Source organism: Equus asinus, chromosome 9, assembly GCF_041296235.1.
Source record: "Equus asinus isolate D_3611 breed Donkey chromosome 9, EquAss-T2T_v2, whole genome shotgun sequence".
NCBI classification, from domain to species: domain Eukaryota; kingdom Metazoa; phylum Chordata; class Mammalia; order Perissodactyla; family Equidae; genus Equus; species Equus asinus.
The window spans coordinates 26487675-26969858 of record NC_091798.1 but is presented as its reverse complement, the minus strand read 5'-3'; the positions used below and the strand labels follow the sequence as shown (position 1 = coordinate 26969858).

The window sequence follows — 482184 nt, the reverse complement described above, 5'->3', positions numbered from 1 at the left end:
TGCTACTCCTCATTAATTTGATCACAGAGGGTAGATCTAAGATGTGATTCAAGTAAATGAAAGGTTCTCCAGAAGCCATCCAGGTATAAGCATTCTTCTCTAAGCTCTCATCCGTGCCTTTGAATTCATTAGCTCAGAGAACACAGCACCTCCAAAGAAGCACGTAGACCACACACACACACTCCAGAGAGCCCGACTCTGCAGACGGGCAACGAGTCACCTTCTCCCAACCCGAGTCGATGAGACACACATTGTGTTTACTCCAATTTTCTCATTAATTTTGCTGGCTACCTGACAGCCTCTGCCTCCCCAGATTAGATTTCTGGAATTTGACTGATCTTAATGCTGCAAGAGAGCAGCAGGCCCAAACTCCTCTTTCCAGGCAAAAATCCCCATCCCCATTTTGTAGATTAAGGCAACTGAAGCTCTGCCAGGAAAGACCTCTCTGAACTGGGAAACGCTGGGGAGACTTGCCTTCATGTGTAGGTCAAGTGATTTGCCTAGCCAGAAAAAAAAACCTCACCAAAACATCTCTCAGGCTGCCTGCCACTATGCTGCAGTGTACAGCATGGGTCCAGGATTTAGATGGGGTGTTTTAAAATGCAGCACTTACCCAGAAAGATTGCTATAATAAGCCATTAATGCTTTAGTGCAAATGAGATTGATCAAATTGACTTTAGCCACCTGACAGGGTCAGGAGGGACACAGAGAGATAAATTCTAGTGAGAGAAAGGGATTCAAAAAAGGCAGCAAAGGCAGGAGTAATAAGGGGCCCAGGACCCCAAGAACATCAAAGGTACTTTGGGCAGCGGGTAGAGGGATGAAATGGAGAGAAGCCAAGAGAACACGGGGAGGGGAAGCAAACAGCTCTTAATCACCCAACAATCTTAGGCGGACTTGAGAAGATGTCAAATACATTTCTGACTATACAAGCTTTGTGACCTTGAATGATCCCCTTAAAAATCTCTGACCCCATTGCAACTGTCAAAAGCTGATAATGATGACTTACCTACCCAAAGGCAGAGGGGTGAGCTAAAAGATCCCAGGAGATCCCTTTCTCCAGCAAGGCTCTGTGAATCAGAGTGAACTCCAGCCAGTGAAGAAATCCTCTGGCTTAACCCTTCCGAGCCTTAGCATCATCTTTAGAGCCAGGCATACTTTGTCTCTGTTCTAAGCTCTGCCACTCACATCCACCTGGGCAACCTTGATGAGTTCCCAAATCTCTATGGGCCTTGAGTTTCTCATCCACAGATAAATCATAAGGGGCCAGCCCTGTGGCCGAGTGGTTAAGTTCGCGCGCTCTGACTCAGCAGCCCAGGGTTTCACTGGTTCGAATCCTGGGCGTAGACATGGCACCACTCATGAAGCCATGCTGAGGCAGTGTCCCACATGCCACAACTAGAAGGACCCACAACTAAAACTATACAACTATGTACTGGGGGGCTTTGGGAGAAAAAGGAAAAATAAAATCTTTAAAAAAAAATCTGCCTCATTGGTTTGTTGGGAGATTTTGGTAGAACAATGTATATGAATCACTTAGTACAGTGTTGAGCATAAAATAAATGCTCCGTCATAACAATTTAGCGACCATGTATCATCATCATCATCACGCCATACCCACCAGTGAGCATGTGCCTCCTATTGGGTGGTAGTTCAGCAACATCATGGTGAAGGGAAGGGGTTCTGGAGTTGGACCATCCTGGTCTCAAATGTGGGCTGTAATGGGCACCAGTTATCTCACCTTGGGCAAGTAATTTATTCTCACCTTCAGTTCCCTCATCTGTAAGTGAGAATAACAAAAATGCCTACTTCAAAGGTGAGGATTAAATCAGTAATGCAAGTAACTTGCCAAGGGTGGTGCTGGGCGCACAATCAGAGTCCAACACATGGGAGAGAGGGATGCCAAAACTCCCTTTCTCTTCCTCTGCTTTTCTCTATATTTCTCTTTTTTTGTGACAGATGTGGTTGAGAAGGGAGAATGAAATCCAGTTCTATTGATGATCAGAGTAGATGCAAAAACCTTGCTTTTCAACCAGAGAGAAAAAGAAGACCCCCGTGAGTCAGCTCAAGGAGCCAAATCTGGTTTCATCCAGCTCTCATAGTAGTATTTTGGCTTTTAGGCTGCCGTACAGAAAATTAGTTCCCCTGAAGTCAGTCCTCTTCAGAGTGGAGCTGAGGAAGATAAAGAGTGGCTAAAGAGCTCTGAACAATGGCTAATCTTCTAATTAGCACTTCAGAGAAGTGATAACAGGCATCCACTCTCTGCAGTAAGCTCTGGGGACCACGGATCTGATCAGTGTTTTCCTGGAATCCTACTCAAAGCCACTGATCTGTCTTCTAAGTTTGTGTCTCCCTCCTTGGAGCGTTACTGTCTGTCCCTCTCTTTTGTTGTCTCTTCCTTTTTCTTTTTCTCTTTTTCTATCTTCCTGTTCCCTTCTGACTCTCACAACCCCACCCCCAACCCCTCTCTTCCATCTGTTTCTGTCATAATGGCCATATATAGAGTGCATGTAATAATTGGGCATTTTCCCTCCATTTTTGACACATTTACTGAATACTTACTAGGTGCTAAGGATCTAGAAAAAAGAAGATAGTCTCTTTGTTCTCAAGGAGATGGACTAACAAACAATGGACAATGCTTCTGAACAACTGCAATTGCTTCAGGAAGTGCTTCTCCAGAAGCATACATGGGGTGGGTGTATACAGGAAATGCCAAATTCTGGCTGCGTGGGACAGAGAAAGCTATTCCAGAAGAGCAGATGCTGGACTTGAGACTTGAGGAATAAGTCTAGATTTTTAAACAGTCTAATCATTTAATCAAATGTAGTTCTTGGTCTTCATTCAAATAGCTGCGACTTAGACATGTATTTGTCAAACAGGAACCAATATTTCTAAACTAACTAATTGAGTTGTATTTGACATATATATAAGCCTCAGTTTTCTTTCTATATGTCAGATACCCAGTAGGAAAAGAAGCTTCCTCTCCTTTGGGGCTCCCTAATCCCAGTGAGTGAATAAGTGGAGGCGAGTGGGGAGCTGAACGAGGAAAGAGATTAGGGAAGCACTTAGAAGTTTCCTCACTCGTAACATCTGTAGAATGAAGGTCCCATGCTTTACAGCCTCTAAGGTTTATTCCTTGTGATTAAGCCAACGTTTTCAAAATAGTGCAATGCCTTCTCTCCCCCGTCTCTCTCCAAGGCCAGAGCCAGTGAGTAGGAGGAGTGTGGACTTGAAACCCAGACCTCTCCCTACCCAAGCATTGATCCGTCCTCACTCTCACCACATCAATGGTTGGAGCAATTTCTGAGTGACAGCTCACAGAGACAGCATGTTACATTAAAGTCATTTGGGTTTTGAAGCCTTTTAAGTTTGTCAAAACAATGCCACCCCCTGCTGTGTCTCTGGCATAATAACAGGCTCGAGCAGGGCAAATCTTAACTCAGCTTCCATGTGACAATGTGAATGTGTGGGGATTAAAGAAGAGAGTGTTTTTGTTTTTAATTCTTAATAAATTCAGGGACCTTTTGGTCCAGTTTTCCCTCTGAATCTGTGCCGCGCACCAGTAAGTCAGGATCTAAGGAAGGCCTAGTTTATCTTAAAGTATTAAGGATTTAGTGAAGCAAAGAAAATTCACTTGCAGGATTTAGAGTAAATTAAAGAATATTCAGTTACCTCTATCAAGGCGGGGACCCTAAACGGCTTCTTCACTGGTGTATTCCGCGGATTTACCCAGTGCCTGCTGGGTGTGGTAGATGTGTAGTACATGCTCAAGAACATTTGTTGAAGGAATCAGTGTTTCAACCAACATCATCTCTACCACCCTCACCCCCACACCATACAAGCTTTCTCCCGTTAGTCTATTTCAGGTTTTGTTGTCATCCACGCTACCTCCTCAGGTTTCTAGGGAGCCACTTTGGTTGATCCATCTTGATTTCATTTCTGAGTAGATTTCCATCTTTCAGCTGAAACTATTCATTCATTTGTAAATCCTGTAATTGTATGGAGGGCTTATTTGGGCCAAGCTTCCAAGTGGTGACAGGAATGCAAAGATAAGAGACATATGGGAGAGGCCCTCTAAGAGATGGCAGTCTAGTAGAGGAGACAGGGATGTGGACATCTAAAATCAAGGGTACGAGCCTGGGCAGAGGTGAGTAAAGATGGAAACAGGAAAAAGAGTTCAAATTCTCAAGACAGCTCATCAAAGAGTTCAGAAAAATGAAAGATGTCTATTTTGTAGGGTTTGAGGGTTAAGAGTGTGGACCAGTGAAAGAACTATAAAAAGAGTGGCTTTGGAGTTGGGTATGTGGGTTGCCTCGAAACAAGTTATCTAGAACAAGGATCTCTCCCCATTCACCCAACCAGAGGGGCTGTACCGAAACTGAGCTTTCCTTCATCTAGTAGGGGGGACTCTAACTTTCTATGGACCCCAAGTTCAAGAGTGGGGCAGCTGGTATCCCCAGATATTCCTATGAGAGGTTGGTACCCCAAGTTTGAACTAATGGCACCAAGTTGCCTGTGTGTTTCTCTACCAAGGCTGTTTTCTCACTTTTGTCCCATACATGGGAGAAGAGCAGGGGCTAATGGGTCCCTGCTGGAAATCAGACCCTCACTGTGGGCCCAGCAATGGAAGCAATGGGCCCAGTATGGAAGCACCAGCTTGTAAGTTTTCCCTTTCCCAAGTAAAGCCTATTCCTTAATCCATGTGCAATTCAACACAAATCCTGATTCCTGACAGGCAGAGACCAGGAAGAGGTCCAGCTCACATGACATGGGCTTGGGGGACATGCAGAGAAAGGCAGGAAGGGTGTCCCAGAGTGAGCGGGGCACGCGCTGGACGAAATGGCGAATATAGTGAAGAAGAGGGGACAGTGTGTGCTGGGAGTCATGGGAAGCAGGCTGGCAGGGGTGGCTGGAACCTCTTCACAAAAGGTCTTTGTGGTAGAAAGCTGCTGTTTCTGCCTGCCTTCTTCCCTTTTTTCTGGCAGCAGTACATCAGTGTTTCTTTGGGGAAACCCGCTTCCCCATAGCATGCAGTCTGGTGGGCTTGTCAGTCCTGGCCACACACTGGCCAGGAGAGAGCAGATCTGCACCATGAGAATCTCTCAGGGATTTAAATCCTGAGCAGAATGACACAGAGACTGAAAACCATGGCACAAACTCATCAGATGGAGTCCCAGGGGAGTGAGTCTGTTTCTGCCCTGGATCCCAGAGCTGCCTCTGTGGGCTCTGTCCAAGGCCTCAGCCTTTCTCTTGATTCTGTTAGCCCCACAGCCTTCTATTAGGCCCTCTTTGGGCCTGAGTTAGCCTGAATCAGTCTGGTGGCTTGCAAATAAAGAACCTCAACAGACAGCCCTGAGCGCCAGGCTGAGGCAACAGAATGGCAGCCCAGGGCCTGAGCAGCATCAGAGCCCATGACTTCTGTCTGCACGGTTCCGGGGACTTCCCTCACACATTCCCCTAGAGTGGCCAAGCTGGAGCATTTTACCTATCCTAAGCAAACTGAAACTTGAAATTCAGAGAATTGGGGACCTCCCAGCCTACTATTGTGACCTCAGTCTCCTGTTGGGGATCTTCAATTAGAGAGAGAGGTGTGTTGGTGATCAGGGATGGCTCTCTATCTTCCCAGCTCCAAGCTGCCTCTGAAGCTTGATAAAGAAATCAAAGGTCTGCGTGTACATGAGTGCATTTGTATACCAAAGTGTCCTTGGATGGTATTCCAAGAAGCCATGCAATTTGTTTGTCATTGTCCTTTGCAAGCATTGCTCTTGTTGACAAAATTCAAATTCAAATTCACATCCTCTGGAGCCTGGGGACAACCACTCCTCCCTGGAGCTCTGCCTGGGATCAGGCTTGCTCTGACTTCTCTGTGCTTTTCTGAGTAGGGTTCTGGAGGTGGGGAGATACCTATCGTGGCCCTGGGAGGAGGCCCTCTCGTGCAGAAGCCTTGAATCTTCAGGCTCACCCGCCTAGAGGCAACGAGCTGTGCATGCCCCTCCCCTCCCCAAATTTTACTCCCTTGGGTAGAAAGAATGAAGGAACCACATGGGAATTTTCAGGAGCCAAGGAGATGTTAATTCCACAACTTTTGAGGAAAAGGGCAAATCGAGCAGATACAGGATCTCTAACCACTTGATTGCTGGGGCTTTAACTGCTTGATGTTGTGTATAATCAGCAACAGAATGCCTTGTTCCTTACCACAATGGTTTTGGCCATCAAGCATAGTTGTCTTGGAGCCTGGTGTCATCTGACCAAACAAATATCCTGTGTGATGCACACTGAGTAAGGAAATTAAATCCAGGCGAGGGAAGACAAGTCAGGTCTCCTGCTATTAAATATATGGTCTGATTAATGAGAAATCTTTTATCATCTTACAATCTCAGGGCCAGAAGCAATTTTAAAGGTCATCTATTTCAAACCTTCATCTAATCTCCTCAAATTAAAAAAACATATATACCTGGATAGTGCATATTGAATGCTTCCGGGCACCGCACTAAGTATTTTGTATGGATTCTCTCATTAATAGACTGAATCCTCATAACAGCCCTCTGCAGTAGCCACCATTGTTCTCTCTGCTGTACAGACCAGGAACCTGAGGCCCAGAAGTTTCCATCATTCACCCCAGGTCATGCAGCGAGTAGGTAGCAGAACTACTTTGTAGATGGTGGCCGGGCAGCTCTTGGCCAAATCTTACTTATATGTATGCTTTTAAATTTGTCAATATATTGTCAGTAATTTAAAATTAGGAGATAGACATTAAAAATTTCTAGTTTCCCCTGAGAAGTCAGAAGACCTGGCCACATAGGGCTGTATGCACATTTCTACGTGGCAAGTATGGGCGGGAGCTGAGTAACGGTCACCCCTTCAGACGCAAATCAGATCATATCAGTAACTGGCTTCAGCTTTCCAGGGACTCCTGATCACTTGGAGTAAAATCCCAAGTCCTCACCATAGCCCAAAGGCCCACAGGCCCACAGGCCTGCCCCCACCATCGGCTCCACTCTCGTCTACTCCTGTGCTCCACCACACTGGGGTTCTCTCCAGTGCTCGGCCTCAAAGAGCTCTGTCCTTCTCAGGGTCTTTGCCCTTGCTGTTTCTTCCACTGAGAAAGCTCTTTCTTCTACTCTTCCAATGTTTGACTTGTGCTCAGTCTTTAGCTTAAATATTACTTTCGCAGAGAGGCCTTGACCCCTGCAGTAGGTAGAATAATGCCTACTCACCCCCCACCCCCAAAGAGGTCCACATCCTAATGCCCAGAACCTGTGACTATGTTCCCTTACATGGCGAAAGAGACTGTGCAGGTGTGATTGAGCATCTTGAGATTTGGAGATGATCCTGGTAGGTCCAGTATAATCACAAGGGTCCTTATAAGAGGGAGGTGGGAGGACCAGAGTTAGAGGGGAGATGTGACAGTAGATGCAGAGGTTGGCGTGATTTGAGGAAGAGGTCATGAGCCAAGGAACGTGGGTGACCTCTAGAAGCTGGCAAAGGCAAGGAAACAGATTTTCCCCTAAAATTTCCAGAAGGAAAGCAGCCCCAAGACACCTTGACCTTAGCTCAGTGAGATTGATTTTGAACTTTTGACCTCTATAACTATAACAGAATACATTTGTGTTGTTTTCAGCCACTAAGTTTGTGTTGATTTGTTATAGCAGCAGTAGGAAACTAATACAACCACTTATTCCAAACTACTCCCTTCCGCCTCAGTAGTCTCCAGCTTAGCCCTTTGTTAGGATCCTTCCATGCACTTAACACATCTTGAACTTACTTCGATTGTTTGCTTAGTTTTGGTCCCTTCGGATGCTAGACCAGAAGTCCCAAGAGAACAGTGTCTGGCACACCTTAGGAGCTTGGCAGATATTTATTGAAAGACTAAATTTGTTATCGAATAATTGGCCTCATTATCCATCCCAGGTGCTTTCATCTGAGCAGATTACAGGTTAAAAACATCCCTATTCAATGGTGGAACTTAGAATTGAACTCAGCCAGGTGCAAGTATTTCTCTGTAGCATAAGAAACAATCAGAGCTTTTAAGGAAATTAGGCAGCAAGTCCAATGACAAAACAGGCAATGCACCCGAGATAAATTCATTTCCTGTTTCCTACATCCTTGCTACTCTAACATCACCTGAGAGCTTGTTAGAAATGCAGAATATCGGGCCTTGCCCCAGACCTACTGAATTAGAATCTGCATTTTAACAAGATGCCCAGGAAATCCATAGGCATATTAAAGTTTCAGAAGTTCTGCGCTACATATTTGGGGAGGAGGGCACTCTTCTGAAAGGCATGCTATGGGTATGTTTATCAAAGGCAGGTGCAATGAGCATTAGCTAGCCCATCACAGCCTGAGTGACTCTGACTCAATAGCTCTTTGCTACCATATCCCATCACGTGCTCCCTGTGTTGAATTCTCTGACTGTGCTGATGACGCTTCTCAGTCCCATCTCTCCACCCCCAGCCACCTGCCAAATCTGTGGAGCCAGGCAAACAGATGATGAGTTTTTAGGCAGCCACAAGCCAATAGAACCAGGCCAAATCAGTGGACGAAACCCCTTCCCACCAATGGTGATGGTGGTAGCTGCCCCAGTTCAGGGAGGGGATGGGTCTGGCTTTGTTGAATCCCGCCCTGCGTTATTCTTCCAGGGAGTGGAAGAAGCTAGAAAGCACTGATGGCCTCTAGGCAGCTGAGTCTGGAGTTGGAGACAGTAAAATGATCAGTGGTTACGTAGAGTTAGGGGGAGGGATGAAAAGGTGGAGCACATGAGATTTTTAGGGCAGTAAAACTATCCTTTTTGATACTGAGTTGGTGGATACATGTCATTATACATTTGTCAAAACCCACAGAATGTACAACACCAAGTAAATTATGGACTGTAGACAATAACACTGTATTAGTATTGGCTCATCAAATGAACCACACTAATGCAAGATGTTAATAATAGGTGAAACTGTTGGGGGTGGAGATAAGGGGGTATATGGGAACTTGCTATACTTTTCACTCAATTTTTCTATAAACCTAAAACTACTATAAAAAATAAAGTCTATTAGTAGTAATAATAAATTAAAGAAAAAGTGCAGACCACTTTGGTTCAAATCTGGTCAGGCACTTAAAAATTGGGAGATCTTAGGCAGGCTACTTAATCTCTCAGCCTCAGTTTACTCAGCTGTAATCTGAGGCTATTAATACTACTTCATAGAGCTGTTGTGAAAAGCAAATTAACCCATGAAGTGCCTAGTGTAGTTCCTGGCATCATGTAGCAAGCACCCAGTGTTAGGCTTGGGGATTTGGGGTAGGGGTGTTGTTTAATATTTTCTGTAAACACTCAAGAAGCCATTGAAATTTTACATGCTGGGAAGCTGCTTCTCAGAATTCCCCTTTGATAGTCTTCAAATAGCAGCTACCTGCAGAATGGATTGTCATACAGAGAAGTTAGAGGCGGGGTAATATGGAAATAAGCCTTGGGAGGGGAATGGGGTGCCTCGTATGAAGACTGGAAATGTGAGTGTGGAGGGAGCCAGCACTGGAATCTTAAACTGGTGAAAGAACTGGCTGCATTGCTTCAGATTGTTTACACCTTCCTCTATGGCTGGAGCCAGTCCTCATGTCTGACTGCCATCAGAGAATCTTACACCATTTCCCTGCTCCAAAGCAGAAAGTGGCTTTTTGCACAGAAATTTACCTGCCAGCTGCACTGCTGCCCTGACATTTTAAGTGGTACCTGCCCTTCTGTGTCAGACATTTACCACAAATAAGAAAGTGACAAGCTTCCCTAATGGGCATTCAGTGTTCAATGAAGTGAGAACTTTGCTAGAGGTGGGGAAATATGGTGACTGTAGAAGACAAAGGGAGCATCAGCAACAAATATATTTTGGTCAATTACCTTGGGGCCCTCTCACCCAGTGTTCCTGTGTTCAGCCAAGCAAGGTCTTCAGGAAGAAGGTTGGGCAGATGGGTGCTTCCTCCTCGCCTCCTGCTGAGTCACCATAGCAAATTGCAGCAGGCAAATAGAGCTGCCTTGCAATCAGCAAGACCAAGCCTCAAGGGCCACAAATGTTGGCCTTTTAGTTTTGAAAATAGGTAGAAAAAAAAAAGTATGGGCATCAGACTCTTACAGGAGAAAGAACTGTAAAGGTCATGTGGACGCATCTTGCCATCCCATGACTGAATCCCCTCTGTGACCTTGTTTCCTTGTACTTCCCTAGTTATGACTCAAGCTGACTTCCGATGATAGGGACCTTACCACTAAACCAAGGATACCTAGTTAATTGGAGGATTTAGAGATAACTCACTAGTTTAACTGGAAAATTCAAGGCCCAGATGAGAGAAGTTGCTTGCTCTAAGACACCTAGTGAGCTGGAGACTGACCTTCCGGGGTCTTCTAGAATCCAGTCTTTATCAAGTTCACCAGGCATAACATGGTGGTTAAAAGGGTGGGTTCTGGGGTCAAAACTCATCCCTTGCCCTGGTTCAAGCCATTTTTCTTTTTAAGTTCCAGTTCTCTTGACTAAAAAATAGGAACAATAATAGCAGTACTTAACTTACCGAGTTGTTACAAGGATTAAGTGAGAAAATAGATAAATAGATACCGAGTACTTGGCATGATGCTTAGTATATAGCAAGTATGCAATAATTGTAGCTACTACATATAATGAATACTGATTCTTCTTATGTTTACCTATAATCCCAATTGAACATTATGGAGTCATATTTACCATCCTGACTCTTGACTGCTCTTTATTTGGTTCTGGGTGGATCCCAGGGTCTCAGACAGCCAAGATGGCTATGGACTTCCAAGAAAACATGCTGACGGAAAATGACTCAGGGTGGCCAGGGACCTCCCATCTCTACCAGTTTTGCAGCCCTGCCCTCTTCCCAACCATCCATCTCCCTAATAGTGCACAATGTAGTCTTTGAGCTGGGCCAAGATATGTCCCCTGAGATTTCCATAAGAATACCAGTTATCAGCACCTTGGACAGCGTAAAAATGTTTCCACATTTCCAGATATCGGGGAGGTGTCAATTCCTTGACATAATGCCAGGTTGGCTAAGATATTTGGAAAGAAAGAGTGCAGAAATCTTTTTCCTCTGAAACCAAATTCCAAGGGAAATTTTACTGGGAATAAAGCAAGAAAACCAAGAATAAAACCTCCCAGCTGTATGGCTTTCATTCTCCACTTCCCATAGAAAGCTCACTGCTTATTAAAAGTTTGGGATGGAAAAACAAATAAAGTTCATATCCATTCCAAAGAGGGTGATTGGAACAAAGTAGGCATATTTCACGAAACGGGCTGATTTGCCAGCTCCCTCTCTGCAGCATTGTTACAATTACGGCTATTCTTGGGGATGTAATTCATTATGGACCTGTTATTCCCAAGAAGCAAGATTTTATTTGACTGGTATGTCTACTATGTGCTAGACACTGATCTAGTGCTGTTTGAAATGGCCATAGTGGCAGATTGCAAGAAAGGCCACAAATTCTCCCCCTCCTTGAATCCATGCCCCCTTGTTGTGTAACCTTGAGTGTCCTCAATGGGACACTCAATCAAGTGTCCTCCCATTCCGACACTGGGCTCAGTGATGTGATTTCTCTTCGCCAGTGGGATGTTGGCAAATGTGATGCAAGCGTAGGGCTGAAAAGTGCTTGAAATCTTTTTGTTTCTCTTGGAAACCTTCTGCCACTGGGTGAATGAGCCTGGACTAGCCTGCTGGAGGCTGAGAAACCTTGTGAAACAGAGATGATGGCTCAGCTGAGGACCCTAATCAATCATCCCCAAATGAACCCCACTTCTGTCCACAATGCGTGAGTCCAAACTGCCAACCACAGAATCCTGAACTTAAAAAATAATGGTTGTTTTAAATTACTTTTTTGATGGTTTCTTAAACATGATAGATACCTAATGCAGCCATCAATTGTTCTTATCAGTCTAATATCTCTTATCCCTTCTGTCGGTAATAGCACCCTGATCTGATAAACACCCTCCTCCATTTCCTCCATTTTCAGTTCATGCTATATGCTTCTGGTGAAGCTAATCCACATCCTCTGACTCTGTGGACAGTCAATCCAAAGGCTACCAAGTGGCAACTGGCATCTTTGGCTGCCATGGTGGACCAGGCAATGTGTGTTACTCCAGGCACCCAGCTGGCTTTATTGGGGAAGGATAGATGTGGGTTGCCTTCCTCCTGCTGGGGGTATTGGCCAGTAACACTGAGCAGGTCGGGGGGTGGTCATCAGTGACACTCGGCTTAAAGCTGATCATATCCCCAACACAGGAGTCAGGGGTTGGGGTGGGCAGGGCAATCCTCTAGGGTCCTTACATCCTCATCTGAGGTCTTCTGCTGCTCAACGCCATCTGGGTAACCTCCAAATTACTGTTTTCAAATCCCGATTCCTTCCTCTGTGACATAGGGGAAGTTATCTGATCACAATGATCCACGGTTTCCTCTTTGGAAAAGAAAGTGGGGGAGTGAGGGAAATGAGAAAAGAGACCTGGCAAGGTTGTTTTAAGCTTCCAAGATGAAATATATCATCTCTGTAATCCAGGTAAACACTTGAATTCCTGGGTACTTATTCTCTCTGCAGTCACCGGCCCTCATCATCCATCTAAAAAGCACCCCCAACCCCACCCTGTCACACTATCCTGTTCTATTTTCTATGTCGCATTTATCACAGTCTGTTTACTTGAGCTCTTGTTTAATTATTTGTTTGTAAAATATGTATTTTTAAATATTTGTTTAAAATATTAATGAATTTAATTAATTCAATGTTAAGTTGTATGCCTCTCCCCTGCTAGAACGTAAGTCCCTTGCAAGCATGGGTTTTGCCTGTCTTGGTCCCTGCTATTTTCCTAGCACTTTGGGCAATTCCTGGCATACAGTAGATATTTGAAAAATAATGGTTCGATGAATGACTGGGGAGTGAGTGACTATTAACTCATTTTATAAACTCTAAAGTGCTCTTTAGAAGTTATGGGTTATTATTACTATTAAGGCCAGACCAGGAGCTCCAAGTCAAACAAGTATCCATGAGTTCAGGTGTTCGAGGAACAAGCGAGAAGTCTACCAAGAAGATTCTTGGGCGATGATGTCAAGTGTCCCCCAGCTAAAGCACAGAGGTTGGTCCTTGCCAGAGTTATCATCATCACTATCATCATGGTTACCATTTATTGAATGCTAACTGCCTGCCTGGCACTGCATTAAGAAAGAGAAAAACTACTATTTATAGCAAGAAAATATTTACCTGTTATTTATATCATCTACATATTTGTGTGCACTTACACACATAAGTGTGCACACACATACACATGCACACCATTTGATTGACGTTGAGTTTCTCCAGAAGTAGACCCTGAGACAAAGATCAGGGTGCACGTAGCTGATTTGGGAGGTGATCCCAGGAAGTGATGATAAAGGAGTGGGTTAAGAAAGACAGAGAAGGGAAAGTCAATATTGGGTGTGTTTTGAGAGGGTGACTGCTGTGGGCAGCTAGGGCTCAGATCTCCTGAGGTTCTCAGGGACACAGTGTAGAACACACCTCAGAGTTTCCCCATCAAAGGGATGAAGAAGCTTGGGGATCTACCCACCAATTCCTGCCCATTGCCCAACAGAGTCAAGTCCCTGGTATTTCTGTCCTGCTCATTTGTAGGCCGAGCAAGGTCTTTGGACAAAAAGTCACAGATGGATTCATGAAGAAGCAAAAGAGTGGCAGTTTGGGAACAGTGAGTGCCAAGGGACTGTAGGCAGAGCAATGATAGTGTCTGCCACACCATCTAAGAGGATGAATCTTGACAACTGAAGTCTCGCTTGCTGCTGGTCTTGGGTGTACCTGAAGACAACATTAAGTGATAGTCATACGATATAAGACAGGAGGAGGCAGGCTAAAGTTAACTCTGAAAACAGAAGGAGCGATGAGGGAGGTCTCAGGGGAGCATGGGGTTTGGGGACAGATCAATAGTGATGACCAGATGTTAGTAAAATTTATGTTGCTTCTTGAGGTCATGGACTGGATTTGGGTGGGGGTGGGGGTCAGGGCAGGGAGAACTGATAAAGTCACAGTCCTGCCTTGGGGCTGGTGCAGACTGAACAGAGCAATGGCACAGAGACGCCATCATCCAGGTAACACACATATAATTCTCATTTAATCCTCACTGTTGTAGCTTCTCTGTATTAGTCAGCTATGCCCATGATAATACTGCATAAAAATTACCCTCAAAACTCAGTAGCTTAAAATAAAAAGTATTTCATTTTCTAGTTCATGGGTCTGCAGGTCAGTTTGGGAGGAGCTCAGCTTCAAGCCATAGGTTGTCTCCAGGTTGATGATTGGGTTCCAGTCTGTTCCACGTCTGTCCTCACTCTCTTTAGACTAGACACTATAAAGTCCATGTTCTTCCCACGGTGGATTATAGATGTGAGAACCAAAACAAACATTGGAAGCACGTTTATGGCCTCTGATCACACCAAGTCCATACCATTCCATTGGCCCAAGCAAGTCACATGGCCAAGTCCCACATTCATAGGGTGAAAAAACGCACTCCTGTGCACGTGTGTGCACTGCAAGGTCACATGGAACAGGGAGGGTGTGACTAACTGAGAACCACAATCATCCCATTTTACCCCACAAAGAAGCCAAGGTTTCAAAGTGTTAAGCTATTTGTCTAAAGTCACAAGCCTTGTATGGTATGTAGCTGGGTTTTGGACTCAGCTTTGTCTGACACCAGAGGTTCTATGTTTAATATGCTGAACTCCTCTGCTGGAGTGTAAGGTGGGCTCAGCCCCACAGGGCAGGGGGTCCCAGAGTTCAGCATCAGAGGCTCCTCACCCACCCAGCAACGTGCAAAGCACCGAAGTTAACCAGAGATCACCTGTCTGCTCGTGGTCATGCCACAGGTCAGTGTCGGGGAGACCCTGGAACCTTGTTCTTCTGCTCCTTGCACCATTCTGCCCAGATAGAACCATGTGCTCTTGGCTTTAAAACATCACCCAGGGGAGTTCATCCTTTCTGAGAAATCTTACCCATTGTAATCTAGCCTGAGGTTTTCGAAGCAGGCCCAGGAGACCCAGAGGTGACGAATAGTCCTGTTTTCACTTCCTGGAAATTTCTCCTAAATGTGCCTACTCTGCCAACCATATCTGCAAAAGGAAAGAGGTTAAGTTCACACTATTCAACTCCCAGCTGTTGCCATGGAGCCCATCCAGACACCAACATGCCAGCAACTCGGGCTGCCTTTGCAATGGAATCAAAGAGGGGGGAAATAATCAGCGGGGGAGCAAACTCTTGTTTAAATGCAAATACCTTTGAGAGGAAGCAGTCGAGGGAAAAGAAATTATGAAACCCCAGTAAAGAACGTAGACTTGGGACTAAGGCTGATAAGACACACAAGTCCCCCAGCAGGATAGTCCCTGCTCCATCTCCTGCCCAAGTGGGAAACTCATTTCTAGAAGCTGTTTGCCAATGGTACACATCCCAGTCATTCCTAACAAGGTTCTTAGAATGGAGCGGAGCGGACTTCCTAAGGGGCAGAGAGCCTGTCAGAGGCGAGGGATGGTTACAGGAGGGCTGAGAGGGTTTGCACTAGAATTTAAAGTGAAGGAAATGAAGGTTGAGAATTGGGGCCCCAGTGGGAGATTTTAGAAAGCAATATAGGTACATCTATCAGGGTCCCCAAAGGGGAGGGTGCCCTGGGGGAAGTGGATCAGGGGAGGGCTTCTGAAAGCTCAGTTAGAGGCAGCAATGCTTTAGATCTTTCTAACAAGAATTATAGTAGATTTTCATTTGCTAATCTTGTTTTTATTAAAAATAAACCATTCATTTTTAGCTTAAAATTTGCTAAAGCTCAAGTATTTAACCACAAAGGAGATTATATCTTATAATTATATTGTATTGAGAGGATTATTTTGTCCTACAGACTTTTTGAACAGATACTTGGCAACTAGAAGATATTTTACGTCTTTGATCTCGGGGAAAGTGGGCAGAGCAGGGCAGCTTGGAGTGAGAGGAACAGCTGAGACAATTCTTGTGCCTGGAAGCTCTGAATCACCCCACCACCACCACCACCGCCCCCTTTTCTTGAGCAACCACTGGGCTGCGGGTGTTCCATGCAGGTGCATTGGTGGAGTTTCTGTGAATGATCTCAAACCACTGCTGTCTGCAAGCACTGCAGGAAAGGATATGGGAGAGGAGCAAGGACCACTGTGTCCCCAGTCCCTGGGTTCCCACAGGACTTCTAGTCAGCCCCAGCTGACATCCAGGCTATGAGGCTCTAGAAGGATTTCTGTGGTTTAGCAAAAGGGCACCAAACTAGGAGTCAAAAGACCTGAGTAAGAGTCCTGGCTCTACTATAATCCAGCCATGCAACATTGGGGACATCATTTCATCTTTCTTGGCCTTGGCCTCAGCTTTCATATCTGTGAAATGGGGTTGTTGAGAGAGCTAAATTAGAGGATCTGGGTTTTTCCTATCATTCATTGAGCACTTAATGGTGGTTACAAACTGGCAAACTGTGGGCCACATCCTGGCTGCAGTCTTGTCTTATTTGCACAGTGGTGTAAAAAAATTGTGAGCCCGTATTTTAAGATCAGATGATTTCACATAAAAATCCAGGTTTCTGGTTTCTCTTGAAAAAAATCAGACCTAGCAACACTGAGACCTACAATGTTAACAGTCAGCTGGAGGAAAGGGCCCCATTTAGAGGGAATATACACTCTCTACTTGGCCTCAATACCCACCACTCACTACTTCCCTAACCCTAGAGCCAAGGATTAGTTGCTCATTTATTAGAGAAATGATGTTTTATCCTACAGGAGATAGAAATTTGGAAATCACTATATGTTTAATCCTCATAACAACTCTAAGCAATAGGCAGTACCTTCACTCCCATTTTACAGATAAGGAAACTGAGTCTTCTTGCTTTTCTGCCTGAATAGAATTATACACGCTTCACTTTGATTGGCACTTCCTCAATGCCACACTGCTACTAAGCGACAGAGACCAGACTGGATCCCAGGCTGCCTGCCTCAAAGCTCGTGCTTATAACTACTTTGCTATTCTGCTGGCCTACAAAAGGCACCATCAAACATGTGACTTTATTCAGATCATGACACTGAGGCTCAGGGACATGGTACCCCACTCACCTGGGTTGCTTTTTCCACATCTCACTTGTTGCTGGAGATATATGACCTGTACAAGGATCAAAGCCATGAATAAAAATGAGCAGAAAAAATTAGAGCCAAAGGGACTCAAAAAGATGATTCAGTCAGCTGTCTTCATTTTAAGAAGGGAAAAGAGACACTTGGAAAGGTTAAGTGACTCACTTGTGGTAATGTATTTCTTAGAAATATCAATGCTAGGGTTAGATTAGGAGAATGAAGTAAAGAAATTAATTAGCTTGCAAGATATATTTTAGGCTCCCAAACTCACTTAGGTTGCAATTGTGTGGACTTTACATATACAAAGGTTTTGAGAGGGAGTCAAAATTACCTGGGGAATTGCCTCCATTTTCTCCTTTGCTCTTGATAGAAATTGTCCCCAAAATGTTAGCAAGGGAGTAATGGAGCCATTTCACATAGTTTCCTTTTGGAAACGTAGAATGTCAGAAGAACAAATGTTATCAGATGTCACCTGGCTGATCATTTCATTTTACAGGTGAGAAAAGCAAGGCCCATAGGTGAGGGGACTCGTCTAAGACTGTCCCACAGTCAGTGCAGAGCTAGACAGGAACCAGTCCTTGCCTCACACTTTGAGCTTACATTGCTTGGTGCCAGTGCCGCTGTTAGCTTCTCGCCCGCTCAGATTGGGTCTCTTCCCGGGAAGCGCTTTAATGATGCTGTTCAGAGGCTCCATGCTTTGTTCCTCAGAGGCTCAGGATGGGGAGGACAGCTGGTCTAAAAAATGCTCGCAGCTGGATTAATAAGAGAAGTAACACCTCTGAATTTCTTCACTTCGGCAGGAGGGCAGGGAACACAGCTGTTTCTCTCTCTGCACCCCAGATGCTCCCAGGGAGGCAAAGATGTTCCTTGCTTTCCTGCCTGACTAGAATTTTTTGTGCTTTGTGTTGATTGTGCATGTAGATGCCTCCCTTTCCAAGCAGGCTTCCCCAACTCCCCGCCAAAGTCAGCGCTCCCTTCTCTGAGCTTACTCCCACAGTGCCGTCAGTGGAGAAACTCTGTGCTACACCTGTAGACTAGCCATTGCTGATCTCCTTGACTGTATTAGAAGCTACTCGAAGGCAGGGACCAAATCTGATTCATATTTCCCCTCTAGTTCCCAGCCACAGTGCACTTTGCAGTCATAAAAGTAGTTGCTGCCATTTATTCTAGGATTGTAATAGACCAAATTCTGGGCTAAGTTCCTGGCATACTTTATCTCAGTGAATCCTCAAAGCCACACTGCAAGGAAGATACTATACCCCTTTTATGGATGAGGACACTGGAAGTTAACTTGATCACAGACTTTACTGCATAATTAATCAATTCCAAATTCCCCATTTTGTGTTGCTCCTCCTTCCCGTCTCCCTTCACCCTCTACATGCCTCCAAGGCGCTCAGACTTGCCCAGCTTCCTGCTGCCTCAGGACTTTATCTGAGCAGATTCCTCTGTCTGCAACACACCCCTTCCTTCACTCAGTTAATTCTTGGCTCCAAAGCTCGTCTTCCGGATCACCTCTCCTAATCCCTAAACTGGGTCATGACCTCTTGTAATTACCTCTGGTAGCTTCGCCAACTTTTTGTTCATGGCATTTACAGTTCATAACTCCATACTTTGTGGGATTATGTGATTACCATCTGTCTCCTCCATCAGTATAAGCTCCTTGAGGACAGACCTCTTAACTGTTTTGCTTATCGTTTTGTCCCCGGTGCCTGGACAAGTGCCCAACATAAAGTAGGCACCCAATAAACATTTATTGAGTGAATGAACATTGGACTTCAAAGCACATGCACCCACTACTACACAAAGTAGAAAAAGTAGATGTTAGGAGTGATGTCAGCATCATGGCATAGTGAGCTCTCCCCTTAGTCTCTTCCCCCTAAGCTAAAACCAAATGGACATTCATTAACCAACAGAGGATTCCCTACAAAGCACAAGAGGATGTCTGAGAAATCCATGCAGCCATACATCTGAAGGTAGGGCTACTGGATCCCAGGGAAGCAGTAGGAGATGAGCAGATCCCCTCCCCCACACCCAAGAGGCAGCAATCTAGGCCACAGGTCCTCATACAGCAGCCAGTGTGGACTGTAAGAGGAGGCAGGGGAGCAGGCAGGCCTGCATGTGAATGTTTTCACTTTCACAGTGCAGCCTGGCCTGTGGGAACACTCCACACTGAGTGGCATGGCTCAGCCAGTGCATGGGTGCCCGCATCAAGCACAGCAGCCCAGGTGAACTGCCCATGAACTCAGAGTGGCCCATACACATGCACAATAAAGCAACACCACCACCCCCCCAACCTGGCTTGGCTGGTCCTGGCCAAGGCAGCAGATCCACACCAGAGCACCTATGCGTGCATGTGTGACCCACTAAGCAGCTGCAGCCAGCAAGCAAACAAATGAGCCCTATTGGCACAACTTCCGGCAGACGTGGTGGGTACAGAAAACACAGCTTCAGCTCCCCCAGAGGTGGAAGGTGGAATCTGTGTCCTGTTACCACCACAAATGCACCAACAAAGGATCACTTCATCAAAGTTAATGCATGAAGCACTGCATTAACACTCCAGAGAAGATGGAAACAAGTCTCCAGAAGTCAATCCTGAACTCACAAAAATTTACAATCTAAATGACAGAGAATTCAAAATAGTTGTCATAAAGAAACTCAACAAGTTATAAGAAAACTCAGAAAGATGGTTCAATGAACTCAGGAATAAAATTAACGAGTAGAAGAAATTCTTCACCAAAGAGATTGAAACTCTAAAAAAAACAAACAGGGCTGGCCTGGTGGCATAGCTGGTAAGTTCACCCACTCCACCTCGGTGGCCCAGGATGCGCTGGTTCAGATCCCAGGTGCAGACCTACACACTGCTTATCAAGCCATGCTGTGGCTGGCATCCTGCATATAAAATAGAGGAAGATGGGCACAGATGTTAACTCAGAGCTAATCTTCCTCAAAAAAATAAAATAAAAAGAAATAAAATTTTAAAAACCAAACAGAAATCCTGGACCCAGGAGGCTGGAAGGTGCTGCAAGGGGCCAGCCCCTAGAGACCTGCGTATGGGCCTCGAGACAGCATCAGAGTCCTCCACCCACATCTCCTTTCTCTTCTCTCATCCCTGGGCTTTAACCGCTTATTAATGCCAACCTGGCCTTTCAGACCCCATTTCTCTTTAACATACTCCTTGTGAGAGGCCTGGCCAACCTTCGTACCCATCCCCTAGTACCAGGAGCCCTCTCTAACCCATCCCTCCCCTGCCACACCTGCCTCCGAGAGCTTGCCCAGAGTCACACTCCCTGATCCTTCTCTGCCTGGAGCCAACTGCCCTTAGATGCTCTTTGAATCAGCTCTGTCTCATCATTGATTCGTTGAGTCTGAGCTCAAATGTCACCTTTTCAGAGAAGCCCTCCTTGACCACTCTCAATCACTCTCCATCATATTCCTCATTACTGGCTCATCATCCCCATTCTATATATCAAGAAATTGAGGATCAGAGAAGTTAAGTGACTTGCCCATGGTCACAAAGTCCAGAAGTGACAGAGTTGGCATTTGAACCCACACAAGCCCACACTATTAACTCCTTTGTTATGATAGACTGCCTGGAAAGAGGGCTGTATAAGCATCTGGTGAGTCCAGAGAGAGGACAGCTTTGCAGAACCTAGGTCAGGGGTGGGGCGTGGGGAGGGGCACTGCCAAGCTAAGGAGATTGACAATCTGGCTGAAGGTTGAAGTCTGACATCCCGAGGCCAGAGCAGTAATGAGGTGTGGAGAGCGATACACGGCGCAGAGGAGGCAGCGAAGCAGCGTGTGCAGAGCACGCCTTTATTCACTTATTTATAGAGGATGAGATATTAATCAAGGGCCATCCTTTGAACTGCCAGCACCTTCTCTACAGCAGCAGGTCAGCAGGTGTGATGAGCTGGTGCTGGAGAAGGAAGTCAAATCCCCGCTTCTCTCTAAGACTCCCAGGCTCCCCACTCTAGGGCCTTCCTCAAGCCAAGGGATCAATCCTCTGGCCAAAGGACACCAGCTCACGCAGGAAAGAGGAGATCAGGAGTGGGAGTGTGGGAAAGCCGGCTGGGGCAGCGGGAGGAGTCCTGGACAGGAGGAGTTCTCAAGCCCTATAGCACTGTGCAGACCACTTAGCACAACGCCTGGCACACACTGAGCGCTCAGGAAATGTTTGCTGCTGCTGCTGCTGGTCCCAGCTCTGTGTGACCTTAGGCAAGTCACACAGTCTATCTGTGTCTCCCTTCCCTCATATGCAGAAGACAGATGAAAGAATTGCCTGCTGAGCCTGCCTCTCAGAGAAGTTGGGAGGGGCTCGGCATGGTGGTATGTGCCTCATAAATACTTATTGAATGACTGTTGTATGTGTTAACCACAAAGCCCTTTAAAAACGAGGGTTATTTTTATTTCAACAGTCATCTGAATATGTCTGGGTAAGCGGTGAGTTCCCCATAACTGGCTTCATTCAGATAGTGGCTGAGAGAGGAGATGTTTGCACAGAGTGCCAGCTTAGGCTCCCCTCTGGGGAGGCTGTGCTGTTCAGAGATCTAGCATCAGAGCCTGACAGTGAGAGTTTGAATCCCAGCTCAGCTGTTCTTTAGCTGTGTGGTTTTGATTAAGTTCCTTAATCTCCTGGATCCTTGGTTCTCTCGTCTCTAAAACTGCAATAATAACAGGATCTTCCTTGTATGACTGTTTGGAGAATTTCATGATAGAATGGACAAGTAACTGATTTATTGAGCCATTGACATGAAACGGCTTTTTTTTCCTTCTATTTCTGTCTCTAGTTGCACCCAGTCAAAACCACCACCTTACCCATTTGGTAATGATCACTTCAGCAGATGCTAAAACATTCCAGTCATTTAAAGCCCAGTCCAACTTAAATCTCACTTCGTCCCTCCTCCTAGTGTGGGTTGGACTGATGGCTCAAGAAACAGAACCAGAAGTGGAGCAGAGGCTTGGCCTGCTTGCTCACGCCATCTCTTCCCTGCACCTGGGACTGATGACCACCTCCCTCTCTCTCTGATTCTAGGTCGCTCCGTCCTCCTCTGATGTCCAGTGTCCAAGGTGGACAGCTGACATGTTACCCATCTGACCTCCTGCTGCTAGGGGAGAGGTGGCCCTGACCTCCCAGAGGGTCAGTGACTTTCCACGAGGTGCTGGTGATCTCTGCTGATGTCATGGTCTCTGTATTGGTGAGGTGTCTGCTTTTCCTGGGATGGCATTTAACTTAGCTTAATGGCAGCTCTGAGGACCACCCAGAGAGGGGCAGCCTCTTCATCCCTCAGCTCTGCCGCGAGCCCGTGATAGCTCTTCTCTCTCGCCAGCTGCAGGCCCTTTTGGAAGCCTCCAGGCTCCTTCACATGGAGCTGCCAGAACCCCTGACCAGCCAGTCCTTTGGGCCTTCAGGCACACACTAACACTAGCTCCCTACTCACTGTGGGAGAGGAAAAAGTTTTCCTCAACCCTCTTAGGGTCTCTGGCTGGGTCTGCAAATTAAACTGACAGAATAACAGGAGGAAAGCATACAAATATATTTGACATAAGTTTCACCTGATATGCGAGCCTTCATAAGAAAATGAAGACCTGAAGAAATGACTCAACCTGAATATTTTTATGCTTGGTTTGATGAAGAGCGGACAGTCACAGAGGAGTATGAGACAAGTGTGGTCAACTGGAGGAAACTCAGCAAGGCCGGTCTGTTTGGATCCTTCTCCAGGTCCCTTAGTCTTCAGAGAAGAGGATGTTCCTTTCCTGCAGGTGTAGGCAGGCAGAGGCCAGGGCAAGCAGCTAACAGCTAAATTGTAGTGACTGCTAACTACCTTGTAAGTGTTAAACTGTAGCCGGTGCATCCATAAGGGGCCACAGCTGGCAGAGGGAGGCTCGGCCTACCCTGAGAGGAGAAGGGCTCTCCCACCAGGGTTTTATGACCTGCCTCAGGGAACAGGGCAGGCGTCAGAGTGACCTTTCTGCTTCTGCTGTTTTCTCAAACTCCTTCAGCTTAAAATATTCAGCACGTCAAGTTGCCATATTTGAAAGTAGCGAGTCCTGGACCCCATCATCACCCAGCTGGCCCAGGCGGCTCCAGCTGTCCTCCCACCCTTCCTCAGCACCAGTCTCCACGTTCACGTCCACTCTGGCAACCATGCTGAGCATGCCCACCACTTGCTCACTACATCTGCTTCCCATGGCAGCGCAGACTGGGCCTGCAGGCTCTGTCACTCAGCACACCTCCAGCTGAGAGTGACTTGTCAGTCTCCCCTTCTTGCAGGATCCCCCAAACTGAAGGGGGGATTCCTTTGAAGTCCTCCCACCCCTTACCCTGTGACTGGCTTCTAGGGGGTGTGGTAGTGGTAAGGGAAGGGAAGAAAACTCCCACTGGAACACAGCTCCCCACAAGCCAGGATTCTGCCTGTCTCCTTGGTTTTCAGTTACAAACCGGAAGGGGAATTGGGGAGTGGCTGGGTGTGGCAGGACTAATTCTTCTGGCTTCTAGTTTGCCCTGGAGGAGAGGGTGTCTGGACACTGCTGCTGGCAGTCCTCATCAGAATAGGGAGAAAGCAGCACTTCTGGATCCTCTTCTCTGGACCTTAGACGCCCGTCCCAGGGTGAAGGATGTTCCCCCAACATCCTGCTGTGCAGAGGAATGTTTAATGCAGCAAATAGCAAGTGCCCGCCACAGTCTGGCTGTTAGCTGCCTGAGCCGGCCCTTGCGTTGGTTTCCTGCCTTCTCCTTTGGTCCTCACCTGCCACGCTCCAGCCTCAGAGCTGCCCCGGGGTCTTTTCGCAGTCCGTTCCCTCTCTCTGGGGAATGCTTCTCTGACTCCCTCTTAGCTGACTCAACTTGGTCACCTAAGGCTAAGCTGGAAGATGGGTCCTCAAGGGAGTCCTATCCGACCTCCCTGCATGTGTCAGGTACTCCAGTGGGTACTCCCACAGCCCCTGTCCCTTCCTGTTACAGTGCATTTTTCTCGCAGGCTTATTTTTCTGCTTCTCCCGCTGGGATGCAGGAACACGTCTATCAAGGCTCCCAGGCCTTCGCCACGAGCACGGCGGCTGGTACAGAGGAAGTGCTCAGTACCTGTTTGTTGAAGGAAAGAAACAATTAGCTGTTCTTTTTTAAGGCATTTTCTGATGAAGCTCCTGTATCCTGACGAATTGGGAGGCCTAAGGCCTGGAGAACTTGGAGCCCACTGCTCTTCCCTCTAGGAGGCAAAGAAACCCCTGAGCGGTGGTGCAGACCCCCGTCTAGCCCAGGGCAAATCTCACTCTGCCTTCCTACAGTGCTCCCCGGGTGCTCACTGTCAAGCAGATTAACAAGGCCTAGGGGAGCTATGTGAGAAGAGAAATAAAAAGGAAAAGAGACTCAAAGCCCACTCTATGAAGCTATAAAGTCACCAGACCCATTTCTCCCTGAAGATGCATGGCCTTCCTCCCTAGGGTGTGTTAATGGGGTGGTTACTAATGTTCCGTCTGAGAATAACTGAGATGGTTAAGGGCCTGAGACCAAGTCTATGGCCATTAACCAGCTAATAGGTGAGAAAGAATGTGTGGGCCAGCAAATGGACGAGAGTCAAACCCCTCTGGGCCATGCAGCAAGGCAGAACCTCCTTCTGGATCCTCTCCTCTGCCACCCACTAGTCATGCGACCTTTGCTAAGTCAGCTAAGCTCTCAGAACTTGATTCGCAAATGTGGATTCATTCATTCCACAAATATTTGCTGAGCACCCATGAGATGCCAGGGCCAGGGATTTCATGCCATCCTTTTCCAGTGGTTTTAAGGAGAGGAAAAACAGACTCAAATGCTTCCAGGGCCCAAGCAGGTGACAGAAATGAAGAGGTAGGGGGGAACTGGGGCATGCATGCCTGGTCTAAGGGGGGCAGTAGACATTCAACTCCAGCTGGTTGTTGCCGTGTGAGAATGTGGCCCAGCATGGCCAGAGCTTTTATTACTTCTAGAGACTCTGAAAACCTATATTTTTATGTGAAATCTTATAATTTTTAAGTGTTGGCAACTAATTTAAAATTTTAAAAATTTCCACGTATGTCAAACATGTGGGCTAGATTTGACTTGCCAGAGGCTAGCTGGTGACCCCTGGGACAGGCTATGAGATGATCGATGTGCAGGGCCAAAAGATACCTGTAGAGGATGGAAAGATCAGATCCCTAGAGAAGAAGGCGGGTTTCCTGGAAGAGGTGGCATGGGCTGGCTCAGGAAGACTTGTAAGACCCAGTGGTCCTCAGCTGCGTGATCACTCAGATCATTTTGCCAACTCCCTAATCTAATAAGGGAATCAGAAATGTCATCTGATACTGTGTTTTTGAATAGGAAGATCAACATCAAAAAGAGGACAATTCTTCCTAAGTGAATCTATAAAATGTAGGTGGTCTCAATAAAAATATCTTCAGATGGGGACCAGCCCAGTGGTGCAGTGTTTAAGTTCGCATCTTCTGCTTTGGCAGCCTGGGGTTGGCCAGTTCGGACCCTGCATGCAGACCTACGCACCACTTGGCAAGCCATGCTGTGGCAGGTGTCCCACATATAAAGTAGAGGAAGATGGGCACAAATGTTAGCTCAGGGCCAGTCTTCCTCAGCAAAAAGAGGAGGATTGGTGGCAGATGTTAGCTCAGGGCTAATCTTTCTAAAAAAAAAAAAAATCTTCAGATATTCTTCTGCAGCTAAACAAGTTAATCATAAAGTTCATTTGGAAGAGCAACAAATAAGAATAGTGAGGAAAATCCTGAAAAAGAACAAAGAGTGGGGGCTGGCCCTATTGGATACTAAAACATGCTATAAAGCCTCTAGAAGTGAAGGGAAACAGAACAGGAAAGTCAGAAAGAGACCCATTCATATGCAAATTCTGTCTGCAATAAAGACAACAGCTCAAATCAGAGGAAAAATAGTGGACTTTTAAATTATATTCAGATAATTGGAAAGCCGTATAGAAAAAGATAAAATTGGATCCATTCTTCACGTCAAACACCAGGATAAATCCCAAATGGATCAGCAATGTAAATGTAGAAAATGAAACCATATAAGCACTAGAAGAAAACACTGTTGAATTCCTCTATAGCCTGGGAATGGAGAAATTATTCCTAACTATGACTCAGAATCCATAAGCAATATTGAAAATATAGATGAACTGATTACATTCAAAAGGTTTTTTTCACATGGCCAAGTTGGTACAAGGAAAGTAAAAAACTGGGAATAATATTGCAACTATGTCACAGACAAAGAGTTCATATATCTAACATATAAAAGAACTTCTATAATTAGAGAAGAAAAAGACCATAAGCGTATAGAAAAATAGGCCAGAGAATTGTACCAATAGTCCACAGAGAAAGAAGTGCAAGTGGCTCTTAACATTTTGAAAGATCAAACTTGCTCATAACAAGAGAAATATAAATTAGAACTATATTGAGGTATAATTTCTCACCTATTTAATTGGAAAAAATAGAAGTTTGACAAATTCTTTGTTGGTGAATCTCTGGAGAAAACAGGAACTCAAGCTGTGCTGGTAGAAATGCATATTGTACAATCCCTATGGAAGAGAATTTGACAACATCTGGAAAAATTACATATGCATTTACCTTTGAACCAGCAATCTCATTTCTAAAAATATAACTCAAAAATACACTGGCAAAAATATAAAGAGATGCATGCACAAGGCTGTTCATTGAGAACTTTTTGTAGTAGTAAAATATTAGAAACAGCTCCAATCTCCATCCAAGGAAGACTGATTGAATAAACCATAGTGCACTCATACAGTGATGGGGTGACCAACCAACCCAGTCTGGGACAAATGGAACTTTCAGTGCTGAACCAGGAAAGTCTTGGGCAAACCAAGACAGGTTAGTCCCTCTTACAATTGAAGACTATGCAAATGTAATGAAGGAACAAGCAATATCTCTTTATAGTAGCATGGCGTGATCATCAGAATACATAGTTACATGAAAAAAAGCAAAATAGAAGGAAGTATATGCAATATACTACTGTTTATCTAAATAAGAGGTAAATACAAAACACAGACACACACACACCTGCTTATGTTAACAAAAGATAGGATAGAAAATAAACCATAAATGTTGTTTTTAATAGTTATGTTTAGGAAATGGAGGGAATAAGGTGGAAGATAGAGGAATACTAGCTCAACTTCTATGAATAAATCTTGTTTTGTAGATTTGACTTGGAATCATGCAAGTATTCTATATAATTGTAAAACAAAACTCAATTACAAAAGCAATTCCTAAAAATAAAACAATATGACTTCTGCTTCAGGCAATGATGGAGTAATGGACTAGACCATCACTTCCACATGGGAAAGCATGTAAAGTAACTGTTTTTAGATGTTGCAAACAGGCAGTAGAGGACTGTGATCCATTAGAGAAATTGCCCTGACTCTCTGCTTGGAGGTACTGCTCCAGACCATGCAGCACAGGAAGGTGGACTCCAAGCAGAGCACAGCAGTTTTGCTGGAGATGAGGGGGCAGAAATTAGAGTTCAAGGCTGCTGAGGCAGTTGGAATTACAAGACTGGTGGGGGACAGAAGGGACTGTGCACAGAAAGAGCTATGAAATCTCCATAAGGGTCCCCTTAGGTCTTTAGCCAAATACAAAGAGTAAATGCATGAGACTAGACTCTGGAAAGCCTAGCAGAGAACAGCTACAAAGGAACTGTGAGCTGAATGCAGATTCCAAAAGTCACAGTTCTAGGAGACATGTGAGTTCTGATCATCCAAAGCAGAGATCCCTGCTGAAGACTCTAGGCATTCTACTGAGATCCTGGAAAAGCCACACCTTAGAGTATAGGCCTATTATAGCTCCAGAGTAAGGACTACTCTAGACATACCTCTACAAAGCTTAGAAACAAGCCTTTAAATAATCAGGATGATCCACTAGTAAATTAACTGTCTGCCAGAAAAAAAATTCAAAACTCTTTAAAGGAAGATGCCAAATCCCAGACTCAACAACATAACACCCACAATATTTATCATACAATCAAAAGTTATTAAACATGTGAAGAAACAAGAAAAGGAGACCATAACCAGGAAAAATAAATAATCAAGAGAAACAGATCCAGAGATGACAGAGATATTGTAATTAGTAGACAGGGACTTTAAAATAGCTATTATTAATATGTTTTAAAGATTTAAAGGAAAAGATGGATATAATGAGTGAACCTATGGAGGACTATCAGTAGAGAAAAGGAGCTATAAGAAATGGAAATTCTAGAACTGAGAAGTATAACATCTGAAATGAAAAAATTCAGTGGATAGCCTACAAAAAAGCTTGGGCACTGCAGGAGAAAAGACCAGTGGACTTGAATCAATCAAAACTGAAGCACCAAGAGGAAAAAGGCTGAAAAAAAAAAGTGAACAGAGTTTCAATGACTGTCGGGATAATATCAAGCAGTCTAACACATGTGTAATTAGAGTTCCAGAAGTAAAGGAAAGAGAGATTGGAAAAGAAAAATTATTTGAAGAAATAATAGCCAACTTTTTCCTCCAAATTTGTTGAAAAATAGCAGTCTACTTCAAAGAGCTCAATAAACCTCAAGCAGCATAAACACAGGGAACGTATAAGCACATCATGGTCAAATTGCTTAAACCGAAGATAAAAAGAACATCTTAAAAGTAGCCAAGGCCAAAAGATACATTATATATGGGAGAAAAATTGAAAACCATCCCCTTTTTATTAAAAACAATATAAGCCAGTAAAAAAATGTAATGACATATTGAAAGAGCTGAGAGAAAAAAACAACCACGTCCACCCAGAATTCTACATCCAGGGAAATAACCTCCAAAAGCAAAAGTGAAATAAAGACATATTTGGAAGAACATAAGCTGAAAGGATTGTCATCAGTAGATCTGCACTTCAAGAAATATGAAAGTTCTTCAGATGAAATGGATCTAGCTGAAGAAATGAAGAAAGTTGAAAATAGTGAATATGTAGGGAGATATAAAAGGCTTTTCTCTCCTTGTTTCTTAATTTTTTTAAATGATGGTGTAAAGCAAAAGCAATAATATATTGTGGAGTTTATAACATATGAGGAAGTAAACTGTGTCATAATAACAGAAAGGATGGGTAGGGGGTAAACAGAAATATACTGTTGTAAATTTCTTATATTACATGTGAGTTGATACAATATTAACTTTAATTAGGCTGTGATATATTAAGGATGCATATTGTTTCCATAAATCAACCATTAAATATAAAACAGAGAAGTCTAGCTAAAAAGCCAACAGAGAAGACAAAACAGAATACTAAAAATAATTAATCCAAAAGAATGCAAGAAAGGAGGCAAAAAAGAAGGCAGAACATATGAACAAATATAAAGCAAAGAGCAAGATGGCAGACTTAAAGCTAAACATATCAATAATTACATAACTTTACATTAAACTTAAACAGACTGAACACTCCAATTTAAAGGCAGAAATTTCCAGCCTGGATAGAAAAGCAAGACCTAAGTACATGCTGTCATCAAGAAATGCTCTTCAAATATAACAGCACAGATAAGACTGAAAGTAAACAAATGTGAAAAGATATGCCATGCAAATAGTAAGCATAATAAGACCAGGGTGGGCAAAGATTTCTTGGACTGGACACAGAAAGCACGAACCATAAAATATTGATACATTTATCTTCCTCAAAATCAAAAACTTCTGCTCATGGAAAGACACCATTAAGAGAATGAAAAGGCAAGTCACAACTAGGAGAAAATATTCACCATACATTGTCTGACAAAGGGTTTTTATCTAGAATATATAAAGAACTCATAACTCAATAGCCAAAACAATTTAATTCTTTTTAATGGGCAAAACAATTGTACAGACACTTTTCAAGGGAAGTTATGCAAATGACAAATACAGAACTGAAAAAGTGCTTTACGTTATTAGTCATTAGGGAAATACAAATTAAAGCCATAATGAGATACAACTATAAACCATTCAAATAAGTAACATTGAAAAGGTTAACAACTTCAAATGTTGGCGAGACCATCGTGTATCGCAGACAACAGTGTAAAATTGGTCAACCACTTGGGAAAATGGCCTGGCAGTTTCTTATAGGAGTAAGTATACAACTGCCCAGCAATTCCACCCTTAGGTATTTACATAAAAATGCTCTCAAAAAGACTATGCACAAGAATGTCTTAGCAGCTTTTTAAATGATAACCCCAGGGAAGCAACTGAAATTGGCATCAACAGGAGCATGGATGAGCAAATGATGGTATAGTCATAAACGGAATACTATTCAGCAATACAAAGGAAGAAACTACTGCTACACAACAACACGAACAAATCTCAAAAACACTATGCTGAGTGAAACAAGCCAAACACCAAGAGTTCATACCATGTGAATCCATTTATATGAAATTCCACAGGCAAACGGATAATGTTGAAAGATATCAGAGCAGTGGTTGCTTTGGGATAGGGGTAGGGAGAATGACAGTGTCCAGGAAAAACACACTGAGCCTTCCTTTACTCTCACACTCACAATACTTCTGACACATGGTGTGTGGGTTTTTCCCTATGTTGACCAGTTCTCTGACACCAGCTGGATGCCCTACAGTTCAGTTCACTTCTGACTCAATTTACCTTGAGTTAGTGTCAGATCCCACAAGTTAAGAGCTCAGTCCCACAACACTGCCCCCACTTCAGATGCCAATCACAAGTCCCAGACTGTCACCTGTACTTCTGACAGACCAGCTATAAATCGGGTTCCCACAATCCCTCTTTGGGTTCCGTAATTGTCTACAATGGCTCACAGAACTCAGGGAAACACTTATTGGCATTTACCAGATTCTAAAGGATATAGACAAACAGCCAGATGAAGAGATACAAAGGGCAAGGTCCAGAGGCACAGGAGCTTCTGTCCCCATGGAGTTGAGGTACACTACCATCTTGGCGTGTGGGTGTGTTCACCAACCTGGAAGCTCCCTAGACCCCATACTTTTGGGATTTTTAAAGGCTTCATCACACAGGCATAATCAATTATTACCTTGATTTCCAGCCCCTCTCCTCTCTCTGGAGAATGGGGGGTGAGGCTGAAAGTAGTAAGCTTCTAATCATAGCATGGTCTTTCTGGTGATCAACTCCCATCTAGGATCCCAGCAAGAGTTGCCTCATTAGAACAAAAGATGTTCCTATCACCCAGGAAACTCTCAGATATTTAGGAGCTCTGTGTCAGGGAATAGGGTCAAAGACGAAATATTAGAACAAAAGATGCTCCTAACAGCCCTATTCAGAAGAGTTTTAGAAGCTGTGTGTCGGGAACTGGAGGCAGAGACCAATATATATATATTTATCATTTCACAAATAGAAAGGAGCTTTCTGGGCTATGGGCTATCTATATCCTGCTGAGGGTATGAGTTACATGGATATATACTGTCATCAAACTTTAAAATCATTTAAGTAAAAACTTTAAGATCTGAGCATTTTACTGTGTAAATTATACCTCAATCAAAAAAGTAGAAATAAAAATTTTAAACAGGCTTAATTCCATATGTATTTGGTGGCACAACCACACGTAGAGAATATCCCACAATAATTTGACTGTATATCCTTAACAGGATATACTCCAAGGACAAAAATAATTGCCAAAAAACCCCATAATTACCCTTAATTATCCTTTATTATCCAGCTAAACAAAGAAGAATATTACCCCTCGGCAATCCCTAATGAATTAGTGAATCTGGCAATGGACTCTAGCAGCTGTTAACATCACAAGCAAGTCAATCAGACATTATGCACTCCTTGTGAAAGAACACGGCACCACCTCTGAAACAGTCTTGCTGAAAAAAATTGAAAGTGAATCTGATCAGGCCTCTAGATCTAACTACAGAGGACAGAGGAGCATGTTAAATGCCACCATGGGGATTCACCATAAAATTCATTTGTGTGCAGGACAACCTGGTTTCTTCAACAAACAAACTGCAAGGCAAGAGAGACAAAGAAGCCATATAGATTAAAGAGACAAGTGATGTATCAACCAAACCCAATGTGTGGACATTATTTGGATCCTAATCCAAATAAACAGAGAAGAAAAAAAGGACATTATGAGACAATTGGAAATATGAACACTGACTGAAAATTTAATAATATTAAGGAAATGTTATTAACTTTTAGATGTGGTAATATATTGTCATTTTTTAAAAGAGTTCTTATTTTTAGAAATACATTCTGAAATTTTTAGAGATGAAATGATTATAGGGGGTTCAAGGGATTTGGGGACTGATCAAGGAAAAACGTACGAGCAAGAGAAGCATCAACCTACAAGAAGCTTTATTGGGAGACGCTTGGACAGTGGCGTGAGAGGGGAGTCCATCACAGCATAAGACTGTCCAGAGCACAGGGCAGGGATGGGGCACGGGGACGCCGGGGGAGAGGAGGGTCCGAGAGCAGGTGTAGATGTCTGGATGATGTCTGTCGCTCACCAGTACCGGGGGGTGTCTCTGGGTCAGAGAACTCGGAAGGGCAGCCTCGGGGGGCGGGGGTGTCTCACAACCACAAGTCCCCATCTCATCAACGGTCAGCAGATGCTCGGTGAGGTTTCCAGGGTGTGCAAAGCAAGCAGGCTCTAAGTAGCTAAAAATATGCTTGTCTGGGATGTTTTGAGGACAACTGGATATGTAAAAATTTGAGTTTGGCTCCTACAGGCTTTTAAGCTAATGGATCTCAGCCTGCAGTGAAGAAATAAACAACCTAGGGGCCAATACACAGAGGCCATCTTTGGCTCATTTATAACAATATATGACTATCTTTGATTTCTGAGATTTCCTTCAAAGTAATCTGGGGGAGGGGAAGAGGCGAGAGTACTGAAGCGAGATTGGCCGTGAGTTACTGATTGTTGAGGCTGGGTGATGGGTACATGAGGGTTCGCTAATACTCACTGTACTTTTGTATAGGTTTGAAATTTTTTCTGTAAGAGATTAAACAGTCCCTGGTTTTTGTGACCCAGAAAGCACAGCTGTTTCTCTCTCCTCACAGTCCAGATCTGAAAGGGCTTCCCAAGAGGCTTGGCTTTCCTCTGGGGCTTGAAAAGAGTTGCTTTTTTGGAGACTTCTCCTACATTTCAGGCATCTGGGAGAACATCTTGAGCCGCTAGTCCCTTGGCGGGGATTCAGCGGGGCACCAGGAGAGGATGAAAAGGGGAAGCAATAAGCGGAGGACCAAGCAGGATGTGGGATGTAGGTAGCTAGGAGGGGAAAGGAAGGAGGGAAGCACAGCCCGTCACCACCACCAAGAGCAACTTGTCTTTCATTATCGCGCTCAAGGGCAAATCCAGGCAAGGGCACCATAGCAAACCATTCCCTCAAAGTAATCTTGGAGGAGAAGTAGGTGAGAGTAATGAAACGAGATCACCCATGAGCTGCTAATGGTTGAGGCTGGGTGGTGGGTACAAGAAGGTTCATGAATACGCTATACTTTTGTATAGGTTCACAGCCAGCCATCCACTTGCTGTGTGACCTCAGGCAAATTCCAACCCCTCTGTGGGCCACCCCTTTCTCATCAGTGGTCGACTTCCTCATTTATAGAATGGCTATTCAGGGGTACAGGGCAAAGGGCTTGCCCAAGCTCACACATTTTGTCAGGAATGTGTTTCATTGAGAGATCACCAAGCAGTAACTTTGAGAACGGGGAGAGGGCTGATGGAAGAGAAGAGGAATAGCAAGGAACGCTGCGGGGGCGGAGGAGGGGATCTCAAAATCCACAGAGAAGTTGCTGAGTGTATTCCCAGCTGCATAAGGAGGGAGAGATGGAGGCACGGGCATCCCTTAGAGAAACTCTTCAGTGTGACAATGTGATAGAGATCACCCCAGCCCTGCCTGGCTCCCCACGCCTGACTCTTGAATCATCAGTGAGTAATGACGCAGAGCCCCGCAGGCAGACGCTCAGATCTGGATTTGAGCTTCAATCCTTTGATTTGTTTTCATCAACACTAACAGCATTCCCGCAGGCCCTTCACTTCAAAGCCCGGGGAGCTGGTGGCGGAGGGTCTGCAGCTACTGCACAGGGAGGCAGAAAGCAACCCAAACATCATTGCCACAGGTGCCAAGATGAGCTGCATTGGCTTCCTGTGAAGGCTCCAGCTATGGATTCCAATCCCAGCCTCACCGCTTCCCAGCTGTGTAAACTTCGGCAAGTTTCTTAAACTCTCAGAGCCTCTCCATCTGTAAACAAGGCTACTTACAGCTCCCCACTCAGCGTGTCCTGGTGAGGATTAAGAGAGCTAACAGATGCGCCGCACTTTCTCCATGTTAACTGTTACAAAGAGGTAAACAAGCCATGGTCTGCGGCAAGGGACTCAGATCTGGTAGGAAAGACTCAGCCGGGGATACAAATGGCAATATTGGAAGGTGTAAAGTGCTCATGTCTCAAAGGCGAGAAAGATAACGTGTCATGTGAGTATAGAAGAGGGAAAAGCCCATTCTCACACCCAAAGGCAGGACAGGCTCCCGGGGGTGGTGACATTTTAGTGGCACTGAGGCTGGATAAAGATGGGGCAGCAGAGGCCTGAGGGCAAGAGCAGGAGAGAGGGTCGGAGCATGAGGAGGCTTCCTGGCCAAGGGAGGCATGTATGGAGGAGGTCAGGACCCCGCCTGGCTGAAGAGTAAGGCCTGCGATGAGGCGTGCGGGAGATAAAGCTGACAAGGGGCTGCGGCTAGCTTCTGGATTGGGCTCTTTTGGGTGCAAGGAGCTGAGAGACACTGAAGCTCACTTTGAAAAGCAGAGTTATTTTAGGGGAGAGGTGCAGGAATCCCCAGGAAAAGAGGGACTAGGGATTTTAAGAGTGTTGAGTATCATGAAGGCTGGGTGGTTGGCTCACTTATTCAACAAAGGGTTACTTGGGACCACTGGGTTCCCAGCCGTGGTCCAGGTGCTGGGAACCAGGTCTCTGCCTTTGTGAGAAAATAATAGACATGGAAACAAATCAATAAGATAATTTCACATTGTGATAAGTGTTCTAAAGAAAATAAAAAGCAGCATAATGGGATAATGACTGGCAGCAGCGAGGACATCAGCATGGATTGGGGGTGGGACAGCAGCTGCGGCGGGGGGTCGGGGAAATCAGGAAGGGGCTCTCTGAGCTGAGACCTGAGTGGTGGAAAAGCTAGTTAGCAAAGGTCTAGGGGACAGGGTTGACGGCCAAGGGAACTGTGAGAGCAGAGGTTGAGGCCGGAATGAATGATTTTGGACTAGCAGGAGAGGAGGCCAGAGGAAGTTGGGTGGGCAGGCTCAGATCGTGAAAATGTTAGTCTTGTTAGGCTGTGGAAGGGGTTTGGAATTTATTCTAAGAGTGATGGGAAGAGACTTCAGTATTCCAAGCTGAGGAAGGACGTGTTCTGTTGGGCATGGTTACAAGCTGCTACGGGAACGCATCATCAGGGGAAGGGCTGAAGCAGGAAGGCCAGCTAGGAAGCTGTCCCAGTGTCCATGCATGGGATGGTGTGTTCTGGGTCCAGAAAAGCCCTGGAGTCCTTGACGGGGAATTTGTACATCTTCCCAGCTGGGGACCTGATAAATAATTTGTGGCACAGCTATGAAATATTCTGCAGCCACAATCCATGGTGCAGATGTGAATACAGTGCCAGGGAAAGACATCCCCGGACATGCTTTTTGAGAGAAAAAAGCATATTGCACAACTGCACAGATATTTTATAAGGCCCACAATGTGAAATTAAGTACTCATTTCTGTATCAGTTTATCTACATATGAAGAGACGTCTGGGAAGATACTCACTAAGTTGTTATCAGTGATTTTTCTGAGAAACAAGTTTTTTGTTTGTTTTGCTTTTGCTTTTTTACTTTGTTCTTTGAACTTTTCGGAGTTAAAATTTTTTTCAGTTCAAAATTTGTATCACTTACACAAAAGCCTGGTTACTTTTGTAAAAAAAAAAACAAACAAGGAGTTAGGGAAGAGGAGGAAAGGAAAGAAGGAAGGAAGGGAGGGAGAAAATAAAGAAAATAACAGAAAGACCAATCCCTCTGTGCTCCTAACCCTGCACACACACATGCGCACACACACACACGCTCACCAGCAGCACGGGGACATGAAAGGCAGCTGGACCAACTCCAGATGTGTATCTTCGAAGAACATCACCAGAGGCCGTGAGAGTCCCTCTCAGAGAGGATGATTAATTCTGCTGTAATGGGCTCAGGTGCCCAGAGCAAAGATCCTTCACTGCCTGAGAGGCCGGCTTCGAATCTAAGAGGCGGGAAGCAGAGCTGGTGCCTTTGAAGCCCTCCCTCCCCGCATATACACGCGCTCTGAAGCTGCCAAGCTGCCTTTAACCACCTGTTCAGCATTGCCACGACATCCACCAGCAGAAGCGACGTGTCCAAGTGGAAACAAACCAGAGTGCGGAGAGAGCAGGACACCTGCAGTCCCGAGACCCAGGCTCAGCTGGGTGAGCTTGCGAAGATCTCTCCAGCCTCTCAGAAGGAAAACCTGGAGCTCACCAGGCAACAGGATGATAGAGACAGAAAGAAAAGGGGAGCAGGAGCAGGTGGAGGAGGCGTGCTCATCTGTGGCACTTAGTGAGTGAGTCCTAGGTGCCAGTTATTGACGCCTGGCGTCTGTGTTTACAAACTCCTGGCCCTCCAGATGTGTTTTGTTTGACCCACAGTGTTTAGAAACTGTGAATTAGTTGCTAAGGTCTAAAAATTGGGAGTTTTTGCATGAAGATCTGAATTTCTGTTTTTTCTTGGAAAATTGAGAAAATGCCACTCCCTGAGCCTACCTTCCCGTAGGGGAACAGTCAGGTGGACCTGAGTGGCACCTTCCCCTTCAGGAGTGTACTCTCCAGCTGGCCACCGTGCCATGATCACTCATCTCTGTTACTTTCCTGGGCTGTGTAAGCATGTGCCTTTGCTACCCCTGATATTTAATAGCTTCTTTACTCCTTATACAAACCTATGATATAGAAACTATGTCCATTTTATGGAAGAGGAAACAGAGACTCAGAGAGATTAAGTGACTTGCTCAAGACCACACAGCTGTCAGTGACAGAGCCAGGATTCAAACCTGACTTTAAATTAAGCCTATACCCTAGACAGTGGGGCCAAGTCACAGAACCAGGGACCAGTGAGCCATCTCCCAAGCTGCTGGCCATGGTCTCTTCAAGATTCCTTTTTCCAGAAAGAACGAGTCCTCCAATCGAGGACAGCACTGAGCCCCAGGTGGTGGCCAGCTGGCCCCTACTGAGTATGGAGGAATGTGGGCACAGCAGCAGGGGGCCGGGAGAGTTCTCCACCTATGAAACGGGGAAGGTGAAGGAGCCCAGGGTTTTCATCTGTGCTGAGACCTCTGTCTCCTGAGGCCAGGCCTGAGTGACGGGAGGGTGGGCATAACCTGAGCGGGTGGGCACTGTGCCCCATCCCCACTGCCAGACCGGGACCAGAGCGGCTTGCCTTTGTCTCTCTTCTGTGTCAGGGTTCCATTTAAAAACCTCCTTTGGGCAAAAGGGGATTTTGCTGCTCAAAAGTAATTTGAAAAAATTTGACATTTTGGGGTTGTGTCAAAAAGCCATACATATATATTTCTTGTGTGGCTAAGGAGCTATCAACAGGAAGTGTCAAATGAGCCCGGTGGGCCTTGGCTAGCCTCTTATCTGCAGCTTTCAGGAGGGGTCTCCTGCTGGATTCCCGTCGCTCCATGGCTCCGAAATGCAGGCAGCCCTCCCAGGACTCCAAGCAGGGCCCAAAATTTGTTTGTGAGGATTTGCATAAAAAGCTTTACTGAATGGGATTCACTGAATGCAGGTGAGATTCACAGCGTCCCCCAGGGCAACGATTTTCTCTTTGAATTTCATTCTCACTTGAGAAGCAAACACCACTCCTCTGCTTTCTCCCTCCACTAGACCTGCACTCCCTTCCCGTTCCTTATTCTTACTTGTCACACACGCACAGATACTCATGCGTGCACACATATGCACATAAACACCTGTGGACATATGCATACGCACGTGCATGCGAGTACACACATAAATGCACATGCACACGCACCCAACAAGCTTTAAGTCACTGAATAAGACTGTGTTGTTTCTATCGCAGATGGCCCCTGGAGTTTGACTCTGGCCCATAGTGAAGGCTGCCTGGGATGCAAAGGAGAAGCTCTCAGCCCAGTCTGCTGGGGAAGCACCTGTCATTGGTTTGGGCCTGGCAGCGTGGTCTCCAAGGAGACGGTAATGAGACCCCGCCTGTGTCACTGAGCCAGCACTGGGGGACTGAGGCCCAGGGGTCTGTACTGGGACCTCGGGAGAGTCTGAAGGCCAGGCAGCTTTGGGACCGCTGAAGAAAACCCTTCCTCTCTGTTCCTAGGTTGCATGTAGATTCTTGGCAGAGGCCTTGGTATTACCCAGACATTGTCCCCCGCCCTGCACGGAGGGAGTGACTCCAACAGTAAGGAGTCTGGCAGCACTGCAGGGGATGGCATGGAAGCTTTGAGTGGAGCCTCCCAGAAGCCTGCAGCATGACATGGAGCTATCTGCTGCTCAGTCAGAGACCCAGGCCTTCCAAGACTCCCAGTGGCTCTGTCCCTGGGCACTGAGGGTGGGCCAAATGGGCTTCCCACTTCACCAACCTGCACCCATTTCCTGGCTGGACCAGGCATCCTGGGGGAGTTACATGAGGCTCCCTGCTGGTTAAGGCTCCAAGCCCACCTTGGTCTTCTGGGCTGGGTCCCTCATGCTCCTCCTCTCCTTCCATATCATCCCACCCTCCCTACCCCTGCCAGCCCCATTTGTTCTCTGTTCCTCGCTCTCCCACCTCCTCTGTCTCCTAGGTGTCTGCCCACCCCTGCCTTTCTCAGTCGCCACACAGCTCATGGCCATGTCCACTCCCCCCCAGACCTCATCCCCAGTAATATCAACCACAACCATAACCAATGTTTATTACGCACCTATTATGTCCTAGGTACTGTTATTCATTTCATTTAATTCTCACATAAACCCCATGAAGCAGGTTGGGTTATTACTACCATTTTATAGATAAGGAAACTGAGGATCGACAAGGCGAAGCAACCTACTCAGGGTCAAACAATTTGTAAGTGGACAGCCAGGTTTCATCTTCGAGTCTATCTTGTGTATCTCATACCCCTTCTCCCTCCCTGGCATTATGTTACACGTTTATTGAGTTGGCTGTTATCCATCTCGAATGTGGGCTCCCTGAGGCCAGGGACTGACCTACTCACCACCTCCTGTATCAGTACCTGGCACGTAATTGATGCTCAATGAGTATTTGTTAAGTGAATAAATGAATTGATGGCAAAATCCATACTCTATTTTAAAAAATTTTTATTAATTTTCAAAGTGACAATGCACATAGTTAAAAAAATCAAGCACAAAAAGGTATAGTGAAATTTATATATTCCTGGACGCCAAGTTCCCTCCCTCCAAGGTTACGAGGCTCTTATGTGTCCTTCCAGAGATATTTGAATATTCTCTGCAGGTGCGGCTTGTACAAGTATGAATGGAATATATGCATGTGGTATCATGCCATAGAAACCATTCTGCAACTTGACTTTTTTTCACTTACTATGTCTTGGAGGTGTTCAAATCAGTATATATCTACACAGACACAAATCCCTATGCTCTTAACCATCATGCTAAGCTTCATACCTGTCATGTGAGTTCCAGAGAAGTCCTTAGAGACTTTTTTAGGCTGGGGTAGTAAGTGTGAGCTGGCATCATGAATGACCTAGAATCTTGGAGCAGGGAGGGACCTTTGAGATGAGCTGGTTTAACCTCCTCATGTTACAAATGGGGAAACTGAGGCCCAGTGGATGGTGATGGTGGGAATAGACATTCCCAGAGTCACAGAGGGAGTTAATTGCAGATCTGGGGCAAGAACCGGGCCTCTGGAATCCTTGGCCAGGCTCCTGCTACCCCAGTCTCCTCTCCACTTGGCAAGCTCAGAAGAAATCATAGCCAGTTCCCAGCAGACAGGATGCCTGGTGGGGCTTTGTCAACGGCAGTGCTCTCCCAGGCAGGCTGGGGTGAGAATGATTATGTAGGTCTCTTGGTAATCAGAAAAGAGAGCTGGAGCCCTTTAAGTGCCGGCTGTTTCATTTGGTCCCAGAAGATTGGATTAGCATCAACTGTCTGCACTGAGCTAGTAGATAAAAGACCCACACCAAAAGGGAACGGAACATTGGCCTGTAAAGACGAGCCAAGGCACCTCACTCTCAGCGCATCCTCCACTCTGGCATCTGGGGCTCCCTGCAGCCATCGCAGCTTCCAGGGTCTGTGCCTTTCCCTCTAGTCAGCAAAAGTGGGGATGGGGGTGCAAGGGGAACAGAGCTGGGGGAGCAAAAATTCAGGGAAAGGAGTCTCCGTCAGGATAAATGCTCTTATCTGTATGTGCCTTCTCCCAATGCTTCCTATCCCCATCCTTCACCTTACCCTCCCAAGACACACACACTCTGTAAGCTCCCTGAGGGCAGGAACCTAGTGCACCTTCTTTGCTGTGATTCCCAATGCCTAGTGCAATACCTGACATGTTAGGTGCTCAATAAATATTTATTGAAGCCATCAATACGTGCACACACACACACACTGCACATTCCCTCCCTCTGGATTATCGTTAAACCGTTTCTACCCCCTCGCCTGTCTTTTTCCTGCCTTGTGGCTGCAGGTCCAGACTCCTCTAGGACACCTTTCCCTCTACTCCACTTACAATGGCATCTCCTTTCCATGAGGTTCTTGTAGGTTCAAGGAGTAAAGCAATCACACCTTCCCGACCCGAAACCTAGGTGTGGTATGATGGGTCTGCGTGACTTACAGGAACAATGGGACACCCAGACCATCACAGAAAATCTGTGTTGAAAATGTAATCGATACCATACAAGCAGTTGTTAATTCTGTGTTGCTTTTTATACAGAGGTCGCGTGCAGTAGTGGAGGGAGCCTCAGGTTTGCCATCACGCAGACATGGGTTCAAATCCTTCCTCTGCCGCTTGTGAGCTTTGCGACCATGGACCAAGGGGTAATAAGAAAGGGTGATAGGACCCTCCTCACAGCGTTGTAAATGTGAAAGGAGTGAGCACTAAAATGGAATCCTGCGAGAACAATGATTTTTGCCTGTTTTGTTCACAAATGTATCCCGGCACATACAACAGTGCCTGGCACACAGTAGACAAATAATAGTTGTTGAGTGAATGAACGCTAATAGTAATAAAGGTAGCTCTGATTTATACCCAGTCACTGTGTGTCAGGCTGCATGCTAAGCATGTCATGTGTATTATCTTATTTAATTGTTCTCAGATGAAGAAAATGAGGCTAAGCCCCAAGCTTCCTAGCAAGTTTTCAATAAGGGTTTATTCCCTTACCTCCCCCAACACTGTCACTTCTCTCTTTCCTCTGTTGTTAGCCTTGTCTCCCTCGCTCCACCCTCAGCTCTTCAGCAACTGCAGCCTCAGTCTTGTCCCTTGAGGGCCCTCACCTCAGGCCCTCTGCTCAGGCTGCAGCCTGTGCTTATATCCAGACAGGGAAGCCTTACAGGGCCAGACATGGATGCCCATTTCCTAAGCTCCATCTCTCCTGCTGGCTACAAAGCAGCTGCCTGTGTTCCAGCCCTCACTCTGCAGTCTCTTCCTCTGTCCATCACTCTAGCTATTCACTGACTTCCAAGTCTTGGGCATTTTCTGGGGCCTAGACTGAACCATTGCCTGGAACACCCTTCCTGTCTTCTTCACTGGAAAACAATTCTATATCTCAGGTTAAGGGTGGCATCCTCCAGTAACCTTCTCTGACCCCTCCTGCACCATGACAGGGACCCTCCTTCTTTTCCCAGGCTCTGTACATCCCCCATCATTCTGTATTGTCATCATCTATTTAACTGCCTGCCTCCCCCGACTCCCTCTTGCTGACTCTAAGTTCCTGTTTGAGACCAAGAACCCTTTTCACCTGGCCCACTGCTGTGAGCACACCTCGGTCAGTGTCTGGCACAGGGTAGGGCTCACTAACGCTTTGTGAGTGAATGGTCTGCTCTATTAGCTGACTTCACACTCTGCCAGGATGCCCAGTTCTGCTTTCTCTTTCCAGTGCCATCTGCAACCCTGTGACCCGGCTAGCAGTCCCTTCATCCTACTGACCCAAACTCCTGGATTTGGCCCTTTCTCTCCAGGCCAGGCCAATTTCCGCCAACACTGGGAAAATTCTTCCCTCCTAGTTCATAGAGTTTTTCCAGGCTGTTGGGGAAAAATAGAAATGTCTCCCTGGAAGAGACGTAAAGATCCTGAGTCCAGCCCTTCGAATGCACAGAGCTGAAGTGGACTGGGCTTGGGGTGGGGACAGCCCAAGGTCACACCATCTGTCGAGGGAAGGCACAGGAACAAAACCCGGGTTTCTCAACTCAACCTGCAAAATCTTTTCTCTCATATGCATACAAAGCCAAAGCCAAAGGTACAGCCCAATGAAGGAGAGTGGGGAAGGTCCCGGTGAGCAAAACGTTGTTGGAAAGCAGTGGGGAGGCTCAGAGGGTCTTTGAGCAGGAGATGACCTGTTCAGCCAAGGCTGAGCCCCTGGGGAACGCGTGGCTAATACATCTGGGTGGAGAAGCACTTCTTCCATGTGAGGTGGCAAACTTACCCACCTGCCGGGGAGGCGAATGTCCCAGTATCTCTCCCTCTCAGGTCACAGCCATCTCCCCTCAGGACATTCATTTCACAAGCTCAGGTTTCCTGACGGAGAGATGTGAGCAAAGCAGAAAGAATTCTCCAGGTAAGTCATTAGTGGGGTGGCTAGAACCTCCCTCAGGAGCTTTGATGAATCAATCTGCCCTGGGAGGCCGGTCCTTGGCAAAACCTGGCTCTAAGGACCTCACCAGTGTGCGCTGCAGAGCCTGGCCTTCCAGGAGGGGACAGTGAGTGGAGCCAGAGACAGGCCCCAGCAGAGGCATTTCTTTTTTTTTTTTTTTCCTGCTTTTTCTCCCCAAATCCCTTCTGTACATAGTTGTATATTGTAGTTGTGGGTCCTTCTAGTTGTGACATGTGGGATGCCGCCTCAGAGTGGCCTGATGAGCGGTGCCATGTCCGCGTCCAGGATCTGAACCGGTGAAACCCTGGGCTGCTGAAGCAGAGCGCGCGAACTTAACCACTCGGCCACAGGGCCGGCCCCATGGAGCATTTCTTTACCCATCCCTGGCTGCAGGGAAAAAATAATGGGTGTTGCCAGAGAGCTCAGTCCAAGCCATAACATTGTATCACCATTGATGCTTCTGGGGCCAACCTGAGCTTTTACGGGGATCACATAAGGGAAAGAATCTTGGCCTGCGGAAGACAGTCCTGCCACCAATGGGCTGCATGTTCCCAGGGAAGTCATTTAATCTCTCTGGGCTTCCATTTCCCTAACCGTTGAAGGACCAGTTCAAATACACCAGAACAAATAACAAATGGGTTCCATCTTCCCTTTCCAACTCTGTTCAGTTGTTGTTGATTGCGAGATGCATTGTGTTAAGAATGATTCTGAGGCTACACCTAGAAAAGAGCACAGCATTCTATTAGGTTCTCTAGAACAGGGAGGAGTCTGTTGTATTAGTTTCCTATTGCTGCTCTAACAAATTACCTAAACTGTGTGGCTTAAAACAACACAAATTTATTCTTTTACGGTTGTGGAGGTCAGAAGTCGGACATCAGTTTCACAGGGCTTACATCAAGGAGTTGGCAGGGCTGGTTCCTTCTGGAAGCTTATTAGGACCCTTGTGATTAAGGCGGACCCAGATAATCCCGGATAATCTCCCCATCCCAAGATCCTAAGGTTGCTCACATCTGCAAAGTCCCTTTTGCCACGTGAGGTAACAGTCACAGGCTCTGGGGATTAGGACGTGGGCATCTTCTGGGGGCCCATTGTTCAGCCTGCCACACCTGACATGTGACACTAATTTGCGGTCCCTACAATTAGCCTAGAATTAGAACTGGAATGGAATGTTGGACTAATTCTAAGTTAGCGTGTGAGGCTGGCGTACGGGAGCTACAACAAAGAAACAGACCGCACGTGGCATTTTCCCTGTTTCAAGAACCACGCCAGCCTCATTGAAATTCCACATCCCACTGCCTCCTCCTGACACTGTATCATTTACAATGCTCCCGAGGCTAGTACAGTGACTCATTATTATTAGTTAATGAAGCATCTAAGGCCTAAACCCACAGCCAGCAGCTGCGATAAAGAGTGAGGACAGAGCTGGACTGAAGCGAGGCCTGTAGCTGAGACGTAGACCAGAGGAGACAGGTTTTGTTGTTCTCGTGCACTCATTTCATAAACATCTGCTAAGCACTCAGTATGTTCGAGGAACTGCAGATATGACAGGAATAAGGGCCACATGGGTGGTTCTAATCCCAGAGACCTCACAGGCAGCAGGGACGCACATGTCCATAAGTTCACCAAGACACCCAGGAAAAATGCTCAGAAGGAGGTAGCCTCTGCCTCAGAAAATCAGGGGAGGCTTCCCAGAGGAGGGGACAGTTGGCCTGGGTCTTGAAGGATGACTCAACATTCTGAGGTTGGAAAGGGCAAGGGAAGGGAAGGGACTTCGGCAGAAGAAATAGGTGCTAAGGGGAATAGTAAAAAGGCTTGGTTTTTCACAGCAGTCTGAGCAAAATGCAGAGATATTCTGGCAGGAGGAAAAGAGGGTAAGGAAAGTTCCCCTTTAGACTGCAGCGGTGGCAAGGCGGTGACCCTTGGCTGGTAATGGGAACATGGGAACACACTGTGGGGGAGTCTGGCTTTGGGAATAAAGAGCCAAACCAAACCACGCTCTGAGTAAATTCGGCGGACTGCAAGGAGAGGCCAAATGCTAAAGTAGTAAAGACAGGCTTGGGTTCAAATCTCAGCTTGACCACTCACTAGCTCTGCGTCTCTGGCAAGTTCCTCAAGCCCTCTGAGCCTCAGTTTCCTCCTCTATAAAATGGGAAAAGTCATAACCACCTTGATTACAAGGATGGTTCTGTGCGGAGGGCCTTGTCTGTCTGGTTTTCTGCTCTATACGGAGCATCTGGCAAATGTTTGTAAACTGAATGCACATGTCTGGAAAATGCTTAGCAGAGTATCTAACAAATAATAAAAATTTAGTGAATTGATTAACTAATTTTAGGGGAAAAATTTAATGATGTGGCCAGGTCCCATGTCTCACCAGTTACTCTCTAATATTCCTGGTAAGTAGTCACCACCTGTGGAGTCACAGCAGCCTGGAACCATGGGAAAGAGCCCTGACTCTGTGCTGGGGGAGGAGGTGGGCTTTGGCTCCAGTCCTGACTGTCACTCACGAACTGTGGTTCTGGGGACACCTGCATCCTGGTCCATGCCCTGTGGCTTCCTCCAGGTCACATGCCAACCCAGCTCTGCCTCCTTCCCAGGCAAGGTCGCTGAGGGCTGAGGAAGGACACCAGGACATTTGGGCTTCTTGATGAGCTCCATGCCTTTGCCCTTCCTTCTCAATAGGCAGCAACAGAACCTCCAGAACTTTCCATGGGTCTTGCACCATAGAAAGAGCATGGTCTCTGGAGCTATGCCACCACTCACAAGCTGTGTGACCTGGGACAAGTTTAACCCCTCTGACCTCAGCTTATTTATCTAGACATAATAACTACCTGGATTTGAATCCTAGTTCCAACATTCTCTAGCTGTGTGACTTCAGGAACTTAACATCTCTGTCCTTGGGTTTCCTCTTGGGTGCTCTGTGGATGATAGCACCTCCTCCCAGTTACTGTGAGGACTGGTTCCCACAGCTGGTGTAACCAGACGACCACGGAAGATGGGGTCTTACCCCAGGCTCTCAGATGAGTCCTGCCCTGGGCTGTCCAGCCATTGATGTCACCTGTGCTGAGTCTCCTGACTCTGGGTACCAGTGTTGGGGACCCAGGGCCTGGGTCTTCCATCCAGGCTCATGATGGAACCTGGTCTCCTTCCCTGGGGCTAGGAGAGTGCTTCAGGATGAAGCCTCTGAAGACTGACCCTTCCAGTTCGTCATCAAGCATGGGTGGGGTGGTGGCCTTGGCCCAGTAACACGTGTCTCCCTCCAGAGAGCACTGGGCCCAGAGAAAGAAATGTTTTGAAAGATAAGGCTTTGAAGGGAATCCTCTTACTCCCTCTCTGTCTTTAGACTTCACTTTAATAAACTACCATTAATTCTTGTGGTCCCTCCAATAAGAGAAGGCAGCAGCTTTCCCTGCAAAAGGAAAACTCACGAGACTGCTCCCTTCCTGTCACCGAACGCTGTGTGAAGGGAGAAGAAGGCGTCCCCTGGAGCTGCATGGAGGACTCGGTCAGCAGCTGCTCTGCCCCCACTCAGAATACTCTCTCTCTCTCTCTCACACACACACACACATACACACACACACGCTTAGACATATTCATTCTTACAGCAGGTGAACCCCTCCTCTCAGTGTGCATGCCCTCGACCCTAAACCAGAAGAGTACAGCGGTGCAGCGTTCAGGTTCTAAGTGATCCGGCCCAGGTAGGAGTCCCAGCTCTGCGGCTTCCAAGCTGGGCAGCCTTGGGCAGGGTCCTCAACCCCTCTGTGAGCTTCTGGTTCCTCATCTGTAAAAGGGGAAAATAATAGTCTCTACATGATAAGGCTGTCGGTGAGGATTCGATGAAATGAGACATGTACATAGAGCACTGAGTGCCTGGTAAGTGCTCTTAAGGACAAGTCATTGCTATTGCTATCGTTATTGTTGTTGTGTTATTATTATTATTATCTCTGTGAAAAGGTAAGCTCTGAGAAGATAAGGTCGTTGCCTGCCTTATTCCCCACTGGATCCCCACCACCTAGGACAATGCCCGGGATACGGTCAGTGCTCAATAAATATTTGGAGAATCAATTCATGCTCATCCTTCTTCTTAGAATGTTTATTTTCTCTGCATGTGATTTCAAGAGCCTTCCCCTGAGCTCCCACAGCACCGGGACACAAGAATGATCACAGAGCTTCCTTCGTGCCAGGCCCCAAGCTAAGGGCCTTGTCCTACATTGATTTTCTTGCCTCTGTTCCCCTCATCTTGTGAATTCCTTGAGGAGAAAGACTCAGAGTTCTAACCCAGAGTAAGCACTCAGCAAGTATTTTCTGAAAAAGTGGATAATTTAGCAGCCTATTTTACACATGAGGAAACTGAGCCCTGAAAGGTTAACACACTCCGCCAGAGCTGGAGGGGAGTCCTGGTCCCCAGAGGGCCAGACCAGCACTGTGCTGGCCCTCATCACTGATGACACCAGCAGACGGGGAGCTCATTTAGCAGAGCCGGAGAGAACTGGGTGCTGCTACATCAGTTCCACAGACACCTGCCTGATCACATGTGAGGGTGACCTACGCCACTGGGATGTGCTTTTCATTAAAGTGGGCTCCCCCACAGGTAGTCTTTGAAATGTCAATTTTAATTAAAACCCTAATCCTAATGAACATACCATGGATTAAACCCAGCCAGAGCGGCTTCCTGCTGGGTGAATTTCTCAGATGCTTCAGTAGACGAAATTGTCTGCAGTAAAAGGGTTTGCTTGGGAACATCCAGTCCACCAGGCAGCCTCACTCAGGGAAGGGCCTTGGCCACCATCCTCAGCATTGCTGACTCCAGGCTTCCAGAGACACAGCCCAGAGAGGGACAGCTGGAGGCCAGTCCCAGATCACCTGCTGATACGAAGTTGATGCTTAGCCAAATAGAATCAGAGCATCCTCAACGTCTGAAGGGACTCTGGAGATCATCCGGTCCATGACATTTTACAGATGGGGAAACTGAATCCTAGAGAGAAGAATGGACAGAGAACCGTTAATAGCAGGAACCCAGATCTCCTGCCTCCCAGCTCAGTGCCCTCTCCACTCAGCACTCTGGCTTTACCAAATGGTAGCTGGGTAACCTTGACCAAATTCATCTCTTTTCTGAGCTTCAAATTCCTTATCTGTAAAATTCAAGGGGTTGGACTAGAGCAGTGGTCTCAACCTTGATCGCACGTTTAAATCATCTGGGGAGCTTTTAAAAATCCCTGCACCTAGGCCTCCCTGAGACCAATTCATCAGAGCCTCTGGGGTGAGACCTGGACATGAGTGTTTTATAAAACTCTTCAGGTGATTCCAATGTGCATCCAAGATTGAGAATCATTTTGGCAGTTTAGAATTCCTCCTCCTGGAACCCTCTGTGCATCACACACTCCCATACCTCCCACACACACCTACCCCACAGCTGATTTGAGCAATTCCTTCTCATACTTCAAGTTCCAGCTTAAACATCCCTTCATTATTCTGACTGAGGGAGGCATTACCAGAGTTCTTCCACTCTCTTAGCCTGAATCACACTTCACAGTAATTATATTTTGTGACTGTCTTCCCTGTAAATTGAGTCACAACAGAGACTGAGTACAGTAGACAGAATCTAAGACGGCCCCCAGTTATCCTTATCTCCTATGCTCACCCCCATATGTAATCCCCACCGCACCCCCTTGAGTGTGGGCGGGACCTGACTTGCTTCTAACCTACACCACATGGCAAAAGTGATAGGATGTCAATTCAATGATTAAGTTACATAAAATTGTAATGTCTGTCGTGCTAGAAAACTCTCTTTTGCTGGCTTGGATGAACAAGTGGCTGTATTAGGGAGGGCCATGCGGCAAGGAACTGAGAGCAACCTCCAGCCAACGAGGAGCTAGGAACTAAGGCCCTTAGTCTTAGCCTGCAAGCATCTGAGCCCTGCTAACAATCACAGGAGCTTGGAAGTGGGTCCTTCCCAGTCAAACCTTCAGATGAGAACCCAGCCCTGGCTCACACTTTGATTGCAACCTTGTAGAAGACTCAGCTAAGCTGTGTCCAGACTCCTGACCCGCAGAAACTCTGAGATCACAAATGCGTGTTCTTTTAAGCTGCTAAATTTGTGGTGATATTATCACATGGCAATAGATAACGAGTACACTGAGCCTCCCTCATTCAACTATTACATCCTTGGCATCTAGGACAGTGCATGGCACATCAAAGATGCTAAAAAATATTTGGCAAGTAAATGATTTAATTAATTAGAGTAATGACATTAGGTCCTTTGAATCCAACATTTGCCCAACTCTTTTTTACTTTCTTCCTAGCTCAAAATTTAATGTCGGCCCAACAAACAAGGGCTGTACTCTCAAACCTTTCACTCTTAGGAGAGAAAGTGGAAAGCACATACTGTTATTATGATGATAACTGAGCCAGCCTTAATGAAATCAACATGTGGTTAAATAACTGTTTGCTGAGTGTAAATTGTTATTATTATTGATGGGCCATTTCCTTTACCTGATAAATGCAGTGGAGTGCTCCAGGCAAGGGAGCAATCACGGCTTTATCAATCCATAATCACTCCAAAGATGCAGAGGATGCCATTCACCACGTGAGTTGGGCTTTGGATGACACTGGCCGTCAGATAACACAGTCCTGGCTTGTAGGCCTGATCAGGTCAGCTGCTCAAAGCAAACAGCCATAAGGTGCCATTCTCTCTGGGCATTTCCTGCTACTTTTTGTGATCTAAACAGCAAGAGAAACTTCCAAGAGTGAAAAAGCAGAGAGCACACCCACTTTTCCTGCTAAGGCTACTGCCAATCTCATGCACTCTGACTCAGGAACAGCTCTGTGAGGTTGTCAGACTCTCCAAGGTCACGTGGGGGGTCACCCACAAAGAGTGAGACAGGATCACAGGGCAAGACCTCACTGGCCTCTGCTTCGTTTCAGGACAGCTTATCAAGAACACTGCCAAGTGGGACTCTGATCAAATTCAAGTAAATTGAATGTAACTAGGTCTTGAGAATTAGCTGAAGAATTCCATGGAGCCTGTTGGAGTTCCCCCGGGAGAGGGCGGAGGGGCCTTCTCAGAGAACATTTCCACTGATGCAGGGAACACGATGTGTCATCAGAGGTGGGGGCAGAGAGAGCCGTCTGGGCCTCTTTTCTCACCCTCGCTCTGCAACTTAGTCTCTCGCTTCCTGACTCTCCATTTCCTCATCGCCTCTAACTGTCTCAGGCCGATCATTGCTCCCACCCACCCGAAAGCTTGCTGCCCAAAGGTTCGAGACTCGCTCCTTCCTCCCAACAACCAGGCCTGCTGAAGGAATCCTCCAGTGGGTACAGGAGGTACTCGCAGCAGTAACAGCAGCAGGAGCAGGAGTTCCCATTTTATGACCTCTTAGCACGTGTGATGTGCTAGGCTCCTGATGCACGTGACCTCAGTTAGTACTCATGACAATTGATGAGAGCATCCTGTTTCTGTCTTACAGGCAAGGAAGCTGGGCCTTAAAGAGGTCTAAAACTTCACATCATGTCACACGAAACACAGAGAAGGGAGAAAGGATGCTTACATGTCTCTATGTGGTTGATGTCGAACTTAAAACTCCCCAGTTCTCCCACGTCCTCACCTACAAGATAAGGATAACACAAGGTATAAGGATTGACACATCATTTTTTTCACACAGGAGGAATTTATTGAGAATTAGGAACAGTTCTATGTGCTGGAGACACTGTAGTGAGAAAAGCAGACAAGTTATCTTCCCTCATGGAGTGTACTATGAAATTAGTACACAGGTGTGTATAATGTTTAAACTGTAGAAAGTGCAATGAATGTGTATGTATATCATGCTATGGAAGCATATATAGTGAGAATTGAACAAGAAAAGGCATTTTAAGAATAGATTCCCTGCGAAGTTATGCTCGAGCTGAGAAGTTAACTAAGAGAAATAAGAAAGGAAAGACTGTCTAGGTAGAGAGAAGAGTATGTGCAAAGGCCCTGTGGTGAGAGGGTATGGGGAAAGTACAAGAGCTAGAAGAAGACCAGTGGGGGCAACAGCAGAGAGGGAGAAAAGAATGTAGTATCAGATGACAGTAAGGAGAGAAGCCTAATCTGTGCCTAGTCGAGGGTGGAGGCTGGAGTCCCCACAGGGACCAAGATAAGGTTTCTGCTTTTATGGGCTTATGGCCCACCAGGACAATTAAAAAACAGACAAATGAATGAGCAAGAGCTTTTCAGATGTCAGTAATAGCTATGAAGAAAATAAAATGATTTGATACGATAGAGTCAGTAATGTTGAACTAAGGAATTCAAACCAATCCTCCAGACCTCCATCTGAGATCAATAAGAAAAGCTAGACAGTATTTTTTTTAAATCTGCTGGAGTATATCAAAATGTTCATGAGGGTAGTTAAGAATCACGGGAACAAAATCAGGGAGAGGGAGGCAGGGGGACTTGGAGATGTGAGTCTGGAGTTGTGTCCTAGAGGAATTTGCCGGTCCAAATAAGCTGACTGAGAGGTGAGAAGCCCTCTTTTGACAGTCTCTTGGGGCTGGGAGGACAAAAACGAAAGTTTAGGACCTATCATTTCTGAGTGGAAACTCAAAATAGCTATAGCACAGAAATAAGGATAAACCAGAAGTGAACCAGCCCCCTCACTAACAGCATCCCAAATGACACCTTACTTTCAAAGGAGCAAAAATTAGACCAACAGCTCACTTCTCAGGGGAAACAATGGAAGTCAGAAAATAATGGAATAATGTCTTTAAACAATGAAGGAAAATACCTGGCAAAGTAAAATGCTAAACCCAGCTAAAACATCCTTCAAAAAGGAATACAAAGTAAAGGAATTTCATACAAGGTAAATTTTGTCTGAGAGAATTTATCACTAGCAGACTTACACGGAAGGAACTAGTAATTGGCATTTTCTCAGATGGAAGGGAAATATCACATCTAGAAGGTAGAAGTCAGAAGGGATGAAATGGTAAATGTGTGACTAAATCTAAATAAATTCACTACTGTATAAAGATAATGAGGCCATCATTCATATGAAAGTCCAGAATAGGGAAATCTCTAGAGCAGAAGGTGGATTAACGGTTTCTTATGGCTGGGGGTAGAGACGAGGGGAAGAGGCAGGGGGCAGCGAAAGGGTACAGGGTATCTTTTTGAAGTGGTGAAAATGTTCTAAAATGGACTGTGGTGATAATTGCACACATCTGTGAACATACTAAAAACCATTTTATTGTACACTTTAATGGATGAATTGTATGGTATATGAATTATATCTCAATAAAGCTGCTTAAAAAACAGGGAGATATTTTTATGGTGTTTAAAATATGCATAGAATTCAAATACAGGACAATAATAGCATATAAGTTGGAAAGAGAGAGAGTTAAAGTGTTCCAAGTTTCTTGCAGTGTCAGAAATAAATATATATAAATTCAAATATAGATACAGATACAGACATTAGATATAAATGGTCTGAATGCTCCAGTTAAAACAAAGATTGTCAGCCTGGGTTTAGAAAGCAGCAACAAAGGCAAGTGGTTTACAAAAGCCGTGTCTAAAACTTAAGAATACAGAAAGGTTGAGAGTAAAAGAATAGAAAAATAATAGTAAAGATACCCCATGCAAATACTAATCAAAAAAAAAGCTGATACAGCTACAATGATAGCAAGCGGACTCCAAGTCAAGAAAGCACTATAAAGAGGGGCTTTTCCTAATGACAAAGACTCAATCAGACAACAGGGTAACAAATTGAAATTCATATGTACCTAATTACATTGCCTTAAAAAAATAGACAAGCCACAATCATAGTGGAAGATTTATCAGTAATTGACAAAAAAAAAAGCAGACAAAAAATTAGCATGAATCCAGAAGATTTAACAATACAATTAGCAATATCTACCTAAAGGTCATAAATAAAATTCAGAACTACAGGATATATATCTTTGCAAGCACACAGAACAATTACAAAAATTGGCTATGTATTGGGCCATAAGGAAAGTCTCAGCTAGTGTCAAAGTTTAGAATGCACATAGATCACAATTGCAATTAAGCTATAAATCAATAACAAAAGCATAACTAGAAATATCCATGTACTTTGAAAATAAGAAATATATTGCTAAATATTCCAGAGATTCAAGAAGCATTGGCAATGGAAATTAGAAAATCTTTTGTCCTGGATGTTAAAGAAAATATGACATTTAGAACAATGAGATACAGTTTGAAATGTGCTTAGAGAGAAAGATATATAGCCTCAAATACATATGTTAGAAAAGAAGAAAGGCTTAAAATAAACTACATATTTACCTCAAAACAATAGGAGAAGAACAACAGATTAAATCCCAAATGAATTAGAAAAAGTAAAAATAAGAACAGAAATTAATGAAATAGAAAACTGTCATTCAAAAGGCAGGATCAATAAAGCCAGAAGTTGGTCCTTTGAAAAATCTGATAACATTGATAAACAGCTGGAAAGACTGATCAAAGAAAAAGAAAGACAGGACCAAATAACTGATGAAAAGGGGGATGTCGCTACATATTCTGCAGAATCAAAAATATGATAAAATAATAACATAAACTATTTTACACCAATTTGAAACAAATTACATAAAATGAACACATTTCTAGTAAAACACAACTTACTAAAACAGACACAAGAAGAAACAGAAAATCTGAATAGGGCTATTCATAATTCATAATTAAAACTCTCTCTCAAAGAAAATTCTAGGCCCAGATGGCTGCACAGGCAAAGTCTATCAAATGTATTATACAAACTCTTCCAGAGATAGAAAAAGAGGAATTGCTTCTCAACTCATTTTTTTATCAAAATACTTCTCAACTCATTTTGTGATATATAAGTTTGACACCAAACCTTAATAAGGATAATACAAGAAAGGAAAATTACAGACCAACCCACTCATGAACATAAATACAAAAATTCTAATTAAAATATTAGGAAAGGGGCTGGCCCCGAGGCTGAGTGGTTAAGTTCGTGTGCTCCACTTGAGCAGCCCAGGGATTCGCCGGTTCAGACCCCGGGCACGGACAGGGCACCACTCATCAGGCCATGCTGAGGCAGTGTCCCACATAGCACAACCAGAGGCACTTACAACTAGAATGTACGACTCTGTGCTGGGGGGCTTTGGGGAGAAGAAGGAGAAAAAGAAAAGAAGATTGGCAACAGATATTAGCTCAGGTGCCAATGTTTAAAAACAAAAATTAGGACAATGATTCCAGAAATATATAATTAGGATATACACCCTAACCAAATTGGGTTTATTCCTGGATGCAAGGTTAGTATAACATTAAAAAATTAGTCAGTATAATTCACCATGTTAACTGAATAAAGGAGAAAAATCAAATGATAATCTCAATAGGTACAGAAAATGCATGTGATAAAATTCAATATCTGGTCATGATATAATTCTTCTGGAAAGCCAGCAATAAAAGGAATTTACTTAATTTAATAAAAGGTATGTAGAAAAAATTTTAACGCAAACATCCTACTCAACGGTGAAATACTGAGAGCTTTCCTTTGAGATGTGGAATGTGACAAGGAGCACGCTATCCCCACTCCTAGTCAACGTTATACCAGAAATCTTGGCCAGTGTAGTAATATAAGAAAAAAATTAAAGACATAGGGACTGGAAAGCAAAAAATAAAATTATCACAATTTGCATTTGATATGATCATATGCACAGAGAATTCATAACAATCCATTGATAAATCACCCACACATAAAAATCAGTATCAGGTGAGTTACAGGCATAAATCTGAAAGGCAAAACAACAAGAGCTTTAAAAAGATAACAGAGAAAAATTTTCCTATGAGGGAGAAAATTTTTTAAAAGAATACACAAAAAGCACTAATCATAAAAGTACAGATTTGACTACACTAAAATTTAGAACTTCTGTTCATCATATGATATTATTAAGAAAGTGAAAAGGCAAGCTCGGCGAGGAAGAAGAAATGTGCAAAAATCATAACTGCCCAGGGGTCATATTGTGAATATACAAAGAACTGCTACAAATCAGTAAATCAAACACAACTCAGTAGAAAAGCAGACAAGGGTCTTGAACAGGAATCTCACAAAAGAGGTTATCCAAATGATCGAGAAATGTAAGATAAGCTTCCCAACCTCATTAGTCATCAGAAAACACAAATTAAAACAATAATGCAATACCACCATATACTATCGTAGAGGAGGAAGAAATCTTCCTCTACCCCCTAGGTCCTTCTGGCTGGTCTAAGAATTAACTCAACATGAGACAGAATAACAGGAGAAAATCAAAGAAAGTTTAATAAGATGTGTATATCAGAGAAACCCAGGAAGACTGAGTAACTAGCCAGAACAGCCAAAGCTGCCACCTTAAATATTATCTTTTGCTAAAGACAAAGGAGGATGTTGGGGGTAGTGGTTTGGGACTTCAAAGGGTAGGAATGCAATTTACATGGAGATGGAAAGGCCAGCGTTGCATAAACAAGTGTCTGCTGGGTCATCTGTAGACAATGGGACCCAGGAGACAGAACATTGATAAAAACAGGCTTGCTGGTGCGTTTCTGTCTATCACACCTATTCTACATTACACTATAGTCACCTCACAGCATTAGCTCCTTCTTGATACAGGCCTCCTGCCTTAAATTCTTTTAGGCAGTTAGGAGGAAGGTCAAAGTTTCTTTCAGAGTCTTTTGTTCTTAAAAATAATCAAGCCAAAGAGACACATTTTGGGATGGCCAATTCTGATCCACCCCCCCCCCCCCGCCGTCCACTATATGCGTGATACCACTGCGTAGCCACCAAAATGCTAATATTTTTTAAAGACTTATAATATCAAGAGTTAATGAGAATGTGGACTCTCATGTACTGCTGATAAGAATACAAATTGGTACAATCGCTTTGGAGAACTTTTATTGACAATGACTTAGCAACTCCTTTCCTACGTCTATGTTCAATAGAAATAACCCATAAATATATCTAAGAGTTGCACCCATAAATATATATAAGAATGTTCATTGTAGTATTTAGTGTTTGTAATAGCTTGAAACTGGAAACAATCCAAATGTCTATCAAGAGGAGAGTGGATAAATTGTGACATGTTCATACAATGGAATATTTCACAGCAATGGAAATGGATAAACTACAACACAACAACACAACACATGCAACAAACATGTTGAATGAAGAATCTGGGCACAAAAGAACACATACTGTATGCTTCTGTTCAGCTAAAGTTTAATATGAGACAAAACCACATTTTAGTGTTTAGGGATCCATTCTTAGGTAGTAAAAGTATTAAAGCAAGGAAATCATATCAGTCAGGGTCCACTCATGAAACAGAAACCACCACACTAATTATTTTAATAGAGAGAATTTAAAGGCATGCATCATGTATTCAAGAACTGAAAAGTCAAAAGCATTTTGCAGAGGTAGTAACTGCAGGAAGCAGCTATCTGAGGGAACAGAGGGAAGAGGCTGGAATGATTAAAACAGAAGCTTGGAGCTGGGACTGGCACCTGTGAGGAGTGGGTGCTGGCCAACTGGCAGGTGCTGGTGTCTCTGAAGGAGCACCATGAGATTGTTTCCGTGAGTGTTGGAAAAATCACAAATTGGAATCAACTTCTGATACTGAAACAAACAGCCTCGCTGCGGTGAAGCTGACAGGTACACAAAGCAAATGGAAAAAACAAGTCCTTTCTCCCGCCTTCAGGCTTGCTGTCTCCTTCTAGCGCCCCCTATTGGCAGCATCTAAGAGGAAGCTGGCTTGTAGAGGAGAAAAGTAGCTTGCAGGGTTGCAGCTTCAGCATCAGAAAGCAGAGGTTAGAATGATGGGTTTAAGCAGGGAGACAATAGCTTATTAATCAGCACAGATATGACTACCAAAATTTCTGGCTACCTTAAGGAAGGAGGGAGAGGGAGTGCCTGGGAGGAACAATTTAGGGGTGGAGGAGAGCTTCTTTCTAGGGTACAGGTGATACTTACATGGGAGCTTGGTTTATGATTACCCACCATGCTGTACACTTATGGTCAACATACTTTGCTGTGTATGTGCTATTTTTTAAGACTAAAAGCGAAGTACAATTTTTAATGGAATAGCTGGGGGAGTGTTGCTGTAGACTGCAAGGTCAGGAGACCTCTCTGAGGAGGGGATGTTTGAGCATAGCTTGAATAATCAGAGGGACCAGCCATGCCAGGAGCCACACATAGCCTTCCAGGCAGAGGGCGACAGGCACCCCACATTTTATGAAGGCAAGCCTGGTGGCAGTATGCAGGGTGGCTTGGAGGAATGGGAGGGACCAGAGGAAGGGAGGCAGCAAGAGGCTGCTGTGGAAATTGTGGGGAGCAGGTAGAGGTGGGCCTGGCTTCAGGGTAGCCTAGGCGGTCAAGTGCAGACAAGGAAAGCGCCCAGAGACTGAGCAGCCCTCACGCCCTGGAAACGCACCTTGCCACTCTGAACACAACCCTCTCCAGTCCCAGCCTCCTGGAAAATGCCTCTAAGTGCGGAGAGGTGATTCTGGGACAGAGAAGCCAGCAGATGGATTGGCTCCAGAGAGACTCCCTGAGGTTTCTGAACCAATTCCAATCTTCATTCCTGGAGCTGGCAGACACTTCTGGAAAGAACAGCAAGACCTGGTCTTGTGCTGTCTCATTTCCCTCTTTCCTTCTTAACTTCCTTCCTCCAGCCCTTCCTTCCTTACTAGTTTCTTGCTCTTCCTTCCTTCCTCTTTTCCTCCCTCCCTCCTTCTCACACGTTAACCCATGATCAGACGTAACACCCATGTGTATAAACATACACGCAAGCATGCTCACCTCCTACACACACATTTTTCATATCTACCCCAACACGCACACACACAACTAAAACACACACAGCACATGCAGGTTCATTCATACACATCTCAGACATATGCCTCTTACGCCTGCGGAGCACTTCAAAGTTCAGCTTTCGAGTTCATAGCTTCTTTGCAAGTCATAGCAACTCCATTTTACCGGTGAAGAACTTGAGGCTCATAGAAGTTGAAAAATGTCTTCAAGGTCACAGAGCTGGGTAGTGACAGAGTTGGGACTCACACTCAGGTCGGCCTGGCTCCTTCTGTCCCACACATTTTAATTGCCCTCCGAAGTGACTGCCCCCATCAGCAGTGGTTGGGAGCACACATTTCTCCATACCCTCACCTACAATTGACATTATCAATTTTTTTTAGCCATTTGGTGTATTAAAAATGGCATGGCATTGTTTTAATTTCCATTTTAGGGGGAGGCTTTCTCAGAAAAAGAGATTCCTGAGTCCCAACCCCAGCGATTCTGATCTGAGGCTCAAGAATCTGTGTGATTTACTTTCCCAGGTGATGCGAAGCGAGGTTTGGGAACTAGTGGCCTGAGGACTGGCGACATCCCTTCCAGCTCTCTTGCTCTGTGACTCTGGGACCCCTGCCTCCTCCTGGGCTCAGGACTTGTTTAGTTCTGAAAATGTCTACACCATCTTTGCCACTTACCATACTGTTTTCTCCACGATGGAAGATTTTTAAGACAGAGGAAGTCCTGGCAACTGCCATTTACTAAGTTGGCTCTTGGGGCCATATTTCAGGTGTCACACTGAAGACATCCTACCCCTCAGAAAGAAGAGGCTAATATAAGCGAAGAATCTATTGTTTGCTGGGTACCATGCTGGGCTTGCTGGACACAACAGCTACAAGGTCATTGAAATCTCACAACCACCTTGGGAAGTATTATTGTCCCCATTTTACAGATAGGGAACTAAAGCTCAGAGACTTAATAATTTGCTCAAGATCACACAGCCACCACTGGGCCTCTATCCCAAGTCTGTCTCTAAAGCCTGTGCTTTTTTCATTGTCACCTGCCTACAAATTAGGGTTTCTTGGAGAGAGACACCATAAGTGACCAGTACTTCCCTTCCAAAGGTACTCAAAGCATTCTGCCCACTTCAACTCCCACTTTCCCTTCCTGGCTGAACTGCCCATAATCCTGACTCCTGGCGGTCTCCGGAAGGTGCAAGCATTTCATGGAAAGACTTCTATCTTATCTTCCTTAGCATGCAGTAGCTTATTTGATCCAATCCTGGAGAATCTGTTCCTGGAAATATGGACTAGAGGATATGGACTGGGGTGTGAGGGAGAATGAATAAGTTCCGGCTCCATTCGTCCCTGCTGCTTCCACCTTCTGGGATTAATGTGGAAGAAGAGAAGTCAAAAAGGGACTTGTCTCGCTGAATTACGCATCAATTGTTCAATTTCTTGAGCTTTTTTTTTAATTCTGGGACATTTTTAAAAAACAGCATATACCAAATAACCAAGTATCCACCATCTAAAAATTACTTTTCAAGAATATTTGTCAAATTTCTTCAATTTTTTCTTTTTTTAAAGATTGGCACCTGAGTTAACATCTGTTGCCAATCTTCTTTTTTCTTCTTCTTCTTCTCCCCAAAGCCCCCCAGTACATAGTTGTATATCCTAGTTGTGAGTGCCTCTGGTTGTGGCATGTGGGACGCTGCCTCAACATGGCTTGACGAGCGGTGCCATGTCCGCGCCTGGCATGCGAACCGGAGAAAACCCAGGCTGCTGAAGGGGAGTGCGTGAATTTAATGACTTGGCCACAGCACTGGCCCAAATTTCTTAAAAATAAAATAAGCAACATATTGCTCATTTAAAGATGAAACCCCTTTGGTTCTCCATTCCAAATTTCATTTCCCCCCACCTCATCCCCCAGCAACCTCAGTCACAAATTTAGATTATTTCTGCCTAATCCACTTTATACTTATAAGTATGTGTTAAATACATGTATCAGGAGCAAAGAAAAACAAAAAATTGAGTTTATATAAATGGCATCATACTGTACCTATTATTCTGCTCCCTGCTCTTCTCCTCTTTATGCTGTACCACTGAGAGCTCTTTAAAAGTTAAGAATCATGTCTTATTTAATCTCTGCATCCCTGGTGGCCTTGTACATTCTGAATGCTCAATAAATCTGGAAGGAAAGAAGGAAGAAAGGAAGGTAGGTAGGTAGGTCAATACGGTCAGTCTTTGGAGTCAAAACTTCTTATGTGGCTCCCAATTAGAAGGGAGTGTAATTAGAAAGGCATTCTGAGTCCCCCATATGACGATTTCCCTGACTCTGAGAATGGTTCACGTCCTGTTAGAGCAGACCGCCCCTCCGCCCTTTGATGTGCTCACCATCCTGTTCTCCCAGGAAGGCCCAGGCACAGCTTCCAGAAGTTCCAGGCCACACAGCCGCCTAATGTGCTTAGCTCCAGTGTGGCCCGACTCTCGCTGGTCATAAATCAACCAGCCAAGGCTGAAGCCTGCGTTACTCTATCTCTCAAAAACCCTCAAGGATTTGGGGAATTAACTGCCGGTTCAAACACTTGTCTTCCCTCCTCTCCTTCTCCTGCCCCGTCTCTGTCTCTGTCAATCACAGAGCGCCTTTCTCAATGACCGCCTGTCTCTGCCTCGCTGAATGTCTTTCTGAGTCTCTCTCTGTGTCTCTGATTCAAAATGGTGCCTTTCTTCAGCCCCTGCATCTCCCTTCCTGCCCTTCCCTCCTCCCTCCCCTGAGTCTAGCTGCAGCCATAGATCCAGGGGCCCAGCTGGGCCATACATCTCTCCGATACTGCTCTTCTCTCCCCCTCACTTTTAAGAATGCTTTTTATGGTGGCTTCTGCACAAACAGATGTTGGAGCTTGTTTGAGAAAACCTCTGGGAGCAGATGCTCTGGCAGTCCTTCAGATTCTTCTTTCCTCTGCAATCTCAGATGGATTTGGGAAGCAGTTCATTCATTCATTAACCCATTAAACAAATATTTATTGTGTTCCTATTATATGCCAGTCACCAAGGTGGACACTGGGAATATAGCAGTCAGTAAAACAGCCCTTATGGAGTTGACAGTCTAGTAGGGAAGGCAGATATAAATCTAATAGCTGCTTAAATATGTAATAACAAATGTGATCAATACTATGAAAAAAATGGTCCTCAGTGCTCTAAGAATAATAACGTCTGTTGAATGTTTATTATGTAACTGGCATTATTGTAAGCATTTCAGATACATTTATCTTAACAAGAACTTCCATTATCCTCTTCTACTTAGCGTGAAACTGAGGAACAGAGTGGTTAAACCCCTTTCTTATGTGCACAGCTTGTGAGTGGGAGGGCCAAGATTTAAACATAACATTGGAGGGGGATGGGAGGAACAAGAGGAGGAAAGCTTCCCCAAGGCTCAGCTCCTTGCACGTATGAATACAGTTTTCTTACCCGAGATCACATAGAGAATAGGAGACAGAAACAGGACTAGAATCCAGCCTCCTGAATCCCAAACTAATGTAAAATCAAACAGGCTGGAGTATGACGGCTGGCTCTGTTACTAAATCTATTAAGCCCCGTGAGATTTCCCAGAAAAATAAAGAGGAGTACAGGGTTGGGGAGATGGTGGGAATAGACGCTTCCTGCTAAGATGGGCACGGAGGGACATGAGCATCTCTCCTGGGATATACTTGGAGATGGTAAGCTCCTTGAAGGAAGGACCATGTTGTGTTCTCCATTGCAACCCCAGCGCTTAACACAGTGCCTGACGCACAGTAGGTGCTTAATTGTTATTATTGAAAAATGAATGAATGAGTAAGTTGAATTAAATGTAAAAGAATTAAGTAAAAAAGGTAGAACAGATGGAAGCTCCACGTTTCTTCCAAGCTAGGGGTTTGTGATTCCAATACTTCATTTCTTTCCACTCTCATTAACACCGCCAACAGTGCGGAGAGATTCTGCCAGGTATCTGGGTCAGTTTCTACTCTTTCTTTCCAATCTGCATATCCGAAATGATTTCTTGCTGTTTCATAAAACTCCCTTTTAAATTTTTTTCAGTTTTCGCTCATTCAATTAAGAGCTGAGTTTGATCTAGAAACCTTACCTCTTAAGTCTTTTTTGATAAAACATCCCCAGAGCACCCGTCTTTTGAAACCTCCTTATGAGTTTCAGAGCTGAGTAAAATGCCGACCACTTCCAGGATAATTGCACTGGAGCAAACATATTGTTCCTGGAATCTGTTTCCCAAACTGAGTAAACAGAGCCTGGTCTTTTTTTTACGTTCTTGTGAACACGCACTGCCTTCTCCTCCATTTTTCTCTCTGTCTGGAGAGGCTGCCTGGAGCTTATTTAATCTCTGAACTAGAGAAGAGGGAATGACTTGTTTGGGAAAACATCATCCACAGGAAATTTGGCTATGAGGGAGCCTTTGGCTGGAACTGACTCTTGGCTGATTCTGGCGTATTCAGTGGCTCTCTCTGTCCCACAAACAGGACAAGGAAGCCAAGAACCACTCAGCCACCTTAGAAAAGAGCGAGGAACCAAATGTACCCACCAACTCAAGAGGCTTTAGGCTGAAACAATCAATTAAAGCAGTGCCCACTGCTGCATCTTCTTTACAGGGATGTGTTGGATAAGGACACACACAAATCGGTTCTAGTCCCAACTCTGCCACTTAAATTAACTGTGTGACCATGGACAGGTGACTTCAGTTCTAGTACGGTCAGTTTTCTCCTCTGTGCAATGGGAATAATAATAGTATTCCTCTCAAATGCTTATCATACGAATAAAATTAGATAATACCTTCAGAACAGTGTCTGGCACCTAATCAGTGCCTGACAGGTGATGATGATGATGAACTGTGGCATGCAAAACGCTGTCACATTCACGGTGGCATCTGACCACACTTCCTTGCTCTCTTTCTAGAGAACCTGCATCAGAACCATGTTCTTCTGACTGTCAGTCTCTACGCTTGTTGATTCTGGGTCGTTCCAAAGGAGTTTGACTTGTTCTCTGTGACTCCCCGGACAAGGAGGTGGAAGCTACAGGAAGACGGATTTGGACTCAAAATAGGGATATTTATTTTTAATAGTCAGAGGTATAAAAAAAATGACTACCTTCAAAAAAAGGAGTGTGTTTCCTGTCCCTGGCGGCACACATGCAGAGGCTGGCCAACCACCTGGAGAGGATGTTGTAAAGGGAATGGAGAAGTTAGACTTGGTGGCTTTCCAATTCTGAGAGTCTGAGTGTCTCATATGAACAGGAAGTGTCTATTTCTGCCAGCCCTCCACCCCCATACTCCTCATTATTTTTCCAGGAAATCCCATAAGGCTTAAGAGTTTTATTTGCACTCCAGCCTATTTGACTTAAGAACTGGATTTCTTTGGGATTCAAGAGGCTGGATTCTAGCACTATTTCTTCCTCCTGTTCTCTAAGTGATCTTGGGAAAGAAAATTCTGTCGTTTGTGTCTGCCCAGCACCAACTCCCATTCTTTGATAACAGTTCCTCCATTTCCCTTTGGGGACCACTCCTCTCCTACTTTCAGTCCATGGGGCTCTAGTGAGATTGTCTCATCCCTGTGGTCAAGCACAGGACCCATGACTAACCACAAGGTGTTCCAGCTCCCTGGCTACAGTAAGGAGTTCAGGAATGGGCATCTCATTCAAGTTCGACCAATCAGACTTCATCCAAAGACTTTTGCTAGAACTGTTGAGAAAGAGATGCTCTTTCCCTGGAGGCTGCTAAGCTGGTAACATGCAAGCCTGGATGTTCTGGGGTCTGCCACATGGGCTGAGCTTGCCCCAAAATAAGGTGAATACAGAAGGAAGCAAAGCTAAGAGGTGGTAAGAACAAATCCCGATGACATCATTCTAATGCCTGCATCTAACAGTACCTGAAGTTTGACCTACAGCTAGAGTTTTTCAGTTATGCTAATCAATAAATTCAGGTCGTGTTTGGTTTTTAAATTTTTGGTTATTGCATTTATTCATTTATTTGTTTCTCAGATACATTTGACTTGGATTCCTACCCCCTGTAACCAAGAGTTCCAACCAACACATATCACAATGCACTGAAGTGAGGATGGAAAACTTCCCATAGAAGGTAAGTCTTGAGCTGCAGTCTTCTCTGTATCAAGGAGTACTTACTAAAATCCTTGGTAAAGACTGTTAATTATTTAACGTGTCACTCTGTGCAGAGAATCGTTAGGGTCTCAACCAGAGCCATCCATGCCTTAACTAGAGTGAAATTTGAGACCACTTCAGTCACTGTCATTGTTATCTCCTATACTCCATATGCGTAACTCTAGTTTTTACTACCATTTCCAGGAATTACTCCTCCTCCCTTTTTTAGAGAATGAAATTATCTTTCCTCCACCAAACACTGAAAGCACCTACTATCCTGTGCCTATCCTGTGTGACTTTAAAATCTGTAATTGTTTGAGTTGGTAGGGAAAATAACGTGAATAAGTGTGTGGACTCTGGATCAGGCACCCCAGGTATGAATCAAGGTTCTTACTAGTTATCAGGAGGGTTCCTTTAACTGCTCTAAGCCTTAGTTTTCCTCTCTGTGAAATGGGGTAATAATTATAATACTTACTTCTTTGTATTTGTGGTAAACAGAATAATGGTCCCCTAAAGATGTCCACATCCCAATGCCTGGAACCTGTGAATACCTCACATGGCAAAAGGGATTAAACTATCCTGTGCCTTACTTTTGTCACCTGCCAAATGGAGTGAATAGTTTTGTGCTTATGAACGTTTGAGGTTATGCATGTGGCACCCTTAGCACTGTGTCTGGCACATGATAGGTGCTCAGTATGTGGACACCACTCCTAAAACTGTTATTCAAGGTAAGGATGGCAGGAGCCTAGAGAGACAGATTCAATGCCCTTGAATGAACGGAGGGGGTCCTGTCCAAGGAGGAAATGCTCACCTCTCGCTCAGAGGAGTTAGATTTCCAAGAAGAGCTGTGGGGCTTGGGTGGGGGTGACACTTTCTGCTGGCTTTTAGAGCATGGGTGAGAAGACACCTAGCCAGGTTCAGCCATGTCGGGGAGCAAGCCTGGGCCAGATGGGGCTGGGGTATGGGGCTTCATTGTGGATCGGGGTGAAATGAGCAGACAAAAAAACGGACTGCCCTCCCTAACTACTTTCTCACATCCTTAACATCCAGCATGTCAACTCACACACTCAAAACGAATTATTGGCCGGGCCCCACTTTGAGAGAATGTACTTGGGGAGCACCCACACACCTCTGCTGCCAGGTGCGACCTCCCCCTTGGCCCCTGCTGAGCTGGTTTGTGGCAGGCGGCGTCTGACAACAGAAGGACAGCAGGATTTATCACTGTCCAAACTTGTCCATTTGTCTTTGGCGCGGAGGGACTGACAGGGGAGTTTCCAGGGACGGCACTGAAGCGTACACGAGTTCTTGACAGAGACACATGGCGGCGATTACACGCGGTGTTAGGCATAGTTACTGGAGCCACGGCAGCTCCAAGTCCTCTCCTGAGCACAGTCTCAGGCTGACTCTACAGTCCCCTTTGCTTCCAACTCCGTTTACAAATTACGTGTGGGGATGGAGAAGGAGGGGAGGCGGGGTGCACAGAAGGCCAGAGGAGGGCTCCTCTTCCCAGAGGCTGAGATGGGGGTTGCCTCTGTTGGCACAATGAATAGGGCAGCCTGGAACGATCTTCATCACCAGCTTCCTGTCCTAGGACACGAAAGCATTTGTTCCCTTCTCAGACATGAGACTCGAACCAAGCTCTCCCTGGAAAGGGAGCGTGGTGCCGCAGCATGAAGGACTGACAGAACATTTCCTGAGATGAAAAGAAGATGGAATGTCAGAGATTTTCATGGCCATGAATTCCAACTCCTGAGCTGAGGTTTGAGACCTCGCCTATCTCTGTCAGGTATTTATCTGACGTTTGCTTCCACACCTTCCTTGATAGGGGGCTCACTACTTCTAAGGGCAGCTTATTCCATTCGTGGGCACCTTTGACTCAGAAAAGTGCTGTCAGGGCCGGCCCCGTGGCCGAGTGGTTAAGTTCGTGATCTCCACTTTGGCAGCCCAGGGTTTCACCGGTTCGGATCCTGGGTGCAGACATGGCACCACTCTTCAGGCCACGCTGAGGCAGCGTCCCATATAGCACAACCAGAAGGACCTACAACTTGAATATACAACTACGTACTGGGGGCCTTTGGAGAGAAGAATAAAGAAAAAAAACAGATTGGCAACAGATGTTAGCTCAGGGCCAATCTTTAAAAAAAAAGAAAAGAAAGAAAGGTGCTTTCAGAGTGAACTGGAATCTGTCTCCCAGCGGCTCCGCTCGCTCCAGCTTTTCAGTCAGCTTTCCCAACCACGGTGTTTCTCCACGAGTTGCCTCTTGTATGAGAATCATCTGCTGAGCTCATTAAAATGCAGATACCTGGGCCCAATTCTGACCTGGTGAACCAGAATCTCTGAGGCAGGGGCCTAGGAATATGCGCTAAGGATGCCTGATCTGTAAGATGAGAGTTGTGGGCCCCTGAAATGAATTGGAAGGGTGCCCATAAGCAAAGAACATCCAACGGGAAAGCTAGGAACCCGCAGGACAAACTTCTTCAATGTGTCAAACTCTGCCAGGGTGGGGCTGATTGGGGAGGAGGCCACATCGGATGTGGATGAACTAACTGGGAAATCACAAATAACAGCTAACACCTACTAAGCATTAAAAGCTTTGGCATAACCCCTCTGTGTATAGGCACTACAATCATCTCCATTTATCAAACAAGGAAACTGAGGCTCAGCGAGGTGACTTGCCCAAGGAAGTACATATGGGAAGTGGCAGTGCTGAGGTTTGGCTGACTCCACACCCCTGATCACCATCTGACACCTTGATGGGAACCCCAGATTTCTTCCTTTATCTCAATGAACAAAGTTGCTGTCATTTCACTGTGGAGCCAGTTTTCGCCTTCACCTTCTAGGAGAAGAGAGATTCCTCCAGGCATTTTTGAGGAGTACGGGCCAGTGCCCCAGGAAGGCAGGGCTCCCTGGGGCTTCCAGGTGATGACTCTGGCCCTGGGGAACAGCATCGACTCTCAGGGAGCAGTCTTGCTTCCCTAGGCGGCCCACCCCACCTGGTCACTCCTGTAGTCAGGCTCACCCCAAACATTTGCAGGGCCTGAGCAAGAGTATAAATGGAGGCCCACAAATCACCTGTCTGAATAGTTAGAAGCTATAAATTGAGGTAACAAACTATCTTGATAAGTATTCTTTCATCCTGGCCTGAAAAGTTAAGTTCAAATTTAGAATTTGAAGGAGCTCCTCCCTGGAACGTGGCAACGTGTGGAAAGCTGGTCCCCAGCCCTGGACCCCGGAACCGCCCCCTTCCCTTTCCACTCTGGATTCTGTCCCACACCCTGAAGGCCTCATGCACACATGTGTGGACACCACAGCCTGTACATCCCAGTTCTGTCCGCATGCCCTGCAAACAGCTGCACCTTGGCCCCCCCAGGGCTGGGCAGGGTCATTTCGGAGAGTCCTGTCTTGCCCTACCTGCTCTGGTCATGGCCCCTGTCAGCCTGTCTCTGCCCTCTGAATCTATTTGCTGCAGCCACTAATCGCCGGGGCTGAGAGGGAGAGGGCTCAGGACGCTGCAGCTCCTCAGGCCACCTGTATTAGCATGCCACTCAGTCGCCTGGGGGCCGCAGTCCCTGCTCTCAGCCTGGCACTAGGCCTAGCAGATGGGGCCGGGAGGCAGCCCCTCCTACAGCGAATGAAGCACAGGGCAAGGAGATGAAGTCTTGAGCTATCGCACAAGGCTGCAAATGAGAGAGAGAGAGAATCTTAGACTTTAGGCAGGGGAGGAGGTCACCTAGATCATGAGATCATATCTGCTTCGCATCTCACCTGAAATTTGCCTATTAAATCTTATTATCTTTTGGTTTTAAAAATATTATGATGCATCTCACTTAGGGATGATATCAGCCACAATTTTCCAGGTCAGTGATGATCAAAATGCCGTCTGGACCAGTGGCATTAGCTTCACCTGTTGTTAGACATGCAAACTCTCGGGTCCCCATTTGACCTACTGAATCAGAAACTCTGGAGGGAGGCTCAGCACTCTGTGTTTAACCAGCCTTCCTGATGGTTCTGATGTTCACTGAAGCTGAGAACCACTAATGGAGGTGATGCTGTCATTGGTTGCTTCAGAGCAAAGGAGCAATTCCGTGAGAGCCACGTTCATCAATATGGATTCATACAACAAATATTTCTTGAGAGGCAAACACTGTGTTAGGCACTGGGGACTCCACACAGAGTCTCTGCCCTCCAGTTGCTCACCGTCAAGCTCAGGAGAAGGCAGGTAAACAAATGACTACAATAGGATGTGACAAATGCTAACACGGGACTAGTGGAGGACACTATGCAGTGGAGGAGAGTCAGATAAGATTCCCAGAGGCAGCTCTGCCTCCACAGAAACTTGGAGAAGCAGGAATTGTCAAATGCGGAGTGGAGCACAGTAAAGTTTCTAGTGACAAAGACTCTCTCCTTGGCCAAACTTTAGTCAGGCTCCTCTGAGCCCGCTTCTCAACTAGGCCTTGACCTTGGCCCTCATCCTGTCTTTGGTCCACCCCATCCAGTCTTAGCAAAGAATCCTGCCAAGTAATCTTCTTACCCTTGAAATCTGATCATCCTTGAGATCTGGTCAGATTCCTCACCCCTCATCCTTGATGTCTTAGCTGTTGACCCACCTTTAGCAAGAATCCTGTTAGGCCAGTTTAGCAAGAATCCCCCTACCCTCGATGCCCCCTCTTAGGAATCTCCTATCCACTGACCCCCTCACTCAGCTCATTGGCTATAAATCTCTAGCTGTCTTTGTTGTATTGAGAGTTGAGCCTTATCTCTCTCCCTTATTGCAACACTCTTATTGCAGTGGCCCTAAATAAAGTCTTCCTAACCAGTTTAAGAAGTATCAGAATAAGTTTTTCTGTAACACTGAATGGGGGAACGGTTGTGCAGAGGCCCAGGGAGAGGAAAGAACACGGTCTGGCCCATTCAGGCCCTTAGTATGGCTCCCACATTAGAGCAGAGTGTGAGTGAGGATCAACCAAGGAGGTGAGCCTGGAGAGGTAAACGGGGCCTGGGAGGCTCACCCCGAGCTTGGGGTTTGTCCTCAAGGCGGTGGAATGCCTGGGGAAGTTTTAAGCAGAAGAGTGATATGATTAGGCTTTTATTCTAGAAAAATCTCCCTGGCAGGCTGCCTCATGGTGAATGGATTGGGGAGCCCAAGCCTGGAGCCCTGGGAGACCAGTGAGGAGACTGCTGTCCCCAGAGGAAAAGACATGGTAGACCGAACTGGAGGAGGGCAGGTGGCTAGAGGGAAGTAGACGTCTTCGAGATCAATTTAGAGAGCATCTGCATGGTTAGTCCCTGGTCAGTCAGCTGCAGCGAGGTCTGAGAATCACTGAGGTAGGAGATGAAGAGACCGGGCTTGGTGGCAGGTTGATAGGGAGGGCAAGAGTGAGGGAAAGGAGAGAATGTGTGTGTGTGTTGGGGGGAGTCTGTGTGAGTCATCGGAGCTGCCAGTCCCTGCATGCTCAGAAGGTGAGTCACGGGACTGGACCGGGCGGTCAGGGTCTGAAAGCTTCACCCTCGTCTTTCTAGGTGGGAAGGAGGTGCCGGCTTTTGAGGAGGCTAAACCTCACATAATGAACCATTTGTTTAAAGGGGTTGGACTAAAACTCATTCATTCACTCCTTCAGTCATTCAAGAAATGTTTACTGAGCACCTACTATGTGCTAGGTGTGGGGAAACAGTGATGAGCAAACTCGGAGATGGTCCCAATCTAGTGGGCGCGGCCGAGTTTATACAAGCAATGACTGTATCTAATAAATGGAAAATTACAACTGTGCTAAGTGTCACGAAGGGGAAATACTTAGAGAACACATAATTCGGGATGTGATCCAGTCTGGAAGTCTTCCCTAAGACTGCGTCACCTGATGCAAGGTGCAAAGGATGAGTAAGAATTAGCTAGACGGAAAGGGAGGAGGGGGCTACAGGCAGGGCAGCATGCACAAAGACCCTGGGCTGGTGGCCTTTATCCTCCTGTGCTGGGTTCTCCACAGGAATGCGGGCCCAGATTCTCCAGGCTGTGGGAGAAGCCACCCCAAGTAGCAGCCCCTGACACCCCTTTCCAAAAGCCCACTTTGGAACTGGTACTAGCAGAATACCCCACGTTTCCCACGAGGGGGAGTTCCCTGGGTCTCCCGCAGGCTGGCAGCATGGGCCCAGATGTGTGAACCGAGACAACCCTGCCGAGAGGTCATCCTGCAGCGAGGTCATCCGTTGTCTCCACCGTCTCCGCCGGCCACTGGGGGAAGTGCTTCCTGACAGCTGCTCTGAAGCGATTCTCCTTCAATTTCTGTTTTATAGCTCCTTGTTCCCTCCTCAGCGGGAGGCTGTGTCTCCAAAGAAGTCAGGCTGACATTGCAGGCTGCAATTACCATGCCCTTCCCCGGCTCAGATTTCCTGGTCATCTCCCACCTTCTGTGCTGTCAAGTGTCTCTGCATTTTTCCTATTGCACAGATATTTATCAAGCACCCACTGGGTGCCCCGGTGGATGAGGATGGATAAGAAGAAAATCTAAGACAGCCTTTCCATTGCCTAACTCGCAGGTGACTCCTCACAACCAATCCACAAATATTTGTAGAGTAGAAACAAGGAATTGAGTTTAAGAGTATTATTTAAAGGCCTGAAGGCACCCACAACAGAAATGAATATTGCAACGTATCTATCTAAAATTTGTAGGCAGAAGGAGAGTTAAGTGAGCTAATCCTCATCAATCATACTAAGAAGTCAATAGATAGCTTAGAGTTCATAAATCAAGGAGCACAGGGAATAAAGCTTTGACAGGAACCACCAGAGTACGATGATGAAGAGCATTTAGGTGTCTGGGGTCAGACCTCCTGAGTTGAAATCCCATTTCTGTTGCTTACCAGCTGTGTGACGTTGGACAGAGCTTAACTTCTCTATACCTTAGTTTTCCCATCTGTCAAATGGGCATGATAATGGTACCCACCTCATGGGGTTGTGGTGCGCACTCGTGGAAACAATGTACATATGAGGCTTAGCTCAGGGTCTGGCACACGGCAAGCACTCAATAAATGTGAGCCGAAGTTGAAAGCAGAACAGTTAAAAAAATGTTGGTCCCTGGGGAACAGGAGATGGGGAGGCAGATGCTTTTTATTTTCAGTTCTCTGAATTATTTTGTTTTGTAAGCATACGCATACATCACATTGCTAAAAGTAAAATTTTTAAATAGATATACACGCTGGCTGATTACTACAGTAAACTGGATGTTGACTGCACCTTCCTGGCTCGAGTGTCTTCACTCCTGCCAAGTCAAACACCACCCCCTCCCCACCCATTTTCACCTCAGGCTCCCCCGACCCCTCTTTGTTCCCTTGCTTTCTGTATGTCTTGATCGTCACCCACTCTTAACTGTTCTAGGTAGGGCTTAGGGTCTGTCTTAGTTTGTTAGGGCTGACGTTACAAAGTACCACAGACTGGCTAGTTTAAACATAGAAAGTTAGAGCCAGGCCCGATGGCCTAGTGGTTAAGGTTCAGCACTCACCACTTTGGCAGCCCAGGTTCACTTCTGAGTGGCTGAAGCACACATCCCGTCTGTCAGTAGCCATGCTGTGGCAGCGGCTCCCATAGAAGAACTGGAACAACTTACAACTATGATATGCAACACATAGTGGGGCTTTGGGGAGGGAAGAAAAATGAAAAGAGGAAGACTGGCAACAGATTTAGCTCAGGGCAAATCTTTCCATGCCACAACAGCAACAAAACATAGAAAGTTGTTTTCTCACAGTTCTGGAGGCTGGAAGTCCAAGTCAAGGTGCTGGCGGGTTTAGATCCTTCTGAGGCTTCTCTCCTTGGCTTGTAGATAGCCGCCTTCTCACTGTGTCCTCACATGGTTTTTCCTGTGTGCAAGCATCCTTGGTGTTTCTCTGTGTCCAAGTTTCCTCTTCTTATAAGGACACCAGTCAGATTGGGTAAGGGCCCACCCTAATGACCTGTTTTTAACTTAATCGCCCCTTTAAAGGCTCGGTCTCCAAATACAGTCACATTCTGAAGTACTAGGGGTTAGAGCTTCAACATAGGAACGAGGGGGAGAGGAATTCAGCCTATAACAGTGTCCCTGAGTCATCCTGCCCCCTGGGGCCCAGCCTGTGGCATTATGGTATTTCAGGCCTAGGACCAAATATCAGGCACATGTCTGGGGTAGACAATGTCACCTGGGCTTGCAGGCTGTGGCATCTGCCACAGGGTGAGTGGTCCCAGGGGTTCCTAGAATGTCCACATCCCTTTCTAAGGCCTCCTAGCTTACTCAGACGAGTTACTGCTCACTGCATGAGGGTCCCGGGATTCAGGGCATCAGGACTCCCCCTGGACTCTGCCGTTACCAGGTTGTGTGGCCATGGACAAGTCACTTCCCTTTTCTGAGCCTTGACTTCCTCCTTGATAAAATGAAGAAGTTTTTTGTCCTAAAAGACTTGAATTCTAATCCCTGCTCCTTCTTCCTCAGTCTTCACAGTCTAGGAGCCTTGAGCTCTTATCATCTGGTCTCAGAAACTACACAGAGATGTGTGTCCAACACAACTATTCAGGGCCTCCTCCACCCCTGATGTGACAGATGCTGTTTCAATCCACCACTGCTTCAGGATCTGGTGGTCTTGCCTACCCAGCATCTGTCCATCCTTCCTCTGGACATAGGACCCTGATTTTCCTTTAGTAGAACCTAGACCTAGCCAATGCAAATGACTCCTGGGATTTTTAGTGAAGCTGTTGGAAAACAGAAGTCAGCTTTCCCCTGGCATTGCTAGCTGTCAGGATAGCGTAAACCTGGAGCTACTGGTAGGTGCCTTGTCACCTGGAGAGGGTAGGCTGCATAAGGGCAAAGAATATATAAAGAAGAATCAGAGTTGAGAGAGTTTCTGGGGCTTGATGACATCTTTTGAACACCTGGATCTTGGTGTTCCTGAAGGCGTATCTAGCAGGGACTTTTCAATTAAATAAGTCAGTAAATTCCTTTCAGTCTTTTTCCCTTCCTCTGTTTACTTATTTATTGCCCAAATCTTTTTTGAGATGGTTTTCTCTTACTTTTTGAGAAAGAATCCTATCCTTGAATATTGTTTATCTTTGAGAAATTATTTCTCATGTCTCTTCTTTTTCTTAGCAAACTCCTACACATCCTTTAGGATCCACCCAAACATCACCTCCTCTGTGACCTTTCCCACGTGCCCCTCAGCAGAATTAGAAGTTCCTGCCTCTGGGCTCTCGTGGCAGCCTGTACGTTCCTCCCATAAAACACTTACTGCATTATATCAAGCTTTGGCATACTTATCTGTTCAGATGCCCATGTTTAAATGCTTGTTTGTCTTTGAACCCCCAGTGTCTGGATCAGGGGCTGGCACACAGTGTGTTCAATAAATGACAGAATGAAAGAATATATATAACCTGAATCCTTCTGCTGTGGCATCAGCCCTCTTTTTGGTTACTCAGAAGAAATCGAAACCAACTTGTCCCTCTGCTCTATGCGGAGTAGTTAGTTTCATCAGCTGCAAGGTAGTGTGATGTATTTACTGAGCTAAGTAAATTCTGAAAAACAATTCCAATTTTAATGCTGAACTCTCAGTGATTTTATGCACTTACCCTATCTTGTGATTCATCCCTCTTACCCTTATGCTGGAGGCCACAGCGTGCAGTGGACTGGGAGGGAGGAGCCCTCAGCTCTAATCTCCAGTTTCTTCTATGAATCTGTGGAGTCTCCTTATCTTCATAATGAAGGGCTGGACCAGATGAGGAGTTGAAACTTCCAAGGCCCACAAGGGCTATCGTGACAACTTGGCCTCAGTGGCCACTCAGCCCAGCTTGTTACGGCCATGCAGGAAAACAGGCTCCGGGTTGCCAGATGTTTCAATTTAAGAGAAGCTGGGAGTGTAGGTTTTTATATAAAAGGTGTGCTTTTAAAAAATATTATGTGGGCCTAGGCTGTAAAGAATCAGGTACTCTCATCCATTGCTGGTGGAAATGCAAAGGATTTAACCCCATTAGTGGGGAATTTGGCAATATCTTTCAAAACCAAAGAGTGTCTACACTTTGATCCAGCAAATCCTACTTCTAGGAATTGCCCCTGAAGTTTCACTTCCACACTACAGAACAAGACATACACAAGGTTATTCATTACGGCATTATTTTAATAGCCCAAAATTGAAAACAACTCCAAACATCCACCCATAGAGAACTGTTTGAACCCTGGTTTATTCACACCATGGAGTACTTTGCAACTGGGAAAAAGAATGGGATAATTTCTATGTCTCTCTCTGGAGTGATCTCGAGGATCATTCACATGAAAAAAGCAAAGTGTAGCCCGGTGTATAGAAAAGTGCTCTTCGGACTTGAATCACCCAACTGAGGACAGAGGCATTTGCAAGGCCCACTGCATTGGCTCTCTCCTCGCTCTCTCTGCAGCTGGGGTTATGGGGCAGTAGAGCCCCCAAAGTGTGCGTGTGTGTGTGTGTTTGAGCCTGTGCATTCCCGCCTCCCACAGTAAGTGGCAGGGACTTGTTTACTGCAGAGCTCCTACAGGGACAAGCACTGCCCAGAGGGCCATTGGCAAACCCAAAGTTCCGTTCGAATAGCCTAGGAGAGTCATGCTAGTGTAACTTTGCAGAAAGAGTGCTGACTTGGATTCCAATAGTGTTATGTTCTAATACCAGATCTGCCCCTAACAGCCCCGAGGACCTTTCTCCTTCCTCCCACCTAATACAGTTGCTATTTGTGTGTTCATTTCTATAACCCCTTTTCCACCACTAGACCGTGAGCTCTGTGAGACTGTGATCCATCTGTTTGCCACCACTGAATCTCTAGCACTTGTTATAGTGCCTGGCACATAGTAGGTTCTCAATAAATGTCTGTTGAATGAATGATTAAAATGAATAAATAGATGATGTCATAAAGGACTTAGTATAGTGCCTACGCCTGATTCGTGTTCAATTACAGGTAGTAGTAGTTTACTTAATGTTAGGGCGGTAGTGATTACAAGTTGTATGACCTTAGGCAAATTAATGAAATCCCTGTGCCCTGGTTCCCTCATCTGTATTAGGGATGCAACAATACCTATTTCCAGGTGTTGTTGTGAATATTAATGAGATAACATATGCAAATCATTCAGTGTATGTCTTGGCACATAAAAGATAGTAAGTGGTGGTTATTCCTAAAGAGAAACAGTATAAAATAAATAAACAGAAGAAACAGGAAAATCTCTTGATTGATGTTGCAATGTGAAGAAAAATGCATGAAAATTCTCTCTCCGCGCCTTCCACTGTCCCCTTAGGGTAGCCATCCATTCTTCAACAAGTGAGCAGATACTATGTGCTGGGCACCATGCCAACTGCCAAGAGTAGCATCAAAAAATGACCCATTAATGAAGGAGTTTCTTTGGGGGTGGTGAAAATGTTCTAAAATTGATTGTGTTGGTGGTTGCACACAACTCTGTGAATATACTAAAAACCATTGAGTTGTACACTTTAAGTGGGTGAATGAATTGTATGACGTGAATTATATCTCAATAAAGCTGTTATAAAAAAATGAGAAGGGGCCAGCCTGGTGGCACAGTGGTTAAGTTCGCATGCTCTGCTTAGGGGGCCCAGGTTCACAGGTTTGGATCCTAGGTGCAGACCTACACCACTCATCAAGCCATGCTGTGGTGGTGACCCACATACAAAATAGAGGAAGATTGGCACAGATGTTAGCTCAGGGCCAGTCTTCCTTGCCAAAAAAAAAAAAGAGAGAGAGAGAGAAATGAACAATAGATCTGAGTCTACCACTTCCTACTTGTGTGACTTTGGGCACACAAAGTGACTTCCTCTCTCTGCTTCAGTTTTCTCTTCAGGAAAATAGGAAAACTAGTAGAACCTACCTCACAGAGTTTTCATGAGGACTAACAGAGATAATGTTTTTAAGGTGCTAGCTTAGAGTTTGGTATGTAATAAGGGCTCCATAAATGCCAGCTAACATCATCACCATCATCTTTATTAATATATAAGTGCTAAAATAGAAATTACACAAGCACTATGAGAAAAGGAGAAAGGGGCTCTTAGCTCCACTGGATGGAGGAGGAAGGAGTCAGGGAAGACATGAAGGAGGAGGAGATGACATGGAAGCTGAGTAAGAATTCCTCTGACAGAAAGATGTGCAGGGTAGCCCTGGAAGGGGAACGGCATGGGGGTGAGAGACAACTTGGTTAAGGCAAGGAACTAGCAGTTTTGCACAAAGTACAAGGCCAGAAACAAACTTTATTGTGAAAACAACAGGGAGACCACCAGCAAGAAGCAACATGGCAAGTCTGCATACCAGAATAGTCCCTACAATGGGGAGGGTGAATGTGAAGGGATGCAGGACCAAAGTGGCGGAGGAGTTAGGAGCCTATTGCGGTAATTCAGGTGAGAGATGATAAAGGCTTTCGCTTGGATTTGAGATTACGGTATCAAGGCCAGGGCTCCTTTGGTCCTAAGGGACAGAGACTCACTCCCAACTCCGGGGAAAAGGTAGATAGCAGGAAGCCTCAGAGAAGCCCCAGGGCGGGGATCCAGGCAGGCATCCCAGAAACCAGGATTGGAACTGGGAAACCTCATCTCTAAGCTTTCTCTCTCAGCATCTCTGCTCCTTGCACCTCTGCTCCGTTGTCTTCTGTTGACCGTTGCACTTCCTGGGTTACTCACGGTTTCTGCTTTCCCGTAACTTCTCCTCGTGTGAGGGCCCAAGAACAATCTCCACCCTAACGCCGCCTGAACTTCCACCTTCCGGGATCACCACCAGCTGCCTTCTTCCCTCTGTGCCACTTGATTCCAATTTCCGAGACAGAGTCTGAGTGGCTCTGCTCATCCTTTTGATCCAGGTCAGGCAAATGCTAGGCCAAGGGCCAGGCCATGGATGAGGGTTGAGGCTGGTCCACAGCTAGGGAATTTGGCCATGTGAGGTAGCCGGGTTCTGATCGGGGATTCTCCTTGCAGACCTGAAATATGTGTCATATAGTAGGCCAGAGGGGAAAGGATAAATTTAAAATTTATGACGCAATAAAATCAGCTTTATTAGGTAATTGTCTGAATGTGGGAGGTGAGTGGAGTGGAGGTAAGCATGACGGCAGGGGCCGGCTCGGGTAACTGGATGATCTCTCAGCTGCGCTTTCCTCCATGTTGGTGCTGTTTCTTTGTTCTCAGGAAGCTTCACTTAATTCAGTCAGGGTCTCAGCAGAAAACGGATGGCTGTCCCACACTGGGAAACGTGAGGAGGGTTTAACAAGAGGAGGGGGGAACATGGTATAAGGTAGCACAAGGGACAGTGCAGCTCCCTGGGGCTAGAAACAGCGGTGTGCTGTGCAGCCCTAAGCCTGGAGGGGAAGGGGAGGGGCAGTTTTTAAAATCTAGAAAGGGAGACCTGCCTGACCCGAGTTGTGGTCTTATTTTTATTTTTTTTCCTTCTCCCCAAAGCCCCCCAATACATAGTTGTATATTTCAGTTGTGGGTCCTTCTGTTTGTGGCATGTGGGATGCCGCCTCAGCATGGCCGGACAAGCGGCGCCACATCCACGCCCAGGATCCGAACCTGCGAACCCCTGGGCCACCAAAGCGGAGTGGGAACTTAACCACTCGGCCACGGGGCCACCCCCGAGCTTTGGTCTTTAGTGGGGACACAGTCAGCCTGTGGCAATATCCCAGTAAGGAAGCTGGGGGGAAAAACAAACCCTGACCTGGCTCTTCTTCCTCCCTCTGAAACCCTGCCCTGGCTCTCCAAGTGCCAACCCCAACAGGAAGACAGAGAGCAAGGAAGCCCATTGATGTATTCTACGTAGTCAGTCCTCTCACTAATCAGAGCTGGAAGGGGCCACTACTTGCCGATAACCTCTACGTAAAAAACCACAGAATTGAAATGCAATTGTTCTAATTTGCCTTGGGTAGGTCAAGTCTCCATCTCTGCACCAATCACTGTAGCAGAAGGTGATAGCGCGCTCTGATTGGCTAAGAAAGAAGCTGAGGGCAGAGTCTGCTCTGATTCAACGTCTCAGCTAAGACCCGGAAAGCAAATCTCCTAGGAAAATCACTGTGTTGTTAACTGACCAGAGAAAAAGAACAGATGTCCCCTACTGCCCATAACGGGGCTCGTCGAGGACTTTTGAGTGGGGGTTTGCTGTTTCTGCTGGACGCATTGGAGGGAAGAGACCAGAGTGCACTGGTGAATGGGTCAGCCCAGCCATAAGGGATGGAGCTGCCTCTCTCCAGGCCTCAGTTTCCCAGCAGGGACGAATCTTAACCTTCTGAGGCTGTAGCGCTCACCAGCAAGTTGTTAACGAACAAGTCCAGCCTTCTCATCAAGAGCGCAGACCCCGCGTCGCCAGTAAAGACCACCCAGCCTTGTTTTCTGAAATCTTTCCTTACAGTTAGACCTAGACGAGACCTCTCTGGACCCACTGAAGTTTGCTGGAAGGTGCCACCTAGTGGAACATCAGATGACCTGCCGCTTAGACAAAAAGAAACCTCAGGAGGGTTTTACAGCGGAAAGCCGTCCAGCAGTGGTTCGCTCAAACTTGGCTGCAGCCACCCGGGGATGGTGGAGTCCCTACCCTCCGAGGTTCTGACTTAATTGGTCTTGGGGTGCGGGGTGCGCATCCATTTTTTTGTTTGTTTTAAAGATTGGCACCTGAGTTAACATCTGTTGCCAATCTTCTTTCTTTCTTTCTTTTTCCTTCTTCTTCTCCCCAAAGCCCCCCAGTACACAGTTGTATATTCTAGTTGTGAGTGCCCCTGGCTGTGCTATGTGGGATGCTGCCTCAGCATGGCTTGATGAGCATTTCCATGTCCCCGCCCAGGATCTGAACCGGAGAAATCCCGGGCCACCGAAGGAGAGCTCGGGAACTGAACCACTCGGCCACCCGCCAGCCTGCATCCAGAGTTTTAAAAGGTACCTGGGGCATTCTATGTGCAGCTAAGGGTGAGACCACTGGGTATAGACTATCCAACGCTTGATTTTTACAGAGGTGCCCACAGACAGGAGCCACTTCTTAAGAGTCTGACTCCTAGGAAGCCCCCCTTTCCTCTGCACCCCACCACTTCTCTATTTGTGTTTTTGTACAACTTTTTTCCTTTGCGCAAAAATGCAAAGTAATTAAACAGGAAGCATGCTCTTTTCCCAAGCCCTGATATTTATCTTAGTGGCAGTCCTGGGAGGAAGATGGCTCCCTATGCACCTGATATTTGCATCTGACCGTTCTGACTAATACTCTGTTTGATGCGCCCACCCAATGATGCAGAGTATTTACGCTTGGAGATTTATGGCCTTCTCCGTCTGCTCTTTCAAAACATACTGTACTTGGGGCACCTTCCACAGCCACTGTCTTGATTCAATAGCATTCCTTTATAGGTGGCAGGATTGGTTTAATTGGCATCTCATTGTGGAAATGACAAAGTAGACTCTAAGAGAGAGAGAGGCAATCTTCTGTTTAGAGGTCATTTCACAGAGGCATCCTGCAAATCTTTTCTTTTTGTTCAGACTAGGAGCTGAAATGCCACTAAATGCGCACACTGGCCTAAACCACCTGAGTGGTGTTCCGTGTCTGGCTCCCTTTCTCCCATCCTACCCTGCAAGATTGGGTCTGGTTCCAGAATTTTAGAATTAAAAAAACCTCAAAGAGCATCTGGTTCAACTGCTTTATTTAATGCAACCATAATCTATGTTTACCTAGACATCTCTAATTCCTGCTACCACATGCACTCATGGACTCATACGTCATAAACCTGATGAGAATTTGAGCAACCTGCCTGAAGCCACAGAGGAAATTAAGGGCAAAGTCTGGACTGATCCAGGCTGATTAGAGCCAGTTGGGGAAATTTCAGCTCCAGGACTTTTGTTCTCTTCCTCTATATTAGAAGTCTGAGCCTTGTTAAATGGCCAACCTGGTAGAGATAGCAATTTGGGTCGTTGACGCCAGTGTTAATGAGTTTCCTGAGTGCAGGTTTTAAAGAGGTGAGTGCTTGATTGATTGATTGATTCATTCATTCATTCATTCATTCATTTCCCAAATGTTTGTTGAGGACCTGTTTTGGGCCAGGCACTGTATTAGGCATTGAGGATATGCTGGAGAAAACAAACAAACAAACAAACAGACAAAACCCAATGGTCTCTGTCCTTATGAGGCTTATGGTCCATTGGAGGAGACAGATATCAAAGAATCACCCAGTAACTATAAACATGGTGACTGGCAAGGAAAGGCACTGCTAAGGTGTCACATAACTGGGGAGCTTAGGCTGTTCAGGGAGGTCAGGCAGGCTTTGCTGAAAATGTATGATGATCTTGACGATCTCCAAGGAGAGGAGGAGCAAGAAGGCTTCAGGCTTGTAGCAGACACAGAAGTCCAACACCCGTAGCTTCTTGGTTTTCGCTTAGGGTCGAGCAGACCTCACCAGCCTGGAAATTATATCATTACAGAGTCATGATTATCCCCATTTCACAGATGAGGACATTGAGACTCAAAGCAGCTAAGGGACTTGGCAAGGTTAAAGACTGTTGGAGGTACACTGACACGCAGACCAACACCTCCTGACTTGCTGATAGGTTCTGCTTTGACACCCCCTCAGCTCAGGGCTAGGCCAGACCAGCCCGAGGGTATATCCCTTAACAAATGGGCCCAGCAACAAAAGACCTTTAGAAAGCCGGGGTCAGGACACCTAATAGGAAAGGTTTTCACACCCTCATCAGGAAGGCTGAAGGCCTGCACGTGTCACCTCTCTTCTAGTTGACTCTTCTCGCTGAAGTATGTCTCAGGGGACCCTGAAAGATCTGCCTATTACTGATGACAAGATGGAAAACTGAAGCGTGAGCAAGAGAATAGACAGCTCATTTGAAAAAAAGAAGAAGAAGAAAAGGAAGTAAAGATGGGAAGATGGGGGAAGAGAGGAGATGCTCACCAATCATCAGATATGTGTATTGAACCCTTTCTGCGTGCCAGGCATGTCTGTTGCCAGATGTGGGGGCATAGCAGGGAATGAGCAGACGAGGCCCCTGCCCCATGCAGCTGACATTCTATTTGGAGGAGCTCAATAATAAACAAGTAAATAAACAAATAAATAAGATCATGGCCAAGAGGGATACACACTATGAAGAAAACAGAGCAGGATGTAAAGTACTGGAGAGAAAACTTCAGGCGGGCAGTCAAGGAGGGTCTCTGTGAGCAGGTGACATTTAAGCTAAGATCTGGAGAATGAGAGGAAGCAACAACGGGGCAAGACCAAGGGAAACATCGTTCCTGGCAGAGACAAGGGCTGATTGAAAGGCCTTGGAGCTGGAACCAGCATAGTGTGTTCAAGGACCAGGAAGGAGGTGGATGTGGCTGGTTTGGAGTGAGTGACAAAGAGAGTGAGAGATGAAATTGGGGAGGCCCACGCCAGAGCTGAAGGGTCTTGCTATGCAGCAAAAATCCTCTTCTTATTGGTGTTGGACATTTATTTCACCTACAAGTACTAGTTACTTTAGGCCAGCATCTGTGGTAAGCCCTTCATATACATTGTCTCATTTAATGCCCACAATAGGCCTAGGACGGCTCAGTCTGAAGGTAACATTTCTTGTTCCATTTCAGTGGATGACCAGATCTTCTCCCAAGAAAACAGCCAGAGCTAAGGTGCTGCCCACATGTCTCAAATAGCATAGTCTCAGTGAATGGGATAAAGCCCCCAAAGGATGCCCCCATCCCATGGCTAGTGCATCCCACATTGTAGAGGAGGTGATCGAAGAGTCCTGGGATTAGAGCTGGGTTCGTGAGGCAGAGTTTCCACCAAGGGCTGACCAGGCTGCTGTGCAGCTTTGATCAAGTCACTCAGCTAAGACACAAGAGAAAGCTCACCTCCAATTTTGTGCAGAATCCTCTAGGCAGCTGGAAAAGAGTGGGGAGGAGAAAGACACTGAAGATTTCCACATACATGACCTCAGCTGCTATGCTTCACTCAGCTTGGAATTATTGAGCACCTACTGTGTTCCCAGCCTGGGAGGGACCGCGGCTTATCTTCCTGTGGTTGAGCAGGAGTATGGGTTGAAATCCACGGGCCCTGGTTCCGCTAGCTCTGCTTTGGCCCAGGGAGAGGAGGGCACCCTTTTTTGCACAGTCTTCCACCCAGAAGGAGCACCGGTTTTCTGATTCACCAAAGGGAGAAGTATGTGCTAGCAGAGGCAGAGTATACTGTGGAGGACAAAAAAATACAAAGTTCCTCCTTGCTTGGAGCTCACATTCGAAAATGATACCTGTTCTGCAGAAAAATCAAGCAAATAGAGATAATGGGGGTGCTCTTTGAAATTTCAGATCAGCTGGTCAGAGAAGGTCTTTCTAAGAGACATTTGATTTGGTTCCTGAGAGATGGGAGAGAGAGACCCAAGCAGAGGTTTACAGAAAGACATTTATAGAATGGTACAGCAAATTTGCAAAGGCCCTGAGGCCGTCATTAACTTGGTGCATTTGAGGAATACAGTTATATGCCACGTAACAACTTTTCAGTCAAAGATGGACCACATATACAATGGTGGTCCCCTAAGATTGTACCATACAGCCTAGGTGTGTAGTAGGCTATACCATCTATGTTTGTGTAAGTACACGCTATGATGTTCACACAACGACGAAATTGCCTAACGACCCATTTCTCAGAATGTATCCCCATCACTAAGCGATACATGACTGCATATCAAGAAGACCAGTGTAACTAGAAGGGAAGGAGGGAGGGCAATATCTAGAAGGTGGGTCAGATCATGTAGGGCCTCAGAGGCTGTGGTAAGGATACTCATAGATTATTCCAACATGAAGGGAAGTCACGGGCCCCTTCCCAGGAGCAGAGTGAGCTTCATGTTTATAAGAGCATCACTCCAGCCACTCTGTTTCCAGCATTCATGATTGGTGCTGTGGAGACACATAAAAGAATTTCGCAACGTTATCTTTCCCTCTAGGAACTTCCACTCTTGTCAAAGAGACAGGATGACAATTCAATTACCTAAATAACTGTGTATCAACTGCAGTATAAAAAACATAGGGCTATTATTCATAGCAGCATTATTCATAACAGCCAAAAGGTGGAAATAATCCAAATGTCCATGGATGGATGAACAGATAAACAAAATGTGGTATACACATAAAATGGAATAGTATTCAATCTTAAAACGGGATGAAATTCTGATACATGCTACAACACAGAAGAACCTCGAAAACAGTCTGCTAAGTGAATTAAGCCAAACACAAAATGACAAATATTGTATGATTCCACTTGCATGAAGTACCCAGAAGAGCCAAATTCATAGGGACAGAAAGTAGATTGGTGGTTGCGGGGGGCTGAGAAGCGGGGGGATGAGGAGTTAATGTTTAATGGGTATGGAGTTTCAGTTTGGGACAATAAAAAGTTCTGGAGATGGACAGTGGTGATGGTTGACAACAATGTGAATATACTAATGCCACTGAATGGTTAAAATGGTAAACTTTATCTTATGTATATTTTACCGCAATAAAAAATATTTTTAAAAAGGCATAGGGCCAGGATCTAGAGATAGAAGAGTGGGCATTCTAGGCAGAGGTAACAGCAAGTGCAAAGGCCAGGAGGCAGGAATGTGCCTGGTGTGCTCTGAGGAACAGCAAGGCCAATGGGCTGGAGCCCAATGAAGAGAGTAAAGGGTGAGGGCTATTCCTACATGGCCTTGTAGGATCTTGTAGTTCCTTATAGGAATCCAGTGGGAGGTGGGAAGCCACTGGAGGGATGTGAACAGTGGGGTGATACTATCTGACCTTTGTTAAAACAGGATCATCCTGGCTGTGGCTTTCTTTAATCTGAGTCTCATTTGCAAAGGAGGAAGAGAAAATCACCTACCCCACAGGTAACTTTGAGCATTAAAAGAGGTAGTGCACGTGAAGGGTTTCACATGGTGACTGGCATAGAGTAAGCATTCAATAAAAGGTAAGCATTACTGGGACAGAAATACACATAAAGATAGCAGCTCCTTGAGGAGGAGTTTTGGAGGACTTCATGGAGGAGGTGGCAGTTCAACTAGACCTCGAAGGATCAACAAGATTTCCATGGCCACAGAGGGGAAGGGGAGGGGGCTTTCTGGGTGGAAGGAACTGCGTAGTCTACAGCACATGAAGGAAAACAGCCTGCAACCAGGCAGGGCAGAGAGGAGGAGAGAATGTTTGATCAGCCCCAGGAGGTTACAGCGAGAAATGTGGACCCTATAGCCGAGGTGATGGGAGCTTTGAAGGTTTTGCAGCAAATCTCAAGATCCCAGCTGTGATTTCAGAAAATTGAATCCCCACCGCTGGAAGAACTGGGAGGCAGGAGTCATGGGGACGAGGGCTGAGCTAGAGAAGCAGAGAGTCAAGAGGACGCATGCGAGGGTGGCAAAGAGGAAGGCAACGAAGGGGGCACTTCATCCCTTGGCATCAGAGAGGAAGCAATTAAGTAAAGAGCATTGAGGAGCCACAGGCATCACCATGGGAGTCGGGCTCCGCGGCCCTCCGCCGCGCCCAGGCGGCCCGACTTCTCAGAGCCCTCACCACGGTTATAGACACATGCCCTGGTCTCATGCGATTACGTGTTTAATGTTTCAGCTCCCAGACAAAGGGTCTGTTTTCATTTCACCCTGGTGCCTGGCACAGTGTCTGCACACAGTAGGCGTTCGCTGATGGTTTGCTGAGTGGCTGAACGGGAGATAGAAACCCACAAGAGGTTTAGAGAAAGGGCTCCGTGAGCTGAATGCCTAGAAGTCCACGTGGGACTGGAAGGCATTCCAACTCCAGGGAGGCTTGGACTTGCGTGAGAAAAGGTCCTGCGGAGAGGCTCCGGTCACCTCCCCGCCGGTTTGCAGGGACAACAGATGGGTGGCGGGCAGGCACGGCACTCCACAGTTTACAGAGGGCGTTCACCCCTAACGCCAGGAACACCGAGAGGAAGAAAACTAGGGCCGGGCTGTACCACAGTGCACGTGGAGCACACCTGTGGCCCCATTTCATGCCGGGGAATATTGAGTCCCCGGCGTCAAAGCAGGTCCGCAGGTCCTTGCGGCCGAGCCTGGGCGGGTGAGAAGCGACAGTCTCGGGGGCTGCAGTCGGGGCGCGTCCGGCCGGGCTCTATTTGCATATCCCCGGGGAGTTGGCAAACTCTCGGCTGGAGTCCGGAGCAGAGGCTGCCAGGCGGGGCTTTGGGGTCCCCGGGCGCGTTCCAGCACGCGAAGGGACACCGGTGCCCAGCCCGCACCAGTTAGCGCCCAACTCGCTAACTCCGGGACTTTCGCAAAGCTCCCGCGGGCGGGGGAGCCGCCGAGGAGAGGACCGCACCATCGCTGCCCAAGAGGGGGGAGCGGGTGGCCCCGCGACACCGTCGCGCCAGGGAGGACCAGGAAGAGCGGCGAGAGCCCGGGTCCCGCGGCCCACCGCGCTCGGCAGCCGCTCCGGGGGAAGGTGGCGTGCGGCGCGCGGCTCGGCCGGGCGCTGGGTCGGCGGTGACGGCCGCGACCCCCCCGCGGCGGCGGCGCAGTGGCGGAGCCCGGCTCCCCGGCGGGCGAGCGGCGGAAGTGCCGCGGAGTTGGAGCGGGGCCGGCGCCGCGGCTGCTTCTCCTCGCCCAGCTACTGCCGCCGCCGGGCGGACGGGCGGACGCGCGGAGCTGGGGGTGGTGCGGCGGGGCCGGCGGGGCGCGGCGGGGCCGGCGGGGCGCGGCGGGGCTGACCCGCCCCGATGAGGCGGAAGGAGAAGCGGCTTCTGCAGGCGGTGGCGCTGGTGTTGGCGGCCCTGGTCCTTCTGCCCAACGTGGGACTCTGGGCGCTGTACCGCGAGCGGCAGCCCGACGGCACCCCCGGGGGATCAGGGGCGGCGGTGGCCCCGGCGGCCGGCCAGGTGAGTCCCCCAGTTGGATGAGGTGGGGAACACTCTCCCCGAATTCGCTTCCAGCCTACAGTTCCTTCCTCCACCTTCCCCTGTCTGCCTTCTCATAGTCAGCGCGGAGACTCCTCTGTTCTTCCCATTTTTTGGATGGGAAAATTGAGGCTCAGAGAAGGACAGGGACTTGTCCAGGGCTTCACGCCAGTCAGAGACAGAACCAGAACTAGAAACCAGGAGTCCTCTCCTTCCTACCGTAGGTTACCATTCTCCCTTCTGTCCATGTCTGGTATCGCTTGACCTCTTCCAGCATCTCCTCTTTTGGAACATCCTGTCTGCATCCCTGTGTCCCAGGTTGACTCCTTTTCCTGGAGGTGACTGGTTTTCTTATTTGGTGTCTAGGTCTTTCAGCTTTTTCCTCCACCTGCTGATCTCTGTGTTCCCTGCCCAGGTCTCCCCTTTCCTATTTGCCCATCTACCCAACGAGACACCTGGGCCTCCCTTCTCTCCCCGTTAGTTCTCCCTCCTTCCCAGCCTTATTTCTTCACAGATCCTGTGGGTTCCTTGGAGGATGCAAAGATCATGCTCCCCTTGGAGCTTCAGGCCCTGGGGGTGGGTAAGGGGGTGAACTCCTGGTCCTTGAGGAGCCTGCTATCTTTGACCTTCTGGGAGTTCAAAAGTGGGGCTCTCGTGGAGGGACCCCCATCAGAGGCTATTTGTGCCCAGTGCCCTGAGGATAGAACATCAGATGCCTTCCCTGACCCTTCTCAGAGTACCCATGACCTCTCTGAACTTGTCAAGCCTGATTAGGTGTGGTGTTTCTTGCAGCCAAGACTGGGTTCTTAATTGTTTCTGCCTCCTCTGGACTGACTCATGTATGTTGGAGGGGGAGGGGAGAAGTCACGCATACGTATAGACTGATAGCAGAAGCTCTGTCAGATCACTCCTACCCTCCCAGCTCCTGGCTCCGTAGGTGCCAGTGAGTGTGTACCCACTTGAACTGTTTCACACAGTGGGACGTTTCAGGTTTTCTTATGGGATTTCCTTGGTCCCACGGGAAGCGGATAGTTTGCGCATCAGGGTCAAACTTGACTAATTGTTGGCAGGGCAAGGGAAGAGGCTGACTTTGAAGGTGGATGATTTTCCTTTCTCTTCTCAGTATCAGGCTGCTGCCTGGGCGGTCTGGCATCTTGAGCACAGAGGGTTCTTTGCCACAGGGCTGGCCAATTTGAGTGCAGCCTCTCACTCTATAATTGTTGCAAACCATCCTGGAGAGAAGGTTGATCTTTCTGGTAGATCTTACTGTTTGGAAACTAAGAGCCCCATCTCCTTTCCGAAACCTCTGGTTCAAACCTCGACAGCTAAGTTAGACCCCTCTCCCATAAATTCTGTATCCATCTGGGTTTTACCTTCATGAAATCTCATTCTTCTGTTCCCACCCTGTACCTGCATCAGGGTCAGGGGTCAGGGTTCTATCCTCAGCTCTACCATTAATTTGCTGTGTGTGTCCTTGATCACCTCCTATTTCCCTCTCTGAGCCTCCCTTTCTCCATCTGTAAAATGTGGTTATTGGTCCAGCTCCAGCCTTCTGTGATACCGTCAATGAATCAGTGAGGAGTACAATGGCTACTTCGTTTTTCTTTCCTGAGTCAGAAGCCCCTTGTAGCATCCCCAGATGTGTGGGCTCCATACTGGACCCAGCCCCAGGTCAAGGGAAGAGCATCCTGCCCAAGTGCAAACCCTCCCTTGGAATCGCTGTAGCCAGTTCTAAAATAGCTCCTGACATTCTGCCTCTGCCTGGAGAAAGCCCTCGTATTTCATTTGCTGTGGATGCCGGAGACGTCCTGATTTTCATTTTCTGTAGACCCAGATGTGTAGAGAGAAGGTCAAGGTTAACTGCCAGTTTGGCCTGAGCTTTCAAAGTAAATTACTCACTTGTGCAAGAGGGAATTGATGGAGTAAGGCAGCCTTTTGGGCAGAGAGAGGGGAGCAACAGCTGGACGCTGCTCAGAGCCCTTAACTAAAATGGGCAGATAGGCGCATCTGGGAAGGTGTAGTTCTTGTTCATTTCTGTTTCTCTGGAATATCATGAAGAGGAAGAGGAAGAAGTGGTAAAGGGGTTTGATGATGGGGGTGGAAGATGCCAGCTGATTATCCTTGCTTTAAAGAAAATCTCTTTGCTTCCTGGGAGCAGCGGAATGGAGCAGTTTCCCCAATGATAAGCTCTTCTAGGTACTGGAGGATTCAGCATTCATCTGCTGCCTTTCAGGAACACTCTGCCAAATTTCCACACAGCCCCTTTTTGTTTCAGTCTCCTGCAGATGCACAGCACTGGGCTTGGCCCCCCGTCCCTTGTTTGAGTGTCAGCTGGCCTTGAGGGGAGAGGCTGACTTCTGAGAGCGATGGTGTTCCGTTCCTCATCCCGGTGTACTGGAATGTGCAGGTCACATGTCAGGCTGCTATCTGGGAAATCTGGCATCTTGAGCACCCAGAGCTTCTTCGACAGGGCTGACCAGTTCTGAGCTCAGCTTGTCACTCTCGTAATTGTTCAGAATTATCCCAGAGCACCTCGTTGATCTTTCTTGTAGAAATAACTGCAGAGGCTCTGGAGGGAAGTCTGACAGGACTTTATCCTAATGAAAAATATGCTTCTTGTGGGTTTGAGAGAACTTTCTTTGAGGGTAACATATCCGCTATTTGAACCGTCCTTTAACTCCTTGATTTCTCCACTGGGTTGAAGGGTTTCAAATTAAGAGCGTTTATCATCTGCCAGAACATAAGTAACTGTCATGCTAGCTCATCCTGGGTGTACCTCTGGAGCTGAGTTGGGCAGCTGATTTATAAAGGACATATAATGCTTCTAGGATTTCAGCATTCATCTGATCAGACAGCTGGCTTCCTGGAAAGCTGCAAAACCAAGCAAGAAAAACCAGTCTTGAAGCCATCTTCATTTTAATTTGGGGGTCCCTCTCATTCCTAGCCCCAGTCTGCTTAACATCTTGATTTAATTCTACAGTCTGTTTCTTATTCCAGGCTTGGACACTGGCTATTAAAAATCCATGTTAGGAAATGCAAAGCAGCCCTTCCCCGTTTCTGAGCCATAATCTCTTGTGAGAAATGACTTCATTGGATAATAGTGACTCTGGAATAGAAATCGGTGGGGTAATGGAATACCAGTGACTTTAATTTTCAAGTATCAAGAGTTTTTCTCATTGTATCAGAGCTGAACTTTATTCTTAGAACATCCAGAAATCAATACTTTTTTCCTCCTTTTTTCAGTCTTTCTGGTGGCAGAGCCTTTCTGATCAGAAAGTTAAGTACCATAGAAATATAGCCTTGGCATGATTTCTTTAATTTTCCACAGAGGGGCTGGGATCCTTTAGATTGTTAATCACTTCTCTGTCTGCATGCCCAGCTGAAATCTGATGCCACTAGGAAGGGTTGTTGATTTACCTGAGCAAACCTGGCTTCCTGCATTCTTTCTCTCATCCTGGGCTTGCCATCCCCCAAGGCGCTCAGCCGAGGAAGGCCTCGGAACAGATGCCTGGGTTCTAATTCTCTCTCTTAGCCTAAACTCACTGTGTGACCTCGGAAAAGTGGTTTAACCTCTTTGGGCCTTGGATTCCTCATTTGTGAAGTGAGGGCTTAGATGCAGAAGGGGAAAGGTAAATGTGTAACTTGGTGCTTCCCCTCCCCTGGCCAGGGCAGACATTGCTAGTCAGTCTCTTTACCACTAAGCCCCCTATTTGGCCTCAGACTGTTTCTCAACACTGCTGCTCAGTGGAGTTAATGACGTGTTAAAACTCATTTGCAATGTAAGAAATAGATACTTTGCCGGGACTTTTGCAACTCTAACATGCTGGGTTTGGTGAGTTTGTTTGGAAGCATGTATTGGGAAGGCCTGGATAGTAGAAGTGTTTAAACAGATCTCTAACTTGTGATGAGGCCACCACTTAGGGATATGTTCGTACTCTAAATGCCTTTTCTCAGGCTGTGGTCTAAGGATGTTCAACCTTTAATCTGTTGGTTCCAAGACACGATAACAAATAATGGAATCCGGGATGAAAAAGCAAAGGCCCATTTAAAAGATAACCATCTAGCTTGCTAATTGTACCTTGTCCACAGCCAGCTCTTACACAGGGATGGCCGCGGGATATTATCACTGAAAAGCACCCTGAGACAAACTTGGCAGCCAGAAGTATGTCCCGTGACGGCTCAACACTCATGATGGTGTTTGCAGTGGGTTCGGTGTTTTGCATATGTCTGACCCTCTTATCCCACATATGTGTCACAGCCAGTAAGGGAAGAGCTGATGGGTGAGGCACTGCCCCCAGGAAGACTTAAGTAAGAGTCTTGTTTCTCGGCGAACCACTGTCCTCAACACGCAGTGGAGTGGGAAAGGAGGTAGCCTGTATGGGCCTGAGTTCCTCTGGCCAAGGAGTGCGTTGTGGGAGCCGCGTCCCCTCCCAGCACGTGTCGTGAGGCTCGGCCCTGGGGAGACAGTCGGAACGTTTCTGCCAGGTGATCAATCTGCGTCAGAGCAGGAAAGGGGCTTCTGAAGTCATCCAATCCAACTGCCTCATTTTGTAGGTGCAGAAACTGAGGCCCGGGAGAGGGGAGAGCAGTTCTCAGAGGGAGGAGTGCAGACCAGAACCAAGTTGTTCTCCAAGTTCTTGCTCTGTTTCACTATATTTTTTCCCTGCACATCCTCATAATTTGATCCTTCTTTACCATTGCTCCCCTTATGAGCAGAGATTGTCACTCCCAGTTTGGAGGCCAGTACTTACTGAGATGACAGTTATCTGCTGAAACTTACCTGGCTTTTTTGCAGATCCATTTTTGTAAATTTTCTTCCCAAATTTTTATAGTTTTAGAGCAAGTAAAATGGATTAATTTTTAAGGTGGCAGAGGGATCCATCAGAGGAATAGAGGTGTTAAAAGGATGCATAGCCCGTGGCACCAGTACTGCTATCCGTGGGAGGTGGAGCTAATCTGAGTTTAAGAGCCACCTCAGATTCTCTATCAATTGCAAATGACAGAATGAATTAAGCCGTGTGGGCTGAAACGAGTAAGGGAATATGTCAGCTCCTGTAACTGCAGCTGACTGCAGGTATGGTATGATCTAGAGGTTCTGTCCTAGACTGAGCCTCCATTGTAGCAAAAGAATGATTGCAGCTCTTTCCGGCCTCATAGCCACACCCAGATCCTAGAGGAGAGAGTCTGTTTCCTCTGGTAGCTTCTGTGGAAGAGAGAGGAAACTTGTTTCCTATGAGCTCTAGCAAGATCCTTAGCTATTATTGGGCCAATTTGGATCTAATGTGCTCTCTGAACCATTCACAGTTGTCAGGAGGATGGTCTGTGCTGACTGAGTTAACCCCCCCTGGAGCCGGGGGGTAGGGTCAGGCCACCCAAATCATAGGAAGAGCAATTCCCCAGAGAAAAGTCTGGGTGCTCTTGTGGGGAGAAGGGGAAATGAAATCTAGGAAAGAAGCCAACAAATGTCCGCTCCAGAATCCTGCTGTCACAGTGTCCCAGGCAGTCACTACTCGGGGATCAGACCTGGTCCTCAAGATAAAACCTCTTTGCCATCCGGGACTCACTTTTTTTTCCTTTGGTGAGGAAGATTCTCCCTGAGCTAACATCTGTTGCCAATCTTCCTCTTTTTTTACTTGAGGAAGATTTGCCCCAAGCATCCTCTATTTTCTATGTGGGATGCCTCTACAGCATGGCTGATGAGTGGAGTAGGTCCGCTCCTGGGATCCGAACCTGCAAAATCAGGCCACCACAGCGGAGCTCTTGGAACTTTAACCACTCGGCCCTGGCGCTGGCCCCCAGGACTCACGTTTGATCACTGGACCTGTAGTCTGGAGGTCTGTGTTCTCATCTCAGCTCTGCCGCCCGCCCTTTGGCAGAAATGGTTAACTGTGTGGGCCTCAGTTTCCTCCTGGGGAAAGCCTGGGCGTGAATGCTTGCCAGCACAGAGCAGGGAGTTAAGATGAGGAGCAGCTGAAAGCTGCCTTTATTTAATCTTACTCGTGAGTTCCGTTATTTAATCTTACTCGTGAGTTCCGCAGCCTCCTTCCTTTCCTCTCACAGACGTCCTGAGAGCTGTCCCCCACCCCCCCACCTCCCGACATTAAAAGTCAATTCATTGAAAATTTCCCTCAAGCTGAAAAAGAACTTCTGTCTCTTCAGCTCCGACTTTTTTCCTGCCTGGCCCTCTTCGCTGGAGGAGGCGGAGTGTTCATACTTTGGAAGCTGGAGGAAGCTAAACAATTCCGCTTGCTGTGGAGGGTGGGTGTGTATTTATGAGTGTGTAGCTTGCTCTCCATGTGTCTCTCTTCTCTCTTATCTTTGGATGGTTCCTGTTTGCTGCCCTCTGCCGAGTATAGATAGGAGAAGGAGGGGAGAAAAGCAGGGCCAGTTTTTCCTTGCCTTTGGTTTTGAGAGAATTCTGAGCTTCAGATGCTGAATTTTCTTCAGGTTTCTCAGGCGATAAAAGCCACAGCATAAAATGACACTAATAAGAATGATGGTGATCTTGATGATGATGATGATGATGATCACGTTAATAAGAATATTATTATTAGCAGCTACCAGTTATTTAGCACTTATCCTACTAGGCATGGGACTAATGAGCCCTTTGCCGTACATCTTGTTAAATACTGATAAACAGGAAGGAATGAATGAGGGGACTCAGGCTCACAGAGGTGCAGGTACTGGCCCAAGGATGCACAGCCTGTGGTTGTGGAGCTGGTATTTGAGCCTGTGGGTCTCTGACCCCACGCCTAAGCCAGACAAAGGACTTGCCCCCACCCCGCCCCACTCCTGGGAGGCTGCTACTGGAGTGCCGATGTCTGAGCAGAGAGGGGAGACCATTGCTCTAAGACCAAACCTCTTCAGTGGCCCAGGAGGAACCCACGAGGTCACTTGGTTGTGTGATCCTCAAGAGAAACCCTACCCATTAGCAAAGTGACTCCCTGATCCTCCTGGACTGAGACCCTGTGGGGCGGTGTGTAGGGCTCTAGCTTTGAAGCTGCACTGTCTGGTTCAGATCCCTGGCCTTGGCTGAGTCGCTTGCCCTCCTGCCTGGAATTCCTGATCTGTAAAATGGGAATAATGTCATCTATATTGGAGGATTCTTTGAGGGTTGAATGAGTCGCGATGGGTAAAGCCCTGAGCACAAGGCTTGGTACAGAACAGGTGCTCGGTGACTGTGTCAGTGCTGCTGCTCGTGGGAAGTGCCTAGCTTGTAGAAGGGACCCAGCTCTTCTGGAGCAGGACTCAGCTTCCCTGTGGCCGAGAGAGGGAGGGAGGCCTATATTGTCATTGTCTGAAAGGTGAGCAGTCCGAGGATAGGTGGTTGTCCTAACAGCACAGGGTTCAGATGTGGAGCAGGGCCAGATGGTCTCTCTGCTGCTTGGGGGTGGGGATGAGGTTGTGCACGCACAGGCTGCTCTTTGTATCCCACTCCCTGACTCTTTGGAGTCTGAAGCAGTTGTTGGGGATACCCTCCCACTTCCTACCCTGGGAGAAACCCAGATCCTTTGCATCCTTCTAAGAAGTATTCTTTGCCACCTCCAGGAAGTATTCTTTGGTCACTCCATCCCCCAGGGGTCTGTCACTGGTCTTAGGCCCCGGAGCCTTGAGTTCCTCATCTGCCTCCTTGGAGGCCCTTCCCGCAAGGTGTGGCCTTGTGTTTCTGCTTCTCCCTCCCTGCACCTGTCGTGTGCCTCTGGGCCTCCACACACACTGCTGCCTTACCTTTTTCTCTCCTGCCTGGCCCCTAAACCTGACGCACCCCTGCTGGGGCCCCCTCGGGTAGTGTTCTCTACCCCGGGGCCCAGAGCCCCTTATGTAAATGCATCATGCAGTGTAGTAGTCATTTTTAATCTCTCTACACCGTCTGCTCCTGAAGGCAGGACCTAATCTCTGTCCTGGTCCCCAACTCTTCTTTGCCCAGAATATTTGCTGAATGACTGAAGAAGCGAGCAAGTGGGTGAGTGATATGGTTGGCACTTAGTAACTGCTGGCTGAGTGCAGGAAATTAGCCTTGAGGAATGGTTCTTCGGAAACTTCAGAATCCCCGGGGAGCCTGTTAACAATGGAGACTCCAGGGCCCAAGGCCAAGTTGCAAGATTGGGCCAGTCTGGGGTGGACCAAGGATCCATGTATTTAACAAATCCTATTGAGAGTCAACCAGGAACTCTCTTCTCTCTGTCCACATCCCCAGCTTATCAGCACCCCAGGAGGCAGACCTCGCCTTCACCAGGGGCCCACCCCACTCTCCCCAGGAACACTTCCCGACCTGCCTTTGAGTGTGTTTATCTGGAGGGTTTATCTAGAGTTTCCCGAGTTGCCAGCCATCACTCCCAGGGGAGCTTTGTGGTTCCTGTTGGTGTGGCACCTTCTCAGATGCAAGCAGTTCAGAGTTGGGATCCGGGATCCGGAATGGGAGGTGCACTTTGAAAATCCCTCTGCCGTGGGTGGGCCGAAAGGACTCTCTGGGGCCCTAGAGTTTTGTTTTCCTTTGATGCCAATGTCTGTTGCTCTTCCAGACTGAGTGCTCTGCCTTCCTGCTGTGGGGGCAAGGGTGAGGGGTCTGTAAGTGGGGCCGGGGGGAGGTACTGAACCATGGGCCTCTTTGAAAAGGGGTGACACTGTGGAGACCCCACAAACCTCTCCCTTGAGCTGGAGAGAGTGTGGGATTGAGAACCAGCCCTGCTGATTCCCAGGCCCGGCTCTGCCACTTGCCAGCTCTGTGTCCAGCCTCTGGAGCTTCACCCTTCTCCTAAAATGAGCACAATGATCACTACTTCATAGTGTCGTGGTGATGATCAGATCACATTAAAGATGAGAAAACTGAGGTGCAGAGAGGTTCAGTGACATAGCCAAGGCCACACAGCTAGGAAGTGATGGAAACAGCCTTCCATCGCAGGTGTCTCACTCAAGTGGCGCACAGCCTGAGGCTTCCTTCTGCTGCCTCGCTACCCACTGGCCCTATGACCTCCAGCGAGCACCCCACTTCCTCCGGACATAAGGATGCCGCAGTGAGAGGTTATCGCTGAGGGCCCCACGGGCCTGGTTCTTGGCTTCATTGTGTTGGCTCTGGAAAGCTCTTCCATGAGCTGAATGCCCAGGGAGCCGTGCCAGGGCAGGCTTACGGCAGGTCCCACGTGCCGCCTGGGAGCTGCACTCGGGCAGCCTCCCAAGAGCGCAGTTAGCCAGGGTTGTGTGTTTGTGCTGGTCTCCCCGGTGAGTTAAAAATGTCAGCCTCCTCCAAGAGGCTGGCTGCTGAGCAGAGGGGGCTGGTGGGACCCCTGGAGGAAGGGGGTTTCTTAAAGGGAACAGGTTGGCAACATCTGGCGGGGGAGTGCGTGTGAAAGTCACTTCCTCCTGCTGAAGGCATTGTATGTGCTCAACTGAAACTGTTATTTTTGCATGTTTCCTCCTGAGTATTGATCACAGTCAGCTGCTGACAGTTAGAATGAGTGTCTGTGTGCACATCTATTTGTGAAATAACCGATTTCTAAATCCAGCACCTAACTCTCATGAAAAGTCAGTAGTTCTGTTCTTGGGGCACCAGGGTCCGTAGTTTGGATTCCTGGTTATTTTATTGATAGTAAACCTTTATGACTGTCTCCTTCAGAGAACTTTTATTACTTTTATTATTTTATTTGACCTTTATATAATTGTTTTTAAAAAAATCTCGCAACAGAGATGGCGCACTGGTGGCCTGTGGGCCAGATGTAGCCCAGAGCTGTGTTTTGTGTGGCTCACTCAGTGCTGGACCGTAGATGGTTGGCTGTGTTTATTTTTAAATGCTAGTAAGTGGTCAGTATCCAAACATTGGAATAGTTCACATTTAAAAAAAATTTCTCATTTCTGGCTTTTGGGGAAAAACGGAAAAGTCTGGCAGCTGGGCCTGGGTTCTCGTATCACAAAAAGTGGCTGGCTCTGGGTAGCAGCTGCCTGCTCTAGACAGGCCCCAGCTCTCCAGTTGGCCACGGCCCCTGCCACACTTTGTGGCCTCAAACCTGGGTTCTTCACCCTTTTCTGTAACCAGCCTGACCTCTGGAGACATTGAGTTTGGGAGCCCTGCTTTAAAACCTTCGTCCAGCTTGTTCTCTTTATCTCATGGTGGAGGCAGGACAGGCCTCCACTTTAGAGAAGAGAAAACCGAGGTTCGCAGAGCATGGGTGACATGAGTAGTCACAGAGCCTCTAGGTGGAGGCTGTCCTTCTGCCCGTAATGCACTTTTCAGGGAAAAAAAAAAGATGGTTACTTGGAAATATAAATATATGTACCTCAGGCTCTTGAACAAACTCACTTAAGTTTATATCTGGATGATCCTGCTCTGCCTGAGCCCAAGAAGCACTTACCTCGCTTCACTGTGCCTCTCGGTATTCTGAATTGGAGGCCTGCCCCGTCTAGTAGTTTGTTCCAGCTGTGTCGGCCTGCTGTAGGTTTAGTGGAAACGATGCAAGCACAGGGTCCACTTTGTTCTCTGCCCTGTGCTTGTTGGCATGTCAGGAAACCCTAGAATGTGCATTCCAGTTATTGGTGGAATGTTATGAGTCTATGAAATGAGTAGAAAGACAGCCTTCCCAGCAGAAAGAAATGGTGCATGCCACATTCCCTTGTCTCAGGGGTTCTCAGAGACATTGGGGGACGTTTCTGGGAAAGGGAGAGCCTGTGTGAAGGCAGTTGGGGGCCACCCAGAGCTAACTGGGTGAGGCAGTTCAGCTGAACACAGTCACTGTGTCTCTGAGTACAGGGCCCTTTGCCAGGGCAGGAGTGGCTGCAGCTCCACCCCCCTTCAGGAACCTTCCCTTAGAGGTTCCAGGTGGCTGCTGATGTGGCAGTGGGGCACGGGATGTGGGCACAGTCGGTGCAGTGGCCAGTCCTCGGCTAAGAGTTCACTCTCTCTTTGAACCCTTGCTCTATGGTAGTGACAGTAACGATCATTCCTTTATTGAGCTCTTGCTGTATGCCATGTACTGTGCCCATGTCATTTCTTCAGCGTTAACAAGGGCTCTTACTCTGGTCATTTTGCAAATGGAAAAACTGAGGCTCAGGAAGCTTAAGTCTCTTCCCAGGCCTGCGGAGGAGACAAGTGGTGGGACTCAGGCTCCGATTTCTGAGGCTCAGACTTTGCTCTTACCCACCAAGTTTTACTGACGCCTGTGGCAAGTCATTTAACCTCTCTGGGCCTCTGTTTCCTCGCCTGTAAAGTGGGGACAGTGCCTTCCTGGTGCGAACAGAGCACGGGTGAGGGACTGGTCAGCTTTCTCACCTGTGACTGCCTGCCGCCCTGGCTTTGGCAGTTGTCAGAGCTCGCCATCCAGTGTGTTTTCTTTCCTGTGGGGCAGGCAGGGCTCCCCTGCTCCTGGGGGTAAGGGCCTCCCCACGGAGGCCGCCCGTGGGTCTGGGCTGTGCCGCCCCTGCGTCCCTCCCCACCTGGATCCTGGCTGGGCTGCTGCTCTTCCCCTCCCCTGACAGTGGGAGAGACTGCCAGGGGACAATGGGGCACATTAAGAAGACTGCCAGGTGCCAAGTCAGAGGTATTAAAGGGACGTTTGACTAGTTTTTTTGTTTTTAATTGTGGTCATAACAGCGTATAACATAGTGAGATTTCAGTTGTACATTATTGTTTGTCATACACCGTAGAAGTATGCCCCTTCACCCCTTGTGCCCACCCTCCACCGCCCTCCCTCCAGTATAAAGGGACGTTTCACTGGTTTTAGCCCTAATTGTCAGGCTTTTGTCTCTCTCTTTCTCTGTAGCAGTTAAGGGGGAGGGAAGCCCTGTGTGGCCTTTCCTCCTGCTGTGGCGTGTGTGGCCTCTGCTCTGGGTGAGAGCATGCCTCTTTCCCCCCTCGCCTGTTCTCACCCCTCTCCTCTGCCTGTGGGTGTCTCTCTGTCTCTCCATCCACCCCCACCCCACCCCAGCTGGCTCTGTACTGTGTGTCTCTCTCAGCAAATATGATGAGAGGTGAGACTGAAGAAGTCATAAGCCCACCGCCATGGAATCCACGATTCCAAGGGACTATCTTTCATCTTGCCCTGTCCCCTGCAATCTCATCCCTGCCAAATGGCGAGCCATCTTTGCCTTGAACACCTCTAGTGATGGAGAACTCACTCCCTTTAGCTCAGCAGAGTCCTAGGTAATCTGCCATGGCTCAGGGTGGCTTAGAGGGTTTCTTGAGTGCCCACTACCCATCTTTTCATGCTCCTCTCAAATCTTCCCTTTCCCAGAAAGTCTTCTTTGATCTTTCCAGTTAGAACTAATCTCTGTCTGTTGGAAACACTTATAGAATTCAATTTGTACAACTTTAGTGGCATGTGTGTTACACTGCTCTGTTTTGCCATTTCTCTGGGCAGAGGAAAGTTACATTGAAGGAGCCTTCCCAGCAGGACAGCTCCTTGGGTGAGGGTCCACCTGGAGAGAAGGGATCCCAGAGAGCTGCCATGTGGGCCTAGGCTTCCTCCCGTCTCTACAGGTTCCATCCCCAGAGTTGACCAGTGTATTTTATGTGTTCTTTTAGTCCAGAGAATATTTTAGGCTTGCGGACCGTACGGTCTCTGCTGCGGCTCCTCAACTCTGTTGTTGTAGCGTGAAAGCAGCCAGAGACAATACATAAATGAATGAGCCTGCTGTGTTCCAATAAAACTTTATTTGCAAAATCAGGCAGCAGACCGGATTTACCAAGCCGCGGTTTGCCCACGCCTGTTCTAGTCTCTTCCTGGTGGAGGAATTGCCTTGAGTTACTGTGTGACGTTGGGTAGGTCCTTTTCCCAGGACCACATCTTCCATTAAACGGATGAATGGGCTGTTAAGGGTCAAATCATGTCCCCCAAAAAGAGATGTTAAAGCCCTCATCCTCAGTACCTCGGAATGTGACCCTATTTGGAAATAGGGTCTTTGCAGATGTATTTAGTTAAGATGAGGTCGTGCTGGAGTAGGGGGGGCCCTTAATCCTATGTGACTGACTGCTGTCCTTATGACAAGAGGAGAGGCACAGAGAGGGGAGACGGCCTTGTGAAGACTGAGGCGGAGTTTAGAGTTACTCTGCCATAAGGCAAGGAATGCCTGGGGCTACCAGCAGCTGGAAGCGGCCAGGATGCATCCTCCCCCAGAGGCTTTGGAGGGAGCACAGCCCTGCCAACACCTTGATCTTGAACTTGCAGCCTCCAGAACTGTGAGACAGTACATTTCTGTTGTTTAACAGTTGCCCCCAAATTTGTGGTGTTTCACTATGGCAGCTGTAGAAAACCAGTGCATGGCCCATCTTCCATTTTCTTGTCAGATTGTTTTGTGTGTGTGCACAAGTATGTTTGTGTGTTGTGTTTGGGGGGAGGTGGCTAAAACACGTTCTGCAAAGGCAGGGGTAATTGTCTTAATCTCTTCCAGCTACTTGATTCCCTTTTAATTCATGGGAAAAATCCCCTCTTCCTGGGGAGGATTAGTATATCACCCTGCACGTACGTATTCTTTAACTAAAGCCACCCTCCTTGTTAAGAGAGGAACCTCTTTTTTTCTTTTTTTTTAACTTCGCTACCAGCCTTGAATACCAATGAGTAACACATGGTGCATACTGCCTTTTACTGTATTATCTTTCTTTTTCTGAGTTCCAGCTACATTGATTTCAACAATTTATTTTTGTTCTGGGTCCCAACTCAATTGATTTGGGGGATTACTGTGTGATAGGTACAGAAAGTGGCCCCTGGCTTCGGAGGGCTCCTGGCCCACAGGGGACATAGCCAAGCCCACAGTGATGTGGTGCACAAAACAGAGCGTGCTTAGTACCGCGGGAGGGGCTGGTCAGGTGGTGTGGGGTCCAGGAGGAGGAGGTCACACTTCCGACAGGTGCTGACTTTCAAGGTGGTCCTGAGGAAAGTTGGGAATTCAGCGAATCCTGTGTACTAGGATGTGGGCCTCTCGGTGGCAGAAAGGGGGGAACCTATTCTAGGAACAAGGAGTGAGCTGGGGTCACTGAACCTTCAGCTGTCTGTTCTTAACTGCAGGGAGGTGAGAGAGGCTCATAGAGGCTCTGATCGGGAGGCTGGACTTCAGGAAGCAGAGAAGCCGTCGATAATCTTGTGCAGAGGATGACCTGATCAGAGATGTGCCTCAGAAAGGTGGATATGGCAGTGCAGGAGGCACTGGAGGTCAGGGGACCAGTTTGGAGCCTATGTGAGTGGAGGGAAAATGGGTCCATTCATTCATCTGCTGTGCCCTGCTGTGGTCCAGATGCTATGCCAGGTAGTGAGGCCACCAAGATGGGTAACTTCCAGCCTCTGAGCTTCACAGACTCATAATAGTAACTGCTTTGCAGGCTGCTTTTGCCAGGTACAGTGTTAAGCACTGTACATACATTATCTTAATCTTCACAGCAGCTCAGTGGCATACACCTCATAAATGCCCCCATTTTATAGATGAGGGTACTCAGCACCAGGGAGAGGAAAGGTTTCCCCCGAGGTCACACAGCTGGTCACTGATGGAGCTGGGATTGGCCTGCAGAGTCTTGAGCCTTCACCACTACCATTGGTGCTACACACCAAACCTGCTGGTCAGAATACAGCAGGATCTCTCTCTGTGTTATATGTGAGCCAGTTAGTTCAGGTGGGCAGAGCGAGGGGAGCAGGAAGGGCTTCCTGAGGGAGGGAATCCTGGCCTAAGTCTTGGAAGGTGAGTGGGGTGGCTTAGCCAGGCAGGGAAAGGGGATGGGGTGGGATGCGGGGCGCAGGGATTCCTGGCAGAGGGAAGTCAAAGTCAAAAGCCCAGAGTGGGGAAAACAGCACGCGGTGTGCAGGGTCTCCCAAGTTCAGTGTTGCAGGCCCCTGAGGAGTAAAGCCAGGAGTGGGCCCGGGAGAGGCTCGGAGGCAGGTGGGGCCGGGTCCATAAACTAGACCCACCCTGCAGTTCCTGGAGGCATGAAGGGGGTCTGGCAGAGAAGTCACATGACCAGATTTGCTTTCTGAGGGTCCCGGAGTCCAAGAGTTGAAAAAGACACAGGAGGTCATTTTGTCAACTACTGTCAGGTGTCTGCCCTCGAGGGCCGGGAGACAGAGGAGCTCCCAGGTCAGGACTCGCAAGGCCAGAGCGCTCCAAGCTTGAGGCATAACTCAGAAGGCTCAGCCTGTTGTATAGCTGGCATGGGAGTCTGGAGTTCTACTTCGTTCAACGTGTCATTTATCCAGCAGCTTTTGACTGAATCCGGAACGTGCCCAGGCTGGCTCTCTGCTAAACACTTGACATTCCAGGAGGAAAAGACATGGTCTCTGCCCTTGAGGACCAGCTGGACCGCTAGGCAGATAGTTCCAGGGCGTGGGACGCGAGCAATCAGTGGAGTGGGCACGGGGCCCCGAGAGCATGGTGGTGGACGCTCGGTACCCTTTGAGCTGGTCTCCCCACTGCTGCCTCTTTCCTCACTGCTGCGCCCCCGCCCTGCCTCAGCTTATAAGGCCTCAGGTTTGCCTGGGTTTGAATCCTAGCTGTGTGACTTTGGAAGAGTTACTGAATCTCTTTGTTTCCTCTGTTTTTTAAAATGAGCGCAATAACAGTACCCACCTCACAGGATAGTTACCAGGATTAAGTTAGTTCACACACGCAGAGCACTTGGAATAGCGGCTGCCGTGTAAAAAGGTGGTCCATAGATGCTGTTATTTCAGGGCCAGAATCCCTTAGCCTAAACCATCTGCATGAGGCACATTTGAGGATTCAGAATCCTGTTAGTCAGGGTTCAGTCAGGAGAGAGAAACCACCCAGTAATCTGAACACAGAACGTTTAATATAAAGAATTGTTAACCCTGACAGGGGATCGGAGGACTGAAGGATTGGCTGCTATGGAGCAAAGAGCCCTAAATACGTTCTACAGAGTGTAGAAATAGCAGATGTGGGAGCAGCCACTACCCCGAGGGCTGAGACAGAGCACCAGGGAGCGTACTCCACACCCCATCACCCTCGGAATAGAACTCCTGAGGAAGAGCCCCTCCCAGGGCTGAGAGAGAGGGCTCGAGGAAGAGGCCCCAGGCTGAGGTTCTGACTTCGTTGGAGGGGGCACTACCGTGCCTCCTGAATGGCAGAGAGGTACTGTGGCGCCGCACCTGTGACAGATGCTGGGAAAAGCCGTTCATGGTGAGGCGTCTCATGGGCTACAAAACCAGCCAAGGGGAGTGCGTGCTGGGGCAAGCTGCTGACCACTAGATGCTGCAACTGGACAGTGGAGAAGGTGTGCCTGCCACAGGAGCCTGCACCACAGAAGCTGCCGTGCTGCCCACCTGGCAAGCACACCAGAACCAGGATGAGGAAAAAACCTTTCTTTGGCAATGTCTCTCCAGCGTCTTCTGCTAATCACTGTTAACATCATGTTAGCTGGCATGGGAAAAGTGTTTGACGGGCCCAGATCCATTTTCGCATGGCAGTCGATGACAGTGGATTTGAACTTGAGAGGCAGTAAACCGATAAGTGACACAAGAATGTTTCTGATTTCAGAAGGTTAATATAGTGCATATGTTGTAGTATGTGATAGCCCCAGTGGGGGGTCCACAGTGGCTCCCTTTAATCAGAACACATCATTTTTTTCTGTGGCAGAAATGTAAGAATATTCACACTAAGTGGATAAGTAAAGACTGTAAGTGGCCTCATGTTCATTCATGTCAGGTTTTGTTGCTAAATGAGTTGTTTAAAAAAGTTATAAAAAAAGCTTTTGGATTCTGAAATCCAGCCTAAGGGATAGTTGACCCATATTATTTTCCTCACCTTTCTCCACACAGCAGCAGAGTGGGCTTTTGGAAGTGTAAATTAGCCACTGACTGTCCTGGGAACACACCACTGGCTTCCTGTTGTTCTAGGTAAATACTGAACTCCAACTCGAGGCTCCCCCTACCCTGACCTTGAACAAGGCCCGGGTTCCCCTGCACAGAGCCCTTGCACATGTCAGTCTCACTGCATGGAGTTCTCTTCCAGGTACCCCACCACATACGTGCACACACACACACACACACACACACACACGGCTTGGCTCACACTGTGTCACCCTTCAGATCTCAGCTAAGGTGTCTCAACCTCAGGGGCACTTTCTGACTCCCTTCCCTCCCATCAGCCCTCACCCCAATGGGGCTTTTTTCTTTAAAGTATGTCTTGGTTTGTGATTACACAGACTTACAATTAGTGTGATTATTTGATTAATTAATAATTTGATAAAGCACTGTGAGGACAGTGGCTGTGTCTGTTTTTCCCCTCATTACTTGATATCCCCAGTGCTTTACACAGTGCCTGGCATATGACAAATTTGATAAATGAGAAAATGAGTGAACGGCCTTGGGTTGGATCCTGAGCCAGAAAAGAAAAAATTAGCCGTAAAGGACATTGTGGGAACAGCTGGCAAAATTTGGATATGGACTGTAGATTAGATAATAGTATTGTCTCACTGTTATGTTTCCTGATTTTGATGTCCTTTTTCTTAGGAAATACACACTGAAGAATTTAGGAATAAAGGGTTATCATCATAACTTTCTCTCACATGTTTCAGAAAAAAATTATAAATAGATGGGGAGGGGGAGAGAGAATGACAAAACCAATGTGGAAAATGGTAACAGCAAACATGGAAGAAAGATGTATAGGAGTTCATTGTGCTAGTCTTGTCTTTTTTTTTGGTGAGGAAGATTGGCTCTGAGCTAACATCTGTTGCCAATCTTCCTCTTTTTGCTGAGGAAGATTACCCCTGACATCTGTGCCAGTCTTGCTCTATTTTGTATGTGGAATACCACCACTGCATGGCTTAATGAGCGGTGCATGTGTCTGCATCTGGGATCTGAACCCACAAACCCCGGGTCACCAAAGCGGAGTCTGCAGACTTACCTACTGTGCCATCGGGCCAGTCCCCCGTTGTGCTATTCTTGACTCTTTTCTGTAGGTTTGAAATTATTTCACAACAAAAAGTTGTTTAAAATTCAGTGAATAGAAAGAAATGAACCAAAGAGGAAAGGGATGCTATGAGGCAGACCTTCCAAGTGCAAAGGCAAGAGGGCAGGAAGGGGCTTGGTCCCTTTGGGAACTTGGAGGAGGGCTGTGTAGCTGGAGTGCGGCCCTGGGACTGCAGTAGGCACAGCAGGGGTGGAGCTGGGCCCTCAGCTGGTGAGGTCAGCCGCCCTGTCTCCTAGGAGTGGAGTGCTGAGCTCTTCAGCCAGCCTTAGCTTAAACCATCTACACGCCCCTCTCTACCTCCCTGTGATGGTTTCTCAGTGAAAGCCTGAGTACACGAGACCAGCCCATCTTGGGTCTTCTGTCTGATTTCTCTCTTAGGTTACTAATAGGGAAGCTCTCATCCAAGGCTGAGGATTACTTCTTCTACCCCTAACTATGACTTTCCTGTTGTCTGCTTGCTGTTTAACTCACCACATGGTTCCTGTTTTGGTTATATATTGCTGTATAACAAATTATCCCAGAATGTGGCAGCTTAACACAACAAACATGGGTATCTCACAGTTTGTATGGGTCAGGAATTCGGGCTGAGCTGGGTGGTTGTGCCTCACAGTAGGTCTCATGAGATTGCCGACAGGATATTGGCCAGGGCTGCAGTCATCTGAGCGTCTCAGTCATCTGACTGGGGTGGGAGATCTGCTTCCAAGAGGGCTCACTCTCATGGCTGCTGGCGGGAGGCCTCAGCTCCTCAACGCCTCGACTGCTCCATAAGGAAGCTTGAGTGTCCTTATTGCACGGCAGCCAGCATCCCCCAGAGCAGGTGATCTGAGAGAGAGAGAGCAAGCAGGAAGCCACGATTCCTTCTATGACCTATTCTCTGAAGTTGCGCATCATCATTGACACTTTGTTCTGTTAGTTAGAAGCGAGTCACTGAGTTCAACCTACATGCAGGGAGAGGAGAATTAGACCCCACTTCTCGAAGGGAGGAGTGTGAAAGAGCTTGTGGACATTTTAAAACCACCACAGTTCCCGAGGGCCTACTGTGCGCTTGGCACTATAGGTGGTTCAGGGGATCCAAGGCATGGATCAGTGTATGCCCTGGAGAAGTTCACATCTGCTTAGGGAAGCAGGACATGCTCCAAAATCGGTCATAAGAACCAAGATATTCCATGGCAAACTAAGTCAGAATGGACAGCAAAGGAGAGCTCTTCGGAGCAGGTGACACCCGAGCTGGGCCTTCACGGATGGGCAGCTCTTCCCTTGGTTCTTGACCCTGATTATTGGCACTGTCGTACAAGGATAATGAATACTGATGGTAGCGTTCGAGCCTTTCCACCGTGACGGGCGCTGTGCCAAGCAGGAGTGCCTTGTAGCACATCTCCATTTGTGAATAACGGTCCTTGGACTTATGGAGGGGGCAGTCCTGAGGCCAAGCCTTCATTTATGATATCTCGTTTATTGCTTGGAACTGTCTCATGGGGTCGCTGTTATTATCCTCATTGTACAGATTACAAAAGTAAGGTTTAGAAAAATTAATAAACTTATGCAGGATCACACACCTACTAAGTGGCAGAGGGGTTAAGACCACAGGCCCCTGTGGGTTTAAATTTCAGCTTCTCTACTTTAGAGCTTTAGAGCCTTGAGCAAGTGACTTTAACCTCTGCCTCAGTTTTCTCCTCTGTAATATGCATATAAAATTGTTTAACGTGAGCGCACTGCCTGGCGTGTGGTAAGCATCAGCTACTGCTGTCATCAGCTCAGAGTCAAACACACAGCTATGCTGTTCTCAAGTTCTTTGCGTTAGTTTGTTATAAAGGGTTGAGATAAGAGAAGCAAGTAGTAACTACAGCCACCTCCACTTCACGTGTAGGATTACGAATTTGAAAGGAAAAGCAATTATCCAGGCTAAACATGCCAGCAGGTCTTAAGTTACTGATTTCGCCATTTCCAGTTTTTACTGTGTTTCCATGAGGGTGTGAATGCTTTGGGGGATACCTGCCCATTCCCCCGCAGTGTAGATGGTGGCCAAGCTGGGCTTTAGGAAGCCGAACTTTAGTTGGCAACTTTCTTTAGAAGTGCTTTCCCTATTGAGAAGCAAGGAGCACCAGACTGGAGTATCAGTCAGGGTCTACGTCTGTGCTGTGTGTCCTTGAGCCAGTTACTAAACCTTTCTGGGCTCCCACAGGCTCTGTTACAGGAAGGGCTTGGCAACCCTTCTCGTCTAGGGTTCTCCATCAGAAAGAAGATAGAGAGGGTGTGTTTTGAAAACCGTAAAACTCTGGCGCAAGACTTTGAGATTCTCCATTCCCTTCCAGTCCTTTGAGGAATTGTGGCTTCTTTAAGCAGTCGGAATACAGAAAGGCTGTGTGATGGGAGTCACTCCTCCCTACCCACTGCCACCCACACCCTCTTTGCTAAAGCATTTTTGAGAAAAATCAGTTTTAATCTGAATTCTGAGGGTCAAAACAGCCTCCAAACAAAATTAAGAACCAGGTGGTTCTCTTTTTGAAAATTCAAATCTGATAACCAACTTAGGGGACTTTTTTAGCATGAATCCTTTCTTCTTCTTTAATGAACTGGCGTTTGTCTCCTGTGCTGGCTCGTTGTGGCACTCATCCAAAGCTTTCATTCACTGTGGTCTCAGAAGCAGTGCACACTCACTCACCACCCATGGGAATGGCAGAACCGACTTTGAAAAAGAAAATCTTCCTCCTTCCATTTCCTCACTTTAGACTAAAACACTTCCTTTTTTAAACTCAAAAAGGGGGCTAATTTTTTCTTGTTAAAATTCAGATACGCCTGAGCCAACTTTTAAAAAAAGTTATTGCACATCTCAGTGTATTCATTACCCACCGAGGGTGTGAGTCGTGAATCTTCGGGTGCACAGAGTGACGGGAGGGGCTCAGTCACCTGGAGAGGAGGCTCATTCGCGGCGTCTCTCCTCCATTTTCCCCTCGTTAAACTGTACTCATCAGAAGACAGAAAGGGAAGAGGAGGAGGAGGAGAAATGTCAGAGAGCAGCCTGGAGCTGTCAGCGATTTCTGCTCTCCGGCAGTCTGACCTCAGAGCAATCCTTCACCCCAGAGCCCCCGTCCCACCTCCACAGTGAGGATCGTGACAGTAAGAGCTGCGCTGCAGGGTGGCGGTGACTACCTGAGAAAACACATGTGGGAGAAACGCTTTTGCCGATGCTGTTAAACCGCTGCTGGTACTGAGATCTGGTTGCGTCCATGTATAACTAGTGGGTTTTTTAAAAATAAATTTTAAAAGAGTTGCTTTTATTTTTAGAAACAGTTTGAGTTGGAAGGGAACCTCAGGCCTCATTCAGCACAACGTCTCCCCCTGGGGAGGAATCCTGTCCGCAGCGGCCCGCAAAGGTAGTCGGCTGGTCTTGGCTTGAATGGCTCCAGGGACACAGAGGTCACAACTTCTCCTTTTTCTTCTTTTTCCTAATCATCCCAGCCCGTTAGTTCTTCTAGATGTGGGATAGACCAGTGATTTTTCTTTCCCCGAAGATAGACAGCCAAAGAATCATGTCATGGTTAGAAAGGCATAAACGTGCCGTGGCATGCATTGTGCGGATCTGCCGTCCGTACATGTTGCTGCTGGAGGTGTGTTAGCTGGTCTCCCAAGTATTTGAATTGCTTGTTCGGGGGATCTGGTGTTCTCTGTACCAGAAGCTACTGAGTTATCAGTGCTGAGGCAGCTGCCCTGGAGCAGGAGGAGGATCTGGCAGGGCCCTCTTAGCTCTGTGCATCTAAATCCCTTTCTCTTTTGCGGCTGGTGGTTTTTGCAGCTGTAGGTGGATGTGGGTTTGCCTGAGAAGGTCCAGTCTGTGGCAGTAGCTGCCGCCTTCTCTCCTTCCCCCCCTCACTTTCTCCTGTGAAATGGTGGGGGGCGCACTTGGTGGAAAGCCTGCTTGCTTCAGGCCAGCTTCTGCCCCTGGGGTTTTCATTCCATTCTGTTCTAGATGTAATGGGAGGAGGCGGGGCCCAGAGCTGGGGGTACCTCAGAGACCGTCCCCTCGAGCACTTCATCAGCTGTCTGTGGAGGTCCCTGTGGGTGCGTCAGGGATTCTGTAAACATAGTTTCAAATTGTGTTAACTATTTTTGAAGCTGTAATAAGAATAATTTTCTTTTAAAAAACCACTTATAGGTATTATATACTGCATTTTTACATATCAAAGGTCACCTGCTTATTCTTCCAGCATCCATTTAATAGAAGAGAACCCTGAGATTATAGGGCAGCCTGTTTAAAAATTAAAAAAGCATCTACTTATTCATCAAACACATCTACTGTCCATTAAATCAGAAAGGTTTTCTCGACATTGGACAACTACAGCAAAACAGAGAAATGATGCTTTGAGGCAGATGTAAGCTGTTGTCTCTAACTCCTAAGGACAAATTATTTATGTTGATCTAAACAACCTCATTGTCCTTGTTAGTTTACTGTAAGGAATGTTATTAATTTGAACATTTAAAATTTATAATAATAAAATGCAACTTCCTGGGCTTAGTAAGGAAAGACTTTACTCACTGAAAGCCTACCTTGCAAAGAACATAGACCTGGCATCACTTAGAGTTGTTTGGGACCCTCTTCTAGTCCATCATGGCTTACTTATTAAATTATTGTCCCAGGTGGGTTGGATAACAACATGATATTTGCATTAGAAGTCCTACCTACTGGCAGTTAGATTTATATTTTTATGTTCATGTCTAAGCAACTGCTTTTTACTTGTGAGAGGACCCTGGCAGATTTTTCCCTTCTAGATTTTGTTGACTTATGAAAGATTCCCCTCTCCTGTCCTCATGTGTGAGAAATTCTTCCCTCTGCCCAACCCCGGGTGGTCATGCTTTAATTCTAAGACCAGAACCTTTTACTTCCTGTCTAGTTTCTTTCCCATGTGCTCAGAGGCCTGTTGGGCAGGCTGCCCATTAAAAATCACTCCAGCAGCTTTGGAGCACCCAGGATGATAAAGAGATCATCGCTAGGCCTCCTTGAGGCTGAGCAACCCCCATTTCCTTCCTCTTCCTCATCTCACTAGATCTCTTTTCCCACGTTCTCTGTCTGTCTGGCAGACCTCTCTGACCCCACTCCTATGCTTCCCAGCCTTTGTGAGCTACAGTGGCTTCAGCGTAAAGCTCTGTTCTCTATCCCGGTGATGCTGACGGAGCACAAGATTTGTATGTTCTGTGACTTCTGGCAGGTCAGGCCCCCCTTGTGGAAAATGAGGATATGCCCCCAGCCTGCCTGATCACCGGGTGTGCCATGAGGGCCAGGGAGGCAGTGGCGGTGGCTGTGGTGGGCACCTGAGGGCTGTGGGAGTTGGCGCTTGTGCTGCCTCTTCCCTGTGGAGTTGGTGTCTGTGTTCTTTAACCCTTCAGCGCCCAGCCCTGTCTGCTGGTTTATCTGTTCCCTCCTTTCTCATCCCAAGAGAGCGGTGTTAAAGGAGCTGCAGAGAGTTCCAGCTTGCCTTCTAAAGGAGGTAAAGTCAGTGAAAGTTCCCACGTGCACGGAGTCAGCGCGTCTCTCCTTCCCATCAGAATAAACCTGGCGAGGGGGCCTCAGACACCACCCCCTCCTCAAGCAGATCACAGGCTCAGCTGTCAGAAAGGCCTGGATTTGGATCTCGGCTCTGTCGTTCATCATGGTTGTGTGAACCTTTAAGGAACGTGCTTACCCCTTTTGAGCCTCAGTTTTCCCACCTGTAAAAGGGAGATAATAGTTACCAGCTTCACAGACTTGTGCTAGAGATTCACTGTGGGGCTGTATAGGCAGGCCTTGTGCCTGGCGCTTTGTAAGGGCTCAAAAATAGGTATCAATTTTTTGGTGATAGTTTGGAGCCTGTTTTCGTTTCTACAGATAAACTGGTTTCACTTACCTGATTTGCTCTCACCAGAAATACTGGGGGTGGGCGTAGAGGAAGGGACAGGAGTCCATGTGATCTGTCCCCTCTGCTCCTCCTGCCAGCTCCCTTCCCCACTCCAACCTGTTCAGTGGGGAGCGGGATTAGTCCCACCTCCCGAGCGCAGAGAAGGGCCTCCGCTGTGCAGTCTCAGCCTTCCTGGAGTGGGCGGTTTCCAGCCAGCGGTGACATTTCCTAACAGACTGGCGGCATCTTCTCCCCCGCACCGTCCCGTCCCATCTTGTAGGTCCCTCTCTCATTCCAAAAGTCCTCCCAAGACTTCAAGATGAAACACTTCCACGCTGGGCAGATCATTTTCATTGAATTCAGTTCGCTGTCTCCAGGGCTGAGGAGAGACGTTTTAATTAATTCCAGTCCCTGTGGGCTCAGGGATCAATAGCAGTAAAGAGCCGTGGAATGAATTCCTAGCCTCTGCTCTACTTCCAGCCCTCTCTCTGACTTTACACCAGGTGCTCAAGCCCTCCAGGCCTCAGTTTCCTCCTCTGTAAGATGGGAGTGCCTATTTCCCAGGAAGGTTGGGAGACTCCAAAAAGGGGTTCTGCTCAAAAGTGTTGCAAACTGTAGAGTGCCAGCCACAAGTAAGTTATTATTAAGATCGTATTTATATTCCCAAAGGGCAAGTGTGAGGGATGTTTCTCTTCTGAACCATTTCCGGAACCTTCTTGCTTTTGTTCCTTGATCTCTTAAGATCAGCTAGCAGGACCATCTCCCTTTCTGAGCCTAAGAAAAGCAAGCAGCTCAGACAGAATTAGGCAGGTGGGCATGTAGGTGGGGAGAGGTTCCTGCTTTCCCAGCCGTGAGTTTCTCCAACGGGGAAAAGTGATCATACTAGTGGCACCCGGGAGAAGAAGCCAAAACCCTGGGATTTTCCCTGAGAGTCAGGGCCCCCAACCGTTCTGACGGTCACTGTGCTGGCACCTCTAACGCTGAGCCTTTACAGCCAAGAACAGAAGCCTTGTTTTTTCTAGTTGCTTCTTCCTTCTTTCTTCTCCCGCAATGTATTCTGCACAGCAGACCGAGTGATTTTTCTAAAACACGAGTCTGGTCATGTTCCTACCCTGCTCAGAGCCCTTCCACAGCTCCCTGTAGCCTTGAGGATATAATCCAGTGTTCTGGGGGTGACTGCCCAGGGCCTGCATGACCCAGCCCCTGCCAGCTTCTCCAGCCACCATCTCCTGCCCTCCTTCCAGCTCCCTTGGGTCCAGCCGTGGCCCGTCCACTCCCCAAACACACATTCTCTGCCTGGGCCCCAGGCCTTGGATGTGCCACCAATTTGGGCTTCCCCTGGCCAGATCCTCTGCATGCTTCCAGTCTCTGCTGAGACATCACCCTCCCCCAGCAAACCGTCCCTGACCGCCCTGCCCCCCTCAGTCTGGGTGGGTTCCTCTGGCACCCTGTGCTTATGGGTGTCATAGCCCCGGCCACATCCCAGGACAGTCGTCCGTTTCCTTGGCAGCCTCCCCTCTCCTTCCACTCCTCCCCCCATGTGTGAGCTCCTTGAGAGCCACACCTGTGTGACATGTTTACTTCATGGCCCCGGGCCCCTAGCACACCCCCTTCCCCGGAGTGCGCGCCAAATAATAGAGTGGAGGAATGGACTTGGAATTAGATGCTAATTAGCACTAGAGGAGAAGCCTGGAGGGATCAGGCACCAGCGCGTTTGCCGTTTGCCGGGCCTCAGCTTCCTGGCCCCACCCCAGCCCTTCAGATGCAGAATTTCTCTGCGTGTCCTGGGAAGTCTGCATGTTTAATGAAGTGCATGCCCTGGTGGTCCTGATGCAGATTTGAGGACCTCTTTACAAAGCAGGAAAGTGAGATCCAGAGAAAGTAAGTGACTTCTTCAAGATCTCAATCTCTCTCTCTCTCTCTGTCTCTCTCTCTCACACACACACTCTGTGATGAAATAAAGGCCCCGCGATTTTTCCACTCCCAAGATGTTGATCTTCAGAAATCCAGGAGAAGCACAGGAGAGAGAATTTTTGTGCTTGTTCTAACCTTAGGTCTGAACTGGGGAATCTTGGCATCTTTTTTATTTCCTTTCCATATAAAGTACTTAACCTGAGAATATGAGCCACTTATTTTTTAAATTCTAAACAATTACTTTCACTCCAAGACTTATGTAATTTTTTTTAAATGTGGGAAATCCCTGATGTTTCATTTTTCTGTTTTAGTAATGATTTGTAGAGAGTGTGAGTTATCCTGCCTGATGCCGTGAGGTCTGTTTTTATCAGCATGAGGATGTTGAGACTAACACCGACAGAACATATTTGCTGTTGCTTCTAGTACCCGGTCATGCTGGCTCTCTTTAAAGTTGTGTTGGCACATGTGTTCGAATTAATTTGACCTGCCCGCTAGGACAAAATGGGAAGGGAGAATCCACCAGCTCCACAAGTGACGCAGATAAAGTGGAGCATGTTCAGAGGAAAGCCCTGGGGATGCCAAGCGATGTCTAAAGGGAAGGGCTGAAGACCCTGGGCATTTAGGTTTCCATAGAAGAACCAGTGGCTGTAAATGCCTGAAGTGCTGGAATGGCGGGGAGAGGGACGTGAAAGGAAAGCAGAACCCAGACCTGAGGGTGGGAAAGACCTTCCACTGGAGATACGGAAGAACTTTCCCGCAAATGGAATCCTACCAATGAGCATCCTCAAAGATAATAAGTTCCCTCATTAAGAGAAATGGTCAAGGCTCAGGCCATCTTAGGGGCCTGTCACTGTATGTCCTGGGTGAGGGGTAGTCTGGACTAGATGAAGTCCAGGTCCCTGTCCCACTGACTAAAGAGCTGACCCAAATGCCCACAGGCCCAGGCCAGTGACCTACTGAGTAGAGGGGTCTCTGGTGGGGACTGTGGGCAAGTGAGAAAAGACTGCTTTTTACTCAGCTCCAGCCGATTGCTTGGGAATGTGGGTTCAGTGACGCCAGATCTTTGGGTTTTTCAAGAAAAGACAGACTTCTGGGTGGACTCTCTTGAGTTTTAAATATTGTGTGAGCCAAGTAAAGCCATCTGTGCCCACTGGGTCTTGGCCATGGTCTGCCAGTCTGAGCCCTCTGTTCCAGGATTCTCGGGGTTATGTGTGCTTCAGTCCTTTGGGCGCTTGTGTGTGTGTGTGTGTGTGTGTGTGTGTGTGTGTAAAATGAATGAGGTGGGCAGGGTAGGGATTATCTTCCCATCCAACAGTCAGGGAAACCAGGGCACCTGGAGGTGAAGGGGCTTCCAGAGAAACCCAGTGCAAAGTACTAACAGACCAGGGCTAGAATCGGGGTGAGCCTGAGGAATGGGCAAGATAAAGGATGCACTTTCCTCCTTTGCCAATTCCACTGACATTTCACTTTTAAGCTTTTCTCTTAAAATAACATTTGATGAAGGAGCACTGGGGAGGCCTAGTACTTCCTGGAGGTAGGACTGGAGCAGGGAATTCAGCTTCCCAGGGGCACTTTTCTTCCCCCCTTCATGCAGCCCTCCAGGAGCACCACATGCCTCATGGTGACTATGAGTGGCGCCCCTAGGGTCGTGCCGGTGCTCAGTCTGCACATTCACGCCCAGAGCCAGGCAGAAGCTCTGCCTCTCAACTTTCTTCCTTGATCTGTGTCTCTAGGCCTCCAGCCATGCCTGAAGTCTCCCGTTATCCCTCTGCTTTGGGGTGAAGGCTTCATGGGCACCCAGGAATCTCTTCAAAATGCGCGCAGGAAGAGAGAAAAGGCCGCAGGAATGCAACCTGGCCTCTGTCTCAGGCTCGAAGTATTGGACTGCCAGACACTTGGGCATGAATAACCAGCTTTGCCACGAAGCCAGCCTCAAAAAGCCAGTGATATCCAAACCACATTTATGGCAGGCCCTGCTGCAACTTGAGGCCTGTCTGCCTAATTTCCTGCCTCTTGGCCTTCCTGCCGCTCTTTATGCTGAGACAGCTCTCAAGAGCAGCTTTCGGAGCAACCTCAGGCTTTGCTTGCTTTCCCAGTGAACGGTGTGCTTGCTGTATTTTGTTTTTCAGAAAAGATTTTTTTAAAAAGTATTAGTGCTTTTTTTTTTATACAGCTTTGTTGAGGTATATTTGAAGTACAATAAACTGCACGCTTTAAAGGGTGTAACTTGATCACTTTTAACCTATGTTATACCTGTGAAACCATCATCACAATCGTAATAAACGTTTCTGTCATCCCCAAAAGGTTCTTTGTGCCCTGTAACCTATCGTTCCCTCTGTCTCTGCACAACCACATGCCTGCTTTTTCTCTAGATAAGCTTGCGTTTTGTGGAAATTTATGTAGAAGCACTTATACAGTTTCTGTTCCTTTTTTTTTTTTTTAAGATTTTTATTTTTTTCCTTTTTCTCCCAAAGCCCCCCAGTACATAGTTGTATATTCTTCGTTGTGGGTCCTTTTAGTTGTGGCATATGGGACACTGCCTCAGCGTTGTCTGATGAGCAGTGCCATGTCGGCGCCCAGGATTCAAACCAACGAAACACTGGGCCGCCTGCAGTGGAGCACGCGAACTTAACCACTCGGCCCCCAGTTTCTGTTCTTTTTTGCGTGTTTTTTTTTTTTTTTTTGGCTAAACATGATAACACTGAGATTCATCCATGTTCTTGTGTGTATCGATAGCTTGTTCCTTTTTATTGCTGAGTAGTATTCTATGATGTGGCTGCACGGTAATTTGTTTGTCCGTTCACCTGTTGGTAGACATTTTCGTTGCTTCTGGCTTTTGGCTGTTACATATAAAGCTGCTATGAACATTCGTATACAGGTCTTTGTGTGGATATGTAGTTTTGTTTTTCTTGGGTAAATACCTACAAAAGAATGGACTAGCTAGTTAGTATGGTAGGTGTTATGTTTAATTTTTTAACAAACTGCCAAATTGTTTTCCAAAGTGGTTGTCTCATTTTGAATTCCCACCATGAGTGTATGAGAGTTCCAGTTGCTCAGCATCCTCGACAACACTTGGAATGATGTGTTTAATTTTAGCTATTCTAGTTGGTGTGAAGAAATGATATTTAGATTTCTCACGTGACATCTACATGCTCTCCTGAAGAGCATCTCTTCTTGTGTTTATTGGCTGTTTTGTATCCTTTGTGAAGTGTCTATTGAAATCTTTTGCCAATTTTTAATTGGGGCATGTGTCTTATTGTTGAATTTGGGGAGTTTTTAAAATATATTCTGTAGCGGTTGGCCCGGTGGCGCAGTGGTTAAGTGCGCACGTTCCGCTTCAGTGGCCCTGGGTTCGCCTGTTCGGATCCCGGGTGTGGACATGGCACTGCTTGGCAAGCCATGCTTTGGCAGGTGTCCCATATATAAGGTAGAGGAAGATGGGCACGGATGTTAGCTCAGGGCCAGTCTTCCTCAGCAGAAAGAGGAGGATTGGCAGATGTTAGCTCAGGGCCAATCTTCCTTGGAAAAGAAAAAAAAATAAGTAAATATATTCTATAATACAAGTCTTTGGCTGACATGTGGCTTGCAGATATATTCTCCCAGTCCATAGCTGTGGCTTTTTTGTTTTCCTGATGAGGCATCAGTATTGTCTAATAAAATCTGGAGCATATGGAGTTTCCAGGGATAAGAAGAATGTTGAATATGTAACAAATGCAGTAAACCTTAAGAATCCTGTAGAACCTGAATGTGGTACCAACGTGAATGAGAGCGTATTTAATATCGTATTGCCTCTTGGTTTGGAAATAGTTTCACATAATTTGAGAAAAACACTGTGTGGGGCACCATACTAGGTCCTAGAAGGGATAGAAGGGAAGGTAGAAGCGTCGCACGTGGACGGTCTTCTCAGGGGGCTCACGTCTGTTGCAGAGGGGGCAGAAGGCATGTGTTCTGAGAAGAATAATTATTGCAGGCACTATATGCTTTATTGGCATGATCTCATTTAGTCCTCAGAACATCCCTCAGATGTAGATTTTCCCCATTTTGCAGGTGAAGAAACTGAGGCTTGGAGAAGTTAAGTAACTTCCCCAGTTCATACAGCTAGGACGTGGCAGACTTGGATTCAGTCCCACGTCTGACTCCAAAGTCCACATACTTAACCTTTAGGCTAAGTTGCCTCCCAAGTAGAGCATAAGATAGGAGGTGTTAAGGATCATAAAAGAATTGTAAATAGAGTGTTATAGAACAAGAAGTGAAAACGTTTATTGTTGACTCTGCGCCAGAAAGCACCACGGAGGAGTTACCCTTTGAGTTGGGCCTTGAGGAGTATTCACAGCCTCAGGAACAAAGATGGCAGAAGGGGAATGACAGTTGAAGGGAACAGCATAGGGTGAGAGGAACATGCAGAGGGGAGAACGGTCTTGGGATCTCTTGACTAAAGCCTAGTATTCTTCAGGAGGAATGGTGAGAGAAAGGGTGATGAAAATCAGCTCTCAAAGGGCCTTGAATCAGGCTAAGAAATGTGAATTTGATTCCAGGAGGCAGTTGTGATCCGTTGAAACATTGGAGCAGGAGGGTGGGGGGTACCGTGATGGCTGTGTGTCATCATGGGATGAAGTCCAGGTGGACAAGGAGGTAGAGGGGCAGAGAGCAGACCAGGCCCTTGTGGCCCCTACTGTAGGTATTGAGGGCCCCATCTGGGGCATTAGCCATGGAAATGGACAGGAAGGGATAAATAATGTAATTCACAACTAGAAGCTACCTCCCATACATGATTTTTATTCTACCAACTTTTCTATTGTCTGGGACTAATTTGACCCAATCCCTTGCTGCTTCCTCCTTCCTTGCCCATCTGTATTTTGCATACTTCATTGCCCCTAGACAGTAGCCAGAAAGAAGAAAGAAATTCAGTTTGGCCTCTAATTTGTTGGCTAATTCTGATAAATGAAGTGGTACCTGGAGGAGGCTGAAACTTTTGGCCAAAAGGAAGTTTTATATTATTTGTTCATACATTTATTCATTCAGCTAACCAGATTCTTTCGTTTACCCTTCCGATGTGTTTTTTACACCACCACCAAGCAATTCTCCAGTTCTCAGTGGACACTGACCGGGTGTCCTACCAATTTAACTCAATTCTGACGCTGTCTACCTGGAGTTAGCATCAGATCCCACAGTTTAAGGGGTCTGTCCCACAAGACTGCCCCCACTTCAGACACCAATCACAAGTCCAGGTTGTCACCAGTGCTTCTGACTGACTGAGTGTAAGTCAGAGATCCCCACAACCCTCTCCTCCAGTTCAATTAATTTCCTAGAGCAGCTCACAGAACTCAGAGAAACATTTACTTATGTTTGCCAGTTGATTATAAGGGATACAGATGAACAGCTGGATGAAGAGGTACACAGGGCAAGGTCTGGAAGGGTCCTGAGCTCAGGAGCTTCTGTCTCTGTGGAACTGGGATGCACCACCCTCCCCCCGTGTTTTCCAGCCCAGAAGCTCATCAAATCTCCTTGTTCTAGAGTTTTTATAGACCTTAATCTATATCACTCCCTTCCTCCTTCCCCTTTCTCAGAAGTCAGTGGGTGGTCTTTCTGGTGACCTGCCCCAACCTGAGGCTTTGGGGGGGGCACCCTAGGATACCTCATTACCATAAACTCAAGTGTGCTCAAAAGGGGCTCCTTATGAGTGACAAAAGACACTCCTATCACTGGAAATTCCAAGGGTTTTAGGAGCTTTGTGCTGGGAACCTGGGACAAAGACCAAATATATTTCTTCTTATACTACAACCACCCATTCATCCAAACATTTATTTATTCACTCAGCAAACTCTCAGTCATTTGACATTTATCAAAGTATCTAATATGTGCCAGACACAATGGTAGGCACTGGAAATACAGTGGACAACATAACAGCCTCTGTCCACCAGAAGATCACATTTTAGTGGAGGTTTATTCCTGCATCTTCTTCTGGGATTTCTTTTTGTCTTGCCTTTTTATGTTTCTTTTCCTCTCCTTTCTTTCCTTCTTTTGCATTTTTTTCTCATTTTATTTTTTTCCTTTATTCTGCTAAGAAAGTTCAAGATTCTGTTTCTACACTTTTTGGAATAGTTAACCATGAAATTTTAACATGTCTTCTTGAGTCTAAAATTAACCAATGTATTACCCTACTCCCAACCAACTTAACATTTCTTTTTCTTTTTTATTTATTTTATTATTTTATTTTTTTATTGCAGTAACATTGGTTTATAACACGTACATTTCAGGTGTACATCATGATATATTTCGAATTCTGTGTAGATTACATCCTGTTCCCCACCCAAAGACTAATTATAAGCCATCAACACATGTGCCTAATGACCCTTTTCGCCCTCCACCCTCCCCCCCTTCCCCTCTGGTAACCACCAATCCAGTCTGTCTCTATGTGATTGTTTGTTGTTTTTATGTTCTACTTATGAGTGAGATCATACAGTATTTGATTTTCTCCCTCTGACTTACTTTGCTTAGCATAATACCCTCAAGGTCCATCCATGTTGTCACCAATGGCTGGATTTCATCCTTTCTTATGGCTGAGTAGTATTCCATTGTGTATATATGCCACATCTTCTTTATCCATTTGTCCCTTGATGGGCACCTCAGTTGCTTCCAAGTCTTGGCTATTGTGAATAATGCTGTGACGAACATAGGGGTGCATGTATCTTTATGCATTTGTGTTTCTAAGTTCTTTGGGTAAATACCCAGTAGTGGAATAGCTGGATGGTATGGTAGATCTATCCTTAATTTTCTGAGGATACTCCATACTGCTTTCCATAGTGGCTGCACCAGTTTGCACTCCCACCAGCAGTGTACGAGGGTTCCCTTCTCTCCTCATCCTCTCCAAGACTTCTTGTTTCCTGTCTTGTTAATTATAGCCATTCTGACCAGAGCGAGGTGATATCTCATTATAGTTTTGATTTGCATTTCCCTGATAGTTAATGATGTTGAACATCTTTTCATGTGCCTGTTGGCCATCTGTGTATCTTCTTTGGAGAAATCTCTGTTCAGATCTTTTGCCCATTTTTTGATTGAGTTGTTTGGTTTTTTGTTGTTGAGATGTATGAGTTCTTTGTATATTTTGGCTATTAACCCCTTATCTGATATATGGTTTGCAAATATCTTTTCCCAATTGTTAGGTTGTCTTTTTGTTTTGTTGATGGTTTCCTTTGCTGTGCAGAAGCTTTTTAGTTTGATGTAATCCCATTTGTTTATTTTTTCTATGGTTTCCCTTGCCAGGTCAGACACGGTATTTGAAAAAATGCTGCTAAAACCAATGTCTTAAAGTATATTGCCTGTATTTTCTTGTAGAAGTTTAACGGTTTCGGATCTGACATTCAAGTCCTTAATCCATTTTGAGTTGATTTTTGTGTATGGTGTAAGATAATGGTCTACTTTCGTTCTTTTGCGTGTGGCTGTCCAGTTTTCCCAACACTATTTATTGAAGAGACTTGCTTTTCTCCATTGTATGTTCTTGGCTCCCTTGTCGAAAATTAGTTGTCTATATATGTGTAGGTTTATTTCTGGGCTCTCAATTCTGTTCCATTGATCTGTGTGTCTGTTTTTGTGCCAGTATCATGCTGTTTTGGTTACTATAGCTTTGGAGTATATTTCGAACTCCAGGAGTGTGATACCTCCAGCTTTGTTCTTTTTTCTCAGGATTGCTTTGGCGATTCAGGGTCTTTTGTTGTTCCATATAAATTTTAGGATGCTTTGTTCTATTTCTGTGAAACATGTCATTGTAACTTTGATAGGGATTGCATTGAATCTGTAGATTGCTTTAGGAAGTATGGACATTTTAACTATGTTAATTCTTCCGATCCAAGAGCACAGAATATCTTTCCATTTCTTTGTGTCTTCTTCAATTTCTTTCAACAAAGTTTTATAGTTTTCAGTGTACAGATCCTTCATCTCTTTGGTTAAGTTTATTGCTAGGTATTTTATTCTTTTTATTGTGTTGTGAGTGGGATTGTATTCTTAATTTCTCTTTCTGCTACTTTGTCGTTAGTGTATAGAAACACAACTAAATTTTGTATGTTGATTTTGTATCCTGCAACTTGACTGTATTCATTTATTGTTTCTAAAAGTTTTGTAGTGGATTCTTTAGAGTTTTCCATGTATAAAATCATATCATCTGCAAATACTGACAGTTTCACTTCTTCCTTTCCAATTTGGATCCCTTTTATTTCTTTTTCTTGGCTGATTGCTCTGGCTAAGACTTCCAATACTATGTTAAATAAGAGTGGTGACAGTGGGCATCCTCGTCTAGTTCCTGTTCTTAGAGGGATAGCTTTCATTTTTTCTCCATTGAGAATGATATTTGCTGTGGGTTTGTCATATACGGTGTTTATTATGTTGAGATATTTTCCTTCTATGCCCATTTTATTTAGAGTTTTTATCATAAATGGATGCTGTATCTTGTCAAATGCTTTCTCTGCATCTAGTGAGATGGTCATGTGATTTTTATTCTTCATTTTGTTAATCTGGTGTACCACGTTGATTGATTTGCGGATGTTAAACCATCCCTGCGTCCCTGGAATAAACCCCACTTGATCATGGTGTATGATCTTTTTAATGTATTCTTGTATTCGATTTGCCAGTATTTTGTCGAGGATTTTTGCATTGCTGTTCATCAGTAATATTTGCCTATAATTTTCTTTTTTTGTGTTGTCCTTGTCTGGTTTCGGTATCAGGGTAATGTTGGCTTCATAGAATGAGTTAGGAAGCTTCCCCCCCTCTTCAAGTTTTTGGAAGAGTTTGAGAAGGATAGGTATTAAGTCTTCTTTGAATGTTTGGTAGAATTCACCAGGGAAGCCGTCTGGTCCTGGATTTTTATTTTTGGGGAGGTTTTTGATTACTGTGTCGATCTCCTTACTGGTGATTGGTCTATTCAAATTTTCTATTTCTTCTTGGTTCAGTTTTGGAAACTTGTATGATTCTAAGAATTTATCCATTTCTTCTAGATTATCCAATTTTTTGGTGTATAGCTTTTCATAGTATTCTCTTTTAATCTTTTGTATTTCTGAGGTGTCCCTTGTAATTTCTCCTCTTTCATTTCTGATTTTATTATTTGAGCTTTCTCTCTTTTTTTCTTGGTGAGTCTAGCTAAAGGTTTGTCAATTTTCTTTATCTTTGCAAAGAACCAGTTCTTAGTTTCATTGATTTTTTTCTATTTTTTTAGTCTCTATTTCATTTATTTCTGCTCTGATTTTTATTATTTCCTTCCTTCTGTCCCAGCCAACTTAGTGAATGCCTCAACTTTGATCACCCCCTCTCCTGACTTACATCCTATGGTTGTCATGTATTTTAGTTACTACTTTTAATTCCATAAGACTACATTCTTATTGTTTCATTCAGGCCTTCTGAATGGAATAATTTTCCTTCTGCCTGAAGCATATCTTTTTAAATTTCTTAGAATGAGGGTCTCTTGATAGCCAACTCTAGGTTTTGCTTGAGAATATCTTTATTTTGCTTTTGTTCTCGCTGGGTATACAATTCTAGTTTGACAATTGTTAAACCTCGTATATTCAATATATTGTTCTACTGCCTTCTGAATTTCTATTATAGCTGTTGAGAAGTCAGGGGTTCATTTAATGATTATTCCTTTAAATTAAATCTGTCTCTTCTCTGGCTACTTTTAAGATTTTATCTCTGTTTTTGATGTTCTGCAGTTTCACTATGATGTAAGTTTTTAAAAACAGCTTTGTTGAGGTATAATTGGCGTAAAGTATATTGCACATATATTTAAAGTGTGTAATTTGGTAAGTTTTTGATGTGTGTATATACCCATGAAACCACCACCACATCAAAGTAATGAACATATCCATCATCCTCCAATGTTTCCTTGTGTCCTTTTCTGTTTGTACGTTCTCCCTCCTGTCTCTTCCTGCCCTCCTCCATTCCCCAGAGAACCACTGATCTACTTTTTAGCACTATAGACTAGTTTATATTTTCTAGACTTTTACATAAATGGCATCATATAGTGTGTACTCTTTTTTTAATCTGGCATCTTTCACTGAGCACAATTATTTTGAGATACATCCTTGTTGTAGCATGTATCAATGGTTTATTCCTTTTTTAAATAGGTAAATAGTATTCCTTTCTATGGACATACCACTGTTTATTTATTTACCTGTTGATGGATATTTGGATTGTTTCCAGTTTGGGGCTAGTACAAAGTTTTGTGAACGTTAACGTACAAGTCTTTGTGTGGGCATATGCTTTTATTTGTCTTGGGTAAATACATAGGAGTGGAATGGCTGGATTATATGTTACATGTATATATAACTTTTTAGAAACTGTGATGGTACCATTTTACCTTCACAGCTACGGTGAATGAGAGTTTCAGTTCCTCCATATCCTTGTCAACACTTAGTATGATCCATCTTTTCAATTTTAACCATTCCAATAGGTGTGTAGTGGTATGTCATTGTGGTTTTAATTTGTATTTCTCTGATGACCAGTGATGTTAAGCGTCTTTTCATGTGTTTATCTGCCTTCTGTATGTCTTGTGTTGTGTCCCTTCAGGTCTTTTGCCCATTCTTTAAAAATTGGGTTGTTTGGTTTTTCATTATTGAATTTTGAGAGTTCTTTATATTCTGGATACAAGTCCTTTATCAGATATATGCTTTCCAGTATTTACTCCAGTCTGTGGCTTGCCTTTTTATTCTCTTAACAGGGTCTTTGAAAGAGCAAAAGTTTAAAGTTTTGATGTAGTTTGATTTATCAATTTGTTCTTTTATGGGTCATGCTCTTTTTTTTGGTATCTAAGAAATCTTTGCCAACCCAAAGTCAGAAAGGTTTTATTTTCTTATGTTTCCTTCTAAAAGTTTTATAATTTTAGGTTTTACATTTAGACCTGTGATCCACTTGAGTTCATTTTTGTCTGTGGTGTAAAGTACGGATCAAAGTTGTTCTTTTTTATTTGTTGCATATTGCTATCCAGTTGTTCCAGTATCATTAGTTGAGTAGACTGTCATTTCTTCACTTAATTGCCTTTGTCCCTTTGCTGAAAATCAGTTGCCCACATATGTGTGGGTCTATATCTGTCCCCTCTATTCTGTTTCATTGATCTGTTTGTTTTTCTTTGTGCCAATGCCACACCATCTTAATTACTGTCACTTTATAATATGTCTTGAAATCAAGTGTTAGTTATCCAACTTTGTTCTTTTTCAAGGTTGTTTTGGCTATTCTAGGAGCTTTGCATTTCCAGATGCGTTTTAGAGTCTGTTTGACAATTTCTGTAAAAGAGCCTGGTGGAATTTTTATTGGGATTACATTGAATCCATAGATCAGTGTTAGAAGAATGGATATCTTATCAATAGTTCGTCTTTTGACACATGTACGTTGTATAGCTTCATTGATTTAGTTTTTTATTTATCTTAGCAATGTTTTATAGTTTGCAGTCTTTATATCTTTGTCAGATTTATCCATATGATTTCACAATTTTTGATGCTCTCCTAAATGGTATTTTGAAAATTTCAGTTTCTGGTTGCTCATTACTAATATATTGAAATACAATTCATTTTTCTATATTGATCTTGTCTCTGGTAATCTTGCTAAACTCATTTATTAGTTTTAGCTTTTTTAATAGATTCCATCAGATTTTCTACATAGACAATCATATTCTTTGCGAATAAAGACAGTTTTAATTATTTCTTTCCAATCTAGATGGCTTTTGTTTCTTTTTCTTGCCTTATTGCAATGGCTAGAACCTCCAGTACAGTGTTGAAGAGAAGTGGCAAGAGTGGACATCCTTGACTTGTTTCCAATCTTAGGGTGAAAGTATTCAGTGTTAATGGTGACATTATATATGATGTAGGTTTTTTGTAAATGCCTTTTATCAGATGAAGAAAGTTCCCTTCTATTTCTAGTTTCTTGACAGTTTTTATCAGGAATAGATGTTGGATTTTGTCAAAAGCTTTTTCTTGTATTTATTGAGATGATTATTTGATATATTTTTTAAAATTTGTTAATATAGTGAATTATATTGATAGATTTTGAATGCTAAACCAACTTTGCCTTCCTGGGGTACACTGGTCATGATTTATTATCCTTTTTATATATTGTTGGATTTGATTTGCTAAAATTTTATTTAGAAGTTTTATATCTGTGTTGAAGAGGGAATTTGTGTTTCATTTTCTTTTAATGTGTTTGTTTCGTTTCGATATTAGTGTATTTTTTTAAATCCTGCTTGAGATTAGTCTTTTGGAATCTTGGATTATTGTCTTTTATCAGTTCAGAAAATTTCTCAGCCATTATCTCTTCAGATATTTCCAGTGCCCCATTTTCTCTTTCCTTTCCTATTGCAACTTTAAGTATTTTTTCAATCTTTACACTCTATCTTCCGTGTCTCTTAAGTTCTTTCATATCTTCCTTCTTTTTTCTCCCTGGGCTGCATTCTGAATAATTACCTCACAATTCACTTCCAGTTAATCATTTGTGTTTGAGCTGTTGTTAGGCTACTGTGTTACCTACCCGTTGAGTTTTCTGTTTTTAAAAAAATTTTCTGTTATTATAGTACTAAAAGTTGTATTTGGATCTTTCCCAAATCTGCTTGTTCTTTTTCATAGGCTCATTATTTTTTTCATATTTTTAATCCTTTTCATTTATGAAAGAGTGTTAAACATATGGTATATCTGGTAACTTAAAGTGTTTTTTGTGGGTCTAATTTTGCTCTGTATTTTTCATTGCTCTTTTGGTACCTTACTTTGTTATATATTTTGTATATTTGTTTGTTTTCTGTTTTTTTGTTTGCTTGTGTTGCCACAAACTCACATTTCTTTGTAGCTTTTCTGTGCGGGGTCCACTGAGAGCTGGGTTAAAATGTGTTCCTCCAGAAAAGATTGGCATTTGGTTCTGCCACATACCTTGTGGGGTCACTTTACACTAAATTCTCAGCTGGAAGTTTTTCAGACCTCCTAGGTACTCTGATTATGCACTACAGACCAGTACAAGAGCTGGCTTGTGGTAACAAATTCTCAAGAGAAAGTTCCTCCCACTCCATTTACTCATTGCCAAAATTTGAGCCAGTCCTCTGGTGAGGTGGGTTTATTTCTAGTTTATTCTTATACTAAGGGTGTAGGGAGACCCAGCTATATGTGAGTGCTGGTGTAGAGTGGACCCTTATCAAACTCGCCACCTGGTGTGGACTCTGGCTTTGTCCTCTGTGTCCTGTGTTCTAAGAGGATGTGCAAGTTAACACTTGAGTTAACCTGGTTTATAAATGCCCTCAAATAAAACCCAGTTTCAGTTCTCCACTTACCTCTGGGTTCCTATTTTCATTCTACTTTTGGTTTCTGATTATTTTTTACTTTCTTGCAAGCGTATCGATGCATTTAAATATATGTGATTTTGTTTTTCTTGTTGCTTTTTATTCTCCCTTTTTAGTTGCTTGCAACTAGTGGTTTGGTGAGGGCATCCAGTCCACTATACTGCTGGAAATGGACATTGGACTTCAAACATTTTACATTGTGGTTGTTGAAAATTGTTTCTTCTGTGGGATTAATTGCATTTATGTCACTTTTTGTTATTTCCTTTGGTGAGCACTGGAGAACCAAGGGGAGAAGGTGTTCCCTTTTCCTGTGTTGGTGATCTGTATGACCTCCTAATGAAGCCCTGGGCTCTCCGTCTTTCCCTTTTACTAAACTATTCACGCCAACAGAGTTGAGGGTTTGTTTTAGTATGATTAAATTGCCTGTACTCCACAACATCTAGAGTCAGTCTCTTGTTATATACTCTCATACTATTGTTTACCTTTCCTTTAGATTATTTATTACAATTAAAGCACTATGTTTATTTGTATGGCTGTTGGGTATAAAATCTATGTCCCCTGCTAAGAACATAAGTTCTGTGAGATCAGGGACCAGGACAGTCTTCCTCCCCATAGTATCCCTATTTGCCAGCAGAGCGCCTGGTATATAAAGAGCATTTGATAAACAGAATGAATGAATGACAGGCTTTGTCAGAATACATTGAGGAAGCAGAAATTTGCGATAACTCAGTTTAGTTCAACAGTCATCTATGGAGCCCCTTCTCTGTGTCATTCTCCATGCCAGGCGTATTTGATGGGTGCAGAGATGAGTGAAGCATGAGTCTCACCTTCGAGGAACCCACAGTCCAGTGGAGAAAAGGCAGAGTTTACATTGTTAGAATTTCCAAATTCAAATGATGAATTCTTCATCTTGTGCCTGGACTATCTCGGGTGCGATCTCACTGTTGATGAACTATCTGGGGTTTAGATGTTGTAACCCTCTGTACGCAGAGCTTCGTGGCCCTGAGACAGCCCCAGATGGGCACCTCGTGCTGAGGTGGCCGAACACCCATCTCAGCCCTCTTTTAGTTCAGTTAACTATCAAGTGCTTCTCTACGCGCAAGACTGTATCAAATAGTTTGGGGAAGTGGAAGTTTAAAATAAAACATTGATTTCTCTTCTCAAGGAGTTTATTTGTTTGGAAATGTGGAAATCAGGACAGCACCCTCTAGATCTGCCCGTAGAAGCCCTCGTCCCCTCAACATGGGGCACAGGTATGGGGACCCTGCCCCTTGGCGCACAGCAAGACTTTCAAGGCCGCAAATCCACACCTTAGGCCTCTGTGTCTGACTTGCTGAGATGTAGGTTTGTGGTCTTGGAAGTTGTTTTCTAGGTGTGAAGAGGCTAGAGAAATAACAGGTAATAAGCCCACAATTCTATGCTCCTCAGCCCTGTGACTGTCTCTTGTATGGGGCTGCCTGGATCCCTGGGCCCTAGACGTGCCTCTGAGAAAACACCAGGCAGTGGGGGGCTTTGTGTGCCCACGGCATCCCTTCCTCCCACGTGCCTCCTTTGTACTGCTTTCTAGCAGCTTCTGGGATGAACCGAAGTTAAGTGACTCTGAACTTAATACAAATTGCAGTTCTCACTCTTTCTGGAACCCAAACCAGCCCTGGGGTCTGGCCTAGCCCAGGGAAATAAGATGCGACATTTGGTAAATGAAGCAAAGTCAAGCTCATTTGGCATATCTTTTATGCACGTGTCTTCACAGATGTGGCGAGACACACACCAGGCGAGGCAGGCTTGCAGCTCCTGAGGGCCTGCTGCCAAGCAGCCCTGTGAAGCCCTGGGTTGCCTTTTTCTTGTTTGTAGATGAGAAGCTGGGCTGGATCTGTGATTCCCCGTCCCTGGTCCAGAGACCAGTTAAAATTTTCGACAGTCCAAGGTAAAATGAAAGAAGAAATGAGGAGAGAGCAGTTGAGTTTTGTCTAAAAGCTCAGTGTGTTACTAATCCTGAGTGAATGTCTTTCCAACTTGGTGTAATATGTCCTTTATTTTATGAAATGATAGTAGACGGTAGGTTGTTTGTCTTCTTGGTTGTTTGGAGTGAATTTACTGAACAGAACATGAAACTGACTACACTATGTCCTTCCCAACATTTTTTTCCAGGGGAAGGATCTTTTCAAGTCCACTGAATTCAGAAGTCAGGCAACTGCCAGGTTAGATGACTTTGAACTTGCAGCCTCAGCTTTTCCGATATGTGGATTATGGGGAGGGGGAGAGACGACTTTCCCTTTCTTCTTGTTAGCTGTAAAGTTTGGTTTTGATTAATTTAATTTTGGGTTTTAGGTTTTACCCTGGGCATGGTAGAATGAGAGTGAAGCCCGCTCCTTGGGAGGAACGAGGCTGTTGGGCGGCAGCATCTGAGTCGATCATCTCAAGGTCATGCACGTGTTTTCTAGGTCGTGGGTTTGGTTGGAGCCTTCATGCTGGCATACACCTGCCTCTGTACCCCTTTTAGCTTCCTAGGATACAGAGAAGTCCTCTGACACTTGTATGTTTGCCTTTGCTGAATCCTAGAAACCCAGGGTTTTGTGCCCATCAGCTTTTCTGCACAGGATCCTGGGTACATTGAGTTGTGGATTAGCTTCACCCCAGAGAGCCTGTTAATTCACATTCTCTTGCAGTATGTCAGCTCAAAGAAATGCTGCAGGCTTGGGCGGCTCTCTGCCCTCTTGGGAGGGAGAGCCAGAGGGCTCAGCTAACAACACAGTGACCTGTGAGAATCTTTAAGGCAGTGGGAAGAAACTGAAGGAAAAATACCTAAAGCAGATTTTTATAAAATTTGACAGTGTTAGAAAGCCAAATCACAGGTGCATTCAAGGCCCAGCCCCCTCTTTCGTTGCTGTGTGGCTTCAGGCAAGCCACTTAATTTCTCTGGGCCTTTTATTTTCATCCTTAATAAAAATAGAAGGCTGTTATCTGTCCTGGTATCTTTATCTGATTATTGTAAGGTTATTTGGCTATTGCATGTAATTCGGTTATTACAAATGACATACTGTGGGCTTTGAAAACGGTCAAATGCAAATATGAATTATTTATCTATTCAGTGCACTTACTACTAAGTGCCTGCTGTGTGCAAGGCATAGTTCTATGGAATGGGGGTACCATGGTGTAAAAACCAGACCCTGCCTTCAGGAAGCTTACATTCTAGTGGAAGAAACAGACAAGCAAACACATTAAGAAGACTGTGATGATGGGTGCTGTGAGGAAATAAACAGGCTGGTATAAGAGAGTCAGGGGAGGGGCTGGCCCCGTGGCCGAGTGGTTGGGTTCGCGCACTCTGCTTCGGTGGCCCAGGGTTTTGCCAGTTCGGGATCTGGGCGCAGACAGGGCACCACTCGTCCGGCCATGCTGGGGTGGCATCCCACATGCCACAACTAGAAGGACTTACAACTAAAAATACACAATTGTGTACTGGGGGGCTTTGGGGAGAAAAAGGAAAAATAAAATCTTTAAAAATAAAAAAAGAGAGAGTCAGGGGAAGGGGTGAGAGGAAGTGTCTATAAAGAAATGATGGCCAAGCTATGACCTGAGCCTGGGAAGAAGTCAGGAGAAGAGTGTCCAGGCAGAAGGAACAGCACGTACAGGGGCCTGGAGGCCACAGAGAGCTGGCTTGCTGGAAGACTAGAAGGGAGTGCTGTGTGGCTGGCAGGCTGTGACTTGTAACACACATGTGGTTAATTTTGTAAGGTGTGAACTAGCTTCAACTTCCTTTCATTGTTTTCTTCCTATTTTTCAAGCTGATTTGTCTTGGTGAATAAAAACTAATTTACAAATATGTTCTGGATATTAAAATCATTCTTAAAAGTATCTTTAGAATGTAGAAGGGAGAATATGTCATAGTAGCTAGCGTATGGGCTGTGGGGTCAGTTGCCCCCCAGCTTCTCATCAGCTCTGCCACTTAGAGCTCTGACCTTGACGAGTTAGTCAGCCTTTTTCAGCCTCAGTTTCTTCATCTGTAAAATGAAGATAATAAACCCTGAGCTTCATCCCTCAGAGGATTGTTATGAAAATAAGATGTTTTAAAGGAAGTGATAAATGTGAAAATGCTTGGAATGGTTAAAGAGCATTATTAATGGGAAAGAGGATATCGTCACTCCAGATTGGCTCTTTGCATCCTGGGCTTGTTTGGCTCTCGATAATTGGATACCCTCAGACAAGATTTGCCGTGGTTGGGTTGTGTTAGCGTGCAGGTGGGAAGCCTGTTCCAGGGCCATGTCCTTTGCGTGCAGCAGCAGTGGTATTACAAGGAAATAAATGAATAATAAATGAAGGGCTCGAAAGTCAGGCTGTTCTTGTAAGATTTCTGTGGATAGGAAACAGCAGAAAGGACATGGCATCATTGTGCTGTCCCTGCAAGGAGAAGTGGGCTCTCTGCTGGTGGCACTGGTCTCTGGTCTCTGAAAACAGCCTACAGCCCCAAGGGATGGAGGCCTTGTCCTGGGTTGTCCTGTGGGTTAGTGGCGGTGCTGGGATGAGACTGTAGCTCTTCAGAGTGCCACCCCAGTGCTCACTGCACCCCAGCCATCTGCCTTGGGCATTCTGAACCACTTATTAATTCAACAATGCATGGTGTTGAGCACCAACCATGCTTCTGATTATGTGCCAGCCCTGGGGATATAGGAAGGACAGGGCCCTCCCTCGTGGCACTTACAGCCTAGCTGGGAGACACACTGCTAAGCACTGTAATGGCAAGAAGGTGACAGAAGCACTTTTGTGGGGCAAGTAGAGAGTGTAGTGGGAGCACACAGCAGGTACCAAAACCAGCTTTGTTTACATTTGGAGGGGTCCGGGGAAAGCTTCTCGGGAGAAGCACCATTTAAGCAAACATCAGAGGATGAATTAGTCAGGTTGGAGTGTGGGATGAGGAGAGGGTTCCCGGCAGAGCACGCTGCAGAGATGTGACCTGTCTGGCTAGGGCTTGGCCTTGAAGGGCGGAACAGTGAGGTTTGGGACCCACGGTGGGTGGGGTGGGCCGTCTTGGAAGGAAGGCGTGGGGCGTGGTCATGGTGAGGAGTTCAGATTTTATCCCAAGGGCAGGGGAAGCCGTTGGAGGGTTTACATGGTCAAGTTTGCATTCTACAAGGGTCACTGCGCTGCTCTGTAGAGACAGGCTTGGAGGGGACAGGGCTGCTAGTGGGGCAGCCATCTGGGAGGCCGTGAAGCCCAGACAGGGGACGACGGAGAGAAGCAGACGCGTTCAAGGGACATGCACGGGTTCAAATGCACAGGACTTGCGATGGTCACTAGCTTCTTGGGCAGTTTACTTTTCTACTTACTGTTTCATCCAGTCATCAGACCTCATGAGCTATGGTGGTGGCCAGCTTCAGAGCCCCTCCCTTCCAAGGTCCTGGGCGGGGTCCTAACAATGTTCCATAGTCACATGTTCTCTTAAAATTTTGCAAAAGCAAGATGGTTTAATCACACCTAGTTAAGACCACTGTCTCTCTCAACTCTGACTTCCCCTCTTGTTGGGTGGTATTGGGGTGGCCACAGACATTTTTAGGATCCTGCAGTGAGAGAGTTGGGTTGGGACTACTGCATATAAAAAATACGTTATGTGCAAGGCCGGCACGATGGCATAGCAGTTAAGTTCACGCGTTCTACTTTGGCAGCCCAGGGTTCACAGGTTTGGACCCCGGGCATGGACCTAGCACCGCTCATCAAGCCATGCCGTGGCGGCATCCCACAGAAGGTAGAGGAAGATGGGCGCAGATGTTAGCTCAGCAACAATCTTCCTTAAGCAAGAAGAGTAAGACTGGCAACAGATGTTACCTCGGGGCCAATCTTTGTCACACACACACACACACACACACACACAAAACAAAAAAACACCACATTACGTGCATGCCGTAATTTCATATTCTTTTTCTTAAAGAGCCTCTCCTCATCTCACCCCTACCCCTCAGTACATAAACATCAGGTCCCACAAGATTGGATCTGCCCATGGTGGTGGCTGTGGTTTTTCCTGCCTGTGGCCCTAGTGGCTGGCAGTGGTAGCAGGAGCCAGCAGCTTTGCTCCAGGTGAAGAGAAGGCTCATGAGGCTGTAAGAGCCTTCTGCACATGTCAGAAGGGCTGGCATGGAGACAGTGTTTACTCCGTGCCCGGCACTGTTCTAAGCACTTTACATAGTGACTAATCCTCAGAAACAAGTTTATGAAATAGATACTCTTACTTCCATTTAACACTGGTAAAACGATCGGTAAGTGGGATCCAGACCCATGGAGTCTGCCGTTAGCATCAGGCCACGTGGGCTGTGAGCAGTGCCTTTGCACAGGGCCCCGTGCTTAGAAGGGCCCTGCACTGGTTTATCGCTCTGCTGTTGCCATCTTAAATTCTTCATAATTTTTAAACAAGTGCCCCTTCGTTTTGATTTTGCACTGGTCCCCACAAGATGTGTCTTCAGTCCTGGTCAGTGTCCGCGCTCCTAACCTCTCATTATAATATTCTGACAGTAGGCAGAATGTGAAACTGGCTGCCTCAGGAGCTCATGAGTTCCCCACCCTTGAGGTATTTAAGCAGAGGTGGATGACCCTTCGGTAGGAATACTTTAGAGGGAACCTTAGTGCCAGATAGCAGGAAGGGTAGGGGGTGGGAGGTTGGAATAGACAGCCTTTAGACAATCTGAGATCCTCTGAGCCCTGAGACTCTGTGATTCTATAACTTTCCTTTCCACAGCTCTACAAAAGTCAGAAAATAGAGGAAACAGGGCCTGAGGGAAATGGTCCGATGCATAGAATTTTGTGAAAAAGTGGGACACTTCCCAAAGGAAAGAAATCCGTGGAAGGACAGGAACCTGGAGACATTTCCTTAGAAAGCTGGCAGTGGCGCTGGGCTGCAGTCCCTTCACAGCCCAGCACAGGCCTGCTTCTGTCCCCACTTTAGTCAGAAATGTCCCTGACCAGCTGCAGAGAAATCAAGTGAGCATTAATGGGGGTCCCTTGGTCTTAGTGAGTCTGCAGGTTCCACCCACGGGTCCCTGGCCACTGCAGCAATGGTAAACACCGTGCTGGGGGCAGCACAGACGGGGCCTTTTCTGAGACAGCAAGGTCACTCGTCTTCTGAGGCTGTGCGCAGTGGTCTTTGTGCTTTCCCTATCACCTGGAGACACGAACACTGAGCACTAGGAGGGGACCTTCAGGGCTGATTTTCCCAGGAGTTCTCAACTGTGTTCTCTGGATCCTTGCGTGTGTGGATGTTGGGCACTGAGGGTGGAATTGAGAACAGGAGAAACAAATGGCCTTCCACACCCTCTGTTGTGGTTGTGCCATTGACTCGTAATTTTGTGACTCTGAGCAAGTTATTTAATCTCTCTGAACCTCAGTGCCTGCCTCTGTAAAGGGGACGTGAAAGAATGAATGTGACTTGATAAGTTTTGTCTCGGGATGTTCATTCATAACACAATTTGTACAGTGCCTTGGGGTTTCAAGCAGCTTTTCACATAGGTGATCTCACCAAATTGTGCTTACAGCCAGAAAGTGGGATCACCCCTGTTTTACTGATCAAGGAGCTGTGGTTAAAAAGTCGGGCCCAGAAGTTCACAATTTCATAACAATCGGGATCCTTTGTGTTCTCTGAAAGTTTGTGTTTTTGTTCCTTGTGCTGAGGACAGGTTCCCACATCCTGACGTCACGCGGTCCGCAGACCTCTGAGCGCACACTGGTGTTTTACTGAGGTGGGGGGGCCTTGATGTGTCCCGTCGCAGGTCTGCTTTGACTGGAGGGAGACCAGCAGGGTCATCTAGATCCTGAGCTCTAAAGCTAGACCCCTCGCGTTCACAGCTCCGCCTGATGCTCACCAGCTGCGTGACCTGGGACAAATGGCTTAACCTCTTGGAACCTGAATCGTCACTTGTAAAATAAGGACAGTCACAGCACCTCTCCCATTGTGAGAAGTCAATGAAATAATCTGTGTAAAATGCTTGGCCCAATGCCTGGCCCCAAACATCTTAGCTGTCATTGTTATTATTACTATAATTATTAGCACTTTCACAGTAAATGTATCCACCTTCAAATGGGCCACTTTCCATATTTTGGCCATTATACATTAAACACTTTTTTTTTTTTTTTGGTCAGGAAGATTGTCCCTGAACTAACATCTGTGCCTGTCGTCCTCAACTTTGTATGTGGGACACCACCAAAGCATGGCTTGACAAGCAGGGTGTAGGTCTGGACCCAGGATCTGAACCCATGAACTCCAGGCTGCCGAGGTGGAGCATGTGAACTTAACCACTACACCACCAGGCCGGTCCCTAAACACATTTTTAATAAACTTGTTTTAGGCTTGAATTGCAGGCTCTTCTGGTTTCTTTTTAGCATCAGTTGGAAGTATTTTTAAAAGCTCTGCCTGAATTCACGGGGAGCCCCTGTAAATCCACTTGAAAGCAGATCTTATCACTAAAAACCCACAAAATACCTCAGCAAGAATGGAGGAGTCGGGCTGTAATTTACGGCGTCCACTTCTCGCTGCCATTTGGCATTTTGCAAACTGCCATCGCCATTAGCCGTCACTTCTGAGTATTTATGATCTTGCAGTAGGAGCACTTTGATTCTCATAACAGAAACAGGGTCACATTTAGAAAATGCACCCTACACCGAGCTGGAAAATGAGACCCCCCCCAGGGTGGCTGATAGATGGAGCCGCACAGGGAAGTGTGGCCTGCCAGCCAGGCTGAGCCGTGCCCTTTCCATACGCCCAAACTGGAAGCTGCCTTTGTGTCTCAGGCCCCAGCCTGCCAGGCCTGCACTTTCTGCTTGGCAGTGGCCAGGGGGCTGGGGCAAAAGACGTGCAGCTAAATACCAGACCGTTTCTCACATGGATACCCTTTACAGCCACAAGGTTGGCAAAGATAGAGCTAGGGTTTGGCAGGAATTCCTCCATGGTCCTAAGCCGGCTCTTTGTGTCCCAGGTAGTGGAGAGAGTTTGGGATATGGTAAGTGAAGGAGTGTGAGTTAAGTGTGGCACTGAAATGCTAAACTGGCAAGAGGCAAGACACTGTCTTCTACTCTGGGCCTCAGTTTTTCTTCTGCTCAATGGGGATTTGCTGTTGGTGAGCTCTGAGGACCATTGAATCTCGATGCCCACAAGGTGCATGGCTGCCAAATTATACAGGACTTTTGGTCAGTAGAAGTTGAGAGTTTTCAGAGGAGGGAGAAAATTGCATCTAAGTTGCAAATTTTTTTAAAAATCAAGATACTGTGTTTGAAAAGGAATGCTGTCTCCCTCCTTCTCTAATGCATCAGCATGTTTGTGAGAGTCTGTCCGTCAGGAGAGTGTGCGAGACCTTGGATGGGTCTCTTTTCCTCCGAGACCCATTTCTCCCTCTGTGAAACCCCTCCAGGACACCACGTTGCCTCAGGTCGTCACGACTCCTTGGGCTCTTCTAGGCTGTGACGGTTTCTCAGACTTTCCTTGTTTCCGTTGACCCTGACAGTTTTTAGGAGTTCTGTCAAGTATTTTGTGGAACCTATTGGGATTTGTCTGATGTTTTTCTGATGTTTCAACGGGGGTTATGGGTTTTTGGGAGGAAGACCACAGACCTAAAGTGCCATTTTCATCAGCTGTATCAAGAGTCCATACTATTGACATGACTTATCCCTGTCGATGTTGACCTTGGTCACCTGGCTGAGGTAGCGCCTGTCAGATTTCTCCACTATAAGAATACTCTTTTTTCCTTCCTTTTCCCTCTGGAGGGAAGTCACTATGCGCAGCCCTCTTTTGGGGTCATTGGTTTGTTTCATTATGCATCACTGACTGCTCCCTACGTGGCTGGCACAGTGTTGGGGACCAGGGTTATGAAGCTACAGAAGACGCGGCCTCTGCCCTTGTGGAGTTTGGGGTCTAGAAGGCAAAACAGGCAGGTGGACTTGCTGTCACTACGCCCAGTGGTGAGTGCAGCGACACAGCTCCACAGGGGCACAAAGGAAGTCCCCTCACGCCGGGCTTTCCTATTTTATGTTCTTGTGCTTTATGTGAATTTTCCTAATGCCCTCCATTTCCTTCAACCATAAAATTTTAAATGTTAAAAACAAAAAAAAAGAGGCTAGCTTATTTCCTTTCCGTATTTACCCTGTGACTCCTGGATGTTATTATTTTTTGAAGCATTTGCATAGCACTTTCCGTGTTGAAAGCACTCTTTTAGTCATTAATTAGTAATCCACATTAATATGCAGATTGAATTAATCTATTTCTGGCAGAAGTTTGTCTTGAAGAAACAAAATAGCTTAAGTGTTATTCCTTCCCACCTGCGTCTTTTCTTTCTCCCCTCCTTGCACTTTACCCCGATCGTTATTAGGATTATTGCCGTGATTATTAAACGCTGACGGGGCCCCGCGGACTCTGGGGGTGCTTCGAAGAGCTCGGGGGAGGGCGCGTCCTGTGCTCTGGACTCGGAGCCGCACAGACGCTGCCCGGGGGGATTCATTTAGCGCTCGGAAGTTGAAATTGGCCTCATCAGTAGTCACCCTCAGGAAGCAGTTTCGGCTCTCCCATTTCATTTTAGTTGCACTAAGCCGAATTCCTTTTTGGCTCTCTTATTGTCTGAGGATGTTGGCTTTCACCTTCAGAAGGAGGTGCATCCTTCATGGTAGATCTCTCATTTATTGAGCTTTTACTGTGTCCCGGGTGCTCAGCATACCTTGTGTTTGATTCACAACAGCCTCCTCGGGGAGGGGTCTCTTGTTTTCCTCCTGGTAGAGATGAGGCTCTGAGGCTCAGTGAGGTGAAATCACAAGGCTGGTAAATGTCAGAGCTGGGATTTGAACCCTTCACTGTTCGGCTCTGAAGCCCTCCCTCTTAATGCCTCTCTTTGGTCTGCCCTTCAAGGCCTTCCTAGCCCTGCTGTCCACTATTCCCATCCTCCCTGCTCTCCTCCTCAGTCTCAGGTGGGTAGAAGGCTTTCCAAGGGTGTTTCATTTCTGCCTCATTAGGACACTGCAGGGGCGGTACTGTCTTCCTCCCCGTTGAGAGGTGAGGCTGGCCCAGGAGCCCTCTGCTGCACAGCTCGGAGTCACCAGCCAGGGCAGAAGGGTCTCCCTCATCATCAGCCACCTGTCGAACACCATTTATTGGCTACTGCTGGTCGCAGATGTAAATGTCCCATCCCTGCCCTCGACGAGCTCACCTTCTACTGGGGGAACAGAATGCCTTGAGTTCCAGGTGTCCCATTAATTGGGCACGTCTGTTTCTGGCCTTGTAGTAACAGATGTCTGTGTTTTAATGAGAAATTACTGCATGCCAGACCTTTTGCTCAGAGATTGATAAACCTATCTCTTGTTTATTCCTCATACCCTCCCTAGGAGGTGAGTTTGCTGGAATCCCCTTGTAACAAGTGAGGAAACTGAAGCTCAGAGAAGACAGAATTCCTTCAAATACGGACACTTAGGATGCGGCAGAGCTTGTGTTCAAAGCCAGATGTGTCTGAATCCAGAGGCGTCCTTCTGAGTTACTTTGACGGCTTCCCTTGTAGTATTGACTGTGTGTGCGCGTGCACGTGCCATATGCAAGCTTACACTTACATGTATCGGGTGCAGAACTAGGGCAGTGAGGGACACAGTCCTTAACGGGATGCCATCCCAATCCTTATGGGCCTGCAGGCTGATGGGGTGACAGACACACATGTGACCGAGTATGATGGATGCTACAGGGCAGTTCCTGGTTCTGAATGACCTTGGGTAAGTCTCTTATCTTCTCTCAGCACCAGTTTCCTCACCTGTAAAATGGTTAGGCGGATCTTGCCAAGCTATGATAAGAAGAGAGGATATAAAGCACTTGGCATACGGTAGGTCCAATAAATGGTAGCACTCACTGTGGAAGTGTTGGTGAGACCCTCATTGCAGGTTAGAGTTCTCGGTAAGGGTCGGCTTGACACAATTTTGGGGACCTCTCCCCAAAAGACAAGTCTGTTGGTCTTGTATCTACAATGAGATGTTTAGATGCCTAAGGACATGGACCAGTCTGGGTAGTGTTTTATGTCCTGGGTTGAGTGTGTGTGTCCCCAGCACACGGAAGAAGACATATACTTGACACTAATTAATGCTCACTGATTAATTGAAAACAACCATTCTGTTTTGTGGCTGGGGAGCAGAATCTGGGAAGCTGTGAAAAATCATGCAGCGGTTGCTGTAAGTATTTTATTTAGGAGTCTCAAATGTTGGCAAGAGTCCAGCTCCATGGATGTGGAAAGGGAAACTCGAGGCCGGGCACCCTGAGGTCTGTGAAACCTATGAGAAGACGCTGTTCCCCTGAGCAGCGTAGCAGTTAGACCTGGGGTTGAGTCCCTCTTGGCTGTTTCCCACCTGCATGACAAGGGCAGGATGTGGCAGAGCCTCAGGTGTCCTCACCTGTAATTTGAGAGAAAAATACCTGCTTTGCAAGGTTGTGGAGGTCAAATAGGATAGTGCTCAGGATGCGTTTAGCACAGCCCTCCAGTGCAGAGCAGAGCTTCAGTGCTCAGCCGATGGCTGGAGGTGTTACTTTTAAGGGGCTCCTTGCCAGGATTCTGAGCCCCACAGAGTTCTGCCTCTGCCTGATGGATGGTCTATTTCAGACACCTGCCATTCTCACTCTTTATTGAGGTTCTTTCTGGAAATGCCCATGGAAAGAATGTGTTCTTGCCAGTTGGGGGAGGCCCCACCTCAGCCCATTCCTGAGGAGTTTGGGTTTGGGGTTTGGCGTTTCCTTGGAATGCTGGGCCCCAGCTGGGGAGCGGGATTAGCCAGCCCAGAGTCCCTGGAATGTGGAAAGAGACATGTGGGAGGAGAGGGAGAGTGTTGTAGAATGCTGCAAAATACAGCTAAGCACAAACACGGAAAGACAGTCCCGGTGATGGTGACCATCCAGGGATAACCACAATTAAGTTTTAGTTTCTCTTCACTTTTTGTTGTTGTGTGTCTCAGCTTAGGCTGCTATAACAAAGCACCACACACTGGGTGGATTGTAAACCACAGAAATTTATTTCTTACGGTTCTGGAGGCTGACAGTTGGAGATGATGCTGCCAGCAAGGTCAGCTTCTGGTGAGGCTCCTCTACCACGTTGCAGCCTGTGGACTTCTCGTTGCATCCTCACACAGGAAGAGCTGATGTGATGCTGTTTAGAGGTGGGGCCTTTGGGAAGTGGTTCGGTGGTGAGGTTGGAGCCCACCTGAGTGGGTTAATGCCATTCTTGAAATCCCTTTAGAGTGAAATACTCTTTTCCTGAAGGATCTTTGAGAGAACATAACTTAATTTTTGTCTAGTGCTTACTCTGTGGCAGGCACTGTTTAAGGAATTAACCCTATTAACTATTTTAATCCTCATGATGACCTCATAAGGTAGAACTCTTATTGCCCCTATTTTACAGATGAGAAAACTGAGACACAGAGTCGTTAAACAATTTGCTCAAGGTCACACAGCTACGAAATGAAAGAACCAGGAGTCGAGCCTGGGTAGTGTGATTCTGGACGGTGCGTTATTAACCATTATGCAATACGCCTCCTTTGGTTAAATCTCAAAGAGATGGAGAGTTGTTTACATGGGAAGGCACTGAAGACTCCAGGAGCACCCAGGTCCTCCTGGCAAACAGTCCTAAGCTAAAGAGGACCTGGCTGCAAAGAGGAAGAGTCAAGTCATTTGTTTAGTGAGTGCTGGATTTCTCATCTGTCTCCCAGGTGAACTGCAAAATGCTCAGAAGGGAGAGGGTGGAAAGCAAAAGAGTTGCCGCTGTCCTCTTCTTTAAGTGGCATTTAACTTTCTGAAATGTTGGAGCTCTGAGCTCTGAAGGGTGCTTAGACAGCTTCTAGTCCACAGCCCCCATTTTCAGGGAGGATCAGAGGCCCATGCAGGGCAGGAGCTTGCCCAGGTCACTCAGCTGGTGAGTGGCGGCTCCAGGAACCGGAAGTCAGTCTCCAACCTGTGAACGGACTGTGACAGCAACCTCTTAGTTTTCATTGCCACGCTCCACACTGGTTAGGCTCATTTTCTCCTAAACTGGGAGCTTTGCCCATGCTGGGAACTGAATGACCTCCTGGTGTGGGATGGATTGCATAGTTAGATATCCTTCATGAGGCCTGCTTTCACAGCCACAGTCCAACCTGCTTTGTAAAGGAGATGGGATTCCAGCCCCTCAAAGGCTTTCCTGGGATACACCAGAGCAGGGTTTTTCTGTGAGCCCAGAAGGCACTGCTGGGGCTGGTGAGATTAAGGGAATTCAGTTTTTATCCATTTAATAAATAAGTTTAGAATGCCTTCTCTATGTCAGTAAGGGCGATAATCCCGTAGACAGCAAGGGCGGCAGACATGGGGACATGTAAGCCCAGGAAAGTGGAACAGGGGCTGCGAGAGAAGCAGGTGCAGCAGCCAGAGAGGGCAGGAGCTGGGGCAGTCACTGCCACCTAAGAACAAGGCTTCACAGAGGCGCCAGCTCCAGGCTGCATCTGGAAAGATGTGTGGGTTTGCCAGACAAGTAGAGGTCAGGCATTCCTGGCAGAGGGAACAGCACCATCGTGTGAAAAGTCTACAGTTTTTGTGGTCCCATTGTGAAGCGTGGGGTCAAATAATCGGGGGAACCCAGATGTAAGGTTGAGATGGAGGTTGCTGATCACCGGAGGCCTTGTGGGTGCTGCCCAGGAGTGGAGCTCGACCCTGAAGACTGTGGGCAGCTCCTGCAGGGATTCAGGAAGCTCTGGCAGCAGGATGAGCAGCTCAGCTCTGCAATTTTGAAAGCTTGCTGGGCTGTAAGCCTGGAGAACAGACTGCAAGGGGGACTGGAGGCCAGGAGACCTGTTTGAGGACTTGTGTGGTGGTGCAGGGAGAGGAGATGAGAACCAGAACTGCCACCGTGCCAGTGGGGATGGACATGCAAGGACAGAGAGGAGAAGCCAGATGTGGGAGCAAAGAGATGGAGTCAGCACGACTTGGTCACCAGCTGGACACGGGGAGGAGAGGGGCAAGGGGATGCAGAGGATAGCGATGACAGCTGACATGCACTGAGCACTTAGCTGCATGCCAGGCACAGTGCTGAGCACCTGCAGGGGTTATTTCAATTCATCCTCACATCAGGCGCTATCCTCGAAACTCGCTGATCTCACGTTACAGCTGGGGAAGCTGGCTCAGAAGGGTCACAACTTGCCCACAGTGAACAAGTCATGTGCTGGGGTTTGAACCCAGGCAGTCAGCTTCCTGAGCCCCTGCTTTTAATTGCTTAGCCTCACAGTTGCTGGGGTTTCTGACTTCAGTCTCTGGGTGAACGTGGGCACTTGCCTCTAGTGCCAGCCATATAGAGGAGTCAGAAGGGGAGACAGTGCCCTGGTCTTATTGTCCCACAGTAGGAATAGAAGTGTTGGGGGGTCGGGGTTCCAGATAAGTTGCTGGTATGCAGAAATACTAGGCATGGTTAAGAATGGTTTTGAGATAGCACACAGTAGCTTTGCGGCTTTGCATCCTTTCTGATGCAGTGGGATAGGCACTAGATTGGGGTCAGCCCAGCTTCTAGTTTAGTCTCTGCTGCTTTCCAGCCAGTGATCCTGAGTGAGTCAGTTTAAGTCCCTGGGCCCACCCTTTTCCCCTCACTAGTGAGGATGTTGATCTAGTCTTCCTGTGCATGAAAATCACCTAGAGGGCTCGTTAAACAAAGACTTCTGGGACCCACCCCCAGAGTTGTGATTCACTTGGCTTGGGGTGGGGCCTGAGAATTTGCATTTCTAATCAGTTTCTAGGAGATTCTGATTCTGGGGCCCTCGGTGCTCTCTCTGTTCCCTTTGAGCTTAGGGCTCCTTTCCTTTGGGCAGGGACACACCAGGCAAGTGTACACGCCAATATTCATACGAGAGGACATGAGTCCAAGGCAAAGAGCATTAAATAAGAAAAAGGGCTGGCACTTAAATGACAGCAGGTTACAAGCCACCCTGCCCTTCCAGCCTCCTCTACTCTTTCTTAACAGTGACCCCAAGTCCAGACCCCCCAAATAACTTGTTTCACTGTGTGGTTTTTGAGGTGGATGGTGAGTGGAGGAGCCCTACATACCAACTGTTGTCAGGGCCAGGATGCCTGCCCCGAGCAGGTGATGAATTAAAGACACCCAGGACGGGTGCTGACTCCCCCGGGTGTCAGGAGCTCACCAGCCTGAGAGATGACACTCCTAGCAGCGTGGCCAGTAGGCTAGCCTTCCACCTTGGTTGCAGTGGCCTCTGGCCTGAGTATTGCCGTTGGCATGAGGAAAGGACAAGCTTGTCTTGCTCTCCCCCAGATGACCTGTCTTGGCTTCCTTGGTCTTCAGGGGCATAGAAGGGGATTTTTTTCCCTGATCACACTCCAGGCATGAGCAGCATCGCACCTCTCTGTGACCCTGTGCCAGAGATCTGATGAAGAAATTCCAGGCAGATAAATGGAGATTACATGGAAATCAATCACGCGCAGCTGGTGTTCTCTGCAGGCAACTGTTCAGTTGTATTTCCTTTTCATTTTTCTCCCCGTTCCCTGGGATCAACTCCTTTAAGAGCTTGACACCAGCTAGACTTGTGTGATGAAGTGGTAAACTTAAGCTGGCTGCTGGAACCTTCTGTGCGTTTCTGCAGAACTGGGAGATTGTTCAGGGCAACCAATTGGTCGTGAGGCCTCTGGACCACTAAGGACATGAGGACTGCTTAAAGGCATTTCTTGGAGTCATCTATCAGTGTTTAGGTGGGCTTTTTATTATTTCCCCTTAAAACTCATAATTTTGGCTGCTTTCAACTGAAAGTAATGATATTTATTATTTAAATAAGATTTATTATCTCACATAACAAGAACTCTAACAGAAAGGCAACCGTGGTATTAATTAAGCAGCTCAGCAACATCATCTGAGATTTCCTGCCATCTTTTTCCTTTGCCGTGGTCAGCATGTTCTCCCCAGGTTGATGTTCCTCATTGTCCCAAAGTGGCTGCTGTAGCTCTAGACATCACATGTAGATACAGAAACCTGCAGGATGGATAACTGGACAAAATCAGAATTCTGTTAGGAAGGAAGAAGGGGTTGGAGCAAGAAATGACCACAGGGGTAGCTCAATCCAGGTGTCAGTCCTTGTTCAGAAACGTTTATCCTTTCTTTTCTGTGTAAGACATTAAGTATAAACATCTTGTCTTGGCATAATGAAACTTCCGCAGTATGCCCTCAATGTACATTTCCTAGTTTTATTTCCTGCTGCTCTCTGTGTAGAACCATTGAGCAGCCAAACAGGACCACTTGCTATTGCCAGAATTTGCCACATATCTCATTTCTCCCTCCTTGCCTCTGCTCAGGCTGTGTCCTGTATCTGGAATACACCCTGTCTATGATCCCTGTGTCTCAACGCAAAACGGGTCAAGGGACAGGGATAGAAACAGAGCCTTTCTCTTCTCCTTCCCATCCCTGTCTTTTAAAAGCAATTTTTTTATTGCAAAATAAAATACAAGGTACAGAAAACTGTACAAAACAACTGCAAACCTAATCATTAGAAGGTGAACCCTCCTGCAGCATCCACCAGCCAAGAAATAGAACGTTGCCAGTCCCTCCAGAAACCCCTTCTTGTGCCCTGTCCAACCACCGTCCCCTCTCTCTCCCTAGTAGTAACTCTACTATTACAACAATCAGTTCCTTTCATTTTAAAAATAGATTTATCACCCCAATTTGCATCCCTAGTAGTTTAGGCTTACCCATTTTTTTTTTGTTTTTGTTGTTATTGAGGAAGATTCACCCTGAGCTAACATCCATTGCCAATTTTCCTCTTTTTTGGCTTGAGGAAGATTGGCCCTGAGCTAACATCTGTGCCAGTCTACCTCTATTTTGTATGTGGGATGCTGCCACTGTGTGGCTTGATGAGCGATGTGGAGGTCCGTGCCCGGGATCTGAACCCACAAAGCCCGGGCTGCCAAAGCAGAGTGCACAGACTTAACCATGTGCCATGAGGCCAGCCCTGGTCTTACCCATTTTTAAATGTGATGGCTTTAAAATATCTTTTAATCTCCAGGCTCCCCCTCCAATTCCTTCTTTTCCTTGTAATTTACCTATTGAAGAACCCAGGCCTGTCGAGTTTCCCACCGTCTGGATTTTTCTGATTGCACACTCATGGTTCAGGTTAACATGTTTCTCAGTTTTCTTTATTTTCTGCAAACTGACAGCTGGATCCAGAGACTTGATCAGACCCACGTGGATCACTCTGGCAAGAATATAGGTGCTGTTCTGCTTCTTCATCAGGAGGCAATAATGTCTCCTGGTATTCTAAGTCTATCATTTCTTCTTCATTTACAGTAGGAGTCTCTTCAAGTTGGATCCTGAGTCCTGTGGCACGCCCCACTAATATTTGATGGCTTCCTTGCTCTCTGCTATGTTAAGATGTTCCACATTCGCCTGGCACATTTCCTACCCTAGACACGGAATCAGTCATTTCTCTAAGGAGCCGCTTGATTTCTTTTAGTGGGAGATGGTATTTTAAGTCCATAATATGGGTACCAGAGATGCTCTTTGCTACTGGACTTGCTCCTAACCCTTTCATTGGACAGGGATAGGAGATTATAAATATGTTTAGATTTGTATTTTATTTACATTTAAAGATAAGATGCCCCATGAATTCATAAATATGTATTTAATTTAAGTTCAAGACTGTAGAGTTTTTTTCTTTTCTCTATTACATCTGTGTGTCTCCTTTCTTCACATCAAGAACCCTGGTTTTCAAGGATAAAGGAGATAGAATGAGGCTCTTTTGTCTCATGCCATATTATACACAGCAGTATCAGAGCAACAATACTAAAACCACTAGCAGTATATTACCTAAAACATCTCTTTTGTGTGTCCTTTCCCTCTTGTCCCCCATGGTTTTTATAGTTGCCCTATATCCGTGTGATAGTGCTCTTTCCCTCTTGACTCTCAGTCTTTGTCCTACAGGTAACTCTAGATTTAACTGTCACCATCAGTCTGTATGTTGATCCCTCTCTGGTTGGTTTGGTTGTCTGAAGCTTGTTCTCCAGTAGATTCCTTAGGAAGGGCTCATGGGAACAGTATTTCTTGAGTTCTTAGATGTTGATGACGGTTGTGCCCTTTATACTGGAAAGTCAGTTTTGCTGGATATAAAATTCTTGGTTTCCGTTTTCTTTCCTTGAGTGTCTTAAATACATTACTCCAGTTTCTTCTGGCATAAAGTGTTACTGTCAAAAAGTCTGGTGATAATCTAGTCTTCTTTCCCTTATAAGTACCTTGCCCCCTTTTGTTTTTGGATACCCAAAAGGATACTCCCTCCCTTCTTCCTCTCTTCCTTCTTTCCTTCTGTTCTTTCCAGTCAGTTTGCCAATTATGCCTTAACATTGGTCATCCTGGATCGAGAGTCTTAGTTGGGCGGTAGGCTCTTTGTCACCTTTCAGTCAGTCAGGAGATCCCTTCCCAACCCTGCCTCTAACTCCAGCAGACCCCCTCCATTGGCTCTATCCTTGAGCCCGTCTGTAATAAGGAAAATGGGACCCCACCCCAAGACTGGTACAGACTCACCAATATGTAGCCCTCAATTATGTGAAGGAAATATGGGAACTATATCAAAATTAGGGCTCTGCCAGCACAGCAGGAGAAAATAACTCTTCGATAAGCAGTTGCAGTGCTTGCTAAAACAAGGAGGGTCATGAATGGTTAACTATGTCTATCATAGGCATAGGACAGAGACATGGTGTGCTGTCCTGTGTTTGTTGCACCTGGTACAACCCTTTACAGTTTAAAAAAATGCTTTCACGTCTCTTGTCTCTACTGTTGGTCAAAACTATTGTTGATCTAAGCAGTTCAGGGACTGTCATCCTTATTTTATAGTAGTGACATGGAGACCCAGAGAGGCACATTGACTCACACAAGGTCACACAGCCAGGGAATGACAAAGCAAGGTTTCCCAACTGCAGATCTAGTATGCCTTCTACCTTCCCATATTTTCTAACTCTAGTGGTTGGCTGAAAACCAGATTCCTTTTCCAGAGGGCACGAAAGGAATGCCAAAAGGGAAGCTGGGAGCCTACCAAAGCTAGGCCTTTTCAGTATCCCGGCCTGGTCAAGACCTTACCCTATAGGAAGGCTTGCTTTCTTCTTCTTTTTTTTTTTAAGAACAGCTTTACTGAGATTTAATTCACATACCATAAAGGTCACCCTTTTAAAGTGTAGGTCTCAGTGGTTTTTAGTATATTGACAGAGTTGTGCATCCATCACCACTAAAGCCTTCCTTTCTTAGTAACCCTTGTGACTTTGCTTCTGGAGTGGGGAGGTTGACAGAGGAAGAGCCTGGTGATGGCTTCCTGAGGTCCCAGATCTACTCCCTTCTCAGGGGTAACAGATACAGATTCCTAGGGGGTTCGGGAGGCCACTGCACTGGGGAGGCCTGCCTGTGCAAGACAGCGGGGCGAGTTGGGGAGGGGGCAGATGGGTTGGGGAACACGCCCCCCCATCCAGAGGGGCACCTACCGGCAGTTCAGCTGCTGCCAACTGCTGCTGTGCAGGAAAACGGGGCCGGGTCACCAGGTCTTCTGATTATTCAAGGGAAGCTGGACATTTGGATCTTTAAAAAAAACTTCCTGGATTTTTAGTCATTGGCAATATAACGTTTTGTTTTGTTTTTAAAAAGCAGTGTGTGTGGTTCCTTGTAGGTTGGAGGTGACCTCAGACCTCCAGTTTGAGACCTCTTTTCATGGATTTATCTCATTTTATTTCATCTCTTGTCATATTTTTCATTCATTTCTTTCATTTCCTTATTATTTTGTGTCACCAAGTGAGTGAGGTTTCTCAGTGTGTCCTGGGGGCCAGCTTTTAAAAACCTAGTCGTAGGGGAGCCCCCAGAAGGTCCATTAGTTCAGTGTAACTGTGCTCTGACATGTTAGGAATAAACAGTTTCGTGAAGGAGCAAGGGTTTGTGATGAGCTTTGTAGTCAGATGTCTGCTTCACAGACTCGTGTTCAGACACGGTCACACCGTCCGGCTGAGATGGTGGGACTCCCCCCTCGTTTCATAGTCAGCAGCAGAGGCTTTTGATGTTAGCGCTTCTCCAGGGCTTCAGCAGCTGTCTCCCCAAACCCAGCTGCTCTCCTCATCCCCTCGCATCTTACTCTGCCCCCCAGCAAGGGAAAGAAATGGTCCTGTTTGATGGGGCAGTGCTTCGCTGTTTCATCCGTTATCTCTTTGGCTTTTATACCAACGCTGTGAAGTTATCGCTCCCATTTTAGATGTGTAGAAAGAGAGGCTCAGAGAGGTTTAGTAATTGCCCAAGCCCTTTATCTGGACACTTAGATTCAAAACCATTGTTCTAGTGATTTCTTGATGCTTTCTTGCCCTTGTGACATTACTTTTACTTGAGTGGAATTGCCTGACCCTGGATATTAAAGTTGAATTTTAGAGGTCAGAAAACCCCACTTCATCTCTGCCTTCCTAATATTTTATTTTTTCCTTTTTAAAAACATTTGTCTTAGGACTTTTTCAGTTACACATGACAGAAATTCTTCTCCAACTGGCTTAAGCAAAAAAGGGAATTTATTGGATTATGTAACTGAAAAGAGTGGAGGTGCATGGTATTCAGGCATGGCTAGATCCTGAGGCTTAGATGTCTTCAGTAACCTCTGGTTAGTGTGGTTGCTTCTGCTGAGACTGGCTCTCCCTTTTGTGGTGGCTAGGGCTCCAGCAGCTCCAGGCTTCCTTCCTGCAGCTTAGCAGCTCTGGCAGAAAGAGAAACGCTCTTTCCCGATCCTTGTAGTCAAAGTCACTGAGCCAGCCTCCTGTGTCCACTTGGGTCATGTGCTTATCTCTGAACTTCTCATCGTGGTCAGGAGGATACCATACTCTCTGGTATGCGGGTCAAGTCTCCTCTCATGGAACTGAGGCCAGCCCCCCTAAACCTCATGCGCTTATAGTGAGAGAAGGCTGGTTCCCCAAGATCAGGGTGTGGGTTCTAGAAAAGCAAAGGAATGAGACTAGGAAAGGAATTTCCTGCTTTTTATTTGAAACAGCAGATGTTTAATGTTCATTAGGTGTCTTGAGGACCAGAAAACACCCCTAACAAGGATCCTGGCTTTCCAAGAAAAAGAAGGCCAAATATAGAATTTTAACACCACTTCGAAAACAAGTAATTTGTTACCAGCGGTTTAGATATTCTCTTTTAAAAAAAAGTGAAAGGACCATTGGGACATTTGCCAAAACCACACTTTTCATAATAGAAAAAGAAGGAGCAAGCTTTAACTTCCCATGCAAAACTGATATATGTACAATACAGATTTCCTAGGGTCTTCACGCAACTTCTTAGCCGAGCATGCTTCATTTGTCTAAGGGAGTGAGGTTTTCTGGATGAGTGGATTTTGCAGCTATGTTTGTGCTTTAAAGATTTAAATCTGTAAAAAAAAAAAAAAAAAAAAGGAAAGATCTTTCTTAAAACACTCCTTTGTACTAACAGAATACACAGATACAATGAACATAAATCAATGCTTTCTAAGCCATTTTGCACCGTCCTTCTGGAAGTGTGTGCCAATAGGTATGAGAATCCACAGAATAAACATGAGCCTTTGGACGTGATTTGGCGGTGGGGGTGGGGTGGGAGGGGAATGACCATAATATTTATATGAAAATAAACACGAGTACATTACGGTATAGAATGAAAAATTCTCAGAAATTGTTTCAGGAGTTGATTCAAGTATGCCAACCCAATTCCACCTTTCCATCCTCTCCTGTCCCTTTCTCTCATTCGTGTCCATGTGCCTTAGGGAGAGGTCAACTTCTGATGTGTTCAGAGGCTGCCTCCTCACCAAGTTTCCAGGCTGCAGTGTTTTTTTTCCTTCTTCAGTGTGCCTTGTCTTCAGCTATTCTCCATCATTGGTTGGTCTTGGGAATAATCAAGCATTGCCAGGAGAAACCAGATAGTCAAGCTTTTTAAAATGATTAACATTAACATTCACACCTATACCTAAATTAGTAGACTTGGCAGGACATGAGTTCGATTCGTTTTCCGTAAGCTAAATCCAAAGGCTCTGGGACTTGTCCAGTATGGACTCCCACTGGGAAGACATTGGTGAAGTCTTTGGGACTCTGACCACCAGATAAATGGGACATGTACTGGCCTGGTCACTGATTCCAAGCCATGACCCTTGTCACTCATAAGGATGTGGGTTTTCTGTGCTTTCTTAGCACTTGTGCAGAATGGTCAGCCTGCTCATGTCTGTCACTGATCCTTATTTCCTGCTCTTTGGAGCCTTTCTTCCAGGCACGCACAGGGCATTGTGGCCTGGCTGTTCTCAACTATTCAAAACTCATAGCTTTGATCATGGGGTTGAATTGTTGTTGGTCCCCAGCAAGGCCTGTCTTGGTCATATTTGAAGATCTGTCCAAAAGTCCAATTGTATTTCTCTTGGAAGGTGATTTTTTAAACTTTATTTAGATCAGAAACTTCTTATTTTGAAATAATTTTAGATTTACAAAAAGGTTGCAAAAATAATCCTTTGTAAGCCCTTCACCCAGCTTCCCCTGGTATGTTAACATCTTATACAATCATAGTACAATTACCTAGACTATGAAACAGTATTATTAACCAATCTGTAGACCTTATTTGAACCTTGCCATTTTTCCCCCTTTTTTGTGTTCTGGGAGCCCGCATTACACTTAGTTGTCATATCTCCTTAGTCTCTTCCAGTCTGTGACATTTCCTCAGTCTTTTCTTGTTTTTCATGACCTTGACACTTTTGAAAAAAGTAGCCAATTATTTTATAGAATGTCCCCCCATTTGGGTTTGTCTGATGTTTTCTCATGATTAGTTGGACACATTTGGGCAAGAAGACCACAGAAGTGACATGTGCCCTTTTCGGCGCATGCTGTCAGAGGTATGTGATGTCTTATCACCGGCAGTGTTCAGGTGATGCGTGCCAGCTTTCTCCAGTGTCAAGTTAGCATCTTTCCCTTTGCAATTCAATAGTATCTTTTAGGGAGATACTTTGAGACTATGTGAATATCCAGCTGCAGGAAATTGTTCTTCAAAGGATATTTTATGTGAAGGTTTAGCATAGAAAACAGATAGAAGTAAGTTGTTTTTATTGAAGTGGACATGGGATGGGGACAGCCCAGCAGCCTCTTCCCCGCTCCCTCCCTAACTCAACCCCTGAGTCAGCCCTCTGAACCCCTAAGCCTCTGTGGAATGCTGTTTGAAAATCAGGCCTCTGGACCGTGGCTTTTGGCTTTTGGTGTTTCCCGTATTTTCAAGTGCTATAAGCCCCTGCACTCAAAATATTCTGCAAAATGGTGTTCTTCCAAGTTGAAATTAGCAGTTAGCTTTAACTTAACATGAAGTATAACCGATGCCAGTCAGCAAACGTTTATTTAGCACCCCTGGGTCCCACTCTCTGTGTTAAACCCAGGGAATATAAAATTCATAAAATACAAGCCCTGCCCACTAATCCCGCATCTTTTCTTTCAGAACAGAGAGATCTGTATCATCTAGACCCTAGGAAGAAACACGAAGGGAGGAAACAAACAAACAAAAATTTGCTTTTTGGGGGCAAAGACACTTGAGGATTTTGGAGCTGTGTTTAAGTGAGTGCCGGGGCCACTCTGAGCTGACTAACCTGCACATCTTGGTCAAAGGCAGTTACTTTCCCCCTGAGAAGCATCTGTTCTTCAGTGGGAGGAAAAAAAAAGAGAAAGAGAGACAATGCTAACTGCCCCCCCACCCAAAAAAAGAGCCACCTTTTGGTGCCTTTGATCCTCCTTGCCATATTTGAAAGATGCCAAATTCTGATCCTTCATGGATGAGGTGGTTTAGCTGTCCATAATTACATTATTATTCCAGACGCTGTCAGAAGGCTTCTTGCTGAGGAAGGGAGGATTAGGCTGAGGAAGCTGGAGCGAGCGTGCAGCCAGTCATCTGCCCCGAGCCTGGCAAAGGAGATTATGCCTCTGGAACGGGGGGTTCTGCCTGAGCCTTTGTTACTTAATTAGTCTCCTGTCTCTTTTCCCTTTATGACAGTAGCAGGATCCAGGACGCACCCCCTTTTAGATGAATGCAAATGCCTCTAATGAAGCTTTATAATCATTCATTTTAAACAAATCAGAAAATTGTCAAAACCACTCTCGTGGCAGGGAATTCAGGGGTAGGAAATAACTTTTAAAGGCATATGTTTCTCAAGGGAGTAAAGTAGCAAATACCATCTCTTTAAATTCTGTTGAACATGAAGCCTTTATTGACTGCTCATGATGGTTCTGCACAATTTAATGCTCTTTTAAGTGAATATTATTTAGCTCCTTCACGCAAGTCAATGCAGCCTCGTGGTTCTGTAAATTTAGATGCTGATCACAACCAGAAGTCAATGTATAAAACGGTTACAGTTTAATTAACTGGTAATAGATCTTATGCAATGTCAGGTTAAAGGGAATGTATAAATATTGCTTTATGAACCGAAAGTGTAGATACCAGTTGTTCCCTCTCCTCTCTCTCGCATAGGATGAGTTATGGGATGGCCCTGTTAACCGCAAAGGAGCGTGAGGTGGGCTGGAGGGGGGACCCGTTATTAAACAGCTGTGTCCAGACGTCAGCCTTGAAGAATTTGACTTCAGAGGTCAATAAAGATTCTTGACACTGTTAATTTCATTTTATGAGACACCATTGAAATGCATCGACTCTTGCTTTGTCTTTGGCTTTTGATGGAGAAAGGAAGAGAGAAAGTTTTAAAGGTTCCTAAGCAGATTTGAACTAAAGAGCAAGCATTAGTTCAGCCTATGCACCTTACAGGGTGAGGCGGCGGGGCGTGAGGGGGTGGGGAGGGACTGAGAACCTGAGGTCCAGAAGGAGATGAGCCTGGCTCTTGCCACTGTCCAGCAGTACCATACACTGCTGGTGAAGTCAAGGACCTCAGGGAGTTCACTCAAAGCCTAAAATCCCTGGGGAGTCTTGCCCAGACTTGTCTTTTTTGGAGATGAGGCCCTTGGGCACTGGAGGTTGTTCATTCCACAGCTCTGTTTTCAGCACCGAGAGAAAAAGTGTCCCATTGCCCTTCTTCCACCAGCCAAGAGGGCCCCAGGTGAGTTTTATTCGTACCCCCTGAGGCATATTTCTCCCACCACCTTGGAAGAACGGAAAGAGCCCTGGACTAGGAGTCAGAGATCTCAGCGCCATGCCCCCTGTGAATGACGCCTGAGGCACATCGCCAGCCTAGATTAGGGGCCCTGCGTGGACTCCCTGCGGCTCCCTCAGTTTAGCAGGGCTCACATTTTGTTATCGCTCATGTAATTGTTTGTCTTCCCTGCCCAACTGAAAGCTCGAGAGGGAAAACTCCTCCTTGTCTAGCTTGGTGTTGTGCCCCCGGGGCCTGGCACGGCATCTGGCACATGGTGGCTGCCCCATGATTATTGTCCAAGAATGAATGAGTTCACCTCAGATCTGCGAACCTTGTCTGCAAAACGGCATGGATAACTCGACCTCTTTCTGCCCCACATGGGAACAAGTGAGATAACAAGTGCGGAGGAGCCCTGAGGGGCCACACAAAGGTGAAGAGCAGTTCGTGTGAGTCACTGGTATCTTGGGATGTACTAGGCTGTCGCTGTGTTGCGTTTAGCTCTTGCTGTGGTTTCCCTTTGGCGAGAATGCATCTGAGTTACGGTCAGTAACATGAACTGACAGGATCCTGCCTAGAATGAGAGATTCCTAGGCTTTAAAGAAATCTCACATGTGTTCCCCCCCCCCACCCCCCCACATTCTAGATTAGGGAGGGGCCCAGAGAAGTTGATTTACTTGCCTGGCATCATGTGGGAATCTGCGTCTAAGCCAAAACTAGGAGCCGGGTTCCCTGATTCTGCCGCCTTACCCCGCCCCAGCTCATTGCTTCGAGTCTTCTTTCCTGTTGGAGAAGCTGTGGAGTGTTTAATTAGCTCCAGTCTGAGATGTGATATGTGTCAGAGCTCATTACTGTGGTGGGGCTGATGGGTGTTATTCTCCAGTGCTTCCCCTGTTGTAGTTCAGCCACCCCAATTAACTCCAACACTCAAGGCAACCCAGCTGGGCAGCTGTCGAGGAAGGCCACTTTGAGGCAGGCGCCCAGACTCCCCAGTGCTCCTCAGACCCACCCTGCTCCACCTCAGCCAGACCTGCTGTCCTTCCCCTGAGCTTTCCGTTGATTCTGAAAGGAAGCCTTAAGACGCTGAGAACATTTCTTGGTTAGGAGGCACAAGATCACTTTCTGGGCACTAAGCTGGGCCCCAGCCAGCACTCTTACAAGGCTAGCGAGGTTATCTCCTGGGGGCTGCTCCCTCAGCGCCCCGAGCTATTGATGCAGTGGGCAAGAGAAGGGTGCTTTAGGATCCACCAGAATCAGGGATGTATGCCTTCTCTGGACAAGACTTTGTCTTTATTCTTTTAATGTTAACACCAGGAAAGGCAAAACAAGGTTGGGGAGCTGGTCCAGATTAAAGGAAACAAAAGACGTGTGACAGGTAAATACAATGTAGAATCCCTGATTGGATCCTGGTTTGAGGGAAGAACAGCTATAAAAGCATTTTGGAGACAGACAATAACAAGTGTTGGTGAGGATGTGGAGAAATTAGAACTCTTATATGATGCTGGTGAGACTGTCAAATGGTGCAGCTGCTTTGGAAAATAGCCTGCAGTTCCTCAAAGGGTACCATATGGTTACATTAAATTACCTGTGGTTACCTTAAAAGGTTAACAGGGCGTTACCTTGTAACTCAGCAGTTCCTTTCCTGGATTTTTACACAAAAGAAATGAAAACATATGTCCACACAAAAACTTGCTCCTGAATGTTCATAGCAGCATTATTCATAGGTGACAAAAGGTGGAAACAATTCAAATGTCTATCAAATTATGAATGCGTATATAAAATTTTGTGTATCATACTATGGAATATTATTCAGCCATAAAAAAGAATGAAATACCGGTCCATGCTACAACGTGGATGAAACTTGGAAACATTATACTAACTGAACGAAGCCAGAGGCAAAAGGCCACATATTATATGATTCCATTTATATGAAATGTCCAGAATAGGCAAATCCATAGAGACAGAATGTAGATTAGTGGCTTCCAAGGGCCACGGGGGAGGGAGAAATAGGAAGTGACTGGTAATGGTACACAGTTTCTTTTGGGGGGTGATGAAAATGATCTAGAATTAATGGTGAAGACTGCACAACTTTGTGAAAATACTGAAAACTACTGAATTGTACACTTGAAAAGGGTGAATTTTATGTTATGTGAATTATGTGTCAATTAAAAAAATAAAAAGTAATTTAGGGGACAATGGGGATAATGAATATGGAGTGTATTTCAGATAGTAGTTTGTCACTGTGATAATGAAATTGTGGTTATGTTGGAGAATGTTCTTCCGCTGGAGAGATACGTGCTAAAGTACTTAGTGGTCGCGTGTCACGACCTCTGCAATTTACTTTCACGTGATTGAGCCAAAAAATGTATAGATAGGTTAGGGGGCAAATGTGAGAAAATATTAATAATTGGTAAACCTCGGTGAAGACTTTACTGGTGTTCTTTTGTACCATTCTTACAACTTTTCTGTTGAAATTGTTCAAAATAGTAGGTTGGTAAATAATATTTTTAAAAGACAGTAAGGTGGAAATGTTAGAATGCCAAGGGACAGAGACAAGCCAAGAGGCTTTTTGGCTGTCCACCTTGACCCTTTAGGCTTTTTCCAGGACGAGGCCAAACACACACTACTTTCAGCCTTTTTCAGAGGAAGTTAATTCCATTTCTGAGCAGTACAGACCCCCACTCAGCTGCTCTCAGGAGTGCCTGAACCCACAGTCACGCACTGCAGGCCCACATGTCACTGTCAAAGAGGAGACTTCTTCATGACCTCCGGTGGGCCAGAAATGACGGCCACCGGGACCGCCAGTCACAGCTCTCTTCCTGACCTCGTTCCAGGGTTGGGGCAGACTTTTCCCTCTCTTCTCTAGGGGAAACACTAAAATAGCCAGCAAGCATAATTTCTGAGGAGAAAGAGTTCTCAGTGAGCTTTCTAAACCTTACACGTTCTTCCCTCGTTGGCAATATTTACATTTTGAGAAGGGTTGTATGGAGCCTCACAGTAGCTTGTCAGGTCCCTTGTTTCCTGTCCCACTCTCTCAAGTGTGAAGAAATCAGCAAGGTTTTAGGGAGTCTTTAGACTCATGCAAGAACTTGACCACATCCCTTCCAGAACAAATGGTAAAACCAGTCATCAAGAATGTCAGACCTGGGAGAGACCTTGGAGTCGCCTCATTTTCCTCATGTTGGCGAGGCCTTCCACAGGCGAACCCCACTGCTCTTACACTCCGTGCTCACCCAGGCAATATCGTCAGGAGCATTTGCAAAAGCCTTTAAACCAACAACTGCTTTTATAGTCTGCAGGCTGATTTTTCAATGTGCAGATTTGCTATGAATTTATAGAGTGTTTTGATTCTAAATTCACAATGTGCATCTTTAATGGCTCCAAGTTTGGATAATTTCATGCTGTTTATATCCTAGCAGCAATGGTTTATGCATATTTCCCAAGTTATTACCCTCCTAGGAGAAGAGTGAACAACCTCCTTTCACAAAAGATAGTCCCATATGTCCTGGTTTAGTGCATCTCTCTTCAGAGATCATTTTGCATTGAGATGTGGGGAAAGCATGACAGCTGGGCGAGGCACCCGCCTCAGTTCACAGGCAGGTGGGTTTGCAGAGTTCCTGGACCCTTGTACCCGGCTCCCAGATGTCCCCGCATTTGAAAATCCCCAGTGAGGCACTTTGCAGTCGCCTGGAGTTTTTCTGTTGAGACATTTTTTTACTTCATTAAAAAAAAAAAAAGAAATGTTGCCTACGTCCCTCCATTCACATTAGGAAAGAACTTTGTTTACATGCGACAAGAGCCCTTAAAAAAGTGACCCGAGAGTTTTCCTTCTGGGAGTCCAGCCTGAGGAGGTAATCAGAAATGTGAGATGTAGAGGATGTTTATTGAAGCTTAAACATTTTTTTTATTGTAGTGAAATATATATAACATGTAAAAAATTTTAATAGTGGAAAATTGGAAGCAATTAAACAACCAGCAGTAGGGGATATGATTCACCCCTCTGTTAGAATATAATGCACCCTTTGAAGATACTTTCAAAGAACTTTTAATAACAGGATATTTCTCTTGACACAGTGATAGGTGAAGAAAGCCAGTTCCAGACTTCCAGTTGAGTCTTCAGATTTCAGATTTCAGACACATGCATGGAAAAGAGATAAAAAGGGTAACCACAAAATTATTAAGAGTGGTTATTATTGAGTGGTGGGATTATGGAAGATTTTTAAATTAAATGTTTTATTTTGAGATAATTGTTGATTTCACATGAGTTGTAAAAATATCACAAAGACATCTTGTGTATCCTTTACCCAGTTTCCTGTAGGGGATTTAAATTTTCTTCTCTGTGCTTTTCTCTTTTCTAGATAATCTACAGTCGGGGCAAATAAAATTAAAGACTATCATTTAAAGAAAAAAAAAGACCTTATCGATTCTTCTGGACACCCTTGCTCCAAACTGTGGCTGACTTCTCTTTCCTTGTATGCTCAGCCCGCTCCCTGGCCTGTCTGTCCTCTGTAGATCTTAGCGCCTGCTAATGTTATAGTTAATTGGATCTTTGCCTATGTATGGACTTTCATTCCAGTGACTTCATGCTAGAGAAGCAAGGCATGCCTTCCAGAAACATCAGGTCTGCTTCAACTCTTTGGAGAAGAGAGGAAAGAGACATTATTTTTATATTAAAATAAAGTTCCAATAAGACATCCATGTTATAGGATGGAAAGTAAGGTTTACGGGAGATGAATATTTAAGATCAAGCAACGTAGCTGTTTAGAAGCACTGCTAGTAGACATCGAAGAAATACTTCTTGAATTGAATTATGCCATCTGCTTCTTCAGCTGGCTTCTTGTTCCAGCAGAGTGCATGTCAGGGAACACAGCCCTGTAGGAAATCACTGGGGAAGAGAATGACTGGAGTTGCTCTCCTTAACGATTTAAAACGCTATTTAGATTTTCTCTCTGCCCTAAGGCCACATCTTGCTGCACTGCACACTACCGGGGAGTCAGGGGCCCTGGGGTGGATTCTTGACACCAGCAGTAACCTCTGTGGGAGCCTGGCGGGAAGTCTCATCTCTGGCCCTCCTTTCCCTCACCAGCAGAAGGAACTGTTCAGATCACTGCTAAGGGCAGTCAGCCTGAAACGTGTGTGTCTTTCCCAGGATTCTCAAACCCCTTACACCTAACTGAAAGTGCACAATGAATTTGCAAGGATTTTAGCATCCTTAGAAGTTAGTCTTCATTGATTTGGATATTTTTCTGCCTCCTTGGTGAACCTTCCTGTCACTGTCTCTCTTTTTGTCATTAAAAAAAACCTCAATAGAAAGAAGCTTGTAGAAACTGATTAAGAGAATTACCCCTCTTTTTTTTCCTTTTTCTTTCCTCTAAAGATTATCTTGGGGATGTCAAAAGCAATTTTTATAGGCAGGTTGGTCTTTTACAAGAGAAGTGTTTACAAAGCATGAAATTAACATTTTTGCACAGAGCCAAATAATTGCTTACAACATGGTGACTTTAGTAGCAAGTTTGCAGCTTGAGCAGTTATTAGCGAGGTCAGATGGTCAGTGCTGTAATGCAATTAGCAGACTCCATTCCAAAGCAAGTTAGCCAACCACCTTGTGAGGGAACAGGTCCCTCCCCCTGAGGAGTTCACCCATGAAGTCATTTCAGATGTTGGAAGCAGCACAGTCCATTGACGTAGCAGTCCCCCAAAGACTATAGTGTTACAGGGCCAGCCCACTCCTGGAGCTCCAGACTCCTACGAGTCCACCATGCAAGGTCACGCTCCCCAGATGGGCTGCAGAGGTTCACCAAACACTGTTGAAGCACTTTGTTCCTTACAAGAGGAGTGGCTTCACCTTCAGACTGAACATCACGTTCGAATGAGGGAGTATTAGACGACAGCATCCAAGGGGAAGAGACAGCAGAGCAGACAAGTTTAGGCAAACAGCTTGCATATTTCAGGAGCAATTTAGAACATCCCTAAGTTCACAAAGGTTGCGAGAGAACATTAAATTCCATTCAGGAGAATGTATTCAAGGAAGCATGTGGGTGCATGATTTTGGACTTATATTCTTATTGGCAATGTTAGGGGGTAAACAGATCAATCCTGAAACGTCAGTGTCATAGACCCACAGAGATTTATTTCTCATTCTGGCCTACGTCTCAAGAGCACTCCAGAAGGGAGACGAAAGTCAGGGAGAGATGGAGTCATTGAGAGGTTCCCAGGGAACTTGGCTAAAATTCATTGGGAAAATATAAAGAATCTGAGATGCTCTCAGCTTTTGGTGGCTCAGATCTAGGTGTGTGGCGAGAAGAAAACTCCCGCCTGCTCTGTGTTCACCCCACTGGCAGAACTAGTACGCTAAGCCAAAGGAAGCAAATAAGTGTTTGAGATGTCCTTTACTGCCTAGTTGTGGATCAGATTTTGCAGAGTAAAGAGTACATGCCTTAGAGTCAGACAGACCTGGGTTCAAATCCTGGCTTTACCACTTACTACATCTGTGGCCTTGGGCAAGTTACTATTCCTAGTAAAATCCTAGCTACTGTCTGCAACTTGGAGATAGTAATTGGAGATAAACAACCCTCATAGGGTTGTTTTGAGGATAAAATGAGATAATGCCTTCAGAGGGAACTATTCCAGAGACCAGCACGTAGTATGCACCTGTTCATTCAGTTTATTCAGCTAACATTTATTGAGCACCTGCATATGTTTGCTACTGTGCTAGGTGTTAGCAAGCCAGGTGTTATGGTGAGCCAAAATAGTTGCTGTCCCCGCCCTGCTGGAGCTTATAGTCCAGGCACAGATATGCATTAGTTAAATAATAACGCTAAATAAAGGTCTACTTACTAACTTAGGGCTCTGAAGGATAGGACCATACTGTGTTGGCCAGAAGCCTAGATTGAGAAGTCAGGGAAGACTTCCCAGAGGAAATGGCATCTGAGCTGAAATGTGAGGTTAATTTGGTGTGGCAGGAACAGAGTGTGACAAGTGTTCTTGAGGAAATAGCATGTGCAAAGGCTCCATCGTAGGAAAAAGTGAGGTGCCTTTGAGGAACTTAGAAAAGTGACTGGAACTCTGAGACTACGGGGAGCATGGTGTAGGATGGGCTGGAAAGGTGGGCAGAGGCCAGGCCATGTAGAACCTTGTAAGACTGTCAAAGAGTTTGGTTTCATCTTAACAGCAATGGGAAGCCATTGAAGGTTTTTAAGCAGGGGCTTAAAAACTATTAAGCTCAATAAATGTTTGCTATCATTATTCCTTTCCTGGAACTTTTATACTTCATCCCAACAATATTAGCTCTCTTATTGGATTCTGTGAATACATACATTTAAAAAAAAAAGACACCCTATTGATCCATTTGGTGGTCTGAAAGCAGGATCTGCAATCTGCTAGAGCCATTTGGTCCATTATGATGTGAGTCCTCCTCTGTGTGGTATTGGAAGGACCCTAAAAGCAAACTGGATCCAGGACAGAAAGATGAGGCTGTGAGAACTGGAGCAGGGCCAGCTGGGCGTGGCAGGGACCAGCGGGCTCTCCAGGCCTGCGGAACCAGCTAGGCTTCCACAGCCCCCGCCAGGCCCCCTCCAGGCCTCTGACAGTGAGTGGATGCAGGCTGATGCGAGAAGGAGAAGGGTGCCAGGGGAGGGAGCCTGGCACAGTGGAGGCAGATAGGACATCAACATAGACAGTCTGGGGCATCTGTGGGGAGGGAGCTCAGAGCTGAACTGGCAGAGGGCAGAGCAACTGGGCCGGTGAAGGAGGGCCTTTTTCTGAAGGAAGAGGAGCGAGTCTGGGCGCTGAAGCTAGTGTAAGAAGTCCAAATGTCTGGCCCCAAACAAGGATGCTGAGTCCCAAAACCTGGGGTCCAGTCATCCTACTCTTCCTCTTGCCAAAGGCCAGACTGATCCCCAAGCTCAGTGGCTCAGCTGAGGCTCCTGGTGGGGATCCAGTGAGCCCAACTCTCTGAACATATTTGACCCATCCATGTATGATGGCACTTGATGTGGGGTGTTCTTGTCAGCGGTCTGGCTCAAAAGTGGAGCTCCTGGAAACTCTGCTGCCTAACAAAAGCTTGTCTTTGACCTTTTTCAGCCTTTACCCACTCATCTGTCTGTTTCCTATGGTGAATCTCGAAGTGGGAACAGGGTAGTGTGTATTCTTCATGCCAGACTTTCCTCCAGCTCCAGGCTAGTTGTGTGACTGGATAACCAGTTTTAGAGTTAACCAAATTTAGCATCATTCTGCCTAAGAACAAGGGCAGGGCCAGGCCGGAGATGGCGTGGACCCACAGACTCAACAGGCTTTTTACAGACAAAAAGTGGTGGGCAGAGTGATTTCTGCATCCTCAGCTGAACCACGTGAGACCACTGGCTTCACAAGTGATCCAGTTCAGAAGATGGTGACGACCACTCCCAAGTATCTGGCCCTTCATGGTAGTAAATGCTCCCATATGCAGGGTCTCCTTTGAGCCTCCACACAGCTGATGAGGTCGCCTGAGCAGCTGTTACCCTCCCGCTTCTACAGATGACGCAACTGAGGCCTGGTCATTACGTGCCATGCTCAGGGTCACATGCAAAGTCACATCTCTTGGGACGTCAGGTAGGCAGTTGGGATTAACTACTCAGAGTAGCTTGTGTGCTTACGCTATGCCTTAAAAAAAAAAAAGATAACTTGGACTAGTGACATAAGTGAAGAAATAATAGCCTGGACAGATATCTAAATCCTGTAAATATGGGTGGGGCTATGTGTAGAGAGAGAGTGCTTAGTGTGGGGTATAGCAGTTGAGTCCTGGGCTCCTTTAGATAGCTTTGCTGCATTCAAGCTTTCCAGGTCCGAGGGCATGTGTCGGGGGGTGTGTGTGTCTGTCTGTCTTGTGTGTCCAGTTTTATCTGGCGAGGAAGCTGAAGTTAATATGTCTATAAATTTTGTGTTCTTTGAGCCCTGACGTATTTCGGATGATGACCCAGTAAGTGCCACATGTCCAGTCATCTGTGACTCCTTTAGGAAACTAAAATGCACACCAAGAGAGGAAAGAGTTGAAAACCAGAATTGCAAGTAGGGTCCATGCTCCATTCACGTCAGCCAACGGAGCATGTTTCTTGGAAGAGAAGCCCTCTGCAGTGTGAATACCGGGCGCCTTCCCCCTCCTCTCCCTCCCTCTTGTGTAGTTTTTTAAGGCATGAGAAATGAAGTGAGGCCCTTCACACATGAGACAGCTATTTGCTCAGGTCTCACACCTTCCTTTTGAATAGCCCTAATAATACAACTTACAATTATGCCTTGCCTGGCAGCATATTTTTCCCATCTGAGTGATAGTTGAAATTTCGTGTCAAGTGAATGCCGCTGACAACGAGCCTCTCTTTTCCCACCCTGGTTCCAGGTGGTCCTTGGTGGCCATCCTCCTACCCACCACTGGCTCTCAGGGCTGCCTGCTTGCAGTGCCTCAGTCATGCCACCAGGAAGGCCTCCGCAACTTCCTGCTTACCCCAGGGGCGGGGAGGCCCCAGCACCCCTCCAGGGGGAGCCACCCCAATCTGATTAATTAAGGTAAATAGGGGAGTGATCTGGCTGTGGCTTCAGCTCCAGGCAGGTAACCTAGGCAACCGCAGCGAGTCTGCACCTCTGCCGACGATTAACGCAGGATTAATTTCTTCACAGAGCCATGGCCTTCTGTTATGCTCAGAGTCCACTTCAAGAGCCTTGAGAAGGAGCTGGGCTGTTGGACAGTAGTGGGCGGAGAATCTAAGAGTCTGCCGGGATCACTGTGGGTGTTTTGTCCCTTTCACAAACATCATGTGGGCAGTGTAATGGGCAGATGTGACATCAGAGGCCTCAGGGTCAAAAGCAACCCCGCAGTTTTAGGAACTTGAACAAGTCCCTCCGGAGCCGTGGATTAGCCAGTCCACATTCCTGTGCCAACCACCACTTCCTAGTCAGTTTCCTCACCTGTAAATGGGGCGATAATAATAGTGCCACCTTCCAGGCTTGTGGTGAGCATACGGCCTGTAAATTACCCAACCCAGCCTGGCACGTAGGAAGTCCGATAAATGTTGGCCCTTGGGGTCTTCTCTAGGAGAGAAAGAAGCTCTGGGTACTGGGTCTTCTTATGCGCTCTTTACTACCAGACGGGAAATGGGCTCAGCCTAGAGATGGGTCCAGAATGGAAGGCAGGTAGGAGAAGGGACTGCAGATGGGGCATGCCAGGAGCACCACTGAGGCACAGGAGCGTTGAGAAGTGGGACAGCAGCCTGAGGGCCAGGAGACCAGTGGAGAGCTTGGCAGTGGCCGCAGAGAGGAACTGAAGCTCTTGGAGGATCCCTTGAGGCCAAAGATATGGAAGTGTTGCCCCTTGTAGGACTTTGGTTCCAGCCTGAGTTCCCGTCCAGCGGCCTGGACTGCTTACTGAGCATCCAGTTTTACAGCTGCTGCTCCTGGCTTGAACGCTGGCCAGTTGAGAACGTGATTCTGGTGGTTTCTCCACCATGTGAAATGAAGACCATGGGGAAATATGGTCACATGAAAGAGACGTGAAATTTTCCTGTTCAGTGAGGGAGGCCAGAAGATACATAATGTATGGTTTCTGAAACTGCAGGTGGATTGGGGAGAAAGTTTGCAATCCGTGGACACGTTTAAGACTTTTGTAAGTTATAAAGGGAAAGAGAAATGCCAGGAGCATAACATCCAGTAAATCACCCTGGCTGGATAATCTCAGACAAGCCAACCTCAGGGGCTCAGTTTTCTTATTAAAAATTATGGAGGGAATGATCAAGAAGTTGTTAATAGTGCTTATTTCAAGGGAGTGGGACTAGGGGTTGGAAGAAGGGAGAGATTTTTATTTTTCATTGTATATCCTTTTAACTTTTGAGTCTTTCACCATGTGCCTTTATTATTTTTATGATTGCCAATCAAATTATAGGATTTGTCTTTAAAAATGCAATGAAGAGGTTGCCTTCGATCATTGGTTTTCAAACTTGTTTTTTTTTAGCAGTGGAGCACTTGTCACATAATCTTACTTGAAAACCTAATGAATGCATGACAAAAGAAATCGAAGCCCCTCCTGCTGGGACTCCCCTGCCCCCAGATCCCAGTTGCAGCATCTCCAAGGGATCCATTGAACATAGTTTGAAAATAACAGGTCTAAATGATTTCCTTTGGGCCCCTCCCACTTCTCCAGTCCTCTGCTCCTTTGTACTTAGCAAAGGAAGCTGGGTGGGTGTTCTAGTGGCACAAGCTGCTGCTTTTACTGCTGTAGCTATAGACCCATCCCCCCCCCCCCCCCCCCCCGTCCCTCTGGGGAGTTGGCAGTTGGGAAGGGTGGGCTGTGCACAGGCTGAGTGTCACTCAGACTCTGGGGGACAGGAAACAGGTCACCCTTGGATTGCTTCTCTTGGGTTGAAGTGGTAGAGAAATGTTAAAAGGTGGATTTTGCAGCCATTCTGGGTAAAGCTGAACCTGGGGCTTTGACAGGCAGGATGCTAAAGGGTCAGTGAAATGGCGTGAGGTGGGAGAAGACCCATTCACCACGTACAGGTGTGGCTATGAACACAGACTCACTGCTTACTTGCTCTGTGATCTTGGCAAGTTACTTAGCTTCTCTGAGTCTCTTGCTGAATCTGTAAAAAGGGGAAATACTAGTAGTGCCTACTTCCTAGGACTGTTGAAAGGATTAAAGGAGATTGTAGGTCCACATGCTTGGCGTACTGCCCTGCCCATATAGGTGCTCAATAAATATTGTTACTATCGAATTCCTGGACAAGTCAGAAAATGGCCTTGCCGCCTCTTCCTGTATATTCTCGGTTAAATCTGTAACCTCTCAGGACCTTGCTTTCCTTACCTGTAAATTGCAGGTGCTCGGGAATTGCAAATTGGTGACCTGCTAGATGAAATCTAGCCTGCAAACATATTGTTTATCCAGATAATACTTTAAAAATCAAGAAATACTCTCTAGAAATCTGGATTTTCCAGCTTCTCTGTAAAAACTGAACATCTTTCTTCACTTGCCCTCACCTGGTGACAGTCAGCCAGGGCTGGGCTTACATGTGCCTTTTCAACAGCCTCCTTCCCTCTGTATAGTCTTATGCTTGGCAACCCCCTCTTCACAGGTAGGCAGTTAGGTTGGCGAAGCCTAGTTTAGAAGGTTTCTGGAATTCTCTGTCTTTATCACGGCTCTGCCACTAGCTCATCCCATGACCGTGAGTGTATCCCGTCATCTCTCTGGACGGCCAGGTTGCCATCTATGAAATATGTGAGTTGAGCTTCCAGCCGCAGCGTTTTTGGGGTGCTCTGTTCAGTCATAAACATTCACTGAATCCCTCCTATTTCTAAGAATTCTAACAGGCATTTGGGAGGATACAGAGATGAGTAAGAATGGGCCTGGCCCAGAGCACCTCTCAAAGTGTAGTCTGCAGAATGGTGCCAGTTTACAATGAGATAAATACAGAAATTGAAGATAAGCATTTAGAAACTTTGGTGGCAGTTTGACATTGCCGTGACAGCCAAATGCATGCTCAGTGGACACATCTTGTCAAGCAGATATAGATCAGTTCATATGTTGTCGAACTCATGTGGTGAATTACATGAGGCGTAAGCTGCATACACACATTCCAGTTACTATTGCTGCTTAACGAAAGGCGCCAACACTTAGTGGCTGAAAACAACAACAGTCATTTATTTGCTCACAAATCTGCAATTTGAGCAGGGCTGGGCAGAATAGTTCATCTCTGCTCCGCACAGTGCCTGCTGGGTGGCTCCGCCAGGGCCAGAGGGTCCACTTCCAAGATGGCTCACTTACATGGCTGGCAAGTTGGTGCCACCTGTCACTTCCTTTCCATGTTGACCTCTCCACCAGGGAATTTCTCCACCGAGGAACTTGGAACCCAGGGTGAATATCCCAAGAGAACAAGGTGGAAGTATGTGGCATTTTTACAGTCTAGTCTCAGAAGTCACATTTTATGTCTTCTGTCGGTTGGTTGAGGCATTCACAAAGGTCTGCCCAACTTCAATGAGAGGAGACATAGATGCTACCTTTTAGTGGGCTTGTGGAAGGTTCTAGAAGAACACATGGCATGTAAGATTTTGTTGCAGCCACTTTCAGAAAATATAATCTGCAACACATTACAGGGGTGTATTAGTTTTCTGTTGCTGTGTAACAGTTACCACCATTTTACTGACCTTAAAACAATGCACATTTATTAGCTCAGAGTTTTATAGCTCATGAGTCTAAGCAGACTCAACTGGATTCTCTGCTCAGAGTCTCACAAGGTCAAAGTGAAGCTGTCAGCTGGGCCAGGCTCTTGTCTGGAGGCTCTGGAGAAGAATCCACTTCCAGACTCATTCAGGTTGTTAGCAGATTCAGTTGCTCTGGTTGTAGGATTGGGGTCCCCATTTCTTTGCTGGCTGTCAACCAGGGGTTGCTCTCTGCTCCTAGAGGCCACCCGCACATGGCCCCTCGGTCTTCAAAGCCAGCAATGCCAGGTTGAGTTCTCCCTCTTTGAATCACTTTTAACTTCTTTTTATACTGCCAGATGGAGAAAACTCTGTGCTTTTTTGTGTGATTAGATTATATCGACCTGGATAATCTCCTTTTGCCATACAACACAGCGTAATCAGAGGAATAATATCTCATCATATCACAGGTTTCACCCACACGCAGAGGGGATTGGGAATAAGAGGATGAGGGTCGTTGGAAGTCATTCTTAGAATTCTGCCTGCCACAGATGGTTTGGTTCGCAATGAATTGAAAATTAAAACAAAGTGGTTCTTCATCACAGTCTCAAAGCACTGGTTTAGAATCCAGCAGAAAGGAATGACATGTATACGAATGGCTATAATTTGAGACCTTAAGGGCTAACTTCCAAAAAGAGAAGGGGAGAGAGAGAGCAGGGAGAGGTCAGTGGGAGGGGAGAGGATTATTTAAGTGGAAGGGGATAGGATCGGGGTTTCTTGAAGATTTGGTATTTGAACTGAGTGTTGGAAGACAGATGTGATTGGGATCTTTAAAAAATGAGGCAGGAGGACAGGATTCCAACATTTATATTTCTATTTTGGCACCTTTGGATGTAAGCACAGAACTGAACTGAATCCTCTGAATCTTCTTTAAGGTCATTTTATCACTTTTCTGTTACCGCAAACAATGCTGCATAGCAGACCACCCTAAAGCCCAGTGACTTCAAACAACAGCTATATATCAGCGCTTATGGGTCTCAGATCAGGTAGGTGGTTTCCCTGGCTTTGGCTGGGCTCTCATGCATCTCTGGTCAGCCTGGGGTGCCCAGGCAGCTCTACTGGCTTTGGCTGGGCTCTCATGTCTTTGGGGTTGGCTGCCTGTCAGCTGGTGCAGGATGAGCTCAGCTCTTCTCCGCATCTCATCTTCCACTTGCCCCTCACATCTTCGAGCACGCCAGCCTGGGCTTGTTCCCTTAGAGGAGGCAGAAGAACAAATACAGGGGTAAGGAGTGCGAGTCCCTTGAGGCTTAGGCTCAAAACTGACACACTGTTGCTTCTGCATCATTGTTTTGGCCAAAGCAAGTCGCAAAGCCTGTCCAGATTCAGAAGGTAGGGAAATAGACTGCACCTCCTAATGGGAGGAGCCCTGTGATCCCATTGCAGAGGACATGGGCACAGGGAGACGTGGAGGATTAGAGCCACTTTTTCAGTCAGTCTACCACAGTCATCCTGAGAAATCTTCCTAAATTCTCCAGAATAAAAACAAGACCCTCCCTCCCAACTTCAAATGTATTGTTTCTCCTGCTAAGCAAGGGTTTCTGGAGAGATTTACATATGAGAAACCATTCGGAAAATGTGAAGTGATTCATTAACCAGAGTTATAAGAAGCCAGGCTTGTGAAAGAGTCTGTAGTCTTCTGTGTGAGTAGAAGACAAAAGAGGAGCATTTCTAGGCGACCTCATCACCAGTGCCCCTGCAGTGCCTCCACCAGCCCACGTGGCACTCAGCCTTCAGTGTCCAGCCCCAAAGCCCCCGGCAGAACTGTTCCCAGAACAGTTATTCCAGGAGAATAAGTCATGTTCTTCTCCCAGGTCCAAGTAGCAATTTTTAGAATGAAATTATCTCAAATCTGGCCTGTACCATAGACAGAAACTGTGTCTTTTATGATAGTCCCTGAAGCACGTAAGCCAAGGCCAACAAATAGAAGTTGCACAGTAAACCTTTATCAGATGAATGGGTAGGTGGGTGGGTAGATGGATGGATGGATGGGTGGGTGGTGGATGGATGGATGGGTGGATGTAGATGGGTGGATGGATGGATGGATGGGTGGGTGGATGGGTGGATGGTAGATGGGTAGATGGGTGGATGGATGGATGGTTGAGTAGACACATGTATGACAGATGCTTCAGCAGTCAACTGAAGCTTTCTTTTAGAAAAATATTATATTATCAGAAACTTTGTTTCCTTCCTTCCAAGTCAGTATGTCAGCTTGAAATCTTTGTGTAATTGTTCCATGTCTATGTACTTTACAGAAAAAAACAAAAAACTGATTGCGCGTTGCAAAGGGATGGAACCATGTTCTCCCTCATAAACCCTGTTGTTATTAGCCTACCATTTCAAAATGAGGTCCATGCATTCCCTATGATGTTAATCATTCTCTAGAGGGCTGGGGAGAGTGGGTGGGGGGAACATCTTGTCAAAGAAATTTGTGAAATGCTGGGTTAGACAAAGTTAGGCAGCTTTCTTTTCTGTCAGACTTCACAGAGCCTAAAGATGTTAACATACATTGTGAATCTCCAAGAGAGTATTAGAATATGTAAGTGTTGAAAATTGGAAGGCTTTTTTGGGAGTAGGGGAGAAGGAAGGAGGTACAATTTTTTTTTTTATTATTGTGGGAAAGTATACATAACGTAATATTTATCATTTTAACCATTTATAAGGGTGCAATTCAGTGGCATTAAATACATTTACAGTGTTGTATAATCATTACCACTATACCCAAAGCTTTTTCATTATCCTCAATAATAACTCCCTTTAAACAATAACTCCCCTTTTTCCCCAATAACCTCTATTTTACGTTCTGCCTCTATAAGTTTACCTATTTTAGATGCCTCAGATAAGTGGAATTATAGAATATATATCCTTCTGTGTCTGGCTTATTTCACTAAGCATAATATTTTCAAGGTCCATCCATGTTGTAGCATATATCAAAATTTCGTTCCTTTCATGGCTGAATAATATTCCATTGTAGGTATGTGCCATTTTTATTTATCCCTTTATCTGTTGATGGACACTTGAGTTGTTCTGCCTTTTGGGTATGTGGATAATGCTGCTATGGACATTGGCATAAAAACACCTGTTTGAGTCCCTGCCTTCAGTTCTTTTGTATCTATACCTAGCAGCGGAATTGCTGGGTCATGTGATACTTTTGCATTTAACCTTTTGAGAAATCACCAAAGTGTTTCCCATAGTGGCTGCACTATTTTGCATTCCCACCAGCAATGCACAAGCATTCCAATTTCTCCACGTCTTTGCCAACACTTATTTTCCATTTTTAAATGATAACTATCCTAGTAGGTGTAAAGCAGTATCTCATGGTGGTTTGGATTTGCATTTCCCTAGTGATTAATAATGTTGAGCTCTGAGAGTTCTTTATGCATTCTGAATATAAGTCCTTTATCAAACACATGTTTTGCAAATATATTCTCCCAATCCGTGGCTTGCCCTTTGAAGAACAGAGGCTTTTAATTGTAATGAATTCCAGTTTATCCATATTTTAATTATAATGAATTCCAGTTTATCCATATTTTATGCTGTTTGTGTCCTATTTAAGAAAGCTTTGCCTAAACCAAGGGCACTGAAATTTGCTCACATATTTCCTTCTACAAATTTTATAATTTGGCCCTTACATTTAGGTCTATGATCCATTTCGAGTTAATTTTTGAGTATGGTGTGAGGTAAGGATTGAGGTTTATTTTCAGGCATATGGATACCTAATTGTTCCCACATCGTGTGTTGAAAAGGTTAGCCTTTCCCCATTGAATTTCCTTAGCACCTTTGTTCAAAATCAACTTATACGTCTGGAGTCTCCATTCCATTCTCATTGATCACGTCTTTCCTTACTTGAGTACCACACTGTCTTGGTCACTGCAGCCCTAGAGCAGGCCTTGAAATTAGTATATATTAAGCTCTCCAACTTGGTTTCTCCTTTTCTAAATTGTTTTGGCTATTCTTCTAGGTCCCTTGCATGTCAGTTTCTACAAAGATTACTTTGAATCTATAATTTTGAGAGGATTGACATCTTAACAATATCAAGTCTTCTGATCCATAAACGTGATATATCTCTCCCTTTATTTAGGTCTTTGATTTCTCTCAGCAGTGTTCTGTAGTTTTCAGTATATTAGTCTTGCACATTTTTGTTAAATTTATCTCTCAGGTGTTTAATGGGTTTTCATGCCGTTGTAAATGGTATGTTTTATTTCAGTTTCCAGTATTTCATTGCTGGTGTTTAGAAATACAATTGATTTTCACATGTCAACTTTGTATCCTGTGACATTGCTGAACTCACTAGTTTTACTAGCTTTTTTTAGACTCCTTAGCATTTTTTATATAGATAATCATGTCGTGGACACTTATTATTTTGACTTCCATCTACAGTCAAAGAATGGAAACCCAGAAAGGTGCGGGATTGCCTGCTATGCCACTTTTCATAATCACAGAGCCAGGAGTCTGAAACTTCGGTTTTCTGGATCTTCTTTCAGGGTCTTCCCCACCACACCAAGTTGCTTCACAGGCTTTCAAGCCTCAAGAGAAGAAGTTCATGTCAGTTAAGTTTAGATTTGGGTGAGCTAAGTACAATAGAAGTTTATTTTTCTCTCACTTAAAAGTCTGGAGGTTTGCAGTCCAGGGCTGATATGGTACTTCTGCTCCATAAAGTCCTCAGGACCCTAGGCTCCTTTTCACTAATACTTTCACCATGCCTAGGGCGTGGGCCCCCACCTCATGGTCCAGCGTGGGGCATTTGCATTCTACGCAGCAAGATAGAAGGAATAAAGAAGAAGGGCAAAGGTGCACACCAGTGATTTCTTCAAGTAGGTTCCGTGGGCTGCCACACAACACCTGCCCTCACATCTCATTGCGTTGAACCCAGTCAGGCCACATCCAGCTGCAAGGATGTCTGGGAAAAATCATCCTTATTCTGAACGGTCATATTCCCTGCTAAAATTTCTATTACTGTGGAGGAAAAAGAGAACAGCTCCTTGGGGACATACAGCAATTTCTGCACAAACCTTAAGGTTAGGAATCTAGAAAGAAAACAGTTTGAAAGTGAGAGAAGGAAGAAGGTGGAAGAGTTCAAGGTCTATTGCCTCTTTTAGAAATCATTTTAGGATCAAGTGAGCCAGCTCTCTTCAGAGTTTTGTAGTCCATTGAGTTGACCTGAAGCCGTTTAGTTAGAAGATAAAGTTAATCCTCAGAACCCCTTTATGGTATTAAATCGTTGGGACTATATTAGACATGTCTAATCATGGATGACCTTCCTTCCTTGAGAAAAGATAAAGCAAAAGATATCTCTGCTCATTCATTCATTCAACAAAAATTGCTATTTCCTACCCTCGAGTTGGGGAGAGATAGACAGTAATGAAATAATCACCCAAATAAATGTGAAATCACAGAGGAGCAGTAAGGATGCTGTAAGGGCACACTTAGGGACTCTGATCTAGTCAGGGAGGTCAGGGAAGGCCTGAGAGTTTGGATTCATTCCTGTAGGAGTGTCTACTTTCATAGCGGAATGGTGTGTTCTGAGAACACCATCCTGTCTGCTGTTTTGGGTACACTTCATGTATCATGCCTGGGGCACAAGATGCCTAAGAGATCATTATGTAAGAACAAGAATGCCAGAGTGCGCCTAAAGTGGGGGTGGGTGAGGTGGTGGGGTTGCTCCTCAAGGAGGTTCAGAGCCCTTAGTGGCTTCTACCCCAAGAGAAATGGAGAAGAGTTCAGAGATTCTGAGATGGCAGATGGAGGAGGCCAGGATCATAGTCCACAGTCGAGACTTTGTGGGCCAGGAAGGAGCCCAAGGAGCTAAGTACCAGAAGGAATTTTCTAATAACTGTAGCCATCTGTATGGAGGAAGGGAGCTCCAGTCCCCTAGCGGCCCAAGCCAATCTCGGGGACCATCCATGAGCTGTAGCAAAGAAAGGCTTAGTGGGTCCAGTGGAACGTCAGGAGACAGCATCTCAGCTCCCATTCAGCAACCATTTTGTGGGACTCTGAGGCATGGCACAAGGGAAGGTCCCGGCAGTTGTGGGTAAGGGGAGGGCAGCACCAGAGGAGGGGACAGCCATCAGTCACCTTCTGCTTCCCCACCTTCCCCTTCCCGCCCCTGCCTTGGGGGACGTTTGCAAGCAGTGAACAGCCAGACAGCCTAAAGATCTAAGATTGTAGAAATCAACCAGTGGATCACAGCCTCCCAGGTGTACTTGGGAATTCACTCTTCTAGCTTAAGGCAGGAGTGGCCAGTGGGTCCTGTCCTTGGGCCAGCGCTGGCTGACTGGTAAGGGCAGCTTGGAGCACAACGTTGGGAAGGATTCTCAGAGGCTGAGAATATTATTATAGGTTGGTGATGCCTGCCTTCATCCTAGTGTGATTGTAGTGAAGAAATGGGATAATAGATGTAAAAATGCTTTATAAGTTGCAAAGTACTATCTGAACAATAACTAATAATGGTAGCTGTGATTTTTAATTCTTCGTAAATGCCAGACGCTGCTAAGAGTTTTACTTGCTGCCTCTCGTTTAATCCTCACAATAACCTTTATGCTTCATGCTATTCATATCCCCCATTTTACAGTTGGGAACCAAGGCTTGGGAAAACAGTGTAACTTGCCTAAGGTCGCACAGCTAATAAGCAGAACTGTGGCACAAGCCTCAGTCTTTCCGACTCCAAAGCAAGTGCTCTTCTGTGCTTTGTTTTGCTGTCTTCAGAATGCAGGGATTATGATTGTAATTATTACTCTTAATAAAGCAACTGCTCTATTATATCGTGGCTCCGTCCTGATTCCCCAACTGGGAGTCTCATAGGATGTGTTTGCCGTCATTTTTTGGTCCCTGAAAGGCTTAGAACTGGCCTTCTCTGCAGCTTACGTGTATTGCCTGCCTTTCTCTCTGCCCATCCACATCTGCTCTGCAGAGCAATCTGATGACCCCTGTGATGCTGTACTCGCTGAGCCTCTGAGGAGAACACTTCTTACAGGGCTTCCTGTGGTTGATCGCACATCGGCTAGACGGAGATTTTCAAGACCCCTCGTGAATAAGGTGCAGAAGTAGGATTCACTTCAGCATGTTTTCCTTTCTGAGGACCGACTGTGTACCTAGCATCTTTCCGGGCACTGAGGTGTGGGAAGGATGGGCAGGTGCGTGTGCTAGGAAGTATTACCTGTGGTGATTACACTCTTGGGGTGATTGGCAGTTTGCAAAACACTTTCATATCGATTTTCTCTCCAAGCCTCAGTTTTGTCATCTACAAAGTGGATATAATGACGATAATAATATAGCAATGTCTCATCTTATGAAAGGGTTAGGTTATAATAAACTCACCACTTGAGGGGAAAATAACATAAAATCAGAATCACCCTTGACAGTCGCCCACGGCATGTAAAGACAAAACACCTCTCAAAAGTCCCATTTAGCCAGTTTTTCCTCTAGCATTCAAACCGATGACTGTTTCTTTGGGTGAAGCCATCACAGCATCCTCTTAGGTAGTAAGAATACTTATCTTCCAGGAGTAGGCTCATTCAGCACCAAAGTGCTCACACTTTCAGAGGCAGGAGAGAGCTAGGCCTCTGGGGACACCACCCAGGATGCAGGCCCCCTGAGCATGAGGTCGGAGCATCGTCAGCCTCTCCCGTTACGGTTTCTTTCTCTTTCTTTTTGACCACATGCCATTCCGTTCCTGAAGGTTAAATATACACGTGGTACAATTCTCTTAGGTCTGATTTCCTGACGTGCTATCTGTGGACAAGATTAAAACTTGAGAGTAATGTGTGATGAAACAAACACCAGGCTAGGTGAGGGGAGATCTGGGCTCAGGCCCCAGGTCAGCCCCACCTGCCTCCATGGGACTTTGGGCTTATGAACCTTAAAGAGGAGCTTATTACCCAAGTGTCCAAGTTCTCCGGCTGGCTTGCTTGACTGTAGACCTACAGGACCCTTGTGAATCTATTTAGAAAAAAAATCTGTGTATATCCATCCCCACTTCTGCCTTCCTAGCCCAAGCTGGCATCATCTCTGCCTGTACCACAGCAATAGCCTCCTCCCTAGGGTCTGCCCTTTCTCTCAGGATCCTAATCCCTTCTCCACTTGGCTACAAGAGAGCTTTCCAAATGCAACCTGATCTTGTCACCTCCTTATATAAAACGTGGTACTTGGATTTCCAAATGCTTCTGGGAGAAAGACAGAATCCTCATACCTGCCCACCTCTCACCCCCAGCAGGCTTCCCCTCCTTCTCTGTGCACCCCACACACTGCTCTTCTTTCAGTCCCTCTTATGTTTCATGTTTACCCAGCCACAGGGCCTCTGCACAGCCTCACTTTCCGCCTCTATCTGGAAGGGTCTATTCTCCTCTCTCTGCTGAGTTAACTGCTAATCATGCTCCATCCATTTCCTCAGGGAAGCCTTCCCTGACCTTGCTGACAGCATCAAATCCTCTTGATCTGATCCGAAAGAAAGAGACTCTCTTTGCACTTGTACTTTTCTTTTGTGCCCGTGCCACTGTAGCTATTTTAATTCATTTGTGGTTCTGGATTAAAGTCTATATTCCACCCCACCATACACACGACTGTAAACTGTGAGAGCAGGGCCCTTGTCTGTCTTGCTCACCAGTGTATCCTAGACACCTAGCACAGAGCCTGTCATGTGCTTTTACTCATTAAACATTTAAGTGGATGGATGGACGGACAGACAAATGGACGGACAGATGGATGGGTGGGCAAGTGAGAGACTCAAACGAACATTATCAAATTATGGATCAGAGTATTGTTTTTTTTTTTTCCTGGTGATAAAACATTTGGGATCTTCCTCTGAAGAAAATGATACAGGTCGCAATCGTTCTTTTACAGTGGAGGAGAAAAGTTACTAGGTTCCATTTGCCCTTTAGATAATGGACATTACAAAATATCTTGGCTTCCTTTTCTCTTTGCTGTTTAAAAAGTCTTTTAATGAACCTTCACACCTTAAGTAGCAAATGACCTTTTCTAGAGCCATCTGTACAAAACAAAGGGTGAATTGGACGGGTGAAATGGTTCTGATCTTGGAAGTACAGGATCAGCCTTTTCAAACAATGGTTCCTCTCTGTGGATGACTTTGTCCCTTAGGAATGGGGCCCCATACAGATTTCAGATTCCAGTATCCTGGTGTTGAGATGACGGAGTTATTGGAGTGAGGAAAATTGACACACCGGATTGCTGGGTGGAACAGCAGGACTTGCCTCACGTGGCCCCAGGAGGCTTAAGCAGTCTCGTGGTTGCTGGGTTGTGGTGTCTCCGTTCACTCATAAGCAGGGCCCTTTCGATTTGGTTCTTTCCTCACACCGCTTCATCCTGGTGGTAGGAAGGTAGGTGTTCTTAGAACAGCAGCCTACTAGGTAGGGGCTGGGGTTAGGTCAGCCCCGTTTCAGTCTGACTTGTGGAATGCCAGCATGAGCGTGGTCCTCAGCCTGCAAAGAGGGAACGTTTCCTCTGAATGAAAACATCATCTTTCTTCCTCCATCTCTGTCAGAAGAGGAGGATTCTGAGTTGAATTGCAAATGGATAAGTAGTAACCTATTTTGTTCTTGGAGCTCTACTCCAGCCTGTTCCTTGCTCAACGACCTTCTGTGGCTCCCATCTGCTCAACAGCTCAAATGTCAGGCTCTTGGATTCTGGTCCAGACTCCCTGGCCTCATTGCTCGTGACTCTCTTTTGCTCCCCACTTGCCCCTGGCCACTCAGGCTCCTTGCCATTAAGTGAATATGTCTAACCTCTGTTTTTTTGCACATGATTTCCCACCATCTGGGTTCCATCCCCAAAATCCTACCCATCCTTTCAGGCAACTCTCAAATACTGCTTCTATAGGAATCCTGCCCTGATCTTCCCAGGTAGAATGTAATCTTTGGCTCTTGGAAATACCTATAGAATTTATCTGTACAACTCTCAAGGCACTTATGTTACATTGTTGTGTGTCTTCTCCTTTCCTGTGTACTTGTCTCATATCCGTGCTGTTTGTTGAGGCTGGGGACAATTTTATTTATCTTTGTCTCTCCGACAGGTCTTTGGGCATAGCAGGTCCTCAATTCATCAATGAAGTCATCCTCATTTGTTGGATAAATGAATAAGTAAATAAATAAAAATACAGCTTATATCCTCAGAAGTCATGAAGAAAGTACATTTATCCCATTGTCCAAACTCCCTTGCTTAAAGTAACTTTGTCGGCACTTTTGGCAAACTTAAGCCCTGCCTGGCCCTCTTTGAACTACTATAACCTTGAAGGCAACCTTTAAGAGAATGCTTTGCTATATGCATGCGTGTGTGTGTGTGTGTGTGTGTGAGAGAGAGAGTGAGAGAGAGAAGGTAATTATTATAATCTACTTAGCAGATAAACAAAGGTTTGGAATTAGAGAGTCCTTTAAACCTCAAAGCAAAATCATTCCGGCGCCTTTGTAGGGCTAGTTTGAGGGGAGGTAGAAGGGGGCATCCACCCTAAAATCTGCAGCCGAATCTGGTCTATCATATGTCCTCAGACCCTGGATGCAGCAGGTGACTTGCTCCCTTTTCCTCCCAGCATTGCCATTTCGTAGTGTCCAGCCCTCTCGCCCTTATTTGGAAGACACTAACCAGCCCAGCCAGAGACGCAGGTGTCGGCTCTGAGTCTGCAGAGTTGGGATTAGAGGACGTGCTTTCACAGATCTTTCTTCCTGGCTAGAATACAGTTGGCTTGCTTCACCAAACCTTTCCTTCCTCCCTCCCTCAGAAGGGGGCCAGGCACGCTAAATAGTGATTAAACAAAAGATTAAAATTCCATTTGTGTGTGTGCGCGCGTGTGGCTGTTTGAGCACTAATCGATTGTCTCAGCGGAATGTTAAGTAAAAGCACGCAGATACCAGAAGCAGTTATTTAAAGCAGCCAGTCAAAATCCATTTCCAATTTGTTGTTTAATGTGATTTCCACATTAATTCTGCTGGCCTCCCCCGCAGACTCTGCCTCGCCTCTCTTGCTCTGCTGCTTCCCAACCTTTGCTTCCTGTAGCCAAAGGACATCTGGAAACAGAGGGGATGAAGTCATGAAAGATGGTTGCTGAAGGAAAATAATCACAGCTTTTAGAGACAAGTCTCTTAGTCTATACAATTAAAGAAACTTAAAATTACCTCCAATTGAAAATCCAGACTTTTCTTTTGATTGCTATTGCATAAGAATTGCTGTCTTTTTGAGAAGCATTGTTCATGCCTTTCTTGGGACTAAAGGTCTTGCGGCATTTGTCTCTATTGTGGAATCCCACTGTTAACTAAGAACTTTTTTCTTTTCTGAAGAACACTGAATTTCCACGTGGGCATCTGACCTCCTGTTAATGAGGAAACTCTCTAAATCCTTTTATCAGCAATCACCAGTCGAAGGGGCTCAGGTGTTAAATAGGTTGCCTCTGCAGGGCCCACGGCTTTGTTAGATTCCTGTCCCTGTCCTGTGCCCCAGCATGGCCATCACAAACTCGGGATCGTAACCGTTCTCTAAAAACACTGTACTAATAGGAGCTCTCCTTTACGAGAGGGCCCGACCTGGTGCCCACACTGAGCTGGATGCTTTGTAGAGATCAGCTTGTGCATCCTCCCGACAGCCCACAGGTTATTCTGTTAGTTCTCCTTGTTTGTCAGCCAAGGAAACTGGGGTCCCCCTGCACAGGACATGAAACCTAGGTTTTTCCAACTCTGGATCCAGAATGCTCCAAGTCGTTAAAGTAGATTACTCAGCCCATTGATGAGCATTCATTCAGCTGATAGTTATTGAGGGCCTAAGATGAGCCAGGTGTTGGCCTAGGAATGCACAGTGAAGAACCAGAACACACATGCCCCTGCCTTCGGGAAGCTCACAGTCCATCCCAGGGGAAAAAAACAGCTAGATCTGGTTTGGTCTGTGGGGCTGACAAGCTATGGGATTTAGTCCCTTCTACTCTGTTCACCTCAGCTTGTATATCTGTAAAATGAGGCAGCTGTGTTTAGACAGGTGGTTTTCCACTTTTATTGTGAATCAGAATCGCACGGGCAATGTGTTAAAAAACACGTCTTCCTGGGCTCCCACCCCAGATGCTTTGATTTAGTAGGCTCAGAGCGGGGCCCAGGAATTTGTATCTAAAATGAGGGCACAGGCGCCGCGTGAACCCACCCTTGGAGAGAGACTGATCTGGCTGTAAACCCCATTAGGGCCTACATGGGGTCTGTGTTGTCACACGTGTATCCCCTGTGCCTAGCACAGTGCCTGGCACAGAGAAGGTCTCAAGAAACATTTGGTGATAGTTTGAATGATCTGGGCTTTCCATGGATGGACTTCAGCGACTCCTGAACCACCTGAAATTGAACACAGTTTGTATTAAGGTTTGTGGGTCAGATTCTAAGGGCCCTTTGGGCTCTAAATAGTCTGTGATTTTGGGATTGAAACCAGTTTTTTTCTCCTGCCCAAAGCTCAGACCTATTATTGGAAATCTTTTTAACCTATATATTAAAATTTGAGTCCTGTATCAAGGTGATTAGGTGAGAAGATGTCGATTTACAGTAGACTCTTAAAACGTTAAAGGAGTTAATATCCACATTCTATATAAATTCTGTGAGCACTCAGGATATGCTATTTGGCATTTTTTTCATTCATTTGAAAGTACCTTTTGGGCAAGTAATGTTGTCTCCATTTTCCAGGTGGGAGAGTTGAGGTGCCTCTGAGTCCTGTAGCTTGTCCAAGGGCTGCTCCACTAAAAATTAGCCCGGGAGTTAAAGAACCTGGCTCCCAGGACCAGCCCAGTGGTGCAGCGGTTAAGTTCACACCTTCCGCTTCTCAGCAGCCCAGGGTTCGCCGGTTTGGATCCCGGTTGCGGACATGGCACCGCTTGGCAAAAACCATGCTGTGGCAGGCATCCCATGTGTAAAGTAGAGGAAGATGGGCACAGATGTTAGCTCAGGGCCAGTCTTCCTCAGCAAAAAGAGAAGGATTGGCAGTAGTTAGCTCCGGGCTAATCTTCCTCCAAAAAAAAAAACCTGGCTTCCATCCTCTTGCCTGCTTGTGTGGCTTTGGTTGAGTAGCTTGGCCTCTCTAGGCCTCAGTTTCCCCATCTGTAAGATGGGAAGGGGTAGACTCTCTGAGCAACTGCTTAGCTTGAATATTCAAGGATCCCCTAGTAACTTGATGCTTAGACACACAGAACTCCCTGTGAGGGCAAGCTCTGAAGTCCTCTTAGTTTAGGGAAAATGTAAGGACTAAGGAGACCACCTCAAATAGCTCAGGTCATCTCCACAGATCATTCTGGAGGGATGCACATCATTAAGGCAAAGGCAGTGGAGATGGTAAAGCCATGGGTGTGAAACTCCTAGAATTTTGGAACCTTAATCCTCTACCCTGTCAGTTCATTAATTCACTGTTTCATTCTGAGAACGAGATCTAGAAATTTGCCTCTATGAGATTCAACCCCATGTTCCCTTCCCAGTAGTGTCGGAAGACTTTCACAAGGAGCTGGAGGAAACAGTGCCCTTCATGGAATCTTAGACTCTTGATATGTCCTTTAAAGATTGGCCATCACTTAGTACTCTTAGGTGTCCTTCCTGGACCAGGAGAGTCCGCATCACCTGGGGGCTTGTTAGAAATGCAGAATCTCAGCCCCCACCCAGACCTCCTGTATCAGAATCTGCATTGAACAAGATCTGCATTGGATTCTACTGCACAGTAAAATTGGGGAAGCACTAGCCCTAAGCCAGCACTTGATTCCCATCCTTCGCATCCTGACGAACAGTCAAGCCTCGTATTCCTGGCCTCCTCTAACATCTTCCAAGTGGTCCTATTTTGTCCTAGCACCAATCCAACTCTTAGAATTTCTTCTCTGTCTTAAACTAGTCCCTCAGTCATTCAGTAACTTCTGCTATTAACACTCTCTCTAGCCTCTGGATCTTATAGAACAAGATAATTGCTCCCGTGTCCCCCACAGCTTCTCATCTTGTAGTCCTCATACAACATAGTTTCTAATCTTCCTCATCCAGGATACATTCTTGTCTATTGCAGCACATTGCAAACTCACTCGGGCCAGGCAAGTAACACGAATGAGAGATAAGAGCCAGGTGAAAGGTACAAAGGAATGGTGGAGACTATGGCAAACTGGAGAGACATGCCCTCCCTAAGCAGGGCAGCTGTGTTGCTCAGCCCAGCTGAGGGTCTAAGGGAACTCAGTCTGAGCATTCATATGTCTTTTGAGTTTTCAAGAGAAGCCAAAAATCTTGATGAAACCTTAGGAAATTTCCCTATTTTATCACGTTGGTGAAAGTTTAAAAAAAACACCTCAAAAGCTGACAGATTGTGTTTGCCAGTGATCACACCTAAGGTTTTTGTGACCTTTGATGATAAAGATCTGCTCTACTTGGGTACGATAGCCCAGGATTGGTCTGACCAGCACAGAGCAGGCAGAATTAGGGCCTTCGTCATTCTGGACCAGTAGTTCCCAACTTTGAGCGTGCATCAGAATCTCTTGGAGGACTTCTAAAACACAGATCCCAGGGCCCCACCCTCAGGGTTTCTGCTTCAGGAGGCCTAGGGCATAGCCCAGGTAATTAATTAGCATTTCTAACAAACTCCCAGATATGGGTGCTGCTGCTTCAAGGACCACACTTTGAGAACCACTTGAGATTGGTACCTTCCGTAGAGCCTCTTTGGTTCCACTAGTGACCTCAAGTAGTCAACTGAAGTTCCCAATCTTTGGGTAGCAGAAAAGGGAAAGAAATTGGAAGGGAGGGCTGGAGCAAAGATTGCTAAACAGCCCTTGACCCCTCAATCCTGACATCTGCAGGTAGAGTATTTATCTTGGGCAGGTCCCTGACCCACCCCAAGCCTCAGTTTCCCTATCTGTGAAGTAGGGAAGTGGCCCCAGCTCAGTTTCCAAGGATATTTGTCTGTGTGTTTGGAGATTTGATTGTCAATTTGTTTTTAGCAGAGGACCTTTTTAAAATGCAGTCCCACATGGAACCCCAGTACAGAAAACAGATAGATGCATTGCTGGTCTGATTGCAGGGTGTTGAGCTCCTACCCCCAGCCTCCCTGGTCCCAAGGCAGCGCTGAAGTGTCTCCTGTGGAAATGTAGCTCAGCGCGGTGGAAACCTGCTGAAGGAACTTCCAGTTCAGCTTCTGTGATTTCTAAAAACCCCGAGAACTGTTTGCAGGCACGTGGCCTTTGTTTCGCAGTTTTCTTTCCTTCTCTAACCAAGACATCTGGCATGCCAACTTTCGGAATTTTCTCCTTGCAACTCAGCGAGGTCTTGTAGGAGAGGGAATGCAAAGGATTCTGATGGTCATTAGAGCCGTTGTAAGGATATTGAGCCGTTGTGGAAAATCTGCTAACACAAGGACCAGCCAGAGACTTAATAAACAGGCGTGGGGAAGCTTTTATTCCGGTGGCTTCTTGTTCGTGCTAATATTCCAGCACGCCGCACATTCAAGGCCTTCGTAGTTAATTACACAGGAAATAGGACTATTGGATTCTGCATACCACAGTGGCAAGAACAAATCTGTGGGGTTTTTAATGGGCAAGGTGATATGGAAAGCTGTTCTTATTTACGCGAACATGGCAGATATTTAAGCAGCTGTGGGTGCACTTGGAAAGACCCTGAGCCCAGGGGCCAAGTCTTTAGACTTGACTGTGGGCGTGGGAAAGCACCTAGCACCTTCTGATGACCCCAGACACTGGAATGCAGCCTCCTTTAATTAGGGAAACCAGTTCCTAATGGGCCCACCAGGATGGACTCACCTTCCCAGACACACAAAAAACACCTTCAGGGTCCCTGGGGGCTCTTCTCTTGTGGCTGCTGTGTATTCCTGCTTTCTTTCAGCCCTCCAATTGCTTGTTCCTACATTCCACACACAGTTGCCAGATGTTTACCCTCTTGGGAACTGGGCCCTCTTTGGGGCCACAGAGATGACCAAGACTTGACTTCCACTCCTGTGCTCGGTGCTCTTCAGGCCAAGCCCAGCTCTGCCACTCTCCCCCTGCACCTGGAAGTCTGTGCCGGGGCCATTTGCCTTGCCTTTCTGTCATTTCTGCGTGTCTGAAGCCCAGCCCAAATGCCCTCATGTCCGTGAAACCTTCTCCAGTTCTCCGAGGAGTGAGCTCCTGTAGCACTTCCTGCAGGCCTCTCTTCTAAGGTCCACTTGCCTGCCCTGTCCAGCATGTAGCCACTAGCCGCCTGTGGCTCTTGAGCACTTGAAATGGGTCTGAAATTAGATGAACACAAGTGTAAGATACACCCTGGATTCGAAGGCTTAGTACAAAATAGAATGTGAAGTACCTCAACAGTTTTCTCCATTGCGTGTTGAAGTGATGTTTCAGAGTATATTAAGTTAAATGAAATATATTATCAAAACTAACTTCACCTGTTTCTTTCTTTTTTTTTTTTTTAATGTGAATGCCAGAAAATTTAAAGTTACATATGTGGCTCACATTATTCTATTTCTGTTGGACAGCGCCACACTTAACACTCTCTCTCTTGGGTGAAAGAAATATCTGTCCATCTGTTTTCTCTCCTGCTGGTCTGTGAGTTCTAGGAGGATGGACGCTTTGTGCCCATCATCTTTCTGACCTTTGCACACCTGACTGGCCCACAGCAGGACTAACAGAGGTAGACCAAGGGAATTAGTAACTGAACAATGAGGACATTCAATCAATAGCAGAAGCTCCCTTAGGCAGTGTAATTTCTGGGTCTCTGTTATTAAAACTTCTTTCCCCTTTTCTTCTTTTTCATAATTTTTGTCTTTTTTTTTTTTTTGGTAAGGGCTCACACAATCAGCAAAAGAAGACATTTTTCTTGGGAGATGGGCAAAAGCTGAAGGACTGGCACGACAAAGAAGCCATCAGGAGGGACGCTCAGCGCGTAGGTACGAGAGCAGGATCATCCATGGGCACGTCCCGTGGAGAGTGTATGCTCGTGTGTATGCGCATGTGTGTATATGTTTAGTGGGGCTGTCTGGGCCTCCTGTTGACCCCCTCTCCTTTTACTGTCTTCCCTTCCCTGATTCCCGGGACACCCCGCCCCCCCGCACCTCTTACCTGTTAGCTGATCCCTTTCTCCACTCACATCACAGATCCAGTGCCTTTGGGATTTGCCCTGTCACCTTTATTGGGTGATAGAAAATGTCTCCCCCTTATAAGATATTTTACCACTGAAACGAGGAGCAATAATAATAAGAGCCAACATTTATTGAACATCTATACCATGCTCTACGTTTTGCACATTTTATCGGTGAATGCCCATATCAACCTCTGTAGCGCATTTGATGAGAAGGGACCTGGAGCTCAGAGAGGTGGGGTAATCTGCCCACGATCACACAGTGACAAAGAGGCAGTTTGGGTCTTGAACCCAGCTCTGGAGAGCAGAGTTGATCCCTACCCACCACTGCTTCCTCGAGGGTGAATTTATTTAGTGGGCTTCAGCTAAAGTTTTCTTCAGCTAATTAGTCTTTGGAGCAATTCGTGTTACACTGGGGAGTTGGGAAGGTTTGGGATGGCGTGGTATAGAAATTATGTGAAGAGTCGTCTGTTGAGAGCCTGGACTAGGAATCAGGGGAGCAGCTCTGACACCACTTATCGGCCATGTGACCATCAGAGAAGTTCCATACTCCCTGAGCCTCAGTTTCTCCATCTGTCAGCGGGGCTCAGGCTTCCTGCTTTGACAACCTCAGAGTGTTGTTCTGAAGGTGACAAGTAAGGTGCTGAGTGTCAAGTAGCTTTACAATACTGGAAAGCACCGTAGAAATATAAGGGATTGGTATTTTATTTATTTTTATCTCAGTGAAAGGCACCCACCACTATTGATTTTTTTTAATTACATTAGACAAAACTAGATTACAACAAGGCTCTGAATATAGCTGGTATACTAACTTCGCTGATGGTCAGGGAAGCCTGAAGACATGACGTGCATTTTTCTGCGTGCCAGTGATTTAAAATGAAGGTGGGGGTGGAGAGGCGCGGCTTAAATTAAGAAAGAAAACATTTGAAGAGTTGATTTGCCAGACAGTTATCCCAGAATGATTAGAACATTAGGCTAACTAGGGGGAACAGAGTAAGCAGGGGAGACATTATTCAGGATAATAATAACCGGTGTTAACATATGCCGGGCCCCTGGCCCTGCATTACCTCCCAAATCATCACCTTGAACCTTCTTATGCTAATTAATACAAAGGGCAAAACCGGAGACTTAGAAAGGCTAAAGGCGTGCTCAGGATGGCATAGCTGGGATAGCAGGGCTGGGCTTCAAACCTCACTCTACCTGGCTCCAGGGCCCGAACTCTGAATCACTCCCCTGTACTGGCTTCCTGAAGCTTCCCTCCCTTAGCAGTTGCTTCTTCTCTTCTTTGTCTGCTTGCTGCATTTGTGTCCCTTGCAGAATCTGACCTGGGCACTAGCCAGCAGTGTTTTTTGTGGAGCATCACAAGTTACAGACGGTGGGGTCCTCTCCCTCCTCTGGCTGAACTGGAGGAGCCACAGCCCTTGGGCTCCTCTTCTCAGCTGGCACCTGCCCATTAAGCTGATATGGTCAACATTTACTTTGCAAACTACCAGGGGTGTTGCTCAGACCACGAGCCCCAGAAGATGAGATGCTTTTTAACCAGCTATTTTTATTGCCATTTCTAAGACCCTCGCCGATGGCAGATTCTTGGGCTATTATTGCAGGGTTGATGTGGACATTCCCACCCACCATATGCACCCTGGGAACCCAGGGAATAATTTCCTGGAGCATCAGGGAGTCTTTCCCCAGATGGTTTGTGCAGAGAGAGGAAAGCTAGCCCTTTATCCACCCACATCTGTGACTCAAAGCAACGCTTTTCAGGCAATCCTGGCCTAGGCTAGGCAGATCTTAATTTGTTTGCTGGCTTAAAAAGTCAAAGCATCTTTTATCATTTGTGGCAGTTTTGGTTTACATATAAAGTTTGCCTTGCCTAGAAAGTAGTCATAATATTTCCTCACATTTATATGTGTTTCATAGTTTACAAAACTCTTTCACATTTGCAGCCTGTCATTTGACTCTCTCAACATGCTGTGGGAACCAGAGGGGAGCCAGCTACAGTTCAGAGAGGCACTGCAACTCATCCAAGGTTCATCAGCTCATGTGTGGTAGACCTGGCCTCCCATCCGGGTGATTAGCCTCTCCAGGCAGGGGTGTTTGGGGCTCCTGGCAGAGTGGAGGGAGCGTGGACTTTGGAACCCACAGACCTGGTTTTTATGACCTTTCTGAGTCCCATTTTATTCCTCTATAGAATAAGGGCTCTCATGTCCATCCTGCAGGCTGGCTGTGGAAATTACTTGAGAATAAGGTCTGTAGAATGCATGGCACAGCTGTGGCTGAATAAATGCTCATTCCCCTCCCCTCTACACACTGCCCCCTGCAAAATCTGGAGGTGCACTTTGTACCCAAGTATAAAGTTTTACCTTTGCGGTGTAATCACATTTTTCATCCTTCTTCCCCCATTCCGTTCAATTAGCATCATTGAATTTGCTATTTGATTTTTGCTTCTAGGAAATGGAGAACAAGGGAGACCTTACCCCATGACTGATGCTGAGAGAGTGGATCAGGCATACCGAGAAAATGGATTTAACATCTACGTCAGTGATAAAATCTCCCTGAACCGCTCTCTCCCTGATATTCGGCACCCAAAGTGAGTGGTACATCTCTCATCTTCTGGGATCTAAGGATTTTGCCCTTGGCTCTTGTTGAGAATTAATTAAAGAAACAGGTACCTGAAGCGCTGCTGGAGATTTCCCTCCTGCCACACAGGGCCTTTGTGCAAAGGTTTGTGTCATCAGGTTCTAGAATTTAGAGGTGGTGTGGTGGAGGGACTCCCCAAGGGAGCCGGTCTCCTTCCTCTTTTCAGGCAGTGGGAACTGTGGGCCCTCTGCATTTCCCCTTTTTTGCTCTGGCCCACAGGAAAGACAATTGCAGTGACAGTTTCAACCCTCACTCTCTCCACTTTCTGTGTATGGTATTTTTATTCCTTTTTTTTTTTTAATTAATCTTTATTTTCTCAATCCTGTGCACCTATATATTTATGTCTTTGTTATAAGCTATCTCAAATCATTTGAGTGAGGACGTATTGTGACAATTACAAAGATAAGAACAATGGCAGCTAACATTCTTTGAACAGGTAGCATGTGCCAGGTGCTTGGTTTGCATCATCTCTTGTGAGGTACGTCCTATAATGATGCCCCTTTTACAGACTGAGGAAACTGAGGCTTAAAGGAGTGTCGTAATTCATGTAAGGCCCCAGGCGACTAAGAAGCGAAGCCTGGTCTTAGGGTCCAGTTCAACCAAAACCTATCCTCTGGACCTTAAGCTCTGCCACTTCCCTCACCTTTTCAACAGCGTTATTATGGTGACCATGGTCATCCAGTGGAGCAGGAGTTCTTTAAATTGGCGTGGATTAGAATCACCTGGAGGGCTGTTAGAACACAGGACATTGGGCCTCAACCCCATAATTCCTGATTCAGTTGTTCTGGGTTGGGACCCAAGAACTTGCGTTACAAGCAAGCTCACGTGATGCTTGCGTGACTTGTCTTGGGTCTGCACTTGGGGGACCACTGCAAGTAGAAGATTTCAAAATGGCTTCTACACAAAAGCAGTAGTGACCTACAGTGGAACGTGAAGTGTTTTGCTCAGGTACTAAGAAAGTAGAGCCCGGGAAAAGAGAATAACAGCTAACACTTATTAGGTACGTACTGTAGTCAGGCATTGTTCTGAGCCACTGGTTCTCAAAGTGTGGTTCTCATGCTGCGACATCAGCATCACCCGTGAGCTTGTTAGACGTGAAGGTTCTCAGATCCCAGCCCAGACCTACTGAATCAAAACCTCTGGGGAGGGGCCCAGCAATCAGCATTTTAACAAGCCCTTCGGGGGATTCTGGTGCATGCTTAAGTTTTAGAACCCATATTCTGGGTACTTTAAGTGCGTTAACTCAGCCAAACATTCCCAAAACCCTGTGAAGTTGGTACCTTTATTATCACCATTATACAGATGGCATAGGCACTTTTTAGGCACAAAAAGTCAAGTAATTTGCATCAGATGACACAGCTGGTAAGAGGCGGTGCCAGAATTTGAATGCAGGGATTGTAATTCTAGAACCGTGTTCTTCATCACTGAGCCATAAGGTCTTTCCACCTATAAGATCCCAGCTGGTAGAATGCAATAATAAAGAACTAATCTTGGCAGCGTGTTTGGCTACTTACAAAATGCTTTCAGCCCCATTATGACTTTTAGTTCCTGCAGCAGTACTTGGAGGTTGGCGTTATCATCATTGTCGCCACTTGATAGATGAGGAAGCCACACAGCTGGGAATCCCTACCCAGAAGGTGTGCTGCTTGCCCAGGGCCCTATTCCTGAGGATTTCTTGCAGGGAAGGGAGGGAGTAAGGGGATGTTTGCCCGTGAGGTTTGCAGTTTATTTCATGGTCTTCACTGTCAACCTGAGACTTTTTCATCTGAGTCTGAGAATGTGGATTAGATATTACTGATGTTGTTGGATTCAGAACTGTGACCTGACTCTCAGGGTCAGAAACTCAATTTATGTTGAGCCCCTTTCAGAGTTCAGAATTCTGCAGTAATTTCATCTTTCTGGGTCTAGGAAAGAAGTTCATCTGGGAGCATTATGCTCGCCCCTCAGCTGCTGTTCTGGGGTACTGTGGGCTCCCAACTCTGGCTGTGCCTGGGGTGGTTTAAAAAACCCAAAGCCTGGGACCCCACCCTGACCACTGGAATCTGAATCTCTGGGGTGTGGCCCGAGTCCCAGTATTTTCTAAAATCTCAGAAAGGAATTCTTACATATAACCAGGGTTGAGAACAGCTGGCATGAAATAAGGAATTATAATGAGAGAGAGAAGCTGGGTATGGTCACAGCTTTCATCCATCCATTCATCTGTTCATTCACTAAATATATAGCAATGGTCTTCTATGTGCCAAGCCCAGTGCTTGACACCAGGAACACGGTGATAAATGAGCCACATTTGCTGCCTTGTGCAAGGGGTGGGACAGATGGCATAAGAGGTCATTACACCACAGATGAGAAGACCGGTAAAGGGGTAGGCACAGAGTGCTTTGAAACCTCAGAGCACACCCCCGCCCTGCACCAGCCTTTGCAGGAAGATGCTGCAGATGGAGAGCTGCGTGGGCAAAGGCCTCCAGGCAAGACAGTGCACATTCTTGGGTTTACCACCTAGAAGAATGAGTCTCCCAGCTGGTTAGAAGAGGAGCCAGGATGAGGACCTGGCCCCTTTGTCTCCCAGTACACTGCTCACTCCCAACAGCCCAGAAAAGACAGGTCTTCTTAGTCTAGAGGATCTGGGGTCAATGGACGAGTCCATCAAGAGAATTCAAAGGGTCTATAAACTTGGATGAGAAACACGTTGCATTCGTCTTTTCATCCACCTCTACCTGAAATTTGGTGTTCCCTTCAGTTATGAGTGTAGGAAACAAAGCCTATGATGTCGTCACCAAAAGAAATCATTTACTTTCACATCATTTTACAGAAATCTTGAAATGTTGTGCACACTCATCACTACTTTGAAATGAAGGTAGTTTTTTCAAACTACCACTAGATCTTGTTTAATGTGTGAATAAAGAAGCACGTTTATTACCCTATTTCAAATTGTTTATTATTTTGAAAACTCTATCTCAGTCTAATTAGTTTCCTTTACAATCTCATATATTTTATTTTATGCATAATAAACATTGCTCTGAGAAGTGACCATAGGCGTCACCAGCCTGGCAGAGGAGTCCAGGGCATTGGTAAGGTGAGGAACCCCTGTTCTGGGTGGATGTGAACTGAGCATGTGGCCTCTATTACCAGCCCGCCACCCAGCCAGCATGCAAGTTACCGTGAAAGATGTCACTAAATCCAGCACTCCTGACGTCCACTGTTTTTAGAATCCCCAGTTGTGGAAGCTGACTTTTCAGAAATTAGTTGACGGATGTCTTGAAGAGCCTTTATTTTTTCCAAGGGGGGATCTTTCTTGCAGTTTGACAGCAGAACTGTGTGAGGAAATTAGAGCAGTCAGGCTGCTCGCTCCCTCCGGTTTCTTTGAGCTTAAACAACTTCTCCAGCAGGAGCTGAGGTTTATGTTTGCCTTTTACTCCTTCAAACTGAACTGTGGCAACAGCATGTCAAGAACAGGATTTGAGGGGCTGTTTGTTTGTGCCAGCTGCCTTTGCTTCCACCAGAAGCTGCACTGGGGAACGTGCAAGCTCAGAGAATGGAAATCAGGCAGCTCGGCCTGACTTGCTGGGCTTGCTTGTGGGAGGCGGCCAGCTGGCTCTGAGTGGGCCTGCCCCCTGCACCTCCTGCCAAGGGAGCAGGAACAGAGGCTGGCTGGTGGGCTGGCCCACTTTCTCTGCACCCCGGGGGATCCTGCTGGGCTGCTTGGCAACCGCACATGGAGGCCCCTCCAGGGCACAGAGCTGGCGGCAGTGGAGCCCCAACTCCTGAAGTGGCCTGGGTCTAAAGATTCCTGGCCAGACCCCTCTGTTGGGAGATCAGTTTCTCCCATGCAAAGATCATCCGTGGTGGGATTGACAGCAGTCAGAGATTATCCGTGGGGAAGGAAAGCAGTCTACAATCCTGACCTGCTTTCTCCGGTCCAGGGCTTTAGCTTCCAGTAATGACTGAACCTGAATGGAATCTTTGTTGCAATAAAAGGCCCAAGTCTACCAGATTCCTGGTTCCATGCTCCTTTTTGTTAAATTAACATGGTTAAATTATGGTATGTGCTGAATATCCTCAAAAGAATTCATAAGCTCATATTATTATAATAGGCCAGTATTCTAGTGAGAACCTTTGCATCCCCAAGAGGTTACAAAAGCAACAAGGAAGGGAGTTATGGCCTGTTATCTTTGACAAACACTTATCAAATATATGCTGTGAGAAAAATGACAACTTGCCAGCACAGGAAGTTAAAGGCAACCACGTCTGTAGAAGTAATCATCATAATAAATAAATAAACAGTACTAATTAAATAATTAAATATTATTATTAGTGTCCCAGTATGAATGTGCATATAGACCTTAACAATGCTATTTAGGGGCCAAGATGGAGTAACAGGGAGCAGATTTACTCTCCTGCTTGAAACAACTGGAAAAAATATATATAAAAAGCAATGGTTTTTAAGACACTGATCATCAGGCAGTGAAGGACAGTAATCCCCAAGAGACAGGAAACAAATGAGGTAAGCCCTACAATTGCCCCATCTTATTGCCTTGAAAGACTTTCCAGGCTATGATACAGGGAGGGAGAGCCCAGAGGACGTCCTGAGTTGAGGAGATGGCGTTGTGAGTCCAGGACACCAAAGAGGCCAGAGTTCACAGGGCAAGGTGCTGGAGAGGAGAGAACACAGGGAGATTGAGCTACGAACATGTAGAGAGTCCCCTTGAGTATTCAGCAGATTACTGAGGAGAGCCCTTTTGTGAGGAAGCTCCCTGAAGCTAAGAAAGGGATCCCCCAAAAGGATTAGAGGGAGCAGTGCCTGGGTCTCACACAGGGCCAAGAATGGTGCCTCTTCCCACCACTCAGATGGAAAAACCTCTTAATTCATAACTCATGGAGAATTGATTAGCACACTTAGAAGAGTTTTGCCTCAGTGGAGACTGATTAACTCTAGACCGAACAGTGCTCTAGACCAGTCTAAGAAATCATTAATTATGACCCAAAAGGATTAAACTGTTTCCAGGTAACTTAACTGTTACCTCAGAACAAACCTCGAGAATATGTACAGAAATACAAAAATATTCAGCACCAACCAAGGTAAAATCCAATTAAAGATTATCAGGCATGCAAAATAACTGAATAACTTACCCATAATGAGGAAAATACTTATTCATTCAAACGAGCCCAGAGTTGACACAGATTTTAGAATTAGCAGAGAAGGACATTAAAACAGTTATTAGAACTGTATTTCATATATTTTAAAAGTTAAGATAGAAGTGGAATGGAAGATATAAAAAGACCCAAACTGAACTTCCAGAAATGAAACCAGCAATATCTGAGATGAAAAATACAGTGTATGGGATTAATGGCAGTTAGATATTGCAGAAAAAAGGATTAGTGAACCTGAAGACATAAGAAACTACTCAAAACACAGAGAGGAAAAGAATTTTAGAAAATGGAGGGGCCAGCACAGTGGCATAGAGTTAAGTTTGCACACTTCTCTTCAGCACCCAGGGTTCACGGGTTCAGATCCCAGGCGCGGACCTACACACCACTCATCAGACCATGCTGTGGCAGCATCCTATATACAAAATAGAGGATTGGCAAGGATGTTAGCTCAGCAACAATCTTCCTCAAGCAAAAAGAGGAAGATTGGCAACAGATGTTAGCTTAGGGCCAATGTTCCTCACAAAATAAAAAAAAAAGATCCTTAATGAACTATGAGACAACTTTAAGTGGTTGAATATTATTTTAATTGGAGTCCATGAAGGAAAAGGGAAAGAATGGCCAAAAGTTTTCTAAATTGAATGACAACTATAAAACCATGGATCTAAAAAGTTCAGTGAAACCTGGTCTCAAGAAACGTGAATAAAATGACACCGAGCACATCAGAATCAAATTACTGAAAACCAGTCATGAAGAGAAAAAAATTCAAAGCACCCACGAAAATAAAACGTTATAGACAGAGGACCAAAGATAAGGATGACAGAATTCTTTCATTGGAAACAGTGCAAGCAAGAAAACAGTGTAGCAACGTCTGTGAGTCCTGAAAGTAAAAACTGTCAACCTAGAATTCTGTACCCATTGAAATAGCTTTCAAAAATTAAGGCAAAATAAGATTTTTTAGACATAAAAAAGCTGAAAATTCATCACAGCAGTCATATACTTCAAGAAATGTTAAAGGAAGTCCTTTGGGGGAAAGAAAAATATTCCAAATGAAAATAGTAAGTATGCAGGTAAATATATACTCTTTTGTTCTTATGTTTAAAACTTTTAAATGGATAACTGACTATGTAACCAAAAATAATAATATTTTGTTGGGTTTAAAACACACTTAGAAGTAAAATGTATGCCAACATAAAGGTTAGAGGGGAGAATTGATAATGTACTACTGTAAAGTTCCTGTATTACTTATGAAGTGGTATAATATCATTTGAAGGTAGACTGTTATAAGTTAAAAATATATACTATAAACCCTAAAACAAGCACTAAAATAGCAAGACAGAATTATAGCTAATAAGACAACAAAGGAGATAAAATGGAATCACAGAAAAATTCAGTTAATCCAAAAGAAGGCAGAATAAGAGGGAAAGGGGAGCTAAGATCAGAAAGGAGAAATAGAAAGCAAGTACCAAGATAAAGGACTTTAACCTAACCATTTCAATAATCACATTAAATGTAAATGCTCTAATCATTTCAGCTAAAAGGCAGAGATTATCAGACTAGATGAGAAAGCAAGATTCAACTACATGCTGTCTGCCAGAAACACACTTTAGATATAAATATGTGAATAAATTGAAAGTAAAAGGTTAGAAAAGATCTACCATGCTAACACTAGTCAAAAGAAAGCTAGAGTGGCTATATTAATATTGGTCAAAATAGATTTCAGAACAAAGAGTATTACCAGGGATAAAGAAGGTTATTTCATAATAATAAAGGGATCACTCATCCAGAGAACATAGCAATCCTAAATGTTTATGCACCTAATAAGAAAACTTAAAATATATGAAGCAAAAAATCATAGAATTGCAAGGAGAAACAGACATAGCCACAATTATGAGATTTCGATACCTTTCTCTCAATAATTGACACAAGTACACAGAAAATCAGCAAGGATATAGTAGACTTGAATAGCACTATCAACCAACGTGCTCCAGCTGACATTTATAGAACTCTCCACCCAACAGCAGCAGAATATACATTATATTCAAGTGCGTTGGAACATTTACCAAGATAGACCGTATTCTGGGCCAGAAAACAAGTTGCCATAAATTTAAAAGGATTCGGATGATACAAGATATGTTCTCTGGACACAGTGGAATTTAATTTAGAAACCAATAACAGAACAGTCTCTTAAAATTTCCAAATGTTTGGAAACTGGGTAACTCACTTATGAATAACAAATGAGTCAAAGAAGAAATCAAAAGAAAAATTAGAAAGTGTTTCCAACTGAATGATAATGAAAACAGAACATAACAGAATGTGTGGGATGTCACTAAAGCAATGCTTAAGGGGAAATTTGTAGGAAAACAATAGAGAAAAAACAATGAAACCAAAAACTGGTTCTTTGAGATGGTCTATTAAATTGACTGACTGCTGACCACACTGATAAGGAGAAAAAGAGAGAAGACTCAAATTCCCAATATCAAGAATGAAAGAGGTGACATAACTACAGATTCTGTAACTATTAAGAGAATAATAAAGGAATATTCTGAACAACTTTATGTCTATAAATTCAACAACTTAGATGAAATGACAAATTCCTTGAAAGACACAAACCACCAAAGTTCACTCAAGAAGAAATGATTGACCTGAACAGCCCTATATCTGTTAAAGAAATTGGTATTATAGTTAAGAACCTTCCGACAAAGAAAACTCCTGGTCCAGATAGGTTCACTGGTGAATTCTACAAAAAATTTGAGAAATTATACAGACTCTTCAAAAAAATTAAAAGGGATGAAATACTTTCCGCCTCATTGGGAAGCCAGTGTTACCTGATACCAAACCAGACAAAGATCTTACAAGAAAAGAATATCACAGAACAATATCCCTCATGCACAGGTTGGGCACATACTGTGATTACCACCATCAGCATTATTCCCTTTTTTCACATCAGCAAATAGAAGAATCAAAGGGGTAAAGTGTGACCTGTGGGCAAATTCACACAGCTGTGCCCTGGGCAGAGTTGTATCTAGAGTCCAGTTGGAAATGGATTTGTTATCCACCTGTTGCAGTCTCTAAAACACGCAGATAAAAGGGTGGGGTATCAGGAGGAGAGAGAGCACTGAGGGGAAATGGTTCCCTGGGCCCAGAGAGCTGGTGGCTAAGGTCCTATTAAGGGACCACCACCTTCCCCCTCATGATAATGTGGCCTTGGTGATGCTGAGGACTTGAAAACCAGGAAAGCCTGATGTTTATAAATATACATATTCCCGGAAGCAGAATGGGAATCTTCTCAAATGGTTATGTAAGCCTGAGCAAGAAAGGTCAATAATGTAACAAGAATTGAGCTTTCCTGACCCAGAAGGCATTGCCAGCTGTGCATCGTGTTGGGGGCCCTGGGGCCCGAGGGAAGCTGTTGGCATAGCTGCTGCCTGTGTTCTTGGGCTCCTGCCTTGCATGGCCACCTCATCAGTGTATCCAAACTAGTTAAATCAGGAACTTAGTCCAAAGTAACTGTGTGTGTTAGGGCTCCTTGCCCACTCCTCCACCCCACCATCTGTAGCCCACCGAGCATGCAGCTAGCCCTGCTCATTTATACTAAAATGATCAATTGTCAGTCCCTTCCCTGAAGAGATCTCAAGCCTATTAGTCACTTGCAATTGTCTCTGCAAGTCATTCATTCATTACTTCAGCAAATATTTATCATGTGCCTACCATGTATGCCTATGGTGTGTGCTAGTCCTTGGGGAAACAGCAGTGAACAAAATAGGCAAAATTTCCTTCCCTCCTAGGGCTTACATTCCACTGGGGGAGGGGGGTCATAAACAAACAAATATATTTTTCAGATGGTGATAAGTAATGTAGGGGAAAAATGAGGCAGAGTAAAGGATAGAGAAAGTGTTAGGAATGGAATGTATTTTATTTCAGTGGTCAGGGAAGACCTCTGCTGATAAGATGACATATGAACAGAGATATGCAGAAGTGAGGGGCATAGCAGGGCAGTTAACTGGAGGAAAAACCCTGCAAGCAGAAGAAACAAGTGCAAAGGCCCTGAGGCCATCATGCTTGGCTTAAGGAGCCCAGTGAGCCAGAAGGAGAGTAATGAGAAGCAAGCCTGGAGAGGTGTGTGGGGTGGCCAGGGCCATGGTAGGTCTTCGGCTTTTCCCAAAGTGAGTAAGATGGGACGCCCTGGATGGTTTTGAGCAGAGACTAACATGATCTGATTTTCATTTTCAAAGGATCTCTTTGGTTGCTATGTTAAGAATAGACTGTAGGCGACCGAGAGTGGAAGCAGGGAGACTAGTGTGGGGTATATTTACAGCCAGGCAGGGAGGAGGGACAGCGACTCAGACCATGGTGGGAGTAACAGAGTAGCCAGTGGCCACATTCTAGATATATTTTAACGATGGGGAGGACAAGAGGACAGGATTTACTTCCAGGCGATGTGGATATGAGAAAAAGAAGAGTCAAGGATAACGCCAAGATTTTTGACCAGAGCAACTGGGGAGATGGAGTTGCCCTTCACAGAAATGAAGACTTTGGGAAGGACAGGTTTGAGAGAAATGGAGTCTTTGATTTTGGTCAAGTTTAAGACAACACATCCAAATGTCAACGTCAAGTAGGCAGTTAAATCAGTGATGCCGTTTGTCTTGTGAAAAATGGAAATGGTGATGGGATCCTTTTCCGAGTTGCTGCGTTTTCATTGTGATTTTAGTTAACTCACTTTCTTTGAATAAATAGCAAGAAATGCCTGAGGCGTAACAGATAGTAAATCTAAAAAGGACCCAAGATCAGCTGTGGTCTGTGGTGTGGGGTGTGGGAAGATCCATGCTCAGGTCACAGTGAGGGCGGTGCACACCTCCTCCCACGCTCTGAGTGGGAATAAATGGCTCGGGTCTGCAGCCACCTCACCCCCGCTCATTTTCTTACCCCCCAGGGTGCCGAGCCGATTTGTCAGACCCTCCTAGAACAGTGACGGCTTGGAAGACATACTTAGTGCTTATTAGCAGTTTTTACCCTTTTTATCATGATTCGTGTGGTGGAGTAAGCTCACTTGACAGTCGTGTAATGGAGTACTTCAGTGTAAGATTAGCGCCCAAGAGACCAGGATGTGAGTGATGCAGACTCGTGGTGTAGCAGGTTGTTAGCAAGGCAGTTGTGTGGAGAGGGGCAGGGGGCGGAAAGAGGGGCTGTAGCCTAAAGAATTTGTGAGCTGGGAAAGGAAAAAGTCCAGGTTTCTTTGGAGCATCACTGATTTTTCAGGAGATTTAAATCTGCTCTCCTCCTCTGAAATTAAATGACTCCCTTCTGAGCAAAGGTGTATCTTTCAAGACAACAGTTATTGATCCATTGGACCTAACATTGGGATTTAAAGATGCTCATAAGCCTTAAAGTGGCAGCTAATAAAATTTCTCAAATTGACTTCTGTAATTTGTTTTTACTGAGTTCATAATAGTTTACATCAATGTGAGACTTCAGTTGTACATTATTTCTTGACCGTCACCACATAAGTGCTCCCTTTCAACCCCTGTGCCCAGTGCTCCCTTTCAACCCCTGTGCCCACTCCCCACCTCCCTTCCCCTGGTAACCACTGAACTGTTTTCTTTGTCCATGTGTTTGTTTATATTCTACATATGAGTGAAATCATCTGGTGTTTGTCTTTCTCAGACTGGCTTATTTCGCTTAGCATAATTCCGCTTAGGTCCTTCCATGTTATTGCAAATAGGATGAATTTGTCTTTTTTTTCTGGCTGAGTAGTATTCCATTGTATATATATATATATACCACATCTTCTTTATCCAATCATCGGTCCGTGGGCACTTGGGTTGCTTCCATGTCTTCACTATTGTGAATAGTGTTTCAATGAACATAGGGGTGCATACGTTACTTTGGATTGTTGATTTCAAATTGTTTGGGTAGATACCCAGTAGTGGGATAGCTGGGTCATATGTTAGTTCTATTTTTAGTTTTTTGGAGAATCTCCATACTGTTTTCCACAGTGGCTGCACCAGTTTGCATTCCCGCCAGCAGTGTATGAGGGTTCCCTTCTCTCTACACCCTCTCCAACATTTGTTATTTTAGTCTTGGTGATTATAGCCATTTTAACAGGCGTAAGGTGGTATCTTAGTGTACTTTTGATTTGCATTTCCCTGATGATCAGTGATGTTGAACACCTTTTCATGTGTTTATTGGCCATCTGTATATCTTCTTTAGAAAAATGTCTGTTCATCTCCTCTGCCCAATTTTTGATCGGGCTGTTTGCTTTCTTATTGTTCAGTTGTGTGAGTTCCTTATAGATTATGGAGATTAACCCGTTGTCAGTTATATGATTTGCAAATATTTTCTCCCAACTGGTGGGTTGTCTCTTTGTTTTGATCCTAGTTTTCTTTGCCTTGCAGAAGCTCTTTAGTCTGATGAATTCCCACTTGTTTATTTTTTCTTTTGTTTCTCTTGTCTGAGAGGCCATGGTGTTTGAAAAGATCCTTTTTAGTTCAATGTCAAAGAATGTACTATCACTGTTATCTGGAGTTTTATAGTTTCAGGACGTATCTTCAAGTCTTTGATCAGTTTTAAGTTTATTTTTGCGTATGGCATAAGATAGTGGTCTCCCTTCATTCTTTTGCGTGTGGCTGTCCAGTTTTCCCAACACCATTTATTGAAGAGACTATCCTTTCTCCATTGTATGTTCTGACTTCTGTAATTTTTAAAGCAGATTTCAGTGAATTCAGCCCTTGGGTTGAAATTGCAGAGATAAATGGCTTATACACAAAAATGGCTGCCTGTCAACTAAAAATCAAATGGGTACATATTCCCTACAATTTATGCTGGGTAAAAACCAGTCAACATCCACCTGAGCAGATGGATGTTTGTGTTCCTTTATCATTTCTGCAAACAGATGCATTTTCTTAGGCTTCTAGAAACGGATGCTGTCTTCTCCATTAATGCCAACAACTTGGTCTCCCATTTGTCAAGTGCTTATGTGCCGGGTATTGTGCTGAGCACTTTACGATCCTCATCTACTTGCTCCCACTTTGAGGTTTTGTGTGATGATAGTTTTTTTCCCTTTGTGTTTTGAAATTGTCTCTCGTTCACATAAACGCCATCATAACTCTTGTGATTCCAGCCTCTCTCAAATTGTTTGTATCAAATGGCGATCACTAGCTCCATTTTACACATGCGCAAACTGAACCTCAGAGAAGCTTAGCTCTTTGCTCCAGTTCACACACAGCCAGAAGGCAAAGAAGACTCAAACCTGGATCCAAGCGTATGCTCTTTCCACCGCATCGCACACAGACTGAGAGCCGTTCCTCAAAGAGAAAGAAGGAGACATTTTTCAGTTCCAGTCCTTTGTGCGTGAAGGTTCTTGGACCAGGCGCAGTGGTCAGGATGGGCTAGATGAATGGACACAAGCGGCAGGCCACTCAGGCTGCATTTCACTCACCACGCTGCAGGTAATATATGCTTGGCCAGGAGCAGATAAATAGCACTCAGTAAAATTGGTTACAGAGTGAGTTTGATTCTGAGTGCTGTTGGCCTTGTTTAAGGAAAAGGAGAATAATGACTGGAAGATAAAGGCGATTATTAATTCTCTCCCTTTATTAAGGTGGTATCAAGGGCAGCATGATTACAAGACAATCAGAGCAGTTCAGGGTAGGAGCACTGTTACGAAGAATAGAACAACATTCCCTCCTGATTCTCACCTCCGCCTCCACACCTTTTTTGGGGGAAGAAACCCCTTCCCCAAATCCTAAATCTGCCCAGGCAGCGAACGGTAGCAGCTTAGCTTTCTGTGGTTTTTCTGCTTGCGTGTGCAACATATATAGACGTATGAAGGGGCTTGGGGTTTTGTTTTTGTTTTGTTTTACAAAAATTTTGTTGTACTATATGTATTTTATTCTACAAGTAGTTTTTTTTTCACTTAATATATTATTATCACATTTCTAAGACATTTCTAATAGCTGTGTAGTATCCTACAGGAATGTAATCTGCTCAACCATTCCTCTGTGCTGCGCATACAGCTTGTTTCCAGTTCTGTGAAAACTGTGGCTGTGGAAACTGGGAAAAGTGTGGCAAAAACATCCTTGGACACGTATCTTTACATTTTTCTTTCTTTTCATCTCTTTTATGAATTGTCAAGAATCTTGATATCAGAGCTCGTTTCCTCCTGACGCTGTTTACCTGGCAGCTGGCCTCTGACTGGGATCTGAGGGGTGGTCCCTATGGTGGTTATTTCAGGCTGATAATTCCCAGTGCCTTGACTTTACATACCATGTTCATTAACCAGAGTTTCTCCTGCCTGCTGTCAGCCTGTGTTTCAAGTTTGAGCACATGGAGTACATTGCGTATTGTATCTGTAGGAGGACCAACATTATCATGCGGGACAGCTGTGTGAAGAAACTGTTGGATTTTGTTGTGTGCTTCTTGAAAATATTTTATTGTGTTTACAACTCTCTTAATACTAGGTATGATCTGGACAAAATAGTTTCCAAAATGTGAGTGCGAAAGGGGAGGAAGAGACAGTACAAACCCAGATCCTGTAAACACTGCTTGTATCTGCAGTCTCTGCAGGTTGCGGGGTACAGAACTGGGGCCGAACTGCCAGTACCAAGATCCGTAATTAATAATAACAAAGTTTTGCGATTCTCTCTGCTGTCTGTTGAGAAGAGGGAATAGCTGGTGGGTTCGCCTGGCTCTCAGCAAAGTCTCCCCTGAACGGAAAAGGCCCTTCCTAAAGATGTCAGCCTTTGCACATGTTGTCACACTTATCTTCTGGTTCTTCTGAGTACAGCCAGACTGTGTCACAGAGAAAGCCAGTGCATGTCTCATCCCCCAGAGAGGGGCAGAGAAGGGCTGGGGAGCGAGCCCCAGCTGAGGACGGAAGGTTTACTGGCACAGTGTGTAAGGAGAGGGCCTAAATCTGTGTCTGGAGGGAGGATGGAGTCGGGGCAGGGACTTTCCACACTTGACCCACTAAGACCCAGATTCTTCCTTTTGTTGCAAAGCCTGGAGCTATTTTTAACTTCTGCTTAACTTCTTGGTGGCTCCAGAGCCCATTGGACATAGTCTTTCTGAGAATGTTCTATTATAAGGGACTGTCCTTTATACAAAATAGAAGAGAATTCCAGAATTTTGAACTTAAACCATTTGCTGGAAAATGACCTATACTGTGGCCTCTGGGAGGTGGAAACTCACATTTATGAGCCAGATGCTATACCAGGTGCATTCACGTATGGTATTTCTTTCACTCCTTGTTCCAGCCTTAATAGGAAAGAATTATATCCCCATTTTACCCAAGTGGAAACTAAGCTTCAGGGAAGCTGTGACTGTCCCAAGATAACCCAGCTTCTAAGTGACAGAGATGGGATTTGAATCCAGATCTGAGGGTCTCTTCAGCCCGTGTCCCTTCTCTCACCACATCTGCAGCCTTGGAACGTACCCTTCCTCGAGGGCCACTGCTTGGGATGTGGGTGTGCCTCTCACTCTGTGACCTTGGGAAGATCCCTCCCCCTTCTGGGCCTCAGTTTCCTCATCTATAAAACAAGGAGTGCAAACAAGGTGAGAGTCAGGCCCTTCCAGCCGTCATGTTCCGTGGTTCTCTTGGGCTTTTCACATGAAGCTGTGCGTGTGGCCAGGGAACGGTAGTTGGCCTTCTATCTTGTTCCTCAATCCAAAGGTCCTGGCTTCTGATACCCCCGAAACACACAAACCAGCTCCCAGCAGGCCCCATCTGGTCAGTGGAAAATCCAAAACTGTCATCTGTTTGGCAGAGGAGGGTATGTTGGTTTTGGTTCCCATGAGAAGGTGTTAAAATGGTGCCTATTTCTAGAATAAGACTGTTTATCTAAGAGTATAGGCACTGGGAGCTTTCAAACAACAGAGTTACTCCACAAGGATTTTTTAAACGATCATTCTCTTAAAAAAACCCAGAAACACCAGGGGCTGGCCTGGTGGCATAGTGGTTAAGTTCACCCACTCTGCTTCAGCAGTCCAGGGTTTGCAGATCCAGATCCCTGGCATGGACCTATGCACCGCTCATCAAGCAATGCTGTGGGGGCATCCCATATACAAAATAAAGGAAGATGGGCACAGATGTTAGCTCAAGGCCAATCTTCCTCACAAAATAAATAAATAAATAAAGGGCATACACTGGAAATTGAAATAAATTACAAATTATTTTTTAAAAAAACACCAAAAACTCATCCTTGTAACCACCGAAGAACAATTTGCTGTAGCATGCAGAGCATAGTGGTGGTGAAGTGCTGTGGGCTGCAAGTAATTGTTCATGATGTCATGGTGGCCAGTTGGCACAGTATTGATAAGCCATTGCTAATCACGTAATACAGTAACACTGTCCCCAGCAGTCTCAGTGTCCATGACCTGGAAGTCCACATTTCCATATTAGTGATATTTCTGAAGCTTGAAGTCTTAAATCTGTTACAGTCCATTCTTTTCAAAATAATAAAGAAAAAATAAGAACACTTCGTCCAGCTCTAGTACAACTTTCGGATGCTTGTCTTTTGTTTTTCTTTCCAGGGAATGGATTTAGGAATAGGGCGGACTTCCTTGGCTGCAAGGTTACTTCAGCTAATGGAGTGTCCCCGTGCAAGGAGGCAGGGGCACTAAAGGGAAACGGGAATGTCGGCCAGATGGAATGTGGGAAAAGCCAGACAGCTTGGCTCTCCTGGAGGAGGAGGGGGCGCCGTGGACCAGCCAGGCCTCCCAGTGCTTCAGATGGAAAGATCTTTCCAAGTCTGACCTCCTCAACAGCAGAAATTTCTGGATCCTATCATTATGAAGCCTTAGCCCTTCTCTGTGTAGCTCTATGTCTGCTCCTCTCATTAACTCTGGGACTCCCTTTCCGTGCCTCAAGGTTGCATCCCCAAGAAAGAGAATTTTATTGGCCAGGTGAACCCCATTTGGGCACCGATTTCCTGCTAGGCCATTGACACTGGCACATCAGTGGCCTGGCTGCCCAGGTCAGGTCTCTGCTCCTGCTCCAGGTAGCCATCATGGCCAGGGAAGGGGCGGTCATAGGGCCCACCCAGGATTCCTTCCTCAGCCAGGCCTGTGGGCATGGCCATTTCACTTTGAGGAGAAGGCGTGGGCAAGGCAGGCACCATGAATGACCTGACCAGCACAGATGTTTCTTTTTAGACCAAGATGCCACCTGATGCACCCTCATGTTTACAGAGCAGCAGCGTGTTCCTTTCTCGGCTCAAACCTGCTTGTCTGTTTTATAAAGGAGGAAACTGAGGCTTGCAGAGGTTTGGTAATTTGCCCAAGGTTATTCAGCTAAGTGATCTTTTCACCTCCAAGTCCATACCAGACTACTTCTGATAAATGAGAGCAAACATTGAATGGACATCAGCAAGCATATTTAAAGCATCCACGTTCCTACTAGTGGGAGTGTAAATGCTGAAGTTTGTCAAACCCCCCTGAAGATCCCACTTCTCTAGGCAGCCTGTTCCAGTCCCCCATGGACCTGCCAAGCCAACAGGTAGGACTTGGAACATGAGAGCAGACGCCAACTCCTTGAAAATATGTGTGATGGAGATTTGCCGTTTACATCCAGGGTCTCCAAAGGATTTTCTCTTTGTGTTGTGACTAAACTGAAGAGCCAGCTGCACCCCCCAGTTCAGCACCAGCTGGCAATGTGGTCTGGGGTCGCCACTTAACCTCTCAAAGCCTCACCTGCTTCCTTGGAAAACAAAAGGGTTGGACTAGGCCCTACCAACTCCAGTTCAACCCAGCAGCCATTCGTCACCTGCTCGCTTTCAGCAGGGCACGAGGCTGGGCGTGAGGATGCGCCACTCAGAAATGCTGCTGCTCTTTCTCTTTCTAGGTTGTCATTCTGTTCTCATCTCACAGCCATACGTGGGGAGGCAGAAAAAATTATCATAATTTATTAGTGCATATATTATTTGTTGCCCCACCACTCCCCCGCCCATTTGACTCTGTATCCCATGGGACAGGGACAACGACTTGTTCCTCATCATTGTAATCTTAGGGCTTAGCACAGTGTCTGTCATATAGCAAGTGCTCCATAAACATTTCTTGAATATGTGAATGATTGAGGGAGTGACCAAATGAGAAGGTTCTGAGCCATGAACTGGCTGAAGCCTGGATTCAAGAGTGGGATTCGTATCTACAAGAGCAGAACTCTTATTTAAGCCTTACTGAAGCCCTGTGCCCTTTCCGAGGATGGCCATCCCTGAGTCTGAGAAAACTGAAATCAGAGCATTCTGTTTGCTGTGAGCTCTCCTCCAGATTTCCCCATCTCCAAGGACAGAGATAGCTTCTTCTCCCTCCACATGGCTGGGTTTTTTAAAAATTTTGTTGTTGTTATTCAGGAAGATTAGCTCTGAGCTAACAACTGTGCCAGTCTTCCTCTATTTTGTATGTGGGTTGTCGCCATAGTGTGGCTGACAAGTGGTGTAGGTCCGTGCTCGGGATCCAAACCCATGAACTTCGGGCACCGAAACGCAGTGCACGCAACTTAACCACTTTGCCACTGGGCAGGTCCCTCCACATAGCTGTTTTAGATGTACTGTCTTGCCTCATTCTCATGACATTCTCATGGTATTACCATCCCCATTTCACAGATAAGGAAACTGAGGCTCAGGAAGGGATGGAAACGTGCCGCAGGTCTCACAGCTGCAGAGATGCAGTCAGGATTTGAACCCAGCTCTAGAGCACTCTTGCTCCCTTAGGCACATGCAAGATCAGGTTTGTTCAATTGACTTGCATTTCAGTTTGGTCTGGGGATGGTGTCCCATGCTAGAGAATGAGATGTTTTTTATAGTTCCCTTTAAAAATGATTGGATTGTTCCATTTCAAAGTTGACTCAGAGAGAAGATTTTTGAAATGCTTCCCTTTGATTTTGACTTGTTTTCTTTTATATCTAGTGCTCCAGTATATTAGATTCGTCTTTGTGTCCCAAGAGCTCAGAATCCTTTAGGGAATATTAAATTTGGGCTGCTCAGTCACAAATAAGCTTAGTTATCTTCCAGTCCTGCCACTGCCTCCCGCCCCCACCACAGCCCTCAGCCCAGGACACTTTCTTCCATCAGTGAATAAGTAAAAGTTCTCCTGGAGCTAAAGAGAGAGGCTGCCCCCTTCAGATCAGAGGTAACTCCTGGGAAACAGTTTCTGCCTCTTTGTCCTTCAGAAGCCATCGTTAGGTCCCAAACAGACTCCTTCTACTGAAAGGGCTCAGAGACTATCCAGCTATATCAGCAAGGATTCTTTCAGTTACAAGTGACAGAAACCTAACTCAAACTGACTTAAGAAAAGAAAATGTATTGACTCATGTGGCTGAAAAGGCCAAGAGTAGACCTTGGCTTCAGCCAGAGCTGGATCTACGTCCCTAAATGATGCCAGGAGGAACCCATCTCTGCAACTCTTGGCTCTATTTTCTACTCTGTTAACTTCATTCGAAGACAGGGAATAATCCACATGGTGGCCCCAGGCAGATGAGACTTAGATCCTTTCACGTTCAGTCTCAGCAGAAGAGAGCTTGCCTCTCTCCCAGTTGTCTCAGCAAAGATTTACAGGTGCCCATCCCTGAACCAGAGAGATGCGATGTGGCTGGGGAGAAGTGATGCTCTGATTGGCCGAGCCAGGCTTCCCTGCCCACCCTCAAGGCAAGGCAAGGACCTCCCGCAAACCCTATAAAATTGAGAGGTGGGAGATTCCCCAAGGAAAATCAGGATGCTATTACCAAAAAAAGAAGAAATTCAGAGCAGGCACATAAGACTTGGCGTTGGGTCAGTCCAGCTCCCTTTTTGACATAGGGGAAGCTGAGGTCCAGCAACAACGAGGACTTAAAACTGTTGGACGGCACAGCAAAAACTAGAAGCCAGGATTTGACTCCTACTTAGTTCCCTCAATTTTTGGTTTTAGCCATTCATTCTTCTTTTTGCTTGTACATTTAATAGCATTGATACATTATCCCTATAAAAATATTACTATGTGTATTTATTTTTTTATTTTTCCTTTTTCTCCCCACAGCCCCCATTACATAGTTGTCTCTTTTAGTTGTGGTCCTTCTAGTAGTGGCGTGTGGGATGCTGCCTCAGCATGGCTTGATGAGCAGTGCTAGGTCTGCACCTAGCATCCAAACTGGCGAAACCCTTGGCCACCAAAGCAGAGCTTGTAAACTTAATCACTCGGCCATGGGGCCAGTCCCAAAATATTGTTATGTATAAAGGCAGGTGGGTTTACATCCAGGCCCCAGCCCTTACCAGCTATTTGACCTTAGGCACGTTACTTCACCTCTCTGTGCCTTGTTTCCTCCTCTTTGTAATAGCAGTAATGATGGTCCCTAATGGTCCCTATATTATATGAATATTGTGACAATTAAATCACTTATGGCATATAAAGTGCTTAGAACATTGCTTAGCATAATGGAAATCCTTCACAGATGTTTTCTATTGTCAATGTCGTCTTCTACCTTATTTTTTAACTGCTTATCAGTATTCCATCATTTGAATTTTTCATCATTTATTTAATCTTCCCCTATTGATGGACATTCACTTTGTTTCTGCTCTTTCCACTATTTCAAAGTGTGTCCAAGACCACCCCCAACTGGGCCTCTTCATCCTCACACTGTGCACGTCTAACTAAACTTTGCCCTGTCGGATGGGACGGCATCAGAGTGTGAACCAGATGACAATGGAAGTGCTTGTGCAAGGGATAGAAGGTTTTTCACTCAGGTCTTAGCTGTAAGGTTGTAAACTCCAGAGATGCCTCTTTTATGGGACCATCTGGGGCCAGAAGTATTGATCCAAGAGGGCATCAAGATTGATGTCATGTGCTGGACGTTTCACGGTGCCACTTGTTTGACCCTCTTTGGGGGCATCATTCTGCCCTATTCTGCCCCCAGAGGGGCTCCTCCAAATGTCTCAGGAGGCCACACTGCATCAGGGAGCCCACAAAAACTTGGACGCCATCAAGTCAGTGTGCAGTACACCATGCATGTTCAGGAAGAGCACAGAGGAAGACGTACCCTAAATGTTTAACAGAGATCAGCCCCAGGTGTCAGTGTCAGGCAGGATGTTGCTGTCATTATCAGTTGTCCTTTATCTTTTCTGTCTTTTCCAGACTTTTACACTGAGCAATTATCACTTTTGTCATCAAGAAAAACATTATAAATGTTATTTTAAATACTACCTAGATTTGAATCCTAGATCCGAGTCACTTACCCCTCTGGGCTCTGTTTTCCTTATCTGGAAAATGGGGTTGGCACTCCCTGGTGCATCTCCCTCCCAGGGGTGTGGTACAGATTAGAGGAGAGAGAAGGAAAAGTGCTCTATCAACCGAGCACCATGAACCGTGGGAAGGCAGAGGTTGTTATTGTCTGGTCATAGCCAAACCCTGCCTCTTTCATTGGGAGCAGTGCCTTAGTTTCCCCTTCCTGGAGGCCACATTCTCTGGGGCTACTTTCTGAAGCCATCGGGCACAGAGATGCTTTGTGTTCATCAAACACAAAGGAACGAGGCATACTTCAGCATCCAGTGTTGAGATCTCAGGACACAACATGCGGACAGATCTTAAAGACGACTGCCGAGACGGGGGTATCACTGGGGTGGATGGCGGGCCTTCCGTCTGTGATCCCCAGGCCTCCTCTGTCTTCTGCAGTGTGAGGCCTAATGAGAGGAGGAGAAACGGGGCTTTTTGCATGAGCTCCCCACAGGAAGGTGGCCTGTGAGCAGGTCTCTAGAAACCAGGTTCCCCGCTGGATACTGGAGAGATTCATTTCAGCATGTAACACAATTTTTTATTTAAACAAAGAGGCTCTACTAAGCTGGGACCAAACTAATGACTCATGCCCATGGCAAAAATCAAAGTGCCGTTTTGTGTTTATTTGGTAAATAAATGAGTGGACAGATAGAGGAGGGAGAAAAAGAGAGTAGACCAAAGGAAGAAAAAAGGCACATGTTCAAGGCTATGATCCAAGCTGAGCCTTTTGTTTGAGTTATGAATAATCTTTAATTCCATGACTGAATTAAATTAGAAGTGAATTCAGTCTATTGTGGCGTTGTCTACTTCCCTTAATATACTATGGTGTTTGTGTATCTGCTGGCAGGCTGTGGGGCCCAGCTCTGGGGTTCGAGAGAGCCAGGGCTCTCTGCTGGGTAATAACTCCATTGTATTTCACCCCATGGACTCCCGACAATTTATTGCAGCTAACCCCCACTCCAACCCACTTCAATCAAGAGAGCCTCCTGTGAAATTGGATAGAAGGCAGAAACTTTTGTAGAAAACTAGATATTGCCTGTGTTTCTTGGCCACAGAGGACTCAGCCAAGTTAAGGGAAAGGGATTTTTAAGAAGAGGTGCTTTCGTTTATTTGTGAAGGCAGACATAATGAAGTTGGAGAAGGCTCCCAGAGAAGGCTGGCTGAAATGATCAAAAGGTTTAGAGAGATGGGGAAGGGGCGGGGGAGGGCTGCGTGGGGTCTGGATAAAAACAGTCCAGCAAGATGGAAGGGCAAGAAGGGACATGAAAGAAATCCAGAGGTCCTGAGGGGAAAGAGAGAGACTGACTTCTCCATCAGAACTGGCCTGCCAGAATTAGGGCAGTCCTGTCCACACAGCTGAAACTAAGCTCACCACCAGCAGCCGAGGCCCCCACCAACTCCCCCTTGGTGCCTCTAGCAGAGGCAGAATTTAAAACTTAGGAAGCCGTGGACCCTGCCCATTTTCCCCCCAACAGTTCTTTCTGAAAATTATCAAACATGCAGAAAAATTGAGAGAATTGCACACTGAACGCTCGTGTCCCCGTTATTTAGATTCCGCAAGTAACAGTCCTCTACTGACTTTATCACGGGTCTGTCCATCACTCTCGCCATTCAGCAACCCATTTTACTTTGTGATACGTTTCAAAATAAGTTGCACAGAGACCCGGGTGCATTTTGACAGTTGAACAGTGGATTGCAGTGGTGTACAAAAGGAGGGGTTTTGTTGTTATGTTCATTGCCCCAGATGTCACAAATTTTTCCCAAAAAACTTAGCAGTTGTTTGGAGCTGCTTCCTATGATGCCTTTTTACTTCCAGGCTCTCAGCTTCAGATGTCTCCAGGGACCTGAGTGAGAATGTAAGGGAGTGAAGCAGCCCTGGTGTAAGACCGTGGTGGGTGGTGAGAGCTGAGGTGACCCGGAGAGCACCTGCCCCATAGGGAGGGGCATCCACTGTCCACTCCAGCCCATTGCTGCTGTGTGAGACTCATGAGGGTTTTTATGTGAAGTCTTCTAGTTTTTAAATGTTTGCAAATAATCTTTACATACTGGGTAAAGGGTATCAAGGATGATTCCTTGTATTTGAGTTTTCTTTAGCTGCCATAACAAATTATCATAAACGTAGCTGCTTAAACAACACAAACTTATTCTTAGAGTTCTATAAGTCAGAAGTCTGACGTGGGTCTCATCATGCTAAAATCAAGATGTTGGCTGGGCTGCATTCCTTTCTGGGAGCATTAGGGGAATCTTGCTTAGCTGGGTTGTTGGCAGAATTTAGTTACGAGGATTGAGACTCTCGTTTCCTTGCTGGCTATCAGCTGAGGATCATTCTAAAGGCTGTCCACCTTCCTTGGCTCATGACCCTCTTCTTCCACCTTTAAAGCCAGCAATGGTGGGTTGAGTTCCTCACACACTTCAAATCTTTACTCCCTCCTCTTCATCTCTCTGACCCAGCCTGAAGTTCTCTGCTCCTAGGGACCCCTGTGACTACATTGGATCCACCTGAATAATCCAGTTTCCTCAAACCCATCTCAAGGTCCTTAACTTTAATCACATCTGCAAAGTCCCTTTTGCCATGTAAGGTAACATGTTCCCAACTTCTGGGAGTTAAGGCTTGGACATCTTCAGGGACCGCTACTCTGCCTGACACACCTGGCTTCTATCTGGAGACACAAGGTAGACAGTTTTGTTATTCTCTCTGAGCCTGCCTGGTCCTCAGATTCCCTCTTCTGGGCCCTGGGAAAATCCCCAGTATCCCTAATGAAATATACCCCACAGAAAAAAGAAATGAAGGACAAAGGAATCTTAAATTTCCTGTCATCATATTGTTAGCAATCACATTGGTATTTTTTTTCTGAAACTACTATATGTTATAGGAAAAAGCAAATAAATAACTGTGTTAATGTTAAGAACCTAGGTTTTTAGCAAAAGAGAGAAAATATCTAAAACCAAAGACATCACAAGAAAACTATAGACCAATATCACTTATGAATATAGATGCAAAAATCCTCAACAAAACACTAGCAAACCAAAATCAGCAACGTGTGAGAAGGATTATACACCATGACCAAGCAACATTTATCCCAGGAATGCAAGGTTGGTTCAACATATGAAAATCAATCAACATATTACATTATATTAATAGAATAAAGAACAAAACCCATATGCTGATCTCAGTAGGCGCAGAAAAAGCACTTGACAAAATCCAACAGTTTTTCATGACAAAAACATTCAGCAAACTAGGAATAGAGGAACTTCTTCAACCTGATAAAGGGCATCTGTGGAAAACACACTAACATTATATTTAATGGTGAAAGACTGAAATCTTTTCCTTTTAGGATCAGGAGCAAAACAAGGCTGTCTGCTCTTGCCACTTCTATTCAACATTGTATTGGAGTTTCTATCCAAGGCAATTGGAAAGAAAAAGAAATGCCATCTAGATTGAAAAGAAAGAAGTACACTATCTCTGTTTGCAGGTGACATTGTCTTGTATATAGAAAATCCTAAGGAATCTACACAAAAAAATTATTAAAACTAATAAATTAGTTCAGCAAGGTTGCAGGATAGAAGCTAAATATACAAAAATCAATTATATTTCAATATGCTATTAAGGAACAATCTAAAACTGAAACACATGTTTACTAAACATTTCTCCAGAGAGGATATACAAATGGTCAATGAGCAGATGAAGATATACTCAATATCGTTAGTTATTAGGAAAATGCAAATCAAACCATGAGAAACCACTTCGTAACCACTAGGATGGCTGCAATTAGAAAGATAGACAGTAACAAGTGGGTCTGAGCATGTGGAGAAATTAGCACCCTCATACATTCCTGCTGGGGATGTAAAATGATGCTGCCACTTTGGAAAACAGTTTGGCAGTTTCTTAAAGAGTTAAAAATGGAGTTGGCTTATGACCCAGCAATTATACTCCTTGGTATATACCCAAGAGAATTGAAAACATATGTCCACACAAAAAGTTGTATGTGAATGTTCATAGCAGCATTATTTATGATAGCCAAAAGGTAGAAACAACCCAAATGTTCATCAATTGATGAATGCATAAATAAAACATGGTACAGTAGTCCCCCCTTATCCATGGGGGATACCTTCCAAGACTCCCAGTGTTTGCTTGAAACTGCAGATGGTACTAACCCTTTACAGTTGGCCCTCCATATCCACTGGTTCTGCATCCACAGATTCAACCAACCGTGGATCAGAAGGCCTATGATAGTTGCACATGTACTGAACATGTAGACTTTTTTTCTTGTCATTATTCCCTAAACAATACAGTATAAGAGCTATTTATATAGCATTTACATTGTTTTAGATATTATAAGTAACCTAGAGACAATTTTAAGTATATAGGAGGATGTGTATAGGTTATCTGCAAATATTGCACCATTTTATATAAGTGACATGAGCACCCACAGATTTTGGTATTGGCCAGGGGTCATGGAACTAATTTCCCATGGATATTGAGGGATGACTATATATTCTATGTTTTTTCCTATACATATATAACTGTGATAAAGTTTAATTTATACATTAGGCAGAGTAAGAGATTAACAATAATAACTAATAATAAAGTAGGAGAGTTCTAACAATATACCATAAGTTATGTGAATGTAGTAGTCTCTCTCTCAAAATATCTGATTTACTGTATTTTCAGACCATGGTTGACCGTGGGTGCCTAAAACCGTGGGAAGCGAAACTGCAGATAAGGGGTCACCATTGTATATCCACACGGTGGAATATTATTCAGCCATGAAAAAGAATGAAGTACTGTTGCATGCTATAACGTGGATGAACCTTGAAAACATTATGCAAAGTGATAGAAATGATACACAAAAGGCCACATACTGTATGATTCCATTTGTATAAAATGTCCAGAATAGGAAAATCCATGAAAACAGAAAGCAAATTAGTGGTTGCCAGAGACAAGGGAGAAGGGATAATGAGTAGTGACTGCTAGTGAATATGAAGTTTCTTTTGGGAGTGATGAAAATGTTCTGGAATTAGATAGTGGTGATAGTTGTACAACATTGTGAAATATTAAAAGCTACCAAATTATCACTGTAAAAGGATGAGTTTTATGTTGAATTTTATGATATGTGAATTATATTTCAATAAAAGAGGAGATACAGTATAAAATAAAGTTCAATAAAATACTGTAATCCTATATATTAAATATAAAATTTCAGCATAAACTCATGATGTATCTATTAAAATATATTTCTAGCTCCGACCACTGTAAAAGCATAGAAACCATAACCAACCCAGTAGTAATAAATGCCCTTAGTGCCCACGTTGCAGTATTTAAATGGTGCTATTGATGAGGTTAAGGAGCCAGGGTTCCTTGGCAGAATGGCTGATTCCAGGGTAGGGCAGGAAATGGATGAGTTAAGCCTGGAGAATCTTTTGATAACTTTTATCGAAAAGCAGGGAAACTATCAGTCCTCTGTGGTCATGTCCACAGGACTGGGAGCCAACTTGAGAAGACTGCCTTTGGCTCAAGATGGGCTTATACAGGAACCAATAAGAGTAATAACTGCATTGAATTGAAACATGCTAATTACGTTAAAATTTATGAATTCATAAGGATAACAAATAAGCGTCCACCTTTAGAGGATGCTAGGGAACCAAGTCCTTCCGAAAACTGGTCAATAAAGAATCAAGAACTTATCCTGTCTTTCCTGTACTTCTGGACAACCAAATAGTTGATGTGGTAAAGTTTTTCTCCATAGAAGTGTTCCAGCTAGTAAACGAAGAATGATAGAATTCAAATATCACCATTTGCAAACCTGTGATAAAATAAAGATTTAAACACTGATCACCAGTGGCCACCTACATCACTAAAGGAAGGACAACTGGATATGGTTTCCTCACCACCCCTATGAAGAGATTGCCAGAATAGCTCATGCAATTAAGTCAAGCCTCTAGATATAACTACCAGTTTACAGGAACCAAAGGGGGCCGGACAGAGGAACATGTTCAGAGAAACCACAGAGTTGCAAGCAGCAAAATGCAGACTGTGGGAAATCCTGTAGGACTAATGAGTTGTCCAGTTTCTTCAACAAAGACACTTAGGGGACACGTCAGCTAAAGGCAGGGTGTAGACCTTGTCTTGGCCTTGATTTAAACAAACCAACTATAAAAAGACATAAGATCAGGGAAATTTGAACACCACCTAGATATTTGATGATATTAAGGAAGTGTGTTAATTCTTTTGGGTGTTATAATGGTATTAAAGGTCCACAGGGACAGGGCCTTCCACCCCCAGCCTGATCGTGGAGCTGGTGGAGAGCAGAGAAGGAAGTGAGCCCTCTGCTGGCAGAGCCCAGGGAGGGAGAGAGGAGGTGCGGAGCCTGTGAAGCCCAGTTTATTCTTCCAAACTCGTGGATACGTGGTTTCTTCTCCACTGGAGAGTAATGTTCAAGGTGTGGGACAAGAGGCCAGGGTGTTACTGAAGGGCTGTCCTCCACATGGAATCATGAGGGTGGGCAGCCATGTTCCTGTCACGATTGAGGCTTAACAAGTTAGCGCCTGTCAATCACCAAACCCGTACGAAGCTGGGGGTGGGAGGAGGGTCTTGCATACCTACCCTGTGCACTGTGTGTGCAGGGATTGGAGGCAGGACTTCAGGATGCCAAGGAGAAGAAAGTTCTGAAGTGACTGCAGTGTGCTTGGCTTCCACTCATTCCCTAAAGGCTGGAGAGGAAGTAGGATTTGCAGTTAGCCAAATCATGCGCGTGAGTTCTCTTGGCAAGGTGAAAGCTGACCCTGTCCTTTCTCGGTCCCCTGTGTCTCCCTCTAGCTGCAACAGCAAGCGCTACCTGGAGACGCTCCCCAACACCAGCATCATCATCCCCTTCCACAATGAGGGCTGGTCCTCCCTCCTCCGGACTGTCCACAGCGTGCTGAACCGCTCGCCCCCGGAGCTGATCGCCGAGATTGTGCTGGTCGATGACTTCAGTGATCGAGGTAGGGCCTGCTACACCCAGCTTCCTCTCCTGCTTCCTCCATCCAGTGACTTGGCAAAGAGGTGGCAGGTTTTCTTTCCTTCAGCAGCACCAACGTATGGGCCACCGTTTACTGATGCTTGCTATGTGCCGGGCCATGAACCTATAGGCCACACTACACACATTATCTCATTTAGTTCTCACAACAACCCATCAAGTGGGTTCTGTTTTCCATTCACTTGTATCAATGTAGAAATGCATTAAACTGCAAATAATAGAAAACTTGATAAACAATAGCTCAAACAAGTAAGGGTTCGTTCGTTCATTCATTCATTCATTCATTCGTTCATTTCTTTCATGATAAGGTCCAGATTGGTACAGCTGCTTGAGGCTGTCATCAAAGAACCAGGCTTCTCTCTTCCTGCTTCCTCATCCTCCTGGTGGCAGAAGGGCTGCTGTCCCTCTGGAAAGTCTACCTTTCAGTCAAGAGGAAGGAGGAAAGACAGAGAACAAAGCCTCCTCCTTTCAAGACTTTGCCTTCTTCTTCAGGAAAGTCTTCTTGAGGGAAGATATTTGGCCAGAACTCTGACATCCAGCATCCCTGCCTGTGGGGGCAGCTAGGAATGTAAATGTTTTGACTTTGGCCTCTGCAGTGGAGATGGGAAAGGGAGAAGTGGATTAGAGGAGGTGTGGAGTGAGCCCACCTACAGTATCCGCCACACCACATTACAGATGAGAAAACTGGGCTCAGAAGGGTTCGGTGACTTAGCCTTGGTCCCATGGCTCTTAGCTGGTGACGTGGTGACTGAACCCTGTGTGTCTGGCCCCAAGCATGTGATCTTAACCACCAGACCACACTGCCCTCCAGCCAGTGGTCTCAAGCTTATTCTCTACTTCAAAGCTTTCACCAGTTGCAGCAAAATCAAGCAAAGCCCTTTCCTCTGCTTACCTTCTTGGAGAGGCACCAAGAAGGAGTGAAGAGAGGGGGTCTCAGTGTACCCCAGCATAATCAGAGCTGCCCTGCCTCTCACCCATTTTAATTCCAGTCTCTTGGTTGTATGCCTTTAGTACAGAGGCCTCAGTGGGGGGGTGGGGGGGGGGGGGTGTGCGCTCACTTCTTAGCATCTCTGAAAGTCTTCCCTAAGTCTTGACATTCACTCATTCTTGTGGGACCCTTTGCTTCGTTATAGCTCTTATCACAGGCAGAATTAAGACACACAGCAGTAGGCTGTGTACACGTAGGGTGTGTAGACATTGGCTTGTTGCATGTCTCGTCTTCTAGACTCTACCTTCCGAGAGCAGGGACCTCCACGTGGGTCTTGTTCACAGTGCATCCCCAGCTCCTTAGGCATACAGCAGGTGCTTAATGTGTGTTTGATGAAGGAGTGATCAGAGCTCATGTCTGCTGTTAGCACTTCCACCACAGTTACAGTAGCATCTAGTACCTTGTGTGAGATTTATTTGTGTCCCTGAAGCGAGATCTGTGAGCCCAGTGAGGGCAGGGTGTGTCTCCTTGTGTCTGTAGCCCTGTTCTTTAGCAGAGAGCCTAACAATAGTTACATCTTTGATTCTGGCCTGTCACTAGCTGTGTGACCTTGACCCAGTCACTTAACCTCCCTGTGCTTCAGGGTCCTCATCTGTAAAATGGGATCACAACAGTACCTACCTCTTAGGTGGGTGTGGCTATTAAATGAGTTGAGACATGTAAAGTGCTAGGACGGTGCCTGGCACATAGTGAACATTCGAAATAAACATTTAAGCTTGGTATTATTGTTATTGACATTATTTATGGCTGGTTTGTAGGAGAGGGAGTCAGGGATGAAGGTACAGACATCGAGGTGCAGGTGCAGTCTCCGCCTTTCTGTGGGTGAAAGGGCTTTGCGAATTGTGAAACCCTACACAAATGTGCCATTGTCTCACCTTTCACCTGAATTGTCTCCCCGTCCATTCACCATGTAGGGGACCGTTTCAGTGTGCCAGGCCCATATGTTATCTCGTTTGTTCTTGACAGCAAGCTCTGAGGGAAGCCTGGGTCTCTGAGGAGGAGCTGGCGTTAAGTGACTCGCCCAGAGTCACGCAGCCCGTGAGTGGGACACCCAGCCAGGACCCAGGCTCTGCTGCTGCCTTTTTCTCCCTTGCTTCTGCTTTCCTTTCCCCATCTCCTCTTCCAACCTCAGCCTTCTCCCAGTTTGGGCCCGCCACCCACAGGCCAAGGGCCCTCAGCCAGGCAGAGAAAAGGAAAATAAATGAGCACGTTGCTCAAGGGATTAAGTGCCTTCCATTTCCTGAGCTGCGGCGTGAACAGCCTCTGCTCCTCGGGCGAACACCACGCCTTCCCTCAGATGCAGGCTCCTGCCCGAGCGGGCTCGCTGCCACGGTGGGGCGTGCTGGAGGCCCCAGCAGGTTGGGCTGCTCTCACTCTCCACTCTCTCTGAGTACCAGCCACAGCAGGGCCCTCTGTCCCGGAGCACACTGAGCCCCTTCCCGCCTGGACCTCCTCTTCCAGCTCTTCCCACAGCGGCTCCCCTCACACCATCTTCAGTCAGGACCCCCACCCCTACCACTACTCACTGCTCCCCGTGTGTGACTGTACAGCTATTTGTTGACCTATTCATTGCCAGTCTTCCTCCCGAGACCACTGGTGGTCTAGAAACAGGTGATTAATAAATGTTTCTGAATTATTGAATGAATGAATGAGGAGGGAGGGAGGAAACATGTGGCAGCTACATCCACACACACGGACCACAACTAGCAACAGGGTCTTCAGCCAGCGAGGGAGGTGTGGCTGTGGAAGACACAGCAGTTCCTTTGGTGACTGACGCTGGCCTGCATCTTAGTGTTCCAGGCTCAGGTCCCTGTCACCTGTTTTCTGAAGCTTCACCTGTCCGGGGAACAGACCCACAACACTTGGCAGGATCCCTCTCTGAGCATCACAGGGAGTTAGTCCTCCAGAGGTGGCATAAACCAAGCATCAACTGGATTAGAAACAGCATTTCTCTGTTTGGTTAGAAAAGAATTCCAAGGTCATCTAGGCTACTGGCTTTTGCCTTCCACCCCAGAGCAGGAGAGGGCCCGGGGATGCCTCGGGAAGCACTGTGAGGCGTATGGACAGCCTCACAGGCACAAGTGGGGTTCAGGTGCCTCTCCTGGGACGGCCTATATTTGGTTTCTGAAAAACTGTTCACTAAGAGAAGCTCCACTGCTTAAAAATGTGTGAAAACCACAGATATAACTCAGCCTGCTCATTTTACAGATGGGAAACCAGAGGCCCAGAGCAGTGGCCAGGCTGAACTAGGAGCACACACAGCCAGGTGGTGGCAGAGGAGGGACACGAATGCCATCTCCGGGCTCTCAGTACCACCACGTCCCTCCTCGCCTCAGGTGAAACATCTGCAGGGGTGCGTTACTCCTTGTTATCTCCAAAGACACTTCTCAATAAATTACTTTTCCATTGTATTAAAGAGCAAAACTTCTTGCTAAAAAGAGCTCATTTTCAAACACAGCCAGCCCTGGGCTATAAGGGTTTGCACCTCTAATATCCCAATTTCCTCAACGTTGTACTCTGTGATAAAAATAACATGACTCCCCTGCCCCATAAAAAAGAATCTAACAGTCTGGAGAAAGAAAGGTAAATTTCATGAGAGTGACATTCTACAAGTGTATCTGTTTCTCCAGAGAGCAAACATATTAATCCAATGTGGTGCCATTCCCAAACCCTAATAAGACAGAGAAGAGAAGGAATTCCATCCCATTTCACAGATGAGAATGAGAATGGAGGCCCCTGGTTGTTGCCCCTTTTTCTCAACAAATCAGGCCTGGATCCCAGAGGAGAACTCTCGTCTCACGCCCCTCAGTCCTGCACTTTTGCTGTCAGGTTTTGCAACCTGCATTTTTCAGAAAAGCGATCATTATTCTTGTTTCAAGAAGAAATTCTCAAGGCAGCTTTGGTAGCAGACTTCCTCAGCAGTGATTGTTTTAAAAATGAGGTTTGGGAGAAACAATTTCAGAATTATGGAGAGGCCTGTCTGAAGTGTGGCAAATATGGGCCATTGTAAAAGACAGATTTCTCTGGGCCCCGTGAGCAGAGGCAGTTCTCAGAGTTGAAATTCAGAGATGCTAACTATAGGCTAGATTGGTGCTGCCTAGCAGAAGGCATTTTCCTCTGAAATGAGTCTCTTCCAGGTTCCTTGGGGCAACTACTTGTAATTCAGCTATGGGTTGAGACCTCGGGTAGGAGACAAAATTGGTGCAGTTGAATTCTTGAAATAAGATCCAGAGCTCTGTGCAGGCAGCACTGGGGACCAGCGTGGAGCAGAAGCTGACGCCGGAGTAATCCCAGCCCTGCTCATAAATAGAGCCCTGTGGAATTTTCCAGGGTCTCCAGGAGCTCTTCCAGTGTGCGAGCTCTGCTTGAGGATTAGGGGGACCTGGAGGTAGTTTTGCACCAGTGGGAGAGAACGGTGAGGCTGTCGGGTGGCACAGTGCACTGCCCGGACAGGAGATTTTTATCAGGAGAACAAGAGAGCCCTGTTCATTTGTTTTTCTATTCCTCTTCTCCTTCACCTCCCCACTTTCCAGCAGTGTTGGTTTTCCAAAAAAAATAAGATGTGTCATAGTGGGAAAGGCTGTTGTCTTTGGATGAGCTCTGGGCCGCCTGGAATGATGGGGTACAGAAATAAAAGGCTATGGTATGATCTCACTGACAGCATTTTCTCCAACTCAACTCCCTATCAGCAAACAAGCAAATAAAAATGTACACAGCAGGGCCGGCCGAGTGGTGTGGCGGTTAAGTGCGCACGTTCCGCTTCTCAGCGGCCCGGGGTTCGCCGGCTCAGATCCCAGGTGCAGACATAGCACCACTTGGAAAGCCATGCTATGGTAGGCATCCCACATATAAAGTACAGGAAGATGGGCATGGATGTTAGCTCAGGCCCAGTCTTCCTCAGCAAAAAGAGGAGGATTGGCAGCAGTTAGCTCAGGGCTAATCTTCCTCAAAAAAAAAAAAACACAGGTACACAAGGAAGCTCTGAAGTGAGTGTTCACAGACTTCTTGATAGTTGTTGGCGGTGATTGGTGCTGGGAGGAGTGTGGACATCACGGGGCCCATTAGTTCCCATGGTGGAGACCCTCGCCAGTGAGACCAAGGTCAGAGGTCCTTCTTCCATGAGGAGCTTATCTACTCGGACCTCACTCGCACACTGTGCCAGTCAGAGGGACACATCAGGAAATCCCTGTGCCCTGACCCGATTTGCATTTCAACATGCTGCTCTTGACACTGCCGCGTAAGTGTCTTTTCCTCGTTTCCTGTCTTCTCTCCTGCAGCCTTGGTTTGCTTCCCGTACCCCCTAGTTGTCGGGGTGGCCATTCCCCACTTTCACTGTATTGCTTGGGTTCTTTCACCTTGACTTTTGTGCCACTTATTTTGTTTTTCTCTACATTTGTTCTGACTTAATTCGTATTCATATATTCAACAAAACTCATGAAATGACTGTGCCGGATGCTGCACTAGGTTCTGGGCATATATCGGGAATAAAACAGACTTCCCGTTGAAGGCTCACTTCCAGTAGGGCAGACAGACAAGGTAAGGAACCATCGTAAGACCATGGAATACGTGCCACTTGGTGGAGCGCGGAGAAGATCAGGGAAGACTTCTCAGAGAAAATTCCAGCTAAACTCCATCCTAAGGGATAAGTAGATATTACTCTTTGTGGTTTAGGAGAGAGAAGAATGTTCCAGACAGAAGGAACAGCATGAGCACAGGCTGGGAGTCAAGGAGAAAATGGGCAGCAGAAAGAGCCATCCATAACCCCATCACCTGGAGGCAATTACTGTTAACACTTAGCCTTTCCCCCCCAACCCGGTGTTGTTTTTTTTTAGTAGACCTGATTTTTTAGAGCAGTTTTAGGTTCACAGCAAAATTAAGCTGAAAGTAGAGAGAGTTCCCATATACCCCTCACCCCCACACACACAGTCCCCCGCCCCCATCAATGTCCTACACCTGTGTCAGAGTGGCACATTTGTTACAATTGATGAACCTATATTAACACATCGTTATCACCCCAAATCCATAGTTTATATGAGGGTTCACTCTTGGGTTGTACAGTCTGTGGGTTTGCACAAATGTAGAATGACATGTATCCACCCTTATGGTATCACACAGAATAGTTTCAATGCCTTAAAAATCCTCTGTGCTCTGCCTGTCCCTCCATCCCACCTAACCCCTGGCAGCCGCTAACCTTTTACTGTCTCTGTAGTTTTGCCTTTTCCAGAATGTCTAATATAGTTGGAATCAGAGAGTACACAGCCTTTTCAGACCAGCTTCTTTCACTTAGTAATGTGCATGTAAGGTTCCTCAAGTCTTTTGATGGCTTATAGCTTGTTTCTTTTTAGTGCTTAATAATATTCCATCGTCTGAATATACCACAGTTTCTTTACCCACTCCTCTACCGAAGGACATCTTGGTTCCTTTCAAGATTTTGCAATTATGAATAAAGCTGCTATAAACATCCATGTGCAGGTTTTTGTGTGGACATAAGTTTTTAGCTCACTTAGGAAAATACCAAAGAGTGCAATTACTGGATCATGTGATAAGAGAATGTTTAGTTATAGAAGAAACTGCCAAACTCTCTTCCGAAGTGACTGTATCATTTTGCCTTCCCACTAGCAACGAACAAGAGTTCCCGTTGCTCCACGTTCTCGCCAACATCTGATGTTGTCAGTGTGGTGGATTTTTGCCATTGTAATAGGTGTGTAGTAGTATCTCATTATTTTAGTTTGCAACTCCCTATGACATATGATGTTGAGCATCTTTTCATATGCTTGTCTGCCATTTGTCTGTCTTCTTTGGTTTCCAGTGTCTTTTCATTTCTGTTTTCTTTTTCATACCCTCCCAATCCCCCTCTAGTTCTACCGCAGCTGAGGTGACTGATGTTAACAGTCTGGTGTGTATTGTTCTAGATCATTCTGCATAATAGTACTAACTTGAAACAGCTGGTAATAACCCGAGCTAATCCTTAGCGAGCCAAGTGCAGTACTTACTCTGTGCTAAGTGCATTCGCTCATTCATTACCACAGCACTGTCATGGGTTCTGTCATTCACAGTGTGAAAATCGCCAGACTCAATGATCTCAAACCTCTTTTCTACTTAAAAAAAAGTAATATTTTTATTCCCACTTTACAGATAAGAAAACTGAGATACAGACAGGTTAAGCAAGTGGCCCATGTGTACTTAGCTCAACAAGGCACTGCTTTGATTTAAAACTATGCATTCTGATTCTAGAACCTTTACACCTAATCTTTACATGTTTTTTACCCTTTTTAAAAGGAATCATACTGTACACATTACTCTTGTTGTTTTCCTGTTAATGTATCGCAGACATCCCTCAGGTCAATAGACCTAGGTAGCTTATCTATTTCTTAATAGCTAGATACTATTCCATGATGTGAATCTACATTTTGTCCCTTTACACTGCCCTTTGTGGAGTGAACGTCCCATCGTATTTCACTTTGTATCTTGGTTTCTTTCACTTAACTTTTTATAGTCGTGTCCCCTTGTCCTTATAAAATACCTACCACACCTCCTCCTCTGCGTCAGTTTTGAAATAGAGATAGGGGTCAAATGACACCAGAATATTAGCTGCATTGCTGGAGAGGCCGATCCAGAGAACACAACATGGATCTGTTCCTACTGCTTTCCTGCTGAATTAACTGCCTCAGGACAGGCTCAGCAGCGGAGGCGCGGTGGGCCTCCCTGGCAGGTCAGAGCGTGTGCTGATGAGCACACCACAGGGAGGAAAGGATAAAGCAGGCTCTGCGGGCAGAATGACTATTCTTAATTTCGGTCTGCCCAGCATCACCTCCCCCAGCCACCCCGGAAGTGAAATATTGTTCCCTGTATGGAAATAGCAGGGCAGGGGAAGCAGTTCCGTCTTACAGATGGCAAAACTGAGGCTCGGAGAGCTTGGTGGTAAGTGGCCTAAACTGCTTACCTGCCCTGAGAGTGGACGACTCCTGGTTGGTAATCCCATTTGACAGGAAGGATCAATCTCCCCACTACAGGTTCCATATCCTAAGAATCCCACATTTTAAGTATCAGTCTCTAGGGCGTCTTACCACCGTGAAAATCCACAGGCTTCTTGATTCTCTTCTCCTTTAATGTCTTTGACATCCTGAACGCTTCTCTCTCAGACTCCAAAGGAGAGAACTGCTAAGAAGATTAAAGCTGCTACAGAATATCAATTAGTTTATAATGAGGGAAATCTATAAACCTTTTGGTGGATATCTGGCAGAGACACAGGATGCAGGAGTCGATATGAGTATGGGATGTTTTGTGCAGCTTTAAGAAAAACCAGGATTTTGTGAATCAAGCACTGTATAAATGATTTACTGGGATAGCAAAAAATCAATCAAATAAATCGCTCAGATTGCTTCTGAAGCATCAAAAACTCTGATGTTTGGGAAAGAATTGTTTCTGTAGTGGAAAATAGCTACCTTATATTTTCAGAAAGGTGATGCTTCTATTGAGGTGGGTGAGCCTTTCTACATTTTAAGAACTTGGTGCAGCAAAACTGTGCTAAATTGCTGATATTCTCCTGTTTTTCCTGTGAGGATTGAACTCTAACCTTTTCCACTGTTTTAGTGTTTCCTTAAAAACATAATGGGGAGAAGCAAAACCCAGTGGAGCAGGTTATTGGAGGTCCTTTGAATAAGGTCTCCAGAGCTGTCCCTCTTCTGTCGTAGTCTGTCTTTAGAAAGCTCCTGGGCCTCTCCGCCGGCTTAGGTCTGACATGAATAGTTATTTACTCAGGTCTAGAGGGAGATGAGATTTGAGGCTGAAATAAAGCTAAGAGGGTCCTTAGTACCTAACTTGGTCTTGTGCAAACCAACCAGACCCTTTTCACGCCATTCACACTTCGCCCCATGAGTTGGGGGCTGAAAGGGCTGATTTTGTCTGAGTCACAGAGGGGAACAGGCCACAACAGAAATAACAATAATGCCACGTAGCACCTCTATGGCACTGACTATGTGCCAGACACTGTTGTAAGTGATATAAACATATATCTAATTTTATAGGAAGCCTCTTAAAGCCAACATTTGCCTAAAGGGAAAAATTCACATTTAGTAGAGAGTTCAAACCAAAGTACAAGAAATTTACCTCCTCTCCATGCCCCACCTTCTAAATGAAACAGCTTTTAAGTAAATACAACAACAAAACTTTTAGGTGAATATATGAAATGCTCAATCGTGACATTTGATACACGTCCGTATGTCTAAAAGCTATCTTCTTCTGTCTTCATTCACTGTAAATATTAGCCACATCCTCCCAATAGTATTGCTTCTAGCAGGTTAGTGAACCACATTGGTGAAAAAGCAGGCGTTAGCTCTAACCCACTGCCCAACACCCGATCCACGGGCAGCCGCGAAATGGACCCATTGCGAAGACACTTCAGGGATTCTTCCCAATTTCCTTGCAGAACTTCTAGCCCCTGGAAGGTTCAGTCACGTCTTTCTCAGACAACCACCACCCTAGAGCCAACTCTGGTTTGATTTGAATCCAGAGGCGCCTTCAGAGCTGTAAACACCGGAGGCTTAAAATGTTACCAATTTTCACTGCCAAAAATAGACAATGCTTGACGGCTCTGAAAATCAAGAAGGCCAGATCCAAACATTTATACGTCATGTATTTATCCCCAAAATTAAAAGGAGACAATTGCGGTCAATCAACATAGTGTTCATGGATTAAAAGTTTAATTTCTCTTTTCTCCCCCTTTTTTCTCTTGCTTTACTACTCAAGTAGAGAAGTCTGATGAAAATGTAATTTTTGCACCATCATATAGAACAGAGAGATAGGCACATGTGAAGGCCACAGTAACATCCCTTCCTCTTGTAAGACTGAGTGACGTTGGTTCCTGTAGAGTATTAACAGGCGCAGGCTGCCTTTTCCAAACTAGGGATCCTTGTGTACACTCAGTTCCTTCTCCTGAAAGACGATAATGCTCATTCCTCCCAGAATAATACAAAATTTTAATTTTGTTTATTTGCTTCATAACCGAAGACCTCTTCATAGATGCCCACATTGTTTATCAGCATCCAGGAATCTCAGAATAACCAGTAACTCCCACCATCAACTGTTTGTCCCCCACTTCTGCTCCTGTTCATGAATGGGATTATTGGGCATCGCTAATAATCTGCAGTGAGGGGGAAAACAAGCACAATTGTAAGGCTTTGCCTTCTTCCCAGTCTTCTCAGAAACTTAGGGGTTTTTTCCTGTATGCTATCAGAATATGTGATCTAGAATATTCTAAATCATAATTTCACTCCAGTCTCTATTATTGGAAAACTCAAACTAACAGTTACCTTCCCAGAACTCCCCAACAGCCAGCAGATTTATTTTAACCAGGCGGGAGGAAAGACCAGCCCTGACCTTGCCCAGGAGACATGTCCCTGCTGCCTTGTGACAGAAGAAGCGGGGTTTTAACTCATGAGTGAATGCAAATGACCTATAAATAAACCTCCTTCTTGAGCAGAGTTGACTCTAAATGTTCTTTGTAGTAGACACAAAACCCTGTCTCCTTCCCCCTTTCCAGCTGAGGGAAGATGGGGAACGTGGTCAGTCTGGTGAACTGCTGCTGCCTACCGCCCATTCCTTGTGATCCTGGAGGGCAGCCAGTCAGTAATACCAGCCAGCCATGGGGACAGCTCCAGGCCGTCTGCCCAGTGGTATTCCATCGCCGTGGCTGTGGTGATTCATCCAGGGGGCTGGCCTGTGATGCCAGCTGAGCCCAGCCTAAATCCAGATGTACTTCAGGCCAGTTCCACCCCTGTCTTTTTCCCATCCCATGAACCCATACATTCTCTTCTTGTGTAAACTAGTTAGGGTTGGGTTTCTGTCACTCCTGACTGAAAAGTCTTAACAACTGTCCTCCCTTTGATGGGTTGGGTGGGGATTAAATGAGGTAATGCGCTACTGCAGGGCCCAGCACATGGTCAGCGTTCAGTAAATGGTAGTGTTGATGATACTGTTATGGAAGTGGTTGTTATTATTACTAGTAACTGAAACACAGGATGAGAAGTGCCAAGCTACCCTGTCGACCTCAAAGTCTCGTTATAGGGAGTGGATGAAAGTAGAAGTGTGAAACAGCTTAATGAGCTAAAAAGTGCAATGAGGACATAGAAGAGGATGCCAATTTACATGAAAGGAAAGAACCCTGAGAACTTTCCAGTCTGGTGGCCAAGGAGAAAGTGACAAAGGCAGACAGCCCACACCTGGAGTGTACCCCGCAGTCTCCATTTCCATCTGGGTTCAAGCAGTGGTTCTTAACTCTTATCCATGTCAGCATCAACTGAGGAACTTGTTAAAATGCAGGTTACCAGGGCCCACCCACAGGGATTCTGATTCACTGGTTCTGGGGTGGGCTCCAGTAATCTGCATTCTTAACAGGCATCTCACATTATTTTGATAGGGATGAAATGGTGCTCACACTTGGAAAACTCTGGATTATAGGGACAGCAGGCCATATATCACAAATATATGCTTCACGGTATAGTTGGATGGTGATTTCTTTGAATGAATACCCCGGACTACCCTAAGTAAAAAAACAAATGGCCCTTATTAGGGGAGATAAGATGCCTTCAGCCTTGGCCAGATCCCTGTTTTCCAAGGTGCTGTGTCATAAATAATTGCCTTGCTGTAGCAGGCCTGTGTGGATTTATGGACCCACATTTAATTTCAACCGCTATTCATTAATCCTGATGATCTCACTTAAATTATTAAACAGTCATATTCCAATTTCGAGGTCACTAATTATATCCTTGAGAGGCTGTTATTATCTGCATGATCACATACACTCAGCCAACACCAGACGTTTTCTCCCCACTCATCAGAATTTTATACTTTTTGAGGATTTTCTTAGGTGCTGAGTATGTGTGTTTCATATGACAAGATCTCAGAGCTGAGCAGCTATGAAATACTAGAGCGGAGGTTCTCAAATTTTGATGTGCATAAGAATCATCTGGAAAGTATGTTGCACATGCAGATTCCCAGGCCCCATCCCAGCCAGAGTCCAGGTTCTAGGTCTGGGTGGAGCCCAGGAATCTGCATTATAACCACCTCTCTGGGCACTCTGATGCAGGTGGTCCCAGGACTGCCATAGGGAAACTAAAGCTCAGATAGGGGAAGGCTCTCGTTCAAGGCCCCACAGCAGACCCACAACCTACATCTCTGGCCTGTTGTAAGGATCAAATGAGATAATAGATGGGAAGTACTTTGGAAAGTATTCAGCACTCTATAAATACAAGGAGGCACTATTATTTTCAAGCTGGAATGGCCTTGTGACAGAAATGGCTTGGTACTTTCTCTGTAAATTACCATAATCACCTGTTTGAGGCCCCAACCGAGCCCATAACTCTAAATTCACCAGGCATGGAATGAATTGCTCCTGAAATGTCCAATAAAATTTTTTTTCATTTTTTGATGTGAGAATGTGCTTGGGTCCCTGCCTGGTCCTCACTTAGAAGCTCCCTGCCTTTTCCTTTGCTGGGCTCATCTCTTCTGGAGTGGACCAACATCTCCAGTCTGAGGGTCCCTGATTTAAAAGCCCTTCTCTCCAGCACATGGATTTCTGGCCTTTCCTGGGACATTTAAAACTCACCTGTGAACATTTTTGCCCCTAGAGTGCTTCCTCCCTATAAGCCCACTTCTAACCACTTTCCTGACTTTGGAAATAGAAAAGCTCAAATCAAGCCCCCCATCCCCACTCCCTGGGGCTTGGTTCTTTCAGCTCAGTGTGCTCACCTGCTTACGTTTGCTCCAAGTGTCTCATGAGGCTAGGTGGGCAATCCTGGCGGCTACCTCTGTGTGCCTGTGACCTGTCTGTCCTGCTATGTCGTGATTCACTGGACAGCTCTTAGGAAGGCGTTTCCTCATGTTGAATTAAAATCATCCTCCTCAACTCATCAACGGGCTCTGCCTCTGCCCTGATCTTCCCGTGACTCCAGGTTTCAGAAGACCTTGTTTGCATCCCCACCCCCTCAAGTTCTTTCCACTGCAAAATAAATGTCTGAAAAATGCAGTGGTAGAGTAAGTTCAAGAACAGACACTCTGGTTCTATTCACATTTCAACCTTTATTTTTAAATATTTCTTCCACACTCCCACGGATCCTATCTCTTGGTGAGCTCTCCACAGGCAAAACCTCAAGTTCAGGCATTTGCAAGTTACCCACACACAGTCTATTTTTAAATCTGGAAGAAGTCAAGGCTTTCCACTGATGGTAAGAAGCCGTGTGTTCCCAGGCAGCACAACTTCAGAATTCAGGGAATTTCTACACTGCTTTCAGGAATCTTCACGCAGCCTGCACATTTTAGAGATGAGAAATGGAGGCCCACCAGCACTCTAGTCATATGGTGGTTAATGATGACATCCTTCTCCCATTCAGGGAGCTCCAGCTGCTGGCTGGACACAGCCCCCACAAGCTGTCAGGCCCCTCCCTAAGTCGGGCACACAGTCATATCTCCCGGTCCACGTTGTCCCCAGTGGGTATGCTGCTGCTGGCAGGACCATCCATTGTGCTCAAAGGTCAAGGCTGCAGCAACAGACATAGTCACTCCAGTTATGTCCTTTTTTTTGTCCTCGCTAACTTAATATATGGGCCAAAGCTCATCCTTGAATACATTTCCCAGCTAGTACAGTTGAATATCCTCCCCATTTTAACATTTTAGCTAATTGCTAACACAGCATATACAGTACACTCTTTCAACAGGACTGAACAACACTTTTCATCATCTAACAAAAGCATTTGCTCTCATGACAGTTTCTTTGGGTGTTCACCAGTGTCTATAGCTAACAATGACAACAGCCCGCCTGGTGTTCACCAGTGTCTGTAGCTAACTTGATTACAAAATTGGGCTACTTCCTTAAGAAGTTGTGCAGATTAATTGAGATATTGCTTGTAGAAGGCTTAGAACAGCACCCGGCTCAGAGTAACCATCTGTTAACCATAACTATAACCACTAATCTGGATACCATAACATTCCTTGATGCAAAACTCTCTGAGTTCCTCTGTCCCTTCTTTTTCCATCATCCCCCTTTCCAGCCACACCATGAGACCCCAAAACTTAAACTATCGTTATTAATAATTTGTGAAAACAATAGTAAATGCCACTGTTTATGAACACTTGATATGTGCCAGGAACTAATTCATGATCTCACTGGATTCTATGAGACTCATTATCGCCCTGATATTACAGGTGACGAAACTGAGAACTGGAAAGATCCAGCTCACACAGCAAGTGAGTGGCAGAGTCAGGATCCAAACTCAAGTTTATTTGGATCCAGAGTAACACACTATTATGATTACCTCCTCTGTGATGGGGGGAATGAGATGTAAGGATTTAATGCCTTGTATTTTTCTCATTTATTTCTCATAGATCTATTCACTTGTGGCTCTTTGACTTTGAAAATCAGGGGCCAGGTTGAGCCAGGACGAAATAGCCACTTATCAGGAAAAAGAAGGAAAAACCAGGCACTTTTCTGCCAGAATTCTCACAGTTGATTTGCCGAGGAATTTTCCCCCTCTAAAGCAGAGTGTGATTTTCTTTGCCTTCAACCTTCATGCCGCTGGAAAATTTTAAATTATTCAGGACATTGAAGGTTTATTATCTGCTGGAAGGCTGTAATGTAATTGCAAGGTATCATTTAAAGAGCTGTCTCTGTGAACCACCTTGTCTGAATACCTGCTCCGGCATAGAGCAAGAAGACGTGTATTTATTTATCAGTGGTGCTTTCTAACTGCCTTAGATCAATCCTGTTAGTCTTCCTACACGGCCCAAGCCCCAAAATAAATGCCTGGTGTTGCACAGAGCATTGAAATCATTTGTGTATCATCAGTTGTTTGTTTCTCTTCTGTCATTTACATCTTGATGGACAGCCATGTGTTTGTGAGTTTCATTTTCATTACAGCCTATGATCACATCGCCCATGTGGAATTCCAATTCGGATATTATTAATCACCCCAATTAGAGGATGCTCTTTCAAATATAGCACCCCCAAGTCATGCTATGCACACCATGTTCCTCATAAACATGTAAATGCCAACTCTTGTTTCATTCTTCCTTTTGACGCCTATTTCTAGATAGAGAGGTATCCTTTCCCAGTGTTTATCATCAGTGACAAGAGAAAATATCTTTGTTTAACGGGGTAGGGAAGAAACATTATTTTTTCCTCCCTAACTGCCTCATCAATTCAGTGGCATTGTGGAATAAAAAGTTCAAGTGACTTTTCCAAGTCCTGGTATGAGAACAAGTAGACCAGCTTTCGTTCCAGCCCTGCCCGTAAATGGCTTTGTGACCTTGAGCAAATGACATCATCTCTCTGGGCTTGAGTCTGCATCTATAAAGTGTGGTTGACTTCTAAAATCCCATCAAGCTCTAAATCCTAGAACTTTAGGATGACTTTCCTTATCTCTTCCCCAGAGTTTAGAGTTAGAATTTGATGCCTTATAGTTTTCTTAGTGAGTATCAGTTATTTAATACAGCATTACCCTCAAAAACTACTGAGATCTGGAAAGCATTTGGCCTTGCACAACATGACCCAATGGCTCTGTTTTCAGAAGCCCACATTTGGTATTTATATATCTTTTCTAAGTCTTCTCCCTTTCTGCATGACTCTTACATGATGTTTACTTCTTATCACCCTCAGTGTGTCTGTCCCTAAGAGCCTTTTTTCCCTTATAATTTGCAATTTCAAATTAGTTTTGGAATAAGAAATCCAGTTTTGTTTTGTTTTTTTAAGATTTTATTTTTTCCTTTTTCTCCCCAAAGCCCCCCGTACATAGTTGTATATTCTTCATTGTGGGTTCTTCTAGTTGTGGCATGTGGGACGCTGCCTCAGCGTGGTCTGATGAGCAGTGCCATGTCCGCGCCCAGGATTCGAACCAACGAAACACTGGGCCGCCTGCAGCAGAGCGCGCGAACTTAACCACTCGGCCACGGGGCCAGCCCCCAGTTATTTTATTCTTTATTTTTTTTTAATTTTTCCCTTTTTTTCCCCAAAGCCCCCTGGTACATAGTTGTATATTTTTTTAGTTGTGGGTCCTTCTAGTTGTGGCATGTGGAATGCCGCCTCAGCATGGCCTGATGAGTGGTGCCATGTCCACGCCCAGGATCCGAACCGGTGAAACCCTGGGCACTGAAGTGGAGCACTGGAACTTAACCACTCGACCACCACGGGGCCAGCCCCAGAAATCCAGTTAATAAAGTTATTTGGATTTTATCTAAAATAGGAGTTAAACAGGTCCTAAGCGAGTCACTCAAGGTTCTCACCTGTGATTAGACTTCATGAACCATGTTTAGTGGCCACAAAGGGTGAAGCCTTTAATTCTAAATGGGACTAATCAGGGAGGGCTTCTTAGAGGATGTGTCATCGCCTAGAGCAGGAGGTTCCCTGAGCTAAGGGAACAGCATAAGCAAAAGCACAGAGGCAGGATGGTCTCTCAGCCATAGATTGATAGTGGTTGTTGGGAGACTGTACCCTTTGAGTAACTGACCTCTGTGCTTCTCTGCTGAACCAGGAGCTCAATATTTCCTAGTCCCCAAGGGGATACATAAGCTGACAAAAGGATTCCAGGTAGGAAATGCAGTCTGGGAGAATGTAAATTAAATTCTGAAATATTGGAATTTCCAGATGTTTAAGGAGTTCCAGTATGTCAGTGTTTATGGGTTAGTGGGAACAGAACATTTGAAATCAGAGTTGATGCAAATCATGCAGGATCTCTGGTCACCATGATTATCAATTATACAAGAATCATAAGCCACGGTCTTTCCTGAATCCCTCGAGCTCAGTTCTCTAATACAGCAGCCACTGGCCGCGCATGGCTATTTAAATGTACATTAATTAAAATTCAACAGAATTAACAATTCAGTTCCTCAGTTGCACAAGCCACATTTCACATGTTCAGTAGCCTCACATGACTAGTTGCTACCGTGTAAGACAGCACAGAGACAGAACATCACAGAAAATCCTGTTGGATAGCACTACTCCAGAGGGCCAAGTGTGAACCGGGAAACAGCAGTTAACATTGGCTCCCCACAGACCTGGAGGTGCAGGGCAGGGCAGAGCAGGACGTGGTGTAAAACGCCGGGACTTGCCCTGTTCTTCTGCATGGCTGGGGCATAGGGCATGATCCTGGTTTTCAGTCCATAGCTCAAAAGTCCCTTGTAACTGATGCAGGGAAATAAACCTACTCCTCTGCTGGTGGGAGTGTAAGCTGACGGTGTGTATCAACACTCCTTAAAAGTATCCTTTGATCTAGCAATTCCATCTCTAGAAATTTTTCTAAGGAAACAATCAAAGATGGACATTAGACATATATACGTGGATGTTTGTTGTGGTGGCGTTTATAAAGTCAAAAGCCAATGGAAACAGCCAGTCGTGTCCTGGTAAAAGTTAACCACCAGGTGGGGTGGAGGTGGGAAGCCCTGATTTGTAGCATTTGCTGATTTCTGTGGTGCAAAAACTCCCTGCGAGGCTGATTTCCAGCTCCCAGTGTAACGTAGAGCTAGGAAGAGATGCTTACAATTGCCTCTCCTGAGCCTGTGCGAGCCCACCCCAGCAGAACACTGGCACCAGCCTGAGTATCTGCAAAGAGGAGGCAGATTAAATAGATGGTGGTGGAAAGTGCTGTGAAGCCAGTGAAACCCGTGGTTCTCCGATCTGAGTGTGCATGAGGATCACCCGGAGGGCTTGTTAGACCTGGTTGGCTGGGCCCCACTCTCAGTTACTGATTCAGTAGGTCCGGGTCTGGCTGAGAATTTGTATTTCCAGCAAGTTCACGAGGAAGACTGATCCTGCTGGCCCTGAGTCCACACTTGGAGAAGTACTGTTGTAGAGGAGAATTTGATGACATGGTTGTTACAAAAAAGATTCGTTTTGTAAATAAAAACTTTGTGAGTATATATGTATGTATGATAATGTATTTTTTTAACAATAGTAATAGCTATATTTATTGAGTTCTTATAATGTGAGCATTTAATATGCATTATCTTATTTAATCCTCATAACTATTCTATGAAGAAAGTAATGTTAATGTTATCCCCATTTTACACGCACGGAAACTGAGCCTTGGAGAAGTGAGGAACCCTCTCTGGGATCCCACATCTGGTGGGAGGTGGGACTGGAGTTTGAACTTGGCAGCTGACCTCGGGTCTGCCCTTGGACCGCTCCAGAGTGCTGCCTCATGTACACCCCCTGTGGCTCAGCGGTGGCTCACCTTCGGCAGCACAGCACTGAAACACGACCCAGTGCCTGTGGTTATTTCTGGATGATGGCATCACAGGAGAGTTCTGGTTTTTCCTGTGTGCTTTTATGTGTTTTCCAGATTGTCTGTAGTGCAGTATTTTTGTAATCAGAAAAAATATCCAGCATAGTAAACATTATAAGTAAGAAGGGCCATTGTGCCGTTGGCTCACTGTCCATACACCTTGGCCCTTGGCATTCTCTGGCTTGGATGCCTCCTTACCTCTAACCCACAGTCCAGCTGGGCTCTGCTCAGCCACCAGCATCTGTTTACCACCTTAGAGTTTACAAAGTTTTCGATTTGAGTAACTTGCCTCCTCACAGCATCCTGTGGGTGAAGTCTGACTTCTTCCGTCTTTTTTTGATGAGGCAGCTGAGGCTTAATAAAGTGAAGTGACTTGTCCAAGGTTACACGCCTAAGTGGAGTGGTTTCCCTTCCCTTGTGACTCGTTTATTTCCCGGTTCCTTCTCCTAATTCACAGTGTAGTTCAGTAGTTAGAATTTAGTGAACCTTTACTTTAGGCTAGATATTTCACTTACAGGACTGCACTAGCTTCGCAACAACCCTGAAAGGAGGGTAACATTATCACCTTTTTAGAAGTGAAAGTGAGACTCGGAGAAGCTAAATGCCCTGCACACGGATAACAGGCAGTGTTAGGGTTCCAAAGCCCCGTGATTCATTTGAAGAACAGTTACAAAACACCTCTTCTGTATCTGTTCATTAGATACCTGAATTTCATCGGCCACTCCTGGCCTGAGTCTGCACCCAGCACCCCTACCTGGGCCCCATGGACTGTCCCTAGGCCGGGCTCACAGTGGGAAGGCTCTGCCAGCCCTGGGCTCAGCACAGCCACCCTGATGGGAAGAACTCAGAGTGCTGACTGCCCCTCCCCACGTGGACATAAAGTTCACCTGTTAATATGGGTTCTCACCTGAGGAGCCTGGCCTTCAACTGAGTGCTTACTGTGTGCCAAGCACTGTTAAGTTGTTTGCACTCACTTCTCAATAATTCTTCACAGCAACCCTATGACGTGGGGGTAGTATGATCCCCATTTTGCGTGTGCAGACCACGAGGCTGGGAGAGGTGAGGTGACTTGCCCAAGATCACACAGCTAGTAAGCAGTAGAGCCAGGATCTTCCCTGGGGTGGGCAGGCCCCCGGTCCTTACCACTGCTTTCCACCATTTCGCTGCCTGTTCCCAGAGGCCTTGCCCGTCAGTCAGGCAGTGGAAGGGAATTGCCCTTTGGACCTGCCGCTGTCACGTGCCGTTTTTTTCAATTATGCCGATTACATGTCTGTTCGTGCAGAAGCCTGTTTGGTGACACTTAATGCTACGAAACCTTATAAATGGCTAGCATTAATAGGGTAGAGCCTGAGTTGAGTGGCAGAGACACTGGCAGGTGTGCAAATGGTGTGTTGGCCAAATTAAGCAAGGTGACGGGGAGCTCTGAGCCCTGGCAAGTGTCTGAGCACTTTAATTCAGCCACTGAGCAACAGCTGCACTCTCACTTATTATTTTCTCGATATTTCAAGGGACTAAACTTCCAGCGCAGCTGCTTAGGAAATTTTATTCACGTTTTTGGGTTTAAGAAACATTAGTTCCCGCCAAAGTCTTGTATCAGGACATACTTGTAACTGGGGCAAAAATGTGAACTTACTGGAAAGAATGGAATTTCCTTCTGTTATCTGACAGTGACACTTGGATCCAGGGACCCTCCCGGGCTCTGACCTCCCCCTCTCCTGTCTGAGGACTCCCCCTCCCCGAGCCCAGGCGTGTGTTTAGCTCTGGGTAGTGGTGAGGGCCAAGGGGGCAGGGGACTTCCTCAGCAGATGTTCTTCCAAATGTATCACTTATCCTAAGACCTTGGTTTTGCCAGGAATTTTTGTTTTTGTTTTCTGATGTTGGTCATGACCTCCATCTCCAGGGGCGATGGAGGCCAAGGCGTTTTTGGATTTGTTTTTTTTGGGGGGGGTGGGGCGGGGGCGTAGAGAGAGTGAAGCAGCAATTGTTAGTAAAAATGGATAGCAATGATACCACCACCACCCCCCCCAAAAAAACCTGTTAAATATTGTCCCACCACATTGGCCAAATCCCTGGCCAAGGTTCCCACAGGGGAAGCACTTTCCGCCCACCCGGAGGAGTGAACAGAATCGCTGAGAGGGCTTTCTCACTCCCCACCCCACCCCCTTCCCCGAGAAAACCCGGCTCAGGGATGACGTGGCCAGTGGGAAGGAGTAAGCAGCATCCGTCGGGCACGGTGCGTTTAAGGGAGAGCTGGAGATGCCTGAGCTAGGCCTTCTGTGTCTTTCCGTGCTCGAGAAAGCTCTGCTGAGCCGCTGCTGTGAGCCAGGCTTTGCTGGACTTTAGAGAGATCCTGATAAACAAGACTCAGTCCGTGCCCTGAGGGGCTGGGATTCTGTGGGGAAACCAAGTCTGTGCTGCAAGAGGAGGATAGGCAACAGGCAGTGGGAGTTCAGAGGTGACGGTGACTTCTTCCCACTCACCATGTGCTCCTGGCAAACTCCTGTTCACCCTCTAGACAAAGCACTGTGAAGCCTTCCCTGATCTCTTGTCCTCAGCCAGCGAGGATCCTTAGCTCCTTCATGCCCCCTCCGGAATGACTCAGCTCGCATGTAGCAACTACTCCAGCGTTTACATGCCGACTCCCTGCTCAACAGGAATTTCCCTGAGGAGATGGACGATGTCTTAGTTATCTGCGTGTCCTGGGTACCCACTACAGTGCCAGGCACACAGCAACATAATTAAATATCTGTTGAATTAATGAACAGAGACAAGAATACCTTTGAGTACTTGAATCAAAACCCACAATGCCCTATATTCTCATTTCTCAGTCTCTACTGTAGTATTGCGACATTATGGGTTGGGATGTGTTATAAGGTGTATCACAAAATCAATTTGTTACCAACAACTTTTAAAGCACCAGCATTGGGCCAGCCCAGTGGCATAGTGGTTAAGTTCACCTACTCCGCTTCAGTGGCCCGGGGTTCACAGGTTCAGATCCCAGGCACAGACCTACATACTACACGCCAAGCCATGCCATGGTGGCGTCCCACATAAAGTGGAGGAAGATTGGCACAGATGTTAGCTCAGGGCCAATCTTCCTCACACAAAAAAAAAACAGAAACAAAAACACCAACGTTTGTGAATGACTTACTTTTATTTTACAAATTAGAGCGAATGTATGGTTATTTTTCATCTTACTTAGCCCATATCCTCTAGAAAACGGAGCCTAAGCAGTGATTAAGGCGTTGACACTACTTGGAAGGTGCAAGCTCCAGACAGTGAGGGTGAGGATGAAAGGAAAATGAGGCAAGAAAACACGAGAGGCAACTGCAGCAATGGCTCCATGTCACAGTAAACTCCCACATGAGCAGGTGTGCTCTCCAGGTGGGGGGACCTCCCCCATAAGTTGCCAGAGGGAACAGCATCTTGGAGTAGTCCATGAACCAGAGAGGGGAAGGGAAGTATTTCAACCTGGCTTTCTCTCATCTCCTGTTTCCTATTGGTCCCGGTTCAAACTAACTTCCGGCCCTTTGGCGGTGCTCAGAAAGCCAGATTCCATTCCCCACCCTGGTTTATGATGTTTCATCTAAGTCTCCATGTGACCTGATATGGAGGAGAGAGGAGAGAGTTAAGGACCTCTGAGAAAACACACAGCTTTGTATCTAGTATATCCTTACAATAATGACACTCACATGTTTGCTGTGCCCCTGTGCTTTTCTGGGTGGGAGAAAAAGTGATGGCATTACAGCTCTTAGAGCCCCAGGCATGGGCATTGTGAATGACTCTGGGTATATCCCTGTGATCCTGTCACTTCATAAACACCATCAGTCATGAGTCATCTCAACTCCAAGTTCGTCTGATAAACTGGGCACTGTTTTTGCTGGTCTCATTCTCATCTCCCCAACCAGGTTGTCAGGTTGTTGTGGTACTGTTAGTGGACTGTGCTGAATTATGCCATTTGCGTGATAAATGTGGCACGTCCCTTTGAAATGTATTGAGCACATACTGTCTGTCTAGCACTCTGTAGGGCTGGCATGGGACCACCGAGGGGTGGGTGCTGCTGCAGGTCAGAGTCAAGTGTCTGTCCTCACAGGGCAAGACCTGACATGGCTAGGAGACCGAGGCACAGGGCCCGACCTGCCTGTGCAACCTCACCCCCGCCCCGACACGGCCCTCTTTCCTCATCGCATGCTTCCTTTCACAGCTGTTTGCACTGTTGGTCCTCCTCACATTCCCCCTCAAGGCCCTGGCTGATCAGGTCCTCCCCCCTCTGAGAAGGCTCCTCTGATGCTCCAGCTCCTGCGGGTCCCCCTTTCCCTGGGAGTCCTGAAGCTTGAACACTGAGCTGCAAGCTGGACCCTCCTTGTTTGGTCCCTCTGGTTCCAGGCCTGGCACCTGCCCCTCCAGTTGGAGAGTGAGCAGCTGAGGGACAAGGGCAGAGTGGAAGTGGCCTTAGAAGTTTGTTGGCTATGTGAGCACTTGCTAAAAATGGTGTATTTGAGGCAACAACTGCTATCATGTGTAAAAAGAGTTGATTTTTTGGTATCCTAACTTTCTTTTTTAGCGAGAATCTCTGATTCCCTCACTACTCCTCCCAGCATGAATAAGTTGATTTGTGCCCATTTTGCAGCTGAGGTACCTGAAATGCAGGGGGTAAGTGACAAACACGTCACACTGACTCCAGACACCATCCCTCATCTCCATTCTCACGATAATCCAGTGAAGTTGACTACGTAGTGGTAGCCACATTTTAGAGATGTGCAAATTGAGGCCCAAAAAGGATAAATGAGTGTTCTAAGGTCACACAGCAAGCTTGAGGCCAGACTCACCAAGGCCTAGAACCCAGGAGCGCCCCCGCCTCCCAGCCCCTTCCTCCTCCATGTCACAGACCCAGCGCCTGAGTGTCACTGTGAGATGTTTGGCTCCAGGACTCAGGGATCCTTCGTTTCCTGAAAGCCTTTTTTCTGATGTTTAGAATGGCTGTGGATTCTAAAGTGGAATTCATATCATCTTTCAATGGAATCGTAAAGGTGTCTCCAGCTAAGAAGATGATGTCTGCATTTATAGACCTGCCAACTATGCCAACTCTCCTGCCCTGGAGACCTTTCATCCATGCACATCTCTGAGATGACGCCAGGGTTCAAGCTTGAGACTCCCCCACATTGCACAGATTGCCCCTTAAGTTTTGTGTCTTCCCGTCTGCGTGTGAGAGGAAATATGTAGGGAAGCCTTGAAAACTCAAGGAGCTCGCGCTTATTTCAGGGAGAGCAAGAAGACGGGGTAGACAGGAACACTGTGAGGGTTCGGGGGTTTGGGGTGAGAAGGGGCCTGAGAGAGGGATCCAAGACATGGAGCTGAGGGAGGGAGCCCCAGCCCGCTGGGAAACCCGAGTCCTCAGGCCTGTCTGTCACTGAGTCGACAGCCCTGCCGGACTCTGGATCATAGTTTCACCATCTGTAGAATGAGCAGAAGGGCCTACAACTGTGATTTTCCAACTTTTTTTCTTTTTTCAGCAGTGGAAACTTTTTTCAAAAGAAGTCTTACCCAAGAGCCCAGTGTAGAAAATTAATTTAAAGCATAGCTTCTCCCCTGAAGGTGGGAAGAGACCCTGGTTCAAGTCCGGGGCTCCAGGGCGCGCAGGTGAGAACCGGCACCCTCTGGGGTTTCTGTGCTCCGGGACCTGGAGGAAGGGGCCGTCCCAGACACAGAGGAGCTCCGGAGGCTGAACAACCGAGGACCTTAGAGTCCGAGGGACCCATTATTGTGCCTTAGACAATATTTCTCAAACTGGGGTTCAGTGGAGCCAAGAATTAGACAGGGACTTTTTAATTTACCTTTTCATTTTGACTTTTAATCTTTTAAAAAAATTATCTTAGCAACCTAAAAGTAGACTTCTCTTTCACACTCGGAAGTCAGAAACCTTGGTTTCTTTGGTTCATATTTCTCAGGTAAATCCCTGGGTGTGTTTATGGACGAGGCCACGGTAATGTTTTTCTTTTAAGGGGTGCTGTTCATGACTTAAGTTTGAGAAACGTTGGCTCATTCCATCCCAGAAAAACTGCCGGGTGAGCACACTTTGACAGGGAAGAGGGTTTGCGATAAGACAGCTGCCTGAAGAGGACAGCGTGCAGAGATGGTTGCAGTGAAGGGCAGGGTGCAGGAAAACAGAGGCTTCAGACGGGTGTGCACGCCTGGACCCGCTCCTGTTCAATCTAGAGACCCAGCAAAACGTCTGTACCATATATATCTATTTCTTTAAATGCTTGGAATTATTTAGATCTAATTGTTAGCAGTGGTCTGGGTGGTGGAATTACGGGTGGTTTTTATAGTCGTCTTTTTTCTGATCCATTAAACTCCTTTAGCCTTAGAGAACTCCATTTGGTAAATTACTCCTCCTTTGCTCTAGGTCATAACTTCTGGCTTTGAAGAGTTTATGTTCCTTTCAAAGGGCCGGATACAGCCCCATAGACCTACTTATTTGACCTTCAAAATAATTTTAAAGATCTGATTGAATTGCCAGTATTTAGAAGTTGGGAGAATTCCCATAAAAACCTGGTACTCTGGTTCTCCTGATGTCATCTCTGGGCCCACATTCCCAGGTGACCCCCGTTGCGTTTATGGGTTTCCACCTGGCCCATTTCACACATCACAAAGCTGCCTGGCCCTGGGAGCAGGCAGGCCGCCCTTTGCTCTCCATTCTGGGGGCCTTTAAGCATCACAGGGTCTGCTCCCGCTGTGAGCTAAGGTGAGGGCTCCCACGAGGCCCAGGGTGCTCCAGAATTTAGGATTTAGGGGCGACAGTCGGGTTGGAAGAGAAGGCTTTGAGACCCTATTTGCACGACCCTTTAAGATGAATTTGGGAGAAAAAGCAGATTTGGTTAGGGAGACTCCGCTAACTATATCCTCATTAATTAATAAATAGGAAACCAAAAGTGTCAGCACGGTATTAGTACCTCTGCCTTGCAGTTCATATTTTTGAAAAGGCCAAAAGGCAAACAGTCTTTACCACTTTTTTCCCTAAACGACGTTCATGGAACACTGGGAAGGAGTTCTGTTTGGGAAAGTTGGGCGCCCTCTGTGACCTGGATTAATTAGAAGAAATGGAATTTGAAATGTTCTGTATTGGGGGGAAGTGTCTTTAGAAAATGTAAATTGAGGAGGGGGCTTTTCTTGGGGTCTCCAAGACCAATGTCATTTTTCCTGGCTTGCTGTAACAACAACAATAATAATAACCGCGGCTAACGGTATGGATGCTCAGTCTGTCTCAGACGCTGGGCTTGCTTAGCATGCACGATGGCATTCCATCCTAACACCCTAAGCAAGGAGGTTCTTTATGATTCCCGTTTTTCAGATGAGGAAACTGAGGCTTAGGGAAATTTAAGTAACTTGGCAGAGCTAGTTAGTACAAAAGCTAGACATTCGACCCAAGTCTGCCTGATTTTGGAGCCTCGCTCATAACCACTGTGCTCTCCTTCTACTCCTATCTCAGTGCCCCCACCGTTTCATTTTTACTGCTGCTAATAATAAGGATGTGCCCATTCTCTGCATCTTTAAGCCCCTCCAATACAATCATCCTGCCTAGCAAGCAAGCGAGGGATTACTATCCCCATTTAACAGGAAAGTGAGAAACTGAGGCCCAGAGAGGGAAAGTGACCTTTGTGGGGTCACACAGCTAGTCCTAATCCTAATTCCTCAGAGCATTCCCAGGACATTTCCCCCCATTGATCATGGCCGTTCTCCCCCACACAGTCACAGCCCATCAGAACTTGTTTTCACAAACCTCTGCCTCATTGGATGTGCAGTCGTCAGAGCTGGGCATTTTGTTCCCCCTGTTTTCCGCCTGTGTGTGTATGAGCCCTGCCACAAGAGCCTTATTAATCATTCGGAGTTGAAGGTTACCAAGAAAAATATGCCAGAGTGTGACAGGCCATTAGTATTTGTGTTGTAAGGAAACCAGTAATCATCTTAATTGGCGCACACTTTGGAGCAGCGCGGGGCTCTGTTCTGAAGGGCTGTCTCGCCTTCACATCCCATTAACGCATTAAAGGCCCCGGTGAATGCGCCTTCCTCACACCGCTGTCCACAGAGGCAGCTTTTACCACGGAACCGCCTTTTGCCCCTGAAATTCTGGGCCATCCAGCTCAAACAAGCCTTCTTCCCTCAGGCCAGCCCGCTGGGAGCATTTGACCCCAGGGGAGATGGATGAGGTCAGCGCAGCAGCCCTGCCTCTGGCCCCGGGGAACTCATACCCAGCCCTGTGTATTTGCTGGTAAGCAGATTTGCCTCCTGAAGCACAGGGGCCCCCGGAGGCCAGGAGCAGCCCAGGAAGGAGAGCATGGTCCGGCTACCTGGTCCCCTTCTTCCCAGCCCCCCTTCAGCCCCCATCTCCACATCCTAGCAGGGCTGTTTTGTCCTTTTCCTTTTTTTTTTTTTTTGGTGAACATTTATGTCCCTTTAAACAACGTGCAAGTCGTATCCTTTCCCCACCATCCCCAGAGATTCCTGGAGGAACAGGGCCCAGCCCAACCCCTCCAGAGCCTTCCTTTCACGTATCACCCCAAGTAAAGACTTTGTCCAGCTCTACTTTATCTAGTTAATATTATGAAAACAGTAGCTATTTTTCTAAATAATTATTTTATTATATCAAATATGCCATTTAAAATATACTCTCGGGGACCGGCCCGGTGGTGCAGCGGTTAAGTGCTCACGTTCCAGTTCTCGGCGGCCCAGGGTTCGCCGGTTCGGATCCCGGGTGCGGACATGGCACCGCTTGGCACGCCATGCTGTGGTAGGCGTCCCACATATAATGTAGAGGAAGATGGGCACAGATGTTAGCTCAGGACCAGGCTTCCTCAGCAAAAAAGAGGAGGACTGGCAGTAGTTAGCTCAGGGCTAATCTTCCTCAAAAAAAAAGTAAAATAAAATATACTCTCTCTCTTCACTCCACCCCATCTTTCTTCCCAAGATTCTCACCATTCTAAACAGGAACTGCTGACTGGGACTAAAAATTGGGAAAGCCACTTTGGAGGGCAATTTGGAAGTGTCAAAAAAATTTTAATGTGCATATCCTATAATCCAGGAATTCCGTTTCTCAGTGTCCATCCTAGAGAAATATTCACTGTGTATGCCATGAAGTACGTGTGAGGATGCACATTGCAGTGCTGCTGTAATAGGACCAAATTAAACAACCTAAGTGCCCATCAGTAGGGGAAGAGGCATAAACTATAACACATCCCTAATGTGGAATATGATGCCGCTCTTGAAAACAATGCACTAGATCTAAATGACATATACAGAGCTCTGAGATGTATTATAAAGTGAAAAAAAGCAAGCTGCAGAACCATTTATGTAAACACACACACAAGTACTTTAAAGCAATACTTTGTGTTTTCAGTATGTATTCACATGTGTGTGTAAACATTTAGAAAAAGGCATGGAAGGGTATACTCCAAACTGCTAACAGTGGTTGCCAGTGAGACGGGGGAGTGAACCAGGATCAGGGATCATGGCAAAAGAAACTTGACCTTCTCTTGTATTTGTAGTTTTTTGGCTTTGGGTTTTTTTTTTTTTATAAGGAGAACATGTGTATTATTTCTCATTTAATTAAAAAATAATACTGTCTTGAAGAAAAGAAGGTGGTTGATCTAGTAATTTATTTCCTGCAAGATTTTAGAGATTTAGCGTGTTCCCTTTCTGGTGGGGGTGGGAGGATTTGTGTCATAATCCTTTATGGGCTAAATTTTTGTTTCTTAGCAAAGCCTCTATTTGATACTCATACATACTTAAGATGGACTCTTTCAATGGAAAGAATCATGAATTACTTTTTCATTGTTTCTTAAGATTTATCGTTGGTGAGAAGATATTGGACTCTGTGTAGTTATCTGGTTACTCGACTGTTTTCAGGCTCTGTTTCCTTTACACGGGTGGTTCTTTCTGCCTAGAATGTTCTTCCCAACTTTACCACCCTAATGATTCCATTGACACTCTGCGTGGGAGGCCTCCACTCCCCTGGTCCCCATCCCCAAAGTTCATGCATTCCTGGGTGCTGCTGCTCATCGTGGCACATGCTTCCACTTCTTAGGAGCACATGCTCTGGAGTCAAACCAACCTGGATTCACATCCCTCCTCTGCCACCTGCTAGCAGTGTGTAACATCCTCCGACTCTCCAAGCCTCAGTCTTCTCATCTCTAAAACGGAGGTGACAGTCCCACCTTGTAGGATTGTCGTGGACATTCGCTGAGATAATAACATGTAGGATGCTTGGCACTGTGTCAGGTACACAATCACTCTTATTATGTGTCAGCTGTTCATGTTACTCTGGTAGCAGAAATATCTTCCTCAATAGACCTGGGGCCTGAGCTTGGCTGTCTTGCTTTCTGATCAGTTGGCACCACCCCTGGCAGATACTGGAGACTCAGTTAAATGTTATTTTGCACTGAACTGTACAATAAGGAGTATGGAAGGATGACCTTCTGGACCATGGAGATTTTCTACTAAAGGAATATGAAAGCCCTAACAGACCATAAAGTATTAAAAGAACCCACCCAGACAGTGGGCTAATTGGTGATATTTCATTTATTTTTGCACACCTGATTTTCAACAACCAAACTGAGCATGTATTTTGTGTGTGTGTATTTATTTAATTTTTTTTTGCTGAGGAAGATTCACCCTGAGCTAACGTCTGCTGCCAATCTTCCTCTTTTTTTTTTTTTTTTGTATGTAAGCCACCACCACAGCATAGCCACCAAGAGACAAGTGGTGTAAGTCTGCACCCAGGAACCGAACTCAGGCCTCTGAAGTGGAGTGTGCCAAACTTAACTACTAGGCCACCAGGCCTAGTCCTGTATAATTTTTTTTAAATGCTCCCTCCTAGAGGAAGGCAGTGATAACCCACAGGGGTGGGATCACCAGCGGCAGAAAGTCAGACATTGTGACAGACCCAAATAAAAGAGGTGCTGAGGAGCCAGAGGGCATTGCTGGCACGTCTCAGATCACACGACCTGGCTTCTGGATGATACAGGTCATGTGTGGCTCTGCAACCCGGATAACCATCTGGGTCCCTGCATGGGAACAGATGCCTCTCCAGGGCTGAGAGCGCCTCACCACAGCGGGCCCAGGCCAGTGCTCTTTGTTTGGTTTTAAGCTTATGATACTCCAGCCATGTGCAGCTCCTTGCATTCTTACACGGTGCCCCAGCAGTGGGCACTAGGGGTGTACGTGTGTGTTCATGTTTTGAGCATGAGTTAACAAATTGTATGACACGAGCGTCAAGTGACTCCTGCACAACTAGAGGACCAGAAAAACTGTCCAGCACCGTTCTGGGTTCAGAATGCACAAAACTCCTAGCCCATGTCGCCTCTCACACACCCACATTGTGGAGTTCCCTCAGAGGCCGCATTTCATGTGTTTTCTGGCCCTTGATGAATAAAACAAATACAACATTGAAGAGTAAAAGTTGCTCACAGCAAATTACAGGGGTAGATAAAACAGGCTAGAGTTTATAAAAGGAAAGCCACCTTCTCTCTATGCTCATTACTAAATGCATCTCAGAAGGAGCTGTCGCGTTAAAGAAATAAGTCCTCAGAGCTGGATTTTCAACCTTCTTAGAGCCAGTTGTGTGGACAGACATATCAGCTTGGAACTGTATAAGCCATGTGCTGGCGGGGGCCTTCCAGGCTGTGTGGTCTTTCCCCAGTGTTTGAGTTTTTTCTGTGGTTTGCGTAATAAGTTCAGCCTCTGATTGAATTCTTCCAGTGCTGGACAACTCAGTCTTCTGAGCTATCCCATCCTTTATTGGGCAGCTCTTATTATTAGAAAATTCTTTCTTATGTTGAGCTGAACTATAACTGTCTGCAAATTTTGTCTTTGCTTCTAGTCCTTTCTTCTGAAGGCAGACAGCGTGGTGTCAGAGACAGGGCATGAGCTAAAGAGTCAGAGAGCCCAGTCTCCTAGGTATGGACTCTGGGCAGAGTCCTCCACCTCTTCCAGCCTGGGTCTCCATGTCAGGCAGGATGGGGCTCCTTCCCTGACTTGGGTTAATTGGAGGATTGAGTGAGATAGTGAAAAAAGGACTTCCTAGAGGTACACGTGATGATGTAGAAAGATGACTGTGATGTATTGTTAAATGGGAAAAGAGCAGGTTTCAGAAGAAATAAATAAGCACAGAAACAATGGAAAATTGGGCAAGAAATACACCCAACCCTATTAAGAGTGGCCATCTCTCGTGGATAAGGCTAGAGTGGCTTGTCATTCAGATGTTACCTTCCTCCATGATGGTTAAAAAAATTTTTTATAACAAATACATCATATTTCAAATCAAAAAAATTATATAGACTTTTCCATTTTAGAGAGGAAAAAAATGAAATATCCAGAACACTTTATATCCATCAGTCCATCTGTGTCAGTCGTGGTGTGTCTTTCCCTGTAGGTGTCTGAATTTTTGAGGCATGCCCTAACAGGATTCTGTGCAAGTGTCCCCCTACAAGAAATGGTCTTAAATATTAACAAAAAAATTAGTGACTGCTTTAGCTCCTGCCCCATCTGCCTCAGGGCCTTTGCATTTGCTCTTCCCTGCGCAGCAGCTTGTAATCAGTTTGTTATATTTCTGGTTGGTCACATCTGGAATGCAGCCATCTCCCAAACAGCCTTGGATGTGATGGGCAGACATATAGCCTTTCATTAATTGGGGAGTGATGTTTGAGTGGGAACTTCATGAGTGATCAGTTCATTGATAAACATTCTGCTGTTTGGGAAGGAAGATGACTTTTGCTTCCTGATGCTACCTCCTATGTTTGGAGACTCACAGGTGAATACCTGGATGACAGGGGCCCCCAAACATGCTTGACATCTTCCCTTGGGTGACACGTTGAATCCTCTGGAAGCACATTGTGTGTATGGATTTTAAAAAATAAAAGCTGCAAATGACAAGGAAAATCTGTCAAGTCAGGATCGTTCACCAGACATCTGTTAGCACCTGTGGCGTTGCAGGTGTGAGGGACGGGGAAATAAATCCCTCTCGGTCCTGCCCTCAGGAAGCTCGCTGCCAGGCAGACAGACACATGTCCCGAAGCAGAACGTGCATGGAATGCAAACAGAGCTGTTGTCGGAGCACGCGCTGCTCTCCTGAGCATCAGAGGAGAGCATCGTTTACACGGATGGTGATTCAGGAGCACTTTGAGCTGAGCCCCGAGGGAAGCATAGGATTCCCTGGGACAGAGAAGCAGAAAAGGATGCTGTGAGCTGGGGGATTTGCAACAGGAAAAGAACGAAGGCAAGAAAATTAATCGAGTGGTGTCTGCAGAGAGAGGATCGGGTGGGGGATTGAGATGGGTCTGGAAAGACAGGCTCTGGACATTGCGGAGAGGACTGAATCGTCACCAGGTGACCTTGGTGGACCTGTGCTGTGGCAACAGTGTGACCGGGGTGAGCAGTGAGGGATTAGAGGCCAGAAGCCCTGTGTACCCAGATTAATTCCTGATGTGGATGTTTCTGTAAACAGCTGTTGCTGCTCTGGCGCTCAATGATGAAGAAGCAGAGAAGGAAGAGGCCCAGGTGAGAAGTCTGCAGGATCCGGCAAAGCAGAGGTTTCCAGATAGTCAGGGTTGGGGTGGGGTTTGGGGGGGAGGGGATGATGGTAGTTAGAGGAGGTGGTAAAGGAGCTCTGACGCATGTTCAGCTTTCTCTTCCTGTACGCTGAGCAGAAAAATCTCCCCCAGGAGGGTACTTCTGCCCTTTAACAAATATGAAACTGACAGGCTGACACTGTTGCCGAAGTGGAAGAATTTTTTTCTTTTTTAATAACACCTTAAAGGATAGGCATGGAAGCCCGTGTCTTAAATGAAACACATGTTGCTCTGCAACACCTGACAACCTGACATAATTTAAGAGCAGCTACCAAGAGCCCACAATGGGAGCTGCCCATGAATCTGCTCCCCTGGATGGACTCCAACTGGGTGAAAAGTAGAGTGGGCCAAGTCCATGGACCCAGTCTTCTCGTCCCATTTGTAGCTGATTGGTGGGGAGTCACATTCGGAAAGCACAGGAAGCTGTAATTAACTTGGGTAGTGGTGGTTTCTGGAGTGTTTTTATTCGTTGTCTGATTATTAAACAGATTTATGGCCCTGCCCACCCGCTGAAAAGGGACCAAGGCATTTAGTTGAAATTAAAAGTGCAGATAAGTCTGCCTGTTTAGATAATAGCATCTCTTTTTTAATGGATTACTCATCTTCTGCGAAATAGGGGAGAGGAGTTAATTTGTGTGATGAAGTGCTTTCTATTTCTGGGAGCTGGCTGGTGGATGTGATTGCTTGAGGAAGGAGCGTAATTCATTCTTAAAATCACCAAAAGCATGTTCGGGCCAAATACCTGTGCCCCGAGGAGTTGGGTAATTTGTAATGTGATGCCAAAGAACAGAGGCGCTGGTGGTTTCAAAGCAAATGTTTGGGAAAGGTGTGCAATTTATCTTTAGGTTACAGGTCAAATTCCCTTTTGGTCTCAGAAAAGTGCCAGAGAAATAAACTTAAAGTGTTAATCTAAGCCATGAAACCAGGAAGCCACTGATTGTAAGGGATGGTGAAAAGACAGAGTTGAGTTTGAATTCTGGAGAAACCACTGCCAGTTGTGTGACCGCAGGCAGTAATGGACCCGTCATGAGTCTGTTTCTGCATCTGTAAAGTGGGGTTAACCCTCCTGGGGTGGCAGTGACGGACGTGTGTGGGATGGAGCCAGCAAGTGCCTAGGACAGTGCCTGGTGCCCAGTAGGTGTAAGCCCAAGTCGGCTGCCTCCTTGGCTTCTGGCTTCTGCTCCAGACTCACTCTCTTTCCCCCTTGGATGGAGAGCCCCCCAAAAGAATCCATGTGTACGAAAGTATCAGGGAAGACCTTAGACTTTACTGAACACTTGATGGAAGAGGCACAGGAGGGGTTTTACGTCACATACTCCATAACAACCCACGTACAACTCTCACGAGACATTCCTGTTCCCCCAAAGCCTCTGGGCCACAACGCTGGGGGCTGTTTGAGCTCATTCTTCCCTCCACACAATTCCCAGCCTTACTGCTTCTCCTTTGCTCCTCCTCCCTAAGTTTCCCTCCAGAAATGTATTTTATTACCGGAACATGCACATGTGCATTTCACCCAACCTCCTCCTCCCTCCCTCCTCCCCTGTTGCCAGCTACCACTCACAGCAGCCGACAGACACAGACAGTGCTCTCCCCAAGGTGAGTTCTCCCCCTCCCCAGGTATGCCGCCACGCTGACTTCCAGGAATACGTGTGTATCAGGGGAGGATTGTACTTGTTGGGGTTGAAACTCCACCGGAAGTTGTTTGCTGTTTTGGGAAATTACATCATCAATAGCAGAGCTGCTCGTGGTACCTGAGCTGCCAACCCACATATCTGTACCAGTGCGTGAGGTCAACTAATGTGTACTCCAGTAGTGACACTTGTAAGTCCAAGTATTTGGCTACTTCTCTGTCTTCTTGTAGTCATCCCAAGCATTTACGTATTGAAACACATGTTATTTTATTATTTCTCCTTTATATCGCAGTTGGGGCATTATATATGATTTTCTCAAATTAAGTGTTAAGCAAATTATATTATTTATGAATTTCATTTTAGGATATTAAAGGGGACTATACCAAACAACTGTTAGATAAAGGGATGTTGAGTAGGATAGGGTTGAAACCGCTGAATCAGAAGGTGAGTCAGCCAGATGTTGGAGCTATGTTGGCTTTTGGCAAAGGGTTGAGACCCCAGTTCCCTCAGAGCTGCTGTGTCCTTGATATATTCCAGCTGCTGAGACAATAGGCCATAGATGCAAAAGCCCCAGTTCACACGTTTTCCTGGCAGCTCTTACAGTGAGAGGAAAGATACCTGAAATATGCTCTCTGGGATCTTTGGCAGAAGGCAATTGGCCATTTGGGAGTAATGACTTTCTCCACCCATGTGGTATTCCAGAGATCTCAAATCAATATACAGGAATTCTAGTAATGACCTATTGAGGTAAGCAATGAAATGACAGTCCTGTTTATAGAACTGGACCCTAGATACATTTTTGTGCATTCTCAGGAGCTCAACAATAATAGCAATAACAGCAATGGGGTGCTGTTCAAGGAGCGCTAGCCTCAGATCCAGGACCGTGGGGCCATGGCCAAGGACCTCAGGGTCAAGTCGGGCATCTTTTTTAACACAGTAGGTTCCAGACTGTGCCCTAGGCCAGGGTTTTTCAGATTATAGTTGGAGGGTCATGAAATCCGCTTCTGGGGTCATGACCAGCTTTTTAACAAAAATGAAATACAAGAGGGAGAATAGAAAAAATATATATCTGAGTGCATCCTACCTTGGATTTCAGTTATGTAGATGTGTACCAGGTCATGAGGTAAAATGTGTTTCTTTTTATGGGTTGTAGTCAAAAGATTTGAAAGCCACTGTTTCCCCGACAGGTCGAATCGGAATCTGGAGACCACCCGGGCATGTGTGTGGAACCAGCTCCCCTAGGGCTTCTTAAGGCTGAGGTTGGAGAACCCTTGCTGTGAGCCTATCAGGAGGTGCATTCGCTTGTCAGATCTTTCCTCACTTAGAGGTGAGAGGAGGTCGGGGAGACAGGCGAAGGGGAGGCCAGGCCGGGTGGGGACCACTGTGAGACTGAGGAGGAGGATGGGAGGCACCCGAGCCGCCACCCATCCCCTTCTCAGTTTTGCTGGGGGCAGCGAATAGTCTTGGATTCCTTGGAGAACTTCAGTTTTTCTGTTTTTCTAGCAGGAAACATGGGGTTCTCTTTCTAATCATTTAGAGATCCTAATATGATCAGGGTGGCCTAGGTTTCTTTCTCTGAGCTCACCTTGTATATTAAGTTAGATCACTGTTTCTCAAATGTTAGCATATGTCAGAATCACTTGAAGAATTGATTAAAATCTAGGTCATCTGACTCAGTTGGTGTGGGGTGAGGCTTAAAAATCAGCATTTCTAATAAGTATCCAGAAGATGTTGATGCAACTGGCCTGGGGACCACACTTTGAAAACCACCATTTTAGATCAACAGAAAGGAATGTGCAGGCATAGTTCCTGACACACAGCAGGAGCGCAGCAAATGCTTTCTTGATTGAACTGAACTGAATTCTCACCAGTAGAAATGCCTTTGCTAAGGTACAGCTGTTTTTCTGCTTTCAGCAATGCAAGAAATGGCTGGTTGACGTTAAATTGTGTGCTTTAAATGGGTGAATTGTATGGTATGTGAATTATATCTCAATAAAGCTATTATCAAGAAGAAGAGCAGGACCAGCCCTGGTGGCCTAGTGGTTAAGTTTGGCGCATCCTGCTTTGGTGGCCCAGGTTCAGTTCCTGGGTGCGGACCCACACTGCTCTATTAGCGGCCATGCTATGCTGGAGGCCTACATACAAAATAGAGGAAGATTGACACAGATGTTAGCTCAAGGTGAATCTTCCTCAGCCAAAAAAAAAAAAGAAGAAGAAGAAGAAGAAAATGAGAAGGAAGGGGAAAAAGAAATGGCTGGTTTTTCAAAACCACACATCAGAAATGTCTGTTAGGCCTTAGATTGTCTTATGAGAGGACTCATGTCAAAGGAGAATGAAAAAGGTCTTCTAGCTGAACTCTGAGGCCCCTTTCAGCTCTGCCCCTCTCTGAAATTCCTTCCTGGGACATGGGGCCAGAAAAGGAAGTCTCTCCTTGAGGGCTAGTCTGTTTTCCTTTTCCAAATAGTAAATGATGCTTAAATACCTGTGCATTTCACCTGCCAAAACTCATCCTGGTACAGTCATAGCTTTCCTTCCCAACCTCTCTTTTTAATTCTCCTGCTATTTATATTTGCCTATCTGTGAGTTTTTCAAGCAAGTGAAAGCCCTGGGTGTCCCAGAGCTTGGGAGATACGGTTGGAGTTGTGCGATTAGAACCTGGCACCCACCAGGCAGATTGGAGAAACCAGAGGCGTCGAGGGGTCGTGTAGTTTCAGGGTTAATAATGCCAGCTTTGGGATCAGAAACACCTGCTGTGACTCCTGGCTGTCACCGACTAGCTGTCTGAGCATAGGTTAGCATAGAACTTTTCTGAGCCTCAGTTTCCCCTCGTCTAAGATAGTAGTGGTGCCTACCTAATAGAGTTGTTGTGGGAATGAAATAAGACAATGTGTATAAGTAACAGCACTTATGCTGGACCTAAGCACACAGAAATCATGACAATGACAGTGATAATAAAGATGAAGGGCCACCTCATCTTAACGATTTTCCTTTGGCTAGCATCACCCAAGTATCAAAACAGGACAAAAGGTGACGCTTTTGAGTACCATGAGCCCTCCCCTCCTCCAAAGGGATTGGCAGTGCCTTCGAATACACTAAGACTTATAAGTGAATAAATCAATTCTGGAAACAGATGAGCTATGACACTTTAATAGCCACAAGCCCAGTGGAGCCGAGACATGACAAAACCCAGAACACCTCCAGCTCCCAGAAGCCAGCCCGAGTGTGCAGAGGGCAGCCTCTCCCGCCACGGCGTCTGCATTATTAACACGCCCGGAGGCCAGAGCACACACAGTGACACAGGGACGGTGCTGATTTGTCTGGTCTGTGACTTGCTCCTTCCTTCCCTTCTCCTCTTCTCCTCCTCTTCCCTTGCAGGCCTGTCCATGGCACCCTCTCCCACACCCTCCGTGTCCTGCCAGAGCGTGGGACACACACAGCTCCTTTGTTTCTGATGCTCCTCAGCAATGTCTCTGCAAGGCTCGATGGCACCAGAGATTGAAACTCTGCTTTCTACTTGGGCATTAATTTGATGACACGCAGCACTAGAGCAAAGATTCCTGAACAAACTGAACCAGATTTGAGTCCAGTCTTCACCACTTACCTTGCTGGCTGAGTAACCTTGGACCAGAAACAACATCTTCTGAACTTGACTTCTCTCATCTTGAAATGAGGATGATGAACCGTGACCTGCTTCCTTCACAGGGAAATCAAATCAAATCAAATCAAATGAAACGATGGAGGAGGAAGGCATGTGAATTCAGCAGGGATTTGCAGACGCCTCCGGCTCTGCACGAGGCACGAGGGACAGCTGGTGAGCAGAGCGTTCACAGAGCTCGCCCTCCTGGAGCGTATAGAGTTGAGGGAGACAGAGTAAGTAATTCCACGAATGTGGAACGACAAGCTGAGCTGAGTGGCGCGAAGGACAAGTTCCAGGGCTCTGTGACAGTCTGCCCTAGGGAACTGCTCTGGTCTCAGGTCAGGAAAGGCTTTAGTGAGGAGTTGAAGTCTGAGCCAGGATCCGAAGGATGAGCAGGAATTAACTAAGGGGAATGTGCGGAGGGGGTTGGGATCTTGTCAAGCCAGGCAGAAGGACTGGCTTGGACTGAGACCCTGAGGCAGAAGGGGTCATCATGGGGCCTTTGGACATCTGAAAAAAGATGGCATCAGTGGGGGCAGGCAGTAAGGAAGAGAGGGGCATGATGAGGCTGGAGAGTGGGCGGGCCCGACCGTGCGCACACAGCCTTGTCATCCCTGGCAAGGATTTTGGACCTTCTTCCAAGAGCCATGGGAAACCATTGAAGAGTTTTAAGCAAGAAAGTGGAAGGGTGACAAGATGCAATATGCTTCTCTTTTTGGAGCCCACCTGAACTGCTACATGCAGACTAGACTGAAGAGGGACAGAGCGGAAGCAGGGACAGCAGCCGTGGCTGGTGCAGTTGGCCATAGACTGCAGTAGTCCAGACAAGGGACAACAAGGGCCTGGACTGGGGCCACGCTCTTGCTGTCTGTCACTGTTGCGATGCCAAGGTGTGAGAACCTTAACCTTCTGTCTTAGTGGCCTAGGGCTGCCGTAACAAGGTACCAGAAACTAGGTGGCTTAAAATGACGGAAGTGTATTCTCTCTCAGTTCTGGAGGCTGGAGGTCCGAAACCAAGGCATCAGCAGGGCCGTGCCCCCTGCAGGCACGAGGGGAGGGTCCTGCCTTGCCTCTTCCAGCTGCTCGTGTTGCTGGCCATCCTGGGTGTTTCTTGGAGTGTAGAAACTGCCTCCATGATCACATGGCCTTCTCTTTGTGTGTCCAAATTTCCCTCTTTTAAAGGATACCAGTCATTGGATTATGGCCGACCCTAAATCAGCATGACCTCGTCTTAATTTGATTACCTCTGTGAAGACCCTATTTCCAAGTAAGGTCACATTCTCAGGTATTAGAGGTTAGGACTTCAACATATCTTTTTGGGGGACACAGTTCAACCTACAACATCTCCTCTGAGCACAACGCCTCCTTGCCAGAATCCGCCAGGTAGAGTTATCCTCAGAGACCTTGAGACCAGACAGGAAGGAGAGGCTCCATTTCAACAGTGGAACCAAGAGGGCTGCAGGGGCTCCCAGGGGAGCCTCTGTGTGTGTGTCTGTGTGTGTGTGTGTCTGTGTGTGTGTGTGTCTCTTCAGCAAGGCATATACAGGACCCTGGGAAGCACAGGCCCTGAGTTCTGGTCCTTGCTCAGACCTCACCAGCTGACACTTGATGCAAGGCCTTCCCTTCCCTGGGCCTCAGTTTTCTCTCCGGTGCCACCAGAATTGATGCTACCTGCCCCAGCCTCCTTGTAGTGGCTTTCAGTGGAGTCCAGTGAGATAATCAACAAGTATTTCCTGAGAGGATACTGTGTGTCCAACATGAAGGTAACTCGCTGGGAGAGTTCTTGGGAGAGAGACACGTGCTGCTCCAGTGGAAGTTGTAATATCCTTGCACGTTCATGTCCTGGCTTTTCTCCTGAAACAGCATGATGGTTGTGAGCACAGGCTCCATTAGCTCCAGTGTCATCCAGTGGGGAGGGGCAGGGATGAAACAAGAGGGACCAGGAGTGGACAATTCCCAAAGCTGAGTGATGGGTTGATGGTGGGGGGGGAGTTCCTTATTCTACTTTTTAAACATGTTTGAAGTGATTCTTAATTTTAAAAAAAGGTTTAGCAAAGACTACAGACTCTGGAGGCAGACTGCCTGGAGTTAAGTTCAGGATCTGCCACCGACTAACTGTGGACCTGAGGAAAGTTACTGAACCTCTCTGTGCCCCAGTTTCCTCATCAGTAAAACTGGGACACTAATCATGACCCGAGTCATGGAGTGTTCGTGAAGATTAGATGAGTAAATGTGTGTGAAGTCTTTGGGTTAGTGCCGGGGATGGATGGGTGAGTACTACACACGTGGTAACCGTTGTTTATAGAAACCAGCCCCCAAAGAACAATGTGTTGCTGAGCTGGTCAGCTTCAGAGAATCACACAGTCTGTTTGCCAGACCCTCTAAGTCACACCCGCTCCTTGGAATATGTCTTAATTTGCATTTCCTGAAGCAGATCCTAAGACAGGATTTGAGTACAAGTAGTTAACTGGGGAGGAGATTTTAGGAAACCCCAGCAAGAGAGTGGGGAAGTGAGAGCGGGAGGGGAGGCAGCTAGTAGGGGTGCCTGTGATCCTCAGGCAACGGTGCGCGATCCCACTGGGAGCCAGCACAGAGCATGTGCTCAGGGTTATTCCACCTGGGGGCTGAGGGAGCTGGGGCAGTTACCCACCCACACCGCAGTCCTTAGTTGAGGTCCTCCACATGGGCACAGAGAGCCCCAGGCAGAGGTGGGGAGAACAAATGCTGAGGGGGTGTGGGCCAGGCACACAGAATCCCGCTGATACGAGCTCCTCCAGCACCTGCTTAAAGCCTTACACGGATGGGGCCCCACTTCAGAAGCCGCCTCAGCCCTTGTTGGATGGCTCTGACTCATTAAATTTGGGGTAATAAGGACATAAGCAATTCTGTATTGCTTTACAGTCAGAGCAGCCCCTGGAATAGAAATGATGAGTACGTGCCGTTAGGGCTGCTGCCTCCCTGCTGCTTCAGGGCGGACATCTCTTCTCAGCCCCAGCACTTTCATGCTGAGCCAAGACAGAGCCTCAGAGTCTTTCTTAACACAGCTTTAGGTATCCATCACAAAGCCCTGAGCGTAGGCACTTCAATGAAGCCTGTTTGCCATCCTTGCCCTAGAGCTTGTGAAGCTAGGGGAAATCCCAGGGTGGAAAAATGCTGTGTCACAGACTCACTATATGATTCTGGGCAAGACATTTAACTTCGCTGGTGTTCCCCATTCCTGGGTAGAATGAAGGGACTGACTGAAGTGAGGCAGAGACGGGGTTTGGTGCAATAGGAAGAGCCTGCTCTTTTACCATCAGGCGGGGTTTTTCTAACATCCTTGGCGTCATCATTTGTAAACTGTGTTCCTTGGGCAGGTTACATCACTCACTCTGAGCCTCGTGGTATCATCTTCTATAAAATGGGGCCATGATACCCCTTTGTCATGTTGTTGTAGATGTCAGAGGTTATATATATGAAGTAGGGAGCTCCCTGTGTGAGCAGGGCTTGGTAGTTGTTCCCGATAATTGTCATCATCATAACCATCGTCATCTTCTAAAGTCCCTTCCAGCTCTAAAATTCTATGACTTTATGGCATGTCCTCATCCGAGAAGACAGTGTGGTGAAATAAGGCAACGGCCCTGATTTTGTGTAAATGCGCTTTCTAATAAGGACAGGAGGAGCATAATTGCCCCTAAATAAATGCTCCGACTTCACCACAAGCTGTCGAAAGGCCTTAATTGGTCGCTCTGTAATGACTGCGGCCATCTGCGTTCGGGGTGATTTAGCGATGGGGCTCTGCCCGCGCGGGGCCCTCAATGATTAGAGCCGGACCGGGTGATATTTCACCCTCTGATGGGAGTAGTGGTGTGGAGTACAGGAGATTATCTCATCCTTGTTTTAATGACCTACCAGTTGAACCTAGCCTGGAAGAAGCGCTGGTCACAATGACTATGGATTTTTTTTCTTTCTTTTGAGATAGTGTTCCTGCCCAAACAGCAGCGTATCTGGAATGTGATCATGCCTCTTGCTATCTTGTCTCACTGCCCAAGAAAGTCCCTTTTGGAAAGATTTAGTCCCTCAATTAGGGGAAATTGATTTCTGCTTTCTACAGAGTCACTGTTCCAAAGAGAAGTGGGAAAGGGCAGGAGAAGCCGTATTAATCTTTGCGAGCGAGCAAGAAGGCGACCTGGAGTATTTTTCAGCCTTCCGGCCTCGGGATGTGTATGTGTAGATAATCTTTTCTCTGTATATCTTTTAATTGCTCCGACCTACAAGGTGCCAGGCAACACAACACGAAACACACTTCATCTCACAGAAGTTTCTGGAGACTTAAATCAAGTGACTGGAGGAGTGTTTCCCTAAGTGTGCCAGAACAGAAGTGATTTTCAGTGGTACCTAAGATGGCCTCAGGTGCTTCAGAGACTGTGCATTAAGTAACACAATCATGTGGAGAGAACATTTTCTCTTTTCAACTCTCTTTCGTTTCTTCTGATTACCTCAGACGGAGCGTCTCGGTTGGTTGCCCATCTCTGTCTTCTTGACAAAGAGAGAACAAACGGTAAACTCCTAGTCTTGGGGAGGCAGGAGGATCTGGCTCAAATCTAGTAACATTGTTACATTTTTATTTGTTTGGGTTTTTTGTTTATTCTTTATCACAAATGGTACTGATTTTCCATTTATGGTTAAGTGTTTAACATTTCCTTTTAAAATAAATTAAGTAAAAAATTTTAATTTAGGAAAGTTAGTTGATTAAAAAAAAACCCAAGTAAATTGTAGTAGGGCAGGTGGAAGTGGCAAAACTCATGCCAGTAGTATCTGATTGTGAGAGGTTGGGGAAACCTTCCTAGAAGGGGGAAAGCATCATGCTTCCACAGAAAACCCAGCAATTCACTGGCTGAACCACCTCAGGCAAGTTTCTTAGCTTCTCTGAGCATCAGTTTTCTCGTCTCTCAAATGGGGAGAACCATAATGCCGATTATGATTTTATGAACCAAGGGAGATAAAATATGTGGATCAAATCATCATCTGCCTTACCCGTGAAAGTGGTTCGTTTCCATACAGGGTTCGAAAAATAAAAGGTTCACTAGGTTCTGGACCAAGCAGCCAGGGGACCTTAGCTTGAAACACAGCTCTGCTATTAACTATGTGCCAGAGGTGGGCCCTTCCCTTCTCTAGAGCTCAGCTTTCTGTCTGTAAGATGAATTGACTGAACTACTTCAGTGGTTTCTAGGCCTGGCTGGGCATCAGAATCACCTGTGGGTCAAGACAGACGAAAGATGCTGGATGCTGCCGCAGGCCTACCAGATCCCAGTTGCCTGGGATGATGCTCAGGCAGCTGTAGTTACAGCCAGCTCACCAGGTGATTCAGATACACCCGCTGATTTAGGGGGGCCCTTTCAGCTCTGACCACTGATGGAGTGAATTCAGAGCAGGGTTTGGGGCTTGGGTTAGGGAAAGTGATCATCCCTAGGCAGAGAGCCCAGCAGCTCGGGTCACATGCTACCTGAGCTTCTGCAAGGCCTGGGCCCAGAGCCCTTGGAAACCTTCTAGTCCAAACCCTGATTCGGAGACAGCGCCAAGGCCCAGAGGAAGTCAATGATGGGCCCACTGTGCCAGAGATAGGAGCTCAGCCCAGTTCTCCTGATTCTCAAACAGTGACACTTCCACTTTGCTCCAACTTTGCCAGCTGAGAGAGAGAATGTGTGTTCTGACCAGTATTTTTTTTAATTGAGGTAAAAGTTAAAAACAGTGAAAAAATGCACAGATATCTTAAGCGTACAATTGCATGAGGTTTAACAAATGTATACACCTGGGAAGCCAACACCCCAGTCAAGATACAGCAATCACCTCATCCCGGAAAGTTCCCTCCTTCTCCCTTCTAGTCAGTCCCCACGCTCCAAGGACAAACTCTGTTCATAATTCTGTCATCATGGCTTATTTTGGCTGTTGATAAACTTCAAATGAATCATACACTATATTCTTTTTCGTGTCTAGCTTCTTTGGTTCAACCTAGTAATTTTGAAATTCATCCATGTGGTTGGATGTCCCAGTAGTTTGTTCGTTTTATGGCTGAGGAGCAATCTCTTGCATGACTCCACCACAATGTTTTTATCCATTCATCTGTTGATGGACATTTAGGTTGTTTCTAGTTTGGGGCTATTGTGAATAAATCTATGAAACATTCTCATTCTTTTTGTGGGTATATGTTTTTATCTCTCTTGGGTAAATACCCAGGAGTGGAATTCCTGGGCATAGAATAGTTGCGTGTTTAACTCTATAAGAAGCGATCAAACAGCTTTTCAAAGTGGTTGTACCATTTTATATTCCTTCCAGCAGTGATTGGGAGTTCCAACTGCTCACGTCTTCCCCACTACCTGATACTGTTCCTGTTCTTAGTTTTTGCCATTCTGGGGAATGTGTAGTGAATGGTATCGCATGCTTTTAAATTGTATAACACCTTTTCATATGCTTATTGGCCATTTGTATATCAATTCTTTTGTAAAATGTATTTTCAAGTTTTTTGCCCATTTTTAAAATTAGTTATCTTCTTATTATTGACTTTGCTGGACTTCTTTGTGTATTCTGGATACGAGTCCTTTGTCAGATATGTGTATTGTGAGTATTTTCTCCCAGACTATTACCTGCCTTGTCATTTTTTTACCGGTGTCTTTTAATGAGCAAGTTTTTAAAGAGCAAGTTGTTAATTTTAATCAAGTCCAATTTATCAATTTTTTGTTTTATGGATTAGTGCTTTTTATGTCCTAAGAAATCTTTTCCTACCCCAGGTTCCTGAAGATATTCTGTGTTTTCTTCAAGAAGTTTTATAGCTTTAGCCTTTATGTTTAAGTCTATGATCCATCTAAAATTATTTTTTGTGTATGATCTGAGGTAGGGGTTGAGGTTCATCTTTTATTATATGTTAATCCAGTTGTGTAGCACACATTGTTGAAAATTCTTTTATTTCCTCATTGAATTGCTTTGGTTCCTTTGTCAAAAAGCAGCCAACAATATATATGTGGGTCTACTTCTTACCTCTCTACACTGTTCTATTAGCCATTTTGTTTATTCTTTTTAAAAATTTTTTTTTAATTTTATTGAGGTCATATTGGTTTAGAACACTGTATAACTCAGGTGTACATTATTATATATGAGTTTCGGTATAGACTGCATCATGCTCCCCATCACTAGTCTAGTTTTTATCTGTCACCATACGTATGTGCCCCTTTACCCCTTTTGCCCACCCTTCACTCCCTTGCCCTCTGGTAACCACTAATCTGTTCTCTTTGTCCATGTGTTTGTTTATCTTCCACCTGTGAGTGAAATCATGTGGTGTTTGTCTTTCTCTGTCTGGCTTATTTAGCTTAACATAATATCCTCAAGGTACGTCCTGTTGTTGCAAATGGGACGATTTTCTCTTTTCTGTGGCTGAGTAGTATTCCATTGTGTATATATACCACATCGTCTTTATCTATCCATTGATATAAGTGGGGTGTTGAGGTCCCCTGCTTTAATGAGTTGCTGTCAATTTCTCCCTTTAGGTCTGTTAACAGTTGCTTTATATACTTTGGTGCTTCTGTGTTAGTTGCATATATATTCCTAAGTGTTATGTCCTCTTGGTAGAGTGTCTCTTTTATCATTATATACTGCCCCTCTTTGTCTCTCATTCTGTTTTTAATCTTGAAGTCTGCTTTTTCTGACATAAGTATAGCAACATCTGCTTTCTGTTGTTTGCCATTAGCTTGGAGTATCATCTTCCATCCCTTCACTCTGAGCTTATGTTTGTCTTTAGAGCTGAGATGTGTTTCCTGGAGGCAGCATATTGTTGGGTCTTGTTTTTCAATCCATCCAGCCATTCTGTCTTTTGATTGGAGAATTCAATCTATTTACATTTAGAGTGATTATTGACATATGAGGGCTTAATACTGGCATTTTATCTCTTGTTTTCTGGTTATTCTATAGTTACAATTGTTTACTAACCTATTCTGATATAGAGCTGCAATTTTCTGATTCTATTTGTCCGTTTATCTTCTTGCTCAAGGTTTTGTAAACCTTTGTTTTTTTAGTTTCAGATGGGCGGGCTCCTTTTAGCATTTCTTGCAAGGCAGGCCTAGTGGAGATGAACTCCCTCAGCTTTTGTTTATCTAGGAAAGCTTTTATTTTTCTATCATATCTGAAGGATTGTTTCTCTGGATAGAGTATTCCTAGCTGAAAGTTTTTGTCTTTCAGTATTTTGAATGTATCATTCCACTCTCTCCTGGCCTATAAGGTTTCTGCTGAGAAATCCACTGAAAGCCTGATAGGGGTTCCTTTGTAGGTTATTTTCTTCTGCCTAGCTGCCCTTTTTTCTTTGTCATTGACTTTTGCCAGTTTTACTATTAGCTGCCTTGGAGAAGATCTTTTTGCATTGATGTAATTAGGAGTTCTATTGGCTTCATCTACTTGTAAATCCAGGTTCTTCCCCAGTTTTGGGAAGTTCTCAGCTATTATTTTGTTGAACAAGCTCTCTGCTCCTTTCTCCCTCACTTCTCCCTCTGGAATACCTATAATCTTTATGTTGCTTTTCCTAATTGAGTCAGATATTTCTCGAAGAATTTCTTCATTTTTTAAAAATTGTAGTTCTCTTTCCTCCTACACTTGAAGCCATTTCTATATTTCTATCCTCTTAATCACTAATTCTGTCCTCCATAATGTCAGCTCTATTTTTTATGGATTCTAGATTATTTTTTATCTCATTAATTGTGTTCTTCATATCCAAAATTTGTTTGGGTTTTTTTTTTTTTTAGAGTTTCAGTCTCTTTGGTGACTTATTCCTTCTGCTCATTAATTTTATTCCTGAGCTCATTAAACAGTCTTTCTGAGTTTGCTTGTAACTTGTTGAGTTTCTTTATGATAACTATTTTGAATTCTCTGTCATATAGATTTTCAATTTCTGTGACTTCAGGACGGGTTTCTGGAGACTTGTGATTTTCCTTCTGCTCTGAAGTGTTACTGTAGTTCTTCCTGGTGTTTGATGAAGTGGTCCTTGCTGGTGCATGGTGGTAGTCTCAGGTCATAGATCCACCTGCCACCACTGTGGGGCCAGGGCAGGAGCTGGAAGTTGTGCTGGTAGGGCTTCTCTACATTTGCACCCTGGCCACATCCACTTGGCAGGTCACACACTCACGTGCAGGAGGGGCCTCTGTGCTCCACTGGTTGGTCACTCTTATGCAGGACTGCTGTGCTCAGCAGGGGACCAGCCAAGCCACTGCACTAGATGAGAATGGAGGGCTCTTTTCTCACGTGCAGGCCAGCTGTGCACTCATGGGTGGTTCAACTGAGCTGCTGCACTTGGTAGGGGCTCCTTTGCAGGGGCTGAGCCCCACCACTCGGTGGGGAGCCAGACCCATGGGCCGGGCTGCCGTGGCACAGTGGGTGCTCCCGTGGGTACTTACAGGTGTGCTCACCTAGTTCCACTGCCTCCTGGGGATCCAGTCCACCCACCTTCAGATGCACGCTGCCTGGATCTCTCAGACCTCCTGTTGTGCTGTGAAGGGAGTCCTCTGCTGGCTAATGGATGTCCATTTAGTTGAAACTTAGAGGGGAGAGACAAAGGAAACAACTCACTCTGCCATGCTACTGACGTCACTCTCCCCTTTTGTTTATTCTTTGCCAGTACCACACTGTTTTGATTATTTCAGCTTAATAATAAGTTTTGAAATCAGTGTGAGTCCTCCAACTTTATTCTTTTTCAGCATTGTTTTGACTGTTCTAGGTCCTTTGCATTTTCATATAAATCTTAGAACCAAATTGTCAATTTCAAAAAAAAAGTCACTGTGATTTTATTGGGATTGCATTGAATCTATAGATCAATTTGAGAATTGACTCAACAATATGGAGTCTTCCAATCTATACATTTGACTTATCTCTCCATTTATTTGAGTCTTTATCTATATGAGGCTATTATAAATGCTATTTTTATTGTATTTTCCAATTGTTCTCTGCCAGTGTATAGAAATACATACAACTGATTTTTTTTTTTTAGAATTTAATAGCCTTATTGAGGTGTGATTTACATAGAATAAGAATCACCTATTCTAAGTCTGCAGTTCAGTGTGTTTTTCAGTGGCTTTAATAGTTGTGAAACTATTACCATAATCCAGTTTTAGAATATTTCCATCACTCCAAAAAGTTCCCTTTTGCCTGTTTACAATCATTCCCCACTCCCAACCCAGCTCCAGTGATTTCCTTTCTGTCTCTGTAGTTTTGCCTTTCTAGAAATTTCATATAAATAGAATCATATAATATCTAGTCTTATAGTCTGATTTCTTTCATCAGTATTCTATTTTTAAGGCTCATCCATGTTATTGCAATAGCCTGTTCCTTTTTTGTTGCTGAATAGTATCACATTGTATGGATATACTACATTTTGGTATATATTCATCAATTGATGGACATTTGGATGGTTTTCAATTTGGGGCTTTTATGAATATTGCTGCTATGAACGTTATTGTACAAGTTTTTGCATGAACATATGTTTTCATTTCTGTTGGGTATATACCTAACACTGGAATTGCTGGGTTACATGGTAACCGTGTTTAACTGTTCGAGGACCTGTTTCAGACTGTTTTCCAAAGGGGCAGCACCATTCTACATCCCCACCAACAATATATGAACGTTCTTATTTCTCTACATCCTTGTCACCACTTGTTATTATCTGACTTTTTCATTATAGCCATCCTCGTGGATGTGAAGTAGTATCTCATTGTGGTTTTGATTTATGTTTCCCTGATGACTAATGATGTTAAACATCTTTTCATGTGTTTATTAGCCATTTGTATATCTTCTTAGGAGAAGTGCCTGTTCATATGCTTTACCTATTTTTTTTTATTGAGGTAAAATTCACATAATGTAAAATGAACCATGTTAAAATATACAATACCATGTTAAAGTGTACAATTCATTGGCATTTAGTACATTCACACTGTTGTGCAACCATCACCTCTGTCTAGTTTCAAAATATTTTTATTACCCCAAAAGGAAACTCCATACCCAATAAGTTGTCACTTCCCCTTCTCCTCCACCCAAATCCCTGGTAATCACTAATCCTTTCTGTCTCTATTGATTTACGTATTCTGAAAATTCATACAAATGGAATGATACAATATGTGATCTTTTGTGTCTGGCTTCTTTTACTCAGTATAATGTTTTCGAGGTTTATCCACATTGTAGCATGTGTCAGTACTTTATTCCTTTTTATGGTTGAGTAATATTCTGTTGTATGGATATATTCCATATTTGATTATCCATGCATGAGATGATGTAAATTTGGGTTATTTCCCCCATTTGGCTATTGTGAATAGTGTTGCTATGAACTTTCATGTGTAAGTAGTCAAAAGATTATTTTAACTATTCTGCGTCCCTTGATCCCTTGCATTTCCATAAATTTTAGGATCAGCTTATCAATTGTCAATTTTTATAAAAAAGTCACCTGCGATTTTGATCATTCTGAATCAATATAGGATGTATTGCCATCTTAACAATATTATGTCACCCAGTCCATGAACATGGGCTATTTTCCCATGTTTTTTGGTCTTTAATTTCTTTCAACAGTATTTGGTAGTTTTCAAATTACTGCTTCTTTTGTTAAATTGTAAATGGTATTTTTACCATTTTTAATTGCACTTTCCACTTGCTTTTTTATTTGTTAGTGTATAGAAATTTAGTTGATTTTTAAATGTTGACCTGTATCCTGAAATCTTGCTAAGTTTACCTTAGTCTAGTTTCTTTGTATGTTTCTCAGGATTTTCTGTGTAAACAATCATGTCATCTACAGTTAAAGACACTGTTACCTTTTTCTTTCCAGTCTTTATGCATTTTATTTCTTTATATTACCAATTGCACTGGCTAGAAATTCTAGTGCTATATTGAATAGAAGTGCTAAGAGAACATACAACCTTTCTCCTGATTACAGGAGAAAAGCATTCAATATTTCATCATAGGTTTTTTTTGTAGCCATACTAGAATTTTCATAGAGGGCCCCAACCCTGATTAAAATAAAGAGACACCAGCATTAAGCCTGCTAGCATTAGTAGAAAAAGACTGTCTTTGAGATTTATTCAGAACAACTTTTCCAGGCATAGGGCAAAAACCCAACCCACATTAGAATAAGCAAAAAGAGGAATTTGTTGTCATGTGTAACAAGAACTTATCTAGGAGTCTGTCTGCTTCAGGCACACGGGCATCTGGGGAATCAAAATGTCATCAGGATAATGTCTCTCTCTGTCTCTTGACTCTCTTTTTACACGTTGACTTCAGTCTCAGCAGATCCCCCCACCGCCTCTCATCACCTCATTTTGCCAAAGATGTCATCAGCAACTCCAGACTTATGGGCAACCAACTTAGCAACTCTAGGAAAAAGAAAGAGCCTTGTTTTTCAGTAGTTCTGAAAAAAATTCTCAGGACTCATTATTTGGACCAACTCAGGTCACCTGGCCATCTCTGAACCAATCACTATGGCCAAAGGAATGGAATGCCCTGATTGGTCAGGCCCAAGCTACATGCTCCTTCGCCTTGGAACCCCGAGGATGGGGCCAGCCCCACCCAAGTCTGATACACGGAGAAGGGAAGGGGCTGTTTCCCAAACAAAACTCAAAGTATTGTTGCCAGAAAATGAGGGAATGGGTCCCAGCCAGGCATAAACCACAGCTGCCCACACCCTCATACAGAAGATCTCTCTGTGTTCCAGGTCTGGCACTATCACTGGGTCTCTCTGAGCTTCAGTTTTTCCATTTGTAGCATGCTGCTGGTGATCCCTGCCTTCCTGGCTCTATCTGAAAGGTCCAATGAGGCAGTGTACCAGAAAGCTGTGTCTAAACCATAAAGTGCAGTGCACATGTAAGGAAGGGGGTCACAAGAATGATCACTAAGCAGCTGTTCTTACCCACCTGTCCGCCTGTCCTCTTCTGTCTCCCGCACAGAGCACCTAAAGAAGCCACTTGAAGATTACATGGCCCTTTTCCCCAGCGTGAGGATTCTCCGAACCAAGAAACGAGAAGGGCTGATAAGGACCCGGATGTTGGGGGCCTCAGCAGCAACTGGGGACGTCATTACGTTCTTGGACTCACACTGTGAAGCCAACGTCAACTGGCTCCCCCCCTTGCTTGGTAAGGAAGATTCCCAGAGCGAGGTAGGCGGCCTGGAATGAGCCCGCAGCCACTGACCCCAGCCTTCTGCAGGGACTCATCCACAAGGGTTCCCTTGTCTGCTTGAGGTGCACCCAGCACAATGCCAGGGACCACGGGGGATTAGAAGTTCAGGAGTGCTCAAAGAGACCTTAAAAGTGCACTTGGTCCTGTCCCTTCCTTTTACAGAAAAGGAAGCTGAGACTCAGAGAGGGGAAGGGACTTGCCCTAAGTCAGAGAGCACATAAGTATCTAGTGACATGCTTGCTTCCCCCAGATTACTTCGAGTTTTATTGGAAAGCAAGCCAGGCTGTCTACTGTTAAGAACCAAATTGTGGGGGGACTGTCGTCATATCAGCATAGAATAGTTACCATTCACTGCTCTGCTGCTGTGAGCCAGGAAGGTTGTAAGCACTATCTCTAATCCTCACAAAACCATGCCAGGTTGAAAGTATCCCCTTTTTATAGTAGAAGAAACAGGTTCAGAGATACTGAACATCTTACTTGTTCCCTTGGGGCACGCGTGCCAAAGTCACCATCTGTCTGGCTCGAAAGTCTAGGCTCTTTCACAATTCCACACTGCCTCCCTGAATTCATTTCCGCTTAGGAAAGAGTTTCTGACAGCTACCAGGGGAGGGCTGTAGACAGAGGGCAGCATGATTCTGGAGTCGTCCACCGTGGCCTTGTGGACAGACGGGAGGCATGAGGATCAGATGCTGGGCAGTGAGGTGTCTCAGAGCGGGTTGAAGGATCAGGCCTGAATCCTGAGGAGTTCAGCTTTGATGATGGTGGTGAGCTGGTGCTGACAGGTGGACACTGAAGAGGAAATGTCGCATTGAGATGGGAGTCAAGAGGGCAAAGGATGGAGGCAGATTGGGGAAGTTATCAATATAGAGAGAAAAGTGAACTCAAAAATGGATGGGTACACTCTCCACAGCAGAAAGTTTAGGGAGTAAAGAGGACTGAAGTTTAGGGCAAATATGAGTGTGCGTCAGCATCACTTGTAAGACACGTTAAGACATAGAGTGCTGGGCCCCAACCCAGTGTCTGATTCAGGAGGTCCAGCTGCATGCCTAACCAGCTCCCAGGGCATGCCAGTCCAGGGACTACAGTTTGAGAAGCACTGGTTAGGCCACCGTTCAGGGCTGAGGACAGAAAGCAAAACCACACACAGTTAAATGGGATAATCCAGCAGATGGTTTTCTAACACAGATCAGCATGGAACTTTAGTATTAGATTATATGCCTCTAACCCTGAGGGTCCAGGATTCCACTGGGTTAGGAAAAGGATGTAACTCAGATTTCCTGGTAAACTGTTTATTTAATTAAACCAACAGATCTGCTTCTGCCTCTCTGTACTAAATGAGAACAAAAAAGAAAAACCTCACCATCAGTCACCTAATTTGTAGTCGTAAAGGAACAGCCCATTTGTTGGGTCATTCAGTGACTCATAAAGAGAATAAAGTGGTGGGGCACGAGGCTGAGCTTGTAGTCTAAATAGCCCTTAACTCTGTTTCTATGGAAATATATGAAGGTAATTTTGATAATCTGCAGACATACATGGAAGAAACATTCCCCCTCTTTTTCTTTGTTCTTTTAGCAGTAGAAATGTGAACCAGTGGTGTAGATTTAAAAGTCTGTCCCTGCTAATATGAGCAGCTGACAGAGCGCATCATGCTTTAGTCTCTGAAACCATCAACACCTCTATGCAGAGTTCACTCTCCCTTCTTTGGAGAGTAGCATTTCTGTGCCTGAGAAGGATTCAGCCTCCCCAAAGGAAAGTCACTTGGTGATCATCATTTTCTTTTCTTCTTTTTATTGAGTTCATAATAGTTTACATCAATGTGAGATTTCAATTGTACGTTATTTCTTGACTGTCACCACAGAAGTGCTCCCCTTCAGCCCCTGTGCCCACCCCCAACCCCTCTTCCCCTGGTAACCACTGAACTGTTTTCTTTGTCCATGTGTTTGTTTATATTCCACATATGAGTGAAATCCTCTGGTGTTTGTCTTTCTCAGACTGGCTTATTTCGCTTAGCATAATTCCCTCTAGGTCCTTCCATGTTATTGCAAATGGGATGAATTTGTCTTTTTTTCTGGCTGAGTAGTATTCCATTGTGTATATATACCACATCTTCTTTATCCAATCATCAGTTGATGGGCACTTGGGTTGTTTCCATGTCTTGGCTATTGTGAATTGTACTGCAACGAACATAGGGGTACATATGTTACTTTGGATTGTTGATTTCATATTGTTTGGGTAGATACCCAGTAGTGGGATGGCTGGGTCATATGGTAGGTCTATTTTTAGTTTTTTGAGGAATCTCCATACTGTTTTCCACAGTGGCTGCACCAGTTTGCATTCCCACCAGCAGTGTATGAGGGTTCCCTTCTCTCCACACCCTCTCCAACATTTGTTATTTTTAGTCTTAGTGATTATAGCCATTCTAACAGGAGTAAGGTGGTATCTTAGTGTAGTTTTGATTTGCATTTCCCTGATGTGATCATCATTTTCTTCATCATCATCATCAGGGCTCTGTTAGTCCCTTAGCTTTTTAGGCCACATCTGCATTTGAAAGTGATGATTATGTGGTAACGCAGGCAGGCCGGGATTGTCATCCACATATTACAGGGAGAAAACTGAGGGGTAAAGAGAAGGAGGGAGATGCTCAGCCTTCCAGCTCCTGCTTCTGAGCTTCTTTCGGCAATCCTGGCCACACTATTGGTGGAGTGCTGATCATGTACTAAGCGTCTTGGCTCCATTTTCCCACTCAGTCTTCACAGAGACCCCATGAGACAGGTGCTGTCTTCATCTGTTTCGTCAGCAAGAAAACCAAGGCTCAGAGGCATCAGATAATGTTTTCCAAGCTTGTACTACCAGTAGGTGACAAAAATCAGGATTTGAACCTGGACATTCTGTCCCCAAGAGAGCACAGCATGGTGGAACACTGCCTCTCTGATGCTACCCCTTGACCTCATACCCCCCACCATCAGCTAGCATCCAGCAGAGCACTGTGCCCTCAATCCAAACCCCCCCCAGAAGAGAAATCCCCGGCAAGGCCATGAATAATTAGGAAGGGAGGCCTCTCTCTAGATCTTTTCCCTGGAGAAGGTTCTGAAGCTTCATTAGACTCCCCAGGGAGCCTGTCCACAAGGCAGAGCCAATCTCCACCCCAGAGATTCTGATGCAGTGGGCCTGGGGCCAGGGTGTCGGCGGGGTAGGGTTGGGGGGAGTGTTAAACACACTCCAGGTGCATCTGGCACTGGTAGCCCCAGATCCACACTTGGGGACACACTGCCAAAAGCAGCATTTCTCAAACTTTTAACCATGTGCCACAGTTAGAAGTACATTGGACATCTCAATCCAGTACACAAACGCACACCCATGCAGTATGACTGAAACACAATTCCTAAAAGTACTCTCCCTTAGCACCTAGAATGCACCCTGGAATCACATAGATATTCAGTATTCTTTTTTGGTTCATTACAAACACACATCCGTGCACACACAATCAATTTCATGACCCACCTATGGTTTGTGTCTTCCAGTTCAGAAAAGGCAAAAATACTGCTTTCTCTCCTGAAAGAAAAATGTGCTCTAACTTGATGAAGCTTGGGCCTTCAGCCACTGCCAGCCTACTCTGGCCCTACCAGGTCCGCATTCCAAGCCATAAACTTGACTCCTGGCCCAAGCAGCCAGGCTCCCCAGCACGGCCCACTTACCCCTCATGGCAGATCATCTGCCCCGATCACTGGTACCCCCTGGCTGCAGTCAGGGCTTCTTGGCAGGAGGAACAGAAAAGGCAGAGCAAAGGGTAAAATTCTGGTTGGTAGTTTGGTCAGAGAGTGGATTTTGTAGAATCAGCTTCTCCCCGGCTTGATAGAGACTGTAAAGCTGCTCAGGTCGAGGCCTCCATTTGCCGTCCTGAATCCCCTAGCCTGTGGCATTCCTGCAGGGCAGAGGTCCTCCAGGCTCTGCTTGCACACCTCCAGTCGTGAGGAACTCACAACTTCCTGAGACAGTCCATTCTGGCTTCCGTAGTTCTGACTGTTGGAAAAAGTGAGCTGAATTCTCTTGCAAGGTGGGCCATCTGTTCACTGACTGCAGCCAGGAGGTGCCAGGGAACGGTCAGGGGCAGACAGTCTGCCATGAGGAGCAAGTGCTAGGGTACCTGGCTGCTTTGGATCATGAGCCAAGTTCAGGACTTGGATTGGGGAGTCTGGCAGGGCGAGAACAACGCCCTCCCAGAAGGAAATTAATCTCCCTTTCCGTAGTGATGCTGATCATTACAGGCACCTGTGCCGAGCAGCACCTTCGAGCATTGTATCCAGTCCTCATAACAACCTATGAGGCAGAGTCTGTTCTTCTCCTCATTTCATAGAGGCGAAGGCTGAGGCTTGGAGATGCTATTTATGTGGCTGGCCCAGGGCCCTGTCGTGGGTGGCAGGACTGGGATGGGGGCCCTGGTCCATCTTACTTAAAGCCTGTGTCCTCCCTTCCTCCCCCGAATTCTCAAAACTCTGGTGTTGAGAGAAATCACCCACGGAATGCATTTAAAATGCAAGTTAAGCTGCAGAACAGGGTTGTGCACTTAGCTGCTCCCCCATCTTACCTCCCTAACGGGCATCTCTTGGCTTCCTCAGACCGCATTGCTCGGAACCGCAAGACCATTGTGTGCCCGATGATTGACGTCATTGACCACGACGACTTTCGGTATGAGACGCAGGCAGGGGATGCCATGCGGGGTGCCTTTGACTGGGAGATGTACTATAAGCGGATCCCGATCCCTCCAGAACTGCAGAAAGCTGACCCCAGCGACCCATTTGAGTAAGTATGAGTGACCCAAGCTGGCCCCAGTGGCTGACCCAGTGACCCCTCCCCAACACAAACACACCCCGGGATCGATCGCCACCTCTTTCAAAAGTCTAGTGCAGAGGGGCCAAGGCAGACGTCCCCAACCAGAAGCAGAGGCCCTCCCAGCTTGTCAGAGAGCCTCAGCTCATGGACCACTGAGTCACTCTTCCTTGCCGCCCTCTGCACGGTTTGCCAGGATTGCCAGCTGGGGGTGAGTGGAGTCACTCACACTCTCTCCCTCAAGCCTGGCACCCAGTTGTCGTCATCATCACCACCACTTATTGAACACTTTCTAAGTGCCAGGCACAGTGCTGAGCACATCTCACCCTGATCCTCTTTAACCCCCAACAGCCGTATGTAGTAAAAATTATCTGTGTTTTCGAAATGGGGACACCAAGCCTCCAAGAGGCTGAGCAACTTGTGCAGGTCACACAGCTCTGAAGTGGCGAAGGCTGAGTGCACATGCAGGTCCATCTGCCTCTGGAGCCAGTCTTCCCATCACCTCTCATACCCCTGGAAGCATCAGAGAAATAACAGCTTGTCCCACAGTGGAAGTCGGGGGCTGCGGATGGCTCATAGCACCCTAGAGAGGGAAGGCTGGAGGCAGCCCAAAGGTAATATGAGGAGACTGAGGCCCCAGGACAGGGAGGCCCCCTGGGGTGCACAGCGAGTTTTCGGGTACACCGGAAAGAGAGCCAGGCCCTCTCGGTTCTGCAGCCTCTGGAAGCATCTGGGCCCGCCATCACTGTAGCTGTTGTGTGAGCCGCTCTAGCTCTCCTGCCGGGGGTGGAAAAGATCTTTGGATACAAGGCCAAAGGCCGGGCTTTCCTGCTGGATTAGTTTCCTCTTTATCGCCGTGGTAATAAATTCCCACAAACTTACTGGCTTATTAAACTGACACAAATTTATTCTCTTCAAGTTCTGGAGGTCAGCAGTCTGAAAGGAGTCTTACTGGGCTAAAATCACAGTGTTGGCATTCCTTCTAGATGCTCCAAGGGAGAATCTGGTGTGTTGCCTTTTCCTGCTTCTAGAAGCTGCTCACATTCTTTGGCTCAGCCCCCTTCCCCATCTTCAAAGCCAGCAAGTAGCATCCTTAAGTTCCCTTTCCGTCCCCTCCCCCTCCCCTTCCTTCTTCCTTTCTCTCTTCCTCCCTTTCCCTCCCTCTCACTCTCTCTCCCTCCTTATCCCTTTTCCCCTCCTTCCCCCATCTCTCTCTCTCCTTGTCTCCTGCTTCCATTGTCACATCTTCTCTGATTCTGACTCTCCTGCCTCCTTTCACTTATAAGGACGCTTGTGATTACCCTGGGCACCAGGATAATCTCCCATCTCAAGGTCCTTAACTTAATCACACCTGCAAAGTCCCTTTTGCTGTGTCAGGCAACATATTCACAAGTGCCAGGAATTAGGACATTGACTTCTTGGAGGGAGCATTATTCTGTCTACCACACCTGCCTAACCACAGGTTAACCCCAGTGACCTGCAGTTTCTCTGTGCCTCACCCTTCCCATCTGAGAATGGGGGCTATTGGCAGCTCAGCCATCTTCATGGACACTGCACACCCAGGGTTCCCAAAGGGAGCCCCTAACGCCGTGGGCCCCAGGGAAGGCTCAGAGGCAGGAAGAGGTGGGCGTCTTTGAGGAAATGGAAGGTGGCCGTGGCGATGGAGCGTGAGCCGAGAGTGGAACCGAGAGTGGAGCCCTGTGCTGCTTCAGCAGGTCAGACGTTTGTCTGCTTCTCCTGACCTCCTGTATCCTAAACAGGGTCCAACACTACCATTAGAGCCCTTCCTAGCCCACAGATACAGTTTAGCCGAGACCACATCATGCAGTCACGCCCCCGCCACCGTATGCCTCAGAGGCAATCCCCCATTGCTCGGAAGTCTTGGAGAATAATACTAACAACATGAGTAACTAACATTTGGCCTGAGTTGGCAAAGCAGTTCCAGCTGACATTACTGTGTCCAATCCTCACGATAGTGCCCTCAGGTGTAGCTGGAATTCTCCCCATTTGAGCCATGCCGGCCCTGCAGTTCAGAGAGGAAACAAGACTTGCCAGGGATGACATGGAGCAGAGGCTGAGGTCCGATGGGACTGCTCCAGAAAATGGAATTTTCAGGGTAACCAGAGCCCCCTTTATTGTTTTCACCTTTGCCATAGCCCTAGATTTGAAAGGTCCACAAGGATGAATCTTGGCCTGTCCATCCTCGTCACTGCACAGCGAGGAGAGAGGAAGTTCAGCCCGTGCAGCTAGTTAGCAGCAGAAGCCCAGCTAGTTTCCTCTGCGCCTCAGTCTCCTCATTTGGACGCTGACCGGACTGGCCCCACCCTAGAGCAGGGGCTCTCAACCCTGGCTGCACATTGGCATCACCCGGGGAGTTTGTAAAGGAAAAAAAAACAAAGTGCCCAGGCCACCCCCTAGACAGGGGTGGGGTCCAGGCATCTTTGTTTTTCAAAGCTCCCAGGTGATGCCGATGTGGAGCCAAGGTTGAGAGCCACGGGCCCAGCTGCTTCCTGAGGGACTCTCCATCCTTTGTACCCTCTGATTCCTTCCAGAAGTCTCTCTTCTTTATTGGACTTGGACAAAAACCCAGGGGAGAGGCCACTAGAGAAATCCCAGTCATTTTCTGCCACCTCCCCACGGTCCCAGCGAGTGGGCAATCTGCAGGCACAGCGTGGTGTAAAGACGTTTGAAAGACACAGGCTTTGGTGGCAGGCCCTGGTTTGAATCGCAGCTCGTCCACTTGCTAACTGCATGCCCTTGAGCGGAGCATGTAGCATTTTTTGAATTTCAAATTCCTCCATCTGAATAGAGGGCTAGTAATGGAGCTTTGTGAGAGCTGGAAATAATGTCAGTAAAGTGAGTGGCACACACACACTCAGAATTCTTGTTATTGTTATTGCTGAACACAGCAGAAAATAGACCCAGCTAGAGGAGAGGCCAGCCTCCCTCCAGAGCAAAAACCTCAAGCATCCAAAATGCCCTCAGGCTGATATCCGACCTGCTCTGGAGCAGCTCCTCCGCCCCTGCCCACCTTTCACCCAGGCTGGTTTTTGTGTGCAGGGTCTTGGGTTTGAGTTCCCAGGAAGCGCCAAGTCTGAAACACTCTCTGCCCCTCCAAGCAGTGGATTTGCGGCTTCAGCCAAAAAACCCCAAACCCCACAACCTTCAGCAGACAAAGGAAAGTTGATACTAATGTCACCTTATTTTCTTGTAGTACTGGATACTTTAAGAAATATGCTAGCAATGTGAGCTAGGAGTGTAGCTATGCATCCATTGTGTAGACAGAGAAACGGGCTCCAAGAGGTTAATCAGGGCTGTCCAGTAATAATATAATGCCAGCCACACATGTACTTTTAAATTTCCTAGTAGCCACAGAAAAAAATGGTAAAGAGAAGCAGGTAAAATTTAAGTAATAAATCTTATTTAACCCAATATATCTAAAATATTCTCATTTTAACATGTTACCTACACTGTGAAATATTCATGCCATCTTTTCTGTTTTCTTCTTCATGCTAAGTCTTGGAAATCCGGTGTGTATCTTACACTTCCAGCACAGCTTGGTTCAGATGAGCCACATTTCAGGTGTGCAGTAGCCACCTGTGGCCAGTGGCTCCCTTACCGAGCAACACTGGGTCCAGTGGTTAAACATCTCATCTCAGATCACCCCGCAGGTTAAGGAGGGCTGAGGTTGGAGTGAGGGTTTCCCATTTCTGATCCCTTGTCCTTTTCACTCATCAGCTGCTTCTCGATTTTTCCTTCCTGAGAGGAGGCAATACATCATGACCATGGCGGGTGTGGGCTGTGGCATAATAGAGGAGAGGGAGTCAGATCCCAGCAGTACTGTGAAGCCTTGAGTACCTGTCTGTACTCCGAGTGCTACCTGCATAAATGGGGAAATAACAGTGAGGTCTAGCTCATGAGGTCAATATGAGGAGTAGAGTCATTTTCTTAATAAATTACAGGTACACCTTGCTTCCTTGTGCTTCACTTTATCGCGCTCCGCAGATATTGCATGTTTTCCAAGACCCTCCACCAACAAAACAATTATGACTTGCTGAAGGCGCAGATGATGGTTAGCAGTTTTTAGCAATAGAGATTTTTTAGTGAAGGTATACACATTGGTTTTTTTAGGCATAACGCTATCACACACTTAATAGACTAGTATAGTGTAAACATAACTTTTCTATGCACTGGGAAACCAAAAGATTCGTGTGCCTTGCTTTATTGCGATATTTGCTTTATTGTGGTGGTCTGGAACTGAGCCCCCACCATCTCTGAGGTCTGCCTGGAGTTCAGCACTCGGCGTATTCAAGCCCTCAGTAAATATCCCAGGGGATCCACTTTTAAAGGAGGCCCCTCCTGTGCTGTCGAGGCTCGTCTGCTAAGAAAGCTTGGGAGGCATGTGAGTTAACTAAGTTCTTTTTACATCAGTCCACATCCCGTGAGCTCGCAGCTCCTAAGGACAGGGGGGCGCGTGGAGGCAGCTGCTGGAATGTTTTTTGGTTTGGGGGTTTGGCATTTTCCAGTGGAGCTGGACAGGACACGGCCACTCTGAGAGATTTTCACAGAGCAAACCCTGGTGGCCCCCTCAGGTCCCCAACCCCATGGGGGACTGGAGCAGGCTGCAGCATGGCCTCCCCCACTCCTGGGCTTGGCATGATGCCATGCTGACTGCCTGTTCCCCATGGCAACCCCCAGTTTATCGTCTCTGTGTCCCGGCTCTGGTTGTTGTCTCCTGCCAGGTGCCCTCCCCTCCCCCCAGTTCCCACTTGTGCAAACCCACCTTGAATGCCCACCCCCTCTGAGCACCCTTCCTTGACTCTTGCCCCAGCCAAGCTCCTCACCCCAAAAACCTGGAGGCAGACACTCCCTCCTTTCATATTCCCATAGTGCTGTCTGCCCCTCCCAGAGGCCCTCATGACACCCACCTGTCTTCTGGATCCTTCTGTGCTGAGGTGGCCGCCCCACCACACTGGCATCCCCAAAGTCCTAGTCTGATGGTGATTGATGTCCAGATTCTTCCAGCATCTGCTTCTCAGCTGGCACTCGATGAATGAGCTGATGAGAGAGTGAATGAGTGGAGATAATCTTATCCCAGTTCAGCTGAAAGAACATAGACTGTGGCTTCTTCTGTAAACTCTCAGCCCGACCAACGTCCATGCCGGGCTGACCGAGCACGAATCATCGGAGGCGATTGTTGGAAAACGCAGCTTCCTGGGCTCCATCCCCAGTGACTGTGTTGTAGGTCTGGGGTAGGGCCCACCAGCTGTATGGTTTCTCATCTCTCTGAAATGTGCTGCAGCCTAGACAGGCTTGGAAAGACCTGACCTGGACATTTAACTAGTGGGAGGACTAGAGATAGATACATGCTGCAGCTACAAAGCCCACGGAGAAAAAGTACTGTGATTTCATTTCACAGTGTTCTTAGGTGTTGACCATGTAAAGGAACTTTGGGTGCGTTTGGTTAAAATGTAGCATTTATCAAGGGAAGTGTAGGCGAGAAAGCAGAAAGCCTGGGCCCTCACTTCACCAAGGAAGGGCCTCAGATCCCCTGCTGGACACGTGGGCTGTGTTCCCAGAGCAGCAGGGAACAGCATCCCTGGGGGAACAGCAGGATCAGAGTGCCTGAGGAGCACGTGGCCGGATATCCCGTCTTGACGCCACGCTCTTCTTCCCTGACAGGTCTCCCGTGATGGCCGGTGGACTGTTTGCTGTGGATCGGAAGTGGTTCTGGGAGCTGGGCGGGTACGACCCAGGCCTCGAGATCTGGGGAGGGGAGCAGTACGAGATCTCGTTCAAGGTGAGCCAGCTCTCGGGAAGCCCCCTTCTCCTTGGCACAGCCCTCTTGGCACCTGTCCTGGCAGGCTGGAGACCTCAGGTCTCTGCAGCCCCTGTGGTCCTCAGGGGAGCAAGTCAGGAGATGCCAGCCACTGCTTATTGTGTGTGTGTTGGGGGCGGGGGGTAGGTATCCTCAGGCTGCCAAAGGCTGGCCTTAGGGGAAGCTCTGCCTGGCATTTGTCTTACATCGTCCCTTCTTAAGATGGCGATGTTGGAATAAGACAGGTCTCACTACCAGTAAAGATGGCGTGTCTCCCATTGAGATGCCCAGCAAACCAGCAGTGGGGAGGAGAAACTGAGAAGGCCAAACAAGACACAGAGGCCAGGAAGAACGCTCTGCTCTGAGAATGGTACCTGGCTGCCTTCTCAAGTTTTCCCTTTTGTATCCGTCACTACCAGGGTTTGTTGTAGAGACCAGTGGTTAAGAGCTCAAGTTGTGAAGTCAGGAAGACCTGGGTTCAAATCCCAATTCCACCACTCAGTGCTGTGTGACTTTGAGCAAGTTAGATGACCTCTCTGAGCTTTCCTTCCTCATCTGAAATAAGAAAATAATACTACCTACCTTACAGAGCAATTGTGAAGATTAAATGAAAAATATCTAGAAGGTGCTTAGCATATAACCTGGGGACGCAACCAGCAATTAATAATTGATAGAATTATTAAAGATTCAATGACTGGATATGTGCTGTAACCTATTAGACCAGAGTATGTGCTGTAGAAGCCTTCTGCCAATGGTGGGAAAGGACATGGTGGTTACCAGTTAACCACCCAAACTTCTGAGGCCACCTTCCCCCCTTTCTTTGTGGGATTCTGTGAAGAACAGAGGCTCGGTCCCTCTGAGGGTAAGGTTAGCTTGTCCTGTGCCCTTGTGGCTGCCAGCGCCTGCTTCTGACATCCCCCGGAAGCCCTGGTTAGATGTATCCCCAGCCCATGAGGGATGGCAGCACCGTTACTAGGCAAACCCCTGTGAAAACACAACCCTGAGGCCCCGTCAGGCATCAACATTCTGTGAAAAGGACCATTGTCACACACAGTGAGTAAGACTTCAGTGCTGGGGTCAGATCGCCCCAGTCAGATCCAGCTCCGCCACTTTCTACCGGCTGTGTGAGCTTGGAGCAGGAACCCTCACCTCTCTGAGCCTCAGTTTCTGCTTCTATGAAATGCGTTTAATGATACTTTAATCCCCACAGGGTTGTTGAGAGGATTAAATGAGACCCTGCTTGTCAGGTGCTTCCTAATAAACATCCTCAAGATTACTTTCCTTGTCGACATCGTTACTGAGTTTATGTATGCCACTGTTGAGCAGTTCAGAACTGGGGAACATCAATTCTTGATTAGCAAGAAAGCCACCACCCAGAATTGTACTGAAGCATGATGTAGGTTTGAGAAGCCGTCTCTGTCTGTTTTACCTCCAGAGTTCTGGAGTTTCTCCCATAAGAGGACCAGCCCCTAAACAACACTAATATTAATATCCAAGGGTGATATTCAAAATATTTAACAATGGTGATGGTGCATGCCCCAACCGGTCTGAGCGAATGCCAGCTGTAAACTACCGTGTCCACCCTGGTGTGCAACAACTGGATTTCAGCCCTGACCAGAGCTGACGGGACCCTGCGCCAAGCCCCTCACCTGTGCTGGCTTATTTAATCCTCACAACCCCAGGAGGGTGGTATCATTATTATACCCATTTCACAGCAAGGCACCTGGGGCTCAGGCTGACCCCCCACACGGATGGAAGTAACAGACCCAGGACCTGAACCCAGGTCTGCCTGACCGCAAAGCCCGTGCTCTGACGCGCCCTGTTGGGCGTGAGAGAAGAGCATTTGAGAGGAAAACTAGCCTGACAACTTGGCGGCAATCTCTCACCATCTCTTCTCAGTTTTTGCCTCCTCCTGGGGTTATTCTTAATTTATTGCGTTATTCTGCAGCTTCTCAATGAAGTGAATTAGTTAACAGTCCAAGTCAGAAATAACAAATAGGTTTCCTCTCCCAGGAAACTCTCATCCAGTGGTGGTGGCTGCCCCAGTTCTGTGTTGATAGGTGCTCTGAGGCTGCATCTGAGCTTATCAGAAAAAGAGTGGTGATTGATTAGTGATGTCTGCCCTGGGTGCAGGTTTGGTAAGTGATGGCACATAGGTCATTTATTTTCTATCCCTAGCTCCCGCAATCTGGTTTTCCAAATGTCACATCCTTATGGGTACAGTGAAATCACACACAAGGAGTCAGAAGAGTTTCACTTCACAGTTCCTTCATCCATCAATTAAACAAACTTCATTTATGACATTTTCCACCAAGTTAATTCCCCGAAATGGGCACATCCACGTTCTGAGTTCTTAACCAGAATGTAAACTTCAGTAGGGCAAGGATCTTTGTGTGTTTTACTCCCTGCTGTATCCCAAGTACCTAAAGGATTGCCTGGCATGGAGAAGGCACTTGATAAAAATTTTTGGTTGAATCCTCAGACAGGTGTGTCCCTAGCCAGAACCAGCCTCACTGGCCAAGCTCCTTGGTCAAAAAGTCCCCCTTCAGAAACTCCTTCTGTGGAGAACAGCGAATAGAGAAGGATTTGCACAAAGGAATTTCTAAACCCAAAACAATTTCATTCTGTGTGTTTTCAAAGACCCATCTAATCATGCTCATCAGGCAATTACAGCAGAACAAATGGCATTTTTCTCCACAGAGTTTATTTACAAAAGACTTGGTAATGAAGCCGTCCTGGAGGTCTCTCCTCCGGGAAGGAGAGGAGGTTGGCTCCTGTTTCCATTTGATCCAATTATGTCCTTCACTCTCGAGAGGAGAGGAGATGGTGGAATGAGGGGGCTCCCAGGTCCAGAAGGGCGGCTTTCCTCCCTCGGCCTTCTCTCTGCTGGCTTTGAAAGCACGAGTTCCCAAAGCTGGGGGCAGCCTGTCTGCCTGAGCACTGTCTCCCAGGCCCCTGTGGCGGGCCTGCCCACAGCGCTGAGGGCACGGGGCCCATTCATCTGCGGGCGACGCCTCCTGAAATGCCGGGTGTTCTGTTTCAGCCAGAGCGGGGCATTTCCAAAGGGCCAAATTCCCTCTGATCAATCTCTGCCGAGATCCCCTTCCTTCTTGGTGACGGAGAAAAGAGACTGGTCTGAAAGGCGTGAGTGTATTTTCAGAAATTAAGATAAATTGATACGTGCCGTCAGGGCTGATGGATTAATAATTGGGCTCCTATTCCAGACCAGGCCGTCTAGCCTGATGGGAAAACCCCAGAAAAGATGTTCCAAAGGCTCGGAAATTTCTAGAAGAGTCGCTGACTCTTTTTTTCTCTCTCTCCCTTAGCCAACAGAGCTTTTGTCTCCAAAAGGCACAGTCACACTATCACAGTTCTCCCGCTTGGCAGTTAGAATCTTCCTAGTTCCAGTGGCTAGATGAATCTTTAACTCTGTAGCTGGCCTATGCCTGCCTCCATGAGCTGACCCCTGCTCATCTCTCCATCGTCCGCCTTGTCCTCTTACCCCATTGCATTAGGCTGGACTCTTGGTTACAGGTGACCAAAATCCCAGTCAATCTGATTTAAGCAAAAAATCAGAATGGATTGGCCCACACAACTGAAATTCCAGGGTAGACCCTCCAGGCCTGGCTGAATCCAGGCACTAACCCATCTCATGCATCTCTCTCAGTCCCTCGGCTCTGCTTTCATCCAGGCTGGCTTCCTGCTCGGGCAGGCTTCCTCTCGTGGAAATACCCAGCAGCCCAGTGGAAAGAGTTTCTCTTTCCCATCATTCCTGTGGAAGTCCCCAAGTTGAGTCTCAATGGTCTGCTGGTCCCCTGCCCATCCCTCAACAGCAGTCTGATTGGTCAGCCACAGTCACAAGCCTATCCTGGAGCCAGGAGGGTGGAGATGGGCTGATTCCCCAAAGAAAAGTCCAGGCACTGTGCCCAGAAGGGGGAATGGAGGACAACCACAAACCACAGATGTCCACCTTGCCCAGTCATACAGAACTGCCCACAAGACCAGGCTCACATGCCAGGCCATCTTTGGCGGCACCCACTGTTCACTCTTCCTGAAATGCCTTTCCTTAGACTGGCCAACCCATACTCATCCTTCAGGCTCAGCCCATATAGATGGTCTCCTTGCAGCTTACCTGAGCTCCCTGTGCTGATTAGGGGCCACCCCGACGTCACTCCCAGCATGACTCTGAATACTTCGTGTTGACCTGACTTGAGGGTCAGCCTGTCTGCCCCACTGGACTTTGAGCTCTCTGGAGGCAAGGAGTGGGTCTCGTCTATCTCGGCACCCTAGTATCTGGCCCAGAATAGGTGTTTTAAATTACTGTTAGTGGCATCAGTTCTTATCTGATAAAACTTCCTTCTCCCTGCCCTTCCCAGACTCACATCGCCATCTTTGGGTAACAGTGGTGTGGTGGGAAGGGTCTTGGCAAGAGGGCAGGGCACTGGCTTCTCATCTCTGGTCTCCATCCTTCTGGGGCCCTTAGACCAGTTGCTTGACCACTCGGGCCCTCACGTCCCAGACGGTGCTGACAGAGTTTTCCTTCCTACCCCATGAGATAGGATCAGACAAGATGCTGTGGGGCAAGCCCTTTGACTTACACAGGTATGAGGGGTGGTTTGGATTAGAGGTGCTGGCCATGGGACGAGCAGAAATGGGACTGCACAGTGTCCCCAGGAGGCCAAGGTGAGCCCATCTTCAACTCTGAGATCCAGGAGAGAGGAGGTGTCCACAGGACAATAGGGTTGAGCTGGAGCGAGAAAGACACAGGCTTTGGGGCAAGGCAAGTGGATATCTCTTTTGTTAATAGCAATTTGGCAAAATCTGTTACATTTCAAAGCAGGCACATTCTTTGACCCAAAATTCCATGCCCAGGAACTTATCCGAGAGAGACAGCTGCAGAGACGAGCAAAGATTTAGCTGGAAGCTATCTGTTGAAGCATCACTTACAATAGGGGAAGACTGAAAATGACCCAAATGTACATCCTTCGGGGATAAATAAGTTAGAGTATAGCTAAACAATTGACTATTATATAAAAGAAGTTAGATGCCTCCAAAATTAAGTCTTAAAGGATAAGTGAAAACTAGTGTGTGTGTGTATCTATGTGTGTGTGTGTGTACATATATATATAAGTAATATGATCTCATGTTTAATTTTTAAAAATGCAACAAATACAGAGAAATAACTGAGAGGACTATCCTTATACCAGCTAATGGTTCCTGAGCCCTGACCATCAGGGATGCGAGGGGCCTTTACCCACACCGTGTCCCTTAATCCTCATGACATACCCATTCTGTAGATGAGGAAACTGAGGCTTGAACTAAATCTCTTCTGCAAAGTCACGCAGCTGAAACAGGGATTTCAGCCCTGCTCCTCTGACTTCAGACCAAGTCTGTGCTCTGATGCGCTCTGACCCACGGTGCCGTGGAAGCTTCCTGTCCCTCGTGGTATCGGGGGTGGGAGGGCTACAGAGCGTGGCTGTCCCTGTCTGTTAATCTGTTTCTGTAACATGCATTCATCTTCAGTATGTGTCACTTCTCGAATCAGGAAAAAAATGAAGATTTTTTTTTTTAACTAAGAAGAAGGGAAAATGTTGGTTTTCCGCCCTCCCGGCCCACCCCTCCCCATACACATCCTGACACTTTCTTTGGACCATTTGTAAGTTCATGGATGAGATTCCCCGAAAGTAAGGCATACAGAGAAGAGATCACAGTGCAGAGACCCCAAGAAAGGTCTCAGCCCCCCAAGTGCACCTCTGCAGGGTCGGCAGCCTGCTGCGCCTGAGGATAGTCTGAGGGGCCCACGGGGCAGGGAGGTTTGTTGTAAGATCTCAATGGGATGAAACATTTATTTGGCCTGGAGCCAGGGAAAAAGGAGGCACTCAGTGAGTGGTGGCTGTTCCGAACAGAACCCTCACGTTAGACAGAACAGCATGGGATTAAGTCCATGAGCTTCAGCATCAAACCACCTGGTTTCTGGTGCAGGCTCAATCAGCTAGTCACTGTGTGATCTTAGGAAAGTGACTTACCCTCTCTGGACCTAACTCCATCGGTAAAGTGAGGATAGAATAATCCTTACTTCATAGTGTAGGTATGAGCATGATATTAGTCAAACTGTGTTAAAAGTTTAGCTCAGTGCCTGGCACATAACAAATAATCAATAAATGGTAGCTGTTAATGCTTGCATTGTTGTGGTTGATGTAAGGGCTGCGGTTGCAGGAAGACCTTTGGAAAGAAGTTTGAGTGGGAAGAGCTTTCAGGCTGGCAAGGCAAAGGCCAAAGACCATGGCTCCAGCCCAGCTCTGGAAGGAACACTCAGTGCGACCTTGGACAGCTCAGCTGCCCTTCTGGCTGAGCTTTTATTCCTCAGCTACAAGGGCACTCATCATACCCAAGCTCGTTGGGCTCTACGACATGTGTCTACAGTGAGCCCTGGCAGGCACCACTGTCCTGAGAGGGGCTGTCACCATTCCAGTATGCACTGGTTCTCAGAGTGTGGTCCCCAGACCAGCAGCATCGCCATCACCCAGGAACTTGTTAGGAATGCAAACTCTCAGGCCCCACCCCAGACCTGCTGAGTCAGACACTCTGGGGCTGGGGCCCAGCAGGCTGGTTTAATGAGCTCTCCAGGTGACTCCGATGCTCACTGCGGATTCAAAGTCACGGCTGTGATGAACAGGTGAGGTCTTGTACCGAGAGAACGCCCAGCTTGAGTGTGGAAAGACGGAGTCAAGGGTAGGTTCGTTGGCAGGTTGGCCAGCAGGTCCCAACACCTGCACCCAGCTTTCAAGGCTCTGTATCATTGGGTCCACCCTTGGCAGCCAGTTTCTCTTCCATTTCTTCCAACAGGGTTTTAGAGCAAGGCTGATCAATGACTAGGCCACGTGTGAATGAGAGAATGAATGAATGTTTGTACTGGGCTGGATTGTTCATAGGAAGAAAAGTACATGTGCCCAACGGAGCAGAAAAGTGAGTGCAGCGCAGCTGGTTCTCAGCAGCATCCACACCTGGGGTCCAGGGGCGCGGAGAGGGTCGGAGGTGACCGGAACAGGTGGCAGAGGGCCTTGACAGTCAGCTTGATTGTGACCCTTTGTTCTGCAGGCAATACAAGTGCCAACAGGGGTCTTTCTGGAAGACCGTGATAGGTCAGGACCAGGCTTTAGAAAGGCTGAACCAGGAAGGCGCAGTCCCCCTGGAGGGCTCAGATCTGCCTGGTTCTGGGGGACCCAACCCTGATCCCACTCTGGGCTCTGCCACCTTATGAGCTGAGGCACCTGGGGAAGGCCCTTCATCTCCTGAGGCCTCGGTTTCCTCACCTCTGAAGGGTAGGATCGTCCCACCCCCACTGGGAGGTTGGGAGTTTGCTCTCTTTCCAAATATGAGTCAAACCTAATGTATCCTGCAGCTTTACTGAATTCTTTTATTAGTTAAAGAAAAAACCCTAATGTCAGGCAGCCACTCCCCATATGTGGGCCAAGTTGACTGTAAACACCTAAGGATGTAGTTGAAATAGTCAAATATCAAATTTATTAATTTAGATACACATATGCTTAAAACCATATTATATAAACATATTAACTTAGAAGTAAATGTAAATGGATTTTTTAAAGTAAAATTGTTTTTTTCTACTCATTTTACCAACTGCATCCAGTAACCATTATAAACATCCAAAACTAGCATGAGTGAGGTCCTTTCATGCTGGGAAGACTTCCCGAAACGATATCTTCTTGTTCAAAACAAACAAATGTTCAAAACAAACCAAATATATTCAAAATAATGTGAACTTCCAGAAGACACAGATATCACACCATTTCTTCTTTCCTGAGGGCAACTGTGTGGCATACCTGTATGCACATGCCCACCACCAGTAGCGACAGCTGCCACCTGTCCAGGTAGCACCATTCGGATTGCACACAGTCCTCTGTGCTTCAGATTGACCTCATGTAGCCTCATCGCAACCCTAGAAGGTGGGCACAGTAGTTCATCCCATTTTGCAGATGAAGAAACTGACGTTTTCAGCCTCACAAAGCTTGCCTAAGAGCCTGAATTAGACCTCAGTTCTGTCTGACTCCAGAGGCGAGCTCATAATGGCTACCCTGCGTAAGCACACAGATGATGCAGAATAATCAGTGGTGATTATTATCATATTATTTCCCCAAAGTGCAACTGAATAGCGTTTTCACGCCATAGGCGTCCTCCACCAAGATACCAACAGAGGCAGACACAGCTGGCTGCCATCTTCTCCCCGGCCGTCGGCAGGCAGGATGGCCGTCCTGTTCCTGGTTGGTTTCCAGGCAGCCAAGTCCCTGACAGGAAGGCTTCCTTCAGCCCCTGCTCGCTCAGTTTCCCTCCGCAGGCGGGCCCTCCGCCACTCACTCTCCGCGTCCCGTCGTTTCTCCCTGATGCACATCACCACTCGTTTCTCTCCGCCTCGGTTTAGGAGATAAAAGCGAGTAATTGTCTTTTATAGACGCTGTAATGAAGGCTGTCATCACACAAAAGAAGTTTGCTAATAAAATAAATCAAAGCAGCAGTGAAAACGAATGGGGAGCGAGCTTTTTCAGTTAGATCTGTACTTGTCTAGTGGCAGGGTGCGTCCGGGAGACTGCTCCGCAGGAGGGGAGAGGCACCAAGGAACGAGCTACCGTGTGTTTGGAACTCCTTTTGGTGGCACAGCCAGGCTCCCCGAGTAGGCAGCTGCATCACACGGGGTTGGGGCTGGAGATGACACGGAGGCGGGCAGAGGGAAGAGAGCTGACCGCAGAGAGGGGCTGCAAGAATGTCCTCTCGGTGGCCTGTATTTGTCCCCATCCAAATACAATGGGGTCCCGGCCAAACACGATTCTGGCTGGTGCTGGCACTGCAGCTTCCCCTTCTTGCTGCCACCAGCTGGACTCTTCTCTTAGGGGAGAGGAGAATGTCCTTGGGCAGCCAGGCCCCAGGGGGTACCCCGTGACTGCGCCCCGCCCTGCCCTGTCATTCTCATCGGTTGCAGGTTCTGCCACCACATAGTTAGAAAAACTTCATCTTCCTGAGTCTCAGTTTCTCCACTTGGGAAATGGGCCATAGGATAAAAAACATGATGGTGGTGGGCAGAAGGGCAAGAGCTCTGTAATTTCAAGGTGGTGGTATTTCTCATCCTTTTGCAAATCGAAATGACTACCCTTAAGCAGATTTGCTATGGCCAGGCACCAAGCTAAGTGCTTCTCACAGTTGTCTCAGGCCGTCTCAGCAGCCTTGAGTGACTGCCATCCCCAGGTCACAGATGCAGAGAGTGTGGCTCCCCAGGTGAATTCCTTGCATGGGGTCACACAGCTGCACAAGGTGGTATTGGGGACTGTCGAGCAGTGTGTGCTCATAACCCCCATGGCTGTGTTTGTTGTGGGTCTTGAGAGGCGCTGCCTTGGCTGTGAAAGAAGGGGGAGGACGGCCCTAAAGGTACACAGGTAGGTGACCTGGGATCCAGACCAGCTCTGGCCAGCTCCCCCACCCAGGGCGAGTCATGACACCATTCTATGCCTCCAGATTTTATCATTGTCCCTGGAAGGAGAGTCCCCTCCAGTCTTGGGATCCCACCAGATAACAAGTGAACATCACGGGGATGGAGGATGTTGACCACTGTGTCGGATGCATTCTGGGTGGCCAGAGGGAGTTCTGAAGCGTTAAGTGTGCCCCACGATGGGCCCTTCTCAGGTGCTCCCAAAAGACTCAGGAGTTGGCAGCAGCTTCAGCTGAACAGGTGTCTGTCTCTCTGAAGGCAGTTCACACTCTGAGTCAGCCATCAGTGAATCATGTCCAGGGCAGGGAAGCCGTGGGGTAAACCCATCGTCCAAAGCCAGGACTCCCTCTGGGCTCCGGACATCCCAGGAATCTGAGGGCATTCTGGACGCCTCAAACCTCTCAGCAGATCAAGGTCACCCGGTCCCTCAGGAACCTTCAGGCTGATGGCCAGCGTGTTCAGCGCCAAAGAATGCCGAGGTCACAGCAAAGAGAAGGATTTGGAAATTGATCATCCGTCCACATAAAGGAAGGTTTCCTGCCAGGCGGAGCTGGAGACGCAGCCTCGTTAGCTAATGCGAGTTTAATGTGGAGTCGAGAGTGCTGGACGCCAGCCTAGTCAACTGCCCAGGAGACGTCCAAAAATAGAGCAGGGTGAGGTGTCCCCCACCTGCTCAGCGCCTCTCCGCCGCCCGAAAGGCAGGGGCAGCCCAGCGGCGACCTGGGCCACATCCGCCAGACAAAAGCATCACTTCCACATCAATCACTTCGTATAAAGGAAGAGTTATTGTTATGGGATGCTGGCACCTGATCAATATCTCCTGCTTTGAAAATAAACTTCTTGGCTTGGCCTTGACATTAATCCACCATCAGGAGCCCATTATCTCGAGACCAATGTTCTGTTCTATTGACTTGCTCGATTTTTTTTTTTCTCCCCCAAGATCAGAATATAATTGCATTTCTCCAGGCAGCACTTCCACTAATTGCAGCCTCATGCGTACATATCCCGCCTCGGGAGCCCAGCACAGAGTGCATCTGGGGTGGATGTAGAGGGCAGCAGCTGGCCAGAGGTCGTGGGAGACTGAGACCTGCGGGTGCACGAGGTGCCAGAGCGGCCCGTCTAGAGCCTCTGAGTGAATCAGGATGTGAAACCAAATCTCCAGCATCCCATTGAGCAGTTCAAGCCGAGAAAGGCTCTTTTGCACAGAATCCGGGTTGTCGGTGTTCCACTCCTACTCCTTGTTCCACAAATGAAGGCACGTGGTAACAAGATTAATAATAATGTCTCGACTCCAGCTGTGTCCCACCATCACCACAGTCCCCACAAACCTGATGCCATGACTGCCTCCCAGGCCTTCCCTCCCCCAGCCTGCAGCCTATAGGCTGTTCTCCACTCCACAGGCAGAGTCGTCTTTGTAAAATAGAAATTGGATTATGTTGTCTCCCTCACTGAAGACTTTTGGTGAAGACTCCTTATTCTACCCTGCAAGATCTCTATGATTGTCCCCGCTCACCTCTCTGACCTCCCCTCCCATCACTCCTCCCTTTGCTCCAAGCCTCTGGCTCCCTACCCCAGGACCTTTGCACGTGCTCTTCTCTCCAGCTGTTCCCTCACCCCTCCAATCTTTATGTTACGTTTACCTCCTCATCATTTAAGTCTTGTCTCAAGTAGTCCCTTCTAAGTGAAGCTTTCCCTGACAGGTGGGGATAACATAGCATCCCATACATCCACACAATGAGTCTATCCAGTTACCTTGCTTTTGCTTCCTTATAGCAGACATCACCATCTAAAACTCTCTCCCTGTATTATTTATCTACTGCCACGGGAAAAATCATCTTAAAATGTAGTAAACATCAGAGTCTGTATGGGTCGGGGATTTGGGAGTGGCTGAGCAGGATAATCCTGGCTTGGGTCTGTCATGAGGTTGTCGTTAGGGTGCCAGCCAGGGCTGCAGTCGCTGGAGGCCTGACCGGGGTGGGAGGATCCACTTCTAAGATGGCTTGTTCACGTGGCTGGCAAGTGAGCGCTGTTGGCAGGAGGCCTCAGCTCTGCACCACCTGGGCCTCTCCACAGGGCTGCCTGAGTGTCCTCACAACGTGGCAGGGATCCCAGGCAGTGCGGTGGAAGCCACCGCCTCTCTCATGACTGTCGTTTCTGCGTATCCTGTTGGTTACAAGGTCAATCCTCACGTGACTCATTTGGGAGGGAACTGCATAAGGGCACAAATACCACAAATACCACCACACCCCCTCTCCCTGAGAGCAGGGACCATGCCAACTTATTCACGGCTGTATGTGCTCAGCACAGTATTTGGCATGTAGCAGAGACTCCATAAATATCATCAAATGGATGAATTAATCATTGCAGTATGTAACGCTGCTGCGACTATGTGCTGAGTCCTTCACGTGCAGACCTCACGCCCCAGGCCCGCCTTACTTAGTCCTTTACAGATGAGGCTACTGAGCCACAGAGAAGATAAGTACCTTGATGAGAGTCACAAAGCTGAATAGCGGCTGAATCAGGATTTGAACTCAGGACTTGCCGAGAAGGGTCTGTTTAGGCTGGGCCCTCCGTGGGTGTGAGTCACTGTTGCTTGCACTTGTTAAGAATTCCCAAACTGCTGTCAGACCCGGAGCTCTTTGTGATGCCAGATATGGAGGGAGACACAAGGAGGAACATCAGGTCCCACAGTGCAGCGATACCCAGCTGCGTGGGTTAGCACGCCAGCCTGCAGAGAAGGTGGAACAGGGCAGGCAATGCCACTGCTCAGGGTGACCCTGCAAGAGACTCACAGATCTGGGAGGAAACTCCAGAAGCTAACACCAGAGCAAATATACAGAGCCTATGTGCCACCTTGTCCCCTCTCACACCTGTGGCAGACATCACTAAGCGATCACCGTAGTCTTTCCCACTGAGCCCAATGCCGCCTTCACATTCTTCTCAACACAGCACTCCAAGCGTCAGACTCTGGAGTCAGCTAGAGCTCGGTTTAAATTCTGGCTCCACCACTTACTGATCCTGTGACCTTAGACAAGTTCCTTAGCTTCTGTGAGCCTCAGTTTCTTCATCTGTAAAATGGAGCTCTGTTACTTCCTACTTTAGAGGTTTTCTGATGAGGCTTAAATGCAGGTCTGCGTCCGAAGCTCGTAGCACAGTGTTTGGCAATTCATAAGCACTCGATGCTGTCAGCTGTTTTTACTGCTGTTATTACCGTGTTTTTCCCATGTCCCTAGTTCTATGAATGGGGCTTCAGTACACAGTCCAAGCTGATGCTTTCGATGAACACTCTAAGGGGGCGGTGAACTGGAGGCAGAAACATCTTCTCTCTCCCTTCTCACCCTACAGGTGTGGATGTGTGGGGGCCGCATGGAGGACATCCCCTGCTCCAGGGTGGGTCATATCTACAGGAAGTACGTACCCTACAAGGTCCCCGCTGGAGTCAGCCTGGCCCGGGTAAGGTGGTGGCTTCCCTGGGGGCAAGGGGGTTGGCCTAGGCCCATCAGCAGAGCAGAGGCACCCAGGGGCCCAGGCCAAGAGATCCCCAGGTGTGAGGACGAGCCCCATACCCCCACTCCCCAGGTGAAATCCAGTTTAAAAGAACTTACTTAAAGCTGTGCTAAACCACTTATTAGCTGTGTGACATTGGGAGGGTTGCTTAACTCCTCTGAACCTGTGTGCCCTCCTTTGTTGAAAGGAAACTAATTCTTTCCAACTCTTAGCATTACCAGCAAATGACACAGTTTCCCAAAGCGTGATGGGCGGGATGGTTGTAGGTGGTAGCCATGGGAACATTTTTATTTTCATGTGTTAAAATTAATGTGAACTAGAAATTAATGTGTATTAGTGTAGCCAACTTGTGATTTCACAGACATTATTACTTAAGAGAAAACCAAAGTCGATGCAAAGTTAGACCAGGGGGAAGTTAAAGAAACATTAGATAAACATTAATACAGGTGGAGTGTGTGTTTGGGAAAGCTGGAGCCAGGGTAGGTAAAAGTTCCCAGCCCCGGGTGGTTAATAAATGTTGGGGTCTTCCTCTTCTCCCCAGCCCCTCCACTTTCACTGCCAAAAATTGTGCGTCAAACTAGTTCACTTCCTTAAATGGTTTGTATTAATCATTGCTTCAATTAAACTGGCCACTGGCTACAAATGGAAATCTGCTAGCCAGTTTTGTTTTTATTTTTGTATTAATGATATCTCAATAAACCTTAATAATAAATTTTAAAATATATATTTAGCGTCTTGGGGGGAAAAAAATCAAGGTGAGCACAAAAGAAAACGGAAGAGAGGGGAGGGTCCCCAGAGGGAGAAGATGGCCGCAGGGAAGTTCGGGGGAAGTTAGATCACCCGCGTAGCTTTGCCTCGCGGAGACCCCGCTCCTACCCGTGGACCCCACCCAGCAGATCCCCCTACCCTCGCCCCGTGCTAGCCTGTTTGGCATCGGTCTACACAGCCTCCTTCCGCCCAGGCCGCTGCCTCCCCCTCCCGTGTCACCTGACAATCGATGGCGTGCAGAATTGCAGCCCCTGGGTCCTGGAAGGGCCATGGTCCTGCGGTTTACAAGGAAGACTAAGGCTCCAAGAGGCCGCGGGTCTCCCCAGGCTCGGTCCTGGGCGGGGAGCTGAGCGCGGAGGCGGCGGGGGCTGCCCTGGGCACGGCGTTGAGGGAAAGGAGAGGCGGCAGTGCCCTCTAGTGGTCCAAGATGCTAACGACAGCCGCCCCCGCCATCCACGCTTTGGACAAGCCCCATCCGACGCGGGGGGGCGGGGGGCGGGTTCCAGATTCAGCAGGAGAGGCAGGAGTCACATTCCAACTGAAATACCAGTAGCAATCCCAGAGGAAGGTGCCAGGTAGGAAAACAGCGCAAAGTCACTCAGTAAGCCCAAGACTGCAACTCTTTCAGCTACTAGGGACCGTGGGACCATGGGGGTACCTCTGACCCCTGAGCAGGACCACTCCCAAAGCGTGCTTTCCCTCCCCAGAGCCGTCATTTATAAGACCCACAAGGTAAAGAGGCTTCCGCTCCTGCGTATTGAACCATAGATGAATTCAATGGATAATAGGTAACTGTGGTAGCACAGAACTTCCTGTGAGCCAGGCGTCCTGCACAGCGTCTTACATACTTCTCTCACCCAATTTTCACTTGTTTTTAATCCCATTTTAGAAATGAGGAAAGTGAAACATAGGGACGTTAAGTAACTAGAGCCAGAATTCAAATCCACTTAGGTCTGACCTATGCCTGGCACAGAGCAATTGCCCCTTAAATAGTGACTGCTGTTGTTAGGATCAGTATTAGTGTCAGCATCACCATTAGCAGTCACAGTCCATATTGTGCAGCCTCCAGAAGGACAGACAGCCAGACAGCAGCGATGGAGCGCTTCAGGAAGGATGCGCCAACCACCCGCTTGCCTGCCTGAAGAACACGGAGCCAGTCTTAATTTGTTTACAAAATTTGCTAAAATCCTTGTCTCTGCCTCTGGGAAAGGGGTCTTAGGGAAGGCAGTAACAGAAACCACTCAAACCTGGCGAAACAAAAGTGGAGACTTAGTGCGAGGATCGGGGCAAGTCTGTCGTCCCAGCGCAAGAAGAGCAGGAGGCCACAGGCAGGGCTGGGACCCGGAACTAGGAAGGGGTTAGGAGTAGAGGTGAGAGGAGCACGCAGCCCACTGAAACCCCGGAGTCATTTTCGTGACTCTCAAAAGGGGAGATGTAATAGAAATAAACGTAAAATCCTTTGCTTTGGTCCGAACAGTCGACCGTACAGAAGTTCAAGATCTGGGACAGATGGCTTAGTAAGCCATGTCTGGAAAATGCAGTACTCATGAAAATAGTCATCTAAATATCAATCAAAATTAAAACGTTATGTGATTTGATTCTTTAAGAACAACACTGGTGAATTTCGGCACCTTTCCTTGGTCAGACTGGCCAGCCACCCTTGCCTGGGTTGCAGAGAAAACTCCTGTGGTTCCTCATCGTCTCTGTGGCTTGAGTGGCTTAGACAGTGAGCCAGAGGACCTGGGCAGGCAGACAAGAAAGGAGAGTGGTCCAGGGGTGCAGGCCCTTTCAGCTTCCGTGGGGCACAGTTTTCAGTTAAGCCCAGCCTTTGCCGTGCCAGGGCCTGGCGAGGATAACAGTGTTCCTGAACTCTTTCCTGACCCACGCTCACCCTCTTCAGCCCCCAGGGAGAACGAGGCAGTCGCAAGGAAATTCCAGTTTCCTGGTCCCAGACTCAGGCAGCAAAACTGAGGAGCTGGTGAATTTTGTCTTTGGTCCCAGGGCTTCCCTCCTGTTGGCTCCCTTCTGCCTTGCTCACAAGTCGTTTTGTGTAGCCTATGGGCTAAGAATGGATTTTACATTTTTAAATAGTTAGGGGGAAAAAAATCAGAAGAATAATATTTCATGACACATGAAAATCAAATTTCAATGTCCATAAAGTTTTATTGGAATGCAGCTACACCCATTCGTTTACGTAGCGTCTGGGGCTGCTTTATAGCTACCTCAGAGTTGAGACCATGTGGTCTGCAAAGCCTGAAACATTTACTGTCTGGCCCTTTACAGAAAACATTTGCCAACCCCTGCCTTACCTTCTGCTTCCAGAGCAATCATTTACACTGAGGTGTGAATGACTGATAACAGCCTAAAGTGCAACTCCCTTTTACTCTTCAGAGGAAAATTTGAATTGCAGTAGGAGAAAAAACTGTGATAGAGATAGCGCCTAGAGAGTTAAATGTGGGGGGATTTCTAGCAATAGCCAAGAGTTGGAGGAAGACGTTTTGGAGCAGGCGCTTTCCCCCGGAACCCTGGAGGTGTGCTCTCCCAGTGCCAGCTGTCCGAGGTTCTCAGCAGGTGGTATCTACATACAAACGGAATGAGGTATTTTCATTACAGTTAACACGGAAGAGTTCCCTTTTCCTCCATCTCCAAGTCTGCTCACAAACAAGATGTTCCCTCACCTGCCACCTCTGCTTGCCAATAATATGGTTGTCATTTTTTTATTGATTATCCTTCTGCTTCGTAATAAAAGTAGCAGCCACCTTGGCTCCTCAAAGGATTATTTAAAATTCCAGATTCTGATGGAATTATCTCTTTTACTGGCAAATTGTAATTTGTTTCTACCATGCCATTTGGCCAGCACTCTTAGTTGAAAAAAGACAGAAACCCAACTCAGGAAAAGGAATTTACTGGCTCATGTAACTGGAAAGTCCTGAGGTGGTTCTGGCTTCAGGCATGGCTGGATTCATGTGCTAAAAGGAGGAATTTGTTCCTCACACTTGCCCTCAGCTCTGCTTCATTCTGAGTTGACGTCATCCTTGGACAGGCTTTCCTCAGAGGGTGGCCACATGATGACAGCAGCTCTGGTTGGCATCTTACCCAGCAATCCATGCGGCAACTGAGGAATTCTTCCCCCATAGTTCCAGCAAGAATTCCAGAGCTAATGCCAGTTGATTCTGATTGGATTGGCTTAGGTCACACACTCACTGCTAACCAATCCCCTGTCCAGGGCTGTCTGTGTTCCCATTAGCCAAGCTGGGTTATGTGCCTTTCCTCAAGCCACATCAGGCGACAATGAGGCAGTGGTGGGTCTCCAAAGGAAAATCGTTGGGGGCTCTCAGTAGAAAAATAGAGGATGGAAGAGAGTCAGGCAGAGCAACAGCAGCCTGTTATTCAAGAGTCAGTTGTAGAGCCCTTAAAACATGCATCATAATAATAGAAATATAGAAGGCTTAAAACCCTGGTGGGGTAGGGTCCTTGCTGCAACGTAAAATAAGGAAGGTTGATCTCAACCTGCAGGACCCTTTGCAGCCCAGCCCCCGGCCTCAGCCCCGCCCAGAGCCTGACCCTTGCCCCTGCCTGTCGCCCCCAGAACCTGAAGCGCGTGGCCGAAGTGTGGATGGACGAGTACGCGGAGCACATTTACCAGCGGCGCCCGGAGTACCGCCACCTCTCCGCCGGGGATGTGGCCGCCCAGAAGCAGCTCCGTAGCAGCCTGAACTGCAAGACTTTCCGGTGGTTTATGACCCAGATCGCCTGGGACCTGCCCAAGTTCTACCCACCCGTGGAGCCCCCGGCTGCGGCTTGGGGGGAGGTGAGACTGGGGGGCAGGGCCAGCGACGAAATGGGGGCTGGGTGCCAAATGCACGTGGAGACCCCTTCACGGACAGGAGCAAAGTGCCGCTTGCTTGCTTGCTTTCTTTTCCTACAAAACGTTTTCCTTTCTTTCCTGGTCTCTCTCTAGCCCTGTCATGGTGTTTTTTCATTTGCTATTCAATATTGAGTAGAGAAAAATTAAAGCTTTGAATTATTAGCATAAATTTTACCATTCCTCTTTGTATTATGCAGTGCCGGTTTTAAATGCAAATGAAAGAGCGTTTAACTCATGTGCAGAATCGGCGAAATTTCACAGTTTGTGTTTTAACCCTTGTACGTGCATGTGTATTTCTTACCAGAACAGTGGAAACACCGCACAAAACTAACGCAGCTGGTTTTATTTCGCTTCTTGATAATGCGTACATTCTGCCAACATGTCTGCCTTGGCTTCCTGATGAGTGAGGAGGAGCCGAGGGCAAAGGGACTGAGGGCTGCCCTGTGCTTCCCTTTCCTCCTGCTGCTTGAGCGGTGGGCTAATCCAGGGAAATAACCCCAGTAAGAAAGACACAGAGAGCCCCTCGGTCCTTCTTGAGTCTTAGGATGCCACTGCCCTTCTTATACAGCCAAAGCAAGTTCTGGTTGGAAAGGAAAACGAGGTCTCTTGGACCTGCTAGCACCCCCACCTAGTCATAGACTAACTCACCCTGTACTCGCTTTGATTCTCACTGAGCCCCCATGCGTGTGGGACCCCCGGGATTCTGTGCTTGTGGGGCCTCACAGACGCTCTATGTGATGGCAGCAGAAAGGAATGGCAGATGCTCGCATAGCATGTGCCACCTCTGTTCATGCTGCCCCATTGCCCCCTCAGATTTCACTTATAAGTCCGCAGATAAAATGAAGAATTTTAAGACAGTGACGGCAGACCTTTAAACCAAGCACAGATCTGAGCAAGGGGCCCCGTGTGACTGCCTGTGTCACACACCCACGAAGCCAGTCCTGCTGGAGGAGGCAGACAGTCTTACCAGGGGGGGACGCACTCCATCACTGGATCCTGGGTCTCCCCGCTGAGAGGACCCACTCACATATAGATGGGTGGATTGGGGAGGGGAGCATCAGAATTGGAGCTCCTCAGCTGCAGGTGAGAGAAGTCCAATTTGAAGTGACAAGAGGGAATTTATTGATTCTCACAGGAACTTAGTGTGGCTGTGGCTTCAGACACACCTGAATCCACGGGCTCAAGTGACAGCAGTCTCTTTTCTCCTGCTTAACTCTGTTTCCTTTTGTGTTGGCTTCATGCTGAGGGTAGCAAGATGGCTTCCAGAAGCTTCAGGCTGACAAAGCCCCAGCTTAGCCAACCCAGGAGGAGGTGGTTGCCTCTTTCCCAGGGGAGCCAGCAAAGGTCCAGGAGTTGAGTCTTGTTCTTGGATCTGCACCAATCTCTGGCCGTTGGAGGAAGGGGCAAAGGAAGGGGAGGATGGGTGCTCTGACTGGCCACAGGGTGGGCAGAAGCGGGAGCCCCATGGAAAATCAGGGTGTGGATACTGGAGGAAGGAGGGGCTGGCAGAAACGCCAGGTGTGACTTGTACACATTCACACAGCACGTTAGAGGGACCTTTCCTGACGAAGCCCTTTGGCGAGCCCCACCCAACACTGGCATGAAGGTTCTAGAGGAGGTGTCGTGCTGAGTTCCCTCATGAAGCCCTTCATTTCTTTGCAGTTTATCAGCTTTCTCCCGTGTGTTAGTTCACGTCCTCCGAGAAGCAGACACCAAGATGGGAATAGATATGCAGGAGACTTACTGGGGAAGCGTGAGAGAAAAAATGAGAAAGGAGCTGGGGGAGGCTGGAAGAACCGGCAGACGTGATGGCCGTCTGCCCTCTGGGAAGGGGAGAGGGGAGGAAGGAGGGCCACGTAGGAAGAGTCCCAGACAGCACTGAGGCTCTGAGGAAACTGGGCCAGGGTAACGAGGAGCCTTCAAGCCAGATGTCCTGTCAAAGGAGTGCGGCATCTCCGCAGAGAGGGCCTGTCGCACTAGCCCTACCTCCCTCATCACTGGCAGGAAGCAGCCCAGGGAGGCGTGGCCTCCACCCGGACACAGTGGTGGATTGGGAGCACAGCAGCCAGGCACCCAGACTCCCTGCAGCGGGCCATGGGAGTGGTGTGTTTTCACAGCCACCTCACCCCCCACCCCTCAGGCAAAATGGGAGCCGTATCTCTGAGGTGGGAACGACAAGATGTGATCCCAGCGCCTGGCGTGGTGGCCTGCCCACAGTAAGCGCGGCTACCCACACGAGCAGCCCAGGCCTTCACACTCCCAGCCGGCGTTCCTCCCACCACACTGGACGCATCTTCGTGAGACCACTGTTGTTCTTTGGATGCTGCCACCTCTTGCCATTCGCCTGCCCTAAAAGGCAGAGAGCCCAAGACCCTACAGCAGAGATGTCCTGTCCTTTTCTAGGGTGGGTTTCAAGGTCTGGCCCCTGGCTGACGTGGAATAGGGGTAAAATTAGATTTCTGGACCTCAAGGATCAAGTTCTCCAGGAGTGGGACCAGGGAGTCCTTTTAAGAGCCGCTCAGCTCCAGGCCCATCCCTGCCCCCACCTCGTGACTCCACATGCTCTGAGCCAGGAGGGTTTAGAGGAGCTCCTCTGTGGAGCGGCTGCTCCTTTATTGAGATGCTCAAGGCACTTCTGCTAACCCACGGCAAGCTTCTTAAGGCAAAGAGCCCAGCCCATCTGATGCCTCTGCCTTGGTTCCCTCCTCCCACCCCAGCAGGGGCCCAGGTGGGCGTCTCGAGGTGCCTTACTGGTCCACTCTCTCCCATCCAGATCCGCAACGTGGGCACAGGGCTATGTGCAGACACGAAGCACGGGGCCCTGGGCTCCCCACTGAGGCTGGAGAGCTGCGTCCGGGGCCGTGGGGAGGCCGCCTGGAACAACATGCAGGTAAGTGCCACCCCTCGGGACTGGCAGCCAGGTTCTCTTTGCCATCTGTGACCTGGAGCGCTCACATGGTCAGGGCTGGGAGGGAGAGGCCACAGGTCAACAATGAGTAAGCCCAGGGAGTGACTTAGAAGAGCTTCCTGAACACCTTGGAAAGGGGAATCCTTCCCATTGCATCAGTCTGGACTTTGGTTGCAGATGACAGATACGCCCTTCCCCCCCCCCCAACCCCCCCACCAAATGGCCTCCACAAAAAGAGGGAGTTACTGGCTCATCTCACTGAAAAGCCTAGATGACGTCGTTGGGCTCTCTCCAGGGTCTCAACCCTGCTTCCTCTCGGTTGGCTTCATTCTTAACCTGCTCTCCCCAGGTGGTGGCAGATGTGACCACCAACAGCAAGGGCTTCCGGCCCGCTCCCTCTCAGTGGAAAAGCATGTCCCTTCCCAGAGTTCTGGGAAAGCCCTGGGGCTTCACACATTGGCTTTCCTGAGCCGGTTATGGTGGGGATGTGATCCAGTCTTCGTACTTAGAGGGCCTGGGTCACGTGCCCACTCCTGGAGCCTGGGGTCTCGTCAGCCTCACGGGAGGGCAGGGAGAAGAGTGAGACAGGGTTGGTTCCCCAGGGGAGGTTATCAGAAGAATGAGGAGTGCAAGCCAGACAGGCGGGCAACTCTCGGGAAACTGCATTTGGCTTCCTGACATCCCTTCCTCCAAGCGGTTAACCCCGACGGTAAATCACACAGCATCCATTGGATCTTGCTTGAAGGATACATTTTTATAGTCTCCTTACTGTGGATTTTCTGGCATTTTGGAAGTGTATACTGACATAAGCCTATAATGCGGGTCCTCTGCAAAAACAGAACTCTGAAGGGGTGCATACATCCTCACTGAGCGTGGACGGCATCATGTCTCACACGGGCACAGCGCCCAGCCTGGCGAGAGCTGCCCCTCCCTCTGAAATGCTTGTCACTCTCCCTCAGCCTTTCTTGACAACAACTCTTATTAGACAGTGGCTCTCCTTGACTAATTCTTCTGAATTCTCCAAAGCGGTGTGTGGCTGCTGCCTGCTCCCATCTCAACCCTGGGACCCCAAAAGAGACCAGGAGGAACGTGGGGCCCGGATAGAATGTGCCCAGGGAGCTTGGCCTGAGAACAGCCTATGTGGGAGAGAATCCACATTAATGCCTGAAGATTCGCTCAAACAAGCAACAGAATGGTGCCCGGGTGTGGCTGTGCCAGGCCCCAGCCTCTGAAATGGGAAGCATGGTAGCCCACCTGCCCCAGTGGGATTGGTATCCCCTTGGGCCCTCAACTACCCTGAGCAGAGAGAACTAATGAACCTGTAAAGGGAGAAATGTGAGTCTAAAATACAAGTCCTGAGCTGGAAAAGGCCCAGGAAATAAACAGTTAGGAGGCTGTAGCTGGCAATACCATTCTTCCATCGTCACGATGCCCACTTCTGGCCAAGATGGTCCACTTCAGGGACTGGATCTACCCTCATGCCAGAACCAACAAAACAATGGATGAAATATGTGGAAGAACTGTTTTCAAGACTGGACATCAGCCAACAAAGGACAGTAATTCTTGAGACATAAGAAGCAAGCAATGTCAGCCCTATGCGGTCCCAGCTTCCTTGTTTGAGAGAGTTTCCCGTCCACAAGTGAGGGAAGGGGAACCCGGGGGAGCCAGGCGGACTCCCTGAGTTGAGGAGACAGAGCTGCGAGTGCAGGAGACCAAGGTGGCTGGAAACACAAAACAGCATGTGGTAGAGGAGAGAGCCACACAGAGAGGACTTCGGAGATTTCCCGAGTCCGTCTGGAATATTCAGCAGAGTACTGGTCAGTGCATGCGTGTGAGGACACTGCCTGGGGCTGGAGAAAGAACCACCTGCAAGGATTGGAGGGAACAGTGCCCGGTGCTCACGCAGGGCCAGGAATAGTACCTGTTCTCACCAGTCGGAGTGGAAAACACCGTGATCCTGTTAAAGAAATTGACAGTGTAGTTGAAAACTACAAAGGAAAATCCAGGCCCAGATAGGCTCACTGGTAAATTCTGCCAACACTTAAAGAAGAAACGTTACCAGTTCCACAAAAACTCTTCCAGAAAAGGAGGAAATACTGCCCAACTCATTTTGTGAGGCCAGCATTACCTTAATAGCAAAACCAGGCTAAGACATTATAAGACAACCACAGACCAATATCCCTCATGAACATAAATGCAAAAGTTCTAAATAGAATTTTACAGACTCATAGCCAACAGTATGTAAAGGGGATAGTACATCATGACTAAGTGTAATTTATCCCAGGAATGCATGGTTGGCTTAACATTAGGAAATTAATCCGTATGATTCTCCATGTTAAACTGAAAAAGAAAAACCGTGTAATCACCTCAGTACTCTCAGAAAGAGCATTTGACAAAATCCAACATCCATTCCTGGTAAAAACTCTCAGCAAACCAGGAATAAAGGGAACTTCCTCAAGTTGATAAAAGGCATCTATAAAAAGCCTGCAGTTGACATCATATTTAATAGTAAAAATCTGAATGCTCACCCCCGAGATCAGGAACAAGACGGGGATTCCAACCTCATCATCTCTGTTTGACACTGTACTGGAGGTTCTAACCTGTGGCAAGAAAAAGGAATAAAAGTCATCCAGATGGCAATAGAAGGAAAACTGTCTTTATTTGCAGACTATGTGATCATCTTTGTGGAAAATTCAATAGAATCTACAGAGAAGCTACCAGAACTAATAACTGAGTTTTAAAAAGTTACAGGATACAAAAATCATTGTATTTTTATATACTGATAATGAAAAATCAGAAATTAAAATTCAAAACAAGCATTGACTATAACAAAAAAAATGAACTACTCGAATATATAACTTACAAAAGATGTGAAAGACCTGTACACTGAAAACTACAAAACACTGCTGATAGAAATTAAAGAAGTTCTAAATAAATCAACATTTATACCATGTTCATAGGTTGGAAGACTCAATATTGATATCAATCCTTTCCAAACCAATATAGAAATTCAATACAATCCTAGCAGGCTTTTTTGTAGAAATTGAAAAACTGATTATATAATTCATATGGAATTGGACAGGGCCTAGGATAGCCAAAACAACTTTCAAAAAGAAGTATAAAGTTAAAAGACCAATACTACCTGATTTCAAGATATAAAGTGTCAGTAGTCAAGACTGTGATATTGACATAAAGATCAATGGAAGAAAATAGAGAGTCCAGAAATAGACCCAGACATATATGGACAACGGATTTTTGCAGAAGTTTAAAGGCAATTCAGTGAAGAAAAGATAGATTTTCCAACAAATGGTGCTGGAACAATTGGATATCCATATGCAAAAAAGAAAAGAATTTCAATACCTTATATATTTACCAAAATTAACTCAAAATGGGTCATTGACCTAAACATAAAACCTAAAACAAAATCTTTTAGAAGAAAACATATGTCCATACAAAGACTTGTACATAAATGTTCATAGCATCTTTGTTTGTAATAACCAAAAACTGGAAACAACCCAAATGTCCGAGAACAGGTAAATAGATTACCATGCAGTGAAATACTACCCAGCAATACCAAAGAATGAACTGGTGATAAATGCTATTATGATAGGGATGAATCTCAACAAAATTATGTTGGTGAAAAAAATGAGACAAAAAAAGAATACATACTGTATGATTCTTTTTATATAAAATTCTAGTCGATTAGCAAAATCTAATCTTTTTATATAAAAAAAGTGACAGAAAACAGATCAGTGTTTGCACAGGGGCCCGGGGAGTGGGGAGGAGTAGGAGGAAGAGATTGCAAAGGGGCATGAGGACCCTTTGGGGGTGATGGAGATGTGCGTTGCTTTGATCATGATGACAGTTTCACAGGTGTAAACATATGTTGAATGCACGCATCAAATTGTACACCTTGAATGTGTGCAGTTTGTCATATGCCAATTGTTCTTCAATAAAGCTTCTGGGAAAAAAGCTGATCAATCAAATGCCATAAGGGGACCTGATTTGGATCCTGATTCAAACAGATGACCTGAAGAGAAATTTGTACAACGATCGGAGAACACTTGACCCCTAGATATTTGATGACACTGAGGACTTTGTGGTGACTTTTCATTGTTACAATGGCACTCACTGAAGTATTGACAGCTGACACGACACAATGGCTGGGATTTGCTTCGAAATAACATGGGGGTGGGGGAGTGTGGGGATAAAGCGGTAGCAAGATTCGCCATGAGCTGGTGATTGTTGACGCGCAGTGATTGGAACAGGTGTGGGCAGTATACTCTTTTTTTTTTTTTTTCTGGACCTCTGGGTTTACAATTCTCTGTAATTACAAAAAAAGAAAGTCCCCTAGCTTTCCTCTCCCTATCATGATGTCCCTGTGTGTCCAGGTATTCACCTTCACCTGGAGAGAGGACATCCGGCCTGGAGACCCCCAGCACACCAAGAAGTTCTGCTTCGACGCCGTCTCCCACACCAGCCCCGTCACCCTCTACGACTGCCACAGCATGAAGGGCAACCAGCTCTGGAAATACCGCAAGGTAAGACAGGATCTGTGGGGGAACAGGGCAACCTGCTTCATTAAAAAAAAAAAAAAACGGGGCCAGCCTGGTGGGATAGTGGTTAGAGTTGGCACACTCCGCTTCAGCGGCTTGGGGTTCATGGGTTCAGATCCTGGGCACAGACCTACGCACTGCTTGTCAAGCCACGCTGTGGCAGCATCCCACATCCAAAATAGAGGAAGACTGGCACAAATGTTAGCTCAAGGCCAATCTTCCTCACACACAAAAAAAAGCACTGTACTGCCTCACTCCTTCTCCCACCAGAGCCCAGTCACTCATGCATTTGTTCCACAAACCTACCACACCCAACTTTCTAGTCATTTAAGAGAAGCCAGAAATCCAGATTTTTATGTGAAATCTCTAGAATCTTAAATGTTGGCAACTGAGTCCATTTGAAAAAAAAATACCATGAGAGCCAATGAAATTTGACTGGAGACAGGCCGTGATTAGGGCCCAGGCCGGGAAGGGCACGCTTCATTCACTTCTGCCCACATCCCGTTTGCCAGAACGCAGGCCCACCGCAAGGTCAGCTGCAAGGGAGGTAGGCCGTGTCTCGCCGTGTGCTCAAGGGGAGAGCCAAACAGGCCTGTGAGTGGCTGGCCAGTCGTGGCCTCGCTGCCTCATTGCTGTCTTTGCTGCTGCCGTTTGCTCACATCCCAGCACCACCTGGCTGATAACCTCCCTGTTTTGCAGGACAAGACCCTGTACCACCCTGTCAGCGGCAGTTGCGTGGACTGCAGTGAAAGTGACCACAGGATCTTCATGAACACCTGTAACCCCTCCTCTCGCACGCAGCAATGGCTGTTTGAACACACCAACTCAACAGTCTTGGAAAAATTCAACAGAAACTGAGCCTCCACGCCCCGTTGGCAGGCCGGCGGGGTCTTCTCCAGCACTCACTGCAGCCTTCTTCTCCCAAGGGGCAGGCCTTCCGTGGGCACCGTGATGGCAGAGGTGCCGGCCAACTGGTCCAGGGCGAAGTGGGCTCTTGAGGCTGGAGCCAGGTGTCTGCCTGGTCCTGGAGGCCCTGAGCTGGGGAGGTGGGGTGGAGAACAGAGAGCAGAGCCTGCTTTAACCCTGATGGCATCATGGGAGTCCAGGAGGGCCTTTTCAGCTTTGTCTCTGTGTTCCCTTGAGCATTATGCAGGAGGAATGTCATGGCCCTAGGCCACCCAAAAATGAGTCCTACAGGGTTGCCTAGCCTTCAGATGGCTTGTACATGACAGTCCTTTAGAAAGAGAGGCAAATTTTGCCTGTTGGGGGCAGCTTTGAGCACCCATGCCACCCGTGTGCAGCAATGGGAAGGAATTTTTTTCTGGGGCCACTGGTTTCAGCCTTTTAGTTTCCACCTGTTGTGGGGTAAGTGCAGTTACTGCCCAGCTTCTGTCCTCAGCCACAGCCCCAGGCTATGCAGTCGAAGGCCATACCCGGGGCCCTCAGAGTGTTCAGTACTGAACCCTGGCCAACTGCGAGGCCTGAGGACAGAAGCGGGAACCCCAGACATTCCTTTGCAGCCGTGGACACACAGGATGTCTCCCCTTGCTCTCTGGGTACTTGAAACGCCTATTTTAGTCCTCTCCGGGCACAAGGACGGCCCAGCCACCAGCCATTCAGGGCTGTGTTTCAGACGGCCTGGGCCCATGGAAAAAGCCTAGTAGAAGACTTCCAAACTAGATATTCTGGCTGAATTTTCCTGGCTGATCAATGCTTCCATTTCCCTCTCTCTCTCAGGCAAATTACCTGCCTTAAGAGAGGAACAGAGGTGTGAAGTGCTCACCTCACAGAGTCTGGAGGCCTCCTGGGTGACCATGGGCAAGATGCCTAGCCTCTGACCTCATCATGGTTCTAGTTCTCATAGAGAACTCTACAATTTTTAAAGAACTCTATAATATGATCACAAACTAGAGTATACATAGGATTCTGGTATTCTAGCATCCAATATGGATTTCTAGAATGCTGTGATTAAGGGAGCCAGCCCCGTGTAATCCATTCAAGGCAGCCCCCAGCCTAGAGACAATCTGTGAAATCCAAGGTTGGTGGTGTTGGGGGGAGGGGACCGGGGGACCTGTGTCCATCAGATCATATCAGAGGGCTTGGTGTGACACGGTCCTCAGTGCAGACCTGAAGCCGTACAACCTCCCACCATCATCACAGCTGCAGTGGAGAAAAGAACCCAGTGTCCCACCAGATGTACACCCAGCTCCATGCCAGTCCTTCGTGTTTACCTTTTGCTTTTTTAAGCATGTGTCAGACTCCCAGAGGGCTCCCAGACTAACAGCAAGCGTTTCTGTAACCAGCCCGCCCCCACTGATTCAGAAGTGGAAATCACCTTCTACAACCTATGGCTTCCACCGCTAGCCCTGGAAATACTTGAAATCAGTATTCCAGTTAGAGTTGAATCTCTTGATTGTGTCATTTAACAAATAACTGAGACATAAATCTGGGATCAGAGCCTTTGAGATGCTGGCTGATCTCAAGGCCATCAATTGTCTGGGGGAGAAATAAACACTCCTGACCACTACCACCCCAATAAATCATGTAGCTGGCAAAACATCACTTCCACTTCTGCCCCAGCACAAGCCCTGCTCTGGCCACCTGTCCGCAAGAGAGGCGGCCCCTGTCCTTGCAAAGCTTGCCTGTTGATCCCTCGTGTCTTTTCCAAACGAGTGCTCCATCTTTAGAAGTGGCCCTCTGTAGGAAGGATGAGGCCCCTTCCAGAATCGAGGATAACAAAAGCGTTGCAATTTGAGGAGTTGAGTTAGGATTCATCATCAGAGAGCAATGCAGCATCATTAAAATAAAAACTGTGCCTTTTAAAAAGAAAAAATGCAAATGTACAGCAAATCCCTAAACTTGAACCATTTCCTAGTGCCTTGCTAGCCAAACATAAAGGGGCAGGGTTGGGGGGAGGGGAAACGTTTTTGGTAGTGTGTGCAGTTGGATGAGTGTGTGTTTCTTAATGTCTAATTTCAAGCAGGAGACGTTGGTCCTAGAGCAGGATCTGAGACAGGGATGTCCCCCAAGGGTCAGAGGCCAGAAGTTGTTCCAGTTAGTGCAAGAAACACTCCAAATTTCAAAGGGCAGCTGGACAACTCATTTAGTCCGTGGACTAGAAAGACCTCAGCAGCCCCTGAGAGAGGACGTGTTTGGGATCCATGCCTGCAGTCTTCCCTCCTAGCCTCCAGGTGGAGTGTGGAGCACTGGCTAGATTTCCCAATGGTCCCACTCCAAGTGGGTGACAATGTGTTCAGCAAGACCAGGGCTCGTGAGGAAAGCGGGAGCAGCAGCAAGCGGTCCTCCGCCTTCATCTTCCCCCCTCTGTAGTTCTCCTTTGGAGTCTGGTTTTGCACCCTGCACAAGGGATGGGCGGGTCCTCTGAGCTCTCTGGCGTTTGTCATTGGCTGAGCCCACACGTGTAGGTGCTGGGACTTGACAAAGTGTGTAATGGAGGAAGGGTGGAGAGAAGTTCATCGCTTAGCTGACCGACTGACTGATTGCCAACACTGGCCTCTCATTGTTTTGGCCTCATTTCTGAAAACCACCTGTCTCAAGGATTCAGGTTCCTGCTCACACTCCCAGAGCTGATGCTCAATAAAGCAGCCAGGAGCCTGTGGAGGTGCTGTCACCCAGGTCATGGGTGAGAATGTGGGCACCTTTTCCTCTAAAGCCTTTATTCTGAGCATGAGGTCACAAAGCAGGGTGTGGCTAGAAAGTATCATGACTGGGTGGCCCACCAGCAGCCTTTCCAAAGGGGGACTCCAGAAACATTTCAGAATGCCAAGAGCATCTTTGCTGTAAGTACAAGGCTTTTGGAAGTGGCTAAATGTGCAGGCACATGTGTGAAAAGCCATTCCAGCTTGTGCCTCCAGTTGGAGCTTTCAACTTTTAAAACAGGCCAGGAAGTGTTGATTCTCCCCTTTGGGAAGAAATAGCTCAGAGGCAGAAGGGAGTCCATCCACAGAAAAGATCTGACCACGAACTAGAGTATACATAGGATTCTGGTATTCTCTAGCATCCAATATGGATTTCTAGAATGCTGTGATTAAGGGAGCATTGTGACATTAGGTCCAGGGGAGCAAGAGCAGTTCTTGTTGAAGACGTAGCAGGAGGATTCCCATATATTCACTTTTCAAACCTACTACCTGTTGAATTTCTTTTTCTCCTTAAGAAATAGGTGATATCCTTGAAAATGGCTCCATATTTCTTTCTGTGCATCTCGATTTTTCTAGTCTCTGCAGTCTCAAAAGAGTGGCAAAGCACTTTTCAGTAATGGCTGAGAGATCTGGATTCCTTGTTTCAGCGATCCGTAGTTTGTACAGATTGGGTGATCTTTTCTAATTCCTAGGAGGAAATGCACTTTTAAAGTTTTCTGAAGATGTCTAAGTGCAGGAGAGGGGCAAGAGTCCAGTTCTGTTCTGGAATTCTTTTCTGCTTTCAACTGATGCTCTTTGTGAAAATCGAAGTAATATTTTAGTTCAAAGTTGATCTTGAGCCAAGGCCCACTGCCACCTCTGGGGTGGGAGTTGGACCTACATTCCAAGTGACAAGGTCCTCTTAACATCCGCTCCCAAAATGTTTTTGATTGAGCCGTGCCAGGCAACAGGGTTGGGCTCCTGCTCTGTTATTGGCTTGAAGACTGGGATCCCAAAGGGATTACAGGCAGGGAGATTTGAGAAGTCAGACTGGGATTCCTTAGAGAAGGCTCAAGACCACCAACCTCTCTTCTCCTGCCTGGAAAAGTGAGCCTTTGTGAAGAACTGACTTACCATGTACAATTGTGACTGTGATTGTTGTTGAGTAAACCTCCAGACTTTCTCTAACATGGTCTCTGGCTTATTCTTTGTCATGCACCATTCTCCATTCATCATTCCCCACATACTCATTGAGCGCCTACATACCCAGGCCCGCTGCTGGGTACTGATCAAATGCCCAACAGCCATCGTTCTAGAGAGGAAGGGAGATATCAGACAACAAACCAAGGTGATTGCAGATGTGACCAGGGCTATGGAGGAGATGAAACAAGATACTTTAGAGACTGGGGTGGAGATCCGCATCAGGTAAGATGGTCAGGGAATGCCTCTCTGTGGGAGCTGAGGGAATGTGGGCCAAGAGGCAGTTTGCAGGGGAGAGTTCCAGGCTAGTGCAAAGTGCCTGAGGCCAGAAGGAGTCCCTGTATTGGAGGCACAGAAAGAGGTGAGCTCACAGAGTTGGGTGGGATAGCCCACCAAGGGTCTTACAGACTACACCCAGGAGTGGAGGATTTCAGGAGGGCAGTGACAATACAAAGTAAGCTTGGCTCATTGCTGTTGCTCACCCATCAGCCACAAGTCCCTACTTACCGAACCATTTTGATGCTTTTGAGTATTAGATTTGTGTGTAATACCATGTGGTGGAAAGAGCACGGGCTGGCCTGGCTCTGCAACAGACTCAGTGAGAGCTTGTGTAAGTCCCGCCCCCTAGACCTCAGTATTCTGCAGTAAAACGAGAAGGGATGATGCTTCCAGCTCCACCCATGGTCCTCTGGTTGAGTCTGGATGTGAGCTGCTGGTGACCATGAGCAGAAGCAGCCTGCTGGTGCTGTCTCTCAAGTCCCACCAGGGGGCGCTGTGGACCGTGGGTCGGGGAATCGGTTCGCTGGCCACGGGCAGGTTTGAGCCCTGGAACCAAAGGGTCGATATTTTCTTTTGTAACTTCCATCGTTTTTTGTTTGAAAACTACTTTGCCACCCATGAATATGATAATTTTTAACCTATATTTTCTTCTACAAATGTTAATGGTTCCTTTAAAAAGATTTAACTGTTACTAGGAAAAAAAAAGGGAAGAACATTCCAGGTGGAGGGAGCATGACGGCTATGTGTGTTCTGAAGGTATGAAGGCAGATGAGGCTGGGGCAGAATGGGATGGAAAGAAGAGACAAGGAGGGGGTAGGCAGCAGCCAGACCCTGCAGGGCTTTGTGGGCCATGTTAAGGAGTCTCTGATGTCTATTTTAAAAGCAGTAGGAAGCATTAGAGAGTTTTAAACTGGACAGAGTGAGGGCAGCATCAGATGTGCCCTTAACTAATGTCTAGCACCGAGAATGACTTGCTCAAGGTACCAGGTGTGTGGGGTACTGGGGCCTACAGAGTGGGAAACAGATCCAGGACGGCTGGCCCTCGGGTGCCTCCTCAGGGCTGGGGGGAAGCTCCTTCCTGCCCAGCCCACAGTGAGTCCAAGGTCACGTGCTTAGCCGGACATGGAGTGGGAGCTCTCTTGGTGCTGCTGGCATGCTTATCGGAAACAGATTCAGAGAACTTGGCAATTTGCTCCAAGTTTTGGATCCTGTTTTTTTCTGTGTTTAGTTAAGATTGGGACTTCGGGGCTCCTGGCACCTAGTAAGGGCTCAATAAGCATTTGATGAGTGGACAAATGGATGCGTAAGATAGTTTCAGATTACAGTTGAGGCCTTTTTTCCTCCCCTCACAGCCCATAGATCTGATAGATTCTATAGAGAGTGCTTCTACATTTGTTCTCTGCTCTGTGCCCTTGGGAACGCCCCTTCCCCTCCCCAAGCCTCAGATTCTCCATATGACTCTGGGGAGAAGGGGAGCATATTAGATAATGGTCGGCCTGGACTCATAGTTCTACCAATCTGGCATCTAGTATTTTGCAGTGGCCTGATCTCATTAAGGATTTATTTTTCAAGCTCAGCTAGGGGATGGGAATGGGACCCCCTCCCACTGCTATTGTTGTGTCTCCCACCTTAGAGTTTCTGGGCTTTTGCTGAAGTGGGTCCAGGATTCAGTATCCAAAGCTTCCTTCTCGCAGCTGCTTACAGCTCTGCCAACCTCTGGCCTCGGGCAGCTGCCTCCTCTTTTGTTCGCCCTCAACGCCTGGGCTGCCTGGCTGGGCCGTGGCTGGGGTCCATGACGGTGCCCAGAGCAGCCTGCAGTTCTAACCTGATGCAGGGCTGGCAGCATAACGGCCCATGGTGCACTCACTCACACACACAACACCATAGAAACAAAGGAACACACAGTGAACTCTCAGAAAGCAGGTTTCTTAGCAACTTTACAGCCTTTGTTCACGAGCTACTTGGAATTGAAGTAGCGTCTGATCTCCTGCCAGCTCCTGCCTGGGGATGGGGAGAAGGGGATGGTGGGTCTGCCTTTGCTGGAGCTGACAGCTAAGCTACCCCACCACTGGCCTATCAGTCAGCCTGGGGAGCTGAGGCCTGAATTCTGGGATGGTCCAGGTTCTGGGAAAAGTCCCTGCTACAGTTTCTTCACAGCTACAGCCGTGGAATGCCAGGGCTTGATAATTCAGTCAACAAACACATACTGGAACATGTACTGTGGGCCCATGGGGGTCTGCGCTCTGTGCCCCTTGGTGGTTGGTCCCAGCTCCATCCCAGGCCCTGGAAACACAGAGGTGAAGAAGGAATGATCTGCGACCTCTAGAGCCCAGTGATGAGGACAGACAGGGACCCAGACAGGGAAGAAGCGAAGCACTTGATTGCGCTGCTCGCTTGTAATTTCACAGCTTGTAACTTTACTCCAGGCCTTCAGAATAAACCCAAACTTCTTAGCCAGGCCCAAAAGGTCCTTCAGGGCTGGCCCCTGACTGCTTCTCCATCACCTCCCCAGCAGGGCTCAGGTGCCAGCACAGGCCAAGGCTTTCTCACTGCCAGCTCCCTGCTGGTCCCTCTGCTTGGCAGCTTTTTTTCATCCTGTAGGTCTCAGCTTAACTGTCACCACCCCAAGAGGCTTCCTCGACCACCCTATCAAGTATAGACCCCCACACACATCATCCTCTATCATTCTCAGCACCTTTGTAGCTCCCTTCCCGGCACTTATCCTGATAAACAGTTCAACCTCGTTATTCACAGCAGTTATGTTCTATGAAGTCACCGTGAACACAGAATTAGCCAGGACGGAACCACTGCTCCTAGGGAAGACAAGTTTAGGTGCCTGTGAGCCTCTGGTCACCACATTTTCATCAACTGACCAATACAAAACCCTGTTTTATGTGCATTTCTGTTTAAAGACACTTGATTGAATATAGATTATTAATTTGTTCCCATTGAACTCCCAGCCCACAGCGCCATGACTAATGCCTCAGTGAAACTCGTCTAACGCATGCACCTTCTCCAAAAAGCACATCTTAGTGCCTGGGAACACTAGACAGCACCCCAGCACCATGCTGGCGGGCATGTTAAACCAAAAGAACAACAATATGAAAAACGTGGAATTAAATAGACCACAAAAAGGACACTTGTTTACAGCATGGGAGCTGAACTGACCTCAGCTGGGAACGGGTGTGGTGGGTCACTCAAACTTTTCACCACTCTACGCACACACATGTCCACAAGTGACCCGGAAGATGCCACGAGGGGTGGGTTTTCTTGGTTTTGTTTTGAGCACTGGATAGGAGAGGAGCACATGGGTGGACATACGTTATTGATAAGACTTTAGTTCTTAGGAGTGTTGGACTCATGAGTGTTTGTTATATGATTTTGTTTGTTTGCTTGTTTTGATTTTTTAATTCTTTTTTTATTGTGGTAACAGTGGTTTATAACATTATATAAATTTCAGGTGTACATTGTTATATATTTCGATTTCTGTGTAGATTACAACATGTTCACCACCCAAAGACCAATTACAATCCGTCACCGCACGCGTGCCTAACCACCCCTTTCAACCTCGTCCCTCCTCACTTCTCTGCTGGCAACCACCAATCCAATCTCTGTTGCTATGTGTTTATTTGTCATTGTTTTTATCTTCTACTTATGAGTGAGATCATACGGTATTTGACTTTCTCCCTCTGACTTATTTCACTTAGCATAATGCCCTCAAGGTCCATCCATGTTGTCACAAATTAGCCAGATTTCATCATTTCTTATGACTGAATAGTATTCCATTGTGTGTATATACCACATCTTCTTTATCCATTCGTCCCTTGATGGGCACCTAGGTTGCTTCTAAGTCTTGGCTATTGTGAATAATGCTGCAATGAATATAGGGGTGCATGCATCTTTATGCGTTTGTGTTTTCAAGTTCTTTGGATAAATACCCAGCAGTGGAATAGCTGGGTCATATGGTAGATCTATTGTTAATTTTTTGAGGAATCTCCATACTGTTTTCCATAGTAGCTGCACTAGTTTGCACTCCCACTAGTAGTGTACAAGGGTTCCTTTCTCTCCACATCCTCTCCAACACTTTGTTGGGCATCTTTCGCCTTCCCGTGGCAGAGTACTATATACACAGAGCCCTACTTCTTATACAGGTTTCTGAAAATGTGTCCAACATCAAAAGTACAAAAGCCACACCACAAATTTATTCTTTCAACAGGGCACATCTGTTCCTAGGGAATAAAAACGGTGTAACATTTCCAATTACACCTGCATTTTGGGATACAATCTTTGATGATGTATTTCCTGCGTTTCCTACTATATCTTCAATTTGATCATTTGCCTTCACTGACCAAAAAATAGGCTTAAGAACATTGAGTGCCGGCTAAAGATTCATCCCTTTCAACAAATCTAATGATTTCTATCTTTATATCAATTATAAAGAGTTAACAATACACATAATTCCCTTAGTGAGATATAATTCATCCATTTAAAGTATATGATTCAGTGGTCTTAGTATAATCTCAAGGTGGTACAACCATCACCACTTCCTGAGTCCAGAATGTTTTGTGCCCCCCCCAAAGAAACCCTGTACCCATTAGCTGTCACTCCCCACCCCAACGCCCCCAGTCCCTCAGCCACTGGTAACTGCTAATCTTTCTGTCTCTATAAATTTGCCTTTTCTAGACCTTTCACATAAATGGAATCAGACAACGTGTGGCCTTTTGCATCTGGCTTTCACTTAGGGTAATATTTCCAAGATTTGTCCATGTCGTAGCATGTATCACTACTTCATTCCTTCTTCTTGCAGAAAACCATTCCATCGTCTGGATGTACCACATTTCATTTTCCCATTCATCAGTTGATGGACATTTGGGTGGTTTCCACCTTTTGGCCATTATGAGTAATGCTGCTGTGAGCATTCATGTACAAGTTTTTGTGTGGACATACGCTTTTATTTCTCTTGGGTAGATACCTAAGAGTGGAATTTTCAGGTCGTATGGTAACTCCATGTTTAACATTTTGAGGAACGGCTAAACTGTTTTCCAAAGTAGCTGCACTATTTTTGCATTCCTACCAGCAATATGCGGGCTTCAGTTTCTCCACATCCTCACCAACACTTGCTTTTGCCTGTCTTACTGACTATAGCCATCCTAGTAGGTGTGAAGTAATATCTCATTGTGGTTTCGATTTATATTTCCCTAATGACTGGTGATGTTGAGTGTCTTTTCATGTGCTTATTGGCCATTTGTATATCTTCTTTGAAGAAATGTCTGTTCAAGCCCTTTGCCCACTTTTTAATTGGTCTTTTTATTACTATAAGAGTTCTTTATATATTCTGAATACAAGTCCCTTATCAGATACATGATTTGTAAACATTTTGTCCCATTCTGTAGGTTGTCTTTTCACTTTCTTGATATAAACATACTTCTTATCACTACCATATTTTTACATTTACACAATTTTATAAAATCAGGTTAAGATATAATAAAATGATCAAGTACTTTCCCAGTCATTGCTGTGCAGATGGATATGTAGACCACCCATGTAGAACCTGAACTATTGGCAGATAAGCAGTACCACCTTGCCATCTTGGAATATGATGTCTCCTTCCCTATCCTGCAGATATCTGAACTCGGAGTGCAATGGGAAGCTTAGGGTTGTCAGCGTGTAATGGATGAAATCATAACTACCACTTACCGAGCATTTACTATGTGCAAGACACTGTGCTTACTGCTTTACATGATCACATTGATCCTCACAGTCGCCCTATAAGAGAAGTACTATTATCATCCCATTTTACAGATGAATAGAACTGAGGCTCATCTAGTTTACGTTGTCAATGGTCCTACAGCTAGTAAAGTGGCAGAGCTGGAATTCAGACCAACTGCTTCTGAGCCCAGAGCCTTTGCTCTTTTCCATGGTGCCAGTAGCTACAATGCCTGTCACAAGCCAGGCTGCAGACCAGGGCCAGAGCCAGAAGATGCTCTCACAGGTCCTCAGTGGAATGCAAGAAATAAAGACAATATTGTGGATTTTTCATGAAGCTAAATTTATTCCATTTAAATGTCTGTCCTTTATTCTGAGAATCTTCCTACTTTTTTGATATTCCATATTTCCTACCTAATTACAGTGCCAAAAAAGATGGTAGCATCATTACTATTATTATAATAAAAGAAATATAGGGATATAGTAAGATAGCCAAATAGGAAAAAGGGTTATAAAATTCTAATTCTTCCTACCTTTCCCCCCTTGACCTGCAGTCCCCCCACAGAGGCAACCACATTTACTAGTTCTTGTGTGCCCTTAGTAGGTATATATATGTGTATATAAAATTCTTAAGAAATACAATGGAATTTACACTCTACATACTGCCATGTGTCTTTTTTTTTAAACTTAATATCTTGGTGTAGCTGGGTATATTTAAATTAGTTTATTGAAAATCATTTAGTGAGTCCCTATTCTGTTAGCCACCAGGATTGAAGAATTAGTGTTGTATGTGCTGGAGCTACAGCAACAAACAAGACAGACGTGGTCCTGCCTTCACGGAGCTTATATTGTATTGAGAAAGACAGTCACACAACAAAAATAATAACAATAAAGTAGAATAATTGCATATTGTGATGAGTGCTAATAAGAAAAGACCCTGAATAGAGAATCGTGATAGGCACGTGTGGGAGAGACCAACTACTTTCAATCAGGGAAGACTCTCTGGGGAAGTGACATTTAAATTGAGACTTGAAGGATGGAGCCAGCCATGGGAGGGGCAGGTGGAACAGCATTGCAGGCAGAGGGAACTGCAAGTGCAAAGACTTCACAGGTGCTGTCAGAATGCACTGGGAAGCTGGGGACGGGCTTTATGGAGGGTATGGCATGGTCTGGTTTGTGTAGATGCTCCCTGTGGAAAGAGCGGTTTAAGGACCAGCTCAGTGAAAAGGCATCTCATCTTTCAGGCAAAAGATGGTCATGGCTTGGGCTGGGCAGCTGGCCATACGAAATGAAGCAAAGGGCACAGATGGTAAATATCTATTGGAAGTAGCAGAAAGTGCCTCGATCATGGGTCAACTTGGAGTTGGGTGAGAGGAAGGGAGACACAGAGGTGGTACAGGTTGCAGTTTATGGATTTGGGTGTTGAAGGTTATAATTTGAACATGTTGGTCTGTGATGCCACTGTAGCATTCCAAGCAAAGAGATGAACAATGCTATCTGGAGCTCAAAGGAGAGGTCTCAGCTAGAACTATAAAGTTGCGGGGTTATCAACCAGCAATTTTAAATATCTGGGGGTGGGTTTGGGTACGGAAAAGAATGTTACAGTTACTGACTCAAGTTGCCATTTTAAAACCTAGCTTTCCTTAAAGGCTTTAAGTTCAACTTACAAATCTTGTTCTTTATTACAAATCTAGTAATTTTTCATATAAAGATAAGGATAATCTCTTTCACTTGTTCTTTGATTACTGTTGAATTAATTCTTTAGTAGATTCAGTCTTCCTTAAACATTTAACAGACCTACAGCCTTAATTAATCAAATTTCCTTAGACATTTCAGACTACAAGTACAAATTTAATATGCCTGATTTTCTCAAAACACTTTAAATGCTGAACAGGGCAGACTTATAAATCTAAAAAGCAAGATCTTTCTAAGCACTTAAGCAATTGTTGTAAATTAATTACTAAACTTATAAATGTAGCAAATCAGATTCTCTTGGCCATTTCAGGAATCTTAAATCCTACACAAAGCAGAACAAGGATCACAGAAACTTCTCTCCTGTACTCATTTCTTCATTATCTGAATATTTATATTTCCTCTCTGGAGTTATCGATTTACTCCCCAGCAAAAGGATCATAATTTTTTCCATATATTGCTATTTAGAACCAACCCCCATAATAACATGGGGGAAAGCCTAGGCTAAAGCATTCCCTGAAGAAAGACTATAAAATTCTACGTAAAGGATAGTTAAAAGCATGCACCTTCCCCCCACCCCCCAAAAATACACAGAGGCTGGGGGTATCAATCTGGGTCCAATTAGGAAAGGGAAACCACACAGTAATTTGAACAGGGAAAGATTTATTAATTATAACAGAGGACTGTAGTAACAAGGCATTGCCTAGTAAGAAGAGAACTCCAAAGAACACAGGAAGAGCAGATATAAGGAGCAGCCATCCCCCTAGGGCTGAGATAGAGCACCCAAGGAAACCCCACCTCCACAGCCCCTTGCCCAAGGAGTGGTGCCTGGGGAAGCTGGTGCCAAAGAATCTCTGTGTACTCCAGTAGGCCGGCGCTGGATGCAAATGCTGTTTTTAAAAAGTATGTAAGTGCAAAATATATGTGGGAAATGTAGAACTCTTATCCACACCAATCAACTTTGAAACCAACATCACACACTGCCTTGTACAGATACCCAGCTGTTTTCTTTGTATGTCTGAGCCCTCTTGCTAGAAGGTACTCTCTTTTGGGGCAGAATTATGTTTCATCCTCCTCCTGTGGCCAACCCTGAAATGAGTATACACAATACGCTCAATAATTTACTTAGAATATGTGAACTCTGAAAGAGGAATCCTATTAAACTGTGTGTGTGTTCCATTAATTTTTAACTTTTTTTTCCTACTGTAAAAGCAATAAATGTTTATTGGGGGAAACTGCACATGTAGAACCAAAGGAGAAAAATATCAACCATATTTCCACTACCCAGAAATAGATACTGTTATTACTTTGGTGTATTTTTTATGCACAAATAGTTTTCTTTTTTCTTTTTTTTAAACAGACATACACACATCAAATCCCATATGCAATTTTACATCCTGCATTTTTTTTTTTTTTTGAGGAAGATTAGCCCTGAGCTAACTACTGCCAATCCTCCTCTTTTTGCTGAGGAAGACTGGCCCTGAGCTAACATCCATGCCCATTTGCCTCTACTTTATATGTGGGACGCCTACCACAGCATGACTTGGCAAGCAGTACCATGTCCACACCTGGGATCCAGCCAGCGAACCCCAGCGCCACCGAGAAACGCAACGTGTGGACTTAACAGCTGCGCCACCAGGCTGACCCCTGCATTTTTAACTTAACATAAATAAAGCATTTCTCTAGCTCATCATCAACTCTTTGTTGAAGAGTCAATCCTGAATTATTATATATAGAAATGTATAGAAAATTGACATTGAACTACCTTAAATGTTGAAAACATCATAAATGACTGTAAAAATATCGCATTCTGAAGATGTTAGGTAATTCACTCAACCACTTCCCTTGTGGAACTTAGCTTCTTTTTTTCTTTTTCTGATTATAAATAATCCCATAATGAACAGTATTGTGTTTAAAATTTTCTCTGCTAGGCCAATTTCCTAAGATGGCTGTCTCACCTGTGAAATTACTAGGCTAGAAGGTACACATACATTTAAAGCCACTGAGGAAAATTTAAGATCACAGGGCATCTGCTTCTAAACATGGAAACTAGCAGCTTTCCCTTTTTCAACAGAACACAAACCAGAAGCCTCTTCAATGCCACCTAGTACTATCAAAGCAGGTACAGGCGCTCACCTAGCACGCCCTGCCCCCGCCACGCAGCTCCTCCTAGAAAATGCTACCCAGCCCTAAATGATTGAATGACCGCATGACACTGGGCTAATCCCTTCGGACCTTTGGCCTTCATTTGTCTCCAAGCTGCCCAGGGGTGAGGTGGCCCGACTAGGGGTGCTAGACTAGAGGATTTCCCCACGACCTTTCTGGGTGTGTGTCACGCCCTGGACGATGAACCCAGAGCTCCGGGGCTTGGGAGGGCGCGGTCACCTGGCGGGTAGAACGGAAGGCTTAAAGCAATGAAAGCTACAGTTTACAGATCTCCACGGAGGCCCCAAGACTCCGCAAGCCCTTCCTCATGCCAAGATTGACCCTTGGTCCTCCACCCCCAGCCTTTTCTCCATGCCCTCCGCAGCGCCCCCTGTTCCCTGCGGTTCACCTAGTCCACCCTCCAGACCTTATCCCGACTTCCGATTCTTCCCAGCGGAGGGGTGACCCAAGCCCCTGGGGGTCTCCTTCCTTCCTCCCATTCTCTTTCCGCGCCCACCAAACCATCCCCAGTCCCCACAGTCTGGGGTCTCTGCCACCCTCAAGCATCCTATTACCTTGCAAGACCCGCCATGAGATCCCCATCATCTCCTCTGCACGTCTTCCCTCGTGTCTGTACTGGACTGTCCCCCTGTCTTTCCCACGATGACTGGCTTTCTGTCCTGTTTCACCCACCCTACCTCCCACCAGTCTGCGGGTCCTCTGGCCCTAGTCCTTCCGTTTTATCCAGTCTGTCCCTGTCGTGACTATCTCTATTCCCTTTAGGTTCCCCCTCACATGCTCCTCCCAATGTCTGTTCCTCGGCGCCCCCGCCCACGTCTGTACTTCTGTCCGCCCCCGAATGTGATCCTCCGTTCCCGGAGTCTGGCCGTCTGTCCACCCAGGGCCTTGCACACGGTTCCTCCCCGGGCCGGGAGAGTCTGCGGCCCCGTTCCCCTCCCTTACCCAGGGAACTCTTCCCTGTTCCACTTTCTCTACTTTGAACCCATCCCAGCAGAGTCCAGGAAGTAGCCAGGCGCCGGGGACTGGCGGCTGCCGAGCCCAATGGGGCACGCCAGCGGCGGCGGAGGCCCCGCCCAGAGAACGAACGCTACCAATGGGCGCGCGGAGGCGGGACTTCCGCTGTCCCGCGGAGGGCGGGGGGAGCGAACTGTTGTGGTGCGGAGCGTTGGGCGGGCGGCGGCCGGGCGGCCCAGGGGCTGCCGCGGGACTCGGGGCGCAGCCGAGCGGCTGCAGGAGGGGGGGCGGGCCGGACGCGCCGCGGGGCCCGGGCGCCGCGGGTTCGAGGCCGGGCCCCGCGCGGGGAGGCCGCGCCACCCCGGGGGATCTGCCCTGCGGCGAGTTTGCCCCGCAGCCGAAAGAAGGCGGGAGCCGGCGGGGGCCCTCGAAACCTCCTGGCAGCCCGTGCCCGGAGTCCCCGGGGAGCGGCTGCTTCCTGGGACGGCCTCCCGGACGCCCCCGCCGAAGGGTAACGGTTCTGGGCCCCCGGCAGAAGGCGCCTCCGGGTGACCCCCGGCGGGGCCCTGCGAGCCGCAAGAGCCGACCCCGGGGTCTCGAGCGGGGAGGAAGGGGCTTTCCGGAGACGCGGGGCCCGGGGCCGAAGGAGCCGGAGCGCGGCGCAGCGGAGCCGGGCCTCCCGGGCGCGGGGCAGGGCAGCGCCTCGGCCGGAGACGGACTCGGGGACCCTCGGGTGCGGGGGCCTCAGCGACTGCCCCCAGGGCAGCGCGGCCGCGGAGTGGCCTACAGGGAACCCTCCCGCAGAGGGGCCGGCCCGGGGCGGGGAGATGAACGGCTTTAGCACGGAGGAGGACAGCCGCGAAGGGCCCCCCGCCGCCCCCGCCGCCGCCCCGGGCTACGGCCAGAGCTGCTGCCTCATCGAGGACGGCGAGCGCTGCGTCCGGCCCGCGGGCAACGCCTCCTTCAGCAAGAGAGTCCAGAAGAGCATCTCTCAGAAGAAACTCAAGCTGGACATCGACAAGAGCGTGAGTCCGCCCCCGCCGCCGCCTCCGGCTGCCGGCCGGCCTCGGGGCCCTCCCCGCCCTGGGCCTCGCCGCCCGCCCTCTGTACGCTGGGGAGGGGGCTCGGGATTTCAAGGCCGCTTCCGCGCGGACGGCCGCTGGCGGGGCTTGTGCCCAAATCCGGGAGGCTGGGGGCGGGGGCTCCGAGGACGCTGCCTGCCTGCGAGCATTTGACAGCAGTTTTTAGCTTGTTTTATCGGTTTAGCTCTTGGAGCAGGGACAGGTGGGCTAATTTTGTTGACCCACGAAGGAGCGAGTACTGGGGAGGGGGTGATGAAGGGGACCCGGTTCTTCTCCAACTTCTCCCTCCTTCTCGGATCCCTGTGATTCCTTGAGAAAAGGCGAGGTGGCAGTTACTTCCCCGTCTGCCGCGGCCTCCGCTTCTGCAGAGGGTCGCCGAGCTCCCTGCTTCGCGTACGGCTGGGAGGAAGTGGGATTTTCAAGGATGTGGCAGAAATGAGGCCAAGACCCGGCCTTGGGAGGTGGGTCTTGCAGGTCGGAACGACTAGAAGGAAGAAAATCAATTTTCTTAGGGGTGAACTTCTTTAGAAATGCCAAGGGGGTGGAGGGGAGATGTAAATTTGAATAGAATTGCCCCGTGTTTTGTGCGTAATTATAGGGAAACTTTTCTGTGTGATTTCACCTCTTCTATTTAACAATTCTAAAGATGTGCCTATTGTCAGCCAATTAAGAACTTTTCAGTTTGACATCTGTTGCTGCAAGCCCTAAGTGGCTGCCTCCTGATTGGGAACTGGAAATGAGTTGAGGGGTGTTTAATATTCAGGTAGACCACCTAGGAGCTTAGGTGCTTAACGTCTGTTCTCTTTTAGGACCAAAATTTCTCCGCTGTTGGGGGAAATCAGAGATTGTTTGTTAAACGGAAAGGACGCCTACTTTTCCACTTCTGGAAAGTGGCGGTGCCAGAATCACACAGCACTTAAGTGGCTGGTTAAGTTCTTAAACCCATTCTCTGATTTGCTTCCAAGCGCCAGGCATAAGCCTTGATTAAGTCTTTAGTAAATGAAAAATCTTCCCCTCCCTTTCTTCCAGGCTCTTCCCTCCCACCTCCAATTTTTTACAATTTCTTATTGCAGGAAGATTGGCCCTGAGCTGACATCTGTTACCAATCTTCCTCTTTTTGCTTGAGAAAGATGGTCCCCAAGCTAACATCTGTGCCACTCTTCCTCTACTTTGTATGTGGGACACTGCCACAACGTGGCTTGATGATTGGTGTGTAGCTCCGTGCCTGGGATCTGAACCCCAAACAACCAGCCTCTGAAGCGGAGCTGCTAACTTAACCACTTCGCCACTGCTGGGCTGCCCCTCCTTCCCCTTATTTTCTTTTGAAGTTAACAGTTATAATATATTTGCAACTCTTGAATGGAAAGACACTATTTTAAAATGGTTGGGGGTGAATTAATGGTTTTCTTACTTCAAATCTCTATGACTGAATGAAAGGAATTCATCTCAGAGCAAACAACTGGCTAGTCACCAAGGTGGTCCTGATGAGGACACACGTTGAAGTGAAATGCTTAATTCTAAGATAGTATGAATTCCTCCTCTTGGAAACACTGCCTGCCTTCTCTGTAGGTTGTTGGGAGTCTACTTGAACAGCTTATAGTAGTAATATTTTCCAGTCCTTAAAGAAAAGAAATTTCCAGTTCTTTTAAACCCTTGGATGCTGTCAAGTCTGAACAATTGTGCTGCTGCAACTGGGGCTCCTTTCACTACTGGAAACCCTGTATTGAGCCCTGTTGACCGTTTCTCACACACCGTCTAGGAGAGAGGCCGCCTGAGCCTGGCACTAGAGTTCTGGAAGCTGACTGCTGAGGAGGAGCATTTGAGCTGGACTCACTCGCACTTTGTTTCAAGGTGGTGGTGTAGAGTCATTATTTCTGAAAGAGACTCTATTTCCTTCTCACAGGCTTGGGCAGGAATTCAATTCTAAGTAACTGCTGTGTTACAAGAATTTTTAGCTCTTGCAGAAAGTGAAAAGAAAACACCACTAGAGGCTTGCTACCACCCTCCTTCCCCACCCCCCACACCCCCCCCCGCCAGGCCACTGAGCTCTGAAATTTCTGAAAACCAGTATGTGCTTGAAAACGGTGAAAGAGGAATAATGACTGTCTATCTTGAAAAGGGTCAGGCGGAGAACCTTCTTAAATAATAGCACCAAAAATCCAAGTCAGGTAGTTTAACTCATTTAATGTAGACATTGGCACTGTTCTGTGATTTAAGATATGCTTTCAAACGTTTCTCCAACTGACGTATTTCTGCTTTTTTCTGGAGAAAAGTGGAAGTTGAGAATAGTATAAGGAAGATGTTGGGTTGGGAAAGGATGTGAGGTGGGGGCCAGAAGGCCTGGGTGACCTTGGCCAGGTCATTTCTCTGTTCTGGGTGGCTTCAGTTTATCCTTCAAGAAAATGAGATTGAGGCCAGTGGGGTTACACTCGTGATTGCTTAGTTCTCTTCCATCTAGGATTCTATTACTCTAGTGTCCTGACCAGAAAGCTCCCAGCCACAGCTCTGGGAGTCACCTCTTCCGCCTGTTCTACCAAGGCTGTCACTCTATGAGTTTGAGGAGCTGCTCAATCTCTTGGAGTTTACGTGTGGCACCAGCTCTCAGGAGGGCCAGCTTCCTCTCAGGGTGTGGAGTGTGCTGTGAGTGTGCTTTCCTCCGAGATAAAGGATGTAGTCTACCCATCAGCTAGGCCGGATTCTTCCGGACAGTGACACGTGCTGTGTCTGAAAGTCCTTTGACAGAGTCGAATCTGGCAAAGCTACTCCAGTTTGTAACCATATGTAAATGATGGCTTTTACTGGCCAGAGCTGCTTTCAGATGCAAGGGGCCTGCCTGTGTTGATGCAACAGCATTTATTGAACACCTGCTGTCTGCAAGGCAGCATCACAATATAAACCTAAAACTCCTCCTGACTCACTAATCCAACCACAGGAAAGTGATAATTCATCGGAATAAAAAGAAGTTTTCATTATCTTCTCCATGAAAAGGCCTGAATTAATTGATGCCGGTTTCCTATCGGTTTACTTTTATCCTTAAGAATTTAAGAAGTAAACTCATTCAGAAGTCTCTCGAGAACATTTGTGGAACATCTGTTTCAGTGTCAACAACCCCAAGTCATTTACACAGGCATTCAGTTTCTGTTAGGTTTTTGAATGGTTCCTCCAGCCAACTCTGGTACTTATATTCTTAAATAAAAACACGTTCTTCAATCTTAGCTGCTGTTGCCACCTTCATTTACAGTTATGCCTCCAGCCTGAATTAGAAAATCAGCGTAGTATCTAGCTTCTTTTATGTGGTTCCACCTTGTGAGAATTTCTGCGTCTCTTTCTGCTTTTCTTTGTGGATCAGATGTGTGGTAATGCAAGAATTAGAGACTCGTACACAGTAATCAGGTTGTTCGGAGAGTTGTCATCCTACAGTAGTAGCTGTTGTCAGTGTAAAACTAGGATGTCCTGTCTTCCATTAGCACAGTCCCTTCTTTCCTGCTTTCGTCCTCCCTGGAGCAATGCGTTCCAGCCCATTGTAAGTTCATAACTCCTACAGGTCTGAAAATGTCACCTCACTCCCTGCTTCAGAAACCTTGGGGGACTCTGTCTTGTCTGAAGGAAAGCCTAAGCTGTGCTCATAGCCACCCCACCCTGAATTTCTCCTTAAGCTCCTACATGGGCGGTCACCTCCACCTATCTGACAGTGTCTACCCTGGGCCTCCTCGCTCACCCCTTCTGTCCTCCTCATTTGGAACTCTAAGCCTTGGCTCTTCTCCCCATCTGGAGGGCTTCCTGTCTACCTACAAATCCTCCTTCTAGTCAGGGACCTCCACCCTGTCTCTCTCGGCCGCAGGGAATCTCTCCCTTTGCTAAATCTGTACCATTTATCTTCTTTACCATTCAGTGGGGACTTGGTTCCTAACACACTGCCCAGTGTGCTGTTAGCATTCTCTCTGTGGGTTTCTTGTTCTGCAACTCGTAGTAAACTTCTGGAAATTATGCCCTGCATCTTGTTCTTCCTTCCCTCTCTCTAATGCCTTGCAAGGGAGAGAAGCCCCATAATTTGACAGATACCTGTTGCTGTTTCCATGGAATTGGCAAATCTGACTTTAATTTGCTTCCCATCAGGTAAGGCACCTGTATATCTGCGATTTCCACAAAAATTTCATCCAGAGTGTACGAAATAAAAGGAAGAGGAAGACAAGTGACGATGGTGGAGACTCTCCTGAGCATGACACTGACATTCCTGAGGTAAAGGTCAAAAACGTTAGCTTCAGAAAGCTGGAAGAATGGATTCTAATCTGAACCTTACCTCTGGCCTGATCTGCTTTTTGTGCTAGGAAGTAATTTTAGTCCCCTTCGTTTTGCTGTGGTTTATTTGAAAAGCGAATGGTAGAATCATAGAAATATGGAATCTGAGAGCTAGAAGCTTAGAGATCAGCTGGTCTGCCTGCCTGTCGTTTTACAGACAGGCGCAGAGGCCTGAGGTCACGCCTGCGGTTTAGGGGCTCTGGTTCAGAGCCCTTTCCAGTAGGCCAGGGTGCCTTTCTGCAGGAAGCCCCTGCCAAATGCTTACATACAACCACAACGTCAAGTTGTTCAAAACTTTGCTTTTGCCTTTAAACTTGGAGACAGTGTGTATGGATTGGGTAAAGTCACTTCCCCTCTGTTTTGTGGCCTGCAAAATGGTGTAAGTCTACAGTTCATACCAGCTTGGATTTTCTGTCACTCTCTGGTTCCCGGTCCAGGCTTGTTCCCCAGGATCCGTTTCAAAGGCAGTTACACTGAACCAGGGTTTCTCAACTTGGCGCTATTGACATTTGGGGCCAGATAATTCTTTCGTTGTGGGGGCTGTCCTGTGCATTGTAGAATGTTTAGCAGCATCCCTGGATTCCGCCCCCTAGTTAGTTGCCAGTCATACCACCCCCTGAGTCATGACAATAAAAAATGTCTCCAGACATTGCCAGATGTCCCCTGAGGGGCAAAATTGCACCCTGTTGAGAACCATCACGCTAGATAATGAGAGCTAGGCTTCTCAAACCAGAAGGCTGCCTTTCCTTCAAGGTGCAGTGTCTGTTAAGCAAGGCTACAGGAAGGAATATTGGATTTTCCATCTAAATTGTTTTCACTTAAGACTCAGCAAAAGAAGAGCCGTTTATAATGTACATTGAATATTTGACGCATGAATATTTCATAAGGCAACCGCCTGTTAGCACTCAGAGTGAAAATGACTGTGTAGGAATAGAAAGAGTAGGCGGGCCTTTGTCTGTAGATGTGGAGGAAACCTTTGAAAATACGGCCTTTCCCTCTGCCCCTCCCTGTGTCCCCTTTTCTAGCATTGGTTTACGATATCTTTCTATTGCCTTTAGCATTATTATTATTATTTTGTAAAGAAATGGATGTATTCATTTTCTAAATGCTTTTCACAAAAAAAAAGGTTTGAGGAATGTTTTGAAAAGAATGAAGGACTTTGGTCCCTCATATTGATCATTCATTTTGTTTTTAAGTGCTCTCCACCTGCCTGAAGCAAGAACATCTCTTTTAGAGGCAGGTAAAGGCAGCCCGACTTTCTGGGCCTTCAATATTTCATGACTGTGCAGCTTTCCTCTCTTCCTGTGTTAGAAAAAAGGGGGGGTCCTTTCCCCTCTGTTATCCAGTCATCTGCAGAGCCCCCGACCCTAACCTGCTGATTCGTACGTTCACTACAGTAGCTTTTGAGCTTGCTCTGGAGGGTTGTTAAGGACTCTGACCTGAAGGCTGAGCCTAGGAAAGGACTGTTTGAGAATAACAGTACTTCCCGCCGTCCTTCTTCACGCCCCTCTGTCCAGTCTGCTGCCACGCGCTGGTCTGTCTTCCTCCAGGACATCTGTCTGGTTTTACCTTTGCTCTCCATGCTTGGTGTCCTCTCCAGCATCACTACCCCTCCAAAGCTCAACTCCATCATCTCCTTTCTGGATCACTGATGCAGCATCTCCCTCTTTCCTCCAGACCACCCTTAGATCCATCTTCCCAGAACATCACCCTCCAACACCTGTGACAGCTCCCTCTGCTTTTCAAGACATGCTCCCACCCGATCTCACCTTTTAAACCTGTCACAATTGCCTATGACCCCCTAGCCCATCTGTTCATCTCCTGGTTTTTCCTGTGCTCTCGGTCTTCTGTCTCATTCCCTACTCTATCTCTGCAGTCACTGCCTTTCTAAACCCTGCCTCTCCTGTGCTTAAGCTTCACCACCTCCATCAGCCTTCTGGGACCACCCCTCCCCAGCCAGACCTCTTTTTCCACTGTCATTTTTGTCCTCCTAGCCAGTTATTAGTATTCTGTGGACGTAGTCCTCTCATCCCCACCCCTGCCGAGTGTAGTGCTAGGCACATAGTGGGCTCTTGGTGAGTCGTGGCTGGTCGGGTTATGGATAATGTGTTTCTTCTTTCCTCTCTAGGTTGATCTGTTCCAGCTCCAGGTGAACACTCTACGACGTTATAAACGACACTACAAGTTGCAGACCAGACCAGGCTTCAATAAGGCCCAGTTAGCAGAAGTAGGTAGACAAAACTGCTCCAAAAAGAGAGAGCCAGCATTGTGCCTCTGATGATGACCTTGATTCTCCCCACTGCGATGTCTGTCTGTTGATCGTAATCCCCTCCATAGCCCTGGAAGCACCTTCCTAGTCTCTCTTTTGCACAATTTAGAATCCCACAGCTTTAGACCTGGAAGGGCCCTATTTCCATAAAAGAAGCCGTAGCACAGAGAGAGGAAAGGGCTTGCTTAAAATCACACTGCAAGTTGGCAGCAGAATTGAGTCTGGAATCTTAGGACTCCTGATTCTGAGTCCTGAGTGTTCTTTTGTTTGAATCTTGTTTTGCAAGATTCTTTATAGACATGTTCCTTTCTGCACATCAGGTGTGTCAGGTTAATCATTCCAGAACCTTCACTCATGTTCTGTAGGAGCTATTTTTCTTTCTTTGTTTTTTCCTTGATTTCTTCTACTCTGATGTTGGTAGTGGAAGTATTTAAATGAATGGAGCCCAAGAAAGTTTTCTCCTGCTCTGAGTTCTTAGCATAGTTTGGAGGAGGCAGAAAATGCTCCATTGGCCATTATTTTAATGTACTGACAGCCTGGCTTGATTCTTCTGTCCTGTTGGCATTTGTGTGGGTACCTCTCATCCTTCTTTTCTTATTGTGTTTTTCTGCCTATTGTAGAAAATTTGGAAAATGGAAAAAAGGAAAATACAATCCTACCATCCAGAGCCAACCCCTCTGTAATCCTAGTTCTCTGACTCTCTGTGTCTGTCCCGGCCACCTCAGTTCATTCAGAGGTTTCCGTAAAGGCTCACAGCCCCATCAGTTTGTGGTCTATCCTTTAAAGGTTGCTGATGCATCATATTTTCTGAAACTTCTCCTTTACCAGCATCTGGATGAAACACAGGAGCATACAAGCCTTTCCCACTTAAGCTAACATCACCCATTGCCAGCATTCACCCCTGGGGGAAGGGGTAGCAAGAGGTGGGGCAAGAGGAGACCTGTGTCCTCAGGACCTGTAAAATAATGCAGAGCGTCAGGAATATATAGTAAAGGATAAATTTTTCTTCAATTTGATGTGTCAGTTATGTGCTATTTAGATGAATTATTGGGTCAGACACTTACATCTGTTCAATCGGCTGTTTATTTGATGCAATTTTAAAAAGACACTTTTCTGCCCAGTTCCAGGGCCTGAGAGGTTCTGGCAGCAGCCGGCCAACCAGAGCAGTCCCAGTCTCTTCCTCCGTGGGGCTGACCTTGAGATTATGCCGTGATGGACGGTCGGCTGCCACTGACATAGAACTGCACCTTGACAGTGTTGTGGGCTAACATGCCACTTTTGGAAGCCTGGAAACCAGATCACCTAAATCCCAGGGAAGGAGGGCATTCTGAGTCTGCAGCACTGCAGGAAGCTCTGTGGTACTGATCAGAATCCCCTGCATAGCTCTGGAAGCGACTTCCTAGTCCCTCCTGCACAATTCAGAATCTGTGGCCCTGATTTATGCATGCTTTAACGGCCTCTGGTTTATTTTCCCCCATGTAGACTGTCAGCCGACACTTCAGGAACATACCTGTGAATGAAAAAGAGACCCTGGCCTACTTCATCTACATGGTGAAGAGTAACAAGAGTAGACTGGACCAGAAAGCGGAGGGCGGCAAGCAGCCGGAGTGAGGATGAAGCACGTCTGCCAGGAATGAAGTATGATGCTTAGTGCACAGGTGATATCTGCTACGTTTAAGCCCATAAAGACTGTTAAATTTTATTGTAAATAAAAAAGTTTGAATGATGAATACTGTAAATCTTTTTGGTCAGGAGGATTATATTCTCATGATTCAGCATGTGTATACAAAGACTTTCCTTTAAGGCCACTACTGAACTTAAAAAACGAGATCATAAAGAAAATGAAAGAAAAATTATGTGTTGCAGCATTCAACAAAGCAGTAAGTCAATTCTACTGGAAATGTGGCATAAAAAATATTTTGGTAGTCACCTTGGCATACCATGCTGCCACACAGGGGACGTAGGCCTGGCCTAGCAGCAAAGTCCAGTTGACAGTGGAGATGCATGAGCAGACCCTAGTCTGCTGGGGACGTAGACACCCGCTTTGCTGCAAGCTTTGTCGTCTATCAGCAAATCAGTTTGACGCTGCTCTCCCTCTCTGGCTATGTGCCTTGCACACAGGAGGCACCCAATCCGTGTTTGTTGGCTAATTGAGCTGTCACTAACAATGCCAGCCTTGTAACATCTGCTTCACACCTCTAGTTAATGAGACCTCTGCCATTTCCATTGCTCACCACTTAACTTCTAGAGTGTGGAGGAAGTCCTGATGCACCAACAGGAGGTTTCAAATCAAAGGAGGACTTCAGGCAGTCGCATGTGCCAAGCTGTATTTGTGCAGGTTCCAGAAACGCCGATGCAGAGGCCCCCAGGAGAGATGCAGCCCTTTGCACACCCCTCTGCGCTCCACTCTTGGGGTGAAGTTATGTATTATGACTTCAGCCATTCTCCTGGGCCATAAATGCTTTGACAAACAGAGATACTTAGTGGTTTGGGGCTCATGTTCTCAGAAGCACTAATCCTTAGTTCACAACCACCAAGAAGGTTGCCAAGGACCATGCGATTCCGGCTCAGAAGTCCAGCTCTGGGGTAGAAACTCTGTCTGGCCTTGACTCCCTGGGCCCTCAGGGGTCAGCAGCAAATCATGGGTTTGAGCCACAAAGGTCAGTGCCATCTGATGTTCATTTTTGTGAGCAATTTGCCTCCCTTTTAGGGGGAAAGATTACTAAAATGATTTTTTTTAAGTATTAATACTTACCTGATTTTTTTATGTTCAAAAACTCAGATTCCTCTTTCTATATCAGAGCCAAAGTATCGTTGGAAAACAAAGCTTTATATCCAAAAGTATGCTTTTGCAAAATTTTCTAATCAGTGTCTTGGGGGACAGAGGGTGTGAATAGGGGGTGGGAGAAAAAGGGAAGTAAAGGACTTGGATTCTAATTTCTGACCATCTTGACATATCCTGTGGTCAAAAGTATCATTTTCTTACTCAGTTTAAATTCTGAGTTCTTTCTTAAGCCTTAAATAATAAAAGGAGCAGTAGACAGCCTGGCCTGGCAGGGAGTTTTAATGTCTCATAGATGGCGTAATCTGAGCATCAGCACAGAGAAGTCAGAACAAAAGTCCCCGCTGAGCAGGGCGGTGGAGTGTCCGACGGTCTCAGCTCTGTGGAGCAGAGTCCCATGGTCTCTGGGGACGGGGCCGCCACTCTCACTAAAGCGCAGTGTGTTCCATCGCTGCAGAGCTTTCCCCAGTGTTCAAAATGCATGTCTAGCAGATTGCAGCCTTTTTAAATATATATAAATGGACGTACATAGAACATACTCTAGACTATGCGGGGATCTTATTTTTATACACCTGGCTGTGAATGGCATGGTCCTTAGTCATTCAGACTCAGTATGTATTTAGAGATTGTCTCACTACTAGCTGAAGGATGTTGATGTGTAGACATCAAGAAGGCTCAAAAGTATGTGGCTTATCTAGGTTTTTTTCCTGAGAGACTGAGTTAGAAAGGCTTTGAAGGCGTCAAACACCAAGCCTCCTTTGTCAGGAGAAGAGTTGTCTCATTGGGCTGGAGTTTAGGGGCAAATGGGGCCTGTAGGTTAAGGCATTGATAACCTGCTCTCTGGAAATGTCCGTATCTTATTGAGAAAAAGTGTATCTTTCTGTGTTTAAACCAAAATTGTGGATGTTTAGGTCATGTCACTGTGTCTTTAACAGCTAATGTGTTTTCCCAGTTGAGAGAGAGAGAGTATATTTCTGTACAAGAAGATGTGGTGTTAGGATCCATCTGTTCAAGTGTGTGCATAAGTGCTTTTATTCCAAAGCGAAGCCTGGGCAGACTTTCCACCTTCAGCCAGATGCTGTGCGCACTTGATTCCCAGGCCGTCTTTCCTCTAAAGAGAGGTACTTTGGGAAAGTGGAGGTTGTGGGTGTCTTTTCAACCTTTGAAAACATGTCAGGTGAGAGAAAAGACAAAGCTCTCTGAACTTAATCTTTCTCATGTGCAGAAATCTGCTCTTTCATCAAACCGGTAAACCACTTGCCTTAGCCTCTTCTGCAGTTTCCCATGGCTTGACCTGTGGGCAGGGGACTTCTGCCCGTTAGAAATGGCCGGGCCCTCCAAAGCAACTGGCTCTGGCATCAGGGAGCAGTGGGGTCTGGGGAAAGCAGTGTTCATCGTGGCTGCCTGCATTTTATACCACCTGTCAAAGACTCTTGCGCTTCTCTCCACCCGTAACGTTGCAACATTGCCTTCTCTCCTCTTGGTGCTCCTGGGCAAAACTGGAATTTGAAATCCAGAACTGGCATTGTCTTCTTAGAGTATGGTTCCTGCCTCCGTCCCGGCCTGGTATCGTTCTTTCATATGCCCTGAAGGTTGTCACATGGAAACGTTAATATCCTGCTATTCATGTTCATTTTAAGGTTTTTCAAAAACAAGCAGACAAACTTTATTTCAACAAACAAACTCTTAGGTTGGCAATAGCATCTGAAAGAGATCATAGCTAAATCCCGTGAAAGATTGAAACCAAAGGATTCAAGACCGGTGTTGTAAAATGAAGAGGAATTTCACTTATGTATTACAGCCGCCAAGTTGTTAGATGTTCCTGTCATAGCTCAATGTTCACTGCTAGCCTTCCAGAGAACAGATAGTAATAATTGTTTGCAGCTGCAATGTTGCGTCTAACCTTGGCACTTCAGCTGTTTATTTTGTGGGAACTTTTATGTTAATATCCTGAAGGACAACTGCCTGGTTGGAGAAGGGAGAAAGTAGGAGAGGGAACTTACTCTGGGGGCCAGAGTTGTTTGCTTCCTGGAAATCGTCTGAAGGCTCTCAGTCATTGCAGTGACAAGATCCAAAAGTTAGGAAAGGGCCTTTAAGTCCTGCAGTCCAGTCTCCCCATAGGTGCTGACATTCTGCCTACAACCGTCCCACCAAGGCATTGAGCAGGCTGGGCTTAAACACCTCTGAGAACAGAGAACTCACTACCTCCTGGAGAAGCCTGTTCTAGCTTTGTAAACCTCTGGCTTTTCTATGTTCTCTATAATTTCCATCTTAGTCTCTGCCCAGTGGGGCTCATGTGGAACAAGTTGTTCATCTTGGCCAAGGACCTGGCGCTATCCCAGGGCGTAAGCGTTTGTCTTTTGGAAAGGAGCAGATAGCAAATAGATAGTTTGGTGTCATGACTGTCCTCCCCTTGAGTATTGGTCCATTTAGGTCCTTGCTGGATAATGTTGAGGGAACCCCATCAGCCGGGTCATACTCACTTGTTCTTGCTGAAGCTGATGGCACTGGGGAGGAGGGCATGCTGTTGGCCTGCTGAAAAATACCCTAAGACAGATGAGGCCTTAGTTCTGTGCTTGCCTCACAAAAACTGATGCTCACATCACTTAGGAAAAGTTTTAGCCAGAAGATTTAAAATGTTATAATTTCTCTGTGTGGAGTTTAAAGGTTCCATGGCTGCCGAGGGTTTGCACCTTAAGATTCCTGCACACATTGTTTTTATTGAGAAAACAAAGCTTAGGAATTTGGGGGCGGGGGGACCACATGTCTCAGTGTCAGACGAGTGCCATATTTTCAACCTGGAAAGTCCTTTAAGGTTGCTATTGCCCGATCATTCATTTTTAGAGATGGGGAAACTAAAGTTTGAAGACTTGCCTGAGTCACACGGCATTATCTGGAGACTAACCTCTCGTCCTCCTGGCCTGTCCAGTGCTCTCCTACTCTCTGACTTGCAGCGTGACTAGTCCAGTCTAAAGTAAGCTGCCCTCAGATTCTTGAGACCTTGCAACTGAGCGGAGATTTCCAAGGCCAGCCCGGCTCTCAGGGACTGCAGACCAACCTGCAGAACTCGAGGTTGTGTGAAACGATTCCAAAAGCAGTCAGTCGAGTTTTGCAAAACAAATGGGAGGGGAGAACAGAACTAGCCTGTAAATTAAGACCAAGATTCAAAAGTCCTGGCAGGAGATGTAGTCTTGTCCTAGAATCTAAATTCTCACGAAATGGGCTTGCTCTGTCATCTGTTGGTCAGACGTCTGCCTTTCAGGTGGTCCTTTGAGGCTGGGTAGTTCACTTGGCCCTAACTTGGACAGACGCAGCTCTGTGGCCTTGCAGTTTGCAGCCTCCCGGTCCCTGCTACTGAGCTGGGCAGCTGGACTGAAGGACGGGTGAGCTCAAGATCATGCCCTGGGCAGCATGGTGCTTTAGGGGTGCCTTTTCATTCCTTTCATTTTATTACAGACTGTTTGCAAGTGCATGGATCGGAAGGGTAAAGTTGATCTGATGCTTTCAGGTGGAATCCAGCCCAGGACAAGGTGGGACCTTTTCTTAAGGTAGAAATGTCTACAATCAGTTATTTCATCTAGCTTGCATCTGAAAACACAAACCCTTCGGTTGCTTTCACTTCATGAACACATCTTTGCCAGTGACCGAGGGCTGTACAGGATCCCTGTTTCACACGTCTGTCATCCACTAAGCCCATCAAAGTGTTTTGGGGTGTGGGTTTGGTTTTTTTTCCATTTTGTAACTGCCTTATTGAAAAGCAAGTGCCCTTCCATTCCAGGCCTCCTCATATTGTACTTGTTTCCTGCCAAATTTGGGGGGATCATTTGTATTTTAATTTTGTAATCTATGGCTCTGTACTGTTGAAAGGCTCTCGATTCTGTGGGGTCTCCTTGGTATGTATGTGACTTTTCATGTTGCAATATCACACAGATGGGACGGCCCGACTTTCGCTCTTAATAAACGATCTGAATGAGTAATGAGAGACACACTCTGTTGTTCTCTTTGAGTCCATGTGGCATTCAGATGCCTTCACTTCCGCGTTTGGCCCCTGGCTGTGTAGTACAGTGACTGGTGACGGCTGTCTTTCCTCCTGGCTCCAAGAACTTGTTCCTGCACCCCGCTTCCCAATCCCAGTGCACACCAAGAGAGTTCAGATCACAGAAGTGTGGTCCTGCTCTCCCACTCACTCATGTGGAAAGAGACTGGGGTCTGACCGCCTGAGTCTGGGCCTGAATGCCGCGTAGCACACCAAGTACCCTGGGCAAGTAGCTACACTCTGGGCCTCCAGTTATCCATCTATAAAATGAGAGTCCTGAGTGAACTGGGTAGAGGGTTGCAAATTGAAATGCCTGAAGGGGCATGCTGCAAACTGGAAAACTCAGGTCCCTCTAAGGGTAGCCGCTACTCAGCTCCAGCCTATTGTTGCCAGGTGGGAACGCCGGTCCTGTGTGGCCAGTTCTCGAAATTTCAGAAGAGGATCTGGAAGTGTAGACTTTTATATAAATGTCCCAGTGTTTAAATGTCTCAAAAACTTATCTTTAACAGTGTGCGGACTGACGTTTCTTCTCATACAGTATAGCCTCAAGTATTTGAAGTTGGGCCATCGTCTGAACACTTGTTAGAAATGCGGAATCTCTGCCCCCTTCACCTGCCAGTCGTCTGCTGAATCAGAATCTGCGCCTTAACAAAGTCCTCAGGCAAGTCCCGTGCTCATGACGGGGCTGTCAGCGTTACTGGTGGAGGTCCCTGAGGCCTCGTGGGATCAAGCCTCTTGCCCAGCCAAGCCTCAGACTCAGGTCTTTCATTTCAAAGCTGTCGCTAGTGCCACTTTAGCACACCTCTGACCTTAGCAGAGTGAAAGGAAAGAAATGCAATCAATAATTTTTTTTCATCATCTTAGTTAACTAGTACTAATACATGCTAGTTCTAAACTTTTAAACAGCACTGAAACTTACAGAGTGCCGTTCCTCCCCTCACCACCCTCCCCCTCTCCTGTCCCTCCCCTCTGTGGATGGTGTGGAGGGTGGCTTTTCAGGACGTAGTTTTGGGGGGAAGGAGGGCAGGGAGTCTTGGCTGTCACTGGGGCCCCACAGGATCAGTGATGGATTATTGCTGAAGGTGCCATCATTTAGCGGGTCGCTGAGTTGATTTCCTTCAGAAAGCAAAGGAACTGCCCATTTTCATACCATGTTGTCTGTTCATTTGAGGTATAACCTGAGTAGTTCCTGCCACTCCTCTGTGGGTTGCCCTCCCATTCTTCCGGATCTAACCACAGAGAGCTGCCCACTGTCCTCTGATCCCTCACACACTGAACCTCAAAGAGGTACTTTATCCCCAAGCTTGCCCCAAACTGGCTGACACCTGCTGGAGTCGACGTCCTTTGAAGATCCACAGACATCGGTTGTGATGGGGGGCTGACCTCACATCTCAACGTACTATTAGAACAGAAGTTTCACTAGGAACCAGACACCCTTTTTTCAAAATAGACCTTCAGAATATTGAGTATCAGCTCATCTGAGGTCCAGCAGTTTTGAAAGTATGGCACTTGCCACCTCCCACCCCCTTCAGAATTCGCTAAGAACTCTGCTACAATTCTTGGGCCTCCATCCTGGATTCTCAGAATGCAAAGCTCAGGAGCTGAATTCTAGGAATATGAATTTTTTAACTTCCCCAGGTAAGACTTAAGCTCAAGAAAGTGGAGAAACACTAGTCTGGCCCAGAGGTTTCCCGATCCAGCAGCTTCAGCCTCATCGGAAATACTGGTTAAAATTCCCAGTGGGACCTACTAAATGAGAATCTCCTCAAGTGGGGCCTGGAAAACTATTTTTACAAAATCTCCTGGGGAATTTGTATGCATACCCAGGTTTCGGAACCAGTGTGTCCAACCTCCTAGGGCCCAGGGAGGGGAAGTAGCTATGCTCAACTCCAAATGGCTCAGAAGTGTCAGGGTCTGAGCAAATAGTGACATGCACAGCCACAGACACTGTTGAGATGAATCATTGGAACGGATGCTCTTCGGTCTGGATAAAACCAGAATGGATTAATCCACAGTTCCTAGCACTGTGCCTGGCATGCAGGAGGACCCTGTAAATGCCTGGAATTGAATCTTCCATTTACGTAACAGTTTTTAGTTTATAAGGAACTTTCACATCAAGAAAATAACAGCTTTCAAGCGCAGAGTGCACACCAGGCAACCTGCTACCAGTCTGACGTGCGCTGATTCATTCACTCTCGCTACCATCATATAAAGTAGGAAGTGTTATTAACTCCGATTTATAGAGGGGTAAATGCAGGCTCAGAGAGCTGAGGAACTTGCCCACGTAACAATGAGAGCTAGAGGCACTCCTGGGATTGGGTCCAAGGGTCATCTGGTCCTAGGGACACTTGTCAACACCACCGTCCAGGAACTCAGGAAGGCCACTCTGAAGCAGTGCGGCCACAACAGGTACCCTTGTCCCGATCGACCGGATTTACTAAACTTTAATGAGGGAGTCCTAGAAGTCACTAAGACTCTAGTTAGGAAATTTAATAGGGTTTAATGGAGGTTAACAAGGTACATCCAACTTTCCAGCCAGGTTTTAACTCGCAAGAGCGGAACACAGATTAACAAGCCCAGGAGGTGTAAAGGCACCTGCGTGATTTAATGGGGTTAATGAAACTGTCAGAGGTTGGCTGAGAGGGACGGAGCTGGAGCATGCCGCTGTTAACGAGTCAGTCTGGTTGAGGTCAACAGACATTTTTTAAACAGCTGCAGGCTGCCCTGCCCTGCCCTGGGCACCAGAGGGGGAGCAAGGAAAAGAAGGCCGCAATCAACGTGCCAACCCCGGTTAGTCCTGGTTGGTGGGATTCAGAGTTTTACTTTCTCCTTCATGCTTTTTTGGTATTGTCTAAACTGTTTATGATCGGCATGAATCATTTTCACCAAGTCTATAAAACAGCAAAGCAATTTTTTTAAGTGCCCCCAAAGAACTTATTCTCTGCTTGCATAGTTTAACTTACATAGTCCTAAAACCTATAGAAAGGAGTAAGAGAAGTAAAAACAACAACAATAATACAGCCTTCAATTTAGGCAACACTTAGCTGTTGTAAAGGGCTGTCACCGCTATCTCTGTGGGTCTTTGTCACACACTATGAAATAGTGATATACAAGGTCACACTGCTCAGTGGGGAAGCCGGAGTGAATGCCCCCTGCAGCCTCCCTGCCTGTGTGGTTCTCTCCCTGAGCACTTACGATGTGACAGGGCCAAGGATAAGGCTGTCCGTGCCTTACGACCCTATGAAATGAGTACCATTATGCTCTCTTTTATATAGACGAGGAAACAGAAGTGTGGAAAGGTGAAATGGCCTGTCCAAGGTCACCAGAAAATGGTGGGGATCAGAGTCAGACATGGGGCTCTCTGAGCCCAGAGTCCACTGTGCCCTATTGCCTACTAAGTGGATAAGCTAATATGTCAGAAGAGCCGTGTTCAGAACAGTGAAGAACTAGAAACAACCTATATGTCAAACACTAGGAGACTGATTTCAAAAGTATTATACATGTGTCAAAATTGTAAAATAATATTTAATGACATAGAAGGACATTCATACCAGTTTAGAAATACTAGATGTGTATACTATATATATGTATACATATTATATGAATATGAGCATATACATATGTGAATATGTATATTTATATATCATATACATAATATATATGTAGATATGTAGATACACACATATGTATACCCACACACACCTGTATCTGTGACTATGGCCATATGTGTAGGCATTTCAAAGCACCTATTTACCAGTCCAAGTATAGCCATACTATATCTGTATCCATATGATTCGGAGCAAGGGGAAAATAGGAAGCAAAAGGCTTTCTGAAAATCAAGAGAGCTTCTTAGAAGCAGAGGCTCCTAAGCAGACCCTTGAAGGAAATGGAAGGTTGACAGGAGACAAGGCTGGGGAGAAGTCCAGGCTGGAGCAGAAAGCCTCAGATGCCAGAGGGAGGAGCTTGGACTTCAGAGTCACCAAACCTGCTATCGTGAAAAACCAAACCAAACAATGAAACGTGGTCAAGAAAACGTTCAGTGTCTGCTGTGTGCCTGAGGGAATCTGGAAATGGACTCTGTCTTCCAGGAACTGGGAATTTCAGAGCAGTCAACAGAGAGGGGTGGAAAGTAGTCCTTCCACTGCCAAAATCCTGGGATCTGTGAGAAAGCCTCAGAGCCCCGCGCCAGCCCGACTCCTGATGAAGGAGCCATGTGTTTCCGGCTCTTGCCAAGGAGGCTTAGCGACTATCATGAGCTTCATTAAGCTAAAGCAGCTCATGAGACTTCCTGAGGGCTCGTGGCCACCAGCGAGACCGGGCTCTGCTAAGGGAGCAGTGGGAGGACACCTGTGCCCAACCAGACCCTTCCGAGCATCCTGCTGAAGAGATGGGGGCATGCAGGAGTGGACCAGGCTTCAGGGGAAGCAGTGAGGTCAGCCGGGGAGCATCAGACTCAGCCAGCAACGAGCAACTGCCTGAAGGTGACATTGGATCTCATGAAGCCTAGCGAAGCCCAGAGAATGAGGCCTGAGGGGAGCAGTTACCAACCAGCCCCCAGCCTGCCTACAGGCGTTTATCTCAACTAGACGAAGTTGACCGTGGCTGCGCCAATTTGAACAGTCCCAAGGAGGCTCCACTCTCTTCACGGGTAAGGATGTTTTATTTCTAGTTGCGAATATCATTCTCAAATGCATACTATTCATGCTTCTATCTAGGAATATTTCTAAAGCTGATTATGAAAAAGTGGTCAGGATGACATACCTGACAGAAATAATAGCTGTTATTTGTTAAACACTGATGAAGTGCTAGACCCCATTCTAGAGTATCTATGTGAACGGTCATAATCCTCACACAAACCTGCAAAGAAGCTATGATCATCCTTAATTTCCAGATGAGGAAACTGAGGCTCAGAGAAGTTCGATGGCTTCCCTAGGGTCTTATGGTGAGCCGGAATTTGAACCCATGGTGGTGTGACTCCTTTGTGTACCGTGCAACCTCGACCACAGAGGGAAGTAGAATATCAACAGAGTGGGGAGATGGAAGAGGAGTAAAAGCTGTTCGGAGAACTCGGGCTCCCAGCAGACCAGGTACTGAGTACCAGGGAAACACCCCTCTGCATTCCGTTAGCCCAGGGCAGCAGCAGCAAAAGGATTTTGAATGACCAAGAGAAGACTGTGCTTTGTTCAGTGGCTCCTATCCAAAGAAACAGAAGAAGATGGGTGATGCATTTTAGACTTTACATAGTAAGGAAACAGACCCCTGCTCCATGGTGCCCTTAGGGAAGAGGCCTCAGAGAGCTTGGACTGGGAAACCCCAACATCCCTCGGGAGTTAGCCTCATGCCCACAACTCCTGGCTCTGTGAACTTTCTGGTTCTCCTCTCTGCTCCCCTGAACTGCCAAAGGAAGTTAGAAAAAGTGTGCCCTGGGGCTCTGGGGTCACTGCATAGGGCAGTCTAGAGTCCTGGCTGGTTTCTCTATAAGGAACACAGAGGAGGGAGTGTGGCCACCAGGTGGCACCCTCCCCGTAGTCAGTGACAGCCCCAGGCCACATGGCAAGTCTCAGGGGTATTCTCTGTCCCCCTCACAGATGCTGTGTTTGGTGAATGCCTTGATTCCGACCATTGTGAAAATCTAGACAGTCAAAGCAGAAAGGAACTTAGATCTCTGATCCCACCCCCTCATTTTACAGATGATACAAAGGTCCAGTGGGGGAGAGGATGTGCCTGAGGACACACAGCAGGCTGAACCTCCATCTCTTGACCACTGGGTCTAGCACTTTTTTCCCCCACCACACAAACTCTTCTCACACTCCCACAAACACCTCCCACACCCCTCCACTGGACAGCCAGAATACGACCCTGAGCCAAAGACCAGGCCTCAGGGGGCTGGGGAAGGCCATGCTCCCATCCTCTTCCCTGCCATTCCCTGTTGCTTCCATATCAGGCCCTGAAGCCCAACCCCAACTACAACAGTAGCTGTAACTACTACTGCCTGCTCTGGGCCGGGCTGAGAGCTTTCCAATCATTATCAGTGTAGGATTGTCACATCTCTGACCTGTTCTGCTTTCCCTTTTACAGAAGAGGGCTCTGGGACTCAGCCAGGTTAAGAAACCTGCCCAGTGGCACACAGCTCATCTAACTAACTCATCTGGTTGTGAGGACAGGCCTGGGAGCCAGTCCAGACCTCCCTGTTGACCTTGACCTGGTCTCTTGTGCTATATTCTCTATGTTTCAAAACACTTTCAAAGAGCTTTTTCTCTTTTAGCCTGACAAGAGTTCTGTGGGCTGAGGAAAAGCATTCTTAGCCCATCTTAAAGATTAGAAAACTGAGATCCAAGAGGATCATTGGCCTGAGGTCACCTGACTCCTGGCCAACTTGGATCTGGAGCCCAGGGCTCCACCCCCTGGGTGAGACTCTCCACATCTCACTGCCCAACTACAGCCCTGCTGACGTCTCCGGAAGTCATAGAACTCAGCAGCTAAAATTGCAGGTCTGGGAGACAGAGGGCCCGGGTCTGCCAGCCAGCCCTGCCGCTTGATAGTCACGTGCCTGTGAGTAAGTTACTCCCCTCTGCGGTCGTTAGGAGGAGTAAATGAGCCCACATATGTGGAGCACTGCTGCCGGCTGCACAGTAAGCGCTCAGTAAATGGTGGCTCTTTACTGATATGATTAACTAAAACTCCAGGTTTAATATTCCTGCCACATGAGCTTTAAGACCTGCCTTGTCAATATGGTAGCCATTAGCCACGTGTGACTAGTGAATGTCTGAAATGTGGTCCAAACTGAGATGTGCTGTGAGTGCAAAATACACGCTCGATTTTGAAGGCTTAGCATGAAAAAGGGAATGTAAAAGATCTCATTAATAATTTTTATATTGACTACGTGTTTAAATTCTATTTTAGACATTTAATTAAGTAAATATAAATAATATAATAAAATACATTATTCAATTTAATTTCACCCGTTTCTCTTTACTTTTCTAAAGTGGCTACTAGGAAAATTGTAATTACCTATGTGGTTCACATTTGTGGCGTGCATTATATTTCTACTGCCTTAGAGGCTTTCAGAAATTCCACTGCCCCAGCCTGCCTGTCCCCTCCGTCTACCTTAATGATGTGGAATGTAAGGGCTCTGAACCAGGAATCCACTCACTAGCTGTGTGCCCTTGGGCAAGTCAATGCAACCTTCTGTGCCTGTGGGAAATAGGTCCCAACTTTCCAAAACAAGCAAACAAACCAAAATAAATCCTCTGTGCCTCCCAAAGCTATTGTGAGGATTAAATAAAATAATAAAAATAGTTCTACCGTGGACAGCGTGCTAAATACTTTGCACACCTTATCTCATTCAATCCTCACAAACCCCAGGAAGTTGGGGTCACGATCTCTCTCATTTTGCAGATGAGGAAACTGAGGCTCCTAAGTGTTCAGTAAATCGTACAGAGTTTCTTGGCTACTGTACTTTTCCATATCCTGCACTAGAAGTTGAAGGTGTTAAGTAGACGGAAAAGAAGGTTACAACTCTCTGTGTGACCTTGGGCACGTCCCTCCCCTCTGTGGGCCTCAGTTTCCCCTTCTGTAAAATAAAGGAAATGTCTGGATGGGGGGGTAAAGATATTTGAGGTCCCATTGTTATGGGGTGCTTTGAACATTTCAGCGAACACAAGACTTCTGGAATTCCTCCAAAGTCCGATGCCTTCCATTGTCCATTCTGTGGGGATAAATGTGCATTTCTGTTTGTTGTAATAACATTTGTAGGAGCTTTATAGAGTGTCTATGTCTGCTTACATTAGACGCCGTGTATTGTAGTTAAGAGTCTTTCACTATTGCCCATATAAACCTGGTTTTTTATGGGTTTGGGAGAGCTCAGCTGTAAAAACTCTCTCGGCTGAAAAAAATTTTTTTTCAAACAAATTAGGTTTAAATCAGGAGGCTGGTTTCAGACACTTTAAAGCCTGCATATTTTTTCTTCCCAGTCACTTTTCATTTAAAGGTGAGACTGGCTGATTTCTTAGTTTCGTTTCTTTTATGAGGATTTAGCAAGACCATAAGCTTAACTGCTGGTTGCACGAAGAGAAGGAATACAGAGGCTTTTCTGAGCGAGCCCCGAGCCTGAGGTCTGCAGCTGCCTTCCAAGCCCAGCTTAGGATCTGACTGGCCGTGTGACCCTGAGCTGGTCATTTCACCTCTCTGGGTCTTCTTTTCCCCTTCTGTCCATAAGGAACATAACTCTGCCCTGTTGCCTTCCAGTTTATGGGGAGAAAAATGTGCTTATGGAAATGAAAGTACCAAGGAGAGGTGAATGCATCATACAAACATCAGAGGCTGGTGCAAGGAGTAACATGCTGAGTTTTTCACCCGCACAAAGTCGATTCCTAGAGTCAGTGTTACAGTCCAGAAAGAACCTAGACGTCGAGGAGCCCACCCTCTTCCTCATTTTATAGGTGGGGTCCACTCTGGGATCCCACAGAGGAAGAGGGTTCCAGATGAAGGCTGGAGTTAGAATCCCAGATCTTCACAAACCCCTTTCTTTCTTTCTCTACCTTACTTTGGGGACCAAGAAAGTTCAGACTAAGGAGGCTGCATTTGTACACACACTCACACACACACACACACACACACACACACACACACACACACCCCGGAGGTGCTCCAAGATGTGGGGAAAAACCCGGTCTCTGGAAGCAGCCAGACCTGCCCTTTGATCCAAGCACAACCTGACTTTTACCGTCTATGTGACCTTGAACAAAGTCCTTCACGTCTCAGCCTTAGCTGCCTCCGATTCAAACTTAGGCAGTCCCCCTGAGGCTTAAAGGAAATAATGCATGCTAAGGGCTTAAACAGTTTCCTTTACACATTATAACTGTTGTTGTTATGATTATTTCATGCATTAATAGGTTTTAAATGTAAAAAAAAAGACTATATTTACTGTGTGGAAGGAATAGTAAACTCTTCAAGACAAATATTTACTATTGTGTGTTAATTGGTGGTAATGATCAGGATTCTTTCTTATTCATGATATTTAAACCCACAGTGCCTAGCACAAAGTGGGCGCTCAATTAATATATGTTGAATAAAGTGCACTGAAAGTACACTGCCCACCGGAGAAATTTGAAGGAAATTGCAGCTTAATTTTTTATTGCAAAAGTAATATTTATTCATTGTAAAAAAAGTGTAGAAAAATATAGCTAAGCAGGAGGAAAGGCAAAAATATCCTTATTCCCACAACTCAGAGGTAGATATGTAAATGTTTCGGTGTATATCCTTCCACTTTTTCTTCATGAATGATATTTAGTTGGTTAGTTAGTTTTATATAAAGCAGGTCACAAAGGACAGTCTTTAGTAACCTGGGAGGGTTTTTTCCTCCACTTAATATATCGTGAACAATTTCCACATCAATTCCCATATTTTTTCTAGCGGCTTAGAGGTAACCCAATGTACTGATGGATTTATTTAATAAGTTCTGTGCCTATCACACATCAGGGTCCTTTCCTATTTTCACTCTTTAGTAGAACAGTCCTGTAGGTAAAGCTTCGTAACATCAGTCAGTACTCCCTTACATAAATTCCTGGAATTCACTTTTAAGCTCATGACCTTGGAAGTGGAATCATTTTTTTCCCCCAGATTAAAAAAAAAAGGTGATGTCCTTACTTCAAAAATAATAATAGTGACACTGCTTCCCACAGCCAGGTTGAGGTGGGTTTCTGACAAACCGCATCAAACCCTAGGAGACAATAACAAAGGAAACGCCAGGCTCTGAGGCCATTTCGAAGGAGGAAGGGCTAAGAAGGGTGGAGGCTTGAGAGCCGGTGGGGTCGAGGAGACCTGGACCTCCAGTCTGGAGATCCGGGCGCAAACTGGTTCGTGAAACCTGGAGGAACTCCGTTCCTCTCTGAGGCCTTGGCTTTTCCAGCTGGCGAGTGAGGACTGGAAAAGTGGCTCGGGCATTCTAGGCCCCTGGAGGAAGGCTTGGGGGAAGTGGGAGGACATCCCAGTAACCCCCTCAATGGGCACCAGCCCCCTGTCTCAGCTCCCAGGTCCTAGGTCTAAGATTGCGACCCGACAGGGCTGGGACTGACTTTGAGGCTCTAGCCCCGACTTCTCAAACAGGGTTTGGGCCGGCTGTAAGGGGTTTTCTGATGAGGATGAGGCGGCCTGGTTATGCCACACTCGGCTCCGGCTGCCGCAGGCGGTACCCCTCGGTACCCTCTCCCCTTCCACTGGCCAGGACTACAGGAAAGCAGGACCCAGTGCGCATTCTTCCCGTGCCTAGGATACTTCACCGTGCTAAAAATAGTCGCGGGCGCTGCGCACCCTGCACGTTCTATAAACCAGACTGGAGTCCTGGGTTCGAATCCAGATAAGGTCTCCTCCGTGCTGGGACACCTCGATCGGCTTGCTCCCTGAGTCTCAGTTGCCCCGTGCGTGCCAGGGTTCCTAAGGGACTTCCTAGCTCTTCGAAAGAAAAAGAAAAAAAGAGAAAACTCTTTTCCGCTCCTCCCGGAGGGTCCCCTGGGGCCTCGGGCCGGGTACTGAGGCCGGGGGAGGGGGTGTGCCAGGACGGCTCATTACCGCGAGGTGTTGCCCTAGTTAAATCGCCGGCCTGTTTGATCTGGCGGCGGGTGGCGAGAGGGAAAGAAGAAAAAAGTAAGGGGTAAGAGTAGAGAAAAGCTCACACCTCCCCCCACCGTTTCCTCGCTCCCATAAAACACCTTTTATTAACTCCTTCGCGTCCGGAAAGGCCTGCGTGGCCGCTCAGGCCCTGCCACGGTGTTTACAGCCAAAACTAATGAGGCTCCATATTCACCCCGATGTCAGGACGAGGCGCCTGGGGCACGCCTGGCCCCGGAGCTGCCCGGGGTCTCCTTCCTGGTCGGCCCCAAGCCGAGGGCCTCCAGCTCCAGATGTGGAGCCCGAAAGCGCCGAGAGACCCGCGCGCGTCCTCGCGCCTTCCTGGCAGCGCGCGCCGGAGACCCGTGCAAGCCCTGCAGACCGTGCGTGCCCTCGGGCAATCGCGGGAGCTGCTAGAAGACAAAAAAGCGCCTAGCATAGTGCCTGGCGCACAGTTGCGCGCAAACCAAACCAGTTGTTTGTACGTTATTGTTCAGGGACACGTAGCCTGTGTTTGCCCGCCCCAGTTTAGCCCAGCAAGCATCCGCGTCTTGGCAAATGCAACCACTTTTATTCACCCCCACACCCAGCCACGCGTGCGCATTTGGGGCTCAGAGACCGGCTCTCCTGTACAAGTGCCCAAATTAGCGTGCGCATACCCCCATCCCTTTGCACAAATCCACGTGCTCTCACAAATATTTGTTGAGTGTTTTGTTACTGGAGAGAAACGTAAATGTCTCAATTTAGCCATAAGCACTCGCAAGCTTATTTTACTCGCGAATAAAATAATAGCTGCTACGATTTGTTGAGTCCTTACTGCGTGCTGGGAGCTGTGCTAAGCAGACGCTGGTTGGCCCCGCACAGCCTAGGGGCTCCATGTGAGTTCTTGCACCACTGCACGTACGCCTATATGTTCAGAATTTCACATACGTGAACTTAATACCCGACCCAGCTCTCTTCCCAGCTACACTGCGGATGCCGCTCCTTTGTCTGACAGGCCGCCTTGCCAATAACCCCAAACCACTGCCGGCGGACACCGGTGTGCATACTAACCCAGACAAGACCCAATGCCGACCCACAGAAATCCTAGCCGGTCCTCTCTGGGTCTAATTCGTTTCCAGTTTTCCTTTCTGTGGGCTTACTACAGTTATCCTATCCCTTCATTATGTTCTAAGGAGAACTTTGTTCTTCCTTCCAGGAATAAATCCTTTATCTGCCCCCCTCCCCTCGACTTGATTTGTGGTTTGGTTTGGCATTTATCAAAAGGGAAGTAGAAACAGGAGGCTTTCCACCTAGCAGAAACCATAGAAACCGTGAAGCGCAGTGGGGATACCCACCAAGACATCACACAGGCTTCCTCCAATTTCAGAAAATGTTTTATTAGTCAAGAGCATAGATACTGCTTTGGCAAAGGGAGGGGGCAGTGAGTGGTCATATAGATTTGAGGTAGAAAAAGGGAGGGGATGGGAGGATAGACAAACACCTGAGCACAGCAGGCACATAGGTAGTTTAAATACATAAAAACTTTTCAATGTAGGGAAAAGTTTTTACTTACAAAGGAAGGAAGGAGAAAGAGAGACAAAGAGAGACAAAGAGCATTTCCCTTGGAACAAAGTCGGAAGTGCAGCAACAAAAAAATAAAATAAAATAAAAACACCACTGTTTGAGGGAGAACAACAAAAGGCAGCCCTCCATCTTCCCGGTTCGATTCTCTTTCCCTGGCAGAAAACTATTGATTCCTCTTATTGCATTTTAATTAGGGAAGACAACTTCTGAGGGTTTTGACTCCAAGCGGACACGGGATGACAAGGAAAGCTAGATGGCTAGTGGGGAAGGCGTTGAGGGGTCCTAAATTCGCCCCAGAAGGGTTGGAAGGGTGCGTCTTAGCGCGCTTGGGTCCTGCAGTCCCTCCCTCCCGCATCGTGCCTCCAAGAGCAGCTCTCTTGGTTGCGGAGGGGGGTAGATATATATATATTTCTCTTTCTCTTAATGTATTAAAAACAATTTCAAATGACATTGCACGTGCGATCCAAGTATGTTGTTGCAGCCAGCGACCTGCCAGCACGCATCAGAGGCTCGGCGGGATGCGCCCCTATGAGCCTGGCACCCAGAGCCTGGCACTCCCCGCCGCCTTCCTCTCCTCCGGGGGCTCCGGGGTCGGACAGCCGTGGCGGGGTCCTTGGCGCCGGCCTCGGCTCACTGGTTTAACTCCAGCGCCCAGACTTGCTGTGGCCAGCCTGTGCGCCCTTTAATCCTCTTCTCGCCTGGGCCCAGGGCAGGAGGAAAGCCTTCGTGCTGCTGCTGCCGGAGGACACACACACACAGAAAGAGGCGAGAGACAGGTTTAAATTTCTCTGCTCCAATCGCCTGGGCATGGAATGGGGTGGGGTAAAAAGGTGTTGGGAGCGGTAACTGGGAGCCTTTAAATAAATGACGGATTTTTGTTTGCAAAACAGGCAAACAGGCTCATAAATTTGCCTTTATGCGCCGAGTTCCCGGGGCTGGAATAGGCTGGGCTGCTTCTGGAGGTTTGGTAATGAGAATTTTCTGTGTCTGGTGAAACTGAGGCACCTAGGTTTGGCTTTATGGCGCCGAAGAGAAGACTGTAGGGCTGGAATGGGAGGGGTGGGAATCAACAGTTTTCCCACTCGCAGACCTGCTCCCCTCTCACTTCCCACGAGCTTTCAAACCCAGTTTAGCATCTGGGCATGGATACTGGGTTGGGTTTGCTGGGAGCCTCAGATGGCTAAGCCAAGGATGGAGGAGGAAGCCTGGCCTAGCATCCCCCTTGCAGGCTTCTTAGCAGGAACCAAGAGGTGCTACTTGAGGGAGGCAGCGACAAGCAGGGGGTGGGGATACGCCCAATAACTCCTTCCATCGAGGCGTTGCCGGGGCCTGTATCTCCTCCAGCCCCGGGCGGTAGTTTAGAGACTGGATGCCTATCTGTCTTTCCCCGTGTGCCCCAGGTGAGCTTTACCTAATTTACCACAGCCCCTGCGGGTCGGAAAAAACCCGGCGGGCTCACAAGTCAGCTCCAATGCGCGCGGCTGCCCGAGCGCACCAACCTAGAGAAACTAATTCGCCAGCCTGGAGATCTCCGCGCTCAGAGGTCCCAGAGCCCTGGAGCAGCGGAACCGAGCTCCAGGAAGTGTCGCCCTCACTGGAGCATCGAGAAAGGCCGAGCAGGGATTGCGATCTCCAAAGCCAAAAGAAGTGGTTGAGACTCTTGGCTCTTGCTTGTCGGTATTTACACACAAAACCATCAAGGTGGCCCTCGGAACTAGCCCGCGGGGAGTGGAGCGGTGGAACGCCGCGCTGGACTGGGAGGAGAAGACCTGACTTGTTTTAGCCCAGCTCCGTTTCTGACTCCTCGGGGAGGTGGCCTTCACGTAAGATCCCGCTCTGGGCTTCAGTTTCCCTCTCTGTACAATAATGGAAGTAAACTCCAGCAAAGGCTCTTTGAAAACAGCAACGGAGGCCATATGCACAGATTCACACTCAGGCAAATTAAAGTAACGACCTCCTACAGCATTCTTAACCCGGCTTCCAGAGAGCCCAGGGACGGACCACGAAATTGGAAGCAATTCCATATGGGAAGTGTGAGTTTTCTTGGGGTCTGAAGCTTCTGACAGATTCTTAAAAGGGACTCTATGAGCTCCTCCGAAAATGTTAAAATTCTGTCTTCACTCACAGTCTTACAAACACTATCCCACATTACAAATGAATTCAAAGATAAATCTGCCTGCCTCCACACACACAATCCCACATTGTCCACCGTCTCAGAATTCCCCGAAGCCTCTCAAAATCGCACACACGGCAACTCGGACTCCTTCCACTGCGTACACCGCCTGCGGGTGCTCACGGCGCCCGCGCCCTTGGCTAGAGCTTACAGGCCCCAGGACTTACCAGCTCCCTTTTCCGCTTGCTCTCGCGGCCGCCATCCGCCTTCTTGAGTTCTGCCTTGAAGGCCTCGGGGTCGCCAGCCTGTGCGTCCTTGGCCAGCACGTCCATCAGGTAGGCGATGTAGCTGGTGGCCAGGCGCAGAGTCTTGATCTTGGAAAGCTTGGTGTCAGCCGGCACGTTGGGGATGCACTCGCGCAGCTCAGCGAACGCGCTGTTAATGCTCTCTGTGCGTCTCCTCTCCTTCTTGGGTCCTGAGCCTTTCCGCCGGCCCAGGCGGCCGCCGAGCGCCTCCAGCCGCCCGGGGCTCTGGCCGGGCCTGGCGTCTGGACCATAGGCGGCGGTGGCCGCCGCGGCTGTGGGCGGTGGCCCGCCGGCGGGGAAATCCGGGGCAGCGTCAGCGGGGCTCAGCAGCCAGCTCTGGAAGTAGGGCCGCTCCTGGTGACAGCGGGAGGCCGGGCCAAAGAGGAAGGGCTCGTGGAGCATGGGGTGCGCAGGGTGCGGGTGGTGATGGTGGTGATGGTGGTGATGGTGTGCGTAGCTGCCCACGAGGTTCATGTTGGAGCGGCCCCTGGCCTGTGCCGCCAGCCCGCTTAGCGCCGCCCCATGCGCCCCAGAGACTGCCCGGGCCACCCGTGGGCTCTGGGGCGGCGCTCTGGTGGGCGCCGGCTTTGGGAGAGGCCGGGGCAAGGCTGAAGATGAGACGCGCAGCCCGCCGCCTTCTTGCCTGTTTCTGTCGCGGGCGAGGACGCGGATGCCTAGACCTGTTTAACCCTTCTGCGGCCTCGCCTTCAGAGTCTGGCTTATATAAGGCCGCAGCTTTGATGTCAACCTCTCCCTGGAGCCAATGGCAGGGGGGCGGGGAGGAGGAAAGGGGGGTGGCCGTCCCTGGTTTTAAGTTCAGCTAGCGCCACTCGACTCGAGGCCGCCTGCGGGGACAGGGAGGCGGCCCCGCCTCCGCCCCTCCCCCATCCCCCAGTTCCCTTGTGGGTGGAGGCGGGGGCTACGTACTTGAGGCAGAGGCCTGTCAACGCCCTGGACGGTGGCTGCCACCCCCTCCCCGCGGACCCAAGGAAACGAACCTGGAATCGTCCAGGGAAAAGAAGGTCTTCATTTAGAGCCCACCCCTTGATTTTACAGATAGGAAAACTGAGGCCCAGAGAAAGAAAGGTTCTTGTTTCTAGACCCTCCGGAATTCCGAATAGGAACGCTAGCGGTTACCAGTCCCCAGCTCCATCTGCTCCGTTTGTCTTCAGAGTCAGATGAGAGGGCGCCGCAGGAGGCAGCCTAGGTCCCTAACGTTCTTCCCTAAGGGCCCCGGCCCTTAGTCATCGGCCCCATTTGGTGAGACTGGGAGCGGTTCGTGCACAGTTCTTGAACCCACCAACTCTGGCCAAGTCGTGTATACTACGGGGCAGGCGGTGACTGACCCAAGAAGAAACCTTGGGGGTGGGTGGCAGACAAGTAGGGGGAGCCGGCCTGCAAACCCACAGGCATTTACCAGTTTGTTCTGGGCTCCAGGGCCTGAGATCCGCTCTTCTCGGCTCCGGGCGCTTGATCCAGTCCAAAGGCCGGCCGGGCTGACGCAGAGGCCGCCTCCTCTCCTCGGGACTCGGATCGAGGTCCCGGAGCGCGGCTATGTTGGACCACTCCACCCAGGTCATCACCATTTGAGAATGTTCGATTCTCTAAAGACACCAGGGCCAAAGCTCACACACAGCGAGAAATCAGCGCGTGGCAGTGAACACATACAGAGGGGACTGCGACCTCCAAACTAACCTCGAGTAGCGCGCAGCGGGAGAAACGCAACGCCCGGCATCTTGCACTCACCCGCCCAGAGACGTTGTCCTGGCTGCACAGACCTTCACTATTTCCCCTCCCAGCTATGGCCATCCCGGGCCTGTCTGATTCTCTCCACAGGGCGCTTTCCCTGGGCTCGCGTGGGGGACCCGGAATTCCTAACGTGGCGGCGCTTCCAGCTGGGGTTCTCAGTCTTACCTCCGGTGGCGGTGGCTTCCCAGCTTCTGTCTCATACCTGAGTAGCTCCATCCTCACCAATTTTTCCCTTCCCTAGATGGAGTAGAGGGAGGGTGTCCTTCTCTCAAAAGCAGTGTGGAGGTGAGAGCAAAAGGGGAAGATAAATATGTGGCTGCTTTTTAGAGAGGGGAGATTCATTCCTTTATGCATTCATTGGACAATTATTTATTGGCGCCCACTATGTGCCTGGCACACTTAGTACTCCAAAGGCAGAGGGAGGAAGGTCAAGTCTTTCCATTCTTTCCTTGTACAGATAGGAAAAGTGAGGCCCAAAGAGGATGAGCGATTTTCCCTGGGGTCCAGCGGCTAGTGGATACACGGTATTCCTCTCCTGTACGAGGCAGTAAACGATAGGGGAGGGGGGCACTCCAGGAGAGAAGGGAACAAACGCTTAGTCCTGCGTCGGTTCCCCTGTGGGAGCTCTGCAGGGCTGTGTGCCCTAGAGGTGCGCGGTGGGGAGGGAGGTGCTCGTTTCCTGCCTGAGGCGGGCTGGAAACCCGCCGCTCTCCCGGGCGCCTGGCGCCAGCAGCCCTGGGGTTGGGCCGAGCGCGGAGCCGCAGGCTCCCTGGGAGGGAGCGCCGGGCGCCCGGTTCAGCCGCAGCTCCGCAGGGTCCCGCGCCTCCCTGGCCTGTAGGCCCTCTTGAGTGAGAGTGTGCGGGTAGGGAGAGTAATTACTCTGTGGTGAAGGGCTTCGAGCCTCAACACACACCCAACCTTTGCCATGATCCAGGCGCAGTCTTCACCCGCAGCCTCTGAGAGTGGCACACTCGGGCCCACGAATACACAGGCACATATGTTTCCACATGGGCTCACGAAAAATTACTGGCATATACCAAAGTCCGTATATTCATACAGACACCAAAAAGTATGTGTATTCTCAGGGTAACACATTTACACCCACACAACACAGCATTTCAATATTGATGCATTCCTAGGATCTCTCTGTCACCCACAGGGCACACATCACTCTCCAGATGTGTTACAGCCATAAGCCACTCCCAACCCTACATACAGGCATGCACAAAGATACCATCACACAGTAGAGGCACATAAATTCTGCATAAATGTCACACCACTGCAGGGTTGTACACGTAGTCTTAGTGTCACAATTATGCACAGGTACAACCAGTTTGCATTTTCTTACAATTCCCCACAATTGTATTCACAGCACAAAAACCCCATCATACATTTCATGTATTCTCAATGTCACAATTAAGCCTGAGTCCCACAAACACACACGAATACACAGCCACATTACTTCTATAAATGCACAGGTGCTCAGAAAAGGACGTTTTCACATGTTTGCCCTTTACAAACAGGCACACAATTTCCAAACGCTCAGATGATGTGACATATATTCTGTCTTACCTATATATTACATTCACAAGAAATGCAGTTGAACAATAGTATATACATTGTCACAGCACCCACATGAGTGACGAGCACTCACACAGGTACACACAATTACTCACACTCACAGCTCCAGCTGTGTGTGTCAGTTGTTTTCATGTGGTTACACGGATCTCTTAGGGCCATATTCACCCCGCAAATACCCGGCCTGGTTAGTGTGGCAGGGAATGTATTATCCGTACTGGAGGATGAGTTTCAGTCCCCTGAGAGTCCTTGAGGGTCCCCAACACCCCTGGGCAGCCCCTCCATGGGTGGTTAAAGAGCAGAGCGCCCCCAGCCACCTGGGCAGCAGGAAGTGCTGCTCCCGGCCCTGCAAGGATTCCGAGTAGCCTGTGGAGTAGGCGCCCACACTGGGAGCACAGCCCAAGGGGACCTGCTGGAGCTCGGGGCTGGGCGGCCTCCAGCAGATTGGACGCCAGGAAGATCGCCTTTGTAGACTGCAAGGCGCCTAGGCTCCAGACCCGGCTCTCCAGGAGACCCCAACGCCCTTTTAACTGCAGCCTGGCTCAGGTGCGTGTGGAGTGTGCAGAGTGCGGCAGTGGAGACCTGGTGAGGATGTTCTCTTTCTCTGCCCCAGGCTCTGCGGTGTGGGGGAGGTCTGGGACCCAGGAGTTTGGCCAAAATTGCTCTAAGCTGAGAAGCAAGAGATGTTGCCTTCGAGTTCCGGCTCTGCCTAGCACGTAGTGTTCCTTTCCTTCTCTGACCCTCAGTTTCTCCATTTTCAGAATAAGGGGATAGGATTGCTCGTCTGGAGTTCTGTAATTCCCAGCTCCCGGCTGTTGCACGGACCCGCCCTGGTTCCTCTCTCCCGACGCGCACGCTGATTTAGAGCCTGACTCTGGGGCCCGAATGGAAGCTCTGTCTCCCCCAAATCACATCTACAGACCAAGGACCCGGAGCGAAGGACTCCGGAGGGTCCTACCCACCGGTCTCATACTCTCCCCGCGCCCCCTCCCTCGCCGTACCTCTCGGTGCTCACCCCGATAGCGCCTTCAGGAGGTCTGGCACTCCGAGCATTTTCAAGTGCTCGCTTCTCACTTCTTCCTCCAGTTACGCTAGTGAGGCCCGGCAACAACTCTCACCCCATTTTACAGGGTAGAGAGCTTAAGCAGGTAGAGATTGAAACATTGTGTTAAAGGTGTGCGGGGAGTCAGGCCCACCCCGGTGGACACCCTCACTGTCATTCCTCCGCGGGTGAACTTTCAGATCCTCAGTTTCCTTCTCTGTGAATTGGGGGGCAATAACACTTGCCGCAGAGGGCTGGTTTAAAGATTAAGTGAAATGACAGGGGTAAAGCTCTTAGCAGAGTAACAGTTAACCTGGGTAAACGGTGGCGCTGTTTTTCGGAATATTAGTGTCACAGGGGAAGAAATGGAGTCACCCATGTCCACATGACGACATAGCCCTGAAGAGGAGACGAGCTCAGGCCGCCCCTTGCAGCGCTCGGTTCTCATCTGAACTCGCCTTTCTGACCGCATTTGAGTCCTCTTTCCCCACCGATCCCGCAGAACCCCACTGTCGGTAAGGCTTGGAGGTGGGGGAGACCGAGCCTCGCCAGGTATGGGGATTATGTCGCCAGAGACCCGAATTCCGGTTTCGGATCCCACCCGCCCGCATTTGATTCGCTTTATGGTTGGGCAGGGGTTCCTGCCTCCTCCAGGACTCGGTTCCTCCAGCTGTACAGTGGACAGGCTGTACCCGGCTGTACTCAAGCCTTGGCCGCTATGAAGCGACCGCCAACTCGAGGTCCCTCTCCTGCCCTCGCCCGCTGCTCCACTCACTCCCACCCCCGCCCTCTGGAACTGGCAGGCCTGGGAGAGCCCGCGCCGCGGCGCCTACCGCAAAACCTTCTCCCGCCGCCGCCGCGTCCCGTGACCTTGACGCCACCGGCAATCCCCGCACCGGACCCCTTATCTAAATAGGGCCGTAAATCAAGGACCTGTCAGGGCCCGGGTAATTACAGGAACTCCATAAAAAGGACCCGGCCGGCCGCCTGTTTATATTAGCGCGGTGTAAAATATTCTCGCTGTCTTGGGGAATCGCGTCGCGCAGTAACGCGCCATAAATCAGCCCGTGGACCATTTACCCCGCAGCTCGAGCGCGCAAATCCCTTAAACATTTCTCTGCCTCATCTAGAGTGTCTAGGAGTTTCCAATCTGGCTCAACCTGCTCCCCGGGGCGGGGGACAATCAGGGCAGTAAAGAGATAGAAAGCGAGTTCATTTCTCTTCCTAGAAGCTCGCAGGGTGAGAGGCCTCCTTGCTTTCGTCGGTATGGGAAATTAGCAGGTCTGCTGAGAGATCCTGTTAGGACCAACTTTTGCATATAGACAGGGACACCGGCCCAGAGAGGGGAAGGGGCTTCCCTAAGGGCACACAGCCAGTGAGCGGCAGAGCCCAGATCTCTAGGGTAGACCTGGGTTGGAGGGCGGCCTCTGTCTGCTCTTTATTCCTGCCTCTCCTGAGATAGGGGTGATGGGGCCAGAGAGAGTCCAAGGCACAAACTGACATTCTCTACCTTTTAGCCTGGAGGATAACTGAGCTTCTTGTAATTGTGCACAGAAGTACATGTGAAGGCTTTTGTGTGCAACGGGGGCCCCTCATTTCTATTACAGGTGGTGAAACACAGGCCCAGAGCATAAGGCACACAGCTAGAAATCGAAGACCCTTCGCTGCTAAGGTTACCCGTTCTGGTTCGTCTCCCCCACACTCTCTGCTAAAGAAAAACTAAGAGAGAGAGGCAGCCTTATCCATTCTTTGGTTTGTAACAGCCTGCAAAATACAAAATCTATTTAAGGTAAATCTGGTGTTGCCCATAGTCTGATGAGTAACATAAATCAAGCTTATGGAAAAAGAATATTAAATTTTCCGTGTTTTCTCGCGGGGCTGGGACCTGAGGAGTCAAGGGAGAATTAAACATCTTCCTCCCCCACTCCCTTTCTCTTCCGAAGTCCGTAAATGACAACGTGTTTACACAAGTTTTTATGTCGTCTGAGCTGCGTCCCGGCTCCGTTTCCTCCTCTGTGTATTTTCCGCGCAGAGAGATGTCTGCTTCGGGACGCGTTCAACCTAAACAGAACCCTGTCTGATTGGAAAATGTATTTATTTGAAAAATCGTAACTCACAGTTTTGGTGAAAACGGCCCCCAAATTTATGGGATCGCTTGGGGCGCGGCGGTCGTAAATCAGAACGCACTGGACGCCCCCCTCCCCCGCCGCGTCCCCGCAGCAGCTCCAGTCAGGTTCTCCCGAGAGAGCGCGGGAGACAAGCCCACCCCACACACCCCCTCCCCCCTGTCCAGCCTGCGGCCCTCTGGCCCTTCGTGCTCCAGTCCCTCCGCAGGGGTTAGTTGCTGGCTAGCGGGCAGGTGGATTTCATTCTGATTCCTTTCACCCCAGCCCCGTTGCTTTCGGGACAATTTTATTCTGGTCAGCCTCACAACGATCAGCTTCACGTGGTCAGCTAATGGTGTTCTGTTGCGCACCAGTCTATTTTAGGCATATCTGCTTTGTTCATTCATTGCACGCTGGTTAGCTTCGTGGTGCTAGACGGCTCCGCGAGTCGCCTGTGGCCGGTTCCTAACCGATTGGTCAATTGTGTGCCGAGCTGTTTGATGCGAAGAGGTTTATCTCCGGTCAGTGTCAGGAAGGGCAGTCTCACCGCCTGACCATTGCTTCCCGGACAGGTCAGGGAGATTTTTTCCTTTCACCGTCCAATTTGAATGCCGCGGGAGGACGGCATCAATCCGCTCCTCCTATCTCCTGGATCCTGCTGCCCCCAGACGCCAGCTGAGGACTGGGGAGAGGCTGGAGCTGGGGACGTGTCCCCAAGGACAGACGCCGCGGGCCCCACAGGCTGGGCAGTCCTGTAGTCCAGGCAGAGCTGGACGCATTGGGCCTTCACGAGCAATCAGCGAGTCGGCTTTCTCCTGGAAATACAGGACTGAGCCGCATCTCTGCGCGTCCTTTAGATCCTGCACTTCTCTGGCAGCGTCCACAGGGAAACAAGGCAAGCTCTCCACTCCGGGCTTGTCGGTCTAAGCTCTATCTCAAGAAGAGGGGTTTGTAGACTCAGTCAAAACTTTTGCGCCCCTTTATCCAGAGAGGGCAAAGGAGCGTCGGGAGCCACGCGGTTCTGCGCAAGAACGGCGGCAAGGGAGTGCGGGAATTCGAGGTTGTGCCGCAACTCACGCCATGCGCCCGCCCCGCGGCCGCCTGCCTCGAGAACCGGTCCGCTCGCCAGGTCCCTCAGCTGCTACCTGCCAGGGGTGATCTATACGCAGTAGCATTTGGTTCAAGGAAATACAGTATATTTCGGTAGAGAAAACCCGGTCGGATCAACCCAGTCCGTTCTGGGAGATTAAGAACTGATGTGACGTAGAATGGGTCAGAAGTGGCGAGGGGACAGAGGGCTCCTATTCCACTATCCTCCCTTAAAGCTTGGGGTGAGGGTAGAGGAAGCATAGCCCCTCCGTTCTTGGGCCTCAGTTCTCCCAGTCTAGAATGACCTTGGTCTCGAGGGCCGTGGGACCCGCACGTTCTCGCGCGCGCTGCAGGCAGGACCGGAGCAAGACACGGAATGTAAATTTGTTGGAGGCCGAGGTATTAATCTTGAGAAATCTGTGTCTGTCTGGCGGAGAGGTCCGCGGGAGGCTAAGCGTTTTGACGCTGGGTTGGGGGGCTAGGTCAGCGGCTGGCTAGCTTACTGGTGAATATTCTGAGGTCCCCACTCTTTCCTTCTGCATATAGGCGTTCAGAAACTGAGTCTGCGAGCAAGGATCTGTATCATTATTAGTCTGATTATTTTAAACAGGGCCAGGCTACATCCATCATCTTTCTCATAATGGCCAATTGTAAACACACTTTAAAAGAGAAAAACAAAAAAAGGGATTTAGTGTTGACACTGGGAAAATGCTTAGTGCTGGTGGTGTGGGGGAATTGGCAAGCTCCCCGGTCCTTTGGGAGAGAAGTTAAGTGCTTAGTGTTTTTAGCTTTTTCCACTGAATTTCTAAATCTCTCAGGGGTCTTCGTCTCTTTATAAAGTTGAATGAAAGAAGTCCTTCCTTAAAAAGTCAGGATGGGTAAAAAAGGCCTTGGTTTCAGGAAGGAGAAGCACATGGAACAGGAAGCCTGCAAACTTGGCAGACTGAGTCTTGGTCCTTTCATTGTCATGTCAATTGTCTTACCAGCACCTTTCTCAGTTCCAGCCTCTTTCTGCCCAACCCTTTGCCTTGCTGCACAGAATTTTGCTCTGGAGGGGGGAGATGAGAAGATCAGTGAATGACGGAAAAAACAGAGATCAGACAAGAAAGGCAAGAGACGTGAATGGTGTCTGGAGAAAGGGCAAGTACACTGTGGTTTTGCCTCATTATCAGATGTTAGGCCAGGTTCCCTTCCAGAAAGCGTGAGTTTGACCACCTCTTCCTGGTGCGAAGATCACTCCCTAGCCACATGGAGACCCCTGTCACTTCACCCACACACACCACAGGACGCAAGACTGTCCTCATTAGCCTCCCCTAACCATCCAGAGTGTGGAGCAAAGACCAAGAAATAAGTCACAGAGGAACCCAGCCCCCTAAACCCAAACCAACTGCTGCCGGGTATTAAATTCATTTTCATCCATGCAAGCAAGGCCCCCCAAAAGTCTCTAAAAGGGAACAACAAAGGTGGCAGGAGAAGAGAGAACAGAAAGGAAAGCCTAGAAACCAGAGCAGAAATTAATTTAATTACCTCTTCTCCCCTGCCATAAATTCCGCAGAGGAAATCAAATCTTTCTGTGCATGTGTATAAAAAGCAATCAGTCTATTGAGCTCGCCAAAACCCATTATGTCTCAAACCGGGTATCCTAATTGAATGAATCTAAATGTACCAGGCGAACAGGCATCCACTGAGCCAGGTTTTTCCAAGGACGTTTGCCACGGAGCCAGAGAGGATAAACATCGGTCGGTCGGAACCACACACTAATCAGCTTGCTTGCAGAAAAGGGGAAACTTTCTGAGCCTGGGCGCTGGCAGATGCATCCTAACATTTTGCGTCAGATTGTAATGGAATATTTCTCATAAACAGCCAAGTGTCTCTCCCAGCCACTCACCTGACATGTTTCTTGTTGTTTAACTTCAGATCTGACAGATGATGATAACCTGGGAAAGAGAGAGGTTACAAATGCTGAGGGCTGCGAGGCTGGGCAGTGTAAAGGGCGCCTGCTCGAGAACGGAGACAGGGCTGTGATTTGTAGGGCCCGGAAAAGGTTGTTATGCAACCCACGGCAAGCAGGCAAGCAGGGCGGCTGGGAGAGGGGACTGGCATTCGGGAGGGGAGAAAGGACTGCTCCTTTCTGGGCTGCTCGCTCTAAGGAAATGTGCTGCTGGTTTTGTATTCCATTTTGTGAGATGGAGAATGCTCCCCCTTCCAAGTCTCCCCCCGACCCTCTCCGTAGCGCACTCCTTCTCACAGGCACACTGATTTATATCACCTGTTAAAGACTGATAATGGATGCAATTAGCTGTGGCACTAGAGGAAAAAAGGGAGGAGTTGACTTTATTCCAATAAAAGATAAATTTGTTTGTTTTCGTGAACGTAGTTCATGAATTTATATTTCGGGAGCCCATTCAAAAGAAATTATTGCTGCTTTCTTTGCTACGTGGGAATCACCCTAATAGGCATTCGCTGTCCAAGTTTAGTGGGTATCACCATCCCCTTGTTGAACACATTTCCAGTGCAGGGAGCCGTGTAGGAGAGGGGTGGGCGCACCAGCAGATTCCGAGGCAGGCACCACGTTTTGAGATATGACTTATATGGATATGGTGGAGACTCAAGAGTAACCTATTTACCAGCATAAATTCTTTTTCTTGTTAGCTATGTGGGTCTAGCAAAGTCAGTGTACATACACAGTTAAATGCAATACACGTCTATGGTGGAAAATTTAGAAAATATAGATGAATATAGGAAGAAAATTAAAATTTCCTTGATCCTAACAAGCTTTTTAAGCTCCCTGGGCTGCGGTGTTCACCACTGAATCCTACAGACTCCAAAAGGGGACAAGGCTCTTGTCTTCACCTGTCCTGCCCTCAGCACCCAGCACACATCTGGCACACAGTAGGGCCTCCCAAAAATATTCGCTGAAAGAAATAATTGGTTGAATGGAGCTGTGGGATTAGATGATCTCTAAAGTCACTTCTAACCCTAACATTCTATTTTTCATTCTCTGCTCTAGGGGAAAAAAATGTAATTGCGTAAACCCAGATGCATTTGTCACCGGGACCAGACATTTAAACATGTGTATGTTTCGTCTCCATGTCTTGTCATTTGATCTGACAGCTTTCTGCTTGCTCTATCTGATATTAGTTTAGGGTTGTCCTTGCCTGAGGCAGCCCAGCCGTCATCCTGGATCGAAATTGAGTGGGGTGGTCCCCACCTTGTACCAAACAGAACAGTCAGAGTTGATTTTTGAAGATTCCAGCAAAATTGCACAGGCAACCGAGAAACAGGATAGTGGGGTGTTTCCAGGATAAATGTGCAATTCTCTCCTGAAAACATGAGGCAGACCCCTCCCCTTCGGTCACAGCACACTAACAACAATGACAGCTGTGTTAAGCTCTTACTATATACCATGCACTTTACGCACATCTCTCATTTAATCTTCACAGCGACACTATTAACTGCATTTTATAGATATGAAATTGATGCCCAAGGTCACCCAGCTAGGACATTGGAGAAGTAGGATTCAAACCCAGGTCTCCATAACTCCGAAGTCCTTACTTTTAACCACTACAATGATGTGTGTGTTTCGGGGTGGAGGTACTTAAAATGCTAAAAAGATTTTTATTTCTCTAACAGTAATATACTCTCATTAAAGAAGAATATGAACCTGCCACCCAAACACTGCAACTCTGTTTCACTCTCTCACCCTCAAGCACTATACTAAGAGTCCTTCTTGATACATGGAGCCCACGTTCATCGGTTTTAATAGTAGCATCAGGTGCTCATCAGTTGCATCTAAATAGATGTCTTGTCATAATGAGGTTACAGACTCCATGAGGAGAGGAGCCAATTCTGCTCTAATCACTGATGTATTCCCAGCACCCAGCACAATACTTACACATCGAAATTACTCAACAAACATTTGTTGAATGAATGAATGATAACTTAATAGAGACAGTTCTAAGGAGATGCCTCTGGCGGTATGATCATATAGAAGTTAATCATACAGGACAGCCCCGTCACATGGTGGGTGCTGAAGAAGACGTGGTTGAAGGAGCAATCTTTTAGGAGGAGAGCTGGCACATGGAATTTTTAAAATAAAGTCTCACCCAAATTCGTAAAATGGAGCTAAAATAGATTCTCCACCTTAGTTAAGTCCCTCTCTGCCTCTGTGTTTTCTGATCTCAGCTCTGTGCCCTCTCATGACGTGATCCCAGGCCCAGACCCTCATCGGGGACCATCCAGTCCCAAAGGTCGATATGTTCGTATGCTCCTAAGTCAAGTGTCCACCGCCAGGGCTAGCAATGCAGGGAGTCAGACCTCAGTGAAGTTCGTCAGAATGATTTGAGATTTGTGTCCAGTCCTGGATTCCAGAAGTCATACTTTGCACCTACCCCCATCTACACTTTTAGAATGAATTTCTAGGGGAAAAAAGTGAATATGATTAATATTAAGTAAAAAAAAGCAGCACACAAAGTTAAACATGCGGGGCTATTTTATTTTTTCAAAATAAGAATGGCTTTATTTTTAGGACAAAATAAATAGCATGAACCCACATCCAAATGTGAGTGAGACATTTCACTGGATTTTATAAAAGAAAAAGATGTACTCAGGTGTCATCTAAAAACTGGAACCGTCAAATTGGCATATGAAAGAAGACACCCCAACACGATCATTGTTGGTGGAATCGTTGGAATTACGGATGATATTTTTGCCTTTCCTCAATTTCTTAAACTTAGTGTAATGTTGTATTTTACAGCTATCATCTTGTAATTAAAAAATAAATTCATACTCCAAACTAAATGTACAACCTAAATATAATTCCTGTGAGAGGAGACAGTCAATAAGAAAAAATGCCAAGGCAACTTTGGCTATAAAAATAGTAAGAACAAGAGCAACAACGTCTATTGGGCACTCATATTGTGGCAGGCAATGTATGAAGTATTCTTTACATGGATTAGCCCATTCATCTCAAAAGCACTTCATCAGAAAAGTGCGGTTATTGTCCCCACTTTACAGGTAAAGAAACTGAGGCACAGAGAATTTAAGTAACGTGTCCAAGTTTCCCAGCTGGTAAGGGGCAGGGTTGTGATTTGAGGCTGTTGATCCTCCAAACACATTTATGGAAGGATGGAAAAAAGCGGGAGGGTGAGAGGAAGGAAAGAGGTGAAGAAAAAAGTTGTCCCATCGGTAAGAATAGTTGGACCAATGAAATGGATGTGTGAGATATCTGTGTCTAACCGAGCACCTGGAATCATCTAGGGGGCTAGTTTAAAATGCAGAATCTTAGCTTCACCTCAGACCTGCTGAATCAGAATCTGCATTTTAAAAACATTCCAAGGGATTTGTATGCACATTCAAGTTTGGGAAGCGATTTGTATGCACATTCAAGTTTGGGAAGGCTGGTAATCAAGATAGTTAATAAATAATCCATTTGAGAAAACAGAGAGAGAGAATCCATTGGCATCTGCCTGAGCTGGTACCACCTCCTCAGAAATAGGGGCATCGCTGCATGAATGAGTGTTTTTCAAAGCGCAAGTGAAGCCTGTTTCACAGATTGGGAAAACATCTTAATGAATCACGATCAGAAATTTTTTTAAACAAAAGAATAGAATAGAAAATATCAAAGTGCATCTCTTGGAGGAAGGGGAAGTGTTACTGCATGAAACGTTTATTTCGAGTGTGTGTGTACACCGAGTCCTGACGTACAATGTCCATCTTGTATGTGCTCTCTGCCAAAAAAAGGTTTAGCAACTGGCCTTCACACTGTGGCCTGAGACAGCCATGAAATTCCAGGCTGACATTCAGAGGTGTGGTGAATCCACTTCCTATTTCTGATAAATGTAGGAACTCTGAATGAAAGGGTTGGGTAGGTGGGAAGAAGGATGGATGTCTCAGAAATTATCTATCTTCCTGTCCGGATGCAGAAACATAGGGCCAGAGAGGGGAAAGACTTGCCCGAGGTCACACAGCAAAACTGAGATTGATGCCTTTGGAAAGAGAAGCCTAACGATGTAAGGTCCTTCATTCCCTTTTTGTCCCAACCATGAAGGACCTGGGAGGCTGGGGGGATCTGGCCAGGAGGCCAAGCAGCCTGGGAGACATGACTCTGGAATGTGTTGGGGAAACAAGATGCCTTCTCTTCCAGGCCCAACAAGCCAACAGGTCTATGTGTGGCCAGAAGGGGCTCTGGTTATCTGCCGCCCGCCTCTGTTTCGTTTGGTCTGTCAACTCCAGCAGCAAAGTGCCCCAAACGTGTGAGGCTTGATAAAGGTGGGAAGGTAAGAGGGTGGAGGTGGCAGGACCTCAGGGACCAGAGCTGGAGAGCTGTCCCAGAATCTCTGTTTCTACGTTTCTTCTCAAGCGGCTGGGAAAGCCAGTTGGACCCTCCTGTCCCTTCACAGCCTCCCCTCCCTGGGTGGTTGTGGCCGAGACCCCAACTTCTCTGGGCCGCTGGGCCTTCTCCATCTCAGAGTGGAACAGGATAAACTCTTGAAAATTGGATACTGAGTCAAAGGATTTAGACTTTTAAAAACAAGTCTACCCTCTTATTCTTCCTTTTGCATTATTTTTTAACTCAAAAAGTAAGACAGAGAACTTGGGAAAGAGAAGAAAATACTTATAATCCTATCACCCCCAGATACCCATGTTACTGTTATGATGTGTAGAATTTTCAAAACGGGGTCACAGAATCTAGCCTGTTTCACTTTCTCACTTAGCAATGGGTTGTGAGCATTTTTTTTTTTTTGGCCAATGAATATTATTTACATCACATGGATATTTGATGATATATAGAATTATTGTTTTCTTTTTCACTTTAGGTGTGGCAATGACACTGTTCCTATTCTTTTTTAAAAAGTTCTTTTAGAGATACATTGTGGGCAGTTTCTGAGTCAAATGATGTCTGGGGTTCCCTTCAAAACAATACAGGAGGGAAACTGAATGGGAGTGGAGAGAAAACAAGATTGGTTGGCCAGAAGTTAGTAATTGTTGAGAGTCCTCTGTCTACCTTTTTAATAAAAGGTTTTTTCAATATTCTTCTGTAACAGTAGTTTTTTGTCTATGTGGGTCACAGATCCTTTTGAAAATCTTAAACAAGCTATGGATCCACTTATCCACTTTCCAGAAAAATCCACATTGCTGTATCAGACCCACAATTTCAGGAGGTTGACAGTCACCTGAAACCCAGGCATGTAGCCCAGGTTAAGAACTCCTGACCTACAGCATGATTTTTTTTTTAAGATTGCATAGTATTCACATAGATATATGATAATTCACTTAACCAATCCCCCTATTGTTGGGAATTTTTATAATTATAATTATTATTAAAACATTCTATTACATATGTCTTTGCACATGTGTTCCTTATGACAAATTCCTGAGTATCAAAGGATTTGCCCATTTTAAAGGGCTTTTCTTACAGGAAATTACATTGGCCCCAGAAAGTACAGTTAACATCTTTTAAAATCAATTCCCGTCACTGGGGTCATGCCACCTGGATTCATGTGGTGGCTGGCAGTGTGTCTTTGGGGGCTCTTCGTCTTGCATCTCTGAGTCTCAGCGTCCCCACCTGCAAACACAAGCAGGTTAAACTAGTTGACCTCTTGGCTCTCCCACGCTATTCTGTGATTCTTCCAACCCAGGAAATTCTGGCAAAGTCTGTGTGGTCCTCATAGGCCCCATAGTTCTGCCTTTGCTCACAGAGAGATTCCCCGTGCTTCTAACCGCTCTCCTTGCCCCAGACCTCCACCTCAATCCGTCTCTGACCACCAGGGTGCTCTTTCCAAGACATTCACAGGCGGTGAGGCTGGCTCTAGCGGGCTCTGGAGTCAGACTTTTGGGGTTGGAATCTTGACTCCAACCAGGGCAATGGCTTATCCTCTGAGCCTCAGTCGTCTGTTAAATGGGTGTTTAGTATCAGGACCTACCTCACAGGGTCAAGTGAGGATTAATTGAGCTAATACACTTTAAAGTGCTTAGAACAGTGCCTAACACGTAGTAAACACTCGTCGATACTTGCTGTTATCATTATGTCTCTCGCTCATCTGCCCGGCCGGGGACTTTCCTTTTCCTGCAGGGTGGTATATGGACTGCTCAGTGTGGAAGCCAACCTTCTCCAGCACCTGTCCACAACTTCCTTCCAGCCTTGTTTCCTTGCCACACACCCTGTCCTTCAATCCAAATGGAACAATTCCTGTCTTCATCCCCTGCCTTGTACCCTGCCTGGTCCTGCTTCGTGCCTTGGCCCCTGCTTTCCCTCCACCCCAAATGCATCGCCTCCTTGCACCCTGCAGACGAAGGTCCAGGGCTCAGACCTACTTGTGCCTGAGCCCAGATTGGGCCCCTCGAGGTCCCTGGCTCTACGTGGGCCTCAGTTTCCCTGTCTGTAAAATGTGGGGGGCACTGGATGGTCTCTATAGGCTTTCCAGGTCTGGACAGTCTACTGGTTCCAGCATGAGACCCGAGGTCATTCTCTTGGCTGCTCCCTTCATATGTGCACACTCTGCGTCCATCCCTGGAAGCCCTGTGTGTCCCTCCCAGCATCTGGCCCCAGCTGTCAAACCCACAGACGCCGCTCACAGCCTGTTATGTCAGAGCAGCACCACTGGGAGCCATCACGTCATGGCCAGAATATGAGAATCCAGAGTCAGGAGTCTATGCAGCCAGAAACCTCTTCCACCCAGCCTGGAGAGCGTGGCTACATCATTTGCCTGCCCGGACCCTCCCTTCTCTCACCTGAGGGGTGTGACTTGTGTCAAACGGACTAGACCCTTTGGTGATAGCATTACGAAGATTGGGGACTGTTCAGCCCAGGTTGGAACTCAAGTCTCAGGGTGACCTTGAGCTCAGGTTCACCAGACCTCAAACTGACAGGGCCTGGTTTCCCTAAGAGACCTTCAGTCCTCACTCAGGCGCCAATCAGCCAGGGCCACCTATTTGAAATGTCATGTCAAATGCCTTTCCTCAAGTAGCCATTACTGGAACACACAGAACATATGGGCTCTGACGTGGGAGGAACTTGCATTTTACCCCACGGCCCCTTTTTGTTTGTTCTGTGGGAGTAGCTATCCTGCCCCTTGTATGAACACTTGGGCAGAGCCATGAGTTTTCTGGTCACTTCAAGTAGTAAAAAGTCTTACAACCACTTGGGGCCAGCCCGGTGGCAGGGTGGTTAAGTTCGTGTGCTCCACTTCAATGGCCGGGGGTTCATGGATCCTGGGCATGGACCTAGCACCGCTCATCAAGCCTTGCTGTGGCTGCATCCCACATAAAATAGAGGAAGATTGCCACAGATGTTAGTCAGTGACAATCTTCCTCACACACAGAGAGACACACACACAAAGTCCTACAGCCTCTTCCAGTCACTAAATAGTTTCCGTTCTGGGCCCCCAAATGGTCACATCTTCAACTAGACTAAAAGCTGAGCCTTCTCCCTGGGGGCCCCGCCCCAGCCTGGGTGTGTGCAGGTCTGTAGAAGGCCTGTGTCCGGGAGGGAGCATATTCGGCTTCTCTCTCGGCCTGTGCTCACCCCCACCCCCTCCCCGCAGAATTCGGCAGGCTTGATTCTCGTCTGGGGCTGAAGCAGCAGAGCAAGGCAGATCTGACTTGGCCTGCTGAGGTAGCCTGGTGTTTGGGCCCCCCGGACTGGGCAGGAGTCTACCGGAGATTCTCACGGGGCCTTCCCGGGGTCCTTTGGAGATGCTCTCTGTCCTCCCGCATCTCTGAAGCTCCTCACCTGTGGGTCCTTTGCAAGGTGAACACATCTCTGTACCAGCTGGCGGCTTACTCCTTCTTCAGCCCCTGGGCTGTGGGCGGGACCTCCAGCTTCTTTCGGCTGTCTGCTTGTTCTCCAGGAATCCCTTTCAGACAGACCCCGAGATAAGCCCCTGCTGGCCCCCTCTCTGCTGTGCCGCATGAGTCCACGCCAAACAGGCTTTGCTCTAACAAGCTCTGAAAGGGAGCTGCCCTGTGCAGCCACCGCTCCTCTGTTCCACTGTCACAGCAGTTGACCGGCACAAAGGTTGCCCTTTAAACAGAACAGGCAAGGGTCGAAGAGCAGCCCGCTGTGTCCACTGAAAGGTGGGAGACACCTTCTGAGCTCTGTGAGCAGTTACTCATAGTACCGCCCTCCTATCTTGAGATGAAGGGGAAGTCGGCCCATCACTCTTTTTTGAGGCGGGGGGCACTCACCGCAGCCAACAGCTCCCTTCAAAACTTCCCCATGTCCTCGACTACTTCCGGTCCTTTAAAACCCAGCCACAATGGGGGTGAGGGATTGAGAACAGCAGTTTTTGCCTTCTCTGCAAATTTTGTACCACGGTCTTGTCCCTTACTCTGGAATGTGGCATCTGCTACTTCTTGGCCTCTTGGCTGCCACTTCCATTTTAATATCCTATTACACATACAATCATAGCCACCATTAATTTGATACTATACACAGGGCAGGCTCAGGGCTGACGATTTGTGGTGAATATTTGCTTTTTTTTCAGCTCTCTGTATCCATTTCTCCTTCTTCTGCAAACAGGGCCCTGATTTCTTTTTTTTCCCAATTATTTTATTGAAATCATATAACATTGTGTAATTTGGGGTGTACATTATTATTTATCAGTTTCTGTATAGACTGCATCGTGCCCACCACCTATAGTCTAATTTATATCAGTCACCACACGTACATACCCCTTTCCCCCTTTCCCCCACTCCCCAGCCCCTTCCCTGCTGGTAACCACTAATCTATTCTCTTTATCCCTGATTTCTTTTCAAGTAATTACCTCTTCCTCGTTGTGTGTGGGCTGTTGGGACATTCAGTGATGGGGATGCAGCAGATGCTCTTGGCCCCGCCCAGACTCCCTTTCTGAGCTGGTACAACCTCTCCCTGACACTGAGAATGTGGAATGCTAATGGCTCAGCTGCCTCCTTCTTGGAAGGATTGTCCCAGGTGAATTACCTGGCGCTACCTGAGTGGTTACACCTCTCCCCCTGGGGATGGCCTGTGGTTAATGACTGACTAATGTAGGGTAAACCTGGGCCCCTGGCTTCAAGGGGGCACAAGCTATGAGGTGCCGTCAATGCTCCGGCGCTGCCCGTGGAATCAGACTGAGACTCCATGTCTCCTGAAACCACATCTTTAACCAGCTTCTTCCCCCACCAATCCTGCTACCCGCCTCCTCTTCTCCTGCCAGCACACTCAACAAACAGATTGCACAAGAATCCTTGTCTCAAGCTCTGCTTCCAGGAAACCTGACATAACCCAGGTAGGAATGTGACCCAAGGTGGGCCAATCTCCCAGGACACTGAATAAATGAGGGGGGAAAATGAGGTTGGAGCCTCTTTGTTCCAGTGGTGGCCCCATGACAAGGTTGTCCATGTTTCCTGCTCTCTTGATTCCTGGAGCTCCACGGTTCTTCAGTTTTTCTTTGAATTCTGAGCATTCCATGTCCTTCTATCTTTCTTGCTCCCTTTTTAGCCAGACTCTCTTTCTTGTGCCTGCCCCCAAAGAGCTGACGGATACAGCATTTGAATGCACTCTCAATCCTCCAATTGCCCTAAGCGGTAGGTGTTGGTATCCTTCCCATTTCACAGATGAGGAAGCTGAGGCTCAGAGAGGTTGAGTCACTTGCCTTAGGTCACATAGCTAGTAAATGGTATTAACAGGGGTTGGGATTTGAGCTCAGGTCTGTCTAACACCAAAGCCCTGCTTTCAACCATTCTGGCGTGCTATCTCCACGTGGAAGGGCAGGCTGAGGTGGGCTGCAGCTTCCAATACCCCCCAGGTGAGGTTAATATGCAAATGAGCAGGTCCTGTTGCTCCTGCAGGCAGTGGGCAGTGGGGCAGAGCACTCAGAGCTCGGTTGGGATCCAGGCTCTGCCACTTGCTAATGTGTCAACCGGGCAGGTTACCTAAGCTCTCTGAGCCTCAGTTTCTCCGTCAGTTCAGTGGCAACAATAATGCCTGGATAGGAGGGTTGGGAGGATTAAAGGATTAAATGGAGCCTGGTGTCCAGCATGTAGAGGGCACCCAATAAATGGTAGCTGCTATTAGTTATTGTCTTGTCACTTCCTGTCACATTGGGGTGACTTGGAACACATTTCAGCCAATGAAGGGCCAAAGGAGAGCCCGCAGTAAGGGCCATTTCCTGGGCTCCCAGTCTTCTCTGGGGCCTCCCGTCCTTACCCCAAGTAGACCCGTGAGGGATCCCCCAGGGCCTGCAGAGGCCAGGCAGGTAAGGTCACAGGCTGGAGCAGGCCAGGTAGGGGCTGGGCCCAGTTGGAGGGCAAAGCCCTGTCTTAAGGTGGCAGCAACGCTCAGTGCCAGCTGGTTGTGGCCATTTGGGAATCTGGGCCCAGAGCAGCCAAATCCTGGAGTTGTCAAGAAAAACAGGGAGTCTAAGTTATTATACAAAATTCCCCAATTTTTAAATGTTTTAACTTAAAACACATTTTTAATGCTGATGGGGCCAAACGAAACCCATCTGTGGCCAGATGTGGCCTCAGTTTGCAGCTCCGGGTTAAAGGCTTTGGTCACTGGTTGTGTGAAAGCAAACCCCCCACCTCAATCAGCGGAATCCCTCCCCACAGCCTGAAGACAGGGCTGGGTCTCGGCTCCTCGCACCTGTGGCTGTTAGCAGTTCCAGCCACTCATTTAGAAGGAGGGCCTGACTTCAAAGTGTGAGTCGAGCCCAGGTGACTAAGACCCGATCCCTGTTCTCGAAGGAGGTAAGGGTTCGAGGGGTGAGGTTTCATGTTCACCAACAATGCAAGGGGAGGAAAGAAGGCAGGCGTGTGTGTGGGTACACATACCTGTGTGCACATGCGTACATGTGCACACACCTATGTACGTATGTGTGCCTGTATGTGTTTTGGGGGGCATAAGTACGGAATGGTCCAGCTCAGAGCTCAAGACTGGAACCCTGAAGTTTCAGAGTAGCTTTTGTTTTCATTTATTTCCATTTGTAGAGGCAAGAAAGAAAATTAAATATTTATTGAGCAAATCTGAAAAGAGGTGAAATAGAGCTGGTTTTCTGTCCCAGGGATGTCCGCGACATATTGTCAAGAGAGAAAAATAAGTTGCGGGGTAGTGTACAAGATGATTTGATCTTGGTAAAACAGCAACAACAAATTCCAAACAGACCCTGGGCCAGGGTGTCAGTCTCTGTGTGTGAGCAAGAGGACCGGTGTGGAATGACCCCCACAGGGCTGTGAATACTGGCTACCTCACGGGTAGGGGCGTGGAGAGCTTGGAGAATAAGTTTTCATGTGCACACATTTGTGTTCTATTGTTTCACTTGTTTTAGTAAGCCTGCACCACTGTTGTAATCTGAAAGTCATACAATTAAGAAAAAAATGTAAATGCAATTACACGGGCACCAGCCGAGAAGACTGACTATAATCCACACCATAGAGCTATTTCATTTCCCTCCGGAATTATTTTTGTCAGTTACACTGCCGCACATATTCACTGTAGAAATATCAGCAAGTGCTGAAAGGTGAAAGAGAGAAAAGGAAAAAATTGAAATCACTAGAATTATGCCAGCCGTGAACATTCTGGTGCATATGCTTTTGACTTTCAGCTCACAAGGACAGCTAACATTGCCCGTGCGCCAGACCCTGTGCTGACATTTGGGAAGGGCTCCGCACATTCTTGTTCCACAATGCGGATCCTGTCAGGTCACACTCAGGACATGGTGATTCCCGGGCTCTTCCCCCAGAGACTCGGTCAGTGGAGCAGGACGGGGCCTGGGAGTCTGAATTCCATGGGCTCCCTGGGAGATCCTGCTGCAGGAGTTCTCTGGCCCACTTGCAGTTAGCCAGCTCTAGTCCAGCCTGCTCATTGCCAGACGGCAAGCCGGAGGCCCACGAAGAAGAGACGTGCCCAGGGTCACCCAGCCCGCGTGGCAGAGCCCAGACCTCAGACCCTCACCCCTCCCACCCTGGCGGGCTCCTGGCGCTGGGCTCCTGCCACTTTCCTCATGCCGACAGATGTTATTGTTTTCTTATGCCTCCAATTAAACAAAAAACCCTGTCAACAGGCGACAGGCCTAATGCACGGAGGCATTAACCAGACTCGCAACCCGACCCGGGCCTGCTCCTGCGGGTAAAGCACATTCCCTCCGCAGGCCTCTGTTGCCGGCTCTCTCCGATAAAGGGCCCCACTGAGACACCATCACCCTGCACGGTGGGCACCACGACCCCCCGCAGAGGCCTCTGGGAGCAGGAGCTGGTTGGCCTGGCACCATGGCAACCCTGCTGCCGCCTTCAGACCCTCTGAGATAGCCTCTCCTGGACACCAGGAAGGTCAGAGCCAGGGAAACTGAGGCCCAGTGAGGTGAAGGGCCTGCCTGAAGTTACCCATGTGGTAGGGGCAGAACCTTGGGCCAGCCTCGTTTCAGCTTCGGGCTGCAAAGCGAAGTGGAAGAGGATTGGCAACTCTGGGGTAGATTCTCCAGGAACAGGGCCTGCGGGAAATAGGACTGTTGCTGACATCAGGGCTGCAGTCCTTCCTGCATCCCTGCTTCTGCTCCCAGGTACAGGGGCCCTAGGCTCGGAGGCAAGGCAGCTGTGGCCTCCCCAGTGCTCCTGTTGCCTGCCTCCCAGAGTCCTTTGCAGGGCCAGGCCCCTGAGGTGGAGGTGTGGATTTGAATCTCAGGCCTGGGAACGCTTTAGGGAGCAAGCTTCAACTCCTTCATTTTGCAGATAGGGAAACTGAGGCCCAGAAAGGGTGAGGGACCCATCGAAGGTCACACAGACTCAAACCCTGTCCTCTGGGTCTCTAACAAGTGCGCTTTCTACGAGGAAACCAGTTCCGCTGGAGCTCACGCTCCAGCCCCGGGAGCCGCTTCCCTGGTGCTGCCCAGCCAGCCCTGTGGGCAGAGCCTGTACCGGGTCCCAGGCTCCTCGCTGGGCCTCGATGGCACCTGCTCGGGGCCCACTTGGGGACTAACAGGCCCAGGCAGGGCAGAGCATCCGGAAGACACGTTTGGAGAGCTGCCTTCAGGTCTTCGGCGGGCCACCTTTGAGGGAGGGACAGGCTTGTCCTTGGGGGCCCTGACAACAGAGCAAGGTCATCAGGTGGAAAGATTCAGGCCCCACATGCAGAAGTCGACTCTATTGTTCTGGCTGAGGAGCCTGACAGGATGTAGCTCCCGCTTGCCCCTCTCACCTCATTTCATACACCATCCTCCTGCTTCGACCCCCAACTCTGTTCTCCTGGTCCCCCAAACACGCTACGCTCATTCCCACCTCACGGCCTCTGCACTGGCTGTTCCCTCTGCCTGGAATGCTTTTCCCCAGCTCCAGGCTGGCTTTTTCTTGTCATTCACATTTCAGCTAAAATATCACCTCCTGGGCGAGGCCTTCCCAGCCCACTCTACCTAAAAGGCACCGCCCTATCGTTCTGTCACACTGGCCTATTTTAATTCTACTTAGAATTTACCACTGTCATTTTCATTTTTCTTTGGCCTCCATCTGCCTCTGCTTTCCAGAATGTAAGCTCCATGAGAGCAGATATCTTGTGCGTCCCTCATCCCCGGTGACAAACATAGTGCCTGCATGTAGTAGTGCTCAATACATATTTATTAAGTGAATGAATAAATGAAAGAACGACCTGGTACATAGTGAGCTCTCCGACAACAGCGGATACAGGTGGAGGCTGGATGTTTATCTGTGGGCAATGCTCTAGAGGTCCATGCCTTAGTCATCAAGAGGAATTAAGGATCTCTTCTTTGCTACTTGCTTGCTGTGTGACCCAGGGGAGGTTACCATACCTCTCTGAGCCTCACTTTCTCCATATGTAAAATGAGGTCAGTGGTGGTGCCTAATGCATAAAGCAGTTGTGATGATTCTACGAGTTGCCGTGGTAAAGAATTCAGCCAGGGCCCGGCAGACAGTGAGCTCTCCACAGTCGTCAATACAATTCCCTCACTGGGAGGCCAGGTGTCACACGTGGCCTGAAGATCTATTGTGACTGTAAGCCCCTCTGACTCTCTGATTCATGCGCTCTTGGGTGACACGTGCACTGGCTTGAGCATCCTCACCAAGTCTCCCCACCACTGTCTGCACTCAGCACCTGCTCTGTGTCCTCCCTGAGTCGGAGCCTCCACGCCTGGGGATAGCCACGTTGCCTGCCTCACGTTGCTGGCAGTGAGAAGCGGGAGACAGAACTCCCCGGGGCCCAGTTCTCAGGGGGTGTGGCACCCAAGGGCCCACGGGAGGCAGAAGGGAGAGAGCTGAATTTCTGCTAGAGTCATCAGGGAAGGCTGCCCAGAGGAGGTGGGATGAGCACCGTGCTTGGCAGAGCAGGCAGGATTGGGAAAGGGGGACAGGAGGAAGGAGGGACTGCGGGCAGGAAGGATGGCTTGAGGGAAGGCCTGGGAGAAGGGTGCATTTATTCATTCAGCTGTTTGTGACTGGAATGTTTAAGGAGCACCTAACAGACAGCAGGCCCCAGCTGGGTCCTATGCCGGACAAGATCCCCAGTCACGAGGAGCGTTCAGCCTAGTAGTGGGACAGATGAATAAGCAGACAAACACAGCACAGAAGGAGAAATGAGGATGCACAGGGCCTCCTACGTGTCGCCGAGACTGCTGGGGGTCAGGGAGAGTCTCCCAACACTTACGCTGAAGTGTTGAGTTTAAGCTGAACACTGAAGGCAAATGGGGGCAGGACAAGTGTTCCAGGCAGAGGGAACAGAGTGTGCAGAGACCAACAGCAAGAGACAGGCCTTCGTGAGGCTGGAGCTCCGTAGAGAGGGAGCTGTGCGAGGCGAGGGTGTCAGAAGCCCAGTCACAGAGGGCCGTGAGTCTCTAGCCTGAGAGTGCTGGGGAGTCACTGAGGAGCTTAGAGAAGAGGCTGTGTGGATCGGAGTTGCATTTGCACAAAGGGCGCTCTGCCGCGTGGGGCCAGGAGAATGCCAGGTGCGGAGGAGGCAGGAGCGAGACGGGTTAGGTGAGATGTTGTCATTGTGACAGACGCAGGGGACAGGAAGAAGCCAAGTCTCGAGGGAGGGCTTCCTGGGCAGAGCCGGGTGGATGGGGGTGGGAGCGGATGATGAGAGGGAGGCAGGTAAAAGGATTACTGAGGGAGAGTTGCTCTAAAATTTTGGCTCAGAGATGCCTACAAGGCCTCATTTCTCAGGGACCCCGGGGTGGGATACAGCTGGGGAGACCCTTACAAATGACTGGGCTGGGTAAGGAGATCAAGTGAGCATCTACTGCATGTCAAGCATTATTCTAGGTCCTGTGGACACAGTGGTGAATAACAGATGACATCCCTGTTTATATTCTAGTGGAGGAGTGAGACAATAAACAAAATTGCAGATAACATGGCAAGCGGTGAAAAATGGTATAGAAAATAATAAAGCAGAATGAGGGTAGTGTGAGTGGCAGAAAGGGATGGCAGGGTTTATTTTTTTGTTTTTTGAGGGGTTTTTTTGGTGAGGAAGATTGGCCCCGAGCTAACATCTGTTGCCGATCTTCTTCTTTTTGCTTGAGGAAGATTGTTGCTGAGCTAACATCCATGCAAATAGTCCTCTATTTTGCATGTGGGATGCCACCACAGTGTGGCTTGATGAGCGGTGTGTAGGTCTGCACCTGGGATCTGAACCTGGGAAGCCGGGGCTCCCAAAGAAGAGCATGTGAACTTAACCACTACGCCACCAGGCTGGCCCCTGGGATGGCAGGTTTTTTTTTTTTTTTAAAGATTTTATTTTTCCTTTTTCTCCCCAAAGCCCCCCAGTACATAGTTGTGTATTTTTAGTTGTGGGTCCTTCTAGTTGTGGCATGTGGGACACTGCCTCAGCATGGCTTGATGAGTGGTGCCATGTCTGCACTCAGGATCTGAACCGGGGAAACCCTGGGCCACCAAAGCCCAGTGCGCAAACTTAACCCCTTGGCCATGGGGCTGGTCGCCAGAGGATGGCAGTTTTGAACAGAGTGGTCAGGCAAAGCCTCATTCATAAGGTCACTATTTTTTCTATATTCATTTTTTAAAAATAGCTTTGAGTTATAATTCACATATCATGCAATTCACCTTTTTAAAGTGTACAATTCAGTGGCTTTTGGTATATTCACTAAGTTGCATGACTCTCACAATCTAATTCCAGCACATTTTCATCACCCCGAAAGAAAATTCTGTGCCCATCAGCAGTTGCTCCCCATTTCCCCTTCTCTCCCAGCTCCGGGCAACCACTGATCTATTCTCTGTCCCTAAGATTTGCCTGTTCTGGACATTTCATATGAGTGGAATCATGCAATATGTAGTCTTTTGTGACTTCTTTCTTTCACTTTGCATACCATTGTCGAGGTTTGTAATAAGGCAGCTTTGAGACACAGACCTGTAGGACCTGGGCAAGTCAGCCGTGCAGATGTCAGGGGATGGCACTCAGGGCAGAAAGACGCGGTCAGTGAACAGTAAACTACCCGGCCACAGAAAGGGAGGCACCTGCTCCAGCCCACTTGCCCTGGGCCGCACGGAAGTCGGGTGCCTGGCAGGCAGTGAGGACAGGCAAGTCAGGGTGCCTGGGCTTTGGGGCACCTGGAAAGCCTGTTATCTGGCCTGGGTAGGTGGATTGCCCAGATGGCCTCTGACACCCGGAGACTTTGAAAGGCTCCTTGGGCTTCAGAATCCTCATCTGTAAAGCAGGGGGAGACATTTGGCACCTCCAGTCACATGGAATGGGAACAGTGTGCCAATGGATGTGAGCCTGTGTGGATCAAACGCCCAGAACGAGTGGGAGGGTCTGGTGTCACTGTGATGGTTTGGGCTGGATGTGGGCTCTAGGGGAATAGAGGGTTTGGGGGAGGCACAGCTGGGCCTATGATTAAGAACCACCCCTCCCTCGCCGTCCCTTTCCCTGGGACTGAGGGTGTCCTGAGTCTGAGGCAGGCCCTCACGATCTGGAGAGGCTGCTTAATGGGATTTTTGCACAGACAGAGGCCGAAGAGTGGAAAATATTTCCTTGCGTTCATTGGCAATTCTGAGTCAGAGATGGAGCCTGGGAGTGGGGGAGATGCCCAGAGCCAGCTGTGGCCTCCTGCTCTTACCAGTGTGGAGGAACGGAAAGCGGGGGCATCAGGAGTCCTGGGTGGAGCCTCAGCTCACAGTGACTTTACCTCCATCATCCATGGACTCCCCAAATGAGGACATGGACAGCATAGTCCAAAGCACCCCGCCCCGCCCCCGCAATGCCAGCTTTGACACCCCAGGACTCCAGACCCCTAGAACCACTGCAGGAGAGGAGACAGGCGCTCAGGGGCACGAAGCTCGAGTAAACTCCAGGTAGAACACTTGTCTGATGTATGGTCTGGCAATAGAGTGCAATTTTTCTCTTAAAATGTCTTAATTTTTTTCATTTGTAAACATTTTAGTATGTATCTCTAAAAGGTGGGGGCTTGTTTTAAAGCAAACTACTATACCATGATCACATCTGTGTCAGTCAGCTATTGCCCAACAATGCTAAGTGACAGAGCGCCCCAAACTCAGTGCTCCAGAATCTTTCTGGAGGTCTTTGATGCCTAATTAAGTGTATGTCATATGCAACTTGTTTTTTAACCATGAGGAATAAGTTCACTTTTTATTTTACATTTTCCAGTGTGCAATAATTTTATTTTACAGTACCTAATAATAGTAATGGCTAACACATAGCGTTTGCCATGTGCTGGGAGAGCTGAAGTCTGAATGCAAATCTGCTTAAATCTGAAGGCATTAACCCCGCCCTATACTACCATCTCCGGGGTCCCAGACACACCCATTGTACAGTGATCAGGACTGACCAGGTCAGCATTTCCGAAGTATGGTAAACTAGGCGATTTTACAAAGCACATAGTGAGCGTTTGTTATTTTAATAGTTATGAGTATATTTTAATATATAACAGAAGCCTTTTGGTGTTTCCTGATTGCTGAATGGGAGTTGTTGCTTCCATTACTGACGCTGAGTTTGTTTGGGGCCAGCTCATGGGTATCTCCGAGCAGCAGTTGACCAGGAACACTCCCGTTTCTGCTCCCATCCCCAGTGCTGTCTCTTCAGGTAGCTGTGGGCCAGTCCCCCTATCTCCCTGCATCTCTGCTTCCTCCTCCACTGCACAGACCAGCCTCCAGGGAGAATTCTGAACCTGATTAGAATCCAGACATCCCCGAGCATCATAGACTCTGAGGCGCCATCTCTTCCAAGTCTTTCCTTGTACATATGGGGACACCGAGGCCCCGAGAGGGGAAGGGGCAGGCCTAAGGCCACTCAGTGAGTGACACGGTCCAGCCATCTTTATTCCACACCCAACTGTGCCGGAAGTTGTGTGCTCCCGGGTGGGTGGGCAACCACAGCATTCTGATGTTTCAAAAAGGAGAGGGTGATTTCTTTCTAAACTCAATCTGAATTAGGGGATGAGGACAGCTTCTGGGGGGAAAAAAATGAAGAAAAATACATGTTCAAAGGGTACAAAAGAATAAAAAGTGAAAAGTAAGTCTCCCACAGTAATCTCCGTCCCACCCCTGCCTGCCCGTCTCCCTCTCCAGAGACACCACTGCTAGTCTCTCGGTTCTTGCGTATCTTTCCAGAGATACTGTGTGCACACAGAGGTAGAGAGGAGAGCGTGTGTGTGTGTGTGTGTGTGTGTGAGTGATATCCTTAGAAAACAATGTGCAGAGAGTTTCGATCTGGGATGAGGAGAAAGTTCTGGAGAAGGATATTGGTGATGGTTGCACAACAGTATGAACACCCTTCATGCCACTGAATTGTACACTTAAAAACGGTAACAGCGGTAAATTTTATGTTGCGTATTTTACCACAATTTGGAAAAAAAACCTGCCTACCATCCATATTTTCCTCCATCTTTTTCAGTTAACTGTGCATCTCGGAGATCGTTCCACCATCACCCCAGGTGGCGATTTGTTCTCGGTGATCTTGGTTAAGCTGGGAACTGTCTCCCCAAATGCCCTTCACGCGGGGTTTTTCATTAGAGTTGGCGGGAAGAGGAATTCATGGAGATTCCGAAGGCGGAAGTGAGCAGCGGCGTCCCTCTCTCGAGGTTGAACCTCTCCAGATTGTGGTGGGCAGATGCCCTGCTGGGCAGACGCAGAGATGACAGCTGCCTTTCCTCACTCTCTTCTCTCCACGTCCCGCTCCTTTTCCCGGCCAATGGCCCAGCAGACTGACAGGGGCGGGACCCACCAGGGAGGGCGGACGGTAGAGACACGGCCACCGAGGCACAGCTCCCCACTGGGCGGCCCCTTCCCTGGTTCCTCAGATCCCCTGGGCCCCTCTTCTCCTCCAGTCCCCTCCTGAATCCCACTCCCCCAATGGTTTGAGGGCGTGATTCCCACAACAAACCCCTATTCCAGAAATCGCAGGGGGTTTGTTTCCCCAAGGGAGCCCTATTTCACCCAACTTCTGCCTCATCCTTTTTTTCAATTGTCATAAAATACACATAGCACAAAATTTACCATCTTAACCATTTTTAAGAGTACAGTTCACTAGTGATTTAAGTACATTCACATTGTTGTGCAGCACATCTCCAGAACTCTCTCCATCTTGCAAAACTGAGACTTGGTGCCCATTAAGCAATAATTCCCATTCCCCACCCCCCACCCCCAGCCCTGGGCATCCACCACTCTGCTTTCTGTGTCTATGGATCTGATGACTCCAGGAACCTCATATAAATGGAATCATGCAGGATCTGTCATTTTGTGACTGGCTTATTTCACTCAGCATAGTGTCCTCCGGGTTCATCCATGTTGTAGGATATGGCAGAATTTCCTTCCTCTTTGAGGCTGAATAATATTCCATTGCGTGGATGGACCACACTTTGCTATCCATTCCGCTGTCGTTGGACACTCGGCTTGTTTGCACCTCTTGGTTGTCGTGAGTCATGTGGCTGCCGCCTTCGTCCTGATGGCTGGGCGGTGCTCCACTGAGGGAGGGAGCAAGGTTAGAGCACAGGCTTCGGAGCCAGAGGGACCCAGGCTGGAATCCCGCCTCCACCCTGGGACACTCTGTGGAACCTCGGGCACATATAAGTGTTCAAGAAGGAGACCCGTCGTTGCCCTCACTATGGCCATCTCTGGGAGAGGTTCTCCTCAAAGCCGTAGCCACAGCTCGTCCCCTGAGTGGTCCTGCTCTCAGCAGCCCTAAGGATCCCCGCTACCTCCTTTGCTTGGCACTCTGGGCCCCCCGACCTGTCTCAGTCTGTATCGGCCTTCCATTCACACTGCACCACACTGAGCGGGGGAACAGACTCTCCCCTTCATCTGGCCCTGGGCGCGGACTGCTGTGTGTGCAGGTGTCTGCCCTCCACACTGAGAGGACCAGGTCACCTGTGGAGTCACTTGCCTCCAGGACGTTCCAGCCATTATCTGAAGACATCAGGCTGGGGGGCAGCTCTGCCCTCAAGCCCCAGGACCCTCCAGCTGCCAAAGCAAGGAGGTTTTCTCGGAGCGGCCGTTCTCTCGTTTGCCTTTTCACATTCTGGGGTTCAGAGCACTGGACCAGGAGTCAACACACTCAAGCTTTCATGTCACCCTGTGCCAGCCTGTTCTGTGGATTCAGACAAGCCCCTTGCCTCTGTGGGCCTCCTTTTCCTCTCTGGAAAATGCAGGAGTTGACTGGATGGTCTCGAAATGCTCCCCCAGTGCACCGAGGCTCTGATTTCCATCTGCCTCCTTTGGTCAACATTCATTTATCCTTCAACTCACCCACCCACCATCCAATGACCTCTCTTTATTCTTTCATCTTCACTGGTGTTTCTTCTCATTTCAATGTGTCATGCTTGCACGTGGCAAAATTTTCAGGGTAGGGCTTAGAAGGCAAACATCCCTCTTAGTCACATCCTCTATCAGTGGATCTCAATGGGAGGGGGTGGGTGCCTCCCAGGGGACATTTGGGGATGTCTGGAGACATTTTTGGTTGTCACAGCCTGGGGGTGGGGAGGCTGTGCTACTACGGGCATCTAACGAACAGAGGCCAGGGGTGCTGATCAACGTCCTGCGGTGCACAGGACAGCCCACAACAAAGAATGATCCAGCCTGTGATGTCAATAGTGCCAAGGTCGAGAAACCCTGTTCTAGATATCAATGCTGTTAAGATTCACAAGTGTATTTTTCCAGAAATGTCTATGAATATACAAAGATAAATATGTGTAATTTTTAAACTGAGATGGGCTCTAATTGCAGTTTGCTTTGTTCCTTTAATAACATTGACGGTGACATTTCGAGCAGCTAAGAGCCCACCTCTGGAATCCCATGGCCTGGATTTGAATCCTGGCCTCCCCACTTACCAGCTGTGTGACCTACCCTCCATACCTCAGTTTATGGATCTGTAAAGTGGAGATCACAACAGTACCCACTTCCCAGGACGAGCACAGTGTTAGCTGTTTCTTATTATTTGGATTCCTTGGTATTTGTGAGGAAGGAGGGAAAGACAGGCCTGTGCCCACTGCCCAGATGAAGAAACTGAGATTCAGAGTTGGGCAGTGACTTCATGCTGCCCAGGAAGTCAGTGGCAGGGCTAGACTTGGACCTGGTGTTAGCTGGTGGCTTTGTCTAGCTTAAGCAGCACTTCTGATAAAAGTATATGTTTTTGTTTGTTTATTTGTTTGCTTTATTCTGTCTTATTTTGTCGGAGGTGGGGGCAGGTCCGGAAGCGGGGAGGGCACTAGGCCTGTGCTATGGAGAGTTCTGTACCACGCCTCGGGGCGGGGGTCCAGCCCTTTCTGCCCAAGGCGCCCTGAGCTCCCCATCTCTCCGCCCCACCTCCCCGCAGGAGCTTGGCCTGGCTCGCCACTAGGCTGCAAGCAGGCCCTGCCTTATCTCCAGACGCCTGTTATCTGCACACCCATCTGTGGACAAATGGCCAGCCGACTGGCTCCTGGTCACCCCCGCCTGGAGGGGAGGCCCTCCTCTCAGGCCTGTGTCTGGCAATTTGGGCTGGAGCCCAAGGTGGGGGGTCTCACTATGGAGGAGGCCCAGCCCAGCCCCACCCCTGGGGCTGCTTGGACATTCCATTCACGGGACAGGAATCCAGGCTGGGAAACTCATCCTGTTCTGTTCCACAACCCCTTCACACACTCGGTTTTACAGCAGGGCTTATAACATGGGTAAGGGCTGGCATTGTCATTCCCATTGAGCAGATGGGGAAACTGAGGCTCAGAGAGGGGATGTGACTTGTCGCAGGTCACACAGGAAGGCAGCAGCATTGCTGGGAGTAGAACCATACCCCTGGCTCCTATCCTGGCCTCTGAAAAGGAAAGCCCACAGGTCCCGTGCTCCAGGCCCCACTCTGCCGTGGAAGCCAGGCGGCGGGGACCCAGTTACTTCCCTCCTTTGGGCCTCGGTTTTTTCAAATTCTCAAACAGAGAGAAAGGTGAGGGAGAAGAATGGGCCTGCTCTTAGCTCCCAGGAGGCCGGGGGAGCAGTACCAGAGAGCAGCCCGTGGGCACTGGGCTCTCCCTGCCCGGCTCCTGTCCCCCTCCCCTAATCACTCTCAGCGTGACTTGGGGCAATCACTTGACCTCCCTCTCTGGGCCTTGGTTTCACCTTAAGAAAAATGGGAAAGTAAGAGCCCTGACTGCACAGGGTGATGGTGCGGATGAAACGAGTTAATCTACGCACAGCCCTTAGAACAGTGCTCAGCACATCACAAGTGCCCCTTGGCAAATGTGAGTTACTGCTATTCTCATTAGTGGCAGAGTAGAATACAGTATAGCGCTTAGTAGCTGGGTCGACTATGTGACCTTGGGCAAGGGACTTCACATCTCTCAGTCTCTGTTTTCTCAGCTGCGAGATGGGGCGGTAAGGCGCGGTGTGTCTTTGAGGCTCTGGATAGGGGCTTGGCATAGAGCATGGCCAGGGCGGGGCCAGGGGCTGCCAGTGGCCGGCAGGAATGGGTGTCTGTGTGGAAGATGGAGACAGCCTGTGGACCTTTGTTTACAGAGCCCATCTCTCCCCTGATGGATGCGGCCGGCAGGAGTCTGTTTGCGAGCTTCTCCTGGAAACATGAATCAAGGTCTGTTTGGAGAACACGTGCGTGTGCTCCTCTGTCAGACATTCCACCCGTGCTGGGGCCGCAGAGCACCAGCGAGCTGAGAGCAGAGTGTGTCCCAGATTGTCCTCAGGGACAGAGCATAGGCCGGGAGACAGAGCCCCCCGGTCAGGCCTGGGACAAACAGCCTGGGCTGGGCGACCTCTGAGACAGACGCCATCCCTGGCCTCAAGGAGCTCTCTAGAAAGCAAGATAAGACCTGGACTCACCAGAAAACAGCAAGGGAGAGATAAGGACCCATCTGCTTCTACTCTTGTGCCCTCTGATCTTCCACAGCAGCACCAGGGTGATCTTTAAAAATGTAAATCTCATCAGGTCTCTCCTGCTCACAACCCTCTGGGGGCTTCCTCTGCAGTTGAGTAAAGATCAGCTTCCTTAAAAACAGCCTCTGTGCGATCTGGCCCTGCCTGCTGCTAGCCAGGACCTCAGCCCCAGCACCTCCGTCCTCTGGTGTACTGGTTTTCCTCCAGCTCCTGGCTCCGCTCTTCCACCACTTGGCTCCTTTGTACCCATGACGCTGTCCTCCCCAGAGGCTTTCTCACCACCCCGCTGTCAAAGCACCTGTTCTTTCCTTGGTGGCTTCGATCACATTTGGGATTCTATGTGTATTTGTTTGTTGACTGACGCTTTTAGTCGCCGTTTTCACAGGGACAGAGACAGTGTCTGTTTTATACATCAGCACATCTCCAGCCCCTGGCACGACGCTTGCCATGTGGAAGGCTCTGAACAGATATTTTTTTAATGAATGAATGATTGACCATGAGAAGGACTGATCTCAGAGGATGGACGGTCATATCCAGTAGGGGGAATCAGAGAAGACATCCTGGGGAAATGGCACTAAAGCTGGGTGTGGCTGAGTAGGAAGATTTTGACTGGTGGAGACGAGAAGAGAAGGGCGGTGTTGGCCCTGGGGCGGGCACTGGGCTGAGGCAGCTCAAGGGAAGGCAGCACAGTGAGGTGCAGAGTCGGAGGGCTGCAAATTCAGCCACGTTGGCCAAGTCACTTCAACCCTCTGAGTCTCAGTTTCTCCATCTGAAAAATGGGGGTGAAGATACCAACTTCACAGATGAAGCATATGATGAGTAAATGGGGTGACCTAAGGAAAGCCCTCAGTCAGAGCTCAATAAAATGGTATCACGATTACAGAGTTCATCTCACCACCATTCCAACCTGAAGACAGAGGATTACTGTCTGCATTTTTTTCCTGTAATAAGTTGATTCATTTTTATACTATGTAGATTTTAAATGTTGAAACAATCTCAAGTTTATAGAAAAGCCACAAGTGCAGCATGTAAAGTTTTTTTTCCCTAAACTATTTGAGAGTAAGTTACTGATATGACACCCCATCTCACCTGAACACTTGCATGTTATTTCCAACAAACGTGCACAATCTCCTATAAACCACAGTACAGCCGTCTCCGCCAGGACACTAACACTCGCGTGTCCCACCACAGAATCTGCAGACACCATCTGACACTCGGCCCTGGGGGAGAATCACATTGGCATTTAGTTGTCGTGGATCCTTGATCCCCAGCAGCCTGGAACAATCCTTCAGACTTTCATGACCTTGACAAGGTTGAAGATGACTGGCTATTATTTTGTAGGATGTCCCTTCACTGGGTTTTGTCTGAGGATTAGATTCAGGTTATGCATCTTCGGCAGGAGCACCACAGAAGTGACGTTGTTTCTTCTGTCTGCATCTTTTAAAGGTAAGGAAACCAGGGAGGTGGGGAAAGGGGACGGAAAGTTCTTAAAAGTGGCCTCTAAGTAGAAAATACTGAGATAAGAAAGTATGTGGCATATTCTACTTTAAGTCCTTTCTGCTGCAAAGACGTCCTCATTCCCTAGATGTTTATTGAGGCTGAGCCTGGCCAGAACCCTCCTGGTGTCAGGTAAGAGACTGGAAGTGGGTAGCAGCAGTCCTAGAAGTGGGGGGTGGGCACCTCTCCCCTTGTCACTCTCCCCAAGGGATGCGGACGCTGGGCTCCCAGCTTCCTCTAGGTGGCACACAACCCTCTAGGGAAAGGAGGGACCCCCATGAATTAATTCCAAGGGAAGAAGGGATGTTTTGGAGGGGTAAACCCTGCCTATTCAGGTAGGGTCCCATAGAGAAGTCAGCATCGCACTCCCATGCGCCCCCTAGAGGAGGGACCGGAATGAATGAATGAATTCATTCATTCATTCATTTACCAACAAGTATTTTTCAGTGCCTCCTGCCTGCCCGTAGCAAAGGTTCTGGCCGTCTAAAGGTCACAGCACGAGGCAGGCGAAGGCAAGGTCGTTGGACTTGGAACTCAGGACACCTAGCTTCAGGTATTGCCCCTGACTTGCTCTGAGACTTTGAGCCCCTTTCTGGGTTCCAACAGTTTTGAAAAAATGAGGGTGTCAGCCTGGCTAGATAGGGTCCTGTTTCATCACCCAACGCCCCACGCCATCCTCTCCATCCTGAGCCCATCCCTAAATCAGTCTGGCCCTCTGCTCCAGAATCCTCTTTCCTCCCATGAGAAAGCACCAAGGTGTGGGATTACTGTCCTTCACAAGCAGGCGAGAAGGAAGCTTGAAAGGGCCTGGAGGGGTGGCACGGTGGGGAGGGGCCGGCGCCCCAGAGAGGGGGATGGGTGGAGGGAGATGGAAGGCTGGTGGGGCCCTCTTCCCCAACCCTGCCCCTCGAGAAAACCAGGACCTTGGCCCCTTTCTCCCAGAGCTGCCCTGTGCTGCCCATCCGGAGGGTCTCGTCCACTAGGAAACCACAGCAGGGGTGTCCAAGGACTGTCTGCTTCCAGGTTCCCTCTTGGCCACAAACTGTGCCCCGGGGATGAATGTCTTACCTTCCTGTGCCTCAGTTGCTTCCTCTGCTAAACAGGGGCCAGCAGCACTTTCCTCACAGCTGCTGGTTACAGTGCCTCCGATGCTTCTGCTCCTCCAAGCAGGAAAGACGTCAGGGAGGCCTGGGGAGACTCAGCACCCTGACTCAGAGCAAGATCCTGTGGGGGGCAGGGGGCCCACAGGGCGGTCCTCACAGATAAGGGGCCCTTTGGTGCTTTCTGCATCACTACACTGATAACCCTTCGGCCACAGACAGCAGCTTGCAATGTCCAAAGCGCTCCCATATTCATGACCTCATGTGATCCTCATCTTCTACCTTGAAGGGTGGGGAAACTGAGGCTTGGAAAGGAAAGTATGAGTTGCCTGAGATCATACCTCCAGTTTGCAGCAGGATCAAGCTGTAGAGGAGAGAATCAGGTAGTCCTAGCTTTGAGTCCTGGCTCTGTCACGTCCAAGCTGTGTGACGTTAGGGAAATCACTGCACCTCTCTGAGCCTCAGTTTCTTCACTTATCCTGTGGGGATACGGTTTTGAGGGTTGAATAAAATAAATAGAGTGAGATACAGGGTGCCACCCTGGTTTGGGTCATTTTCAGAGCAGGAACACACCTTGCTTGATTCTAAGCAACCATCTTTGGGGAGTGGGATTTTTCTTTTTCTCGTCCTGCTTCTCGTCTCGCTGGTGTTTTCCCTGGCTCCCCCTCCTCCCTCATCATCTCATCTCACAGTCTATTCCCTGTGTCTTCCCGGCTCAACTGTACGCACCGAGAGGGCAGGGACCGAGTGTGCCTCTGTCCTAGTCCTTTTGGGCTGCTCTAACAAAGCACCTTAGACTGGGGGTCTTATAGACAACACACATTTACTTCTCGTAGTTCTGGAGACCAGACGTCCAAGATCGGGGTACCAGCCAGTCGGGTTCTGGTGAGAGCCCTCTTCCTAGATGCAGACTGTGGACTTCTCTGTGTCCTCACGTGACCGGGGTCTCTGTCAAGGGCACTAATCCAACTCACGAGGGCTCCACCCTCCTGACCCCATCACCTCCCAAGGGCCCCACCTCCTAATACCGTCACACTGGGGCTTAGGACTTCAACCCAGGAATTTAAAGGGACAGCAACTTCAGTCCGTGACCGTCACTGCTGTGAGCCCAGCACACAGCAGAGCCTTCCTCTGAGGCAGGACCCTGGCATCCTGAGTGCTGACTGTGTGCCGGCACTGTGCGACGTGCTGGCCCTGCCTCTTCTCGGATACTCCTCACCACCCTCCGAGGCAGACTGTTATTCTCATCCCCATCATTCAGATGATGGAACTGGAGTTCAGAGAGGGGAGGTGACCCACCTACTAGGCTGAGGCAAGAGAGGCACCCGGGGAGCAAAAATTTAGGGGGTGTTCCATCTCAGGGTCACGCCTCCTTAAATTTTGTGTCCTGGGCACCTCACTCTCCTCACCCTAGTCCAGCCCTGCTGCCCGGGGTCACACAGCTAGGAAGTGGCGATACTGGGATTCAAACCTAGGCCTTGTGACTCCAGCACTGTTGGCCACACAGTGGGCTCAGCTACTATTTCGCGGTGCCAGGAACACCAGCCACACTAAATCAATGGTGGCTATTGTACGACTGCCATCATGGCCTCCAGATTCTCAGTCCCTCCCATCAACAGCCAGCTTTATGTGGACCCACCCATGTCCCACCAACGCCAGCCCCTCAGGGCTTTCCCCAGCCGGGCGGGCTGACCCCATCCAACATTTCCCGAGCCCAGTTGCTTAACTTTTATCTCCACCATCGATGACCACACTCCCGTGCGTCAGAGGGACACAGCCCCCACCTGCATTGTTCCAGCCCTGTTTTGTCTAAGGAGGCAGGTTGTCTTGACGCCATTTCTGTTACCATGGCCCGTATCCCCGCCAACTGCGCATGAAAGCAGCAGAAAGCTTCAGAAATCGAGAAATGTCTGTCTCCAGAGGCCTTTGAGAAAGCAAACCGCTTCAAGGGGTGTTATGAGGGCAGCTTGCCCCCCTTCCCTGCCCACTGCCTCCCCCCCACCCCCGATCTGGACAATAACAGCTCCTGTCTCCAGGATCATTCCCGCAGGTTCCAGCTGAGCGGCAGGATTATACTTCAGGGGGGCAATTAGTCTGATAAGGCGATGACCTCACCCTCCTGCCTCTGGCCAGAGCAGAGACCAGCGAGCGGGAACCTGCCCCTGCAGGATGCCCTCCCTGGAGCCTCCCTCGCTGGACTGAGAGTCAGGGACCCTAGTTCAAGGCCTTGGGCAAGTCTCTTCCCCTCTCTGGGCCTCTGATTGCCCATCTGTGAAATGGCCCGCATCTGACCTTCACTGGCTGGTGGGAAAGTGCTGTAGAATGATAAATCAGAAATTGCTTTGGGCTGTTGACCACACAGAACCTTAGAGCTGGGGCCTTTTCTGGAACATTCCTGAAGGAACAAAGAAAAGGGTACTGGCCAGGGAGTGAGATGGACCTGGGGTTCTGAGTCCTGGCTCCCACGTTCACTAACTATGTGCTCTCAGGCAAGCTGCCTCTGTTTCCTCCTCTGTAAGGTGGGGCCATGTCTGCGCTCTACCTCCTTGCATGTGGTTAGGATGTGCAGGGACACGTGAGGCAGGAGAGCCTGGTGGGTAAGATCACAGGCTTCAGATCAGACAGACCTGGGTTCAAGTGCTGCCTCAGCCACTTACTAGCTGTGTGCCTGGGGGTAAGTTACTTAACCACTCTGAGCCTCCATCTCCCCATGCGTAAAATGAGGAGAATAGTAGTTCCTACTTATAGGGTTGTTGTGAGGATTAAATTAAGTAAAGCAGGTAAAGTGTTCAGCACGGTGCCTGGCAAATGGTGAGGGGACTGGGGACAGCTGTGTGATCTTGAGCATGTGCACAACTCTACCTCCTTGCGTTTGGTCTCCTCATCTGAGAAGTCATGCCTAGACAGCACAGGCGAAGCTGAGAACAGCACCTTGGACTTCAAGAACATGCCGTGGGGTGGCCAAGGGCACCAGCTAGTCTCAACTCGGAGTCAGAAGAACAGCAGCTTTCTAGCCACAGGCCGCCAGCCTTGCTCCCCTTCTCTGTTTAATGTAGAGGCAAAGAGTGTCGGCCACGAAGCCAATCTACCAGCTGTGTGACCCTGGTTGACTTAGTGAACCTCTCTGTGCCCCACTTTCCTCATCTGGAAAATAGGATGATAATATTTGTGTCTACCCCATAGAGTTGTTTGAGGACTTAATGTATTTAAAGTGCTTAAAACAGTGCCTGAGGGGCTGGCCCGGTGGCGCAGCTATTAAGTTCACCCGTTCAGTGTTGGCGGCCCCAGGTTCGCCAGTTCAGACCCCGGGTGCAGACCTACCCACTGCTTGTCAAGCCATGCTGTGGCAGCGTGCCACATATAAACAGGGGAAGACTGGCATCGGATGTTAGCTCAGGGCTAATCTTCCTCAAAAACAAACGAACAAACAAACAAACCAGTGCCTGACATCCAGTGAGAGCTCGACACACATTAGCTTTTATCTGAATTTTTTCAAAGTACTTGTTTTCTCCTCATTTTAAGTCGTCCTTGCCACAGACAGCGCCTGGCTGATCCCCTGAGAGTGCGTGGAGAAGCTGCAGCAGGTCAGAGAGGACCCTGAGGCCTCGGCCTGCCACTTACGTGCTCAGTGTCTCTGGCAAGGCCTCTCCCTACTGGGGGGCCTGTCTCCCCATTGGTAGGATGAGAGGGTGAGACTAGGAACATTCTAGAATTCTAGGTCCCAGGGCGGCTTAGTCCCCAGTGATGGCTGAGGGGCCCGCTATGCTTACTGGCCTCCAGGAGATCTGGAGGGGCCGAGGTGCCCACCGCCATGGTGGCCCCCCTGTCTCCCTCACTCCACAGCCCTGGCCCTGAGAGAAAGCAGACCCGCCCGGGCCGTCACATGGGCTATCCCCAGACTCTGCCTGGAAGGAAGTCCGTGGGGGGAGCCCGGGGAGAGGGCCTGTGCACCCATGCGTGCACAAAATCCCATAAACTCTCACAGAGACACACACAGACACCCACTGACCTGGACACACACATGGGCACCTTGGTGTGGAAGGACCCGGCCAGAGCTCTGCACATGGTGGCCCTAGGCAGGCATTTGTTCACTGACTGAACAAATGAGAGTTCTGTAGAGGGCTGCCTGTCCTCAACCAGCCCCCAGGCCAGGATTTCCCAAAACCCTGAACCTCAGCCACTGGAGGGACCAAAGGATTCCAGATCGCTCCCGGATGAGCCGTTCTAACTCGAATAGGTACAAATTTATGGAAATGTGTCTTAGACAAAACGCGACCAGTGATTACAATGGAATGACAGAAGTAATAAAAATTGGCCTTATTTTTAAAAGTTTCTTTTCAAAAGATAAATTTTTTTAAAAAGTCCTTTCAATAAAAATTTTAAATCAATAACAATACAGGTGGAACTGAGATATGGCTACACCTGGGGTGCCTGAGCCATGTGACATGTTGACATGCTCCAGTCTAAACCCCTCTTCGCCGTTTTGCCGATGGGTTGCCTCCCATGGGACTGTGAGACCACGAGAGCAGGGAGTCGGGGAGCACCTTGAAACAGGTGCAGGGCACTGGCTCCATCAGAGGCAGAGCGGACTCTAAAACCCGGGGCTCCTAACAGCCCATCCCGGGCTTGCTCCAGGGCAGCACAAGCGTGAGGAAGGGGAGAGCGTAAGCTGTCAGAAGCCAGGCAGACAGGTGCCTGAGTTCCGTCTCTACCTGTTTATTCACTCCTTCAACTTTTTTTGTTTTTGAGTACTGACTATGAGTGGGACACGGTGATAAATACTGGGAAGGCAATGGGAAGCTGGAGGAGGCAGACATTGCTCAAAAAATTATATGAATAAATGGAATATTGCAGTGTAGCCAGTGCAGCACAGAACAAGTTCACAATGTAGGGAAAGGATTTGTTCTAGTCAGGTAGGTCAGCAGAGGCTTCCCGCGGGAGTGATGATCACACTGAGGCCGAAGAAGAGGAGGACTTGACAAAGGAGAAGGAAAATCATTCCAGGCAGTGGAAACAGCCAGTACAAAGGCCCTGGGGCAGGAACACTTGAGTGACTTTGGCCTGGCTGAAGTACAGAGTCCAGGTGAAGCCGTCTTGGCCAAGTGAAGCTGGAGAGCAAGGCAGGGCCAAGCATGCAGCACTCAGGGCCAGTTAGGATGCAGGCCATCATTGCAGAGCAGTGGGAATCCATTAAAGGCTTTTAAGCAGGGAGTGATAGCCATTTTGATAAGCTTACTGGCTACAAGTCAAGTGTGAAAGAAAAGAACATGAGAGGGGACTTCCTTTACAGAAACCAGAACATACAATAAAGTCACTAAAATCAGGTCATTGTGGCATTGAGGAAGGCATAGACAAATAGATCCATGGACATGATAAATAATCCAGAATTAGATCCCAGGATACAGAGGTTAATATTTGACAAAAGAGATTCCCCATCTGAGTGGAAAAAGGGATAGTTTATTTCACAAGTGGTGGAGGCCCAATAACATAGCCCTAGGGAACAAATAAACATGAACCCCCACCTCACACCATAAAATACTAAATTTCAAGTGGATCAAACATTTAAATGTAACAATTAAAATAATACAGGATATTGTAAGAGATTGTGGGAGACTGCACGTATAATGTGAACAGGGCTCAGCAAGCTGCTGACCGTGGGCCTTTTGTTTGTGTTTTAATAATAGTTTATTGAGATATAATTCACAAACCATATAATTCACCCCTTTAAAGTGTACAGTTCAATGGTTTTTAGTATATTCGTAGATATGTACAACCACCCCCAAAGTCAATTTTAGAACGTTTTCATAACCTCAAAATAACCCCCATGCCCGTTAGCTGTCTCCTATCTCCGATCCTCCGCCAGCCCTAAGCCACCACCCGTCTACCTTCTGTCTATAGATTTGTCTATTCTGGACATTTCATTGAAATATCATAGAATGTATGACTTTTGTGTCTGGCTTCTCTCACTTAGCATGTTTTCAAGTTTTCTCCATGTTGTAGCCTCTGTGGATACTTCATTCCTTCTCCTAGAGGAAGATCTTCCATTGTGTGGATACGCCACATTATATGAACCCATTCATCAGGTGATGGACATCTCGGTTGTTTCCAGCTTTGGCTGTTACAGTAAGGCTGCCGTGAACATTCATACACAAGTTTTCGTGTGGACCTACGTTTTCATTTCTCTTGGGGAGATACCTAGGAGTTGAACTGAAATAACGTTTTATTGTACACGTTTGTTGACATACAGTCTGTGGTTGCTCTCTTGCTGCAACGGCAGAGTTGAGTATTTGCGACAGAGACTGTATGCCCCGTAAAGTCTGGAATCTATACTATTTGGCCTTTTCTAGAAAAAGTTTGCCAATTCCTGATCTAGAGGTAGAGAAGACCTTTACATTTCAAGGCTGAAAACAGGAAACTGTAAAAGAAAAGAGGTATTATTTAAAAATTAAATTTGGCCATGTGTATTCATAGATAGATAGTATGGCAAAAGATACTAGAAAACAAAGTCATTGCACAAAGAATAGAGCTTGAACAGAATAACCATAACACTCTATCAGTTAGGGTCCTGGCAGGAGGGGGTGGCACCCCCAAATTGGGTGGTTTAAGGAGATATAAAGGAGGGACAATTCAGAGGGACTGTTTCCAAAGGTGTGGACAGGGCTGAGGAAACACACCAGGTTGGTGAACAAGAACTGGTATCAGAACGGAATCGTTTCTACCTAGGCCCGGCGGTCCCCAGTGGGAGCAGGGGGAGGGCTTGGGAGTAAATAACCCAACCTCTCCTTCCTCTCGCCCAGTGGCCTCCAGCTGTGCCTCCCGTTGGCCAAACTCAACCGGAAGCTGAGCACTGGTGGCTTGGCACAGTCCATGTGGTCTAAGGGGCACAGAGCAGATGGGGAAAGGCCGAGCACGGATTTGGAGGGGCGGATGGAAGACATCCAGGCTGCTTGAAATGAGAGGACATCCCAATAGAAAAATGGGCAAAGGCTATGATGGGGCAGCTGAAGACCGAGCAAGCGAAATGGGCAGCAAGCTTACAGAAAGGATCCTCAAAGTTACATTAGCAGTCAGGAAAACCCAAATAATCCCCTCGTTTTGTCTCAGCACCTGATTTGTCTGTTAACTGCACCTGTCCACTCAGTCCAGTTCAGTTATCGATGCCCACTGCACGCAAGGAAGGCCCTCAGAAGGTTTTCTTTAAAAGCCCCCGGATGAGGAAAACAGCCCCAGAAACAGCTAAATACCAAATAGTGGTGATAAGCACCCTATGAGCTGGGCAGATGAAGGCTTATGGATTTCAAAGGAGGAGGGAGAAGTTGCCCCATTGAAGAGTGCTCCTGGAAGGCGTTCGGGAGGAAGTGGCTTCTGGAGGATGGGTGGAATCTGGACACGTAGACGTGGGCAGATTTTTATTTTTATCTTTTCTCTTTTTTTTTTTTTAAAGGAAATTCTTCCCATTCTTAAAGGATCAACTCAAAGACTGCTTTCCTGCTTACTGGATCCTGCCCGTTGAACTCTTCACGTTTTCCTAGCACCGCATTAACAGAGCTTTAGTAGCAGTGCAGACTGTGCTGTTTGCCTGTTGTCTTCCTGTCTAGCTGGAAGGTTTGAGGAAGGTTTGCGGCGCCCTCAGTCTCCTGGCCCTCGAGCCAGGCAGCACACCTTCCCTGAGTCCTCAAAAAGTTGTGTGTCGAATGAGGGAATCTTTCAACTAATATTTCTTTGACCCGCCAAGATTTTGGGGAAATCCACATTTTCATGTTTCTCTGTTCAAGAACCCAGCAAGCATTTCCCAGTGTCTTTATTTGCTAAATCACCCCACGAAATACGTTTCTCGGAGACAAGGAATAATAGCTGGTGTCTGAAGCCTTCACCATCTGTCAGGCGGTGTACGAAGGGCTTCCCAGACTTCATCCATATAGTCTTCACATCAGTTCTTTCAGAAGAGGCTTTTGACCGTGCCCATTTCACAGCTGGGACGACTGAGGTGAGCAAGGCCAGAGATTCTATGGCGATGGCCCAGGTGAGGTGGGACCCCAAACCCTCGAGTGCCGACCCCCGTGTACATATAGGACTCTGTGCGTGCACCTGCGTGAAGAGTTCCCAGATTCGTAAAATGAAGGATTGGCCTCCATGACCATGGACAGCACTTTGTGCCCTGACAAGCCAAGGACTCAATTCTGTGAACGTAAGACGGTCGTTTAAACTTGAGGCCCTGGTGATCCCCGTTCGGCAAGCTGAGAAAACAGGCTCAGCAAGGCCCCCGACCGCCACAGGCACACGGGCTTCTTGGTGGGGGAGCTGGTGCAGGACCCACCTTTTCTGCTCCTCGGCCCCGGGCTCTTTCTGTCTATGTCTCAGCGCCTCTCAGTCCGGCCGCCTGACTGTGGTCTTCGTGGGGGCTGCGGGCTGCACGGCCGGCTGCAGGTCTGCTCTGGGGTCCTGGAGGTGGACGACCTGGACGGGAGGCTTTCCCCACTATTCTCCCTTATGATCCCTTTTTTCTCTTTTAGAGAATACTAAGCGCCACGTCCCAGGCATGTGCTAAGCACGTTACATTAATTCCCACTGAATAGACAGGGCACTGAGGCTCAGAGATGCTGAGGGGCTTGTCCAAGTTATTTAATTAGGGAGCAGAGGAGCTGGTCTTAGGTCTGGCAGATCAGAAGCCCAACTTTCTCAAGCCTAAGCCCAGCGTCCACAGCTCTAGCTGGGCGAGGGCCTCTGCGGGGGTGTGAGTGGTGGAGGGCATCCTTCCGTGAAATCACATGGTGACTTAAACACCTCTTCCTGTGCCCCAAGGCTTTGGGGCGTGACACTGTTTGTGGCAACTGTAGGCTGTGGTAAGGATTTTATGGGACAAGGACACTGAATGGGTGAGCAGAGAAGGATACAGCAATAGACATAAAAGTAGCTAGCCCTTACTAAACATTCCATCCCTTCCTCCTCTCCCCTCCCTCTTTCCCTTGGATGATTAAGAGCCAGACTTTGAAGTCAAGAAGACCTGTGTTAAAATGCTGGTTGAGCAACTGACTAGCTGTGTTGCCTTGGACAAGTCACTTAACCTCTCTGGGCTTCAACTCCCTCATCTGCAAAATTGGGACAGTGACAGACACTATCTCACGGTTGTTATGTGAATCAGGAAATATACATAAAGGGCTTAGTGCAGCGCTGAGTGCACAGTAAAAGCTGAATGAATAGGGAGCTGTTATCATTAATCCTTTCTGCTCCAGTTTCTGTCCCTACGTAGCTGAGAGGCCTTGGCTAAGACCCTTCTATGGGCCTCAGCTTCCTAATTTGTAAAATGAGCATGTTTGACTAGGTCAGTGTTTCCCAAGGTGTGGTACACTGGTGGTAAGCAAGACAAGTTTATGGGGTACAAAGTGAACGTTTGTTATTTTAAGTTATGAGTATGTTAATATATAAGAGAGAAAAATAAAAACGAAGACACTGAACATGTGATTTCATGGATATTCCTTGGAACGAAGCTGAATAAAACAGTAGCGATTTAAAATAAAAACCACTAGGCAAATAATAGATCAGGTGGTACCAGGCTACAGCTGAAGTTGACAAGGTGCTCTGTGAACAGTCCGGTTCAGGTAAGTCCAGGCTCGATGACCTGGCTTTGATTTTGTGACTGCCCAGGGAAACGCTGGCTCCTGAATTCTTGCCAGAGGGACCCCCTCATTCCCCCCTATATTTTTAAGTGGCCAGGCTCCCGTAAGCCCCATTGCCAGGAGTGTGGGCTAATGCCCTTTCAGTACACATTGCAAAAATAACATAAATAACTCATCCTAGGACTTCAAACATGCCACCTCAGATGTATGGTGGGAGATTACAGGTTCCCAAGACGCAGCCCCTCCATCATTCCCGTGGCTTAGCGGCTTGCTGGAGAGCAGAGATCAATGCTTGGGTTTTATGGGCAGTGGGCCACGTGACCCGCCCCAAATCCTTTGCTTTATGGGTTGTTTACACATTCCTGGTGAGAAACGGTTTACATTCTGGGCCCTGAGCACACTCCTAAATCAGCTGCTGGGTTCTTGCAGTTGGAGGTAAAAGAGATCTGTGTGTCGGTGGGCACCAGGAGGCGAGGGGAAGAACAGAGAGGCAGGCCTGGGGAGGGGTCCCCTCAGGGCCCCTCGGCTTCCTGTCTGTGGCACCTGGAACCTATTTCTGAGTCGAGGAGGGGTGTGTGCAGGGCCTGAATCTCGGATGACGCAGCGGGCGCGTATGCACGACTACACCAGGTGTGCTGGGCTCTCGCTCCGCGCGGGCCCTTGGCGCACGTTAGCTCATGGGGTTCCCACAGCAGCCCTGGGAGGTTGGAGTTATTCTCATTTTCAGATGAGGAACCAGAGGTTCAGAGAAGTGAAGCAGCTTTTCCCTGTATCACAGCTGGGGAGTGTCAGGGACGTCTTCAAACGCCCCTCGGATCAAGGCAAAAGCTGAGGTCTCCCTGCTACACTTTCTTGTCACTGGGGCTCCATAGAAGCCTTGTGGGCTGGAATTTAGGAGGTCTCCTGGCACCAGGAGGGAGGATTAGGAGAAGACAATTCCTGTCTGGGTTTTGCCCCTGACTGGGCTAAGTCAGCGTCTGAGAATCCCATGTCACAGAGTTGACCTTAGGGGTTCAACGCACAAGATGCCCTGGGAGTCATCTGTGTAAGCCCAGGAGCACCCAGCCGGCCCCTGCTTGCCCCTCCATCGCCACCCCTCCCCTTCCTTACTCCCTCCTTTCTCTTCCTTGTCCTGACCCCCTTCCCTTCCTGTCCCCCTCTGCCCTGAGAGGGTCCTCACTGTCCATTAGTCTTTCTTGTATCCACTGCCTTGTGATTTGTACCCACTGGCCCCAGCTCCGGCCTTTGCAGCTGCATAGGCTTCTGCTAGGGAGGCACTCTGATGCTGAAGCCAGCCCTCAGCCCTGAGTCTTCTCCAAGCCACCCCAGTGCCTTCAGCAATCCTCCAAACAACGTGGTCTCTGCCCCCTTCTCATCCTAGCTGCTGCCTTGTAAGGTCAGAGCAGGGAGATGACCCAAAGTTGGAGAGGAGAGTCAGCAAGCCGCCTGGATTAAGGAATCTTCTTCTCCCTTTGGACTGAGAGGCAGCTCGGTCTTGCGGAAAGTGTGCAGGCTCTGGGGTGAGGCAGACATGGACTACAGTCCTGTTCTAACGTTGGCTCACCTTGCTCGAGGCAGGTGATCTCTCTGAGCCTCTGTTTTCTCCTCCATAAAATAGAAGTAACGACTGTAATGGACAGCCGGGCTTTTTGCTGTCCAACAGACTTCTACCTTTCCCCTGGTATCCCCAGTTTCCTGTAGGGCACCGTTCCTCTTCTCCTCTCAGCCCATATGGTTTGGAGGAAATCCCACCTTCAGCTCAGGGACTAAGCTTCTTGGCACTTCCCTCACCCCTCCCTCCAGGGATTGGTTCAGGGGTGCACATGTGACCCAGTTCCAGCCCGTGAGCGTCCAGCTGGGAGGGACAGATGCTGTCTCTTTTCAGTAGGTATAAAGCTGTGAGGATGTGCAACAGGAAGTCACTTTTGTTGTTTTGCTACTGTGAACGAAAAGTGTGTCTGAGGATAGAGCAACCCATGGAGCAGAGTCAAGCCAGATGGCGATATTATTTGAGTGACTGCATTAAGCTGTACCTGAAGCCAGATCCTTTTGATTTTCCAGATACACAAACCAGTAAATTCCTTGAGGAAAATTAAGTACAAAAATGGCCACACTTCTCTACCCCTCCCTGTATCCACATCCTTGCAACTTGGCTTTGCAGGAACTCCCATCAAGAGGCAGGCTCTATTTCCCACTCTTCGAATCTGGGTTAGTCTTGGAATTTGCTTTGGCCAATAGAACATGGCAGAAGCGAGAGTGGGCCAGTTCCAAGCCTAGATTCAATGGGACTTGCACACTTACAATCACTCTCTTGGACCTGTAAATAAGCCTCGGCTAGCCTGCTGGAGGATGAGAGACATGTGGAGGTGAGCACAGTTGTCCCAAGCAAGGCTATCCTGGACCAGCCTACAGCCTGCTGGCTGGGAAGGCCTGAGAGAGCCCAGCCAAGATTAGCAGAGCTGACCCTGAGGCTGAGCCCAGCAAGACCAGAAGACCCACCCAGATGGCCTGAGCAATAATTAATGCTTATTGTTTTCAGCATTGCATTCTGGGGTGGTTTATTATGCAGCAATAGCTGACAGATTGCCTTGTTTTGCTTAAATTAGTCCTGATTGGTTTTTCTGTCATTTTCAATCAGAAAATCCCAAATGATACAACTATAACGCCTACCAAGTAGGACTGCTGTGAAGATTGCAAATATCGGCAGAGTGCCTGGCACACTTGAGGTGCTCTGTAAATGATAGCTGTTGTCATTAGTCCCTGCTCATCCTCTCAGGTGCATCCTCGTTCACATACTCCAACCAAAAGCAGAAAGTTCTCTGCCAGTGTGGAGAGCAGAGGCAGGGAAGAAGACAGGTGGCCATGCCGTGTGGTACCCCACTTCCTTGGCTATGAGCCTGATCCATTCCCCACCACAGAAGCATTTGGACCGCCTTCAGGCTCCATCTCCTGGGGCACATCAAGGTGATGCATCTCCCCTGGCAACAAGTATGGAACTCAGCCCTCAGAACTAGAGCTGTGTTACCTAGAAAGAGAAACCACGACCCACCACCACTGCCATTGTGGACACATGTTCGACATGTGTGGATGCTCTGTTTCATCTGTATATGCTTAACAAGTCTATACTTTATACTTAAAAGCATGCTATATATTTAATAAGCATACAAGAGGTCCCGTGTTACTTGAATACTCATTATCCAAAGTGAATCATTTGAAACATGAAACAACTCCCTAATGGAACTGATGCTTTTAAAAATTAGTCCTCCCTCCCAAGATGCCTCTGGAATACAAACTTCTATCCCACCCACCACATCAACTCAGCTTCTCCCTGGTCATTAGAAAGATGCAACAATAATAATACAAATTGATCACAGGGTGAAATTGCAAGTTTGTAAAAATATATATATATGGATTTCACAAAATCAGTGAAAATGATGTTTGTGAACTGCTCAAATCCTTGCAATGTTGTGGACAAACACGGACACAGCAGAGCGAGGCCAGTTAACATTGTGAGAGAGGAAACTGGCAATAGGGATTTCCAAAGAGAACAGTTTGAGTGTCCAAGGATTACAAGAAACCCTTGGGGAAACTGATAAAACGCTTGAATATTCTCTCAATAATGAATTTTTTCATAAATCATGCTGAGACAAAGGTAAGGTGAAAGATTTTGTGTCATATGATTTGATTAGGAAAAATGTGCCACCAAACCGAAAACGAGCAACATTTGGTTTCTTTGTTCATTCTAAGAATTAGCGCATAGTGGCAATTATTAAAAATTCAGTTAAACATATTTCTGCAATGTTTTGTGTCACTTTCCAAGGTGAAGTCCCCGTCAGACCTTCTCCCCCAACAGATGCACACGCTGGTGTGAAATTGTGGTCCCCGTCTTCAGAGGATTCATGTGAAGCGAGTCTTGTACCATTTTTCCTACTTCCTTCTATCTCTGAGAGAATGAGGAGGAAAGCAAATAGTTTCTAAATAAATGGAGCAGAGGGAGAAGCAAGCAGGGTACACACCATAACTGGTAGAAAGAGGGTTCCCTAGGGGGGTGTAGCACTCAGAAAGAGAGCAAGGGTCTTCCGTTCAGTTCCCTGAGGGAACCCCCAAGTGCCCACACTGACGAGAATGAGATGCTACCTCATGGGTGGAACTGAGTTGCTGTTTAAAAAATCCTCAGTCAGATTTCCCTAGGATTGAACTCGCCACTTCCTACCTGTGTATCCCTGGGCACGGTCCCTCGCCTCCCTAAACTTCAGCTTCCTCATTTATGAAATAGGATCTAAAACAATGACCGCTGCAGAGCGCATGGTGAAGATTAATAGGATACTGCGTGAAGAGGGGCTGCCCCAGGCCTGGCACAGGCTAAAAGCACGGAAAAGGTGAGCAATTGCCGGCAGCATGCTGCTCATTGTCGTTTGGCTTTTGTTTGTTTCGCAAGAACTCTTTTTATGATTACAAAAGCCATGAGTGTTTACTCGTCAACTAACCTAAAAATTACCCCAGAAATACAAAAAGATCTTATAAAACCCTTTTCCACATATATGTATGCATTAAAAAAAATTATGTCCATACCATGCATTCCGTCCCCTGACTTCCTTCCTTCCTCCAGCAGTAGATCCACACAGCTCCCAGCGGATTGTTATTCTTAAATGCCCATCACAGTCTGCTTTGCTGGGAAGAGGGAAAGGAGAAACTAAATGGGGTTGCAAAGAGAATGGCCCCGCTTCCTTTGGGGAAGCACTCAGCCTCCCTCATTATGGGGCCCCTGGCCCCTCACACCCCTTCCCGGAGACATTGGTGGGCAGTTCTGCCCCACGCCGGTGTCCCGGGTCCCGCCTCCTCTCACCGCTCCATGCTCACCTCCCAGCTGCCCGCCTCTGCTTTCTTGCCCTGCCCCTCCCAGGTGTTAAATGAGGGGAATTTCAGTCTGGAGTGAATGTTTACAGCTTACTTGAAACCCTTAAAAATAAAAATTCATCATAAACTGACAGATCTTTAAATTTAACTGCGCAAACAGTGCCGCTGTAATATTTAAAGCTCCGCTCGAACGGACGTTCTATCAAAACCACATGGGCTCCCACCTGGCTCCCTCTCTGCTGAATGTGAGGAAACGCTGGCGGGATGTTTATTTGGGCTGAGGGCACAGATTCTGCTCTCTCTGGGTTAACCTCTTTTACAGGGCCTTTCATGTTACTTGGTCGACAGCCCCGGGCCTTGGGCCTCAAGTTCTGAGTTTCCTCCTCTGCATTCATACAGAGGAAGTGTAGAGAGCATAGCGGACAACTGACAGTGTGGGCTTCAGGCTTGCTTGGTCGGAATCTTAGTTCTGCAAGTGACATGCTGTGTGACCTTCAGAACTTTACCTGACCTCTCTGTGCCTCCACTTCCCCATCTGTAAAATGGGGAGTGGTAACAATAGTTCCTCCTTATTATGAAGCCCAAATGAGTTCATTTATGTAACACACAACAATAACTAGAATATCATATGTCCCTGATGGATGAGTGTGTTCACACATGCATATGTGTGTGATCTTAGGGACAGAGGGTTGAGTTCATATAACTTCTCACCATCCAATTGAGGAACTCCAGGTTGCCTTCAACTCGGCCCCACAAACAACACTACCTTGAACATATGGAGCCTGTCCTTTAGGGACCTGTGTGAAATTTTCATTAGAAAGTTTCATCAGATAATATACATGCACATACCTAATTTGACTAAGAAGTGTAAACTGCTCCCTCACAGCCTTGGCCAATTTCCCATTAAAGCTCATTTTCTTGTCAATTGTCAAGAGTTACTTTTTATTCTTGTGGGTTTTTGACAATGCAAATTATCTTCCTTCCATCCGTCATGTCTTCACTATGTTACTCTCCATTTAAAAAAATCCCCAATTTTGATATATTCACGTCCTTTTTCCTTACGTCGACTGCTCTGTAGCTTTACCTCATTTCTAATGAGTTACAATATACACACAAGAAACGTGCAGAGGTTAAGTCAGATGAGTTTGGACAAGCGTGTTCACTCCTGTAACACTACCACAAAAAAGAGACAAAACATTTCCATCACTCGAGAAAGCTCCCTCTGGCCCCATCCAGTCCATTCCCCACAAAAGAGAAATACTGTCCTAAGAGTCCTCACCGTAGGTTAGTTTCTCCTGTTCTAGAACTTCACACAAAAGGAGTCACACGTACGTTTACAGCTGATCTCTTCATTCAATGCGTTTTCAGATTCATTTATGTCATTGCAAGTAGCAGTAATTCCTTCTTTTTTGCTGCTGGATAATGTACCATTCTAAGAAATTGTTTATCCATTCACCTGATTATGGATGTTAGAGCTGTTTCTATCTTTTGGCTACTATGAATAAAGCTGCTATAAATATTCACATAAATATACACACATATATATAATATTTTTAAAAATTTCATTCCTAGGAATGGAATTGCTGGGTCATAAGGTAAGTGTATTTCATCTCCAAATAAACTGCTGAGTTTTTCAAAGTGGTTTTACCATTTTACACTCCAGCCAGAAATGGAGGAGAGTTCCAGTGGCTCCACATCCTCACCAACACTTGATATTATCTCTGTTTTTAGTTTTAGCTATTCTGGGATGTACTGAGTATCTCGTACTGGCTTAAATTTGCTTTCCACTTATGGCTGATGATGCTGAGCACCTTTCTGTATGATTCTTGGCCATTTCTACATCCCTTTTGTGGGGTGTCTCTTCAAGTCTTTCACCCTTTTTGTTTTAAATTGGGTCGTCTTTTTTATTATTGAGTTGTAGGAGTTCTTTATACATTCTGGATGTAAGTCAGATATATATATTGCAAACATTTTCTCCCATTCTGTGGCTCATCTTTTCATTTTTAAATGATGTCTTTTGATGATCAGAAGTTTATGTTTTTGATGAGCTCTGATTTATGCATTTTTTAATAGATTACTTTTTAAGAGCAGTTTTAGGTTCACAGCAACATTGAGTTGAAAGTACAGAGAGTTCCCATATATACCCTGCCCCCACACATGTGCAGCCTCATCACCATCACCATCACCATCAACATCTCCTGCCAGAATGGTACCTTTGTTACAATTGATGAACCTACATTGACACACCATTATCACCCAAAGTCCGTAGTTCACGTTAGGATTCACTCATGGTGTTGTACATTCTGTGGGTTTGGACAAATGTTGAATGACGGGTATCCACTATCATAGTGTCCTACAGAATAGTTTCACTGCCATAAAAATTCTTTGTGCTCTGGCTATTCATCCCTCACTCCCCCAACCCTTGATCTTTTCACTGTCTCCATAGGTTTGCCATTTCCAGTATGTCATATAGTTGGAATCATACAGTATGTAGCCTTTGCAGATTAGCTTCTTTCACTCAGTAACATGCATTTAAGTTCCTTCCACATTTTTTCATGGCTGGAAAGCTCATTTCTTTTCACCACTGAGTTCTTCCATTGTCTGAATGTACCATAGTTTATTTATTCATGCACCTGCTGAAGGACATCTTCATTGCTCCTAAGTTTTGGCTATGATTAATAAAGCTGCTATGAATATCTTTATGCAGATTTTTACATGGACATGTTTTCAGCTCCTTTGGGTAAATATCAAGGAGCACAATTGCTGGATTATACAGTAAAAGCATGTTTGGTTTTGTAAGAAACTGCCAAACTCTCTTACAAAGTGGCTGTACCATTTTGCATTCTCACCAGCAATGAATGAGAGTTCCTGTTGCTCCACATCCTTGGCAGCATTTGGTGTTGTCAGTATTTTGGATTTTGGCCTTTCTAATAGGTGTGTAGTGGTATCCCACTATTGTTTTAATTTGCGATTCCCTAATGACATAATGTTGAGCATTTATTCACATGCTTTTTTTGCCGTCTGTATATCTTCTTTGGTGAAGTATCTGTTCAGGTCTTTGGTCCTTTTTTTTTTAAAGACTGGCCCTGAGCTAATATCTGTTGCCAATCTTTTCTTTTTCTTCTTCTCCTCAAAGCCCCCCAGTATATAGTGGTATATTCTAGTTGTAGGTCCTTCTAGTTGTACCAGGTGGGACATCACCTTGGCATGGCTTGATGATCGGTGTGTAGGTCCACACCCAGGATCTGAACTGGTGAACCCCAGGCCACCAAAGTGGAGCACGTGAGCTTAACTACTTGGCCACCAGGCTGGCCACCCATTATTTTTTTAAAGATTGGCACCTGGGCTAACAGCTGTTGCCAATCTTTTTTTTTTTTAAGGATTGGCACCTGGGCTAACAACTGATGCCAATCCTTTTTTTTTTTCCCTGCTTTTATCTCCCCGACTACCGCCCCCCAAGTACACAGTTGTATATCTTAGTTGCAGGTCCTTCTAGTTGTGGGATGTGGGACGCCGCCTCAGCGTAGCCTGACTAGCAGTGTCATGTCCACACCCAGGATCCGAACCCTGGGCTGCCGCAGCAGAGCGCGCAAACTTAACCACTCGGCCACGGAGCCGGCTCCTGGCCACCCATTTTTTAATTGAGTTGTTCATTTTCTTATTGTTGAGTTTAAGAGTTCTTTATATATTTTGGACAACAATTCTTCATCAGATATATCTTTTGCAAATATTTTCTCCCAGTCGGCGATTTGTCTTCTCATTTTCTTGAAAATTTATCAATTTTTATCTTTTATAGATTGTACCTATTACAACCTCTCCAAGAAATATTTGTCTACCTCAAGGTTGAACATGTTCTTCTATTTGCTTCTAGAGGCTTTATAGTTTTAGCTTTTGTATTTAGATCTTTGATTCATCTGGAATTGATTTGGGGTAAAATATGAGGTAGGAGTTGAGATTCATTTTTTCCACACAGAAATTTAATTATTGCAGCACGATTTGTTGAAAAGTCTTTTCTTTCTGTATTAAATTACCTTGGAACATTTTTTGAGAATCAATTGGCCATCTATATATGTGGATCTGTTTCTGGACACTGTTCTGTTTAAATGATCTACGTATCTATTCTTAGGCTACTACCACATTGTCTTGATTATTGTGGCTTTATAACAAGTCTTGAAATCAGGTAAGATAAATCATTCAACTTTTTTCTCCTTTTTCAAGGTTAATTTGAATATTCAGTTGTTTACATTTCCACATAAATTTTAGAATTAACTTGTGCTTCAAAAAAAATCCTGCTGTAATTTTGAATGAAATTATGTTGAATCTATACATAAATTTGGAAAGAATAAATATCTCAATAATATTGAGTCTTCCAGGCGAGAACATCATATAGCTCTCCATTGGTTTAGATCTTTTCATTTTTTTATCAATATTTTGTAGTTTTTAGTGAATAGGTATTATATATCTTCTGATAAATTTATTTCTAAGAATCTTTGGGGTTTGGGAGCTATTGTAAATGGTATTATTTTTTAATTTAATTTTTTTGTTGTTGTTGAGGAAGACTGGCCCTGAGCTAACATCCATGCCCATCTTCCTCTACTTTATATGTGGGATGCCTGCCACAGTATGGCTTGCCAAGCTGCGTCATGTCCACACCAGGGATCCAAACCTGTGAACCTGGGGCTGCCCGAAGCAGAACATGTGTACTTAACCACTGTGCCACTGGGCTGGCCCCATAATTTAATTTTTAATTGTGCAACTATAGAGATAAAATCGATTTTTTTTGATGAGGAAGATTGGCCCTGAGCTAACATCTGTTGCCAATCTTCCTCTTTTTGTTTGAGGAAGATTGGACCTAAGCTAGCATCTGTGCCCATCTTCCTCTATTTTGTATGTGGGATGGCACCACAGCATGGCTTGATGAGCAGTGTGTAGGTCCACACCAGGGATCTGAACCTGTGAACCCCAGGTTGCTGAAGCAGAGTGCATGAATCCAACCACTACACCAGAAGGCCAGCCCCTAAAATTGATTTTTTAAATATTGACTTTGTATCCTGAGTTTAGTAGTTTCTATTGTAGATTTCTGAAGTTTTTCCACACACAATCACATTATCTATGAAAAAAGATAATTTTATTTCTTTTCCAAGCTGTACCCCTTTTATTAATTTTTCTTTTCTTACTGCAATAGCTAAAATAACCACTTTAATGTTGAATAGAAATGGTGAAAGTGGACATCTTGGCTTTGTTCTTAATTGTTTCCCAGAGACTTTATGGTTTTTGTTATCACTTATGAATGATATTGTATTTTTAAATTGTATTTTCCAGTTGGTTATTGCTGGTGTAGAGAAATGTTATTAATTTTTGTGGGTTGAGATAGATTTTTCTAAGTTAATAGACACACTCACTGCAAATAGCGATGGTTTTATCTTTTCCTTTTCAATCCTTACATCTCTGAATTCTTTTTCTTCTCTTATAGCTTTGGCCAACTCCTCCAGTGCACATCTAACAGCAACTCCTGTGAAATAGGAAGAACTTAGCACTGTTTTTATCTCCATTTCAAAAAGGAGAAAACTAGCCCAGAGAAGTCATTTGTCCAAGAGCTCATAAATAACTTCTGTTTAAAATATAAAAATTTAGTTTTTAAAATAAATAATCTAAGTTCCTTGAAGCAAATCTGGGAAATAGAGACAAAAATAAATAAAATACCTGTGTAGTGCCCATCTGGACATTTGTGCTACTAGTATTTTGGGTTATAGCTTTCCAGAGTTTTTAAAATGCATGTATATATTTCTTTCTGAGGAATATTTGCCCTGAACTAACATCTATTGCCAATCTTCCTCATTTTATTTTATTTTATTTTATTTTATTTATTTTTTTTTTTAAAGATTTTATTTTTTCCTTTTTCTCCCCAAAGCCCCCCGGTACATAGTTGTGTATTCTTCGTTGTGGGCTCCTCTAGTTGTGGCATGTGGGACGCTGCCTCAGCGTGGTCTGACGAGCAGTGCCATGTCCGCGCCCAGGATTCGAACCAACGAAACACTGGGCCGCCTGCAGCGGAGCGCGCGAACTTAACCACTCGGCCACGGGTCCAGCCCCTATTTTATTTTATTTTTACTTATCTTCTTTTTGAGGAAGATTAGCCCTGAGTTAACTACTGCCAATCCACCTCTTTTTTCTGAGGAAGCCTGGCCCTGAGCTAACATCCGTGCCCATCTTTCTCTACTTTATATGTGGGACGCCTACCACAGCATGGCTTTTGCCAAGTGGTGCCATGTCTGCACCTGGGATCTGAACCGGTGAACCCTGGGCTGCTGAGAAGCGGAACATGTGCACTTAACTGCTGCGCCACTGGGCCATCCCCATTCCTCTATTTTATATGTGAGCCGCCATCGTAGCATGGCCACTGATAGGTGAGTGATGTAGGTCTGAACCCGGGAACCAAACCCAGGCCACCAAAGCAGAGCATTCCAAACTTAACCACTAGGTCACCAGAGTTGGCCATAAATGCATCTATATTTTAATAAAAAACAAGATTATACTGTAATAATGTTTTATACTATGCTTTTCTCACTAAGCATAAATGTATTTTCAATTCAGTTAAAACATTTACTGTTTGTTATAATATTCCATCTTCTGGCTGCACCATAGTTGAGCATTGAGTTAAGCATTCCACAATTGTTAGACACCTACTTTGTTTCCAATTTTTTGCTATTATAAACAACACTGTGAAGAATTTTATGGTGGCTAAATTTTTACCAAAAAACTACGACAATTTCCTTAGTACAAATTCTTAAAAGTGGAATTGCTAGGTCAAACAGTATGCAAAATGTTCAGGCCTTTGATACCTGTTGGTAAGACACAATTTTCAACACATATATAGTAGATAATAAATAATTCTATGTTAACTTTTTTTTCCTTCCCTTCATATAGGACCCACTAGTCTTCTCACTGGCTCTATCCATCCTCTACCCTTTCCTAATTGGACATTCCCAAGCCTAATCTTTCTTCACCCCACTTCATTCATTCAACGTTCAATGATTACGTATTGAATACCTACTATTTTCCAGATTCCAGAGATATATTGATGAACAAAACAGAGCCTAATGCTCAGAGACCTTGCATTCTGGTGGAGAGAGACAGACAAACACACCAAGTAAGTAAATTATACGGCACGTTAAAAGATGTCAAGTGACAAAGGGAAAAGAAAACTAGAGTAGGGTGATGGGGATCAGGAATAGTGGGCGAGAGATGGGGAGACAGTTTGCAATTTTACAAGGAGGATCAGAGTAGGTCTCACTGAGCAGGAGACACTTGAGTAAAGACTTGGTGGAGGAAAAGGAGGGAGAACATTCCAGGCAAATGGATCAGCAAAGGCCTAAAGCAGGAAATTTTCTGGTGTATCAGAGAAGAGCAAGGAAGTCCATGTGGCCAGAGCAGAGAGAGGACTGAAGAAAACAAGGAGATGAAGCTAAGGGTTGATGGGAGGAACGACAGATCGGGTGGGGCTTTGTCGAGTTTCATCAGAATTTTGGCTTTTACTCTTAGTTTGAAGATTTCAAGCAGAGGAGTGACATGGTCTGACTTAGAATCTACAGGAATCACTCTGATTGTTAAGAACAGACTGTAGAAGGTGGAGATCAGCTGAGAGTCTCTTGCAGTAATCCAGCTGAGGGGTGATGATGGCTTGGACGGGCCTAGCAGTGGAGGTGGTAAGAAATGGTCAGAGTCTGTGTATGTCTGAAGGAGAGCCAATGTTTCCTGTGGAATGTGTGGGTATCTTCTGTGTGCCCCTCTGGATTCATTCTCCAGCTCGCCCCACCCTGCTCTGTGCCCTGCAAGGCTGGCCTATATGAACTGCATCAAGAGTCTCTTTTGCCCTCCTGGGTTCAGCCAAAGGAGTCCCAGCAAGAGATCTGAGGGAAGGAAGTATGAGGTTGGGATATTTGTCTTTGACTCCCTCCCTGTTGGTTTGGCTGAGCCCTCCACCCGCAGCCCCCCAGCTCTAATCAGGCATCCACTCCAGAAAAGCTCCTCCTCTGGGTTGGATTATGGCTCTCTCCCTTTGCCCCTCAGACCTAGGTGGTAACAGCTCCCTGCTCCCACCAGCCCCAGAGTACTGCACTATAACTGGTTGCTTTTCCTAAACCCTGCCAATAAACGTTTGGATAGTCCCTTCATTAAACTTTCCTCAGATCACCCAATTTGAGTGTGCCACCTGTTTCCTGCAGGGACCTGACTGATAGACTGGACACAAGTTATGAATGAAAGTGGAGTTAAGGGTGGCTCCTTTGGTTAAGTGAAATGAATATGATAAACCTCAACCAAATTGGAGTCAGAAAAAGCCCCTAAAGGGAACTCTCAGGCCTCTACACTTGCAACCTCAACAGGAAGTAGAACTACCTTACTACTGAAGGAAGATTTCTCTCTGCACTGGTAACAGCTCAGCCAATGAGAAACATCACAGTCCAGCCAATGAGGAACGATGCAGCCCAGCCAATGAGAAACATCACAGCTCAGCCAATGAGAAGCCATTGCCGTCCTGAACGTTACTTTCCCCCAATGGACTTTTGTTTAGAACAGCCCCTCCCTATTTCCCCTTTTTCTCCATAACAGGAAGTTCCCCTTCTTTGTTCTCCAGGTTTGCCTATGGTTAACCATAGCATGCACATCCTAAATTGCAAATTTTCTGGCTATTCCTGAGTAAACTCATTTTGAGGGTAAAATAACAGGTGTGTTTGCTTTTTAAGTTGACATAAATGGTGTCAGAAAGTGGGATCCAAAGGAGATGACCCCTTAGAGATGGTGACCCCCAGAATGGAGCAAGGTATCCACATTGAATCTTTTGTGCTCATTGCTTCTGTGAGTGGCTGCCCACTTTGGGTTTGGTAAGTCTCCTCTCAGATTCTAAGCTCCACTCTTTTTGTGTTCTGAGCTCTCTGACATTCTTTGGGATTGGGAGAGGCTTTGTCCTGTCAGAGGACTTTGTCCTCCCAGTTGAAAACTCTGTCCTTGCTTTCAAAGCATCATCCTTGGTGAGTACTCAGTAATTTTCTGAAGGAGGCATAGTGACGCTGGGGTTTGGGCTTGCTGAGAATTCAGCAGTTTTTCTTTGGTTTTCAGATTCCTTTTGGGGATCAGGGCTAGGACTCTAGCAACTTTCTTGGGTTTTCAGAGAAAATTTCAGGAATTTCAGATCCCAGTCATCTAAATGTTGAGGGAAATCCTCCTTCAAGGACCTCAGCTGGGTTTATGTTTAAGAACTTTGGGTCCCCTACATACACATTTTTAACTGGGTGGGGCAAACTGACCAAGAGTAGTCCAGAATTACAATGGCCATTGTGGGGAATTTTTTAATCTCCCCAAACTCACTCTTCTTAAAACCAAATTGGAAGACCACAGCTCTAAAATTAAGCAAAACAAATGGCATGTCTATTTTCGTTGGTACCTGGAGGCTTCTGGATGCATACAAAGCTCTAAAATTGCCTCACTACAAGATACCATCTCTAAATTAGCAGAAATAACTGAAAAATCAAGGGGGAAAGGATGGCTTCCTTAGCCTTGTGTTCCCCTCCTCCTTTGTCTCAGGCACCATCTTGGTTGTCTTCCCAAACTTTTTTGTCTCAGACGTCACCCTGACAGCCATCTTGTGCCCAGGTTCCCCCCCAGAGGCCATCTTCCTCTCTCCCTTCTGGGAAAGCCTCTTTCAAATCAGACCCTCTGAGGATTCAAATGCTAAACTCTTATTTACTACTTCTGAGTTAGCTGGAACAAATAAACAACTAGTAGGAAAAATTTAAAAAGCCGTTACTCTAGACTTTTGATAATAGACAAAATGACTCCTAAAACAGCTCTAAAAGGATCTTCACAGCGTGCAAATAAAAATCTCTAGTAAAAGACTTTGGGAATCTGGAGAAGTAACCTTAACTTAGTCCATCTGCCAGAAACACAGTTAGGATCCAACTACTGAGTTATACTTGAGTTTTGTACCTGAGACATGGCTAACAGTTTTTAAACAGAAGCTATAACAGCTATAACATCTCTGTGTCTGTCTATGCATCTATGAATATATGTTATAGAGATGTGATATTTTTCTACCTCCAGATGGTATTGATAAAATTAATTTGTAAAAGAGCTCTATTTAATTGGCTTAAAATTAAGTGCTTATAAATTAAGTATTCCTACACCTCAGAAATACAACCAAACTAACCCAAACGTTTTGAAGTTTATGTGATCTAAGATTAATCTCTAGTAAATAAACTGTAGCTGAAGGTTGTTAGTTTAATTGAAACAGGTATGTCTTTAGAATATCAACACTGAATGTAATGCAGTCATGCAACTTTCATTCTACCTGGGTTTATTAAACTCATGTTATCTCTGTTACAAAATTTGTCAGCAAGAAAGTAACTTAGGATGATGGTTGGCAATTTAATGTCTAATCCAAGCGTGTTTGTTAAAAGCAAGAAGTTCAAATAAATGTAAATAAGATCCAAGTTTGTACTGGTTAGATTAAATAACAGATGGCCTTTCAATATCTAAATCATTTCCAAATGAGCATTAATTACTGAACACAGATTTATCTACTTTGGGCTTCCTATTGCAGAGAAACTAAAGATATTTGAGTCTATTCGTGAACATGTTTTGTGCTGTGATGAGAAATTTTCTATGAAAAAAGGCATGCTTATGGAAATTTATAAAAGGTATTTATAAGTTTGTCAAGCTTCAAAATGCTATTACAGTTCACAATTGCTTACTTCTTAGTTTTCACTAGGAATTAATAATTCTAAGGGTTAAGAATTCTAATACAAAAGAAACATCTGCATATGCAAGGAGAGTAGGATGTGTGTTTCTATAAAAGAAGGTATGAGAGATGGGACACATTTTGTTGAGGGAACAGAAAGCAATTAAAGAAAAGTTGGTTATTTCGAAATGAGAAAGAGGAAAACACAGGACAAAATCCAAAGGTAAAAAGAAAGTGCTGGTTTGTGGAAAGGAATCTTGGGAAAAGAATTTTAATGTGTAATCAAACTGGCTAAGATTAAAATAAATTTATTAAAGTGAGTTTTAAGACAAAAATGAGCTGATGCAATTTAAAATTTGGTTTTCTTTTCTGTTGAAAGGATGAGGTTATCTTGGGCTATTGGTGTGCTTTTGATAATAGATTGTGAAACCTTCTTTACCTTTAAGTAATGTGCCTGGAGAACAGAGATTTTGTGTTTTATCAAAATAATTTACTGTATTATTTCCATCATGTCTTTAATTACTTAAGAGAACTGAGTCTTCTTAGTATTAAAGGAGTTAAGTTTGCTTACAATCATGTAAACTTTCATATTTGCCTTTGAAACTTTTATTATTACTTTGGTCAAACAGATACCTAAGTATTATTTCATAATGATCTGTGATCCTATTTGGTTAAGTGTCTGAACCTTTTGATATTTTTGACAAGCTTTCCAACATATTCAAATTCTAAATGAAGTATTTTCAACCTGGATGTAACTTTGGGATTTTCCAGAGGGCACCTGGGACATCTCAAAAGATTTGTTCCCTCTTCTTATAAAAAGAGAGATATTACACTAATTACGCTTATTTGGTGTGTCAAATTATGTGAGAAGCGTAATAATAAGCAATAATAAACCTTTTTATGTTATATTGTATGGGTTACTAAAAAGTATTCTAGAATTTGTATGAAATTCCTAAAAATCTTATATATCCTAATGCAGTGTTATTACCTGTAATTCTAGTTAGTGTCTAAAATGTATGTCACAAAAATACCCAAATTTTCTTGTCAGTTGCCTTTTTTAAAGTCTTTTGTCAGTTACAGATAGTTATTGTTTTACTCCGATGCTTTTACAAATACATTTCATTTTCAAAGAGATTCGTGGAAAAGACCTTGACAAGTACTCTGGAATATAGGTTTTAGTAACTTTAAGATCATAACACTGAACTGGGTGGGAGTTTCTGGAACTCAAGCAGAGGAGTGATTGCTTTGATGTTTTGTTTTCCAGATGTAAAGCTCCCCCTTTCCTCCTTTCCTTTAAGCTATCTATTATTTACAAAAATTTGGTAAAGTGTATCTTTGCAACAAGGGTTGAAACCTTTATCTTTTTCTCCCTAGCTAATCCCGCCAGAATTCAGAAACTCTTCACTATTCTTTCATGTTGATATATGTATTTGCATATTTCTGTGAAAATCCATTCTCTCTATAGCAGGGCATAATCGTACATTTTGGCTAATATTACCAAAGCTTGGACTAGAGTGTCATATTTGAGAGAGATATGGAGACTCAGATATGACCAGACTTTAAGGAACTCCTTGGAAAAATCAGTCTAGTACCTTGCTTACAAGCTTTCAGCAAAGCAATCTTAAAAAAGAGCATGTATGGTCAATCACTATTTTTGCTGCATTAATATAAATAATCAGGCCAAGTTTAATACAAACAAATTAGCTTTTCTGTGATTATCTTTAATAAAAGTGGGGGTAATTGTGGAGAGAGAAATTATGTTTACACCTTTGTGAATATTAAATTCTAGTCCTATTAATTGTCTTGAAGGTTTTGTTATATATCTGTGAGCTGGACTGGATCCTAAATTCTTCTAGTTTCCTTAAATGTCTGGCTACAATCCTCCAAACTGATGTTTTCAATTTTACTGCCCTTGAAATCTCCTTGGAAGGGACTACACCAGGTTCCTCTCAGTACCCAGAAGGCAGCTAAACTTCAGGGACTCAAGCCTTGGGTACACATCTCACAGCTAAAGAAGGCTCGAGTTGACAGCTAGTCCTGTACAAACTCTGGGGACCTCCAGATCAAATTGACCTGGAAGAGAAGCAGCCAACATCTGAGGCACACAGCTTTCCCAGGATGAGGGGACCAGGCCTGTGTACCTCTCTGTCACGGCTGTCTCTTACTTTGTTTTCTCCCTCCCTTCCATGGAGAGGCAACGCCCTTGCCCACATTTCCCAGTTCCTTCAGAAAGGGGGAACCTCTCTGATTGCTGGATTTGCCATCAGAAACCTTGGTCTGTCCAAGACAGTAATGACCCCTTAGTTCATGCAATAAATAATTTCACTAGGATTCCAGATGCTGTTGTTGGTCTAAATTGCTCTGCTGGCCCATTTTACTGAGGCAGGGTGATATGCCTGCCAAAACTCATGCCTTGCCTTAGCTTAACCCAGCCTCAGAAGGGAAAACAAGATCTTTTGAATATTTGTATAAAAAATTTCGTGGACCATCAATGTAAATTGAATTGTTTGTATATTTCTTAACACGTCCATGTATTTAGGCAACCTCTCCATATGTAACAACATAGTATCTGAGCCTTGGTTACGTAATGCTAGTGCCTCTGTGCCTATGAGCGAGTCTATAGGTGATACACTTAGCCGGAGCCTTATGTACACCCCCTGGTTCTGTCTTCATCTGGGGAGGTTTCAGTAATGGCCTTTATACTTGAGCAACTCATGGCCTTGACAGGTAGGGAACACAAGGGCAGTGTGCCTTTGCTGTTTTCACTGTCCTATTCTTTCTACAGAAGCAAACAGAGCCTTGCACTGGTCCAGTCCATTAAACCACTACAACCACTTTAAACAAGAACTTCCAGGAAGCGTACCTGACTCTGGGTTTGCCTGTGGGAAGAGCTCTCTTAACCCGGGGATCACAGTGAGTGCCAACGGACGAATGATCAGGAATCTCTCGCTGACACTGGAAGAGTTGGCCGACTCCACAGCCAAAGCAATGTCAGCCCAGCAACGGTGGCTCAACTTACTGGCCAACGTAGTTTTGCACAATAGTAATAGCCCTTGATTTTCTACTTGCTGAGCAAGGAGATGTCTGGGCAGTGGCAAAAACCTCCTGTTGCACGTGGATCAATGTCTCCGGGAAAGTAGAAACCCAATTACTTAAGATTAGATAGCAAACACAACGGCTACAACAAATTTCACCTAACAATCCACTGTCTTTTTATTTGTTCAGCTGGTTGCCTTCAGGTCTGGGCTCCTGGTTTAGAACCATCCTGTAAACTGGCCCTATAGTATTGCTCTTAATCTTACTCTGTACATTTATGGTAAAGTTCTGTACCTATTGCCTGTCAAACCTCTGTGAAAATGATGCACCTAATAAGGTGATGCTGGCTCAGCACTTTGAGATGATCCCCAATGCCTATGACCCTGGAGAAATATAGACTCTAGATGGGAAATGCCTGAGAGTTCTCCCTCCTAACCTTCCTTGTTACCCAAATGTGGTCTAAATGGTTTCTAACCGCTATGCACTTTCCCTCCAACGCGGGACATGACAACCAGGAAAGGTCCTTCCCGGGACCAAGGGACAAGACCACTATGTGCAGACAAGCTGACTATTGATCAGTGATGCTTTGGGAGGAAGATCTTGATCAAAAGGGGAAATGTAAGGGCCAGCCCAGTGGCATAGCAGTTAAGTTCATATGCTCCACTTTGGCAGCCAGGGTTTGCTGGTTTAGACCCTGCGCATGGGCCTACATACCACCTATCAAGCCATGCTGTGGCAGGTGTCCCACATATAAAGTAGAGGAAGATGGGCACAGACATTAGCTCAGGGCCAATCTTCCTCGGCAAAAAAAGGAGGCTTGGCAGTGGATGTTAGGTCAGGGCTAATCTTCCTCAAAAAAAGGGGGGTGAAATGTGAAATAAATAATAGAAACCTCAACTAAATTGGAGTCAGAAAAGCCTGTTGGGGGAGCTCTCACACCCTATCATGCATTGCCCATTCCTCCAAACAGGAGGAGACATGTGCTTGTATCTTGAACAGGAAAATCTACTTTATTACTGAAGGAAGACTTCTCTCCCCACCTGGCAACAGCCCAGCCAGTGAGAAAATGCTATAGCTCAGCCAATGAGACACCGTTACTGCCCTGAACTGTCACTTTCCCCCAATGGACTCTTGTTTAGAACAAAACTCCCCCTTTTCCTCTGTAAAAGCAAGCTCCCCTTAGAAGTAACCAAAATGCACAGAGCTTCAAAAGAGTGGAAGGGAACACTGAACGTGGCCACATTCTCCCACCCCTAGATCTTCCAGACAAGGCTTGGTGTGGAAAGAGCACTGACCAAGAAGTCAGGAGGCTCCCTGCTCTGGTTTCTATGGATTAACTCCCTGAACAACCATTAGCAAGTCACTTGACTGCTCAGAACCTCAGTTTCCTCATCTACAAAACTGGTAACCGGGGCCGGCCCAGTGGCATCCTGGTTAAGTTCCCACGTTCCACTTCGGTTGCCCAGGGTTCACCGGTTCAGGTCCCAGGTGCGGACATGGCACCGCTTGGCAAGCCGTGCTGTGGTAGGCATCCCACATATAAAGTAGAGGAAGATGGGCATGGATGTTAGCTCAGGGCCAGTCTTCCTCAGCAAAAAGAGGAGGGTTGGTGGCAGATGTTAGCTCAGGGCTAATCTTCCTTAAAAAAAAACACCTGGTAAGAATGAAAGCTAACTCAAAGAATTGTGGAGAAAGATCAAATAACCATGCATGCCTCAACGGCTTGTGATCTGGTCTGTGAGCTTGGGAGGCAGAAGGCCACCATTTGTATTCTGACCTCATGGTTTACAAGCTGCATGAACTTGAGCAAGTTTCTGAGCCTCAGTTACGTCATCCGTAAAATGAAAATAGTACTAGCATATTCTCCAGGGCAGTGGTGTGGAACTTAAATGAAAGGACGGTGCACCTGGCAAGTAAGCATTCCATAAGTGTTATATAGTTAACAAATATTAAATTGCTTCCTTCTCCCCTTCAGTGAAATAAGGGAATTGCACTCATTGATACATATAACTTTCTTTGCTGATGCTAAGTCTAGATTTCTTTGAAAATTTTATTATGTAGTTTTTCAAAATTATACAGAAATGTATACATGATATAATGTTTGTTATATCCATGTACCCACTATCACCTTAAAAAAAATTACCAGGGTAGATATATAGATATGTAATGATTTTCAGTGTTTAAAATGTTGTAGGATTGCTATCATAGGCTTTCATGGCAACTTGTGTTATTTTTTTCCCTCAACAACGTGTTTGCGAGATTCATCCATTTTGATATGTGTAGATCTTGGGTACTGCTTTTCCCTGTTGTGTGTATTATTACATTGTATGGATTTGCGACCGTTTATTCATCCTTTCTCCCTGTTGATGGACATTCACATTGTTTCCAGGTTTGGGGGATTACAAACAATGTGGCTCTGAACATCCTGTTAACTGTCTCCTCCCGCCCACGTACAGGTTTCCACCGGAGTTTGTGAGTTTCTTTGTAGGCCTGCCACATGCTGGTGCGCTCCAGCTGAGATGGGGGAAGGGAAGGGAGGCTGGACTGGGGGCGGGGGCGGGGGGATGGGGGAGCCGAATCAGATTTAACCGGTTCTGAAGCCTTTGTAAGTAACAGCTCTTCAAACACAATATTTTGAAGATTTAAGTGTAAATGAATCAGAGCCATATGGATTACATTTGCCTGAAATTACAGAGGATTTAGAGCGGGGCGCAGAGGGTGAAGGTGCCGCTGTCTCATGGGTTGCCTCCTTTACTCGCCAAGGACCTGCACTTTCCCACCATCCAGTTGTCTGCGAGGGGGCGCAAACGCTAGCTGCCCAGGTGCCCTTCCTACAGCCCCAGGAATTAAGCGGCCCGCACAGCCTCAGGCTGCCTAAAGGGAGCACTACGGAGCCTTAAAGTCAGAGCCTTGGGACGCTGGAGTCCAGGTTCCCACTCTCCCACTACTTTGCTGTGTGGCCTTGGGCCAGATGCCCTGCTTCTCTGGGCCTTAGTTCCCTTATTTGTAAGATGAGACGCCTGAGAGGTGGTATAGAATAGCGATTAAGAGCCCAGGTTTAAAACCATCCTCTAACCTCTTTCTGGCTGTGAGACCTTGGGCAAATTGTTACTTAGCCCCTTTGTGCCTTGGTTTCCTCATCTATAAAATGGGAATACTCATAGCATCCACCTCGTAGGTGGTTGTGAAGAATAAATTAGCTACTCGTACACCTAAAATGTGCCTGGCTCCTAGTAAGCAGTCGAGTGGTACCACTTTTGTTTTGTTACCAAAGATGGGTCCAACTCTGGTTTTCCTTGGCACTCAGAGATGAGGGAAGGGAGCCTGAGAAGTGAGACAGGGTTACACAGCGGCCAGCCATCTCCCATTCTCGCAGCAACCACATCTCCAGTCCATACCCTTTTAAATGTGAACGCGTACTCACGTGCTTAAAAAATGAATCCTGCGGGGTTATAATCTGCTTCTTTCACTTTCACTATATCGTGCATATGTTTCCATGTCATTAATATTCATCTACAACATTTTTTTATATCTGAACAGGGGCACAGCAAGCCAACCTTTACCAAGTGCTAACCGTGTGCCAGGCGCGGTGTTAAATGTTTTCCAAGCATGCCTTCATTTAATCCTCAACACAAGAAAATGAATTTGGAATTATTATCATCCCCATTTTACAGCTGCGGAAATTGAGGCTTAGAGAGACTAAATAACTCGCTTAAAATATCACTCCAGGCCAGATGTGCTGACTCCCAAGCGTCAGTGCCGACCTGTTCCCAGGCCCTGTCTGGAGATTGAGATGCGTCTTGAAGTGACTTCAGGCCCCTCTTCTCAGACTCTCGGATTTTTTTTCTGGCTTCTCACTCCTATCCACGGCATGTGATGAACATTCTTGTAGGAAGATCTTTGCCTTCATCGTGATGGCTTCTTCGGGATCAATTCCTTGACATGGATGACCCGATGTTTGGGGCTGTTTTTTTTGGAAATGAGGAGAAACAGAGGACCCCAGCCCAGCTGGAGGCTGGACACGAGGGAGAGGCAAGCAACCCTCCGGGAAGTGGGCGCGACTGGAAAGCCAGGATGCCTGACTAATCCACAGAGCACGCCGCCTCGGTTTATCTGAGCACTGCTTTCCTGTGCCCCTCGGGCTCGCCCAGAAGCCCTTAGGAATCTAGTTTATTTCCATCCTGGTTTTGCTGACTTGACTGAAGTTCTTGCTCTGTGGATCGGCTGCAAGACACAGGCTCTCTCACACACACGCACGTGCACACTGACCTCCAGAAATCAAGCATGAGAGAGACAGTCATTGGGAAGAAACCGAGAGAACCTACAGAAAGTGGGGGACCCTTCTTTACACAGAAAGAAAATTCCCTGGAAAAAGCTGTTCATCAAATTTACATAAATCCTTTCTTCTCTTAATTGGGCTGGGTTAGTTTAATATTTTTACAACAGCTTTATTGTTTTTTTTTTAAATACATCTTCATTGATTATTTTTTAAGATTGGCACCTGAGCTAACATCTGTTGCCAATCTTCTTTTTTTTTCTTCTCCCCAAATCCCCCCATTACATAGTTGTAGATTCTAGTTGCAGGTCCTTCTAGTTGGGGTATGTGGGACGCCGCCTCAGCATGGCCTGATGAGCAGTGCCATGTCGGCACGCAGGATCCGAACTGGTGAAACCCTGGGCCACAGAAGCGGAGCGTGTGAACTTGACCACTCGGCCACAGGGCCGGCCCCTCATTGTTTTTAAAAATTCCTCAAAAATACGTGAATATATTTGAAGATGTAAAAGCATTTGAAATTCTCATTTCAGACTGGCGGTATAGAGCAGTGCTTTCCAAGTGCGTGGCATGTTATAAAATGCAGATTCTGATGCAGGAGGTCTGGGCGGGGCCTGAGAGTCTGCGTGTCTCACCTGCTGCCAGGTGAGGCTGATGCTGGTTCACGGACCAGTCTGCAAGCGAGGGCACAAGACATGTTTGGTAAAGCAAAGATTCTTCTGTTGTGGAATTGCCGCTCCTTGGTAACTGCTCGAAATGTTTTTATGTCTGAGCTAGAAGGGTCTTAGAGATCATTTGTTCGGAGTCTCTGTTGACAGATGGGGAAATTGAGGCCCGATGGGGGGATGGGACAAGCCCAAGGCCAGGGAGCTTGAGCCAGAGCATGACTGAGGGCTCCAGGTTCCTTTTGTTTCCACTGAACTCAAAGCTTAGTCAGTTTCAACTGTGGGACCAGCAAAGGCTCTGAGAGTGGCTGAGGGGAGTGGTGGCCTTGTAGGGAATAAGGCCACCAGGTAGAGTACAGACCCCACGCCAAACCCCATGTGGATGCTTTCCAGGCGTATGCTCTCAGAAAATCCTCACCATAACCCTGCTCAGTAGCATCATCAACTCCATTTTACACAGAGAAATCGAGGCCCAGAGAGCAAAGTAATATGCGGGAGGTCACACAGCAGGGGGTACAGCGCTGGCACCAGTCCTGTGTGGGAGACGCCCCAGCTCTGTCTCCCAAAGTCCTCTTTCATCTCCTACCTTCAAGTTCCCTGCCTTACTGAGCTTGAACACTGGTTCACTTTCCATCAAGGGAAAACCAGGATTGTTTGAAAGACACTGTAGGAAATAAATACAGTGAAAACAAAACAATGTTACTAAAATCTAGCTGGATTTTATCCCCTGCAGAGCCCCAGGGCTGCTCTCTTTGTTAAAAGGGGAGATTAGCAAACGTTAGAGAGATCTCAGAGACAGACTGCCACATGCTGAGGCTTTCCTCTAGATGACATTCGAAGGACTGAAAGAAAACTGAAGGGAGAATAATTTTGCAGGACATCGTCCACCTTCTGCACTGCGCTGTATGAATTTCATCTTTCTTCCATCTCCTGGGCCAGCCATCTCACAGGGCACTATACTCCCTTTCGGCCCTGAAGCAGGACTGGCTACCTGGAAGAGGCACCTGGACCACGTTTCACATCATGAGAGGCTTACACATACAGCATCTCTACTTCAATTTCCCTGTGTCCCAGGAGGTGCAGTCCACACTCCCCCCAGGGGCGTGGCAGTGAGTCAGCAGGCTGCCTGGAGCCGGGGCGTGCTCCCTCCCAGAGATGACCCACCAGCCTGTTTGCCTAATGTGACCACTTTGGAAAAATTGTTTGTTCTCATCCTACTAAAAACAGCTTCAAAGCGACTCCCGTCTAGACTGTGCCAGGATCGATTATCACATCCCGGACCTGATCGAAACCACAGGGGGGCATAGTCATTTGCTTTAATGCAGTTAAAGCAAAATATAATAATGCACCCAGGCCAGGGAGGAGAGCAAGGCTCCCTGGATGGTGGAAGGAGAAATGAGTTCTGGATAATTTCTTCTCAGCTCCAAAGGAGCGAGTTTAGACTTTTCCTGCCTCCATCTCTGAGGCTGCCTTGGGCCCTGGACTGTCCTTTGCAGAGGGCCACCAGGTGAGGGTGACCTGGCAGGATGGGGAGTGGGGACGAAGCCGTCTGGGGGTGGGATGTGGTGGCGTGGGGGTGTGCAGAGCACAGTCCAGGAGGAGGGAAGCCAAAGAAGAAGGAAGGGAAGGACGAGAAAAAAGCTCTGAGAGAGTAGGAAATGGACACAGCCAGCCTGGTAATTCCTGGAATCCCTGACAAATCCCTGGCCCCAAGGAGGCCAAGTTGAGCCTTGCAGGTCCTCCCAGAGGACAATGTGTGCGATCAATCCAGCTTCCATAAGAAGGCACCAGGAAAATGCGTGTTGGCCTCTCAGAGAGCCATAACGAGGAGAAAGAGCGATCAAAAGCCTTGGCCTGGTGGTCAACACTGCCTTGCCTGCCTCAGGACTTACGTCCAGCATCCCAGGGTTCTAGAGAGGAACCAAGTGATTGCTGACACCACTCCCCCCACCTCTCCAGGACAGGCGGGGATGGGCAAGCCTTCAGGGAGTTCCTCAGTGCTTCCTGCGCACACGGTCCGTGGGAGCTCCACACACCGCCCATGGGGTTACCATAACCAAGTACTACCAATGGGATGGCTTTAACAACAGAAATTTATTTTCTTGCGGTTCTGGAGGCTGGGAACAAAACCAAGGTGTCAATCAGCAGGGTGGTTCCTTCTGAGGGGTGTGAGGGCAGGATCCTTGCTGGGCCTCGCGTGTAGACGGCTGTCTCCTCCCTGTCTTCACGTTGTCTTCCCTCTGTGCCTGTCTCTGTGTCCATATTTCCCTTCTTATAAGGACACCAGTCCCATTGGATAAGGGCCACCCTAAGGACTTCATTTTATCTTGTTAAGACCCCATCTCCAAATAAGGTCACATTGCGAGGTACTGGAAGTTAGGACTTCAACACATGAATTTTAGGGTGGGACGCAACTCTGCCCAGAGCACTGTCCCTCGGGAGCTCCTGCACCCGCTGCCTTGTGGGGAGTGAGAGAGGAGACCAGGCTCTGTGAGGTCGGCTCTCCCCAGCTCCATGACCTTGGACAAGTGACTTCACCTTCAGGAGCCTCGGCTTGCTCATCCATGGAGTGGGGATGCTAATACTGCCCCCACTGAGTGGAGAAGAAGCGCGTAACTCCAAATGCCCTCCTGTTACAGTGACGTGATTTTCCCAGCTGGGAAGCATCCTCGGAAATCGCGGGTGCTCTCCCTTACCAAACTGAGGTCCCCTGAGAACTGAGAGCTGCTCCTCCCCAGAAAGTAAGACTCCGGTACCTTTTCTTCTCCTCTTCTTCTTCCTCCTCCTCCTCCTCATTCTCCTCCTTGTCTTGTTGATTCCCAAAGGCTATTGTTACTTTATTGTTGTTTGTTGTTATGGCCCCCATTTGTTGAAGACTTCATTGTGTAGACGTTGTGCCAAGTGCTTTGCTGTCTTTATCTCATTTTATCCTCACAATAACCCTGCTGGACAGGAACCATTACTATCCCCATTTTATAGATGAATCAACTGAGGCTCAAAGAGTTGGAGTAAGGCCCAGAGGACTGAGCTAGGACACTAATGGGAAATCTCAGGAAGGCAGCTGGCAGTTCACAGAAGGAAGGTGTTCCTCATGGGCTGCCTGGAAGGGAGGGAGGCCCCTGCCCTGGAGGACCAGGGGCTCTTACTGTCTTGGGGTGAAAGGGGTCGCCAAGTCCAGAGCCGCTCCTGAGCCCCGTGCAGGAACCCCTCTCTAAGACCTGGAAGCCTCAGCCAAGGAGACCCCTGAGGGGAGAAGTAGGGATTCTTGCAAACCCTCCCAGGCCGACAAGCCCAGTTGCCCCTCTAGCAACCGCCCAGCACATAGCAGTTACTCAATAAACACGTAATAAATGAGTAATTATATCGATCAACTGCAATCACAAAAAACAGCCACTTTTGTTGCAAGATGACATTGCCAGGCTTGGGCTAAGCCTTTGATCTATAGTTTCTTGTTTCATTTCATCTTCTCCCAAGCCCTACAGGATAGGTGCCATTATTATCCTGGTTTTACAGCCAAGAAAGCTGAGACCGAGAGAGGTTTAGTAACCTTGGGCAGGTTAAAGCTCTTAAAACCTCTGTGTTAGTGGATCTCAAACCCTGCCCACGGAAGGGGGCATATTAACTTAACCATTCAAACAGCCTTGGGTCCCCAGAAACCCTTGGCACACAGTGGGTGCTTAATAAGTACTTAATGAATTAACGAATTGATCCATTCATCAAACCTAGCCCTCGAGGTAGACATCTGACCAAACAAACAACAGAATCTCTGGGCCCATAAGATTCCCCCAGCCCAGTTCCTGGCATACAGTAGGTGCTCAATAAATATTTGTGGGCTGAATGGCCCTCTGGCCCCTAACATGGGCAACTCTGACCATAAATTTCAGCTCCAGGCACTTTGAAGTTCCCCCAGGGGACAGCTGCTTTTCTTGTTATCGAGGCCCTCTCAGCCCCCACCTCCTAACCCCTCCCGGCCCCCTGGGCCCATCCAGGCCAGGGACCTGGGGCCGCCAGAGCCGGGAGATAAGGATGATGGATGGCCAGTCGCCTGGCTCCACTGAAGCCTGGGGTTTCCTGGGAGCGGGAGACAGTCTAGTGATTCCAAAGCCTCTCGGAATTCGAGTGGAGAGAGCTCCAGGAGGGGGTGGGGGCAGCATCCGAAGTGTCTCTATCTCCTCAGAGATGCTGGACCCGACAGGAGGTTTCAGCACCCCCCGGCTGCCTTGATCTCCTTCCATGTTGACAAGGCTTCCTTTCAGCATGTGGTGGACACCAGGACTCATCTTTGGAGCTTCCAGTAGGAGGCAGGAGGATGGTATCCCCACCATCCCAGCCTATCTCCTTCCCCGGGGCATTGGGTCCAGGATCTGGAGGCTGGGCAGGCTCGCTTCCCGCTTTGTAATCCCAGGTCTGCCATTAATTGAGTCTTCGGCAAATTGAGAAATCACAGTGTGGGGGCCCAGGTTTGCCCGTTTGTAAAATAGGTCTTGAGGGGGGTGTTTCCTTCCAGCAACGCTGAGACAGGATTCTAAGTAGCTAAAGGAGAACCAGCTGGGGCTGAACGGGATGGAAGCCGTCCCAATGGCGAGGCCAGCTTGTGCTTGGATCCAGGCAATAATATTCATTGGTTTAATTTAAAATCTCTGATCCCCAAACCAACATGCTTCCCAGCTGTGGACAGATTGTAGTGCCTGAGCGTGTTAGACTTTGAAGGACTCTGGAGGGACTGAAACTTGTCAATTTCTTTTTGCCCTTCCCTTCTCTCTGAACTTAAGTTTATTTTAAACTTTAAAATATATATATATATATTTTTTTTATTGCGAACAATACTGGAACATGTTTTTCTTCCTTAAGAAAATACGGATAAAGTTAAAGTGCCCCAGACAAGGTACCCTCAATCCTGGACTACTCCCCTCTATTTCCAGAAGCAATACCATCATGTAGGATGCGCCCCCAACCCTCCTCAGCACCTTCTCATAAACCTGTTTACCCACAGCATGGGTGTGGGGGGTTTATTTAAAGGAATCAGCCCACATCGGTCATGTTTTTTGCATCCATCACCCAGCCTGTGGCTTGGAGACCCACCCGTGCCGGGACATATGGATCCATCTCATTTCCCCTAACTCGTGTTCAGCCTACGACTCGCTGGACCTGCCTTCCACATAAGCTCCAAGAAGGCAGAGGTTTGTTCTCTTGTTCACAGATGATTCCCAGTGTCTAAAACAGGGCCTGGCAGTCGTTACTCGATAATGATTCCGTGAATGAGTGAAGAGAGGAATAAATGAATGACCCGATGCAGGTAACCCACCCTCTACTCTCGGGTATGTCGCTTCCTTCCAACTTTTCACCAACACAAACAGTGCTGCAACGAGCACACCCGAATATGCTCCTGGGTTCACTTTTGAGGAGCAGTAACTGGTGGGGGCTCCCTGAAGCCTCAAAGAGCACAGTTTGAAATCCTCTTGTCAGGCCAAAGCCTTCATTTCATGGATGAGCACAGAGGGCCCAGAGAGGGCAAACAACTCGGCCAAGGTCACCCAGCATATTAGGGATTGATTAGAACCTCAAGGATAGTTTGAATTTCTCTTCCTTCATTGACTCTCTTAGTACTTATATTTTCTCTCACCCCTAGCCTGTGTAGCTCAGGAGGGTGACTTTAGGAGCAGAAAGTCTGAGTCACTTGGCATAGAGAAGACTCTCCAGAATCAGGAGTCCGGGGTTTTTGTCCTGGTATGGAATTGTCGAAGGATCTGGGTAAATCACGTCCCCTCTCTGAGCCTCAGTTTCTCTAATCTGTAAAACTGGCCTAGCACTTCTTGCCTAACTCTTGAAGTGAGGACGACAAGAAGAGTTGATAAAATAGAGAAACAGCATAGGCATCTAAGAGAGGGCTAGTTCAGTTTAAAAGGTAGAATTTTTTAAAACAAATTTCAGGTTAAAAGATATGGTATGTTTCCACTTCTGTAAAAGTGAAAAAGAAAAAAATAAGTTTGTATAAATACGGAAAAAGTGACAGCCGTTACCCAGCAAATGTTAACTGTCAGCGGTTTCCTGGGAGTTCAGAACTGCAGAGAAAGGAAGGGGAAGCTATTAACATTTTCTTGCTACCCTCAGTTTTGTTGATTTTGTAAAAGCTTGACACAACAAAAGATGTATTTACATACTAAGCATGTGAGCTCAAAAAATCAGAAGTGAAAAGATAAATATTGTTATAGAAAAAAATTTAAAGCAGAAGTCATGAATAATCCATTTACGAAAGCAAAAATACAAATAGCTAAACAAGAAAAAGGGCCAAATCTTAGGGTGATCAAATACTTACAAATGAAAGCAACAGTGAAATTCCTTTTCTTTTGCTTATCAAACTGTAAAGTGATATGAAATGGAGACGAAAATGTTTTCGTTTTTGCCCTGGAGAGAGGGAGATCAGAGTGGGGATTAGCAGGAAGGTGGGGACCCCGCCCCCTCACAGTGATGACATCTCCATCCTGTCCTGCTGCCCTGCGCTCTGATAGAGCCATCCCGAGACCAAGGAGAGATGACAGGGGAGAGTCACTGCTTCTTTTGGCTTCTACCTCCTCCGACCACGGCGTCCTCTGGCCCCCTGCCCCCAGCCAGGGACACTCTCCCCTCATCAGAAATAAATCCCTTTCTTCTGATAAGAGTCCTGGATCCTGTGACAAAACCAGAAATGATTGGGAAAGTGCCTGGTGAACACAGATCGTGTCCTTCTCCGGAAGGAATTGCTGGGTTCAGAGCAGAGAATCTCGGTTGTGGGGTCAAAGGTCATCTCTGCTAAGCCCCTGCCTCTAAGCAGAACTGCCCTAAGGGCTTTATTTTGGTGGTTTTTTGTGGGAATCCAATGACATGCTAGAACAAGCCATTAGCAGTCATCTGGTCCAATAGCCTCATTTTATATAAGGGGAAACTGAGGCACAGGAGGGCTTATGAGAAACCCAAATCACCCAACCAGTTAAATGGAGCTCGGTCTAGAACCAAGGTCTTTTGACTCCTGGTCCAGTACCCTTTCTGCCTAGATTCATCATGGTCATATCTTTTCTTTGTGGACTGGACCTGTTCTTTAATCCCTGTATATTGAAGTCTATTTTCTCCCTAATTGTGGCTAAAAATCCCACTTGTTCACTTGGGAAAGGAAGTGGTCGTGAGATATATGTTCACAATGGAGATCATATATTTAAGAGAGAAAAGATACAGTTCCGATACAGTTCTAATAAACAGCATTAATCATAAATAGTAAATTTCAATCAGTAAGTACTAAAATTAAATTGTGTTAAACAATAAAAAAACTTAAATAAAACAATAAAAGTCGCCTGACTCTATCACAATATACAAATGCACAACACAGGGCATTGTTATCGTGCTTGGCACACGCCTTTGCCTTTATTTTGCTCAGCACATTCCCCTTGGCCAGGAAGATCTGCCTGGGGAAGAGATGGAGGGCAGGGTAAGACGGCCCAGCAGCAATTCGGTCTCTGTCTGTCACAGAATTCCTGTCAAGCGCTTACCTACCGGCTAAAAACGTGTCTTGGTGTTAAGCAGATTCTCTTTTAAAATTCTCAAGTAAAGACTATAAAATGTCAAGAGTAGGGCTAGGCAAACTTTTTTGGTAAGTAGCCAGATAGTAAATGTTTCCGGCTTTGCAAGTCCTCTAGTCATTTTGCAAGGATTCACTCTGCCACTGTACCTTGAAGGCAGTCACAGGCAATATGTAAACAATCCATCATGACTGTGTTCCAATAAAACTTTATTTATAAAACAGGCAGTGGGGAGGATTTGGCCCTTAGGCTATAGTCTGCCAACTGCTGGTCAAGAGCGTGGGCTTGGGAGTCAAACTTGAATCGGAATCCCAATTCTGCTGCTGCTTCGTCTGTGAGATCTTGAACTGGCATAATTATTCGAGCCTCATCTGCAGAATGAGGATGCTAATTGTACCTGGTCACAAAGCAGCTACTCAGTGGTATACCACTCAGCTCTGGCATGTCGCAGATGCTCAATAAGTGGCACCTAAACAGGTAGGACACAGTCCACTGTGCTGGAAGACACCAGAGTTCCGATTCTAAATTCATTGCCCCTACCAGCCGTTTAACCTCAGCCAAGTATGTCACTTACCAGCTCCAAAACTCTGCTTCCTCCCCCCATAAAATGGGAAGAGAAACTCATTTATTGCCAGAACCTTCATATACATTCTTGCTTAACTCTCACAACAGCCCTTGTAATTGTTACTATCTACAATTTACAGAAGAGGAAACTGAGTCACAAAGAGGTGAAGGGCCATTTAGCTAGTAAGTGATAGAAACCAGATATTTAAACAGAGACTGTCTGACTTCAAAGGTCGAGATATTTCTTTCCACTCAACTGTGTTGCCTCCCTAGAAAATGAGAAGAGGAGAAGAGGTGTAGGCTGCGTACAGCGTTCTGATCTGTACATCTGTGAACTGCTGCATCGCCCATCTGGTACCTGAATCTCCTCCCAGCATCCCTGCCCAGCCTCTGCGTCTCCTCCACCAGAAGATGGGGGGTCAGTACTGGACTGAACAACCCATTTTCTCTTTGGTCAACACTGACTGTGGTAAGGTCTTGGATTGAATGAACCTCCATCCCCATCATTTCTGCCCAAGGGTCCAAATGCTTTCTTTGAGGACCCCCCAAACCTTGATCACCCTTCTTCTACAGGATGCTCACCCAAGATTTGATCATCCCTTGATTCCACAGCTCTGTTCCTGCAATTGCGCCTCCTCCCAGAGGACGTGGCATGGAGGCCCCCCTGCATTCCCGCTGCCCCACCCTGGGAGACTGCTCCGATGTGTCTATACCCCTGGAATACTGTGGCGCCTAGATCTGCGTTCCTGCCCAGCGGGCTGAGATGTCACGAAGGTGAGTCAGCTCGTGCCCATGATAACATCTACATAGCCAGCCTAGGAGGCAGGTATTTCTTGCACTGGAGCGATGAGTTTGGGACACAGAGGAGCCTATCCTGTGCTTGTTGAGCCTTCCCCTGCGGGGGGCGGGGTGGGTGGAGAGAACGTCAAGAAGAAAGGCCACTCTTTCCGAGAACAACCTTTTGAGATGGGAGGATCTTGGTCTGACTCACAGAAACCAAGTCTTCAAGAACCTGTACCGAGAGGTGGGGTCGGAAGCACTGACCAGGCAGGCCATAGTGAAAACCAGCTTTGTGCTTTCTGAGGCTGAGAGCATGTGGAAGGTCTGCTAAGGTCAACGTGATCATTCAGAAGGCATTGATACCCCAGCTGCTGGGCAGGGCTGCTGGGCTGGAGCCAAGATACTGGATTCTATTCACAACCCCATTGAAAAACTCCTGTGATGTTGGGCCAATCACATCTCCTCTCTGGGCTTTGGTTTTCCCATCTGTGGGATGACTGGGTGGGAACTCCTTAGCTTCTCAGAGAGACAGTATGGCCCAGTGGTAGGAGCTCAGAGCTCTGGGGTCAGACAAACCTGTACGTGCACCCAGCTCTGCCTCTTCCTGGCTGTTTGACTGCAGGCAAGTTACTTAACCCCTGAACCTTGGTCTTCTCATCTTTACAATGGGATAACAGGTGCTCGCTTCAGCAGCACCTAGGCTAAAATTGGAATGGTGCAAAAAAGATTAGCATGGCCCCGGCGCAAGGATGACATGCAAATTCGTGAAGTGTTCCATATTTTGTTTCTTCGTTTTTTGATATCTGCAGGTGGGGAAACTGAGGCTAGATAAACCAAGTGACTTACCCAATGGAGGACACTTCTGGGTTCAAATCCCATCCCCTCCAAAAATAAAAAATAAAAAATAAAATGGGATAATGGTAGAGTGCTCCATGTGCCTGGCCCTACTCAGCACTCACTAAATGGGGGGTGTTGTGGTGGTGATCCGAGGGCCATCCACCTCAGTATTCTGAGATTCTACACGTGGAAGTGCGAGAGATGGGGTGCATACATGGGACGGGGCTATTGGTAAGACCCTGAATGACACCCCGGTCCAGTTCTGAGGGACACTGGACCTCCAGCCATCTCTGCTACCTACACATGTCCTGCATGCTCCTCCTGCCAGGCCTTTGCCCTCTCTGGTTCTCTCCTGAGTCCAGAATGCCTTTTCTGCTTAATAAAATATGTCTGGCAAAAAAAATGGCAGCCAGAAGGCACATGCATGTGCCTCTAACATTCAGGCAAGGGTCTTTCCTGCACGCCTTTTTTCTGTCTTCAGAATGTGCCTGAGCAGAATCAAACCGGGGTGCTTAGAATCACAGACTCATAGGAAGAGAGTTGCAAGGAATCATTTATTCATTCCACAAACAGTCCTTGAGCACCGACAGTGTGCAGGCACTGTGAACGGGACCTTGGAGAACACCACCAGGGGCTCTTACAGAGGGTTCTCAGAGGAACTCCCAAGGTCTAAGAACCCCTGAATGTATAAATAAAGTTTGAAATCTGCACATGTAAAATGTCCTTCCAAGACAGACACTCTGACATCAGACTGCCAAATGCCGGTGTCTCCAAAATGTTAAGAGCCACTGGTTCAAGCCCACCACCCAATAGGCCTTTTTCACAGTTGGGGAAATTGAGGCCTAGGACAGGGAAATGACTTGTTCAAGGTCACACAACTAGTCAAGGGCCCAGGCAGGCCCCTCCAAACCTCCACATCTCCAAGAGAAGACCCCTTCGTTTGTTGACAGGGGGTGGCTGCAGAAGGACGAGCAATTGAGCTGATTCTCTGGATTCTAAGGAGCCCCTCTTCTGAACCCTCCACTCCCCACCACACACCCACAAATACACACACACACACAAATAACACACACTCCCAGCGTCTTTCGCAACATCCTACAGGTTCACCCACCAGAGGCCTGGTGTTGGGCCTGCCTCAAGTCGAATGCAGATAACCTCTCTCAGGATGTATAAACATCCAGTGGGCGTCCAGGGCAGAAGAATGTAGAAATAGCTTCTTTTCCCTGTGACCATTGGACGTCTTCTGCCAGACCGTGTCGAAGTTACAGTGACCTCTCAGGCCTGGGCCTGAGGCCCTTTGAGTCCCCGTCTAGTGTCCCCCAGATGTTTTCTCACTGTCGATGACTTCTGCAACCTCAACAAAGAAGGCTTCTTAAGCGCCAGGATCCTACCCCCTCTCTCCACGCGCCTTTGTCCGAGCCCCACACCTTCCATGGCTTGCAGCCGAGAAGCCAGGGGTTGCCAGCTGTGGGCTGGCGCTTCCTTCAGAAGGGTGTTAACGGCGGTTTCGGGAGATTTTATGTGGAGACAAGTGGTTTGAATTTAAAGGGAGGGCACAGGGGAGCTAATTAGAAAGCCTACTTGTGGTAAATAGATATTTATTTTATCCTACTTTTTAGAGAACTAAATCTTAGAAAAACAGAACTGAGCTGGAAATGAAAGCAACACCTTTTTTTCCCCTTCAGCTACGATTTGTTTCCAGGTTTAAAAAAAACAAAAGCCCTCCAAAAATTTGGTCAGAAGAATCAAGTAGAAATGCGCTGAAGCTCTCTCCGAACGGAGGAACGAGAAAATGTGGCAGACCGTCCTCCCTGCGACTCCAGGGACTGTGGGTTTGGTCTCAGCTCTGAGGAGGCAGAAGGGAAGCAGGCACAGGCATACGTGGAGAGCTTCGTGGAACCCTGCCGTCCGCCCGGCGTTCCAAACACAGTGTTGCAAACTGTTGCCCATGTTTGGAAAGAGAAAAAATGGAATCTCACCCCCATCTTTATTCAATTCTTCTGGTTGCTATTTGCCAATTCTACTTAACCTAGGAGAAATACGGGGATGAATTCTGGATGTGTTCAGAGTGGCCTGGGATCCATTTTTGGAAATAGAGACTGTGTCATTGAATTACATGATACTCCTTGCATGGCCCGTGTGCCTGCACAGGCGCGCGCACACACACACATACACACACTCAGCTCTGCTCAAATGCCACCCTCCTCACACAGCCTTCTCCTTGGCCCTCCACCCAGACTCCCCTTCTGTTTCCTCAGGACTTGCAGAGAACTTGGAAGCTTCCTCTCTTCTAGAACTTTCTATGCTCAGCCTCACATCAGAATTATTCATGCAAATGAAAATCTCCTCCAGTCGTCAGGAGAGAATTCAAAGGCCCCTTCACACAGACAACAAAGAATAAACAGAATCAAGTTCCTTAGAGTCAGAAATACTAATAGAACCTCCTCACAGTGCTGTTGTGAGAATTAAGTGCCTGCAGCTTGGCCTAGAACATAGTGAGCGCTCAGCAAATATTTGATGGAACCCGTGATGTCAGGAAGGACATGCTTGAGGCTGTCACTTCCAGACAATACTCCTTCCCCATAACAGAACTGAGACCGTAACATATTGAGGGCTCTCGATCTAGGTGTCCAATGACATGCCTTTTGACCAACAGACTCAGAACTATAAAAATGAGAGTTGAAGGAATCATTTATGGAGTTATGAATTCAACTAATATTTGGTGGTTACGTTATTGATCTTACAGTTGGATCCTAAATCTATATAGTCATTCACTCCAAGTTGGAAAACATCTCAGAAATTCATCTTTCTGTCTTACCCAGGCGTCTCCCTGATGGATGGCCATTCAGCCTCCTGAATACTTGTGGCGATGAGCCTCCGCTGTCAACACTGTGAGGAGTCAGAAAGCGTATTCTGGTGTTGGGCTGAACTCTGCCTTCCTGAATCGTCCACCCACTGGTCACCCACTTTCATCCTTCATGACTTCTTCCCCAGGGGACCTTTGAGTTATATGAAAACAGCTCTCCCGGCTGTCCTACCCTACTCCAAAACTCTAAGTCTTTTCAGACCCCAAATGGAAATTTCTGGAAAAGACAAGAAAATTCTCTTGTGTCATTGTGGTTCAAATGACCTCCCAAGATGCATGTGTATCTTTCGTTTTTATCTGGCAAGAAAGGCCCAAGTTGTCCCCAAATCCTGAGTCCATGGGCTCCCGTGGCATCTCTGGGCTCTGGTGGCACATCTCCCAAAGCCTGTGTGAAGCCAGGGTCACCACATTTGTGCTACCTCCCTCTCATCTCATTCCCTCAAGGCCATGTCCAGTTGAGAAAAATCCCTATTTCAAAGAAGGAAGAAAGAAAGAATCTAAATGGGGTCAGGAGAACTGGGTTCCCCCACTGGCAAGCTGTGAGCTTTAGGAAAGTGCCTTTCTGGGACTCAGTTTCTCCATTTGTGTAATGGACTGAGTGATCCCTGAGGGCCCTTCTGGAAGTAAAGTTCGGACAAAGAAGAGGGATATCAGATCTGGATAGAGGTGCCTGATGCTGCCAGATGGGGGTTGCCATGGCAACCACTTTCTCCATCTCCAAAGTTCTCCCATTCCAGAGGGGACTTGCAGCTGTGCCTCCTGCCTGGAATGGTCGTCCCCCTGCTTTGCACAAGGCTGGCTCCTCTCATCCTTTAGTCCTCTTCTTAAACGTCACCTTCCCTGAAGGACTTTCCCGGCCACCTCCAAACAAGCTGGTCTCCCCCACGCCCTGTTTCTTTCCTCCCAGCACTGGTCACCATCAGAAATGATTTTACAGTAGCCCCTGCTTTTCCAGGAGGGGTACACTCCAAGACCCCCAGTGGATGCCTGAAACCACAGACAGTACGGAACCCTGTATATATTATGTTTTTTCTATACATACACACCTATGATAAACCTTAATTTATCAATTAGGCACAGCAAGAGATTAACAATAACTAATAATAAAATAGAACAATTATAACAATATACTGTAATAAAAGTTACCATAGATCTTAGCAACCTCAGCATACAAATTTTTTCTTTCCTTGTTAAGTCAAGGATTTTCACGTTTTCACTTAAAGGAAGCCCTTTATGGCTTCTTGTTGGCATATCCAAATTGCCAGCATCACTACTCTTGTGCTTTGGGGAAATTCTTAAGTAAAATAAGGGTCAATTGGACACAAGTACTGTGATACTGCGACAGTCGATCTGATAACCAAGACGGCTACGAAGTGACTAATGGGTGGATTCACAATTCAGGCAGGGCCCAGCTGGATGGCAAGAGATTTCATCATGCTACTCGGAATGGCATGCAATTTAAAACTTATGAATTTTTTATTTCTGGAATTTTCCATTTAATCTTTTTGGGCGGCAGTTGACCATGTGTAAACTGCAGAAAGGGAAACCTCAGGTAAGGGGGGACTACTACATTCCACTGTATCTGTTTGTAACATCTGTGTCCTGGTAGATGTCAGCTCCACGAGGACAGGAACGCTGCCCTGTTCCCTGCTGCATCCCAGGTCCCCAGCACAGGGTCCGGCATGTAGTGGGGATTCAATACATATTGAATGAATGAACACATGAATGAATCAATGAATGAGTGAATGAGCCTATGGACCACGCCCCTCCCGGGAACCGCTTCCTTCTCGTCCCTCCTCTCTGTCTCCTTTCTCCCTTCCTTCCTCCCCCTGGTTCACCCCTCCTTTGCCCTCATCTGACATTTTTATTTCAACTGCCAAGTGTTTTACTCCTGTTCTTCCTTCTCCTCTTCTCCACCTGTCCACTTCACATGCACCCTCAAAACCAACGTGTACCCTGCCGCCACCACCTCCATGAAGCCCACCAGGATACTTGGAGGGCTGTAGCCCTCCAAGCTGTAGCCCACAGAGCCCTCTGCCCTTTCAGTCATCTAACCCCCTTATTGATCTGGAGCCCTGCCATTCACCACGGGCTTTCCTGGACAGCCTCTAGAGGAGGCAGAGCAGGCACAAGTGAAAACAAATGTACTACGCCCCGTAGACAGCGTTCCGAGACCCATTTTCCTGACAAGTAACTCCGGATCAAAGTCTTCAATACTCTGTCTAAATGCACCGGCTTCCCTCGCACTCGGTGAGCTCCAGCCCTGGCCGTTCACTGTTTTAACTTCAATTATGAAAATTTCGCACATAAACCAAGAAGAATAGTACAACAGACATCTATAGGTCCATTCTGTGGCCTGGTGTTTTAGCCCTTCGTTACCCACTGCTCCATCCTCCAGGATGAATTCTCACGTTTGGTTCCTAGACCTCAAATTCAAAGCATCAACTTAACCACCCTCCTGTGTTCATGACATTTTACCACCAGTGGTCTTTGCTGCCTGGATTTTAGATCTTTATTTTCTCCATTCCCTTTTCTCTTCATTGCCCACTCTTATCCCACACGCACGTGCACACACACGTACACACAGGCACTTGTTCTATTGGTTTAAGCTACACCTTTTTAAAAAATAAAATGTGTATTGTTGTCTTGTGTGTTTTCATTGTGATAAAATATAGGTAACATAAAGTTTACTACTTTTCAATGTATGGTTCAGTGACATTACGTACATTCACATTGCTGTGCACCCATCACCACCATCCAGCTCCAGAGCCTTCCCCTCACTCCAGCAGAAACCCTGTGCTCCTTAAGCAGTGACTCCCCATTCTCTGTTCGCTCCAGCCCCTGGTAACCACCACTCCACTTCCCGTCCTGTGGCCAGGAAGCCGTCCAGGAAAGTCCATGGCGAATGGCAGGGCACCAGATCAATAAGGGGGTTAGATGACTGAAAGGGCAGAGGACTCTGTGGGCTACAGCTTAGAGGGCTACAGCCCTCTAAGTATCCTGGTGGGCTTCATGGAGGTGGTGGTGGCAGGGTACACGTTGGTTTCTAGATATCTCATATGAATGGAATCATACAATCCATTTGTGTCTGGTTTATTTCACTTAGCATTATGTCTTCAATGTTCACCCCTCTTGTGGCGTGTATCAGAACTTCATTCCTTTTTATAGCTGAATAATATTCCATTGTATGGATAGACCACATTTTGTTTATCCATTCATCTATTGATGGACACTTGCATTGTTTCCACTTTTGGCCATGGCGGATAGTGCCACTATGAACATTGGTGTACTACTATCTGTTTCAGCCCCTGTTTTCAATTATTTAGGGTATATAGCTAGGAGTGGAATTGCTGGTCATATTGTAATTCTATGTTTAACTTTTTTAAGGAACTTTCAGTTTTCCTTAGCAGCTGCACCATTTTACATTCCCACCAGCAATGCACAAGAGTTCCAGTTTCTCCACATCCTCACCAATACATGTTATTTTCTGGCTTTTTATTTTGTTCTGTTTTGTTTTTAATAATAGCCATCCTAATAGGTGTGAAATGGTATCTCATTGTGATTTTGATTTGCATTTCTCTAATAACTAATTATGTTGAGCATCTTTTCATGTGCTTATTGGCCATTTGTATATGATCTTTGGAGAAATGCCTGAATAGGTCTGTTGCCCATTTCTTAATTGGGTTCTTTGTTTTGTTGTTGTTAAATTGTAGGAGCACTTTATATAGTCTGGATATTAACCCGTTATCAGATACATGATTTGCAAATATTTTCTCCCATCCTGTGGGTTTTCTTCTTACTCTCTGGATAGTGTACTTTGATGCAAAAAAGTTTTTCAATTTTGATGAAGTCCAATTTATCTCTTTTTTTTTGGTGGCCTGTTCTTTTAGTGTCGTAGTTAAGAAATCATTGCCATATCCAAGGTCATGAAGATTTTCCCCTATATTTTCTTCTGAGAGTTTTGTAGTTTTAAACCTTAGGTTTAGGCCTTTGATCCATTTTGATTTAATTTTTATAAATGGTATATGGTGAGGGTCCAACTTCGTTCTTTTACATGTGGACATCCAGTTTTCCCAGCACCATTTGTTGAAAAGACTGCCCTTTTCCCATTGAATAGTCTTGGGGCCGGCTCCGTGGCCGAGTGGTTAAGTTCGCACGCTCCGCTGCGGCGGCCCAGGGTTCGGATCCTGGGCGCGGACATGGCACCGCTCGTCAGGCCACGTTCAGGTGGCATTCCACATCCCACAACTAGAGGGACATGCAACTGGGATATACAACTGTGTACAGGGGGGGTTTGGGGAGATAAAGCAGAAAAAAAAAAAAAGGAAAAGATTAGCAACAGTTGTTAGCCCAGGTGCCAATCCTTAAAAAAAAAAAAAATTAGTTAACCATGCGTGCGAGGGTTTGTTTCTGGGGTCTCTATTCTATTCCATTGGTTTCTGTGTCTCTCTTTAGGCTAGTACGAAAACTGTTTTGATTACTGTGGCTTTGTAGTATGTTTTGAAATCAAGAAGTTTGAGACCTCCAAATTTGTTATTTTTCAAGATAATTTTTGGCTTTGCAGGGTCCTTTGAAATCCCATATGCATTTTAACGTGGTCTTTTCTATTTCTGCAAAAAAATACTGTTGAGGTTTTGATAGGATGGCATTGAATCTGTGTGTGTCCATCTGTTTTTAAGTTATGTGATTGTTACTCTGTCATCGCTATCTTTTTTTCACTCTACTTTTGAGACCCAGCCATGTTGCTCTGTGAACATTTAGTCTGTTGTATCTAACTTCTGCTGAGCCCTCATGGTCACCCATCCTCTGCTCTCTAAGGGACACAAGGTTCCTTTCAGTTTCCCACAACCACAACAAAGCGGCAACACGCAGCCTCGGGCAGGCCCCGTCCGTGCGAGGATCTCTGTGCCGTAGCCCCGTGCAGTTATCCAGGCAATCATAATTGTGACTTGCCAACACTTAGGGATGGACCCCTTACTAGGTGCCAAGTGCTATGTAAGCACTTCACATGCCTTCTCCCTTTCTGTTATTATAATAACAACTCTGTGAAAAATGTATTAATATTATCGCCATTTTACACGTGGGGGAACTAGGCTCAGAGAAGGCTCAGTTAGGAAATATCTGAGCCAGAATTTGAACACAGAGCCGCCTGGCTCTGGTCCCTGTGGGTCACATCACTGAGCTCCAGGGCCTATCCTCACCACGGGACATCAGGGCCTGGCTTACAATTCCTGTAGCTTCCCCACGTGCTGACTGCACGCCAACTGCCCAGTGAACACCTGGGTCTGGGAGACCTGGAGCCCAGATAGGGAAAGGGACCAGCCCCATGTCACCAACAACAACTGAAGGAGCAGAGTGGGGCCTGGAACCCAATGGACAGCGTGACCCCTGCCCATTAGGATGCTCCAGGCTCGTGGACAGGAGAAGGGTTACAGCGGCGCATCTGCCGTGGTGAAAGGCCCCTCTGGCAGCCCATAAATCCGGCTGGACCCTGCTTATCCTGTTTACTGGATTAGTGGAGTGGGCGTCTCCGTATAAATCATCCAGGGTGATTTATAGGGAGGCCCTGGAAGGCCCAAAGGCCCGACTGACGTGGGCCCCAGGGGAGAGGCAGATAAGTGCCGCCGGAGCCCGTTTGGCCAGTCTCCTCTTCCCAGTGAGGCCCGATGACAGGGATGCACTGCTCCACCGCCCCCCCGGGGGTGAGTCACTCTATGTCCGTGTTTAAATCTGCCCATCTTCTTGCAGGCTCCCGGCATAGTTTTAAAGTTCCAAAGGCAAAGATTCTGGCACCGTTAGGGACAGTCTCTATTGAATAGTGTAAAGCAGAAATGATAAAATATGATAGTCAAATTGTGAAGGAATTGAGGTTATAATCTTTATTAAATAAAATGAATAGCTAAGTTTTATAGATTGCTTACCCTGTGCCAAGCACCAATCTACGTTTTTTTACATGGATCATCATTTTCCTCCACAATAAACCCATAAGACAGGTACTCTGATTACCCCATTTTACAGACGAGTCCGCTGAAACACAGAGAGGTTAATCGACTGGAATAGGGCCAAGGTCACAAAACTTGAGTCTCAGTAGTCAAGGTGCTGTTCCAACCTGGCAGTCTGCCGCCAGAGCCGTGAACTTCACCATTCCTCCTTCGGTTCATTCAGTGCACACGTGGAGACAACGACACCAGGGTAGGGAAGGACTAAGGCAGAAAGTGGTACAGGGTTTAAGCAATGGGCTTTGTGGTTGGAAAGACCAGGATTTAGGTCTCAGCTCTGCCATATACTAGCTAGTGACATGGATAAGTCACTTTAATTCTCTATGCCTCAGTTTTCTCATCTGTAAACTTGGGGTAATAATGGAACCTCCCTCCTATGAGGGCAGGTCCCCTTCTGTGTATTTTGAGTAATAAATAAGACAATGTATTAAAAATGTGCTTAGCACAATGCCAAGTATGTAGTTAAGCATTCAATAAATGGCAGCCTATTATTGTTGGTGGTGGTGGTATTTATTTACTTACTTATTTTCACCTTGATCTTAGGAGTTTATGAACCAGTGGTGAAAATTCAAATTTACACAAGGAACTCCAAAGAGGATAGAGCATTGTAGTGCAAAATGAAGGTTCAAACTAGAAGGGGTAGTGAATTCTAAGAGGAAGGACCAGAAACCTCCTCTTGGAGAAGGTGTCTGGGACCTGAGCTGTGAAACCTGAGCAAGATTTCCTAAAACTATGAAAGCAGGGAAACACTGAGAGAGCTTCCTTAGCAAAAGTACACGGTGATTGATGGAGGACACACAGTCAACTGCCATCCCATACACTAACCGTTTGCACCTGTCTCTCCAAATCAGTAGAGATGGTGTCTAATTCGTCATGGAGTTTCCCCCATGCCTCCTGAATGATAACAGATCCTCAGTACATGTTGTATGGATGGATGAATGGATGATGGATGGGTGGATGGATGGATGGATGGATGGATAGATGGTTGGATGGGAGAGGTGAATGGATGGATGGATGGTCAGATGGATGGATGGACAGATATATAGAATGGATGGACAGGTGAATAGGTGAATGGATGGATGGATGCATGAATAGATGATGGATGAATGGATGGATGGACAGATAAATAGAATGGATGGACAAGTGAATAGGAGGATGGATGGATAGATGAGAGTGTGGCTGAGGGTCAGGTGCGTAAGTAGTGGCTACTTAGTGAGTTCCCACCTCAAGACCTTTGCCTTTGGGGTTTTCTCTTCCTGGATTATTCTCTAAGATATTCCCTTGGCTTAGCTCTCCCATGTCATTTAAGGCTCTGGTTAAATGTCACGTCCTCAGGGAAGCCTTCCTGACCACTCAGTCTAAAATAGAAGCTTCTTTGACTCTGTGCCCTCGTATATTTTTAATAGTGTTTATCACTCCCTGGCATAGTAGATATTTGCTTGTTTGTTCTCTCCCATCAAACGTAAATTCCATGGTGGTCGATACTTTCTCTGCTTTGCTCATTCCTCCATCACCAGCACTTAGTACCGGGGCTGGCACACAGTAGGCCTTCAACAAGCATTTGCTGAATGAGCTAAAGGATGTAATAATAAGGTAGGTAGGAAGGGTGAGGTCCAATCTTGGAAATCTCCAAAACTTCTTTGCAGAAGTTGAAAAAGTGCTCTACCAACGATAATGCTGATATCTTCTCTTGTTCCACAGTTTACGTCACAAAGGACTTTTTCACTCATTATTCCATTTGCACACATCTGAAGTAGGCAGAAAAGACAGAGAACAATTTTTTTTCACAACAGAAATATCTTTATAGCTCACAAAGTGTTGTAAAGTTTCCACCCGATACTGAAGGGTAAAAAATATAAAGTGAGATTCTGCCCATGAGCCTCCCTCCTTCTCTCTACTCTGAGATATTCACTGTTGAGAGTTTGGGGCTAGGGTTGTAGTCTTCACTCTAATGGATGGGTTAGTGAGACAGAGAAGCTAAGAGACTTGCCCAAGGTCACACAGGTACTCAACAGCAGAGCCAAATGTTTTTGTCCCTTCTACCTCGATATCTATTAAGTGCCAATCATATGGTCCATGAGATATTATTTCTTGGAGCCTCAGTTCCTCTCACTCCGGGTCCATCCCAGGCGTGGCCAAGAGGCGTGGGTCTGAGGCAGACTGAATTGGCTCCAAGCACAACAAGCGGAAACACTTCTCTTGCTCACCCCCATCCTGGTGAAGCCTGCTCAACTCCACGTGGCTCCTGGGCTGCCAAGTTGGGAAAGGATGCTGATTTGGGCTGATTGGAATATTCTCAGCAATTCAGCTGGGCTCCCTCAGCCGCCCAAATATACTGTTTCTCCTTTCCTGTTGACATGGTACCCACTGTGGTAGGCACTTTCCATGTAGTATCTTACCTAATTCTCACAATACCTGGGACCTGTTATTATCCCCATTGAATGAGGATGAAAGTGACGTCTGGAGAGCCTAAGTAGTTGCCCAACCAGCGAGAGCTGCGACTTGAACTCTGAGCCTCTATCCCTCTGGCTCTGGAGCCCGGCTCCTTCCCCGCTCCTCCTGCACCCCACCCTGGGCCCCTTCCCCTCCCCCCTGCCCCTGTCCTGCCCCTACTCTCTGCGCTGGGGCCCTGCGGGTCCCTCACCTCTCTTCAGGACTTCTACCCTTCTTCCCTGTGCCATCAGCTCATCTTCCTTAAGGCCACGCCCCCTCTGACACCGATCCTGCCCTCCTCGGAGCCTCTCCCTCTGCAAGTTTCTTCCCTCATGGTCCACAGACGTCCTCAAGTTTTCCGCATTTTCAAAAGACAGCCCTTCTCAGTTCTTTTTCTCCTTCTCGCTACCACTTCCTCCTCCTCCTTTATTTCACCACCACACTCCTTCGGGCAAAAAGGATTGTACGTATCCTTTCCAGCCAGTGTCCCCATGAATGACCTGGTCATTGGGCAGACCTGGATTCCCGTCCTCACTCTGCCCCTAGGTAATGGTGTGACCCTGAGCAAATGGCAGTGCCTCTCTGAGCCTCAGCTTCCTCGCCTGTAAAATGGGGACATTGAGACTCTTCCCTCATGGGTCCTTTATGATCACGAGATGAGATAAAGAAGGTAAAGGGCTTAGTGCCTCCTCCAGCATATGGCAGGCCTAGTTACTCTGTCATTCCCACTGTCCCCCCAGCCCTAGCACAGTGCTGGCATGGACAGGCTTAACATAAAATATCTGATGGGTGAGAAATTGAATGAGTTAACTTAAAATGTACTGTTTTAACCCTTTTTACGGGGACAGTTCAGTGGCATTAAGTACATTTGCATTTGTGTGCAATCATCGTTACCATCCATCTCCAGAACTTTTTCATCACCCCAAACTGAAGTTCTATACCCATAAAATAACGGCTCCCCCTTCCTCCCAGCCCTCGGCCCCTCGTGACCGTCGCTCTGCTCTCTTTCTCCGTGGATTTGACGATTCCAGACATTGCCCTTGGGGATGGTTAACGTTGTGTCACCTGGCTAGGCGAGGGCAGCCAGTTGTTTGGTCAAACACCAGCCTAGACGTTGCCGTGAAAGTGTTATTTAGACGTGATTGACATTTAAATCAGTAGACTTTGAGTAATGCAGACTACTCTCCACTGTGGGCCTCATTCAATCAGTTGAAGGCCTAAGAGGAAAGCCTGAGGTTCTCCAAAAAGAAGGACTTCTGCCTCAAGACTGCAGCAGAGAAATTCCGCCTGGGTGTCCAGCCTTCAGACTCCAGCCTGCAACACTGACTCTTACCTGAATCTCCAGCTGCTGGCCTACCTCACAGACTTCACATTTCCCAGCCCCCACAATCACAATATATCTTATTGGTCCTGTTTCTCTGAGAGTCCTGACTAATACACTGGCCCTGCTCCATCTACACAGACCTTATCCACATCTCCTCCTCAGCCCAAATATCCCCTCCTCCAGGAAGCCTCCTGGAGCATTCTCTTGTGGGATACCTGTCACATGCAGCCTAATGAAGTGAGTTTAATCCTTGTGACAGGGACCATTTGTGCTCCTTGCTTCAGATGTTCATTTACCTCTGCTCTCTTGGTGGTACCAGGATGGCTGGGCTTTGTGGCTGTGCATAGTGTTTGTGGAATTTGGTCAATTTGTGCAATGGCTCCAGGGAGCCCTGTAGGAACACGCTCTCAAGCTGACTTGGGGCAGAACAACAGCTAGGGGTTAAGTCCCAAGCCACTCTCCCCAACCCAATTCCTGGGACGATCCCGCTCTCGGCGGAGAACCAGAAAGAGCCGTGGGGCCCGCCTGCATGAAAGAGACCTTTCCCTCCCTGACTCAGCCAGGCAGCCAGATGGTTGGAAAGTACCTGCTCCTCCACTGCTCCACCTCGGCGCCGCAAGGAGCCTTGAGTCCTCCAGTCGGAAGGCCCCAGGATGCACCAAGGATTCCGGTCAGGCCTGGGGTCTGACGGCAGGACCACTCTCTGGTTCCCTGATGCCTGCGGAGGCTGTGTCAAGGATGAGGACAGACTACCCCTCAAGACCCCAGCTCCCAGGCCGGTGCTGCACAGTGATTGGGAGCCGGGTTTGGAGCAGAAGGTCTGCTTTTGAATCCACAGTAAGCTCTGCCACTTACCAGTCATGTCACCTTGGGAAAGCCAAATAACAGCTCAGACTACTTTCCCATCTCTGAAATGAGAATCACACTGCTTATCTCAGAGAGTAGTGGAGGATTAAATGAGCTAGCTTGCAAAGCGCCTGGCACATAGTAATCACTCTATAAATGACAGATATTATTGTGGTTGATGCTATTTTTTTTATTGCCCATGTGACTTCGGGCAAGAGGCTTAACCTCTCTGTGCCCCATTTCCTGATCTCTAAAAACAAGGATAAAAACAACAATAAATGCTCCACAGGGTGGCTATGGGCATGAAACGAGATAAAACATGTAAAGTGCTCTGAGGGTGGTGATCCCTCCATACACAACAGTTACTATTAGTCATCAATATTTATTATCATCGTTACTATTATTTGGGCTGGCCAACCAAGGTAGCCCCTTGTTCTCTCCAGCTCTGAGGGATCTGAGGCTCCGGGTGGAGGAAAAGCCCCCCTCCCCACCCCGCCCCGCCCCTCAGGCCCCTTTGAAGTCCCCAGGGGCCCCGGGGCCGTGATAAATGTCCCAGCCCTATAGGTTATGACTTGCTGCCAGATTTGACGTTAACCATCATGCCCTGGCCGGGTGTTTGAAGAAAGTGGCTAAATGCTGCTGAGGCTGATGGGGGAGATAGCAGCGAGGCCGGTCTTTGAAAGCCCCCGGCCGCCCCGGCGAGAGGGAGCGAGGAGGCCGGCTCCGCTCCAGCTGTTTAGTCTACCAATCACGGTGGTGACAAGGAGTCTGTGCTGGCGTGGGGCGGACTGCGCCGGGGCAGGAGGGGCCGCCTGCTGCCACTAGGGGGTTTCCTTGGCTTGCTTTCTTTTTCTGGGGGCCGCGTATGCGTGTGCGCTTTTCACACCTTCCGGGTAAGAAGGGAGAGACGTTGTAGGGGAGAGAGAGCGCTGGACTGGAAGCCCGGGGACCTGGGCTCCCCGCTGTCTGGCCTCCTCTCTGTTTCCCTAGGAAAAAGGACCATGTGTCATGAAGAGGTCCATATCCTGTCGGCTTCAGAGTCACCAAGGCCCCCGGCTCCACCTCTTCTTGCGGTGAGTCCTTGGGAAAGATCCTTGACTCCCTCAAGCCTCAGTTTCCTCATCTGTAAAGTGGGCGTGAAGAACAGCACTCCCCCCATAGGGTTGCGTGAGGTTTAAGGAAGCTGATGTGTGGAGAGCATCTCGCACAGAACCAGGCACGCCGGGGCGCTCAGTGGATGGAAGCCAACCTCCAGGACTGGTTGGAGACACAGGAATAAAGCGCCAAGCTTGCTTTTTGGCTCCCAATATGCCCCCCAGATCCCTCATGTCAGCCTCTAGTTCACTCCACCCTTCTCCATTCATTTGTTCTTTCAAACAGCTTTTGTCTGAGGCAGAGAAGCATCATAATAAAAAATAACAGCTACCGTTACCGAGCACTTCCTCTGTGCCGGGACTGTGTGGAGCATGTCACACGTCACAGCTGACCTGGGAGGACAGCACTAGATGACATAACAGGGAACGGCACCTGGCACTCAGCCAGGTCTTCATAAATGGTAGCTGGTGTGATTTCTGAGCACCTCCTCTGTGCCAGCCTGTGCTGGGAAGTGGAGACCCAAAGTTCAGTGGGCAACGGGCTCTGCCTTCAAAGCACCTGGGCAGTCAGGACAAGCCGGGTTATGCTGCAGTAACAAACAGCCCAGTACTTAGCACCACAAAGGCTCAGGGTCCACTCACGCTGTGTGTCCAACAAAGGCAGACAGGAGTTCTGTTCACCCAGTCCTTAGGGACAGCGGCTGGGGGCCCCTCCACTTGACACGCATTTCCCAGATCACTGGTGAAGAGAATACAGTGAACCACACAGATTCGTAAAGTTTGTACAGCCAGCATTCGTCAGCTATGGTAAATCGCATGTTATACCCAGTCTCAGAGGGAGATACGATCGTACCACGTGCTGGGAAGGAGGAGGAAGGTGACTGCCACGAGTCCCACAGTCCAGGAGGGGAGGCGAATATGTGAACAGTCACCCTGGTGCAGTAAAGTCCTCACTAGGCGCTGTGGGAGTACAGAGAGACGACTTTGTCAAGAGGTCTGGGGAGGCTTCACGGCAGAGGTGGCCTGGCAGTTAGACCAGGGGATGGCTCTTACGTTGGGGTCAGGGATCCCCGGTTGGCCTTCAAGGATCCAGGAACCGCCTGAAACTGTGCAAAATCTTGGAGGAGGTGGGTTAGAGCATTTTTCTGAGAAGAAAGTCTTAACTTTCATTAGCTGAGACTTAGGCCACCAGAGGGTCTCTGTGCCTTCCTCCTGACGTTGTTGGTCCCTCTATCACAGTGCATCTTAAAGTGCCACCTTCTAACCGCCCAACAGCCAGCCTGGGCCATTGTCAGAAATGCATAGTCCCCGGCCTGGCCCCAACCAACGGAATCAGAATCTGTGGGGCTAGGCGCGGCCATCTGCATGGTAACAAGTTCTCCAGGTGTCCCTGTTGCCCCTGAACTCTCAGGCTCCCTCTGTCAGTCAGGCTATGAATGAAGCGGGTGAGGGCTGCGTGGTTAACAAGGACCTCTGAGGCCAGAGGGCACTTTAGAATTTCCAGAGTGCGGCACGCAGCGAACCTCATTCCACCGTCACGGGGAACTGGTGGAGTGGGAGGCACCAGGCTCTCTGACGGGCACATGGGGAGTGTTCAAGGAGTGTCACTGAGGGAGAGAAAGACAGGAAATGAAGAGGGAGCGAAAAGGGACAGATTGGCCTAAAAATACGCGCTCTGGAATCAGCCCTGGCTTCAAATTCGCGGCTCGCCAGGCACTGGCTGGCTGATCTCAGACAAGCTCCGCACCCTCTCAGGACGCCACCCTCCTCCTCTGTCCTTGGGATCGACAGTCTCGCCCACCTCACAGGACTGCGCTGGCACACAGCCCAATTCTCTAAAGGGTTGCCAGAGGATAATAACTGTTTTAACAAGTCCTGCGCTGGGCCTCATTAACTCCCTTAGAGGTGGGCAGGGGGAGACCCTGGGACGGTTCCACTGTAAGTGCTGGTGGCAAGGGTCAAGCCCAGGCAAAGCCCCTCGCCTCCAAGCCCGGGGCCTAGTCCCCTCATCCCAGAGCCACTCAGGCCAGATGCGAGGCTGCCGTGCTGTCAAGGTGGGCAGTCAGCCTCCTCCCTGACACACGCAGGTGCATGCGCGCACACACACACACGCTCACGCACTTTGTCCTCGATAACACCTGTTGAGGCCCCACCTGACACAGGTAGGCAGAACCCCAGGGACAGGATGCTGATGTTAAGTTAGCGGTCCCCAGCCCTGGCTGTGCTGCAGAAAAACCTGGCAAGTGTGCTCCGAACCCAGACTCCCAGCCTCACTCCCGCTGGTGCTGGTTCTGTAAGTCTGGATCGGGGCCCCAGGAACTGCATTTTAACATGTTCCTGGGGATTCTGATCCCCAGCCAGGCCCTTGAACCCCTGAACTCCAGTGGGTTCAGAATGGGCCAGCTTGGAATGTCTGATATGCAGATGGGGGCCCTGGCCCACACAGGACCCGGCCCCCTCAGTGATACTGCTCCAAGATGAGCCCTCTCCCTCCCCAGGAAGCCACCTGCCCCCTCTCCGGACGCCCTGTGCTCAGCCCCCTTTGTGGCCTGAGGTAGAGAGAAGGGGCAACTGCATTTTTAGGCGAGATGGGGTGGTGCAAAGAGAGCTGAGCAGGAGTCAGGAAACCTGCGACAGGGACTCTCTTGCTCCATCTGTGACTGTCAGGCCCTCAGCTTCTTTCTCCCCTGATGGAAGGAGACCAGAGGTGGACACTAACCCTGCAGCTAAGAGGCTGACACCTCACTGCCTCCACCTGCACAGGGCCCCTTCTGCAGCCCTGTGCCTGATTTTGTTTTCTTTAAATGGGCCCCATAAAATCCACACTGGGCCCTGGCGGAGACAGGGCTGTGAAAGCGCCAAATGAGGGACAAAGCCTGCGCTGGCTCTCACCGAGGAAACGCACCACCTGAGAAAGGAGACAGAGAGCCCTCCTCAGGTGCTCCTGGAGTGCCCCTCCCCTGCCCGCCCTGATTTCTCCACTTTCCTCCCAGCCAGAGACCTGCCTGGCAGTTTATCAGCGGGGAGTGGCAGGGCCTGCTAATCAGAGGCTGCTCCGGGCCCAGGGGATTAACTCTGCAGACCCCAGGCTGGCCCGGGTCAGGCGCCCTGGCTACCAGCTGTGCCCCAGGGTTCTCAGCTTCAGAGTTGCTAGTTGGGGGGGGGGGGGCTGTGTGTGGTGACGGGAGCCTCAGGGAGGGACCCTCAGCAATCTTTCAACAGAACGACCAGGGACCAGAGAGATTAAGGCTAAAGGGAACCCCTCACTCTCCTGCTCAGGACCCTCCAGGGGCTTCCTCTCCATCTAGAATAAACTCCAAACCCGTGCCCCGCCCACAAGGCCCTGCTGCCTCTCTGAACGCAGCCCTGCTCAGCCACACCTGCCCTCTTTCCCTTCCAGATCCTCCCCCACCCCCCGCAACTTGTCCTTGCCCTGGGACTTTGGCACTGGCCCTTCATATGTCCAGAGCCCCCTTCCCAGATCTTCAAAAGGCTCCTCCTTCAGATCTTTTCTCAAATGTCATATCCCAGAGAGGCCCTCGCTGGCCACCTCTCTAAGGGAGCCCCCTCCTAACCCACTGTCACACCATCACATCCCTCTGTTTTATTTTTCAATCAGAGACTGAAATTCGTATCTGTTTTCTGCTTATCATGTGCCTGTGCCACGAGGAGGGAGCTGAGATTCTCTCCCCAGTGCTTAGGACAGTGCCTGGTACCTAGTGGGGGCTCAGGAGCAACTTGTGGGATGAAAGGATAAAGGCCACGGACCTGTCAAGCCACCATCCTGGGCTCTGGGCAGGAACTAGGATGGGGAGATGGGGGGCGCTGAGCCAGAGTCCCTGCTCAGAGGAGCCCACGTGCTTCCTATCGTGGGAGAGCAGACTGGGTGGGTATTTGGAAAGGCAAGTGACAGCTGCTGGCTTCAGGTGCAAGCCCTGAGGCTGGCTTGGAGGACATGGCTCCATCCCTGGCTGTGTGTTAAGATGCCTGGGGAGCTGGTTAGAGGGATGGCCGCCTGGACCTCCCCTCCAGGAGCAGTTAGGATTGGACGGATTCTTGGACCGCAGTGGTCAGGGAAGGCTTCCCAGAGGAGCTGTGTTGTGAACAGGGTGAACAGGTACCTCTAGGGGCCATGGGGAATAGGAGAGACAAGGAGAGGTCCCAAGGAAGGCTGGGCATCTCCCCTTGCCCCACGTCCAAGACCTGAAGGTGAGATATGGCAAGACCCAGGGAGGTCCTGGAGAGAGCAGACCGGGCCTGGCTTCAGACCCACTGCTGCTCCTTGCAGCCACTTCTCCCTCCCAGGAGCCCACCACCTCCTGTCACAGATGCAGCTCCGCACCCCCAGCTCACAACTGCTGGTGTCAGAGACCAGCTCACAGCCTGCCTCCAGCCCACTCCCAGCAAGACCGGGGGTGGCTCTCAAGCCCTGTTTCCCCACCCTGTGCAGTGATGGGCTTGGTGGTGAAAGCACTGCTTGGCCCTCTGAACTGGGCTGCGGCCATGGTCCCGCCATACACAAAGCTGACAGCCATAGGAATGTTACTTTAAAAGACTCTCTGAGCCTCAGTTTCTTCATCTGTAAAATGGGATAATAAACAAGATAATGGGAGGGTTAGACAAGCTAATGCGTGAAGGGCCCCAGCATAGCTCTGGCACCCAGCAAGCGCTCCATAGCTGGAGAAGACGGTTTGTTTGCTGTTTCCCCAGTGCCCGGAGCCCCCAGGCTGGCCGGGCGCCTGCCTAGGCCTGGCCTCCAGCGCCACCTACTGGCCCAACGACAGAATGACGCCCTCGGCAGTGCCCGGCGGAAGGAAGGAGCCCAAGTCTCAGATCTGAGGCGACTACCTGCGCGACGCGGGACAGGCCCTTCCCTTCTGTAGGCTTCGCCTCCCTCATCATGCGAGGGGGGATGGTGCTGTCCCTCCGCCCTCACGTCAGCTTGGTCTGGGGGTCTCAAAGAGTCTTGGCAGGGAAGGGGAAAGAATGCTTTCCTCGAAGGACTGGCTCAGCTTTACTCAGGAGGATCCCCATGGCGAACGTGGGGGGTGCTGCGTAGAGCGGGTCCCACTCCGCCCGCCGTGGATGAGTTGATGCGGGGCGAGCGGCGGCTGGACCCAGGACCCAGTCCTCTGGGGTTTAACACGGGTTCAAGGCTCGGCCTCGCCCCTCCCCAAGGCCAGACCCACAGCTGCTTGCCCCGACTCCCTGGTGCCCAGAGAACAGGGGGGAGCGGGTGCTCCAGAACCCCCGTTTCACCTACCGCACGAGCACACATACACGCGCGCAGAGACACACACACGCCGTCTCCCAGACCCAGATACACGCACCCAGGAGGTTAATAATTTTTTCTGGCTTGATTTGTTTCAGGTTTCTTGCCTTAACATTCCCCTTCCCCTCAGTGTCAGCTCCTGGAGGGAGCTTTGTCACCCTGTATCCCCGGCACCCGGCAGGCACACCGCCAACTCTTCACGACTGCTCGTTAATAAACAGAACTACACTCACGACACCCACAGGCACGCCCGATCTCAAGCACACTCCACCGGCGCACGTGGACTCACAGAAGTAGACGAACCCGCCAACCGTCAGGGTACACACACGCTCCGGCGCACGCGTGTGCACGCCCTTTGCGCACGGCGAGCGCATCTGGTTTCCATCCCAGCTCCCCGCTCCCTCCTCCGCCTTTGGTCCTAAAGGCTCCGCCCCGCCCTTTGAAGACGCCGGGGGAGGGAGTCCGGGGGCGCCCCCGCGACCCAGAGGCCGGCGCGAGGATTTCATGAACGTGCTGGCTGTAAATTTCTCCCAAAGATTCCCACCCCGACCCCCGCGCAGCCTCCCCACCCCGCTCCTGGGGGAGATTCCTCGCCCTCTGCTGGCCCGGCCGTTCGCCTCACGCTGGTCAGCACGGCTCAGACCGGACCGTTCACCTCGCGGTCACACAGCGCAGCGCCACCGCCGCCCAGACGGCAGTGTTTGATTCTCCGCTGTGCTCTAACCAGGTGGGTGTCAAATGGCCTTGACCCCTTGGACAGTGACTTGACCTCTCTTGGCCTCAGTGACTTCCTCTGTGCAGTGTGACTAATAATAGTACTTACTTCCCACCGGAATAAGCGGGAATGAAGAGAGAGAAAGCGCTCAGCCTTGTCCCGCCTGCCTGTCACCTGTGAAGGGCTCAGAAAATGGAAGCTTTATAGAGCCCTTAATATGATTATTCCTAGGATGCTACTGAGACTTAAAATAGCAGAGCTGGACAGGCTCCCCCCAGCCTCTTCCTAGATCCCCAGCGGTCTCTGACCCCCAGGTTAAGAACCCCAATTTCTATCCTAGCCTTGAATTCCAGACTTTTCCCCTGATGGCTCACAGGCGCTTAAAAAAAAAAACACTACAGTTTTACTAAGATATAATTCTCACACCCTTTGAAAGTGTACAACTCAGTGACTTTTAGTATATTCAGAGAGTTGTGCAACCATCACCTCTGTCTAATTCCAGAACATTTTATCACCTCAGCTGTCATGTACCTATTTCCCCAACGCCTCCCAGCGCCTGGCAACCGCTAATCTACTTTCTGTCTGTCCGGATTTGCCTGTTTCCGACATTTCATGCAAATAGAACCATACAATCTATGACCTTTTGTGTCTGGCTTCTCTCATTTATCATAACGTTTTCAAGGTTCATCTATGTTGCAGTATGTATCTGCACTGAATTTCTTTTTATTGCTGAGTAATATTCCACTGTATGGCTATACCACGCATTTCCCCGTTCATCGGTTGAGTTGCTTCCACCTTCTGGCTATTGTGAATGCTGCTGCTGTAAACGTGGGTGTGCAAAGATCTGAGTGAGTCCCTGCTTTCAGTTCTTTCTGGTATCCACCCAGGAATAGAATTGCTGTATCATATGATAATTCCATGTTTAATTTTTTGAGGAGCTGCCCAGCTGTTTTCCACAGGGGCTGTACCGTTTTGCATTCTCGCCGGCAATGTAGGAGAGTTCCAGTTTCTCCACATCTTCCCCAACACTTGTTTTTGATTATAGTCGTCCTGTGTATGGAGTGATATCTCATTGTGGTTTTGATTTGCATTTCCTGATGGCTGAGTGATGGTGAGCATCTTTTCAAGTGCTTTTTGGCCACTTGCATATCTTTTCCGGAGAAACGTCTATCTTTATGCCAGTACCACACTGCTTTTATTATAGCTGTGTAGTAAATTTTAAAATCAACAAGTGTGAGTGCTCCAACTTTGTTGGAAAAGCTTCAAGATTGTTTTGGCTACACTGGGTCCCACAACTTTCCATTTGAGGATCGGTTTGTCAATTTCTGAAAAGCAGCTGGCTGTGATTTTGTAGAGATTGCTCTGAATTCGTAGGTTAATTTGGGGGAGTGTTACCCACCAACCTAGGATGTCTTTCCATTTGGGTTTTCGATTTCTTTCAGCAATGTGTTCCGCTTTTGTTAAATTTATTCCTATTTTATTCTTTATGACGTTATTGTAAGTGGAATTGTTTTCTTCATTTCCTTTTTGTCTTTCTTATTGCCAGTGTATAGAAATACAATTGATTTTTGTGTATTGAAAAAAAATCAGTGTATCTAATTTGCCCGTCGTGATGCTGATTACCAGGCCCACCTGCATAGTCTGTAATGGGCCCTGGAAATCTGCATTTCAACCTTCAGTCCCGCCTCCCCTCCCCCCCAAAGCAGTATGCTTTAGGAAGGGTTAGGCTGGTCCTCTCTGATATTGCGTTCAGTCTCCCTTCTGGGCCTCTGCACATGCTTGGAGCACGTTCTGTCCAAGTTTCTATCTGGTTAAGACCTACTCATTCTTCAAAACCCAGCTCAGATTCACCTCCTCCAGGAAGCCTTCCCTAGTTACCTCCTCCTCCTAACTGGATTGGGCACCCATAACACTCTGGGCTTCCACCTCTCTCTTAGCATATCATGTTGGGGCCCGCCCAGTGGCATAGCAGTTAAGTTTGCATGCTCCACTTTGGCAGCCTGGGGTTTGCTGGTTCGCATCCGGGGGGCAGACCTACACACCGCTCATTAAGCCATGCTATGGTGGCATTGCACATAGAAGAACTAGATTAACCTACAACTGGGATACTCAACTATGCATTGGGGCTTTGGAGAGAAAAAAAAAAAGAGGAAGATGGGCAACAGATGTTAGCTCAGGGCCAATCTTCCTCACTAAAAATATATATATATATATATATCATGTTGGTTGTCCTTTTAAAATTCTGAACACTTGTAAAAACTTGAAAACATTGCAGGCAAGCCCTAAGTCATCTTGACAACCAGCCTCACAGTTTAGTGTTTTGTTCCCAGACGTGTTTCGGTGCATTTACAAACATCTACCCAACTAGAGTATTTTATTTTGCATAAGTGGTATCATATTGTGCATGTTGATTTTTTACTGATAGCATGCCCAGGAGACCCACTGGTGTCAGTATCCAACACGTTCTGTTTAGTGCACAGCACACTGGAGTGTGGCCGTACCTCAGCTGACTTCACCATCCCGCTACTGATGAGTGCTTGCCCTTCACAACTGTATTTTGTGTCTCTGTCTTTCTCACTAGATTGTCAGCTCTTTGAACAGAATACACAAGCTCTGCAGACAGACTGCCTGGGTTCAGATTGCAATTCTGTCATTTAGCAGTCCTGCCACCTTGGGCAAATTCCCAACTTCTCTGTCTCATCTGTGGGATGGAGGCATTGAGAGTTGAGACCTCGCAGGGCTGATCTGAATTACAACATAGAAAGCACTTAGCACAGGTGCCTGGTATACAGTAGATGCTCAATAAATGTTTATTAGATGAATCAGTAGATGAAGGTGGGCAAACTGCAGGCACCTTTGCATCCCTCAGAACATAATGCCCCGACAAAATAATGAAAAGTGCCATGGTTAGCAGAGGCTAGGAAATGGCTGGCGCTAGAATGCCTGTGCTTTCCACAGGCTTGGGGGCACAGGAAGCTGGATAAGAGGGAGTTCCTTGTGGTCAGCTTGTAGGTCTGTTAAGCAGGCTTTGCCATGGGCTTTTGTAGTGCTTGTAGCACAGTCATAAGGACCTACATAGTTCACAGAGCCAAGATTTGCCTAGTGGCAAAAGGTCCAGCCTCGGAATCAGATAAATTCCAGACAGAACTGGGCTCAAGTCCTGGTTCTACCACTTGCTCGTTGCATTGATCTTGGGAAAGTCATTCACCTCCCTGAGTCTCAGCTTCTGCAGAATGGGAAGATGATGATGCTTATTTGGAAGGATATTATGAAGATCACATGTAAAGAGCTTGCCTTGGTGCCTGGTATATTGATGATGCTCAATTTCTTGGACCTCTGGATCCAGCTGTGCCTGAAGCTGTGCTCTCCTCAACTTTTTGGTTAAGTGAGCTAATAAATAATTTTTGCTTAAGCCCATTAGAGTTGAGTTTCTGTCCTTTACAACTGAAAGAGTTTGGCAAATTTACAGAGTAACTTTTGTTGTAAAGTTCCATATTCTGACCCACTTTCCAACTCCCAGCTTACAAGTGACCCTGAATAAAACAAATAGACATATACATATAGGTAGTCACTTTATAAAAAATGAGTTCATGTTTCCCAACTCGTTCGCCCTTGTTTAAGCCCCATTTCACATGGTCTTGGGAAGCAGTATTCCAGCTAGTCACAATAAAGGCATGATCTTTCATGGTGCTTTCATCCTGGCCCTGGGGGAACACTTTAATGAGCCTTTTCCACAAAGCTTCCCCCCAATTCCTTCCAGCTGAGGATGGTATCTCTCTCTGTTTCCAGAGGCATCATGGGAAGGAGGAAAAAGGAAAACTATGGAGCCAACAGTGCTTGGTGTAAAACCCATTCTGTGCTTGCTAGCTGTGACCTTGAGCAAATTACTTGCCTCTCTGGTCTCCATGACTTCAATTACAGACAAAAAAAATAGAGACAATAATATCTATCTCAGGATATTTTGACAAAATGTATATAATGCTAGCGCAGAGCCTGGTACATAGTAAGTACTCAAGAAAGGGTAGCTGTTGTTATTGTTAATAATGATAAAACATTTAGCACATTGTCTGGCATGGAGCAGTTTGGAACTCAATAAACATTTGTTGAAATGAGTTAAATTCAAGTCAATGTCATGAAAATTGGGGGAGAGGGTGGTATATTTTTAAAGACTTTAAAAAAGATTTAAGAGAAATAAATAAATATGATGAATAGACCTTATTTGAACCTTCATTTGTATTAACCAACTAGGAACAGAGATTTTTTGACAATTGGGAATATTTTGATTTGACTTGAGCATCAAATGACATTAAGAAAATTTTAGGGGCTGGCCCCATGGCCGAGTGGTTAAGTTCATGCGCTCTGCTTTGGCGGCCCAGGGTTTCACTGGTTCGGATCCTGGGTGCAGACAAAGCACTACTCATCAGGCCATGCTGAGGTGGTGTCCCACATGCCACAACTAGAAGGACCCACAACTGAAATATACAACTATGTACTGGGGGGATTAGGGGAGAAAAAGCAGGAAAAAAAATGGTAACCCTCCTACCATCTCCTATAAAAAAAAATTTAATTATGGTGAGTGTAATAATCACTTTGTGATTATGTAAGAAATTGTTTCTCGGAGAGGTGTCAAGATGGTGGTGTAGGCAGACTCTGAGCTCACCTCCTCCCACGGACACAACCAATTTACAACCTTACTGGGAACAATTACCCCTGAGAGAGAACTGAAAACTGGATAAAAAGAACCCCTACAAAAAGGGACAGTCCTGACTGAAGTGAAAGAGGCAGAAATTCCTTTCTGGAGAGAAAAAGAGCCAGCTTCACAACCATGGTGCTTCATGGCTGGCTAGGAGCAATCCTGAGGTATGCAGCCCTCCCTGGAGGAGTGGGGGATGTGAGCAGGGGACGGTTACTGCTATTAGCGACCTTTGGACTCAGCACAACAGAGACAAGTGTCATAATATCTGGCTTTGCTGGCTACTAACAACACCAGGGAATACCCCCAGAAAAGCTCTTGGACATAAGGGGACAAAAACCAGCTCTTAAAAGGCCCATGCATAAATTCACCTGTTTCGGAAAGCAACCTAAAATCCCCAGAAAGAAAGGTGCACAGTCCTTTGGTGAAAAGAGACTCACCAGATAGGCTCTGAGTGCATCTCCGTGAGAGGCGAGACCTCTCCAGGGACTGAGACATTGGCAGCAGCCATTATTGTGACCTAGTACAGGCGTGCTGACACAGATGCTTGCAGACACCATTGGAGTTCTTCCCCTCACCTGTTAGCCCAGGGTCTGCCCCACCCACTAAAGCCCCAATTTAATCAAGCTGAGCCAGGGCAGGCAGCCCGCCCTAGGGACTAGACCCACCCAACAGCACCTCGGGCAACTTGTGGGCCCACATAGGTGGAGTGCCTGGAACCTCTGCAGCTGGGCAAGTGGGCCCACCTCTGCTGGGCAGGGCATGCATGAGGAGCCAGTGGAGTGTATGGGGCATTGGTGGAGTGTGTGGGGCGACTGGGTCTGCTTCAGGGGGTTGGGATGCACACACAGGGCAGGACTGTGTTGATGGTGTATGTGCCCTGTGGGCGGTGGGACTTGTCAGCTGTAGAGACTTGTGCTTCTCAAACAGCCACATAGGGGATTGGCCCCATCTTCCAAAGCCTGAGACAATTGGGTGCTCCCATGCTTGGGGCCAGCTCCTCAAGCCTTGAAGGCCAGAGGCCTACAGCAAGTGTAAGCCCCTAAGCCTAGCAACCAGCCACTCTGGGGACCTACACACTTAACAGAAAAACTACAACAGGAAAGTGCAATTAGACCGTGCAGCCAACTGTTTTTGGGGCTCCCCACACCCGGGAAAGTGACTGAAGGATCCATAGCCGCCACATGCAGCTGAGAATTACAACCAGCAGGCCAGGGGGACAGTCTAGCCTCCCTGAGCATCAGCAGAAGAACAACCCTGCCACAACAGAAGGACACACATAGCCCACACAGAGGTTAATCCTGGAACATTTGGAACTGGTAATGAGAAGGAAGTACACTACTGTGCCTCATGAGGCCTCTCTTACATAAGGCCACCTCTCCAAGATCAGAAGATGTAGCTGACCCCCCTAATATGTAGATATAAGCACAGAGAAAGAAGCAAAATGAGGAGGCAAAGGAATACATTCCACATAAGGGAATAGGACAAAACCCCAGAAAAAGAACTAAATAAAACAGAAATGAACAATCTACCTGACAAAGAGTTCAAACTAAGAGTCATAAGGATGGTCACTGATCTTGGGAGAAGACTGGATGAACACAGTGAGAACTTCAACACAGAATTGGAAAATATAAGAAAGAAACCATCAGAAATGAAGAATACAATGCTGGAAATGAAAAATTCACTAGAGGGACTCAATAGCAGAGTATATGATACAGAAGAACGGATCAGTGAGCTGGACAAAAGACGAGAGGAAATCACCTAAGCTGAACAGATAAAAGAAAAAACAATCATAAAGAACAAGAATAGTTTACGGGAACTCTGGGACAACGTCAAGCACACTCACATTCATATTATAGGTGTCCCAGAAGGAGAAGAGAGAGACAAAGGGGCAGAGAATCTATTTGAAGAAATAATAGCTGGAAACTTTCCTAATCTAAGGAAGGAAACACATCCAAGTATGGGAAGCACAGAAAGCTCCAAACAAGATAAACCCAAAGAGGCCTACACCAAGATACATTATAATAAAATGTCTAAAATTAAAGATAGAGAATCCTAAAAGCTGCAAGAGAAAGGTAACATGTAACATACAAAAGAAACCCCATAAAGCTATCGTCAGACTTCTCAGCTGAAACCATAGAGGCTAGAAGGGAGTGGAATGATATATTTAAAGTGCTGAAAGGAAAAACCCTACAGCCAAGAATATTCTACTCAGCAAAGGTTATCATTCAGATTGGAAGGAGAGAGAGTTTCCCAGACAAGCAAAAACTAAAGGACTTTATCACCAAGAAACCAGTTTTATAAGAAATGCTAAAGGGACTTATTTAAGTGGGAAACAGAAGACCACAAATAGGAACAAGAAAATTATCCAAAAAAAAAAAGGCAATAAAATCAGTAGTAAAAGCAAAAATACAGTAAATGTAGCAGATCAACCACCTATGAAGATAATATGAGGGTCAAAAGACAAAAAGTACTAAAATTACCTATTTCAATGATAAGAGGGTAACAGATACACAAACACACACACACAAAGAGGTTAGATACGATATCAAAAACATAAAATGTGGGAGGAGGGGAGTAAAAGAGTAGAGCTCTTAGAAAGAGGTCAAGCTAAAGAGACCATTGACTTAATATAGATTGCTATATACATAGCTTATTATATATGAACCTTACAGTAATCACAAACCAGAAACCTATAATAAATATACAAAAAATTAAGAGAAAGGAACCCAAACGTAATACTAAAGAAAGCCATCAAACCACGAGGGAAGAGAGTGAGAGAAGAAGAAAAGAACAGAGAAGAACTACTAAAACACCCAGAAAAAAAGTAACAAAATGGCAATAAGTACATACTTATCAATAGCTATTTTAAATGTCAATGGACTAAATGTCCCAATCAAAATGCATAGGGTAGCCAATTGCATTAAAAAAAGACTCATATATATGCTGCATACAAGAGACACACTTCAGGCCTAAAGACACTCACAAACTGAAAGTGAAGGGATGGAAAAATATACTCCATGCAAATGGCAATGAAAAGAAGCTGGGGTAGCAATGCTTATATCAGAAAAAATAGACTTTAAAACAAAAACTGTAACAAGAGACAACGAGGGGCACTACATAATGATAAAGGGAACAATCCAACAAGAGGATATAATAATTATAAATGTCTATGCACCCAACATAGAAGCACCTAAATATATAAAGCAGTTATTAACAGAGATAAAAGGAGAAATAGACAGTAACATAATAATAGTAAGGGAGTTTAACACTCCACTTACACCAATGGATAGATCATCCAACAGAAGATCAATGAGGAAACATTGGCCTTAAATGATACATTTGACCAGATGGACTTAGTAGATATATACAGAACGTTCCATCCAAAAACCGCAGAATACACATTCTTTTCAAATGCACATGGAAGATTCTCCAGGATTGATCACATATTAGGCCACCGAACAAGTCTCAATAAATTTAAGAAGATTGAAATAATACCAAATGTCTTTTCTGACCACAAAGATATGAAACTAGAAATCAACTACAGGAAGAAAATCAGAAAGGCCAAAAATATGTGGAGATTGAACAAAGATTTGGTTAATGAAGAAATCAAAGGAGAAATAAAAAAATACCTGGAGACAAATGAAAATGAAAATAGGACATGCCAAAATTTATGGGATACAGCAAAAGCAGTTCTAAGAGGGAAGTTTCTAGCAATACAAGGCTACCTCAACAAACAAGAAAAATTTCAAATGAACAATCTAACAGTGCATCTAAAGGTACTGGAAAAAGAAGAACAAACAAAGCCCAAAATCAGTAGAAGGAAAGAAATAATAAAAATCAAAGTAGAAATAAATGAAAGAGACTAAAAAACAATAGAAAAAATCAATGAAACTAAGAGCTGGTTCTTTGAAAAGATGAACAAAATTGATAAACCCTTAGCTAGACTCACCAAGAAAAAAAGAGAGAAGGCTCAAATAAATAGAATGAGAAATGGAAGAGGAGAAGTTACAATGGACACCTCAGAAATACAAAAGACTATAAGAGAATATTATGAAAAGCTATATGCCAACAAATTGAATAATCTAGAAGAAATGGATAAATTCTTAGAATCATACAACCTTCCAAAACTGAATCAAGAAGAAATAGAGAATTTGACTAGACAAGTCACCAGTAAGGAAAGCAAAACAGTAATCAAAAACCTCGCCAACAATAAAAGTCCAGGACCAGATGGCTTCCCTGGTGAATTCTACCAAACGTTCAAAGAAGAGTTAATACCTATCCTTCTCAAACTGTTCCAAAAAATTGAAGGGAGAGGGGGCTTCCTAACTCATTCTACAAAGCCAGCATTACCCTGATACCAAAACCAGACAAGGACAACACAAAAAAGGAAAATTACAGGCCAATATCACTGATGAGCAGCAATGCAAAAATCCTCAACAAAATACTAGCAAATCGAATACAACAATACATTAAAAAGATCATGCATCATGATCAAGCGGGTTTCATTCCAGGTATACAAGGATGGTTCAACATCTTCAAATCAATCAACGTGATACACCACATTAACAAAACAAAAAATAAAAATCACATGATCATCTCAATAGACACAGAGAAAGCATTTAACAAGATATGGCATCCATTTATGATAAAAACCCTGAATAAAATGGCTATAGAAGGAAAGTACCTCAACATAATAAAGGCCATATATGACAAACCCACAGCTAATATCATTCTCAATGGAGAAAAACTAAAAGCTATCCCTTTAAGAACAGGAACCAGACAAGGATGCCCACTGTCACTACTCCTATTTAACATAGTATTGGAAGTCCTAGCCAGAGCAATCAGGCAAGAAAAAGAAATAAAAGTGATCCAAATTGGAAAAGAAGAAGTAAAACTGTCACTATTTGCAGATGACATGATTTCATATATGGAAAACCTAAAGAATCCACCAAAAAACTTTTAGAAATAATAAGTGAATAGAGTCAATACAGGATACAAAATCAACATATAAAAGTCAGTTGCATTTCTATACACTAACAACGAAGTAGCCAAAAGAGAATTTAAGAATACAATCCCATTCACAATTACAACAAAAAGAATAAAATACCTAGGAATAAACTTAACCAAAGAGGTGAAAGATCTGTACACTTAAAATTATAAAACATTGTTGAAAGAAATTGAAGAAGACACAAAGAAATGGAAAGATATTCTGTGCTCTTGGATTTGAAGAATTAATTGAGTTAAAATGTCCATACTTCCTAAAGCAACCTACAGATTCAATGCAATCCCTGTCAGAGTTCCAACAACATTTTTCACAGAAGTAGAACAAAGAATCCCAAAATTTATATGGAACAACAAAGACCCCGAATAGCCAAAGGATTCCTGAGAAAAAAGAACAAAGCTGGAGGTATCACACTCCCCGATTTCAGAATATACTCCAAAGCCATAGTAACCAAAACAGCATGGTACTGGCACAAAAACAGACAAAAATCAATGGAACAGAATCAAGAGCCCAGAAATAAACCCACACATTTATGGACAGCTAATATTCAACAAGGGAGCCAAGAGCATACAATGGAGAAAGGAAAGTCTCTTCAATACATGGTGTTGGGAAAACGGGACAGCCACATGCAAAAGAATGAAAAGATCATTATCTTACACCATGCACAAAAATCAACTCAAAATGGATTAAAGACTTGAATGTAAGACATGAATTTCTAGAAGAAAACATAGACAGTACACTTTTCAACATCAGTCTTAGCAGCATATTTTCAAGTACCATGTCTGACTAGGCAAGGGAAACAATAGAAAAAATAAACAAGTGGGACTACATCAAACTAAAAGCTTCTGCACAGCAAAGGAAACCATCAACAAAATGAAAAGACAACCTAACTGGGAGAAGCTATTTGCAAACCATCTATCTGATAAGGGGTTAATGTCCAAAATATACAAAGAACTCATACATCTCAACAACAAAAAAACTAACAACCCAACTGAAAAACGGGCAAAAGATATGAACAGACATTTCTCCAAAGGAGATATACAGATGGCCAACAGGCACATGAAAGGATGTTGAACATCATTAACTGTCAGGGAAATGCAAATCAAAACTACAATGAGGGGACAGGCCCCATGGCCGAGTGGTTAAGTTCAAGTGTTCTGCTTCGGCAGCCCAGGGTTTCACTGGTTTGGATCCCAGGTGCGGACATGGCACCATTCATCAAGCCATGCTGAGGCGGCATCCCAGAAGGACCTACAGCTAGAATATACAACTATGTACTGGGGGGCTTTGGGGAGAAGCAGGAAAAAAAAGAGAGAGAGAGATTGGCAACAAATGTTAGCTCAGGTGCCAATCTTCACACACACACACACACACACACACACACACACACACACACAAACTACAATGAGATACCACCTCACTCCCGTCAGAATGGCTATAATTAACAAGACAGGAAACAATAAGTGTTGGAGAGGATGAGGAGAGAAGGGAACCCTCGTACACTGCTGGGGGGAGTGCAAACTGATGCAGCCACTGTGGAAAGCAGTATGGAGATTCCTCAAAAGATTAATAGAACTACATACAATCCAGCTATTCCACTGCTGGGTATTTATCCAAAGAACTTGGAAACACAAATGCGTAAAGATACATGCACCCCTATGTTCATCACAGCATTATTCACAATAGCCAAGACTTGGAAGCAACCTAGATGCCCATCAAGGGACGAATGGATAAAGAAGATGTGGTATATATACACAATGGAATACTACTCAGCCATAAGAGATGATGACATCCGGCCATTTGTGACAACATAAATGGACCTTGAGGGTATTGTGCTGAGTGAAATTAGTCAGAGGGAGAAAGTCAAATACCGTATGATCTCACTCATAAGTAGAAGATAAAAACAACGACAAACACACACATAGCAACAGAGATTGGATTGGTGGTTGCCAGAGGGGACATGGGGAGGGAGGAGGACGTAAGGGGTGATTCGACACATGTGTGGTGATGGACGGTAATTAGTCTTTGGGTGGTGAAGAGTAATCTACACAGGAATCGAAATAGAATGATGTACACCTGAAATTTACATAATGTTATAAACCAACGTTACTGCAGTAAAATAAAAAGAAATTGTTTCTCTAGTTTTTTGAGACATATACTGAAGAATCTGACAGTGAAAGATATGATGTCAGAGATTTGCTTTATAATACTCCAAAAAAAATTAAAAGTGAAGAAGGGTAGATAAAATAAACGTGGCAAAATGTAGATGCTTGTTGAAGCTGGGTAATGGGTACACGGATGTCAGTTGCACTCTCTGCTTTTGTGTGTGTTTGGAAATTTTCACCATTTTAAAAAAAACTTAAAAACAAAGAAATGGGTTAAATTGACTTCGAGCTGTCTGAGAGAAAGATGGCTTCTGCTCCTTGTCCAGGATGCCCAATCTCACTGCTCGGGTACCGAGACACAGAACTGAGGTGGGTTAAACGCCATAAACCCCAAGATGCGCGATCCTAGGGATAAGGGGCGCTCAGCCACGTGGGGTTCCTGGTGGGGACGTTTCCCATCTGGGAGCCACACAGGCCGACAGAAGACCCCCAAGTGCCCCATGCCACCCGCTCTCACACACACAAAACTGGCCCCAGGTCTAGTGGGAAACCAGAGCAGCTTCTGATCAATTAGACGAGGGCTGGTTTTGATCAAACTTCCTAAGTAAATTATTATTCAGGCTAGAGACCCGTTGTGAAGTGGCTGTTTATGATGGAGTCTACAATTTGTGGTCATGTCAGAAGCACCTGAGGTTTGAGAAGTTCACCTCAGACACCCAAAGGCTCCTTGTGGGTCACGGGGGTCCCTGACCCAACCTGGAGAGCTCCTGGCTAGATCCAGAGGAAGAAACACAGCCCTGACAGCACTGGGTGGGGCGTCAGAGCAGGAGCCCATCCTGGCAAGACAAGGCACTCAGCGAAGGGGTATGGGGGGGGGGGTCTCTGCAGCCCACAGACTGGACAACAAGCAGGTGCCAACCACTGTGGAGCAAAAGTGATGTCCAGGCTCCTCTGCTCACTAGCTGGGTGACCCTTGGCCACCTACTTGCCTGTCTGAGCCTCAGTTTCCTCAGCTGTCAAATGGGGAGGTGGATCTTCCTGGGTGTGATCCAATGCCACTTCCCTGACCTCCTGAAGGGGGTCCCACTCGACTTCTGCTCCTGCCCCAGCGCTGGCCCAGTTTGCAATCACACAGTGATCATCTACTTGCTTATTCCCCGTGTCCCTTCCCAGCCCTGCCCCCAGCTCTAAGCTCAGGATGGTTGTGCTCTGTTACTCAGCCCTTCTATCCCAGCACCCAGCCTGGGCCCGGATGCAATGGGCCCTTCATAAATACACACGTGCTGGACGGATACACAGTTGGGGCTCAACAAGCTATAGCTATTCCTATTATTCTTGACATTACTATTATAAGTCCCGAGCTTCAGTTTCTTCTCTATAACATGAAGATGCTCCTATTTATGTTTGTCCCCAGAATTGTTCTGAGGATGGACAGGGTTAGTGTTTGGAGGGATTTTGACTAGCTGAGGTTAATGCAAACGGTTGCTGGCCAGCATCATCTGCAATGTGGAGTCGATGGCAGTGAGCTGCCAGGCCTCAGGAAGCAAGGCCAAACGCGTGCAGGGCCACAGGCAACCTGGCACAGCAGGGCAGCCACCTCTGTGGGCTGGCGGGCGCGGTCTTCCTCTGCTTTGTTTTTCATTCTTGACGTGAACGTTAAGACTTTTACCCTGTTGCAGAGAGTACAAAAGTGATTTATATTTCACAGTTTTCAAGTGTCTCTTAACCTTTCCGGCATGTGTCTGACAGCTGTGGTTTCACCTTCTAGAACACAACCTGGAGACGCTTGGGGAAGAGGAAGGAAGTGAAGGGGAGACCTGTCCACTCCTGGGGGGGGGGGTATAGGAGATAAGGCATTCCCAAGGCAGTAGGAGGCAAAGGTCAGTGGGAATGGTGGAACAAACTGCTAGTGTCCTACCTCCATTATCTGTTCTCTCCTTCTTCCTTAATAACAGAACCCCAAATTTCAATGTGGCCAATTGGAAAACTGAATTTCCCAGCATCCTTTGCAGATAGAGAAGTCCAATAAGATCTAAGCAAAAGTCATTGAGTAGGACTTCCAAGAACTCTCTTGACAGACAACTGACTAATATGAGAAATATGCCTTTTATCCTTATCCTTCTTCTTGTATAGAACTCAGATGTGATGGCTGGAGCTCCAACAGCCATCTTGGACCATGAGGTGACCTCAAAGATGGAAGCCACACACTAAAGATGGCAAAGTGGAAGGATCCTAGGTTCTTGATGATATCATGGAACAGCCACCCCAGTCATAGACTTCCTAGCTCTAGATGTCTCATTATATGAGAAATTAAAAACTTTAGTCAGACTTTTCTAACTAGAAGCTCAACACAATTCTTTACAGACCAAGAAATGATGGAGGAAAGGCCTAGCACAGCACCCAACATCTAGTGAGTAAATGGATGAAATTATTAGTCAGTAAGATAGGGAAGGAGGAGGGAAGGGAGGGAGGAGGGAGGAAGAAAAGCAAAAGGAGGAAGGAAGGAAAAAGAAGGAAGAGGAAAGAAGGAAGAGAGGAAGAAAGGGGCAGTCTATGATGATGCAAGAATAGATCTGGAAGTGGGCCAAGGGTTTGAAAGGAGGGATCTTTCTGGCAAATTCAAGCCCAGACCCTCTCCGCTCCTCTCCCGTAGATCACCCTCTTAGAAGAAGCCAGTGATGCCCTTTGTCAATTCCCACCTCCCCCTCCACCCCTCACCCACCCACCCCACCCACCCCCCAGTTCTGGTTGCTGACTCCCTCAGAATCAAGGGAACATGGAACTGGGCGCAGACCAGGAGAAGCCTGGCCCCCAGGCTCACATCTGCCACAAAAGGACCCCACACAAGTCTCCTTCCAGTCTGGGCTGGTTTCTCCATCTGGACAGTAAGGCAGGCCCTCTGGAAGGCTCTATCCAGCTGTGACTCACCCAGTAAGATGTTTTCAAACTTGCTCCAGAGATGGTGTTTCCTATCACAATTGCAGCCACTACGTGCCGAGGAGGCACGATTTCTCCTATACTCCTCAGGATAGCCAGAAAGGTTAATATTATTATAACAGACCCGGTAACCAAAGCCCAGCCACGGGTATAACATCCCAGGGCCACATGGCCAAGGAGGGCAGGGCCAGCTCTGGACCCTCCTGGGTCTGACACCAACGTCGTGCTGTCGGCTCCTGCCTGTCATTCCCTTTCCAGAGGAATGAATTTCATCCCCTTTCCTCTTCACCCCTCCCTCAGTTGAGACCCGACCAGAGGAAGGAGATGGGTGGGAGCTGGGGACAAGCCGAGGATCCTCTGTGCTCTGTCACACCCCCTACCCGCGTCTGGCTTCAGTGCAGAGGCTGCCGGGCTGCTCAGCCCAACCCAGGCGCCTCGCGGGGGCGGGGGGGGGGGGGGGGGGACGGACACATAAAAATAAAAGGGTAATAACTCGGCCCAGCAGTACCTGGGCAACAGCTTTAGCCAATTAACATTCCTCTGGGGTTTGGGGCGGGCGCCCCTTCAGCAGCACCTCGTAAATGTCAGGAGGGGTTTGGGAACGCCCAGGGTGTCGGGCAGCCCGGCTGAGGCCCGCCTGGCCAGCGCCTTCCCCGGAGGCCAGCCTCCCAGCATCCGAGAGGAGCCCGAACGAACAAACGATGGCGGCTGGGGAGTGCTAATCGGCGTCACAGGGCGGGCAGAGATTTATGGCCGTCCCTGGAGAACTCGCCCAATCACGACCTGGAGTTCGTTAAGCCTTTCACGTCAGCAAAGAGGGGGACAGACACAGTCTGCCCCTCCGCACCTGGATTCCACGTGGATAAAAGATGATAAAGCCTTGTCCAATGTCCTCACAGTGCCCAACGCACGCATTTCACAGATGCGGAGAGTGAGGCCCAGAGACTGGACGGGACTTGCTCAAGGTGCAGGAAAGCCAGTATAAAGGCAAGGAACAAACCATCCTCGGTGCCCTCCTTCCTTCTACTGTGAATGCCCTCTCCCCACACCTTAGCTCCTGGAGGGGCTCTCCCCAGCTCCTCCCACCTCCTCCCTCTGAGCTCAGCTTCCCTGACGCCCCAGGCAAGATCTGGACCCCTCTGATGCGCTCTTGTTCCTCTCCACATTGTTCTTTCATAGAACATCTTCGATTGAGTATTGGTTACTTTCTGTCTCCCTCACTAGGCTCTAAAGTTGTAAGGCAGAGGCGGAGTCTGATCTGCTCACTGTTGAGTGCCCAGCACAGTGCCTTGTGAATGGATGAATTAACAGGTGGACAAATGTCTCACCTCTGCCTGAAGGCTCCCATGTGCAAGGTGAGACAGAGGATTTCCTGAGGCCCCTGTTTGGGCCCTTTAGGGCAGCCCTTCTCACAGGCAAGGCTCCCAAACCTGCTGGTACATCAGAATCTCCTGGGGCTGCTTGTGGAAATGCGGGTTACCAGTCTCCACAGCCAGACATCCTGAAGCGGGGGGGCTGGGAAGCTGCAATTAGCAAGGGTCTTGCGAGGTGAAGAGGAAAAACAGTGGCCTCTGGCGGGCGGGCCAGGAACCTTCTCTGTGCCTTCCCATCTCTGCCACAGGGCCTAACCCCGTGCCCTGCTTGGCAGAGGGTCCTGGCAGATGTGTGTAGAACAGACGGGAAGCCATCGAGGTCTCTGGTCCTACCACAGCCAGAGAGGTGAGTGGAAAGAACGGGACCAGAAGTTGCATGGGTCTGAGGTCCATCTCCACTTCTGCCTCGTCAGGGGCTGCATGACCCCTGAAAAATGGCTTCCCCTTTCGAAGCGTTGGTTTCCTCACCTGTAAGATGGGAGGAAATAAAACAGATCCTGAAGGGCTGCTAATGGGAGAGAGTGGATTTTATAAAGGGCTGCGCAGTCACACACAGTGTATTACATTGATCTCACCGTCATCGTCACTGTCATCATTAGTGGTAGTTTGGGGCGGGATCGGAGGCTCAGAATAGCAGGGTGAAGGATGAAAGCTTAGATTTAATGTCACACAAATGTGTTTTTTCAGTCATTTATCTACCTAATGCGTGGTACTGTGTCCCTATCATGCTCCAGGCCTGCTGCTGGACACGCGGGATACGGACACTGCCCCTGCCCCCCAAGCAGTCTGTTGCTTAACCAGGAACCGCTGTGTTCACAGTGTTCACCGTGTCCACAGGGCCGGGCAGGTCCCAGGGGTGGGTGGGTCCCGCAGCCAACCAGCAGCCAGCGCCCCCACCTGCAGAGCACGGCGGTCCCTCTGCCCTACCCCTCGCAAGTCAGGCCAAGGGGGGCGGAGCTTCCAGTTTTACAAAAGAAGCTGGAAATATGTGTGTGGTTCTCATTTTTTAAGTGTTAGCCTCTAAATTCAGAAAATGAGCTTAAGTTGAGAACTGAAGAACTGAGTGAGAATTATTAGGCCCTAAGGGAGGAAGCCAACTGCCTGGAGTGGGGTTGGGGTGTCCCAGGCTCCTGGGGACTGCTCCAAACAGCAGGGACACAGGCTCAGGCAGTCCCTCCTCCATCCCTCCCTGGACGGGTGCCCACTGGGACAAGGAGCCAGTCCTGGCCCAGCTGAGAAAGCTCACCGGGAGGAACACAGAGTCCAAGGAAGGACTACAGTTGCTTCCAGAGATGATCATCCAAGTGAGAGGCAACTTGGGAATGTGAAAGCTTGAGGGGATCTCCCAGGGAGGCGGAGACAGAGGTCCAGATAGGGGCTGGACCAAAGCAAGGTCACACAGCAGGGAACTGCCAAGCCGGAGTCAGAACCAGCCTGCAGGCTCCCTGTCCAGTGCTCTTTCCACTCTCCCAGAAAACCGCACAGGTGACTTGCTGCTGCTCTCTGTGCCCATCCTGGGAGATGCTGGGATTAGGGTCAGCCCGGCCTGGATCAGAAGGCAAATAAGTTGGACACCTGCTCCACTTCTCCAAAAAGCAGATGTTCTAGCATGGGGGGAATGGAGGGGGCAAATGGTCAAAACATAAAAGTGCTGAGGACTAGAAGCCACTAGAGGACGGAGGTGGAGTCTGATCTTACTTCACAATCTTCCCCGCCCCCCCCCCCCAACCCCCTACACACGCAGGCAACTCAGCACGGAGCTGGGCACATGAGAGAGGTGGAAATTAAACGCGTGCTGACAAACTTGTTCTCTCTGGCTAAGAGCGACCCCACGCCTCTATGCTTGGCGGGTAGGGTTCGCGAAGGTATCTCCTCTGTTCCCCCACATCCACTTTGGGGAGCCCAGAAAACTGCGGAGATTTCTCCGAGCCAATGTGTTTGAGGCGCCGCGATCACCGTGACCTCAGTTGCTCTCGGACTGGTGGCACCTGTGGCACGGCACCAGCTACGAGCGCGCGCCGGTGTGAGTGGGGCGCGCTAGTAAATCCCGCCAGGAGGGCACGGTAAACACCAAGACAGGCCGCCGGGGGGCTCGAGAGCTCAGGATCCTTCACATTCGGCGCATTTTGGGGCGCCTAACCCGCCGCGAGCCGACCTTAGATCGTGCATCTGCTGGTGCTCCGGCGGCTCTTCCGGGCGCGCTCCCCAGGGTTTGGGGGGGAGGGGGCACTCGGCAGAGTTTGGGGGTATGTGTGTGCGCTCCGCCGCAGAGTTTGGGGGTATGTGGGTATGCGCTCCGCCGAGTTTGGGGGTATGTGTGTGTGTGTGTGTTCCTCAGAGTTTGGGGGTATGTGGGTGTGCGCTCCGCAGAGTTTGGGGGTATGTGTGCGCGCTCCGCAGAGCTTGGGGGTACGCGTGTGCGCTCTGCCGCAGAGTTTGGGGGTATGTGGGTAAACGGGGTGAGCCCTCTTGGCGAAGACTCGTAGTCCCGAATCCTGAGAAAGAGATGGCGCACTTGAAAAGCTGTCTTAGTGGGCCGAGGAGGGTAGAAAGCGATGGAATATCGGGGAAGGCTCGGGTCTAATTGATGAATCTCCCATCAATCAAGGTGCATTTGGACGCTTCTCGTCCGTGTGTCTTTGTCTCCCCCTACTGGAAATAGAGGGAGCTGTAAAACCTTTTTATCAAGTGAGCTTCCCTTTTTTTCTTTTTCTGTCAATCCCTCCCTTCCTTCTTTCCTTTCTTACCATTGCTTTATGCTTCCTTTTGTTTATTTTTTCTTTTTTACAATTAAATTGCCGTCGATAAAGAAATGGAGTGTGAGACAACAAATAAAATGCTAAAATGTGTCTGGTTCCTGGCAGAATTCCAAGTCATGCTGTTAATTTATAAAACCCAGTTATATGTATAATATAGACACGTAGCTCCATGTGTGCGTGCGCATGTACGTATGTGTACATGGGTATGAATGTAAATGGCCCCGAGAGTTTGGGAAAAGACCTGAAAGGACGGACGCACACCCGTAGTGACTTCTGGGGAGCGTGAGGCAGAGATTCGACCTTTACCTGGAATGTTTGCATTGTTCGACGAGAATGCACCATGTGAAGTGAAAAGTTAATAAAAGTAGCTCTTTTAGTTTAAAACTAATTTGTGCTTCCTGAAAAAATTACAGTTTTCAATATACAGTTAACTAAAATGCTAGTTATGAAGTAACACATATGGTATAATTCCATTTCTTTTTTTTTTTTTAATTTTTCCTTCTTCTCCCCAAAGTCCCCCAGTACATAGTTGTGTGTTCTAGTCGTGGGTCCTTCTGGTTGTGGCATGTGGGACACCGCCTCAGCATGGCCTGAGGAGAGGTGCCATGTCCACGCCCAGGATCTGAACCAGTGAAACTCTGGGCTGCCGAAGCAGAGTGTGTGAACTTAACCACTCAGCCATGGGGCCAGCCCCCTCCATTTCTTAAAATAATGTGTGTGCCAGAAATTTCTAACATGCACAGAATAAGGCTGGAAGAATGTAAACAAAATTTTTACCACTAGTTGTTTTTGAGTGGTGGGGTAAGGCCATCTTTAATATTTACTGAATAATCCATGTCAATGCTATAGGTCTATGTTATCATTTTTATAGTTTATGATATTCTGTTGTATGGACATACCATAATTTATTTAACCAATCCCTTATTGGTGGATATTTAAGCAGCTTTCAACATTTTCCTGTTATAAACAATGCTGTGATAAACATCTTTCATTAAATAAGGATAAATTCCAGAGGGGCAACCTCTGGGTCAAAGAGTATAGCACATTCCATCTTGATGTATATGGCTGAACGCTGCCCAGGAAAGTCTGACTCATTCTCAGTTTCCTCATCACAACACCCCCACACACAGCAGTATAGGAAGCATCTGTTTTCCCACTTATCCCCCAACACTAAAAATTGTCATTCTTAATTTTTGCCAGTCTGATAGGTCTAAAAGACTATCTTGTGTTTCTTTCATAACCAAACTGGTGAAATAGGAAGATAGGTTTTCCTTATGCTTTGCCTTTTCCTAATATGTATTCCTGGTACAGTACTCTCTTAATTATATATAACAAGCCTTTATACTAAGTCTTACTATTTGATAGGAGAAGTGTCCCTTTTAGATCTTCCAGTTTCAAAATTTATTGACTATTGTTTACTCTTCCATGTAATTCCAGAATAAGTGTATTAAATTCTGCAAAAGACCTTAGTGGTATTTTGATTGTATTGTTTTGCACTTATAAACTGGAAAGAACTGACATCTTTTACCGATGATCAAGATATATCTTCTTATAAATCAGTTTTGTTTTGCATCCTTCAGGAAGGTTTTATACTTGCCTTTAGAAAGACGTTTTTGGTTATTATTTCTAGATGTATAATTTCGTTTGGGTTCTTGTTTTGTTTTGCTTTGGGGAATGTGGTTTCTTTCCTATTACATATTTATGATTGATTATTATTGATGGAATTCAACAAGGCTAGTGAGCTTTCTGGGTTAGTCTCCTATCTAACCACTTACTGAAATCTGTAATTGATTTTAAAGCTTTGAGCATTGATTCTCTAGGGCCTTTAAGATGCTTGATCCAATCACTGACAAATTGTTTTCTCTTCCTTTCAAATATTTACACTTCTTTTTTCTTTTTCTTGTCTTATTGCACTAACCTCTAGTACAATCTTGGACAGAAGCAGTAACAGCAGGCATCATTGTCTTTTCCTGCCATGTGTAGGCATACTTCCTTCTAAGTTTTCTCAGTGAAAAATGTTTATTACACTATTCCTAGTTTTAGCCTTTCAAGATCAATTTTCAGTATTTTGTAACTGCCTTCCTTCTTTTATCCCATCATTGTCTTGATATCAACTTACACGGGAAATGATGAAAACAAGACAATATTCTAAAGCTGTGCTACCAGTAGAAATTTCTGAGATAATAGAAATATTCTATATGCACTACTGTCCAGTATGATAGCCACTAGCCACGTGTGGCTCTTGAGCACTTGAAATGTGGCTGGCTAGTGCAACTGAGGGGCTGAATATTAAATTTTATTTAGTTAAATTAATTTAAGTGTAAACTTAAAAACCAATACTTGATTCAGTTATTGGAAAACTTTTAAGTATGTCTGGAACAACATGGGTATGTGACTCTATTTTTCAACTGTACATTTTATTTATTTTTTATTGTTCTTTATTTTTATTTTTTTGTGAGGAAGATTCTCCCTGAGCTAACATCTGTGCCAATCTTCCTCTGCCTTATATATTTGGAGCCTCCACAGCAGGCTCCACACCCAGGATCCGACCCTGCGAACCTGGCGAACCTGGGCTGCCGAAACAGAGTGCTCAGAACTTTAACCCCTCGGCCACAGGGCTGGCCCCTCAATTGTAAATTTTATAGTTTAAATATTGATCAAGCATTTCCATGACAATTTAGCATCCAAATTGAGATATGTTTTAAGTACAAAATAAACACTGGGTTTCAAAGATTTAGTTCAAAAAAAGAATGTAAAATATCTCATAGATAATTTTATAGTGATTACATGTTAAAATGTAATCTTTTGTATATAATGGATTAAATAAAATATTAAATGTATTTTCACCTGTTTTCATTTTTCTTCATATGGCTATTAGAATGTTGAAAATTACACTGGTGACTTGCTTTGTTGTTTCCATTGGACAGAGTGTCCTAAAGAAGCTGGAATGGCGAGAGGAGTTGGTGAGCCTAGGCTTGCCTTCTGACCCTGTGACCTTGAACAAGCCCTCAGGCTCCGAGCGTTGGCTGCCTTGTGTGAATCAATAGAGATCCTAAATCGTGCCCTGCACACCCTCGCCATGCTGTTGTGAGACTCAAATCAAATAACGTGTGCAAAAGTGTTTTGTAAGCTGTAAGAATCATTAACGGCAACAACAGGATATTGTTGGCTTTTGCTCTGGGCTAAGTGCACACGTGGGTCAGCTGACTCAGGCCCCACCACAGCCCTACGTACGAGGTTGGTACCAGGGCTAGTCCCATTTTACAGAGGAGGAAACTGAGCCTGAAAGAGGCTGAGTGACCTGCCCAGTGTCCCAGAGCTGGTATGACTGCCAGGATCCCAAACTAGGCAGACCAACTCTGGAGTCCACAGCACACGGCAAGAGAAGCAAAGACAGCCACCACCACGTGAGAGTTGACAAGCAGGACCCGACTCCTAATAGGCTCGTAACCACATGCACCTGTCCACAGTTTTGAGGCAATGGAGGGTTCTGCTGAAGAGGGCCGGCTGTGGGTTCCATCACTCTCCACCCGGACAAGCTTGGGCAGCTCACTCAGTCAAGCTAAGCTTTAGTGTCCTTGTGGGTAGAATGGAGTTAGTGGTAGTGGCCAGCTGTGTTGGTGATTAAATGAGATAATGCCTCTGACAGCGTTAGCACAATGCTGGCATGCAGGACTAAGGATTTTAAAATGTGGCCTTTCCACCTTCCAGCTCTGGCACCAAACACTAGCTGTGTGTTTGGCCATGCTGGTCAGCCTTTTGGTTCCCAGGTTCTTTCTTTTATGAACGGGGATGACGGTGGCATGTACCTCAGGATTTTGTATGTGGGTTGACTGGGAGTAGATACTCCTGGATACAGTAAATACTGACAAAGGCGCCATTCCATCCCAGTGATGTCACTGGCCAAGCGCTCTGCTAGGGTCTGGGGATGCAGAGGAAGCCCCAGGGTGTGCTCCCCAGGAGGGAAGGCCTAGGTAAACAAGGGAAGATGCAGTAAAAGGGAACACGCAGCGGAGGGACCCTGGGGCCCGGCTGAGGAGGGGCTGAGAAGGGGGCATGTTTGGCGAGAGCAAAGAGGAAGGTGGAAAGCTCTGAGTTCCCAAGGCTGCCTTGGCTGCCGTCTCTAGCCTGTCCTGCCTTTGTGCTGGGGCCATGTGGCCCGAGGGTACCCTGACTGCTGCCTGTGCAGTGCCACCTCTGGCCCCTTTTGGAGGGATGAGGATGGCTGGCAGCCTTGGCCAAGTGACAAGGAGCATTAGCATCAGAACTGCCCCCCTGAGGATTGACTCTGGGTCTGGGAGACTGGCCAAAGGACCCCAGGCCAGACCCTCCTGCTTTCACTTTGAACCTCCCTGGGCCTCCTCTGAGTCCATTTCCCCACAGCCACGCTGAGTCACTCTGTGCAGGTTGCTTAACCTCTCTGGACCTACTTGCTCAGTGCTCAAATGAGAAACGGCAACCCTCTTCCTCCAGCCCCAGCCTATTGAGACTATGGGTTTAGCTAATGGATGTGGAAGGGATTTCGGTGAAAAAGCCCCCTGCAGATGTTAATCTCCTTTCTAGCCCTTACACCCATCACTTAGCCTTACAGGGCCTGGTTTCCTTGTCTAGGAGATGGGGGTAAATGTGACACTTATGTCACATATGCATTCATTCGGCCAGTGTACTTTGGGAAGTACACTGTGGGCCCCATGCTCAGGCCAACCCCATCTCCTCCTTTCTTTGCTCCCCCAGCTGGTGTGCAGTCCTACTCCAGGTGGAGGTTGCCACTGCTGGGCCAGGCGCCAGAGCCCTGCAGAGCGAGAAAACTCCAGACTCATCCAGCTATATTTATTCAGTCACTAGGGACTGTCCTTTATTCTGAAACTCTCTCTCTGTCTCCAGTTGCAAAAATGTCCATTTCTTTTATGGAATGATGGTAACCAGAGGTGGGAGTCGGTCTTCTAAATGTTCTTCTCCGGTATAATGAAAAGTCGGCAACTCTGATGTGGCAGGAAGGCTCTAGAATGGCCCCCTGCGATGCCCTCTTCCTAGTATTCAAGCCCTGTGTCGTGCCCTCCCTTGGAGGAGAGGCTGGGCCTGGTGACTTGCTTCTAAGGAATAGAATACAGCAATAATCACTTCCGTGATTAGGTTACAAGAGGTCGTGACTTCCGTCCTGCTGGGGGACTCCTGCTCTTGTCTTCTTGTCTTGCACACACACTCTGATGAAATAAACTGCTGGGGAGGGGAGACTGACGCTGTGGCCAGGAACTGCGGTGGCCTCCGGCCAACAGCGGGAGGATGTCAGTCTCTCAGTCCTCAAGGATGAATCCTGCCAGGAGCCAGGTGAGTGTGGAAGCAGAGAGCTCCCCAGGGGAGCCTGAAGATTACTACAGCCCAGCTGCAGGCCCTGGACCAGGGGGAGGCGATGGGGGCACCTGGGATGCAAAGTTGGTTTGGGGGCAATTTGTTATGCAGCAATAGCTAACCAATGCATCTGGGTATTTTTAAATTTTCCTGGTCTGTGGATTCCAAAATTCAAGTACCAGTGGTGGTGAAAACAGCTCCTTACATCTCCTTTTCAGGTGAACCTGTGAGTTGGTGTCTTAAGGGTGGGGAGGCAGCTCTGAGGCAGACCTGGATTCTTAACTCAGCCCTTTTGTAGCTAAATAGCTTCCGGCAAGTTACTTTGACTTCTCTGAGCCTCCAGTTCCTCATCCATGACATGGGTACCATACTGCTTTGCTAAATGAGATAATGAGTGTAAATACCAATCATGACCACTTCTAGAACATTCCTTTGTGTCAGGATCAGTGTCAGATGCTTTACCTGCATTATTGCATTTTATCCTCACAAAAGTATCAGGTAAGTTGTTATTACTCCCCTTCTTGAGATGAGAAAACCGAGACTCCTGGAGGCCTGGGTGTACTGAAGCCGGCCAGACTGCAAGGCAAAGGCACGGACCTGTGCGTGACTGACGCTTCGTAAGCCATTGATAAATTGTGACTTAAATGATTAAAGGGAGGAAGGGAGAAGGCAAGCATTCCCATGCACAGACGGTCCCTGACTTATGATGGTTCAACTTATGATTTTTTTGACCTTACGTTGGTGCAAAAGCCATACGCATTCAGTAGAAACCGTACTTCGAATTTTGAATTTCAATCTTTTTCTGGGCTAAGGATAAGCTGTATCATACTCTCTCATGTGCCAGGCGGAGGCAGCAAACCGCAGCTCCCAGGCAGCCCCACCATCCCGAGGATGAACAACCGATACACTGACACCCATTCTGTCCCCAGACAATCATTCTGGTTTTCATTTTCAGTACAGTATTCAATAAATTACATAAGATATTCAACACTTTATTATAAAATTGGCTTTGTGTTAGATGATTTTGCCCAACTGTAGGCTAACGTACGTGTTCTGAGCTAGTTGAAGGTTGGTTAGGCTAAGCTATGACGTTCGGTAGGTTAGGTGTGTTAAAGGCCTTTTCATCTTGTGATATTTTCAACCTTCAATGCGTTTAATCGGGATGTCCCCTCGTCTGAAGTCGAGGAAGATCTGTTTTCTCACTTGTGACCACTAGATGGCAGCAAAGTCAGGCAGACGAGCCTCCACCACTTAAAGCTTAGCTGAAACTTGAGGCCCGAAAATAAATTTGTTTAGCGGAAAATTGATTCCTGCCTCATTTCCCTAAATATTTATGGAATGCTTGCGTGCCAAATGATTTACAAAAATTAGTTATATTAATGCTCATCACAACCCTATGAGGTTTGTTATCACCAACTTACAAAGGAAGAAACAGAGACAGAGTTCTTGCTTCCCAAGGACACACAGCTAGAAAATGGCTTGAATTAAGTTAATCATTTGGCCTGACTCCTTCCAGAACTTTTCCATGCCAGTGTACGCGAGTTGCGTATACATTTGTCAAGAAAGGGAGAGTAGTGTTTTCAGAATTCTGTTCATACTTACTCTTCAATTTCCTTCCTTCACCTGCCAGTGAATCTTGGAAACATTTTCAAGGGAGTCCGTGCCTTCTGGCGGCTGTACAGTATTCCATAGTGTGGTTGGGTCACAAAATGGCCAGGGAATCAACCCTCTGTGGATAGCCATTTGAAATACTTCCAATATTGTTATGCTTTTACAAAAGATAAAAAAGAAAGAAAAAGCGTCCACAAACATCCATGAACAGACACGTCTGTGGTAGCATCTCTGTCCCGTAGCTTCCCCGGAGTGTGATCCCTGGGCTGCGGGTAGTGTGTGTGGTCGTGTGTTGATGGAGATGCTAATCCCCCTCAGGTGGGTTGTGCCCATTTTCAGTCTCACCCACGGCATGGGAGTAGCCCGGCTCCCAGCATGACCAATCCTGGAGGTTATCAATGTTCACAGTTCTTGCCAGTTTAATATAATGACCTTTCGGGTAAATATTTTAGCCGTAGACTGAGCTATGTTCAGCTTCGCCCTTCCCGGCAGGGGAGGGGTCAGAGTTTGGGTGACCAAGAGAGTCCTGGGAGAGAGGTGAGAGAAGAAAACGTCTCTGCCGCCCTCCCAGGCAGACACTGCTGTGTGTGCACGGGGCGCACGCACACTGAGAAGTGCCACTCTTTTAGGTTTTAGCGTACAAATCCCATCACCCCAACCAGACCAGGAGCCCCCCAGGGTACGTTCGTGCCTTCGTCGACATCGACCTACGAAGAATGAGTGATTCACGACGCGGAGCACTGGGGATAGGGAGCGGTGACCAGGGGGGAGAAGGCAGGATTTGAAAGCAGTTGGGAGACATCGCAGGGGGAGAAAGCTGAAGGGGACGGGCGGGACTTCTAGGCGCCACTCTGTGACTCCCAGACTTAGACGGGAGATGGCTGAGCCTCCCTACCGTGCAGTGGGGGCTTCGAGAACCCGAGCTATCCCTAACATCAGAGACGCCTGTGGGAGGTCCCTTCCACTCGCCCGACACCAGCGTGCCTTAGCGTCCTCGTTCCTGTCTGCACCCTGTCAGGTGAGAGCTGTGATCGCCCCCATTTTACAGAGGAGGAAACTGAGGCTCAGGGAGGTGGCATAAGGGAAGTGGCAGGCAGTGCAGAGCAGGCCGAGGCTCAGCGAAACCCTGCTGAGCGGCCTCCTCGACCTGCAGGGGGCGTAGAAACGCCTCAGGCAGCGCCCACGGCGGGGAGCGGGCATGGGCTCCTACAGGAGGGCAACCTGGGGGCGTTCTCGCCCCGCCCTCCCCGGTGGCCCGCCCCTCCCAGGGCCCGCGTTATCTGCATCCTGGACTCGCAGCTGCACGCGCTTACCCCGCAGGCTCCTGCCCTGGCAGACAGCCTCTGACCTTTGGATATGTAAACAAGCCACACAGCAGGGCTCAGGGTGACCAGGCGTGTCCTTGGAGCCTGAGCTGTGGGCATGCCCAGGCAGGCGTGTGCGCGTGTGCTCAGGGTCATGAGGGTGCCTTCTGGCCTCCACATGTCCACTTGGACTGGAACCTAGGGGCCGAGGACATCATACCCCTCCTGCTGTCTGCCCATACGCTGGGGACTTTCAAGGATGGTTTCAATGCCCAGCTTACTTCCTAGAAGAGAACCAGGCTGGACCAGCGGACCCTGAGGATCAAAGAGGGGATGACAAGCACCCGGGGCCACACGGCAGACAGAGCCGGGTCCACAAGCATAGACCAGGCAGGTGACACCTTCTCTGGGTCTTAGTAGCCTTATGTGTCCAGTGCGGAGAGGCCTGCCACCATCCCTGGCTCATCATCCACCTCCTTGCTGCAGACCCTCACCGACTGGTCCTCACCACCCACTCCCCACAGCTCGTTATCTCCATGGTCCCGGAGCCTGCTGATTCCTGGGACGGGACCCACCCTCCCTGGGGGACCAGATGGATGGGATGACAGGGGCTGCTCGTGCCTGATATGGGGCTCAGCCAGCCCTGGCCTTTATCAGTGGGGCTTGGGGCTCTGGGAAGGCATGTGGCCCCGTCTGGGAGAGGCAGCAGTGGGGAGGGGTGCCCAGGTCCTGGGCAGTTGAGATACAACACAGGGACTTTTTTTAGTAATTAAAAAAAAAAATCTCCGTGGCTTTGTCTGATTAGAAAGCTAATTCAGGCGTGTTACAATAAGTTTGACATAACCAGAAATAGATGGTATTGAAAGTGAAAGTGGCTATGAATCCACCCCTCAGACATAATCTCTGGGCCCGGTTTGGGGTCCTCTCTCCAGATTTTTTCTGCACATAGACTAACACTGTCAATTATTTCCTGGACTGGAATCATATAATAGAGCGTGGTGTGGGGGCTCACCATGTGTCCCGGGTCTCATCTTGCCTTTATTTTTCATGTAACAACACAACATGGACATCATTCCATATTGGGCCAAATATGGAGCCCACTCCTTTTGACCGTTCAGAGCTTTCTTCCTATGTGTGAATCATCATTTATTTTTTAATCAATTTTATTGTGGTATAATTTACATACAATCAAATGCACCCATTTTAAGCCTACAGTTCAATGACTTTCAGAAATTTATACAGTCGTGTAAGCAGCACCATAACCAAGGTCTAGAACGTTTCCATCACCGAAAAGTTCCTCCTGCCCCTTTGCAATCAGTCCCTTGTCCCTTCGTCCAGCCCGAGGCAACCACTGAGCTGTTTCCAGTCGGTACAGTTGAGATTTCCTTTTCCAGAATTTCTTTTAAATGAGTTCATGCAGTAGGCTTCCTGGTGGCAGGTCTCCTTCACTCCACTTGATGTTATTCGGGTCCACCCATGTGGTTATGTCACCAGGTGTGGGTTGCCGTTCGTTGCAGAGGAGTGGTCCATCGCAGGGGGGGTGCTGCATCGCGCATCCCCTCCACCTGTTGATGGGGGTTTGGATTATTTCCAGTTTGGGGCTATTAATCCCTTATATTTAAAACTGCAGTGAGGAAGGACATTGAGATTGTTCCAAATATTTACTATTACCTTATAAATGAAGCAGCACTGGGTAGCTGTGCACATGTCTATGGTCATTTATTGCTGGAGGGAAGTCATGACACTCAAGATATGATAGAAAAATTTTTAAAAAGAGACCACTGTGTTCCAGCCAGGGAACCAGAGGCCCAGACATGGCAAGTGACGTGCCCCAAATCACCCTGTGAATCAGTTTCCAGGTAGAGACCCGAACCCAGCTTGGCCTTGCCCCGTCTCTCTCCAGGACCTTGCACAGAGCACAGCAGGCCCTCCACGAGGAGCACCCATTGCTGATGAGATGATGATGCTGCTGATGGCAATGGCAATGTGGTCCCAGGGTTAACTGCCAGGACTGCTGCTCAGCAGTGTACTCAGTGCTTTTTATGCATCAGCCCACTTTAGCCACCCAGTATCCCAATGAAAGAGGTAAAATTATTATTCCCATTCTATAGATAAGGATACTGAGGCACAGAGAGGTGACCCACCTTGCCTGAGGTCACACAGCCAAGAAGAGGCAGAGCCCAGACTCACACCAGGCAGTCAAGCTCCAGAGCTGCCTCCCTCAAACCACATGGTCACGGTCCCTACAGAGCAAGGAAGGCGGCATCGTGGTGGATGCAACCCAGGTGGCCTGGACCTTTGGCAATGTGATGCTAGACCATTTTCTAAAGCTGAGATGACAGGAGAAAGAGGGAGCTAGACCTCCTGGCTTCACTCCCTGAACGGAGTCAGGAGAAGCAGGCGATTGGTGGCTTTTCCAGGCTGGAAATTGAAGGCCTAGTCTTGGTCCCCAGTGGCCAAGCTGGTGACCCTGAGCAAGGGAGGTGGCCTTTGTTCCGTGGGGCAGTCGAGGCTGGCCTCCTGTCACACCATATTTCACTGCTGGCTTACACGCCTGAAATCCATGGAGCCAGGTGTCCGTCTGTGCCCACCACTGGAGAGCAACCTGTTCCGGGTCTCGAAGTCCTCCTTCGCCCTCCAAGCCACTCACCTTCTCCCTCCCCGGCCCCTGCCTTCAGGACCCCTGTGACAGGTGCCCCCTGCTTCTCTCCAGATTCAGCAATACCACATCAATGGCCTTGTTCACAAATTTATACCCACTAAAAGATGTATGCTGTGTACAACATTTATTGAGCACTGTTATAATTTAAATGAATTAACATTTAATCTTCCTAACAACTCTATGATGTAAATATCATATTATCACATTTTACACAGGAAGTGTCTGAGGCTCAGAGAAGTTGAGTGCTTTGCCCCAGGTCACCCAGCATGTACAGGGCAGAGCCAGGATGTGGGTCCTCTCAGACTGTTCCTGAGCCCACACTCTTAACCACCACACTACATCTCCCTCCCCACTTAGGGCACCCAAGAATCCCGGGCTCCCTCCGATCCCATCCCTCCTACAATATCTGTCCATCAGCAAGGGGCTAGAGTACAGCATCACTGTTAAAAACACAGTTCCCTAGAGTCAATAGTCTTGGGTTCAAATGCTGACACCACCATTCACTGGCTGTGTGTCTTTTAGCAAGGCTCATAACCTCTCTGAGCCTCACTTTGCTCATCTATAAAATGGGAATGACGACAGGATCCATCTCACAGAGTTGTGAAGATTAAATCAATAGTGTAGACCACTGGTTCTCAAAGTATGGTCCAGGCACCCCTGAGGATCTCCAAGATCCTTTCAGGGGATCCATGCGAGCAAAGTTGTTTTCATTATAAGACTAAGGTGTTATTCGCCTTTTTGAGTCTCATCCTCTCATGAGTGAACAGTGGAGCTTTCCAGAAGCCACATGTCATGGGATTTCACAGCAGGTTGACAACAGAAGCAGAAACGAGAATCCAGCTGTCCTCTAATAAGCCAGACATTAAAGAGATTTGGAAAAATGTGAACAATGCTACTCTTCACACTAACATTTTTCCAAAAATCTGGTTATTTTCATAAGAGAGATTATTTATGTTAGTGTTTATCATTATTTTTACATTAATTAATTAATACTTATTAAAAGTTTCAGTTTCAATTTCTAATACAGTCAATGTTGATGGACATAACCACCATGAACTAAAGATCTGTGGGGTCATCAATAATTTTTAAGAGTATGAAGGGGTCCTGAGACCAGAAAGTTTGAGAACAGCTGGGTGAGTGCAAGGCGCTGGCTGTGTCTGTGGAGGGAGGCACCCTTGACCTTGGACTCGCAGAAACTCGTCTTTCTCTTTCTCCAGGGCTGTGTCTCCCTCCTCTGCCAGCCCTGCTGGAGCTCATCGCTAAACCGCAGGTGGCTGAACCTTGACCAAGGGAGATATGTCAGCCCTTGCCCCTGGGTCCACCATGGCCGATTGCTGTGTGACCCTGGACTAGGTGCTGGGACTCTCTGGGCTTCCCCTTTCTTCATCTGAAGGGCAGGCAGGGTTGGCCAAACAGGTTTCTGCAGCCCCCTGAACTGCTAACAGTGGAGAAAGGGGGAACAATAAATCTTAAATCTGCCGGCCTCGAGGTTGGAGCTGAGAACACCAGCAGGAAGGCAACAGTGTGCCCCCAGCCTGCGGAGGTGAGAGGCACTACGAGTCTGTCAAGAGACAAGATGAGAACATGGGAAAAGCTCCACACGGGACTCACCAGGTCTGGGCGTCTAGCCCCTGCAAACTCTCGAGGCTGCAGGACCCTCAGCCTCAGGGCACCTCAGTTACGGCATCTGTGAAATGGGAAGGTTGAACTCTCGGGTTGCCGATGTTCTAGCTGGAACATGGGACGTTCTAGCCCTAGGCGTCCAGGCCTCCTTTCCCTTCGTCTTTGCACCAAGAAGGCCACAGGTGCGGAGAAGAGAACACGGACCAGGGAGAAGCGCTGCGTGGGGAACTGCCAAGATCCCCCCTGACCTCAGGCAAGTCCTGTGCTTCTCTGAGCCTCGGCTCCCAGGAATTTAAAACACGGACAGCGTAGTCCAACTGAGAGCTGGCTTCTGTCTGCCCTGCAAATCCGACGGCTGGCTGGGGATTCAGCAGACCCTCGATCTCAGGGCCTCATATCCCAGATGGAAGTGCCATCCCCAAACCTCTCTGTCCCTCTCCAGGGCCAGGCCGTTCCCGAGTCACTCTACAAAACTTTATGTAGCACCTGCTGTCACCAAGCCATAGGGCAGACTGGAGCCCAGAGGAGAGAAAAACAGGTATTTTCAATTCTCTGTATTCCATTCCGCTAATCAGGATTCACTCCGCAGGAACATTCACTCGGGGCTCAGGGCTGTGCTAGAGATAAGAGAAGAATGAAGTGTGGTCTTTGTCTAAAAATGAGCCTGGAACCTCACTAGGAGAGGCGTTTGTTTGCATACTCATTCATTCATTCATTCATTCATTCAACAAATACCCACTGAGGACCTACTGTATGCCAGGTCCTGTGCTATAAACACAACAGACGCGGGTTCTGCCCTGGTGGAAATTACAGTTTAGCAGAGGAAGCAGATGTTAAACAGATAAACACACCCTTACAGAGACTATTATTCATTCTGATGACTTACATGAAAAAAAAAGGTGTGAGATGGAGTAATAGGAAAGGATTTTTCATTGGAGATTGTGAACAGCTGTTAGTAACACAGACCTTGAGGACAGTGGAGTAATCAGAGAAGAGTTTATTTCCTTCTCATAATGAGAAGTCTGGAGGTAGTGGCTGCTCATGTTGGGTTAGCAGTTCCAGGATGGAGGTCTCTCTTGTATCTTACGTTCCCAAGATGGCTGTTGGAGTGTCAGCCTTCACGTTTGTATTCCAGATGGGAGAGCAAAAGGCCACACCTTGGTTCTCTATCCCCCTTTTAAGGAGCCTTCTCAGAAATCCACACATCTGCTTATATCTCATTGGCTAGAACGCAGTCACATAGCCACACCTGGCTGGAAAGGAGGCTGGAAAATGAAGAAATGAGCTGGACATCCTGAATGAAATAAGAATTCTATCAGAAGAATGAAGAGAGAAAGGATATCGAGTAGGCGTATTAGTTTCCTATTGCCACGGGAACAAATCGCCCCAGGCTTGGTGGCTTAAAACAGTAGACATCTATTCCCTCCCAGTTCTGGAGGCCAGGAGTCCATAATCAGTATCACTGGGCTGAAATTAAGGTGTTAGCAGGGCTGGACTCCCTCCAGAATTTCTAGAAGAGATTTGGTTCCTTGTTTTTTCCAGCTTCTGGTAGCTGCTGGCATTCCTTGGCTTGTGGCCACATCACTCCAGTCTTCAAGACCAGCATCTTCAAATCGCTCTCTGCTTCATCTCGCATTGCCTTTTCCTCCCTATAGGTTCCCTCCGTTCCTCCCTTATAAGGATACATATGATCACATTTAGGGCCCAGCCTGAGAATACAGGATAATCTCTCATCTCAGGGTCCTTAATTTGATCACAGCTGCAAATGGCATCCTTTTTCCACATCAGGGAACATTCACAGGTTCCAGGGATCAGGGCCTGCTATGTTTGGGGGCCATTTCTCAGCCTACCACAGTATATAAAATCACTTTCTATTCCCAGGGACTTCATTTATACTGGAGGGTCAGAGAAGGCCTCTCCAAAGATGCTGCACCCGAGGTGGAAAGGAAGTGGAGGACCTAGCATGGGCAAGAGTGTCCTAGATCAAGGGAACAGCATGTGGGACGGCTTGAGGTGAGAAAGAGCTTGCCATGTGGCTGGTGGGGCCGGCAGGGGTGGGCAGGACAGTGTAGAAAGATGAGCTGGGGCCCAGGAGCCCTGCAGCCATGGCAGGGGGGGTTGTCTTTATTCTGTTTTTAAAAGATCATTCAGGCAGCCGTATGGAGACTGAGACTGCTGCGAAAATCCAGGTGAGACAGGGCCATAGCTGGGGGTTGGAGGCCCTGGTCAGAGAGGGCACAGGGCGTGGTGATAGTTTGCATGGGGTGGGGCTGCACCCTTGATACTGGACCATAAGGATTCAAGGCTCTCTTAAAAATAGAAAGAAAAAGACAGAATCCTGTAGTTCTATAGTTGAAAGAGACCTTAGACATCATTTTCCAGTTAGGCAAATTTCCCCCCAGAGGGGGATCTTGACTCCCCCTGACCACGGTGAAAGAAGAGCAGAGTGGGGACATTAACTAATTGAGTGAGGCAAAGAAGAAGAGGCCGGAGTGGGCCCATGAGTCCTGGGAGGCTTCCTGGAAGAGGCGGAAGTTGATCAAGACCTGGATAGAAAAGGGAAGGGAAGCTGAGGCACGTGTCGCATTTGGCCTTGTAACAGCGCTGCGTTTCTTTCAGGTTTCACATCTCGCCTTTTCCTTGCAGCTTGGGAGCATTTTGGGCTGGGGATGTGTTTGAGTCTATTTACCAAACCCAAGGGATGTGTGTAGGGCAGGGTAGTGTGAAGGTCACAGGGAGAGCAGATGACCTTCGACAACCCGTTCCCTTCCTGAGCCTCAGTTGTCCCATCTATGAAATGGGGTAATAATGGTGCCTGCCAGATAGGCTTTGTTCTGAGGATTCAATGAGACAAAGAATTAAATCTAGGGGTGGATTTAGAAGGCGCTAATGAAGCTTAAACTTCAGGACCCCTCACTTGCTCTGGGAGGGGCCCTTGACATGTGTTCACACAGTGATCCCAGGATGTGCAGCCAAAAAGATAGGACGAAATATAATAGAGGTGTGTCGGGCAGTCAATTCATAGGAGTGTTATCTTATTTCTCTGGATTTTGTGATGTTTATGGAATTGGTAGTTTTTAAAAATTTGCTATTTGCTGTGCTTTCCTTTCCCATGCTAGTAAACATTCATGTTTGCACTAATTTTGTATTTATAATTTTGCATTTTGAGCTCTTTTTCCTAAAAAAAGGCTCCTGAGATGGTGTGAGCTTCGGGTTCCACCAGACCCGCAGTGGCTGGCCGGTGGTGCATGCCGTGCGAATCTGCTGGCTGCCGGCCTCAGAAGGGCAGGCTGCTGGCAGCCTCGCCTGGTCGGCAGCCAAGGCCATGAGCACTGGGGCCTTTTCTCTTTCCACCTTCAGTGTCTCTCCCCAACACTGAGCTCCGGGAGGGCAGGGTCTCTTCCTGTCTCTCACTGGACCCCCAACACTCACCACAGCATCTGGCACGGGGCAGGTCTTCAGCCCACAGGAGGCGCGTGAACAAACATGAGATGAATGAATGAAGGCTGCTGCCGCCTGGTTTAGGTGGGGACCAAACCTGAAGGCGTGACAGTGCATGAGCAGGCTGACCTGAGCTTGCCCAGGGGTTCCTGGGCAGGGCTGACCCTGGATTAAGGTCCCTGGGCGCTGATTCAGAGGGAGGACAAGATGAGACAACTTTGGCCTTGACCTTGACCTTGGTCTTGACTGATAAAAAGGAGAACAAGTTCTTCCCCTATCACTAAACCACGAAAGCACCTCTCAGAGAAGACTTCTCTAGTCAGGGCCACCGCGCTCCTGACCACATACCACTGGGCCCTGAGTGAGAGCCTCCTTTGTCCCCTGACCTTAGACTGAACTTCAAACTCCAGAAAGGCCACTGGCTGGTTCTCAGGACACAGGGTGGGCAGAGAGCAAATCCCTCAGGCAGTGAAGTGGGAAGTGTCATCGGTTACTTAACCTCTCTGGGCGTCAGGTTCCAGGAGATGTGTAACTTTGAGCAAGTTACTTCACCTTTCTGAACATCAGCTTCCACATCTGTGAAATGGGGCAGTAACAGCATCCACTTCACAGGGGTGTGGTGAGGATTAAGAGGGATAAGGCCTGTAAAGCATTTAGCACAAGGCTTGGCACACAGTAAGTGCTCAGTAAATATCATTTATTATTATTCCTTCTACTTAGGATTCCCAAATGCCAGTCTGTGGAAATTTTTTTTGATTCAAAGTGAAATGAGAAAAACTAGTATGGAGGAAAAGTTCAATTTATTAATATCTCCATTTTCTTCAGTTTATCTTTTTTTCTAAATTTCCATTAATATATTACTTTTACAATAAGAAATAAGGAACAGAAGTCATGTATAATTAGAAATATACATACACCCTATATATATAAAACTGTAAAGAAATAGCTGAAATGTTAACAATAATTACCCTTCTGGGTGGTGAGAATAAGGGGTGAGTAATTTTTATTCTGTTCTCGATAAATTTCCAAATTTTTTGCAATGAGTCTGTGTTTCTTTTACTAAACATGTTATTGGAAAACAGGAATAAAATTTTATTAGACCTATTCTGAGATGGTGCCCTTCCCACTAATTTCATGTGAAAATGTCCCCTCTTTTTATGAAATCATGATCAGAATAGATGACAACTGGTTTGCTTAAAAGCCATTCTGGGTAAAATTTAAAATGGACATCCCTGTTCCCAATTTCTTTTTTCCTGAAATTTCAGTGGTCTGTGAATCCTGTTGTCTGATAGCCATCCACTATTCTAGACCAATTACCTCATTTTAGACATGGGGAAACTGAGACTGAGGGAGACGGAGCAAGCTTTCCCCCTCTTCATTCTAAAAACGTAAAAAATACAAACGATAACATGACAAACATCCAAGTCCTCCTGCTCAGAAGTGACAACCATTCAAAGTTTGTTATGTTTGCTTAATCCTTTGTTTTTATTTTTTTTATTACAAATGGAGTCAAAGCCCCATTTCTCTCCCGATTCTCTGTCCAGCCCCTCCCCCCACTCCCCCTTAACCCCCGCATCCACTCTCATGTGTGGCATATGCATCAAAGAACCACATGTGTAGTGTTGTTTAGTGTGTGTGTTTCAAAATGACATAAATCGTATCAGACTGCACAGATCATCGGGCCAAGTCGTTTTTTCTCCTTTCAACATTACGTTTTTGAGGTCTATCTGTATAAATAGAAACGCTCAATCATTTCTCTTTAGTGTTTAGTATTCCAGCTGGTGTATCCATTTCCCTTCGAGGTACATTTAGGCTGTTTCCAGATGACTTTTCCAAGTTTTGACACTGACAGGAGTCAAATGCCCTTTCCACTGCCCGAAGGCACAGACGCAGTCACTCTGTGGCTAACACAGTTCTGAATTCAGAGCTCCACCCACAGTCCCCCCTGCACAGGTCCAATCCAGCCATCTCCCTGGACCCATATCCTCTGTTCTCCTTGTCTCCTGGGGCCCCAGAGACTCACGGCAACTGGGCTTCATGGTGTGGGCACGACGGGGTTTAGAGGCAGGGGTCTTTCCTGGGGAAAGAATGCTAAGGGCACTTCTGGCCTGGACTCAATTGTTCTAAAATGTGGTTAGGATTGTCAGCCTCTTTCTCAATGGTCAGCAGAGGACACAGCCTGTGGTGGTCATCAGTGCCGCTCACCAAATATTACAGTTCTCTCCACTGGGGGCACATGTCCTTTCGGGGTTAAGCATGCCTATATGACTTGCTTTATCAAAAAAGCAAAGTGAGAGGAAGGAACGAGTCCCTTCCAGGCAAAGCTTTAGGATCCAGCACGCAATTGCCTACATGCCCTCTGGCCTCCTGGAATGGCGACTGGCGGTGATCACGCCCATGGCTGCTCTATCAAGTTGGGGCCCAGAGTAAGGGCAACATAAAATGGAGCCCATCACATTCCCACAATGGATGTTTTAAGCCACTCTCTTGGGATCGTTTGTTACCACAGCATAACCTGGCCTTTCCTGACTGATGCAGGGCCACATCTGGTGAGCCCTGGCTGCTGTGAGCCTGGTGGTAACCCGTCAAGAGCTGTCCTTTTGTTAAACCCGGGTTTGCAGACTCCAAGCCCTCTGGTCTCTCATGCACCTGCTGCAGGGGAAACACAGGCACTCCTTGGGGGCTCTATTGGAAGGAAGATCTTCAGGATGGAGAAGGTAAGAGACTCTCAACCCTTGAAAGGCACTCTATTAGACAAGTAAGAGCCTGAAAGTGTCATTTCCTAGCTGGGTGTCCTCAGGCTGGTGGAGGATTAAATGTGGGACACACATCAAGTGCTTAGCGCAGCCCCTGGCATGTGGTGAGCCCTGGGCAAACACCTGCACAGCAAAGATGCTCGCTGACGCCCCACTGTTAATAGTGGAAAGCAGAAACTGAGTATCCAACAACAGGGGAAATCATTGACCAATTATGGTACGTCCTTAAACTACTAAGTGGCCAAAAAAGAGACAGAGGAAAAGGAAGGCGGTAGAACCACGTAATGTGTAGATCATTGCAGACCGTTATTAAGAAAAGAGCTGGTTGTCACACAGTTTCGCTTTGGAGAGAGACAGAACTGAGTGTGGGTCTCAGCTCTCCCAGCAGTGTGTTTTGGACAAAGTTCTTAACTGCTTTAAGCTTCAGAGACTGACAATAATAGGAGGTCAATAAATGTGAGCTATTATTATTATTTTATTGTTATCAGTATGAATAATAAATCTAGGGGTCAACATTGGCAGATCACCTGACTCCTATTATCATTGCTCTGTCATCCTGTATTTCATCTCCCTAACGACCCTGTGAAGTTGATCTCAATCCATTTTACACCCGACCACACTCAGGCTCAGAGAGGTTAAGCCAATCGTCCAGAGTCCCCAGGTCATCAAGAGGGGAGTCAGGATTTGAACACAGTTCCGTCTGGCTGCAAAGTTCCTGCTTCTTCCTATGCATCTGTGCTTTGCTGGCACCTGGCACAGATAACGAGCTTTCAGTGTCATGGGATGGTAGAGCTTTATTTCTGATGGGGTCATCTTGGGACACTGCTGGAGTCATGGACCCCCAGGGGACCCCACAGGCAGATACAGATGAAATGAAGCCATTGGATGAGCAGCTCCCAACTTTTTTGTGTTCGCAGCCCACTTTTGAACACTGGATTTGATTTGAGATCCAGAATCTTCCAAATAATAGTAAACAAGTCAACAATGATGACCAGTGTGATAGCCCACCTCCAACATGGCCCCATGATCTTCAGCTCCTCATATTCACTTCCTTGTGTGGTCCCCTCCCAGCAGGGCTGACTCGCGTAAACAACAAGCTATTCAGGAAACCATGGTGCATGACTTCTGGAGCTAGGTATAAAACACAATGTGGCTTCCACCTTGCTCTCCCTGGCTCTGGGGGAAGCCCATCTCCATGGTGTGAGGATGCTCAAGCAGCCCCATAGAGTGGTCCTCATGGCGAAGAGCTGAGGCTCCCGCCAACAGCCATGCGAGCGAGCCATCTTGGAAGGGGACTCCCCAGCTCCAGTCAAGCCTTCAGATGATTTCAGACCTGGCTGGCATCTTGATTGCAACTTCAGGAAAGAATCCAGGCCAGAGTCTACACAGCTAAGTCACTTCTGACTTCCTGATCCACAGGAACTGTGAGATAATAAATATTTGTTTTAAGTCAATAAGCTTTGGGGTAATTTGCTACATAGCAATAGATAACTAACGCAACTACGCCCTCACAGTACAAGGACAAACGATGCCTTGTATATCCTTAAAAGAAAACAAAACAGTTATCACATGACTTTCTTTGTCCACTTTGGCACACGTGTTGGAAGAATTAACCCTTCCACACCAACCATTCTCTCTCTCTTGTGTGCTCACCTGGCCAAGTTCTCACCGTTGCCGGTAAACACACTGTCTTCCTCTGGCATCAGCTCTAAAACGGGCCTCCCCCCGTCTGTCCTCTGACTCGTACGTAGCACGGCAATACCTGTCTGCCTCTGCCCTACCGTCCAATTCAAACAAAAAGCACTGGAACAACGTACACCCTGGCTTATAATAAACTTTACTCACTGGTAAAAACTTGGGAACACCTCTTGGAGGTCATGACTCCACAGCCCACCGTGCTAGGTGATTTCATCAAAAGCTGAACAAGGGAAACTTCACTCTCTCTGAGCCAAACCCCTCCTCCTGCCCAGGCCCCTCACTGCCTTCTTCTCCAGGCCTCTCCAATTGCCCCGGGAGACGCAGGCTGGAGACGAGCCCCTCCTTCCCAGGGGAAATCTGCTTTCAGAGGAGATCAGGGCAGCTGGGCTTTGCAGGGACAACACTGGTTCAGATTCTCAGCGCTGTCACCCCGGTAAGTTACTTAACCTCCCTGGACCTCAGCTTCCTCTTCCCTGCTGTGAAGCTAATAAAAGCACCTTCCTCCTAGAGCTGCAGAGCGATCAATGAGAAAAGAATTGTCCAGGGCTTAGCACATTGCCTGGCAATTCGTAAGGGCTCATTTGCATTTCACTGTCAATTAAGCATAATAGCAATAATGGCAGCTGCAATTTATTAAGGGCTTACTACACGCCTAGCATCCTTTACACGGAGTATCTCATTTAATCCTGCCAGATAGGGCCTCTTTGTGTGCCCATGTTAGAACTGAGGAAGCTGAGGCACAGAGAGGTGAAGTGCCTTGCCCAAGACCACACAGACTCAGGTGATGAGGTGGCAGAGGCCTCACCCTTAACCACTTTGCTCTGAAGCCTCCCGAGGGGATGGAGCAAGGGCCTGGTACACATCAGGGACACTGCAGGGATTGCGCGAGAACAGAAGAGCAGAGAGAGGGATGGTGAAGCAAAGGGACAGAGTCAAGATGGGAAGAGAGTTTCCCGAGTGGCAGAGACAGGGGTGGCATGGAAGTCCCCCGTGGGCTTTGTCACCTGCATCCTGTTTGTAGCAGGAGACTCAGGCCTCCTGCTCATGTGCAGAGCCACGGCACTCCCAGGCTCTCCCGGGCCACGCCATGGTGGCCAGCTGGCCCTGCCGCAGCATGGACACCCTGCTGGAGCCCGGCCCAGGTTCAGATGCCGAGAGCGCTGCTGACGGCTCCACCTTGCCCTTCCTGAGCACCTGCCCTGTGTACAGTGCAGCACTGGCTCACTAAAATCAGGTTCTGCTGGTGGGGAAAGTCAGGCTGTTTTATTGCAAAGATGAAATAGCATAAATATGATAGCATCAAATGGGGCCAGCTTTGGCCCCACACCACAGCATTGTTTTCTTCTCGCTGAACCAGAAAAGCAAACTCGCAGAACCAGCAGAGTCCAAAGCTCTGGGCCAGAGAGGGCAGCTGGCTTGCAGCCCTCTTCCTCTTGGCTCTGACCCCAGGGAACCCCCGTGACTCAATCGATAATAATAAGGGCTATAGAGGTATCTCCTGAGCCCTGTGCTTCCTATGGCTGGGGCTCAAAGAAGTTGAGTTTCTGGGAAAGGTGGCCCAGCTGGTAAGCCTGCTGTTTGACCGTGGGAGAGGGAAGGGGCTACCTGCATGGAAGTGACGATCAGTGTGGAAGCAGAGGGACCGTGGAAGCCACTGGACAGGGTGGGGATGGTGCCGCCCTCAGAAAGCATTCGTCCAGAGAGGCAGGAGAGTCTAGCCCACTGGCTCCCAAGCAGGGGTGATTTTTGTCCCCAGGGGACATTTAGAAATATAGAGAGATATTTTGGTTGTCACAGCTGGGGAGGGATCACAACTGGCATCTAGTGGGTAGAGGGAAGTGATGCTGCTGAACATCCTACAGTGCACAGGACCGGCCCCTACAACGCTGGATCATGCGGCCCCTAATGTCAGCAGTGCGGGGCTGAGAGACCCTGGTGGAGCAGTTGAACGGGCACACAGCCTGTGGGGTGTGAGGCACCCACGCCAGCTGTGTAACCAGGAACAGGCACCACACCTCCTCAGTTTCCCCCCGGAAAATGGGGGATACTAAGTTCCTGCCTCCTAGGGGCGAACCAAGTTCAGTGCTTTCCAGGGCAGACACACAGTCGGTGCTCTGTAATGTTGCTACTGTTAATGACCAAGGACATGCGCTCTGCAGAAGACCACTGACAAGGTGGACCAGAAGGAGGCCACCAGAG

At 47.0% G+C, this 482184-nt stretch overlaps 3 protein-coding genes, 4 long non-coding RNA genes and 1 other non-coding gene across 9 annotated transcripts; 4 read left to right on the top strand and 4 right to left on the bottom strand.

The window, feature by feature from the left end:
- Positions 1–47533: 47533 nt before the first annotated feature.
- On the bottom strand, positions 47534–60289 carry LOC123288761 (uncharacterized). Its single transcript, XR_011505753.1, has 5 exons — positions 60058–60289; positions 59723–59851; positions 50438–50494; positions 49383–49610; positions 47534–47865 (listed from the first exon to the last, which is right to left on the bottom strand). It is a non-coding gene; the product is annotated as an uncharacterized lncRNA (long non-coding RNA).
- A 17491-nt stretch (positions 60290–77780) lies between these two features.
- LOC123288992 (uncharacterized) lies at positions 77781–79426 on the top strand. The gene is made up of 3 exons (XR_011505750.1): positions 77781–78354; positions 78488–78684; positions 79273–79426. It is a non-coding gene; the product is annotated as an uncharacterized lncRNA (long non-coding RNA).
- Positions 79427–79605: 179 nt separating this feature from the next.
- Positions 79606–85187, bottom strand: LOC139046145 (uncharacterized). Its single transcript, XR_011505752.1, has 3 exons — positions 81746–85187; positions 81620–81649; positions 79606–80187 (listed from the first exon to the last, which is right to left on the bottom strand). It is a non-coding gene; the product is annotated as an uncharacterized lncRNA (long non-coding RNA).
- Positions 85188–85326: 139 nt separating this feature from the next.
- Positions 85327–301893, top strand: GALNT10 (polypeptide N-acetylgalactosaminyltransferase 10). The gene is made up of 12 exons (XM_014846938.3): positions 85327–85634; positions 180671–180773; positions 183413–183551; positions 210801–210967; positions 261089–261274; positions 265936–266119; positions 271829–271946; positions 284806–284913; positions 289325–289546; positions 292377–292493; positions 296903–297052; positions 297767–301893. Exons 1-12 carry the CDS (start codon positions 85476–85478, stop codon positions 297923–297925), a joined length of 1812 nt encoding a protein of 603 aa, XP_014702424.2. The 5' UTR covers positions 85327–85475; the 3' UTR covers positions 297926–301893.
- On the bottom strand, positions 260151–308877 carry LOC123288994 (uncharacterized). 2 transcript variants are annotated; one of them, XR_011505751.1, is made up of 4 exons: positions 303813–308877; positions 295040–295111; positions 271075–271204; positions 260151–260518 (listed from the first exon to the last, which is right to left on the bottom strand). It is a non-coding gene; the product is annotated as an uncharacterized lncRNA (long non-coding RNA). The 2 variants fall into 2 exon arrangements; XR_006532670.2 differs by lacking the exon at positions 260151–260518 and adding an exon at positions 266134–270026.
- A 4033-nt stretch (positions 308878–312910) lies between these two features.
- Positions 312911–327109, top strand: SAP30L (SAP30 like). Its single transcript, XM_014846939.3, has 4 exons — positions 312911–313727; positions 317901–318023; positions 320212–320310; positions 321835–327109. Exons 1-4 carry the CDS (start codon positions 313530–313532, stop codon positions 321961–321963), a joined length of 549 nt encoding a protein of 182 aa, XP_014702425.3. The 5' UTR covers positions 312911–313529; the 3' UTR covers positions 321964–327109.
- Positions 327110–339134: 12025 nt separating this feature from the next.
- On the bottom strand, positions 339135–342524 carry HAND1 (heart and neural crest derivatives expressed 1). Its single transcript, XM_014846928.3, has 2 exons — positions 341685–342524; positions 339135–340079 (listed from the first exon to the last, which is right to left on the bottom strand). Exons 1-2 carry the CDS (start codon positions 342234–342236, stop codon positions 339975–339977), a joined length of 657 nt encoding a protein of 218 aa, XP_014702414.1. The 5' UTR covers positions 342237–342524; the 3' UTR covers positions 339135–339974.
- A 77436-nt stretch (positions 342525–419960) lies between these two features.
- LOC123289087 (U6 spliceosomal RNA) lies at positions 419961–420067 on the top strand. Its single transcript, XR_006532856.1, has one exon. It is a non-coding gene; the product is annotated as a U6 spliceosomal RNA (small nuclear RNA).
- Positions 420068–482184: the final 62117 nt, after the last annotated feature.

Coding starts and splice junctions, on each gene's coding strand:
- SAP30L (XM_014846939.3), top strand. CDS start 313,530: ATGAACGGCTTTAGCACGGAGGAGGACAGCCGCGAAGGGCCCCCCGCC. Junction 313,728..317,900: donor AGCTGGACATCGACAAGAGC/GTGAGTCCGCCC, acceptor GCTTCCCATCAG/GTAAGGCACCTGTATATCTG. Junction 320,311..321,834: donor ATAAGGCCCAGTTAGCAGAA/GTAGGTAGACAA, acceptor TCCCCCATGTAG/ACTGTCAGCCGACACTTCAG.
- GALNT10 (XM_014846938.3), top strand. CDS start 85,476: ATGAGGCGGAAGGAGAAGCGGCTTCTGCAGGCGGTGGCGCTGGTGTTG. Junction 210,968..261,088: donor CGATGACTTCAGTGATCGAG/GTAGGGCCTGCT, acceptor TCTCCCGCACAG/AGCACCTAAAGAAGCCACTT. Junction 292,494..296,902: donor CCGCCTGGAACAACATGCAG/GTAAGTGCCACC, acceptor CTGTGTGTCCAG/GTATTCACCTTCACCTGGAG.
- HAND1 (XM_014846928.3), bottom strand. CDS start 342,236: ATGAACCTCGTGGGCAGCTACGCACACCATCACCACCATCACCACCAT. Junction 340,080..341,684: donor GCAAGCGGAAAAGGGAGCTG/GTAAGTCCTGGG, acceptor GTCCTCCGGCAG/CAGCAGCACGAAGGCTTTCC.